Source organism: Suncus etruscus, chromosome 7, assembly GCF_024139225.1.
Source record: "Suncus etruscus isolate mSunEtr1 chromosome 7, mSunEtr1.pri.cur, whole genome shotgun sequence".
NCBI classification, from domain to species: domain Eukaryota; kingdom Metazoa; phylum Chordata; class Mammalia; order Eulipotyphla; family Soricidae; genus Suncus; species Suncus etruscus.
In genome coordinates, this window is record NC_064854.1 from 57333221 (window position 1) to 57909936 (window position 576716).

A 576716-nucleotide genomic window follows, 5' to 3' on the forward strand; every position below is an offset into this window, starting at 1 on the left:
ATGCCTGTGAAAATCAATGATATATTACCTTCAGCAAAAGAAAAGGGGAATGATTCTTTCAAGGTCATGGAAGACCTTGATTCTTCTTTCATCAATATTTTACTCTCCTGGGTCAATATTTGTAGATACATTTCTTAGTAGAAGTCAATATCCTTTTTTTGTTTGTTTGTTTGTTTTGTTTTGGGGCCATACCCAGTGATGCTCAGGGGTTATTCCTGGCTATGCGCTCAGAAATTGCTCCTGGCTTGGGGGATCATATGGGATGCCGCAGTCAGTCCTAGGTCAGTGCATGCAAGGCAAATGCCCTACTGCTTGCACCACTGCTGCAGCCCAGCAGTCAATATCTTACCAATCTCTCCTGGCAAAACTGTTGCTATGAGCTAATGACCCAATGTGAGGGCTCAGAAGGTGGAATTGGCAGCTGTGAGCCCAGAGTAAGGGGGAAAGGTGACCAGGAGACAGCAGTTTTGCATTTGGGGGACCCTTATTACTTTCCCACTATTTTTGTAGATATCATTATTATTCACCACAAAAAGTGAATCATTTTTGTAGCCCAACTCGAAAAATGTGGGAAAGCAGGAAGAAAAGTAACATTTTTAGTCATTTCTACAACCAGAAATAGCCACTGATTTTTCCCTTCTACCCATGTATACATGAATAGAAATGTAGAAGTGTGTGTGTGTGTGTATATATATATATATATATATATATATATATATATATATATATATATATATAATATTCTCAATTTGAGAAAATTATTCTCAACAGCAGGTAGGTCACTTGTCTTGCATATAGTCAACCTCGCTTCAATTCCCTGACTCCCTAACCCTAAGCAGAACCAGAAGTGAGCCACTGGATATGGCCCCCAAACAAACAAGCCCCCCAAAAATAAAAATGTGATCGATTTAGATGATATATTACAAAAATTTTCAGCTGTTACATTTCATCATTTTGATTTATTTTTGTTTTGGGGCCACACTCAGCGGGGCTCAGGGCTTACTCCTGGCTCTGCACTTAGAAATCACTCCTTGCAGGGTCTGGGGTCCATATGGGATGCCAGGGATTAAACCTGGGTTGGCCGAATGCAAGGTAAATGCCCTCCCCACTGTGCTATTACTCTGGCCCCCATTTTGATATTCTTCTGTGTCTTTTCAAGGAAAAACCACAGCATTCTCATAGGGCAACCAATCCTTGGGGCAAAACCTGAACACAAAGGAAGCAAAGGATGTAGAGGGAGTCAGGAATATTCTACTTCAAATCTCCTCCAACAGTGTCCCCTGAGGGACAACTGTAATGTCTATAATTCTGTCTTCATAAGCCTAACTTAAGAGAGCTGGGCAAGGCGTAGCAGACCACCTTATTATTCTGACCCAGGATTCCCAGATCTTAGTCTGCTCTCCCTCCCTCTCAGCAGCACACGTCCTATGGAAGATTTTTTAATCAAATCAAATGCCAGGGCCAGAGGGCGCGGGCAGTGGAAACTCTCACTTAATTGGCAAAGGTCTGACATTCTATTTTCAGAAGCTCTGTGGTGATTTTATATGGCATAGACAGGGTTTAGAATAATAGATATGTCTAATATATGTCCTTTGGATCCAGGCAATGGAGTAGAGATGATAGCACAGCCAGGGTGGCATTTACCATGCATACAGTCAACCTGGGTTCAATCCCCAGCATCCCATATGGTCTCCTGACCCCACCAGGAATGATTCCTGAGCGCAGAGGCAGGAGTAATCCCTGAGCACTGCAAGGTGTTGCCCACAAACAATCTAACAAAAAAGAGTCCTTTGGATCCAGGAGAGAGGCAGAGGGAAAGTGGCACATGTATATTTTAAAACCATAAATGAGTTTCCTAGATTTTTGTGTTTTTTCCCCCTTTAGGTTTTTGGGCCACATCCGGTGATACTAAGGGCTTACTCTCCTGGCTCTGCACTCAGGGGTCACGCCTGGTGGGCTCCAGGTTCTATCAAGGCCACTCCTTTTGTTGTTCAGGGGTCTGTGTGGTGGTGGGGATGAACCTCAAACATGCTAGGTGTGTGCTCTACTATCTCCCTGACTCCCAGACATCTTTTGAACTCTGTCCATCTTTTTTCTTTTTTTTTTTTTTTTTTTTTTTTTTTTGGTTTTTGGGTCACACCCGGCAGCGCTCAGGGGTTCCTTCTGGCTCTACGCTCAGAAATCACTCCTGGCAGGCTCGGGGAACCATATGGGATGCCGGGATTTGAACCGCCGACCTTTACATAACCTCCATGCTATCTCTCTGGCCCCATAAACTCTGCCCATCTTTACCATCATCTCTACCATCACCACTGTCACATCTCCACTCTTCCTATCATCACCACCACCATAACTATTAGGACCACCATTACCATTATCATCATGATTCCACTATTCCTCACCTCACTGTCATTACCACTGTCATTATCATCATTGTCAACTTCACCAACACTACTACAATACCCACAACCATTGTGACCAACACTTTATTATCACCACCACCATTTATAGCACCACATCATCATTAATATCACTATCACCACTCCCACCACCACCATCACTAATATCATCATCATTGTTACTACCACCACCATCACCATCACTGTTATTACAATTGCTCCCCTAATTACGAGCATCATGACAAACACTATCCTTGCCATTACCACCACTAGAATCATCATCACCATCAGGAATTTATCCAACACCCACCTACCCAGAATTTCAGACACTGTTTTAAGGACTCTATTTTATTTTATTTTTTGGTTACTCCTGGCTCTAGCTCAGAAATCGCTCCTGGCAGGCTTGGGGGACCATATGGGATGCCGGGTTTCGAACCACCGTTCTTCTACATGCAAGGCAAATGCCTTTCCTCCATGCTACCTCTCTGGCCCCAGGACTCTATTTTATTAATTTATTTATTTGTTGGTTTTTGGGTCACACCCAGAAGAGCTCAGGGATTATTCCTGACTCTGCACTCAGAAATCACTCCTGGCAGGCTCAGGGAACCATGTGGGATGCCGGGATTCAAACCACTGTCTGTCCTTTGTCAGCCATGTGCATGGCAAACGCCCTACGGCTATGCTATCTCTCCGGCCCCCTGTTTTAAGGACTCTTGAGACTATAAAAGGTTATCATTTATGCTGGGTATGGTGATGAGCACAGAGAGGTCTCCAGCAAACACTTGATGCAGCCCCCACCATCTGGCCCCAGGTCTGCTTCCACTGACACTCCATGTCCCCCTCAAGACTGAAAACTGAGAACAAAACTATTTGGAACTCAACCCCTCCCAATGGTCAGGGGAAGGGTGTCAAGGCCAGGAGCCACAAACTGCTTTAAAAATTCAAACTGCCTTAAAAATTTAAAAAAAGCCGATCCAGGACCAAAGGTGGTTGGTTCGAATCCCGGTGTCCCATATGGTCCTCCGTGCCTGCCAGGAGCTATTTCTGAGCAGAAAGCCAGGAGTAACCCCTGAGCACCGCCAGTGTGGCCCAAAAACCAAAAAAAAAAAAAAAAAAAAAAAAAAAAATCATCAACTACCTAATATCTTCCAATCTTCCAATTCTCTTTTCTCCTCATTCTCTGTATCCCAGCAGGAATTGAAGGGCCTCCATTCAAAAGCTTCACAGATGGTCTCATTTCCCTGGGTTTTTATTCCAGTGGTTAAGAAACCTGAGTCATAAGAACAAAAGATGCTATTAGAATAATGGAACAAATCTTTTTCTTGGCTAGGAACTAGGGACAAAGACAAATCAGGGACAAAGACAAATCAAGGACTCAGTGGCTGACCTGGATTTCCAGGCCTCGGATCAGTTATAGATGTCTTTGCTTTATCCCCTGAACATGAGAGCTAATGGTTTTTCTCAAATTCTTCAGAACAAGGTTAAACTTACAACTGTACCAAGAGGCCTGGATGCAGTCCAAGATCTACTTGATTCAAATGACTTAGATGGGGCCAATTCTCTTTGGTCCTTCACAACATTGATCAGAAGCATTACTGGGTCAGTGGGCTAAGACAGTGGGTAGGGCTTTTTTGATCTGGAGGCTAGCTCTAGTCGGCATGGGGTCTGGGGAAACCCCAGTTCGAAGGCCTTGTCTCTAGCTTGGGGGTGCTGGGAGCCTTGGTAGGCCCCCAGCCATCCCCTCTCCTGCCCCCCAGCCATCCCCCTCTCCTGCCCCCCAGCCAGCCCCCTCTCCTGCCCCCGCCTCCAGGCCTTCCCTGGGAGCCAGCCCAGGCGGCCAGAAAAGGTGGGTGTCGGGTGGTCCCTCCTGGAGGGGACCCCAAACTTTCCCCGCCCTTCCCCCAGTGAAGGGTGGGCACAGGGAGGAGGGCGGGTAGATCCTGGCTTCCGGTTCTTTACCAAATCCTTTCTTGATCTGGAGGCTAGCTCTAGCCGGCAAGGCTTCTGGGGAGATCCCAGTTCGAAGGCCTCCTCTAGGGAGGAGGAGCAGAGGGAGGGGCCGGGCAGATAGCTGGCTTCCTTCCGGTGCTTTGATCCTGGAGGCCGGCTCTTCCCAGGTATGGGGTTAGGGGACACCCCAGACCTCAGGCATTTTCCCTAGCTTGGGGGGTGCTGGGAGGCTTGGCAGGCCTCCAACCGTTCCCCTATTTCCTCCCCTACTCCAGGTCTTCCCTGGTTGCCGGCCCAGGTGGACTCTATCATGGTCCTCAGGCTTTCCCCCTTTCTCTCCCGACACTAAGTGGAGGACACATGGGGTGATGGCGGGCCGATGCAGCACTGGTATATGTCAGGACATTACGTCGTGACATTCACTGGTATTTTTTTTCTCATTGGTCTCCATTTCAAAAACCGTGCAGGGTACCATATATATTTAAAATAAAATCGGAGGATGGACTTTTAGTTTGGGAAGAGACCATTTCAGGTGTAGGTACCATATATTTTCAAAATAGAAATGAGAGGACGGGCCCGGAGAGATAGCACAGCGGCGTTTGCCTTGCAAGCAGCCGATCCAGGACCAAAGGTAGTTGGTTCGAATCCTGGTGTCCCATATGGTCCCCCGTGCCTGCCAGGAGCTATTTCTGAGCAGACAGCCAGGAGTGACCCCTGAGCACTGCCAGGTGTGGCCCAAAAACCAAAAAAAAAAAAAAAAAAAAAGAGAGAGGATGGACTCTCAGACTGGGAAGAGGCCAGTACTCTTTACCTATTTGTTTACTCTCAACGGCCTCTTGGCCTCTTTCTTCTTTTATTGTGTAAAAGTATGGTTGCTACCATACTAGGTTGCTGACTAGTTCCTATAAACGGGACAATTGAGTCCACTGTCTTAAGCTAGATTGTTTATTTTCCCCACTCTTTATATTTTCTCCTCTTTGTGAACTGTTCAATAAGGTATTTTGGTGAAAGAGTCCCTTTCCATCTTTCCTTCCCTTTGTTATTCGTTAAATAAGAAAGTTTGTAGAAGTGTCCTTCCATTTAATGTTTATATAAGAACCAAGTCAATTGGATTGTTGGACTTGTTCTAGCATCCCCATAGGCACCAATCTTGCCATGTGATACTGTTCTTCCTTTGCATAGACACATTAAAATGGGAAATTATATACAAACATGTTCTTATAGAGATGGGAACACACAAATTTTCTTAAATGGTGACAATTGTGTCCACTGTCTTAAGTTAGATTGTTTATTTTCCCCACTTTTTATCTTTTTTTCTCTTTGTGAACTGTTCAATAAAGAATGTTGGTGAAAGAGTCCCTCAGTTTAATGCTTATTTTTGAACCAGGTCACGGGGATTGTTGGACTTGTTCCTGCGGCCCCCTTATGCGCTGATAACACCAGGTGGCATTATTCCTTGTTTGCATGGCACATTAAAATGGAAAATACTATACATACAAATAAGTTCTTATCTAATAGTGATAGAAACACACAAATCTAGTGGTGCAATGGAACCTTACACCCGGAACATTGACATGATGACCTGGCACAGGCCTCAAAGGTTTGGGCATTTTCCAGTCACCATTGAACCAGGGAAGCCATCTACGAAACATCCAAAGTTGTCTATGTCATCACCTGGAAGCAATTCTCTACCAGGGAAGACCCTACTGCTGCTCTGACATCGATTTACTCAAAAGAGTTTTCCCTTAACACTGAGAAGATTTAAACAACAACGACCTGCGTACTGGACAGGGCTTTCTGCATTGCCCTTTAATTATGAGTTGAAATTAGATGCCATTCCGCACCATCCTGACTTCAATGTAGGAAATACAGATTCCAGGACCTTCAATACAGAAACAGGATACCAACAACAGAAACTGTGAAAAATATAACTGTATGGCACTACAGACAATGACCAGGATTGGACAAACTAGTTTGCCTGGAGCCTAGAAATGGTCTTATGTCAGGAAACTTCAGGAGTAAGGTCTCTTTGTACTTAGGCCAAAAGTTTTTCCTTTCCATGACCCCCATACTTTGGTGGGCCCATGCAAACGATAATTGCCACTCTAACATTGTTTATACAGTGCTCCTTTGACTCTAAATCTTTAAGAAACCACTAGTAAAAATATCTGGAACTGCAAAAAAAAAATGGTTTACATTAGTGTTAACATATATGCTTTTAGTTAAACTAGCATTATGGGGGATAAAGGAGGAAGAAAGGGATATATGCTTGGGAACAGGGATGAAGGGAGGACAACACTGGGGGTGATGGATATTCCCCTGATTCAATGTTAATATGTACCTAAAATACTACTGTGAAAGATATGTAAGTCATTATGATTAAAAAAATTGTGTTTTATTTAGAAATGTTCTTTGACTTACATGTATTATGATATTATATTAATTATATGTTATGTTATGTTATGTAATATTACTATATTATGTTATGTCAGTTTACCTCAATATGTTAATCAATTTTGTCTCTTGAATAAATTCTTACAATAAAAAAAAGACAATGGGTAGGAAATTTGCTTTGCATACAGCCAATCTAGGTTTGCTCCTTGACACCCCATAGGGTCCTCTGATCATCACCAGAAGGGATCCCTAAGTGCAGAGCCAGGACTAAGCCCTGAGAACTACAGTATGGGCCTCAAACCATAAGAACCAGCCTATTATTATTAGCAGGAGGAGGATTCAGTGAAGTAAAAGAAAGTGCAAAGGTTTCCTGATGATCATGGGTGTCCATGGTGTCCCACACAGCTGGATTCACAGCAAAGCAACCACATGTGTGGGCCTCTTCTGGGCTCTTCATTACATCAGCTTTTCCGTCTGGCTCCTGTTCCCTTTCATGACCACAAGTCTCCCTTCCTCCAGCCCACACCCCTGTGGTTACAGAAAGCATGAGATTCAGATTGTATGTGTATGTATGTGTGTGTGTGTGAGAGTCTGTGTTGTAGTTTTTTTAATAAAATCTCACATCAAATTGAAGTGGGAGACCCTCCACCCGCATTTAGTCTCAAACAGTCTTCAGGGGGCAAGAGAGATAACACAGAAGTGAAGGTGTTTACTTTGTACTGGGTTCAATCCCCGGCATCCGATATGGTCCTCTGAGCCTGCCAGGAGTGATTTCTAAGCACAAAGCCACTAGTAACACCTGAGTGCTACTGGATATGGCCCCAAACAAACCAAAAGCCCACAGTCTTCAAACATGTGAGCAAAGAAACCTAGCCTCTTTTTGGCCATTTCCCATATTCCCTCTGATTATACCCTAAGTCTAGATGCTCCATTCACACAGATGGGGCTGGAGTGATTGGAAGTGGGGATGGTGTTTGTCTTGCATGCAACCAACCAGGTTCAATCCCCAGCATCCCAAAGGGTCCCCTGAGCACCAGCAGGTGTGATCCCTGAGTGCAGAACTAAGAGTTAAATCCTGAGCACTCCTTTGTGTGGCCAACACAAGACAGAGTCTGATTTTTCTTCATCAGTTCACCACCATCATCAGCGTCCTCATCATTATTGCTTCTCTGGAGTTTCCATTTTCAGAGGGAAGGTATTTTCGAGGAATTTTCTTGTGTTCAGATAACTATTTATTCTCTCCTGTGAAGAATTCATTCAGGAGGCTGCAAAGGCAAAAGGAGCTTGGCCACAGCCTCCTCCTCCTCCTACTCCATCTCTTCCTCTTCTTCCTGGAAACCACGGGAACATTTTGTTCAGGCCCTGAGCAAGAGGGGGTGAATGCCTTGAAGGGCACTGAGTCAGAGCTAACCCAGCTGAGTGGAGCAGTACGTCCTTGGCAAAGAGGAAGAGAGAAGGTCACATAGCTAGAGGGGGGAGGCAAGTGACAGAGTCCATGGGGCAACCCACAGGCATCAAGGGAGCAGGAATGTCCTGGGACTCTCTGGAACCCCATGAGGCCCCAAGCCCACAAAGCCAGGGAGCTGTGGAATCCTTATGTCTCCCCGGGGCCTTCTGGGGAATGGCGGGTGACTGTGGCCACTTTGGTTCGGGCAGATGATTAGTGTTGTGAGCACTGAGCTCATCAACACCCTGAAGTTTTGTGGGTCTGGCCCAAAGACAGGCTCGATCCCAAGAAGGCAGAGGCCAAGTTCTGTCTCTGGGCTTTCCTAGTTTCATCTTCTTGCAGGAGGGGAGGAAAACCAGGTTCTGTGTGTTTGTGAGAATCTCCAGAAGCCTTTTGCTGCCCCTGATTCAAGGTGATCCTGGCTCCTTTCCTCCGTATCAGACCCCGCCTCAAGGATACCTCCCTCCATCAGTTTGGGGGAAGAACTTGGCCGTGGCTGGCCTGGGAGAAGCAATGAGTACTATTGGAATCAGTAGCCCAATATGGGAATCATAAACGCTGGATTTAATAGGAAACACTCATGAAAATCCAAGAGCGTATTGTATGCGGCCTGGGGTCCTTTCCTTCCACTAGTATCAAAGACCTGCTCAGAAGCAAGAATCAGAATTATTTCCATGCAAAGATAGAAGAGATGAGAACCAATCTCGACACTTCGTTAGGAATCTGGGCATTGAGTTGAAAGCAAGACACTTTCCTAAAGGAATTTTCAGTTCCATTGGGAAGTCAGTCTGAAGATGAGAGACTCCCAGCTCTCAGCCACCAGGGCAAGCTTGACTACGTTTGTGCTGCCTCTGGGATCTCTTTCGCATGTTAGGGAACTCAAATCCAGAGCACATAGGAGCCAGAACAATAGCATAGTGGGGAGGGCACTTGCCCTGCACGAGGCAAATGCAGGATCAATTTCTGGCAATTCGTAGGGTCCCCTAAGCCCTGCCCGGAGTAAGTCCTAAGTGCAGAGCCAGAAGTCAGCCCTGAGCATCGTCAGGTATGGCCCCAAAACAAAACAAAATACAGCTGTGAGTTCAGGAGCTCAGCTAGCTGTCAGCCCCCACAACCCTGAGCTCATTAGTACCAACCCTTACCGTGCCTCCAGGGCCCCGTGGGCAGAGTGGGGGTGTGTGTGTGTCAGGAAGCCAATGAATCATTCCAAGTCTAGGAGACACTAAATCTGGGGCTGGAAAATGAGACTCAAGCCAAGCCACTGCTCCATATGTCTATTATCTGTGACAAATCAAACAAGCATGGGTCTCCCCTGAGAACTGGTGGCAAGAAAATGTGACAAGTTTCTTATGTGTGTGGAGTTGAGGGTGGGAAGTGGAAATCAAGCACCGTATCCCAGACGACTAATTTAAAATGTGCAAAATGCCAAAGCACTGCCTTTATTTAGACTCCATCTTTGTGATGGAGACGGTGAGAAAAAAAAAAAAGGTGTTTGGATTGTTTGTTTTTTAAATCCACTCCCCACCCCCAAACCAAGTCTTCCATGAAGGCTTTTGAATGTACATTTTCCAGTTTCCTCCCCCAAGCTGCAGGAGTATTTCAAGCCTCAGAAAAACTCATTTCAGTCCCTTCAACAGGGGCAGATTCACTTAAAAAAAAAAAAAAAAAAGACCCCTGAAGCCCCAAAGGGAGTGAGTCCTGAGCACCAGTGTGTGATTCTCCCCCCCCCCCACACACACACACAAAAGGGAGGGCTGGGGCCATAGTATAGTACAGCGGGGTGGGCTTTTGCCTTGCTCGTGGCCGATCTGGGTTTGATCCCTGGCATCTTAGCATCCCCAAGCACCGATGGAGTGATTTCTGAGTGCAGAGCCAGTAGTAACCCTTGAGCACCACTGGGTATGGCCCCCAAACCAAAATTAAATAATAATAGTAATGCAGGGAATACTAATTCAGGCAAAAGGTGGAGGAGGGGAAAATAATTCAAAAGGATGCGGGAACAGAGAAATGAAACAACAACTGGGAGTACAAGCAATAAGAACTGGATGGGATATTTGTCTTGACCTGGGCACACTGTCTTCTCTCTCTCTCTACTCGCAAACAGAATGCTCAAGTGGTCTGACCTCTTTCTTCCTAGGGGGCAGCTGTGTATGTAAGCATGTGCACATACATCTAAGTTGGCACAATGTGAGCATGTGTGAATGTGTGTGCGTTTATATGAGGGTGCATGGATGTATGTGAACATGTGTGTCTATGAACATGAATGGATATGAGCATATATGGATATGAGCATGTGTGTGAATATTAGTGTGCACATATATGAGCATGCTTAGATGTATGTGTGTGCCTGTAAGCATGTGAGCATGAGTGTGTTTCCACTTTGTAGCCACGCCCCTGTGTGGAAATCCAGAGAGCAGGGAGCTGTGGAGCTCAGATATGGTCTGACTCTGCCCTCTTGTGTTCAAGTCCATACACAGCACAGCTCTGTGCAAGCAGAGGGCACTGGAACCCTCTCAAAGTGTACACACACACACACACACACACACACACACACACACACACACACAAACACACATACGCTTATGGAGGAGCATAGCCACGGCACATTCGGGGTGAAAATATGCGTGTTTGTCTGTACTTTTCTCCCTTTCTTCACAGGCTCCTTCTCCCCACTCCCACTATCTTCTACTGTGGTACCCCTCCTGGCTGTGTCCCTCACGACTACCCAAAGCCGCTATGTCCATCACTTCTGAGTTCAGCAGAGCCAGCTCCACATGCAAAAGGCTGCATTGGGACATCAGCCCTTGGGAAGGGCTGCAGGGAAGGGCTGAATGGGAGGAGTTGGAGGAGGGGGGAGGTTCTAGGAAGGGGCTGAGGAAGTATTTTTAGGTCTGGGGACAGACCTAAGTAAAGTGTAAAGTCTTAGGTGTGGTTGCAGTCAAAGCTCCACATCATTTACTAGTGTCAAAGTCATATAAAGGAACTGCTACTTAATCACTCAAAGAATCAGAGCTCACAGCAATAATCAACCCTGTCTTGAAGTATAAATCAGATACCAAAGAAATGACAACTGCTTCCGAGGGAGAGAGGGGGAGAAGGGAAGAGTAAGGGAGAGGAGGGAGAGAGGGAGGAGAGGAAGAGAGGGAGAGAAGAGAGGGAGAGGAAGAGAGACAGAGAGACAGAGCGAGAGATAGAGACAGAGAGAGACAGAGAGACTTAGTCTCAACCATGAATGAAACAGACACCCCTGATTTCATTTCCCACTGCTGTTTTTTCTTTTCTTTTTCTTTCTTTCTTTCTTTTTTTTGGGGGGGGGGTTTGGGCCACACCCGTTTGACGCTCAGGGGTTACTCCTGGCTAAGCGCTCAGAAATCGCCCCTGGCTTGGGGGGACCATATAGGACACCGGGGGATCGAACCGCAGTCCGTCCTACGCTAGCACTTGCAAGGCAGACAGACACCTTACCTACAGCGCCACTTTCCTGGCCCCCCACTGCTGTTTTTTCATCACACCTGTCCCAAGGGTTAAGAGAGAACAAGGACCAGATGCTCTTTTTACCTATCTTTTGAAAAACACACATACCACATCCCACACCCAACCGCATACTTTGGATAAAATACTTAAGACCTAAAGAAACAAAGAGAAGTTTGTCTTTTAAAATTGAACACTCCATGGGGCCAGAGAGATAGTATAGTGGTAGGGCATTTGCCTTGCATGCAGACAGATGGTGGACCATATGGTCCCCTGAGCCTGCCAGGAGCGATTTCTGAGCACAGAGCCAGGAGTTACCCCTGAGCGTTGCTGGGTGTGACCCAAAAGCAGAACAAAAATAAGGACATTCAGGGGAGGAGGTAAAAAAAACTGGACACCCGGGCTGGAGAGATAGCATGGAGGTAAGGCATTTGACTTACATGCAGAAGGACAGTGGTTCGAATCCCAGCATCCCATATGGTCCCACGAGCCAGCCAGGAGCAATCTCTGAGCGTAGAGCCAGGAGTAACCCCTGAGCGCAGCCAGGTGTGACCCAAAAACAAACAAACAAAAAATTTTGGACACTCTGGGGCCAGAGTAATACCACAGTGGGTAGAGTGTGCCCTGCACAAGCCTACCTGGGTTGGATCCCTGGCATCCCACACACCCATTCTTAAATATGAATATATTGATATATTTAGTTATATCTATACTTACACAGAGCTGTTTTTAGAATTTATTATTAAAGTCCATCAAGGAATTGATTGACGTGGCATAAAATTAATGCACAAGCTAATTCATACTTTGGTCCTAGAGTGGTCACTTTTGAAGAGACGAAGAGTAGACACAAGGAGTACAAAGAGCACAAAGGCTATGCCCCTGACTAGCCCTGGGAGAGTGGCCATCCCTAAATATCCCTGGATCTCAGTGTCATCCCTCTATACAACCATCCTGGTTAGGCTGAGAATCAACACAACAGTAACAATCAGGGCTGGAGAGATAGCATGGAGGCAGGGCATTTGCCTTGCACTCAGAAGACCGGCATCCCATATGGTCCCCCAAGCCTACCAGGAGTGATTTCTGAGCATAGAGCCAGGAGTAACCCCTGAGCGCTGCTGGATGTGACCCAAATACCAAAAAACAAACAAACAACAAAAAAAACCACAGTAACAATCACCATCACATTTATCACATTTCAAAACGTCAACTCCAAAATAAATGCTCTTTCAGCTACCCCAAAAAGTACCGCTTAAGCCTCCAAAAGGCAAGACCAGAAGAAAAAATCAAAAGCGTTATAATGTGGATATGGTAGGACTTAATTTGGAATCAATGTAACATTATTAGAAAAGCAGGGTTGTTGTATTTTTTCTCCCATTACCCCATCTGATACACATGACAGCAAAGCATATTAGACACAGTATATACTTTGAAGAATGAATGATGACAGATCTCCCAGTCCTAGAATGTTCACCCACTGCAGTGCTTTCAGGCAAAATCTTCAAGAAATCTTGACAAGGCAAATCTAATTAAAGCATATATTCATTGGCACCTGCTTTATCTCTGGGTTTCCTATCCTGTGGGATTACAGGCTTGATCCGTTTCTACCTCACTCAGTACATGCCTTGTTACTCATTGGTTGGAATCAATTTGGAATGTAGCACCTTGAATTGGTGTTGAGACCAGCTGGTCCCATCTTGCAGGTATGATGATTCCCTCAGATTAAATACATGGATGAAGAAGAAGTAGCCTTCTTACCTTTCTGGATCTCCTGGGAGCTGGCAGCTTGGAGCTGCAGCTTTCTAGGAGATAAGGGTAAATGTGGCATGGGGCCAGTGCGATAGTGATAGGGCATTTGCCTTGCATGCAGACGACCGGGGACAGACCTGGGTTCCCCCAGGAGTAACCCCTGAGTGCTGCCAGGTATGACCCAAAAACCAACAAAATAAAAAGGGTAAACGTGGGGAAACTCCTTAAAATCCTTTTCTTTCTCTCCATACGTGTGTGTAAATTATTTTCCGGTGGTTGAACCTGAGGACTTAATTCAATATTATCTTATTACTTATTAAGTCACTTTACTAGCAGTTAGGTTGACAGAAATCCTCATAAGATACACATTGTCACAGTTGCATCATTCACAATAGCCAGAAGATGTAAAGTGAGACAGCTACCTATACAGTGGAATATTATTCCACCATCAAACGTACCAACTTATACAAAATAGAAATAAACTTGAGGACAACATATTGTAGTCGGTCCCAAAAGAACAAGCGTATTGCATGGAAGATAACTCTGAGGTCTGGAGTCAGGCTCTGCAGGGGAGAGATATGGTTTGTTCTATCCTCAACACCTTGCATGGAGAACCAGCCAAGAAGTACCAGATGTGACGCCTAAAGCAAGTAAGAAAAACACAAGCAAATAGTTCTACTTCTAGGAGGCACCTGGAGTTCTCCAATGCAGGCCCAGAAAGTGGAATGATGGGCAGGGTAGAGAAGGGAAGAGCTAGTGAGGGAGGAACGAATCTGTTTAGCGAGTGGTTCATGATTTAGGTTTGGAAGAGAAAAAGTGCAGAGGGCTCTGAGGGATCCGGTGCAAGGCATGTTTTCAGGACCAGCTTTATAGAAATGAGGCATCAGACGACAGCGCACACATCAAATGTGCTCATGTGGGGTGCAGTTGGGGGGGGTAAGGTAGGCTGCACACACTAGAATGAAGAGGTACAGCCTACTTGATACTATTCCAGAAAATTATTTTTGTTGTTGTTTTTTGCTCAGGGGTTACTCCTGGCTCTGCGCTCAGAAATCATCCCTGGCAAGCTCGGGAATGGGATGCCGGGATTGAACCTGGGTTCATCCCAGGTCTGCCAGATGTAAGGCAAATGCCTTACAGCTGTGCTATCCCTCTGGCCCTGTTCCAGAAATTTCTGATTCTACCCTAACCCATGGCACGGGTTGTCCTTTATTGCCAGGTGGGCCCCAGCAGACAAGCAATGTAGGCTACCTTCCTGGAGAGTCCTGGCACCAACTTGGCCAGCAAGGGGGGATCAGGAAATCAGGGGGCTCAGAGTTCTCTCCAGCGATGCTGTTCTTAACAGAGGCTGAAAGGATGGAAAGTTCCTCCCGCAGTGTGAGAGACAGGTACACTGACACTGCGGGGCGATTCTGTCAGAGCAGTCCCATTTTATTGAAAGAGGCAAGTGTTTATTTGAGGTACAGGTGGCTGAAGCTGGCCAAAGAGGGTAACTCCAGGAAAGGACAATGCCAGCTGGGCTTGCTACCTAAAATAAACTTTAAGTGGAGCAGCATACTTTATTTTAGGTATGTCCTGTTTTTCTAAAGGTTGGTACCTTTGGCAAATCCCGTAAAAATGTTGGGGACCGGACACACAACTTGTGCCCTTGCCTTATCATAAGCACGTTATTTTATCAGAGCACATTCTTTTACTAATGGGGGGGAGCAGGAGATGCAAGACTGACATCACATCTCTTCGCTCAGCAGGGGTGAGGGCTGGGAATGAAAAAGCTGGGAGTACAGCAAAGCAAGTTATGATAAAGTCAAGCCTTGGGAAAGTCCCTGCTTCAGTCTCCCCGCTTCTTAATGGTTCCAGTCAGGCAGTGCAGAGGCAGAGAGAACACAGGCTTCTGACCACCTTCAAGCTTTTTCTTGGCAATGCTTCAAACTCAGAGAGGATATGCTACTCTGGGCTTATAACGGGCCAGGAGGGTCAAGAACCACGAATGCCTATGCCAGCAAACTCCAGGCCCCTATGTGCTTTGCATCGCATCTCCCTTTTTCTGCAGGGTTGGGGATTCATCCTTTGGAGATTACTAGATTGGAGAACATTTCTCTCCAGGGGACTGGTGGGGTGGGTCAGTGCTACATGCACGGGGCTCTCGCTGCAAATGGTGCTACCTACCTGTTTCTTAGCTGTTTAATAATTTTTGTTTTGTTTTGTTTTTGGGCCACACCCAGCGTTGCTCAGGAGTTACTCCTGGCTGTCTGCTCAGAAATAGCTCCTGGCAGGCACGGGGGACCATATGGGACACCGGGATTCGAACCAACCACCTTTGGTCCTGGATGGGCTGCTTGCAAGGCAAACGCCGCTGTGCTATCTCTCCGGGCCCAATAAATTGTTTATTAAAGAAACTAATAAACAATTCGCTGCTATCATAACTGCTTGGAATGAAGGGAAGGTTCAATTTGTCTTACATCCACTTAAAGGGGCAAACCAAAGTATTGTAAGCTTTTTATTTGTTTTTGGTTTTTTGTTTGTTTGGGGGCCACATTTAGCTGTGCTCAGGGATTACTCTTGGTTCTTTGAACAAAAAATTTTTCTGGAAGGCTCTGGGGACCATATAGGATGCCAGAGATCAAACCCACTTTGGCTACTATAACCCCTCCCCAAACTTCCTCCTATCTCACCTGAAGAGGAAGACCCTCCCATAGCAGGGTGGGATCTGTGGTTGCTAATAAAAGGGTTGCCTCAGGAGTAGGAGATTGAGGGACAGATTCTGGAAGAAGCTGCTGCAGGAGGCAAGATTGAGATGCAGGGTGGCTGGAGAGAGGCTGCTTAAAAGGTTAGCTTAGGTGGCTAGGGTGTATTAATAATAAAGCTTCATGTCTCCTGAAATCTGACTGCTGTGGATTATTTCCTCGAGGCTACGCTGAACCTTCAGATCCACAAGTTGGAAGGGGTTGCAGGTGCTTGGCCCGGGCAGGCAGAAAAAGGTCTCACCACCATCCACAACTATCCAGGACTCTATAATTCATATATAATATGTATTTCTAGAGGCCATGTGCAAGTCAAATGCTCTACCTGCTGTGCTATCTTTCCAGTCCTCCTGTTTTAAGCACTTTTAACCTAAAGTTCTGTGTGTATGTGTATGTGTGTATCTTAAAAGGTGTATGAATGCATGTGCAATTATATGTATATAGTTTACATGCAAAAACTTGTATATATACTTAAACTTTATATCTACTTGTATATACATCTATATACCTTGTATATTTATATACTTAAACCTTAACAGTAAGGACTATCTTTATAATCGCTATCATCTTTATCACCCTCATTGTCTGCAAAAAGGGAATTATTTCAAGACTCTTAAGGAGAGATGGCAGAAAGGCAGGAAGTACAACATCCTTAGGTTTCTAAGCTGATGGGAGGTGTAGGAGTAGGCTGAGGAATTTAGGGGCAAGAATTAAATTTCGGTGGCGACGAACTGATTGATAGTAGGAGTAGAAGGAAAAATGTAAAGGTGGGGCCGGAGAGATAGCATGGAGGTAAGGCGTTTGCCTTTCATGCAGGAGGTCATCAGTTCGAATCCCGGGGCCCCATATGGTCCCCTGTGCCTGCCAGGAGCAATTTCTGAGCCTGGAGCCAGAAATAACCCCTGAGCACTGCCGGGTGTGACCCAAAAAAAACACACAAAAAAAAAAATGTAAAGGTGAAGACCATTTTATTAGAGGGAAAGCAAAGATGCAGAACACAAAGAGAACCAAGGTTTGTTTTTGTTTGTTTGTTTTTGTTTTTTCGGACCACACCCGTTTGATGCTCAGGGGTTACTCCTGGCTAAGCGCTCAGAAATTGCCCCTGGCTTGGGGGGACCATATGGGACGCCGGGGGATCAAACCGAGGTCCTTCCTTGGCTAGTGCTTGCAAGGCAGACACCTTACCTCTAGCGCCACCTCGCCGGCCCCTGTATTTTTTAATATATAAAATTTTGTTTTATTTTATTTTATTATTATATAAAATATTTAAGTATCATGATTACAAGCATGATTGTAGTTGGGTTTCAAAGCTTTTTATTAGGCCCAAATCTCGTTAATTACCTGGAAACCTCTAATCATTTTACTCCTCCTTTACGGGGCAAAAGCCCGCCCTAGCCCCGCCCCCGAGGCCCGGACCCCGCCCCACCTCAGTTCTGTCCTTCAAACCCAGGCCCCGCCCACGACAGCCAGGCCCCGCCCTTCGCGTCTTCTCGCTCGCGGGCATGCGCTTACGGTCGCAGGACTTTGACATCAGGGCAGCAAGATGGCCGCCTCCATGTGGGGCTCGCTGCTTAGGAACTTTCGCCAGGTCAGTCCTCCCAGCCCCCGCTCTCACCTCTACCTTTCCTCCCCCCGGAGCCCTAAAACCCCCAAGGGTCTTGTTGCCCATTTCCCCTCTTCTAGCGTTGTTGCTTCAGGTGGGGATTGGAGCTGCAGGTGAAAGTGGGGAGTCAGCGGAGACAGAAGGTCATAGAAGGATGCAGATAGATTTGGGCTTAAGGAGAGGCGAAACCCGCGGAGGAAAGGAATTGGAGCAATGGCTGGTGCAGGATGGACTTTGAGAGTCTGTCATGAGCTCCTGCTGGTAGAGGCGCCTTCCCTGCAGCTGACACAAATAAATATCTGAAGACAAAGGGACTTTGAGCCCCCCCCCCCCTCAGGGCTTACCCCTGGAGCATTCAGGGGATCATATGGAATACTGGGAATCAAACCAGGACTGGCAGTGTGCAAGACAAGTGTCCCACCCAGGGTATTATTGCTCCAATCTGAGATTTTCTGAGATTTGACCTTTACTTAGGCTCAAAGTATAGAAAAATAATTTTTTTGTTTAGTGGCCACAAGTAATCAGAAATTACTACTTACTCTGTGCTTAGGGATCACTCCTGGTAGGACTGGGGTGGGAGGGACGGGGACATTTATGCCATGCTGGGGTTAAACCTGAGTTAACTGAGTGCAAGTACTTTACCTATTGGTTCTGTCTCTCCATCTCCTAAATGGTAACTTTTTATATATAAACATAAAGGTGTCTTCCTGCCTCATTCCTAACCTGCTCTGGGGGTCATCACCCACTGAGTGTATCCACCTTGCCAAGCTCCTGTGTATCTGTCCAAAGGCTTTAACCACACAAAGAAATGCTCATGTGCTCTCCCTCCAACCCTTTCCCAAAAATAAATCCCGAGTTTCTGAATACTCAATTATAATAAATTTCACTTTCATTAGGTTGCATGCATGTTAGGTAGGGTTCAGGCAAGAAAGGAATTTGAGCAATGGTAAATCCAAGAGTAGCCCTAAGCACTGCCAGACATGCTATCACAGGAGGGCTTACTGATCACTCTGTGTTCAGGGATCACTCAAAGTGGTGCTTGGGGGCCTGCCTATAGGTGATGCCAGGGATGGAACCTGGGTCTGCCCTTGCAAGGCAAGTGCCTTAAGGCCTGTACTATCTCTCTCTGGTGCCAGTATATAGAAATTTTTAATTTTTTTTTTTTTTTTTGGTTTTTTGGGCCACACCCATTTGATGCTCAGGGGTTACTCCTGGCTATGTGCTCAGAAATTGCCCCTGGCTTTCAGGGACCATATGGGACGCTGGGGGAGTGAACCGTGGTCCTTTCCTTGGCTAGTGCTTGCAAGGCAGACACCTTAACTCTAGCACCACCTCGCCAGCCCCAGAAAATTTAAAAAAAAATTTTCAGCATATTTAATAGCAGTGTATTTAAATAATTCCAAATTATTGGGGTAGGGGGGTCTAGATGGTGTTCATGAGGTGTTGGACCCTTCTCAGTGATTCTCAACCACCTGAGTTAGAGGTTCACTGTGAGGACCCAAGGATTCGGTGCTGCTCAGGTCCTACACCTATGGAACTACCTCTGCAATGCCCATGACCTCCAGGGCCACACTCTGGTGCTCAGGGACTTCCAGGGTTATACTTGGCAGCACTATGGGACCATATGGTCAAAATGGAATTGGTTTGGCTTTAATCCCATACCATATCTCCAGCTCTCCCAAGTTACTTAAAAAAAAAAAATCCTAGAGGCTGGAGAGATAGCACAGCTGTAGGGCGTTTGCCTTGCTGGCATCCCATATGGCCCCCCAGCGTGCCGGGGCAATTTCTGAGTGCAGAGACAGGAGTGGTCCCTGAGCACTGCCGGATGTGGCCCAAAGACAAATCAATAAATAGTTTTTTTGAAAAATTCTAAATATTAACAGCAAGAGCATCACAGCACTGAGAACACTGACAAAGCCTGACTGTACTGCTTCTGGTGTCTCTTTAGGTGGTTCCAGCATCGACTCCAGGACAAGTTCGAAGTTACTATGTGGACTGGAAAATGTTACGAGACGTCAAAAGACGAAAAATGGCATTTGACTACGCTGACGAGAGGCTGCGGATCAATTCCATTCGCAAAAATACCATTTTACCCAAGGACCTTCAGGTCAGTGCGTTGACATCTGATCTTCTCAGGTCACATTTCTTCTGGTTCGGTTCTTAATTTCTGGAGAATGAGATCATATACTTCTAGTCTGCATAGACTGTTTCCCTTGAAAGTGGTTTTGGCAAGTTCATGATTAGAAAGAACCCTTTGCGGGGCCGGAGAGATAGCATGGAGGTAAGGCATTTGCCTTTCATGCAGAAGGACGGTGGTTCGAATCCCGACATCCCAAATGGTCCCCTGTGCCGGCCAGGGGCTATTTCTGAGCATAGAGCCAGGAGTTACCCCTGAGCACTGCCGGGTGTGACCCAAAAACCAAAAAAAAAAGAACCTTTTGCTAGGGCCAGAGTGATAGCACACAGTAGGGCATTTGCCTTGCACACAGCTGACCCAGGACAGACCTGAATTCAATTCCTGGCATCCCATATGGTCCCCCAAGCCAGGATTTGCTCCGAGTTCCCTTTTGACCATTGCATTGGCAAGGTGAACTTGCACGGAAAATAGGCTGGTGTTTGGACCCAGCATCTCTCTCACTTCTTTTTGTTTGTTTATTTGCTTTTGTTTTTATTTTATCTTATTCCATTGAAACCATTGTGATTTACAAAGTCCTTCATAGTTGGGTTTCAGGTATACAATGAAGCAGGGCCAATCTAACCACCAATGTCCACCTCCCTCCACCAATGTTTTCAAAGTGCATCTCATTACACCCCACAATCACCACTACCATCTGGTTCCCTAGTCTGCCAGTATAACAGGCCCATTTGAAGCTTAGATGGTTAAAATTTGGGTCTCTTCCTTTGTTCCATTGTTGCCTTTGTCTTTGATATTTAGTTCTGTCCTTTTTTTAACACCACCAATGCTCCTCCTCCATTCAATTTCTTTCCTTCTCCTTGCCATACTCTGGGGCCAAGGGTGTTTGAGACAACTCCCATTTAAACCATTGCATTTCTTCATGCAGTTATTCTAAATACCACATATAAGTCTCACTCTATTTTTAGTGGTGTTCAAGGGTTACTCCTTGCTTGCACTCAGTTTTCACTCCTGGCAGGCTCAGGGAACCCTATTGGGTGCCAGGGATCAAGCCTTGGTTGGCCACCTGCAAGGTAAACACACTCCCTGTTGTTTTATTGTTCTGGTCCCTCATCTCAGTCTTTTAACTCTAAAGGCATAGAGGAACTCCACTGGTGGCTATCACAGCCCAAACTAGTCCTCTCAAGGGTCAGTGTTAGCCTGCTTTTCTAGGTTCCTTTGCTCCACCTCTGGGCTGATGTGATCTTCCACTTTGGTTCACTTTTTTGCTATCTTTATATTTTCCCCAATTTGAATGTCAATCCTGATTGGATTACTGAACCCCAAGATCCTGTACTTTTTACTTGCTGGCCTATAGAGTTTCTGTTAACTCATATGGGGACTCACTTGATATGTGTGTCTCTTTGCATTTTTCTTAATGCTTTTAGGATTTTCTTTAATCTAGTACCAAACACCCATTTGTTTTGGGTGTAAATTTTTGATGACTACTTCAGTTTTGGTATATGCAGTTGATATTCAGGTTTTCTGTTTTTTCTTGGTTGATTTTTTTTCCATTGGGCCTCCCCAGCATTGTGGTTTGGGGAGCCCTGATAGGTCACTTGGGGTAATACTCACTTTTGAGGGTGTGACAGTTCAACAAGAACATCAATTGCTGCCTGATATTCTGCTTCTTAACCTAATTGATAACACAGCAGTGTTCTGTGAAATTTTACTGAGTTTTAACACTTGTAGCTTCTCCATCCTTGTGTACCTCTGTGAAGCTTCAGTTATATGTTTGTTTATGGTCACATAGGGACCGAAGCTATGTCAAATTCAGTGCCTACCATACCCATGGCAGACACATGCCCAGTAGACTGTGACAGTGACACTGTGACCCATGGGCCCTGATCCCCTTCTCTGGGACTAAGGGATAAATTTGGTTACAGACATTAAGCAATAGGAAGTCAACTGAAGCAAATTCTGGTTTGTTTTTTTTTTGGTTTTTGGGTCACACCCGGCAGTGCTCAGGGCTGTCTGCTCAGAAATAGCTCCTGGCAGGCACGGGGGACCATAAAGGACACCGGGATTTGAACCAACCACCTTAGGTTCAGGATCGGCTGCTTGCAAGGCAAGCACCGCTGTGCTATCTCTCCGGGCCCGCAAATTCTGTATTTTAATTATTTATAGAATGAACTCATTACACACAAAGTTATAAAAATAATTCCCTTGGGAGCATGCCAGACATTTCTTTTTTTTAAATTAATTTATTTATTTTTAATTATGAGAACAAAGATGCAAAGAAAGAGGACAAGGTAAAGTTACAGTGGAAGGACAATCACCCATAAACAGAATTCTCATTAGTCCCATTGCTGATATCTTAACTTTGAATTTTCAGCCAAAGAACATTAAGAAAAATAAAATAGAACCCATGTACAATTACTTTGTCCCTCAAGTCCCCAGATTGTGGTACATAATATTTCTTAGCATCACACAAAGCAATCTAAAGACATAAAACTTATGTAACTCCTTAAACATTGAAGGCAAAGTACTTTTTTACATTTCCATGCACATGCATATTAGTTTAAGTTAACCTCAAAAGTTTAAGTGGGTTGTTTTTCTTAAGGATTAGCATCAAAGGAGCACAGTAAAAAACGGTATTAGAGTGGCAATTATTGTTTGCATAGGCCCACCAAAATATGAGGGACATGGAAAGGAAAAGCCTTGGCCTAAATACAAGGAGACCCTACCCCTGAAGTTTCCTAGCATAAGATCAATTCTAGGCTCCAGGCAAACTAGTTTGTCCAATCCAGATCATTGTCAGTAATGCCAATACACTTTTATTTTTCACACAGTCTTTGTTGTTGGTATCATGTTTCTGTATTAAAGATCCTGGAATCTGCATATCCTACATTGCAGTCAGGATGGTGCAGAGCATCCCCTCGTTTCACCTCACAATTAAAGGGCAATGCAGAGAACCCTGTCCTGTAAGCAGGTCGTTGTTGTTGTCAAGTCTTCTTAGTGTTAAGGGAAGTCTCTTTTGAGCAGGTCGATGTCAGAGCCATGGTAGGGTCTTCCCTGGCAGAGGATTGCTTCCAGGTGTTGTTATAAAAAGCCGTGGATGTTTTGTAGATAGCTTCCCTGGTTCAGGGGTGAATGGAGGAGGCCCATTCTTCTGAGGCCTGTGCCAGGTCATTATATCAATGTTCAGGGTGTAAGGTCCCATTGCACTACAAGATTTGTGTGTTCCAATCTCTATTAGATAAGAACTTATATGTATAGTATTTTCCCATTTTAATTTGCCTATGCAAACAAGGAACAATGCCACGTGGCATTATCGGCGCATATGGGGGCCATAAGAACAAGTCCAACAATCCCCATGACATGGTTCAATTATAAGCATTAAACTGAGGGACTCTTCCACCAAAATTCCTTATTGAACAGCTCACAAAGAGAAGACAAGATAAAAAGTGGGTAGAATCGTCACAGTAAAAGAATATTTAGAGTTATAGTGTTAAAGAAAATACACATAAAATATTCAAAGAAATATGTGTCCATTTTATGTCTTTTGAAATAGTTGGGAGTTTTACACACAATGCACGGCTTTGGTCTGTGATTAGGATTGTGCAGTACTGAAGTTAAAAAAGAGTAATGTGGGTTAGTGATGTTGGGGGGTGTGAGAGAGTTAAGGAGTAAAAATGAGCTTTGTAGGGGTGTGGGAAAGGGCAGAATACAAAATGGACATTCTGGATATGCAAAACATAACATAAGGATAAAGAATACTCTTAACACATGAAGTGCGCCCCCGCGCGGTTTTCCACATGTAGACTGGTCAGAAATTGCCAGTGACAAATAGTGCAACTGAGCAAATCTCAGCACACCCCAAATTACCCATCATTTCTGGCCACCTGAGCTGGAACCCAGGGAAGGCCTGGAGGCTGAGGGCAGAAGAGGGGATGGCTGGGGGCCTATCAAGGCTCCCAGCGCACCCAAGTTAGGGAAAAGGCCTTCCACTTGGGGTTTCCCCAAACCCATGCCAGCTAGAGCTAGCCTCCAGACCAAGAAAGGATCGATAGAGCCGGAAGCCAGGATCTGCCTGCCCTCCACCCTGTGCCCTTCCCAGCCTAGTGCTGGGGGAAGGGCGGGGAAAGCTTGGGACCCCATCCAGGAGGGACCCCCGACACCCACCTTGTCTGCATGCCAGACATTTCTTTTGCTCTAGTTTTTGCGCTTCAGGGTAGAGGTTCAAGTTCACTACAGAAGTGAAGCCAGGGGCCTGAGGGCATTTGCCTTGCACATGGCTGACGCAGGTTCTCTACCCAACACCACATTTGGTTCCCCAAGCCTGCCAGGAGTAATCCCTGAGCACCTCTTGGTGTAGCCCAAAACAAAGATGTGAATCCAATCCTGTACCTCTCTCTCACCTCTGACTTAGAACCAACTAGAATAAAGAAAATTCCCTGATCTTTGGGCTAACCTCGTTCATTCCCCTTAGGAGGTGGCTGATGACGAAATAGCGGCCCTTCCTCGGGACAGCTGCCCTGTCCGCATTAGGAACCGCTGTGTCATGACGTCCCGGCCCCGTGGGGTGAAGCGGCGCTGGCGTCTCAGTCGCATTGTCTTCCGCCATTTGGCAGACCATGGTCAGATGTCTGGCGTCCAGCGGGCCATGTGGTGATGGGACCTGAACCTCTGAAGCTACTGGTGAGGCCCGTGCTGCTGAGACAGACTGTCTTAAGAGATGCAAACTTTCAAGGAATCCAGTGTTGGGATTTGATTAGCCTGCTGTGAGGCCATTTCCAATGAAGGTATTTTGAAACTGGCCAAGGGGATATTTTTCTCTTGGATTTAACAGATTGAACATACTGTTTCCTGTGCAGGATGTGAAAAGGTATAATAATAATAAAGTTTGTTTTGTTTTTCCCTGTGAAAAATGTGCTTTCGTATGCCTCTTATTTTTATTTTTTCCCCTCCATTTTATCTTTTAGCAACATCTAAAGGTTTTTATATTTGGGGGCTGGAGAGATTGTACAGTGGGTAGTCTTGTTCATAGTCAACCCAGGTTTGATTCCTTGCATCCCCCCAGCACTGTCAAGTGTGATCCCCAAGTGTAGAACCAGGAGTAGCCCCCTGAGCATCACCAGGTGTGGCCCATAAACAAAAAGAAAGAAAAATATATGGACCAGAGCAATAGTACAAGTAGGGTGTCACAACCTCTGTATAAGGAACCCTAGCCTGGAGCCCATGGCTAAGGGAAGGCACTAGGCTCAAAAAAAGCTTTTGATTGCCTGTACCCACAACTGCCATGACATGCTTAGGGTAAAGGAGAGATTAACAGAGGTCTCTCTCATTTGAGACATAGTTTTACTAGTATCCTAAGGACATCTCTCTGAGTCCCTCTAAAGACAACTAAGACTTCTGTAAATCAAATCTGTTGGGGCCAGAGCAGTAGCACATCAGTAGGGTGTTTGCCTTGGATGACCTGGGTTCAATCCCTTGCGTCCAGTATGGTCCCTGGAGCCAGGAATGATTTCTGAACACATAGCCAGGAGTAACCTGAGCGTCACTGGGTATAGCCCAAAAAACAAAAACAATAAAATCAAAACTGTTTCCTAGTGACCAAGTAAACGTGCTAATGCTTGATTATTCCAGGCCTTCCTGATCAGTATAGAAATGCTATAGGAGATAATGTGAAAATCAGGGGCCAGAGAGATAGCACAGCGGCAGGGCATTTGCCTTGCAAGCAGCCAATCTAGGACGAACAGTGAATCTAACCTGGCGTTCCATATGGTCCTTCATGCCTGCCAGGAGTAAACCCTGAGCACCGCCGGGTGTGACCCAAAAACCAAAAAAAGTGAAAATCAGAGCCAGAATGATAGCATAGCAGTAGGGTACTTGTCTTGCATGTGGATGTCTGCGGAGAGACCTGGATTTGATCCTCAGCATCCTATATGGTCCCCTGAGCCTGCCAGGAGCGACTTGCATGTGCAGAGCCAGGAGTAACCTGACTGCCGCTGGGTGTGGCCCAAAAACTTAAAAAAACAAAATGTGAAAATTACTTAAGAATCAGAGCATCCAGCCCCGAGTCAAGGCCACTTGAGTTTTTTTTTTTGTTTTTTTGTTTTTTTTTTTTTTTTGGTTTTTGGTTTTTGGGTCACACCTGGCAGTGCTCAGGGGTTATTCCTGGCTCCAGGCTCAGAAATTGCTCCTGGCAGGCACAGGGGACCATATGGGGCCCGGGATTCGAACCGATGACCTCCTGCATGAAAGGCAAACGCCTTACCTCCATGCTATCTCTCCGGCCCCGCCACTTGAGTTTTAAAGATAATATTAACATCAAAACAAAACCCAATTTAGGCATGCAGTTTAGCCACACAAATTACCCCCTGGAAAACAGCAACTGGGCATTCAAGACACAAAGCTGATTCAGTAGTCTTAGCTGACTTTGGGAAATTAGGATGTTAAATCCTAGGCCATAAATAAGTGAGGTCTCTGGTAAAAGATCAATAAATATCGTAATCATTGTATTAAAGAGGGTGTCAATTCTAAAGAATAATTTGATGATTATACCTCACAGAAGCCATGTTTTCCTGCTATGTAAACTATTGGTCACCCCTTCTTCCTTGCTAACTCAGAATGACTTGCTGATGCATAAAAACCCTGCTCTTTGAGTGAATAAACAGGCTAAATCCAACCTCCTCTCTTGGTGAGGTCTAGTCACAATCCACTGACTCCTGTGCCCACTCTCGAGGACCCCACTACTGTTCATGTGTCCAGCTACTCTCGCCTAGCCTCAAGCCACCCATGGCAGTAGGGCATTTGCCTTGCATGTGGCCAATCATGGGTCCATTCTTGGCATCCCATATGGTACCCAAGGACCACCAGGAATGATCTCTGAGCACAGAGCCAGGAGTATCTCCGGAGCACCGCTGGGTGTGGCCCCGAAACCAAAGAAAAAAATTTATTTTCTGCTTTTTATTTTTTTCAGGACATCATTTAGTAATATTATAGTTAACCTGACTAGTTTACAAATTGCTAATCTCTGGCCAAAAGTAACTGCAATGCTACCCTTTTATTTATTTATTTATTTTTGGATTTTGGGTCATACTCGGCAGCGCTCAGGAGTTACTCCTGGCTCTATGCTCAGAAATCACTCCTGGCAGGCTCAGGGAACCATATGGGATGCCGGGATTCAAACCACAGTCCTGCATGTAGGGCAAATGCCCTACCTCCATGCTATCTCTGGCCCCTACCCTTATATTTAGTTTATTATCAGAGAAACTGCTTTGGAAAGTTTAGCTAATTGGTGGGCAATTTCTTTGAACAAAAGACCAAGCGTTTTCTTGTTTCATCTTCAAGAACCTTTAGGTGAAATTTAAAATTAAGGGTGTTATTTTGGTTTTGGGGCCATACCCATACGTGCTCAGAAATCGCTCCTAGCTTGCGGGGGGGGGGGGGGCACCAAACCAAAGTCCACTCTAGGTTAGTGCGTGCAAGGCAAATACTCTACTGCTTGCGCCACCTCTCTGGCCCCAAAATTAAGTTTTACATTTACGTCCCTGAAAATCCAGAGGAAAAGTTTTCTTGAAATAGTACTGTGATGTGATTGATAGAAAATATATTACCAAAAGTTACATAATTATGAATTTCATATATATGAATGTGCTTATCCATATTTCTAGCTCACAGCTTTCAAATACCTTGAAATCCCCTCAGCTGAGAATAATAAAGGTGCCTTTTACTTTTCATTTTTTAGGCCACACCCAGCTATGTTCAGGGCTTATTCCTAGCTCTGCACCCTGGCAGGGATCATATGGGGTTCTGGGGACTGAACCTGGGCTGATCATATGCAAACTCCCTCCCCACTGTTGTTTGCTCGAGCCCCAAAGGTACCTTGTTATATATTAAGGAAATAAAATAAATCCCTTTGGAAAGCACCTGAGGATCAAGACTAGTTGCCAAGAAAACCAACCTTCAGATTGGGGATTTGGAATTTCCAGCCCCACTCCCACTGTTGAGGGGGATCTGAGGGTGAGCCTGGGGTTTAAGCAAGCTAGAAAGCTGGAATAAAATCTGGGAAAACTCAAGTAGCCTTTCTGATGCTACTGGTGAGTAAACTGGCATCCTGGTTCTGTATGCCATTCCAGTGAATTGGCAAAAAAACACAAAGTGTGGGGCCAGAGAGATAGCACAGCAGTAGGGCATTTGCCTTGCACACAGCTGATTCTGGACGGACAGTGGTTCGAATCTCGGCCTCCCATATGGTTCCCTGTGCCTGATGGGAGCATTTTCTGAGCACAGAGCCAGGAGTAACCCCTGAGCACCACTGGGTGTGACCCAAAAAAAACAAACAAAATACACAAAGTGGCATTTTCATTAGGCAAGGCTTGTTTATTTACATTTCCCATGAGAATGCAGTATTATCCTTCCTCGAACAAAACTAATACACCATGGAAACCACCTACGGAGGAAGTATTTAATAAGCTTATTTAAATAAACTCTTAAGTAGGAAAAGAAGAATTTGTTTTTACTTAGAAGACTGTAAACTGTTGACAAATATGTTGGTGCAGCTCAGCAACATTTCCTTACTGGAAATATCAGTACAACATTTTTCCAAATTTGGACTTTGAAGCCTCAAAATTCTGTGTCTCCTTTGGCTTGCTTCTCTCTCGATTCTACCCAGGCTTTGTTAATGGTTCGCTTCATATCATCATCTCCATCTTCATAAATTTTCTTCAGAACATTCATCAATCCCTCACTAGGATCTGTCTCAGCGTCATAAGACGGCTTTCTGTTAAAGAGTCAATACAAGTTCTTTCAGTAAATGAGATATATAAGACATATACATATAACTTGTAAGTTTAAAAATAGATTATCTACATAAAGAATGACAAATCCATCCACATATACCAGCATACATTTGATGAAACAAAGAGCAGCCACTCAGAACTATGAGGGTACCAGGCAATTCCATTTACTTTTCTAAACCACCTCTTCTTTTTTTTTTTTTTTTTTGCCTTGTACACAGCCAACCCAGGTTTGGCCCAAAAAACTAAAACAAAAGTTAATAAAAATACTTCAAATTTGACACCTGTTGTGGTGAAATTCACTACCTGACAGAATCCTCTGTAGAAATCAAATCCATAGAGGTGGGTACTGGCTTTGCTGGAAACAGCATAGGACCTACTACTACCTGGGCCCAGGATTAAGGAAATAATACAGGAAGAGGACCAGGGCCATAAAACATATTTAAAAAATAACCTGATCCACTCCTCCCCTTCAATTAAGTTTTGACAGTTAAACAGATCAGATACAGGGGTCACAGTGATAGCACTATGGGTAGGGCACTTGAGTTGCCCGGCTGACGTGTTTTACCCCCAGCATATCATAGGGTGCCCGGAGCACTACCAGGAAGTGATTCCCAAGTGAAGAGCCAGAAGTTAGGTGTGAGCATAAAATCAAAAATAAAATAAATAGGGGGCTGGAGAGAGAGCACAAAAGTAAGGTGTTTGCCTTGCACATGGCCAACCCAGGTTGGACCTGGGTTTGATTCCCGGCATTCCCCTGAGCCTGCCAAGAGCAATTTCTGAGCGTAGAGCCAAGTAACACCTGAGCGTGGCTCAAAACAAAAAATAAATAACTAGAGATCAGATGGGAAACAGGAATTTTCAGTCAGGCAATACAACCTGTATACAGAATAAACAATGAAAAACTTTGATCCCAGCAAAGAAAGATTTAAGAAAAGCAGACATACTCTTTCTCTTTGCAGTCTTTCTCAACCTGAGTCAGGTACTCCCATCGTGTGTTTTCAGCCTTTTTTCTACACATGATAAGAACTGTATCTGTCTTCACCTGGAAGAAAAGGGGAAAAACTTTAAAATTGTAGCTTAAGAACAAGTACTTGAGGAAACAATTACTGGCCCAACTTGTCAAAAACCTCTTCTAGCACCAGTAATTCTTTTATGAATTATCCAAGTCCCAACCCTTCTAAAGGAGAAAAATCAAAAGAGGAACCATAGGGGCCGGAGAGATAGCATGGAGGTAAGACGTTTGCCTTTCATGCAGAATGTCATTGGTTCGAATCCCGGCATCCCATATGGTCCCCTGTGCCTGCCAGGAGCAATTTCTGGAGCCAGGAGTATCCCCTGAGCGCTGCCGGGTGTGACCCCCAAAAAACAAACAAGAAAAAAAAAGAGGAACATAGATGGTTCTGTGTTAAAAGTGCTACCAGGAGGCCGGAGTGGTGACACAAGCAGTAGGGCATTTGCTTTGCACGCGCTAACCTAGAACAGACCACGTTCGTTCCTCTAATTTCAAGGTTTTACAATATGAGAGAGCGAAAAGCATACTTACTTTTTTGGAACTGCCTTCTACAGAGATGGGTTTCAAGAGATTATTCACGATCATGGAGTGATTCTTCCCATTTAGGTTCTTTACCAAAAGATCAAATGACCTGTAACACAACCACGAAGCATTGATTTTGGAACCGTGAACAATAAGCGGTTCTTGGGGGAAGCCTGTTTCGGTTCATCTAACTCCCCCCTTCAGACAAACCACTTTTGAATGAAAAAAGCTCAGACACTACCACGAAGCACAAAATAGGTCAATGCCAAAGTCCCGAGCTCTGTCCCCATATTCTGGGGACTCACCTCTCTGTGAAGTGGACCTGCACGTTCTCAGGGGGCACTTGGTGCACTCCAGTCAGGGTGACGTAGATCTTCACAAACTTATCCGACTGATCCCATCCTAGGAAGAGCAGAAACACAAACAGGCAAGAAAAGTAAAGTGAAAACCCAGTAAAACAGAAAGGAAACAAAAATCTACTGTCTGGATGCAGACTGTCTTGGCAGATTCTATCACCCACTTGAGCTTCTAGGTCAGAGCAGAGCCGATTCAACTCTTGGCTTCCTGACACATGTTCTTTTTATTCTGTAGAACAAGATATATAATCATTAACAGCATTCTCTGAGTAGCTTACTTCCTGCTTCCATGAAAATTATTTTTCTAGTTCTGATTTTAATAATTCTTCATTTAATCAGTCTAATCTGTAACGTTTCCTCCTCCTCTAAGCGGCACCAAAAATGCAATCCTAGCCCTTTCAGTTTCTGCCCTGACAAAGTTTGTTGTTTTTTCTTTTGGAGTGCTATGGGCTTACTCCTGGGCAGGGCTTGGGGACTATATAGGGTGCTGGGGATCAAACCCAGTTCAACCACATGCAAAAAAGTGCCTTAACTGCTATACTCTCTTCAGCCCCCCAAATTCAATTTTTTACCCAAATCTGCTAATGCTATAAACATACCAACCATATCTACTAAATGTTATTTCATATATATATCCAAAACCTCGTATAAATTGTCACACAAAAGACATACTACACCAAGCATTGCCATCAGTAGCCTCAGGCATAAAATACAATAAAAACATATACTTATGTTACTCACTTGGGCCTATAGAATTAAAATGTAGTTGGGAGTTTGTTTGTTTTTGGAGCCACACCGGGTGGGGCTCAGGAGTTACCCCTGGCTCTGTGCTAAGAAATCGCCTTTGGCAGGCTGGGGGGCAGAGGGGAACCATATGGGATGCCGGAAATCAAACTCTGATCCCTAGGTTGGCCGCATGCAAGGCAAACCCTTATCTCTCTGGCTCCCTAAAATGTAGTTGTTAATCCAAAAAGCCAGGAGCACTTCATTCCTCCCCATTCCCTCTATGCTTCCTCCACAATAAATTCCTCCCTAAAAATTAGCTCTCAGGACCAGTTTCTTATCTAAGCGCACAATGCTGCCCATTGTGACAAGTTCCCAGTATGAGCAGTGACTGCCCAAGCAGCGGCCTCTGAGCACGTAGTCCCAGCTGTCCTCACTGCACCATGGGTGCCTCCAATCTGCCCTGACTATTTTCCCCTCCAGCTGTAGTCCTGAATTACTTAGAAATAGCAGTGCAGTGAATTATTCAGTAATTCACAATGTGCTGGACAGTGTGGGCATAGGAAAATGAGACTGCCCTATCCAAGGAGAGCCAGTGCCTCTGAGATAAGAAAGGCTAGTCCAGCCACACCCTGTCTGTGCACCAGCAGGTCTGAGTACAGCAGGGGTGCAGACACAGGGTTTCAACCTGTCCTTCTGCAGCCTGAGCTGGCTATGTCCCAAGAAACCAGAGCAGGCATCAATCCCGACTGCTGTTCATTTTGTAAATAGGCTCTAGAATGTACCTAGCATTCCTCTTTAAGGACTAACAGCAAACGCAGAATACTTTTTGAGTGTCAGAGGTCAGGTCGTACCATAATTACAAATCTTCACAGTGTAGCCTGTTGTCATGGGGGCCACCAGAGCAGCCGGCTTTCCATTGTCCCCTTCTGGCTTCTTCTGGGACTGCTGTGTCTTGTTCTTGATTTCTGTTTCGATCTTAGCCTTTTCAGCTGTAAGGGAATCTCGGACTCTCTTTCTAGTGGTCTTTCCCATCAGTTCCTTCACCTCCTCTAGATCTTTCTGTAGCTGTATTAAAAGATATGTTGCCTATCGTAAGTAACTGGTATTTTTGATACTGCATCAAATTACTTCAGATTATTAGATGGGACCTGGATTTGATCCCTAGCATTGCAAAAGAAACACAATCTACAAATGTCTGATAACTGTACAGTAATATCCAAAGTACAGTTTGAAAGACTTTATTAGCAGTTAAAAAATATCAAAAAACAAGAAAAAAACTCCCCATTTTGAGGGTGCCTACACCCAGCGGTGCTCAGCGTTTACCCATGGCTGTGATCTGAAACCGCTCCTGGCAGGCTCAGGGGACCATATGGGATGCCAGGGATCGAACCTGGGTCTGTCCTGGGTAGGCCACATGCAGGGCAAAAGCTCTACCACTGTGTTATCATATCACCCCAGCCCCCAAAACTCCCAGTGTTTTTTGTTTTGTTTTTTTTTGGGGGGGGGGTCACATCTAGCAGCGCTCAGGGGATCGATCACTCCTCGCTCGTGGTAGACTCGGGGGACCATATGGGATGCCAGGGTTCGAACTATCGTTCTTCTGCATGCAAGGCAAACATCCTACCCTCCATGCTATCTTTCCGGCCCCCCAAAACTCCAATTTTTGGGGAGGGTCACACCCGGCAGCGCTCAAGGGTTACTCCTGGCTCTATGCTCAGAAATTGCCCCGGCAGGCTAGGGGGACCATATGAGATGCCCGGATTCGAACCACTGTCCTGCACGCGAGGCAAACCCGCTACCTCCATGCTTTCTCTCCGGCCTCAAAAACTCCAATTTTAAACCAAAAATCACCTATTCCCTTACAAGCCCACAACCAAAATGATTTAGAGTTCAAATCGCTTATTTTTACAATGGCTTCAGAAAACTGTATTGACCAACTAATCAACATGATAAAATAAAAATTAAAGTGTAGAGTCCTAAATTCAGCTCCTCCCAGAGGGGCAGTTTTTTTTTTTCTTTTGGTACTACTGAAAGGAGTAATTAAATTAGTGCTTTCCCGACAGTCCTATGGTGGTGCTCCAGTACTGTCTTTGGTATCCACGATTTGAATCAGGGTTACGACCTCCCATACTATATTAGTTTGGGGGGAGTTTCTTTCCAGCTTTGCTGAGCAATCAGCCAAATGGATTGGATGGCTCAGTGCTAGTGCCAGAGGATGCTGTGCAGTCAGGCCCTGTAGAGAGAACCAGGAAGCTGCTTGTTTGGAGGATCATGTGGTCAAGCCAGGGATAGGTGAGCAAGGAAGGTGTGTCTCCATGTTTGGTTTTGTTTTGGGGCCCCAAGAGCTGTGACTTACTCCTGATTCTATGTTCAGGGACCACATCAAGCCCGGTAGGGCTTCTGGGGACCACAAGGACTGCAGGAGATGGAACCCAGGCCAGCCACCTGCAAATCACTCGCCTTACTTCTGCTGCATCAATTCTCCCCCATGGTCCCTCTCCCTTCTCTTAGCCTCATACTTAGACAGTCTCTCCTGGCATCACCCCAACTTCACTTGTTTTCCTTGTGCAAAATAGAATTGCCCTTTTATTGCCACCCGGACACAGTTTAATTTTTATCTTCAAAGTCTTTTCTGGGAAAGCCAAAGTACATCAAAATGGGAGAACCACAAAATTTCTCCAAGAATGTTAGGGACAAACCGCACCGAGCCCAAGAAATGGCATCTGAGGTGGCCAGTCAGTCTTTGGGGAGACAGTAGCTAAGCCACAAAAACATCATCCACACTTCCTGACCACACAGCTGTGCAGGAACTGACGGGCCATGGTGCAGCCATCTTGTTCATTTTCTCACTTCCCACACTGTCCCAAGCACCCCTTCCCCAAAGTCTCAAAACTGGGAAAAGTCGTGGGCAACTAACTACTCACTCTCCTTTGCACCCCCTGGCTTCCCAACCCACAAATCACGCCGAATGAAGTGCAGGCTATCGGTGGAGTATTACTGAGCCTGATAAAATCCTTCTGCCTGTGCCTCAATGAATGGCAGATCCCCAGGATAGTCCAAGAGACCATAGATTAAGATCACGGGCATCTCTTGGGGCGTGGGGGGGGTGTCGCACTGCTGGAGAAAAGGGGCTCAGGGAAGAGACAAGATCAGAAGGGGTTCTCGATGACCCCCAAAGATGGTGCCCCATAGGTGACGGGGATGTGTCTGGCAAAGCCCACGACGGGCAGATGCAGGGCAGGGCGAGCTGCGGGGTCCTGTGCGAGGAGTCGTGATGTTTCTTCGGGGTCGGGAGCTGGCGGTGCGGGCTCGTGTCCGAATCCTGCGGGATGCTTCCAGCTTCCAAGTGAACCCAGATGCCTGGAGGGGCAGGTCACCGTGCAGTACCACCGTCTCCGCCTGACTTGGGCTCGGCTGCTCAGGTTCTAGGCCCGGTGGGGAAGCCCAGAAGAGCGATCAAGAGAGCACAGCGGGGAGGGCGCTGACCTTGCGCGCGGCCGAGCACTGCCAGGAGCGAACCCCAAGTGCAATCATCCCTGAGCACCGCCGGGGGTGCCCTAAGAACCCAACAAGCCCAAAAAATACCCTGAAGCAGGGGCCGGGGAGATAGCACGGAGGTAGGGCATTTGCCTTGCATGCAGAAGGTCGATGGTTCGAATCCCGGCATCCCATATGGTCCCCGGAGCCTGCCAGGAGCGATTTATTTGAGTGTAGAGTCAAGAGTATGTGACCCCCCCGCAAAAAAACACAACCCTGAAGCCCGGCAGGCCCCGAGTGCACGAACCCCGCGAGTCTGCAGGGACCCCTCCAGGGCTCAGCATCTACTTGGGCCTCATCCCGGATCACGACCCGCTTCCCCACTCGCTCTGCACAATGCGGGGAGAGGGGCTCGATCAGGGGTCCCTGGGCCGCGTCCCGAGCCGAGGCCTGCTCCTTCCTGCATGAGGCCCGGGACCAGGCCCGCAGCCGCCACACGCAGAGCGATCCAGCCTCTCCCGGCCCGGGGCGCGCGCGGGCTCCGCTTACCTCTTCCAGGGCGGAAGCCATGGTCGGCCGGGCACCTGCGCGCTGCAGTGCAGCCGCGCCGGGAGGGCAGGAAGAGCCGCGCCGCCGAACGCACGAGGCGCGTCTGGAACCTTCGCGAGCGAGCCGACGAGCAGGCCCCGCCCACCCCGCGCGTGGCCCCGCCCACCCGCTTCGAGGTCCCGCCCACCCCGGCGTTGACCGTTGAACTCTCGCGAGAAAAGCCGAGAGAGGAGCGTCTCTTTCCGCCCCGCCCCGGCACTGCGGCAGCCTACGCCTCTGATCTGCACGGCGCAGGCGCAGTTGCAGCTTCCGCTGAGCCAGCCCCGGAAGTAAAGGAAGCAAGCCCATTGGCTCCAGACCGGAAGTCGAGCCGACGAGATTTCTCCGCAGTCTCGGGGTCTAGTGTGCAGCCATTTTTATCCTCCGGGAGGAGTGAACCGGAAGGAAGGGGATCAAAACGGGGAAGAGGACCTTCATTGGGGGGGTAATGGGTAAACCCCTAAAGGAATACTTTAAAAGAATAGACCCTGCGCCGAGGGTCTTGGCTCCCGCAGTTCTGTGAGGAAGAAGGGAAGAGACAGCTGCCGTGAAGTTTCGAACGGGACGTAGGGGAAGGAAACCGGAAGTCAGGCGGGGACGGGGTTCGGCTCGAGCTAGGCCGAGGTTTGGTTCTTGGCACTGGTCAGAGGGGTCGGTCCGGCCGCCAGGGGGCGCGCGAGGCGCCGGCTGGTCGCAGATGCGCTCGCTCCCTCCCTGGGCGGGAGGTGCATTGGCCAAAGCCCAGGAGAGAGCCCTGGGTGGATGCATCTTCCGTTGCCCTTTCTTTCCCGCGCCACCAGGGCCTCCCCACCCAAACCACTGGATATCTTCACCCCTGAGCTCCGGGCTCTGCTTCAATGCCGCATAAACACTGCCCTCCCTTACTGTTTCATTCATGCAAAACAAGTTGCCTGGTGTCAGGCTGGTTTGCTTCAGTTCACACAACCCATCCTGTAGCAAGATTTCCTTGTCCAGAATGTTGAGGCCAACCGTTTCTCGCCGCCTCTGCTGCCCCCCCACAAGTTCTTAGCCTCCTAAAAGACTTCTCCACTGCTCTGTGCCATTGACCATTCGCCTCTGAAATTCTCCCCCTTGACCTCCAGTAGCTCCTCAAAGGCTTGGAATGAAGTCTGGGCTTCCTAACATTTATGTAATCCAGGATCTCTCCTGCAGTTAGGTTTCTGCAGAGTTTAGCACCCAGCTCGAAAGACAGGGATTTTGGCTTTCTTTCACCCACTGGACGGCTTTTTCCCTAGGTGATCTCAGATTCTGTTTCACTCTGTTCTCAATCTGAAAGTCACCCCAGGAAGGCTCATCCCAGCTCTGTTTGGGTTGGATGAGAAAAGCAGAAATGTCCAGGAGATGTTAGCCATAAGGGCTACAATAGTGGGGGTCCCTGCGAGTACAAACAGGTAGACTGGAAGGAAACAGTTCTTTTAGGCCTTCTCACCGAATGAGTGCTCAAGGGCTGTCCAAATTCCCTAGGTCACAGTGGTCGACAACCTTTTTTTCAACTGAGCCAAATCTCGCCAAAACCACAATTGAAATTTATTTTGAACCACACAGGGCGCGCACTGACAGGCTAGGAGCAGAGTCCTGATTCCTGGAGCGGCCGCCCGGCACACAGAAGAGCCAAATTAAAAGTGTAAAGAGCCACATGTGGCTCGCAAGCCGCAGGTTGCCGACCTCTGCCCTAGGACAGTCATCGTTCGGTAAACCCAAGTGTTGAGGGCTGGGGGTGTGGCCCCATGATGGATTGTATGAAACCTCCAGCCCATTTCTCAGTTCTTTCACCCCGTGAAATGTCCTTCTGCAGTCACTGGGCTGGCAGGGCAGCTAGACTTATGTGGAGATTTGGGTGTGGGGAACTGGTTTCACTGAGTAGTGCCCATTGGCCAATGCTAAGAAACAAACGGGGTCTGTTGTGTGAAGGCAAATGCCTTTGCCTTACTTCCTCTACTGTCTTTCAGGTACTGGAGATTTTTATTTATTTATTTTTTTGTTTTCTATGCCATACTGGTGGTGCTCAGGAGTCATTCATACCTGGCTGTGTTCAGGGGACCGTTTGAGATCCTGGGAATTGAAGCCAAGTTGGCCTCATGCAACACAAACACCTTTGTGCTATCACTCTGCCACCCCACCCCGGAAATATTTTTAGTTGCCAAAACTGGGAAAGGACTACCACCAGCTTTTTGGGAGAGGCCAGGGATGTGTACATAGGCATTTCCAAATTCTCCATTCCCAACCCATCTCTGGCCCAAAAATCAGTAGTGAAGAGGCATGATCTTGTTTATTTAGGGACTAACACAATAAGCATATGCTAAATAATGCTTAAAAGTTTGGAGCAGGGGGATCTGTGTTCCTTTTTGTTATTTTGAGACACGCCCAGCTGTGCTCAGGAATCACTTCTGCTGGGCTCTGAGTACCATATGGATGCCAGGGATTGAACCCAGGTCATCTGTGTCCATTGATCTGAGTTTTTAATGTACTTGCTAATATATGTTAGGATGAGTTGGGAAGCAGCTGTTAAGAGGTTGGTAAAAGGGCCAGAGAGATAGCACAGCGGTAGGATGTTTGCCTTGCACGCAGCTGATCCAGAACAGATGGTGATTCGAATACCAGCATCCCATATGGTCCCCCATGGGGGACCAAATTGCCAGGAGCAATTTCTGAACGCAGAGCCAGGAGTAACCCCTGAACATCGCTGGGTGTGACCAAAAAAAAAAAAAAAAGGAGTTGGTAAAAAGGCTTGATTTCAAACATTTTCTGTTTATTGGCTATGATGGTCACTAGTTGTTTTACAAATTTTGGTTTCATTATACCCAAACGGGGACTGAATAAGACAGTACTCATACTGCCTCAGGTTTATTGTATAAAAACACTTATCACAATACCTAAAAATGCGTACATAGAATACAGAGCAGGCTCATGATTTACAGTCCTCAGTTCAGGTTCCATCACTGTGCTGCAGGGTTTCCAAGACACCACCACATGTCGTCAAAAATACCAAAAGTACAAACCATTCATTCTCCCATCTTAGGGAAGGCCAGCCTTCGACTCCAATTTTTTTTTTCTTTTTTGGGGGGGACCACACCCGGTGGCGCTCAGGAGTTACTCCTGGCTCTCTGCTCAGAAATAGCTCCTGGCAGGCACGAGGGACCATATGGGATGCCGGGATTTGAACCAAGCACCTTAGGTCCCGGATTGGCTGCTTGCAAGGCAAACGCCGCTGTGCTATCTCTCCGGCCCCTCGACTCTTATTTGTAAGTCAGTCTTCCATATATTTAGTTCATCTTTCCTTTCTGCCAACATGGAAAACATCTCACATCTACTTTGTAGTCAACTAAGCAAACTCAATTCAGCTTTTCTCTAGCTGTATTGCTGCTGTCAACATGAGAAACTAGGAACACAGGCCCCAAAGTGATGAAAAAAGGTCTCCCAAGAGACACCATATACCAAACATTAGAACATAGATACATCAGTAGCATGTAAGCTACTCCCTAAGATAAAGAGACTGACTTTCTTGGAAAATAAGCCCTTCTAAAATCAGACCACAGAAAAAACCCCAAAACAAAAGCATCTTTTCTGATTCTTGCAAGTGGCACACTCCAGGTAATTAAAAATTATTTCTATTTAATTGTTTTATGTGGTACATATATACAATTTAATACTACATAGCTGATGCAATCATGCAATTTTAGCAACATGGATGGAACTGGAAGATATGTTAAATGAAGTAAGCCAGAAGAAGGATAAATATAGAATATCACTTCATATGTGTTATTTAGAATAACTGCATGAAGAAACACAATGGTCTATATGAATTGTCTCAAACACCTTTGGCCCAGAGGAGAAGGAAAGAAACTGAGTGGAAGAGGAGAAACACAAATATGAAAGGATGGAAGCCAGGAGCCAAGCAACCTCAGGTGGGTTGGTAGTGTTAAAATAGAACAGAAGTAAATATCCAAGTGAAAGTCAACAACATTGGAACCAAGAGACCCAAACATTAACAATCTAAACTTAAAATGGGTCTGTTATACTGGCAGGCTGGGAGGGTGGGGTGAAGGTGATATGGGATGCACTTGGAGAACATTGTTGGAGGGAGGTAGACATTGGTGGTGGGATTGGCTCCAATTCATTGTATCTTTGAAATAAACTATGATTAAATCACAATGGATTCAATAAAAAAAATTAGGGGGGCGGGCGGAGAGATAGTTTGCCTTGCATGCAGAAGAATGATGGTTCGAATCTCAGCGTCCCATATGGTCCCCCAAGCCTTCCAGGAGCGGTTTCTGAGTGTAGAGCCAGGAGTCACCCCTGAACGCTGCCGGGCCACTGCTCCGGCCCCTCAATAAAATATCTTTTTAAAAATTAAAAAGTAGGGGCTGAAGAGATAGCATGGTTTGCCTTTCATGCAGAAGGTCATTGGTTCAAATCCCGGCATCCCATATGGTCTCCTGAGCCTGCCAGAAGCGATTTCTGAGCATGGAGCCAGGAGTAACCCCTGAGCACTGCCAGGTGTGACACCCCCCCAAAAAAATTAAATTAAAAAGTAAATGTTTTACTTGCTATTTAAGCAAATTTGCTGTTCAGGAACCTGAACTTGCAAGTCAACTTTTAGAGGAGTTTACTGAGTCATTTTATCATGTATTAATCAAGGTTTGTCAAAAGTATAGTTTCAGGGAAGGTAAGAATCAGGACTCAGCAAACCTAATTCAGACATGGGAGTTCTTTTTAAAGGAGAGGGGCTTTCTAAGTGTTCTTTAGGGGTTCTGGCCACTCCCAGAAATCCTTGGCTAGGTGGCTGAGGGTTTAATGGGAGGGCCTCGAGGTGCAGTGCTGATCATACTTGGGTCAGATTTAACCAGGGTCAGATGCATTCTTTGGTTTTTAGGCCACACTTGTTGGTGCTCAGGGCTCATACCTGATAGGGCTGAGGAGACCACATGGAGGATGCAGAGGATTGAACTTGGGTCTGGCATATGCAAGGAAAGCATCCTGCCCACTCCGGCCCTGCATACTTCTTAATAATTTTACTATTTTCCTAACCCCAAATATGACCTTTTTTCTACTTAACATGTAGATTTAACCTGGGTCGGCAATCTGTGCTAATCAAGCCGTATCCAAGTGTGAGCCATGGTGATCAAGTGCTAATAATTAACATTAGACTAGTTAACCTAAGATTGCAAAGTTTGCTACAAACTGGTGCTCTCTGGGGTAATACAGTCTCACTCAAATTGGAGCTCTATGCACCCTGTCCTATCTCCGAAATCTACATCCCTTCTGGACATTTCCATACACTTAAGTTCCATAGTGAACTCGCTGTCTACTACCAAGGCAGGATTATCCACAAGTTCCTCCTAGACTGCTAACTTCACTAGGTTTGTCTGAAAGTAACTTTGGGGATGATTGGGTGGAGGGTGCAAACCAAGCTACACTCAGGGCTTACTGACTCTGCACTCAGAACACTCCTGGTAGTGCTCAAGGGGCCATATGGGGTGCCAGGGATTGAATGTGAGTTTGATGCATATAAAGCAAGCTCCCTCTCTCTAAATGTGACTGACTTTTTATGTAAAAATTCTCAGTACTTGAGATACCACATGGACGGACCAAACAAGATGTCTGAATTGAGGCTACAAATTTCTCATTAGTATCTGCTTAATTTGAAGTAGAACTGACTGTGCTACCACTTAAGATTCTGTGGAGAACAAAATGAAAATGGGAGGGGGCATGAGGAAACAGCATATTAGGTTCAAGGAGATAATGTTTCTTGGATATGTTTTTTTCTTACTAAAGTGACTGAAGTCTAGAGTCAGATTAAGCTGAGCGTCCCATAAACACCTGATTCAGAATAAAAGACACATCTACAGACTTCAGAACAAATGTTTATTATGCTTAATGGGGCCAACTGGCAACACCACTGAAACATCACTGGCTCACAGAACAGTCACCTGTTAACCTTCTTGGTAACATTTTTTATTTCACAAGGCTTCATTCACACATGAAAACAAGATACTAATCCAATTCAAGTTCAAAACCATTAGAAAAGTAAACATTTGTTGAGACAATGTACAATAAATTGCACTTTTCTTAACAAGCATTACATTACATTTAGAGTGTACTATACAGAATACACGGACTTATGGAAACACCTAATTGGCCAGTGTATACAGAGGGAAAAGTTGCTCACTACCTCTTGTCAGCATGGTTTGGTGTTCATCAACTTTATTAGAACTAGTTTTCATTAGAGAAGTTATGGACAGAAACAAGATTAAGAAAAACAGATTGTGCTGAAAAATCTGCGACCTCCCTAGCAAAGGAAAGGTAGGAGCTACAAGGAAAAAAGCAAGGCTGACTGAGAAACTCCCACCCCCCACACCATTTGAACGAAGTATCTTTACGTTTTGCAAAATACCAAAAATAGAAAAACGGAAGCAAAGGGCTATTGGGACATCTTGGGATTCTGGGACCGACTCCAACTTTATTCTTGTGCTTTCATGGTGCCAGAGTGGGGATGCCTTTCTGTCTTTTCAGTTTCCTTCTATTTCATTTCTAAGACAGCTACTTAAGGTTACATTTTAATGAAAAGATTATTGAATTTTTGTAGCCAATGATTCTTTTTTGCTTAAGCTTTCTCAGAAAAGCACTAATAAGAAACCAGGGATGGTTGAAACAAGCCAGCCACCTTGTCAGGAAAAGTAGGTAGAATGACATCAGAAAAGTAACGGAATCTTGGTGCCAAAGTGATAGCACAGTAGGTAGGGCATTTGCCTTGCACACAGCCAAACTGGGTTTGATCCCTGGCATCCCAGTCCCCGGAACTGCCAGGAATGTCCCGAGTAATGCCAGAGTAACCCTGGAGTACATTTGGGTGTGGTCCCCAAAACAAAAACAAACAAAAAAGAATGGAATCCTGTATTACAGTGGTTCACTCCCTCAAGGGGCTCACTTTTATGCCCTAAACTCTATCTTCTGGGTCTTATTATTTTAGCAAGGAGACGAAGCCACTATTATTAACTGAAAAATATTTTAAGAAAAATGAAGATGTTTGGGGCTGGAGTGGTGGCGCAGCAGTAGGGCATTTGCCTTGCACGCGGCTGACCTAGGACCGACCGCGGTTCAATCCTCCGGCATCCCATATGGTCCCCCAAGTCAGGAGTGATTTCTGAGCAAATAGCCAGCAGTAACCCCTGAGCGTCACCGGGTGTGGTCCAAAAAACAAAAAAAAAAAAAAAAGAAAAGAAAAGAAAATGAAGATGTTTGAGGAAAAATAAATATTAGTACATAGTGTGAAAGAATCATATTTTTAAAAATAAAACATTCCCAACAAACATACAAAAATTATTTTTCTACATCACTAGGGAACTTTAAGAAAGCCAAGAAGGAGAAATGACTAACTTCATAGATAGAGCAAATGTTAGTATGGAAAGAAGGCATTGGAAGGGCCTGTATCATATTCTTATTAATGTTTCTGACAGGCACTTGGACAGAACATTAAGTAATTGAGAATTTCTTTGCCTTAAGTTCTGTCTATTTAAAACTACATTGGCTACTACTGCTTAGGCTGTGGGATCAGCAAACATATGTACTGCTTGGTTTCTTTCATCTTTAAAGAATGTGTTAGGCAATATTATCAGAATATAAAACATAATGGACTGAATCATCAGATTAATTTCATACCTTAAATTATTCTAAAGACATTTTATAAGGAGAAATTACTTTTTAGAATGCTGAATTTGGGGAGGGAGTATTCTATACAATGAATCTTAGGAAAACATGAAAAATAGGACTATTTCATTTGCTGGATTTTAGACCTGTTTGATCTTTCTTAAAGAAAAAGTATGGTAATTCTTAAACCATATACTATGAAAAACAGGTTTGGGATAGTGCCCTTGTATATACTTCATTGTATGAATTATTATATAGATCAGATTTAGAATTTTCTTTTTATCTCAGGGTCAGAGTGATAGTAAGGTAAGGTGCTTGCATTGCACAGGGCCAACCCAGGGTCCTGTCAAATGACACCTCATCTGCTTTTCTATTCCCAGCATCCCATATGTTGCTCAGAGCACTGCTAGGTGTGCGACCCCCCAAAAAAAACCTTTAAAAATGGATTTTTTTATCTCTGCTGCTGCTATAGACTCAAAGGCATTGCTGTGAGGGAATGTTCATACAGATACTACCATACAGTTGCCTAATAAAGGAACTAGGGCAGAAAGAAAATCTATTGATTTTAATTGACAGTAAAATATTTTGAAAGAGTTAAAAGAAAGTTTGGAATATAAGTACTTGGTGGTTTTGTTTAAAGAAAAATGTAAGGGATTATGAAACTGAGCCATGTCCATGGGAATATGATTAGCCATAATACTTTCCATTTCTCTTTTACCTACCATGTAGGGAAATTTTTCATTCTGTGGAATGTATTGGTTTTTAGAAAATGAAAATGAACACTGCAGAACTTTGAGATTCACAGAGCATGAAAGAACAGTCCAATTTAGCTGGCTACAGGATAAGGCAACTTGTACAAGGTTTCTTGGAACCAAAGCATAAAGAACCAGGGAGCCTAACTCATTATAATTAATGATTTCCATTATATTTTAGAGAAAATACCAGATGGTATTTGGGGGGGGGGGCTGGTACCAAAAACTGAGGCGAGGGCTTCACTCATGTGAAGCATCTGTTGAGCCACTGAAGAACATCCACAAATTAACTTTTCTAAACCACCACGCAGAGAATGGTGGAAATTAATATTATAATAAAAAATATCAGGGGAAAATATTTGATGAATGTAACAGAGCTAATAAACCACCATCTTCGCTTTCTGGGTTAGAGCTAGTACAAACCTTCACCCATGAAGAGGACTTTTCACTTTCCGAGTTTCATGACTATTTAGAAGAAAAGCATCCCTGCCCCAACCCTCACCTCCCATCTTCACTGTAGCACGTGCTCCCAGGGTTCAGATGAGGAAGCTCATTGGATTCCTTCTTCCAGGAGTGGGGGCCCCTAACTCGAGACAAAAAGTGAATCTTTTTCGAGGAGTACTAATAAAAATTACAATACATAACTGGCAGTAGTTTGGTTGGCATTAAAGAACCAAAGGCCTCCAAAATAGCTTAGAAAATATGTCTCCATTTTGCCCTTAACCAGAGGAAATGCTAGGACTTTTTAAATAGACAGACACATTAAATACAGTTGAAAAAATATTTCCATCAACTTTAAACAATTCTTTTACCTTTCCATGAGATGAGTATTTCTATAAAAGTTTTTTGTAAGTATTTGATCAAAAATGTTACAAATGCATTTATATTTCTCCATCCAGGAGAACAAAGAATACATTTATAAGGAGCTACAGAAATCAGGAAGTTATCTGATATTAAACTAAGATGATGTGAATCTGATCTCTTAATGATATCTCATTTCATCACCTTAACGAAGTTAGAGAATCTTAGTGTTTCTTTAGCAAATATATGCCAACATAAAATGAAAAACACCCCTGGTTTGATGTTCCATTATAAGCACAACCACTGAGCCTGGGCCTTTCTCAACTACTGTAACTTACAAAATTCTTTTTTGACCCCATCTTCAGGAAGTCAAAGCTGTGTTCATTTGAGGGATACTCAGGGATTTGCAGTCCGTGGGTCAACTTATTTCTTTAAAGGAACCCACAGTCGTCTTGTCCTTTGTCAGAGTGAATCAGACTTCCTGTTAGCTAGTATCTAGGGTAAATTCACACTCTCATGTCAAAGATAAAAATTCTCGGTCCCAGGTCTGTTCTCCAAGGACAGAATGGCCACTGTCCAGGAAATCATTTTTCAGAGGAAATCCCACAGTAGTTGAGGCTGACTCCCCAGTGTGCTTTATCCCAGTAAATCCTGAAAAACCAAGAGGATTAGATTTTAATCTCTTGTTTACGTGGATTTCTTTGCTTTTGGCTGTGATATTTTCCTATCACTTTTAACATTGGAGTGAAAGACATCTCCATTCTTATGCACGATAAAAATAATTATGAGTAAGTCTAAGTAAAAGGTATTTAGTTCTGAATTACTTATTTCCAACAAAACTTCAGGCAGATAAAAGATGTGCAACACTGATGGCTCTGAACATGGCCGTCCACGTAGGCATATGAACACATGTGAACATGTATGCAATAGAAATCAGGGTGCTGTGCACATGGCCCCAAGAAGGACCATGGGTGCAAGGGAGCTACTGAAAGGTGCTGGCTGGCTTTTGGCCTCCTTCACTTCCTTTCAGAGGGGCCTGGGAGAGGCCTCGAGGGTTTCTGTCGCTTTGATTGGTGTGCTCTTGTGCTGGTTCTATGTGCTTTCTTTGGGAGGCTGGCTGGCCTGCGGCAGCGGGGGCAGTGGCTGAGTGCCCGTTGCTGTTTTGATAGAGTTCAGGGTTTTGCTAAACCAAGAGTTCTTTGCAGCTTGGATTTCATTCATAAGAGCTCCTCTCTGGTGTTCAAGTTCCTATTAATGAAAGAATCTGAGTTAGACACATGGGTCTGTCATTCCATCCCTCAAATATAGCTTTTAGAACTAAGCCATAGCTTTCCCACCACAAAACCCAGAAGTGGTTTGAAGCTAAATCATATGCCTCTAGAAAGCACAATCTACTTTCTCAAAGCACTGAATCAAAATCTCACTGTGGCCTGTGAAAGCACAGAGGAGAGAAGGCACTGGCCTTGTATCCCACAGCCCCCCACATCTGATCCGGAGTACTGCCAGGGAGTACACCTGAACACCTGTGAAATGTGTCTGCACCACCTCTCCCAAGGGTAATGTTAGGGCTGGTACTATAGTACAGTCACTTGCACAAAGCTGACCCAGGTTCAAACCCCAGAATTCTGTATGGCCCCTTGAGCCGGCCAAGAGTAAGCTCTGAGCACTGCTGGGTGTGTCCCTCACTCCCAAAAAAAGACTTTGTTTAAGATCATGTAGGACTAGTAGAATAACATTTTATGCACGTAAACTATACAGGTAGAATCTCTCTTGCCAATGTCTGTCTGATCACCAACCTGGATTTTACACTTGGCTTCCACAAGCTGCAGTTTGGTTTGTGCCAATTCCAGCTCCATCTCCCTCAGCTGCTTCTTAAGTGAGTCCTTCTCATCGTCTGACTCCATTCCCTGGTCCTCCCTGCTTCCAGCAGCAGGTTTCAAAGCACCCTCTTTGCTGAAAATGTCACTGCAGTGTTTACATGCCATCATTTTACCCTGAAATAGCCGACAAAAACAAACTATTTCAGAACATAAGTCACTTCTAAAAACATTGTGGTTTTTATAAAAATAATGCTTATCATCAAACATTTCAGAAGGAGAAATTCTTTTTAAAAAGGTTTTTATTTAATGGGGCCTGAGAGATAGCATGCCTTGCATGCAGAAGATTGGTGGTTCAAATCCTGGCATCCCATATGGTTGTCCAAGCCGGCCAGGAGCGATTTCTGAGCATAGAGCAGGGAGTAACCCCTGCACACTGCCGGGTGTGACCCCCCCCAAAAGTTTTTATTTTAAAAATGGTGGTTTACATAATTATTGATAGTTGAGTTTTTGGTATATAATATTTCAACACCATTCCCACCACCAGTGCTCCCATACTCCCCAACCAATCTTCCCCTCCCACTGTTTTCGGTAGTTTCTGCTTAGATCTTATTTTTTCCATTTTGTTGAGTCAGTCTGTGCTTTGGATATATAGCTACCACTCTCCCACAATAGTATAACCAAAACCCTGACCCTCCATTACTTCCCTTTCTCATCTTCTTTCCTGCCTTCCTTATCTGCTGTTTTCCTCCAAAGGCTCTACAGTCAACGGTGTTCTAGGCATCCTCCTTTACTATCTTACATTTCCTAATACAATTATTTTATATACCAGAGATAAATGAGATCATCTTGTGTTTGTCTTTCATCTTCTGGCTTACTTCACTCAACATGGTATCTTCCAGTTCCAACCAGATTGCAGTAAATTGCGTGACTTCATTATTCCTGCTTAGTATTTCATTGTATATATACACTTTCATAATCCATTCGTCATTGGACACCTAGGTTCATTCTATATCTTAGCTGTTGTACTCATTGCAGCAGCAAATAATGGTGTGCATACATCCTTTTGAATAAACGTTTGTTTTTTTTTTCTCTTTTGAATAAATATTTTTAAATTCTGGAGACAGAATACCCAAAAGTGGAATTGCTGGGTCATATGGAGCTCAATTCTAAATTTACTAAGGACTCTCCATCCTGTTTTGCCATGTCATGCAGCATAGATATCTCCATTATATGGGCAGCAAGCCCACCAGATGTGTCTATTGACTTTCCTGGTGCAGTGAGCTGATATTCCCCCAAGAAATATTTTAGCCAGCAGGGCCATTGATGTACATTAAGTATACCCCCAACTTGAATTACTGGCAATATTTTTGATATTCATGACATGATAGTGACATTACAATTTCTTTCTTACTATCTGGCACATTCTCTCCCTTACAAGAATATGGGCCAAAATTACAGGCCTCAGTCTATGACTGGGAAATTTTCAGCACCAAAAAGTCTGCTAAGAGTTTCCCCCGCTGGCCAGATAAATCTGCATTTCTAAAGCATAGTGGTCAGTGCAAATGAAAATCCGCTTTTCTAGTTTCAGCCTCTAGTTCAGGGGTCTCAAACTCGCGGCCTGCGGGCCACAAACGGCCCTCCGTACAACATTTTGTGGCCCTGCCCTAGAGGAATCTTTTTTTGCTTTGTTTTGTTTTAGTTGTTTGGGTCACACCCCTCAATGTTCAAGGCTTACTACTGACTTTGCACTCCAGGATCACCTTGACTTTGGCTCCTGTGGCCCCCAGGTAAACTGAGTTTGAGACCCCTGCAACAAACAGTTCCTATCCACCTTGCTAGTTGCTATGGGCTAGTCCCCAAATTGTAGCAAAACAAGTTTCTCATCCTTTGTCATAAGAACCTTCTTTCTAAACTAGAACACCTCCTTCTCCTTATGTTACTTCCTCCCTTTATAGCTCGGGATTCTTTTCACCTCTATGGGCTAGTTTTTGATATGTATATTCTAGGGCCTGCTATCATTGTCCCTTTTACTAAGACTCCTGCCTTTTGTCAGCACGAAAATGCCTTTCATACCAGAGACTTGTACATATTTATCAACATGGAGGAAGTAAAGTTGTCTCATATCTATTGAAGACATGTGTCCCCATACAATTTATTTTGTGTGGTTTCATTATTTCATATTTCATATTTCGCTGCCCATGCAACCCACTCTCCCTGAAGTGGAATCATTGAAATTCCACTGATGGCTGTAGGGCAGAAGCCGCCTCCAGCACTGTTTCCCACAGGAGTTGAACCAAACAACATTCTTACCAGCAGTGGCTAAGATTTCCTTTTTCACCACAGCCTCACCAGCACAGATACTATTATTTTTGATACATGCCAATCTCACTGGTGTGAGCTGATATCTCATTGTTGTCTTAATTTGGATGTCTCTAATGAAAAGTGACACTGAACATTTTTGTGTGTCTATTGTTCTCCTGCTTGTCTTCCTCTGAAAAGTGTCTGTTCATTTTCTCCCCATTTGATAGGGGTTTTTAATTTGTTTTTGTTGATCTTTGTCAGTACTTTATATATATTGGATATGAAGCCTTTATCTGAAGTTGCTGAATATGAACATTTTTTCCCATTTAGTTAACTGTCTTTGAGTTTTAGTCTCTGTTTCCTTTGACATGCACTTTAACTTGATGTAGTCCCTTTTGCTTATTTTTAACTTTGTTGTCTTTGCCAGTGGTATCAGATCACTAAAGATGTCTTTGAGGTTCAAATCTTAGATCATTCTGTCTATATTTTCTTCAATGTGTTTGATAGTTTCCAGTTATATCTCTAGGTCTTTTTTTTGTTCTTTTTGGTTTTTGGGTCACACCTGGCAGCACTCAGGTGTCACTCCTGGCTTTACGCTCAGAAATCGCTCCTGGCAGGCTCGGGGGGCTATATGGGATACCGGGATTCGAACCAACGTCCTTCTGCATGCAAGGCAAATGCCCTACCTCCATGCTATCCCTCCGGCCCCATCTCTAGGTCTTTGATCATCTCTGAATTGACTTTCATGCAAGGTGTGAAGTATGGATCAAGTTTGTTTGTTTGTTTTTGGGCCACACCTGGTGACGCTCAGGAGTTACTCTTGGTTATGTGTTCAGAAATCACTCCTGGCTTGGGGGAGCATATGGGACACCAGGGGATCGAACCGCAGTCCATCCTATGTCAGCCACATACAAGGCAAATGCCCTACCGCTGCGCCACTGTTCTGACCCCAAGAATTGGAAAGCATTCGAAGGTCTTGAACCACCAGAGGTGATTGGTTACAAAACAAAGCTTTGTGGGGCCGGCGCAGTGGCTGTGGAGGTAAGGTGTCTGCCTTGCCAGCACCAGCCTAGGATGGACCGCAGTTCGATACCCGGTGTCCCATATGGTCCCCCAAGCCAGGAGCAACTTCTGAGCACATAGCCAGGAGTAACCCCTGAGCGTCACTGGTGTGGCCAAACCCTCCCCCCCCCAACAACAAAAAAAAAGAACAAAACAAAGCTTTGTGATCACGAAGTAACCGCTGAGCTCAGGCCAGTCCCAGAGTCAGGCAGTTCTTTTTTATTTTTTTGGTTTTTGGGCCACACCCGGCAGTACTCAGGGGTTACTCCTGGCTGTCTGCTCAGAAATAGCTCCTGGCAGGCACGGGGGACCATATGGGACACCGGAATTCGAACCAACCACCTTTGGTCCTGGATCGGCTGCTTGCAAGGCAAATGCCACTGTGCTATCTCTCCGGACCCTATAGTATAGATCTTTAACATCTAATAACTATGCACAATAGTACATGCTTTGAGGATGGGGCAGAGATAGTACAGGGAGTAGGATATTTACCTTGCCTGTGGCCAACATGAGTTCAATCTCTGGAATGAACTCCATGCAGGTGGTTACTGAGTCTGGCAGACGTGGCTAAACCTCACTCACCTCCCCCTCACCCCCCAAAAAAGTACTTGCTCAATATAAATCCTTGCTTTGTTCAGGATAGCATGTTAACAAAATGATTAAAGGCCAGGCCAGGGATATAATACTGGGGTTAAGACACTTGCCTTACACACAATTAACACCAGTTCTGCATATGGTCCCTGCACACCACTGGATGTGGCCTACATCCACTCTTCTCAAAAAAGAATGGAAAAGGCAAGGTTGACCTTACTTTAAAATGTGAATCCCAAAATTTCTGCAGGTTTTAGGTTGAAGATAACCAAATTCTATAAAAATAAACTCAGGTTAATGGTTTAATTTTAATTTGTCTGCTGCAAGATTTCATGTTATAAGAAATATATTTGTAGCACATGTACTGTGTGCTAAGTACTAAGTTAAGCAATCTTATCTAACATTCAAAAATGACTCATAGCATGAGGGGCTGGAGCAATAGTACAGTGGGTAGGAGTTTTGATTCTCTCCACCCCTATGGTCCCTCAAGTCTGCTGCGAGTAACCCCTGAGCATCAACAGATGAGGCCTAAAAGCAAAATCGACAAAGTTACCTTATGAAAAGCTTAGAAGCTGAACTCGGAACACTGTCATTTCACACCCAGGTCAGGAACACCTCCCTGACCCCATCCTGTGGCCCTGAATTTCCTCACTTCATGGCCCTTCACAGAGGATACACTGACATTCTAACTCTGGTCACCTAACCACACAACACACAAAAATCACATCTGGAGGCAAAGGTCATATGGAAAAGCCACACAGAACCCCACCACACTTAGTGAGCAAGATGATAGCCCTGAAGACTCAACCTGTAATACAAGTTATATGATATCTCTGATTGACTATGGGGAGGAAATGCTGAGGATCTTGCTGAAACAAAAACTATGGAATGGAAGCCAATAAAACACAAGAGGCTATGAGAGCAGAAATGAGAAAACTACCATCAAAATTACCTTAAGAAGGCAGGTATTGTTTCTCTACTTTACAGAATACAAAATACAGCTTAGAGAAGCTAACAGTTTGTCCAATTTGTAAAGTACCTGGAATGCAATTATCAACTCGTATGAAACATGACTCTAGTATAATTAGTATTATTTCTGTAATGCTGGTCCCAAGAGGTCGGTTTACCAACATTTCTTAATATTATTAACCCATTTGGCTGACTAGCTTTCTAGAGTATAAAGTGCTAGCTTTTTAAAACACAATCAGTAGTTTTACCACCAGGTGGCACAGCATTTAAATAAATGCTATAACTTTTCTTTAAAAAGCTCTAAAACATTGGTTACCTAGTGTCTGCTGTTTGACAATGCCCGAGGGGTTTGCTATTCAAGAGAGCATGAGGTAATCCCCATAACCACAGCAATTGGGCAAGGGTTCCCAGTATCCTAATGTGGGGGAAGCCTCTAAGCCATCCCGTCTGCCTGCTGGGAGCGTCATGTGCAGGAGGAACATGGGAGAGGTGGCTGACAGTGGACATATTGCACACAGCTCTGGGCTGAGCCTGCCCTGGACCACCAGAGTCTCACCTTGACCACTTCCAATTCTTCCTTGTTGGCTGCTTGCTGCTTTTCCAGTCTGGTACTCAACTGGGAACAGATCTAAGGGGAGGAAAAGAGCTTGTCTAGAACATGATTCTTGCCACATGTGAGCCTTGTTGTTACTCAGCATCTCATTTACCAGGAGGGTCCCTTGTGCGGTGAGTTGTGAGGACATGCACAGAGTGAGGAGAAAGGCACCATGGATTCCATTTCCCTTCTGCTTCAGCCTTCAGGGGGAGGTCCAGGCACAGCCTGTCCTTACACTGGGACCCATTGACAGAATCTCTGTGGAAAAATTGCTCTGTACAAGGCTGAACTGTCGAGAATCTGATGGAAAGATCCCCAGCGAGCTGCTGTCTTTAGTATGAAGGCTTCCTTAAGAAGTGGTAAAGCCTTCCAAATGATTGAGAAAGAATAAAAAATTAATCAAAAGGCTTGGAAACAATCTAGAACTGTTTCTGGGAGCCCACTCTGTGCCTTTCTAGAACTGTGTTCTGAAACAAACAGATTCAACTTTGTGAACATGTCTGGAAGGTTCCAGAGAGCACCCACTCACTAATAACTTTTGGGTGCTACTGATTATAAGTTTAGGTGCTAAGGAGGACCAGAGAATAATACATGGTTTCAAAGCAAAGGAAAACGGAAGTCCCACTTTCATGAATTAAGATTTGTTTTTATAAATGGGATATAGAAGTCAGTGGATGTCAAATTTTAAAGTGAAATTTATTTTAAAAACAAAGGAACTACTCTGTTATCAAAACACATGATGGACCAGAGCAATAGCACAGCTGATAGAGCATTTGCCTTGCAATGTGACCGACTCAAGTTCAATCCTTGCATCCCACAGGGTCCCCAATGCCTGCCAGGTATGACCTCTGAGAACAGAGCCAAAAGTAACCATTGAGCATGGTTGTATGTGGCCAAAAAAACAAAAACAAAAACCCCACAAAACATGAAAAAATTCCATCCCACTCAAAAATAATTCTAGAGACCATGTCTGCTTCTTGAGTTTAGTCTCCAATTTCTACAGGAATTTGGACTAAAAAGATAGGATAGTGGATAAGACACTGTCTTGTGAGGGCCTGACCCAGATTTGATCCCTCTTATTCCTGATGGTTACCAAGTCCACCAGGAAGTGATCCCTGAGTGCACAGGAAAGAGTAATCCCAAAGCACAGCCAAGTGTGGACCAAAAAAACAAAAGAAAAATAATTCTACAGGAATTTACCTGCAAACAATACAAATGAACTTCTGGATTTTCGCCAATCCTACAACTACCCTTTAAAATGAACTGACATATTTTGAAATATAGCCAATTCCGATTGTGGTCTGCTTGTAGATTATGTTTTACACTTCCATTATCTTTGACTAACTGGGCCCACTGCCCTTTTATACTGAAGTGCCATACCTGCCAGATAGCAATGATGCAGATGGTCCCAGCTCAGGTTTTGAGGAACGTATACAGGGAGTGTCCTGAGCTGTGAGCAGGCAGAGAAAGAGAAAGTCCCACTGGTAATAACAAAATTTCCTGCTCACTGACTTCACCACTATCAGGCACCCAGTATGTCCTGTGTCATTAGACCTTCCATGTTAACAGCAGATACAACCACTACAGCTGAGAAGTCAGCAAGTTACCAGATTTAATGGGCGCTATAGTCACTGCTCTAAAAACCGAAGACAATGTCTGTGCTCAGCAACCCCTTCCTTACCTGCTTATACTCAGCAATGATGGCTGTGGTCTTCTTTATCTCATATTCTGCCTTCTCCAGCTGTTTCCTGAAGACTTCCTTCAACTGGAAAGGGTGAAAGAAAGAAACACTCAGAGTCACACAAATCAGATCTCTTTATCACTTCTACAGGTATCTATTATCTTTTTTTTTTTTTTTGGTTTTTGGGCCACACCCGTTTGACGCTCAGGGGTTACTCCTGGCTATGTGCTCAGAAATCGCCCCTGGCTTGGGGGGACCATATGGGACGCCGGGGGATCGAACCGCGGTCCTTCCTTGGCTAGCGCTTGCAAGGCAGACACCTTACCTCCAGCGCCACCTACCCGGCCCCAGGTATCTATTATCTATATGATTTCCATTAATACTTATTTAAGTCTGCCTGACTTACAGCCAGTGGCATTGATGGTAAAACTTTCCTTCCTGAAGCTGCATTCTAATACCTGGAAAGCTTAACTGTCTCCAGAGATAAAGTGCTGTCATGTACAAGACTCAGGAGCAGCCCTTGCCTAATCTGTCTGCTTGCTACTAACTGTAAGTTCACAGGGAAAGGGGTGGTCATTGGGGGGTACCTTTCTCCCTAAGGGAGAGGATCTGAAGAATTACAGTGGCAATGCAGATCCACTGAGGAAAGAACTCTAGGCTTTCCTACACATGGCCCTGCCCCTTGGCTACTGCTCTCACCATCTCTCTGGAGAGAATATAAGACAGAGCAAGCTAAGTATTTCTGAAAACAAGAGCTTCAGAGATGCAAAACAAAGTCACACTAGAAGGAGCAACAGTCATAAGAATATTGAATTAGAACTGTGACACTGGTGATGGGAATGTTGCACTGGTGAAGGATGGTGTTCTTTGCATGACTGAAACTCTACTCCAATCATATTTGTAATCAAGCTGTTTAAATAAAGATATAAAAAAGCATAGAGGGAGAAATAGCAAAAAATAAAAATAAAGGAGGGTAAAAAAAAAAGAATATCAAATTATGAGGTCGAAGTGATAGCACAGTGGTAGGGTCTTTGCCTTGCACGCAGCCAACCCCAATGAACCTCAGCTCGATTCTGGGCATCCAATATGGTCCTCAGGGGCAATTCTGAGTGCAGAACCACATGTAACCTCTGAGTGGCACCAGGTGTGAGGCCCCCCAAAACAGAATACTAAATTACGAACACCAACCTAAAACCAAAGCTACTTAAAAAATAAATCGTGGTAATTTGTTTTAAGCCATGGTTATTTTTATAGCCTGGCATCTCCACATCCATAAGGAGTCCATTCTTCAGTCATGAGCCAGATGGACAGAACCAGCCTGGCAGCAGAAGGAGGAGATAAGACAGTGCAATCACCCAAGGCAGGAAAAGGGGCTACCCCCACAGATCATTCACAAGTAATGTTGCATGGGAGAAGCCCAACTTCACATCCTAATGTTCAACAGGAATTTGTAGACTAGATGGAATCTGAATTCCTTGTTTACGAGAGTCATACTAGGATGCATTAATGAATATGAAAGGATACAGACACAGCTGCCTGCATACATTTATTTATTTATTTAGCTTTTGGGCCACACCCAGTGGCGCTCAGGGGTTACTCCTGGCTCTGTGCTCAGAAATCACTCCTGGCATGCTCAGGGGACCATATAGGATGCCAGGAGTTGAATCCAAGTTCGTCCTTGGTAGGCTGTGTACAAGGCTCTGTCACTGAGCTATCACTCTGGCCCTTACATATGTTCTTTTGCTCAGTTTTATCTTTACCTAAAGTACTGAAGAAGATCCCAAAATGCAGGAAGTAAGGAAAAGAAAGAAAAAAGCTGAGATCAAGCTGAAAAACCAGAGGCAGGAGAGGTAGGATTGAAGTTGAGGCAGCACATGTTTGCCTAAGGCAAACCTCAGGGGCCCACCTGGTATGATCCCTTGCACTGCATACAGTACCCTACTACCTAGGGTAGGGGTCACTCCAGAGCACCACTGGTGTGTCTCAATACCATGCCCCCCTACAAAAACCTAAGCTCACAGTAACTACTGAGTCATTTCATCATTTTCCAACTTGAAAACTATGTAACACTTTTTATAGACCCTGGAAAGTGATAAATGAATGCTGTCAAGGGTACACTCTTTTTTAACTGTTTTTGGGGCTATACCCAGAAATGCTCAGGGTTTGTTCCTGGTTCTGTTCTCAGAAATCACTCCTTGTGGGGCTTGGGGGCTGAACCTGGGTTGGCTGCATGCAAGGCAAACACCCTCCCTGCTGTACATTTGTGCCCTTGCCCTCCTTTGAAAGGACGCACTGGCTTGGAAGGTTTGCAAGTGTCCTGAGGAGGCAGAACAGAGGTGAGAAAAGATGGTCATCATGTGGAGCTTAGGTGGAAGGTTCGTGCAGACATCCTGAGTCCTTTGGGCCAGTGTGTCCTGGGCACATGTGTGGGTGCTCCTGCAGCAAAGGCTAGCACCTCTTGGCACCCATCAGACCTTGGAACACACTCTGTGACCCTTCAATTTAGCCTCCCTAGATACAACCTTGGTGCTGGGAGACGAAATCTCCATTTGATGGAGCTCTCAGACCACAATGTGAATTACAAGGCTCAGAGAAAGCACCAGTCTCAACAGTGCAACCGCAGGGAGGCTGTAGTCTCCCCCTTCGCCAGAAATCTTAGAGCTCAATGCCTCTGATACTTCCCCTTTATTAAGTGACTTAACTTGGTGACAGGTTCTGTACCCTAAGCAGGATACCCAGGAGAGGCACATGTGGCCCCTTACCTGAGCTGTCTCCTCTTCCTGCTTCCGTTTCTCCTCCTCTGTCTCCACCAGCCGCTGCTTGGTGAGGAGCAGCTCCTTATTCAGCACATCTGCCTTGTCCTCTGCCTACCATCAGAGCACAGGTCAGAGCACAGGACAGTTCTGAGGGGGAAGAAGGGCAACTCTCCCCAAACCCCATTTATAATTCCGGTTGGTTCCAGCATAGTGCACCTTAGAAACCATCCTCCCAACCCAGCCCTTGAGGGTGGCGCATCTAATAGGTCAGGAGGGGAGTCAGACTCTTGGAGGCTTCCAGACACCCAGCAGTACACACTGAGGTGGGGTAAATGAGGAGGAGCTTGAGAGGCAGCTCTTGAGGGGCAGTTCTAGGGTGAGGGGGCATGCGGGCAGACCCACAGGCAATTGCCAAGTGAGAAAGTATCATACTAGGTGAGCTAAACTGGGCCCTGGGCTCCTCCTACAGGGTGGGGAGCAGAGAGGAGAAACAAACCCCAGTATAGTAAGGCTGGGAGCAGGAATCCAGGCAGAGAAGGCCAGGAGAGCTCAGAGAACTCAGGTCTGGACAGTCTCAGATAAACCCTGTTGGAATAATGGGATGCCATCTCACTCAGTATATACCTTGTTACTCATTGATTGAAAACATCTTTGAATATAGCACCTTGGATTGGTGTTTATACCATTTATTCTCCACCCCAGGGTGTGGTCTGATTCTTTTAATATCCCAGTCTCAGGAAAACACTCTCTGGCCTTTCTGGATTTCTCCACTGAGCTGCCTGCTTCTTAGGAGAGGAAGGCTTGTGTATTGCGTTTCACCCCCTTCAGTGTGTATGGCTTATCTTCTGCATTGGCATTTGCTTTCAGACCCAGTTCTCTTCAGTGTCCTGGTTTGGAGATTGAGGATTGATTTCACAGAGCTCCATAGCTCCAGCTCTACTAGTCCCCACTTTAAAATCCTCCGTGTTTCCTGGGGCAGGTTTAGAAACTGGTAATGAGGATGATCACATGTGCAGCTCACTGCCAGCCACACAAGCAGGAAACCCATAGGCAAGACCTGTCCTGCAGCTTCTGGTTGTGCAGTGTCTCAGTTCTGGTGTGGATCAGGACGGTGAGAGGGAGGGTGGAGGCTGCCACAGGAGAAGCAGTCTCTGGCCTGCCAACACCAAAACATCCCCCAAGTGTTACACAAATTGTCCAGATAACCTTTGGGGTGACCAGAATACTCCCCTATCTCAGCTATCTGAGTGGTCAGATCAGGATGCACAGACTGGGGGGTCAGGAGTAAGTGGCAGCACAGCCTCCCATCCTCACAGTGTCCATGTGGTGTCATCAGGCAAAAAGGCGGAAACAGCCCTTTGGAAAATCTGTTCCCACAGGTTAGGCCAAGAACAGACTTGGTGTGGGCACACTCCCAAAGAATAGTAGACAGCAGGGCAGTTTTGTCCTAACCAGATATGTGGAGCCGTGTATAAGCCTGAATTGCTAACCCTCCAGCTGCAGAGAGGCCTGGAGTGAGCCCCAAGACAGGAGACCCTGCTCCTGAAGGATTAGGGCTGGGGTGAAAGAAGGGGTGGGTGTTGATCACAAGGTTCTCAAAACCCCACTTTGGCCTCCCTGGTGACTGCAGCTGCTCCCTGTTTAGGAAGACGGCAGGTGAAAAGGACATGGGTAGGGAAATGACTGTCACTGCCCAGGTCTCTGGACAGGCGTCATGATGACAGACGCACCTGATCTAGGTCATTCCGCAGAGCGATTTTGCTGGTGACCAGTTCATGGGCGAGGTCGTCATTCTCCTGCTCCAGCCTCATGCTGGCCTCCTGCAGGCGCCGGTTCTCCCTCTGCAGAGAAAGCAAGAGCCAGAAGCATGCATGAGAGCTGGTATGGGGCCCCACGGAGCTGGGTGGGCCACAAGCATCAAACGGTCAGATGTGGAGTGGGGCAAGGAGCGCAGGTGGCACAGAAGCTGCTGCTGTCCGGAAAAAACGGTGACGGAAGCTGGCAGTGCAGACACAGCACGGGTCTAGGGGTGAGAATGTGCTGCGACCTGGCCATACACGTGCCTGGTGCTGAAGGTGTCACAGACCCTGACCAGACATGGCTGATCCTGACTGACGCGCGCACAAGTCCCACCCTCCAGCACAGCCTGTGTGTCAGCACTGCGAATGCTCCTTGGGTCACTTTAGATCCTCGCTAACTGCAGACAGAGTCCTGCTATCAGGGAAATATGTCCTTTTTCTGTTGTTGTTGTTGGAAGGCACATTTTCCTGTTAGCAGGTGCATATATCTGGATAATCATAAATGCTTTTGGAGGGGATAGGGGCCTTCTGAGCTGTGCACAGGTGTTTCCCCAGAACCACAATCTCAGAGTGCCAAGACCTGCCCATGTATAAGTTTACACTGGTATTTTCCATGATGGTGGCAAAAAACAAGCAGGCTACATCCCAACCCCAGAGAGGTGCTACGTCCAGGTAGACTTGGAGGAGCGAGCCTTCTTTTCCCAGTAGCACTCTGCACATATTACGTGGAAACAAGAAAACCAAAGAAAAACTAACGTCTTTTTATGAGAAGGGTTAAGAAATAGGAGAAGGGCTAACTGGAGACTGTGAGAGAGACTGGGCCCCCACAAATGCTCAGGCAGACACCCTAGAGACCAGCCCTAAACCTGGGCTCTGTGTAGCCAACCAGGCCCCTTTGTTTCTTTTTGTTTGTTTGTTTGCTTTTGGGCCACACTTATTGGTACTCAGGGGTCACTCATTGATCTGCACTAAGAAATTGCTCCTAAAAAAAAAAAAAAAAAAAAAAAAAAGGGTCCTGAGAGATAGTGTGGAGGTAAGGCATTTGCCTTCCATGCAGAAGGTCGGTGGTTGGAATCCCAGCATCCCATATGGTCCCCTGTACCTGCCTGGGGCGGTTTCTGAGCATAGAGCCAGGAGGAACCCCTGAGTGTTGCAGGGTGTAACCCCCCCTCAAAAAAAAAAAAAAAAAAAAAAAAGAAATTGCTCCTGGCAGACTAGTGGGACTATATTAGATTCTTGAAAATCAAACCCAGGTCAGCCGTGTGCAAGGCAAATGCCCTACTTGCTATGCTATTGCACCGACCACCTCTTTGTTTCTTCTTTCAGAACTGGCACAGAGAATGGAGTAAAATAATCCCCGACCCCTTCCATCTTCTCAACTATGTCCATGCAAGAATCTAGACAACATAAGCAGTGTGTCCCTCATAAGTAATGGGTAGTCCCCATCTTTTTTACTTTGGGGAGTCGAAATTTTTTTTGTCTCTATGCTATTAGAAAGTTCCCAGGTTTTCTACAGAGAATATTAAACAGATGTGTTTAGAAAACTGTTTAAAAGGGCCCGGAGAGATAGCACAGCAGCATTTGCCTTGCAAGCAGCCGATCCAGGACCAGAGGTGGTTGGTTCGAATCCCAGTGTCCCATATGGTCCCCCGTGCCTGCCAGGAGCTATTTCTGAGCAGACAGCCAGGAGTAATCCCTGAGCACCGCTGGGTGTGGCCCAAAACCCCCCCCCCAAAAAAAAAAAAAAAACTGTTTAAAAAATTAAAAGCAGGGGCCGGCGAGGTGGTGCTAGAGGTAAGGTGTCTGCCTTGCAAGCGCTAGCCAAGGAAAGGACCACGGTTCAATCCCCCGGCATCCCATATGGTCCCCCCAAGCCAGGGGCAATTCTGAGCGTGTAGCCAGGAGTAACCCCTGAGCATCAAAAGGGTGTGGCCTGAAAAACCAAAACAAACAAAAAAAAATTAAAAGCAAATTGAAACTTGAATTCTACCAGAAGAAAAAAGGACAAAAGGGAAGTCAGTTTCACTGCATTCCTATTAGTAGCTCCTGAGCTACCCCCAAACTATACGGATCTTCTTTACAACCCCTCAGAGCCTCTCAGGAAGGACAAGATAGTGGGCACATAAGAGCCAGTGCAATCTGGAGTTCTCCAGCCCCTTAGAGCTACTTAGGCAAAATCCCAGAAAAGTTGAATGTTTTCAGAGTCAGTATAACTCCCATGATCCTTTCAAATCTCTAGAGACAAACCCAAATTCTAGCTACTGCCCTTTTCCATGGAAACAAGTTATGTTCTGAGAAGCCATTGTCTCCTGATTCACACCCAATCCAGAGAGCCCCAGTCCTTTAGTCTGCCCCACCCCCATTTCTCTCTGCAGGGCCCCAAGGTACAAAAATCTCCCTCTGCTCTCAATCATAATTTGACACAAAACAGCTAGCAGCCTGTCAGGTGCCGGGACAAGCACAGGCTTACAACAGTCCACTCTAACCTCCAGGTGAAGTCAAGCTTTGACTTGGGCCAAAGTGTTTGAAAATGCAACAGGTAGGCAGAGGGGTCACTCAAGAGGCAGGGGGGAGGGTGGGGAGCATTGCCACATCAGCTGGATTCTGGGTTCCACCATGTGCACTGCCCAGACACCACCCCACCCCAATCCCAAAATTAGCGATTGCAAGGTAGATTTTGTCACTACTGAGCACAGAATAAAGGGCCACTGGCTTGGGTCATATGAAATATGGTGAACTTAGCCCAACTGAACTTCTCGAGACAAGGACATGGTGGGTGCTAGTCCTATGTGTGTGTCAGAGGTTCTATGACACCAGCCTACCCAGGGCCTCACCTGCTGGTGTTTGCTTGAGCAGGAAGCTTCAGTTGGGACTCTGCAAGCAAGCGGCTGGGGGGAGAGGTGCCCTGGCTCTGCACTCACAGACACATAGAAAGAAGCCAGCGAGGGGCCAAAATGCAGTATCATCCTCCAAAGTTGGAACTAGGGGCCTCAGGGTAGGCCAGGAGCCCTTGAATGTCCTCAGGGGTACGTTCTAGACCAGCCTCCCTACCCTTCCCTGGGGTTAAATATTCCTCTGTCCTTCAGCTCTTTTCCAGCCTTTCCAGGGGAATCAAGTTTTCCAAGCTAATAAATGGACTGAAGCAAAAGTATGCTTTTAAACTAAAATAGAAGAGCTTTGGTGGATGGTAGGCAGAGGAAAAAACAGGGCTTGATTTAGAAATTCTGGCAAGGGCTGTCCAGAGTGAGGGCAGGTCATCCTGTGCACCTAAGCGAGGAGCTAGGACCGTCCCTTACCTACACTGGCCTGGGACTGGAGACACAAATACTTCCCAATCCTTTCGTAGGAGAATAAATAAATAAATAAATAAATAATTATAATAAATAAATACCCCTGTTACTTTGAAAAAGACCCCATATCACCTGATTTGGGATAACATAGCTTAAACTAGAACCCCAGGACAGAGAGGCCCAGCTGGCAGAGCGGGGTAGCAACTTTGGAGAGGAGGATACTGTATTTTCAGAGACAGACACAGATACACACAGATACAGGTTCAAAACTTACCTCTTCAAAAGTCATAGACCAACTAGCGCTCTCAACCATAGAAACAATTTTAAAAAAGAATATCCAATGAAATTGCACACCTAAAACATTTAGGCGGTAACAGAAATAGACACTTGTTAATGCGAGTTTGTTTTCCCGTGGAGCACCATCAACTGACTTCTCTTCTGGACAGCCAACACTCAAGTGGCTGAAAGACTACTTTGGGCAGCCAGCAGGCAAGTCTCAACTCAGGAAATGAGGAGCTGAGACTCCTCCCCATGCAGATGGAATCCTGAGAGGAGGAAAAAGCTGGGGGTGGACCATTAGCAATGCTGCTGAGCTGTTTATACTGAAGCCCATGCAAGAAAACTTCCTTCTAGGGCAAGGTCAGGACCTAGTGAGACAAGTCATCCTTGAGCAGCAAAACAAAATGTGGCACAGGGAAAGGTAAAAGCAAACTGGGCTCTTGGGCCCCTTTTTGCCCAGGGTCTGTGCAGTTTGAACAGTTCAAGGGGGTAGAAAACATCATTTATTCCAAGTTGAAAAAGCAGAGAACTGGCAGTCAATAGAAGGAAAAAAAACCCACTAGTCCTTGAAGGAAAAACTGATAGGGATGGGGCGGTTTAGAAATTCAGTTTTTATGTGGTGGTGAGTCTTTGGCACAGGTTTTAAAAGGCAGGACCAGCAGGAAAAAATTTCCTAAGGAACCAGCACAGTTTCTCCAGCAAAGTACTCTCTACTTTTTCCTACTCTCAGTGCCACTCTTTCAAAATTATCATCTCAAGTTTCTTGACAAAAACACTTAACAGATAAAATGTTTAAATATCTATAACTGTAAATCTGGTTGAAATCACTTTATATTCTTCTTTTACTCAATATATCTGATTTCCTCTTTTTTGATGAAAAACTTTTTAACATTTCAAATGTCAATCTTGTTGGTTATAGCTGGCATTTGGCATCCCAGACTGCATTTCACAATTTCAAAAAAGTTTTCGGGCCAAGGGTGTGGTTCCAGGGTGGAGCACAAGCCTCCCATGTGTGAGGGCCTCTGATCTATCCCAATGCCAAAAAAATAAAAATGGGAACACAATGTTAGCTTATTCTGTAAGTATAGGGATCATAGGCTGGTCCGATTGCAGTGGTTTATCAGAACTTATTAATGTTAGTATCACAAAGTTGGTATATAACCTGCCCCCCACTGCTCAATTTGACTGGCTTAGGGAAAAAAAAAAAGTATAGGGGTCATCAAACTTCTCATGTAAATGGCCACAGAGCTAATACTTTATTAAGGCTTTGAAGCCTTGGTAGAAAAGACTTAGACTTAGCTCTGCCCTGACATTCTGAAGGAGTCAAAACTTTGGTTTGTCAAACTTTGTAGAGGAATAAACAAGTAGGCATGGCCATGTGCCACTACAACATTCTCCACTGGGCCCGGGTCCACAGGTCTGCTTAACTCTTTACACCTCAACTTTTAGAAAGCTTGTGGTGATGGAGAAGTATATGAGTGAAGCATGATTCTCTCAGTCACAATACACTGGCAGGAAGCATAACTTCCTAATGATCGAAGACAATGGGGGGGGTGTTGCATTAAATAATTAACGATGGTGATGATGGTGAAGGATGGATAGAGGGATTTTTTTCTGCCATCCCAGGCCATGTGGCTCCACAATCCCCATTCAGCTGGCGGGTCCCAGGTTTAGGTGAACGGCGGAATCAGACTCATCCAGAGACAGGCATCAGGAAGCATCAACTTTATTCATGCCCTATCCACCACATGTGTGGCCTATATCATAACCTTATAAGCATTGAGCCATTCTTAGCTAGCCCTGCATCTTAACTCCTGTCAGCCATCTTCCCTTTGACCTCCTTTCTTCCTAGGTAACTTGACCTTACCTGCAAGACCCCGCCCATTTCCTGGGAGGGGTCTTGGAAAAGGTAGATAAGGTTTTGACCAGAGGGGATTAGGGCCTTTGGTCTTTGGCCAGCATGGAGGTCAAAGGGAAGATGGCTGACAGGAGTTAAGATGCAGGGCTAGCTAAGAATGGCTTAATGCTTATAAGGTTATGATATAGGCCACACATGTGGTAGATAGGGCATGAATAAAGCTGATACTTCCTGATGCCTGTCTCTGGATGAGTCTGATTCCCGTTCACCTAAACCTGGGACCCGCCAGCTGAATGGGGATTGTGGAGCCACGTAGCCATGGCCTAAGAATAAAGGCCTCCATCCATCTCCATCCACCACCATTGTTAATGACTTAATGCAACAGGGTGGGAGTGGGAAGGAGACTAATTCTGAAGAGAACAGTCATCCTTAGAAATTCTGAATGAGCGTCATATCCCTCCCTGGAGTGTTCAGCAGAAGCAGTCACAGACTCCTTCACCAGAAACCAGCTGCTGTTCTCTTACTCGCTCAGCTGAGCAGAAGTTCAGAGGCTGCACCCCTACCTGCCGCACCAACATGGATGCACTGGCCTGTCCAGATCTCCTGGACAGTAACCTGGCAGTAATCTGGTTACTCTTAGTCACTAATAAACACTTCGTTTTGTACTACAGGCATTCCCAGACGCCAACAACAGCCTTTGTGATAAAGAAAAACAATCAAAGGTAAGTATTTTCTTGGCAGAAAAATATTTTCAAAGTTGGATTTACTTCTTGATTTCTCTGGGGAAGGAAGAGCCAGGAAGATAAAGGGGGAATTTTTCCTTTTTTCACATTAGATTTCAATATTTCACCTGACAAGTTACAAGCATAATGAGATAATCTAACTTCATTTGATATGTAACACTAGTTACATATGGAATATGTAACATATTACATATGGCAATAATACTAGTACAAATAAGCCTTACTTTAAATATTTCATTTGTCTTGTTTTTATTATGTATAATTAAGTAGCCATATTTAAAGTATATGTAGAGGCAACTGAGTAACAAAATTTAATCTGTGCAAGAAAAACTATAAACTCAAAAGAATAATTTTATTTTTATTTGAATTATGTTTGGGAAAATATGTCTAACCTTGAGAAAAAAAGTTGAACATTCTAAATTTAATTATTCTGAACACAGACAAGATACTTCAATTAGAAATTATATATATCTATCTGTGTCCTAAACCCGAGAGAATTTACACACTTCTGATTCCTTCTTTGAGTTCCCTTTAGAAAAGAAATTAGCACAACCTTCATTATGCTTTGGGACTTAATTAATCATACTTTGTAAGTCTTAACCCCCATTTGTGTAAGCCGTACTTTAATTAAACAAGAATAGCATATCACCTTCTGGAAGTAGATGAAGGCTACAGTTCTCTAAAAAGGTGAATCAATAAATTAGACATTAAATAAAACTAATTGTCTTCAAAAGGAAATTATTTCTATAAAGAGAAATTATTATTTTTTGTTAAATTTTTTGGTACTCAGAGGCTACTTCTCGGCAGACTGACTGTTGCAGGGAATAAGACCTAGGTTCCCACAGGGAGCATATGGTCTAATCTTTTGTATTTTCTCCCCAGCTCTGGAAATGTTAAACACTTATAAAACTGGTATGTGATAAAGAGATTTGGCTACTAATTGTGTGTGTGTGAACCATATGGGGGTGCAGGAAAATGAACCTAGGTGGCTGCGTGCAAGGCAAATGCCCAATCCACTCTGCTATTGCTCTGGTCCACTGACTCTAAATTTTAATGTGTGCTTTATGGGGACTTGTCAAAGAGTGAAGATGCCTGTGTTTTATATAACCAGACCTGTATCTTGTATTTTCTTAATTTCATTTGAAATCAAATAAGCTTATAAACCAAAATATAGGGCCAATAAATACTGCTTTACAATTTGGTCAGATCTAAGTAAAGGACAAAGAGGCTTCAAGTAAATATTTGATTTACTTCTTCTAATGAAGTTTTTTTTCTGTCTCTTAGAATGGGGTCACCAAGCTAAATAGGGGTATACCTAGGGGTTTAGTAAGCAGTAATTTTAGGGCTCCATAAACTTTAAATAAAAAGTGGTATCCAGATCAGGCAGAACATATTATTTGTCTACATGCATGCATACAGATGTATGCTGACAAAACGTATATTTAAAACTAGCACAGAAAAAAGTAATGTCTGCTTATATGGGATTTTCTCCTAAAAATATGGGGACAACCTGTGATCAATGGTCCTTCATCAACTCCAATGCTGCTGAATTGAAGGGCTTCCTTCCAGGGTGTGATCTGTGCACAAGTACCTCTGTAATAATTTGGTGTTCATAAAAGGAAGATGGTGGGCTATTGTGTCTCTTGTGGAACCTTTTACTTCGAGCTAGAGGAAGGGGTTGAAATGAAATTTACATACGAATCAATAATCTTTTTGAAATGTGACATTCAGTAGTATATACACAGTGTTCACTGATGGATCTTTAATTCTTGTATATCTCCTGCTATATAGCCCTTTTTATATAGCATCAAATGAGAGCATTCTTACAATCATGTGGCATTTCTGAGACTGCATGAGGGAGGCCTGGGTTCCCAGCACTGTGTGCTCCCAACTACCACACCTTCCAGACTACCTTGCATCAGTAAGCTTGGTAACAGTGCACTATATCTAAGTGATGTCGACCCGAATGCTCCCCAGGAATTAGTAATGAACTGGGTCATGCTGCTGCCTGATGCCCTTGAAAAACTGATAGGTCAGGATTCTTAATCTTAAAATCTATGATTTATAAAGGTTTTTTGAAAAACACCTTCCTACCTTTAAGTAATTACAATTATCATTTTTGTTTTTTTGGGGGACACACCCAGTGATGCTCAGGAATCACTCTTGGCTATGGCTCAGAAATTGCTCCTGGCTTGGGTGACCATATGGGACACCACCGCGGTCCGTCCTAGGTCAACTGTGTGCAAGGCAAACGCCTTACCTCTGTACCACCGCTCAGGCCCCTACAATTACCTTCTTAAACTAGATGGACTAAATCTGTTTGTGATTAGAAGCCATGTAAACTGCCATTTTGAAAATGTAATTTTTATGGAGGACTGTAACTTTATCGAATCTTTTGACATCCGAATGCCTCAGTACTATTAAAAAGGTATAAACAGTATTAAATGATGTGCTGATAAACTATTACTGTAATACAAAAGGAAGAACTAGAGAGTACCGGATGTGTACAAATAAAAGGTCACAACTCTTAAGCTTTGAATAATCTATTCTCAAAATAAAACAGTTTAATTCTACCTTAATCCCTTCCTCAAAAATCTTTATTTCCATTATAGTCTGTACGATAAATATTTGAAAATAATTTGCTTCAGCAGGGTCAGTACAATAGATCAATGGGTAAGGCATAATACCTTGCAATCAGCTAGACAGTTTTATAAACAAGAGGAGAAAATACTAATGTTGCTAAATGATTGGGAGGCAGACCCAGAGAAGGTGATACATTTCCCAGCACTGTGCTAGGGTGAATACTACTACTAGTCATCCTCAGATCAGTCTGTCAGAATGGATTCTGAAAATGCTGCAATGTACTACTCTACTGTAGGGAAATCATCTGAATCCTGAAACATCACTGCTGCTTATATATTTGTGGAAAGAAATGTTAGGACAAACACCATCCCTGTGCTCAACAGACCTTTATGGTTTTTATTTTTCTTTCAGAATGAGATTGTACTGTTAACAGTTGCCACAGGCAAGGGTAAGTCTGGAACATTCTTGTGCCCATCTTGCAAAAGTTCACCTTCTATAAGTCTCTGGATGGGACCGTGAACAGCTAACACAGTACTTTGCCTTTTTTTCCTCATTTCTGAAAGTAGTTGAGAGCCACTTTCCTTTTCCCTCTCTCTTAGCTTCTCATGAAGATTCTCAGTGTAAATGAACAGGTGAAGGAGTGACCTACAAATATACAAACTTAAAGAAAAGAAATATTATGGTTGGCCACTCAGGAACCTCCTGCTGTGAACACATACCTGAACACTTAGCACAGGCAGAGGGGTATCAGGCCAAATGAGGAGGAGCAGAGGGATGTGAGCATTGCTGGGAGGGCAGAGAAGGCCCAGGCTGATCCTACCTTGTATCTATCCATGGGGTCTTCCTGCTGCAGCTGGCTCTCCCGCATGGTCTGATATTCTTTCTCATATTTCTTCAGCTTCTTGGTTGGTACCTTCAAGGGATTAGAAGGAAAGTATGTCAGACGACAAAAAACCTCCTGTGATTCCTCAAGTCTATCAAGTAGAACCAACCCAATTCCAAGGTAAGGAGAACATCTCGAGTCTAGAGTTGGGTCCTTCAGTTAGTCCTTCAGAATTCTTATGATCACCACTGCTCAACTCTGTCAAAAGCTGTGGTAGGTGAGGCAGAAGCAAATGGTGTTTCAACAAAGCTATGTACCAAAGGAGGCTCACCTTGGTGTGCGCGAGCATTGCTGTTATGGCCTGTTCAATTTTCTCTTCAATCTACTTAACAGAGCTATTCATGTTGTTAGCTAAGTAAAACTTACTAGGGTGTTCCACCATTATGAAGATGAAAGCAACTCATTTATAAAAATAAAAAACTGAGCAACAGGCTAAAGAGATGATACAGTAGGCAGGATATTGGCCTTTCAAGTTTGAACCCCATCACCCCATCTAGTCCCCCATATATCACTAGGTGTAGCTCAAAATCCAAAATGAAAAAACCAAAACTGAGCAGGAAATATTTGTAATAGTATTAATATGCCATGGGGTGGGGGGAGAGTTTAAAGTCTGCCACTTAAAACTCAAGTATTGAATCACACTCTATGAGATAAAAGAAAATCATCTAAAATTAAGTAGTCTTTAAAATTTACCAGTTTGGAGCCAGAATACAGTAGTAGGGTACATGCCTTGCACATAGCTAACTGGGTTCGATCCCTGGCACTCCATCGAATCCCCTGAGCCTGCCATGAGTGATGATTGCTGAGCATCAGCAAGGTGTGGCCCCCAAACAAAAAACATAAATTATAGCAGCTTGCTTTATTTTGAAGAGACTGGAAACTTACAGAAACTTAGAATTCTAAACATAATACAACATGAAGGTCAAAATCAATTACTAGGGGATCAACTGCCTACTATTTATTTTTGATTATTAATGCCTTGGAAGACAGGTATTCATTTCTTTCATCTAGAATTTATCTGTCAAATGACAACTTTCTACTTGGTTGTCAGGAAAATTAAATGATATAAAGTAGGTGAAGTATCTAAAATAATTCTTTTAGGCATAAAAACTTTATCTTTATAAATACTTTATAGGGGCCAGAGCAGTGGTGCAAGCAGTAAGGCATCTGCCTTGCACTGGTAGCCTAGGATGAACCAAGGTTCAATTCCCCCCACTCCACATCCAATATGGTTCCCCAAGCCAGGAGCAATTTCTGAGTGCATAGCCAGGAGTAACCCCTGAGCGTCACCGGGTGTGACCCCAAAAAACAAAAAAAAAATTTTTTAAGTACTTTAATAATGAAAAAATTTGTTCAGATTTCAAAGATGGCAAATGTGCTGCTTTTACTGAATTCCCAGGCAAAAAAATGCATCGAAGACTATTGAGAACAACCCAAGTAACAGGCCACAGCAAGTATGACAAGTTGGTTCTCATCAAACTCAATATGTGCTGTTTAGAAAATATGCAAATATGTGTGCAAGAGAAATTAGCATGAGACAATATGAAATTCTCTCGCTGTACAGAAGTCAGGGTGAGAGTGATGGGTGAATGTTTGAGGCTCAGGATTTGATCCTTGAGATACTATTAAAAAAAAAGTAGTTGGTTGAATCTGGGGGGTGAGAAGAGTATGAATTCTTAGAAATACAGAGATTTTGTTGAGGTACAAAGATCCCATCTTATGCTAATGGATGAGACTGCACGATCCCATCCCTTCCAGGAGGACTTTCAGAGCTGGGTTATTCTTTTTTTGTTTGTTTGTTTTGGGGGGTCACACCCAGCAGCGCTCAGGGGCTACTCCTGGCTCTATGCTCAGGTATCGCTCCTGGCAGGCTTGGGGGACCATATGGGATGCCGGGATTCGAACCATAGTCTTTCTGCATGCAAGACAAACACCATACTTCCATGCCATGCCATCTCTCCGGCCCCTATTCTTCTTATAACAGGTCCAAACCCAGCAGAGACGAAGTGAATGTGTAACCACCACAGAATAACAATATTTGTGGGGCTGCGGATACAGGTCTTCCTAAACAAGAAGTTAGGATTGGGGCCGGGCGGTGGCGCTAAAGGTAAGGTGCCTGCCTTGCCTGCGCTAGCTTTGGACGGACCGAGGTTCGATCCCCCGGTGTCCCATATGGTCCCCCAAGCCAGGAGCAACTTCTGAGCACATAGCCAGGAGTAACCCCTGAGCGTTACTGGGTGTGGCCCAAAAACCAAAAAAAAAAAAAAAAAAAAAAGGAAGTTAGGACATTTGCAAATGACTTGCACTACTTATAATGTTATGAAAAAAAAAATCACTCTGATGACAATATCTGACATAACTAGAGAGAGCACCAGCATCCATGACAAAGCAAGAAAGCAGATGTGAGTATGTGAAGACAAAACAGCAAACTCTTTGTCTCAGCTTTGTAGGGCCAGTGCACCCACTAGTTTGCATTCATCACGGGCTCGAAAACCAAACCTGACACTGGGTTAGCCTGGAATGATCAAGGGCTGAGGGCAGAGGTAGAAGTTAAAGGGCCAGAAGGGGGCAGCCTAGGGGCTTTGCCCACAAGGTCAGAAGCACAGCAGAACTTTCCCTGGGCACCAGAATGAACCTGGGGTCTGTGTGGAAGAATCTTCTAGAAGGTGCTAAGAGGGTCCATTTACTAATTCAAATTGCACCCCGGGTTCTTGAGAATTTTTTCTAAAAACATATCTCTCAGACTGGTAATGAGACTATTTTTTTCTTTAACACATCAAGAGTACAAAGCCACTCCTGCTGCTTATGCTAATATATTCGTTTCAAAAGAAAATGTTCAGAAACTACATTATATACCCTCCCCCCAATAGCTCATCCTTTCCCATCTGGCTGAGATATTAGGATGTTTGGCTTCATCTTGTTCAGAGAAACAGAGCAGATTCCCAGCCCAATGTGTTGCTAGGAAACCTTCCAAGCTTATTTATCTTGTGTTGTGGGGTGACACTGAGCGTCCACCTGTGATTGGCACACTGGAAAGTGGGAAAGGAGCTGTTGTTTCTGAGCTAATCAAAGGAAACAGACCACCAGAGCTTGATATTGATTTCTAAACAAAACTGATTTCATTTTAGGGATTGGAACAGCAAACTTGAGGTTTTTCTTACCAGAGAAAGAAATTAACCTCTTTAGCATGTAGTTTTAATTAAAAGAACAAGAACTCATCATGAATTGTTAGAATAAAAACAACCTGTTACTTAAAGAGCAGTCTATGTCTCTTTTCCCTTGTGCTAAATGAATTTGTATGATGGGCCAGAGTGGTGCCACAAGCGGTGAGGCGTCTGTCTGCCTTGCCCGCGCTAGTCTAGGACAGACCAAGGTTCCATCCCCCACTGTCCCATATAGTCCCCCAAGCCAGGAGCTATTTCTGAGCGCATAGCCAGGAGCAACCCCTGAGTGTCACCAGGTGTGGCCCACCCCCTCCCCAAATTGAATTTGTATGGGTGTATACTTGACTAATGTGCTAGGAACCAGCACTTTGACCCAGAGAACTAGTACAGGAGGAAAGGTGCTTGCTTTGCATATGATCCCCTGAACACCCACCGTCTTGGCCTTTGACAATTTGCTACTAGCAACCAGCTGGGGCATGAAGTTATTGCTAAGGATCCATTGGTATTCCATTTAGAGACTGTTGGTCCAAAGCACCAGGGCAGCAGGAAAGGTGATTGTCTTGCATATAGTCAACCTGGATTTGATCTCCAGAATCACATATGGTCCCCTGAGACTACCAGGTGCAAACCCCCCCCCCAAATAGCACAAATAACAGTCTATAAAAGGGAGATAGGGCTTGGGCGTGAGGCCAACTGGAGCTCTAGAGGGGGAGAAAAGGCCAGAAGAGGCTAAGATGGGTGCCTGACCAAGGTAGGGCCCAATCAGGCAACAGCTCTAACTCCTCTACAGCCCCCAGGAATGTTATCATTCGGGCTGTGATGAGGAAGACCCTGAAGACACTGCCCACACATTCCCCACAAGGCTCTGGATTTTACCAGAGCTGTGTGATGACAGATCTAGTAAGTGGAAAAAAAGACTCAGATACTGTTACCTAAATGAGAAGATTGTGACAACCAAAGATGGTAGCTTTTCCTGAATGTGTTTGACAGAACCAATAATTACCTCTACTCTGAGGGACAATTTCAAAAAACAGTGTATGAGAACAATTCTATCTGAGATGGTGCATGCTATGTAGCTGGATCCTGATCTGAACTGAAACTCGCTTTGCAAATTTGAGGGGTGGTGTCATAAGAGCAGATATCAAGCATCCCACACTGAGGGCCAGAGCCATGTTACAACAAGTGGGAAGGAGCTTGTCTAGAGCATGGACAACTTGGGTTCAATCCCTAGCATCTCATATGCTCCCCAAGCACCAGCAGGAGTGATCCTTGAGTACTGCTGAATATAATCCAAAAACAAATATCCTAAATACTTTCCACACACAGAAGTAACGTCTAACCATCCAGAAGAATATGACAAAGAGAAATCTCATTTGATTTGGGGGGGGGGGGGAGGGAGTTGGTCATACCTGGCAATACTTAGGGCCTACTCCTGGCTCTCCATTCAGGAATCACTCCTGGCAGTGCTCAGGGGATAATAAAGGATATCGGGGATGGAACCTGGATCAGTTACTTGTACAAGGAAAGCACTGTGACATTGCTTCAATCTTGAGAAATCTCTTTCGGGAAAAAAAGAAATATACCAAACCAACTTTCTACAGTGAGGTGAACCCCTTCCATTGCAGAGCAGTCCCAGACCTCCTTTGGGTCACACAGGCAGAGGCCATGCCCTAAGGGAATGTCTAGGTGCCACAGAGGAGCCAGCTAGCAGCTTTATCCCATCAGGTTCACAAGAGCGGCTGCTGGCCAAGCGGCATTCATGTTCCTTTTCCATGGGAACTGAGAGGGGACAATATATATATATATAAAGGTGAGGGAAATGTGGATGTCAATCTTACATCCCTTCCACTACCCAGCCCCCCATATTCAAGGAGGAGGGGAACAGGAAAAGGAAGACTTGCAATGAAGACTGATTGGCAGCTGCCTGAATGTTAGCTGAGCGCTGCAAGAGACAGTTTAGAGCAGCTGGACTGTTTAAATGGTGTTTTCCCTAATAAATCCGCGATGTAATGAGGGGTGGAGGGGGTGCTGATTGGAGTGCTCTAGGAAGCAGACGCCCAGAGGCAGCTTTATAGGCTTCATCTATAGCTGTTCTTCTGTTCCCATCACTTTCACTGCAGAGCTCAGAGGACATGCCCTGAAATGCAGACAGCTCCTGAGTCATTATGATGTGGCACATCCCAGGGCTGCAGAGGAAAAGGGAGGTAAGAGGAACTAATGATGCTGCTGAGGGAGGAGAGAGACTAGGAGGGGTGCATTGCTTCACATTCGAACACTATATTTGGTACAAGAAGCCAAATGGAGCCTGTGGGCTACGATGAGATTTGAAACACCATGTCCAAGGGCTGGCCAGAGACCCACACTTGGCTTTTGTGGAAATTTGGTAAACATGCAGTCCTGCTCTACAGCTCTGTCTGAGCTCAAGTTCAAAAGCTGAAGGATGCTCAAGTTTCTTGATGAGAATTGCAAAAGGCAGGCCAGAACTTGCCAAAGAAAACCCATTTCCTTTCGGATGCAAGACTTGAGAGTACACAAGTATACTATGATTTACAAAGAGAAACCTGTTAACAGCTTTCAGTTAGAGGAGAAATATTTTCTCATCAATAACCTGACACTAATGCCATTATTTGAGACACACTCAAAAGCTGAAATGAGAATAGAAAAAAAAAAAAAAGAAAGAAGACACTGCACGTTTTGTTTAGTTTTGGAGCCACACCCAGTGACACTCAGGGGTTACTGCTAGCTCTGCACTCATAAATCACTCCTGGCAGGCTGGGAGATGCTGGAGATCAAACCCAGGTCAGCCCTGTGCAAGATAAATGCCCTATTTGCTGCACTATTGCTCCAGCCCGTCACCACATTTTTTAATGTGTCCATAACCTAGTGTATCTCTGAGGTCACTTACTCACACTTTTTGGAGAGCTTGTTTTTCCAAATAGTTTTCACTATATCTTGGCTTCACTCACACTCAGGAAATACAAAACCTGAACACAGTCCAATGAAATTATTCAGCAGAAATGGCAATGGGCCCTTATCCTAGATGGGTTCTCTAAAGGGCTCTTACCCTGAATGGTATTTCTAAAATGAGCCATGAGAATCCATCAGAGGAGCTCCAAAATAGGATAGCCAGATTCCTCTAATGCTGCTGACATCAAGAATGGCCCTTGCCTTCCATGTGGCAGACCTAGGTTCCTCTCCCCGGCATCCCATATAGAGTGATCCATACGCCCACCAGGAGTAATCCTAAACCCAGAGCATTGCTAGGTGTGGCCCTAACCCACCTAACCCACAAGTAGATATTGGGATTGATTTATTATGTAGTGTAAAGTACTGGTGATCCTAACACAGACCCAATGGTTTCTAACTGCCAGGTATTTAGTGTTGGGGTCACATCCAGCAGTGCTCAGGAACTATTCCTGGCAGTGCTTGGTTTACTGTAAAGAATGCCGGGGATCTAACCCAGGTTGGCCACATGCAAGGAGAGTGCCCTGTTTGTTGTACTATCTCTCCAGCCCCACATCTAGTATTTTAAAGAGATGCTGATATTTTAGGATTAAATTTAGAAGAAATTTATAAGAAAATAGGGTAGTTCTCCTTTTTCATTCTTCACCTCTGACCTTTACTACACTAGGGTTATACCCTAAGATTTGGTAAATGTAACTTATAGTGTAACATCTCACTTTAGTTGCAAAATGTAAATCAATAACTGAAAAAGTGAATGTGACTTCTTGAGAACTAAGCTAAGTCTTTGGTCCACAGATGCAAGAGCCAATAGAATTAATGCATTCTGAAAGTTTCCAATTCTTTGTAAAGAATTTTCTTTCTTTCTTGACAAGCAACTATTCCTGGCAAACAATTACAGCAGCTTTATGACACACTATCTATAAAGTATATGGTGATTCAGACTCATAACAGAGGCTTCCTACATTTCACAATTGAAACTAGGCTTTAACTTAATACCAGTTCCTCTTTTATCCATTAAAACCATCACTTTTTGTTGTTTTAATTTTGGGTCACACCTGATGGTGCTCAGGGTTTATTCTAGGCTGTATGCTCAGCACTCTTTGCAGTGTTTGGAGACCGACCATATGGGGTTCTTGGGATTGAACTAGGGTCCACAGCATAAAAGGTAACCATCTCTTGGCCCTGTAACATCTTACCAGCACCAAGACATACGTCCTTAAACTTGAGTGGACAAGCAATCCCAATCTTTGGCAATAAGAATGCAAGTCTCCAAAATCTCTATATAACCTAGACATAAAAGGGAAGGCAGAATCTTTTTTTTTTTCTTTTTTGGTTTTTGGGTCACACCCGGCAGTGCTCAGGGGTTACTGCTGGCTGTCTGCTCAGAAATAGCTCCTGGCAGGCACAGGGGACCATATGGGACACCGGGATTCAAACCAACCACCTTAGGTTTTGGATCAGCTGCTTGCAAGGCAAACACCGATGTGCTATCTCTCCAGGCCCAGGGAAGGCAGGATCTTTAACAAGGGTCTGCCCTAATCCAACCTTTTTATAGTATTTCTCCCTCTGGAACTTAGGCTCAACCTAAGAAGTGATATGAAGCAACAGATTTAAGCTATCTCTTTGCAGTTAAATTTAGTTAACCTCTTTGCTTCCTCGAGTTGCTAAGACACTGACATTAAGTAGGAAACATCCAGCTAATTTACCAGCTACCCAGAACCTTTTCCACCTTTAGATAAAGAACATCTGAATATGAAAACTCTTGGCCTTCTTTTGTTTGTTTGTTTTGCTTTTGGGTCACACCTGGCATCATTCAAGGGTTACTCCTGGCTCTGTGCTCAGAAATTGCTCCTGGCAGGCATGGGGACCATATGGGATGCTGGGATTCGAACCACTGTCTGTCCTGGATTGGCTGCGTGCAAGGAAAACACCCTACCGCTGTATTATCTGCGGCCCCAACTCCTGGCCTTCTTTTCACCTCATAAATATTCCAGTTAGCAGAGACAACTAATTCCTGGTGGTAAAGGTGGGAAAAACCTGTTATGGTCACCAGATTCTCTAATCTCTTCTTTAAAAAAGCACAGATAAGTCTTGCCAGGGCAGAAGCAGGCTTTGGTCTGGCTCAAAGCACTGGCTTATGTTCAACTTGAAAGGCCTCAAAGAGGATCCCAGAAAGAGGATCAGCAGAAAAGCATGACCCCAAAGCTGCTCAGAACTAGAGTATTAGAATATCAATTCTGCCTTCTGCACCAGGGATTTTGATCCTTAGAACAAGATAAAGCAAGAGATATTCCGCCAGGCTCTCTCTCAGATGCCAGCAATTTTCTAAAACTGGTTGTGCTAATGTTTACTTAACTCTGTCATTCGCCATTCTAAGTTTCAACTGTTCTTCTGCATCCTCTAAAGATCAGTGTTCCTGGCCCTTCAGCTTGGTGATGCAGTCTGGGATAAAGGTTGGACAGAAGCAAAGGGAATCTCAGCCATTACACCCCAGAGGGGAAGGCCTGTCCTCCCTGCCCTAACAACTTCTAAGTAAGGGGGGTGGGCCTTCCCCACAACCATGCAATCCTGACAGCATGGACAAAGAAAGGAGTAACTAATCCACACTTGCCATCTTTGAAGTATCTTAAACAACAGCTATCATCATAAACTGTCCGCAGGCCACCAATAGCAAATATTGTTGCCTAATTAGAGAAAAATGTAAGCTAACCACTTCTTTTAGTTTGAAATATTTAAGATCTTTTGTAGATAAGTACCCTGGACACTAACTAGTGTGTATTTGAGTGTTCCAAACAAGTTACTGACACTTTACAACTTGCTTTTACTTTTAAGCAGTTAAGACTCATTTTCTGAAATAACGAGCTGCCTTTTTCATTTTACATCATCACTAGCAGTAAAACAGTACTAAGAAAAAAAATAAATAAAAATAAAGATTGAGAACACAGGGCTAGATAGAGAAAGCACAGTGTGGTGGGCTACTTGCCATGCACGCCACTGAGCCAGGTTCAATCCCAAGCACCACCAGGAGTGGGTTCTACCATCCCTCAAAAATTTTTTAAAAAAAAGTAGAACCTGTCTTTGCTTTTTCCTTTAATTACTCTAAATGAAATGAATGGGGGTGGGGAGATAGTTTATCTCATCTAAATAAGAAAATCGGAATGAACACAAGATAGTTTTGGGCTTCTGCTGGAAAGGCTGTTACCAAAAAGGCAGTTAAGACACCAATTGCTAAAATCGGAAATGAAAGTGGAAAAATTATTAGTTACTTTCTAGGAATTAAAAAGATTGTGGGATTATTCTATGAACAATTAAAAAAAATTAAATAATCTTGTTGGAAAAAAAAAAAGATTAGTGGAGGATGCAGAGAAAAAGGAAGGGAACTAGCTGCATTCACAGTCTGGGGGGTCCGGGATAATTACTGTGGGATCCAGGCATTCCCTTTGGGCACTAATTTGAATAGTAACCTGACTGACCATCCTGCTTCACTGAAGCATCATTTATGACAGTCAAGAAATGGGAACACTCAGCATGTGTGGAAAAGAATATTACTTAGCCATAAAGGGAGTCCTGACTTCTTCCGTTGGAGACACTGGAGTATTCTGTTAAGTGAAATCAGTCCAAAAAATAAATGCAGTATAATCTATTATGTGTAACTACATGTAAATTCTTTCAGAAAATACGTGAACAAAGGGAGTTTTGAGAAGTAAAGGGCAGAGACATGTGAAATGTGCTAAGAGGCCTATACTTCTAATTGCAGTATAAGTCCTGGGTGTCATGTAAAATACTATGTAAATGTAAAATACTGAGAAGCAGCAGCATAATGAAGAGTTGTGAAGAGACTAAAACTTCAAGAGCTTTCAGGACAAGAAAAAAGCCTGGAAGGATGCTACGTGATGCTGCGATCATGCTGCACACACATGTAAAGAGGGATTACATGTCCACCCAAAGAAATGCTGCATGCCAGGCAGTTGTGTATGAAACAGAAACATGGCCAGAGCCAAGAGCTTGTACTCAAGTCCAGTCTGAGACATGACTCCCCCATGGTGCAACCTTTACCTACTTTACTCAATTTGTGCATCAATTTTTCTTACTTTAAAATAATCCTAAAGGGTCTGGAGTGATAGCACAGCGGTAGGGTATTTGCTTTGCATGCTGCTGACCTGGGACAGACCCAGGTTCAAGCCCCGGCATCCCATATGATCCAGAGCCTGCCAGAAGCAATTTCTTAGTGCAGATCCAGGAGTAACCTCTGAGCGCTGCCAGGTGTGGCCCAAAAACCAAAAAATTAAAAATAAAATAATCCTAAAATTGTACTGATCTCCTAGAGCTGCCATGAAGATGAGTTTAAAAAAGTACAAAAACACATTATAATTTAAAAGTGTTATGGTATCCTTTTTTTTATTCTTGTTTATTTTAGGAATATTAAGATGAGGGCCAAGGTACTAGAAAGATAGTACAGTAGGGAGGGGCACTTGCCTTGCATGTGGCTGACCAAGACTTGATCCCTAGCACCTCCATATGGTCCTGAGATCTGCCAGGAATGATACTTGAGCACAGTTGAGTGTGGGGTCTCTTCCAAATAAAAAAGATGAAGGCTGTAGATAGCTCAAAGAACTGGCACACATGCTTTGCAGAGGTAGGCTTAGGTTAGATTCCTGGCACTATATGGTCTCCAGAGCCACCGGGAAGTGACTCCAAGCGCCATATTAGACAAAACAAGATGAAACTAGGTTACAGTGATGCAGTACAAGGACTTATGGCTGTGCCCTTTCTTTTCCATATGTCAGTCCTTATCATGTACATCTAAATTGCTTCCTTATTCTCACTCCAAATCTGAATCAGTGCAGAACCAAGCCAGGAAGTTCATTTTTGCCTATTCCCTGATGGGGAGCAGAGACACAAGAGGCGATTTACAGGTCACTGTTACCTGGGTGACTGTTGGGCAGCAGCAGGTCTCAGGGCCACTGAACAAAGCAGGCATTGGGCACACTCACCGGGCACAGCAGAGCTCATATGCCCCCACCATGAACAGATGGAATGCTAGGGTTTGATTCATAGAAGAATTTTCAGACAAATTCATTTTACATAATGCTTAAGTATGCTTATTACACAAAAATGACTACATCCATTAAGAAACTGCATAATTGTAGGTTTTCATTTCACCTGACAGAATTAGTATTTTCATTTTACACAGCTTTTTTTTTTTTTGTTTTTGTTTTTTTTTTTGTTTTTGGGCCACACCCGGCAGTGCTCAGGGGTTACTCCTGGCTGTCTGCTCAGAAACAGCTCCTGGCAGGCACGGGGGACCATATGGGACACCGGGATTCGAACCAACCACCTTTGGTCCTGGATCAGCTGCTTGCAAGGCAAACGCCGCTGTGCTATCTCTCCGGGCCCCCATTTTACACAGCTTTATTTCTGCTTTCTCCTTGAAGATTGCTTAAAGGAGATGACAAGTGACATTTTCTTTATCTTTTTTGGGGGGAGAGGGCACACCCAGTGATGCTCAAGAGTTTTTTCTGGTAGTGCTCTACTCAATGATCCGTATAGGATGCGGGATCAGCCCCCAATTGGCCACATGCAAGGAAGGTGCTGTACCTGCTGTACTATTGCTCCAGCCCTTCATGACATTTTCTTATGGAGATATTATGATCACTGAAGGTTTGTATAGCTTTTATGCATTTTCTTTTTTCTTTTTTTTTGGCTTTTGGGTCATACCCAGCAGCGCTCAGGTGTTACTCCTGGCTCTATGCTCAGAAACCATTCCTGGCAGGCTCGGGGGACCATATGGGATGCCAGGATTCGAACCACCGTCCTTCTGCATGCAAGGCAAACACCTTACCTCCATGTTATCTCCCTGGCCCCACTTTTATGTATTTTCAACATATCTCAAACCTGCTGATTAATCAGAAAATTATTTCTTTTTTTTTTTTATTTTGTTTTTTTGGGGCCACACCCGGCGTTGCTCAGGGGTTACTCCTGGCTGTCTGCTCAGAAATAGCTCCTGGCAGGCACAGGGGACCATATGGGACACCGGGATTCGAACCAACCACCTTTGGTCCTGGATCGGCTGCTTGCAAGGCAAACGCCGCTGTGCTATCTCTCCAGGCCCAGAAAATGATTTCTATTACTTACAGTTCATATTCCTTGCACTGATTCTTCCAGTCCAGGCTCCATGTTTTGAAATGACAGGGTTAAGCAAAGTCCTTATATCTCAACCAATACTTTCTCAAACTAATGACTTTGCTTCTCCTCTGGGTCCAGGCCTTAAGAACTGTCTCACACCAAATGTAGCTCAGCACTAGGACAATTGCCTGGCATGCAAAAATCCTGGGTTCAGGAACCAGAGCAGTGGTGCAGGGCATAAGGAGTCTACCTTGTGCGCTAGCCTAGGACAGACCGAAGTGAGATCCCCCAGCGGCATCCCATTTGATCCCCCAAGCCAGGGGCCATTTCTGAGCATATAGCCAGGAGTAACCCCTAAGTGTCACCAGGTGTGGCCCAAAAACCAAAAAAACAAAAAACAAAAACAAAATAAACAAACTCCTGGGTTCGATTCCCTGACCTCAACTACTACCAAACAAGCAAAAAACAGTGCTTACTGCCCGAAAACCCTTCCTAGAAGAGAACACATGAATCAACAAAATCATGTTCTTAGTGGATAAGATCCATTCAGATCCTGTCCAGACTTCGCTCTTTCTCTCCTCTCTGTACTATTCACTGGGAACACCGATCACTGAAAACATTTAATTCTTGTATAACAATCCTGCATTCTGCGAGTTATTTTTCAAATCTTTGAAGGTTTCAAGTCAATGAAAAATTAGACTGCACATTCACAGATGACACGAATACTTTCAATGGAAGATTCATTTCCTGTCTGTTCAGTGAGAAGGAAGCTGAGCCGCCTACACTCCAGAGAGAAAGCTATTTACACCTTCCTGGCAGAAGCAATAAAAGGATCATTTCTATTCACATGAAGGCATCATTCATGTAAGTATGACTGTTAGATTGGAGAGCATGGCGGAGGAGCATCTGCTCTTGTAACCAGAGGTCACTTCTGAAGTCACAAGAGTAACAAATGAACTATGCTGATTCCAGCATCTATGGAATAACGCCTGGTTTGACTACTACCTTCGAGACACTGAATCCAAGTAACCAAGTAATCAATGGTCACAGTCGATCAGCTTGTAGCATGTTGAGAGGGCTCAGTTTTTTCCCTACCCTTATGTAATCAACCTTATTTAGGGTTTTGACCACACGGCAATGCTCAGGGAACACTCCTGGCAGGGCTTGGAGAAACATAGGGGATCAAATTTTGGTTTGCCATGTGCAAGGCAAGTGCCCCCTCCCATTGTACATAGCTCTGGTCCATCACCTACCTGTCCCCTGACAATTTTGGATTGTTGAGAATCTTCACTTATTCTAAAGATGGATCTGATTGACAATGCTAGAGAATTTCAGTGGCAGGAGATGTCTGCTTTTATTGCTTTGGAAGGGAGAGGAAATGAGTGTCAATTCCTTTCAAAGTTCCAAGTAGAGTAAAAAGAACGGGGGGGGGGGGGGAATAGAGAGCTTGGCAAGTTTAACTTTCGAACCAGGTTTATTGTATTTCCAGTAAGTGTCATTTTCTGTTAAGAAATCTGTGACTGTATGCTCTCATGAATATAAACTATGTATGCTATGGACAAAGAATGTCTCTGCTTTATATAGTTAACTCATATAATTCTTACAAAGATGTCAAAGCAATTATTTAAAATAATACTAAATTTGTTTCATAAATTAACTAATCTAATGCCCCTATAAGGAAACTGAAACTAAGCAAGCATCATGTAGTTCACAATTTCCATTCCAAGAAATGGCAGACACACTTGGTGCTAAATATATGTGTCTTAAGTTAAAATAAAATGTTAAGAAGATGCTAGTTTGTCCTCTTCAAGTCTCTTCTCCTGAATTGCCTTCTCTTGACCAACCATCTGGCTCCAAATAATCTGGCCAGAGGCAAACTCGATTGGGGTAGGACGATAATTCAGGTAATGGTGCTATTTTTGTTTAGTTGTAAATCCGGCTTATAAACCAGATGAAAGTCTTTACATTGAGTCTGAACATTACAATTTTATTTCAATATGGAGCTTGAGCTTGGAGTGAACCTCCAATGTATAACAGCTTATCTAATAATTCCTTTAAATTTCTGTGAGCCGGGGCCGGGAAGGTGGCGCTAGAGGTAAGGTGTCTGCCTTACAAGTGCTAGCGTAGGACGAACTGCGGTTCGATCCCCCGGCGTCCCATATGGTCTCCCCAAGCCAGGGGCGATTTCTGAGCTCATAGCCAGGAGTAACCCCTGAGCGTCAAACGGGTGTGGCCCAAAAACAAACAAACAAAAAAATTTCTGTGAGCCAAAGCCTAAAAAGCTGATTATCATGCTTTCCAAATGTGAGGAAAGAATGACACTGTTCTCCTCCTCTTGGCTGTCTGATGGCAGCAACATTATACCCTCTTCTCCACCCTCTTTCCTACCCTCCTATCCCATCCACACTGGTTTATGATGACCAGCCACACTGCTGGGCTGCCTGCCCAGGCTACCTAGCTCCACACAGTGTAGACTCCTGCTGCCATGGACACCTTCCCGATTTTCCTATGGGATCATTCAGGTCTCAAAGACAGCAGTGCAACCATCCCTATCCCCCACCCCAAAAGAGCCTCCCGGATTATATCACTGCATTTTATATCCCACATGACACATCTCTTGCTGTCAGTGCTATTAGAAGCCGTTATCTATGCCTTTGCTCTTATCAAATATCCATACATACATCTATTTTTCTGGTTTACACCTATATTCCAGGGACAAAACACAGCACAGCACACCAGGAACACATCAGGAAACATTTTTTTATTATTAAACTGGATATAAAGATAGGTGCTAAAACAAAAAATATTTTCGACTATTTTTTGGGTCATCCACCTGGCAATGATTAGGCTTAGGGGCTGACTCCTGGCACTGTGCTCAGAGGTCACTCCTGCTGGTGCTCAGGGAACCATATGAGATGCCAAGGATCAAACCTGGATTGTGCGTGTGAGGCAAGCAACCCACCTTTTGTGCTATTGCTTCAGTCCTCTCTAGCTCTTGTTTTATGAACAGAAAAATAAAAAATTATCTTTCATGTTGCTAGTTCTTATAACACATTCATAAAAACTTTTGGAACTGATTTTCAAGTTGACACCTACCCAATTACCAAGCATAGACAGGTAATTTCTCAATGACTACAATAGAATTAACTGAAAAAAAAATTAAGTATTATCACAGAAGCTGATTAAAGAATTTCATGTTTATTAGCAAGACTAATTTTTAGGGGGCTCCCATGAAATGCTTATGGGACCCAGAGACAACTCTTGACCAGCCTGGATGTGTCAATGCTCTGCCCAAGGAGGAAATGCCGCCCTGGCTAGCTAGGGGATGCTCCAGGGCCTTAACACAGCCCCCAAGATGAAATGATTTTGATACAGTGAATTTATTTATATATACTTGCTAGAAGTTGTTTTACTACAAGCTTTTGAAGGATCCACTTTAAACAGTACCGTCTTTGTTTTTTTTTTTGTTTGTTTGTTTTTTTTTTTTTTTTTTTTTTTGGTTTTTGGGCCACACCCGTTTGACGCTCAGGGGTTACTCCTGGCTATGTGCTCAGAAATCACCCCTGGCTTGGGAGGACCATATGGGACACCGGGGGATCGAACCGCGGTCCATCCGCTTGCAAGGCAGACACCTAACCTGTAGCGCCACCTTCCCGGCCCCGTTTGTTTGTTTTTTGTTTTGGTTTTTGGGCCACACCCGGCGGTGCTCAAGGGTTACTCCTGGCTGTCTGCTCAGAAATAGCTCCTGGCAGGCACGGGGGACCATATGGGACACCGGGATTCGAACCAACCACCTTAGGTCCTGGATCAGCTGCTTGCAAGGCAAACACCGCTGTGCTATCTCTCCGAGCCCATAAACAGTAGCGTCTTTCTTAAAAACATTTACACTGCTCAGTGTAGCTGATTTTATTCCCACAGCAACCCAGTAAGAGGCTTCTAATTTCACAGGTGAGAAAAGCCAAGTTCAGGAGAAAGATCAGTGAGAGTCAGAGGGGAGGGATGGTGAGGAGCAGTCTAAACTGCTACCCCAACCCTCACTTGTAGCTAGAGCATGCCAGAGCTGTGAGTCAGAGAAAGAAGCTTAAGTTGGCAGGGCGGTCTACCTGGTGGTATGTGGGAGTATTCTACCCATCAGGGAATACAAGGGTAGGGAAATCAAGTGGATGAAAAGCTTTTGTACCAATGGGGATGCCAAGCTACCCTCTCCATAATCCCACTCCCATACCCGTGTGTGTAACACACGGACTGTGTGTATATGGCAGCTTCCCTTTCCAGTTTAAATCAGCTCAAGGTTTGTTCCTTGGACCCTGAAGAATGTGAGCTCCAATCAGAACTGATAAAGCCAGTGAGGGAAGTTTTGGCTTCCAGTTCTGGACCTAAATGGATGAAATACTGCAAAAGTATGTACATGCTAAATAACAATCAGACTAAAAACCATTCAAATCAGAATTTTCAGACATATGACTGAATCGCAATTGGCTATGTAGTGTTTTATTTTAATCAGCATTTGAAAAATATAACCAGCGAAGACTCAAAAAACATTAATTTTGTTGTTGCCCCCATTATAAAGGAAATAAAGATTTTCTTTTTGTTGGGCTTACCAGATGAAACCTGTGTGCCAATGCACTAGAGAGGCGGTAATGTCAATAATATCCTCTACTCACCCTCCCATCGACTTCTCACTCTCCCCACCTCCCCTCCATACAAAGCACTTGTTGGCCACAAGCCTCCCTACGAAGCTGCTTTTGAGGCTAAGAACTAAGAACATCTACCAAGCACCAAAACACAGCCAGTGTCAGGCTGAACGAACTGGTTTGTAATGTCTAGTTCTTCCCACCAACCATCAAGCATCTGACAGTGATGACCGAGAATGTCTAGAACATGACAGGGACTGGACAGATGGAAAGTATTTGTCTTGTATGTAGCTGACCCAAACTCAATCTTAGGCACCCCAGATGGTCCCCGAGCACCACCAGAAGTGATCCCTGAGCACAGAGCCAGGAATAAGCCTTGAACACTGCTGGGTGTGGCCCAAAATCAAATTAAAAAGAAGGTAGCCACAATGAACCAACTTTTTCATGACCTTTTTTTTAGGGGGAATGGAGGTTCACTCCCAGCATGCTCAGGGGAACATATGAAGCGCCAGAGACTGAACGTGGGTAGGACAAAGCTTTCCCCACTGTACTCTCTAGTCCAGTGCTTCTCAATTATTTTCTGTCATGCCCTCCTAGGAAGATAAAAACATTTTTGTGCCCCCCGCCCCGCGTGACTGTAAATAGTATCTTTATTAAAAAAAACTTTAACCTGCAAAACAAAAATATATAAAATAATTTGAGCTGATTTTTTCATCAGAGGTGATGTCTGAATTAATGGCTACAGTGAGCACGTTTTGCAATGCATAGCTTTTCGAAGTGGGGTTTGAAGCAGGACACAGCAACTCTCAGCTCCAGAGACATAAACACGGGCTTAGCTTATTATGACAGTGTTTGCCGAGGTCAAACGCACCCCCCTTTACATAGCCTTGTGCCCCGCTGGGGGGCACGCCCCACTATTTGAGAACCACTGCTCTAGTCCCTCCATTACATTTTCAACTTTCTAACTTTCCCATTTCCAAAGTAAACTTGTCACTTTCCATTCACTCATGTTTTCCTTGCGTCTGAGTCAGCTGCTGCTTTCTTCTAAGAGCTTTCTAAGTCTGAGATGCTAGAAGTAACCAGTGTGTGTGAACTGATAGCGTCATTCACAAGGTCACTGTCTAGTACCTAAGTTCAGGCACTGTGGTGCTGTCCTTAAACACAGTTCATGGCACTGTGGTCCCATCAAGCCCACCACTGCCAGATCCACTGCTGGAGTGACCAGACATCTACTTAGCAGATGGTCCGGCCCATACAAACCCACATGCCTTCTTAGCATCCTGTCTCCAACCAAAGACCATCTGGACAGCTTCAGAGCAAAGATGTTCCCTGTAGGCTAGAGTCCCGAATCATTTCCTAGTCTCAGCAATCCCCTGGACTCCACCAAGCCATTTACTCTTGGTTCACCTCCTCCAGATACTTTATCTCTTCATCTTTCCTGCTCCAGTTTGGACAATCCTTTCTTTACCAGAGGGGAGATAATTAGCAAGGGCTTTCACTGTGTTAAATTCCTTACTAGAGTTCTCAGTTAATCTTTACAAATCATCCAGTAAAGTATTATTCTGCTTTGCTTTTTCAGATAAATAGGAAATTTAGAGAAGCCAATGGAAAGTGGGGTTGGGCAAGGGTGATATGGAGTGATACAGATATATATGTATATGTATATGTATATAAAGTCTCTCTCTATATAGCTATATGTATATATACACACACATATATATAGATATATATAGATGCAACAACACCAGAACACTGCAATTTAAATTACAGCCACAAAGCTTTAAAATGTGCCTGCTGGGGGCAGGTGTGGGGCAAGGTGCAAGGGAACATAGCTGGTGAAGAAAGTCAGCACTGAGGCTGGTGTTGGTGTCTGAACATGGTGCGCCTAAAGCCCAGCTAGTGATAACTTGGTAAATCATGGTTCTTTATTTATGTAAAAGGTTTTTTAAAAGTCACTTCCAAGTGGCAGATGAAAACCTGAGCGTAGACAGTGACTCTGAATAAAGCCCTTGGAGTTGGTTCTGTGCCTTCTCACTATCTGCACCCCCTCCCAGGAGTCCTACCCCTCTCCCTCCAACAGTCAGGCAAACCCCTGGCAGCCTTCAAAGCCTAACAGAGGGCTCAACCCCTTTTCCAAGCTTCTCCCACTGGCTTCCAATTATGCAATGACAGCAAATGTCACCCTCAGTGTTTTTATTCCAATATCTGGCAGTGGTCAAGGTTTACTCCTGGCTCTCCTGGTGGTGCTCAGGAGATGATATGGGATACTGGGCATTGGCGCTGGGTCTGCTGTATGCAAGCTGAACACCCTATCTACCTGCTGTACTGTCACTCCGTCCCAGTCTCTAATCATTTTTTTCTGTTGTTTGTTTTTTGTTTTGGGGCCACACCCAGTAGTGCTCAGGGGTTATTACTAGCTCTGCACTCAGAATCGCTGGATTTCTTCCCCTGGAAGGCTCAGGGGACCATATGGGATGCCAGGAATTGATCTGTCCAGGGTCAGCCTTGTGCAAGTTAAATGCCCTACTGCAGTGCTATCTCTCTGGCCCCAAGTCTTTTAGTCTTGCTTCTTTAACTGAACTATTAAGTCTTTGGGGAAAGATATTCTATTTCAATCTGATAACACTACAGTCATCCAACACTGCTTGTAACATTATATACTGGCCTAACTTATGTGGAAAAGCAATAATCCTCTGAGTCACTTTATAAATTAAAAAGTGGAAATAGTTCAACAGAAAGTAAATTAACATTTAACCTCAAACATTCAAGCTTGCTGAAGTAAACACTGGTATTTGGCTTGTTCACTTTTTGAACTTTACACCAAACATTCTTTATTTGAATATGTATTCAAAGCTTCCAAGTATTAAGAGGTGTGATCACTCCCATTATTGATACTAGACAGGTATAAAAATATTGAAGGGGTGGGCTGAGCCGGAGCAATAGCACAATGGTAGGGTGTTTGCTTTGCATGTGGCTGACCCAGGACAGACCTAGGTTCCATCCCTGCATCACATATGATGTCCCGGAGCCAGAAGCTATTTCTGAGTGCATTGCTAGCAGTAACCCCTGAGTGTCACCGAGTGTGGCCAAACACCAAATATATATGTATTTTGAAGGAGACTAGAGGGATAGTTAGCTGGTAAGACACCTGCCTTGCATGTGTCTGACCTAGGTCTATCATCAGCACCCCACTGAGTCCTGAGCCTGGCCAATAGCGACTCCTGAGGACAGAGCCAGGTGTAAGCAAAAACCAAAATTTATGCTGAGGGGTAGCCAAACCAAAGGGCAAGCTATGTAATTTTAGCACGTGAGCAACCAAAGAATCTTTCATATTTAAACAAAGGCAGGGAGGGTGGAGTTGGTGCAAGGGTTAAAATGCTTGCTGGACTTGTGGCCAATCCCAGTTGTGTCCTTGGCATCTAAGGATGTATAATAGTCAAACAATCTATGTATTTAATACTGGTTTGTTCTCTTTCCCAGCTCCTGAGTGCATGCGCACTGTCTGTGTAGGCAGGCACACCACTCTCAGAGCCCCAAACCAGTAAAGCACAGACAGTAGTCCTGAGTACCTTGGTCACTGTGCACTTCTTCTGCCTGCTCTGCCCTTGACACAGTGCCAATTCACTTTTCTTTCTTCATCTCTTTGATCAAGACAATTCCCACAGCTTTTGAAGACTCCACTGAGATTTCTAAGAGGATCCTGACAAGACCATCCTAAAGGAACGAACCAGCATTCCTTGGAAGAGCTTCTAAGGTGGAATATGAGTAAATAATGGCTCAAGACTTGTGCACAAGTGTGGGGCCCCCTTTTCTTGAGTTCAGATATGGACCTTGTGGGGAAAGATTTAGAAAGGCATTCTACATATATTAAATGGGAAATGAGTCAACAACTTGATGTTTCTATATTCAAAAACAACCAATTATAGGAGTGCATTATAGTTCTGCATTTGTTTTGCCTTTTCTATTTTTTTTTTTTTGCCCAGGTTCTTTCTTTTTCATTTTTATTTTAGGGCCACACCCAGTAATGTTCAGAGGTTTCTTGGCTTTGCGCTCAGAAATTATTCCTGGCAGGCTTGGGAGACCATACAGGATACTGATGATCAAACCCAATTCAGCTGCATGCAAAGCAAATGCTCTACTCACTGTGCATCACTCTGGCCCTGCCCAGGTTACTGTCAACTGCATTGATAAGACACCCAAAGATGAACAGAACACAGTGAGTTCCTCTCTGTTCATACCCAACTAGGTCCCTCTACAAGAATAACACTTCTATACTAGATCATTCTGAATTTTTGCGGACATCTCATCTGTAATTCTTCTGTAATCATTTATCTGTAATTTATTATTTATTTATTATTATTATTAATTTATTATTTATTTATTTATTTGGTTTTAGGGTCATGCCTGGTTCAGAGTTAACTCCTGGCTCTGCTCTCAGAAATCACTTCTGGCTGGCTCGGGGGACCATATGGGATGCCAGGGATCAAACCCAGGTCCATTCCGGATTGACCATGTGCAAGGCAAATGCCCTACCACTGTGTTATCACTCTGGTCCCCAATGATTAATTTATAAGTCATTTATTTTTATGATCACAAGATTAATACTAATTAGTTTTCAGATGTCTCAAGCATAGAGTTATTTTGTAGTATGTTTAAATCAGCACCTGGGCTGGAGAGATAGCATGGAGGCAGGGCATTTGCCTTGCATGCAAAAGGATGGTGGTTCAAATCCCAGCATCCCATATGGTTCCCTGAGCCTGCCAGGAGCGATTTCTGAGCATAGAGCCAGGAGTAACCCCTAAGCGCTGCCGGGTGTAACCAAACCCCCCCCCCCAAAAAAAAAAAAGTAAAAAATAAATCAGCATCTGGGGGTCAGAAAGATAGTACAACAGGGAGGGTACTTGCCTGGCACACACCTAACCCAGGTTTGATCACTGATACCCTAGAGGGTCCCCCAAACTCTGTAAGGAGTGGTCTCTGAGTACATAGCTAGGAGTAAACCTGTGCACTGCTGGGATTTGTCAAAAAGAAAAAAAGAAAAACAAAATAAAAACTATTATCTGAGCAAGGTCAGTGCATGAATCTGGTTGATAAGAGACTTTGGCTTTTTATTGTTTTAGGGTTATAAGTTCCTTCTTTATTTCTTAACTACAATTTTACAATGTACTACTTTGGGAAATATGGTCACCTTCAAGACAAGCACTTTAACTGCTATCCTATCTCTCTCATGTTGTTTTTAGGGTTCTTATGACAAGACTTAAGAAGTAGGTCTCACCACAGGAAGGAAGTGGGGGAGTAGGGAACCTTTTCATTCTGCCAAAGACTTTCTGCATATATGAGACATTGATCCCAGGCCATACAATACAGGCAGAGCGGTAGGTGCCAACAGAAGCATGTATGTCCCGTCATATACCAGAGAAACCAACTTGGTATGTGGACCCGATGTCCCCATCCCTGTATGAGGTAACTATTGTCATATGCTCTTTCATTCTGCTATTTGTACAGAGTACTATTAAATACAGTAACTAAGACATTACTACAAAAATGGAGAAAGTTGTTGAAAACATACAGATCATATTTATCATAAACCCAATAGCCATATGAGAAGAAAAAGCAAATATTTGTGGAAAATTCATTTTTCTATTATGATATATGTTGGGTTATTGATCCTACCCTCATCAATAACTGTGACCCACCCTACGGTGTGACCTGGTGATAGTATATTGGATTATTCCTTATTCCAGCCTTCCTCAGACCCTTGCTTTTATAGACATGAATCAGGTATCACCCTAGAGTAAGAGCAGTATACCAAGTAAGGAATAATCCAATATACTATCACCAGCTCACACCCTAGGGTGGGGTACAATAATTGATATGGGTAGGATCAGTAATCCAACATCATAAGCCCTTGGGAGACTAATTTTTTTAACTTACAAATATACACAGAAGAAAAAAAAAAGAAAAAAACACAAATACAAATGTGTGGATTAGTTAGTTCCTTTTATACTCGTTCCTCTTAGAAATAAAGACTCTGAGAGTTCTTTGTTTTTGATGGTTCTCAGTTTTAGTCTCTGGTAAAAACGTCCCCTTTCTTAAGGGCTGAGTTCTATGTATATCACTCTGGGTCTGGGTGATAGCCCTCCACCAACAGTCAGATCTGGGACTGCCACCACAGGCAAGCAATGTGAAACTCTCAGTCACACTTCCTCTGACACTTCACTCAGCACGTCCCCGCACCCCACCCCACTCCCAACAAACACCTGCAGACACAGGGCCCCGTTACTCGGGGAACTCAGGGGAACCTGGGGCCTGGCACAACAACCTGCACCACACCCGAATCCCCCCAGCAAGCCCTGTCTTAGTGCTCCAGACTTCTCAGAAAAGCAAACCCCGCCCTGGAGAGCGGTACCAGCCCCACCTACCAGAGAGCGGGGCTTGCTGCCGGCCACCAGCCTGGTGAGGACATCTTCGTCGAGCAGCTGGCGGCACACGTGGGCATCGTAGGCCACCATAATGGAGATCTCTTCCATCATCTTGCCCGCCCGCCGCCGCCCGCTTCAGGCTGACTGTGGGCAAAGGGTGGTTGGTGCGGCTCAGAGCCCAAGCATACACCCAGCAGAGTGGGTAGAGCGGCGGCAGCTCAGTCAGGCCAGTCCTGCGACTCCCCCAGCAAAGCCTTCAGGTCGGTCCTTATTGGGGGAGGAAGTAAACACCTCCTGCATGCTCAGCTCCCGCTGGGGAGTGACAGTTTGAGGGAAATCTTCTTGAAACTTCCAAAAAGAAGTTTTCTAAAAACACATATCCTATAGGGCAAGTAAAAGCTGGGAAGTGAAGGGACGACGGATTTACATCATGTTCTCGGTAATAAGAAAATTTTATCTTCTTACTTCAGTATGATTTATTGAGAGTCTTCTTGGAAAAAGCTATTTTTCCCCCATAACTCAGAAAATAGATGGCGACCTTTGGTTTTCCAGAAATTTTAGAATTCTTGGTGCAGTTAGAAATGATCTGAAGTAGGAAATACAGTCTCTTTTTACCCCACTGAGTATTTCTGTTTAAAAAAAAAAAAGGTGCCAAAATATACAATGAAATAGGGAATGAAATATCAGTAATAATCTTCCACTCTCCACTGAAAAAAACACAAATATTTAATGTGTTTATTAGTCATTAAAACTACTAGTCACTATCGAGCTCTAGTTTTCTGTTTTTCGTCAGAAAACAACATAAGGATCTCACCACTAAGCTTACTGCTTTTCAACACTTCTCTTCCTCTTTTATTTTAAAACTTAGAAATTTAGAAGTAACAAAACTAGCAAATCGCCAGAATTTGTGTCAGAGTAACCAGTTTTTTCAAGCACTGAGAGATGGTCACAAAACTCATGGTGCCCAAGGAAAAAAGACTTACTTCCAAGAAAAAACAGAAGCAAATAAAAAAGTAGAATAGTATTTTCAGACTCCTCCAAACAGTTTTCCAATTAAGGTGTTGTTGACTTCTCTATAGATTCTAACACTCTCATACCATGACAAATACTTGTTGGAATGAGAAATCAAGTTGGCAATGTTTGTCTACAAACAAATACAAGTTGGAATGTTTAGTCGTAATTACCAATACTGGTATAAAATTTCTTTCCCCACTTTCCAGAAGATAAAATTTAGAATAAGATTATCATATATCTTTCCGTTATTCTAAAGTATCTCCTTAAAAACAACATAATCACTAAGCAAGTGCCTATTTCATTTCAATGTTTTGAGAGGAGTAGTTCTTAGAAGCTTTCTAGATTAAACATACACAGAGGGGAAAACATCTATTGCTAGGAAACACTAACAGGTCTAATAGGATTATTTGAACACAAAAAAAAAATGCAATACTTCACACAAATCCTCCAGATTAAAACAGCTTCAGACTGTTTGATCGTCGTTAAAACTGGTAAGAAACTTTACTTCCTTGTTTGGGGGGTGTGGTATATATATATATATGTGCTTGTCATAAAAGCATTCTTTTTACTGAAAGAAAAAGAAAAAAACCTCCAGCACAATTATCTAAAGTCTGACTGACTAACCGAGCAAAAATGAGGTGATTAGCAGGAGGCAACGTCCAGTAAGGTGCTCAGGCAGCTCCTACCTTTCGCATTCCTTGCTTGCCTTTCAGAACAACTTTAAAGGGGACAGCGAGTCACCATCCCCCTTCTCTGGCACCGGAAAACAGCCCATTTATCTTGAAGCACCATTTTCTAGAGGGAAAGTCGCTTCTGCAGCTTCAGAGCTTTCTGTGCTACTGTGACTCTGGGCTGTCCGGGAGAGTCTGAGAAAGGTGCAGGGACAAAGACACCTGTTGTGGAAGGTGGAGAACCTGCTTCCCACAATGCCTCAGGCGCTGGCAAGCACCCAGGGGCAAACAAGAATGACAACAGTTGCCAGAGCCCCAGGGAAGGCATTGGTGTAACAATAAGTAATGTGCTAAGCGAACACGCCCTCGGGGTGGGGGTGGGGGGACAGGCTAGGGACAGCGGAGAAAGGTGACGGTGCTGTGCTATAGGCTCACAAAACAGCACAGCAATCAGTGGCTAGAGGCTTTAGAAACACATAATGGAAGGCACAAAAGATAGTTTTAGTTAATTAGGTGAACAAACAAACAAACAACTTAAAACCTCAAACCTTCAAACTTTTAGAACCCCACAGTTTCCTATGTACACACCTAGACCTTTTGTTTATCTATTTTTATAAGTTTGATTACTACTCTTTAAAAAGCCTTTCTGGTTCATTCCAGTGAAGATCAAGAAGTCTCTATCTTGGGCACGCAATCCCTAGGCCTGACACTGCATCTACCAGTTGTCACCGGTGAATTTTCTCCCTTATTACTTCCCTTTCAGAGTCTAGGAAGGAAAACTCCAAGGCTGCTTTCAGGCATTTAAATGTTAAACTTGTGGTGCTAAAAGCTTCATTTTGGGAAAGGAGCAATGTAATAAGAAACTAACCCTGTGCATTTTATTTTTCTCTTTTCCTAAAAGCATTTTCTCCCAGCTCAGAAATAGCAGGCACAATAATTTCCTCCTAGAGTTCAGAGTAAGCATCCAGAACAAGGCCAGCACACTCTTCAGCCTTCTCCCTCCATTCCACACACAGATCCTTGGGTATTTTTTATTTTTCTTTTTCCTTCTTTTTGTTTTTTGAGTCACACCCAGCAGCACTCAGGGGTCGTGCCTGGCTCTGCACTCAAGAATTGCACCTGGCAGGCTAGGGGAGATCATATGGGATGCCAAGTATCAAACCCAGTTTGGTCCCAGGTGGGCCACATGCAAGGCAAATGCCCTATCTGCTGTGCTATCACACCGCCTGCCCCCCACCAGGGTTTTTTCCAGCTGCACATCTGCAGTCATGTACTTCCTGGTCACAGTAAGTAGTCCCCCTGGAAAAGGCACATGGGGGGGAGGCATTACCTGTGATCAAGAAGTGCAGGGCTGCAAATGTCCATACGCAAAGATCTGTGCAGCAAATTGGCAGCAGAAAAATAGTGGTAACCTATAGCAAGGCTTAGTTCAGTGGTAAGTGACTAATGTCCCAGTGTCTCATTCTCCTCTTGCTCGTGTAAACTGAGAGGGATGAAACAGATGCGAAGTTTTCAGTGTGCTCAGAAAGAGGGGAAGATACAGGGTCCTATTACTTGCTGAAGAGGCACATGGGGGAGGGTGGGGCTCAAGGGAGAAATACTCTTCAAAACAAAGAAGAGCATCAATCCCAGATGTCAGGAAGGGCCCCCACTATGGTTCACTGCCAATTCACACTGGTGTGAACCCCACACTGGGTCCCACCTCACTGCACAACGGTTTGATTCCTGGCATCCCATATGGTGCCCCAGCCTGCCAGGGGTAATTTCTGAGTGCAGAGCCAGGAGTGACCCCTGAGTTCTGCTGGGTGTGGCCAATCAATCAATCAATAAAGTTTAAAAAAAAAAAAAGAATAAGAAATTAGGGCCCGGAGAGATAACACAGCGGCATTTGCCTTGCAAGCAGCCGATCCAGGACCAAAGGTGGTTGGTTCGAATCCCGGTGTCCCATATGGTCCCCCGTGCCTGCCAGGAGCTACTTCTGAGCAGACAGCCAGGAGTGACCCCTGAGCACCGCTGGGTGTGGCCCAAAAACCAAAAAAAAAAAAAAAAAAAGAATAAGAAATTAGCAGCCGGGCCCGGAGAGATAGCACAGCGGTGTTTGCCTCGCAAGCAGCCGATCCAGGACCAAAGGTGGTTGGTTCAAATCCCGGTGTCCCATATGGTCCCCTGCCAGGAGCTATTTCTGAGCAGACAGCCAGGAATAACCCCTGAGCATCACCAGGTGTGGCCCAAAAACAAAAAACAAAAAACAAAAAAAAAAGAAATTAGGAGCCAGAACAAAAGCACAGTGGGTAGGGCACCTGCCTTGCACACAGCTGACCCACTTCCAATCCTAGGCACCCCATATGGTGCCTTGAGTACTGCCCAAAGTGATTTCTGAGCACAAAGCCAGGAGTAACACTTGAGAACTACTGGGTGTGGCCCAAAACAAACAAAAAACAATAAGAGAAAAATAAGAATAAGAAAGAACATTTTCCAGAATACTTTAGAGGTCAGAATTGTACAGGTTCATACTGAGTTGTTGTTACTAAAAAAAAAAAAAGAACCAAAAGTAAAAGATTAAATCTTAGTTCTCTTTTAAATCATGAAAAGGTAAACAGAGAAAACCATTATTCTTGTGTCAAATTCCAGTCATTGGGCTCATTATCTCTCCAACTTTCCTAGCAATTATTCAGCAAATTCAAAACTTTAGAAAATAAATTTTTAAAAATATCCATAGAGTTACATTAAGAAAAGAAAACATGGGCCGGGAAGGTGGCGCTAGAGATAAGGTGTCTGCCTTGTAAGCGCTAGCCAAGGAACGGAGCGGTTCGATCCCCCGGCGTCCCATATGGTCCCCCCAAGCCAGGAGCAATTTCTGAGCACTTAGCCAGGAGTAACCCCTGAGTGTCAAACGGGTGTGGCCCAAAAACCAAAAAAAAAAAAAAAAAAAAAGAAAAGAAAACATTGGGAGACAAAGTCCTGTTTAGCAGTTATAGTCAATGGGGTATTTTACTGATCCATTTGGATCTTACTCCAAAGAGCTTGGTGAGGGAGATTCTGAAAGAATAGCTGCAAACCTGTGCTTGTGACCTACCCTACTCTAAAATCCACAGCCAAGCTTTGAAAAGTTTTATTGGCCCCAAATGGGGTCATCCACTGACATTAAACCCAACTCCCCAGCTCCCCCAGAAGGAAACCTGAGAACAGTCAGGAGTCACGGGTCAGAATTAGCTCATGTATCCAACAGATCCTAGCAACTCTGGACCATTCACCTGCTTTTTGTTTTTTAACCTGGTACACTTCCTTGTTCCTGCTCCCTCTATCTGTGAAGGTCAGTTTGCAAATCCATGGAGCTCCATTCTAGAGCTAGGTTCTGTCAGAGCACAGAGGAAAATCTCTCCACCCTCCAGGATCTGCTCAGGCTGACCCAAAGAAAGACCATCAATCAGCGAGTCCTCGTGTAACACCAGTGAATGAAAGATCCCAAACGCACAGGTACTTTCCAAGCTCTGATGAACTTGACAGCAAGCGAATTATAGACTTCAAAACGGACAGCATGTACAAAAAATGCATGAAGAGAATTAGAAAATTTGCACTGGTAATAAATACTACTATTTACTGAAAATTCTTGTGATAGTACTAACATTTAGTGGGGACCCACTTTGTCTAGACTCTTGCCTCATCGCCTTAATAAGTCAATGCAGTATTTACCCACATTATAAATGAAGTGATGGGGCCGGTGAGGTGGCGCTAGAGGTAAGGTGTCTGCCATGCAAACCCCGGCGTGAAATAAAGAAAGAGAGAGAGAGAGAGAGAGAGAGAGAGAGAGAGAGAGAGAGAGAGAGAGAGAGAGAAAGAAAGAGAGAGAGAGAGAGAGAGAGAAAGAAAGAAAGAAAGAAAGAAAGAAAGAAAGAAAGAAAGAAAGAAAGAAAGAAAGAAAGAAAGAAAGAAAGAAAGAAAGAAAGAAAGAAAGAAAGAAAGAAAGAAAGAAATGAAGTGATATGCAAAGAGCTTGTGGATTTCACACCTTCTTACAGCTAGGCACAGGGCTGAGGGGGTTCAAAAGCAGTGCTTAGAAGACTAAAGAGGAAGAAAAAAAGAAAGGTGCCACAAAGGTAGGTGCGCGCGCGCGTGCGTGCGTGCGTGCGTGCGTGCGTGCGTGTGTGTGTGTGTGTGTGTGTGTGTGTGTGTGTGTGTGTGTGGACTTGGAGGGAAACTGGGGACATTGGTGGCAGGAAATGTGCACTAGTGAAAGGATTGGTGTTGGACATTGTATGACTGAAACTGTCATACATACTGTCATACATACTGAAACTGTCTACTTTTTAATTGTATCACATGGTGATTCAATTAAACAAAATAATAATAAGGGGACCAGAGTGGTGGCACAAGCAGTAGGGTGTTTGCCTTGCACACGCTAACCTAGAACACATGGTGGTTCGACCTCCAAAGTCAGGAGCAATTTCTGAGTACATAGCCAGGTGTAACTGTTGAGTGTCACTGAGTGTGACCCCAAAACGAACAAACCTAATAATAATGATAATAATAATAAAGTGAAGTAGGTATGTCTGGCTCCCATGTGTGGCCTTCCTCGGTTCCAGATGAGAAGGGAAGTCAGCAAACCACACCCCAACCCTATCAGCACACACGTACACACACACACACATGCACACACACACACACACACACACACACACACACACACACACACACACACACACACACACGAGTTACAGAATCCTTACATGGCAATGAGGGAAGGCAGAATGAATTCCTTCTGCAGACAAGAAAGTCTTGATGAAAGAAAATGGACTGGATTCGAAGAAACAGAGTTAAATCATTTTTTAAAATAACCAGAAAAGTAGTGTGGCTGGACTGTTGAAGTGACTTTAGCACAGAGGGAATAATGGGTGGCTTTGAATGTGCTGGTGGGGAGGGTTCCAAGTCAGTGCTGTAGACTATAAGGTCAAGCAAGGCTAGTCATTGAAGACAATGAGGGTTCCCCCAGGAGTTCAGGGTTCAGAATAACCTGGTTTGAGACTTGTATCTGCCAGATGCTGTCTTGTCCTTAATGTTCACAATTAAAAAATGAGAAAACAGTAACAGCAACACTCCTCAGAATAATAAAGTAAATATAGATTATAAGCCCTTAACAGGCTGCTTAGCACTAGAATTGTTTCATTTTACTCTTATCAATATTAGTAAAATTGGTATCTGAAGGGGCAAAATTATCTGTCTAAAACTGAAGGGTAAAAGTGTATCATTTAGGGACAGAGCCTTGGACAAGGATGACCTAGATTCAATCCCCGACATCCCATATGGTCCTTCAAATCCACCAGAAGCCATTTCTGAGTATACAGCCAGGAGTAACCCCTGAGTACCACTAGGTGTGGCCAAAAACAAACAAACAAACAAACAAAGGTAACCTCTAGGGACTAAAGAGATGTACAGTGGCAGGTAGGGCACTTTCCTTGCATGTGGCCTACTGGGGTTTGACCTTTGGCACCCCATGTGATCTCTGGAGCCCACCAGGATTGAAGAGCCAGGAGTAAGCCCTGAGCATTACCAGGTGTGGGCTCTCCTTGACCCCAAAAGAAAGAATAGTGAGGTGAGAGGAAGGTGAGGGTGATTATGCCTGGGTGGAGGAGAGCGGCTCTCTCCAGTTTTTTGATGACAATACAGTGTTTAATCAATTACCTCCTATTAAAGGGAGCAATTGTGACAAATGTAGGAGCAAAGAGCACAGGCTGTACAATGATGTTCACACTGAAACCTGACCAACAGGTCACAGCAGCAGCAGGCAATCATGGGAAAACACATAAGCCCTCCATAGAATCCTCTTCTAATCAGATTTTTCACTGTTCATTTGTCTCCCAGAGCCAAGATAAATAAATAGCCATGTGATGGCTCAGAGTAGCCACAGAGCCTGAGGCTTAGGACAGACCTAAAGTCTATGACCCAACCTCATATCAGAGGTACCAGAAGTTGATCAGGTGGGATTGGGCAATGTTAAATTAACATCTACTTAATTAATAAAAGGCTACACACAGAGCTTTCACTCTGCTATTTCATCTTGATGTTAAAACATTACCATAAAATTAGTTTTCTTTCTCCATTATCCAGAGGAGGAAAGCCCATCCCAGGAGTTAAATTTAAGGCCACACTAATTCATAAATCAATCCTGGTTAACACAGAAAGAATGAGGACAGGAAAAAATCTGAGAGTACTTGGGCCTAAAGGTGCTCATAATAATATTAAACTTGTGACAAAGAGCAAATTCCTACCTTGGGCATTAAAAACTGGTTTCTTTTATTAGCACTTCATTCACAGTAATGAGCTTGCAGATTGCTTTTTGAGCTTTTTGACCTTAATGCTAACATGTTCTGTCTTTTTCTGTTTTTGCAGGAGGCAGGGGGTAGTGGGAGGAAGTTTTCCAAGAAGTGCTCCAGAGGTCCGGGGACCTTCTACTAACCAGACTGCAGCAATGTGGTAAGAGGCTGCATCCAGTGGTGCTAGAGAAATAGGAGGTAACAAGGATCAAAATGGGGTCAGCTGCATGCAAGGTATGTGCCTCAACCCCTGCATTATCTCTCTAGACCTCTAATGCTATACTTTTGTTTGTTTGGAGCCAAACCCTGCAGCTCTCAGGGCTTACTCCTGGTTCAGCTGCCAGGATCGCTCATAGTGGGATTCACGAGATCATATGGGATGGCAGGGATTGAACCTGTGTCAGTTATGTGCAAGGCAAGTGCCCAATGCACTGTATTATCCTCCAGTCCCAGACTGGTAACACATTAATGTTTGTGCTCAAAGTTTAAATTGCATTTGGAGGGAAAAAGAGCACAGTAGGTAGGGTACCTGCCTTGCATGCAGCCATCCCAGGTTTGATCTAAGGTATTCCATGTTTTCTTTTGCGCACTGCCAGAAGTAACCCCTGAGCATCACAAGGTATGCACCCCCCCAAATTTTTTTTTCAATTTCAGAATCTAGAGAGATAGTATAGTGCGTAAGACACTTACTTTGCATGTATCTAACCCGAGTTAGATCCCCTGCGCCACATGTGGTCCCCTGAGCACAGGACCAGGAATAGCACCTGAACATGATAGGGTATGGCTCAAACTTCCCTAAAATTTCTTTGTGGGAAAGTTGACAAGTGAGCATGCTGAGACTAAGTTCAGCACTGTGAGGTACAGTAGCATATGCACCCCAAGTTCAATGCTCATAGGGCCCATGACTTCATTTTGGAGTTTCTTCTGGGTCAAAGGGCCAAAAATAAGACCATTAAAGGTAATGACAACAATTCCTATTTAATCTTTACGAACTTCCTGCTCTAAAAACTGCTTGGTATCTTCTAAAAAAATAAACCTCTCAGCATTAAAAGCCAATCTTGTAGAATTCCAGCCTGCAGTATAGAACACATTTCCTTATTCATGCACATCAGACAGCATTCTACCCAAAACAATGGTGTCAAACAAATGAGAAATATGCAGTGCCTTCCTGAAAGAAGGACATCAGCCACAGTGAATCCCTGTTATACTGCCCCACAGTACCAGCAGGACAGGACAGTTTCACCCAGCAATGTCGGTTCCTAGGGGCACCAGTAGTGCTAGGGACTGAGCTCAAGACCATCAGGCTGGGGCTGGAGAGAAAGCACAGCGCTAGGGTATTTGCCTTGCACACAGATGGATGGTGGTTCAAATTTCGACATCCCGTGTGCTTCCCAAGCCTGCCAAGGGCAATTTCTGAGTGCAGAGCCAGGAGTAAACCTCTGAGCGCTGCCGGGTGTGACCCAAAAACCAAAAACCAAAAAAAAAGAGAAAAAAAAAAAAGACCATCAGGCTGGTGCTGGAGTCTTCTACGATACTATTTGTTTTCTTTCTGCTGCAGACACCCTAAAGCACACAGGTTAGAGAGGGATCAAGGGTGATGGAAAGGTACCATGGAGCAGCCGGGAGTTTCTGGAATCTGTTGCTAGGTGGATGTGCCTAAACAGGACATTGCCTGCACTAATAACCAGAAGGCAGAGGAAGGGAGATATCATCAGCTCCTAGAATCTCCTTCTACACCTGCACTGGCCAGTTAAGACACACCAAGTCCCCAACAACCTACAAGCACCAGTTTGGACCTGCTAAGAGTTTCAGGTCACCCATCATGACACCTGAAACCGTCTGAACACACCACTTCAGTCCTGAAATGTGTCCTTGGAACCTTAAACCAGTTTCCACTGCATGGATTTGCTTGGCAAAATGACCTACCCATTGGTCAATGAACTCTTTGCTTTACTTACTCTCTGATGTCTCTCTCAATTATTTGGTCACGATACTAAGAACTTGGGAGGGACTAACCCCCACCCCACCCATAACAAGTTAACTTAAAAGAGCAGGTATAAGAAAAACTTCAAAGTGAAATGACTTTTTTTTAATTTGAGGGGCACACCCACCAGTGATCAGGCTTTATACTCCTGGTTCTGCACTTAGAAATTACTCCTGGCAAGGGCCAGAGAGTTAGCATGAAAGTAGGGTGTTTGCCATGCATGCAGGAGGACAGTGGTTTGAATCCGGTATCCCATATGGTCCCCCGAGCCTGCCAGGAGTGATTTCTGAGCATAGAGCCAGGAGTAACCCCTGAGCGCTGCCGGGTGTGACACCCCCCCCCCCAAAAAAAGAAAGAAATTACTCTTGGCAGCTTCAGGGTACTATATGGGATACCGAGGACCAAACCTGGGTTAGCTTTATGCAAGGCAAATGCCCTATCTGCTGTGTTATTGCTCTGGCCCCTGAAATGACCTTCTATTGCTTTTAATGTTTAATTAAGAAATATATGCATTTTAAAATGAGTCCTTAAAACATTTAATAAATATAGGCTCATCTATTACTTTGGCAGCTGGTTTAAAACAAGAGAAAGGGACCGGAGAGATAGCACAGCAGTGTTTGCCTTGCAAGCAGCCAATACAGGACCTACGGTGGTTGGTTCAAATCCCGGTGTCCCATATGGTCCCCCATGCCTGCAAGGAGCTATTTCTGAACAGATAGCCAGGAGTAACCCCTGAGCACCACTGGGTGTGGCCCAAAAACCAAAAACCAAAAACCAAAAAAAAAAAAAAAAAAATCCAAAAACCAAAACAAACAAAAGAGAAAGAAACATTACAAGATTGGGGGATAGCATTAAAGAAGCAAAAAGAATATTAATTTGCTAATAAGACTTTAAGAGCATTTTAGTGACTTTCTGCATTAGTATCTAAACATTTTGTTTTCTTGAAGCACTAAATAAGATGGCATTTCAGTATTTTAATATTTTAATTTTACTTAAATGACACATATACACTTGAAAATTTATTTTGAATATCATAAATCAATCATGGTTCTCTAATTACTAGCATAGAAAAAAGGCATCTCTATATATCTCTAAAAATATATCCCTCAAGTTTCAGGGCCACACTCAACAGTGCTCAGGAGCTAATCTTGGCTCTAGTCTTAAGAATGAGTCTTGTGGGCCGGGCGGTGGCGCTAAAGGTAAGGTGCCTGCCTTGCCTGCGCTAGCCTCGGACGGACCGTGGTTCGATCCCCTGGTGTCCCATATGGTCCCCCAAGCCAGGAGCGACTTCTGAGCGCATAGCCAGGAGTAACCCCTGAGCGTCACCGGGTGTGGCCCAAAAACCAAAAAAAAAAAAAAAAAAAAAAAAAAAAGAATGAGTCTTGTTTTGCTTCAGACTCAGGACTCAAGGGTGAGCTCTGTTTTGCTTCAGGACGTGCATGATACATGACCTTGTGTGTCCCAAGAAGAGAGTTAATCTCTCAGTACTACTTGATGTGCAGACAAGGTTCTTTAACACCATCTAAGCTGGAGATGCTCTAGAGCAGAACAGAACCACTGAAACTAGTCATGATGGCTACTAAGGTCCAGACTCACTGAACTCTCAGAAAGGTGCAGAACAATTTATCTCTACCTCTAAGACCCATGACCTAGGCTTATGGGAACTTGGCCCCTCTACAGAGAGAAAACTTGACAGTTTTAGTAATATGTGAAGATAATAAAACTTGATTTTGACATCAGTGACAAGAATCCAGCAGAATGTATTTTACTTATGGATTCCATAGTCTCAAACTATCCTGGCAGACAGGTCGTCCATACTATGGCCTCAGAGCCCTCTAGTAACTTTGGCAGCCAGCATCATGGCACCCGAGTCCTCAAAAACACCCAAGGATGGAGGTTTCAAAGCATAACTGCACTCTAGAAACTTGTCACTGCTGCCGAACCAACTACCTTATAGTAATTGGCTGCAAACACCCCAACAATATTCTGTGACTTGTCTGTAATGGGCCAGAAGTAGAGGGCCTTGTTCCAAGACTTCTGGGGCCAAACCAAGTTGGTGCTGGAATGGGCTGTGAGAAAGCTCCAGGAGGCTACTGCAGAATGAGACAGGTAGTTCTGTCCTTTGCTAGCTGCCAGCTGGGCTCTGCCCACCTGCCATCTCCCTCTTAAAAGCAGCAATTGTGCCTGCAATCCTCATCCCTGTCTCTCCTGCATCCCTTCTCCAACAGCCAGAGGAAGCCCTCAGCTTTTGAGGCTTAAATGATTAGATAAAACACACAAGGATAATCCAGGATAATCTCTGATTTTAAGGTCAATGGTGCCAAGCAGTATAATTATAGGAATCATTTTTTACCATATTTTTTACCATATTCACAGATTCTAGGGAATAGGGAGGGGCATGAGTGGTATTTTAAAGATTCTGCCTAGTGGTCATGTGCAGTACCAGGGTTCAAAGCTGAATCAGCCATGTGTAAAACAAGCAACATAGCTGTTGTACTTGCTCTACAACCCCCTGACACTTTGAAAACATGACTTAGCATTAGTTACTCGGCATCAGTCTTGCTAACACATGGCTTCTACTGGCTCAACTCTTCTTGGTAAAGTTAGGCTCTGTTCCTAGAGAAATCTTGCTACCTTTAATGGGGGGAAGAGAGAACAGGGTGAAGGGAAGGAGGAAGAGGGAGAGAACTAAACTCATCTTCCAGCAGTAGGAAGTGCTTTCCTGCCAGGTTTCCTAATGAGTGAGCCTCCAAACAACGAATGTTTATAGGCCTTAAGCCCTATAAAGAGGTGAGGTGGGTCAAGCACATAAATGTGCAGAGAAGTGTTGGCCTCGAAGGGGCGACAAGCAGGACTTTGTAGCAAACTGTAGGATGCACATTAGAAATATGAGGTTAGGGGGCCGGAGAGATAGAATGCAGGCAGGCCATTTGCCTTGCATGCAGAAGGATGTGGTTTGAATCCCAGCATCCACATGGTCCCCTGAGTCTGCCAGGAGTGATTTCTGAGCATAGATCCAGTAGTAACCCCTGAGCACTGCTGAATGTGATCCAAAAAAACCAAAAACAACAGCAACAACAACAACAAAAATAATGTGAGGTTAGGGGCCGGAGAGATAGCAAGCAGTAGGGCGTTTGCCTTGCATGCAGCCAACCCAGGACAGATGGTAGTTGGACTCCTGGCATCCCATATGGTCTCCCAAGCTTGCCGTGAGTGATGTTACGAGGGCAGAGCCAGGAGTAACCCCTGAGCGCCACCAGGTGTGATCCAAAAACCAAGAAAGAAAAAAAAAATGTGGGGTTAACTCAGATTTGTCTAAGTTTCTACTAACAGCATCACATTCTATAGCCCAGTTCTAACTCATGAAGCATTGGTTGCACGCAATGGATATGCTTACTTCACTGCATTTCCAGCTTTTCTTCTTATTCTCAAATGCTATCACTATCGAGATAAAGTTCATACATGATACTCCAAGGCATGAGAAGTAAGGCTAGCCAGCTAGCAATTCCTTGGAAAGACTCATATCCGATACTCCCAACTGCTAGATTTCCAAGGGGTCAAAGTAATTAACATATCTACTTCTCAAAGGAACTGGTTACTCATTTAAGAAACTGGATTTCACTATAATTACATGTTTTACCCCTAAGACTTCCTAGACAAAAGCTTTTTGTTTCACTTTTGACAATTTAGAACTAAATTTTACTTTGAGAGGAGAAGTTTTACAGACTGTCAAAGAAAATCATTCCCCAAGTTAAGGTCATATTCCAGATCAGAGGTGTATTTGATCCAGAGGATAAACTGCTGCCACTTTAGAATTTTGTCACGGGCACAACTATAAGCCTAGCCTGACCTAGCACTTGAACAAAGACAAACATGTGGTTTGGAAAGATGTCTGGCTGCCCAAACCTAGCCAGATGCCACAAGGATTATTTCATTAAAAGGAGGTAATTAATTATTCATTATAGCACTATTTACAATAGCCCAAATCTGGAAACAACCTAAGTGTCCAAGAATAGATGACAAGATTAAAAACTATGACTTTATACACAATAGAATACTACTGGGTTTAGAAAAGAAAAGATGAAATCAGGCAAAATCATTAGGACTTTGCTGCTACATGGATGGATCTGGGACATATGGTGCTGAATGAAATTAGTCATGAGAAAAGGGAGAGAGAACCAGAATGACCTCTCTCATGAGTACGATATAAAGAAACATAGTAGGGGGTATAATAAATGTCCTCAAATCAACAAAAAAGAAGAGCTGGTCTTCAGTAGGAAATTTGCTATGGGTGGGACAGTTCTGGTGGGAATTAGGATGTGTCTAATACAATGAGAATGTGTTACACCTTATCCTTAACAGTACTGCAATCTACAGAGCCTAAAATTTTAACAAATCAAAAGAATTTTTTTCTATTGCCAGATGTTACTGAAAAGAAATTCTCTCCAAATCCAGGAAACGCAGACTCTAAGCTAAAGAGTTTCTGTAGCAAACACACACTGTTCTACTCTTGCCATTCATTTAGTTCTTACTGCAGAGTGGCTGGTCAGAAATGGTGACTGTGTCCCAGAAGTCATCCAATATCTAGCAAATAGTATGGGATTTGCCTTCAAACCTCCTGTAAGGAGAGGAAACAGGAAAGTCCCACCTGGCAGAATGACAAATAAAGAAGAAAACACCCTAAGTTTACGTTTCACCGAACAACCCACTGGTCCAAGATTAAGGAGGTAATGTTCTGATTTCAACATGCCCTGCCAAGCTATGCACACCTTCTGCATATTTTGCAATTCTCTCCAGAGTATTTTCCAGAAGTTCAGTGACATCTACAAGCAGATACTTTTTATTTTTTGTTTTTTTTTTTTTTGGGCCACACCCGTTTGATGCTCAGGGATTACTCCTGGCTAAGCACTCAGAAATGGCCGATGGCTTGGGGGGGACCATATGGGACACCGGGGGATTGAACCGCGGTCCTTCCTTGGCTAGCGCTTGCAAGGCAGACACCTTACCTCTAGCACTACCTCACTGGCCCCACAAGCAGATACTTTTAAAGAAAGAAAAGGGGGCTGGAGAGATAGCATGGAGGTAAGGCATTTGCCTTGCATGCAGAAGGTCAGTGGTTCGAATCCCGGCATCCCATATGGTCCTCTGAGCCTTGCAGGAGTGATTTCTGAGCATAGAGCCAGGAATAACTCCTGAGCGCTGTCGGGTGTAACCCAAAAACCAAAAAAAGAAAGAAAGAAAAGGTATTTAAGCCTTTTTATTATGCTGAATAATAAAAAATGCTATTATCTTCACTTGCAGTAAGAAAATTGTTATTAAATCATCATGAATTACAAAATTATTAAAGACCAAATTTGGGGTATACAATGTTCAAACATGCATACCTTTATTTATTAGTGTCCACTTCTCTCCACTAATGTCCCCCCAGTTTCCCTCCTGCCTCCATGCCTGCCTCTGTACAGGAATTTTTGTCTTTCTTCCTTTTAGGCACTGTGGTAAATAATAATGTTACTAACAGGATCAAACTTATCACTTTTAACTCCTTTCAGCACTCAGTCCTCTAGAATGACCACTTTACTCTATCATTTTGTACTCTCTTGCATTTCTTCTCATATTTAGTATCTCTAAATTTCAATACTTCTAAAATTAAACTTGAAACTTTCTCCTATTTTCTCTAACTCCATTGCTCAGATAAAGATTTCTGGACAACCAGAATTCAAGCAGAAGTTTAGGAGCAACCTTTCATGATAATTCACTCGTAACAGCCCCTATCCAATTTAGCAGCAAGTTAGATATAATTTATAACACAGGATATATATTGAATCCATAAATTATTTTCAATTTCCCCTTATCCAAGTCAATTTCTCTTTTTACCTGGATTACTGCTATACTTTCATCTTTACTTACACTTTCTCTGCTTTCATTTTCCTTTTATTTTTGTATTTTCCTTTTCTTTTTGTTTGGGCAGGAGTTACTCCTGGCTCTGCAATCAGAGATCACTCCTGGCTGGTTTCCAAACCATTTGGTGTACAGGAGTCTGAAGTTGGGTCTGTTGCATGCGAGGCAAAAGCCCTACCTAATGAGATAATCTGAAAATCCTTCCACAGATATGTGATGCACTCGTGACAAAATTCAAAACTCTAATTGAGGCATTTCAGGTCTTTAGATCCATCTCCATTTAGCCTATTTGCCAGCATTATTTTGTTCCATCTGTAGCAGCCTTTTAGTTCCCTGCAGAAGGTCAAACATCCCCAAATATCCTCGAGGATCTTTCTATACGTTTCCCTGTCTGGAGGGCTTTTGTGGGTTTATTTTTGACCACAAAATAAGTTTTTATAGATCTAAATTGGCATCTCAGCCTTTCTTTCTTGTAACTAACTTCTCCTTCCCTTTGTAAGTTTTATCACAAATGCCCATTACATGCTACCTTATCTGGCCCTTCCTTTATCCTGCGTTTTCCAGAATCAGAATTTGTCTGCTCTGCCACTGATTTTGTTTTGTGTTTTTGTTTTTGGGCCACACCTAGTGGCGCTCAGGGGTTACTCCTGGCTCTGCACTCAGAAATCACTCCTAGCAGGCTCGGGATACCATATGGAATGCCAGAAAACAAATACAGGTCCCTCCATGGGACCGCATGCATTGACCACATGCACAGTAAATGACCTACTGCTGTACTATCTCTCCAGTCCCAGTTTTGCCACTGACTCAGATGTCAAAGATCATACCAGGTTACAACAGGTGTGTAAAAGATCATCAACACTTAATAAGGGAAAGAATGGACACGTAGTTTAATAGAATCTCCAGAAAGTAGGAGCTAGTGTTCAAGATTAATACAAAACAAAAACCAAATCAACTCCCCTTACCCCCCTCCCCAAATAAATAAAAGTTAGTTGAGAGATGCAGCTATATGATGATAGTGACCACATTAAAATTCTGCCTGTCAAGTAGTTGCCAATCAGCTTTTTTGTTTGTTTGTTTTGTTTTGGGGCCACACCTGATGACTCTCAAAGGTTACTCCTGGCTATGCACTCAGAAATTGCTCCTGGCTTGAATGCTGGGAGATCGAACAGAGTCCGTCCTAGGTTCATGCATGCAAGGCAAATGCACTACTGCTTGTGCCACTGCTTTTTTTTTTTTTTTTAAATCAGTGTCTGTTGGGCTTCACTGGGTTATTTTTATTTATTTATTTTGTTTTTTGGGCCACACCTGGTGATGCTCAGGGTTTACTCCTGGTTATGGGCTCACAAATCGCTCCTGGGTTGGGGGACCATATGGGACATCAGGGGATCGAACTGCAGTCTCATCTAGGCTAGCGTGGGCAAGGCTTATCTCTTGTACCACAGCTCTGGCCCCCACTGCTTTTTTTTTTAAACTTTATTTATTTATTGATGGTTGTTTTGCGGGCCACACCCAGCAGTGCTCAGGGGGCACTCCTGGCTCTGCACTCAGAAATCTCCCTCCCCCCCCACCCCCCGCAGGCTGGGGGACCATACAGGATGCTGGGAATGGAATCGGGTCCCTCCGAGGCCGGCCACATGCAAGGCAAACAACCCACCGCTGTGCTATCTCTCTGGCCCCCAAGTCAGCTTTGTTAACTAAGAATTCAACACTCAGGGCCCATTCTCCAATCTTTAGAATCAGGAATAAGATCATTCTCCAATCTTTAGAGTCAGGAATAAGATGTGATAATTTTGTGGTGATGTTTTCTTAGCCAAGGAAGCAAGGTACCTGCAATTGCTGTCAAGTGAGTTAACACTCACCAAATGATGTCTTCTAACAAAAACGACAAATTGCACAGAATCCCAAGAGAGAAACACAGTGGAATGGCAGCCATAGAATGGGACAAGGGATACAGATGGTCCAGTAAGATAAAAATACAGACATTAGGATGCAGGCAGGCAGAGTTGCACCATACTGACTTCATGGGAAGGTGCTGGAGCTTGCCCCACTTAGGCCTAAAAGTTCTTTTGCACTTAGCTCACAGAGCCATCACCAGTCCTCTGGGAAGATTTAGCTGGACTCAATTCCAGGATTGGTTCATGAGAAACAGTTGGGAGCATCAGCCAAGTATCATGATTAGGCTGTGCACCTTTTGACAGCAGAGAGTGTTCCCTAAAAGTGAGGCCAGTTCTGTCTAATGCAGCATTTCCCTGACAAATGCAGCCCTTTAATTTCGCAACCCGTTTCAGAAGACTGTTAGACCCACAGTCCCTTTCTCTTTCATCTTTCTTTTTCCAATTGCATTTACCCCCCAAACTGAGACTGTATTATATAATCTCTTCTACATTCCTCACTTCTGAGAATGGATCCGCCTTAAAGGCATTAGAACTAGATGTTATAATGTACTAATTGGCCTTGTTATTTTTTTAAAAATTGGAGTCTGGAGTCATAGAGATAGCACAAAGGAGCACAGGCTTTGTATTCTGGCTTTGTGAAAAGATGTTTCTTTGAGGGGAATGTTAGGACACACCCAGAAGTTCTCAGAGATCACTCCTCTCAGTGCTCACAGAAAGACATTGGGAGAAAACAAACGTCAGAGGGTGCCCTGGTCAGAGAAAGACAGCAAGCACTGGTCTTGGATACTAAGGAAACCCAGCTGTTTGCCAGCTAAATGGGTCTCTGAGCAGGAGAAACAAAACTTTCAATAGGCAAATGCAAGATTATGATATGGATACTCATAGAGTAGGAGCTGACAGATGAAATGGCTCTGGTTGGTGTTTGGCTTGCTAACCTTTAAGCTCTCGTTGGTCTAATTTTCCCAATTGAATCTATTCTAAAAGCCAAAGACATTAATTATTTATATGGATACCTCCAGTGAGCCACAAAAAGGGCACAGAGGATCAACATCATATCTATTTTCTTCTTTCAATCAGGTCCCCAAACACCAATTATGAAGAACAATTTAAATAAAATCTTATTGTAAATTCAACTAGTAGAGATAAAATCATAGAAATGTAGACTACATTGTAAATTGTGCTGGAAAAATTATTTACTGCCATTGTTTCAAGGAAAGATGAATTTTAGCATTTTTTAAAAATATGCATATGTTTTTTTATTTTAAATTTTGGGCCATGGCTGGCTGTGCTCAGAACTTACTGCTGTCTCTGAGCTTAAGGGTTCAAGGGACCCTATGGGGAGCACAGGATAGAACCCAGGTCAGTCGCATGCTAGACAAGCGCCTACTTGTTGTGCTATTGTTCTAGTCCCTGAACCCAATTTTTATATGTATTTTATCTGTTTCTTGAAGAAAACTTAATGGTTCACATACAATTCATGATATAATACTCAGGTTTCCCCAAACAAGTTAAATGCCTAAATGGCTTTTTAAAATTAAATTTCAAAAAATTGGTATCAGTAGGTATCATGGAGGACTAACATGGAAGAAGTACCAGAGATCATATAATTGTAAACTGCCAGAAAAGCTGTTTCTAGATGTGAAAAAAAGCTGAATAACTGGGTAGCTACATAGCTCTCCCCTTTATCCAGTTGCAGACACAGCCAGTGTTTAAGGGTTCTTTGCTTATTCAGGAATACATGGGCTTTTAATGTTACCATTTTGTGATTTGTCTTGTGTGTGTGGGGAAGAGGCCAAACTTGCAGTGCTCAGAGGCTATTCCTAGCTCCTTGTTCAAGAGTGATTCCTGATGGTGCTTGGGACATTATATGCTAGGGTGGGAGCAAACTAGGGTTGGCTGCATGTAACCAACTATACTATCCCTGTACTATCTCTCCAGCCGCAAGAATACATGACTTGTGTGAAATAAAATCAAATTTCATTCACCTCTGTTGGGAGTGGTGGGACAAAATAATGCCCCACATCTGAGGTGAACTGAGGATTCTGAAATGTTACCAGAATCCTCAAAGGAAAAGAGAGGCAGCTGCTTTGAAACAGAAACAACCTCATTACTAAGTTGTTAATGATCACATCTCTGCATCCTCTGACATAATCAGCATTTCCCTGGCAGAAGATTCTGACATTTTAAACCAATATTCCCAGCCGTGTTTGCCCATGTACAGAGCTCTTTATGTGAAACTGACACTAAAAATGAACCTTTGTCAACGTGCCCATATAGGGTCTCACATTTTTACATCCATGGGAGTTGCCGAAAGTTTCTATATGGTTAATTTTTAAAAAGCCTCTTTTGGGGAAATTCCATTCTTTAGCCACATGGCCCAAAATAAATAGCAAATAACATAAGAATCAGAGGCCAGTGCTTTCAATATGATTGTTCTTTACAGTTCTGCTCTATTGTGAAAGGCATTTTCCAACAGTTAAAGTCAAGTCCATGGTTACATATATGAAGGCCCTCCAATGGGAAAATATTACATTGCTGGATGAATGACTGTACCACTATAAAATTATGTGTGAGGCAAGACAGAATTGTATTAATCCACTCTGAGAGAGTGGATAATTGTCCATCACAGTAGATAGATAACTGAACTGGAGCAGAGGGTAGAAATTTCTGAGGCAAGCAGTTACCATGGTAACATCTAGCCACTAGTGGCTAACTCTCCAGCATGGGGCAGGAAGACATTGTGGAAGCCAGGACAGGACTTGGTTTTTAGCCAGTAGGTAACCCAACCCCTTAATCTCCTCCTTGCCTTTCCATCTCTGCTCTTTCTTTTTTTCTTTCTTTTTTTTTTTTGGGGGGGGGGGAATCACACCCGGCAGCACTCAGGGGTTACTCCTGGCTCTATGCTCAGAAATTGCTCCTGGCAGGCTCGGGGGGCCATATGGGATGCTGAGACTCGAATCGCCGTCTTTCTGCATGCAAGCACACTACCTCCATGCTATCTCTCCGGCCCCTCTGCTCTTCTTTCTTTATTTCTCCTATGATTATTTCCCAACCGTAACATTACAGTTTGAGTAAAACAGCAGTGACAGAAAAAAGCAAGTATCAAGAGCTGGCTGTGGATGGCAATGAGCAATAAATACATGGTGTTGCTGCCATTAATTAACCTGAACTAACAACAAAAATATGTGAGCACAGGTTGGCTATATTATTATTTTTTCTTTTTTTATGTGTGTTCTTGCCACACCTACCAGTATTCAGGCATTATTCCTTGCTCTGTGCTCAGAAATCATTACTCTTGGCAGGCTCAGAGAACCATATGGAATGCCAAGGATCAAACGCAGGTCTGCTATGTGCAAGGCAAATGCCCTACTTGCTATGCTATAGCTCCAGATTCCAGCCAGTTATTTTCTTTGCAGGTGGTTAAATCATTTTTAAAATCTAAATTTTGGGAGAAGGGGTGCTTTTTGTAGTCTCTTGGGTAACCACCAACAAAGCATTTAATGTCCTCCTGCACCATTCTTGCTACTCATTGAGTTAGCTCCCCAATTCTCTCTACCTCTCCCCAGTGTCTTTTTCTTGTAGTCTCCAGGTCTCAAGCACCTCCACTTTCTCTTCTATCATAGGCACCATCATCCTTCACACCCAGCTCTCTCCCACTAGCTTATTTCCTGCATGGAGGGTATCCAGACACTCTAGGAACCTACGGTTAAGTCATCAATACTCTGTTTGGGGGCTACAGTGGGAATATTCCCACTATGGAAATTGGTGAAAACTATAAATCAAGATTCCTCATTTTTAGCCTTGCCATCCCATTGCCCTGGTCATTCTGTACTCTTCTTTTAGCCTCATACTTGGAAAACCTTAATTCTGGGTTCAAATAACTGCCTGTTGTTTTGAGTGAAAAGTCACAAAACACTGAGTAAATCAGCATTTCCTTTGAGTTTTTCCTGTTAGCTCTTCTATTCTTTATGGTGTATCTAAGTGCTTTCCCATGTTTTCATTATATTCATGTTAGACTAAATCTTAGAGGCTAAATGTATGGTCAAGGTTTCAATGTAAAAGTGATTTCAAAATGTAGGTCTGGGAGATCTAGCATAACAGGTGAAGTATGTGCCCTGCACACCATCAACCTAGGTTCAATCCCCAGCACCAACCTCCTATGGTCCCTTTAGTAATCTCTAAGCCAGGAGTAAGTCCTGAGAACTGCCAGGTATGACCCAAAGCCCAAATTAATTTTTAAAAAAGTGAATCTGTATTAAAAACAATGTTAAATCGACCTGCTCCAAAGAGACTTCCCTTAACACTAAAAAGACTTGACAACAACAACAACCTGTTTACAGGACAGGGCTCTCTGCATTACTCTTTAACTGTGAGGTGAAACGAGAGGACGCACCACACCATCCTGACTGCAATGTAGGATATGCAGATTCCAGGATCTTTAATACAGAAACATGATACCAACAACAGAGACTGTGTGAAAAATAAAAGTGTAATGGCACTACCGACAATGACCTGGATTGGATAACCCCTGAGTGCTGCCTGAAGTTTAGAGTTGGTCTTATGCCAGGAAATTTCAGGGGTAGGGTCTCCTTTTATTTAGGCCAAGGCTTTTCCTTTCCATGTCCCTCATATTTTGGTGAGCCTATGCAAACAATAATTGCCACTCTAACACCATTTTTACTGTGCTCCTTTGACTCTAATCCTTAAGAAAAACAACCCACTTAAACTTCTGAGGTTAACTTAAACTAATATGCATGTGCATAGAAATGTAAAAAAGTACTTTGCCTTCAATGTTTAAGGAGTTACATAAGTGTTATGGCTTTAGATTGCTTTGTGTGCTGCTAAGAAATATTATGTATTCCAATCTGGGGACTTGTGGGACAAAGTAATTGTACATGGGTTCTGTTTTATTTTTCTTAATGTTCTTTGGATAAAAGTTCAAAGTTCATATATCAGCAAGGGGATTTCTGAGAAATCTGTTTATGGGTGATTGTCCTTCCACTGTAACTTTACCTTGTCCTCTTTCTTTGCATCTTTGTTCTCATAATTAAAAATAAAAAATAAAAAAAAAACAATGTTAAACTTTAAGTTGGTTGGATACTAAGTTATAGCTCAAACACAAACCCTGGACACTGTTATACTCATATTTTTCTTTTCTCAGTTTCACTTCACATCCAAATGTTAGCAATTAGAATCTTGTACACCTAGATTAGGTGTACATCTAATTGTATACTTACAATTAGAATCAGATAACATGTTTGAATCCTCATCCTTTCAATAATGTATAAATGAGAACAAAGCAAGTCTAAGATTATTAAGAAAAAAAATCTCTCCATATGTGTTCGTGTTCAAATGAATTTTTCCAGCTACACAATGTATTTTCATTCCAGAAAGTCCATTCATGTAATATTTGAGTGGATTTTTTTCATGTTTTATGCCCTGCATTTCTTAGCTCCTGTATTTCTAGTTTGATAACTGTTATTTTCATTCTCTGAAGAACTTTATGGGTAAAACGGGGTGGGAGGAGTCTTCATTTACATTTCATATTATTGTATCACTTTCCTAGTTTCTATTTTCCAATTTCCTAGGTTTGTTGTTTTTTGTTTTGTTTTTGTCCTTGATTTCTTTCCAATGCTCCTGTATTTCCTTAGGAAACATTTAATATTTCACTTTACCCATACCACTTAACTCTTCTATTTGTTTTTTTTTTTTGTTTTTGGGCCACACCCTGTGACGCTCAGGGGTTACTCCTGGCTATGCGCTCAGAAGTTGCTCCTGGCTTCTTGGGGGACCATATGGGACGCCGGGGGATCGAACCGCGGTCCGTCCTAGGCTAGCGCAGGCAAGGCAGGCACCTTACCTCCAGCGCCACCGCCCGGCCCCAACTCTTCTATTTGTAACTTATAAACTTTGTTTTAATTTCCACAACTTTTCCCAGTACATAAAACAACCTCTACACAGCTAGGCAACAGGCAGCTAGCTGAAGCTGTCCTTCAAAAGTCAATAAAGGGCAATCTGGCCGCTGCGATGTATTTTCAAGCTATAGATAAATGTGGTTCATGCTCATCTGGCTCAACTAAGAAACAGTAAGTTGCATAGACCTTAAAAGTTTGCATTTCAGGAGCTAGAGATAGATTGTTCACTGGCTAAGCGGATACTAATTGTTATTCTCCAAAAATATATGGTCCAAGCGGTAGGGCGTTTGCCTTACACGCAGCCCACCTAGGGCAGGCAGCAGTTCGAATTCTGGCATCCCATACGGTCCCCTGAGTCTGCCAGGAGTAACCCCTGAGCATTGCCAGGTGTGACCCAAAAACAAAAACAAAACAACACAACACAACAACAACAAAACAAAAATATATGGTCCAGAAGACCTGGAATCTTTCTTCAGAAAACAAACATATTTAATTGGGGGGGGGGGCATTCCTGGTGATGCACAGGGCTTACTCTTTGGCTCTGCACTCATGAAAACACTCCAGCAGTGCTCAGGAAACCCTATGTGGTGTTGGGGATAGAACCTGGGTTGGCTGCGTGCAAGGCAAATGTTCTTCCCACTGTACTATTGCTCTGGTCCTAACAAATTTATATTTATGTTACAGTTAAGTGATAAGATATATTCTGAGGTATAAGAATTAATTCCAATTAACCAAATTAATGTTAGTTTCAATTTTATTTTTAACTGTGTCTGTTCTCTCCTCGACACCACACATTTCTGAGAATTTCAACTTCATGGGGATCAAAGAATGAGATAAAAATGGTCAGATTAAGATTCAGGCTTTTCAAGTCCCTGAATAAAGGAAAAGTACTGCCTAAATTGCCCTTCCCAACTCTGTCCTAAATAATCTGGAAACAGACGGCAAAAACTAAATACCAAGTCTGCTGCCATGGAAACCACTATTACAGCAGCCCTTCAGAGCCCTGCCCTACCTCGAAGACAAACGTATGTCTTCCTTTTGTTACAACCAGAACCTACTCAGTTTCACCCAGTCCTTCTTACAGGTATAGCTACCAAATGTAAACCCACAGGGAGAGGTGAGTTCACACCCCAAGAATGTGCTCAGAAGCTGAGGGAAGAATTTAAGGGACTTGCCATGTTCTTCTGCATCCAAGGTCCACCTTTATTACATACATCATTACATACATAAATTACATAGTGGCTCTTACCTTAATATTGCAAGCCTGCTCCATCAGTCTTCTCGCATTTTCCTCTGCCCTGTATCTCTTTGGAAGCTGAACTCTGAAGAATTTTAAAGCGCCTTCAAAATCAGCCTGCAGAAGGTCTTCCTTTGAGGTCTGAAAAATAGTAACAGGAGTCACCATGACATTTTAATTTGTTTTTAGAACAAGTGCACTGCGGGGCCCGGAGAGATAGCTCAGCGGCGTTTGCCTTGCAAGCAGCCGATCCAGGACCAAAGGTGGTTGGTTCGAATCCCGGTGTCCCATATGGTCCCCCGTGCCTGCCAGGAGCTATTTCTGAGCAGACAGCCAGGAGTAACCCCTGAGCACCGCCGGGTGTGGCCCAAAAACCAAAAAAAAAAAAAAAAAAGAACAAGTGCACTGCAAAAAAACAACAACAACAACAACAACAACAACTCTGTTTTTCTAAATGCAAGATTCACTTTGTTTCCAAAAAAATTTTAGGAAGATATCTGGACCACTTTACTGTCAGTAGAAATAAGTCACTATCAATCCTATAATCAACACGAGAAACACCTGGCTCACACATTCAGTTTCTGTTACCTGGAGAGTGCAATGGCAGGTGCTGGCAAGGCTAATAAAATTACTAACCAAATTATAACTGTGCATAAAGCAAAAAACCAAGAAAGGAAACCATGTGAATGTTGAAGCTTATTCATGATTTTAGCTCGATGAGCATTTTTGAATATTGTGATCAACGAGCTGAAGACACAGACAATGCGATCACAGCAGCCCAGAGTCATGGAAGCAGCAGCTAGTGGGAAGATGCTTCTCAGACAGCAGCAGCTTGAGTGAAGCCGATGCAGGGTCTGCAGAGTGACCGAGTGAGTGAGCAAGCAATGATGATGACTTTGTCCTTACTAAGCTACTTAAAACAATAACTGAGAAAACAGACTCCTCTAACTAAGATTGGGAAACCAGAGATAATACGGGGTTATGATGCTTGCCCTGCAATGCTGTCAACATGGTTCAGTCCCTGGAACCCGAATATGGACCCCTGAGCACTACTGGGTGTGTCCCACTGTTCCTCAGAACCACTCTCTGCATCTTATAAACACTGGATTACTAAAGTTTTGGGGTTTTTTTTTGGGGGGGGGTCACACCCAGCAGTGCTCAGGGGTTACTCCTATTTCTATGCTCAGAAATTGCTCCTGGCAGGCTCAGGGGACCAATGGGATGCAGGGATTTGAACCAACGTCCTTCTGCATACAAGGCAAATGCCCTACCTCCATGCTATCTTGCCGGCCCCTTGATTACTAAAGTTTTTAACTAATGAATACTGGCTATTAAAATACCCAATATACTGTCTAATTTGTTTACTTCTATATGCCCAGAATCTATAATATAAAGCACAATGTTTGCCAAAGATTATAGTTGTTCACTAAATGGTTCCATGTTATTTTTTAATTACAAACTATTTGCTATAGAAAATACAACAAAGAATAAAATTACTGGGCAAGGAGAAAGTACAAAGGGTAAGACACTAGTCTTGAATACAACTAGCACCCCATATTGTTCCCCCAAGTCCTACCAGGAGTGATACCTAAGTGCCGAGAAATTAGTCAATTCTGAACACTGTGAGGTTTGGTCCTAAATGAAATTACCTATAACCCACTATTCATAGAAACATTTTATTTCCTTTAAGTCTCATTTTGGGGGGGGGGGATTGAGGAGGGAGTTGGGCCATACCCAGTGATGCGCAAGGTGATTCCATATGGTGTGCCAGGGATTAAACCTGAGTTGGTCACATTGCAAGGCAAGTGCAAAATAAAAGACTTAAAGGGCAATAAGTACATCCATGCACAGAAAGGGAAAAGAGACTAATGAAACTGGAGTGATAAGAAAATATATTAGATATTTTAGTAGCCAGTATTCATTAATTTAAAACTTTAATAATCAGGGCTAGAGCAATAGTAAAATGGGTAGGGCATTTACCTTGCATGAAGCAGACCTGGGTTTGATTTCAGGCATCCCATATGGTCCCCCAGCACAATCAGGAGTCATTTCTGACTGTAAAGTCAGGATTAAGTCCTGAGTATCTCCAGTGTGACCCAAATCCACAACTAACACCAACAACATCAAGTTCCAGGGGCGGAGAGGTGGTGCTAGAGGTAAGGCATCTGCCTTGCAAGCGCTAGCCTAGGACAGAAAGCGGATCAATCCCTCAGCATCCCATATGGTCCCCCCAAGCCAGGCATGATTTCTGAGCACATAACCACGAGTAAACCCTGACTGTAAAATGGGTGTGGCCCAAAACAACAACAAAACAACAACAACAACAACAAAAAAAAAGTTCCATAATAAAATATTGAAATCATGGAAGCCAGGAAACACAGAACAGTTCTAGCTTAATGGTAGAGCACCTACTTTGCATGTGTAAGGCCCTGGGTTTGATCCCGAATCACACACAATATATACATGTTGTACACACACACACACACACACACACACACACACACACACACACACACACACACACACACTATTTGTAAATATGCCTTGTCCAATCTCTCTGGGTCCATGAGTCCTACTTTAATTTCTCCTTATAAACATAATAATATCCCTTAGTCTCTGTTCCTTTAAACAAAAACATAAAACTAATTCACATACCAGGTATTTTTTTTTTTTTTTTGGTTTTTGGGCCACACCCATTTGAAGCTCAGGGGTTACTCCTGGCTATGAGCTCAGAAATCGCCCCTGGCTTGGGGAGACCATATGGGACGCCGGGGGATGGAACCGCGGTCCGTCCTACGCTAGCGCTTGCAAGGCGGACACCTTACCTCTAGCGCCACCTTCCCGGCCCCATCGTATTTTTACAAGGGATTCAATTGACCTAGATTTAGATCCACATTAGTTAGAAGAAAATAGAGTGAGGCTAAAAAGGCAGTGGGAAAATAAGGTCTCAATGCATTCACAGTTTTCTTCTGTCCTACATCTTACTTAAACCATGGAGGCAGGATGTGGTAGAGGAAAAGTTTGGCATGGCAGAATACTAGCAATTCATCTTTAGCACACAATCCCAGCGAACAAACAGTGGTGTTGGCCCCAACAGCATTTGCGAACTAAAACATCAACTTGCTGCACTTCAGGGCTACAGGAAAAGTCACATTCCTATCTCCTCCATCACCTGCAGGGCTACTTCTTCCCTTGGAGTACAAGAGCTCTCGGGTCATTGCTGGGGAAACTCAAGTCAGACTGGTCTAGAATCAAAGGGCAATGCGATAAACCATTGCTCCTTACTTCTCAAGGTACCTATTTGCAGTTTAACAAACCTCTAGCAAGCCCATAATAACATACTCCCAAATGATGGGGAGCAGTTACTTCAATTCCTAACACTGCCAAGGCCTGATTTCGAACCCAGCCTATAAATTAATACAAAAGCATAAAGACTAGAGTCCAGAGGAGAAATCATGGACCAAGGATGAGAGTACATGAGAAAGCCTGGGTTTTTTTTTTCCTGACATCACATGCTCCCCTGCCCCTATCCTGGCAGTGACCCTGGGCTCCCAAGCACCACTACATGCAGTCCCTCAGAAATAAAAAAACAATCTCTCCTATGACATCTGCTCTTGAGTAAGGCAGGCATGATTGGTGCCCTGAAATACTGTTTAAAAGAGGGGACTGACTCAGGAAAGCTGCTGCAGGATCCTCTATGTGAGTGAGGCTGGTGACCAGAATCCAGAGAGGCCTGGAAGGTCCTGTCAAATACTAGAGAGGACTTCCAAACCCCACTGCTTGCCTATCACAGGTATGTTCCCCAAACAAGCTGAGGTGTTCTGATAGTCAAGGGGCAGGGAAGCAAAGGCAGGAAATGGATGGAAATTCTCTTACTGCTTCAACCTCCACCTCCAGAAAGGACTCTAATGAGTCAAAAGGATTAAATTCATCCTCATCCCAGCTGTGGCTAACTCCTGCCAAAGTTTCTACTGTCGGGGCCGGGTAGGTGGCGCTGGAGGTAAGGTGTCTGCCTTGCAAGCGCTAGCCAAGGAAGGACCGCGGTTCGATCCCCCGGCGTCCCATATGGTCCCCCCAAGCCAGGGGCGATTTCTGAGCACATAGCCAGGAGTAACCCCTGAGCGTCAAACGGGTGTGGCCCAAAAACCAAAAACAAAAACAAAAACAAAAAGTTTCTACTGTCTTCCTTCTTTAAAGGGGGGGACATCTTTAACTACAAGTGTCAGAGGAAGAAATAATGGGAAAGACATGTTTTTACTTACTCAAAACAATGATCAGAAATGAAAGTTGGGAAATTCTATTGCTCAAGTGTGTTTAGATATTAATATTTTAGTAGCTAAAATGTATCTGCTTTCTCACATACTTAGTGCCATAAAACCAGCAGTCATAGTTGTAAGAATGTGTATTCTTTTCACAGACTGAAATAGAATGAATTTCAATGTGAATGAAAATTTGCCAGGAAGTAAAAGACACATTAACAAAAACCTTCCTTGCCATTGTTCTAGAAGACACACTGAGCTCTACTTTTGATTCTGATTAACTTCCCCTTCCCACCCCTCAATTTCCTATCTTTAAGAAACACTGTAGGACTGGAGAGATAGTGTAGCGAGGAAGGCATTTGCCTTGCAAGTGGCTGACCCAGGTTTGATCCCCAGCATTCCATATGGCCCCCAGAGCATCACCAGGAGTAATTTCTGAGTGCACACCCAGGAGTAATCCCTGAGTATCACTAGGTGTGGTGGTTCCAAAGCAAAACTACAACAATCCAAGAAACAAGAAGCATTGTAATCATTATAAAGCAACTTATATGTTCTGCACATCATGAGCAGGTTATGAACTCTCTTTTTTATAACAACCATTTCTGGAACAACTTTCTGTTTAAAACTGAGAAGTGAATGCTTCCTGCTCTGCAAAGATTTAGATGCCTTCCTGAGAATTTATCAGAAAGTTGTTTGGTAGAGATCACGGATAGCATGCATAAGGGCCATAGTTTGATTCCCAACATTGAATATTTCCTCAAAATACAGCCAAGATGAAGCCCAGGCGCATAAGAGGGTATGAAACCTATAACCTAATGAGATCACGAAAAATATGACATAGAAAGAATCGCAGTCTCTCTTTTATAAGAAATTGCTATTAGGGCCCGGAGAGATAGCACAGCGGCGTTTGCCTTGCAGGCAGCCGATCCAGGACCAAAGGCAGTTGGTTCGAATCCCGGTGTCCCATATGGTCCCCCGTGCCTGCCAGGAGCTATTTCTGAGCAGACAGCCAGGAGTAACCCCTGAGCACTGCTGGGTGTGGCCCAAAAACCAAAAAAAAAAAAAAAAAAAAGAAGTTGCTATTAGCTATTAACAAGTAGAGACAGAAGTAGGAGATAGACACATTCCCCTCTGCTCTTGTATTCCCTGCTTAAAAATGAAGGTCAAAAATTGAAAAAAAAAATTAGAATGCCGTTTGACAGTCTAATAAATTTGATCAAATTTAAACCCTAAAACAGCCATTGAAGGGGCAGCAGGAGCATTTGCCTGGAAATATCTACCATCTGTGGTCCTAGATCAATGGATTCAGTGTGCAGTGCCCAAAAACTATAAACTGAAACCACAGCCAACACTGGCCTTCATAGATAATGACATGACAGCAATTTCCATGTCTTTTAACAAAAGGAAAAAATCTTGAGGGATAAGAAAAATTTCTACCGTGCAAGAGTTTTCTTTCCCCAAATTTCATACTCTCTCAGAGCATGGTTTCTGATAGCTGCCACTGCCGACATCAATTTTTTTTTTTTTTTTTTGGTTTTTGGTTTTTGGTTTTTGGGCCACACCCAGCGGTGCTCAGGGATCACTCCTGGCTGTCTGCTCAGAAATAGCTCCTGGCAGGCACGGGGGACCATATGGGACACCGAGATTCGAACCAACAGCCTTTGGTCCTGGATCGGCTGCTTGCAAGGCAAACGCCGCTGTGCTATCTCTCCGGGCCCCTGCTGACACCATTTAAGGGTGCTTTTCCCACTGAAAAATTCAGTGTCATAGTATCACATTTTTAAGTGAATTTTTTTTTAAAGTGGAGGTGAGTAGAGGTAGAAAGAAACAGTTCTAAGTCTTCTGTGTCAGCTCCAGAAGTTTCCATTCCAAATCTCTCACTATTGAACTATTGGATAACAAAAATCTAGAAGGGTTTAAATTGAATTCTTTTTTTTTTTTTTTTTTGGTTTTTGGTTTTTGGGTCACACCCGGCAGCGCTCAGGGGTTACTCCTGGCTCTATGCTCAGAAATCGCCCCTGGCAGGCAGAGGGGACCATATGGGATGCCAGGATTCAAACCACCGACCTTCTGCATGAAAGGCAAATGCCTTACCTCCATGCTATCTCTCCGGCCCCTAAATTGAATTCTTTTAGGGGATTGTTGGGGGAAATTCTCTTTCACCATCATGATTTTCACCACAAATGGCTTTTCTTCCTTTAGTTATGGTGACTAAGTGCACTTCATTTCTTTTCTTTTCTTTTCTTTCTTTCTTTCTTTCTTTCTTTCTTTCTTTCTTTCTTTCTTTCTTTCTTTCTTTCTTTCTTTCTTTCTTTCTTTCTTTCTTTCTTTCTTTCTCTCTTCTTTCTCTCTTCTTTCTTTCTTTCTTTCTTTCTTTCTTTCTTTCTTTCTTTCTGTCTTTCTTTCTTTCTTTCTTTCTATCTTTCTTTCTTTCTTTCTTTCTTTCTCTCTCTCTCTCTCTTTCTCTCTCTCTTTCTTTCTTTATTTTTGAGGGGGAGCACATCTAGTGCCACTCAGGGGCTGTGCCTGCCTCTGAGCTCAGAAATCGCTGCTAGCAGGCTCAGAGGACCATAAAGAATGCAAGATTTCAAAGCAGGGTTGGTCCCAGGTTAGCACATTTGCCCTACCCACTGTGCTATTGCTCCAGCCCCTAAGAGGATTTCTTTTCAGCTGAGAATCACCAGGAAACATGGACTTCAGACGAGGGAAGACTTGCTGATGGGGTGCCTAGGATACCTGAAATATTCCACATTGATATTTTAATTTGACCAAAGAAACGTGTTTGTTAAGTACATATATGGGATTTATTTCTGGTGATTATTTGCACTGGACTTATTTTGGGGGGGGGGGGCGGGTATTGGGTCTATGCTCAGAAATCACTCCTGGCAGGCTCGGGGGACCATATGGGATGCCAGGATTCGAACCACCGTCCTTCTGCATGCAAGGCAAATGCCCTACTTCCACGCTATCTCTCCGACCCTGCACTGGACTTCTTACAGGGAACTTGTACTTTCCTAAGACTTCCCTTAAAATGCAATTAGCAACAATGCCAAAAGTGCCAGATTTCGGGTGAGAGGCATCTGGCCCAGGGCATCACAAAACAAGGCAGGTGCTGTACCATTAAATACATCCCTTTGACATAGATGATAGTCCCTCTGTGAGTCATAGAATAGTAAATAAAGTTCAGAGTCCACATTCACACCATTAGCTTAGTAAATCTCCATGCACTTGATTATTTTACAGTTTAGATTATTTTATATGGCAAAAATTACAAGCAATTTTAAAGCAAGCAACTGTAGGCAATTAACCCACACATATCAATGTTTAAAATATGAGACTAAAATAGTCCAGCAACACTTCAGCTTCATCACTTGGCTGAATGGCAGGTGATAGGAAGTCTACACCATCGCACATGCAGGATTCCCTAAGGAATGCTCGTGCCGAGTGGCCATCGATTTCACATCGTTAGCCAGTCCAATACACCACCCTGAGTATCTGCACTTGCCCTACTTCATATGCTAAACCTGGAGAAGCAACTCATTGAAAAGCAAACCCCAAATCACAGCCATGTTGGCTCATTGAAGGGCATGTGCTTTCCCCACACAAAGCAGGTTCTATTTCTATAGAGAAGTTTTTTCATCTACAAGTCAGAGCTTTCCAAATGACCCCAAAGGCAGCTCGGCACACACCACCACCTGTAATTTGGGTGAGATTCTGTAGGGTAGAGCCCAGCACTGCTGGAAGGATATACTGGACAAACTGGGAAGACTCCAGCGACAGCCCAGGATGTCTATATCCTTCCCAGGGCGGAAGCTATGAGTTCAAATCACTGAAGAATTTAAACTTGAGTTTCAAGTCATTCCTAACATAGCACCTCTAAATTTGAGTAAAATTGGGAAATGAATATAAAATGGAAAATGAAGACACCATAGAGGAGTTCCCAGAGGAAGCCTGAAGGAACAAAGTTGTGTTTAAGATCATGGAGGTAGGGAATCCTGCTTAAGGAGATCCCCAGCATCCAGGGAAATCCCTGCTTTCTTTTCCTGTAAGTAAAATCTTTGCTGAATTAAAAAAGAAAAATTAAAAAAAATTAAGTGTAAATATAATACAGGGAGATGCTTCTTCATAAAGATGCAAATATAATAGAATTTGCTGAAATGTCTTTTAGTGCTTCTTTATGCCAAAACTCCTGAAATAAAATGCTTTTTAATATTACCTTAAAATGCCTAATAGGATCATGAATCTTCAGTTTTCTCTTTTATTAAGGAAAAAAGATGTGCTTCAAGTGTCAACCGATGACCTCATGTGGGCATTAAGACACATGCATTGAACTCTTCACATTTCTTTCTTATATGACAAAGGAGGCACATTTCTCAAAAATACTTCTCCTTTCCTTGTTATTTGTTTACTGGCCATTACATCTAACTTTGTTTTCCAATGATACATAGATTTCCTTCAGGGTAAGAAATCCCTTATGTCCCTGGCTTCCTAATATACCTAAAATAATTATACAGGAAAGTCCACAATTGCTTGCAAATATAAACTTAAAGCCTGATTTAGTTACTGTGCTGATAAATATAAAAAGAACAACCCTGGAAGGTGGGAGAACAGAGTCAAGTCCATTCAAGTAAATATTGGTCTTAAAGACTCACATCTGAGCGAAATATACTGAGGGTATCATCTGAAATGGGATCCAACTCCATTGCAGGAAACAGACAAAGCTTAATTCTTCATGCCCAATTATCAAATAGTGGTAGAGGACTACTGTAGACCAATTATATTATAGGAGAGTTGCTAGGTACACTTCTCAAATCACTAAAAAGAAACCTGGTACCAGTGATTGTGGGTATTTAATTTTAACCCTTGGTAGGAAATGGGGGAGGGTGTTTTTTTCTCATTCTAGAAATAAAAAAATAGGCAGCCCGACTTCCCAGATTCACAGCACTGAGTCAACAGCACCCAACAACCCAACACACAGATCAATTATTCAAAGAGACAGATCTCTGATTTTCTACCCAAGAAATTGGGTAGATCTGACAACACCCTGTCAGATCAACAACAAACACTCCACCCAACAAAAATAATAGTCATCAAATTGTTAACCCAGGAAAGAGGCTAGAAAGCAGTTCATATAGGCATCTAGACAGGTAGCTGTGTCTGCTGAACAATTTAACCCTCTGGAGACACAAGCATCAGAATGTCAATGTCAAATACTTGGGGGTTCTGCTTCATTACTGCGCCTCACTGGTCCAAAAAGCTTCCATTTATTTCGGCTGCTAGAGAGACATGGCCGCTAATTGGCCAGGGCTCTGACAGCAAAGCACACCTCAGGGAGCCAAGTAAGGAGGGGCCAGGTCCAGGCTTGGATGGGGCCCAGCAGGACTGGTAGGGAAAAGGTGAAGGAAACAAGGATCGCCAGCTCACTGAGAGTGGCTGCTCCCCTCCAAATGAAGCACAAGGAAAACGTGTCTCACCGCCAGCAGCCGAGGCACAAATAGCCGATGCCCCATGCCCAGAACTTCCAGTACCCGGCACGCGTACTCATTCACCAGCTTGTTCCTCTCGTCGTGCATATCCTGCGTCTTTTTGACAGGAGGTGGGAGCTTAGCAGCCGGGGCTGGGCAGGGCACCCCTTCTTCCATGAGCAGTAAGTAGGTATCCAGAATGAGGAAGCAGGAGCTCTGAGGCACAATTTAGCAAGTGCAGAGGGAGGGGAGCCAGGCGTGGGTCTCCCCAGGAACAGGCACAAGCCAGTCCAAGATGGGCACTGTCAGCTAATGTCTCCACAGGAAGATCATTGTTTTTTTTTTTTGGGCTAAAGCATCCACTGTGCACAAGCCTCAGAGTCCACTGGAAAAGGAAATCAAACACTGGTCTCAGTAAAAGCCGGCGCGAGGAATCGGAAGCAAGCCAATGTCTCCGAGTGATGCAGGCAAGGAGTTCCTCTACATGTGCAGAAACGGAGAGGTGGTTCGGCTAGCGCTAGAGCATGCTGAGGGCCAGTGTGAGGGTGTGTGCGCACGAGTGCGTGCGTGTGCGTGTGTGTGTGTGTGTGTGTGTGTGTGTGTGTGTGTGTGTGTGTGTGAGAGAGAGAGAGAGAGAGAGAGAGAGAGAGAGAGAGAGAGAGAGAGAGAGAGAGAGAGAGAGAGAGAGAGAGAGAGAGAGAGAGAGCGAGCGAGCGCTGTGGGTCTGTGTGTGATGATGTGGCTGTGTGCGCCAGCAGCAGCAGGAGTCGGGCAGTTGTGGAGCTGCAGGGAGAAAAGGATGAGCTCATTGCAATCCCTGCTTCGTGACAAGCCTTGCTGGTGTCTGGTGCCGACACTGCTACTGCCACTGCTGCCGCCTCTGGCTGGGAATCAGTAATGAAGGGGTAGGGAAGGGAAGTGGGGGAAGAGGTGGTGGAGGTGAATGAGCACGCAGGAGTCTGTCTCAGGGGAGAATGCTGTAATGAGAAGCCAATGATGAACCAGTGGACAGATGCGCTTCCCTCCCAGTCCACCTTCCATCAGTGTTAGCCTCAGTGCTCCTGCTACTGAATTCCAAGCTCGCAGATGGCCGAGGTGTTTTCTCCAATATACGTCATGCTCAGACAGAAGTCAGTCAGCCTGTCTGAGGAAGGGCTGACTTTTATCCACTCTTGCTTTCTAAAAACAAGAACAGAAACCTAAGCTTGCTTTTTATACTGCACAAGGAAAGTGGGTGCCCCAGTCCTGATTAGAATTGCTGGGATTTCTACAAAAGGTGTTTTGGGCAAAATGGTATGGAGGGAGAATGATGAAAAGAGTAAGGACCAGTGCTTGCTTCAGCAGCATATATACTAAAACTGGAATGATACAGAGAAGATTAGCATGGCCCCTGAGCAAGGATGACATGCAAATTTGTGAAACGTTCCATGTTGAAAAAAAAAAAGAATAAGAACCAACCAGCTAAGAAAGGACTCACTGCCAAATCCAAGTGCTTAGAATGCAGAAATTATTTTAGCATTCTGGGAAGGATGGCTACATTTAAAGTATTTTTTTTATAAAGATGCAACATATAAGGCATTAAAAAAACTTACAACATTTGGGGGCCAGAGTGATAGTACAACAGGAAGGGTACTTGCCTTGCATACAGTCAACTGGGTTTGATCCTTGGCATCTTATATGGTCCCTTGTGCCCCATCAGGACTAATTCCTGTGCTCAAACCCAGGAGTAACCCAGGAGCATTGTGGCCAGAAACAAAAACTAACCAAGAAAAAACACACAAAAGCAACCTGCAAAACAAAACCACCACCAAAAAACACTATATTAAAAATAAAGAGTATAGAAAAAATAAAGAATATAGGGGCTGGAGTGATAGTACAGCAGATACCGCATTTGCCTTGCATTTGACCAACACAGACTTGATCCTTAACATCCTTCCCATATGGTCCATCAAGTACTAAAGCCAGGAATAATTCCTGAGCATGAACGGGTGTAGGTCCCAAACCAAAACACACACACACACACACACACACACACACACACACACACACACACACACACACACAGACCAGAGTGATAGTACATTGGGTAGGGCACTTGCTTTATATGTGCATCTGATCTGGTTTAGATGCCTGCGCCTACCAGAAGTGTTCCCTGAGAACAAAACCCTGAGCAACTCCTCCCCAAAATAACCCCCCAAATCAAAGTCTAAAACATGTATATTACTGCTAAAAAGACCGAAAAGCAGATTCTCATGACTTGCCCTTGATCACAAGACTGAGGCAGAGCCAGGAAAGCTAAGAGCCCTGCACATTTCAGTATAGCCACTCACCATTGTTCAAGTGATATGGTCATTTTTTCCTTTTTTTTTTTTTTAACAATAAAATCTTACTAGGAGACAGGATTTCCCATTTTATTCCATATGAGAATGGTTCAAAGTCATTTAGTAAGAACAAATAAGATTTAAGACTGGAGTTCAGAGAGGGCAACCAAAGCCTGCAATGAAAACAGCTACTTCTCAGCACACTTGTCCAACAAAGCACATCTGCCTTCTCATTGTTTTTTGAACTAAGAAGCCTCCTCATTCACCAGAGAGGTAATATTCTAGGCAGCTCAGCCGAGCACTGACAGGAGAGAAGACCTGATGCCACCTCTGTCCATCCATCCAGGCAAGTAGTGTGGAGCTCACACTTGTGTGCAAGGTTTGGCAGAAGGTCTAAATAAATGTGATCTGAGCCCTATTTTCTTATTTTCAACAGAGTAGATTGTGACAATGAGCTATGGGGTCTATATTATTCCTTGAGGGCCTCCAACTAGCCCCACTCTTTTACTTTTTTATGGTATGTGTGTTTTCTTTTTGTTAAAAAAAATAAGGTCCTCAGTGCACTTTGATAAGTTCATGGTGCATCTGCCTTCTTCCTGTGGTCCAGCTCCTGTTTTCTATCAAATTTGCTATCCCTAGCATCTTCATGTTACATGCAATTCTAGGTGTAGTTTAACAGCTGTCACTGTGAAAAATAACAAGTTCGGTGGAGGAGTTATATAGGTCACCCTTTGTATTAGCATTTGAATTTTTATCCACAAAATGAATATGTCAAGATGGGGCCCTTACATTTTCTGTGAATGAATAAGCTAGTGTTCTAGAATGAAGATGGGAATAGATGACACAGCTGTACTATTGCCCTCGGACACCCTATCACTCTGCTCACAGCTTCAAGTGGATTCAGCAGAATTTCAGAGGCAGAAAAATGTCAATGCAGAAGTAATTTTTCCTTCTTTTTCTTTTTTTTTTGGGGGGGTTCACACCTGGCAGCACTCAGGGGCCACCCCTGGCTCCACGCTCAGAAATTGCCCCTGGCAGGCTCGGGGGATCACATGGGATGCTGGGACTCAAACCACGTTCCTTCTGCATGCAAGGCAAGCGCCCCACTGCTATGCTATCTCTCTGGCCCTTTCCTTATTTTTCACTGGAGGCAAGCTGCTTCCTCTCTCCCTTCCCTGTGAGTTCAGCTCTGTTTCATATATAGTATTTGTACAGACTGTCTGCAAGGTGCTAGGAACAAGAAAACAGATCTTCCTGACATCTTTCTTGCCTGCAAGCTCCTTTACTGGCCTCATTCTCTATTCTACCCAGGACTTAACTTGCCATACACATTAGGGTCAGACCCAGTGGTGCTTGGGGCTCTGTATTCAAGGAGCACATCTGGCAGTGCTCAGGGACCCTATGGGGTGCTAAGGAATGAATCAAGATTACTGAATGCAAGGCAAACCCCTCAACCCCTGTCTTATCTCTCAAGTCCATACATTCTTGCTACCTATTCAGCAACTATCAGTGCCATAAACTGCTATGGTGTTAACAGTACTTTATCCAACCTTTTAACCTACTAGCCCGGTTGCATTAAATATTTTGTTATTCTGTTTTCATTTGGGACCATACCCGGCAGTGCTCAGGGCTTACTCCTAGTTCTGTGCTCAGGGATAACTCCTGGCAATGTTCAAGGGACCATATGGGTTGCCAGGGATCCAACCTAGGTTGGCCACATGGCTACCTGCTGCACTATCATTCTAACCCCTAAATATTAACAACCAATTATGTTCATTGTACATAGAAGATATCTGAGTCCAGAAATGTATATGACTTGCTTAAGAGCATATAGCTGATAAATGGTAACCATAATTATAGTTTTTGGATCATTATGTATCTAACATATAAACTTAAAACTGAGTTATTTAAACAATAAGAAACTAAGTCATAAATAAGCTAGATCCTAGAAGCTAATCAAGTTTGTCCAGAGGAAACCACAGAATTTATGTCATGGTTACGAGTATACAGATAACTAATGAGTCCAGGGTTCTAAAAGAAATTTTAGGGGCCAGATAATAAATAGGTTGTGGTCAAGGGTGCATGCTTTTTGGTGCCATCACCTGCGTTCAAACCTCAGCACAAGGTCCCTCAAGAACCACTGGAGACCCTGAGCACTGCAGTGGTGGGTCTAGTGGTTCCCAGAACCTCAGGGGACCCTTTACCACTAAGTCTTCTGACTCACTGGCAGAATATGACTTGGGCTCCTAAAACACTGTTTGAGAGACCCCACCCCCAAAAAAGAATAACTAAAAGTTATCCTTAAAAGCAGCATCTACATCCCAGTGCTCTTATCCATAGCCTTTCTCTTACTCAACAAACCAGTCAGAGACCAGCCCTAGTCTAGAGCCCCTAAATGAAAGATGCTTGTAGTGACAGCCCCTAGTCACCATCAGAGCCACAGGGGAGATTGTGAAATCATTGACAGATGCATGATAAAATATGGGGCTCAAGGAGAGAAAATGGGAAAAATATGACAGCATGAAAAGATGTTATATAGTATGTGTCAATGTTCTTCTCAATTATGTCAGGCAGAATTTAGCAATCAGATATATAATCCTACATTAGGGAACTAGTTTACCCTCCTAGTTATTTTCTTATAGAAGAAGATATAAAGACACTTCCTCTATTCATTAGGAAGTTCCCAGGGCCACTCTATATGCTGGTGCATTTGTATAATAAAACTTAGGAATTATTTATTGAGTTGAATTATTGACTCCTACCAATGAGATTTCTAATCACTGGCTTAAAATATGGTGATGACTTATGGGTCAAAATAATAGTACAGCATGTAGGGCATTTAACTTGCACACGGCTGACCTAGATTAGATCCTCAGCATCCCATTCGGTCCTTCGAGTCGGCCAGGAATGATTTGTAAGCACAGAGCCCTGAATCCCAATGTGTATGCTCCCACCCCCATTAAAAATATGGTGACCTAAAGGACCAAGGGGAGAGTAAAAGAGCCTGTGGAGCCTGTAGTTATTCCCATGACAGTATACTTCAAGGGCGGAGAAACTCTATATCTCTTATAGGCCAAGGGAATTCCCTTTCTAATTTCCCCAATATTTACTGTGCCTATGCAAGAAAAAAAAAGAGAAGCACAAATTAACTTTTTTTCTTTTTGGTTTTGTTGTTGTTGTTGTTTGTTGCTTGTTTTTTTTCCTCGTGGGGGGGTATTTTTTGTGTGTGTGCTTTGTTTTGTTTTTATTTCAGGACTGTGGTTATTGTGTGGTTGTTGTCTTTATTGCTGTAGTGCTTTTCGAGTTTTTTGTTTGATTTTTTTTTATGTTTTTAGTATTCTTTTTATGTTTTTCTTCCTTTTTCCCTTCTCTTAAATTGATATTTATAGACTCTAGAAGGACTCTCATTTTTCGCTTGTTTGATTTCGCTTGTTTTGCCCATTTTATTTTATTTATTTTTTCTTTCCTTCAAACAGAACCACATAATTTGAACCATCCTGTTCCGCCTCACAAACGAGGGGGAAATAATGGAGGTTACTAAGACCAGACAGTCATATGAACATTAAGTAGAAATAAAAAAAAAATGATCAGACTTAAACACCAAATCCAAAGCCAACAATAATAGAATCGACACCCAATCTACATGCTAGACACAGAGGGGATCACTTATACTAGCAACCCAGGTGGTAAAGAAGGGGATATAGGATGCATGCTGGGAACAGGGGTGGAGAGAGGACAACATTGGTGGTGGGAATACCCCTGATTCAATGTCACTATGTACCTAAAAATTTACTGTGAAAGATTTGAATCTACTTTGGTCAAACTAAAAATTAAAAAAAAAAAAAAAGGTGACCTAACTACTTAGCAATGTGAGAAAAGAAATTCTTAAAAATAATGTGCTATGCAGTGGTAGGGTGTTTACTTTGCACGCAGCTGACCCAGGACGAACCTAGGTTCAATACCAGCGTCCCATATGGTCCCCCAAGCCAAAAGCAATTTCTGAGCACATAGCCAGGAGTAACCCCTGAGTGCCAGTGAGTGTGCCCCCCCCCAAAAAAAAAAAAAACTAACAATAAAAAAGAATGTGCTATGGTGAGAATAAGAATAAAAATCTCGACAGCTGCAGTTGCAGACCAGGTAACCATGCCTTCCAAAGCATGCAGGGACTCATCTCATTCCTGAAGTAGGCTGTAGTCAAACAACTGCTCAAACAAATTACTTACAGTTTTGCAGAGCCAGTGCTGTATCTCAGCAACATCTCTGATTTCTCACTTTCCTTAGATCCCAAATCCATTTATCTGTAAGTCCTGCCAGACCTATCTACAAAATTATCTTGAACCTGTCCTCTTTTTCTATCCTCACTGTCAACATCTTGGCCTGCAATACCATTTCCTGCCTGGCCCTACTGGCATAACATCTCCGCTAATTTCCAGGCTTTAGTACTGACCTCTTTTCCATTCTCATTCCACATACAAAATTCTCCAATCAAAAAGATATCCAGATTAAATCGCTTCCTTTAAAAACTTAAAAGGAAAAAAAAATCCAACCCCCCCAATATAAACAAAAATCCCAGTAACTCAAACTGGTTTCCTATTTAATCAAAGGACATTACTATTCTCTTGTTCATGTTTCCATAGATCCAGCCACATCTCTTTCATCTCTCTATATCTTGCTATCTGTTGACTACACTCCAGCCACACTGGCCTCCTTTTCTGTTCTCCCATCTCAGGGCCTTTGCACTTGCTCTTGTCTGAGCTGTACAGGGCTGGCTTCATTAAACTCTAATTCTATTTAGACTAGAGAAACCTTCTCTCAGCATCTTGCTGCAGGCAGTGACAGAATAGATACCTCTGTATATTTATTTATTTATTTATTTATTTAAGCACAGTGGTTACAAAATTGTTCATTGTTGGGTTTCTTCACCAGAACACCATTCCCTTCACCATCACTGATGTCTCCTCTTTCCCTCCCAAACGCTACTCCACCTACACCTTGCTCTAGGAAGGCAAATTTCTTCTCTCTCTCTCTTCTCCTCTCTCCTCTCTTCTTCTCCCTCTCTCCCTCCCCCCCTCTCTCTTTCTCTCTCTCTCGTTTTGGGTTTTGGTCACTCGGCAGCACTCAGGGGTAACTCCTGGCTCTGAGCTCAAAAGTCGCTCCTGGCCTGGCATACTCGGGGTACCATATGGGATGCCATGAATCAAATCGGTGTCCGTCCGGTTGGCCATGTGCAAGGCAAACGCCCTACCACTGTGTGATTGCTCGCCCCTCTTTCCTTTTTGACACTGTGGTTTGCAACATTATTATTATTATTTTTTTTTTTTTTTGGTTTTTGGGCCACACCCGGTGATGCTCAGGGGTTACTCCTGGCTATGCGCTCAGAAGTCGCTCCTGGCTTGGGGGACCATATGGGACGCCGGGGGATCGAACCGCGGTCCGTCCTAGGCTAGCGCAGGTAAGGCAGGCACCTTACCTTTAGCGCCACCGCCCGGCCCCACATTATTGAGGAGAACTCTGCCTGTTAAGTATCTCCGCCTTCAGCCTTCAGCACCAAGTTTTTGTCCAGAGTGATCAGTTCCAACTTTCATTGTTCTAGTAGATCCTTCTCTATTCTTTTTTTGTTTTGTTTTGTTTTGTTTTTGGGTCACACCCAGCAGCACTCAGGGGTTATTCCTGGCTCTACGCTCAGAAATTGCTCCTGGCAGACTCAGGGGACCATATGGGATGCCAGGATTCGAACCACCGACCTTCTACATGAAAGGCAAATGCCTTACCTCTATGCTATCTCTCCAGCCCCATCCTTCTCTATTCTTGCTACACTTACCACTCTTTGTGATGAGCTTTCTACCTTGGGCTGGACCTGCTGACCTTTGTCTCTATTGTCTCTGGGTATTATTACCATATTTGTTTTTCTTATATCGCAAAAATTAGTGAATTTATTCTATGTCTATCCCTTTCCCTCTGGCTCATTTTACTCAGCACAATAGTTTCCATGTCCACCCATGTATAAGCAAATTTCATGACTTCATTTTTCCTAATGATTGCATAGTATCTCTTTGTATAGATGTACCACAGTTTCTTCAGCCACTCATCGGTTTTTGGATACCTAGATTGTTTCCAGATTATGGCTATTGTAAATAGTGTATATCACTAGGAATGGTATTACTGGGCTGGGTCTTATGAAGGCTCAATTTCTAGCTTTTTGAGGAATGTTCATATTATTTTTACAAAAGGCTGGACCAGTCTAAAAACATCTAACCCCATCAAAAATGGGGGGAAGAAATGAACAGACACTTCCTTAAAGAAAAATAAAGATGGCCAAAAGACACATGAAAAAAAGTGTTCCTCATCACTAATATTAGGAAAATACAAATGATACCTTTGTCTTCTTTCATGACATTTGTTACTATTAACATTTTTTAATTTTTTCTTTAAGTCTTATTCTCCTTGTCAAACACAAAATATAAGGGCCAGATCGAGAGGGAAGAGAAGAGAGAACCTTGAGGACTTCATTGGGTCTGGGATGTGGCTCAGAGGTAAAGCACATGCCTTTCCTGATTAATGTCCTTGGTTCAATCCCCACACCACAAAAATAAAAACATAAAATCTTATTGACAAGTTGTTAGGAAAAATAAAAACAAAGTAAGATTCTTGCCTTGCCTCTCACATTAATGTATTCTTTATTTTATGTAGCCTTTTTGATCTGTTTTATTTTTTATTTTGTGGCGAGAATAAGAATAAAAATATTTTCAGTTGCTGATGTGGACCAGGTAATGTGCCTTCTACTCCATTCCTAAAGCAGGCTACAGTCAAACCACAGCTCAAATAATTATCTGCTCTTATTTTGCAAAGCCAGTTGCCAAATCTCAGATTTTCTGGCCACACCCATAGGTGCTCAGGGCTTATTCCAAGTTCTGAGCTCAGGGATCACTCTTTTTGTTTGTTTGTTTGTTTTTGGTTTTTGGGCAATGCTCAGGGGTTACTCCTGGCTCTATGCTCAGAAATCGCTCCTGGCAGGCTGGGGGGACCATATGGGATGCTGGGATTCGAACCACCGACCTTCTGCATGCAAGGCAAATGCCTTACCTCCACGCTATCTCTCTGGCTCCAAGGATCACTCTTGAGGAAGCTTGGGGGGCCATATGAAACACTGGAGATCAAAGTCAGGTTGGGTTGTGCAAGGCAAGTGCACAACTCCAAGCCTATGATCTCTTTTCTTTTGAAACCAGAAGTCAAGTAAAATTTCCCCTTGAGTTATAAAGATTTCATTTTTGTTGCTCTTTTCTTTCCTAAAAGATCCCACAAGATCTCAACAAAGCAACTATAGGTTTGCTAAGGAATGATTTCAATAACTCCAACTAGTAGATGGTATGCTTAGCTAGTCTATGTTCTCAGATAGTCTATGCCAAGATAGTTATTTTATTTCAACTTTATAAATAAACTAAATTTTAAAAAAACCATTACAGTGGCATTAATAAAGTTTTTAAGAGCATCTTAAATTATATCATTCCAAAATGTCAACCTATGTAATAATACTTTAAAAGAAAAACAGACTATACTAACTAAAACTACCTGGTTAACTGCAGCAAAACCATGATTAATGGCAATTGTCATGTTTCTCAAAGTGCTACCATTAATCTAGAACCATCACATTGACAGGCCACAGAAAGTGCAGACAAGCAAGTAGCTGAGTCACAGTGGCCAGTAACAGAGCAGCTGCTGTTTTTAAAAACAAAGACATGATAATCTTGGCTTTTAAGATGTCCCGAATCCTTCGGGATTTAATATATGCCATATAAATGCCAACAGCTTTAGGAAGAATGACACAAGTAACACAAAAGAACCCAAACTGGCACTTAGACCCAAGAGATAGGGGGGGAGGACTACGCAAAGGCTAAGAAGAAACATTGAATTCTCCTTGTTAACACCCCACACCCAGAGCTGTGCTGATGCTAACTGGATTACAAACCCAGCACAGAACAGCGCCTTGTCTTCTAGGCCTTTACAGACTTGATATCAGGCACAGACACACAATTGAGCTGGCTCGGGCATCTTCGTGACAGTGTGTGCTAATGTGCCTCATTGGTACATATAAAACCAGCAGAGACTCTGAGGTCAGAATCCCATGAAAAGAAAACACTGAAAGATGAACTGTGGACAACAGGTGAGTGAATAACAGAATAAAGACATTCCCCCCCCCCCCCCAAAGATGCATCCTCTAGCAGAGGGCAAAGAATTTAAGGGAGGAAGAGATGGAAGGCACCAAGTCATAAAGCCCCTGCAGTAAACAATATAAGAGAAAATGAGAGCCCTGCCTGGTATGGTTGTCATGGAAACCAAGCCATGCTGAAATCTGAGTAGCATCAGGAAGGAAACTCAGCTCTTCATTATCTCTGTGTAACTTTCCAGGTCCCTGTACCATGTTATGTCCTTTCTAAAATCCACCAATACAAAGCTGCAGATCTGATATCCTTGCCCAGACTAGGAGCCATCTGAATAAGAGCCCTACTCTAGAAAGAGAGACTCTCTTCAAGCTGCTAATTTAGAGGCACCAGGTGATTGTGGTATCCCTCTAGACACTTGATCAGAAAAAGCAGGAGCTGAGTTGGGGTAGTGCTCAGTTTTCCAGTGACATCATCTTAGCACATAATAAGCAGTGCATGAGAATATGTGAGTTGCCTTCCCCAGGGAAAAGACTGTAGAAGGGAAACTGCGCAAGGGAAGTAAACACCGGTGAAAGGAGGTCATTGAAATACAATGACTGAAACTCAACCATCAACACCTGTTAACTATTTATCTCATGGTGATTAAAAAAAAAAAAGACTGTGCAGCCCCTTTCCTCATACTGAGAAGAGATGGAGGAAGAGGACACGTAAGGTAAAAACAAATGAAGGCAGCAATAATTCTTTTTTGTTGTTGTTCAGACCTGGTTATGTTTAGTGACGATAGCTAGTGCAGTGTGCAGGGGACCATATGATGCTGGGGTTTGAACCCAGGGTAGCATCCACATGCAAAGCACCACCCCAGTTCTTTGAGTCATATCACCAAACATCAGTGACTTGATATTCACCTTCTAGAATCTTTAGTAGTTCTCAGATCCACCCAACAGCATCTGAGAAACACAGCTTAACTTACCTTGTATTTCTCACCCCATTGCTACAGACACGATGAAGGTTTATTTAGCCTCCCCCCACTCTCCCCACAAGGTAAATATTTCCTGTGAGTCTCTGTATCTTCCCGCCTCTTTCTCACATCTCCAAACCTGATACGGCTTCCTCCATTCCTGCTCTCATTGGAACCACCAGTGTGGAATATGGTTGACAGGACCAAGAATGAGACGCTCTGAGGACAACTGGGACAGAACCAGGTACCTGAGAAATGCAGCAGACCCAGCTACAGACTTCCCTTCCTGCTTGTGCTAGCCAAAAGAGAGATGTTATCTTCCATACAGGGCAGAGGACACTGACTATTCTTTAAACTATTTCCCCTCTCAGATGGTAGGATTTGAATCTGAAGGTTTAAAAATTTAAGATGTAAAACTTAAGTGTTTTGAGGCAGTCACATGTGGAAATTACTCACCTGGAAACTGGCCCTGGGACCCTCAGGGGACCTCCTGGGGTGCTGGGAATGGAACTCAGGCCAGACATGTATAAGGCAGGCAGTCTAACCTGCTGTACTATCTCTCTACTTTTGCTTTAAATGTCCTCCTTCCTATAAATTGGGAAATAGGGTGTGGAATGATCAGACCCCACCCAAACAACACTGCAGGGGATGGTGGAGTCAAAACAAAGATGGAATTTAAGTCGCAAGTTTCCTTATGGAGCTGAACTACCATCTTTGGACCCAGCTTTCCTCTTTCTGGGCTCAGAGAAATAAATGTGCTATCTCAACCACTTTATTCTCTCTTTCTCTTTCTATCTCTCTCTCCCCCCCCTTTCCCTCTCTCTCTCTTTATATATATATCTCTCTCAAGCACACCTTTTCTTGAATAGCAGCTTAGTCAATGTCCTGATCAATCATGATCACATATAGCATATAAATGCTTTGTGAAACTCAGACTTCCATAGTTAAGGAAAAAACAACAAAGAAACAAAAGAGCAGGTTTGTGGGATTTTAGATTATTGTATTTCCTATAAAAGGGGCATATTTCAACCTACCCCAAAACAAGTATCAAAATTTTATACACCTCAGTCAAATTTCCTGACTGGTTATGCTATTATGATCATATCAATCGATTCCCACAGTGAGTCATCAACCCTGTCAGCACTTTAATGAACAAAATTAGTCTGGTTCATGCTGAAAAGCAATATCAGCTATTCCTTCAGATAAAAAGAGCCATAAAAATTTATTGGGCAGTGACATTCTCTGGTAAGTCTCCTGATAATATCTCCCTGTGATCTGCTCACACAGTGATTAGCGGGAGTGCAATGGGGTTTGAGTAGGTAATTAAAGAGCTTTCAGGGATGCTTCCTACCTTTTAAAGGCCATAAAAGAAGGAATGGGGAGACAGAATTCAACTCAGAAGTCAAATGTTCCTTTAGCCAGTGAAGGCAAAGCTCACTGGAATTTCATGATTATTTCAGGCAGTGGATTTGTTTTCATTTGCCTAAATTCAATGATTTGTTGATGTAACAATGGTTCTCACTGGGCTGCATCCTGCTTTTGACTTCAGCATCCAACAGAAATTATGAACTGGGATGACATTTTGGATGTGAGAAGTTGGGCCACTTCTGACTCTGTGCTCAGAGATTACTCTGGAGTTGCGTGGAGGTGGGAGGTCTGATGTGGTGCTGGGAGTCGAAATAGTTGGCTGTGCACAAGACAAGCACCCTACATGCCATACTAGGGTTCTATTTCCCTTTTAATCCCCAGAGCAATGATTCTTAATTACAACAATTACAACCAACTGTCTCTCCCTGAGCCTTAGGGCAGCTGAACACATGTACCATCACATCTCTAGATTTCCCACAGCAAACCAGAGACTGTGAACAGTCTCTAAGTCTACTAGATAAAAGAACTAAATCATTGTGGGCAGTCATTTCCCAAAAGACTTGGAGGAGAAGAGAGGTCAGAAAGGGAAGGACAGCCCTGTAGTAATGAGAGGGACATGGCAGAGGAAAAGGGAAGGGTGGCTACATTTTTAAAGGGGGGGGGGAAGCTTCAGACCAGAGAGACAGTACAGTGTTTAGGGTATTTGCCTTGCATGCTGCTGACCTGGTTTGATCTCTGGCATCCTATATGGTATCCCCTTGGGCCACTAGGAGTGATCCCTGAGTGCAGAGCCAGGAGTAACCCCTGGTATGGCCCAAAAAATCAAATAAGAAAGATGGAGTGTATTTGTACCAAGAGTATTACATTGTCTCATCCAACTAGAATGAGAAGGACTGTGCATTTTACTATTCTGATTTCTGGCACATGATCTCATATTTCTCAGGGCACATAATATTCAGATTATCAATTATCAACGACTTGAAACAGAACATGCTTCCAATTGGTCAAACTCTCCTCCCATCCTGGCATTTCTGGACTGTTTCATGGTAGAAATGAGAAAAATTATTTAACACATTCACAAATATATACTTTTGGAACTGTGATGATAGATAATTCTCTCTGATATAGACCCTTATTCCACAAAAATACATGATTTCTGAAACTCAGGAGACCATGCTTGGAGCAGAACTTGGGGTTCTTGTGTGTAAAACATGCACTTCAGCCCACTGAGTCATTGCCAGGGCCCTGGAACCTGAACACTTAAAAAATCCATGAGTAGGGGGCTGGAGAGACAGCACAGCGGTAGGGTGTTTGCCTTGCAAGACCATTGTTGGTTCGAATCCCGGCATCCCAGATGGTCCCCACCTGCTTGCCAGGAGTGATTTCTGAGCACAGAGCCAGGAATAATGCCTGGGCACCACCAGGTGTGGCCCAAAAACAAACCTCCCCCCAAAAAAAAATTCCTTAAGTATCTTGCACTAGTTCAAAACACACACTTGTATGGTTGTATAGTTGGTTGGCTGGTTTGTTACACATTAACTAGACACAGCCTAAAACTAACATGTCATCCAACTGAACTACAAACCAGTCAAACAAATTGTGCTGACAGGGAACCACTGCACAGAAATAATCCATGTCACACTCCACTTGTAATGCTAGATGATCAGCAGCAATTTCTCTCTCATCAGAGGTATTTTGCTGCCACCAAGTGGCATTTCCTACAGAGAAGCAAAGACACTGCAAAGCTGCTTGCTTCCTTCTTTAGGCTGCTAATTTTGGAATGCCCTCTAGTCCAACTTTTATGGAAAGCTATATGAAGATTCCTCCAAAAACTGGAAATTGAGCTCCCATACGATCCACTCCTAGGGATCACAAGGAACACAAAAATACAATACAAAAATCCCTTTCTCACACCTAGATTCATTGCAGCACTATTTAAAATAGCCAGACTCTGGAAACAACCAAGATGCCCTTCAACAGATGAATGGCTAAAGAAACTGTGGTACATATACACAATGGAATATTATGCAGCCGACAGAAGAGAAGATGTCACGAAATTTTCCTATACATGGAGTATATGGAATCTATTATGCTGAGTGAAATAAGTCTGAGGGAGAGAGATAGGCACAGAATAGTCTCACTCATCTAGGGTTTTAAGAAAAATAAAAGACATTTTTGCAATAATTCTTAGAGACAAAAGAGAGGAAGGCTGGAAGGTCCAGCTTACGACATGAAGCTCACCACAAAAAGTGATGAGTGCAGTTAGAGAAATAATTACATTGAGAACTATCATAACAATGTGAATGAATGAGGGAAGTAGAAAGCCTGTCTAGAGTACAAGCGGGGGTGGGGTGGGGAGGAGGGAGACTTGGGACATTGGTGATGGGAATGTTGCACTGGTGAAGGGGGTGTTCTTTACATGACTGAAACCCAACTACAATCATATTTGTAATCAAGGTGTTTAAATAAATATATTAATGAAAAAAAAGGAGGAGAACAAAAAAAATATCTATAGAAACAGCACTGTCTGCCTCAGTCCTGGGGCTAAGAATGTTCAATTTGTACAAATTTCTTAGGACTTAACTGATCATAATGAATTCATTTAAGTTCTTGCTCTAGGAACTCACAATAAGGTGATAAGATGGAAATATTGATACTTTCATAACTAATAGTATGCAGCTTTTTGTTTTTTGAGGAAGAGGTGAGAGGAAGATTTAGATTTATTTACTCATTGTATCAGTGGGACTGTCAAGACATTAAACAAGCCAAGATATATTTCTGCTGTATATTCTCATCATTAAGCCTAGAGCTAGAATAATAATTGGTGCACAAAAGTATTTAGCTGAATGAGCAAAAATGAAGCCACATTATGATTATGCAATGTAGTTCATGGGTTCTGGGAGAGTTTTAGAGGATAGAGAGCAAATGGGTGAGTAACATGCAGAAGATTATACCATGACATGGTCAATAAAGAGGATAGAGACTGTGTGCAGGGGTCTGGGGAGGTTACTCCAGCCCTGATGAGGAAAGAAAGCAAAGATACACATGATGAAGAACACTGCCTCCTGAGAGCTTCCTTCCAGTCACCACAGCAACCGGGGACCAAGTTGTGGAGGGAAACGAAGTTCACAATTCTATGGAAGTCCTGGAAGAATTCTGCAAAGAAGATGCAGCAAAAATAAAAAAAATGAGGCCTGAAGTTCTGGCTACTGCTATAGGGGAAGTAGGGTCAAGAAAGGGGGCTTAAAAACAGGCAAGAAGATGGGCCAAAATATAGGTCAGAGCCACAGTGACAAGGAAAGAAAAGGCAGGCCAGTACTACCTGTACTTTCTAGTTCTCAGGTAATGTAAAATTCTTCTTAATTCAAAGGAAAAGGCAGGGACATGTGAGTAAGTGGAGAGCAATGCCAACATTAAGCAAATACATTATAAAAATACAAAGACCCTTCTTTAAGAATAATAAAGCCTCACACTGGAGCCACAGTAAGGCATTTGCCTTGTATGCAGCCAACCTGGTTTCAAACCCCTGCAATCTATATAGTTCTGAGCCTTCCAGGAGTGATTTCTGAGTGCACAGACAACAGTAAGCCCAAGTAGCCCCATGTATGCCTCTCCAAAAAAATACAAAATAATAATGATGATAATAATAATAAAAACAAAAAAGTCAATACCACTTCCACATAACTGTGAGAAATAAAAAAGGAAAGAAGTTCTTGAGTTTTCTATAGTTCTAGTCTGAATCAGAGGGAAACTAAGTTAAAAGGAATCAGAGATAAGCAAGTAAGGGAGAGTCCCCGAAGGATCAGGAGACACTGTTTCTGATCCTTAGTAACATTGCTCAACGCCCTAACTGGTGAAAGGACAGCTGAGAGCAAAAGGTCACCTAAGCCCATTGGGGAAGGAGAGAGAAATAAACTATCATTCACTTTTAACCACAGCCTGAGACAAAAGAACCTACTATGGCCAAAATTGCTCTCTTCCAACATGCTATGGCTGAGATAGATTCTGACTCAGAATAGAAATGAGGAGTAGGAGGACCAGCCCATGGTAGGAAGCTTGTCACAAAGAGTGGAGAGTGCAGCTAGAGTAGAGAAGGGTCTACTATGAAAGTGATAGTTGGGGTGGCGGGGTGGCACTAGAGGTAAGGTGTCTGCCTTGCAAGCGCTAGCCAAGGAAAGATCTTGACCACAGTTCGATCCCCTGGCGTCCCATATGGTCCCCCCAAGCCATGGGCAATTTCTGAGTGATTAGCCAGGAGTAACCCCTGAGCATCAAACTGATGTGGCCTGAAAAACCAAAAAAAAAAAAAAAGAAAGAAAGTGATAGTTGGAACTAGTCAGTCTGGACAAAAAGTGGTGCTGGAAGGAGATAAAGTGACATACGTGGTAGCTCTTTATTAAAAGTAGTACAAACCACAATGTCAAAGAGAGAAAATAAGAAGGAAAAAGAATATGAAGCATGTGGGAAAGGGAGAGTGGATGGGAAAGAAGAGTTTATCAGAAAGGGTGAGAAGGAAACTGCTGATAGTGGTGGTAGGAAATACCCACTGGTGAAAGCTGTTGTACATAAAAAAAAACAAAGAGGGGCCAGAGCGGTAAGTAGGCACAGCGGTAGGGCATCTGCCCTGCACATGCTAAACTAAGACGGACTGCAGTTCAATCCCCCATACTAGCATTCAGTCCCATATGGTTCCCCAAGGCAGGAGAGATTTCTGAGCGCATAGCCAGGAGTAACCCCTGATCATCACCGGGTCTGGCCCAAAAAACAAAAAACAAAAAACAAACAAACAAACAAAAAAACAAAGAAAAAAATTATGACTCAGGTTTCTGCCCAATCCTGTCTATTATGCTATGACTGAAGAATGGTATATGCAATAAATGAATTCGCCCTGGAGAAGTCTATCTACCCGATCCATGGGCACTGCCAGCATTCTGAACGATCTGATGCTGTCTCCTATAATATATAATTCCTTCACCAAAGTTTTTCTAGTTCCTCAGCAGAATACTGTTAAGCCCCAAACAGCTGCTATTCCAAGAACAGGTGGTTAAACCAAACTGAGGATATATTCACCTACATCAGTGGTCTCAAACGCACGGCCCGCGGGCCGTTTGTGGCCCTCCATACATTTTGTGGCCCGCGGCCAGCCTTCAAATATCGCAGTATTCGCGATTATTCACTTACCAAATAATCGCAATAAAAATCGCATTAGTAAGAAAAATATCGCATTAAATATTCATATACCCCGAGCAGTTCCATTCGGGGTATGCAAATGTTTAATGGGGTTTTTTGTGATTTTTTTCTTTCTAATGCAATTTTTTATTGCGAATATTTGGTAAGCGAAAAACGCGAATACTTTGCACCTAGCGCAGACGTCATTTCTGCTGTTCCTGCCCGCTGTCCCTTGCATTATCGGAGGCCTAAGGGAGAGAAGTTTATTACAGAATTAGATTTTGTCAGACCTTCATCATGACTTCATCAAAGCCTGCAGTGAAGAGAAAGATTGATGACGAGCACAGACAATTTCAGGAAAAGTGGGAGACACAGTATTTCTTTGTTGAGCACAGGGATATCCCCACATGTCTTATTTGCTCAGAGAAAGTTGCAGTGCACAAGGAATACAACTTGAAACGCCATTATTCAACTAAACATGCTGAGGAATGTGCAAAATATCAAGAAAATGAGAGAGCCAAGCGGGTTGCCAGTCTTAAAGCATGTCTAATGAGGCAACAAGATTTCTTCAAGAAAGCCAACTGAAGAGAATGTTGCATCAGTCGAAGCTAGTTACATGGTTAGTGAGATGATTGCTAAGGCAGGGGAACCATTCACAGGAGAGTTTGTCAAAAAAATGCATGTTACAGGCTGCAAGTATTATCTGTCCAGAAAAGAAAGATTTAGCAAAATCAGCCTTTCTGCCAACACTGTGGCAGAGCACATTTCTGACATGTTAAGTGACATTTATCATCAACTGTATGAGAAAGTCAAATGTTTTGATGCATACTCAGTTGCTCTTGACGAGGGCACAGATATAACAGACACTACGCAGCTCACAATTTATGTCTGTGGTATTGATTGCAATTTTAAATTGACAGAGCAGCTGCTCACAATAATTTCAATGCATGGCCAGACCACTGCTAATGAGATATTTTGGCATCTGTGTGATGCCATTGAGAATGCAGGTTTGCCATTGAAGAGGTTTGTTGGAATAATAACTGATGGATTGCCATCGATGACAGGGAGGAAAAATGGACTGGTGGCACTTGTTCAAAAAAAAAACTTGAAGAGGAGGGTGTAGAGAAGGCCATTGCTCTTCACTGCACTATCCATCAGCAGGCCCTTTGCAGTAAATGCCTGCCGTGTGACAATGTGATATCTGTTGTGAAATGCATCAACCAAATCAGATTCAGGGGCTTAAAGTACAGGAGGTTCCGTGCTTTTTTAGAGAAAATGGAGTCAGAATATGGAGATGTGCTCTATTTCACCGAGGTACATTGGCTCAGCAGGGGAAATGTCCTGAAAAGATTTTTTGAGTTGAGAGAAGTGAAAGCCTTCATGGAGAAGAATGGGAATGCTGTTTCTGAGTTGAGTGATCACAAATGGCTCATGGACTTAGCTTTTCTTGTTGACATCACACATAAGCTGAATGTACTAAACAAGATGTTACAAGGCCCGGGGCAGCTTATCAGTGCTGCCTATGACAACGTCAGAGCATTCTCCACAAAACTTGTGTTATGGAAATCTCAGCTCTCTCAGACAAACCTTTGCCATTTCCCAGCATTCAAGAAACTTGTGGATGCAGGCATACCATTCAGTGGTGAGAAATATGTTGATGCTATTTTTTTTTTTTTTTTTGGTTTTTGAGCCACACCCGGTGACGCTCAGGGGTTACTCCTGGCTATGCGCTCAGAAGTCGCTCCTGGCTTGGGGGACCATATGGGACGCCGGGGGATCGAACCGCGGTCCGTCCTAGGCTAGCACAGGCAAGGCAGGCACCTTACCTCTAGCACCACTGCCCGGCCCCTGATGCTATTTTTAAGCTAGAGAAAGAATTTGATCACAGATTTGCAGACTTCAAAAAGCACAGAGCCACTTTCCAAATTTTTGTGGACCCCTTTTCCTTTGATGTGCAAGATGCCCCTCCTGTGCTTCAAATGGAGCTCACTGACCTGCAACGCAACTCTGATCTCAAAGCCACATTCAGGGAGATTAGTGGAAAAGCAGACATGCATGGGCAATTTTTGAGAATTGCCCCCCAGCTTCCCTGAGCTTTCCTGAATGTTCAAGCGCACTATGTGCCTTTTTGGGAGCACATATTTGTGTGAAAAGTTATTCTCCACATTGAACTTCAATAAGTCAAAGTACAGGTCTAGACTTAATGATGATCATCTTCAAGCCATACTGAGAGTCTCAACTGCTTCCTCTCTAAAGCCAAATGTGGTTCAGATTTGTGAGAAGAAGTGCTGTCAAGTCTCTGGCAGCTAGGAATAGGCAAAAGATGCCATGTTCAGAAGAACTGTTCATGATCTTCACTCAATGTTCTATTCATGTTCAGAAGAAATAACTAAAACTGTTAATGATGTTTGAGGACTTTTTTTTTTTTGTGAAATCCCTTATGCGGCCCTGCCTTACCCTGACTTTGCCTCCTGGGCCCCCAGGTAAATTGAGTTTGAGACCCCTGATCTACATGTATGATATCTGATTTTTAGTTTTTATTTATTGTTAGGCCACACCTGGCGATGCTTAGGGCTTGCTACTGTCTCTGTACTCAGAAATTATTCCTGGTACTGTTTGGGGACCATAACAGATCAAACACAACTTGGTTGCAAGCAAGGCAAATGCCTAACTTCTATACTATCGCTCCAGCCTCATCTGAACATTTTGTTGTTATAAGAAAAAAAATTAATGAAACAATCAGGTCTTGGCTTCCTTAATTATCAGTGTGGGAGAGGGAGCAGGCTATTGGGTGGGAGCAAATTAGATGGTTTTTCTCCTGTAAATACTATCTATGGTTCTCCTGTAAATAGCACCTGGACACTTCTTGCCAGCTAATGAGCACAGTAATGAACACCGTATAGTAAGCACTCAAGAAATGTCGCTTTCAGGGCCCGAAGAGATAACACAGTGGAAGGGTGTTTGCCTGCATGAAGCTGATCCAGGATGGCAAGTGGTTCGAATCCCGGTATCCCATATGATCTCCCGAGCCTGCCAGGAGCAATTTCTGTGCGCAGTGCCAGGAGTAACCCCTGAACACTGCCCAGAGTGACCCAAAAACAGAAAGGAAGGAAGGAAGGAAGGAAGGAAGGAAGGAAGGAAGGAAGGAAGGAAGGAAGGAAGGAAGGAAGGAAGGAAGGAAGGAAGGAAGGAAGGGAGGGAGGGAGGGAGGGAGGGAGGAATAAAAGAAAGAAAGAAAGAAAGAAAGAAAGAAAGAAAGAAAGAAAGAAAGAAAGAAAGAAAGAAAGAAAGAAAGAAAGAAAGAAAGAAAGAAAGAAAGAAAGAAAGAAAGAAAGAAGGGAGGGAGGGAGGGAGGGAGGGAGGGGGAGGGAGGGGGGGAGGGAGGGAGGGAGGGAGGGAGGGAGGGAGGGAGGGAGGGAAGGCAAGCAGGAAGGGAGGAAGAAAGGGGAGAAAGAAAAAGAAGGAAGAGAGGGGGGGAGAGAGAGGGAGAGAGAGAGAGAGAGAGAGAGAGAGAGAGAGAGAGAGAGAGAGAGAGAGAGAGAGAGAGAGAGAGAAGAAAGCCACGACCCATGACTGCATTCGGTCATGATTTTCTCATTGATGTTCTCATTTATGGTGTATATAGAAGAAACAAAGGCAGTGGCCAATAAAAACAAGCCCGGAGATTCTGCCAGGTTGGGGCATGACAAGAAGGAACTTAGGGACAATTGTAGAGGGTTACTGGTACTCATGGTGATGGAGAGTACAGTATAGTAATATGGTAATTAATATAAATGAACATGAACATTAACATATTAGAACACAATGAGCAAAATATATTCATATATATCACATGCATATATGTAATATAATATATTCATATAATATGAACATAATATATTCATATTAACATTCATGAAACATTAATATTTGTGCTACTATAAATCAAAATAAGTACATTTTTCCTAAAGTTATTTCCCTTTCTGATTAACTTACTCAAAGGAAAGATCCAGCAGTACAGAATTCCTCCCATATCCAACCTATTTTCACCCATGTCTCATTCAGGGGGTCAAGTAGAGGCTCCCAACATTATCAAGATATCATATTATTGGAAAAACTGAAGAATTGGAGTTGGGGAATTTAGAAACAAATCATGAAGTGGAGCCACAACAATGGCAGCTAGTACTTTTTAGCAGTACAATTTTCTACACACTATGGCAAACACTTTTATATCCTAACAATTCCACAGATTAGCTTCTATTATTAATACAATACACAGAGTAAACACATTGATTAATTTGCTAAGGTCATATGCTAGAGCTGAAAGAAGAATGGGAGAGCTGTCATTTGAACAACCCCGACCAAAAGGGGAGGGGAGCCCATACCTTTGTTTGACAAAGTGATCGCCCCATCAATAGTAGGATGGCATTTTTACAGACAAAACAGACCAAGTAACTTCCCCTAACTCTGCAGCTAATAATGTCTTTCTGTTACTATTCTGCTAAAGCTGCACTGATATGTTGATAGAAAAATCCAATGAGGTAATTATAATTGAATACTAAAGTGTCTTACAAATTTCTTGTGATTGGAGAAAGCACACAAAATTGAAATGCATGTTTCTTTTTTAGTCAGTAGTAGATTATAGAAGCTTTCTAATAATTCAATAGCATATTTAGGTACCTCCAGGGATGTTATTATCTTACTAAATATTTGAGAAAAATAGATGGTATCATTTTGACAGAAAACAGGCTCCATTTTTTCACATATCATCTAATTCATAAATGTTAAAAATCTTTATATATAACTAGAAGGTGTGCTACACTGGCAAGATTAAATTGATTATAAGAAAAGCAATGACAAAAGTTATAAATATGCCTCAAGCATGGGAACAGGAAGAATCAGAGCTCCTAAGAGAAGCCTTGGTCTTTAAAAAAATTGAATTAGGAAAAAAAATTGAATTGGGGGCCTGAGAGATAGCATGGAGGTAAGGTGTTTGCCTTGCATGCAGAAGGATATTGGTTCGAATCCCAGCATCCCATATGGTCCCCTGAGCCTGCCAGGAGCGATTTCTGAGTATAAAGGCAGGAGTAAACCCTGAGTGCTGCCGGGTGGGACCCCCCCCCAAAAAAAAAATTGAATTAAGAGGGTGAAGTGATAGCACAGTGGTAGGGCATTTGCCTCGCATGCAACTGACCAGGACAGACCTGGTTCCATCCCCGCATCCCATATGGTCCCAAGCCAGGAATGATTTCTGTGCGCAGAGCCAGGAGTAACCCCTGGTGTGTGGCCGGAAGGAAGGAAGGAAGGAAGGAAGGAAGGAAGGAAGGAAGGAAGGAAGGAAGGAAGGAAGGAAGGAAGGAAGGAAGGAAGGAAGGAAGGAAGGAAGGAAGGAAGGATGAAAGGAAGGAAGGAAGGATGAAAGGAAGGAAGGAAGGATGAAAGGAAGGAAGGAAGGATGAAACGAAGGGAGGGAGGGAAGGAAGGAAGGAAGGAAGGAAGGAAGGAAGGAAGGAAGGAAGGAAGGAAGGAAGGAAGGAAGGAAGGATGAAAGGAAGGGAAGGAAGGAAGGAAGGAAGGAAGGAAGGAAGGAAGGAAGGAAGGAAGGAAAGAAAGAAAGAAAGAAAGAAAGAAAGAAAGAAAGAAAGAAAGAAAGAAAGAAAGAAAGAAAGAAAGAAAGAAAGAAAGAAAGAAAGAAAGAAAGAAAGAAAGAAAGAACAAGAATAAAATTGAATTACACCAGAAAGATAGTACAGCAGGTAAGGTGATCACCTTGCATGTTGCCAACCTGGGTTCGATCCCCAGTTCCACATGTGGGCTTTTGTGCCTTTCCAGAGTGATCCTTGAGCACAGAGCCAGAAATAGGCCCTGAGCACAGTTGGGTGAGGGCCCAAAACATAAAAATTCAATTAAACTTAATTTGACAAGTTGCTTAGTTCCAAAAGCAGAGAGGTAAGTTTGATATTTTAAAAACAGAAACAAGACTTACCTTTAGGAGAGCCAAGGCAACATGAAAGATTATGTTCAGACCCTGAAACAAAGAAACAGAAGTTCAAAGTTGATAGTGACACATTATCACTGTTATGAACAATTTCCTCAGGACTTCCAGATAATTTTAATAGAATTCTGGTCCAGAGTACAGTGGGGAGATTGCTTGCCTTACATGTGCTGTAGCTAGATTAGATTCCCCCCACATCCCACATGATCCCCTAGCACTGCTTGGTGTGATTGATTTTTTATATATATTATGTTTTTTATTTAAACACCTTAGTTACAAGGTTGTTCATAATAACAATTTTTCCCATAGATAAAGTTGTTCATGATTGACTTAAAGTCATGGAGTATGTAACCTTTCACCAGAACCCTGATGCCCTCTTCGCTCCCACCCACCCTTGGCCTGCCAGACATATTTTTTCTTCTCTCTTCTCTCCTCCTCTCCTCTCCTCATATTTTTTCTTCTCTCCTCTCTCCTCTCCTTTCCTCTCCTCTCCTCTCTCCTCTCCTTTCCTCTCCCCTCCTCTTCCCTCCCCTCCCCTCTCTTCTCTTCTTTCCTCTCCTCTGCCTCTCCCCTTCCCCCTCCCCCTCCCCCTCCCCCACCCCCATTCCTCCCTCCTCTCTCTCTCTCTCTCCTCTTTTTTCTTTTTTTGTCATTGTGGTTTGTACTACTGAAAATGCAGGGGTATCATGAATATCCCTGTCATATTAGACCCTTCTCTACTTTAACTGAACTCTCCACTCTTTTTTTTTTTGCTAGCTTCCTATCATGGACTGGTCCTAGGAGTGATTCTTGAATACGGAACCAAGAGTAAGCCTTGAGTTTGGTGTGGTCCAAAAGTAAATAAATAAAATGAAAAATAAAGTCCTTGAATGCTTGTATGGGATCATATTGTCTAAAAGGGCCAGAGGGATTTCCCACATGTTGAGAAGAGGTCCTTGACAATCCATGTCTCTGCACTACAGAAAACTTGGGGTGCATGGTGTCACTGTGGGCTTTGGGAGTATCTGTCCCCAGGACACTTTTGCAAAGAAGCTCTTATCCTTGTCACAGTGCTTTGTCCTTTCTTCAGCTGAAGAATCTCTCTTTCCCCCATAGGACCTAGAAAAAGCTGTTTGAGAGGGTCTCATGTGTGAGCTTAGGGGTAAACTTGTCCATTTGGGACAGACATCTTTCACTCTGAGTATAAATGAGTCATCCCTCACTTGTCATGGGAAGCCACTCCATATATTGGGTGCCCCTAAACACAGGAGAAATACACCAAGTCTCATCTATTTTTCTTGAGAATTTAAAGTGGTGAATTATTCACATCTCTTTATTAAATTGATTTTATTTTGCTAACCTAATACTGACTTGATTACTAATGCAATAATGACAAGAACATGATAAGTGGGACTTTCATTTTCTTATGCAATATAAATCAAAATATGATATTTAAAGCTTTACCATCGCCCTTCTCTGAGAGATTTACTCAAACTTTATTCTATTTGCTATCACACAATTACATGAAACTATCAGCTTTTTTAAACTTTATTTAAACACAGTGGTTGACAACTTAAGGTTATTCATGATACAGTTGTTTCGGGTATTCAATGTTTCCACAGCAATCCTACCACTAGTGTGACCTTCCCTCCGCCACTGTCCTGTTTCCTACCCACCAAACTCAAAGCCTGTCCCTTGAGCAGGCACAAAATATTTATTTTATATTGCCTGTTTACAACAAAATGGTTAATGAAATTACTAACAATTACTTTATTGAAAAGAAAATTTGTAAAAATTATTCTCTCTCATAATGAGGCCATTAAAATCATGTCTGTGCGTTCACTGAGCTGTTAGTTGCTAGTTTAGCCTTTTGGGTTACTGTTATTTCTTTAATGAGCTTACTTGACTTCTATACTAAATTCCCATCTAATCTGATATATTCCTAATAGGCTGTCAGTACTATGAAATTTGGGAGTGCTGCAAAGCCTCACATGCAGTAGTAATACACTCAAGAAATTCCAGCATCTACAACAGTGGGATGATGGATTTCAGCAGCTTGACTTACATCTCTTCCAAGTGGCAACGCTTTAAATATAGGCCTTTGTTTACAGGGCTGAGATTGTGGGACATGGGTGTAGCTGTTGGAGCACCTGGCAGTATGGGGTGGGTCTGTTGCCCCCATTCCTAAAAGACCCTTGAGTTCTCAGCCTGAAAATGGATGTCCCTGGAATTTTTTGTCAGCTTGGTATCCTTAGAGATTAGTCATAAAGCAGAGAAGCTGGGCTGTCTGCATAGCCTATATGGCAGTGGCAGTCAAAACTATCATCTTTACTGTATCTGTCTTGAGGCAGCTTTAGCGGTTGAACTCAGGCTGCAACACTCTTGAGTGTGGCACATGTTCTCCCAGGGAGTCATGTACCTAGTCCAAAACAAACTGTTTTTTTTTCCATCTATTTGTGGATTATCTACTTGGATCTAGGGTTTTAGAAAGTCAAACTCCTTATCAAAAGGGCAGTGATGTGAAAGTAGAAAATAATGCAATATGAAAATTTGAAATAGGTTGGCTTCTTTCTCTGAGTAGCCCCCCCCCAATCTAAACTCAGAAAAAGAAAGCTTTTTATTTTCTCTTTTCCTCCATGCAAAATTAATTAAATTAATTAATTATATTTGGGAGGGAATCACATCTGGCATGCTTAGGACTTATTCCTGGCTCTGTGCTTTGGGATCACTGCTAACAGTGCTCAGGGGACCATTTGTATTGCTGGGTGTTGAACCGATGCTAACTTGTGCAAGGCAAATGCTCTCCTCACTGTGCTAGTGCTCTAATCCCAATGGTGATTTTTTTAGTAAATGCACTCAAGAAGTCCTTTTCCTCTCAATACTGTAGGAGATACTGCTCATGATTGACCCCTTCCTTGATATTTCACGTGTTCCCCAAAATTATGGCTAATGGAACTATTTAAAATTACTTTACTGAAAGAACATTTGTGAAAATTATTCTCTCTCACATGAGGTCGTTAAAGTCATTATCTGGGTGTTTATTGAGCTGTTTGTTGCTAGTTGAGCAGAAACTTTTTGAGAATGAAAAGAATGTAAAAAGTAGGGGGGCCTTCTACAAAAACCCAATTTTTTTTTATCTGTATCTCATTTGAAAACACCCACAAAAAAGTAGCTTGACTACTTATGCAGAATCAGACACAGTGTAAGGAGAGTTGGCACCTCCTCTGTAAACCAACCCTGGGGTGAAGGAGGGGTTCCTAAACTGACTGTGATGCTCTATTTCCAAATCCAGCCATAGCTTGACCACATCTTCACTTTAAAAAAACATCTACAAGTAATTGTCCCACATTAAATAACTGCTCCAAAGTGAGGGTAGAGTGTTTCTGGGCAGGACAATAACGGAATGCCCACAACGCTTCACGAAGAAAAGCTATCAGAAGTGCAATGACACAAAAACAGAACCTTCTGGCTCTATTGACCAAGCAACATGGACTTGAAGGGAGCAGAGATGTCAGAAATAATGCTGCCAGCATGGAGAACAAATGCTAAAGATCTAAGGGCCATAAAGTTGGATGTATATGGAACCCAGGGCCTTCGAGAGTCACACAAGATGGAAAGTATGTGAAAATGTGAACCCCAACCACCATGCTCAGTGATTGGCAACCTTTTTTTCCAACTGAGCCAAATCTCGCCAAAACCACGATTGAAATTTATTTTGAGAGCACTGACAGAGGCTAGAAGCAGAGTCCTGAGTCCTGGAGCGGCCGCCCGGCACACAGAAGAGCCAAATTAAAAGTGTAAAGAGCTACATGTGGCTCGCAAGTCGCAGGTTGCTGACCACTGACCAGGCTGACCAAGGAACAGCAGCTCATTCTGATGGAGACTAGTGTGGCCTTTCTGATTCAGTGCAGTGAACTGGGGCAGACTAAGCAGAATGACAGAGGAAATGAATGTTCAATAATCAATCAGCACTTCTAAGTCATCAGTGATTGCTCACTATCATTAAGCTCATGTAATTATTGTCTAGTAACCTGGTATTTTAGATTTTTTTTAAATTTAATCCTCATAACAACTCTATGGCATTAATGCTACCATTTTAGAGGTAGAAACAGGCTCAAAGATTGTTAGTAGATGTTAGTAGATGATAAAGCCAGAACTTATATCTGCCAAACAAAAATGAAACCCCGGCTATTTAAACTACTTCCATCTCTTTTACAATATCAGCATGACTTTGTTTAGATATCTGTGATGAATTCAAGATGGTCACAATTTTTTGACACTCCATCTACCGAGATATGAGAGGCTCTATTCTCCCTCTCGTTTGAAGTGCTGGTGACTAACCAAAGACTCACACATGTCACACATATGATGGATATACGCACGACCAAGTGATACACTCAACCCTCTTCTTGCTTCTTGAATCCAGGCAGATTATGCTACTGCATATAGCACAGCTACTGTGATACCTCTAACAGGAACATATTGCCATACAATAGTCAAAATATTTTTTTACTTTCCTTCTCCATATGTTGTAAGCACTTTTATGATCACTAAAAAAGTCAAGCAGAGTAACTAGAAAAACAGTATGACTTTACAAAGCTGCCAGTAAGACCTATTTCTGTTTCCACTAGAGGTCAGGATTGCAACTCTAAAATTCAATGAGCAGCTTATAAAAAAGGAAAAAAGATTTCTGGCACTATCACAGCACCCTTATATATAAATTAAGTCCTGATGTTTTGTAACCACAAATAGAAACACCAGATTTTCAGGCTGTAACTTAATAGATAGACTAGTTTATATTGTAGAGACAAAGTTGTCTTTAAGTTCTAAGTTCACCTGAAGTTGCAATGAGAAACTTGTTAACATTATTACCCAAGGATCTAAAATTCAAGACTTGAGTAAAATAGGTTTATCGAGTATGGCTTTTCTACAACTGGGAGTTCCCAGGTACCTGCAAACTTACATGAAGGGTGAATTGATATTATAATAAGAAATAATGTATTAGGTCATTTAATGGAACATAAGTATTGGGATTTGGTTTCTTCTCAAAAGACATGCTACAGAGAGCAAGCTGGGTAGACAGATCGCACTGCAGAAGCTCCAGGTCCAGACCTCAGAACCACAAACAAGGACCAAATGCTGCCATTTAAATAGATTCCTTGCCTGTGGATGCAGGTGCAGATTAAACTTTGAGACTAAAATGCTAAAGTTTCTTCCAGTTCGAAGCTTTGATGAGTGTATAATAAATACCAAAGATTTCTTTGAAATAAAGAGGAAATGAAGGGGCCGGAGAGATAGCATGGAGGTAAGGCGTTTGCCTTGCATGCAGAAGGACGGTGGTTTGAATCCCGGCATCCCATATGGTTCCCTGAGCCTGCTGGTGGCGATTTCTGAGTGTAGAACCAGGAGTAGCCCCTGAGCGCTGCTGGGTGTGACCCAAAAACAAAACAAAACAAAACAAAATAAAATAAAATAAAAAAGAAATGAAAATAGCATTTCTATCAAGTAAAGTCAGACACAGGTCAAGTGTTCATTTCTTCAATCCTCCCTCCCTTTTCCCAAATGGTTGCTATTACCTGGTCCTTCAGGTAATGCAATGCTAAGAGATGATGAGCAGATTTATAGGCTGTGGAGCCGGTGAGGAAAAGACCAGGCTGATAGACCAGATCGTTCTCTCTCAATGCCTGTGCTATGTTGATACCACTGACTGGCCAGAGGAAAGATTTCAGAAAAGGTACTCAGTGGATTTATACTACATAAGCCAAGCAAGGCTTCATCAACCAACCAACCAACCAACCAACCAACCAACCAACCAACCAACCAACCAACCATGTGCACCAACAACTTGTTTGGGCCAGCAAATATGCTAGTCTGAGAAGATAAGTTATATATGAACAGGAAAAGAAGACAAAAACAGATGTAAGGAATGTAAAATCTTGTGTTGTATCTTAATTTTAAATACTGAAGATTTATAAGGTTTTCTATTTTTAAGAAACAATTTTAAATATAAAGCAAGAAAATATGGGGCCAGAGCAATAGCATAGCAGTAGGGTGTTTCCTTTGCACACGGACGACCCGGAATGAACCTGGGTTCAATCTCTGGCATTCCATATGGTCCCCTAAGCCAGGAGCAATTTTTGAGCGCAGAGCTAGGAGTAACTCCTGAGTGCTGCCAGGTGTGGCAAAAACCCAAAATAAAACAAAACATAAAAGGCAAGAAAATAAACCACAAACTTTCATAATAGCCATATTTCTGTGTTTTATTTTTCATTTGTTTTTACAGTTAAAAAAAAAACAGCATCTTCAATGGAATATTATGTAGCTATCAGGAGCTATAAGGTCATGAAATTTTCTTATACATGGATGTACATGGAATCTATTATACTGAGTAAATTAAGTCAGAGGGAGAGAAATAGACACAAAATAGTTTCACTTATCTATGAGTTTTAAGAAAAACAAAAGACATTATTGTAATATAATGCTTAGAGACAGCAGAGATGGAGACTGGAAGGACTGGCTCTCGATGTGAAACTCACCAGATAGAATGGTGAGTTTAGTTAGAGAGGACTACACTAACTATCATGACAATGCTAATGAGTGAGAGAAGTAAAAAGCCTGCCTCGAATACAGACAGGAGGTGTAGAAGGAGGCAAATTGGGGGCACTGGTAGTGGGAATGTTGCACTGGTGAAGGGGGATGTTCCTTTTATGACTGAAACCCAACTACAATCATGTATGTAATTATGGTGCTTAAATAAAGAAAAAAAATTGAAAAAAGACAATGTCTTTCTGCCTAGTGAATCAAAATAAAATCTACTAGGGTCGGCGAGGTGGCGCTAGAGGTAAGGTGTCTGTCTTGCAAGCACTAGCCAAGGGAAGACCATGGTTAGATCCCCCGGTTAGATCCCCCAGCGTCCCATATGGTCCCCCTAAGCCAGGGGCAATTTCTGAGCGCTTAGCCAGGAGTAACCCCTGAGCATCAAACGGGTGTGGCCCGAAAAACAAAAAACAAAAAACAAAACAAAACAAAACAAATAAAATCTACTTCCTAAAAACAGCAGGTGGCACTATGCATCAATGAAAGAATGGCAACAAATCCTAAAGATCAAGATGTCAAATTGATGGGGCCAGAGTGATAGCACAGAAGTAGGGTCTTTGCTTTGCACACAGCTGATCCAGGAAGAACTTTGGTTAGATCCTCTGGCATGGCCCAAAACCAACCCTCCACCCCAAAATCAAGATGTCAAATTGAGGGCCAGAGAAATAGCATAAAGGTAAGGCTTTTGCCTTGCATGCAGAAGGACGGTGGTTTGAATCCCGGCATCCCAAATGGTCCCCCAAGCCTGCCGGGGGTGATTTCTGAATGTAGAGCCAGGAATAACCCCTGAGCGCTGCCGGGTGTGACCCAAAAACCAAAAAACAAAGTTGTCAAATTGATACTTAACATGAAAATAACTCAGAAGTTCTCATTACCTCTCTAACACTGATATACTTTAAGACTTCATTTGAAAATTCATGTTAGATGAAGAAATTACTTTAATCCAACTCTGCTTATCAAAAATTCTCTGAAGAAATAAAAATGAGGGGCCAGAGAAGATAGTACAGAGGGTGGGGTGCTTGCCTTGCACTCAGCTAACCCAGATCTGATCCCTAGCATCCCCAGGTCTCCCAAACACCACCAGGAGTGAAACCGGAGTGCAGAGCCAGTAGTAACCTCAGAGCATCACTGGCCCAAAACCAAAAGCATTTTTAAAATATAATAAAGGGGCCAGAGAGAAAGCATGGAGGCAAGGCATTTGCCTTGCATGCAGAAGGTTGGTGGTTCTAATCATGGCATCCCATATGGTCCCCCGAGCCTGCCAGGAGCGATTTCTGAGTGTAGAACCAGGAGTAACCCCTGAGTGCTGCCGGATGTGACCCCCCCAAAAATACAAATAAAAGCAAAAGATGTATCCTAATTCTTAAAAAAAATAAAATCTGCTGTCAGGGGCTAGAGTGATAACACAGTGAGTAGAGTGTTTGCCTTGCACACGATCAACCCAGGTTCAACCCCTGTCATTCCATATGGTCCCCTGAGCCTTCCAGGAGTAGCTGCTGAGCACAAAAGCCAAGAGTAAACCCTGAACCCTGCTGGGTATACCCCTACCCAAAAATACCCAACAAAATGTCTGCTACTAATCAGATTTTAAGTAGAGAGGTATTACTTCTCTTTAATTCCAACATGAAAACAATTCAACAATATTTTGGAATAAAAGGTAAAATGAAAAATTTAGTGTCTAATTAATAAACAAATGTTTCCATAAATCAAGGACCATAAAATGTTAACATCCTCAAAACTGATGTCAACTGATAAAGATAACTTGTGATATCAATTATAGCCCATGTAGAATTTTATATTTTGTTATCAAACTACAGGACAATTCTTTTATTTCAAACATTCCTAGGCACTGCCAATAGCACACTGACCACTCAGGAGGGGGCCAAATCAAAGCACTGGTAAGAGAGTACGGGGCCCTTCCTTTGTCCACTCAGCAAGCCCACAAGCAAGTAAGACTATAGAGGCTACTGCATCCTCAGAAACATAAAACACTGACCCCACTTTCTTTTTAGGACAGAAAGAAGATCTCACTGACATGCTTTCTGTTAAAGCTAAAAGGCAATGAAAGGCTAAAAGACAAAAATTGAAAGAAAAGTGCCATGAAAGGTCATACATACATAACTGACACTTCTAATTAATTGCAAGTTTAAATCAAATTAAATCTCCCGTTACAAATACAACTGGTAGAGAAAGCATTTTCAATTCAAAAGTTAAAAAAAAATACACCTCAAACTCCTCCCATCCCTGCCCCATATATCTTCCTCAATCTTTAAACTAAATATTCAGTGCTCAGGGAAGAGGGTCATGTTTTCCACTATTCAAAAAAGGGACTTTCCCTGGGTAAAGGGCAGCAAAAATAGTTCTGAAGGGTTTAAATTGCAGTTAGCATTGACCTTCAATTGCACAAGTTCATTTTCGGTCTAATAATACATAAAGAAAAAATGAAAAGCCATTTAATCAAATTCACTTGGCTGTAGGTAGATGCTCTTTTCAGAGTCAATTCTGTCTTATTCTACCTTCCCCATCTTTTCTCATTGAGCTGTCAGAGACTATCAAAGAGGCCCTCCATCCTTAGTCAAGCTTGGCCTCTATTTCTGAAAGATGAAGTCAACTATCAATCTTCATTTTCTCAGATGACACTTTTCACTAACCACCACCAGCTCTTCTGTACACCCATGTCTAGTCTTTCGTGATTTCCTTATCCCCTTTCTCCATAGCCATACTCATCATCAAAACATTCAACCCCATGCTTAAAGGCCTTTGCAGCGTCCTGATTCAGATGGGATGGAATCTCATGTTTTCTTAAAATGGTTGTCAAGCTCTGGTATTACTGGAGTCCACTTACCACCTGGCCAAATGCTCTCTGTATTCTAGAGATTCTGGTTTCCTTTTAGATCCTCCCACCCAAAATCCTCACACATGTACTTCCCCCATGCCTCACTGGGAATTTTCCTACTCATCTCTCAGATTTGGTTTTAAATGTCACTTACTCAAAAAGACTACGCTTAAAACCCTAATCTAAAATAGGAGTACTTGGGCCCGAAGAGAGAGCACAGTGGCGTTTGCCTTGCAAGCAGCTGATCCAGGACCAAAGGTGGTTGGTTTGAATCCCGGTGTCCCATATGGTCCCCTGTGCCTGCCAGGAGCTAATTCTGAGCAGACAGCCAGAGTAACCCCTGAGCATCACCAGGTGTGGCCCAAAACCCAATAAAATAAAATAAGATAAAAAATAAAATAAAATAAAAATAAATAAATAAAATATAAAATAAAATAAAAAATAAAATAGGAGTACTTATTACAAAATCTCAGGGTGGCCTGTACTTTGCCTGCATGTAATTTATTATTATGTAGAAGACATGTTCTGTATTTTTTGATTATCAATCTGCCCTTTTATCTGTTAGCTCCATGGATGCAAAGACCATCTATGGCCCTGTTCCACAGCCATGGCATTTAATTGGTCTAGCTCCGCATGGCAAACCTATGGCACGCGTGCCAGCGGTGGCATGTAAAAAGGTCTTGCAGCTGGCACTTGAGAAGGTCTGCTATAAGATATGCAGCGTGTGCCGCATAGTTTTTAGATACTAAAATCTTGTTATTAGGCTTAGTTGATGTGCTGGCACTTTTGAGGAAATTCTTTGGTTTTGTGCGGCAGTTTGGGTACATGGACTCAAAAAGTTAGCCATCACTGGCTAGCTCAATGTCAGAACATAGGAAGTGTGGGGTTTTTTTTGTTTGTTTGTTTGTTTTGCTTTTGGGGTCACACCCTGTGACGCTCAGGGGTTACTCCTGGCTATGCTCTCAGAAATAGCTCATGGCTCAAAGGACCATTTGGGATGCTGGGAGATAGAATCAAGGTCTGTCCTAGATCAGGTGCATGCAAGGCAAACACCTACCACTGTGCTATCACTCCAGCCAAAGGAAGTGTTTATTTTTATTTTAAAAAAATGAGTGGAAAAACAAGACTAGGACATTCCTTTAAATGAGCATATCTGGCCCCTGAAGTGTTATAATGATGGACTATTCTTTTTCTTGAGACAAAAAAACAATACCTCACTCTTCCAAACAATTCTTTTTTTTTTTTTTTTTTTTTTGGTTTTTGGGCCACACCCGGTGACGCTCAGGGGTTACTCCTGGCTATGCGCTCAGAAGTTGCTCCTGGCTTGGGGGACCATATGGGATGCCGGGGGATCGAACTGCGGTCCGTCCTAGGCTAGCGCAGGTAAGGCAAGCACCTTACCTTTAGCGCCACCGCCCGGCCCCTTCCAAACAATTCTTAAGCATATATTGCCTTCTTTTCTTCCTTGGCATTCTCCTAACTGCTCTAAGTTTTGCTCTGTCTTACATTCATGTCTAGAATTTCATCATCTATTTTTCACTCAATTTCAATGCCTCTGAAAGTATATTATTGTCTCCCTTTGGACTCCAATATAAACCCTTAATAAATCTTTTAAAAAATCTAATTATTGGGGCCAGAGCGGTGGTGTGGAGTGGTAAGGCATCTTCCTTGCCGGCACTAGCTAGGACGACGGCAGTTCAATCCCCTAGCATCCCATATGGACCCCCAAGCAAGAGCAATTTCTGAGCGTATAGCCAGGAGTTCACCAGGTGTGGCCAAAAAAAAAAAAATCTAATTATTGGGCTGGAGAGATAGCACAGTGGTAGGGCATTTGCCTTGCATGCGGCCAACCCAGGACAGACGGTGGTTCGATTTCCAGCACCCCATATGGTCCCCAGAGCCTGTGAGAAGTGATTTCTAAGTACAGAGCCAGGAGTAATCCCTGAACACTGCCAGGTGTGATACACCCTCCCCCCAAATAAAATAAAAAGTAAAAATCTAATCATCCTGCTTGATTTTGCTGTTGTTTTGTTTCAGGGCCATACCCAGTTATGCTCAGGGGTAGCTCCTGGCTCTGACCACTGGAATCAATCCTGGTGGTGCTTGGAATCAAACCTGGGTCAGTTGCATGCAAGGCATGTACTCTAGCTATTGTACTTGATCTCTCAGTGACCCTGAGCCCTGAAATTCACTGCTGATGGAAGGAACATACAAAAGCATTCTATGAGCTCTACTCGAGTTCCCAATGAAATAAACTACATCAAAATAAAAGCTATAAAAACACCTAATCTAAAGTTTTGCATATGTTGTATAATTTGTTCCCTCTCCCTAAATTCCATAAATATTTATAACTGAAGGGGCTGGAGTAGTAGCACAGTGGTAGGGTGATTGCCTTGCATGTGACTGATCCTGGATGGACCCAGGTACAATCATCAACATCCCAAATGGTTCCCCGAGCCTGCCAGGAGTGATTTCTGAGTGCAGAGCCAGGAGTAACCTTTGAGCACTGCTGGGTGTGGCCTAAAAACAAAACAAACAAAAAAAAAACAATTTTTTAAAATGTAAAACTGTTAAGATCACTGGGTTTGGGGGCCAGAGCAGTGGCACAGGCGATAGGGCATTTGCCTTGCAAGCGCTAACCTAGGACAGACCACAGTTTGATCCCCTGGCGTCCCATATAGTCCCCCAAGCCAGGAGTAATTTCTGAATGCAGAGCCAGGAGTAACTCCTGAGCATCACAGGGTGTGGCCCAAAACCAAAATAATAATAATAATAATAATAATAACAACAACAACAACTGGGTTTTAAACCACCATAGCCTCTTAATTGTATGCTATCTACAATAGACAAAAGGCCTAAGAGTTAGAAGACAGCCTGGTAAAAGCCACATATACACATCATCATTCATTCTTAAGGGCTAACTGCCTTTGAACATGTTGATAAACCATTATTGTGGCTCACTCAGCACGACCTTTATTTCAACATGCCCTTATCCTGATTTAGCTTTAGCAAGCTTTCCATTTATACAACTGCATTTCTCTAACAAGCTCCTGCTAGATTTTAGGTTATAGACTTGTGTCAGGAAGGAAAAGTTAGAGCTTATCTCATTGAACAAACAAACTTCACTTAAATATTTGAAAAAAAAATTATAAGAACAATAGTTCTATTGTGGAGCAGAAGTGCAAAGACTGAAAAGTGAATTTTTACTTCCAGAGGCAACTTTAAAGCAGTTTTGAGTGTAGGGGACTTTGGGACACTGTCATCTGTATAACAGAGTCAGCAAGGTGAATGTAAAAAGACACTATGGTCGACTTCATTCATTATATTACTGATCACTAGGGCCAACCAATAACAGTACTGAATGGTGCGCTGGTCTAGTTTAGATGAGGCATTCCTTATGTTTTTGTTTTTGTTTTTTTTTGGTTTTTGGGTCACACCTGGCAGCGCTCAGGGGTTACTCCTGGCTTTACGCTCAGAAATCGCCCCTGGCAGGCACAGGGGACCATGTGGGATGCCAGAATTTGAACCACTGTACTGTATGAAAGGCAAACACCTTACCTCCATGCTATCTCTCCGGTCCCGAGGCATTCCTTCTTGTTTGTTTTTGTTTGGGGGCCATACCCAGTGATGCTCGGGTTATTCCTCCTAGCTACGCCAACAGAAATCACTCCTGGCTTGGTGGATCACATGGGACGCCAGAGGATTGAGCCACATCCATCCTGAGTCAGTTTCATACGAGGCAAATGCTCTACAACTGCATCATCGCTCCAGCCTAGATAGGCATTCCTATTTCTTACTAGCTTACCTTGAATATGTCATTTTAATCAGAATGTTAGTTTTAACTATAGGAAATTTCCAGTTTTCATAATTCTTGACATACCACATGTGAACACTATGGTTTAATATTAAAACCTTTCTTTGGGCCGGAGCATAGCACAGTCGGTAAGGTGTTTGCCTTACACACGGCTGACCCAGATTTGATCCCCAGCATCCCATGTGGTCCCCCAAGCTTGCCAGGAGCGATTTCTGTTCCCTGAGCGTCACTGAGCGCCCCAAAATCAAACAAAAAATTAAAATCTTTCTTATGTGTATCTAGTTTATTCTCAACTTCTTCTGTGACTTCACTCCAACCTTCATCCTCATGAAAATGTTTCTGTTCTCTGACTCCAATATCAAATATTTTGATTATCCTAAAATAGAGCCCCTTTGGTGCTGATCTAAGGCCCAGCCTAGGTCAGTTTTCCAATGACACAGAAGCAGGGATCTCAAGTGCCATATTTTGGAAAACTATCAATGGAACAACTCCTCCTTCAGAGAGACACTTAGAGGCCTCCTATTAGCCAATATTCTATAATACTGCAGTGTAAGAGATAGAGGTGAGGAAGGCCAGTCACCTTCATGTTCCCAGTCCCTAATTAACCAAAGTATTAGTCCTACTGCATATTTTTGGCTTGCATATAACTGAACCATTTTAATATATCACTCATTTAAAATCCACATATTTTCTTTAAAATGCTATTTTTGGGGCCAGAGCAGTGGCACAGCGGTAGGGCGTTTGCCTTGTATGCGGCTGACCTAGGACAGACCGTGGTCCAATCCCGGCATCCCATATGGTTTCCCAAGCCAAGAGCGATTTCTGAGCTCAGAGTCAGCTTTAACACCTGAGAATCGCTGTATGTGGTCCCCTTCCCCCCCCCCAAATGCTATTTTTAGGGGCCAGGGATAAAACTGAAGTGGTAGACACCCTGGATTTGAACCTCTGGCACTGAGGGCCTTTCCTCCCATCTGTCAATACTTGATGTTTCAAGCCCTTCCACTGTGAGCACAGTGAGTGAGAAGGGGGCAAAAAAAATGTTCTGGAATCAGAGCAATAGCACAGGGAGTAGGGTGTTTACCTTGCACACAGCCAATCCGGGTTTGATCTCTGACATCCCATATGGTCCCCCAAACCTACCAGGAGTAACCAATCCCTGAACACCACCAGGTATGGCCCCAAAACAAAAAAAAAATTGCTTTGCTACTCTTAACAAAAAGGAGAAGTTTTAGAGGTGCAAAAAAGACTTTATGCTCAATATATACATGATATTACTCATGACTAGCAGTTGTCTGACTTATAGAAAGTAGAACTCAAAGAACATACAGTTTGTACTGGAAGAATGAAGATTCATCTTCATTCCCTCCGACAATGTTCTTTAAGGTCCCATCTTGCTTCTGCCTAAATAAGACACCTGCTTATTTTTAACAATAATTTGTCCTGCTGCAGCACTGCTGTGAAGCAAGTCTGTTTCAGAGATTACTATTGAGGAAGTTTAGCTATTAAAACACACATCTGCTCTCTGTCATCTGGGCTCTGTTGAGAGGTCCCTGCTAATGTCTACCAAAATAGCCCTAGGGGACCAAAATAAAAATCCAACTTTTGAGGCCAGAGTGGTAGCAAAGAGGTAGGGAGTTTGTCTTGCATGCAGTTCAACCCCAGCATACTTTATGGTCCTAAATCTGTTAGGAGCGATTTCTGAATGCAGAGCCAGAAGTAGTAACCCTTGAGCACTGCCAGGTGTGGCTCAAAAACAAAATACAACAATAAAATAAATAAAACACACACATATAAAACATTTTACCCCTAGAATCAACAGTAAAAATACAGAGAAATATTGTGCAATAATTTCCCCCTAAGTTTTCTTTTGCTATGAATTCATTACCTTGAACTATTATTTTACTTCCCAGAATTGGATTCTATAAAATAATAAAGTAATGAATTCTGAGAAGTGAAAATGTTCCATGTTTCATGTTTCCCATTTCACTTAATCTGCAAAAACAAAAAAACTATTTTATCTAGATAATTCAACTACTCCATAATGAAAATATAAATTTTTGCTGCTGTTACTATTAATTTAAATTATCATAAGGATCTATTTTTTAACCTCCCCCCCAAAATTTTCAGTATTTAAGTACCAAAAAATAAATCAGTATTTCTTAAAGTTCAGAATGTTTTCAACTGTGGGGTCCGTTGTTAAGCCTATTTCTAGCATTGTCTCTTTAAGGAATCTTAAGTCTCAGGCAGGTCTTACATAATTTGAACGTACAATAAACAAATGCTCCCTAGACCCCAGAAGCTATGTTCTAAATGGAGACAATTCAAACAACGTCACCCTGTAAAAGTACACAAATCCAGAGTTGGAGAGAAGACTTAAAGGGCTGGAGTGTAAGCCCCAGCATTACACTGTTACATTCCCAAATATTGACAATTGCTTGCTGAGTGAATAAATGAATATTTGTCTAAAAGTTGCAGGAAGCAGAGTTCTTTCCTTTGGGTTGGACTGGGGGAGACATCCAGTAATACTCAGAGGTTACTCCTAGCTCAAGAGTCAGGACTGCTCTTGGCAGTGCTTAGAGAGCCATACAGTACCAGGATGAATCTGGGTATTTTTACATGTGAAGTAAACATGTTCTAGTTCTGCCATTTAAACATGAGATTTCTGCTACTTTCAGAAACCACAAATTTTAGGGTGGGGTGCAGATTGAAGAGCTATAAATGGTATGAAAATCAAGACTATTGTAGGTATGAATGAAGCTGGGAGTATAAAAATAAAAATTAAGGAAGTATTTTTCTAGTCTGGAAGAATTTAGTTGACAAGAAAAACTTTGACTAATATCACATAAGCTGCTTCAAACTATTTTTCCCTACTCTATGTCAATTACTACTCTTAGGATCGTCAGAAACATTAATGCTAATATTCCTTATGTTAAACCCATTTTTATAGTTTTAAATTCATTATTTAAGTTCACTTTAAATTCAAAGTGGTTTTAAATTCACTTACAAAAGAATTTTCTAATGCTACCATAGTGCTCATATTACATATTTATTTATTGGCATTTTTTGGGGGGGGCACACCTGGAGGCACTTAAGAACCCATTGACATCTCAGGAACTCCTGGCTCTTCACTCAGAAATCACTTCTGGCAGGCTCAGGGAACCATATGTGATGCCAGGGATCAAACCCTGGTCTATCCTGGATCAGCAGCATGCAAGGCAAATGCCCTATTGCTGCACTATCAGTCCAATCCCTTCATATTGCATATTTAAATGCAAACCAATTTGGCATACACCTCAAACTTACATTTTATTTTATTTTATTTTATTTTGGTTTTTGGGCCACACCTGGTGAGCTCAGTGGTTACTCCTGGCTATGCACTCAGACATCGCTCCTGGCTTTGGGGGACGATATGGGATGCCAGGGAGTATTTTTATATTTTAAAAATTCAGTGTATTATGGTTTGGTGAATGAAATGGAATCAAGGAGTAAGAAGATTAGATAATGAAATATACATATGTATACACATGTATAAATATAACCCTCATTATATCATATCAGAGGGACCCTCAAACTATGGCTCCGTGGGCCACATGCGGCCAGCTGAGGACATTTATCTTGCCCACTGGGTCATTACTGCCTCTCTCATTTTTTTTTTTTACAGAAGGACAGTCATCGGTGGGAGAGGGGGTGGGAAATTATGGGAATCAATGTCCGACCTTTAGGCAGTGAGAGGATCAGAACACCCGCAGCCAGACTACAACTACCCAGGATTCAGAGGAATCATTTGGGAGGGCCGCCTGCGCAGTGGCTTGTGAGTAGGGAAGGGTGAAGAGCAGGAGAAAGAGCACGGGAGACAGAGGCACAGCAAAGAGGCAGCTTGGAGAAAGTTGGCAACATTATTAAGAGGCGAGTCCCATGGTCACTATCAGAAGGAATAAAAGGAATTGTGGATAAAAAGAAGAAAGGTAGTTAAGGGTCAAAAGGAAGAAACACTGGACAGAAGAAAAGCTAGAAAGAGGAAAGAAACTATGGTGTGAATAAGGAAAGAAGTAAGGTGGAACATAAGGAAAGGGGAAAGGCAGGGAAGGAGGAAAGGTAGAAAGGAGAGAAGGAAAGGTGTCAAGCTGGATGGGTGGTAACAGAGTGAATCTCTGATCTCTGGATTGGCTGCCTGCTGTTCTCCCTTGCTAGTCAGTGACAAACAGCTGAGGTGTAGCAAACCCAATTTAAAATACAATGAGTGCATTTATATTTAGTTGTATAATGTTATATGCTGTATGTTGTGTAAACCCCAGTTTATACTGTTGTGATCTATGAACAAAACTGCAGATGTAATTAATCTTTTCACTGCGTAGGGACTGCCACATTGTAAAAATTATAATAAAAAATTAACATTTACTATACTTTTCCATTAACTAAAACGAAGTAGAAGTCTCAGAACTGATCAAATAGTCTTAAACGAAAGCTCTAGATGTGGTGGGGAAAGTGTGTTGACCTGATGGCTCGTACTATGTGGTATGTCTATGCAATAAACCCTTAAAGTCACAGAGTGCAAAATTTTTTTTTTTTTTTTTTTGGTTTTTGGGTCACACCCAGCGGTGCTCAGGGGTTACTCCTGGCTATCTGCTCAGAAATAGCTCCTGGCAGGCACGGGGGACCATATGGGACACCGGGATTCGAAGCAACCACCTTTGGTCCTGGATCGGCTGCTTGCAAGGCAAACACCGCTGTGCTATCTTTCCGGGCCCACAAAATTTCTTAAAGGGGTCTAATCATTAAGGAGGCGGAACTCTGCAGATGTCAAGTGGTTAATGACACCTGCACCAGTTGCATTGCAATATGATTGGTGAAACTCTGTATTGCAGTCTGTATGTCTCTGTGTGGGCAAAGTTATTGCTGGTATATTGTCTTATATATATATATATATATATACATATATATATTTACTAATAGTATTTTACTAATAGTAATTTGGAATCCCTAGGAAACAATGATGTTAAGAAAGAGAAAAATTGACTAGGAGTGTAGGATATTCAAAGAACAGTGATTATTTTTTCATGCAGTACTAGGAAAGAGCTATGTGTCTGATGTGCCAGAAAATTGTGTCTGTGTTCAAAGAATACAATTTGTGTTGACACTATGAAACTCAACATAAAGATAAATATGACTGTTTTGTCGAAGAAGTGAGAAAAGATAAAATATTAAAACTGAAAACTACATTAACAACTCAACAAAATACTTTGTGAAGCAGAAATAGCTAAATATTTCATCACTGTGAGCAAGTTTTTAAGTTGCCAAGCTAATACCATGCACTGGCAGACCATTCATGGAGGAACAATTTGTTAAAGAATGCCTTCTTTCTGTTGCCAAAGAGATGTGTCCAGAGAAAGCCAATTTATTTAGTACAGTGAGTCTTTCAGGACCTACAATTACATGAAGGTTTGAAGAAATGGGAGACAATTTGCATCAGCATTTGCAAAATTTCACTAAAATATTTTCCTATTTTTCCTTGGCACTCGACAAAAACAATAATGTTCATGATTCTGTACAACTTCTAATTTTTATTCTGGAAATTAATTATTATTTCAAAGTTACAGAAGAGCTTACTTCACTGCAAAGCATCAAAGGAACAACTTTTAGCGAGGTTTTCTATGAAAAGGTTTGCCAAACTGTGAATGGTTTAGAGCTGAACTGGGCTAAACTAGCTATTGTGACTACTGATGGTGCTCCTAGCATGATGGGGTGGGGGGAGTCTAAGAAAGGAGTAACTGCTTGCATTAACCAAGAGATGGGACAAAAATAACCATTCTCATCCAATAGCCGTACACTACCTCACCCACCAAGCGCTGTGCTGTAAGTCAATGAATTGAGACTCTCTTATGAAAACTGTGGTATCTTGTGTTGACTTCATTAGAGCCATGCAGTAAACCACAGACAATTTCAGGACTTTTCGTATGAGCTAAATGTTGACTATGAAGATGTTCTGTATCATAGAGAAGTCCAGTGGCTGAATCAAGGGAGAATCTTGAAATGTTTCTATGAGTTACTTCCATAGATTACAGCTTTTCTGCTTTCAAAAATCAAAGAAGTGGGCCAGAGCAGTAGCACAGTGGTAGGGCGTTTGCCTTTCACATGGCTAATCCAGGACGGACCTCAGTTTGATACTTGGCGACCCATATGGTCCCCCAAGCCACGAGTGATTTCTGAGCACAAAGCCAGGAGTAACCTCCGAGCATCACCAGGTGTGGCCCAAAAACAAACAAACAAAAACCCAAAGTAGTACCAGAGCTCAATGTTGCAGAATGGAAATGGCACCTTACCTTTCTGACAGATGTAACAGAGCTACTCAACAATTTCAAAGTGCAACTTCAAGGAAAGGGGAAGTTCATCTGTGAAATGCAATCACATGTCAAAGCATTTGAAGTAAAATTAGGCCTCCTCATCAAACAAGTGAAGGAGGAAAACTTCTGCCATCTCCCCACAACTCAAAATCTATTAGCGGAAAAACCAGTGGTTGCATTCCCAAACAAAACATGTGAATTCACTGGAAATAATTGCAAAAGGAGTTCCAAATTAGATTTAAAGAGCTTCATCTCCACGAACATGACATACAGCTTTTCCATAACCCATTTTCTATTGACATTAAAAATGTGGATACATTTACTGAATGGAACTGGCTGAACTGCAGAATTGTGACTCTCTGAAAGATGCATTCAGTCGAGCAGCCTTCTTAATTTTCACACATCTCTCCCCTCTGAGATATATCCTCATCTCAGGAACAATGCACTCAAAATGGCTACCATCTTAGGTCTGTGAACAGACTTTTCTAGAATGAAACATTTGAAATCTCCTACCAGATCAAGACTTATGGATGCACACTTGCATCATTTGTTACTAGCAGTGACAAATATGGAACTGGACATTGACCATCTCATTAGCCAAAAGCAGGCCCATAGTTCCCATTGAAATACTGGTAAGTTTGTTGATTTAGTTACTTCATTTTAAATATTGTATTTGTTCCCACTGTTTCTTTATTTCAAAATAAGATACATGCAGTGTGTATAGGAATTTGTTCATAATTTTAGGTTTTTCTACAATCTTGCGCTCTAATGGTCTGAGGGACAGTGAACTGGTCTCCTGTTTAAAATGTTCAAGGACCCATTATATAATGAGGTTATAGCTTCAGAAAATGCCTTGTAAAGAAAGTTAGTACTTGATGAGATTTAATCAGATATTATAGTACTGTTTAATTTTCATCATTCTAAGAAAGAGAGAAAGAAGATAAACAATCACTTGAAGGGTCTCAATGATTTCCTTAAATTTCATGAAATATCAAGTTACTATATAAAGAAGAATGTATTTGATTCTCTAAAAATTGAACTCTCTGGAAAGAGTTAACTTCAAATACCATCTGTCAGTTATCTTGTCAAAGACTAAAGGAAATACTGTTTTCCTTATGTCTTCTGAAAGAAGATCCAAAAAAAGAGCACTCTGGGAGGACTATTTCTACTTGAATAACTAGTTAAAAGAAAATAAAATGAATCTTCTATTAAGACCAAGGGCTAAAATTTTGGTTTTAGCAAAGAAGTATCTCAAAGAAAGTGGAAAACTAGGATTGCGGGAACTGTAAGAAAAGCAATAAAGAACAAACAGATCTGTAACTCTGAAGAAACTCAGAAGTCATAATGGAAGAAATTGAGATACAATAGAGCTATAATTGAGGTAGAGTGGTGGCACAGGGGCGTAAGGCGTCTGCTTTGCGTGCGCTAGCCTAGGACGGACCGCGATTCGATCCCCTGGTGTCCCATATGGTCCCCCAAGCCAGGGGCAATTTCTGAGCCCATTGCCAGGAGTAACCCCTGAGTATCACCAGGCATGGCCCAAAACAAACAAACAAACAAACAAAAGAGAATAAAAAACCTGGGGTCAGAGAGATAGAGAGCACAGTGGGCAGGGAGCATGCCTTCCACATAGCTGATCAAAATTCCATACCCAGCTTCTCAGATGGTCTCCCATGCTCATAAGGAGTTATTCTTGAACATAGAGCCAAGACTAAGCCCTGAGTACCACTGGATGTGGCACCAAAACAAACAAGCAAACAAAAATCTAAAATAAAATAAAAGTGAAAACCCAGATATACAGGTCCAATAATGTGAAAAAGAAGTTATCAGAATGACAATGTTAAAGTAAGATTATGTTGTCTCTGCTGCTTCTATAGCTGAATACTGCTGAATTTTTCCTAGAAGGGCAGCTTCCCACATACAAACACAAAAATGATTCATTCCTGGATCCATCTATGTGCAATCTCAGAGATCAAGTGAAAGATACCAATCACCAAATGAGTTTCATTTTCCATGTTCATAAACTGATCCAGGACTTGCCCTCTGAAATTAAAATTGTACCCTTTATCATCATGAGGCATCTTTACATCACAAAGCAAACCAGAAGGGGTCAGAGCAATAGGTAGAGCATTTGCCTTGCACGTGGCTAATCTGGGTTCTATCCTTGGATGGCATATGATCCCCTGAGCCAGGAGTGATCCTTGAGTACAGAGCTAGGAGTCAGTTCTGACATCTCTGAGTGTATCTCCAAAACAAAACACAACAAAAGCAAACCAAAAGCTTATTCTCAATGTATTTCAGAAAGTTGTTTTGATGGTATCTACTAAATCCATATTTACTAAATCAGCCCTTAGGAACTGATTCTAAGCCTAGATGTGTACTCATAGAAGTTCATACCGAAAGACAAGTTTGAGAATGCTCAAAGCAACAATACTGCCAACAGCCCTAATCTAGAAACAACCTAATGTCCACAAACTACAGAAAGGAAGAATGGATGAATGGATACATGAGTCTATTCATTCACACACTGCAACAAATAACAAACATACTGATACAATTGCATGTGTAAATACTTAGGTAAGAAATTCCCACTAAGTGCACAGGAGGCTCAAGTCCTCAAGCTTTTCACTCAATCACACAGGCTTCTGGAGACCACGTGGTGCTAAGGGATCAAATTGGGGTCAGCCACACATAAGTCATATTCAGTAAAACCCTGTATTGTCGGGGCGGAAAGTTAGCATGGAGGTAAGGTGTTTGCCGTTCATGCAGAAGGTCATTGGTTCAAACCCCGGCATCCCATATGGTCCCCCGAGCCTGCCAGGGGCGATTTCTGAGCATGGAGCCAGGAGTAACCCCTGAGCACTGCCGGGTGTGGCCCCAAAACAAAAACAAAACAAAACAAATAAACCCCCAAAACCCTGTATTGTCTCTCCAGCCCTGTTGACATTCCTTTTTACTATTTAAAAAAGGGAGGGGGCACTAACCCAAATCTCATGTATTCATCTTTAATATAATCTTTTATTTATTGGGTTTTGTTTTGGTTTTTGGTTTTTGGGTCAAACCCGGCAGTGCTCAGGGCTTACTCCTGACTCCACGCACAGAAATCGCTCCTGGAAGGCTCGGGGGACCATATGGGATGCTGAAATTCGAACCAATGACCTTCTGCATGAAAGGCAAATGCCTTACCTTTATGTTATCTCTCCGGCCCCTATTTATTTATTTTTTGGTTGTTGAGCCACACCTGCAGCACTCGGGTTACTCCTGGCTCTGTGCTCAAAAATAGCTCCTGGCAGGCTTGGGGGATCATATGGGATGCCAGGAATCGAACCTGGATCCAGCCCAGGTTGGCCATGTGCAAAGCAAACATCCTACCCTGTGCTTTCACTTCGGCCCTTTTAATATAATCTTTAAAAAACTTCTAATAACTAGGACTCTTGCACTGTCAAAATCTAAAGGTTTTCTGCCACCAAATTAATTTCACATTATTAATTTCATGAAGAAAAAAAATCCTTATATTTATAATAGGATCTTTGAGGAAATATTCTGCAGAACCAATGCTTCCCCCCCCCCCTTTTTTGTCTTAAGGGGAAAATTTAAAAATTATATCTTATTTCAGCTGAGAATTTTGTAACCTTCCACTTGTAATTAAACAGTAAGCCAGAGCCATGGCTACTTTATTCTCTTAAGATACAATTATTACAAAGCAAACACCTATGTATGATTTGGTTATAATTTTAGAGTACTTTATCACATCTGAAAGTATAGCCCTGACATAAATATTAACTGCAAGAAGAAAGGGGCAAAGAGAAAACACAGACAGGAAGGAAAGAGAGTTTACCTAAAAATTTCCTTTGCAAAATAATCCTTTGACAAAGATAAGTTAGTGGAAAAAATGAATATCCTGAAGTAAGCTACAATATTATTCCCAATAAAGTTTATTTTAAAGAGTTAACTTTAGTCCATTACAGGATATTACCATTCACTTATTTCCCTGGTCAGAGCCTACTCTTTCTTCCTCTCTCAGCTATAAAAATAGGTTTGATAAAAAAAAAAAAAAGAAAGATTGATGGAAAAGCTTGCAACATATATAACATTCCTATTTTAAGGAGCAGTAAGATCTTTCACATATTGATAATTACACTTGACAAGTAAAGAGAAGGCTTATGAATTTACTCCCCCCAAAATACTGCCTGTTTTCTTAGCATTTGACATTAAAAATTCAGTGCCTTAAAACATTTTCTGAGAAATCATAATTGCATAAGAAATGAAAAGACGGGGCCGGGCGGTGGCGCTAAAGGTAAGGTGCCTGCCTTGCCTGCGCTAGCCTTGGACGGACCGCGGTTCGATCCCCGGTTGTCCCATATGGTCCCCCAAGCCAGGAGCAACTTCTGAGCACATAGCCAGGAGTAACCCCTGAGCATTACCGGGTGTGGCCCAAAAATAAAAACAAAACAAAAAAAAAAAAAAAAGAAAAGAAATGAAAAGACCCAAGGACAGTGCTCAAAGTCAGAGGTGGCATTTTCAGGAAGAGAGGGAAGTAGAGAAAGTTACACTGCAGTGAACTAGAGAAGAGAGGTTCTATACTACCAAATCCATTGTCACCAGAATGACATTAATGTCACCCTTTTTTCTCCAACACAGAGAACCAATCTAGAATAATTTTAGTTCAGCCAAGAATGAAAAATAGTGATAAGTATTTGTGAGGCCCTACAATAAAAAGAAAAGGCTGTTGAAATGTCATACCTCGTTTTCCATTTTTATGAGTACAATTAAACTCTAAATTTGGCTCTGTATGCAATTACTAAGACTTTGAAATTTTAGCAAAACAAACATATTAGCTTGTTTTCAGATTTTAGAAGTGAACAATATAAAATTTTTGCACTCTAATACTACACTAAATTAGAGGAGTCATAACTGTTTACAACTCTGATTTGAACAACCAGGCAATGTAGGGTTTTCAGCAGAAATGTCTAGATTTCCTTTGTGTATATTGTGATCACTACATTTTTATTTCAAATAAAGTTTAAGATCCTAATATTGTACTTTTAATTCTAGCTAAACTGAACAGGCATGTTAGTAATGAGTCTGGAGTCTGTAACTGAAACAATAGCAGTGTCCATTGCGTTGTATGCTTTCCATCAGGTTTTTTTGTCTAATACAAGTTTGGAATTCATGGGGGTTTTGCTTGTCTAGTTTTTGAGATATAACCCCCTGTTCATTCTTCTTCTCCCTCTTCTCCCTCTTTCCCTCTCTCCTCTCGCCTTCTTCCTTCCTCACCCCTCCCCCTCTCTCTCATCCCTGTATATATATTCAGAATTTGGAATTTTCTGACCCTAGCAAATCTCAATCTTTCTTTATTAACCTTCTTTCCCCTGCCCCTCTTCCTCTTTCTTGTCCATATATATATTCAGAATTTGGAGTTTTCTGACCCTAGCAAATCTCAATCTTTCTTTATCAAAGTATGATTTGAATGATTAAAAGCACAACAGAAACGAACCACTCTACAACCCACAGGGACTGTTCAAATACCAGTCAGGACTGTGAAGAGCAATGACCAACTGGACTCAGAGAATGAGGCCTCACAAGAATTTGTTACGAACTAACACAGGTAAGCTATATCTAAGATATACATTTTACCTTTATTTTAAGTTTAAAGAAATCTTACACTTCTTTTTAAGTCTGACTTTCAAATATTTAATTTGTAGTGTTATTGAAACAGATTGTATGTGTGTGTCTATGTGTGTTGCTAGGGATAAAACTGGGGCCTTCCTTACACATGTCAGGCAGGTGTTCTCCAATGAGCTCTGTTCCCAGATTACAATTCGCTCTTGGAGTCCAACTACATTAATATTAAAAAGTCCCAACTCTCAGAGTGAGAGGGATATAAAATAATCTCACTTATCTGTAGGATATAAGAAAAATAAAAGACAGTATGATAATAATATTCAGAGACAATAGAGATGAGGATCATGAGGAAGCTTGCCACAAAAAGCAGAGTGTGTAGTTAGAGAAGTAGTATTATACAATGATAGTTGGAACTGACCACTCTGGACAAGAACTGTGTGCTCAAAGGGGATAAAGGGACATGCATGGCACCCCTTCATAAACAACAGTGCAAACCACAGTGGAGAGAGTGAGAAAGTGAGAAGTAAAATGCCTGCCCCAGAGGCAGGCAGAGGAGGGTAAGTGAGAGGGAAACCAGGGACATTGGTGGCAGGAAAGTTACCGTACTGCAAACCAAAGTGTCTAAAGGGAAGAAAAGAAAAAGAGAGAGAGAAATAAAATGTCTGCTCCAGAGACAGGTACGAGAGAAAGCACTGAGGAGGATGAAAGGGAAAATAGGGACATTTGTGGTGGGAAATGTTCACTGTACTGCAAACCAAAGTGTCTTAAAGGGAAAGAAAAAAAGATAAAGATATATGTAGAGAATAAAAATCTATGCCCTAGAGACAGGAAGGGGAGAGGGCTTCAGGGAGAGTGAGAGGAAAACTGGTATACTGGTGAAGGTTATTGTACATTGTATTGTATGACTGTAACACTTATGAACAACTTTATCTGTGGAAAAATACTGTATCATGAACAACCTGGTAACCATGGTGTTTAAATTAAAAAATTAAATAAAAAATAACCTGACTCTTAATTTATTTAACTTTAGGTTCTCAGTATAGGGATATGAAGAGATAGCACATACCTTGCATGTGGCCAACTTAGGTTCAATTCTCAGTATCTCAGATGGTCCCCTGAGCAGAGTCAGGAGTAATTCCTCAGTGTAGAGCCAAGAGTTACCCTGAGGACCACTGAGTGTGACTCAAAAACCCAAATAAATAAAGTAAATCATCTTAGTATAGAAATATGTATGCTATTCCATATATATTTTTATATACAGATAAGAGCTTATTATAAATTTGATGACCTCATTTTATTTTGCAGGGAACTGCATATTGCTTAACATTTTCATTTCTTGCAGAGAAATACCATCTTTCTCAGCCAGACTTCATGACTTAATATCATGGGAAACAAGAAGACAATGACAATTGACCACAGGAAATACAAACCATTTCCTATTTTGGACTGAAGATGAGATGAGTAGTAGCCTACCTCACACAGCAGTAGGTCGATGATGTGGAAGACCATACAGAGGGGGAACTTGGCAGTAAAAAGAGTGAGGAACCACTGGGATGCATACATATGAGCTTCCAGGTTCAGCTCACAAAAGTGGCTGTGCAGGTCCGGTAGCTGCTCCTATAAGTCAAATGGACAAATATTAGAGGAAAGAAATACTCCTTCAACTTTAGTTTTAGCTACCGCAGTAATTTAGGACAAGTTTTCTGTGAACACTTTCAATTTTCTGTGGCATTCACAAGCGCCCATCTATAACGACACATGACAGGAGATGAGGATTGAGGCTGACAGGAAATCAAGGAAATGAAAAGCTTGTTCTGAACAAATAACAAAGAAGTCTAACTGGACTGTTGTTATTGCTTGGGAAATTCTTGCTTCAGCAGAACACCTGCAGTTTAATGACTATTGTGCCTCTACTCAAGTAAAAGCACCCCAATCAGGATGCAACTTTAACCAGCAAGGAGAAAAAGAGACTTTAATATCAATATCCTCTGGGTTCTAGCCTGATACTTGAGTATAGTTTGCAGGCACTTACTTAGAAAAGCCACAAACAACCTTACTTTCAAACCATACATCAATATATCAAAAGGGCCAAAGAACAGAAATTGTGAAAGCATATAATGTACAAGACTGGATGTTTCTGAAAACTTTACCTTTTTTCCCTCCAAGTTACATAAGAAATTGCCTTCCAAAAAGCATACGGCAAAGTACAAAGCATTAGTATTGTTATTTCCATAATTTAATGACAAAAATAATGTAAAAGCTCACTTTAGCTTTGATAGACACCTCTCTTCAAAACAAGATGCTGCTCTTTGAAAAACACCCAAATATGACCTCCAATTTTTGAAAGTAGAATATCCAAATGTTAACAACAGAAAGTGCTAACAGAAAAATGTCTCGGTTTCTGTAAAGAAACAGTACCATTAATTTAACCTTCACTCAACAAGTTTAATTATTTGACTTTAAAACCTCTTAAAAATACTACGAAGAGTGAAAAATAAAACACATGTAAATGGAAGATAAAAAGTGTTAAGTAATTCAAAACACAACATGTTTGAATTTAATGTCTAAAAGAGAAACATATTTTCTGGCATATAAGACTAGGAGTATAAGACGACCCCTTATTTTTTCCTGTTAAACTATAGGGTTTGGGCCATATTCACTATATGAGTACCTCTCTTTTAATGCACATCAAATGGAAATTTAAAAAAGATCTGATTTCAGTATGGAAATTTTAAATTAATGCTTATGTCATGCATGTACTTAGCTGAAAAACCGTCACTTATAAACACAAGTCTATTTGTCATCAAACATGTAAATATAAAATAGTGAAATTGGATTCAACTTTTCCTAAATCACTCTAAAGCTAAAAGGATAGGATAAAAGATAAAACAATAAACCATGTGAGCTGCCATGCTGTTTTCTAAGCTGTGAACCAAACTGCAACTGATGATGATAGGAGGAAGAACAAGCAATAGAAAGGGGGAGCAAGACTGTTTTTTTCACCACAGATAAGATGCACACCAAAGCTCCCTCAGAATTGACAACTCACCCAGTATACAACAACTAGCCAATGATGGCAAGCAATGTAACCCTGCATACAAAGCCTGCTTGGATTGGGTGGGTCAGCTATCCCTGTCTCCAAGGCTATCTGAGTGGTAGTATGTGATACTGCTGGCATGAGAAAAAGAGGAGAACACTCAAAGGTTAACAGTATATGTTTTTTTTTTTTTTTTTTTTTGGATTTTTGGGCCACACCCAGTAATGCTCAGGGGCTACTCCTGGCTATGTGCTCAGAAGTTGCTCCTGGCTTGGGGGACCATATGGGACACCGGGGGATCGAACCGCGGTCCGTCCAAGGCAAGCGCAGGCAAGGCAGGCACCTTACCTTTAGCGCCACCACCCGGCCCCAAACAGTATATGTTTAATAAAGCTAGACTTTGGAGTACCAACAATCATTTTACATTTGTCATTTGTAGTGAGTGACTGTGACTTTTTAATTGTGATCTACGTTGAGAGGAGGGAGAGAGGGCTTCTCCAAGAGCAGCTGGCTGAGGTGCAGTGATTAATAGGACAGCTGAGGGAGAAAGAGTGCCTCCTCTGTGTCCCATAAAGCTGAACAGAGGAATGAGCACCAGAAAGCTGCATAACCAGTGGCTGAATGAGATGTGGCGCTCAGTATCTCAGCTCCTTTGTGTGCCCTGAAATATGAATCAGGGACAAGCTGAGGACTGAGTGATGACGCCTACCAGCTGGATGGGATGCGGTGGTAAGAGGGGGCGGATCACTCGTCCATGAAGCTGGAGAAAGTTTCAGCATGCCATATAATGGCATATAAGATGACGACGACATTTAAGAAGTTTTTCATGGGTTAAGAAGTCATCTTATCACAATAAAAATTACTAAAAAAAAAAGTCGTCTTATACGTCGGAAAATACAGTACTACTTTTAATGTCCATAAATCTTTCCCTTCAGCTCAGGGGTTACTCTTGGCTATTTGCTCAGAAATTGCTCCTGGCTTGGGGGAATTCATGACCAATGCTAAATTTACAACCTCAGAGAATCTCAAAGTCACTCAGTAACTCCTTTTATTAGCTCTACAGTCAACAACTTCGCTCTGGCTCATAACCTTTACTTACTAGGTAATAGCTGGCATATATAAAAATGAAGTTTCTTTTTTTACCACATTTACTCATGTACATGATGAAACTATGTAACAATATTATTTAAGGTAAAGAAATGATGCGGCTGACATTTTTGAACTTGCTTCAAAAAAAGTAATAGGATTACAGTAGTGTTAGATAATGAAAGTTTTAAATTATGTCCCTATATTACAATATATTAGGTGTTTTTAATTCTCTTAATAAAATTCTTATTTAACCTTCTGTATCTTCTAATTATCTCTACATATGAACCTAAATAGGTGCTAGCATAATAATCATATTTATATTAATTATTACATTTATTGTAATTATTTATAATTAATACAATTAACTATTATACTTAATTATTTCTTCCATATTTCAATTTATTCTGAAGATATCTCCAGACCTTAAAAATCCTCAGAAATCTCTTTGCTGACTTAATTCACTCAATAGATTTCAAAGATTTCAAAGTTTACTATTTAAAAACTTCCAACTTTAGGATCGGGAAGAGAATACAAATGAGTGGGGTGCTTGCCTTGAATGTGCAAGATTATTAGTTTGGTCCCCTCGTAACACATGGCCAAGCACCACCAAGTGTAGCCTTGGTTACCCCCCCCAAAAAAAAGAGGAAATCTAAATAGTTATTTTATAATATTAAGCTCAATGTAGACTGGTGATAAATAAAATCCATATAATTCCATTATACATTCATAAGTCAGTGTTTATCAATTTTTCTAAACTTTTCTAAAACTCAACAAATTTCTAGTGATCAAAGTTTGCTCTTTAAAGAAAAAAAAAGTTTGCGCGGGACTGGAGAGATAGTACAGCCAGTAAGGCATTTGCCTTGCATGCAGGACAGTGGTTCGAATCCCAGCATTCCGTATGGTCCCCCGAGCCTGCCAGGGGCAATTTCTGAGCATAGAGCCAGGAGCAACCCCTGAGTGGTGCCGGGTGTGACCCAAAAACAAAAACCAAAAACCAAAAAAAAGTAAAGGAAAAAGTTTGTGCTTACTTACCTGCATTAGTCTCTCCAGCTGATAAAATTTGCAGTGAAGATCTTCAAAGTTGTTTTTGTAGAGGTCTCGTAAACCATAATCGTACATGATTTTCACCAGAACACAGAATGCTTGTTCCTCTGGCATCTACAAGTAAACACACACATCGTGAACATCGTTGAGCAATAGACACTGGCCAGACTATGAGAAAAATTCATGTTATTATTTAATCCTTTGTGTGAATGGCTGAAACCTCTAGTAAGTGATGGTTTTCATAAAATTTGTACTCAAAGCTTCCACTCTTGGAATGAATTTCCCACCACTCCCTTTTTTTTTGTTGATTTTGGGGCCACCCATAGTGACACTCAGGGGTCACTCCTAGCTACACACTCAGAAATTGCCTCTGGCTTGGGGGACTATAAGGGACACCGAGGGATGAAACCACGGTCCGTCCTGAGTCAGCTGTGTACAAGGCGACATCACTCTGGCCCCTGATTTTTCTCTTTTTTCCCCCTTCTTAATTCTTTTTTTTTTTTTTTTTGTGGTTTTTGGGTCACACCCGGCAGTGCTCAGGGGTTATTCCTGGCTCCAGGCTCAGAAATTGCTCCTGGCAGGCCCGGGGGACCATATGGGATGCTGGGATTTGAACCGATGACCTCCTGCATGAAAGGCAAACGTCTTACCTCCATGCTATCTCTCCAGCCCCCCCTTCTTAATTCTGTCACTCAATAAGTCATCTTTGAAAAGGTCTTTGATAGAAACCTCAAAATGAAGTATGTATAGACAAAAATCTCACTCCTCTATATATCAAACACCAGAATGGCTCCTCTACCTCTTTTACAAGACCTCCTAACTACTCAATTTCTCATGTAACCGGCCAAGTATTTTCTTATGCAAATAAAGAATTTTACTTGAAAATTTTTTCCTTTCCTATAAAATTGAAAGCAACTGCGGATTTTAATTTTTAGAAATATTCTTAGATGAAAGCAATTGGTGCCATAACTTTCTTCTCCAATTGTCAATGACATCAATAAATATCATAGGATCTACAATATTAAATAATTCTATATAAGACAGCATTATTATATTATAAAGCATCTAGAAATTTCCAAGAACCAGGAGAAAATAATTGTTCTTAAAACTATTAATGACAGGGAAAAAATATCAAAGCTCAAAACTGTTGTTTTTAAATATAATTTCATTTTTGGTCTTTTTTTCTTCTTAGGCAGTGAACAAATAACCATGGGAGGGAAAAAGGCAGAATCCCCAAAGAATTGGGCTCTGACAGTGATTAATATGGAAATTAAGCATCCAAAATATCTAGCAGTAAAAAACAATAATTTATGGAACTGGTAAAGTTAATAATATTCTAATAATTTATCTGCCTGGCATCTGAGATAGCGCTTTGATGAATTAAGTTATACTGTCTTCTTCTACCTGTTCCAAGCATATAGGAAAGAATATCAGAAAAATTATAAATTCTATTCAAATTGTTTGAATAGGTTAATTAAATATATCGATTAACCAAATTATCACATATATGATCAATGAAAATGTCCAATATGATACATTTTTAATTAACACTGTACTTTATATTAATTAAACTTTACTGAGTAAAGTTCTTTCCTCAAAATCTTTCAAGCCATTTCTATTATTTCATTTTTAATAAACCATGGAAATAATTGTATAATTCTATTAATATAAAAATGTATGAAAATTTTCTCAGCTGCCTTTTCACTTTTGCTATTTTGTTAATCAAGAATCTCTTAGAGAGGCTGGAGAGATAGCACAGTGGTAAGGCATTTGCCTTGCACACAGCCAACCTGGGAGGGACCCGGTTTGATTCCCTGTATCCCATGTGGGCCCCTGGCCTGCCAGGAGCGATTTCTGAGTGCAAAACCAGGGGTAACCCCAGAGCACCACCAGGTGTGGCCCAGAAACCAATCAATCAATAAAAAATTTTAAAAATCAATTAAAAAACTTAAAAAATAAGCATCTCTTAGGAGTCTCTAAAAATGCTACCCTGATATATGAGTGTATAAATAAATAGGAGTTTAATGAGAACAACTCCTTAGACTTTGAATACAGAACTGAGGTTGAGCCAGAGCAGTAATACATCAGGTAGGGCATTGTCTTATACATTGCAGACCCATGTTCAATCTCTAATACCCCATAGCATCCTCTGAACACCACCAGAAGGGTTCTATTGAGTGCAGAGCCAGACATCACTGGGTGGGCCCAATCCCCACCCCTCAAATAAAACCAAAGAGCAAAGGTTACTAAGCAAAGAGAAGAGGAGAAACAAGGCAAGAAGAGGTAGACTATGCTTATGAATCATCAACAGCCTCAGCCTTGGTTGCATAAATTTGTGTATTCAGGCAATAAAATCATTGTTTAACTAGAAAAAAAAAAAAGAAGAGGTAGACTAGAAATGACATCTGAATAGTGGTGAAGAGGCAGTAACTTTGTTCACAAGCACGAATGTAAAAACTTTTGCATATATGTATTGCATGTATACAAATACTACTTTACTTCAACTATAAAGTTTTAAATATTGCTTTCATAAAAATAAAACATGTGAGAGTCTCAACTGAATTTCTATCTATCTCATAACATACATATGGTTTTGTTGAGAAATAGTTCATGATGACTAATTACCAATATGACTATTTTGACAGCAGAAAAAATGTAGAAAAATCTTAAGATTCTGCCACCTAGTAAGAACAGTGATTCAATCACCTGGGAAATCCTTGTGCTAAGGTCCCATTATGTGCCCACATTTGGGACAAAGATGAGGAACCTCAAGGAGAATCGAAGATTTGACTCAGGTTCATAAGAAGAGGAGGGAATATTGGGACCTGGGTTCTAAACAAGTAAGGATGACATTTTGTAAAGGCCACATAGCAGGCTTCTTCTTAGGTTCTGAGCAAGGAGAGATGTCACTTTGTAAAAACCACATGATGTGAATCACATGCTAGGTCTTCATAAGTCTATTTCCATTAACACTGCCCCAACATACCTGGCCATTTCAGGTAGCCTATCAGGGAAGGACAAGAAAGCAGTAGGAAGGTACCCCAAGGCAATCGTTTTAAAGGTCATCAGAAAGCTGGAAACTCCCTATATCCCTTCCCTATATAATCTTCCTCATAATGTTGGGTGGGGCTCATCTCCTGGAGATGGCCCTGGCTGGCCAATGTGGGGCCTTTTTGGCAGATGGATTAAAGTATTAAACTTAAAAAAAAAAATAGGAAAATACTCTGGGTAGTAAGTTTTCTGAATATTATCATTAATGTCTCCCTTCTTGGGGGGGGGGGTTGTGGTAGTGTTAGGAGGTTATTCCAAATAAATACTAATTCACAATTAAGTAAAACAGAATAGGTTTCTTAGATCTACTGTGTTTAACGGAGCTAGAGATCTACAATTTGGGGGGGGGGAGGGGCCACTCCCAGTGACGCTCAGGGGTTACTCCTGGTTCTGAGCTCAGAAATCGCTCCTGGCTTGAGGGATCATATGGGACTCCAGGGATTGAACTACGGTCTGTCCTGGGCAGCCATGTGCAAGGCTAATGCTCTACCAATGCGCTATCACTCCAGCCCTGAGATCTACAATATTAAACAGAAGTATAGTCAAAAGTTACTTTGCAGAAGACAAAGCTTCACCACCTCACTTAAACAGTAGATTCTTAGAGTGGCCCAAAATCCCAAAACCCTAAATTTTAAATAATTTTAAATAACTGTCCTTCCATATAATTGCTAGGAAAACTAATTTTACACTGTTCTCTTTACATGCTGTGCCCTCCTGTGTTTCCATACATTAGTATGCTGTTCCCATTTGGGTAAAAATTGCTACTTCCACCCGTTTCTCCTTTTCTCACCCAGCCTCAACAATTTATATCTTGGCAAAGGTACTATGTCCTTCAGAAAGGTTTTCCTGAATCTTCTGACAGAGCTGAATTGGGTAATTCTCTCTGTTCTTGATTTCTTTCACTTAGCATACTGTTTAGGTAAAATAATAAAAATTAGGCATATACAAGAGAGGCTGAAGAGACTGCTCAAGTGGTAGATCAGAGAGTGGTAGAGTAAGTGTGAGGCCCTGAGTTCAATCCCCAACATCACATCAAAATCCCTCACGCACAACCAGGTATGGTTCCTTAATGATTACGAAAGAAAAAGCACATGCCTCTATTGTGTGGACTCTATCCTGGCTCATGAGGCTTTTGAAAACAAAATGATACTCTACTCCTAGTTGCAACCCCAACCCCAGTTATAGGCCAATAACTGACAAATGATAACTATAAATGTTGTTATATTAAGGTGACAGAGTATATAAAAATAAATCACAAGAAAAGGAAGTCTTTCTTGCCACATTCCTTCGTAATGATTCTAACCCTGTTCCTATTTGACCAGTCTGATTAACTTCTTTAATTCTAGAAGTGTTTACATATCAAAACTCCAAATAAACAATTCCATTTTAGCTAGCAAAACTAATTCTATTGAGAAATTGGCTTTGTTTCATCAGACCTCTCACTTTTCACCAAAGGTACATTCTTAAAAAGATATGCCATGTGCAATCTCCATCAGTTAAATGAAAATAGAAAATAAACTTGACAGGGTTGTGACATTTATTATATGGAAAGTTACTTACATGCAGCAGCAACACAGCAGCAAGAAAAGACTGTCCTTGGCAGTAGCCAATGTCTTCATCATAGACAGAGTATGCCTAGGGAAGGAAAAAGAGAAGAGCAGACAATCAAAATTCACAGCTTGGAACACAGAATCAGCCCACATGATTGCTACTTGAACTTGACCACCAGGTCACCAACATTTCCACATTACAATGTTTGGACCATGATTCAAGTGCTTGCTCCCAAAAGTCTGCATAGTTCCTCTGGCAATTGTAGCTGGCCCATCATGTCGAGGGTCATCTTTAGAATTTGGTAATAAAGATATTTAGAGCACCAAAGTTAAAGGTAATGACCACTATTGTTGGGCATCTAGGTTGACAGAGGAGTGGATCATGAAAATGTGGTTCATATACACAATGGGATATTACATAGCTATACTGAATTATGCAGTCATGCAATTTGCTACAACATAGATGGATTTGGAAGATATCATGCTAAATGAAGCCAGAAGGAGGATACATACAGGATTTCACTTACATATGTTATTTAGAATAACTATATGAAGAAATGCAATGATTTAAATGGGTTGTCTAGAACACTATGGACCCCAGAGTATAGTGAGAAGACATATTGAGTGTAAAAGATAGATGTAAAATAATAGGGGACAGGGTCAAGGGAACTCAGCTGCATTAGTGGCGTTTTGAAAGGACAGAACTGAACATCCAAACCATGGAGTCAACAACAATGAAATAATGAGAACCGAACTTTAACAACCAAAGTTAAAAAGGTGCCTGTTGTGATGACAGGCTGGGGCAGAAAATGGGGTATGAGAGATGGTGGAGAGAAGTTTAGGATGTACTTTGGGAACATAGGTGGAGGAAGGTTGACACTGGTGATAGGATTCATGCTGAAACATCATATATCTAAAGCTTAAACTTTGTAAATCACAATACTTTAAATAAAAATAATTTAAAAAGTAAATGGAGGGGCCTGAGCAGTGGCACAAGCAGTAAGGCATCTGCCTTGCCCATGTTAGCCTAGGACAAACTGTGGTTCGATACCAGGCATTCCATATGGTCCCCCAAGCTAGAAGCGATTTCTGAGCACATAGCCTGCAGTAACCCCTGAGTGTCACCGGTGTGGCCCAAAAACCAAAAAAGGAAAAGACTGTCTTGATAAGGTAAATGAGATCATAGGAAGTGGGAACAATGGATAAAAGAACACAAGAAAGTTTTATATTTGAGTGGGAGTTCTAATGCACCATTTACAGAAACACCTTTGTTCATTGGGATCACACACATACTCTGCTGGCAGTGTGATGCAGGGCTGGCTATTAGTTCTTGGGCTGCAGTTGTGATGCTCAGGGCCCAGCCATGCCAGGTATACCAGCTACACCTGGCAGTGCCTGATAGAGGCACATGTGTTGTCAGGAAATAACTCTCACCCTCACAAATGTGTATACTACATTGGAAGAATGGCTACTTACAAGAAGAATAGAGAAGGAATAAAAAGTGAAGAAACAGGAAACAGTTCTAACACTAGCCTATCTGGAGCATTACTGCTAATGCTGTCCATTCCTTTCCTATGAACAAATTTTTTGGTGAAAGCATGTTGCATGAGTAATAAAATATATCCTTTAGGCTTTCCTTCCCTACAAAAAATGTCTAAGTTGATACCTTAAAATTGTGAACCCTTCAAAAATCAATTATTGCTCTCCTTCCTGGGAGCCGGGAGTCTAGCAGGAAGAGGTTTGGCAGGCCCACGCCATGCCGGAGGCCTGCTTGGCCAGGCCTAGGGGGGGATGCGGGATTTGGGTAACCCCAGCACCCCTCTGCCGCCTTGCTCCAGATCTCCAGGGCTTCCCCGGGCCACACCCCTGGGCAAGCCGGTGAGTTGGGTCCCTTGGTGGAGTTTGAAGGTACCCTAGGCCTTCCCCCACTATCCATGCGGCTCCTTAGGGAGGGTCTGGGTGGGGCTCTGAACTTCTGTTCTCCCAGCTTCTTGAAGGATCTCTCCTTCCTGGGAGCCGGGAGTCTAGCAGGAAGAGGTTTGGCAGGCCCACGCCATGCCGGAGGCCTGCTTGGCCAGGCCTAGGGGGGGGTGCGGGATTTGGGTAACCCCAGCACCCCTCTGCCGCCTTGCTCCAGATCTCCAAGGCTTCCCCGGGCCACACCCCTGGGCAAGCCGGTGAGTTGGGTCCCTAGGAGGAGGAGGTTTGGCTGGCACTGGTAATCTCTGTCCAGTCTACATTTTCAAAATCGCGCAGGGGCTGTCGCCCCCGCGCGCACAAGAAACATTAATAGTACTCTCACAAGAAACATTAATAGTACTCACTATCATTGAATTATGTTTTTATGTATGCAGAATGTCCATTTTGTACTCTGCCCTTTTGCATACCCCTTCATAAGTTCATATTTCTCTTTAACTTCTTTAACTCCTATCATCATTACTCCTTTTTTACCCTTTCTAACTTAAGTACTGTTGAGTCCTAATTCACAGACCAAAGTGGTGCCCTAGAGTTAACACCCACCCAACTATTTTAAAAGGCATAAAAAGGACACATATCTTTTCAACATTTTATGGGTGTTCTCTTTGACGGCTATAACTTTTGCTAAATACTTTCTTATACAGTGATGATCCCACCCCCCCATGTTTTTTATCTTCTCTTTATGAACTGCTCAATATGGAATTTGGTGTGAAAGAATCCCTCAGTTTAATACTTATGTTTGAACCAAGTCATGGGTCTTGTTGGAAATGTTCTTATGCCCCCATATATCTGATAGCACCACGTGGCTTTATATCTTGTTTGCGTAGGCACAATAACATAGGAAAATACTATACATACCAATAAGTTCTTATCTAATAGAAATGGGAACTCACAAATCTTGTAGTGCAATGAGACCTTACACCCTGAACATTGACATAAAGACCTGGCACAGGCCTCAGAAGAATGGGCATTCTCCATTTACCCCTTGATCTACAGAAGACATTTACAAAACATCCAAGGTTGTATATAACATCACCCGGAGGCATTCCTGTACCAGGGACGACCCTACAGCTGCTCAGACATCGATCTACTCAAAAGAGACATCCCTTAACACTGAGAAGACAACAAGAACAATGACCTGTTTACTGGACAGGGCTTGCTGTATTGCCCCTTTATGGTGAGGTTTGTCTATAACATCACCTGGAAGCAATCCCCTACCACGGAAGACCCTACCACTGCTCAGACATCGTCCTGCTCAAAAGAGACTTCCCTTAACACTGAGAAGACTTAACAACAACAACCTGCTTACAGGACAGGGCTTCCTGCATTCCCCTTTCATGGTGAGGTGAAACGAAAAGGCACTCCACATCATGACTTCAATGTAGGACATGCAGATTCCAGAATCTTTAATACAGAAACATGAGACCAACAACAGAGACTGTGTGATAAGTGTGTTGGCGCTACGGACAATGTCTTGGAGCGAACGATAACTTTTCTGAGGCCTAGAGCTGGTCTTATGCCAGGAAACTTCAGGGGTAGGATCTCTTTGTATTTAGGCCAAGGCTATTCCTTTCCATGCCTCTCATATTTTGGTGGGCCTATGCAAACAACAATTGCCACTCTAACACCGTTTTTACTGTGCTCCTTTGACTCTAATCCTTAAAACACACCCACTTAAAATTCGAGGTTAACTTAAGCTAATATGAAAGACACCCTTGTAATAATAATTTTCAGACACAAAAGAGAAAAGAGCTGGAAGTTCCAGCTCACCTCAGGAAGCTCACCACAAAGAGTGATGAGTTTAGTTAGAGAAATAACTACATTTTGAACTGTCCTAATATTGAGAATGTATGAGGGAAATGTAGAGCCTGTTTAGGGTACAGGCGGGGGTTGGGTGGGGAGGAGGGTGATTTGGGACTTGGGTGATGGGAATGTTGCACTGGTGATGGGTGGTGTTCCTTTTATGACTGAAACCCAAACACAATCATGTATGTAATCAAGGTGTTTAAATAAAAAAAAAATTAAAAAAAAAAAAAAACTTAAGCTAATATGCATGTACATGGAAATGTAAAGAATACTATGCCTCTAATGTTTAAGGAGTTACGTAAGTTTGATGGCTTTAGATTGCCTTGTGTGCTGTTAAGAAATATTATAATGTGCTACAATCTGGGGACTTGAGGGAAAAAGTAATTGCACATGGATTCTGTTTTATTTATCTTAACTTTCTTTGGTGAAAATTCAAAGTTAAGATATCAGCAAGGGGACTTCTTCTGATAATTATGTTATGGGTGATTGTCCTTCCACTGTAACTTTACCTTGTCCTCTTTCTTTGCATCTTTTGTTGTCATAATTCATAATAAAAAATTATAAAAAAAATCAATTATTGGCAAATATTTGATCTCAATTACTGAGAATTGTGTGTAAAGAGGATTTATGTTCTTACTATGTGAATAGAGGAATCCTCTAGGAAATGAAGGTCACTCAGGTGGTGAAGGTATTAGTGGCTACATAGACAAATCTCCATTAGAGGACAAAGGAACAAAATGCAAATCAAGCAGCATTGATCCTACTTTCTACTTACATAGTGAGTTTAGGTTAGCAGCAAATATCATTTTGCAGAGGCCAATTGCTAAATTAATTTTACTACACACTAATAGAGTTTGATTCTGTTAGGCAAACTAATGTCCTAGCCAGTTTTTTCCCTTGGAGCGCTTCCAAACACTGCTGTGCTTTAATCTAAGCCTTCTCTGAGTATTAGCATCTTCTCTATTCAAACTTGTCTCTCTTTGCACCTTGTCTGATCCCATCCTTCATTGTAATTGCTTTTCTGCCTAGATGTCTAAAAATAATCTGGACACCATTCTGTAATAGAAGAATAACTCCATCTAGACCAGTGATACTGGAATTATCTTTCCTCTAGGACAGGGGTCTCAAACTCAATTTACCTGGGGGCCGCAGGAGGCAAAGTCGGAGTGATCCTTGAGTGCAAAGTCAGTAGTAAGCCTCGAACATTGGGCGGTGTGACCCAAACAACTAAAACAAAACAAAACAAGATTCCTCTAGGGCAGGGCCACAAAATGTTGTACGGAGGACTGCAAATGGCCCGCGGGCCGCGAGTTTGAGACCCCTGCTCTAGGAGAAATTTAAACCATATCTGAACAAATATTTTAAAGCATCTCAGGGCATGTGGAGAGCCAAACAAAATCAGAAATAAATCAGAAGGGACAATAAACCTTGAGGAATGACAAGGCATTGACAGTGGGCCAAATTCCCTCTCTTTGGCTTTTTGAAGGTGGGGCACAGGAACATGCTGGCTGGCCAAAACTTGAAGATAAAACTACAGTTTTATTGCCTGAAGCAGCAGGCTGGAGGGATTGTACAAAAAGTGAGTAAAAATTCAGAAAAGTAATTAATTAGAGAAAACAATCAATACAACAAAATACAAATTTTAGTAGTAGACATCCAGAGAAAGCCTCAAAAGGTCAAAAATAGAAAGTACCAGAGCCAATATTAAACTCTATCTTTAAAGATAAAGCCTTAACCCTTAAAACCTATTTTTAAAAAAATATTGCTATTATGGGTTGAATAGTTATGAGTGTCCTTCCCCACTCCCAAGCTACAAGCCATGATGACACTGAATTCACTATATCATTGTATCTAAAAGTAGCAACACTAGGAGATTAGGCCATGAGAGTTTCCAAGAAAGGAATGAGTGTTTATTAAGACATTCTGAGAGCAAGAGAGATAGTATAAGGGTTAAGGAGTTTCCCAGGTATATTGTCAATCCCAATTGGATCTCCAGAACCCCTTTACTGTTCTCTGAGCACACATAAGGAGTGATCCTTGAGCACAAAGCCAGAAAGAGAACCTACGCACTATTCAATGTGGTCTAAAACACTTGCCCCAAAATACCCACTCCCAAACAACCCCCCCCCCAAATTTTTTTAAATAAAAAAATTGAGAAGAGCTCAAAGAGGTTCCTTGCCAATTCTGCAAGAAGATGGCCTTCTCTGAGCAAGAAAGCAATGCCATACCAACACTGCCTTCACCTTGGGTTTCTCAGCCTTCAGCACCCCAGTGAGAGAAGAAAATGTTTGTTGCCTAAGGACTTCCAGAGACTGGTGTTTTTGTCAGATCAATTTAGACTATGACAATCACACAGACTCTTTGCTCAGACATTTTCACATCTTACTCTTGTATGTCTTTGTATCCACCAGATTAGAGGGTCTATTCTCAGATTTGTATTGGAGTTCTATGAAAATAAAGGATAAGACTCCCATATCCTCAAAGATAAATGACAAATTACATGAAATTGAATCTTCTCTATGGTTTCTTACATAAAAATCTGTAACAAATCAGAGTAACATACAGTTAAACAAATCACATATTCTTGTGAGGGAACGGCCAATGATTAAATGATATCACTATTAAATACCAAACACTGCTTTATGAGACAGATTATAAAGATCAAAGGAACTTGGATTTTTTTAAATCTGTGAAGAAATAGTTTTTTTAAATTTCTTTATGTAATTTATTTATTAACACTGTGACTACAGGCTAAACTTAGACATGAAAACAGTTGGTAATGCTTAATCTTGATAGTGCTAACATTTATATAAAATGTAAGTTCCTTAATAAAATAAACATCTTAATTTTTTCCTTTGTGGATAACTGTTATCCACTGGTAGGGATGCTAACATTGAGAGTAATTTTCCACAAGATATTCTTTGCCAACTTCAAAAACACAATAACCACTCCTACTTAAATTTAACCTAAAATAATTAAATTTGGTCTATAGACCTCAATCTCCCCCCAAATAATCTCTCACACACAAACCTAAGATTTGTTTGGAAGTAGGAAATTTATATTTTGCCCAAGGAATGGGCAACACACCGTTGTATTTTATCAAACTAGCACATTTACAAGTGACGGCAGCTCAGATTCAGGGAAAAGGAAAAGGAAATCAGAAAACATTCATAAAAAAAGGTTGCAGTGTATCATGGGGATCAGGAAATGGTATTTCTTACCAAACAGATGCCCACCTGGCTTTCTGGACTTGCTAAAAAAAAAAAAAACTGTCCTTGCTGATTTATTAGAAACTATAGAAAGTAGCTCAATTCAGGTGTTTCTCTAAACTTCAACCTAAATATTGAGCTGTTTTATGATTTCTTCAATATACACCCAACAGTAATGCTGAGTATAGGAAATATTCAGAATTCCTTCTTACTTTGGCAGAAGTCTGACATTTATGGACAGCAATTTGCCATTTATTAGACAGAAAAAGGATTTCATCTATCATCTACAATGAGCTTCTGACAACAGGAGTTCAAAACAAATAAACAAATCAGCCTTTGGGTTATTGCTCTTGGCACTAATCCTTAAATGATTATGTCAGGGAGAGAGCCAACACTAAAATATGTATAATATTCTTATAAACTAAAAAGAAAAATACTCTTATTCAACATGGGAGGCAAGATACCAAAGAACAATAACCTAAGATGATATCAGAATATGTAAAACGAGAAGTGACTAAAAAAGCAAAAATTGAAAGGTGCCTTATCGAAAAGAAATTAGGGCCACATTTAAAGAAATGACGAATATAGCATTTGAGAATACAAGGGGTTTTATAAATTTTCATTTGTTTTTGGACCATACCTGTCTGTGTTCAGGGGCTATAATAAGTGCCAGGGATTGAACAAAGTCAGTTATATGCAAGGGAAGTGCTTTAATCTCTGTACTATCTCTCTGGCCACTCAAATTATTTTTAGCATTAATTTCTCTTTTATAGACAACCTAACACTTATTAATAATTTCTACCTATTGCTCAAGGTATTTATATCATTACTTAATTCTTACAACTCTCTAAACTAAGTACTGTTAATGCGACCAATTTACAAGTGATAAAATTATGTATTTTTTTTTTTTTTTTTGGTTTTTCGGTCACACCCGGCAGTGCTCAGGGGTTACTCCTGACTGTCTGCTCAGAAATAGCTCCTGGCAGGCACGGGGGACCATATGGGACACCGAAATTCGAACCAACCACCTTTGGTCCTGGATCAGCTGTTTGCAAGGCAAACGCCGCTGTGCTATCTCTCCGGGCCCAAAATTATGTATTCTTAACTCCTGTAATTTACAGATGAAAGTGAGGCAGCACAGAGAATAACTTGTTCAACTCACCTAAGAAGTAAGTTAGAAAAGCCAGAATTCAAACTCAGGAGTTCAACATCTCCACTACTGTCTTATATGATCTCTGGATCTTAATGACTTCCTGACAAATATTCTAATTTACTTCAGCAATATAAAAGAAAATCTAACAATAAAACAAATATGGACTCCAGGGACAATGAAGATCAACTGCACATATTTACATATGTGCATATCTAAAATATCTTAACTCACATATTTATCTTTAGAATTAAGCTGAAATTATTTCTGAAGTAGCCTACCAAAAAACAAATCAATGTAGTATTTTGAATTAATAAATTCAAAATTGCTGTTGATTAGAATAATTAAGTAAAAAGGGCCATGAGAGCTGGAGCAACAGTATAGCAGGTAAGGTGCTTGCCTTGCCTGTGCCAATCACGCACGTTAGATCCCTGACACTTCCGATGGTCCCTAAGTCCACCAGAAGTGAGGCCTGAATACCACCCATAGTAGTCAAATCCCCACTCCCCCCAAAATAAGTGCACTGAACTTAAAAACTGCATCTAATCTCTCTCCCTTCATCCTTCCTGGGCTCTCCAAGCTTCTTTCCATCTTTTATTATAGGTATTTCTGTTAATATTTTTTAATCATTTAATCCTGTTTCTCTGGGCTTCTTGGTTAGACCATCACTAAAAGTCAGTGTTATCCAGTAAAGTCCATACAATTAATTATATTAATATAGAGCAGTTACAACATTGCTCTGTTCTCTGAGACAAAGAGAGCTGTCTCAAAGACCTAAAACCCTGTAAGAGATGTCAATGAAATAACCTAAAAAAATGTTTGAAAGATAAACCATAATACACATAAAGGTTTATAGCGTTTAGTCTCTTCATCTGTAAATCACTCTAGGTAAGATAGCTTCACAATGAAAATGGCAAATTAAATTTAGACAGAGGAGAAAGAGGAATGCAAAGCAGATTTTTTTAGGTCTTTAAAAGATGCAGAAAATGTCTGGCTAAGAGGAAGTATAAAAATACTATTATAAAGATGCCGACTGCATAATTATCAATACACATGTAATGAGTCCCCATCATTCTACAATTAATTAATCCATTCCAGAATAACAGGTCTTTTTTTTTTTTTTTTTTTTTTTTTTTTGGGCCATACCCGGCAATGCTCAGGGGTTATTCCTGGCTGTCTGCTCAGAAATAGCTCCTGGCAGGCACGAGGGACCATATGGGACACTGGGATTTGAACCAACCACCTTTGGTCCTGGATCGGTTGCTTGCAAGGCAAACGCCGCTGTGCTATCTCTCCGGGCCCAGAATAACAGGTCTTATGTTTAGGATAATCAAGGTATTTGAATCTAAGTATAGAAACAGACCTCAATTCTGAAAAAAAAATCATAAATTCATGAGTCACTGTCATATTTTATTTGAAAGTTCCTTGTGTTTTGCCTTTGCATGTTAGTTTTTTTTTTCCTTTCTATTTTGCAAAGTTATCTTCTATACTCTTACTCAAAAGACATGTTTTCCAAAAGTGACTATATAGGACCGAAGTAATAGTACAGTGGGTAGAGCGCTTGCCTTGCCCACAGCTGACCCAGGTTCAACTCTGGTACCACATATGGTCCTCCCAAGCCCACTAGGAATGATCTGTGAGCAGAGTGCCAGGAATTAGCCCTGATCACTACCAGGTATGGCCCCCAAACAAGCAAAATAAATAAAAAAGAGTCACTAAACTCAGGCCCTTAGAACACAGACTAATTCCTGCATTCTAATCTCATGTATTTTTAGCATCTCCAAAATTCCACCCCTTCTCTCCTGTAGAGTAGTAAATGCTGTAAATGGCTTCAATTTGCCTTTCAGCTGAAAGACTGCAGTCTCCACAGAAGCAATAACTCTATTTCAAAAAGAAACAAAAACAAAAACTCTAAGGGGACCTAGTGTGTAAAGAAATGTTAATAAAAATATCCTCTTTGCATGACTGAAACCTAATCACAATCATATTTGAAATCAAGATGTTTAAATAAAGAGAAAAAAAGTTTAAAAAAATATCCTCTGGCACACTGAAAAGCATTACAAATCACTCATTCTCTTTCCAGGCTGCCAACACCACAAACCTGACCTTTTCAGTTTTACAGTTTCAGGAGGGAAAAAAAAACACATGTAAAGTCATACTGTATCTTTTCAGTTGAGTTCTTTCTCATATTAGTCTAGAGGAAGATCAAATAAAATAAAATTTCCCAAGAATCCCTATGATTGAGTTGGTATTAATGATGATATAATATGCTTCTAAAATATAAGCCAAGGGTAAACATTAGTTAAATCCCAAACATTTCAGTCAGACATCAAAGTTTATACATTTTTCTTCTCGTTTTTAAATTTTTGGCACTGTAACTTAAAAACTGTTAATGGAAGGGGTTTAAGCATGAAGCATTCCAGCATCACACCCTCCATCAGAATGTCCACTTCCTTCCATTGCTGTCCCAGTGTCCCCCCCATTATATTCTACCTCCTAGAGTCCCCTAGAATCATGAGAGGTCACACTTGAGCAGAGATCCAGGAACAACTTTAAGAACCTCTGTATGTGGCCTAATGTGACAAATTACTCCAGTGACAAATTATTTCAAGCAACAGATTCAACATTCTGAGCAGAAAAAAAAATTAAATAAAGTCACAATCTAATACATCATAGAAAAACTGCTGAATAAAACGAAGATGAATTTTCAAGTTTTAAAACAGTGGGGAGAGACCCATTACCTTTAAGAAACCACAATAAGATTAATAGACTTCTTTCAAGAGAAATGATTGGAGCACAAAGACAACAAAATAGCATCTTAAAACTTCCAAAATAAAAATATTTTCAAAATAAAGATAAAATAATGAGATTCACAAATAACAAATGAAAGATTTTTCACCAGGAGATTTTCTTCTTTATATTAATTAAAATTTTATTTATTTATTTTTATTATTTGGGGGGGCAGTTTGGTCACACCCGGCAGCGCTCAGGGGCTACTCCTTGCTCTACACTCAGAAATCACCCCCAGCAGGATCAGGGACCATATGGGATGCCAGGATTTGAACTGCCATCCTTCTGCGTGCAAGGCAAACGCCCTACCGCTGTGCTATCTCTCCAGCCCCCTTATTTATTTTATTTATTTACATATATATATTTGGATTTTTGGTCACACCTGGCAGTGCTCAGGGGTTACTCCTGGCCCTACGCCCAGAAATCACTCCTGGTAAGCTCGGGGGACCATATGGGATGCAGGGATTCGAACCACCATCCTTCTGCATATAAGGCAAATGCCTTACCTCCATGCTATCTCTCTGGCCCCTATTTTTTTATATTTTTATTTAAGCACCATGATTACAAATATGTTTGTGATTGGGTTTCAGTCATAAAAAGAACACCCCCTTCACCAGTGCAACATTCCCACCAACAATGCTTCCTATCTCTCTCCTCCACATCTCCTGCCTGTATTCAACAGGCATTCTACTTCTCTTGCTCATTAACATTGTTATGATAGTTGTTAGTGTGGTTACTTCTCTAATGTACTCACCACAAAGAGTGGTGAGTATTGTGAGCCAGTCCTTCTAGCTCTCATCTCCTTTGTCAATGGGCATTATTACAAAAGAAAGTCAATTATTTTTCTTAAAACTCATAAATTAGTGAGATTATTATGTCTCTCCTTCTGATTTATTTCACTCAGCATAATAGTTTCCATGTCCATCCATGTATAGGAAAATTTCCTGACTTCATCTCCCCTAATGGCTGCATAATATTCCATTATGTATATAGAACACAGTTTCTTTAGCCATTCATCTCTTGGAGGGCATCTGAGTTGTTTTCAGATTCTGGCTATTGTAAATCATGCTGCAATAAATATAGGTGTGAGGAAGGCATTTTTGTATTGTGTTTTTGTGTTCCTAGGGTATATTCCTATATATGATCATATAGGAGCTCAATTTCCATTTTTCTGTAGAATCTCCATATTGTTTTCCATAAGGGAAAATTATCCAAGAAAACAACTCCCTTATAAAAGCTGGAGTGGACATATTAACATCAATCAGATGACATAAACTTTAGACTCAAAAAGTTAAAGAGACAAAGATGGACATTTTGTACTAATCAAAGGGTAAGTACAACAGGAAGAAATCACACTCCTAAACATATATATATATATATAAAATTCTAGAAAATGGAACCTAATCTATAATGGTCAGAGGAGCTATGTAGCTGTTTAGTGTGAGGCATTAACAAAGGAACTGACTAAATGGGAGCAAATTGTTTAGATTAGTATCCTCACTGTAGTGTATTTTGATTATAGTTTCATATCAAACTATGCATAAAATGAAAGTTTATTAGATTAAATCAAGCCTTATTTATTATAAATTGATTGAAAATAGAGATTTGCTTGGCTATCTTGTGCTAAGCTACTGAACTATTTTAGTAGTGACAGTAGCAGGAAAATAGCTTTCCATGATGTCACACAACACTTTTCTGCTACACACAGGAGACCAGAAGGCAGAAAGTAGGTTGTGAATCTGTGCATGCAGCTGAGCTCATGTGATTTACCAAGTACCATGGACAGTGATCCCTGAACAGGGTAAGAAGGGTAATTTCTGGGGCTGGAGAGATAGCATGGAGGTAAGGCATTTGCCTTACATCCAGAAGGGCGGTGGTTCAAATCCCAGCATCCCATATGGTCCCCTGTGCCTGCCAGGGGTGATTTCTGAGCACAGAGCCACAGAGCCTGGATGCTGCCAGGTGTGACCCAAAAAACCAAAAACCAAAAAAAAAAAAAAAAAAAAAAAAGAAGAAGTAATTCCTGAGCACTGCCATGTGTGGTCCAATCCCTGAAGCACCAAAGGGTGGTTCAAAGCAATAGTACAATAGATATGGCACTTGATTTGAATGCAGCCAATCCAGGTTTAATCCTTGGCACCATATAAGGTTCCATGAACCTTTCCAGGAGTGATTCCTGAACACATAATCAGGAGTAAGTCCTGAGCACTGCTGAGTATGACCCCCAAAACATACCTATGTTTATATATGTGTATATTCTTATACAGAGATGAGAAACACATATAACAATCTGTGGGAATAAACCTGAAACTAGCAACCTTTGAAAGTAATTGCTCAGAAAAAATGAGGAAAACCTTTAAAGTGGAGAAAATCTTTGGAGTGGAGTAAAATTCTGTATCTATCAATGATTACACCATAATGATTACACACACTTGGTCAAAAAAATCATTAAGTAAACAGTTAGTGTTTTATATATAATTTATGTTTGACACAATATTTAGAAACTATAATGGTAACTTTTATAATTAATAGTGAGATCTAATGTGATATTTTAGAAAATAATAAATATGGGGCCCGGAGAGATAGCACAGCGGTGTTTGCCTTGCAAGCAGCCGATCCAGGACCAAAGGTGATTGGTTCGAATCCCGGTGTCCCATATGGTGCCCCGTGTCTACCAGGACCTATTTCTGAGCAGACAGCCAGGAGTAACCCCTGAGCACTGCCGGGTGTGACCCAAAAACCAAAAAAAAAAAAAAAAGAAAGAAAAGAAAATTATAAATATGAAGGCCTTAGATGAAAAAAGAACCCTGCTTTCCTACAACCAACAAAAAACTACCTTTTTTTAAGTGTGACAATTGATTTCTAGTTTTTTTTTTTTTTTGTTTTTGGGTCACACTCGGCAGCGCTCAGGGTTGCTCCTGGTTCTTCGCTCAGAAACTGCCTCTGACAGGCACAGAAGACCATATGGGATGCTGAGATTCGAACCAACAACCTTCTGCATGCAAGGCAAATGCCCTACCTCCATGCTATCTCTCCGGCCCCAATTTCTAGATTATTTTTACATGTACTGGCATCTTATTAATACCTTTAAAGGCCCACACATAATAAAAATTATAGTGCCATTTCCCCCAATAATCTTGGGGGGGGCACAACTGGTGATGCTCAGGGGTTACTCCTGGCTTGAGCACAATAATCACTTCTGTAGGCTTGGTAGACCATATAGGATGCTGGGGATCAAACCCAGGTCAGTGGCATGCACAGGAAGTGTCCTACCCACTGTACTATTTCTCAAGCCCTTCCCCAACAATCTTTTAGAGAGGATTCAAATCTTACATACAAGTAGAAATGAACTTCTAGAATATCATTTATTTATTTATTTACAAACTTGATTGATGATTGATTTTTGGGCTACACCCAGTGGTGCTCAGGAGTCACTCCTGGCTATGCACTCAAAAAACGCCCTTGACAGGCTGGAATGCTGGGAATCAAACCAGGTCCCTCCCGGGTGGGCCACATATAAGGCAAATGCCCCACCGCTGTGCTATCTCTCCAGCCCAAGAATATCATATTTAGATTCTGATGATGTATACTCTCAAACAGTGCTCATGGGACCCAGTGACCACTCCTGGTGATACTCACCACCTGGATGGACAATTCAGTAGATGGAATGCTTGCAGGTCCTTCACTGCCAGAGAGCACCAGGGCAATCCTGGTAGTGCTGGAATAGAGAAACCTCCAGCGCACCCAGTGGTGGTTCAGGAAAAGTCCCTTTCCAACAAATTCTACATGAGATCATTACAAATTAACTAACTTTTCTTCTACAGAGTAAGTATACACCTTTGGCCTATCAAATGACTGGCCCAGATAAATGAAGGTATTGATCTCCCTCTCACAGAGTCAATTGCTCCCATTCAATTTACAGCAGTAGCTTCTCTTTCATAAAGCAGCTGCTTTGGTGAGAAAATCAGAGAAAGCATGTGTCTCAAATTAGTCTGCACACCAACAGTCTCTTTAATCTATATTATTTGCAACAATATTTTAGCTCATTACTTATGACTGGCCGGCTTAAGGTTTTAGGGAGAGATTGAATGTGTGCATGAATACAGCCAAATACAATAGCAGAGCAATAGGTAAGGCCTTGTAAGTTAAGCCACACACTGTACAGCTGCAACACTGAGAAATAATATCTAACATGATAATTAAATGTGCAATCTGCATCATGAGTTTATTTTACTTTTACAAAGCCTCTTTCTTAGTACTCAGAATCAAAGAAAATTGGAATTGCAATCATCTTATCAAATCCCACACTTTTATTGAGAAAAAATATCTGAAAGTGATTTTCCTAATGTCTTAGATGTGGTTGGGATGGAAACCAGATGAGAACCAGATTTCCTGATGTTCAGTTCTTTCAACTGAGTCATCCAAACTGAAAATAGATTCCTCATTATATGTGAATTAGACAAATGCTAAAGATACTTTGAGTGGTGGTACATATTTTTTCCTTGAAAAAATGTTATTCTAAAATACTTTATTGCCAACATAAAAGAAAGAATGGGGAATGGAGTGAAGACAGAAGGAAGAGAGGTAAGGAGTCCAAACTTTTCCATTTTCAGAATTCCATAAATTTTACTATTGTACTTTCAGTTCAACTTTCCACACATAAATTTATCACAACAGAAGCATCTTTGAACCATTTCCAATTCCTCCCACTCTAAAAAAGGCATTATGAGGCAAAATCTAACATTGACAGGGCCATTAAAACCTGACAGAAGGTTTTTAAATCTTCCCTCTAATCTGACAGTTCAGATCCTTTCATTTCACCAGTCACAGAAACTTTTCAATAATAAAGTGAGACTTCAGCATCCTTAAAATGAGAATTGATTTCTACACTAAACTTGGAGCTCCATCAATTTATTACAAAATTTAATGATAACTAAGAATAAAACTTCTATGTTGTTTTCTACCTTAATGGAAGTTCTAAGTGCAATAAGGAAAAAAAAGTAAAAATTGGTAAAGCAATTCTTATTTAATGCTCCTCAGCTGGTGGGAATTTTATTGGTTCATTCCCTATGGAAAATAGTATGGAAAGTTCTCAGTAAACTTTAAATAAGCTGCCATATGACCTAGCAGCTCTACTTTTGCTCATCTACTCTCAAGACAAACAAAACAAAACAAAACCATCATTCAAAAGGACATATGCACATGATTATTCACTGCAACACTTAGTACAATAGTCAAGATATGGAATAAACTTAGGTGTCCAACAAATGGATTGTGAATCTATAATCCAATGAATGATTATGAACATGTTGTACATATATATACATACACATATGCAAAGAAATATGGCTGCCAGGAATGATGAAATCATGAAATTTACTGCAATCTAGTTAGAACTGGAACATATGTTGAGTGAAGGAAGTCAAAAGAAGGACAAATACAAGATGATCTCACTTGCATGTGGTATTAGAATAACTAGATGAGGAAATGTAATAGGGGAGGATGCCTAGATTATCCTTGACCCAGAGTATAGAAAGCAGAAGTAAAGAAATTGAGGGGGGTAAGAAAGATGAGAAAAGAAAATAATGGGGAAAGAGGGTCAGGGGCCTTGGGTACACCAAGGGTGTAAAAGTGGTATAGCTATATATCCAAAGCTACAACAATATTCAAAGGCTCAACAACTGAAAACAGGAGAACTAAACTGTAGCTGCCCAACTTTGAAATGCGCCTGTCAAAGGGACAGGCAGTGAGGGAGTGAGGAAGTGGGAGACAGGATGAGAACACTAATGTTGGGAGTGAGAGTGAGAGGGAATGAGAACACCGATGGAGGGAGATGGACACAGGCAGTAGGATTGGTAGTGTTGTAATATTGTGTGACTATCTCAACTATCACCAAATTTGTAAATCATGGTTCTTTAGGCAGATGGGAAAAAATAATAAAGGTTAGAGCAGAAATGAATGAATTTTATGAAATTCATGAAAAAAAACCCCAATAAGATCAATAAATGAAAACAAGAATTACTTCTTTAAAAAAATAAACAAGATTGATAAAACATTAGCAAAATTCACAAAGAAAGTAAGAGAGAAACTTAGTAAACCAAATTAGAAATGAAAAGAGGGGGGCGGAGTGGTGGTGCAGTGGTAAGGCATTTGCCTTGCATGCAGCTAACCTAGGAAGGACTGCGGTTTGATCCCCCAGCGTCCCATATGGTCCCCCAAGGAGCGATTTCTGAGAGTGTAGTGAGGAGTAACCCTGAGCGTCACCAGGTGTGGCCCCCCCAAAAAATGAAGTGGGGGAGATTACTACAGATACTACAGAAATTCAAAGGGTAAAGATTAGTTTGAGAAACTATGCCACAAAACAAGAGAATCTGGAAGAAATGAATAAATTCTTGGACTTTTATAATCTCCCAAGGTTGAATCAAGATAACCTGGATTATCTGAACAAACAGACCTATCACTATTGAGGAAATTAAAATGGTAATCAAAAGTCTTCCCCAAATCAAAAACCCAGGCCCAGATGAATTTACTAATGAATTCTTTTAAACCTTTAAAGAAGACCTACTGCCAATCTTTTTCAGGCTCTTCTAGAAAACCAAAGAAACCAAAACACTCCCAAATAGTTTTTTCAAAACTAACATCACCCTAATCCCAAAAGCAGACAGAAATACCACAAAAAGAGAATTACAAGCAATATCTTTGATGAACATGGTTGTAAACATCCTCAAAATAATTCTACCAAACAAGATCCAATAGCTCATCAAGAAGTCCATACACACAGCAGGATTGACAGCACAGAGGTAAGGCATTGGCCTTGCATGTAGCCGAACCAGGAGCAATATCTTAGTGCATAGCCAGGAGTAAACCCTGAGCATCACTGGGTGTGGCCCCAAAATAAAACAAAACAAAAAGGTTCATACTCCCTAATCAAGTAGGATTAATTCCAGAAATGCCAGGATGGTTTAATATATGCAATTCATTATGTAATAAACCATAACAACAAAAAGAAAATTAAAATCATATAATCATATCAACAGATGAAGGAAAGAATTTAATAAGATCCAACACCATTCATGATAAAAATTCTTAATAAGATGGGAATCAAAGGAACTTTTCTCAATGTATTCAAAGCCATTTACCACAAGTCCATAGAAAATATTATACTCAATGAGGAAAAAATGAAAGACTGAAAAACTGAAAAACTGAAAGATGGGCACAAGACAAGGCACCCATATCACCATTCCTATTTAACATAGTACTGGAAGTACTTGCCGTAGTAATCAGGCAAGAAAAATATATCAAGGGCATCCACCTAGGAAAGGAAGAAATCAAGCTCTCACTGTTTGCAAATGACAGGATATTATATTTAGAAAATCCTAAAGACTCTATCAACAAGTTTCTAGAAAAAATAGATTTGGATAGCAAAGTGGCAGGTTATAAAATTAACATGAAAAAATCAATGGCCTTCTTATATACAAATGATAAAAAAAAATAGACATTAAAAAACAATCCCATTCACAATAGTACCAAGGATAGTAAAACACCTTGGAATCAACTAAAGAGGTAAAGGACCTATACAAATAGAACTACAAAATACTGCTTCAAGAAGTAAAAGAGGACACAAAGAAATGGAGACATACCCAGTTCATGGATTGGGAGGATAACATGATTTAAATGGCAATATTCCCCAAAGCATTGTAGAGATTTAATGCAATCCCTCAAAGGATACTCCTGACATTCTTCAAAGAGGTGGATCAAACACTCTTGAAATTCATTTGGAATAAACACTCATGAATAGTTAGAGCAATCCTTAGGAAAAGGAACATGGAAGGCATCACTTTCCTCAACTTTAAATTATACTACAAAGCAATAGTACTTAAAACACTATGGTATTGGAATAAAGACAGATCCTCAGATCAATATAATAGACTTGAATAGTCAAAGAATGATGACATACAATGAATTAATCTTTGATAAAGGGGCAAGAAAAATGAAGTGGATAAATAAAAGCCTTTTCTTTTTTTTAAATATACATATTTAAACACCATGATATCCAAGCATGTTTGTAGTTGGGTTTCAGTTATAAACAGTACATACCACATAACCAGTGCAACATTCCCACCACCAATGGCCCCCTTATCCCCCACTCCTGCCTGTATTCTCAACAGGCATTCTACTTCTCTCATTATTTAACATTGTCATGTTAGTAGTTAGTGTAGTTATTTCCCTAAAAGAGTTCACTACTCTTTGTGGTGAGCTTCAAATTGTGAGCTGGTCCATCCAGCCCTTCCAGTCCTTAACTCCACTGTCCCTGGGCCTTATTACAGTAATGTCTTTACTTTTTCTTAAAACACATAGGTGAGTGAGACTATTCTGCGTCTATCTCTCTCCCTCTGACTTATTTAACTTAACATAATAGATTCCATGTACATCCATGTATAGGAAAATTTTATGACTTCATCTTTCCTGACGCTGCATAATATTCCATTGTGTATATGTACCACAGTTTATTTAGCCATTCATCTGTTGAAGGGCATCTTGGTTGTTTCCAGAGTCTGGCTATTGTAAATAGTACTACAATGAATATCGGTGTGAGAAAAGGATTTTTGTATTGTATTTTTGTATTCCTAGGGTATATCCCTAGGAGTGGTATAGCTGGATCATTTGGGAGTTCAATATCCAGTTTTTTGAGGAATCTCCATATTGTTTTCTTTTTTTGGAGTTTTTTTTTCCGGCCACACCCATTTGATGCTCAGGGGTTACTCCTGGCTAAGCACTCAGAAATTGCCCCTGGCTTGGAGGGACCATATGGGACACCGGGGGATCAAACCGCAGTCCTTCCTTGGCTAGCACTTGCAAGGCAGACACCTTACCTCTAGCACCACCTCGCCGACCCCTCCACATTGTTTTCCATAAAGACTGGACTAGATGGCATTCCCACCAGCAGTGAAAAAGAGTTCCTTTCTCTCCACATCCCTGCCAGCACTGATTGTTCTTGTTCTTTGTTCTTTGTGATGTGTGCCAGTTTCTGTGGTGTGAGATGGTACCTCACTGTAGTTTCAATTTGCATCTCCCTTATGGTTAGTGACATGGAGCATTAGTTCATGTGTCTTTTGGCCATTTATATTTCTTCTTTAAGGAAGTATGTGTTCATTTCTTCTCCCCATTTTTATGGGGTTATATATTTTTTTCTTATTAAGTTCTGTCAGTACCTTGTATATCTTAGATATTAGCCCCTTGTCTGATGGGTATTGGATGAATATTTTCTCCATTCAGTAGGTGGCTTTTGTATCTTAGGCACCATTTCCTTTGAAATGCAGAAGCTTCTCAGCTTAATATAGTCCCATCTGTTTATCTCTGTTTCCACTTGTTTGGAGAGTGCTGTTTCCTCCTTGAAAATGCCTTTAGTATCAATGTCATATAGTGTTGTTTTATCTATGTGCTGTTATATATATATATACACGCCCTATGGTTTCATCTCTGACCCAGTTCAGTAGTAAGCTGTTTAATTTCCACGTGTTAAAGTTTTTCTTCTGTGTTCCTTTGTAATTTACGTCTAATTTCAGTGTTTTGTGATCAGCGAAGGTAGTCTATCCTCTTGATTTTATGGAGATGTGTTTTATGGGATAGCATGTGTAGTGCATTGGAGAAGAATATGTATCTAGACTTCTGAAGATGGAGTGCCCTATATATATCTACTAGTTCACTTTCTTACATTTCTCTTTTCAGAGCTAGTATATTTTTGTTGGTTTTCAGTCTGGTTGACCTATCAAGGGGTAGCAGGGCAATGTTGAGATCTCCCACAATTATTGTGTTGTTATGGATATCTTTTTTAAGATTTGTCAACAATTGTATTAAATTCTTTGCTGATTCCTCATTGGGTGCATATATGTTTAGGAGTGTGATTTCTTCCTGTTGTACATACCTCTTGATTATATTAAAAAAATCCATCTTTGTCCCTTACAACTTTTCTAAGTCTAATGTCTGTGTCATCTGATATTAGTATGGCCACGTCAGCTTTTTTAAGGATATGTTTCCTTGGATGATTTTCCTCCAGCCTTTGATTTTGAATCTATGTTTGTTCTGAGTATTCAGGTGTGTTTCTTATAGACAGCAGAAGGTTGTTTTCACTTTTTTGATCCATTTAGCTATTCTGTGTCTCTTAACTGGTGCATTTAGTCCATTGACATTGAGAGAGATAATTGTCATGAGATTTGATGCCATCTCTGTGTAGAAGTTTGGTGTGTCTGTTGGTCAGTCTTGTCTTAAAGTACACCTTTCAGTTTTTCTTTTAAGACTGGTTTGAGTCTACAAAGTTTCTGAGTTGTTGTTTTTCTGTAAAGCTATGTATACTTCCTTCAAACCTGAAAGTGAGTCTGGTTGGGTGCACTATTCTAGGTGAAGCATTTATTTCATTAAGTTTTGTCATTATGTCCCACCACTGCCTTCTGGCCTTGAGGGTTTCTTGTAGCAGGTCTGCTGTAAATCTCAAGGATGCTCCCTTCAATGTAATTTATCTTTTTGATCTTGCTGCTTTTAGTATTCTATCCCTATCTGTGGGTTTTGCCATTGTGACTAGAATGTGTCTGGGATGCTTTTCATTGGATCTCTTTTAGCTGGTACTCTTCAGGCATGTAAGATTTGGTTGCATGTAGTCTTTAGCTCTGTTAGTTTCTCTGTAATGATGTCCTTGACTGTTGATTCTTCCTGGGGATTTTCTTCTGGGTCTCTGGGACTCCAATGATTCTTTAGTTGTTTTGTTGAGCTTATCAAAGACTTCTATTTTCATCTGTTCACATTCTTTGAGTAAATTTTCCATTGTCTGATCATTTGCTTTAAGGCTTTATTTTCCAATCTCTTCTGCTGTAGAGAGTTGTTATGCACCTCATCTTCCAGCTCACTAATTCTATCCTCAGCTGCTGTTACCCTATTGGAGAGACTTTCCATTGAGGTTTTCAATTCATCTACTGAGTTTTTCAGACCTCTTATTTCAGTTTGGAGTTTTCTGATTTCTATCTTCATATCCTCTTGATTCTTATTACTGTTCTGTTCAACTCGATCTATGATTTCTTTGAGTTCTGTGAACAGTGTCCATATTTCTTCTCTAAACTCCATATCTGAGAGACTAACTAGATGATTGGCATTTTGGGGACATCAGAGTTGCCATCTTCATTCTCTATGCCTGGTGTTGGCCTGCATTGTTTCCTCATTGTCATGCTTGTATTGTGGATTTTTCTACGTGTTGTGGTGGTAATCATTGGCTAGGTGGAGTGTGCAGCTGCAAAGAGAAGTGGAGCAGCCATGCTCCTCCAGCTCCATCCTTTGTGGGTGTGACAACTCACCTCAGGAGAAGGTGAGCCCTCAGGGAAGGATGCCAGAGAAGAATAAAGTTCCCAGGCTGAAGCAAGCAGAGAGAAGGCCCAAGATATCTCTCCTGCTTCAGAGACAAAGCAGAGTCAGCTAGTTCCACAGTTTCTGAGTGGGAAGACTCACCTCAGGAAAAGGCAAGCCCTCAGGGAAGGATGCTAGAGAGGATCAAAGTTCCCAGGCCAAAGCAGAGAGAAGGCCCAAGATGTCTGCCATGCTTCAGAGACACAGCAGAGTCAGCTAGTTCCACAGTCTCTGGGCGGGAAAGACTCCAATGAAAGTCTTTTCAACAAGTGATGTTGGAACAACTAGTAAGCCACTTGTGAAACATAGCACAGAGGCGTTTGCCTTGCAAGCAGCCGATCCAGGACCAAAGGTGGTTGGTTCGAATAACGGTGTCCCACATGGTCCCCCGTGCCTGCCAGGAGCTAATTCTGAGCAGACAGCCAGGAGTAACCCCTGAGCAATGCCGGGTGTGCCCCCCCCAAAAAAAAGAAAAGAAAAGAAACAGTGAACTTAGCCCTCTCTTTAATATCACACACAAAGGTCAAATCAAAATGGATTAAAGACTTTGATATCAGGGGCCGGGAAGGTGGCGCTAGAGGTAAGGTGTCTGCCTTGCAAGCGCTAGCATAGGATGGACCGCGACCGGTGTCCCATATGGTCCCCCCAAGCCAGGGGCGATTTCTGAGCTCATAGCCAGGAGTAACCCCTGAGCGTCAAATGGGTGTGGCCCAAAAACCAAAAACCAAAAAAAAAAAAAAAAGACTTTGGTATCAGATCTGAAACTATAAGGTCTATAGAAGAAAAAGTAGGCAAAACAATGATAACGAGACTAAAGGCTTCTTTTTTTTTTTTTTTTTGGTTTTTGGGCCACACCCAGTAATGCTCAGGGGTTACTCCTGGCTATGTGCTCAGAAGTTGCTCCTGGCTTGGGGGACCATATGGGACACCGGGGGATCGAACCTCGGTCCGTCCAAGGTTAGCGCAGGCAAGGCAGGCACCTTACCTTTAGCGCCACCGCCCGGCTCCGACTAAAGGCTTCTTCAAGGAAGAAATACCACTGTCCAAGCAAGTAGAAGCAAAGATAAACAAATGGGACTACATTAAATTGAGAAGCTTCTGCACTCAAAGGTAACAGTGACTATAATACAAAGGCTATCCATGGAATGGTACTCATCTAATACCCATCTGATAAGGGGTTAATATTGAAGATATACAAAATACTAACAGAACTCAACAGAAAACATATCAATCAGCAAATGGAGAAGAAATTTTCCCAAAGAAGAAATAAAATTGACCAAGAGACACATTAAAAAATTCTTCAGGGGACAGGAGAGATAGCACAGCGGTGTTTGCCGTGCAAGCAGCCGACCCAGGACCTAAGGTGGTTGGTTCAAATCCCGGCGTCCCATATGGTCCCCCGTGCCTGCCAGGAGCTGTTACTGAACAGATAGTCAGGAGTGACCCCTGAGCGCCACTGGGTGTGGCCCAAGAACGGAAAAAAAAATTCTCTACATCACTAATCATCAGGGGATGTAAATCAAAACAACAATGATATATCACTATAGACACTGGTACACATTACAAAGAACAACAACCACTCTGGCGTGGATATGGGGAGAAAGGAACTCTCATTCACTTCTTTTTTTTTTTTTTTTTTTTTTTTTTTGGTTTTTGGGTCTCACCCGGCAATGCTCAGGGGTTACTCCTGGCTCCATGCTCAGAAATTGCTCCTCGGGCGGTGGCGCTAAAGGTAAGGTGCCTGCCTTGCCTGCGCTAGCCTCGGACGGACCGCGGTTCGATCCCCCGGCGTCCCATATGGTCCCCCAAGCCAGGAGCGACTTCTGAGCACATAGCCAGGAGTAACCCCTGAGCATCACCGGGTGTGGCCCAAAAACCAAAAAAAAAAAAAAAAAAAAAAAAAAAAAAGAAATTGCTCCTGGCAAGCACGGGGGACCATATGGGACGCCGGGATTCGAACTGATGACCTTTTGCATGAAAGGCAAACGCCTTACCTCCATGCTATCTCTCCGGCCCTCTCATTCACTTCTTGTGGGAATGTCATCTAGTCAGCCTTTATGGAAAATAATATTGATATTACTTAAAAAACTGGAAATTGAGGTCCATATGATCTAGCAATACCACTCCTAGGGATATACTCTAAGGAACACAAAAACACAATACAAAAATGTCCTCTCCACTCCTATGTTCAGTACAGCACTATTTACAATAGCCAGAATTTGGAAACAACCCAGATGCCCCAATAACAGATGAGTGGCTGAAGAAACTGTGGTATGTCTACACAATGGAATACTATGCAGCTATTAGGAAAATTGAAGTAATGTAATTTGTGTATTCATGGATAAACATGGAGATTATTATGCTGAATGAAATGAGTAAGAGGGATAGGGATAGACATAGAATGATCTCACTCATCTGTAGGATATAAAAAAATAAAAGGCAGTATGGTAATAATATTTAGAGACAATAAAGATAAGGACCAGGAGGACCAGCCCATGATATGAAGCTTGCCACAAAGAGCGGTGAGTGTTTAGAGTACTAATTGCAGTGACAACTACCATGACAGCACAGCATTAGAGAGAGAGAGAGAGAGAGAGAGAGAGAGAGGAAGAGAGAGGAAGAGAGAGGAAGAGAGAGAGAGAGGAAGAGAGAGAGAGAGAGAAAGGAAAAGAGAGAGAGAAGTAGAATGCCTGACTCAGAGATGGGGGAGGGGAATGGGGACACTGGTAGTGGGAAAGTTGTACTAGTGAACAGTGGTATGCATTCTATGACTGAAACTGAACTATGAACATTTCTGTAACAAGTGTTTAAATAAATTATTTTTTTTTTTAAAAATCATGGTTCTTTAAATTTAAAATAGGGAGCAGAGAAATAGCACAGTGGTGTATGTTTCACTTGCACATAGCAGACCCAGGACTGACCTGTGTTCTGATCTCCAGCATTCCATATGCTCCCTGAGCCTGCCAGTAATTTCTGAGTGCAGATCCAGGAGTTACCCGAGTGCCATCTCGTGTGGCCCAAATATCACTCCCCGCCCCACGAAAAAAATAAAAATAAATAAAAAATAAAAATACTAAGATGGGGGCCCAGAGAGATAGCACAGCAGCGTTTGCCTTGCAAACAGCAAATCCAGGACCTAAGGTTGTTGGTTCGAATCCCGGTGTCCCATATGGTCCCCCGTGCCTGCCAGGAGCTAATTCTGAGCAGACAGCCAGGAGTAACCCCTGAGCACCGCTGGGTGTGGCCTAAAAACAAACAAACAAAAAAATACTAAGATGGGCTCTAAAAATGAAGACCTGCAAAATATATGGGAAAGTGAAGTGGGACCTACCTTGCATATCTTGTAGAGTGACTCCTGGCCATCTCCTCCAGTATCTTTAAAGTAATCGTGTGCAGGAAACGTACGGTGAATATCTCTAGTAATAACACTCTCCTGAACTGAGTCCTAAAAAAGGATAAAGACAAACCTGGTCATTCATTTAATTTCTCTTTATTATTAAAAAACAAAAACAAAACAAGTAATAAATCAGAAATGTGCCTCAGCAGTAGAGCACATGTCTTGCATGTCTAAGAGTCTGAATTCAATCTGATAACACAAACACAGAATCAAATGATCTTAAGATTTCAAACACACTAAGTATAACTTCTCCCTTTTCCAGATCCAGAGTCCTATCTACCCAAGAGAATCACTACCACTAGTTTCTTTTTACTCCTTCCAGTCACATAGCTATGGAGGCATGAATCTTCATGGAAAGGGGAAAAGAGACAGTAGTTGTTTATACACTTCTCCATTATTTTTAATGCACAAATAGAAACTAATTACCTGTTTCTTTCACTTGAGGGAATAACTTACAGAGTGGTCCTCAAAGATATTATTTCCGCAACAGCTATTAATATATTGAGGAATGTTCAAATATGGGTACAGTGGAGGTATCATTGCTTTTTATCTTTTGTAGAACTTTTCCTTAACCTGGGTACTGTGCTTCTGCCCAGGCCCATATGCTAGGAACATTTTATTTTTGTTTTTTGGGCCACGTCCAGTGGTGCTCAGGCTTTACTTCAGGCTCTGCACTCAGGAACCACCCCTGTGCCTACAGGGGACCATATGGATTCCGGGCATCGAACATGGGTCGATTCACTACACTACTGCTCCAGCCCCACTAAGAAAAATTTTATGCAAGCATACTCATAGATCGGACAGTGGTTCGAATCCCAGCACCCCATATGGTCCCTGAGCCTGCCAGGAGCGATTTCTGAGTGTACAGCCAGGAGTTAACCCTGAGTGCTGCCGGGTGTGATCCAAAAACCAAAATAATAATAATAATAATAATAATAATAATAATAATAATAATAATAATAATAATAATAATAATGATAAGTCATCCTCTTGGGTATTTTTGGTGGGGAGGATGAGAGATTTGGGTCATATCTGATGGTGCTCAGGTGTTACTCCTGGTTCTACACTGAGGATTATTTTCTGGAGGTTTCAGAGAATCATATGGGATGCCAGGTCCTCTCTTCTGTACTATCATTCTGACCCCTCCACTTAGATTATTTTTATTTCTGAAAGTGTTATTCATTTTATCTGTTTAAATGTCAATAGGATGGAATCACTTTTAGTAATGCAAATAGAAATATTTTTACATAACTGAAAGAAGTATTAAAAATTAAAATTACTGGGCCAGAGAAATAGCACAGCCATTTGCCTTGCACACAGCCAACACAGAAAAGACCTCCATTCAATTCCCAGCATCCCTTATGGTCCCCCAATCCTACCAGGAGTGATTTCTGAGCACAGAGGCACCAGGGGTAACCCCTGAGCACTGCCGAGTGTGATCTAAAAACAAACAAAAAATTTTGAAGTATTATTTAATGTATTGTTCCATAAAGTTTTTAAACAAAAGCTGGGCTTTTAGCTAAGTCAAGAAAGGATAAGAAATGTCTTGGCTTCATAACTGAACTCACATAAATATGAATAGCTGGACCTTATCTGGTGGGACCAGACTATGAAAAGTCTGAAATATTTTTGGAATGGGGGAGTGCAAAGTATCCCTACCCTACTACCTGAAAAGGCAGCAGCAGCAACTCAGTTCATACCTGGCATGACACTATTTTAAGGAAAACTGGTAAAAAAAAATTACTATCAAGTAAGTTTGTATAATAATGAATCTTACATCATTTTAATAATTTAGTTGAATCATTGTGAGAGTTATAAAGTTACAGTGGTTCCAGTTTTGCATACATCTACACAAAAATGTAAGGAGTACAAAAATCTATACTGAAGAAAGGAGACAAGGTAGGATAAGCCAACCTTATTGAAAGCAGCACTTTTTCCATCATCACTTTAGAATTAAACTTCAGAGAATCAGAAAAGTGTTGAAGTTGTAACTATGGAGTTGACAAATACCTATATCACTATTGTCTGCCGCCCTCTGGACAACTACCATAAAGTGTATAACTGGTCAGATATGTCCTTATGATCATTTCTACTACACTTGCATGGTTTGGTTGGCCACATATATAACTTCACTCAAACAGAAACACAAGAGAAGCAAAAAGATTGGAAAGGAATTCTTAAAAAGGGTTTTATGATACTTCTATCATGAAGTCCTGGATTTTAATTTCCAAGTCACTAAGTCAAAAGACAATTTATAAAAAGTCACTGATTACCAGTGAATAAAATCCAAATTTCCAATAGAGGTAGATAGACAAAATTTCAGCTTGCTGAAAATCAGTTAGAAACCAATCCTAAGAGATTGATTAACTTTGGGTTATGCTGAGTCCATTCAATATACAGCCTTTTATTAAAAGTATTGCATGAGCTGTTTTTCAAATATACCCTGATATGTTCTTAGTTCTCTCTTCAAAGAAAAGTGTTGTTTGCCTGTGAAAAAGAAATGCTTACAGCATTCAAGTATCATCAAGAATTAAGAAGATGGAATTGAATGTCCTTAGCCTATTATAGTTCATAAAACAGTTTCTGGTCTGCCAACAACAGAAAAGGTATTTCCATGAAGACAGCTATTTCATATGTGGCTGTAGTAGCAGATGAAGAATAAAATACTATCCTGATAAAACAACATCTTTTTTTGTTTGTTTGTTTGTTTGTTTGTTTTGGGCCACACCTGGCGGTACTCAGGGCTTACTCCTGGCTATCTGCTCAGAAATAGCTCCTGGCAGGCTCGGGGGTCCATATGGGATGCTGGGATTCAAACCAACCACCTTAGGTCCTGGGTCGGCTGTTTGCAAGGCAAACATTGCTGTGCTATCTCTCCGGCCACAGAAAGCAACACCTTAATTGTAACTTAATTTGCGAGTTTTGCCACTATAACATTTTTCCTTATTAATTCCTATTAACTCAAGGATAATTTTATTTTTATCAAACACTATGTGCTAATATGTTGATGCCACTAAAATCTGTTTACTAAAAATAAAAATTAGCATATCATTCAGAGCTTAAAAAGAACTGACCTTAGTCAGTTTTCTATTCTTATTCCATAGGGCTCTTCTTTTGGTTCTATGTTAGAACTATATCTACAGGAAAACATCACAAACTGATTGGCTTACATGTCCCTGAAAGCAGATGGGTTTGCAGTGGTGGGTCTACTTTATTTGCCTTGATGTTTGTCAAAAATTCAAAGAGGCTGAGATGAAAAGAGAAAATATGACAGTGCATTCTAGTTTTAAACCTGCTATTAAGATCATGAGCTAAAACAGTAACAGACAAAGGTCAAATTATTGCAGTCTTTATCCTACTGTGAAAGAAAGTCTTGAGTATCAGTGAAATAATAATAAAGCAAAGAAATCAATGCTAACTGAATCATCTTGTGAGAAAGATGCTTCCTAGGCACTACACAAAATGTTGTCAAATGCAAATTCTAGCTTCAACTAAAAAGCTATGTCTCAGGGCCCAGAGAGATAGCACAACGGTGTTTGTCTTGCAAGCAGCCGATCCAGGACCAAAGGTGGTTGGTTCGAATCCCGGCATCCCATATGGTCCTCCGTGCCTGCCAGGAGCTATTTCTGAGCAGACAGCCAGGAGTAACCCCTGAGCACCGCCAGGTGTGGCCCAAAAACCAAAAACCAAAAAAAAAAAAAAAAAAACAAACGCTATGTCTCAGGGAAAGTAGCAACAATAAGAACTATGGCACAAGAAAGAGGAGAAAAGAAGTGCATTTTTGGACCAGTCAATATCCATGATGGATTCTTGCTCCTGAATTAAATGCCAGGCATGGAGTGAGTAATACTGGACAAGATGGAAGCATTCTTTTGGGACTAAAACACTATGAAGCAATGCAACACAAGGAGTACAGCCTTTATTTCCCAGAGATCCTATAATCCAAGTCAGAGTTAGAGATGACTCTCTAAAACAATTATCTGGTGTTACTTTTAGACTCCATACAGACCTACCATATGCTTCTATGGCCTCATTCTCAGCACTGCTGACCTTCAATGTCCCAAAATAAAGGTTCAACTGGGACAAATGACAATCTTGGAAATTCATATAGGAGGGTGATGATGATGAACTCTGAAACTCCTATCCATTTCCAAAGTTGAGTATATTTTTACATTTGCATTATTTCTTAAACTGCTAATTTAGACTCCAGGCCCCATGCTCTAGATTATTCTGCAAGGTTTTAGATGTTTGAGGATGATGGTGGTGGTGGTGAAGATTTTGCTTTTTAACCAAACTCATTATGCTCAGAGTTACTCCTGGCTCTGCACGAAAGCATCACTCACTCCTGGCAATGCTTGGAGGACCATATGGGATTCTGGGGATCAAACCCAAGTCAGTTGCGTGCAAGGCAAGCACACTACCATTGAACTATTATTCCAGCCCTATTTTGCAAACTTTAAGAGAGTCTTTATATCACCCCAGCTTTAGAATTTCCAGATGAAATATAGTTTGAATTTATTAAACTGCATTAGATTTATAAATATATATGCACAGGATTCGTGCACAGTATATTTTTTAACTTTTATTTTGGCCAAAGTGAATTACAAATCTTTCATAGTAATATTTAAGGCACATAGTGATAATGAATGAGGGGCATTCCCACCACCAGTGTTGTCCTCCCTCCACCCGTTCCCAGCATGCATCTCATATCTCCCTCTCCCCCCACACCCCCCGCTCCCATAATGTTAGTGTGACTTGTACAGCTTGTTGTAGATTGGGTATTGATTCTGCTATCGTTGACTTCATGTTTGGTGTTCATGTCTGATCATTTTATTTCCACTAAATGATCATATGACTGTCTGGTCCTGGAACCATCCATTTCCCACCCACCCCCCTCAAATTATGAGGCTGAAGTGATTCCAGCAATGTGGTTTTGTTGGAGATAAAAGAAAAGAGAAAAGAAAAAAAAACTAGGAGGAATCCGTCAAGGTGTTAAAAATATCAATTTAAAAGAAAGAGAAAAAGGAAGAAAAAGGTAACAAAAAAAAAACAAACAAGAACAAAAACAATAAAGCAGTAACAACAAAAATACAAAAAGAAAAAACAAAAAAAAAACCCCAAAACTAGCAACTACAAAAAAAAAAGACAAAAAAAGTCAAAAACACAAACTAGCAACTACTTAAAAGAGTTTGTGTTTCTTCTTCTTTTTCTCCTTCTCCTCCTCCTTCTTTTTTTTTTTTTTTTTTTTTTTTTTTTTGGCAAAGGCACAGTAAGTATTGGGGGGAAATTAGAAAAGGAATTGCCGGGCCCGGAGAGATAGCACAACGGCATTTGCCTTGCAAGCAGCCGATCCAGGACCAAAGGTGGTTGGTTCAAATCCCGGTGTCCCATATGGTCCCCCCGTGCCTGCCAGGAGCTATTTCTGAGCAGACAGCCAGGAGTAACCCCTGAGCACCGCCGGGTGTGGCCCAAAAACCAAAAAAAAAAAAAAAAAAAAAAAAGAAAAGGAATTCCCTTGACCTAAGAGATACAGGGTTTCTCTACCCTTGAAGCATGCTGTCATGGGAACAACAATAGGCTTCATACATGCTCATTTTCACACCCCAAGGTGTTTTTATGGTGCCAAGAAACTTTATGCTTGGTTGTGGATGATAACATCAGGCCTCTGTAGTTAGAAATCTTGTTATTTGCATAGGTCATAGGATGAAGGCTACGAGAGAATTTTTCTTTACGGTTCTAGAAGTTCTATTCCATCACTGTTGTTGTAATCAGTCTTCTGTAATTAGTGATCTTGGTTTTTGCCCAGATCCTAGGACAAAGCCTAGAATAAAGTCTTTCAGTATGGTTCCAAAAATTCTGCTCAGTAACAGTTGTAAAAGTCAGACCTCTGGAATTAGAGATTTTGGTTTTTGTACAAATCCCAGGCTGAGGCCTAAACTAGGATCTTTCTCATTGATCCCACAATAGGTTCTGCCCAGTCCATGTTTGTCAGTCTTCTGTAGTTAGCGATATTGGTTTTTGCATAGAGCAAAGGATGACATGTCTTCTGATTTCATCATATCATTAGGTGATGAGATAGGACAACCCTCTCTTAGATCAAGTTGTTGCTGTTTCCTCATGTCAGGATGTCATATCAAAACTGGTGCAAGTTGGTGCCAGAGAAGTATTGGGAATTTCCCAAGGAGGAGTTTGGTTCCTGGTGCTGTTGCTGGGACCTGTGTTGGTTCCACGTCTGGGATCTGGTGCATGCACAGTATTTTTAAAATCATTTTTATTGAAACCCATGGGAATTACAAGTTTTTCACAGTTATATTTAAGGTACATAGTAACAGTGAATATAGGCAATTCTAACCATCCATGTTGACCTCCCTCAACCACTGTTCCCAGCATGCGTTACACACCTCCACCCTTAGCCCCCTGGACTACTAGTTTAACAGGTCCCTTTTGTATATAGCTTGTTGTAGTTTGGGTCTCTTGATTCTATAGTTATTGATTTTGGATTGAGTATTTAGGTCTGATCGTTTTTTATTTCCATTCAATCAATGCTCATGAGATCGCTTTGCCCCTGGCACCACCCACTATATTTTTCTCAATTTGTAGGAAGACATAGAAATATGAGGCAGAACAAGATAATTCACATTCTATAGTTAAGGAAGGAAGAAGGAAGGAAGGAAGGAAGGAAGGAAGGAAGGAAGGAAGGAAGGAAGGAAGGAAGGAAGGAAGGAAGGAAGGAAGGAAGGAAGGAAGGAAGGAAGGAAGGAAGGAAGGAGGGAGGGAGGGAGGGAGGGAGGGAGGGAGGGAGGGAGGGAGGGAGGGAGGGAGGGAGGAGGGAGAAAAGAAAAGAAAAGAAAAGAAAAGAAAAGAAAAGAAAAGAAAAGAAAAGAAAAGAAAAGAAAAGAAAAGAAAAGAAAAGAAAAGAGAGGCCAGAGATAGCATGGCAGTAGGGCATTTGCCTTGCATGGGGTTGACCTGAGAGAAATCCAGTTTGATTCCCAGTATCCCAGATGGTCTCCCAGCCTGCCAGGGGTGATTTCTGAGTGAAGAGCCAGGAATAATCCCTGAATGCCATGGGGTGTAGTTAATCAATTAATTAATTTGAAAAAGAAAGCAAGTGGGAGCCCCTGATAAAGGCTATAAATATATATTTAAAAGAAGAAAAGAAGAAATAGAAAGGAGAAAAAGAGGGGGCTGGTGTGGCAAGGTGTTTTGTTGTTGTTTGCATAGGCATAAATTATTGGGGAAATTAGAAGGAAATTCTCTTGGCCTAAGAGATACAGGTGTCTACGCACAGTATTTATAACACAGGATGCTTTGCTACTTGGGTAGACATATTAAAAAATTACTTTGTTTCTTTAAAATTCAAATTTAAGAGGGAATCCTTTATTTCTATTTGCTAACTCTAAAAGCACAACCCAGCTTACTAACATAATACACCAAAAATCAATTCCTGTGATTCCAATCCATTAATCTTCTTTTTTTTATTTTAAATCTTTAGTCTGAAGTGCCCTATATTTTATGTTAACTAGCCACATTCAACTGCCCAAGTAAGCTGTGTTAAATTTACTTTTTAAAAAAATTAGTTAAGAGCTGCAGAGGCTGCTATGAATAGAACCATACTGTGGAAAATGGAGACATCTAGATAACAATGGACAGACACCACGATTAGTGAGACTGCCAAGCCTGTGAGGTACAGAAAAATGGAACCGATAGACTGGAAAACAAGATCAGATAAAGATACAGCTAACTTCCTGTTCCAAAAAATTGAATTATGGAAGCAATCTTAATCCTGCCTTGAGATTCTGTTGATTGCCCGAGTTCTCTAAGCGATGCGATATCTGACATGGATTATATCAAAGTCTATCCAATTTGCATTTCTTGTTCTTCCTTTGTCTCTCAATCTCCATAGCACAATAAAGAAAGAGCCCCTTGACCACAAAATGCCCTTTTCAGAAAGTACATGGTAGTGACAACAGAGCAGAGGAAAAGGGGTGTGGGCTTCAAGGTCACCTAACAAACTAAAACACCTCCAAAAAGATAAAAAGCCCCTAAGCTTCACTTAACTTTCTTCACCTTACTCCCTCTGCCAAAATGGTGATACTGATTCTAATTTTCAAAATTGTCTTAAGCTTAGATTTTATCACAGGCCATAGAGTGCATGGCAAATAGGAAACATCATTCATGGTAAATATTGTTAAGCCTAGAAATATATTTTTTTCTTTTTTCTTTTCAAACAAAAACAAAAGGGATCTAAAAGCTGTACAACTTGTGAATCTGCCAACAGCAGATTCTAATGAAGGTTATTTTGAGAGCTAAGTAGATTTATATTTAATAAAATATTAAAATGCAAATACAGTATATACATTATCATTTGAGAAGTTTTCTGTGAACCAGCGGACTTTAAATCTCTACTACTGAGACATGATGATTACAATGGGCCATTATCAATGGGCCATTATCAGAATTAAAGGGGGGGGACAATATATAGATAACAGCAACTCAAGAGAATAATTTTTGAAAATTTTTGCTTTTGGCAGAAACACACAGATGTAAGCATAGGGAGGGTCAAATAAAATATAACACCCAAACCACAGAATATATTATATGGGAATTTCAAGGAGCTCTGATGTTTGTCATTCCTTGGAGATAAAGCTGAGTAGAAAGGCAAGCATCTGAATTACTTGGAAGAAACTTTTTTTTTTTTTTTTTTGGTTTTTGGGCCACACCCTGTGACGCTCAGGGGTTACTCCTGGCTATGCGCTCAGAAGTTGCTCCTGGCTCGGGGGACCATATGGGACACCGGGGGATCGAACCGCGGTCCGTCCAAGGCTAGCGCAGGCAAGGCAGGCACCTTACCTTTAGCGCCACCGACCGGCCCCATGGAAGAAATTTTTAGGGTAACCAATAAATAAAGTCCAGAGATGGGCACTAAAATATGGATATTAAGATGAGAATATGGGCAGGAGCAACACTACAGCAGGTAAGGCATTTACCTTGCACATGGCTGACTAAGTTTCAATCCCTGACATCCACTATGGGCCTCTGATACCCAGTAGGAGTGATCCCTAAGTACATATCTAAGAGTTACCTCTGAGCCCCCAACAGGTGTGGCACAAAAAGACAGATAATAAAAAGATGATAATAGGGCTGGAGCAATAGTACAGCAGAAAAGTGTTTGCCTTGCATGCGACCAACACAGGATGGACCCTGGTTCAAATCCCAACATCCCATATGGTCCCCCGAGCCTGCCAGGAGCGATTTCTGAGAGCAAAGCCAGGAGTAAACCCTGAGCATCACCAAGTACAACACCAAACAAAACAAAAAGATGAGAATATAGTGAATATAACTTTGATTGATATAGGTAGTTTAAGTCCAACTACCTCAACTAGAGCAAAGCAGAAGTGATTAGTGAGATGTTTTGACTGCTGTTGAGTAGGACACATTTTTTTTTCATAATGGCTACTTTTTGTTTTGTTTTGTTTTTGTTTTTGGGCCACACTCGGTGGCCCTCAGGAGTTACTCCTGGCTATGCACTCCTGGCTTTGGAAACTATATGGGATGGCAGGTATCAAACCCAGGTCCATCCTTGAGTCAGCTACATGCAAGGCAAATGCCCTACCACTGTGCTATCTCTCTGCCCCCCTTAATGGCTACTTCTTTTTAAAAATACTTAGGAAATATAAAAGTTAAGGTGCTGGTGAAAGGAATTTTCCCAAATTTATAAATAGACTGATATAAATTCCTTTGTGCTTGAAATAAGAGATTTACATAATTTGAGAATTCTAATGTATATAAAACAGATGCTATAATTTGCACTGCTATTTTTGGTTATGAAAAGAAAACCTGGATTAAACTCCATGATTTTTTTCAAGCATTATAAATTAGAAATGCTTGGATTAGACATTTTTAGCACCAGACCTAAAAGAACTGGACCAAAATCACCTGTCAATTATAAAGCTAACTACTCTATCTTTAGAGATACCCTCTTTAACCCAAAAATGAATTCAACCCTCCACACTGTTCTAAAACTTCTTATAAGGTGACAATGGGGGCCTGAAGATAGTAGTGGTATGAGCTCAGAATCAATTCTGGGCATCACAATCACAGTTCCCCAAATTCCCCTAGTGTACTCTTTAAGCTCCCAAACCAATGCCAGAGCGTTCCAGATTTCCCTGGCACTGTAGGGCCTGAGCAGCACCATACCCTCAGCTCTTGCACTGAATCAATAACCCAGTTGGTCAAGAATCGTCAGAGAGGTCTCTGGACCTTTAGGAATGCACCCCCCGAAGAGCTTACAGTGTTTAAGAACAATAGGTATTCAGGTTGGAGTGGTGGCGCAGCGATAAGGGGTTTGCCTTGCAGGCATCTGACCTAGGACGGACCATGCTGTTTGATCCCCCGGTGTCCCATATGGTCCCCCAAGGCAGGAGTGATTTCTGAGTGCATAGCCAGGAATAACCCCTAAGTATCACTGGTGTGGCCCAAAATTTAAAACAAAAAAAAAAAAGGTATTTCCTAATTTTTAAATTATGTGAATTACTCTTGGAGGACCTTGCCATTCCTCCTAATATGCTAATATGTGTGTATATGTATATATGTATGTATGTATCTATGTATGTATGTATGTATGTGTGTGTAATGAACACATAAAATCTATAGCTGAGAAGCTTTTAATACATTGTTAACTATAGTTACTGTGATATATTACAGCTAGAATTTAGTTTCTAAACCATTCTTTATTTTATCCTCTTCCCACATGAGCTTAGTTATCTCTCGCCTAATTTTCTTTTTTTTTTTTTTGGTTTTTTTTCGGGCCACACCCGGCGATGCTCAGGGGTTACTCCTGACTGTCTGCTCAGAAATAGCTCCTGGCAGGCACCATATGGCAGGGGACCATATGGGACACCGGGATTCGAACCAACCACCTTTGGTCATGGATCGGCTGCTTGCAAGGCAAATACCGCTGTGCTATCTCTCCGGGCCCTCGCCTAATTTTCTTCTCATCTCTGAAGCTTTTCAGTGTCTGTTGCCTGCAACTTTCTTCTGCAAAAAAAAAAAAATTTTTTTTTTTTTGGTTTTTGGTTTTTGGGTCACACCCAGCAGTGCTCCTGCCAGCAGTTACTCCTGGCTCCATGTTCAGAAATTGCACCTGGCAGGCACAGGGGACCATGTGGGATGCCGGGATTTGAACTACTGTCCTTCTGCATGAAAGGCAAACGCCTTACTTCCATGCTATCTCTCCGGCTCTTCTGCAAAATTCTTACATGTTCTTGGGTTTATATGAGCTAGTGTATACAAAACTTATATTAACATATTTCAAAATGTAACAAAAATTGTCATCTTTTGGGAAGGATAAAAAGTTTCAATTACGGGGCCGGAGAGATAGCATGAAGGTAAGGCATTTGCCTTTCATGCAGAAGGTCGGTGGTTCGAATCCCAGCATTCCATATGGTCCCCTGAGCCTGCCAGGAGCGATTTCTGAGCACAGAATCAGGAGTAACCCCTGAGCGCTGCCGGTTGTGACCCCCCCCCCAAAAAAAAAAACAAAAACAACAACAATAACAACAAAAACTTTCAATTGCAATATAAAATTATGGTGTATATATTAAACTAATGACAATTGAATGCATGTCACTTCTTAATATTAACTTCGAAAAAACACAAAACTAAGGAGATCATCACAAAACTAGGGAAATCATCAAAGGGCTGAGCACATGCATTACATGTTGGGATTCCCTGTACTGCCATGTCCGCAAGCACCACTGAGAGCATTCTCTGAGCACAACCAAGTGTGGTACCTCTCCTCTTCCTTCTCCCCTCTAAGACCCAAAATTAATACTAAAGAAATTTAGTACCTTGGCAAGGGAAAAAAGAAGTGTTCTTTAAAAGTGCAGGCCCAAGTTGCTTCCATGTCCCACTGATGGTCCAGACTTCCCTGCTGTCCCTCACGCCTTCTCAGGCTTGTCTGCAGAGAGAGGGACCCTCTAGTCCTCCTATCAAACGCAGCCAGTGCTGCCTCCAAAGTCTTCCCCCAAGCTGCTTCCACATCCTGATCTCCCTGCTATCTCTCGCCCCATCTAAGATTTTTCTGCAAAGAGAGTCTTAGTCTCTCCCATCAACAATCCTCTTCCCAAACTGAGTGAATGCTAGTATATTCACATGAAGACATTTCAATTTATATCAGGAAGATTGGATCTCACATCTTCTTTCTCTTAGCAAATATACAACTCAAAACCCAATTGAACAAGTCATTGGAATTAGTTGGCAATATTTTTTTCCTACTTAGATAGCCTCGGATGTTTAGGAAAATAATCTCTAAAGTAGATATAGCCACCTATACACCTAGCCACCTTTTTATACAATCAAGGTTCTGGAACTGGTCATTTCCACTCCCAGTAGTCTCTGCCTCATTGTGTGGTTGTCAGCTTGCTGTCCCGGTTACCTGTTGAGATCACAGGTTGTTTCTTGTTCTCAATTTTTTTTTTTTTAGTAATCTGTGTTTGTTCTGAGGGGAGGTTTACAGTCTTATCATACATTTGTGTCTGAGTTTTTTTATTTGTGAGAATCCTGCTTCGGATATGGCACAGTGGGACCCAAGGTTTCTTGGCATGGTGCCAGTTGTAGCAGAAGCATACACTTTTCCTCTATTTTTACCCAAATAGGTGAATTAATTGTCTTTTTGTACCTGAATATCTTCTTTAAAGTGTTTCTCTGCAGCTGGATAGGTCTCTCCTTTGGGGTAAATTTAAGAAGTTTTGTAAAAATAATGTTATGGATAAAATATCTGTGGGAGGCATGCCTCTTTCTATACTTTAGTAGTTGTTTTGAGAGTTCTGTGAGCTCTTTCAACTATGACTTATCCCAGAAGATTATAGGGAATGCCAGTGATATGCTTGATTTGTATTCCTTACAAAATAATTGAAAAGATTTACTGATATAGACTGGGTTATTGTCTGTCTTTACATATTGGGGGCACCCTTAACAGAAAAGCACTGTAGCATGAGGGTGCAAACTGCTTCAGCTCATTCTGAAGTCATTGGAACTCTCCAAATAAAATGGGAATATATATCCACCACCCACATAAAGAGGGGGAAACTGATAGGTTAGTCTGTAACCCTCAAAGGTTGGTCCCAGTTACATGTGTTTTTTATTCAAGGGTGCGTAAATGGTACATGTATCAACTATTTGTCTGGCCTGCCTCCATGGAATATGATAGTTGACATGCAAACAATGGGCATTTGTATGTAGTGCTGCATGTTCATCTTCAGGTGACTTAAACATTGGGGTTGTAATGGCCAGACCATCAACGGTTTCATTCTCTAGAGCCAGAGTGGGCTCTTATGTGAGTGATAAATATTGGCTCAGAAGGTTTTTTGCAGAAGGGCTTGTAACTGCAGCAAATCTTGAACAACCTGGTTATGAGAATTTAAAGAAGCAGTTACTATGCTTAGGAACAAGACTATTACGTAAGTTGAATCTCTTACTAAGTTCCATGGCTCTGAAATATGTAATTAAGTAATTTAAAGTAGCAAGTTCCACTTGTTGAGCAGACTTGTAATTAGTATGTACTGTTGTGATCAGAGAATAGCCAATGATACTGCCTCTTCCTGATGATGACCCATCAAAGTAAAACACAGGGGCATCAGGTATAGGGGAGGAGTGGATAATAAAGAAAATCACAAAACGTGTCTTTTTAAAGAAGTCTCAGGCCTTTCCAGCAGGATAATGGGAAGAAACTTCCTTGAAAAATTAGACAGGACTCATTGATGGGGATCGCTGAGCCGTAGTATACATTCTATTTCCTTTTTTTGGAAATAGGCTCAAAAGCTAACAAAGAAATTTCTCTAAACCTTGCTTTGATTATAAGAGCAATGATCAATTCCAAATAGGGCATAATGGGGCCGGGCGGTGGCGCTAAAGGTAAGGTGCGCCTGCCTTGCCTGCGGTAGCCTTGGACGGACCGCGGTTCGATCCCCCGGTGTCCCATATGGTCCCCCAAGCCAGGAGCAACTTCTGAGCGCATAGCCAGGAGTAACCCCTGAGCGTCACAGGGTGTGGCCCAAAAACCAAAAAAAAAAAAAACAAACAAAAAAAACAAAAAAAAACAAAACAAAAAAAACAAAAAAAAACCAAATAGGGCATAAATGTGTGAGATTGCTTTTTGTGTTAAAAAAAAGCCATTCTAGAGACCCAGACAACTGAGCAATAGCACCCATAGAGGAGTGAGGGGTTACAAAATTTAAAACACACACCTCTCCAGGTATGAACCTGGAAATATAGGTCTTTTGGAGCCAGTCCACCAAAAAATCTAATTCCTGTTGGGCCTTTTGTGTTAAATACCTGGGGCTATATAAATCCGGATTTCCTTCTAAGTACCAAATAAGTTGCTGAGTTCTGGGTTTGGAATCCCAAGGGAGGGGTAGATCCAATTTATATCACCTAAGAGTTTTTGAAAGTCATTAAGAATCCTGAGATTCGGGCCCGGAGAAAATAGCACAGTGGCGTTTGCCTCGCAAGCAGCCGATTCAGGACCAAAGGTGGTTGGTTCGAATCCTGGTGTCCCATATGGTCCCCCGTGCCTGCCAGGAGCTATTTCTGAGCAGACAGCCAGGAGTAACCACTGAGCATTGCCGGGTGTGACCCAAAAACCAAAAAAAAAAAAAAAAAAAAAAAAAAAAAGAATCCTGAGATTTTTCTGATAAACATAAATCCTTGGGAAACGCACTGAAGTATGCTCCAGTATGAAGCCAAATATTGAAATGGACATAATGTCTGGATTTTTATGTGGCTATTAAACCAGCATCCAGTAAGCAGCTGACAACAAATTCATAAACACATTGTAATTCTCTATGAGTGGGGCTGGCCATTAAAATGCCATCCAGGGCCCGGAGAGATAGCACAGCGGCGTTTGCTTTGCAAGCAGCCAATCCAGGACCAAAGGTGGTTGGTTCGAATCCCGGTGCCCCATATGGTCCCCCGTGCCTGCCAGGAGCTATTTCTGAGCAGACAGTCAGGAGTAACCCCTGAGCACCGTGGGTGTGGCCCAAAAACAACAACAACAAAAAATGCTGTCTATGTAATGAATCAAATATGTCTGAGAAAACATTTTAGGAGTTGGAAATAAAACCACATTAACAAAATATTGACACATGGTGGGTGAGTTTGCCATGCCCTGAGACAAAACCATCCATTGAAATTGCTGTGTGTGGGCCTATTATTGAGAGATGGAACAGAAAAGGCAAAGTGCTATCTGTCTTTTGGGTGGATGAAAATGTTACAAAAACAATCTTTTAAGTCAATTACTATCAAAGGCCAGCCTTTTGAAATGACTACTGGTGAAGGTAAGCTATTCTGCATCTTGCTCATCAAAACCATCTGAGAATTTACAGACCTTAAATCACTTAAAAGTCTCCAGCTACCTGATGGCTTCTTTATAACAAATACAGGGGAATTCCAATTAGAAAAAGAGGTTTCAATGTGTCCCGGTCTCAACTGTTCATTGACTAAGTTTCTAAGCACCTCTAATTTTGTACTATAGATGGGCCAACTGGAGAATCTAGATTGCAACATCAGATTTCCATTCAAAGGGAATGGGTTTCTGGGCACTTTAACCCAGTGGCCCCAATTTAAATTAACATACTGGGAGGTGTTTTTTAAAAGAATGTGATATTCTGCCCCTCACTGCTTATTCAAATCACATCCTCAGAGGTTCAAAGAAACAAGAGCTACACATAGTATAAATACTGCCTGTTGATTTTCCGGTCCAATGCACTTCAAATACCTGGAGCTCTAGCAAACAAAATTTGGAGACAAGACTCCTCCTATCCCTTTTAAACTGTTCTGAATATCTTGTAGGGCCCAATTTCAAAGCCAATCTCTTAAAGAAATCACAGATACTTCAGCACAATAATTAAACATTCCTTCAAAATTCCTACCCTAAATTTCAAGAGTTAACATTGGATTTTCCTCTTTAAGCATAGCAATACAAGCTATAAATGCATTAGCAGAAGATTCAGGGTTAGCACTTCCAAACCCTCCTTCCCTGATTGTCCAGGCATAACATAAGGAAGTGATAACATTTGAGCTATGTTTTTGCCTTTCTTAATTGTCCAGATTCTGGGTATTGAGACAATCATTATTTCCCCTATGCAGTCAGAATCTATAATCCTCAGGTGAATCATTATTCCTTCGCGTGATAAACTGCTTCTTCCTAAAATCATACCTAAAGTCTCTGGAGGTAATGGCCCTGTTATGCCAGACCTAATCTTTGTTTGTTTGTTTGTTTGTTTGTTTCTGAGTCATACCCGGCAGTGCTCAAGGGCTACTCCTGGCTCCATGCTCAGAAATTGCTCCTGGCAGGCTCAGGGGACCATATGGGACGCCGGGTTTCGAACCAATGACCTTCTGCATGAAAGGCAAACACCTGGGCCCGGAGAGATAGCACAGCAGCGTTTGCCTTGTAAGCAGCCAATCCAGAACCTAAGGTGGTTGGTTCGAATCCCAGTGTCCCATATGGTCCCCTGTGCCTGCCAGGAGCTATTTCTGAGCAGACAGCCAGGAGTAACCCCTGAGCAATGCCGGGTGTGGCCCAAAAACCAAAAAAAAAAAAAAAAAAAAAAAAAGAAAGAAAGAAAGGCAAACACCTTACCTCCATGCTATCTCTCCATCCCCGCCAGACCTAATCTTATAAGGGCATTGTAACAGGAGAATGCTTAAGTGCTCTGGACAGGGGATACCTAAACCAAAGCCTCCTGAAGTGGCTGGCTTTAAGGAGCTTAAACTGTGGTGTTCTCTTAGTCTGGACTGGGAAGCAGAATTATTGATGAAAATCTGATTTTGTGGGGCCAGATAATGGACCCTGACCCAGTTTTCTGAGACAGGTTGATTAAGTCTTGGTCTAGAGGGGGCAGGTCCTCGAACTGGTACAAAAAGAGGTTGAGACCTTCATTGTTTTCATAAATGACCCTTAAAACATCTGACCTGACCTCATGAGAAAGGTTTTAAATCCCTCCCCAAATAGTAAGGAACTGAACGACAGTCTCTTGCCCATGAAATCCTCTCCCACACTCTGAGCAAACACTAGGTGAATTTCTTGGGCGAAAGTCACTGATCTGATTCCTGGAGTTTGCATCTAAATAGCATATGTTATTAAAGGTGAAGCAGTGGGAGATTGGGGGGATAATTGTAAGTTACAGCATTTTGACAAGCATGTAGAAATCCCATGACATCTTCTCTCTCCCTAATTGGATATAAGATAGTCTGACAATATTCATTATCAAAGGTTAAGGTTTTCGTCAGAAATTTTTGAATTTCCATATCTCTAATCTGTCTTTTAATCACCTCTGTGAATTTCCCCACAAATTCTGCATATGGCTCCATAAATTTCTGAATAATATTTATATAATTACCCTTGTACTCAGTTTCTGAGTCAATATTTTCCAAAGCCTTCAAAGAAAGTGTCCTGACAAGTCTGAAAACAGCACAGGATAGTCTAGCCTGTTTATTTTTTCCTGGGTACTCCCCTTCTCTTATCAATGTCTCATAAAACAGCATGACTCCTGCAATATCCTTCCAGAATGGTCTAGGCCCTCAATGGCGAACCTATGGCACGCGTTCCAGCAGTGGCACTCAAAGGTCTTGCTGCTGGCACAAGGGAAGGAGTCCACAATTAAGATATACGGTGCTGCAGGAGGGGAGTGTGCCAGTGTCTGCTTTGCAGCTCACTTGGTAACGGCCAGACTGGCCATTGGGAGGACCAGACATTGTGTGGCAGTTTTGGCACTCAGGCTCAAAAAAGTTAGCCATCACTGACTAGGGCCAGTGGTCCTCAAACTATGGCCCGTGGACCACATATGTATTTGTATCTATTTTGTTTCATCATTGCAAAATAAGATATATGCAGTGTGCATAAGAATTCGTTCATAAGTTTTGTTTTTACTATAGTCAGACCCTCCAATGTCTGAGGTACAGTGAACTGGCCCCCCTGTTTAAAAAGTTTGAGGACCCCTGGACTAGGCTATTAATTTTATTCTTAAAATTTTACTCTTAAAATCACGAGTGCTTATAATGAACAACTGTACTCTGTTAAACTAGAAAACCAAGAAGAAATGGACAAATTTCTGAAAAAAAATATAACCTCCCAATATTGAATGAGAAAAAAGTGGAAAGCCTAAACAGGCCAATCACAAGCAAGGAAATTGAAACAGTAAATAAGAAACTCCCCAAGAGAAGAAATGAACAGACACTTTGACAAAGAAGAAATACAAATGGCCAAAAGACACATGAAAAAATGCTCCACATCACTAATCATCAGGGAGATGCAAATCAAAACAATGATGAGATACCACCTCACACCACAGAGAATAGCATACATCACAAAGAATAAGAATAAAGTGTTGGCGGGAATGTGGAGAGAAAGGAACTCTTATCCACTGCTGGTGGGAATGCTGTCTAGTTCAACCTTTATGGAAAGTGATATGGAGATTCCTCCAAAAACTGGAAATCAACCTCCCATACAATCCAACTATACCACTCCTAGGAATATACCCTAAGAACACAAAAATACAATACAAAAACCCCTTCCTTACACCTAAATTCATTGCAGCACTATTTACCATAGCAAGACTCTGGAAACAACCAAGATGCCCTTCAACAGACGAATGGCTAAAGAAACTGTGGTACATATACACAATGGAATATTATGCAGCTGTCAGGAGAGATGAAGTCATGAAATTTTCCTATACATGGATGTACACTAAATCTATTATGCGGAGTGAAATAAGTCAGAGAGAGAGAAAAATGCAGAATGGTCTCACTCATCTATGGGTTTTAAGAAAAATGAAAGACATTCTTGCAATAATAATTTTCAGACACAAAAGAGAAAAGAGCTGGAAGTTCCAGCTCACCTCAGAAAGCTCACCATAAAGAGTGATGAGTTTAGTTAGAGAAATAACTACATTTTGAACTGTCCTAATAATGAGAATGTATGAGGGAAATGGAAAGCCTGTTTAGAGTACAGGCGGGGATCTGGTGGGGAGAAGGGAGATTTGGGGCATTGGTGATGGGAATGTTGCACTGGTGATGGGTGGTGTTCTTTACATGACTGAAACCCAATCACAATCATGTATGTAATCAAGGTGTTTAAATAAAAAAGAAATAAATGGAAGCTTGTCTTTGAAGAGAAAGCAGATGGCTGGTTGGAGAAAATGTCTGCCACAGCAGAAGCAACTTTAACAAATGCCCTGATGGCCATAGGAGGTGGTTAAACTGCCTCTACTGACACCTGATGGAGTAGGCCCATGTCTTCAGGCCAGAAATAGTGTCTGCTTACGTGTGTGTGTGTGTGTGTGTGTGTGTGTGTGTGTGTGTGTGTGTGTGTGTGTGTGTATAAAAAAAAAAAAAAAGAAACTCCCTAAGAATAAAAATTCAGGACCAGACAAGTTTACAAATACTCCAAGATTTAGACTGCAAAGAAGTCTTCAATGATAGAATGCCAATGGCAAGAGCTATAACATAAAACCTGAATAAATGGGACTACATCAAGCTAAAAAGTTTCGGTATGGAAAAAGAAACATGGGGTAAAATTAGAAGACAGCTAACTAGGATATACAAAGTACTCACAAAGGTTAAATCTACAAAACCTAAAAACCCCATCAAAAAGTGGGGAGAGCAAATGAACACACTTCTCTGAGGAATAACAGATGTCCAACAGACACATGAAAAAAATGTTCATCATCACTTATCATTAGAAAAATCCAAATCAAGACAACAATGAGATATCATCTTACACCACAGCGAGGATGGCACAAATCAAATATACTGGGAACAATCTCTGTTGGCAGGGATGTTGTGAGAAAGAAATTCTCATCTACTGCTGGTACAAATGTTGCCTGTTCCAACCCCTATGGAAAACTGTACGGAGGGTTCTCAGTAAACTCAAATTTGAGCTGTCATATGACCCAGCAATACCCCTTTTGGGTATCTATCCCCAGCACAGAAAAACATTCATCCAAAAGGATATGTGCACACCACTATTCACTGTAGCACTTAGTCAATAGCTAAGACTTGGAATTAATCCAGATGTCCAACAACATAAGACTGGATCATGAAGATGTTTATATATGTATAATATATGTGTATGAATATCTCATATATAATCCAGTATATATTATGGAATATTACATAGCTGAATGGAATGATGTGATCATACAATTTGTAGCAACACGGATGGAACTGGAAGATATTATGTTAAGTGAAGTAAGCCAGAAGAAGGATAAATACAGAATGATATAACTTATATGTGGTATTTAGAACAACTGTATGAAGAAACACAATGGTTAAAATGGTACCTGTCTAGAACACTGTTGGCTCCAGAGTCTAGTGAAGAGAAGGAAAGAAACTGAGTGGAAGAGGAGAAACACAAATATGAAAGGATGGGTGGGGGCTAGGGCCAAGCAGTCTCAGGTGCATTAGTAATATTAATAAAAGGTCAGAACTAAATATCCAAGCCAAAGACAACAACAATGGAATCAAGAGACCCAAACTTTATCAATCTGAACTTAAAATGTGCCTGTTATACTGGGAGGCTGAGGAGCAAGGGAAAATAATATGGGACCATTGGTGCCAGGAGGTCGACACTTATGCTGGGATTGACCCTGATTCATTGTATCTCTGAAACCCAACTATGAAGGACTTTGTAAATCACAATGGTTTCAATAAACTTAAAATAAAAAAAAAACCTTCAGGTTCAGTGTGTCTAATTATCAGTTAGAATCAACTCAACGATCAAGACTCAAAATAAAATATGTTCAAAATACTGATGTAAAACAAAGGGAGAATTTCAAGAGAGATGCTTATCATGATATTATGTAAGTATCAATGTCTATTTTGAAAAAAGTGCTTATGAAATTAATAAAACAGACTACAGGAAAATATAAAAATAAAGAACATACCAGCAAGAAGCCAAGATCAACTTTTTATCAGGGTTCATACAAAAATCACAAATGAATAGTGATAAATAAAATGCAATTTCTTTTTTTAAACTGTTAAAGTACTGTCAATCAGTATAAGTTCATTGGTTATTCATTGCAAAAAAATCACTTTCTTCCCTAATTGCCTTAATTTGTAATCTTCTGTGAAAAAAATTGAATGTAAAAATCAGAAAGAATAACTATGATAGCAATAAAGATCCCACACGACAATTATTTCAGAATTTATCATTTTCATTGTTTCACAGTATAATTTTTTAAAAAACACAATGAACAAAATATTAAAAAAGACAAAAAATGGAACTGGAGCAGTGGCATAATGGTAGGGTGTTTGCCTTGCATGTGGCTGACCTAGGACAGACCACAGTTCAATCCCCTGGCATCCTATATGGTCCCCCAAGTTAGGAGCGATTTCTGATCACATAGCCAGGAGTAACCCCTGAGCATCACCGGGTGTGGCCCAAAAACCAAAAATCAAAAAAAAAAAAAAAGAAAAGAGGAAGGAAGGAAGGAAAAGAGGGAGGGGTGGGAGGAGTGGGAGGGAGGGAAGGAGGGAAGGAGGGAGAGGGAGGGAGGGAGGGAGGGAGGGAGAGAGGGAAGGAAGGAAGGAAGGAAGGAAGGAAGGAAGGAAGGAAGGAAGGAAGGAAGGAAGGAAGGAAGGAAGGAAGGAAGGAAGGAAGGAAGGAAGGAAGGAAGGAAGGAAGGAAGGAAGGAAGGAAGGAAGGAAGGCAAAATAAAAAATCATGTTTTTCTTTTTCCATTTTAAGTTATTTATTTTAACTTATAAAACAGTAGTATTGCCTTTATTTAAGCTAAAAATCATCTTTAATGTTTAACCAAATATTGGCAACTGAAAGAGTAGCTCAATATGATTGGTTAATTAAGATTTCAAAGAACCTGCTGCTTCCAGAGGAGAAGCTAATTTCTCATTTATAAGCCTATTTCTAACTCCAGCTCTGAGAAATGGTCCTAATAAAATTCACAGTTAAGTAGACCGTCAAATGCATGCCAGCCATTAACATTTGGGCTGCCTGCTGCTAGCAAAATATTAATATTTGATGCTAAAGCATTTTCATTTTATAAGACTACTTAGCATTAATCCTTTTCAGGGCCTTATGAAATTGTGTTCTTTATGTGTTAAATAGATTATACTCAGGCTGTAATGGGTGGTCTTAGAATGACTTTAAAATAATAGCCACTAGGAAACAACATGTTTATTTTCTGATTCAATAGTAGGCTGTATTTCATCTAAAAGCTACAAGAAGATCACTATTTTTAGAACAAAACCAACTTATAGAAAAACAGAAGGGGAAACTGGTTTGGGAGATAGCTCAAAGGCCTAAATGCATGTTTTGCATGTCCCAAGTTTGAGCTCCAGTAATGAGTGGTTCCCTCAACACTACTGGAGGTGAAGCCCACCCCATGCACCAAGCCAGAGGAGACCCTAAGCACTACCAGTTGTGTATGGGGGAGAGCTAGAGAGAGGAAGAGGGAGGGAGTAAAAGAGAGAGAGATATACCCACGAGAAAGAGCAAGAGAGGAGTATTTGATATGTGAGAAAGACGGAAGATTAGAGATTAGAAAAGATATACAAATAACAGAGAGAGAGAACACATGAGAGACAGATGCCACAAAGGCAAGAGAGAAGGAAGCAAAGGAAATAAATCTATTTTATCTTATTGTCTTTCTAATCAACAAAACACTTCTATTACATATTATAATGTATATTATACATTACTAATGAATCTACTAATGCTCAAAACACCAAAATATAGATAATTACTATGGCATCTTATAGTGTAAGAAACAAAAGCTCCCAAAGAAATCAATCACATTTCAGTCACAAGGCAAGAAAACAGCAGAGGAAAATTAGAATCCACACCTTATGATAAAGAAATAAATTTATGTGTTTATTCATCTACTACCTGAGCCATGCCTTAAATCTTCAAAAAGCCTAAGAATATAAAGAGTATACCAGGGGAAGAAGGGAAAGGCCCTGGACAGAAAGTATTGCATGGATAAAGGCATGAAAACATTAAATTGTTTTACTGCTCCAATTCCTTTCTTAGCAATCTTGCTAAGGGTAGGCAACATGTCTATGTTCACCACTTCCCTAGAAATTAGCAAAGAACCTTCTAAGAATTAGATGGGCAAATGGCAGAGAAAGGAAACAGTAAGGTTACCAGAGAAGAATTAAGTATCAAGAAAATGATTAACTAGGATCAAATGTCACAGACATATCTAAGCTAGAACTAAATTGCCTCCCTTGGATGAAACCAGGAAACTGAATCTGGGGTTTGGGACATAGTCGTTTTTACTGGCATGATGGAAAAGAAACAATGATATACAGCTTAAATATTTTTAATCATCTTTAATGTATCAACTAGAGAAGATTAAACAGTTGGAAATTGCATTCTGGTTATAAAAAAGGATCAAAGTGATATTCCTGTGAGGTTCAAAGGAAAATGAGGAAGGGGAAAAAAACAAAAGTGCCAAATGTTCTATGGAGGTTCAAGTTTTGCTTAAGTCTGGGTAGGGCAGGAAATATACAGTAAGGCGGGTAGGGCATTTGCCTTGCACACAGCTGACTCAGGGATCAATTCCTGCCATCATATATGGTTCCTGTAAACTGGCCAGGTGTAATTCTTTTTTTTTTGTTTTTTTGTTTTTTTTTTTTGTTTTTGGTTTTTGGGCCACACCCAGCAGTGCTCAGGGGTTACTCCTGGCTGTCTGCTCAGCTATAGCTCCTGGCAGGCACGGGGGACCATATGGGACACCGGGATTCGAACCAACCACCTTTGGTCCTGGATCGGCTGCTTGCAAGGCAAACGCCACTGTGCTATCTCTCCGGGCCCTCTTTTCAATATTTAAGGTTTTTTCTAATCTTGTTCACATTAGTTTGTATAGGCAATGAGAAATTTCTAGTCGGGAAAGCAAATTTCAGTTCACACACTATTCCTAATCTCCAAACTTGTCTACTGAGCACTGACTACTCTCCACTCATTTATTCTTCCTTTAATCCTTTATTATAGAAAAAGATTAAATAAATTTGGAACATAAAACAGCCATTCTTGTCACTTCTATTTATATTTTAGAAGCAGAAGAAAATAAAATCCATTGTGAGTAAAAGAAAAAAATTATCATCAAATGGTGAATAGATCAAATCTCATAAGGGTGAGTTTTAAGACAAAATGATCTGGAATATGGCTATGGGGGACAGGATGCATGGACCAGCAATTCAATACCTAGTACCTAGGTATATAGAGTACCTAGCTCTCCCAAGCATGACTCCTGAAAAAAGTAAAAAAGAAAGGAAAAAAGAAAAATATCCCAATGTTTTATGAAGTACTTATTAACATGAAAATTAGCATCTAGTAATTAGTCCAGCTTTTCCTGAGTTCAGTTGCAGGTATCAAACCTCCATTCCCTCTATCACAGCCTAAAGTCAATAATTTTTACCTCTTACTGTAACTACATTACTTAAAACCAGAAAATTATCAGATGCTTTTTTTTCTTTCTGTTCGATTTTTGGCCACACTCTGTTGGTGTCCATGAGTTACTTCTGACTCTGCACTCAGAAATCGCTCCTAGCAGGCTCAGGGGACCAGAGGGAATGCCAGGGATCAAATCTGGGTCAGCTGCATGCAAGGCAAATGCCCTACCCACAGTGCTATCACTCTGGCCCCATATCAGATGCTTTTAATAGAGATATCTTTCAAGACACTAAATTTCAAATAGCCCTTGACATTAGAGAAAGTGACCTTAAAAGTTCTACATATAGTAATATAAATTAATTTTAAAATAATGACAAAATAGAATGAGCACTGACTTGGGATTCAAAAGGTCTGTCCTTTGACATTTCTTGTCCCAGGGCCTCAGGGAAGTCAATATCTGAATCTCAGTTTATTTAACCACAAAATGAAGAAATTGACCTAGCCAATGTACTAAATCATCTCCCAGTTCCAATTTGCTATCATTCTGTAAAAGGAAAGAAACAGTTTGGTTTGTAACTCAAACGCACAAAATTGATCTTTAAGTGATATTCTGCCTGGATCTCACTGTCCAAGTTTCTTTTAAAGCAAGTTTCAACCAAGTACAACCATACTCCCTACATGTACTTTGAAAACCTGACCTCTAAACAAACCCTAACACCAGGCTAGAAAGACATTACAAAGTTTAAGGTGCTTGCTTAGGATGTGGCTGTGCTGAAAACTTCTATGATGCCTTGTGCCATATATGGCCCCTGCAGAGTCCTTCCTTCTGCCAAGGCTGGTGTCTCCTTTCATTCTCTGTGGGAAACATCCCTACATTGGCTAGAAGACTCAAGAAGAAAATGGAAAGGTACCACCACATGCCCTTTGTCTTCCCTATTCATTTTAGCTTCATCCAATACTACAAAAATCACTGTCAACACCATGGTTCCAGTAATTGCTTACTACTAGGAATGATAAATACTCCACTTAGATATTATAGACACAGAACCCAGGGTAAGCAACACTGTTCAGAGATACAGTACAGTTTTGTTTTTAAAGGCTTTAGGAGTATCAGCTCAGAGTGAGTTTGTGTGGAGTGGAGTGGAGTTCAGTTCTGTCTACCTTTGATCAATACCTGATCCTCCTTTCTTGAATGAGATAAGCCAACTTGCTGTGCAGGCCAAAAGAATGAGCTTGTGCATTTGTCAATCTCTAAATCCTGAGGGGAAATGGCATATCTCGGAAGTGATGCCAAGTTAAAAGAGGTGAAGAAGCAAACATATTCAGCTTCATAGATTCTGGTCAATAGAAATTTTAACTTGGGCAGGAAAACTCAGAAAACACATGAGTGCCCTTAAGTGGAGATAAATATGCAGCCTTTACAGGAGCACCAAGGTGACTAACTTGTAGTCCTCATAGACCCTGCTGTAAAAAACTGTAACACAACTGAACTATCTGAAGATTAAAACAGATTTTTGGCCATGCCAGGGCCTCAGAGAAGAGAACTTTCCTTCTCTTTTTATAATGACTTTACAATTTCTCTGTCCAGTCTCTGCAGATGTATCTTTGGGGAAAGGAGAATGCCTTCCTGAAATCCCCCTTTCCTCATGAGGGGATGAAGAAGTAGCTAGTAAAACCCATAAATAAATTTTGAACTAAAAATAATGAACCTTGAGGACTTTCCTTTTCCTTCTAAATAAGAGTGCTGAATTGATAGTACTAGGCTACCCCAAGTTGTTATGGTAGAACTGCCTTTGATGACTTCATCATCACTCCTGGAAGAGAATTCTAAAAGAGAATTCCCATTTTCTAAAATGAGCCTGAAGAATTGTATGCCCTAGTCCATAAGAATGGCACCAATGATGGGCCCGGAGAGATAGCACAGCAGCGTTTGCCTTGCAAGCAGCCAATCCAGGACCAAAGGTGGTTGGTTTGAGTCCCGGTGTCCCATATGGTTCCCGGTGCCTGCCAGGAGCTATTTCTGAGCAGACAGCCAGAAGTAACCCCTGAGCACTGCTGGGTGTGGCCCAAAAACCAAAAACCAAAAAAAAAAAAAAAAAAAAAGAATGGCACCAATGAGACTGGAGAGATAGATATTACAGTGGTTAGGGCATGTGCCTTGCACACAACTGACCTTGGTTCCTGGGTTAGCATCCTATGTAGATCAGAGCAGAACAGAACTAGGGGTAAACCCTAAGTACTTCGGTGTGTTCACCACCCCCAAATAAAGAGTGGCACTAAGAACCAGGGAGACCCCTACATAAAATTAAGAAAAGGTCTAGCTGTGTGGGTTACAAGAGGGAGATTATCATATTAATGTGGGGAAGTATTAAAACTCATATCTCTTATTACAAGGGTACTTCCTCATACTAGAGAGAGTAGAATAGAGGAGAGGATTATACACTAAAATACAGTTTGATTTCTGCCTAGTTTTAGTCTCAAGAATTTCAACTGGTACAGTGTTCAATACCTGTTCATATGCAAAGCTAATTCCTCTTTACTATTTATAGTGAAATACTTAAGCTCTGAAATTAGTATCAGTTTTAGGGATTTAGGAACAAGAGGGATTGGTTTTTCAATTATTGTCCTTCAGTCTTATTTCAATTCTTGAGATCTCAAGAGATATTACTGAACTCGAAATCATTTACTGCAACCCTGAGTAACTCTAAACTTTAGCTTTGAACAGTGATCAACTTACTATGAACACAAAATGGCTTTTCTCTTCACCAGCATTCAGCTTTGAGGACCTATGCAAGACAGCACCATAACACAAACTGCTGTCAGTCACAGGGCCCAAGAGAATTGGGCCCAAAAGTCTCAAGACTCAAGCAGGGAGGGCATTTGTCTAATATGGCCAATCCAAGTTTGATCCCTGGCTTCCCACATGGTCCCCTGAGAGGCTCTAGGAATTATTCCTGGGTTCAGAGCCAGGAGCAAGCCTTGAGCATCACAGGGTATGTACAAAAAACAGTCAGTCTCCTCCTCTAAGGCTCTCCTTTTCTTTTCTCAAATACTTATGCAATAAACCACTTTACCTATGATCTACAAGACCAAAAAAATGGGGGATTTTACTTTCTCTAAATTTTTATTTACAAAATACAAGAATGGGGCCAGAGTGATGGTACAAGCACGTAAGGCACTTTGTACTCAGCACATCTGAGTAGGATCCCCACATCCCATATGGTTCCCCAAGTCTACCAGGAGTGATGCCTGAGCAAAAAATCCAGAAGGTAGCTCTGAGCACAGCCAGATGTGGCCCAAAAACAAACAAGCCAAATATAATTTAAAAGACAAGACTAGTCCAAATAATCTACCATCCAATGGAAATAATGTTGGCTCTTCTATCTTCCTAGAGATCTACTTGAGGCAAAGTTATATATTCAAGAAAGTGTAGAAAAGGCAGGATTTTAGCTGTACCTGTCAGCAGAGTCACTTTTGGTCTGAGCACTCTTCCAGAGCTGGCCAGACCAAAATAAAAGCTCTAAAGACAATTATCCAGTCTTTGTTACTCCCCTCCACTGTTCACAAGGGACTCACGGTCAGGATTAGGGTATATGGACAAAATATCTGAACATGTTATGTAATAGTGCCTGAATTACATAAGGATGGTCAATTGTCAAATCTATATAGTAAAACATGGTGTCAAAGAAGTTTTGAGGTTACTCCCAGCCAATATAGGACATACTATAGTTTTAAATTATTTTTTTAGGGGCCGGAGAGATAGCATAGAGGTAAGGCATTTGCCTTTCATGTAAGAGGTCATCGGTTCGAATCCCGGCGTCCCATATGGTCCCCCATGCCTGCCAGGAGCAATTTCTGAGCTTGGAGCCAGGAATAACTCCTGAGCACTGCCGGGTGTGACCCAAAAACCACAAAAAAAAATTATTTTTTAAACCTTATTAGCTTTTCTGAGCTTGTAAAATATTAGCTTAGTGTTATTTAAAAATATGCAGTTCTGGGAAGAGAGCTCTTTAGGCTCAACACATATGTTGAGTGCAGGTGTCCTGAGTTTGTCCCCCAACATCACATGGTCCTCCCCAGCAATGCCATGTGGTGCTGAGGCTTGAGCTGGGGACCCTATGTGCATGCCAACCCTTTTAAGCTATATTTCCACCCCTTCTTTCTGTTTTGAACCACCTCTTGCTGAGTGGTAAACACACTTTACTGTCATGCATGGTGGGCAAGAGTTATCCTGAGTAATGTATTGGGAAATCACTAAGTGCAACCCCTGCTATGCTGATGAGGCTTACACTGAGTTAAGTGAGAGAATGATTTAATGTTGTGCTATTTAAGTATGAAGCTAAATTTCACATTTATAAGCTTATGCTTAAAATAGACTAGAGGTACTGGTTTTGAAGCAGTATTTTTAATGGAGTAAATGGCATGCCACTTAAAAACAGTAATATCAGTATTATGTAGGATAATACCCGGAGTCAGAGAGATAGCATGGAGGTAGGATGTTTACCTTGCATGCAGAAGGACGGTGGTTCAAATCCCGGCATCCTATATGGTTGTCCGAGCCTGCCAGGAGTGATTTCTGAGCAAAGAACCAGGAGTAACCCCTGAGCACTGCTGGATGTGACCCAAAAACCAAAAACCAAAAAAAAAAAAAAAAAAAAAGATAATACCCAAAATTCCTCCCTAGTGGGTTCACAATAATCATATAAAAAGCTTTATTTTCAATAAATATTTTTGTTGTTTTTTTTTGGGCTCACACCCGGCACCGCTCAGGAGTTACTCCTGGCTCTATGCTCATAAATTGCCCCTGGCAGGCTCAGGGGACCATATGGGATGCCAGGATTTGAACCACTGTCTTTCTGTATGAGAGACAAATGCCTTACTTCCATGCTATCTCTCCAGCCCCTTCAATAAATATTTTTAAAAGCCCAAAAATATATAGTTCAAAAATACATCTCAACAATGGTCATAACTATTTAAAACACAGGACACTATTTTAATGAGCTTTAATTAAAATTATATGTAAGTTCTGGGGGAAACATGACTTTCCAAACTAAGTTTTATCACCATAATAAGCTCTGTGAATATAAAAACTGGAAAAATGATTTCCCTTACTAGCCTTTATCAAGAAAGTTGCTTTTAGTTTATTGACTGGAGAACTTTTAAAATGAGTCTTTCAGGAGCCAGAGAGATAGCACAGCAGTAGGGCGTTTGCCTTGCACACAGCCAACCCAGGACCAATGGTTGTTTGAATCCCAGCATCCCATATGGTCCCCTGAGCCAGCCAGGAACAATTTCTGAGCATAGAGCCAGGAGTAACCCACCAGGTGTGACCCAAAAATGAATGAATGAATGAATGAATGAATGAATGAATGAATAAATAAATAAATAAATAAATAAATAAATAAATAAAATGGAGCTTTTAAAATGATTTCTTCACCAGTATGCAGTAATTAAAATTAGGGAAAACTAAATTTTATTTTTGGTATGGACTGTAAAATGTTGATATATCTATCCTCTTTTAAGAAGTAAAATTGGATTATTTACACTTCATGGTAGAATATTAATTTTTAATTTTAATATTAAATTAGGGAGCCAGAAAGATAGCTCAATGGGTGCATGCTTTGTTTATTTTGGGCCATACCAGGTGATGTTCAAATATTATTCCTGGCTCTGCACTCAAAAATCACTTCTGGCAGGCTCTGGGATGCCAGGGATCCAACCTAGGTCGATCAAGTACAAGGCAAACACCCTACCCACTGTGCTATTGCTCCAGCCCCAGGTGCATGCTTTGCAAAAAGCACATGCTTTCCTTCTAAGCAAAAAGCTTGGAGAAGCCCTATGAGCACTGACACGAGTGGCCCCAAAATAGAAATACACAATTTACATAAAAAATACTCAATTGGAAAATGGCCAAACTCAAAAACGCTTAAAATATATGTACTCACTCAATATTATGCTGCAGAAAAATTAGTGATATTAGAAAATTCTGACAATGATTAAAGTAAAATTTAAAAGTAGGTTGTGAGTTGAGAATATTAAAAATATACTGGTATATTATTGGTTACATAGAACGGTAACCCTAATTCCCTATGAAGATCCAAACTTTTTTTCAAGAATTCAGGGGAAGATTTTCTATTTCCCATGTGAAATGATACCTCAAATCTGGTGTTTCTCCTGACATCCAAGCTTTTTTTTAAATTCTGAAACAACCAATACATAATCAGCAAAAAAAAAAAAAAAAAAAAAGAAAAGAAAGAAATGTTTTCCTTGCAACTGTCTGCCCTTTCTAAATATGAATAAGTTTTGTATGCTTTTTCCAGTACCAAAATCTATTCAAGTAAGACTTATTAGTTAATGTCTTTTAAAAAAACAACTGCCAGGGGCCGGCGAGGTGGCGCTAGAGGTAAGGTGTCTGCCTTGCAAGCACTAGCCAAGGAAGGACCGAGGTTCGATCCCCTGGCATCCCATATGGTCCCCACAAGCCAGGGGTGATATCTGAGCGGGTAGCCAGGAGTAACCCCTGAGCATCAAATGGGTGTGGACCGAAAAACCAAAACAACAACAACAACTGCCAGACTAGGTAATACATGAGTTAAGGCAAAATCTTTGCATACAGCATCTCCTGGCTTGATCCTTAGCACTGTGGGGTCCCACATGCATACTGTATGCCTGCAGGCAACGAAGCACTACTTGGTGTGCCCATCAGACCCTGCACACTGCACCATATTCTTGGGTCTTGATTGAACTTTCAGATTGGCTAAGGATGGCTGTGGAAACTTCCACCCAAGTCTTCCTGAGCACTTCTTAGGAGATCCTCACACCCCACAAACAGAGCTGCTGAGTGTAAAATAAAAATCCACGAGTTGTGAGATCACCCCACACACCAAGGGGTTCCTTAGGCAGACAGGTCTGAAGAATCAGGGTAGCAGCGAAGAAATAATCAACCAAAACAGTCAGGAAAGGATAATCATGATGTCCATGGCCTTTGCCTCGTGCTTTCCGCCTCAGCCAGCAAGCCATAATTCCTATTTATTTATTTATTTATTTATTTAGGTTTTGGGGCCACACCTGGTGATGTTCAGGGGTTACTCCTGGCTATGCATTCAGAAATCGCTTCTGGCTTAGGGGACCATATGGGACGTCGGGGGATTGAACCGCGTTCAGTCCTAGGTTAGCGCAGGCAAGGTAGATGCCTTACCGCTTGCGCCACAGCTCCATCCCCAGAATTCCTCTTTGTTAAAACCAATTCCCAATACCAGGAGGGGGCAGGTTGAAAGAGACAAAAGCACTATCCAGTGGGCTTTTATATATGAAAGGAATAGGTTTTTAGAAGGAGAAAGTTGAGGGAACACCTTTGTTTGGGGTTGGTAACTGGGTATCATCTTACAGCCAAATATCTTTCTTTTACTCTCTTATTTTTAGCTGCCAGTGTTCAAAAAATGCTGTTTACTTTCCTGAAAATAACTAAACATAATATCCTATGGCCCAGAAAAAGGACAGTACTTATCTGCTTAGTCTGCACACAAAAACCCTTTGCAATACTGAATAATACAAAGCACAGACAGTTACAGAATCCAAATTAGAAACTTCTATAAAGAAAAGGAAGCTTTATAGTTCCTTCCAGAACAAGAATTGATAATTAAAGGATTGGGGAGTAAGACAGACACAACTCACCCCCCCCAATCTTTTACCCATGTCCACAAGTGGGAAGAGGTCTTAGAAACAGTGAATTTGGAGTCACAAGCTCTATGGATTCCCTCAGTTAGCCTTATGTCTTCCAAGACACCAACTCCAGGGTAATGAAGGGCAGGCATTAAGACTAATATAGCTCCATGTTTCTTAAATCTTATTAAGCTTCTCTGCACTTGGTTCAACCTCATAATATGAACTGTCATACCAACTCATTCAACTGACACCCACATATAAGTTTATAGTCTATTTTTAATTGAAACTTCATCTAAGTCATAGAAAACCCACAAAATACAAAAGCTCAGCTGGAATGACATTTTTTAAATTATTTCTATGGTTTAGAGAAGCAGAGACAAAAAAGACAGCACACCACTTCAAAGAAACTTGCAAATGAGGACCTTGGCCTTTTAGCTGGTTAAGAACCAACTTCAGAAGTAGCAAGATAAAATTCAGTATCTTCTATTGTGCTATAATTTAAAATTTTACTTGGTTTTAGATACATTTTTATCCTATATTGCAAAAAGTGTTCTAATTTGAAAAATACAAATAGTATATAATCTGTCCTTTTCTCCATTAAAAATGTATGAGTTGTAAAGGTCTAGGATGAAACTGCATCAAGCATGCCAGATACTCTACCATCTGCCCAAGAAATATTTATTGCTAAATGTCAGAAAATTTCCTTAAATGATCATTAAATATTTCATTTTAACACAATACATTTCCTATCCTAAAATATATTTTTCCTCCTACTAAAAGAAAATACCAGGTATCTAAAAGTTGTCATTTGTTAAAATAATTACCTGTTTCGATGAAACTAAAAAAATCAAGTGAAAAGGGTATTTCTTTCCAATGAAAGAATTTTTCTCAATCTATACTTTTCAGTCTGGCTCACAATTTCATGGAAGGTTCATCTCTCTCATTCCTTATCCTTTCTTCCTGTATCCCTTCCTCCTCTCACTCTTCGACACACACACTTTCAGAAAGTTAAAATTATTTTTTCCTTTTGAGTCTTTTCATCTCAAGTTGCCCTGTAAGGAAAATAATGCATTTCCTGAAAAAGGAACATACATTAAATTTCCCAATTGCTTTTATTTCCTAACATTGGAATTATTCATTTGAATAAATCCTCCAAGTGCAGACTTCATCAATAATTTAAATACTGATGAAAGGATATTTTCAAAGAGGAAAAATGTTATGGTAAAAACCCCAAGGTGAAATAAGGGCAAGAATTCCTAAGGAAATACACATACACATTAGTTTAGAATTTATGAATATTAACTGGAGGCGATCAAATTCACTACCTACAATGTCCAGATATTTTTTCAAAAGGAAAATATTTGAGTTCTTAGAGATAAAACTTTTTATTATAAATTTAATTTGAAACATGTTCAATTTTTCTACAAAGTTCAAAAAATGATTAGTTTTCTATTCCAATGAAAACCTAACAAGCAATTCTGAAAAATGAAAGTTGTGAATAGTACATGTCTTATAATCATTTTGTAGTTAGAATTTACTTTTTACCTTCTAATTACAAAATCCAGATTTGAGCCCCAGTAATTAATAATGTCAAAAAGGCTTAATGTTATCAACAGTTCACCCAAGTACAGTAAGTATCTGTTTCAAGCAGGGTGGGGAATTGGAAAAAGGGCAAAGGCTTCATTTTTTAGGAAATAAAATACTCAATATAACATAAAGTCCCATGGATACTCATGCTAACTGTGTGCTTATCAGGAGCCAGATGCTCTCTTTAACTTTAGACTAGTCCGAAGGTAAGGACTAGTATTCCCATTCCACATATGAGAGAAAAAACCAAGCACAGTTTGGCAATAAACCTCATTAAACCCTCAGTGCTAAGGAGAGAGAGTCAGTCATTCCAGACTGGGAAATTCTGGTTTCAGAGTCTGAACTCTTTTTTTTTTTTTTTTTAATTTTTTTTTTTTTTTGGGGGGTCACTCCTGGCTCTATGCTCAGAAATCGCTCCTGGCAGGCTCGGAGGACCATACGGATGTTGGGATTCGAACCACCGTCCTTCTGCATGCAAGACAAATGCCCCACCTCCATGCTATCTCTCCGGCACCAGAGCCTGAATTCATAACTACACCATATCTTAGAATACAAAACTACTTCAGGCAGATGACTTGACTTTTTTGTTGATTTTAGTCATTTAGAACCCAAACCACTTCGATTCTCCTCTTTTGAGATTTAACATTTAACCCATCTCTACAACATTTTATATGATTACTTAGAGATAAGGCTAATATTTACTAGTCAACAGATGGTGATGGCTGTCTGAAAATGTTGCCTGTGTTTCAGCTGGAAAGCTTGACTATTAATTAGATATATGCTGCCTCAAACAGAAATGGTCGGTGGATGGCAGATCAAAGAACAGGCTAAGCATCTCACCAAGCAATTTCTGAGTCAACATCAGTGCACGGAGGAGCCCAGATGCTGGAGAGAAACTCGCTGAGGACTGTATGGTCAGATCAAGGCAACTCCAGGGGAAGATTTCTTTAGAAAGCTGCCCTCCTGGATGCAGACCCCCACAAATTACAACCCCATAAAAGTTCAAAGGCCAAAGTCCACTGGCCAAGCCTGCTATTGCACCTGGTTCTATTCCTAACCAGATGTTTTCACTCCAGGTCATCACCAAGGACTCAGAATACAGATCAGCTTCAGGTTTCCACCTGTGACCTTATTAGGGGCAATAGTGAAGAAACCTTAAAAATTGTCTCCACCATTCAGTACTTTTCCACCGATAGCTGTTCCCAGAAACCTCCCATGATCTCTCATGCTCAGGGGTCGGTCCAAAGTGAGGTGACCCTCAACCTACAAGTGCTCCTGTGGGGGGAAACAGAAGGAAAGCTGTCTTCCCTGGGAGACTCCTGCTTATGCCAGAGGAGCTCCAACATTCCTTTTTATTTGAATCACTTGGAAAATTCCTAAGTCTAAGGGACAGCTATGTAGTACAGTAGATGGAAGACTGCCCTTGTATGCAGCCAACCAGGTTCAATTCCCAGTGCTCAGACATGATCAGTATTTACTACTGGCTCTGTACTGAAGGGGTGGTGCTCAGGAAGGATCATATGTGGTCTGAGGTTAAATCCCAGGTCAGCCATATGCAAAAGCAAGCACCTTAATAGCTGTGCTGTTTCTCTGCATAATATAAACCTTCCTATCTATGTCAAAACAAAAGACATAGAAAAATAACGAATATTTCATCTAAATAAAACCAATAGATTCAAATGGCAGATATTGTACCAAGATTTAAAATGGAAAGATGTTTTGACATAAATTAGGTTATGATTAACTAGCTAAATTCCAATACATCTGTTCAAAAGTTGTTTTTGACAATCCTGATTGAATCAAATGATCTTTTAACTTATTATCAAATTATTTTTGCGGACCATGAATTTCATGATCTATCATTAACTATCTACTGTATTTCAAATTATCTAGACCAAATAAGCTCTTTATTAAGTTATTTTAGTTGTCATATAACTACATTCTTTTTGTTTTGTTTTTTTTTTTTTTGTTTTTGGGTCACACCCGGCAGCAATCAGGGGTTACTCCTGGCTCTCTGCTCAGAAATCGCTCCTGGCAGGTTCGAGGGACCATATGGGATGATGCCATGATTCGAACCACCGACCTTCTGCATGCAAGACAAACACGCCTTACATCCATGCTATCTCTCCGACCCCATATCACTACATTCTTTTTTTATTTTTTTTTGGTTTTTGGTCCCACCCAGCAGTGCTCAGGGGTTACTCCTGGCTCTAGGCTCAGAAATCAGCCCTGGCAGGCACAGGGGACCATATGGGATGCTGGGATTCGAACCACCGTCCTTCTGCATGAAAGGCAAACGCCTTACCTCCATGCTATCTCTCTGGCCCCCACTACATTCTTAATACCAAAACAATTTAAAAGTCAGATGTATAAAGAATAAGCCAAAATAATCCAAATGCTCTTTTAATTTTGAATACAAAAATTTCACACACTGATCATATAAAATATATAAAAGTTTTGAAAAAATCCTTTTTAAGTAAACAATGTAAGTAATTAAAATGTGAGGCAATTATTTTGTGATTTCTTTCTATGGAAGCTCAGAAATGATTTATGAGAAAGGAAAAAGGAATCATAGTTAACTATATACTTGATGATGCTAAATCAGTTCTGACCATAACCCTATTTTATTCCTAATTAAAATGTAGATTTATCTGTTACTATAGCAGCATAGCTTCACTCAACAATGAATTCCTCACATGCTGCCATAAAGAATGAGAATGGTAAAATATATGCCTTGTTCAGTTCATACACACAGAGCCAATACTGGGCATCGCTTCCCATTCTAGAGCAAGAGTTTCATTCTCAGAGTCCTGGGGACTGAGGCTTTTTATTTTGGTGATCATCTCCTTATCCTGTTAATAAATTAAAATAATTTGATAAGAATTTCAACAGAGCTCACCTCAGGCAAATTGGCTCCAACTATAAAAAGTAAAACCTGCCATCTGCCTTTCTATTCTTGTGCTGAACGCAGGGTTGGCATTGTGTTCACACTTCACTGGTGCCAGGCCTCATGCTGTATAGCCAGCAGCAATAGAAAATAATAGTGCAAGACAGAGATAATGAGGTGAAGAACAGAAATGGTACTACTATAATTAACTGCTGTTTTGATATTCAAAATAAAGCATACACAATGGTGTTGAGGGAACCTAAAACACACTTCATCCTAGACTCACAAATGGGTTTGAAATTAAATGTTGTTAGAGAGCAGTGACTTTACATCATCGAAGATTAAGATGCAAGAACCTAAACAAGCACTTAGACATGTATTTTTGTCACGTTAGCAAAAGGCTCCATTGCTGGACTGTGTGTTTTCTTAGTATGGTTTCAAGGTGGCATTTTCTTTCTGTAATCACCAGCATTATCCTGTTTTTGCCTTGAATAAAGCTCTTAAATGATTAAAATAAAGTCCACGCTTCCCCTTTATCCTTGTTCTGAAAATTGACAGAGATTTTCATTCCATATACATTGCCATGATTCTCTCAAGACAGTGTATCCTCAGCTACTGAGCTACTAAGAAATATTTACATCTGATCTATTTTATTGGTTTAGTTTTGATTTGGGGGCCATACCCAGTAGTGCTCAGAGATCATTCCTGGAGGTGCTCAGAGGACCAAATGTAGTGCTGGGGATGGAAGCTGAAAATATTACATGCAAGACAAGCACTTGAACCTGTACTATCTCCCCAGCTCATATCAAGCCTGTTCAAATTAGTGTTGTATATTCCTGTAATAGTGACCTTGCTATTTCTTTTTCAGTAACTACTAAAGCTTATAGCCAGTAGACAGTTGCAGGAGGCAGCACTCACACCTAAAGAAAGTCCCATTTACTTGCTCATACTAGTAATGGTTTCCCTTTACCATATGACAGCAACTAAAAATATAATTAACAGCTGAGATGGAAAAAAAAAGAGATAACCCAATGCTGTGGATTTCAATTCTGGCCACATTTCAATAATAAATGGAGAGTAGAGGGAGTCATACTAAGTGCAATAACTAGGAAGGAGAAAAACAAAGAGAGATATCTCACACACAGGTAGGTATAAAGAAACAGCATGGAATAAAACTGATGTAAGCAAACTCTTAGACTTACCACAAAACTGAGGTTAGCCAGGTCGGTTGTAGGGATTAACAGAGCCCAGTGTCTTATATCAGGAAAAGAAAAGGATGCTGAAACTTTGGTGGTGGACACAATATGGTAACCATATGTCCCTCAGGCATGTAAATATATCTATTTTTGTAAACCAATGGGACCTCAATTAAAAAATAATAAAAAGGAAAAAAAACTTTCCCAGCCTCTTCTGAGATCAATTAAGTCAGAATCACAGGTAAGTTAGTACAGGTTTTTGTTGTTGCTGGGTTTTCTGGATGGATATGCTCTGTTTCTAACGTCTCTCGGTGATCTTAACATAGTCATTGAAAAACTACTGACCGAATGGTATCAATATTATTTGACACAAAATTGTTCAAAACAAAATTAATGGTTAACGTCCTGGCACCCTAAAATTTTTTTGCCTAAAACTTTTATTCAGCTTTAATTCTAAAGCAATCAGCAATATTCTTAACTAATAAATGATAACAATTATCAAATATTAAAAAGCATTATGTCAATGCAAAATAGCATAATAAAATGGTTTCTATGCAGAGACACAGAACTGTGACATGTGTCTGTGACAAATGTAATACATCAAAGACTGAAATATTTTGGGGGACTGAGATGAGTTGGCTAACATCTGGAAGCCTCTAACATACTACATCATATTTGCGGCAGCTTAGCTAGTTTTTCACTTTCTAATATGGATGCGGATGTTTAACAGCTACAGTTCTGACTGACTGCCATGATGTATTTCTGTGTCAGTTTTCTAAGATACGCCTAAAAAAATAAACTAGTTCCCTAAAAGTACAGAGATACAACATATTCATTCCAATTCTATTATGTTTTTTCACCTATCTTGTAACCTGCCAAAAGAGAATTCTTGGCTCTATTAGAAATAAAAATTGAGATCCCACAGCTGCTTCCATGGAAGCCATGGCCCAACTTCAGAGCTTCACCAATAAACTCAGAGGAGATGCAAGACAAGCTGCTAACACTTGCAGGATACTCTGGTCTTTGGGCTGAAAACTCTGGTACACCCTCAGAAGGAGGGGTGCAGGCCAACTCCCCAAACACACTTAAGTCCTGGCACCCACACCAGACTCCCCACAGCTGCTTCCATGCAAATGGCCCAACTGTCTTCACAATTAATCTATGTGCAGACATCAAGCCAGTGAAAAATTTCAGGTATACTAGTTTTTGGACTGAGAATTCTGGAATCTTCTCAGCCTTCTCCCTCCTCTCCCCTCTTACATGCCAGAAGCCCCAAAAGCTACACCCATATCCCACAGTCACTGCCATGTAAGCAGAGCTCCAACTTCACAGCTTCACCATTAATCTCGAAAGAAGTGCAAGCCATGCTGCTGAAACTCAATAGCCCAGCTCTACAGATTCTGGAATTCCTGGACTGTATGAATGCTTATGTAGCAGTGTGACACCTCCCAATTCCATAATGATGATACCCCAGGAGAAGGAACACATCAGATTAGATAGGAAAGTATCTCAGAAGCAAGCTAAGCTTGATAAAGAAAAACACTGAAGGTTCAAGTAGCAATAAATAATTTAGTACATCCTCAAAGACACACAACTATGATATAACAATTTTCACAAATTTCCTTTTTTCCCCACAAATTTTTTATTAAACTATATTTTCTTTATTCCATTTATCATTTTTTTTGTAACAAAGCAATTTAAAATAAATTATTTTGTTCCTACTAAGGGGATAGAGTGGAGAACAGGGGGAAAATGCTGGAGGGAAGTCCACACTGGTAGGGGAACTGGTGTTGGAACAATGAATGGTCTAAACTGTATCATGAATAACTTTGTAGACCAGTGTTTAAATAAAGTAAAATAAATATTGAAAAATTTTACTAGACTCTGAAAGGATATAAAATTATTTCAAAAGATGCAAACATTATCTCTCAAATTAATTGTATATGTACTCCAAATTTTATCAAATCCTGCCTTCTACATTTCCACTACAAAATATTGTTTTGGGTTTTGGGGGGGTTGGCTTTTTTGTTTTGTTTTGTTTTGGGGTCACACCCTCACGCCCAGCGAAACCCAAGGACTACTTCTGGCTCTATACTCAGGAATTAGTCCTGATGGTGCTCAGGGGACCATATGAGATTGAATCCATGTTGGCTACATGCAACCCTACTGCCCTACCCACTGGCCCCAGTATAAAACATTTTAAATGAAGCATTTCCTATGGATATATATTTGTGATTTAATAAAATACATTTAAAACCACATATTAGGTTGTATTTCCACAATAGCAAATAAGAATATTTTAATAAAAATTTTAATAAAGTCATCTATATTTGAATGCTTCACCACAGTTAAATTCACAATAACTTTAATAGGTTCTTTTCGGAAAAAGTCATCTCCACATATTAGAAGAATTAAAAGAACTAAATACTTGAATATATAATTGTATTAATGTATATTTTATAGTACCTGTACTTTTTTTTTAAAAAATCACTTTTCAGGGCATGAACTCAATCCATGGTACCCCATATGGTACCCTGAGATTGGCCAGAAGTGATCTCTGAACAGAGAGCTAGGAGTAAAGCCCTGGCACAGCCTGGTGTGATTCAAAAACACCTTCCTGAAAATAAAAAAAATTTCTATTCAGAAGCCTACATTCAAATCTCAGTCCTGCTATTTAGTAGGTCCAGTTATTCAACTTCAGTAAACCTTGGTTCCTCATGTGTAAAATGAAGGTAGTTATAATACCTACATCATAAGTTGCCCAAAATGGGGCCAGAGAGAACAGTGGTAGGGCATTTGCCTTGCATGCGGCCAAACCTGGAGGGACCCAGCTCGACTGCCAGCATCCCATATGATCCCCCAAGCCTGCCTGGGGTAACTTATGAGCACAGAGCTAGGAGTAACCCCTGAGCACCTCAGAATGTGGCCCCAAAATCAATCAATCAATCAAGTTTTAAAGAAAATAAATTGACCAAGAATCACTGGTTGGGCTCCTGAATCTTCTGAGCACAGCATGTGAGCCCTCCAGCAATATTTGTTAAAAATAACTGAAAGTGTCATGAAATAATACAATGACATATAAATATAGAAGATACAGAAAGACTAGAAAGGAGAAGTGCTAAAACAGTAGTACAATTGGTAGGGCATTTGCCTTGCACATGACCAGCTCAGGTTCACTTTTAGGTATCCCCTGTGGTATCCCAAGTCTGCCAGAAGTGATTCCTGAAATGCAGAGTCAAGGGTAACCCCTGAGCACAGCTGGGGTGCCCCATCAAGTGTGCCCCCCAAAAAAGGGAGGAAAAATGGAGAATGACACTTCAGTTACAGACTAAAATATTCCAAACCTCAAGTATTTATTACCAGATTGCATTTCCAACCATACCTGGAAATTAAAAAAAGATTCAAAGACTAGGAATATGTTTATTATAAGATTGTAATAATAGACCTATAAAATTTTTCTAAAGGATGGATGCGGAATGGAGAAAAGCCAAAACTAGCACACTGATGGATACTTCTATGTTAGTGGAAATAAAGGATAGTTCTGAAGAGCATTCTCATCCAGCACTATCAAATTAATACATGCCCACTATTATATTACCTGAAAAAATCAGAAAAATGGGGATGAGGATAGGAGCTAGGAGATTATGTGCCTAGATATACAGAAAGTTGAAATAACTTAAGGAGTATCAGAGAAGTGGTGTTAATTTCTAAGCTATTATATTGTTATCTATATGCATTTCTCTTCAGCAGGGATACAGACTAGTATATCACAATCTGTCAGAGGTACCTATTGAGCTATAGTGTTGATTACATAAAAATTCTAAGCTAGGGTTCACTATTTGGAATGTAAGGCACTGAACCTAAAATAAAAGGGTATCTGAGCAAAAGGTTTTTTAATCATTTTTCTTCAGGCCTTAATTACCTTCTCCAACACTCTCTGAGGCTATTTTTATTTAAATCTTCGAGCCAAAGATGCTCTAATTACCTTGTCCTGAATACTCTGTTCATTCCTATTTATATAGTGCTTTGAACATTTAAATTTTGCCTGTAATTTTTTTAAAAAGTGGCTTTTACACTATGCCACTCCAATTTAATCAAACTCAAATGTGTTCATTTCTCATTTCCAGAAAAAGGAATACAACTAAACCAACCTTACTAGTTATACAAAAATAACAAAACAGTATTTGTAGAACAGTGTCATCGTTGTTTAGAGTCATATGTATTTAATATTATTTCTGGGATTCGGGGCTGGAGCTCAGTGGTAGGGCATTTGCCTTGCACATGGCTGACCCAGGATAGACCCTGCTTTGATCCCTGGCATCCCATATAATCTGCCATGTCGGCTAGGAATAATTTCCAAGCACAGACCAGGAGTAACCCCTGAGCACCAGTAGGTGTGACCCCAAAAGAAATTATTTATAGGATTAGAAGAAAATCTTCCAATTAAAAAAGTGCTAATTTCCATGGCATAGAAGAAAATCTTCCAATTAAAATAGCGCTAATTTGCATGGCATATCCTTGCTTTACATGTATCCCATAGATGCATAACTATGAATAATTCTTCTGTAACAATTTCTCTAATACTCTCAGGAGAAAATAGAATACTCCCTCAAACAGAGAACTGGACTGAATACACAACTGCAAATGACAAGCTAATTAATCAGGTGTCATCAGATCTTAGACACTTTCTCTCTGGCTAGGGTGTCACTTGGCTAAAAAGGCAATTAAGATCCTTCCAAAGAGAATATCCTCAAAATGAGGAGAACCTGTATTAAGAAAAAAAAGATTCCATAGCAAAATGAATAATTTTATCAGTTCAGGAAAAGCACTAAAATATGTAATAGACTGACAAAATCCACATCAAGATCTATGAATGGTACTGCAGAAAAGCTCATTAAAAAGCTGCTTTTTTTAAACCTCTGTTTGGGTAGAGGGAGGGGAAGAGAGAAAGGGGAAGAGAGAAAAAGAGAGGGAGAGGAAGGGAGAAAAGGAGAGAGGAAGGGAGGGAGGACAGAAAGAACGTGAGTGAGATCTTGATCTTTGTTTTAAGCAATGCACTCAATGTATTTACATGGTTCCCTTCTAAAAGAGTAGAAATTGGCAGTCTTTCTCCTCTGCACAAACCAATGAAAGTGAAACCAGAAATGCTTGAACTTATTCAAAATGTCATAAAACTCACAAACTGCTTGTGCATTTGCAAACTTCAAGACTCTTTTGAAATATAGCTACAATGTTATCACATAAATGCTGAGCATTCTTTTAGTGGAAACCTAACTAAAGAACAACACAAAACTGAATGAACTGAGGTTTCTGCCTTTGAAAACAAACTGTAAGGCAGATGGCTCTCTCAGTGAATATAAAATATAGCACCTAAAGAGACTTAATAGTGAATCAAAATTCAGTGACATGATATTGTCTGCCATCAGGTTCTGAGTTTCCTGATTGCCCAAGGGCACACATCTGATTCAGAATGATTGTTAAGGCCAAGGCAACTGTCTGCTCCCCCAAAAGACACCCCCCCCCCGCTGTTCTTTTGCCTAATATCACCTCCACAGGAAGGTATCATACAGCAAACAGGCTTTATTCTTTGCCTTTTTAATATGCTCACATTTTATTAGCATATTTAAGTATTCTGGCTCAAAAATATCTCTTGTGCTTTTTTTTCCTAATCATAATTGTTCTTTATCGTAGTACACAATACAGTGAGGGCAGATTTCTCTTTGCTGATGCCTGTCCTCAGTTCTAAGCACCACTAGCAAAAATTACAGAGGCTCTCATTGCCATCTTTCACTTTACCCTTCAATTTTTTTTTGTTTGTTTTTGGGTCACACCCAGCAGCACTCAGGGGTTACTCCTGGCTCTTCACTCAGAAATCACTCCTGGCAGGCTCGGGGGACCATATGGGATGTGGGGATTCAAACCACCGACCTTCTGCATGCAAGGTAAATGCCCTACCTCCATGCTATCTCTCCAGCCCCAACCCCTCTATTCTAAAAACTGCATATCAAATAGAGGTCCCAATAAAAAAAAATTTTTTTTTGGTTTTTGGGTCACATCCAGAAGTGCTCAGGGGTTACTCCTGGCTCCATGCTCAAAAATCATCCCTGGCAGGTATAGGGGACCATATGGAATGCCGGGATTCGAACCACCATCTTTCTGCATTAAAGGCAAACGCCTTACCTCCATGCTATCTCTCCAGTCCCCCAATTTGGGGGGGGGGGGGCTAGGAAACGAACACTGCTCCATATTTTGATATTTTTCTGATTAGACACAGTAATATTTTTTTTGGTTTTTAAGCCACACCTGGTGACATATACAGAAGTGTTCTTTCCTTACATTAATATTAGGAGAATAAGTGCCAAAGATGTAAGTATGAGGCCATGATTTTGCTCCCTAGAACCAGGTAGTAAAAAGGCTAGGTAACACTAAACATTAATGTTTTAATCTGGTCCTTATCATTGGGCGCACACCTGGTGATGCTCAAGGTTACTCCTGGCTATGCGCTCAGAAATCGCTCCTGGCTTGGGGGACCATATGGAATGCCAGGGATCTAACCGAGATCCATCCTGGGTCAGCCGTGTGCAAGGCAAGCACCCTACTGCTGTGCTACCGCTCCAGCCCCATCATTATTTATTTATTGATTGATTGATTGATTGATTGACTGGTTTTTGGATCACACCTGGCAACACTCAGGGGTTACTCCTGGCTCAGAAATCGCTCCTGGCTCAGAAATCGCTCCTGGCAGCCTCGAGGGACAATATGGATGCCAGGATTCGAACCACAGACCTTCTGCCTGCAAGGCAAACGCATTACCTTCAGGCTATCTCTCCGGCCCCTCCCCCGTCCTTATTTTTAAAAAACTTAAATTTCTCTTTCTGTATGCCTATGGTACCAAAACGAGACTTTGCAACAAATTTGTAACAAATTCTTCATCAGGTAGAATTTGAAGACTGAAAGATTAAAGTTTGGGTAGAGTTATCATTAGCAGATTTTACAAAGATAAACTGATACTTAAAACAGTTTCTTTTCTAGTAAATACAGTTGAGGGTCAGGCAAACCTAGCTATTCTCAGGATTTACTTTTAGTGCTGCTGCATTTAGGGATACTCCTGTAACCCTGGGAATGAATGGAAAATAGCTGGAGCATACCTCACCTGCTATACTATCTCTCAAGCCCCACACCAGAAAAGTTTCAAATAGATCAATTGTTTCTGTTCTTTCTAAAACAGAATTTTTAAAAATAATTTTCAAAAACATTTATGTAAGAAAATTATTTTATAGATAGTAATCTATAATAAAAAAGTGTTTTTCTTTTTTCTGACTTATAAGTTGCTACATGGAACTTTAGAAACTACCAATAACTGAAGAAAGAATAGAAGCTATAAGTATTAATCATCTACTAGAGATGCCTCCCCAGAAAGAGATACTGCAAACTGACAGAAAAAGAATCTTATACTTCTTAATTTCTTTAATGTTAACATGTATCATTATGGCATCTAACATCATTTGTGGGAATGCTGTCTAGTTCAGCCTTTCTGGAAAACAATATGGATATTTCTCAAAACACTGGAGATTGGGCTCCATATGATCTAGCAATACCACTCTTATAGATATATATCCTGGGAACACAAAAACTCAATACAAAAATGCCCTCTGCACGCCTATGCTCATTGCAACTCTATTTACAATAGTTAGCATCTAAAACCAGAGGCCGGAGTGATAGCACAGCAGTAGGATATTTGCCTTGCACACAGACGACATGGGACAGGCCTGGGTTTGATCCCCAGCATCACAGATGGCCCCCTGAGACTGCCAGGAGCAATTTCTGAGCACAAAGACAAGAGTAACCTTTGTGTGTCACCAGATGTGGCCCAAAAACCAACAACAGAAGAAAAATATCTGGAAACAACTCAGGTTCCCAACAATAGATAGTGGCTAAATATGAGTGGTACATACACAATGGAATACTATACAGATGTTAGAAAAAATGAAGTCATGAAATCTGTCTATACATAGATGGACATGGAGACTGAGTGAAATACACAGACTAGTCTCACTCATCTTTGGGATTTAAGAAAAAAATACCAGAAACAATAGAAATGAGGGCCCAGGGGCCAGAGAGATAGCATGGAGGTAAGGCATTTGCCTTGCATGCAGAAGGACGTTGGTTCGAATCCCGGCATCCCATATGGTCCCCCGTGCCTGCCAGGAGCAATTTCTGAGCATAGAGCCAGAAGTAACCACTGAGCGCTGCCAGGTGTGACCCAAAAACCAAACAAAAAAAAAAAAAAGAAAAGAAAAGTAAAGAAATGAGGGCCCAAAGAACCAGTCCATGCTATGAAGCAGTTAGAGAAATAACTACACTAACAATTACCATGACAGTGATAGTGAGAGAGATAAATAGAATGCCTGTCTCAAAAGACAGGCAGGGAGTGGTGGAGGAGGGAAATGGGCTACAGGTGGTGGGGAAGTCGCATTGCTGAAGACGGGTGTACATTTTATGAATGAAACACAACTACGAACATGCTTGTAATCATGGTGCTTAAGTAAATATATTATTTAAAAAAATGGGAATTTCACTAGTGGGAAATAAGCACTGGTGATGGGATGGGTATTGGACATTGTACTGTATGACTGAAATTAAATCATGAACAACTCCGCACTTGTGAAAAATGAAAAAAAAACTTTATTATGAGCCATCTTGTAACCATTGTTTAAATAAAATAATAAAAATAAAACCATGAAGTTTGCGCCTTCCCATTCTACTTACTTTTTTAACATTTTTATTAATATCTTTATTTAAACACCTTGATTACAAATATGATTCAGTCATGTAAAGAACATCCTCCTTCAACATTCACCAATATCCCAAATTTTTCTCCTCCCACGCCACCCCTGCCTGTACTTTAAACAGGCGTTCTACTTCCCTCATTCATTCACATTGTTATGATAGTTCTCAATGTAGTTATTTCTCTAACTGCTCTCATCACTCTTTGTGGTGAGCTTCATGTTGTGAGCTGGACCTTCCAGTCCTCCTCACTTTTATCTCTGAGAATTATTGCAAAAATATCTTTTATTTTTCTTTTCTTTTTCTTTTTCTTTTTTTTTCTTTTTTTTTTTTTTTTTTTTTGGTTTTTGGGCCACACCCAGCCTTGCTAAGGGGTTACTCCTGGCTGTCTGCTCAGAAATAGCTCCTGGCAGGCACGGGGGACCATATGGGACACCGGGATTTGAACCAACCACCTTTGGTCCTGGATCGGCTGCTTGCAAGGCAAACGCCGCTGTGCTATCTCTCCGGGCCCTCTTTTATTTTTCTTAAAACCCATAGATGAGTGACACTATTCTGTGTCTATCTCTCTCCCTCTGATTTATTTCACTCAGTATAATAGATTCCATGTACATCCACGTATAGGAAAATTTCATGACTTCATCTTTCCTGATGCTGCATAATATTCCATTGTGTATATGTACCACAGTTTCTTTAGCCATTCATCTGTTGAAGGGCATCTTGGTTGTTTCCAGAGTCTGGCTATGGTAAATAGCACTGTAATAAATATAGGTGTGAGGAAGGGATTTTGTATTGTATTTTTGTGTTCCTAGGGTATATCCCTAGGAGTGGTATAGCTGGATCATATGGGAGCTCAATTTCCAGTTTTTGGAGGAATCACCATATCGCTTTCCATAAAGATTGAACTAGACGGCATTCCCACCAGCAATGATTAAGAGTTCCTTTCTCTCCACATCCCCACCAGCACTGCTTGTTCTCGTACTTTGTGATGTGCACCAATCTCTGTGGCATGAGATGGTATCTCATAGTTGTTTTGATTTGTGTCTCCCTGATGATTAGTGATGTGGAGCCATTTTTCATGTGCCTTTTGCCATTTGTATTTCTTCTTTGGCAAAGTATCTGTTCATTTCTTCTCCCTATTTTTTTATGGGATTACATGTTTTTTTCTTGTAAAGTTCTGTCAGTGCCTTGTATATTTTGGATATTAGCTCCTTATCTGATGGGTATTAGGTGAATAGTTTCTCCCACTCAGTGGTTAGGTCTTGTATCCTGGGCACTATTTCCTTTGAAGTGCAGAAGCTTCTCAGCTTAATATATTCCCATCTGCTTATCTCTGCTTCCACTTGTTTGGAGAGTGCCAATTCCTCTTTAAAGATGCCCCCATTCTACTTCTAATTCTTATCATTACTTCTTCCTCTATATGCATGTTTCTAAAGAATATTCAACAAATTTTGCTGTGTGTTGCTGTGACTGACAGTAGTAGTAGTAGTAGTACATGTATGTCATTAATTTAGATAGAACAGAGACTTATCACTTCTCCGGGAGCCTTTTCTTGTGGAATGATCCCTTTCCCAAAGAGGAATCCCTTCATTTCTTGACTCTGTGTATGCCTAATTCTGCTTCTGTCCCATCTGCTTGCTGAATTTTCTTTTTTTGGGGGGGGAGGGGGGACACCCAGCAGCACTCAGGGATTACACCTGGCTCTGTGCTCAGAAATTGCTCCTGGCAGGCTTGGGGGACCATATGAGATGCTGGGGATCAAACCCAGGTCCATTCTGGGTCGGCTGCATACAAAGCAAAGGCTCTACCACTGTGCTATCACTCCTGCCCCTTTGCAGAAGTTTCTTATGTATTCCTTATAAAATGTTCCCTATATCAGGAAATTATTTTTATAAACAAGAATTCTAAACAAGTTATGGTATATTTTTTATTAACATAACCTTCCATTTATTCATTAAAATCTCTACAATACTTTAGGTATTTTTGTATCCATCATTTTCATTGATAATCAGGTGATAATCCTTTAACATAGAAACTTTGATATAAATTTAGGCATAAAAATACTTTCATATCTTTGAAACCAGTTCATTCAGTTAAAAATTCAAAGTTCCCAAGAAATACAGATTTTTTTCTCACAAAGGAGGCTCATATATTATGCTAAATATTTTAATAAGTATATCCTTACTCCACTATAACTCTTTCTGAAGTTGCATCAAATATTTACAAACACAAAGAAAAATATTATGCATTAAAAACATTTTACAGTTTACTAAATTTTACTAACATTTGCTAAATGTTAGTACATATCTACTCTCCCTAGAATTCTTTTAATAACCAACAATGACAGCCTACAATTGTCATTAAACAACTAAATCTTCTTAAAGTGCCGTATGTGGCTATCTGAAAAGCAATTGAAATATTTTATGAATGTACAGGGAGGGAAAACCAAGTGATAAAAGTAAATGAAGTAGAAAGATGAAATAATTTAGAAGATGAGAATCTCAAAGGATTCTTTCATGAGCTTTTGCACTATCCCTGTCCTAGAAAACATTAGGAAAATTCAAAGATGTACAATTACAATATGAGATATTTTTTCCTGAGTTAAAGTAACTGAGGATGCTCTTGTAAATGCAAACTATTTACAATGTATTCCACTCAAAAAGACGAGTATTTGCACAAAACAAGGCACAAAGGAAAAAGCAATTTGATCTGCAGCAAAAACATAAACATAGTGTCTCAATAATTCATAATTCCCATGTAACGAAGTAGTATCACTCCTATTCACACCTATTCAACTAATATCTTCCAAATAATCTACAAAAGTTCTAGGTCCTGACAAACATGCCTTTCTCACTGTAACTATGAACTATAATTTCTTTTCTCCTCACATATGGCTGTGCTTTGCCAAGAAACAAAACTATGGTTAGTAGTAATTATACAAGATTTATGCTAAACACTGAGACCAATATTCCACTGGAAATTAGTTACGCCTCAGTTCCTATCCTTCCTTTTCAATTGCATTCACTATACCACACCACCAGGTAAAAACACTACAAATAGCCAACCAATTCCTTGAAAATTTTAACTGTTACAAACTTTGTATTCCTCATTTTATATCTAAGCACAGTACCTGCACACAGTAATGGCTCATGAGTCAACCGTATTTTTTTTTTTTTTTGTGGTTTTTGGGTCACACCCGGCAGTGCTCAGGGGTTATTCCTGGCTCCATGCTCAGAAATTGCTCCTGGCAGGCACAGGGGACCATATGGGATGCCGGGATTCGAACCGATGACCTTCTGCATGAAAGGCAAATGCCTTACCTCCATGCTATCTCTCCGGCGTATTATTAGTAGGTGTAAACAATACCTGAATTGCATTATGCATAAGCAACAGGATGTTAACAGCATAATGAACATTGCTTTACCTACAAGGAAACCTAACATGGGCCTAATCTCTTTGTTGTCTTTTGTTTTGGTTTTTGAGCCACACCTGGCAGTGATCGGGGCTTATGACAGGCTGTATGCTCAAGGTTCACTCCTGGTGGGCTCAGGGAGTGCCTGGGGTCAAGCCTGGGTCAGCTGTGTGCAAGCCAAGAACCCTATCTACTATCACTCTAGCCCTATTGTCTAACCCAGTGGTTGGCAACCTTTTTTTTCAACTGAGCCAAATCTCGGCAAAACCACGATTGAAATTTATTTTGAGAGCCACATTTTTTCTTTTTTTGGTTTTTTGGGTCACACTCGACAGTGCTCAGGGGTTACTCCTGGCTCTATGCTCAGAAATCGCTCCTGGCAGGCTCAGGGGAACATATGGGATGCCAGGATTCGAACCACCGACCTTCTGCATGAGAGGCAAACGCCTTACCCCCATGCTATCTTTCCGGCCCCAAGAGCCACATTTTAAAACCGAAAATACATAGGATGGTACACTGTTTTTAGTTTCAATAAGTTTTTATTGAGAATATTCTGTATGCAAGTATCCACATAGGTCAGGAGGATACAAATAACACAATAAAACAAAAACTTTAGAACGATATTATTTATCGATAACGTTAAATTCCATAAATTTTGCTTTATGATGTAGAAAAAATCACATCCTGACAATGACTGACAAACTCACAAACACTAATATGAACATTGGCCTTGCATTTCCTTGGATAGTTTGAGTAAGTCAGGTTTGTATGTTGTTTTTAACTTTAGGCACAATTCCAGGTTCTCATCCATAAGACAATTTCTCAATTTACTCTTGATAAGATTCATGCTTGAAAATGATTGTTCGCATAAATTTGTAGACCCGAACAAGGAAAGAACAGCAAACTCTAGCTTTTTTAGTTAATTATATGAGTCAGGAATCCTATTCCAGGTGTTAAAAATCAACATATCTTCCTTCTCCAGGTCTTTCAAAGCAGACCACTTGTGCAATGAACTAAGTTCTCATTTGTGTTTCTCCAAACTTTCTAAATTAGCACAAAGATGTTCAAATTTCTAGCTCCACAGTTTTGTTTTTTTTTAAATCCAGCAATTGCATTTCAAAGTTGCCAATGTCGATATTAAAGGGAGAAAAATTTAATTCGTTACAGTGGCATCCAGAGGTTTGTTTTTTTTTTTTTAACAAAGGCCAATGTCGCTTTGCTGTTTCTGAAATCCTGAAACCTCTTGAGAAAAGCTTCCCTCATATTTAAAAGTGCTGTTTTAAAATAGGTAATGTCAATATCAGAATTATTTTCTTGGTGACGTTTCAAACAGGCTTGGAAAGTGAATCAAAGTTTCTCTGTCAAAATCTTGAGCAAAAGCAGATAATTTGTTTTCAAACAAAAAAACTTCTAACATCAAAAAAATTGTGTTTCCTTACCCCTGTAGTTTATGATTAAGCTGATTTAGATGTGAAGTAACATCCACCATGAAATACAGTTTTTGAATCCACTGATCATTTGTTAATTCTGGATAGTGAACACCCTTCTCAAGGAAAAATGCTTTGATTTCTGATAATAAGGAAGCAAAACATTTCAAAATGTTTCCTCTTGTTAACCAAAATGTGCTGAAAATTTGAAACCCTACAATATGGAGATAAAACAGGTAAAAGAGAAAAACTTTTAACAATCTTTAAAAGCAAGAACAGTGTTCCAGAGAAAAGTAGTGATTTCACTGAAAGGAAAAAAAAAATCTATTGACACTTTAGTGTGTGCTGCAAAAAAACAAACTAAAATACACACAAAAACAAAAAACAGCACTTTGTTAAAGGCATATAATATCATATCATAAAGGAATTATGATGGAGTGTCTGAAACATTTTAAAAATAATTTTTATTTAAACATATTTGTTACAAAATTATTCATACTTGAGAATCAATCATAGAATGTACACCACCCTTCACCAGTGCACTTTCCCCGCGACCAATGTCCCTTGTTTCCTTCCCCTTCACCCTCCTCTGCCTATGTCAGGGGCAGGCATTTTGTTTTTTCTCTCTCTCTTTTCCTTTATGACACTGAGGTTTGCAAAATTTCCTTTATGACACCGTGGTTTGCAATATTGTTAATTAAAGGGTACCATGTATGTCACTTATCCATTTTCAGCATCCAGTTCTTATCCAGAGTGATAAGTGCCAACTATCAATGTCATAATGTACCTTTCTGAATTCTAACTGATCTCACCACTTTTTTTTTTTTTTTTTGTGGTTTTTGGGTCACACCCGGCAGTACTCAGGGGTTACTCCTGGCTCCATGCTCAGAAATTGCTCCTGGCAGGCACGGGGTACCATATGGGACGCTGGGATTCGAACCGATGACCTCCTGCATGAAAGGCAAACACCTAGAGCATAAAAACCGGCTAACCTTTGCAAAAGCTGGCTCCCTGTGTGTGACACCAGGCGGGGAAAATCCGCGAAAGTACACCGGCCCAGTGGGGCTCAGCTGCGAAAGACTGTGAGTGTGACCTGTCTATGTCTGTCTACTGTCCTCTTGCGTGAAACTCTTGCGAGTGGGGCAAAAAGAGCCTCCAGAAACCTCGCTCGCCCAGACGCCATTTTCAGGGAGGGACTTCAGAGCATAAAAACCGGCTAACCTTTGCAAAAGCTGGCTCCCTGTGTGTGACACCAGGCGGGGAAAATCCGCGAAAGTACACCGGCCCAGTGGGGCTCAGCTGTGAAAGACTGTGTGACCTGTCTATGTCTGTCTACTGTCCTCTTGCGTGAAACTCTTGCGAGTGGGGCAAAAAGAGGCTCAGAGGAGCACGGCCACTCCGCTTCACTACGCGGCCGTGCACTCTTTCTAAGGAAAGAACTCCATTGCAACAAGAAGGAAAAATCACACTAAGAACGGCGCTATATCACAGAAGCAAACATTTCTCTCTGGACTGTCTTCTCTGTTGCATGCTCGGGCCTAAGATTTGACCCAGTGTGAGGCTTCATCCACGGAGGACTCCCCTCCCTTAGAGGCAAGTCAGCCCATCCAGAAAGGGAGGAGCCAGAGGAGTGTGCTGCCTACATCATATAGACAATGAATACCACCACAACACGTAGAAAAACCCACAATACAAGTGTGACAATGGGGAAACAACGCAGGCCAGCATCAGACATAGAGAATGAAGATGACAATTCTGAGGACCAGATAATGACTGAACAACTAATCAACCTCTCAGATAAGGACTTTAGAGTAGCAATATGGAAGGTGCTCAACAGACTCCAAGAAACCATGGATCGAGTTGAACAGAACACTAATAAGAACCAAGAAAATATGAAGGCAGAAATGACAAAACTCCAAACTGAAATAACATGTCAACTAACAGGACTGAAAAAGTCAGTAAACGAAGTGAATGACAAAATGGATAAGCTCTGGGACAGGGTATCAGAAGCTGAGAATAGACTTGGTGCTGTGGAAGATGAGATACATAACAATTCCATACAGCAGGAGAGATTGGACAAAAAACTTAAAGCAAATGAGCAGACAATGGAAAAATTAGTCAAAGAATGGGAACAGACGAAAATAGAAGTCTATGATAAGATCAACAGAAACAACTTAAGAATCATTGGAATCCCAGAGACCCAGGAAGAAAATTTCCAGGAAGAATCAATGGTCAAGAACATCATTAAAGAGAAACTTCCAGAGCTAAAGAATATATGTGATCAAATCCTGCATGCCCGAAGAGTACCAACCAAAAGAGACCCCAGAAAAACCACCCCAAGACACATCCTAGTCACAATGACAAATCCCACAGATAGAGACAGAATTCTGAAAACAGCAAGATCAAAAGGGGAAATCATGTTCAAGCAAGCTTCCCTGAGATTTACAGCAGACCTGTCACCAGAAACGCTCAATGCCAGAAAGCAGTGGTGGGATATTGTGACAAGACTGAATGAAATGAATGCTTCACCCAGAATACTATACCCAGCAAAACTCACTTTCCGGTTTGATGGAAGAATACATGGTTTCACAGACAAAAAACAGCTCAGAAACTTCACAGACACAAAACCAGTCTTAAGAGAAAAACTGAAAGACCTAATCTAAGACAAGACTACCCAAAAGACACACCAAATTTTGAAATAAAGATGGCGTTAAATCCCAGGACAATTCTTTCTCTCAACGTCAATGGACTAAATGCACCAGTTAAGAGACACAGAGTGGCTAAATGGATCAAAAAACTCAATCCAACCTTCTGCTGCCTACAAGAAACGCACCTGAATAGTCAGAACAAACATAGACTCAAAATAAAAGGCTGGAGAAAAGTTATCCAAGCAAACAACACCCATAAAAAAGCTGGAGTGGCCATACTAATATCAGATAATGCAAACTTTATACTCAGGAAGGTTGTAAGGGACAAAGACGGACATTTTATATTAATCAAGGGGTACGTAGAGCAGGAAGAATTCACTCTCCTAAACATATATGCACCGAATGAGGGGCCAGCAAAATATTTAATACAACTGTTGACAAATCTGAAAAATAATATCAACAACAACACAATAATTGTGGGGGACCTTAACACGGCTTTGTCAACACTGGACAGGTCAACCAGACTGAAACCCAACAAGAATATACTAGACCTGAGGAGAGAAATGGAAGAAAGAGGCCTAGTGGATATATATAGGACACTCCATCCCCAGAAACCTGGATACACATTCTTCTCCAATGTACATGGGACATTCTCCAGGATAGACTACATGCTGGCACATAAAACATACCTCCATAAGATCAAGAGGATAGAAATTTTGCAGACTACCTTCGCTGACCACAAGGCTCTGAAATTATTTGTGAACTCCAAAGGGACTCAGAAGAAACACTTTAACACCTGGAAGTTAAACAGCCTCATGCTCAATAACCAGTGGGTTAGAGATGAAATCAAGGAGGAAATAAAAAGGTTCCTGGAAACAAATGACAATAAAGACACAAACTATCAGAACTTATGGGACACAGCAAAAGCAGTACTGAGAGGAAAATCTATAGCTTTGCAAGCACACATCAGGAAGGAAGAAGGAGCCTACCTGAGTAGCTTAATGACACAGCTAAAAGAACTAGAAAATGCTCAACAAAAGGACCCAAGAATAGGAAGACAGAAGGAAATAACAAAGCTGAGAGCAGAAATCAACGAAGTGGAAACTCAAAAAACAATCCGAAAGATCAACGAAAGCAGAAGTTGGTTCTTTGAAAAAATAAACAAGATCGATAGACCACTGGCAAACCTAACAAAGAAAGAGAGAGAGAGAAACTTGATAACTCGTATCAGGAATGAAAAAGGAGAGATCACTACTGATATGACAGAGATTCAAAGGGTAATCAGAAACTACTTTGAAAAACTCTACGCCGGGGCCTGGAAGGTGGCGCTGGAGGTAAGGTCTGCCTTACAAGCGCTAGCCAAGGAACGGACCACGGTTCGATCCCCCGGCGTCCCATGTGGTCCCCCCAAGCCAGGGGCAATTTCTGAGCACATTGCCAGGAGTAACCCCTGAGCGTCAAACGGCTGTGGCCCAAAAACCAAAAAAAAAAAAAAAAAAAAAAAAAAAAAAGAAAAACTCTACGCCACTAAAAATGAGAACCTGGAAGAAATGGATAAATTCTTGGACTCTTATAATCTTCCACGGTTGAAGGAAGAGGATGTAGCATATCTAAACACCCCCATCACCATTGATGAAATTAAAACAGTAATCAAATGTCTGCCGAAAAACAAAAGCCCAGGTCCAGATGGATTCACTAATGAATTCTATCAAACTTTCCAAGAGGAACTACTGCCAATCTTGGCAAGACTCTTTCATGAAATTGAACAAACAGAAACACTTCCAAATAGCTTTTATGAAGCCAACATCACCTTGATACCTAAACCAGACAGAGACGCTACCAGAAAAGAAAATTACAGACCAATATCACTGATGAATGCAGATGCAAAGATCCTCAACAAAATCCTGGCAAATAGGATTCAATGCCTCGTTAAGAAGATCATCCACTACGATCAAGTAGGTTTCATCCCAGGAATGCAAGGCTGGTTTAACATCCGTAAATCTATCAACATAATACACAACATCAATAAAAAGAAAAATAAAAACCACATGATCATATCAATAGATGCAGAGAAAGCATTTGATAAGGTCCAACACCCATTCTTGATCAAAACTCTCAGCAAGATGGGAATGGAGGGAACCTTTCTCAATATAGTAAAGGCCATCTACCACAAGCCAGTGGCAAATATTATCCTCAATGGAGAAAAACTGAAAGCCTTCCCTCTAAATTCTGGCACAAGACAAGGCTGTCCTCTCTCACCACTCCTATTCAACATAGCACTGGAAGTACTTGCTATAGCGATTAGGCAAGAAAAGGATATCAAGGGAATCCAGATAGGAAAGGAAGAAGTCAAGCTCTCACTGTTTGCAGATGACATGATACTCTACTTAGAAAACCCTAAAGACTCTATCAAAAAGCTTCTAGAAACAATAGACTCATATAGCAAGGTGGCAGGCTACAAAATTAACACACAAAAATCAATGGCCTTTCTATATACCAATAGTAATAAGGATGAAATGGACATTAAGAAAACAACCCCATTCACAATAGTACCACACAAACTCAAATATCTTGGAATCAACTTGACTAAATATGTGAAGGACCTATACAAAGAAAACTATAAAACTCTGCTCCAAGAAATAAGAGAGGACACACGGAAATGGAAACACATACCCTGCTCATGGATTGGCAGGATTAACATCATCAAAATGTCAATACTCCCCAAGGCATTATACAGATTTAATGCCATCCCTCTAAAGATACCCATGACATTCTTCAAAGAAGTGGATCAGACACTTTTGAAATTCATTTGGAACAATAAACACCCTCGAATAGCTAAAGCAATCATTGGGAAAAAGAATATGGGAGGAATTACTTTTCCCAACTTTAAACTGTACTACAAAGCAACAGTTATCAAAACAGCATGGTATTGGAATAAGGATAGGTCCTCAGATCAGTGGAATAGGCTTGAATACTCAGAAAATGTTCCCCAGAGATACAACCATCTAATTTTTGATAAAGGAGCAGGAAATCCTAAATGGAGCAGGGAAAGCCTCTTCAACAAGTGGTGTTGGCACAATTGGATAGCCACTTGCAAAAAATTAAACTTAGACCCCCAGCTAACATCATGTACAAAGGTAAAATCCAAATGGATTAAAGACCTTGATATCAGCCCCAAAACCATAAGATATATAGAACAGCACATAGGCAAAACACTACAGGACATTACAGGCATCTTCAAGGAGGAAACTGCACTCTCCAAGCAAGTGAAAGCAGAGATTAACAGATGGGAATATATTAAGCTGAGAAGCTTCTGCACCTCAAAGGAAATAGTGCCCAGGATACAAGAGCCACCCACTGAGTGGGAGAAACTATTCACCCAATACCCATCAGATAAGGGGCTAATCTCCAAAATATACAAGGCACTGACAGAACTTTACAAGAAAAAAACATCTAACCCCATCAAAAAATGGGGAGAAGAAATGAACAGACACTTTGACAAAGAAGAAATACGCATGGCCAAAAGACACATGAAAAAATGTTCCACATCACTAATCATCAGGGAGATGCAAATCAAAACAACGATGAGATACCACCTCACACCCCAGAGAATGGCACACATCACAAAGAATGAGAATAAACAGTGTTGGCGGGGATGTGGAGAGAAAGGAACTCTTATCCACTGCTGGTGGGAATGCTGTCTAGTTCAACCTTTATGGAAAGCGATATGGAGATTCCTCCAAAAACTGGAAATCGAGCTCCCATACGATCCAGCTATACCACTCCTAGGAATATACCCTAGGAACACAAAAATACAATACAAAAACCCCTTCCTTACACCTATATTCATTGCAGCTCTATTCACCATAGCAAGACTCTGGAAACAACCAAGATGCCCTTCAACAGACGAATGGCTAAAGAAACTGTGGTACATATACACAATGGAATATTATGCAGCTGTCAGGAGAGATGAAGTCATGAAATTTTCCTATACATGGATGTACGTGGAATCTATTATGCTGAGTGAAATAAGTCAGAGAGAGAGAGAAAAACGCAGAATGGTCTCACTCATCTATGGGTTTTAAGAAAAATGAAAGACACCCTTGTAATAATAATTTTCAGACACAAAAGAGAAAAGAGCTGGAAGTTCCAGCTCACCTCAGGAAGCTCACCACAAAGAGTGATGAGTTTAGTTAGAGAAATAACTACATTTTGAACTGTCCTAATATTGAGAATGTATGAGGGAAATGTAGAGCCTGTTTAGGGTACAGGCGGGGGTTGGGTGGGGAGGAGGGAGATTTGGGACTTGGGTGATGGGAATGTTGCACTGGTGATGGGTGGTGTTCCTTTTATGACTGAAACCCAAACACAATCATGTATGTAATCAAGGTGTTTAAATAAAAAAAAATTATGCATTAAAAAAAAAAAAAGAAAGGCAAACACCTTACCTCCATGCTATCTCTCCGGCCCCAGATCTCACCACTTTTTATGGCAAGCTTCCTATCATGGACTAGTCCTCCTGTCCCTCATCCCTATTTTCTCTAGATATTACTACCATATTGCCATTTATTTTTCTTATATGCCACAAATGATTATTCTGTGTCTACACCTCTCCTTCTGACTCATTTCACTCAGAATAATAATCTGATGTGTGGATATATGTACAAATGATGCACTGTGCATGGCTCAGTGTTTTTGTGTAGTCACAAAAAAACAGAAGTTGCACACCCGTACATTGTATCCACTCATTGAATGATAGACTGTATTAAAAAAAAAAAAAAACCTCCTTGCTGAACTAAACTCTGTGACAGATGACAAAGTAAAGATAATTTGTGAAATTCACAATTGTGATCAAATCCAGACTATTCACCTCCCTGGGTGAGAGTATGGATACCCACTACTAGCATCTTCTCCATGAGGAAGTGAAGTGGCTGTTCAGGGGAAGGGTGCTCTCTTGCCTTGTCAGCAAGAGGGAAGAAGTAGTGCAGTTCCTGTGAGAGCAGAACTCTTGATTTTGTACAGCCCCAGTTGGACAAGGAATGGGTAGCTAAGCTTGTGTATTTGGCAGACATTGTTCATTTTCTCTATGAACTTAATATTCCTCTGCAGGGGAATTTCACAAGTAGCTTTTACAGTGAGACATAAGATGGATGTGTTCAAAAAAGAATCTGATTCTGGGATAGCTGTGTCTGAGAAGGAGATATTAAATGTTTCCACTCTTGCAAAAAAATTCTGATTGGCACTTATATTATGATGTAAGTCATAATCAATATGAAAAACAGCACTTAAGGGCATTAGTTCACAATTTAATCATGAGTACTCTGAAAATGAGAATCCACGGAAAAGAAAACTCTGGGTTGAGAATCCCTTCATGGAAGATGCCCACTCTTGTGCAAAATAAAATGTATTTTAAGATCACTCCAGGCACTGTATTTCTAAACCCCACCCAACCTGGTCTGAAGAAGCAGGGTAGCAGGAAAGAAATAATAAACTAAGCTAGCCAGGAAAGGATGATCATGGAGTCCATGGCCTTTTACCTTGTACTCTCTGCCTGGAGTCCAAAAAGCTAGAACACCTCTTTTTTTTTTTTTTTATTAAAACCAATTCCCAATACAAGGAGGTTTCAGGTCAAGAGAGAGACAAAAGTACATTTTAGTGGGCTTTTACATATCAAAGGAAGAGGTTTAAGAAAGAATGACTTTGGGGAACATCTTTGTTTGGGGGTGATACTGGGTATCATCTTACACTCTTGAAGCAGCCACCGGGGGCTGCACATAAGGCATGCACTGACAGAGGCTAGAAGCAGAGTCCTGACTCCTGGAGTGGCTACCCAGCACACAGAAGAGCCAAATTAAAAGTGTAAAGAGCCAGATGTGGCTCGGGAACCACAGGTTGCCGACCACTGGTCTAATCTCTTTGAACATCATTTTCAGCAGGAAAATAAGAAATTTAGATTTAATAACACTAATACTCTCAACCCCAAAATTTTATATTTATGAGTGGACCTCTGTAATATCCAGAAGTTATGATGTTCTAAAGTTTATATTATATGAATGGAAAAAGTTCAAAAACTAGAGATCAGAAACTGCTACAATGTGTGATAGTGTGAAGACTAATGTGCTATGCTTTGCATTTGGGAAGTTGAGGTTCAATCCTCAACTCAGGATGGTCCCCCAAAGCACCTCATCACTAGAAGCAAACACACTACCTCACCCAGGCAACAAGCCTGGGGTATCCCTGAGTACTATCAGGTGTAGCCTCAAAGCAAAACTAAAAATACCCAGAAAGTTAAGAACATGTAAAAAGAAAATCCAATTGGAGAAACCCTTCCAACAATTCAGGAACTTTCCCTGCCTTCCTTTCCCCTTCTCCTATATAAAATATTTTCTAAATTTGAGAAAGAAAAACAGCACATGCTTTGCATGGATAGCCAACCTCAGTTTTATCACCAGCAATACATGGTCCCCTGAACATGGCTATGTGTGATCCTGGAGGTCCCCAATGTGAATGGATGGCCCCCACAAATTCAAGTCACAGCAAAACTGTCTCCTCAGACACTTCCATTAAATCATTGGCCCAGAATGCTGAAAATAACAAAGAGATACCCAAGTCCCTTATATATCACTCAAGAGTCCTTCTTTGAACTCCTAAAATACATATAACTCGTTTCCTAAATGTGATCAAAGAATGTACATGAAACTAACAGAATCTAGGCATAAATCAAGCCTGAAACTAAGTTAGTATACCTTCAGGGATTTTATTGTACCTTGAGGAGCTATTGCAACAATCACTAGATTTAAGACCTCTAAAAAAGAAATCAGTACAGGAGATTATTCTGAAGTCAATCACTGTCACTAATTCCATAGCGTGTCACTCTCTGATTGACAGTGATACTCAACCACAGATGAAGTAGCTACTCAGGTTTTTCGGTTAGCAAATCGATAGTTAACCAACACAAGGGTTCTTAGAACCTTTTACTCAAACTAAAAAACTTTTTTTAAGCAGCCATTGCTGGTCTATCATAGAAAAGTAAAAAGCAGGGGCCAGAGACATAGCATGGACATAAGGCATTTGCCTCGCATGCAGAAAGACAGTGGTTAGAATCCCGGCATCCCATATGGTCCCCTGAGCCTGCCAGGAGCTATTTCTAAGTGTAGAGCCAGGAGTAACCCCTGAGCATTGCCAGGTGTGATCCAACCCCCCCCCCAAAGTAAAGAGCAATAAAATCCGTAAGAAGATACCAATGACAAAAGGGCATAATATTTGTAGATGGGAGACAGTAGCATAAGGAAAAGGCTCAAAGAACAAAAAGTCTGTGTACCAGAAAGACTCAGGAGATAAAGTTTTAGAAAAAGAGAACTCATATGACAGAAAGTCCCAAGATCCATCTGCAGCAAGAGGATGGGAGAACAGAGTGCACAAGACAAAGCATTTACACAAAACAGTGAAGTTATGAAGAACTGAATGCAAAAAAAAAAAAAGCAAATGTAATGCAATTATGCTTTCCTGTTGAATATTTTAGATCACACATCAAAGTTTCACTTTACTGTCTTTCCCTTTCTTCACATAAATGAAGTAATTCTCACAAAAGCATTAGTTATGTGTATAGAGTTGGGGACACAAAACATTAATTGCAATCATATCTGATAAAAGAAGAAGAATCTATGTACACAGTGTGGTATGTCTACATGTGAAGAAGAGGCCAGAATGAGAATATGAACAGCAGAAGCTGTTCTCCCCTCATCAAAGCTATTCTTCCCAAAGAAATGGAGCTGACATAGTAAAGAAGAATCAAACAAGAATCAACTATGTCTCCTCTACCTTGACTTAAATATCAGAACCCCTCCATTTTTTCTTGGCTGTGGAAAAAAAGCCTTTAGCAAGCCCTGGTCTCAGAGTAAATGGAAGTCATAGGGATGGCAGAATGAGAGCAAACAAGAATGACAACAGAAAAAGATAGTTTATAAATGGAAGTAAACTGGTCTAAAAGACCAAAGATTTTGGCTGCTAGAAATTCTTCATTTTAGACAACTTAACCTTTCATATTAATGATGCAAATGAAGCCAACAAATTAGTTTTAATAACTCAAATCATAAAAACTTGAAGTAAAACAACCTGGTAGTTAAAAATTCTTAAACCAAGTAAAATAGGCTCAAATATTCAGAGGAGCATTTCATTTTGTATAGAAATCCATAAAACCCCTTGTACATTATAAATACTTTGTACAATCTCTGAGGAACTTTTTCTTACCTAACAACAGCTGTAATAATAATTCACCTGAGAACAAGATGAACAGAACGCAAATCTACCAACCAGTTCAGCAGTGCTTTAAATAGAAGCAAAACAGAACCAATTTCTTTTCCCCACCATCTCCTTATCTTACAAGAAACAGCATCTGCTGGCCCAAGGGAAAAACAGTCCATCAACACAAAAGCAGCCTGGTGGAAGGTGGTTAAGGTTTTATCTGCAGAAGCCCATCAACAGACATAAGCCCACTTAATTCTAGATAAACCCTTCCAAGCCTCCAATGGAGCAACAGTATTATTTTCAAAAGGCAAGAAACAGATCAATGCCATTTTCTCTCTCTCTCAAAAAAATGACATACACAATTCTCTAAATATATACTCTCAAATATATTTACTTCAATAGAGAAAAATTAAATTGCTTCTTAAAAAATAGCATCTAGAATCACAGCAAAGTCACAGCTATTTATCATACTATAAAGTGGCAACTTCCAAGAAGGATTTAAATTCAAATTGAAAGATGAACCACACTGTCTTGATGATTAAATATCAAGTTTGAAATTTGATAAATTTCAGCCATTTATTTATATGATTAAAAATAGCATACTACGGGGCCGGGAAGGTGGCGCTAGAGGTAAGGTGTCCGCCTTGCAAGCGCTAGCGTAGGACAGACCGCGGTCTGATCGCCCGGAGTCCCATATGGTCCCCCCAAGCCAGAGGCGATTTCTGAGCGCATAGCCAGGAGTAACCCCTGAGTGTCAAACGGGTGTGGCCCAAAAACCAAAAAAAAAAAAAAAAGCATACTACCTATAAACTATAATTAAATATCATTCTGGGCAGGCTTATAAACGTCAACAACCAAAAATAATCTGAACCGTATTCTATATATGCTTAGATCAAATACAATGTTTGACACAGCTGGAGTTGCTATTCTATTTACCAATGTTATTTAGAAAATTACTGATTAAATACACATTATGCCAAGTTCTGAGAATGCAGTGGTAGAGCAGGAAGAAAAAGACTTAGCTAGTCCCTGGCCTCAGGAAATTTACAGTCTAGTGGGAATGACAATTAAAAGGGCAATAAAATGAGAGTGCATTAAGCATAGGATGGAAGTACAAGGTACTATGAGAATGCAGACAGACCTAACTAGTATAGAAAGGTAGTAAGGATAGTGAACAATGAGGGAATTTAAGAAACTCAAGTAGTGATGATAAGGACATTAAGAAGAGCACACAAAAGTTCCCACTCTACTTCTCAGCAAGGTCTTAGCAAAAACTCTTCCCCACATGAAAAATCCCATAGTTCGGAAGTAACCCTAGAAAAACAACTTTGCAAAGGCAAGAGAAACACTTCCCCATTGAGGGAGGAGAGGCCCCCTGTATCTCAACCTGAGATATTTACTTTTGAAAAAGCAGCCCCCATTCACTCACTCTTTCCTTCCTCTTAATCACAAAATAGTTTATTTCACTATTGGCCTTCTCCTGAAAGTCTTCTGTGAGGGAGAATGACAGTCTTGTAAAAGACCTGGTTTTGTAAAAATTAGGATGAATTGTCCTTTCCGGAAAAGATCAATTCCTTGTTCTAACTGGAATTCTATGGCTCCCTTAGAAATTGGGTGAGAGGAAAGATTTCCCACTCCGGATAGACCAAATATGACTCAGGCACTCTTTGATGGTTGCTGTGTGAAGTAGAGATAGAAGGACCATACCCTGCAGATGCTCAAATCAGATGTTTCTTTTTCCTATGCCTTCCAAGGTACTTCCTTGGGTGACCCATATGGGCAGAGGTAAGTGGCAGACTTGAAGGCTGACATAGTTCCTTCTCCCCACCTCACTTAAGTCACCTGCTTTAAAACCCTTTCCAAAACATTTAAGAACTGAACTGAGACTTTAAAGAGCACTAGAATACTACTCAAAGGGAAAGAAGAAAAATATTCCAGTAGAAAAACGACTATTTACACAAGAGAGGTGGGCAGATTAACTAGCATACAATGAAATTTTGTTGGTTTGTTTAAAGATCCTGCATATTTTCCTCCCTTATGCTAACTCTGTGTTAAGAGGTAGTACTTAGGTTATTAATAAGGTATAAAATTCAAAACTGAAAGGCATGCCCAAAAAATCACTCCACTTGTATCCTTATCCTTATTCCTGAGAGGATCAAATTATATATTAAATACAACTCCAGTATTTGCCTATGTTCTCTTTCCTTTCAGGCAGACCTAATCTCTTTGTTCATATTTTCTCTGTGTAATTATAATTAATTATAATTACATGGATGCCCTTTACACACAGCACTTATAGCACTTACCACTTAGGTCATGATGGTTTACTAAACGATTTCTATTTAAGACCTTGAAATTCTCAAAGGTAAGACAGATCCCAGAAGGATACACAGTGGCAATGGAAGGGATACAATGGCGGTGGAACAAAACCATCCAGAGAGAATATAGAGGAATTTGTTTTTGAGGTCAGAGGAACAAAGAAGTATAGATGTAACCACCCTTCAATAAGCTCACATTTCTGTCCAGGGTTGGCCTTGCTTATAATCTGTATTAATTCAATGCATTCTGTAATTCCTTTATGGGCACAGGCATGTTTACTTAAAAATTCTAAATTGCAAAGCCATATGCAAATTAGTAAATAAATGAGATAATAAATAAGCATAGACCGGATTATTCCTAAATAAAGCTCTAAGTCAATTTGTATAACATTACCATTTGCTAAGTAGAGTATTCTAAATGACTTCTCAAAAGATTATTTAAAACCTGAAACTACTGTACAACCCTTTCGTTTTTGTATATAGTGTCAATTAGATATTCTAAAATACCACCAACACATCCTTAAAATAGAAAAAATAGGAGCAAATGAATAATTAATTGTAAAATTATGATAAGCTGTTATTTAAAAATTAACCTAGAATGAAATATGTTTTGGATTTATCTCAAACTAAAATGATGGACAACTAGTTATTATCTGAAATTCTAGATTTTTCTTTATTCTTCTTAGTTTAGACATCAGGACTTATACTATTAATAGAGTGTAATGATATGATGTTTCAACACCATATCCTCTTACTCCCTAGCGTACTTCTACCCATGGTAAGTTCAGTTCTATAAACTAGTTTTCAGGCCTTGTGACCTTTTACCATTTGTTATTCCCTTCCTGTTTCTTTATATTGACACATGAAAGAGATCTTTCTGCATCTGTCCCTCTCGACTTAACTCAATCGAGTACTCTCTAGGTTATCATATATATAAAATGATTTAGGGTTATGTGGTATGTATATTTTTAGGATATATTCCTAAAATATAAATAGAAATATAAATAAAAAATAAAAATAAATAAAAAAATAATAAAATAAAATAGAAAAAGTACAAAACATTCTTGTTAGAATGCTGGAGAAAAGAATTAAGACTGTCATCTACTGAGCAACATTTTTGATATCTATTCAACTTACTATCAGTCTTCCAATTAAGAGTCCTTAGGACTACAGGGAGTAAATGAAGCTATTTATTTCCCATCTCAGGACCTTTAAAACAAAGATTGAGGGCCGAAGAGATAGCACAGCAGTAGGGTGTTTGCCTTGAATGCTGCCAACCTGGTTCAATTCTCTGGCATCCCATGTGGTCCCCTGCCTGCCTGGAGCCATTTCTGAGTGCAGAGGCAGAAGTGGCCTCTAAGCGCTACTGGATGTGACCTGGGGACCAATCATCAATGAATAAGTGAATAAAGTTTAAAAAATAAAACAAAGTTTGAAAAGAATGCTACAGTCAGCAAATATCAAAGGAATGCATCAAATTGATACCACTTATTTGTTCACTTTACATCAAGACTATATTCAAAATAAACTACATCCTTTCCATTTTTTTAATTTATTTATTTATTTGGTTTTGGGGCCACACCCATCAGCACTCAGGGATTACTTCTGGCTATGCACTCAGAAATCTTTCCTGGCAGGCTCAGGAGACCATATGGGATACTGGGGACAGAACCAGATTGGCCGCGTGCAAATCCAAAGTCAACAACATCAGAATCATACCCATTCTACAACAAGCTAGAAACAGAGGGGACCACTTATACTAGCAGCCCGGGGGGCGTAGGAGGGGGATATAGGATGCATGCTGGGAACAGGGTTGGAGGGAGGACAACACTGGTGGTGGGAATACCCTAAGTTCAATGCCACTATGTACCTAAAATATTACTGTGAAAGATTTGTAATCCACTTTGGTCACAATAAAAATTATTAATAAAAATAGCTCAATGCTCAGAAGTTCTAAATGTTAAACAGAATTACCAACTGTAAACATAAGATACTCCAAAGAATAATTTGAAGATGCTTAGAAGCAGAGTACAAATTATATGCTTATGAGCAGAATAATTTTAGATTGTAATACTACTTGTTTAAATAGCAACAGTATGGCTACAATTCACACATATAGATGAGCAGCAGAGTTTTTTATACAAGCAAACCAGTAAAAGCTTTAACATCTTATCTGGCATACAAATAATATTGTAGTTTATTTCTGGGCAAATAAAGTATATTTTAATAGTTTTAGGGGGAACATTATACCTTTCTATGCTCTGGGCTTAATACTGGCTCTGAGCTCAGGCATTACTCCTGGATGAACTCAGGAAACAATATGGGGTGCAGGTCTGCTACATGAAGAAAAGCACCTTACTTGCTGTACTACTTCTCTGACCCACAAACAATATTTATAAGTTTACAATCACTTTAGGATCACTTCTGACAAGGCTCAGGGTAATTACCAAAGATCAACCCCATATATAAAGCAAGGGTCTTACCCACTGTACTATATCTCTGGCCCACAAAAAATATTTTAATGATAATCTGGTGGAAGCCCCAATATATGAATGTGATACTTAGTCCACCAGTTTCTGCTTTGGATAATCTCCTCTAAGGCACAACTTACTATTTTTAGGTCTATCAGTCTTCTGTGTGTGCCAGAAACCCTTAATTTCAGAAGACCCTGGTTATCCCAAATAACCAAACTAAATCTATATAGACACCTTCTACTTCTTGGATCTGATGTTCAGAATGACATCATGACCTAAGACCAAAAATCTCTTCAAGTTCTAGGAAAATAATTCTCTGTAGCCCTTGCTCTTCCTTAATGTAAAGGGGATTATATTATTTATGGCATAAAGCTTTGTGGGCTATGCTGCTGTTAAAGACAGAGATAGATTTGTCTTCGGAGTATACGGAGGATTTGAGCAATGAAAGCACTTAGGCAAGAGAAAAGACTAATTATCTTGTCAAATCTCATATATCATGAGTACCACAAATCTCCACTTAACTAAGTATAATTCTTAATAGTCCCAAAGTTGATTTTCTTGTTTTAATTTTGTTTCATAGAATAACAAAACATCTATAAGAGCTGTACATAATGAGTGGAATATTTTAAAATATTAAGGAATTCACAATTCTCTTCTTTTGTCTTTATTATCAATTGATTATACTACAAATATCAGAAAAAAAGTTTTAAAATCTTGGGGTCTAGGGCAATAGTACAAGTGACAGAACACATACCTAATTTGTAAGGAGACCCTAAATAAGATCCCAAGCACCAATTGCCCTCTATAAACTACTAGGTTTAGACTTGGTGACTCCAGAGCACAGCAATTTTAGGTTATATTTTAACTTTAAACCAGGGGTCTCAAACTCGCGGCCCTCAGTACAACATTTTGTGGCCCTGCCCTAGAGGAATCATTTTTTGTTTTGTTTCGTTTTAGTTGTTTGGGTCACACCCCCCAATGTTCAAGGCTTACTACTGACTTTGCACTCAAGGATCACCCCAACTTTGCCTCCTGCGGCCCCCAGGTAAATTGAGTTTGAGACCTTTGCTTTAAACTATATTTAAAGAAAATGAGCTTTTCAACTGAGGATATTTCTTGGAAGATCAAAATTATTTTTTCAGCTTAGAACATACTTCTATTTTCAGACACCTTTCACATACAAGAGGTGAGATATGTTGATGCTTATTAAAGACCAATATCACTATTGTTTGTACCACTTACACAAGACTTTATTAAGAGTACAAATGTTAGTTGGGGTATTTAACATGTATATGTCTTTGTCACATGTGTAAGGAATGACATGCTTCAGATTGTTCAGAGTAAAAAAAAATGCAGAGAACTGTTAAGTGAGATGGACAATACAGGCACTGTTTTCCAGTTTAAGAAATTTGAGTTGGCTAATAAACACTTACATTTGTAATTACACATTTTAATTTTTTTAAGGAAACCAAAATATAAAAAGCTAGACATATATGACTGAAGAAAAGATACAAGCCACAGGGCTGGAGCAATAGCACAGTAGGAAGGGCATTTGAGTTGCGCGCAGCTGACTGTCCCAGGTTCGATCCCTAGCTTCCAATATGGTCCCTCCATCCCAGCCTTCCAGGAGTTAATTTCTGTGCACAGAGCCAGGAATAACTCAAGTGCTTCTGAGTGTTAACCAAAAACATAAACAAAAAAAAGAGTGTGGGGGGGGCAAAGACACAAGTCAGATTAAGTGAACTCCATGTCCAAATACAAAGAACAATGTGTCCTCTGTAAAAATATTTAAAGAAAACAATAAATCAAGGATGGGGAGAGCATCAGAAAGAACTCACTCTAAGTAAGGATCATTTAAAAATGGCATCCAATCAGTTATCTGACCTTGGCAAAACTGCACTTAAATAAAAAGTTCAAAGATGTTTGAAAATCTCTGGGTTTTTACCAACCTGGAAAAAAATCTGCAATGTTCTCTTGTTCACTCCCCATGCTTTATCTCTAAATTTCTTTCAACAAAAACAACTTGCTCTCCTTCACTTTTCAAAAAAGTTACCTTTGATAATCTTAAAGATTTTTAATAATAGAGATAAATAAAATCTCCTTGCATGTTTCAAATGCTAAAAAATATCTGTATTGGGGGCCAGAGGATCAGTGCAATGGGTGAGGCATCTGTCTTGCATGCAACAACCTGAATTCAATTCTCATTACTTATTAGTCCCCTCTGCCCTATCAGGAATGATTCCTGAACTCTGAGTCAAAAGTAAGCCCAAGCACTGCAAGGTGTGGTCCAAAAACAAAAGGCAGACAAAAACAAAAATCTATATTAAAATTTTTCTCTAAGTATTTCTGTGAAATAGAAATGGTAAAAAAAAATATAAAGCATATGCTTCTGAAGATTTTAAAAACAAATTTTACTTTGACTTGCTAAATAGATAAAAACAGAAACATTTTCTTTATTTGGGGGAATGCCTTTGTGTTGTTAGTTGTGGTTTTTTTTGTTTGTTTTTTTTGTGTTTTTTTTTCTAGAATCTGTAATACAATATATAGTAAAATCAGAAAATTCAATTTTATTCTGATAGGTCAAAAGTCGCTATTTAGAGATGGAGAAATGACTGAAATGGCTGGAGCACTTGATTTAATCTTCAGCCCTGCCAAAAAGCACCTCTTAACACAGCACTATGAGGAGCCATTTCAGGACCACTGATGGAGCACAAGATTTTTTCACATATACTTGGATCATATGAAGTACTCATTCTCAAAAGATGTGGAAAAACGTTTCTTCAGTTTTATAAATGCCCCTTATTTATAAATTTATGTTAATTATTAAATAGCTTCTTTCTATATTAATTTAAATAAGTAACAAAATTTTAATCATTAAGATTTAGCTGGATATTTTTTTTTCCTAAATTGCAACTCATAATTAAAAACAATTGTAACTCACATGGTTGTAAAAGTCATTGCGAACTCCCCTCAACACTACACACTGTTAAAGGTTACAACAATAATGATAACAGAAAAAATAGCATTTTATAAATTACACAGCATCTCAGCAATCTGGTCATTTAGAAATCTGGAACCTAGAAAATTAGTAAACATTTTGCAATTAGTAATAATTATGAAAAGGAAAGATAAATGTTGTTATAAAAATTATACAACTAATCTGTTATTTAGAGACAAAATCAACACAAGTGGTAGGATGAATTACAAACACAAAAAGTCTACAACTATAACAACTGGTCTGAAATCAAAAAAATTGGATGTTATTTCTAGAAAGATGAAAAGAACTGAATGACTTTCCTGAGTGACTACTACAGGAAGTGTTACACACAAACAACCTTTCACACTTAAACTATACACACAGTCTAGTAAATGTCAACACAACAATGTCCAGAAAAGAGGTCACCAAGCAAGTCTCAGGCTGCCTATGTTTAGAACAGCTGCATGGTTGACCCTTGGTTGAGATCTGAGAACTTGGCTGGCCTGGAGCTCCCTATGGCTGAATATACCTTCTCCTCAGTGATATGGGTGACGAGGCTTGGTTTGATGGCATCAAACACCCGCTTTTGCAAGCATGAGGCTGAGAGTTCAGTCATCAAAGATACCCACATGTACAGAAGGCAGCCTCTTTCGCTCTACAGAGCACGAACTCTCTAACCTACCACACAGGTGAATTCAAACATTGCCATTTCAGGGTCTGATATCAACATCACCACCACCATCCAAAAGCACAGCAAGGAAAATGTATGATCCCTGTAAGCACTTACATCACACTTTGGCAACCTCCCACCAAACACAACCAAAATCTGTGTGACCCTCAATTCGAAACAACAATGTCAAAGGAGTGATACAGGTGGATCACTGTGCCTCAATTATGCAAATAGCACTACCTGCTTTCTACCAGATCTAGAAACTAGTTTCATGCTAGTCAAAAGGATGCCTAAGTGTCTAGTCCCAACAGAAACTAAGTGTTGTGTCCCTGTTAGCACTAACCTCACACATGTCACCACTCACTGGAGGAATTAAGTGGTGCTGTGTGACATGACCATGAGAGGACTCTTAAAAGTGCCTATCTAAAAAATAAATAAATAAATAAAGTGCCTACCTGCTTTCCTTTAACATTTATGCTTTACTAAACCTCAGCCAAGGTATTATTAAAAAATATATAGTGAGAGCCAGAGCAGTGGTGCAGGGCGTAAGGCATCTGCTTTGCATGCACTAGCTAGGACAAACCACGGTTCAATTCCCTGGCGTTCCATATGGTCCCCCAAGCCAGGAACGCATAGCCAGGAGTAACCCCTGAGCGTCACTAAGTGAGGCCCAAAAACCTCATATATATATATATATATATAGTGAGCAGGCAATTTAGTTGCATTCAGCTCAACAAATAAATGACTAATTGGAAGGAGGGCACTCTGCACTCCGCTGAGCACAGTTCTGAGAAGCCACTCAGTACAAAGCATTCTGGAAGCGACGAGATGGGAAAGACATGACTATACAGAAGACGCCAACTCACAGCATCCCTATACCATGGATTCTGACATTTTCCCCTACTTGTGACCCATTTGTACCTGAATAGGGGATGCACAGCAGTTCCAGAAACACCACCGGTGAGTGGTTGATTTGGATGTAATAAAAAGTTGGGCATTGCCTGTCCAGAAACTTGGACAATTGTCCAATTTTTCACCACACCTCATTCATTTGCAGGGTTCTGACGCACAGTTTTAAACACTGGTACAAGTGTGACTTGTCCACTAGGTGAATCCATTCACTTACCACAGCTCCATTCACTACTGTAGAAACCCTAATATGGCTTTGCAGCGCAAGAAAATCCTCTCAAAAGCACATCTAGGGTTATTTTCCTTGGAGAGCCCAAGTTTTAATGTCTTTCCATTTCAAACCACAGTCTTCAAAAGTTCCCTCTCAGAAAAGATCCTTTCCTACCATAAGAAGCTAATAAGGATAACCCATTGACAGGAAAAGCATGAGAGCATGCTTGCTAAGCCTGTCTCAAACTCCTGGTTATGACACAAAATAAGAGGCATTGCTAGAGTTGGCACCAACAAGTGGAGACTAGCACTGCCAAAATTCAATCATTTTGAAATAACAGGTGTTCTTGGGTCAGAGACAGTTCAGGAGTAAGGCACTTGCCTTGTAAATCCAGAGTCAGTTTACATTTGCCACATACTAAGGGAAGTAAACAATTATGATTGGAATCTTTCTACATGGCACTTTGACAAGGGAATCACCATCCAAACCCCTCCCTCTTCTCTGAATCTACAACTATATAGCCTAGAAATTTGGCAGAAAACACGACTCTCTTAAGAGTATGCCTACATTATTGAGTGTACTCTTTTTTTTTTTTTTTTTTTTTTGGTTTTTTTGGGCCACACCCTGTGACGCTCAGGGGTTACTCCTGGCTATGCGCTCAGAAGTCGCTCCTGGCTTGGGGTACCATATGGGACTCCGGGGGATCGAACCGCGGTCCGTCCTAGGTTAGCGCAGGCAAGGCAGGCACCTTACCTCCAGCGCCACCGCCCGGCCCAAAATTTTACTTTCAATTTTTGTTCGTTTTTTTTTTTTTTTTTTTTTTTTTTTTTTTTTTTTGGTTTTTGGGCCACACCCGGTGACGCTCAGGGGTTACTCCTGGCTATGCGCTCAGAGTCGCTCCTGGCTTGGGGGACCATATGGGACAACGGGGGGATCGAACCGCGGTCCGTCCTAGGCTAGCGCAGGTAAGGCAGGCACCTTACCTTTAGCGCCACCGCCCGGCCCCTGAGTGTACTCTTAATAAACCACTTGCTTTATTTTTAAATGCGGGTGCACTTAATTATCAAGTATACATTATTCTCTAATAAATCTGTTTCTATTCTTTATTTCTCTGACTCTTGAGTGTTTCCCTATACAGATCAAATACATCTGGTTTCCAGATCTGGGTTTAGTGGCTTTGGACCTTCCCCGATCACATTTTTTTTTTTGTTTGTTTTGGTTTTTGGGTCACACCTGGCAGTGCTCAGAGGTTATCTGCTCAGAAATAGCTCCTGGCAGGCACGGGGGACCATATGGGACACCGGGATTCGAACCAACCACCTTAGGTTCTGGGTCAGCTGCTTGCAAGGCAAGTGCCCCTATGCTATCTTGCCGGCCCTGTCCCAGATCACATTCTTATTCAAACAAAATGAAAGTGTGCTCTTCAATGGTACACAAAGAAATTCCCACTCTGTTCTGTAGTGGAGTTGGAGGGCACATCATGAATGCTCAGGGCTTTCTCCTGGTAGGGCTCAAAGGGACATTGTGTAGTAAAAGAAATGGAACCTGGGACAGCTACATACAAAGCAAATGCCTTGCCTGTCGCCAGGACCCTAGTCTCCACATCTTTTTTTTTTTCTTCTCAAACTACTCTCCACATCTTAATCTTTATTTACCACTTATTGATCTCTTGTTCCACATTTAATGATTAGCTTCTAGGACAGAGAGAGATAGAGGCATGTCCTTTTAGACAGTAACAACTGGGACAGAGAGATGGCTCAAAGGGCTAAAGTACATTGTCTGCATGCAGGAGCTCTGGGTTGGACCCCCAGCATGACATGGTTCCCCACCACCACCACACTAGAAAGTAAACTCCTAATACATGGTATAGAGGCTAAAAACAGAAATAGAAAAACAATAAAACAATAAAAAACAATAAAAACAATAAAAAAATAGCACCAACCTCAAAATTTCTAAAATCATGTACTAAAGAGATAATCAGCCAATTAATTTGCTTTGAACCTTCTAGGTTTAAATGTTAGTAAATAAAAATTAAAATGCATACAAATGGCAAACACAATCTTTTTCTACTCTCCACCTTAAGACAGAAGTTTAATCCTGTTACTCCTGATACTCAAGTAGGGATGCAGGATAATCTCAGAACTATCCCTGACTGCCTCTTCCCAACAACTGCTTGCTGAGAGGTCTTTAAATCTCAAGTGTTCTCATGAATCATTATTTCTGGGAAATGAGCTTTTAATAAATGGAATCTTCTATATTTACAAATATCTAGTTAAACTCAAAGGCTTGATTTAAACAATTGTAAAAAGAGCTTTTTTTTTTTTTTTTTTTGTGGTTTTTGGGTCACACCCGGCAGTGCTCAGGGGTTATTCCTGGCTCCACGCTGAGAAATTGCTCCCGGCTGGCACGGGGGACCATATGGGACGCTGGGATTCGAACCGATGACCTCCTGCATGAAAGGCAAACGCCTTACCTCCATGCTATCTCTCCAGCCCCTAAAAAGAGCTTTTTTAGAAGACTAATAACAACAAATTAATTAGTTTACAAAATATCATTTTCTTGGTGCCAGAGAAAACAGCACAAATGGTCAGGGCACGTCATGACCCTGGTGATCCTTTCCCCCACACCCAACCCAGCACTAAAGGGCCAAGCATAAATCATTAGGTTCACACTTGAGGGCAGAGACTGACAGGGAGGTGACCCCTATTTTAGAAAATGTAATTTGGGGCTGGAAAAGAGCATAAGAGTTAAGGCGCAGGCCTCACATGAGGTCAACCCAGGTTCAATTCCCAGCACTGTACATGATTCCACGATCACCACAGGGGCTATTCCTGAGCTCAGATTCAGAAGTGACTCCCTAAGGAAAGAACCAGGAGTTATAAACTGGCAAGCTTAGGCTTTTCCAACTGCTGTTTTGATAAAAATAGAGTTGTAAAATTTATAGAAAAGGATTTAACAAGATAAGGAAAAAATGGAATCAAAATATTTCAGTGAGAAAAAAGAAAATTCAAAAATGTTACAGGAGAGGCCGAAGCAGGGGCACAAGTGATAGGGCATCTGCCCTGCAGACGCTAACCTAGAACAGACCATGGTTCAATCCCCCAGCATCCCATATGGTCCCCTAAGCCAGGAGCGATTTCTGAGCGCACAGACAAGAGTAACCCCAGAGTCTCACCAAGTGTGGCTCAAAAACAAAAAAATGTTACAGGGAAAGGTGACAGCAATAAAGCAAAATAGTCCCACACTGAGGCTGGCCCAAGGCCAATGGAAAGAAAGGAGTTTGTGCAAATGAAGAAAAAAAATCATATTTTAGTTTTATAGTTTCCTCATTTCTAGAACAGAAATAAAATCAGTCTTCATCTCAAACTGCTGTAATCGGGATCCAATGTTTTATGTAAAACTTAGCACTGACTCCTGTACCTACTTGCTATAGTTGTGAGGAAAAGTCAAATGAAAATAAAGATAGTTTCAAGTTTTTGCACAGAAACTCGACTGCACAAAAACTTGGCTGAGTTTTTTTCTAATTATATTTTACTCCAAACTAAACGAAACAGAGTCTGATTAATATGTATAATTAATCCGATAACATATATGATGTTCAAGATTCTGCTTGTGACAACTGAAAAGCTGGTAATATTATGTTCCCTCAAACTTTGTTCCCTTGCACTTGTCTGAAAATTAAAACCCATTGTTCAATCTAACAAAGATGGCAATAGTGAATGGGAAACCAAGAAGAAAATATAAATAATCCAAACCAGAACAGTAAAAAAGAATCAAATTTTGACTTCCAACAACTCCAAATCTAGTTTTTAATTAAAGTGAAGCAAAGTCTGATTGTGATATATATAATACTATTTTATTTTTCATTTTAAAGCTATCTTACATGTTTAAAAATATACAGAGGTTCAAAATAATTTCAAGGAATGATAACATTACTAGTAAAGGACCTCTGAAGTCAAACCACCACTGTGCAAACATGGTAGGCCCCCAATGAAGTCATAGGCACATTTCATTAAATGCATTTCATGAAACAAATCAAACTGTTGAGAAGAAAAATGCTCAATAGTGTGATATAAATATTAAAATATCTATCAGGCAAGAAAATTATGGTTAAAAACAACATTTAGATTCAAATGGTATACTATTCATACTTGCTTCACTGCTAAGTCCCAAAATGCCATTTTGCTACATCTAAAGCCCTGGAAATTTAAATGATTTTATGTAGCACACTACAAATTAAGTTAATTTGATCTCTAAACCTTAACATCCTCACAAAAGAAAATACTGACAGCTGTTTCCTGTATTCAATAATTAAGTCATTTTCTCAGCGGCACTAAGAACGTGGCTTGATCTACTATTATTATCAAACTAACTACACAAAAGTATTTTTCTCTTAAAAGAAGTTTCTTTTTCCAAGGTTGGTAATTTAAGCAACACTGATTTATATACAATGCTAACAAAACATTAGGCACAGATACTTAATTTACATTTTTGTTGTAAAAATATAATATGTGTAAATGCATGTCACACAAATAATTAGTAAGCTTTGTAGACCTACCTCAAAAAGGCTAATATTTTACTTTTAAAAAGCTTTAAGAGTAACACTTCTGGGTAAGCATACTAAAATTGTGCAGAAAATATCTGAAGATTTTCTTCAAGAAATCATAGCTTGAATATTGAAGAAACAAACAAACAAACAAACAAACAAAAAACAGTTTGGACACAGAAACTACTTTTAAATAAATTAAATTTAAATAAATTTCAAAATCCATTACAAATATTTAACACAATCTCCCAAACAATTTATATTTTGCCTTGTTGGAATAAATAAATAAATTACTAATGCTCTGATTGCTCTATAAAGTCTATTCTTTAATCAACTAAGATACTTCTAGATTAAGGTACCAAGGGAAAACAATCAAGAAAAATGAAGAGGGGGAAATAAAGGCATCAGGCTGTAAGAGGGGAAAAAACCCACATGTATCCTTTTAACTAGAAGAAACAAAAATACTGATTCTTTATGTTCATAACAAAAAATTATGCTGTAGAGTATCATAAAAATATAAACAAAATACTGTATGGCAGGGAATGTATTGGAAAGATTGAACTCTTATGAACTGCAGATTAGTGTTTCATATCCATCTTGATGCAAAAAGTAGACATAAAATACACTAATATACTTTGTATTAGTGTATTTACTTTACCAAATATACATATGTAGCATTATTCTATAAAGAAAAATTTATGTAAGTATAAACTTTCAAAAACATAGAGATAGGACATCAGAGACAAACAGTAGAGACCAAGACAGAGGAAAATTCAGCCAGAGAGACAGAGATCAGAGGGCCTTTGTTCATTGTCCTGTGGAAGATTTGAGATACCGTTTCCATCCTCAGCGCTGAATTTCCCCCATTACTGCACATTTATACTCACACGCTATAATTATCTCATGAGATTACTCTCTACACATCCCTTAAGTTTCTTTTTCCATGAAAAGGACAAAGGTGTGGGTGAGAGGAGAGAGAAACCTTTAGTCCTTGCAGCTCATAGTCAACTCTTCAAGGAAATATTCTCTAGTGGCAAATTTCCAGGTGAATCAAGGACACAATCTGAAATCACCATCAGATCCCATAGGATTTACTGTGCGCATCTCTTCAAATGGAGCAGGAATTAGCCCTTTTCCTAGGCTTGGGGTCTCGTGCTTCCCGATCCCTCACACACATACATGACATGCACATGGTCTCTGACAGTCTTCGAAGGCCAAGCCGAAAAACACTGTTGGAAAGGCTGTAAATCACACAGTTACAAAAACTATTGCTTATAGCAAGCCAGGTGGTCAGGAAGGACAGTGTTGGGTTGTCCAAGACCCGTGAACTTTCCAGAAGAAAATAAATGATGTAGGGGAGCCAGAGCATGTAAAATACACTAGTAATTCTAAACAAAACCATGGCATAACGACGGTCAGGGCTGTGTCCAGTCTCTCCAGAGGCATCCGCCTCATGGCTAGGGAATCGGGCCCTCCGGTCATTTATCTCTTTGGTGTGCTGTCGACAGATTCTGAAAATGTGAAAGTAAGTGAAGCAGACGACAAAGGCAGCAGGAGCATAAAGTAAACAAACAATAAAGCCAGTAAAATAGGCACTGGTAAGCCAAGAGGTGGCACACCATTCAAAAATGTCACCATGGTAACCAGGTTTCCCCCAGCCAAAAAAGGAAGGCAAGAAAACAAGGCAGGAGTAGATCCAGATTAAAATAATGCAAATTCTCAAGCGACATGGGGTGACCAGCTGATTGTAGGAGAGAGGCTTGGTTATCGCAAGATAGCGATCCACACTTATGCAAGCCAGACATGCCATGGAAACACTTTTCAGAACCGAGATGATATATCCAAACACCTGGCAGGTCAGAGACTCGTGGATACCTGTGGAGTAGTGGAGCAGAGAGAGAGTGGGGACCAAGCAGCTAACTCCGACAAAAAGATCAGCATAGGCCATAGTCTGAATGAAATAGCTGGTAGTATAGTGGTGCAAGAGTGGAGCACAATGAAAGACAAAGATGACTGTTAAATTCCCAGCAATGATTAAAAATGTCAGCAAGACAATAACGACTGTCTCAAAGATGCAGACATCCACCGCACTGTAGTAGCCAAAGCCAAGTGGACAGGCATGATGCTCGGACACGTTCACAAGGTCACTGCTCATGTTCAGGGTCTTCCATTGGGTCCAGCTGGTTTTGTTCATGGCTTAGTATTCAGGAGCCTAGAGACTTGGTTACAGCATGCAAGTCCCCTGCACAGCATCTGTAACACTGCACATGAGTGTCTCAGGAGTGGCCTTGGAAGGCAGCGGTGAGGCTTCTGTCACAGATGAGCATTCCAGAGAGGACTCAAGTCTCCTCATCACCTCCGTGAAGCAGTGATACACCTCAGCTTTTGGGGGGTGGGGTACCATGAGAGGAAGTAAATAGGAACTGGGAAAAGTCACTGGTTAGCTTCCTACAGAGTTCTCAGACAACATTTTGCAGACAAGGCACTTCTACATAAAATGGATTGGTTACCTTGTACTATGAAAAATTAAATCTGTAAAAAGAGAAAAAAAAAATCAATTGCCAAGGGAAAATAGCTTCTGTGGGCTGTTCTTCTCAGAAATGAAGTTTCTTAGGAATCAACTAGAAAAAATGAGAAAAGAAAAAAATCAAATTGTCTCAGGCTTTTCATTTCATCTATCATAAGATGTGGAGACACACTTCAGAAGTTATATGATCATAACCGATTTGGTTGGAAGGCTAAGGGGGAAAGTTCATTGTTCAAAGAGCTCATCTTTGGGCTCAGTTAAGGGTTTAACACTGGTGGGACAACTTTAGTATAAATTTCTCTTTCATTTCTTTAAAAAGCTTTAAATCCTTATCAAAGTTAATTCCAAAAGATTCATCTTTATTTTCATACAATAGAATAGAAAGAGATAACAAAATCACAAATAATATCTCTACTGTGAAAGATAACGTGCAAGGGGTTAATAGTTAAGAAATATGACAAACTTTTTTATTCTGCATGCATTTTACACTTGTTACAGTCCATTAAAGTTACTGGTTCTATTGCCAAAGTAATTTATATATTTTCTTTTACAAAGAAAAATAACTTAATTTTGACAAAAATTAATGAAAATATATTTTATTATCTAAAATGCTACCTTCCTGTGGTAGGTAGCATGTACCTAGTGGTACATGATAATAATATATATAGAACAAACATATTTCTCGTATTTGCAACACTTATTTTATATATACGTGTGTATTCATATAATAGACAATAGAAAGTTTTCTATATACTGAGCAAATTATTTTAATTACAGAGCTGTCAATATTTATTACTTTGGTACTTACATAGGCATCTTATTCTCTATTTTACCTTTTTCTATTTTCTCTAGCTGATTAACACATGAAATCATTATTTCAAATAAATCTTCTGAACATGGAAATTACCTTGCTTGTTATATTTTCAGTTATGTTGTAGCCATATGTTAAGAAAATGCTTCTTCCATTTCTGTAGTCTATTTTGAGCCAGTTCTCAATTATTTGAAGAGTCATTTGGTAGACTATAAGATGCTCTTGTTTTGAATTACATCTAAAGAAACATGAGTTTAAATTCTAGAGTCTGAATACTGAAAGGCTGGCATGATAGAATCCATCCCAAAGGTTTCCAAGGTCATTCTGATATTAGGTTCACATTTGTCAAAAGGTGTTTCTTAAAGGACAGGCATTTCAAAAAGTCTCTTGTCAGTCTCTGTTGTCATCCCTTTTGAAGAAATAACATGCACTTGGAATAGAAGCATTTCCTTCAGAAAAAATGCAGCAGCTGAACAGAAAGCATTCTTCTGAAAGTTATTCATTCATTCTCTTGTGCACCACTAAACCATTCAAGGCAGCCCTTCTTTTCAAAGAGCCACGGGATTTTCCTTCCTGGACATCGTGAGTTTCAATTAGCTCAGGCTAGTTCTCTTGGTGCAGGAATAAGACAATGCTTCTCACCTACATTCACTCTTAGCAACTGCTCGATTCCCAAGTCCGAGTTCCTGTGCTGCAGACGCTAGCAGGCTGCCGGTCTACTCCTCACATCCTCTCAGTATCACTGCCTCCACCTGAGTCGTAGCCCTGCTGCTGCTGCTCCTCCTCCTCCTGAACTGATGCAGAAGAACTCACCATTAGAAAGGTGACTAGGTCCTCTGCCCCAATCAACAGCACAGCCAATGGCTACTGCAGCTAAAACTGTCACTAGGTAACAGTTGCCAGGCACATGCAGGCTTATAGACTTCCTCAGCAGGCTCATATCAAGATTGACAAAAGAAGACAATGGAACTGACCGATCCTCACTACATCTTACTGGCACCTATGAGCTTCTAGAAATATGCTCCTTATATAATAAATAAGATGGGGAGAAGAGAGTGACCAACAACCATGATACACCTTTAAACTCCATAAAGAAACAACCACAAGATACTAGGACACTAAAAAGTCGGCAGTAATCTAATGCCTGCTGGCAGAAAAAACTTATTAATTATTCAAATCAGCTATGCCTTCATGAAATCAAGTGATAAAGTTATTGTTTTCACTCTACATTATAGTTATAGCAGGAATGTGACTCGCTGGCTGAGCATATGGGTCCTGCATGTGGAAAACTGGGGTTCAGTCCCCAGCCTCGTAAAAGTGAGAATCCTAGTTAAATTCTGATTAATAGAACACTAAGCCTTTGCTAATCTCGCCAATCATTTTTGCACATAATTGCTATGTCCTATATACTTTCACTGAATAAGCAAATTATCAAAAGTAATGCCTCTATAATAAAATCAATAAAGTTTTATCATATTATGTATCATATTAAATAGTAAAGTATGTTCTTAGGAAGGAAATTGAAATAAGCAGAAGTGATTGGTTATTGCACTTTTTATTTTAATGTGAAAAAGTCAAAGAAACTTGTCATAAAGAATGTGACTAAGTGAGAAAAATGTAAATACGGGGGGAGTGTAAAAAAAAAGTAAATTCAGCTCCTTAATTTCCTAGAAGTTAAAAATACTTCCAGAGGGGCCAGAGATATAGAACAGCAGGTAGGGTGACCTACCTAACACAGCTGACCCAGGTTCAATCCCCAGCATCCCATATGGTTCTCTCCCCAACAAGGCCTGAAATGGCCCCTGAGGTCAGAACCAGGAATACCCTCTGAGCACTGTCGAGTATTGTCCCCCAAAAAAGCCAACCAAACCAAAATAGTTTCAGAGACTAGGTGTATGATTCCAAGTTGTAAAGCACATGCCTGGTAGCTCAAAATCCTGAGTTTCTTTCTCTCTCTCCTCTCTCTTGTCTCTCTCTCTCCAACAGAGTAATAGCAGCTGAAGAAAGAATCAGTGAACTAAAAGGTAAGATGCATAACAACTCTATACAACACAAGAGGTTGGAAAAGAGCCTCAAAACAAATGACCAGACAATGAAAAATGTCCTCAAAGAATGTGAACAGATGAAAACAGAATTCTTTGATAAACTAAGCAGAAACAACAAAATAATCATTGGAGTCACAGAGACACAGGAAGAGAATCCCCATGAAGTGTCAACAATCAAGAACATTATTGCAGGGAACTAGCTGATTTCTGCTGTGTGTAAGAAGCTCGGCAGACATCTTGGACCATTTCTCTGCTCTGCTTCGGCACATCTTCTTCAGAGGTAAACGGTCCCGGCTACAAAGAGTGGAGCCAAAGGAGCGATGCTGCTCCACTTCACCCCATGCAAATATACCACAACGACACGTAGAAAAATACACAATACAAGCGTGACATTGGGGAAACAACACAGGCCAACACCAGGCATAGAGAATAAAGATGGCAACTCTGATGACCCAAAACAGCCAACCACCTAGTTAGTCTATCAGATATGGAGTTCAGAGAAGAAATATGGGGGATTTTCACAGAACTCAAAGAAAACATAGATTGAGTTGAACAGAACACTAATAAGAACCAAGAGGATATGAAGGTAGAAATCAGAAAACTCCAAACCAAAATAACAGGTCTGAAAAACTCAGTAGACAAGTAGAAAACCTCAATGAAAAGCCTCTCCAACCAGGTAACAGCAGCTGAGGATAGAATCAGTGAGCTGGAAGATAAGATGAATAACAACGGGTCTGGAGAGATAAAATGGAGATAAGGCATTTGCCTTGCATGCAGTAGGTTGGTGGTTCGAATCTCAGCATCCCATATGGTCCCCTGAACCTGCCAGGAGTGATTTCTGAGTATAGAGCCAGGAATAACCCCGGAGCACTGCTGGGTGTGACCCAAAAACAAATAAAAAACAAAACAAACAAACAAAAAAGATGCATAACAACTCTATACAGCAGAAGAAATTAGAAAAAAAGGCGTAAGGCAAATGATCAAACAATGGAAGAACTACTCAAAGAATGTGAACAGATGAAAATAGAAGTCTTTGATAAGCTCAACAGAAACAACTAAGGAATCATTGAAGTCCCAGAGACCCAGGAAGAAAATCCCCAGGAGGGAACGGAGCAGTGGCACTAAGGGGTAAGGTATCTGCCTTGCACACGCTAGTCTAGGATGGACCTCAGTTCAATCCCCAGTGTTCCATATGGTCCCCAAGCAATTTCTGAGCATATAGCCAGGAGTAACCTCTGAACGTTAACGGGTGTGGCCCAAACCCCCCTCCCCCCAAAAAAAGGAAAGGAAAGGAAAGAAAATTCTCAGGATTAATCAACAGTCAAGGACATCATTACAGGGCCCAGAGAGATAGCACAGCGGTGTTTGCCTTGCAAGCAGCCGATCCAGGACTAAAGGTAGTTGGTTCGAATCCCGGTGTCCCATATGGTCCCCCGTGCCTGCCAGGAGCTATTTCTGAGCAGATAGCCAGAAGTAACCCCTGAGCATCGCCGGGTGTGGCCCAAAAACCAAAAATCAAAAAAAAAAAAAAAAAAAAAAAAAGGACATCATTACAGAGAAACTACCAAAGCTAAAGACTACCTGCAACCAAATCCTGCAAGCATGAAGAGTATCAGCTAAAAGAGACCCAAGGAAAAGCACCCCAAGACACATCTGTGTCACATGATGAATCCCACATATAGAGACAGAATACTAAAAATTACATTTAAGGGAGCATCCTCAGCAGACCTGTCACAAGAAACCCTCAAGGCCAGAAGGCAGTGGTGGGACATAGTGACAAAACTCAATGAAATAAATGCTTTGCCTAGAATACTGAACCCAGCCAGACTCACTTTCAAGTTTGAAGGAAGTATACATAGCTTCACGGATAAACAATAGCTCAGAAACTTTGCAGACTCAAAACCAGCCTTAAAAGAAAAAACTGAAAGGTCTAATTTAAGACAAGACTGACCAACAGATACACCAAACTTCTACACAAAGATGGCACTAAATACTATGACAATTATCTCTCTCAATGTCAATAGACTAAATGCACCAGCTAAGAGACACAGAGTGGCTAAATGGATCAAAAAACTGAATACAACCTTCTGCTGCCTACAGGAAACACACCTGAATAGTCAGACTCAAAATCAAAGGCTGGAGGAAAATCATCCAAGCAAAAAACACCCTTAAGAAAGCTGGAGTGGCATCTATGGGTTTTAAGAAAAATTAAAGATGTTGCTGTAATAAGGCCCAGAAACAATAGAGTTAAGGGCTGGGAGGGCCAAAAGGACCAGCTCACGATTTGAAACTCACAACAAAGAGTGGTGAACACTATTGGGGAAATGACTGCCCTGACAACTAGTATGACAGTGTTAAAGAATGAGAGAAGTAAAACACCTGTCGCGATAACAGGCAGGGATGGGGGAGGAGGAAGGACATTGGTGGTGGGAATGTTGTACTGGTGAAGGGGGTGTATTCTGTTTATGAGTGAAACCCAACTACAAACATGCTTGTAATTATGGTGCTTAAATAAAAATTTACATATATATAAATAAAATACAATTTGATCTCCAAAAAAAAAAAATGGAGTGGCTATACTAATATCAGACGACACAAACTTTCCAGTGGTCCTCAAACTATGGCCCACGAGCCACATATTGTATTTGTATCTGTTTTGTTTCTTCATTGCAAAATAAGATATATGTAGTGTGCATAAGAATTCGTTCATAAGTTTTGTTTTTACTATAGTCAGATCCTCCAATGGTCTGAGGGAGAGTGAACTGGCCTCCTGTTTAAAAGTTTGAGGACCCCTGCTTTAGACTCAGAAAAGTTGTAAGGGACAAAGATGGACATTTCGTACTAATTAAGGGGTATATGTACAACAGGAAAAAATCACACTCCTAAATATATACACACCCAATGAGGGACCAGCAAAGTATTTAATTTACAATTGTTGACAAATATGAAAAAAGGTATCAATAACAACACAATAATTATGGGAGACTTCAACACTGCCCTGTCACCCTTGATAGGCCAACCAGACTAAAATCCAACAAAAACATACTAGCTCTGAAAGGAGAAATGGAAGAAAGTGGACTAGTATATATATATATATCACTCCATCCCCAGAAAACTGGATACACATTCTTCTCCAATGCACATGGGTCATTCTCCAGGACAAACCACATGCTGGCCCATAAAACGCATCTCCATTAAATCAAGAGGATAGAAATCATGCAGACTACCTTCGTGAACACAAGGAAGTGAAATTATATGTGAACTACAAAGGAACACAGAAGAAAAACTTTAATACCTGGAAATTAAACAGCTTACTAGTGAATAAACTGTGGGTCAGAGATGAAATCAAAGAAAATCAAAACATTCTTTGAAACAAATGGCAGGGGCCGGAGAGATAACACGGAGGTAAGGCATTTGTTTGCCTTCCATGCGGAAGGTCAGTGGTTCAAATCCCAGCATTCTATGTGGTTCCCTGAGCCTGCCAGGAGTGACTTTTAAACATAGAGCCAGGAGTAACCCCTGAGTACTGCCGGGTGTGACCCAAAAACCAAAAAGAAAAAAGAAAAAAAAGAAACAAATGGCAATAAAGATAAAAATTATCAGTCAACTAAAGAAGTGAAAGACCTATACAAAGAAAACTATAAAAACACTACTTCAAGAAAATAAAGGGGAGCTGGAGAGAGCACGGAGGTAAGGCGTTTTTGCCTTTCATGCAGAAGGTCATTGGTTCGAATCCCGGCATCCCGTATGGTCCCCCAAGCCTGCCAGGAGTGATTTCTGAGCATGGAGATAGGAGTAACCCCTGAGCGCTGGTGGGTGTGACCCAAAAACCAAAAAAAAAAAAAGGGGGGGGGGAAACAAAAAAATGGAAACATATATCTTGCTCATGGATTAGGAGGATTAACATCATTTAAAATGGCAATACTAGGGCCAGAAAGATAGCACAGTGGTAAGACATCTGCCTTGCACACAGCCAACCCAAGACAGACCCAGGTTCAATCCCCGATATCCCATATGGTCCCCTGAGCCTGCCAGGAGTGATTTGTGAATGCAGAACCAGGAGTGGTCCCCCCAAAAAACAAAAACAAAACAAAAAAGTGGCAATACTCCCCAAAGCATTATACAGATTTAATGCATAGGTATCTAAGGATACCTATGACATTCTTCAAAGAAGTGGATCAAACACTCCTGAAATTCATTTGGAACAATAAACACACACAAATAGCTAAAGCAATGCTTAGGAAAAATAAGATGGAAGGCATCACTTTCCCCAACTTTAAATTGTACTACTAAGCAACAGTCATTAAAATAGAAGGTACTGGAATAAAGACAGACCCTCAGATCCACTGAATATAATTAAATATTCAGAATATGACACCCAGGCATACAATCAATTAATCTTTGACAAAGGTGTAAAAAACACAAAATGGTAAATACTTTACAAAACTACTGGAAAGAAACATAGCTTCAGTACTCTTAAGTTGCTTCAATTCATCAAGATCTCTTTTTTGCAGGGGAGGCAGGCTGTGCTGAAATTCAAACTCAAGCAAGGCAAAACCCACTTGCCCCAGACCTAAACCAAAGATCTAAACAAACAAAAAAGAAAACAAATCATAAATTGTAATATTCCTAATGGAAAATGGCAAGAAATTTTCATTGGGAAATTCCATCCAGTTACTTATAACATTAGTTTCATACATTCATTTCCAGAAAATAATCACTGGCAGAAAAATCTAACAATACTGTAAAATTTCATAAATGCTTTCAAAGGTATGACAAGATGTAATTTAAGAAGCAGAGTTTTTGATATATTATGTTTCTTTCTTTCCACCAATTTAAAACAAAAGGTTCCAGTAGTTTGTTTTTTTTGGGTTTTTTTTTTGGGGGGGGGGTGGGTTGGGTCACACCCGGCAGTGCTCAGGGGTTATTACTGGCTTCAGGCTCAGAAATTGCTCCTGGCAGGCACGGGGGACCATATGAGGCACCGGGATTCGAACTGATGACCTCCTGCATGAACCGATGACCTCCATGTTATCTCTCCGGCCCCAGGTTCCAGTAGTTTTAAAGATAATTTTCTTCTTATCAGTACTTAATTTTTATTTTTCCTACTTTTTCCTGATCTGCTTTTATTAGAAACAAATTTATACTGTGGAGCTGTCATAACAAAAAACATTAATATCACACAACTAGGTAGAGTTCAATAGATGAAGCATTCTAATTTCATAGTAAGTAAAGCAGATACTAAATATGATTCCATTTTTCCAGGGATCATTAGGTGTTTTACTTTCAATATTCTTTGTACAATCATTATCTACCACTGAGTTCCATTCCCTTGAAGTGAGGTTAGGGTTTGGTTATTCCATAGTTCCCTAAAGGAAAGGAAAACTCCATATCCCCTATCCAGTAAAGATAGGGTAAGCTGTTCCATTTATATTAGTCTGCAGTAAATAATCCACACAGATATGAGGGTAATAAGAGGCAAGAAGCTCATACTCAAGCAGTTCACCAACAAGCCAGCTGCTCCACTCAAGTAGCCCACAAGCCTGCAGGAAAAAAACTCCTTTCTCAGCTACCTGCCTCCAGTTTATTCTGCTCCAAACCAAACCCATCCCCCCAGGAGGAGGGGGAAAAGTAGGCAATGAGAACAAATACAAAAAAGAACTATTATTACAGGGGCCAGAGTGAAAGCACAGCCGTAGGTTGTTTGCCTTGTATACTGCTGACCCAGGAAAGACCTGGGTTTGACCCCCAGAATCCCATATGGTCCCCCTAGCTAGGAGTGATTTCTAAGCGCATAGCTAGGAGTAACCACCCCTGAGCATCACCAGGTGTGGTCCAAACCCCCCGCCAAAAAAGAACTATTACAAAGACCTCTATATACCTCACATACCACCACTTCCTTCTCCTGTCAGCTGATTAATTTTAGTCAAGAAGTATCTAAGAAATTATTTGGGGGGCCGGGCGGTGGCGCTAAAGGTAAGGTGCCTGCCTTGCCTGCGCTAGCCTTGGATGGACCGCGGTTCGATCCCCCGGTGTCCCATATGGTCCCCCAAGCCAGGAGCAACTTCTGAGCACATAGCCAGGAGTAACCCCTGAGCATTACCGGGTGTGGCCCAAAAATCAAAAAAAAAAAAAAAGAAATTATTTGGAACCCTAAGAACTAAAACTATATTAACTTTATAAATATATATCACAGGTATTTGTACATTTGACTTTCAATTTATGCTTTACAGATGATTTATAGATACTTCATATGAATCAATATCACATTATTAAACATATAAGAAATTCAAGTAACAACTCAATAGAACATAGGTGGCAGAAGAGCAAAAAAGGGACATCAACAATAATATGAAGGAAAGACAGTAGACATTCAACAAAAACAAAATAACCAATATAACATCTAAATATATAGAGAATAATAAATATATTTAAATCTGTTTTCAAAACTATAAATGCATAGTTACAAGAAGGAAAAAATTCAAAAAGATCTTTGTGAAACAGAGCAAAGATTTCTGGGGTCAGAAAAATAGTATATGATGTAAGAGTGTTTGTCACTTCTAAGCAGACAAGAGCAGCCCCCAAATACCTTCAACTGTGGCAAAAAATTATTTTTCTTATGATTTATAAAAATATAAAAAACAGTGCTCGCTTCAATAGCACATATACTAAAATTGGAACAACAGAGAGATTTAGCATGGCCCTTGCGCAAGGATGACACGCAAATTCATGAAGCATTCCATATTATATATATATATATAAACAATAACTATAAACAAAAAAAACTAAAACTTTATGCTTAAGATCAAAGTCCTAAAAGTCTAAAATCATAAAGTAGGGGCTGGATAGGTAGTAGAGTGGGTAAGGCACTTGCCTTGCAGGGGATGTTCGATCCCCAACATCCCATGAGTCCACCAGCAATGATGCCTGAGTGCAAAATCAGGAAAAACTCCTAAGCACTGCTTGGGTGTGGCCCAAAAACCAAAAACAGAATGTTTTAACTTGAAATTAGAAGACCAAAGAGAAAGTACAGCAGACAGGGCGCTTTCTTTGCATTTGGATGGCCCAGATTCAGTCCCTGAATCATATTTGGATTCCCAATCCCAAACCTGGAGTGATTTCTAGCCACAGAGCCAGTACTCACTAAACACTGCCCAAAATCAATTATGTTAATCAGAAAGCAAAGCAAAACATATCTTTAAAAAGTCTATCTTGGGACCAGAGCGGTGGTGCAAGCAGCAGGGCATGTGCTAGCCTAGGATGGACTGCGGTTTGATCCCCCAGCGTCCCATATGGTTCCCCAAGCCAGGAGCAATTTCTGAGCTCATAGGCAGGAGTAACCCCTGAGCGTCACCAGGAGTGGCCCCAAAACAAACAAACAAAGAAAAAGTCTGTGGGGCTGGAGAGAGATCATGGAGGCAAGGTGTTTGCCCTGCATGCAGAAGGTCGGTGGTTCGAATCCCGGCATCCCATATAGTCGCCTACCCACCCCCCAGGCTGCCAGGAGCAACTTCTGAGCATAGAGCCAGGAATAATCCCTGAGCGCTGCTGGGTATGACCCAAAAAAAAAAAAAAAAAAAAAAAAAGGCTGTATCTAACATATATAACTCATTACTATAACCAATAAAAATACAAATAACCAAATTTTTATACACAGGCAATGGTAGAACAGCTACTTCCTAAAAGGCTGTAAGGAAAGTAATAAGTAAGGTTCTGGGTATCAGCAGTCATCGAGGAAAAGAAAAGTAAAATCACAGAGAATTAACAATAGCTGCCAGCTAGAGACTGAAGTTAAAGCGCCGTTAATATTAACTGTTGGTCAGAAGACATACGACTGAAACTCAGGCTGCTTAGGATAATGGAAACTGGCTAAACTGAGGAATTAAAAATAAATTAAACCTACCCTCCAGCCATAAATTCCATCCAACAGAAATAAAAATATCTAAGTACAAAAAGCTTGTAGAAAATGTAGACAACAACTTTGTTCAAGATTTTGTGGGGCCGGGAAGGTGGCGCTAGAGGTAAGGTGTCTGCCTTACAAGCGCTAGCCAAGGAACGGACCGCGGTTCGATCCCCTGGCGTCCCATATGGTCCCCCCAAGCCAGGGGTGATTCCTGAGCACATAGTCAGGAGTAACCCCTGAGCGTCAAACGGGTGTGGCCCAAAAAAAAAACAAAACAAAAAAAGATTTTGTGTGTGTGTGGTATTCAAACTCAAGACATCCTGTAGCTAAGGTCAAGTCATATACCAGGCCCCAAAAATTCATTTCAGGGCTGATGAAAAATTCTGTATCTTCTTATCTGCAAATTAAATATATGAATATATTTCAAGAGATACGGAGTTTTGGGTACCAGGGGACCCAAGTGCCTCTACATAAAAACACAGGCTCTATCACTATTATATATCCCTAGTCCTCAATGTAACAATTAAAATCTGTGCGTTTGGCATACATGTAAAGAATAATGAAGATATGTGTTCCCATTCTATATAAAAGTACAGCCCTAAATTATTTGAGTGAATTTAATATGCTGCCAAGAAATCATATATATTAGAATTAAAAACAAACAAACAAGCCAGAATTTGACAGAGCAGTGTCTGATCAAAAATGAAAGCTCCGGAAAGTACAAAGGCACAGACAGTGGTGAACAAAATAAGAACATGCCGCCTGTGCCTTCTTTCACACTTTCTCTACCAGTGTACCTGACTCATGGCTGTGTTTGTACTCACAGACACAACAGCCCAGATGCAAGTGAGACACTGAGTGAGAAGACTTATTAAATGCCAGTTACATAAAACACAGTGAGTCTGCCCCAGCTAAAACAATGGATTTGAGAGATTCTATTATCTTTAGTGTGTATCACAAAGGAAAATGGGAGAAAAATCTAGTTTACATACAGGATAAACTCTTAGTAAAGGAAATGCTAAAACATCAAATATATAAATAAAATTAACTGATTAAAAAATAGAGTACTTGGGGCCAGTGAGGTGGCGCTAAAGGTAAGGTGTCTGCCTTGCAAGTGCTAGCCAAGGAAGGACCACCACGGCATCCCATATGGTCCCCCCAAGCCAGGGACAATTTCTGAGCGCTTAGCCAGGAGTAACCCCTGAACATCAAATGGGTGTGGCCCGAAAAAAAAAAAAACAAAAAAAATAAAGTACTTGAAATCATGTACAATGTCATTTTTTCCAATTTTCCCATCATACTTTTACCTTTCAAAAGTAGTTATCAAGTCTGAATATCAAATAAATGGCTTAGAAAAGAGACAGAGGCTTATCTCATGATAAGACATGATACCTGAAAAAAGTCATTCTCTAGTACGAGTCCTAGATTCCATCTGGAATATGGAGACAACACCAATGTTTTAGGGTTGATTATTAAAATCAGAAATTAAAAATAAACTAGGGGCTGGCGAGGTGGCGCTAGAGGTAAGGTGTCTGCCTTGCAAGCACTAGCCAAGGAAGGACCGCGGTTCGATTCCCTGGCTTCCCATATGGTCCCCCCAAGCCAGGGGCAATTTCTGAGACCTTAGCCAGGAGTAACCCCTGAGCATCAAACGGGTGTGGCCTGAAAAACCATAAAAAAATAAATAAAAATAAAAATAAACTAAAAGGCATACAGCAGGAGCAGGAGAAATAGCACAGCGATAGGGCATTTGCCTTGCACACTTTCACACAGCCAATTCAGGAGAAACAGTGGTTTGAATCCTGGCATCCCATATAGTGGTCATGCCTGCCAGGAGCGATTTATTGGGGGGGGCGGGGAGGGTTGTGCCACACCTGATGATGCTTGGGGCTTACTCCTGGCTCTGCACTTAAGGAATCACTCCTAGCAGTGCTATATTCAAGGCAAGTACTGTTTGCTCTGGCCCCCAAAAGTATATCTAAAAAGAAAAAAAAAAAAAAATATATATATATATATATATTTTGGTTTTTTGAGCCACACCCGTTTGATGCTCAGGGGTTACTCCTGGCTAAGCGCTCAGAAATCAGCCCTGGCTTGGGGGGACCATATGGGACGCCAGGGGACGGAACCAAGGTCCCTCCTTGGCTAGCTCTTGCAAGGCAGACACCTTACCTCTAGCGCCACCTCTCCGGCCCCAAGAAATATTTTTTTTAATTTGACCATGCCTCTTAGGACAATTCTGTAACAGTCTAGTGATACACAGTTACAAAAACTTGGGCCATATGGATATTCCCAGATATCAAGTATTTCTTGTTCTTAAGTTTTTTAAGTTTTGTTTTGATGTGTCAAAGTTTACAATTACAACCATCCTATTCCATACTGAGAATTATGAACAGTTTCATGTTTCCCTGCTATGCTAGAATCATCATTTGTAACATCAATTTGAATGCTGTTTCATGATATAATCATACCTTTATAACTTCTGAAGATTTATATAGAAAGGTAGACATCAGAGACGGCTACTTAATTAAACTGCTTTAATTTCCATAATCAGGCAAGCTATGGGCTATTTGCATGGTAAATATAGAGTACATAGCAGTGTTCATAGATTACTCCATCCTCTTCTGTTTTGGTTTTTTTTTTTTTTGCTTTTTGGGCCACACCCGGTGATGCTCAGGGGTTACTTCTGGCTATGTGCTCAGAAATCACTCCTGGCTTGGGGGACCATATGGGATGGCAGGGGATCGAATGGCGGTCCATCCTAGATAGCGCGTGCAAGGCACACGCCCTACTGCTTGCACCACCATTCAGGCCCCCTCTTCTAATTTCTTATCTTTACTTTTTTAGATATTTACATATCAAAAACTACGTTTATTAAAATGTATTAAGAATTTATAAGTACCAGGGGTCTCAAACTCAATTTACCTGGGGGCCGCAGGTGATCCTTGAGTGCAAAGTCAGTAGTAAGCCTTGAACATTGGGGGGTGTGACCCAGACAACTAAAAGAAAACAAAACAAAAAAAGATTCCTCTAGGGCAGGGCCACAAAATGTTGTACGGAGGGCCACAAATGGCCCACAGGCCGCAAGTTTGAGACCCCTGAGTTACACAGTTCAGACCTGACCTATAGGTTCTTTCTAGATAAGTGAGGTAATAAAGGCTTTGGCATGGCAAAAGAAATAACAAATACAATTTAAGAAACCAAAAGAGGAATGGAGCAATACAGTATCGCAGGTAGGGCACTTGCTTTGCATGTGACTATCCCAAGTTTGATCTTCAGCATTCCCTAGAGTCCCCAGAGTACAGTCAGGAATAATTCCTGAGGGCAGTACCAGAAGTAATCCTTGAGCATCGACAGGTGTGGACCAAAAACCAAAAAAATTCCAAATTTTCATTCATGTTCCATATAAGAGCTACATATCATGTTTTTTTTTCATAACTAGTATATCTGAAATTAAATTGCTTAAGTGAAAAGATCAATTAAATTCCGTAATAGAGGTGGAGTGATAGCAAAACGGTAAGGCATTTATTTGCCTTACTTACAGCAGACCCAGGACAGACTCAGGTTCAATCCCCGGCATACCATATGGTCCCTGGAGCCTGCCAGGAGCGATTTCTGAGTGCAAAACCAGGAGTAACCTCTGAGCACTGCTGGGTGTGGCCCAAACACTAAAAATAATTAAATAAATAAATAAATTCCATAATATATTAATACTACCTCACAGAAAAAGTTCAATATGGCGATCACCTTATAATCTTTATACAGTAAAATAGAGGGAAAAGTTGAAGTTTAAAATATTTCCTACAAAAATAATTTTGAAAATATTAAAATAGTTGAAAATAGAATAACATAATTACATTAAAGGGTACACATATAAGGAAATATTTCATTTTTAATTAAGAGATTTTTTTTCTTGTGAAAGAAAATTGCTTTTTGTTTAAAGATATGTTATTGTTATGGCAACTCAGCACTAAAAATAACAAAGAAATATCAAAGTTGTTATAGCAACTGGAATTTTAAAAAAACATGAAGTGTAAAGTAATCAAACCTTTACTCGGCACAAAAATGCAACATCTATGACTCAGTTTTAGAAAGAAATGAAATACTCATGTTCTTGTCTTTACAAGTTGTCTCTAGTATCCAAATTTAAAAAAAAAAATACCAGGAGGCCAGGGTGCTAGTACAGTAACTAGAGCACTTGCCATACAAGCAGTCAACTCAGGTTCAATTCCCAGCACCACATGTGCTGTGTATCTTTTGAGGGTGGAGGTTACTCCTGGCTCAGGAATTACTCCTGGCAGTGCTCAGGAGACTATATGGGATGCTGAGGGAATCAAACATAGATCAGCACATGCAAGCAAAAGCACTACCTGTTGTACTATCCCGGTCTAGCCACACACACAAAAAAAAAACTGTGGACTTTTTGGTCTTAACTATGACTTACTTCCGAGGAACAGGAAGGCTCCAGTCCTAATTCCCTCCACCAAGCTCAAACGGGGCCTCCTTTCCAGCCTTCCCTTCTGCCTCCTCTGGATTCCAGTGCCATTACTGAAATCCCCTTCCTTCCCATTTCTCCTCCTTTTCCCAAACGCGAATGCATCCGCTCGAAGTAATTTCAATTTATATCATAGATTTCCTGGCAGATTGGATATAGCACTTCTTTCTCTTAGGAAATATACATCTCTTGGGGCCGGAGAGATAGCATGGAGGTAAGGCGTTTGCCTTTCGTGCAGAAGGTCATCGGTTCAAATCCTGGCATCCCATATGGTCCCCCATGCTTGCCAGGAGCGATTTCTGAGCATGGAGCCAGGAGTAACTCCTGAGCACTGCCTGGTGTGACCCAAAAACCAAAAAAAAAAAAAAAAAAAAGAAAAGAAAAGAAAATATACATCTCGGGCCGAAGGGATAGCACAGAGGTAGGGTGTTTGCCTTGCAGGCAGCCGATCCAGCATGGACAGTGGTTCGAATCCTGATGTCACATATGGTTCCCCAAGCCTGCAGGAGCGATTTCTGCGCACAGAGCCAGGAGTAACCCCTGAATGCCGCTGGGTGTGGCCCAAATCCCCCCCAAAAAGAGAAGGAAGGAAGAAAGGAATGGAGGGAGGGATGGAGGGAGGGAGGGAGGGAGGGAGGGAGGGAGGGAGGGAAAATAGACATCTCAAAGACCAGCTGAACAAATCAACAAGCTAGTATGCAATATGTTTATAATACTTAGAGAACCTTGCTAGTTTAGAAAGATAACCTCTATAAAGATATACCTTGAGCCACACATTTCATACAAGCAATTAAAAAGATAATTTTCTTAAACACACTCCAAACCACTTGACTTTTTACTCTTTGCATTACAAAATCACGTTATGTCTTTTGCTTAACTTTTTACTTTTCTTTTCTTTTCTTTTTTTTTTTTTTTTTTTGGTTTTTGGTTTTTGGTTTTTGGGTCACACCCAGCAGCAGCACCACTCAGGGGCTACTCCTGGCAGACTCGGGGGACCATATGGGATGCCAGGATTCGAACCACTGTCCTTCTGCATGCAAGGCAAATGACCTACCACCATACTATCTGATTTTCTCCTTTCTAAATACTGATGACTGAGATCCAAATATCAGATAGTGGGCCTGAAGAGAACTGAATGGGAAACATTTATGTATGTTTCCAGTAGCTTCTGCTTTTCTTAAATACTCATCCATCTCCTTTTAAGCATCTTCTTCCTAAAACCACTGGCTTGTTTTTAAACTCGCTGTTCTAAGCTAATTAAGAATATTGGCTTGGTGGGAAGGAGAGAGCAGTAGGAGTTACTAGAAAAGCCTCCTGTCATGTGAACTTGAGAGACTGCAAACCGTAGAAAGAGAAATGGTTCTCAAAACCTTGTCTTCCTTTTCCCACATTACCCAGTAACAAGAACAAGTGATAATCAGTGCAACTCCAAGCTCAAATCTAGTTTGCTGAAAAACAACAAACACAACTCTGCTGACCCGGCCTTTTCATTGAAAAGATCTCACAAAGCCTTACAAATCAACATTACCATCTATTACTGGTGAATAACTAATTATTTAAAAAAAAAACATACACATTCTATATCTTATTCAAGACCACATAAAAATATGATAGAAAAGACAATGTTAACAGAAAGAAATTAAATGAGAATCTTCCAACAATCAAACTGATAGGGAGGCACTGACATAAGATTTTTGAGTCTATTACAGGAACCCCGAAACCCAGAATAATTTACTTAGCAATTTAGTTAATCAACCAACAAAGATTTGATTATATTTGACCATCTTCTTCAATAGGGTAGGAGACCCTCTGAAAATTCTTTTGATTGTTGTTGTCCTCCATAGTAAACACACTGCTTGGCATATAACAGAAGGTAGTAATATTTGTTAAATAAATCAATTCATCTCCTGCTGAACTGAGCACAAAGAAATACCTTATAAAGCTGGAGCCTAGTCTGGAATGAACAGCAGGATTCTCATAAATTAGTTTTTAAACTGGATGGCTAAATTCATCCATAATATAAAGTTTTTTTATAAATAGAGTTAAAAAATATTACACTTTCTCATCCTTGGGTTATGTTATGGCTGAATAATGAAAACAAGAAACTAAATGAATTGACCTATATCTGCCTGCACAACTGTATTTTTCACCAGTTTCAAAACTAAGTGGCTAATGTGATTAGGTAACATCAGGAACAACTCTGAACATTAAACTTTAATAGAAAATCACATTTAAGAGCCAGAAACTGAAAAATAATTTAAGAAAAAAACTTATTGTACTGTTTTCAAGAAGACTAAATGTGAAATGAAATGCTGTTAAACTAGCAGACTCTGGTTTAAAATGTCCCTATTAAGAAAGATTTAGGATAAAAGAAGAAAATTAGATTGATAATTAAGTGATAATATTAAAAGCTTATCAGCAGGGCCGGAGTAATATAGCACAGCAGGAAGGGCATTTGCCTTGTACGCGGTCAACAAAAGATGGACCCTGGTTCGATTCCCAGCAGCCCATATGGTCCCGAAAGCCTGCCAGGAGCAATTTCTGAGCACCGCCGGGTGCAGACCCCTCCCAGCAAAAAAGAAAGACTTATCAGCAATCAAGGTGGGTGATTTTGGCAAACTAAGCAGCACTGTGCAACAATGTCTGAAAATTCCTAAGTAGGGGGATGGGACTTTAAACAAAGACACTATTCATACATAAACATGGATTCACTGAGAGTAAATGTGCCTGAGAAACTAGCATGAACACCTCCAGGAAGCCACTTCAACCTAGCAATGCTCTGGTTGTTTCCAGTGAGAACCAGAACTCAGGCTGAAGCAACTCAAAATCGAACTAGCCTCTACTTTTCCTATCCACTAATTTTATTTCAGGTGTGAAAACTCTGGTACACATGAGGCATAATATGGATGAATTAAAGAAATAAAATCATTCTTAAATGGAATAGAACAGTTTAACACATAATTTCTCAAAGAAAAGCATGCCTTGGGCAGACCCTAAACTAGTGACAAAGAACTGAATTCTCCCCATACCAGAACTGATTTTAGAAAAATCAAAACACTAATACCAGTAATTTATAATGTATATGATCTCCCAAACACTGCCAGAAGTGATCCCTGATCACAGACAGAGCCAGATGTAAGTCTGAGAAATGCTGGGAATGACCCAAAAACAAAACAAAACAAAAAGTAACTTACAGAAAAGTTTTAGATGTTTCCAGGAAACCATTTCTTCACTAACCCTAAAATAGCCTATATTTCTAAATTTGATGGCACTGCTTATTTAAACACGTACAAACGCAAGTATTATCTAAGAACCAAAAGATGGCTGCAAACATGAGAGGAATTCTAGTCCTAGGAGTGGGGTGGGATGACATATTCTTTAATAACTCCTTTTATAAAAGTATTGCTCAAGTTAAATGTCATTATAGGACTATTTATAATTTAGAGCTTTCTGTCAAGATGATGCTATGCCCTGACATGGCACTGAGTAGGCTGGAAACAGAAGTATGTTTCAAAAAAAAAACAAAATTACTAGTCTTGAAAGCAAAGTATTAAATATGAACTACTTCTTATAGCTCCTTTGTGAGAATGGTGATTACTAAGTGATTATATAGCAAGGAACTAAAAATCAAAAAATAATATTCCAACTAGGTAAAATTTTAATCAGATAGTAAACTCATTTGCAGCATTTCCAGTAAAATAATGTGTAAGACTATTCCAATTAAAATTTTTGTCTATGCATAGTCAATATTTTGCGGTTTTCTTGGGGGGGGGCACACCCAGTGACGCTCAGAAATCACTCCTGGCTTGGGGGACCATTTGGGATGCCAGGGGATCAAACAGTGGTCCGTCCTAGGTTAGAGAGTAGCAAGGCAAAAGCCCTATTGCTTGCGCCATCGTTCCGGCCCCAAGTCGATATTTTTTAAATGTTCTGAAATTTCAGACTAGCCATTTATTCACTATTCCTGGGATATTTTGTTTGTTTTGGGTTATACCCAGTGGTGCTCTGATATTACTCCTGGTTCTGCACTTAGAAGTCACTCCTGATAGGCTTGGGGGACCATATGGAATGCCGGGATTCGAACCAGGGTCCATCCTGTATTGGCTGCATACAAGGCAAATGCCTTACTGCTGTTCTATTGCTCCAGCTCCTCCTGGAATATTTTAAATTTATTCACATTAATAAATTTTAATTTTGTAGTAAATGGGCTTGGATCAACTTTGAGAATAAAATGGAAACTGTTAGCTACTAGTAACATTGCAAGTACTATTTGTGGAAAATATAAAATTAAATACCTCCATTAAATATAGGACAATCACACTAGGGTTTCAGTATTCCCTTATTTTAAAAATCTATTAGAATAAAAAAGTAAGTTTCATTTATGTTTCCTTACATTTTTGAGAATTTTTACAAGACCATGAAACTTCTGAACATTATAACTATTGAAAATATTCATGATGTAGACAAATCTACTGGAAACCTGAAAAGAAAGTTCTAATTCATTTATGCTTTGGTGACAGGAAGAAAATTGCTTGGCTTCTCACAGTCCCAAAAGTCTCATCTGTGGACTAGAAAGATAGTACAGCAGGGAAGGCATTTGCCTTTAACATAACTGATCTAGCTCAATTCCTGGCATTCCATAGGGTCCTCAAGCAGCTCCAGGACTAATTCCTAAGTGCAGAGCAAGGAGTAGCCTCTGAGCACAGCTGGGTGTGAACCTAAAAACAAAACAAAACAAAACAAAAACCCAAAATTCCTCATCTGTCTCATTTATCAAGATATATAACATGTGTGTGCATAACTAGGCCACACATTTTTTAAATTCTGGAGTCATAAAACTTACATTTATATGGTTAATTAAAAATATTCTAAATGCAGCTTTGAGTCTGTAAATTTAATAGTCACTGAAAACTTCTGATAAAGAACAATAACATACTATAGTATCAAGCCCATTTAAAGACAATACTCTTACTAAATTCCAATGAAAAAAGATCATTTGTCCAATGAAACTCCCAATCACTGTAGTAAGTAGCCTACACATCCCAAATATTAGTCAGTATAAAAATGTGTCATACATACTCAATCATCAAGAAAAGGAAAAGGTGAAAAATTCTCTATAAGTTGCTTGCACTGATGAATGACGACAACCAAACCATACTGTTTTAAATGTTCTAGGATTCTAATCCCATTGTTGACTTCAAATTTTAGTTGAAAAATCTTGGGTTCAAATTACATATTACAATTTTATAACAATACCAGTAAAATACCAGTCATGGAACACAACTGTGTACCAAAAATGATGCTATATATGTGCCCATAAAATGTGCTGAAGGTTTGAATTCACCCATTTTTTCACTTGTTAGTTGTAATAAGACACTTTCAATAGTGTGTCATTTTTTTGGGGGGGGGTCACACCCAGCACCGCTCAGAAGTTATTATGGGCCGGAAAGATAGCACGGAGATAAGGCATTTGCCTTGCATGCAGGAGGACAGTGGTTCGAATCCCAACATCCCATATGGTCCCCCGAGCCTACCAGGAGCAATTTCTGAGCATCAAGCCAGGAATAACCCCTGAGCGTTGCCGGGTGTGACCCAAAACAAACAAAAACAAAAAAAGATTACCACATGGAATGTGAACCTGTCTCCAACACCTTTTAGTCTCCTAAAGAGAGAAAAAGAAATTGTCCAACTTTTGATTCAAAATAGTTATTATTTATCTAAATTATTTTTTGAGTAAACTCAAATGTATATGATTAAACATTTATAGAGTCAATACTGTGTATAATTTTATCAGTAGAAAGCATTTAATGGTTAAAGTAGAGAAATAGCTTGGACTTGAGGGAAGAAATGAAGGTTAAATTTGCATTTCACAAATTTTAAATGCCAGGATATGAATGAAAAAGCAGAAGTAAACTGTGAGCCAGTGTCTCCACACATCCTTGAGAACGTGAAGCCTGAGAGTAAGGCATCTGAAGGTTATTCCTCTCACACCCTAAATATGCTTTAGTTTATTTTGTGGATTTTTTTTTTGGCTTTTTTTATTTTGGTACCAAACCTGGTGGCACTCAGGAGTTACTACTGGCTCTGCACTCAGAAATCGCTCGTACAGGCTTGTGGGACTATATGGGATGCCGGGGACTGAACCCAGATCTATCCTGGGTCAGCAGCGTGCAAGACAAATGCCCTACCACTGTATTAGTAGTACTCTGGCCCCCTAAATATAGTTTTTATAGGTCAACACAACTCGAAACAATACCACTTTACAACATCTTTTTGGTAGCAAAAAGAAGAGAAATGTAGGGAAAAAAACGTAGCTTATGTCCTAGGAGGACCATAAAAGCATACATATTTCATTTCTTCACTGATCATTCACTAAACTTTTATTGAAAGCTTAACGTATACTATTCTTTCTTTATAAAAAATCTTTTTCATATATTTGATCCTATAAATTTGAATGACCTTCCTTTTGGATCATGGAGCTTAATTCTGTGATTATCTGCCTTTGGCCTACATATTCCCCAAAATGCATTTTATCCCAGTCCTGAAAAGAGAAAGTTTGATTCCAAATAAATATCATATATAAATCAAAAGTGAAAATGAACAATTGGTCTACCTTCTGTGTTTAAATTACCTGCAGAAGTTGCTCCAAAATTAGATTCAAAGACTTGGGAGAAGACAGAATATACCTTCTGCAGAATAATATTATTTACTAGAAAGGGAAGGAGCTGAGAATGACAAGAAAAATGAATGAACAATGGAGGTGGAAAAGACAAGAAACAGACCTTCAAAAGACCTGCAAAGTGGCTATAGAGGAACAGTATTAAATATGAATATTTAATTGTAAATAAAAATTATAATGAATTTTCCTTCCAGAAAACAATACTTAGCATTTAAATAGTCCTTTTGGCCCAGAGACATTAATTTTTTTAAGCTAATTTCCAATCAAAGTACAGGTACATGACACTTTGTAAATATGAATTCATATTGAGATAGTAAAAAAAGCAAATTTTACTCACAGCTTATTTTTCAGAAAGAAATAAAAAAATATTTAAGACATCGGAAGATATTACAAATAAAATTAAATTTTTTTTTACTCAACAAAGCATTAAGTGCTTCCAATAAGGTCAGATATACTCTAAAGATAAAACAGGAAAATATAAGATATTAAGTGTATCTTCTATTCTGCTCTATCTACAAGCAAGTAAAGATCAACATGCAATATAAAATATAAACAGAAATTACGATCGAGTATTAGACTCGCCATTGTTATTCATATGTCCCTGAAGTTCTTATACCTTTGAATTTATAATCTGACCAAAATGTACAACAATAACTTCTTTAAGATAACCTGGGAGAAAGTACAAAGTATTTTCTCAGATTATGATGACAGATATTATCATATGCAAACTCCTTAAAGAACTCCCTCCCAAAAATTATACAGATTTTAGATGGAATGAATCCTGAATCCATATTGACTAATAAGATGAAATCATAAATATGAATAAAAATAGCAATTTTTATCACTGCAAATCTGATAGAAATTCTTGGATTATCTCTCACTGGAGCCTTGAGCAGTTAAAGAATGTAGCTAAAAAAGCTAGAGAGCAAGTAGCTAAATCTACGGTTCCTTTAATATAGCCTGAGCAGGCAGTTGATGAGCAGTTTCCTTTTAATTCCAGTTGTTTCCTAAGTAATTAGTCCCAGATCACTTAATGCAAGCCTCCACTGTGCCACTGGGACCAACAATAATTCTCCTCAAGGCACTAGCAACGAATCAGCCTCTCCCTAGGATTAAGCTCAATCTATATTCTCTTCAAATGGGAACAGACATGGTCACAACAGAAAAAAAGTTGAGAAAAATAGAGCCAGTATTGGGAGAAGTATCATCAGCTCAACAGAAAAAAATAATTATTTTTATTATTTAGGAGGATTTCTTCAACCTTTAATTGTAAAGTATCTGATATTTAATTATGAAGAAACTACCAATTTTTAAATAGCCTATAATAAAAACCAATATAACTTTTTTTGGAAATATAACTTTTGACTGATAGAACAGGTCTATAGATTAAATAAGACCCAAATTCTGAAAAGGACTGATATTACCCCCTGCATATACTTTAGCACTAAAACCCTTCAAAGGAAGAATGAAGTGAGGTCACTTGAAAATAAGACAAGAAAGGCAACAGAAACTCCAATGAAATTATTTGTATGAAGAGATGGTCCCTTAGTCAGCACATCTAAATATCAACCGGATAGAAAAATTAAATAAACTTTCTATTAAAACTTGCCATCATACTTTGACAAACAAGTACAAAAATTTCAGAGTTCAAATGCAATTGTTCCTGTCATATCATTTTTGCAGGTATAAAGGTAAAAGCTTCATGAAGCTGTCTTCTAAACTTAGTCATCTATTAAAAGATTAGGTAGTTTGCACAAACATGTCAGAGATCAACGTTGTAAAGGGTAGAAGTAATTGAATTATTCTGACATTAGTACCAAGCAGTGCTCTCTTACAGAATAAAGTATGCATACTCCTAAAAATCAAATCCAGGAATAAAAAAAGTTTTGAAAAACTTTTACCTAAGTCTATTCATTCACTGGAAATAAAAGTGTATATAAAAATTGAATTCTCTTATGTGCTTAATAGAAACACTACTGATAAAATTATGAATTCAAGAAGAGAGTAAATTTAAATTAAGAAATTAAATAAACTAGGGGCTGGAGCAGTGGTGCAAGGGGTAAGGCATCTGCCTTGTCTGCTCTAGCCTAGGATGGACAGCAGTTCGATCCCCTGGCATCCCATATGGTCCCCCAAGCCAGGAGTGATTTCTGAGTGCATAGCCAGGAGTAACCCCTGAGCATCACCGGGTATGCCCCCCAGAAAAAGAAAGAAATTAAATAAACCAGCCCATAAAACATAGCTACATAAAATCAAGAGGACAGAAATTGTACAAACTACCTTCTTAGACCATGATGATGCACTAAATTTAGAAGTGAATTACAAATGACACAGAGTAAAAACTTGAGCACCTGAAAATTAAACAATTCACTATTGAACAACCAGTGAGACTGAAATTAAATCAAAGAGGAAATCAAAAGATTTCTGAAACAGGGGCCAGAGAGATAGCACAGCGGTAGGGCATTTGCCTTACATGCGGCTGACCCAGGAGGGACCCAGTTCAATTTCTGGCACCCATTTGGTCCTCCAGCCTGCCAGTGTTGATTTCTGAGTACAGATCCAGGAGTAACCCCTGAGCACTGCTGGGTGTGGTCCAACAACCAATCAAGTAATCAATCAATCAATAAAGTTTAAAATAAAAGATTTTTAAAACAAACAAGAACCAAGACATGCATTATCAAGATTTGTGGGACACAACAAAAGTGGTATTATGAGGAAAATTTATAGTTTTGCAAGCACTCATCAAGGAGGAAAAAGTCTAATACATAACTTAGTGGCACAGCTTATAAAATTGAAAAGTTATTAATAAAATAAACCAAAAATAAAAAGACAAGAAAATAATAAAGCTTAGAGCATAAATCAATGAATTGGAAATCCAAAAAAACAATCTGCAAGATCAATGCAAACAAGAATTGGTTCTTTGAAAAAATAAACAAGATCAATAAACTATTAGTAAAACTCACACAAATAGGGAGAGAAACTTAATAAATCAAATTAGAAATGAAAAGGGGTAAAAATACAAATACTACAGAAATTCACAGAGTAATCAGAGATTACTTTGAGAAACCCTATGCCACAAAACAAGAGAATCTAGAAGGAATAAATTATTGGACTCCTATAACTTCCCAATGACCTGGAATATCTGAATAAAGACCTACTACTATTGAGGAAATTTAAATGGTAATCAAAAAGTTCCTAAAAAATAAAAGCCAAGGCCCAGATGGATTCACAAATGAATTTGGGGGGTGGAGTCACACCAGCGGCGCTCTGGAGTTACTCCTAGCTCTGTGCTCAGAAATCACTCCTGGTAGGCTCAGGGGACCATATGGGATGCCAGGATTCAAACCGGGGTCCATCCTTTGTTGGCCACAAAGAAGGCAAACGCCTTACTGTTGTGCTATTGCTCCAGCCCCATAAATGAATTCTTTCAAACCTTTCAAGAGGAACTATTACCAATTCTTTTCAGGTTTTTCAAGGAAATTGAAGAAATAGAAACAATCCCAAGTAGTTATAAAGCTAACATCATGATATACGCTACTGCTTCACTTCCTGCCTGTGTTCCTGCTTTCCTGCGTGAGGCAGCCATGAAAACAACAGCAAACATAAATTCTTCAGGGTCCAGCACAGGGTAAACTCTCTCCACCCAGTAAGAATGGCGGCTGATTCCTGCCCTGTGTTTGGGCACAAGAGAGCCACTATAAACAGCTACTGCCTCATTTCCTGCCTGCTTTCCTATGTATGGCAGCCAAAAAAGACGACAACAAACATAATCTCTTCAGGGTCCAGCACAGGGTAAGCTGTCTCTGTCCATTAAGGGTGGAGCCAGAGGAACATGGCCATTCTACTTCACTCTGCAGCCACATGCATGTTCTAGCACATGAACCACATCACAACATGTAGTAAAACCACACTACAAGCATGGAAATGGGGAAACAACACAGGACAACACAATGCAAAGAGAATGAAGATGGCAGCTCCTATAATCCAAAAAGTACCAACTACCTGGTTAGCCCTTTAAATAGGGAGTTGAGAGTAAAAATATGGAGGATGTTCAGAGAACTCAAGGAAAAAGTAAACAAGATTGATAAACCACTAGCAAAACTCATTCCCAGACACAATAGAGATGAAGGCCAGAAGGACCAGTTCACAATATAAAGCTCACCACAGAGTGGTGAATGCAGTGTGATCCTTGAATACAGAGCCTGGTATAAGCTCTGAGCAAGTTAATTGAAGCCTCATTTTTAGTAACATTTCTTAAGTAATTCTTTTTTGTTTTGTTTTGTTTTTGTTTTTGGGGCCACATCCAGTGACACTCAGGTTACTGCTGGTTATGCACTCAGAAATCGTTCCTAGCTCAGGGGAACCATATGGGAAGCTGGGGATCAAAACCAGGTCCGTCAGTGCAGCTGTGTGCAAGGCAAACGCCCTACCACTGTGCTATCAGTCCAGCTCCTCATAAATAACTCTTAGAACCTACCACAATCTAATATGGGGACTTGTCTTGCTATATCAATTTTTTATTGTAAGATATATAATTATATATAATATATAATAATACAAGATATGATACATGATATAATGATACATAAATATATTATTTTTTGAACTATGAAATATATGTAAGTGTTAAAATACACCAAATATGATCTGAGCTTACACTGCAGCTTACAGTAGAGACTGGCATGTGTGAGACCCTGGGTGAAATATCAAACTGCAAAAACAATAACAAAAATTATCATCAAATTTTAAATATTGTGTGCCTGAAACACAATCATGAATAACTTTGTAATTTTATGGTGACTAAATAAATAATAAATAAATGCTTTGCTTTTGGGAAAATCTTTTTGTTTTGTTTTTTTGTTTGTTTGTTTGTTTTTTGGCCACACCCGGCAGTGCTCAGGGGTTTCTCCTGGCTGTCTGCTCAGAAATAGCTCCTGGCAGGCACGGGGGACCATATGGGACACCGGGATTCGAACCAACCACCTTTGGTCCTGGATCGGCTGTTTGCAAGGCAAACGCCGCTGTGCTATCTCTCCGGGCCCGCTTTTGGGAAAATCTTAATCCTCAGGAGGACCATGGCCCCTTCCAGCAATTTTCAGCCAACTAGGCTATTGGACCAATATAAGCTGGAGAATGGAATGCGGTGTTGCTCAGACCAAAAAATGACAGGGATTATCTGTATCACTCCAGTGTTGCTCTACGCTCTCTGGGACTAATACCTTGAGATGTTCAGGTCAACGAGTGGTGCTGGGGACTGAAGTTGGCATTTATCACATGCAAAATATGTGCTTAATAAACAACTGTGCTAATCTGGCCCCAAAATAATAACTTCTAATCTAATTATTCATTTACAATGTCACGGCCAAAAAACCCACAGCAATTTAATGTTTGCAGGAATAAATTCAACTAGTCATTTCAATACTAATGACTAGAGCCAGGCTCTAGGTTTGCAAAGTATAAAAATGAGTTTTGACTATCTGGTCCACTCAAAAATCAATAAAAAGCTTGGCGCTAAAGCTTTAGTACAGCGGGTATGGCATTTGCCTTGCACATGGCTGAGATCCCCATCATCCCATATGATCTCTGTGCATCCCTCGGAGTAATTTCTAAATGCAGAGCCAGGAGTAACCCCTGGGCACCACCGAGTGTGGCTCAAAAAAAAAATATGCCACCAAAAATGCCCTGATCTGCAAAGAAAAGGAGCACTTCATTAGAGAATTTTTTTAAAAGAAAGTTTTTAGTTTCCTTAATAAAAAGACTCACGATATGAAGCTTACCACAAAGAGTGGTGAGTGCAGAAAAAAATAACTACACTAACAACTACCATGACAATATTAATGAGTAGGAAAAGTAGAATGCCTGTCTTGAATGCAGGCAGGAGGTGGGAGAGGAGGGAGATAGAGGCATTGGTGGTGGGAATGTTGCACTGGTGAAGGGGGTGGGTATTCTTTATATGACTGAAACCAAACTACAATTGTGTTTGCAATCACGGTGTTTAAAAAAGAGAAAAATAAATAAATAAAATTAACTATGTAAAGAAATAGCAAATTTTACCTTGATAATTAACATATAGAGATTAGTTGTAATAAGTGGGGAGAAAAAACCTTAACAGATAGCATAATTTGCTTATTTAAATATTCACTAAGTTACCCAATAAAAACAAAATTCAAACATTTACTTTTAAGAATGTCCAGTAATTTTAACTACAGTACATTCCACCAAAATAGAGTACAAATTTTTCTTCAGTGACATGTTTTGTAAAAAACCATCTGCTACAATAATACACTGAAGAACTGGAAGACAGACTTTACTCTGAGCAATACCAATAACCTGACAAGAATAAACAATTATGTTTTATCTAGCTGTACAATACTAGAAAAGCTGAGAACTAACAGACTCTTAAGGGAGACTACTTCTGTGGTTGTTTGGGGGGGTTGATTTTGGGGGGGAGGGCTCTAATCCACACCCCAGCCCGGTTTTTTTTGGAGGGGGAGGGTTCAAGTCCACACCAGGCAGCGGGCAGCGTTCAGTGCTATATTGCTCAGGCCCCCTTCTGTGGCTGTTTTTAATTTACATTAGAGAGGAAAAAAAAAAAAAAAACGTGGGCAGCGCACAGTCCTGCTCCCTCCTCCCCAGCCTCAATGGGGCAGGACTGGTGAGCTTCCCTAAGGCAGGGAGGGCAGGGACCAGACCAGATGCCAGAGAATTGTAGGCGAGCAGACTTAGAAGATACACCAGATCAACTAAATAAACATAAGTGCATAACAGCAATCCAAGGGGCCGGGAAGGTGGCGCTAGAGGTAAGGTGTCTGCCTTACAAGCGCTAGCCAAGGAACAGACCGCGGTTCGATCCCCCGGCGTCCCATATGGTCCCCCCAAGCCAGGGGCGATTTCTGAGCACATAGCCAGGAGTAACCCCTGAGCGTCAAACGGGTGTGGCCCAAAAACAAAAAACAAACAAACAAACAAAAAAAAAAAAAAACAGCAATCCAATTCTCGGGACCCCAGTGCTGAAGAGGGGGTGAAGAACATGATGAAGACATTTTACCTTTAACTCTTGAAGAAAAGGAAAATAGGGAATAATTAAAAATTTCCCCTCCCTCCCCCCTCCTACTTAAAATCTTTATTTGAAATTTTGATTCTTTTTTTTTTAACGTATTTATTTAGGATTTTTGGGCCACACCCAGCTGCACTAAGGGGCTCTCCTGGCTCTGCACTCAGAAATCGCTCTTGGCAGGCTCCAGTGACCATGTGATAAGCCAGGAATCAACCTGAGACTGTTCAGGGTTGGCCAAGTGCAAGGCAAACGCCCTATGGCTGTGCTATCACTCCGGCCCTGAAATTTTAATTCTTATGGGAAAATAAAATATACATCTGGATGGACATGAGACTATCAAAATTTCAGGTCTCTGGAGTGCTGATTAAATTCTAGTGAAGAGGTTCTAAGAAAGCGCTTTGAGACAATAGCAGTTAACACATTGTTCTGTTCCAAAACACAGCAGAAACAGATGCTTGAAATTTGTGAGGGCTGCATTTAGGAAGAAACCATCAGGGAAGAAAGAGACTGTCACTTCTTTTCGATCATCACTGATGATGTCATAGATATAGCAGGGGAAGAGCAGCTACCTGTGCTGGTGAGGTTTATAGATGACTCTCATAATCTGAGAGAGGAATCAGTAGATTTATGAAACTGATGCAGAAATCTTGGCTGTGAAATTTCAGACTCTGATAACTGACAAGTGGAGCTAAATATGGAATATTGTCGTGGGCAGACTTACATTGTGTCCAGTGGGTTTTTTTCCAAAATGAAATCTGTTGCTTGACTTTTTGAGAAATACCCCCAAGCTTCTACACACACTGCACTTTCTGTGCCTTAACTATGGGTTGGCAAAATCAGTACCTGTTAGGGGAGTATCTGTTGCATTAGGAACAATTGAGGAAATTTGTTCTTTTTTCTACCGATCACAACTGCTTTTAGAGCTTGATAGTGTAATTTCTGTCCTCTTTCAGAACACTGAAGAAAAGAGTAAAGAACTAAAGGAAATTTGCCCTTCTCAGGCAGGCATGACGCTTTTAAAATTGTAGTAGACCTTCTGCAAGTACTTGTTCCATGTTTGGATGGAATAACAAGTGACAAAAACATTAGATGGAATAACTGTGTAGCCAGCCGAGCATTCATGCTCAGTACTGCAGTAACAGATCTTTATTTTATTCTTACTATTGTAGTTCTTTAAAATGTTTTAGCTTTTACAAGAGCCTTTGGCAAAAGTCTTCAGGGATAAATCTCTGATGTCTTCTTTGCAGCCAATAGCTTGACTATGGTTCTGCATTCACTAAATTAATTAATGGAAATATTTCAGTTTATCATGAATTTTGGTTTGATGAAGCCACAAATTTGTCAACCAAACTTGATGTTCAGATGAAACTCCTGGAAAATTTCACAGAGCTTAGCAAGGTAACCTCGAGTCTCATCTGATTTCTAAAGGTAACTATAAAGAAATTCTTAAGTGTTCCAACAGTGGAGCACATAATTCAGGCCCTGCACCTGAAAGATTTTAAATGTTTATCTCTGATTCACTTTGTCATGGGCCAGCTCAAATTCAAAACGTCAGAGGAACTCCATGCTGACATGTATAGAGGTGACTTGTCGAATCCTGATATTCTTCTCAACTGAACTGTTAGAGAATCAAGTGGAAACACAGAGGGAAAGATAAAGAACTTCTATGAAGCCCTCCATTTGCCAGACATCATATTTTTACCAAATGTTTATGCCTTACTGAAGGTCCTGTATATTCTTTTTGTGATGAAAGTTGAAAATGTACGCTATGAAAATGGGTGGAAGCGTCTCATAGCCTCCCTGAAGACACTTTGACAGACCAAAAGTGAAGTAACTTGACTTTGCTAAATATAAATTTTGATATAAAACATGATTTGGATTTAATGGTAGACACATTTAACAAACTCAATACAACTAAGTCCCGAGCTTCCTACAGATAATTCAAAACCACTGAAAATACCTAAGAGATTTCTAAAATGGGTTTTCTCTTCCTTGTGAAAACTGTAATAAGTTTGAAAATATTACAGAAAAGCTATGATATATGTAAACCACTTTATCACTATCTTTAACTAGTACACCTCCTATTGAGTATATAATTAATAATTTGCCTATTTAAATGACTCCAGTTTGAGCTCATGCTTTGAAACCTGTTTATTCTAAAAGATAACACAGAAAGTGCCACATCACATTTCTGTGTGAAATCTTCTAGTCTAGTGGGACTTTAAAATGGTTTTTTAGTTAAATCATTTTAGACCTAACATTAACACAATGCAATGTTTTGGGTATTTGAATTATCAGTTCTTTGAAGAAATAAATTTTGCAATGTGTTGGAGGAAGGAGTACATTTTATAAAATGTTACAATGAAGCTCACAATTGACCTTTTTTGGTGGGAGTTCTAAGTGTTTCTATTAAAAATCTGTATTGGACAGTTAAGAGAATGACCAAACAGAAACGTGAGCTTGCCAAAAGAAGGCTTCAGTAAGTATTTTTTTTATCAAATAAACTTAAAGGAACAAAACATAGTTGTTTTCTTTGGGGGGGGAGGGGGAAATCACACCCGGCAGTGCTCAGGGGTTACTCCTGGCTCTATGCTCAGAAATCACTCCTGGCAGGCTCAGGGGACCATATGGGATGCTGGGATTCGAGCCACCAACCTTCTGATTGCAAGGCAAACACCTTACCTCCAGGCTACAAATCATAGTTAAAATGGACATGTCTACCATATTGTTCCATATCTGTTGCTGCTTACATTTTTTGTTGAGCCTTCATATGCTTATATTTAACATCTCTGTTTCATAGGATTAGATGCCATGGATACTAAACTGATTTGTTTTCTGTCTTTTCTCCATGACTACGTATTTATTCGAGTATAATGCGCAAAATTTTCTACCAAAAAATAAAATCAAAGTTTGGGTGCGCGTTATAAACGAGGGCTGGGGTGGGGTGGGGTGGGGTGGCAGTCAATGAGGGTGCAGGCAAATTGTGAGTTTGCACTGCACCTTTTCCAGGCTGCAGCCGTGCACTGTACGCGAGGACGAAGGAAATAAAAACCTCAAGAAACCTGGCCTATCGTGACATTCTGGGTTAAAACATCATGGGAAGGCATACCAAAAGAAATGATCAAGAGATTTTTGAAGACAGGCATCAGCAATCAAATGAACGGCACAGAAGATGACCTGCTGTGGAATTCAGACTCAGAAGAAAGCGAAGAAACTGGAGAAACAGATGTTCCTGCCAACTGGGACACTAATGAAAAATTAACTCAAGAAGAATGGGAACAACTCTTTAGTGTTTCTGATGATGAATCTGACTTTAAAGCATTTTAAATAAATATTGTTACCGGTAATTTTATTTCAGTATTGTGTTTATACCAGTTTACATTGTCAATAAATGATTTTTATCATGACCGCACGTGTTCAACAACTTTTTTTTTTTTTTTTTTTTTTGGTTTTTGGTTTTTGGTTTTTGGGCCACAGCCGGCGGTGCTCAGGGGTGACTCCTGGCTGTCTGCTCAGAAATAGCTCCTGGCAGGCACGGGGGACCATAATCGGACACCGGGATTCGAACCAACCACATTAGGTCCTGGATCGGCTGCTTGCAAGGCAAACACCGCTGTGCTATCTCGCTGGGCCCTCAACAACTTTTTTTTGTCAATTACAATGCTTGGTGTGAAACAAAATTTTATACCGATTTTTAATCGAAAATTAGGGGTGCACGTTATACTCGAATAAATACGGTATTCTACAGCTTCATCTTGATTTATAAGCAGAACTTGGAAAACCTATAAAATTATTATTTTTGTGGGTTTCCAGGAATAATATGAAAATATTGCCATTATTTTTGTTTTGGGGCCACACCCATTGACGCTGGCGGTTACTCCTGGCTATGCAGTTCAGAAATAGCTCTTGGCTTGGGGAGACCATATGAGACGTGGGGGAATCACCAGGGGATCGAACCAAGGTCTGTCCTAGGCTAGCGTTTACAAGGCAGATGCCTTATCTCTAGCGCCACCACTCCAGCCTCTGCCATTATTTTTGGTGAAGAAAAAAAAAATTGTATAGTTTATTTCTGCCTAAATTGTGAATTTTGTTAAAGAAAAAAAATAAAAAGACTTGGTAGTCAACTCCCAGTCATGTTTGCAACTCCTGCCTTTTGGGCTCTCTGATACAGATTTCAGCACATGCTCACTATATTTTACAAAACAGGGCTTCTGTGCAAAATCATGCAACTGAATATTTAGGGTTTTTTTTTTCCTAAATACAAAAATGGTATTTTTTAGGCTTTTTTTTTAATTATATTTTTTTTATTTTTTGGGTCACATCCGGCAGCTTTCAGGGGTTACTCCACGCTCTGTGCTCAGAAATTGCCACTGGCAGCTCAGGGGACCATTTGGGATAGGAGGGATTGAACATGGGTCTGTCCCAGGTCGGTCATATGCAAGGCAAATGCTCTATCACTGTTAACACTGTGCTATTGCTCTGGTCCCATTGACCACTTTTTATTCTCTCTGCCTTTTTCAAACTCTGGCAACACCATTCCAAAATTTTTTCTTTTGGTTTTGTCTATTCTTTTGTTTTTATTCTCTATATCCAACAAAAGTGAGATCCAAGTTTTAATCTTACTGAAAATTTTCATTGGTAGGAAATGACTCTAAGGTGCCAAAGGCTTAAAATGAGTAAAACAAACAAAAAATAAACTCTGGACCAGATTCAAATGAGCAGTACAGACATTAACAGCTGACTTCACTTTGGTCCTACTTGTCTTTGGTTCCAGTTAGAAGAGCTGCTAAATCTCTAGCTGTTGCTCTTGTAGAAATAAGCACTATTTGGAGTTTCTGCACTAAGAACTCCATTTTAATTGCTGGCTCAAGGAGCCATGAATGAGGATCACATATTCATGTTATGAGTTATCTGACATAGAGGAGTTGATGTTTTGGTGGAAATTAAATTTTGGGTGTAACTTTACAGAACCTTGTGTTTTATTTTAGTAATTATTTGGCGTGTGTGATCTAACAAATCCTTCATATTTGGTTGAAATCAAGTGACCCTTAATAAGCTTTCAGAAACTGTCATGATGAGCCATTTCCCTCATAACTTGAATGATTATTTTTTCCAAATAAATCTTTTTTTTTTTTTGGTTTTGGGGCCACCCAGCAACACTCAGAGGTTCCTCCTGGCTCTACGTTCAGAAATCGCCCCTGGGGACCATATGGGATGCTGGAATTCGAACCACCGTCCTTCTGCATGCAAGGCAAACGCCTTACTGCTGTGCTATCTTTCCAGCCCCTCCAAATGAATCTTAACCTTCAAGAAGTGTATGTGTGTATCTCTACACATAAACACACAATTTATTTTATTCATTCATTCTTTTATTGTGCCTGTACATGGCCGACCTAGGAACACCCGGGACCAACCTGAGTTCGATCCCTAGCATCCCATATGATCCCCCAAGTCTGTTAGGAGCAATTTCAGAGCACAGAGCCAGGAGTAACCCCTGAACACCACTGGGTGTGGCAAAAACAAAACAAAACAAACAAAAAGATTAGTGGTGGTAGGAAAATTTGTACTTTTAGTGATAAGTGAGATGTATGATACGTATTTTGAAAGGCATAAAATTATACTCATAAAACACATACAGTCTTATAAACCAAAATTATTTTAATAAACATAATTTTTCAATTAAAGTAAATTTCAAATAACATAAGACTCATCATCTTGATGAAAAATTACAGTGTTTAGTATATTCACAAGGTCATGCAACTAACATCACTAATTTCAGAACACTGATGTCACCCCCAAAAAGATACCATAATGTCATCAGTTTCTCCTCCGTCCCACCCTACTTCATGTCTCAGGCTTTGCTGTTCTGAACATTTCATCTACAGAATAATACAATAATGTGTCTTTAGTTTTTAACATATTTATTTAGCAGCCCATGAAATCATTTTAAAATGTGCTTAAAATCAGTTTTCTGACTAATGATATTTTAATCATTCTATATACAAACTAGTCTTACAATACAATGATCCAGAAACTCAAGTGGAGATGCTTCACCTTTGTAATCATGACCATCAATTATCTTACTGAAATTTGACTAGAGAATTACTCATGTCTTCAAAGTAAGCTTCTATCAGTTATTATATTTTTAAATTCATAACTGATCCTAAACTATTTATCCAAGTTTTAAACATACTGATATTTTTTATCCCAGATTGTTAAGATCTTTCTTTTTATTTATTTATTTATTTATTTATTTATTTATTTATTTATTTATTTATTTATTTATTGGCTATTGGGCCACACCCTGTGATGCTCAGGGGTTACTCCTGGCTATGCACTCAGAAATCACTCCTGGCTTGGGGAACCATATGGGACAATAGGGGATCGAACAGTGGTCAGTCCTAGGTCAGGTGCCTGCAAGGCAAATGCCCTACCCTGCCCCCAGATTGTTTTGGGTTTTTTTTTTGTTTTTGGGCCACACCCATTTGATGCTCAGGGGTTACTCCTGTATATGCGCTCAGAAATCGCTCTTGGGGAGCCGGGAAGGTGGCGCTAGAGGTAAGGTGTCTGCCTTGCAAGCGCTAGCGTAGGACGGACAGCGGTTCGATCCCCTGACGTCCCATATGGTCCCCCCAAGCCAGGGGCAATTTCTGAGCGCACAGCCAGGAGTAACCCCTGAGCGTCAAACAGGTGTGGCCCAAACACCAAAAAAAAAAAAAAAGAAAAAGAAAAGAATAAAAAAGAAATCGCTCCTGGCTTGGTGGGAACCATATAGGACGCCGGGGAATCGAACCGTGGTCTGTCCTACTCTAGTGCTTGCAAGGCACCTTAGCTCTAGCGCCACCTTCCCGGTCCTGCCCCCAGATTGTTAAGATCTTTCATACTAACACATACATGTAGTTCAGTAAAAAAAAAAAATCATGTTTAACTTGCCAAATGATCCAAATGTCTTTCTCAATGTCATGTGCTTATTTCCAAAATCAATATTTTTTCATTTATTATCATAACATTATTACACAAAAGTATATAATCTGTTAATTTTTAATATATTTACATAAGCCATCTTATGACAGCTACCTCTTTACTGTATCAGTCATAGAACTCAGGTAGTGCACATTTGTGCGGTATGAACTTAGCACTGAGTCGGTTCTCTTGAAGCCATTCATACTTCCCCATGGGGATTAAATTCACTTAGTTTACCAACTAAGTTTAACAACTAGTTTAACACTTAGTTTTTCCTGTCAGAAAACAGTAATGTGGGGCTGGCGAGGTGGCGCTAGAGGTAAGGTGTCTGCCTTGCAAGCACTAGCCAAGGAAGGACCACGGTTCGATCCCCCAGTGTCCCATATGGTCCCCCCAAGCTAGGGGCAATTTCTGAGCGCTTAGCCAGGAGTAACACCTGAGCATCAAACAGGTGTGGCCCAAAAAAGCAAAAAAGAAAAGGAAAAAACACAGTAATATTCTCAGAGTAAATATGAGTGTGAGCATCACTGTAACTGTACTCCCAAAAACTTAGATCACTCCCCTTAGATCACCCCAAAGGCACAAGTGGACATTAGGTAAAAAATATCTAGTGAGTTCAACACTACAGCACTGAAAATACAGCAGAGTAGCTTAATAGCTTGTTGTATATACCATTGAAAAGTGCAAATAAAACTTGTTCATTTCAGATTTTAATCTTTTTTTTTGGGGGGTTTTTGGGCCACACCCGGCGGCACTCAGGGGATACTCCTGGCTGTCTGCTCAGAAATAGCTCCTGGCAAGCACAAGGGACCATATGGGACACTGGGATTCGAACCAAGCACCTTAGGTCCTGGATCAGCTGCTTGCAAGGCAAATACCGCTGTGCTATCTCTCCGGCACCTATATTTTAAATTTTTTAATGTTAACGTTGAATCATCATGAAAAACTGTAAAGCTTTTTTTTTTTTCTCAACTAAATTTAGCAGTGATTAAATATACAAAGTACTTGAAAAATATTTGTGGGATAAAGGAGGAGGGAAAGGAAGGATTAGAAAGAAAAAAGTAAGCAGTGGTACAGCCAGTAGAGCGCTTGCCTTGCACAGTCAACTCAGCTCTGATTCCTAGCACCCCAAATGATCTCCCATGATCTACCACAAGTTATCTCTGAGTACAGAGCTGGGAGTAAATCCTGATCACTGCCAGGTCTGGCCCCCCCAAAAAAGTGAAATGTAGTGAACAAAGGCTGTCATCAAAAACCTTATTTTGATATGGCTTTGTTAATTATTTTATATTTTACATCTGTAGCTTAGTTAATAATTTTACTTTTTACATATGTAACTTAAAAGTAGGTAGAGAAATGAGAAATTGACACCCAAGAAACCTAGGAGAGAGGATTTCTTTTACCTCTGCCCTACAACTAGCTGACTGGCTCTAAGTAAAGAAATCTATGCTGGATTCAGGAGTTCCTGACAGAGTTACTACCCACATCATGTAAGTCTAAAGGCTACATAGCAAAGGAGACCTTTCAATTTCAAGCCAATTCGATTTCCAAACTATACCGAAGTACAACTATACTGTGTATAAGTGTGTAAAAATCTCATACAAGAAGAAAAATTATTTTGAGAATCAGAAAATCTTTGAGAAAGCACATCTTCCAAATTAGAAAATAGTTATGATCAAGTTAGTTGAAAGAATAAAGCCTGGGGAAAGGAGGTATAGATGACTTCAGTGAAATGCACACCACAAATCCAATGAATGTTCAGTACAAAAGAGCAGAATTATTCACGGCATGACAGTAAAATAGTTTTAAGAGAAATCCACAGCATTTATAACTTTCTGCAGAAAGCAAGATTTAAAATGCTGTCCCATGAAAATAGGAAAAGCACTTCCTACCTTTGTGATGAGAAGTCGGTATCGATCTAGCATTGCCTGGTTGTCATGGCAACCCGCTAATAACTGCCACACTTCTGCCCGCAATGCTTCAGGGACCCCACTCTTCACCAGAGTTGAGAGACCTTTTGGCCGTGCACCCAGATTACTGTGCCTGAGAAAATAAGCAACATTCCTTTAACCACTGCTGAACCACTACTATTATGGACAGTCTATTAAGTTAATATAAAAGGGCAACCTTTTTTTTTTGGGGGGGGGAGGGTCACATCCAGCAGTGCTCAGGGGTTACTCCTGACTCTATGCTCAGAAATCTCCCCTGGCAGGCTCAGGGGACCATATGGGATGCCGGGATTTGAACCACTGACCTTCTGCATGCAAGGCAAATGTCTTACCTCCATGCTATCTCCCCAGCCCCAAAAAGGCAACCTTTTTTATTTTTACTTTTTTGTTTTTGATTTTAGGCCACACCCTGTGATGCTCAGGAGTTACTCCTGGCTATATGCTCAGAAATTACTCCAGATTTCTTGGAGGACCATAAGGGACACCGGGGATTGAACCCAGGTCTGTTCTAAAGTCAGCCACGTTCAAGGCAAACAAGGGCAACCTTTTTAAAGAGAAAGGGTAGGGGAAAGGCATAAATAATAGGTGGCCTTAAACTCTGTGAGATCTTTTTTTTTATCAACTGATTCTTTTTTTTAATCTTTATTTAAACAAATATGATTGTAGTTGGGTTTCAGTCATGTAAAGAACACCCACCAAACTCTGTGATATCTTCACTGCTGTTTTTTTGATCCCATCTCTTTTTAACTGGGAGCCACATTATTCCACTATCAAGAAATAAAAATAGGGCCCGGAGAGATAGCACAGCGGTGTTTGCCTTGCAAGCAGCCGATCCAGGACCAAAGGTGGTTGGTTCGAATCCCGGTGTCCCATATGGTCCCCCGTGCCTGCCAGGAGCAATTTCTGAGCAGACAGCCAGGAGTAACCCCTGAGCAACGCCGGGTGTGGCCCAAAAATAAAAACAAAAAAAAAAAACAAAGAAATAAAAATAAAATTTTTTTCTTCTTCTTGCTTACTTTATTATTTGAAATGCCAGGTATGAACTCAAGAGCTTCCTACATGCTAGGCATGACCTCTACATTAAGTTATCACCCTGAACTCTTAAGAATTTCCTATTAATTTATTCATAACAATAAATGTTTTAAGTACAATTGTCGAAGCTACATGTCAAGACACAAAATATAAATTTGAATTCCATGAGAACAGATAAATTGGCTGATGGTGCACGTATGGCAGAGAATGGGAAAAAGATGCTGAAAGTAGATACAGGCCTATATTATTTTGTTTGTTTGTTTGTTTCAGTTTTTGGGTCACACCCAACAGCGCTCAGGGGTTACTCCTGGCTCTATGCTCAAAAATCGCCTCTGGCAGCATCGGGGGACCATATGGGATGCCGGGATTCAAACCACTGTCCTTCTGCATGAAAGGCAAACGCCTTACCTCCATGCTATCTCTCTGGCCCCACAGGCCTATATTCTGACCAAAAGTGCTCTTTAAAAAAAGTACAAAAAGTTGGAACAATAGAACTACAGGTAGGGTTCTTGCTTTGCACAGCACTGACCCAGGTTCAATCCCCAGCATCACATATGATCCCCAATCCACACCAGGAATACTTCCTTAGAGCAGAGCCAGGAATAAGCCTTGAATAATGCCAGTTGTCACCACCCTAAAACAAAGAAATTTTTAAAAATGTATAAACATAATAAAATCTTTTTAAAAACTTTATAATAAATATACACAGATGCATATGTTCAATATATGAAACTTTTGTAGGTCAATAAAACTCAAAAATAATTATTTTAGTAAAAACAAACAAACAAAAAAACCCTGAGGGCGGAGCAATAGTATAGTGGTAGGGCATTTGGCTGGCATGCGGCTGACCCAGGATGGACCTGGATTCAATCCTTGGTATCTCATATGATCCTCTGAGCCAGGAGTGATTTCTAAGCACAGAGCCAGGAGTAATCCCTGAGTGTCACTGGGTGTGGCCCTACCCCCCCAAAAAAAAAAACTAGACTGAGTTACAGTGATAAAAATTTAAAAAAACCTGGGGCCCGGAGAGACAGCACAGTGGCGTTTGCCTTGCAAGCAGCCGATCCAGGACCAAAGGTGGTTGGTTCGAATCCCAGTGTTCCATATGGTCCCCCGTGCCTGCCAGGAGCTATTTCTGAGCAGACAGCCAGGAGTAACCCCTGAGTGCTGCCGGGTTTGGCCCAAAAACCAAAAACCAAAAAGAAACAAAGGAAAAAAAATGAAAAAAATCTGACAGCCTTTTTAGCAGTAGTAATAGACTTAGATACAAACTTTGCTAGAATTTTTCTGAGGTGGCAGTAAAACAAAATTGGCACCTCTGAAGAATTTTAAAACTGAATAAAATAATAAATTAAATATATCTTCAAGACATAAGTTTAATAAGAGCACATTAGGTAAAATACAATGTATATACATAAAATATTTTAGTACATTCGATTATTTATGCTAGTATGTACAAACTAATCAGAAGATGTGTAGACATAAAATTTCTCATAAGCAAGATAAAAGTTTACCATCTTCCTAGCAATTCTCCCCAAGAATACAGGATCTTCTCAGGACAATCTTTAGACACATCACCTGTTCCACTGGAGAGTTCATTATCACTTTCTGCAGAAGAAACAAACAAACAAAAACAAAAACTAAATTCAACTATTTTATTATAAAGTAAGAAATATGACTAATATAAAACAAACAAGTTTTCCTGATTTGCTCCCTGCCTGGTTTCCTACTTTGCTTCCTGCCTGGTTTCCTGCTTTACTCACTGCCAGGTTTCCTGCTATTCTGCATGAGGCAGTCAAGAAAGGCCCCAGCAGACTAATTTCTTCAGGGCCCAGCACAAACCAAGAAAGGCCAGAGTGAACATAATCCCTTCAGGGCTCAGCAAAATAAGCTGACTCCACCCACAAAGGGTGAAGGCTGATTCCTGCCATGTGCTTGAGCACAAAAACAAACAAACAAACAAAAAAACATAAAAGGCTGCTGCTTTGCTCCCTGCCTGGTTTCCTGCTTTGCTCACTGCCTGGTTTCCTGCTTTTTTGCGTGAGGCAGCAAGAAAGGCCTCAGCAGACATAATCTTTCAGGCCCAGAACAAGTCAAGAAAGGATCCAGTTTACATAATCTCTTCAGGGCTCTGCAGAAGGTGGGCCAACTCTGCCCAAGAAGGGTTGAGCCAGAGAAGCGCAACCACTCTACTTCAATTCACAGCCGTGTACATCCTTTAGCCCATGAACCCCACCAAAACACATAGTAAAATCCACACTACAAGTATGTCAATGGTGAAACAATGCAGGACAGCATCATCATACAAAGAAAATAAAGATGGCAGCTCTGATGACCTGAAAGCCCCAATCACCTAGTTAGCCATTCCACTAAGGAGTTTAGAGTAGAAATATAAAGGATGTTCATAGAACTCAAAGAAAGCATAAATTGAGCTGAACAAACCACAAAGAAATCAAAAAAACTCCAAACTAAAGAGCCACCCACTGAGTGGGAGAAACTATTCACTCAATACCCATCAGATAAGGGGCTAATCTCCAAAATATACAAGGCACTGACAGAACTTTACAAGAAAAAAACATCTAATCCCGGGGGCCGGGCGGTGGCGCTGGAGGTAAGGTGCCTGCCTTGCCTGCGCTAGCCTAGGACGGACTGTGGTTCGATCCCCTGGCGTCCCATATGGTCCCCCAAGAAGCCAGGAGCAACTTCTGAGCGCATAGCCAGGAGTAACCCCTGAGCGTCACAGGGTGTGGCCCAAAAACCAAAAACCAAAAAACAAAAACAAAAAAAAAAACATCTAATCCCATCAAAAAATGGGGAGAAGAAATGAACAGACACTTTGACAAAGAAAAAATACAAATGGCCAAAAGACACATGAAAAAATGCTCCACATTACTAATCATCAGGGAGATGCAAATCAAAACCACCTCACACCACAGAGAATGGCACACATCACAAAGAATGAGAATAAACAGTGTTGGCGGGGATGTGGAGAGAAAGGAACTCTTATCCACTGCTGGTGGGAATGCCGTCTAGTTCAAGCTTTATGGAAAGCGATATGGAGATTTCTCCAAAAACTGGAAATGGACCTCCCATACAATCCAGCTATACCACTCCTAGGAATATACCCTAGGAACACAAAAATACAATACAAAAACCCCTTCCTTACACCTAAATTCATTGCAGCACTACTTACCATAGCAAGACTCTGGAAACAACCAAGATGCCCTTCAACAGACGAATGGCTAAAGAAACTGTGGTACATATACACAATGGAATATTATGCAGCTGTCAGGAGAGATGAAGTCATGAAATTTTCCTATACATGGATGTACAGGGAATCTATTATGCTGAGTGAAATAAGTCAGAGAGAGAGGGAAAAACGCAGAATGGTCTCACTCATCTATGGGTTTTAAGAAAAATGAAAGACATTCTTGCAATAATAATTTTCAGACACAAAAGAGAAAAGAGCTGGAACCTCAGGAAGCTCACCACAAAGAGTGATGAGTTTAGTTAGAGAAATAACTACATTTTGAACTGTCCTAATAATGAGAATGTATGAGGGAAATGGAGAGCCTGTTTAGAGTACAGGCAGGGGTCGGGTGGGGAGGAGGGAGACTTGGACATAGGTGATGGGAATGTTGCACTGGTGATGGGTGGTGTTCTTTACATGACTGAAACCCAAACTCAATCATGTATGTAATCAAGGTGTTTAAATAAAATTTAAAAAAATTAAAAAAAAACTCCAAACTAAAATAACAGGACTGAAAAACTCGGTAGATGAAATGAAATCCTCAATGGAAAGTGTCTCTCCAACAGAGTAAAAGTAGCTGAGGACAGAATCAGCGAGCTGGAAGATGAGATGCAAAACAACTCCATACAGAAGAAGAGATTGGAAAAGAACCTTAAAGCAAATGATCAGACAATTAAAAAAAAAAACCACTCGAAGGGAAAAAAAAAAAACATTCAAAGAATGTGAACAGATGAAAAAAGAAGATTTGATAAACTCAATAAAAACAACATAAGAGGGGCCGGAGAGATAGCATGGAGGTAAGGTGTTTGCCTTACATGCAGAAGGACGGTGGTTCGAATCCCAGCATCCCATATGGTCCCCTGAGCCTGCCAGGAGCAATTTCTCTGAGTGTAGAGCCAGGAGTAACCTGAGCACTGCCGAGTGTGATCCAAACCCCCCCCTCCAAAAAAAAAAAAAAACGTAAGAGGGGCCAGAGAGATAGTAGCACAGCAGTAGGGTGTTTGCCTTGCAAACAGTGGGCCCAGGACCAACTGGCATCCCATGTGGTCCCCTTTGCCTTCCAGGTGTGATTTCTGAGCACAGAGCCAGGAGTAAACTCAATAAAAACAACGTAAGGGACAGGAGAAAATGTAGCACAGCAATAGGGTGTTTGCCTTGCAAGCAGCGGACCCAGGACCAATGGTGGTTTGTATACTGGCATCCCATATGGTCCTCCATGCCTGCCAGGTGCGATTTCTGAGCACAGAGCCAGGAGTAAGACCTGGGAGGGAGGGAGGGAGGGAAGGAGGGAGGGAGGAAGGGAGGGAGGGAGGGAGGGAGGAGGGAGGGAGGGAGGGAGGGAGGGAGGAGGGAGGGAGGGAGAAAGGAAGGAAGGAAGGGAGGGAGGAAGGGAGGAAGGAAGGGAGGGAGGGAGGAAGGAAGGGAGGGAGGAAGGGAAGAGGGAGGAAGGGAGGAGGGAGGAAAGGAGGGAGGGGAGGATGAAAGGGAGGGAAGGAAGGAAGGAAGGAAGGAAGGAAGGAAGGAAGGAAGGAAGGAAGGAAGGAAGGAAGGAAGGAAGGAAGGAAGGAAGGAAGGAAGGAAGGAAGGAAGGAATCATTGGAGTCCCATAGACCCAGGAAGATAATCCCCAGGAAGAATCAATAGTCAAGAACATCATTACAGAGAAATTCCCAGAACTAAAGACTGCTTGCAACCAAATCCTGCATGCCCAAAGAGTACCAGCTAAAAAAGACCCGAAGAAAAGCATCCCAAGACCCACCCTAGTCACAATGACGAATCCCACAGATAGGGATAGAATACTAAAAGCAGCAAGATCAAAAAGGGAAATTACATTCAAAGGAGCATCCTGTCACAAGAAATACTCAAGGCCAGAAGGCAATGGTGGGATATAGTGACAAAACTCAAGAAAATAAATGCTTCACCTAGAATACTGCACCCAGCCAATAAAGTCATTAATACAATAGCAAAAAATAAATAAACAGTACACAGTATTTCTTACTTCAGTATAATCACTGCAAAATAAGGGAAGAGTTAAAACACAGAAACTCAGACTCTGGAGACCAAAGGCCAGTAAAAATATATTAAGAGGCACAAGTAGTATATGAAAAAGAGAAGAGACAGTGAGACAGTGGAACAATCTATGTGAAAGGGTAACTCAGGTTTTGAAAAAAAGCAGCTGTAATCCATTCTACAAAGTGTGAGAAGAAAGGAAACAAGACAAATTATAAAAGGCCAAAATTCCTCTTTGGCTTATTCTTTGTGTGGTTTTTGGGCCACACTCAGTGATGCTCAGTCGTGACTCCTGGCTCTACACTCCTAACTCTGCCACCTATTATTCAGGCTATATAGGGTATAGCAGTATTATATTACAGTACTCAGACCTTATAGTGTGTTGGAGATTAAACCAGGTTGGCTGCATACAAGGCAAATGTCCTACCCCACTGTACTATCTCTCCAATTCCCTTGGCTGACTATTTTTACAACAAAATCTTAATATCAAGATTTGTGTTACTCAAAACTCTAGCTGACCAAGTATTCTCCCTCTAGGATATTCTATCAAGCCATAAATACTATAGTCATCTATATTCTACATCTCCCATCATATGTACCTCCTCCCATCTTATCCTTTGTAGAACAGATTACAATTGCTTTTTAAAAACCCGAGTTACCCTTTTACACATAAGGTCCACTGTGTTTTCTCTTTCTCATATATTGCTTGCACCTCTTAATATATTTTTCTGCTCTCTAACCTCCAGAATCTGACTTTATTTCTCTTACCCTATCTAGCTTATGTTTCAACTCTTCCCTTCTTGGGGAGGGTAGTTTCTTAGTCTTAGGGCCCTTCTGAAATGATTGTTGAAGGGTCCAGGTCCACCGCTGAAGTATACATATCAAACCCAATGCCTCATATACAAGGTCTATATTCTACCACTTGAGCCATATCCCCAGCACAAGAATAGTGCTCAGATTAATATTTGGCCATGGAGAGTTAGGTATTTCATGAATAGCTGGAATGGAGGTATATTAAATAAGAGGATAAGACAAACCCAACACTACACAGATGCTTGTAATCATGGTGCTTAAATAAAGATATTTTTTAAAAGGATTAAATAAATTTTATTGTAACTAGAAAAATCATATATGCCTTAAAAACTAGTAACCTTTAGTCTATGGATATGTAGGTGTAGATATAGCTAACTGAGTATCAGATTCAGTCACTCATAATGCATAAAAATCCTGCCTGGATAGAAACCTGGTTCTACCACTTACTAGCTATGATCACTTCCTGGCTTAGCTACTTCTGTGTTTTTGCTGCCAGTTTCTAAAAGAGGAATAATAATGGTATCCATTTTATAGTTACAGGAATTAAGTTGCTATACATAATGAAAATTGTAAAACTGGGTTAAGTATACACAAAGATCTCTTTTTTAAAATATTCAATACGAGTACTCATATAATTAAAAGCTGAAAAAAAGCATATGTAAAATGTGACTATGTATGAGCTTCAGATATTTCCCCCTTTAATCTTTATATATATATTTTTGTTTTGTTTTGTTTTTTGGATCACACACAACAGCGCTCAGGGGTTACTCCTGGCTCGATGCTCAGAAATTGCTCCTGGCAAGCTTGGGAGACCATATAGGATGCCAGGATTCGAATCACCGTCCTGCATGCAAGGCAAATGCCCTACCTCCATGCTATCTCTCCAGCCCAATCTTTTTAAATACATGCTTACTGAAAATAATACAGGCAAACTCAGGTTATATATTGTTAAACACTCTGGGGAAAACAAAACAAAGCCTTATTATTGTGCAAAATGTATAGGAGCACAGACTGTAAATGTGTCATGATACCTGTCAATTAGAACAAAAGTATACAACCTAAAACACAAGTGATTTGTTAGTAGTATATAGTGTCATTTTGTACATAAGAAAACCCACAGTAGTATGGTCTTGAGTATAATTATCCATTTCTCATACATGAAATTCATAATATGCTTATTCTATATGATATACCAATGTAAATCATTAAAGGTCATCCTTAATTTGAGATGCCATTGTATTTCCCCACTGTCAAAATATGATTTATTATGGAGAGAGATTCAAGACCACAAGCTACACAATTTCTCTCCAATTAAATCATCATCACTGTCATTCAAAATCTAATTACAGGTTTCTATGTATAATTCTTGCAGTTGCTAAGCCTACGTGATTAATAAAAATGAATCACTAATCACTGAAACATATTAACCATACTCAAGAGAATCAGGACAGTCAATACACCTTTCTTGAAGGACAACTAACAACATTAAACAAACTACTTCTTAATCATGAGTACATTCTTTTGTGTGTGTTACATTTTACTGTTTTCTGGTATACAATTTATTTAAGTATTTATATTTTATATTTCAGCTTTTTGGGAATGCACTTCAACTTCCTGGCCATTTCCTTTTGTAATTTAAAATAATGTCTCACATATATCTTTCCTCCCTTCATTTGTCATTTGTCTCTGCAATAACAGAGATCACAAACTTATGTGCCTGGCCCAGACTAAAATTCCAGACATCAGAAAAAAAGAAAGAGTTTAGCATAAGCCAAATTGTTGGTACAGTGATAACACAGAGTGAGTCTTATATCGTTTAGGGAAGGATGGGTACTCACTTGAAATGTAAGTTACCTGATATCATCCAAGATCCAACCTTGTAAGTAAACTCTTCCCTAAATCTGAAGCTTGTTCTGCTATTTTCTGCTCAGGTCCATTAACAGATTTTTTTAAACAAAATATGCTGTTCTTGTCTGAAACTACTATTTCAAATGTATTTCCATTCATTAAAGAAATATTTACTTAACACTTGCCACATACAAGCAATGTAAACTCAAAGAAGAATTAAATACCATCTGCCCCTCAGGAAATGGCACTCTAGAAGGTGAGAGAAATGAATTTTAAAAAAATTACAAAAAATCATTTGTAGTGGTGTGTTCTAAGTATCAACAAAAGTAGTCAAACTGCCTCTACTACAAGGGAAGACTTCAAGAAAACAAAAACTGAGAAAGAGAGAAAAGAACTCACTGCACCTAGCATCCAGCTAGATGCTAAGACGAAAGCCGTAAATATTTGAGACTTGAGTTGAATACTAATTGATTTGAAGTTCTAAAGAACTTAATCTGCAAACATGAAACAACAATATCAGTGGCTCTGAGAATGATCCATTTCAGAGAATGCCTGAATTACCTCATCTAAGGTAGGCAATCAAAAAAATTATAATATGTACTCATCATATATTGAGAAATGTTATTAAGAAATTAGATACATGAAATCTATACACTAATACCTTCATATTTATAGGTATGCCATCCATTTTTCCAAAATAAATGAGACACATTTAAAAATAGGTACAAGAAACAAAACAAAAATTACTCTATTATTCATTCATCCAATCATATACTAAGCTCTTGCTACATGGCCAAATTTTTTAAAATAAGAGACATGGTTTCTGCCTTTGAGGAATCCATGATCTAGTAGAAAAATTTCTATGGATATAGGAATAGAGCAGAGCACATTCCTACCTCTTAGAAATAAGAGTGGGGTTCCTATAAAGATGTCTCAGATCAGAACACCTAAGCTAAAGCAGTATACAAATAAATTTGAAAGTAAGCTTTAATGTTCTCCAACAGCAAGACAAAGAAGAACAAAGTGTTTCATATACAAATCTTGCTGATAAAATGTTCAGAATGTATTTCACTGAGATAGTCCTTTTCTAAACTGGGTGACTATCTCTTTACACAAGATATCAAGGCGGGCCCGGAGAGATAGCACAGCGGGTCTTTGCCTTGCAAGCAGCCGATCCAGGACCAAAGGTGGTTGGTTCAAATCCCGGTGTCCCATAGGGTCCCCTGTGCCTGCCAGGAGCTATTTCTGAGCAGACAGCTAGGAGTAACCCCTGAGCACCGCCGGGTGTGACCCAAAAACCAAAAAAAAAAAAAAAAAGATATCAAGGCATCTCATATGGTCTCCTGAGTTCTGCCATGAGTGAACTCTGAGTGCAGAGCCAGAAGTAAACCCTGAATACCACTTGGTATGGTCCCCCCCCCCCAAAAAAAAAAAGGCAAAACAAAACAAAACCCCTTAGAGTGAAATTACTCAGGAGAGGTGAAACAAAAACAACCTCTCTCTAGTGTTTCAGCCTTTTTTCATAGAACCTTGGGACATGAATTATGTCTTTGAAAACGACTTTGTTTTATGTCATATTTCTGCATCTTTCTACATATTGAGAAAAGAAAAAAAAAAAAAAAAGAAAAGTGGATGGAGCCCAGTGGCCAAGTGGTCTCAGATGCACTGGTGGAGAAAAAAAAAGGTCAGAACTAAATACCCAAGTCAAAGACAATAGAATTAAGAGATCCAAACTATTACAATCTAAACAAAATGAAACTATTATACTGGTAGGCCAGGGAGCTAAGGGGGTAGGTATGGGATGCACACTGAGTATTCTGGTGGAGGGAAGTTAACACTGATGGTGGGAATGGCCCTAATTCACTGTCACGTATGCCTAAAACACAACTATGAAGAACTTGTAATTCACAATGGTCTCAATAAAAATTTTAAAAAAATGATCTCTCATATGCAGAATATAAAGAAACAAAATAGGGGACTTACAAATGCACAAAGGTAATAGCAACTGAGACCTAGTCTTCAGTAGGAAGCTTATCACAGGTAAAGAAAGGAAAGAAGGGGAAGGATGGAGAAAATTGAGACAATGGTGGAGGGAGGTACTGGAATGTATTACAAAATTTCATTTTCTAGGGGCCAGACCAGTGGTGCAGCGATAGGGCATTTGCCTTGCACACAGATGACCTAGGATGGACCTCAGTTCAATCACCCGGAGTTCCATATGGTCCCCCAAGCTAGGAGCGATTTCTGAGTGCATAGCCAGGAGTAACCCCTGAGTGTTACCGGTTGTGTCCCAAAAAGACCACCACCACCCCAAAAATATTTTTATCTTATAAATAAAATCCTATTGTGAACAGTATTGTAACCACACATATAAAATTTTTATTAGTATTATTATTCAGCAGAGGTCTTGCTGTGGATCTCTGATGTTGGGATTTGGTAATGGAACCCCTCTTCAAGAGGTATCCCAATCTTACACACTGGAATTCAATCTTTCTCTAAGTAAACTGTATCTGTTATCTTACTATAATTTTATTCATGACGTTTTCCATCCCTAGTTACAAGCAGAACAGGATCTGATCATAAGTATTTAACGTCTTCCTTATAATAGACACAATCTAATATTTTTTAAAAGGTAAAAGAACTTAATCAGAAAAGGAAGGATGTAAGTTGAACCTAGGTAAAAAGCCTAGACAAAAGTGTTCCCCCCCCCCCACTACTTCTTCCCTGTAGTCTCTTCTTTTGATATGTAAAAGGCCAGTGGATAGTTATTTGGGGGGGCGGGGGTTGGGTCACACCCGGCAGCGCTTAGGGGCTACACCTGGCTCAATGCTCAGAAATCGCTCCTGGCAGGCTCCGGGGACCATATGGTATGCCGGGATTTGAGCGTCTACCACTGTGCTGTCTCTGTGGCCCTGGATACTTACTTTTGTAAGTAAGGAGGGAGAGGGAGAGGCAGAGGCAGAGGCAGAGGGAGAGGGCGAAGGAGGGAGAGGGAGGGAGAGGGAGGAGGGAGGGAAGGAAGGAAGGAAGGAAGGAGGGAAGGAGGGAAGGAGGGAGGAAAGGAGGGAAGGAGGGAGGGAGGGAGAGGGAGGGAGGGAGAGAGAGGGAGGGAGGGAAGGAGGGAGAAGGTGGAGGGAGGGAGGGAGAAGAAGAGGCAGAGGGAGAGAGAAAGGAGAGGGGGGAGGGAGAGAGGGGGATCTTGGTATTTTTTTTCAGCTATTACTCTGCTTCATCAGACCCACCTTAGCCTAAGGGGTTAGAAACATGGTGCCTGAGTGTTCTCACCAACACCTGTATTTTTATTTTACAGATGGGTAAGTGAGAAAGAACAAAGCTTGTGAATGGTAGAAACAGTAAGAATATGTAGCCCAAAAGAATAATAAAACACTGTATGATTGAAACTCAGTCATGAACAACTTTGTAACTATGTATCTCACAGTGATTCAATTAATAAATTATTTAAAAATTGAATCATAAAGATTATGCAGGAAAAAAGCAATTACAAAGACTATTAAAAGGGCAATTTTAAAAAGGGTATGAAAAATCTAATACCCTTATTTATTGATGTAATATTTGTTTGGGGATTTACAAGGAGACAGGACAAATTAAAGTCCTAATTATATAAAGTCAAACTTCAATTTTATAATGCCACTTAAAATTTTAATGTGCTTAAATGGATAATAGTTGAAATTTTTATTGAATAATTTGCCTATTTCTGTTTACAGTACAATAAAAAACATTAACAGTACTTTATTTTTAGTCCTGCTGACATACATATTACAAACATTTACTCCAATCCCAATATTCAAACTAGTATAATTTTAGCACTAAGTTTTCAAAGCTCAGCTTTCTTCCTGTGGTTATAACAGAGCTGAGCCATTTAATTCCCACTGCCATATTCCCAGATTCAAATCATTAGAAAATCACATTCCAATTGGTAAAATCCATAATTTCTCCAACAGAAAAATTAAGCTCTTTCCTTCTAACTACTAACTGCTGCTAAAAAGAAAACCATTACGAATTATTGCAGGGGCCGGAGAGATAGCACAGCGGTAAGGTGTTTGCCTTGGTTGGTTCGAATCCCAGCATCCCATATGGTCCCGGTGCCTGGCAGGAGTGATTTCTGAGCGCCAGGAGTAAACCCTGAGCGCCACCTGGTGTGGCCAAAAAAAATTTTGTTTTGTTTTGTTTTGTTTTTGGGCCAAACCCGGCAGTGCTCAGGGGTTACTCCTGGCTGTCTGCTCAGAAATAGCTCCTGGCAGGCACAGGGGACCATATGGGACACCGGGATTCGAACCAACCACCTTTGGTCCTGGATCAGCTGCTTGCAAGGCAAACACCGCTGTGCTATCTCTCCGGGCCCAAAATAAATATTTTTTTTCAATGATCTTGCAAAATTACTACATTTCCAGTCTTGCTTTGTTAAGGGAAAATTTATGAAAATAGATGTTAGATTATTATAATAGTTCAGATAGGTGATCAGATATAGATAGATGCCTATTAAGTCTTTCTCCATCCCCATCCTGTTGATCCTCTTGATCTGGAATTTCACCTTGAGAAGTCAACAACCTGCTGCCCTGGTAACCATTAGCCAAATGCCCCTACTAAGAGGAACTTGACATATTTGGGCAAAAGAATGGACTTCTGCTCACTTCTCCTAAGGTTCTCACCTTATTTTAAAAAAGGATAAGCTCACCATCTGATTGGACATTGCGTTTGAACCTAGACTAGGTCAACGTTCAGGGTGCAAGGTCTCATTGCACTACAAGATTTGTGTGTTCCCATCTCTATTAGATAAGAACTTATTGGTATGTATAGTATTTTCCCATTTTAGTGTGCCTAAGCAAACAAGAAATAAAGCCACGTGGTGCTATCAGATATATGGGGGCGTAAGAACATTTCCAAAGGCATTTGCCTTTCATGCAGAAGGTCGGTGGTTCGAATCCCGGCATCCCATATGGCCCCCGAGCCTGCCAGGAGCGATTTCTAGAAGAGCCAGATATATATATATATATATATATATATTTTTTTTTTTTCTAAAGCAAATGGTCAGGAGACAGAGACTGGGAACAACCAGCCTACAAGGCCAAAATACATTTACAATATGCCAGTCCATAGTTGGTTAAACACATTTACCTAACTTTTATATTTTTACAGCAAAAAATAAAAAAACATTTTAAAATACTTTTTGTTAATATCAAAAAATTCACAGCAGAGATCAAATAGTCTTAAATGAAAGCTCTATGTGTGACAGTGAAAGTACTTTAATCTGATTGCTTGTACTATGTGGTAAGTCTGCACAATAAAGGGGACATAATAATACTGTGGATGTCAAGTGGTTAGTATATGCTTTCCTCCCCTGCACTCAGGCTTCAGCTCCAGGCAGCATTTGCTCCATAAGACACACATTTACCCCCATTCTGGGGGGTGAAGGGAGTGTGTCTTATGGCACGAAAAATATGGTAACTGTTTAAGACATTCTCACAAGAAGACAAGTGGATAGCCAATAAGCACATGAAAAAATGCTCAGCATCACTTAGCATTAGGGAAATACAAATTAAGACAGCAATGAGATATCATCTAACAATGGTGTGACATATCATAAAGAATAGGAACTACCTGTGTTAGTGGGATGCAGTGAAAAAGGAACTCTCAGTCACTGCTGGTAGGAATGTTGTCTAATTCAGCCCCTGTGGGAAATGGGATGGAGAGTCCTCAGTAAACTTGGAATTGAGCTGCCATATGATCCAGCAATTTCAATTTATATAATTTTTTCACTTTTATGAGTATCTGTCCCCAGGACAAAAAAACATTCATTCAAAAGAACATAGGAACATCACTGCAATGAGTACAACAGCTAAGATATGGAATCAACCTAGGTGTCCAGTGACAGATGAATGAATCATGAAGATGTGATACATATACACCATGAAATACTATGCAGCTATAAGGAATGGTGAAATAATGCAGTTTGCTGCAACCTGGTTGGAACTGGAAGATATTGTGTTGAATGAAATAAGCCAGAAGAAAGACAAACACAGGATGATCTCACTTATCTGTGGTATATAAAAGAGAAGAAATCAAGGTGGGAAGGAAGATGAGAAAGAGAAGTAATGGGGAAAAAGGGGTCTGGGCTTCAGTTATACTGGGGATGTGGGTAAGTGATATACCTATATCCAAATCTACAAAGTCAGCATTGAAAATATGAACTCTAAGCAGAAACCACTGAACTTTAATGTGTCTGCCAGAGGCAAAAGGGGGTTAGGGAAAGGTTGGCTGTGAGTTGGTGAGTTTAAGGTATGAGAGCAACCTGGTGCAATGACACCACCAACAAGAAATACATACTTACAAACGTACATACATACATATATACATACATACATACATACAATATAAGGAACAAAAGTAAGTAGTATTATTAAACACCTAACAATTACTTAAATCAGGAGAAAAATTTTAGATAGCACTTTATCAAAATAGAAAAATGCAAATTACATAAAAAAATAATGACTCTATGGGGCCGGGAAGGTGGCGCTAGAGGTAAGGTGTCTGCCTTGCAAGCGCTAGCGTAGGACGGACCACGGTTCGATCCCCCGGCGTCCCATATGGTCCCCCCAAGCCAGGGGCGATTTCTGAGCGCATAGCCAGGAGTAACCCCTGAGCGTCAAACAGGTGTGGCCCCCCAAAAAAAACAAGCAAACAAACAAAAATAATGACTCTAGAATCTCAAAAAGAACATCACACTGCTGAATCTTACCAAGTAGACTGACCCAATTTGACAGCTCTGGAGTCTTTTTAGACTGAATCCCCTTTATGAATTGAATCCCCTTTCTGTCTGAAAGCATAATCGCCAACAGCCATATCTGACACACTCCAACATAGAAATGGCCCAACTCCACAAATGAATTTCATCAAACTGCCAAGCAACCAAATCGTTCCAATCCTATTGCTCCTGAACTATGCCACATACATGCAGGTGCACAGCACCTCCACAATTCATAGTAATATAAGCCCAACAGGATCACAGCAAATCGGATGTGAAAGCTACATAGAAAATCACCAAGTTCAATAAACCTAAACATTAACACAGAAGGGTCAACAAGCACCAACCAGCCAGTAAATTCTCAGACAATGACCTTATTGATCTAAGTTTTGATAATTCCACATACCTTTGCATACGTTGTAATAAATATGAGGTAAAATCTGTGTGTGTCTACAGAGGGAAGGCTAGGATGGTAGGTGGGGAATTGGAGACATTGGTGGAGAGAAGGCCACAGTGATAATGAGATTGGTGCTGGAACATTTTATGTCTGAAATAACTGTATCATGAACTTAAGAAATTAGTATTATAATAAAAGTTTTAATAAAATAAATTTTAAAAGAATTCCATCCAAGAATTAGACTTATATGAGACTACTTGAATCCAGCCTTTTATAGGCATTTTAAAGGAAATCACATTGTATTTCCCATCTATTGTCCACAAATAGTTTCTTATAACCATCCATGTTAGAAGTAATTAAATAGCAATATGAGATCAACAAACACAACAGTTTAAAATCCATACGAAGAAAAATCAAGAACACCTCTTGTTTCAACAAGCAATTTTGAACTCAGGGGATTGTAAAGATGACAGGCTATTTAAAAAGAACCCTAAATGTCCTATCTACAACAAGCTATACACAGAGGGGAACAGTTACACTAGCTCTCCAGGGGGCAAAGGAGGGAGAAATGGGACACATGCTGGTAAAAGGGGTGAAGGGAGGACAACCCTGGTGGTGGAAATGGCCCTGATTCATTGTCACTATGTACCTTAAATATTACTGTGATAGATTTGTTATTCACTTTTGGTCACAATAAAAATTATTTTAAAAAAAAAAACGCTGGGGTTGGAGAGATAGCATGGAGGTAGGGCATTTGCCTCGCATGCAGAAGGATGGTGGTTCGAATCCTGGCATCCCATATGGTCCCCCGAGCCTGCCAAGAGCTATTTCTAAGCGTAGAGCCAGGAGTAACCCCTGAGCACTGCCAGGTGTGACCCAATAACAAACAAACAAACAAAAACCCTGAATAATTGAATGCATCATGTTCTCCAAATATTCCTCTCCTTGAATATTTTAATCTACAAAGGCAAAGCACCAGTCACCCACACAAACATGTGAAATAGTGTTAATCTCCTACATTTAATTATCAAGCTTTGTCATATTTATTCTCATGACAATTCTAAAATAATTCACTTTTCCTATATACCGATAAACCTTTCCTATGTTCATTATTCTAGGTCTAAAAGAAAACAGCTTCCTTAATTTCAGTTGTATTGATTTTAGTCCATTCTCCATTCCTAACAAAGTTGGTTAATAAATTGGATCCCAACACTATTTTTAAAGAAAGTGCTCAAAAAAAAAAAAAAAAGAACTCTAAATGATGCAATGATGGACTTTCTGCTAAGATTCCTAGTATTCAAATTAATGCTCTTTTACACACTTCATTTGGAACAGCATTTGGAAAATATGCACGGATACTTTAATTCCTTTTACTTTAGATCCTTCCCAGGAAATTAAGTGTAATTTTAGTCCTTTTAAAAATCTGTATTCATTTTTAGTTAAATTACAGGCTAAAGCAAGACAATTTAGAGTGACTTGAACTTCCACTTTTGCTTTGACAGACAAATTATTTAAAATAATTAAATAAAAGAATACTCTAATTCCCTGCAGCAGGAAAACATTTCTATGCCACCTCCAGCTCTAACTTTTGATGTTTGAGATGACAGAAATGTCAATTACAGAACTAATAATAAAGTGTATTGAAATGTATGAAATGCCTGATCTATAAAAAAAAAATTTCAAATCTTCTTTTTTGAAGCTATTTTTTTAATATAAGTCATGACCAACAGATTTTCAAAAGACAAGATGACATCTCAAGTACTTGCAAATTGTTAACAGATGTGAAAGTTAATATAGAAGAAAAATATGATGACTTGGTCCTGTTCAGACCCTAGATTAAGAATGCAAAATTTTGAATTTCGGGCCCGGAGAGATAGCACAGCAGCGTTTGCCTTGCAAGCAGTCGATCCAGGACCAAAGGTGGTTGGTTCGAATCCCAGTGTCCCATATGGTCCCCCGTGCCTGCCAGGAGCTATTTCTGAGCAGACAGCCAGGAGTAACCCCTGAGCGCTGCCGGGTGTGGCCCCAAAATCAAAAAAAAAATTTTTTTTTGAATTTCATGCATGTTTTATTTATTTATTTTTTTTTTTGGTTTTTGGGCCACACCCGGCTTTGCTCAGGGGTTATCCTGGCTGTCTGCTCAGAAATAGCTCCTGGCAGGCACAGGGGACCATATGGGACACCGGGATTTGAACCAACCACCTTTGGTCCTGGATTGGCTGCTTGCAAGGCAAACGCCGCTGTGCTATCTCTCCGGGCCCACGTTTTATTTTCAAATGCAACTCCAGAAACGGCACTTTTCTAGCTTTACTAGTTTTTTTTTTTTTTTTGGTATATAATCATTTTCAAGTTTTATAAAAGAAAATAGTTATGGAATCAGATTCTGGAGTCCCAGGCATATGCTGAAAGTTGTCACTGGCTAACATAGGAAAAGTGAGGGGTTGGCGGTGAAGAATCAGCCTTCTTGGCCACAAACTATAGATCAAGAGGTTAGGTCGCAGAAAGACCACTCATTCATTAGATCTCCTTGCTAAAATTTCAGCCAATTCACAACTCTCCTGAACAAGCATTTTAAAACCTCAAGTATTTGCAACACTGGCTTCCCACTTTAGCTCTTTTACCACAAAAATGACTACTGTTCCCAACAACGTGCCAAACATTTGCTCCTAATCAAGTGAACCTGTTTTCTACAAGGAAAGCAAAGCTATTCCTTTTCGGGCCCAGAGAGATAGCACATCGGCGTTTGCCTTGCAAGCAGCCCATGCAGAACCAAAGGTGGTTGGTTCGAATCCCGGTGTCCCATATGGTCCCCTGTGCCTGCCAGGAGCTATTTCTGAGCAGACAGCCAGGAGTAAGCCCTGAGCACCGCCAGGTGTGGCCCAAAAACCAAAAAAAAAAAAAAGCTATTCCTTTTCACAGCGTGTTGCACCACAATAGAACTTCCAATAAGGGGAATGGGATATAATGACAGCACTTTAAAAAATGACTTAAAAATGAATCTCATTTTTTAAAAATAATTTTGGTTATTTTCTCAAGTACTACTGAGCTTACTATTTTTAACAGCTAAATCAAACTGTATTGTCGCTTTTGGTAAGTGGATTTACCAAGCTATTCAAGCATAATAATTTACAATACTATATAGGTTTGGGAAGTAAAGTAAAGGTTGTAAGTCATATGCATCTCCTCATATTCACCACTCAAGTTCCAGTATCGTTCACCCTATCAAAGTGTCCTGGACTCCCTCTGCTCTCTCTACATTCATTCACTTTAAATGTTATTTGCCTAAGCAACCTATTAAAACAGTTCATAGAAGAGACTGAAATATTGCTAAGCATACAAACTGCCACTATACTAAAATTACTATTTGGACAGCTCACAAGCCTTTGTTAAGAGTTCACTCAGGTGGACTTGAGTTAAAAAGGCAGAGCAGAGTAAAAAGCATTTGCCAAGACACAATAGTATATCAGAGAACTATGTGATTATGTGCTGCGTGGAGAATCCTTATTTTTAACTTCTGTTTTCCAACTACAGATAAACTGAAATCTTGTCCCTTATCCATGACCTCTCGGCCAGATTAACCCTAATGTCCCATCTCTGTTTCCTTCTCATCAAACCTATATGTGAGAGGACACCAGGTAATACTCAGGGAACAAATGATACCTAGGATTAAACTAAGGTGAGTCCCACACAAAAAAAGCACCTTAACCTATCCACTATGTCTGGCCCCTCAAATTTCTTGAAAGGTTAGAACAAGATTCTTCCTTTCTCCCCAACTCAATCATCGGTCCATTACAAAGGCAGATTTCCCCATATGGATTCAGGGATGTCACATATTTACAAAATAAAAACCTAATGAAATATTTTGCTCCTGCCCAACTACGCCTCCTGTTCCCTGAATATACTGTGTCTCTCCCCACACTCCTCTCAAGAGCCTTTACCTTCATTGTGCATTGTGCATTCCAAGCACTGCCAGGAATAATACCTGAGTGCAGAATTAATTGCCATCAGAACTGCCAGGTGTGGCCCCAAAACAAAAAATAGTGATAGTTTTCCCAATGAATACTTTATATGACTTCAAAATCTTGGAAGTATTTCTAAGTATTCTGCTGATTAATAACAAGTCAAGACTGGACATCTGACTTGCCGTTAACCAGTTTCCTAGTTAACCAGATTCCTATAAATAGCTCTTCCTTAAAACACACAATTTAAATCTCTTCATCCCTAAAGTAATTATCACTGGATCAAAAGATACCTTTCCAAACCTTGAATGTGTATAAAAGGATATTCTTGAACATGTTTTCACTAAAATCTTAACATATTTTTCTCTAATCTGTTTTTAAAGCAGTTGTGAGACTTCTAAGACAATTTCTATATTATCTATTACTTTGGTATTATAATAAAATGTTCTATTTATTGTTGTTGCTGGGGACACGCCAGGCATGCTCAGGAATTACTCCTGGATCTCCACTCAGAAATCACACCTTGCAGGCTCACTAAAATACCAGGTATTAAACCTGGGGTCACTGTGTGCAAGGCAAACACTCTCCCCACGGTACTATTGCTCAGACCCCAGCAAATATTTTGACTCAATTGGAGCATAAACTGAGTTGGGTGATCCCAACAATTTTCTCATAAAACTAGTACAGAATATAATGTCACACAATTGAACCAAATGCTAAATTGTAACCAATAAGCAATCTAGAAGCAGTTATGCTGTACACTTCCAAAGCTAGGTCATAAAAAGCACTGCAGCTTCTACCTTAGTCTCTCGGATTGCTCTCCAGGGGAAGTAAGCCATTACTGTAATGATGCCCAAGCAGCCACTGCAGAAAGGCCTAGAAAGTGAGAAGCAAGGTTTCTTGCAACATTATTATTTTGGCAGCTGCATGAATAAGCCCCCTGGAGACTTCTCCAAATTTTCAACCATCTCCAATGAAGTTGATTACATTAATATCTGACTCATAAGAAACTGTTCGTCAGAATTACCCAGATATGTCATTCCCTAATTCCTAATCCACAGAGATCATGAGAATAGTTTTTGTTAGGTAAACTAAACAAAAACATATACTTCCAACCATAACTTTTTAAATTTAAAAAAAAAATCTGGGCCAGAGTGATAGCATAGTGGTAGGGCATTTACCTTGCATGTGGCCAACCCTGGAAAAACTCTGGTTCGATTCCTGGCATCCCATATGGTCCCCTGAGCCAGGTGCATTTTCTGAGTGCAGAGTCAGGAGGGATCCCTGAGCGCTGTCAGGTGTGACCCAAAAACCAAAAAAAAAAAAAAAAAATCTTTCCTATTTTTTAAATTTTACTAAAAGACCCATGATTTACAAAGTTATTCATAGTAGAGTTCTAGACATACAATGTTCCAGTACCAATCTCACCACCAATAAATGTCAACTTCCCTTCTTCACCAATGATCCCAGTTTCCTTCCCATACCCTGTCATACATAAAATTTTATGTGGTGCCTAAAATAAAGAAAAAGCTTAAATCTAAACTTTTGTTTTTCAAAAGTTAAAAAAACGAAAGACAGTGCAGAATGTGAAGACATTTTAAAAACACTGAATACCTGAATCTGTATATTAAGAAATCTTAGAAAGCAATTAGATGACAAATAACCCAGTCTTGTTTGGTTTTGGTTCAGTGGTCTATACTTCACAATTCTCTGGCTCTGTGTTCAGGAGACCATGTACAGTGCCAGGAATCAAAAGAAGGCAAGCGCCCTACCCATTCCACATCTCGCCAGTTCCCAAATAAGCCAACTGTAAAATAGACTAAGGACTTGAATAAACTTCACAAAAAAAAAAAAAATATATATATATACATGAGTCTTGAGTATCAAATAAGACACACAGGGACCAGAGCAAATAGTACAATAGGTAAGGCACTTGCTTTGCACACAATGATTTGGGTTCAACCCCTGGCATCCCATATGGTGCCCCAAGTCTGCAAGCAATAATTCCTGAGAGAAGATCCAAAAAAAAATGGTGCTGGGTGTGGCAAAAAAATTTAATGTACAACATGGGGATGAAGAAATAGGTAGAGTAGGATGCTTGCTTTGCATGCAACTGACCTGGGTTTGGTCCCCAGCATCCCATATAGTTTCTCCAAGAACCCCTAGAAGTAAATCCTGAGCACAAAGCCAGGAGTAACCACTGAGCATTTCCAGCTATAGCCCAAAAATTAACAAAAAGGATGCACATTGTTAGTCATTAAGGAGAGCAAATTAACAACATATATCAATTATAAAAAATAAAATTTGTAAAAAAAAAAAAGAATAACATTTGTATTTATTCAGATCTATGCTCAGAAATCACTCCTAATACTCAGGGGCTATATGTGAAACTGGTATTGAACCAAGGTTAGCTACAAGCAATGCTTAACTCCTGTACTCTTTCTTCGGTTCAGTTCTAATTACTGAAGTTAATAATGCTAAAAGTTATAAGAATATGGAGTAAATAGCTGAAATGTAATTGGCATAAATGGTAAAGATACTTTGGAGGTTTCTTATAAAATTAAGATATATATATATATATATATATATATATATATATATATATATATATATACACACATCACCTCAGGAAGCTCACCATAAGAGTGATGAGTTTAGTTAGAGAAATAACTACATTTTGAACTGTCCTAATAATGAGAATGTATGAGGGAAATGGAAAGCCTGTCTAGAGTACAGGTGGGGGTGGGGTGGGAAGGAGGGAGATTTGGTACATTGGTAATGGGAATGTTGCACTGGTGATGGGTGGTGTTCTTTACATGACTGAAACACAAACAAAATCATGTATGTAATCAAGGTGTTTAAATAAAAAATATATAAAGGGGCCCGGAGAGATAGCACAGCGGCGTTTGCCTTGCAAGCAGCCAATTCAGGACCAAAGGTGGTTGGTTCGAATCCCAGTGTCCCATATGGTCCCCCGTGCCTGCCAGGAGCTATTTCTGAACAGAGAGCCAGGAGTAACCCCTGAGCACTGCCAGGTGTGGCCCAAAAAACAAAACAAAACAAACAAAAAAATATATATATAAAAAAAAAGAAAGATATATATACATTACACAAAGGAAATGCAGTGAGCCTACTCCTAGGTATTTATTCAAGTGAAATGCAAGCATGTATTTACCACAGCCATATTCATATCAGCTAAAAATTTAAATTTATTACAAGGTTACTAGCAGATAAAACTGTAGCATAACTTTTAAATATCAGAATTATAAAAGGAGCCAATTAATTCTACAAAATATGTCTCAATAGTATTATGCTTTGTGAACAATATTAAGCATCATGTGATTTTTTTGTATGGGAAACTGTAGGGAAAAATTATAAATCAATTACAAAAAATATAAAGCAGATCACTGATTATTAAGGATGACAGGTTAGAAGAATGAACTATAAAATGATCTTGGGGAAGGTTTTAAGGTAATGGAAATGTGTTTATCATTATTCTTATGGTGGCTAAAAATTTAATAAATTATCTACATATAATACAGGTACATTTAAGAGGCTGTCAATACAGTTTAGAGCAGGGTACTGTCTTTACACATCTAGCAGATCCAGGTTCAATTCTCTGCATCCCATATGGTCCCTTGAGTCTTGCAAGGAGTGATAGTGCCAGGAGTAAGCCCAAAGCACCTCCGAATATGATACCCCCCAAAAAATCTTCAAGATATTTATTTAATTAGAAATTTATTTAAGATATTTATTTAAGTATATTTAAGTTCTTTAAGAACTTCTTGTTCTTGTTAAACACTTCAAAAATACCTAAAGTCAAATGAAAAACCAAACAGCAAAGTGTGGCTACCCAATGTAAATAGATGTGTAAGTGACACAGGAGACTAAAAGTAGTAATCCAGGAACCAAGCAAATGAAATGACCTTCTGCATCAAGCACAAGACAGCTGTAGAATAGTAGACTAGGAAAAAACCAGCATTCATCCACCTTACCATGAATAAATGTACATGTGTTCTCTCTCTCTTCCCCTCTCTCTCCCTCAACACTCTCTCTCGCCATCTCCCCGCCCCTCTCTAGTTCACATACAGACCTTGGTGAGTAACAAGTAAAGCAGCTATACAAGAAGGAGTAAATGAGTAGATTCTTTCCTTACCCTCTTCTACTTCATCCTCCTGGGGTGACAATGGACCCCCTCCACTAGTAGGAGTGACAGGCTCCTCCTTCTCAGACTCCCGCTGGAGACTCACCACCTCATAGATGGCATCTCCAGCACTGGTGTGGCCTTTTCCCTCAGACTGAAAGACAGAAACATGTGTTTTAAAATAAACATGTATACAGAGAGAAAGAAACATTTTCCATTAGGAAACACTAAAAGATGGCATTTCAAGAGTACATTAAAAGGGTTTGGACATCCAGGTTTGTCTATAACATCATCTGGAAGCAATCCTCTACCACGGAAGACCCTACCACTGCTCAGACATCGACCTGCTCAAAAGAGACTTCTCTTAACTCTGAGAAGACTTAACAACAATGACCTGCTTACAGGACAGGGCTCTCTGCATTGCCCTTTAATGGTGAGGTGAAACGAGAGGACGCTCCACATCCTGACTTCAAAGTAGGATATGCAGATTCCAGGATATTTAATACAAAAACATGATACCAACAACAGAGACTGTGTGAAAAATAAAAGTGTGTTGGCACTACAGACAATGTCTTGGATTGGACGATTTAGCTTGCCTGGAGCCTAGAGTTGGTCTTATGCCAGGAAACTTCAGGGGTGGGGTCTCTTTGTATTTAGGCCAAGGTTATTCTTTTCCATCCCCATATTTTGGTGGGCTTATGCAAACAACAATTGCATAAAAACACCGTTTTTACTGTGCTCCTTTGTCTCTAATCCTTAAAAAAAAAAAAAACCACTTAAAATTTGAGGTTAACTTAAGCTAATATGCATGTACATGGAAAAAATATGCATGTACATGTAAAAATACTATGCCTCTAATGTTTAAGGAGTTATGTAAGTTTTATGACTTTATTATAATGTGTTACAATCTGGGGACTTGAGGAACAAAGTAATTGTACATGGATTCTGTTTTATTTATCTTAATGTTCTTTGGCTGAAAGTTCAAAGTTAAGATATCAGTAAGGGGACTTCTGAGAATTACGTTATGGGTGATTGTCCTTTCACTGTAACTTTACCTTGTCCTCTTTCTTTGCATCTTTGTTCTCATAATTAAAAATAAAAAATTTAAAAAATTAAATAAAATAAAAAATAAAAGGGTTTGGAGGAGTATCACAGCATGTCAGATACAGAGCACACCTGAGGTTAAAAAATACATGATGGGGCCGGGAAGGTGGCGCTAGAGGTAAGGTGTCTGCCTTGCAAGCGCTAGCGTAGGACGGACCATGGTTCAATGGTTCAATCCCCCCCCCCCCACGTCCCATATGGTCCCCCCAAGCCAGGGGCGATTTCTGAGTGCATAGCCAGGAGTAACCCCTGAGCATCAAGCGGGTGTGTCCCAAAAACCAAAAAAAAAAAAAATAGTACATGCACTGTTCTGTCTGTGACATTCTCAATGTCACTGTTCTCATACTAATTTAAAGAATTTCAGTTAAATCTAATCAATTTTTAAGAAAGCAATTTCTTTGACCAGAAAAACCTGAGACACCCAAGATTATAGAACAGACTGATAAATACTAGATTCTTAAAACTGACTACATGTGACTGAATTACAGAGGTTAGGCATGTCAGTAAATTCAAGGAAGAATATGGTTTTTACCTTCTAAAAAGTTCACGTATTTAATAGCCTTTACTGGAAGAAAAAAATAAGGGAACTACCAATAAGCCATTCTAGTATGACCCAAATAAACTGGCCTCTGCCTGCCTCATCTCACACTAAGTATTTTACTACATTTCAGACACTCTGACCTGGTTTTAGCTCACTGAACCTTTAAATTCCTCCTCAATTCCATACTTTTTTCTCTGCTTACACAGATTTTCCTCCTACTTTCTACTAATTCCCATCTTTCATGGATTCTTACATCCATTTTCATATCTCAGATCCATCTCAACTCACCCCATTGTAATTATACATTTATTGTTATATTTGTTTAGTGGGACACAAATAACACAAGGGTAGGGACCATGCTGACTTTTACTTTGAAAATAAGGCCTTTTGCACATAGTAAGTACTCAACAAAAATCAGAGCAATGAGTGACTATACCAACTGGAAAACATCATACAAAATTTTGCAGTCAAATATATCTGAGTTTGAGATTTGATTCCACTACTAATCAAATATGTGATACTGGAAAAATTAACTTCACTGAGTCATGTATCTATGTAAAACTCATAACTCGCCTAATTGTTGAAATATTAAATGTGATAACTCTGCTAGAGCAACTGGATAATAAATAATAATGTCCATGCTTTATATGCAGGTGGCCCAGGTTTAATCACTGACATCCTATCAGTGGTCCTCAAACTATGGCCCGCGGGCCACATATTGTATTTGTATCTGTTTTGTTTCTTCATTGCAAAATAAGATATATGCAGTGTGCATAAGAATTCGTTCATAAGTTTTGTTTTTACTATAGTCAGACCCTCCAATGGTCTAAGGGACAGTGAACTGGCCCCCTGTTTAAAAAGTTTGAGGACCCCTGTACCTATATGGACCCTCAAGCACCAGCAGGAGCAATTACTAAGTGAAGAGCCAGAAGTAAGCCCTGAGCACCACCAGGTGTGACCCCAAAACAAAATAAATATAATAACTGCCATTTACAAAATGCCTAGAACCAATTTAGTAGTAGAAATGTGGCGGTGGTAGTAGCAGTAGCAGCAGAGAATAATGTTTACAATGCCATACTAGGCTTAGAACACAAAAGTATAGAAATATACAGAGACAGAATTATCTCTAATGTTTACCTGGACTGTAACTCATCTAAATTACTACTCAAAGTACTTTATTTCCTGCTTTCAAGAATTCTAAACCATGGGATCAGAGAGATAGCACAGAGGTAAGGCATTTGCCTTGTAAAAACAACTACACTCTTCCAAACTATTGTCACCTCAATCAAAAGCTAAATGCTCAAAAAAAAAAAAAAAAAAAAAAGCTAAATGCTCAATTTAAAATATATTCTGAATTTTAAAATCACAATTTTAGTGATATGCACACTTACACACTGTAATAGGAGATGAAAGTTATGAATGTTGATATACTTAAAGCAGTACCTATGACTCAATCTTCTGTCTTTAAGGAAAAAAAACTAGGAAAATAAACCCAACACAAGCAGAAGGAAGAACATAAACATAACAGCATAAATCAATGAAAATGAAGAAGGAAAATTTCAAAAAGCAATGAAGTCCACCAAACCCAAAGTCAATGACAACAGAATCGATACCCAATCTACAACAAGCTTTCCACAAAGGAGATATTATACTAGCAATCCAGAGGACAAAGGGGGGAGGCATAGGATGCATACTGGAAACAGGGGTGGAGGAAGGACAACACTGGTAGTGAGAATGGCCCTAATTCACTGTCACTATGTAACTTGAATATAACTGTGAAAGATTTTTAATCCACATTGATCACAATAAAAATTATTTAAAACGAACAGGAGCAATAGCACAGTGGTAGGGCATTTGCCTTCAGCATGCAGCTGACCCAGGATGGACCTGGGTTTGATCCCCAGCATCCCAAATGATCCCCAAGCCTGGAGCAATTTCTGAGAGCATACCCAGGAGTAAGCCCTGAGCATCACTGGGTGTGGCCCAAAAGCCAAAAAATAATTTATTTTTATTTTAAAAAAAAAAAAGCAATTGACAATGACTTGGACCTCAGCTTGTTTTGAGGGTGCCTGAATGAGCAGCAGCTGCCCAGGACACATGACCCTGAAGATAACGACAGTAGATCCTGGGAAGACTGCAGATAGATCCACTGCAGACAGGTACCCACTAGCCCCTCCCCAGTCTTCACCCAACCAGTGTGGTTATCAGCATCTAATAACCAACGGTGGGGCCGGGAAGATGGCGCTAGAGGTAAGGTGTCTGCCTTGCAAGCGCTAGCGTAGGACGGACCTCGGTTCGATCCCCCGGCATCCCATATGGTCCCCCCAAGCCAGGGGCGATTTCTGAGCGCATAGCCAGGAGTAACCCCTGAGTGTCAAATGGGTGTGGCCCAAAAACCAAAAAAAAAAAAATTAATAACCCACGGCGGCACCAGCCACCATGTGGTCTGGCTCTAATGCTGTGTGTAACAGATGTTATGATGAACACAATGTTCAATTGCTCTGAAGAAGCTGAGTGAAACGGCCTTTCTAAACGTCCTCCAGGCTGAGGCAAGCCTGCTCCCCAGTACCAGCGACCAGCAGTGTGACCCTAAATCTGCTGTTTTGTTTCTGTTCCAGACTCCCAGAAGCGAACCACCTTCCTTAGGCTGAGACTCAGCGGGGAGGCAGAAGGTGGTCAGAGGAGGCATCCCAAAGTGAAGAAAGATGAAAACTGCACGCAGGGTGGATGACATAAATAAAAATTTATTTACACTTCAAAAAAAAAAGGCAATTAAAACCAAAAAGGACAGTTCTTAATAAAACTCATTACTGTCAAGGGCCAGAGAGATAGCATGGAGGCCTTGCATGCAGAAGGTCGATGGTTCGAATCCCAGCGTCCCATAAAATCCCGGAGCGATTTCTGAGCATAGAGCCAGGAGTAACCCCTGAGCGCTGCCAGATGTAACCCAAAAACCAATATGTATGTATGTATGTATGTATGTATGTATGTATGTATGTATGTATGTATGTATATATATTACACTGTCAAAAGATAAAGGAAATTACCAATGCCAGAAACAAGAGTGGTTATCTTTTAGCTCCCAAACATCAAAAAAATAATGAAATACTGCAACTGTCCTATGAATTGTGACTTATTGAACTGTGAATTATGAATTTTGATTTATGAATTGTGACCAATGCCTTAAAAGATATTATATGCTGGGGTCAAAGCAGCAGTACAGGGGCAACCTGAGTTCACTTTCTGGCATCCCATATGGTTCTTCAAGTACCACAGGAGTAATTCCTGAGTGCAGAACCAGGAGTAACCATTGAACATCACAGGGTGTGACCCAAAAACAAAACAAAACAAAAATATACCTACAAAATGCCCTTCTTATATTTCAAGAAATACATAACCTGAAAAATTCTCTACTACTAAAAAGTTTAATCTGTAAGGTTAAATCTTTTTCAAAATAAACTTTCATCATGAAATATATTCTCAATCATTGACTGCTTTTAAAATTATTTCTAGAGCTTAAGATACAGATTTCCGCTTCCTGGGAGCCGGGAGTCTAGCAGGAGGAGGTTTGGCAGGCCCACGCCATGCCAGAGGCCTGCTTGGCCAGGCCTAGGGGGGGGTGCGGGACTTGGGTAACCCCAGCGCCCCTCTGCCGCCTTGCTCCAGATCTCCAGGGCTTCCCCGGGCCACACGCCTGGGCAAGCCGGTGAGTTGGGTCCCTTGGTGGAGCTTGAAGGTACCCTAGGCCTTCCCCCACTATCCATGCGGCTCCTTAGGGAGGGTCTGGGTGGGGCTCTGAACTTCTGGTCTCCCAGCTTCTTGAAGGATCTCTCCTTCTTGGGAGCCGGGAGTCTAGCAGGAGGAGGTTTGGCTGGCACTGGTAATCTCTGTCCAGTCTACATTTTCAAAATCGCGCGGGGGCAATAGCCCCCGCGCGCACAAGAAACGTTAATAGTACTCTCACAAGAAACATTAATAGTACTCACTATCATTGAATTATGTTTTTATGTATGCAGAATGTCCATTTTGTACTCTGCCCTTTTGCATACTCCTTCATAAGTTCATACTTCTCTTTAACTTCTTTAACTCCTATCATCATTACTCCTTTTTTACGCTTTCTAACTTAAGTACTGTTGAGTCCTAAGTCACAGACCAAAGTGGTGCCCTAGAGTTAACACCCACCCAACTATTTTAAAAGGCATAAAAAGGACACATATCTTTTCAACATTTTATGGGTGTTTTCTTTGACGGCTATAACTTTTGCTAAATACTTTCTTATACAGTGATGATCCCCCCCCCCCATGTTTTTTATCTTCTCTTTGTGAACTGCTCAATATGGAATTTGGTGTGAAAGAATCCCTCAGTTTAATACTTATGTTTGAACCAAGTCATGGGTCTTGTTGGAAATGTTCTTATGCCCCCATATATCTGATAGCACCATGTGGCTTTATATCTTGTTTGCGTAGGCACACTAACATGGGAAAATACTATACATATCAATAAGTTCTTATCTAATAGAAATGGGAACACACATATCTTGTAGTGCAATGAGACCTTACACCCTGAACATTGACATAAAGACCTGGCACAGGCCTCAGAAGAATGGGCATTCTCCATTTACCCCTTGATCTACAGAAGACATTTACAAAACATCCAAGGTTGTATATAACATCACCCGGAGGCATTCCTGTACCAAAGACGACCCTACAGCTGCTCTGACATCGATCTACTCAAAAGAGACATCCCTTAACACTGAGAAGACAACAAGAACAATGACCTGCTTACTGGACAGGGCTTGCTGTATTGCCCCTTTATGGTGAGGTTTGTCTATAACATCACCTGGAAGCAATCCTCTACCACGGAAGACCCTACCACTGCTCAGACATCGTCCTGCTCAAAAGAGACTTCCCTTAACACTGAGAAGACTTAACAACAACAACCTGCTTACAGGACAGGGCTTCCTGCATTCCCCTTTCATGGTGAGGTGAAACGAGAAGGCACTCCACATCATGACTTCAATGTAGGACATGCAGATTCCAGAATCTTTAATACAGAAACATGAGACCAACAACAGAGACTGTGTGATAAGTGTGTTGCCACTATGGACAATGTCTTGGAGCGAACGATAACTTTCTTGAGGCCTAGAGCTGGTCTTATGCCAGGAAACTTCAGGGGTAGGATCTCTTTGTATTTAGGCCAAGGCTATTCCTTTCCATGCCTCCCATATTTTGGTGGGCCTATGCAAACAACAATTGCCACTCTAACACCGTTTTTACTGTGCTCCTTTGACTCTAATCCTTAAAACGCACCCACTTAAAATTTGAGGTTAACTTAAGCTAATATGCATGTACATGGAAATGTAAAAAATACTATGCCTCTAATGTTTAAGGAGTTACGTAAGTTTGATGGCTTTAGATTGCCTTGTGTGCTGTTAAGAAATATTATAATGTGCTACAATCTGGGGACTTGAGGGACAAAGTAATTGCACATGGATTCTGTTTTATTTATCTTAACTTTCTTTGGTGAAAGTTCAAAGTTAAGATATCAGCAAGGGGACTTCTTCTGATAATTATGTTATGGGTGATTGTCCTTCCACTGTAACTTTACCTTATCCTCTTTCTTTGCATCTTTTGTTCTCATAATTCATAATAAAAAAATTATAAAAAAAATAAAAGAAAAATAAAAGACATTCTTGCAATAATTTTCAGAGACAAAAGAGAGGAGGGCTGGAAGTTACAGCCCACTTCATGAACCTCACCCCAAAGAGTGATGAGTTTAGAGAAATAACTACATTGAGAACTATCCTAACAATGGGAATGTCTGAGGGAAATAGAAAGCCTGTCTAGAGTACAGGCGGGGTCGGGGAGGGAGGAGGGAGATTTGGGACATTGGTGGTGGGAATGTTGCACTGGTAATGGGGGGGTGTGCTCTTATATGACTGAAACCCAACCACAATCATGTTTGTGACCAATGTGTTTAAATAAAATATTATTTAAAAATTAAAAAAAAAAAAAAGATACAGATTTCCAACTGTCTTCTAAACCTAGGAGTATTGTGGTAATAGTAAATTCAGTGAATCATAAATTCCACTAGTTTTCTTCAATTTCTCAACTTTTCTTCCTTAAACATTATATACCAGTAAAGGGATAAATTACCACCAAGCCACCTCAAGTAATCCTAGCTTCCTGTTTTCACTCCACTTCACACATAACAACACAAAATATTAATTTTTACTTCCCTGGCACCTCTCAAATTCATCTTTTCTACTTTCTCCACTGCCACAGTCTTTCTTCAGGACATCATTTATCTTGGTCACAATACCGTCTTGCTTCCTGATTTATTGCCTCTGGAATCAACCATCCATCTTACTGCTGCCAGAATGACCTTCCTCAATGACAAACCTAGTGTCATTTACAGCCCAAATCCTACACAACCAGTCTCTAAATTCAGAAGCATAACAGCCAACCTACTAAGAGCAATCACCATGGTGGACCCAAATGCTTTAGCAATATCTGGTTTCCTAAAGATTATGAACACATACTGCATCAGAGCTTTACAAATGTACTCTACTATATCTGAAAAACCCTTCTCTGCTTTGTCATACCTCAAAGGTCTGGTCCTTCTGCCAGAGTAATTAATTTATTCATCTATTCATATTAGGCTGAAGATACAAAGGACTCTGACCAAAATTATAGACTAGATAGAAAATCAAGTAGCCAATTAACATTAATAATAGTACTCAGCATTTATTGGACACTGGCCAAATGACAAGCACTGTTCTAAAGGACACTGCTTGAATTAGTATTTTTCAACATGACAACCGTGATTCTGTGAAAGAATAGAAAATAGAAATATGTTGGCCTTCTTTAAGCTCCTGAAACTGTTCCACAGAGATAATGGCAAAATGAGTATCTTCTCTTATAGTATTTGGTTTTTGCTCCCAGTTTTTCAAATGGGATAAAAATACCATCTTTTGTTATTAACAGCAAGTGCCTGTCAGTCATTCCTGACTTTGTGTTAATGAGGAGACTTTTAGAAAGCCACTAAAGTTAGAGGTGCTGTTTGTGAAAGAAATCAGTCATATGTTTAAGAGACAAGAACTTTCTTGGGACCAGAGTGGTGGCACAAGCAGTAAGGCATCTGCCTTACCTGCGCTAGCTAGGATGGACCGCTGTTTGATCCCCCAGTGTCCCATATGGTCCCAAGCCAGGAGCGATTTCTGAGCGCATAGCCAGGAATAATCCCAGAACGTCAATGGGTGTGGCCCAAAAACCAGAAGAAAAAAAAAAAAAAAGAACTTTCTTTCCTATCATCCAACATCCGAGGAAAAAAAAGAGGCTGGGAGATTTCATCACCAATAGCCAATGATATAACTCATTGGTATTATGCCAGAGCAGTAGTTTAACAAGTAAGGTGCTTGCCTTATTAGGCAAACCTAAGTTCAATCTCTTTCTACACCCCTGATTCCTGCCACGCATGATCCCTGATTGAGCACCAGAGCCAGGAGTAAATCCAAAGTAAGTACCAGCAGGTGTGGATCAAAAAGCAAAATCTATATAAATAATAATCAATTGAGATTATAAAATAAGGTCTTCATTAAAAAATAAAATCATTGTAGAGGGGCTCAGAGCTTGTGGGCTGATCAACACATAGATGTGCTGGGAGCGAAACATATAGCAAATGGTCTGTGGAAGGTCAATGTCCCTTCCCCCTGCCTGCCCTCTTCCATGTGGCTGCTAGGAGTTGCATCTTTCATAATAAGCTAGTGACCTAATAACTACGCTGTTTGCTTGAATTCTGCAAACCATTTTCTCAAATTATCAAATTTAAGGAAGAGGACTGTGGTGGAAACCCAATTTATAACTGGACTTGCAACTGGCAACAGAGGTAAGGGAAAGGGGGATAGTCCTATGGAACTGCATCTTCATCCTGTTGAATCTGTGCTAGCTCAGGGCAGTTGGTATCAAAAGTGAATTAGAGGACATTCAGCATAAGTCAAAGAAGTAGTAACACGTGTGAAAAAGAACCTAATATCTGGGGGCCAGAACGATTGTATGGGTAGGGGATTTGCCTTGTACACAGTCAACCTCAGTTTTTTTTTTGTTTTTGTTTTTGTTTTGATTTTGGTTTTGGTTTTTGGGTCACACCTGGCAGCTCTCAGGGGTTACTCCTGGCTCTACGCTCAGAAATCGCTCCTGGCAGGCTCAGAGGATGGGATGCCAGGATTTTAACCACCGACCTTCAGCATGAAAGGCAAATGCCTTACCTCCATGTTATCTCTCTGGCCCCGCAACCTCAGTTTTATTGTCATCACTCCATATGGTTGGTCCCCTGAGCCTGCCAAAAATGATCCTGAGTGGAAAGCAGAAGTAAACCCTGAGCACCACCAAATGTGACCCAGAAATAAAGAAAAAATTAACAACTAAAAATCCTAATATCTAGTGCAAGAAGTGTAGTGATATGGATACAAAAAAAGTTTCTTGTAGCAACTCTAGGAAGCAGTAATTAAAATCACCACATCAGAGATGAAGAACTAATGCCTAAGATTAAACATACAGATTAAAACAATAGTGTTTTGGAGGATGGAGTGATAGCACATGGATAGGGTATTTGCCTTGCACAATAGAGTCTGGATTCTATCCCCCACATCCCATGTGGTCTTCCAAGTCTGTCATTTCTGAGCACAGAGCCAGGAGTAACTCTTGAGTCCTGCTGGGTGTGGCTCCAAAACCAAATAAAAAAATGGTGTTTTTATTCATCCACGGCTTAATGCCTGTGGACCAGTGAAAATAGCAGAAATATCTCAAGGACTGCTAAAGCAGAGATTAAAGACTATTATTTATACCAGCAGTACTTATTTATAATTGTACTGCTATATGAGTCAGTTATACTATGTATTAAATGCCAGTCACCTGGCAGGAAATTTCTGCAGCCAGTCACCAGTTGGTAAACTAATGATTGAAAATTATTGACATAGGAAATGTAACCTGGAATATAAACCTAGAAAGTCTGACTTTATCCTATTGTGGTAAGTAAATGTAATTATTGAGTCATTTCTACTCTCTGCATAAAACTCTTCCATTGTATGCATCATCTAGTATTTTTACCACTACTTCTTTACTCTAAATACAATAAACATATATTGCTCATTCATGTATTCCCAACACCTACTATGATGTCTGTCAGATTGTAGGCATTTGATAAATGTTTAATAAACTAAATGAATCAGAAAGTAATTTCTATATTAAATATCAATATCTCAAATAAACTAAACCAAGTCAAACAAGCTTTTGGTCCTCTTATCTCATTTTAGTTTAACACTTCCCATCCAGGAAGAAAGACCTCTTGATTGTTTTATCTTGACTCTTAATTAAGTCAAGCTTCAAGAAAAGAATCTTATTATGAAGACAAGGGGCTGGAGATAGCATGGAGGTAAGGTGTTTGCCTTGCATGCAGAAGGAAGGTGGTTCGAATCCTAGCATCCTATATGGTCCGCCAAGCCTGCCAGAAGTGATTTTTGATAGTAGAGCCAGAAGTAACCCCTGAGAACTGCTGGGTGTGGCCCAAAAACCAAAAAATGAATGAATGAATGAATGAATGAATAAATAAATAAATAAATAAATAAATAAATAAATAAATAAATAAATAAATAAATAAATAAATAATGAAGATAAAAGGACAGACCATAATCGAAAGTTTTGGCAAAGGCTATTTAAAATTCATTTTCTAGAGATACTGGCATTTTAACAGGTAGCAAAGATATAAGGCAATGGAATCAAACTAATAGTAAAACAGTTCATCTTCATTTGTAGTAGAAATAACTTTGAAGCAAATCAGCATCATTTTTGTTTTTAAACCATTTTTACTGAAGTTCTGGGTACTATTAGTTATACCTTTCATGCATACATCATACCAACACTATACCCATCAGCAGAGTGCCCTCTTCCCTCTATTAGTGTTCTCAAGGACCACCCCCTCTCTCATGAAAGCTCAGTTCTATGAACAAAATCTCCAATTTTAATGACTTCAGCCATCTGTTGCTCCTTTACTTATGTCTTTATACCCCACATATTTTTTCATCTTTATTCTAAAGGAGGTGACACGACACTCATATATGAACAAAGCTAAACTACTAAAATTCCATACAACTGTAAATTAATGATAGCTAAAAGAATACTTTTAAAACTGGTTATTTTTATGAGCATATATATTTTCTTAAGTTTTGGGGTCAGAGATACTCTGGACTCTGCACTCAGAAATTATTCCTAGCATACTTGGCAAACCAAATGGGATCCTGGGGATTGAACCTGAGTCCAATGCGTGTGAAGCAAATTTCCTACCCATTTTGCTATCACTCAAGCCTGGGTATATGTATATTTTTAATTAATAGTATAACTCTATGCTAATCAGCAACATTTGTGACTGAATTTCAGTAGTTATGACAACATTTCCTAGAGCAAAACAGTATTGTCAATCTTTCAAGTATTACAATTTTATATTTTTTAAATATTAACATAATAAATGTGTAATATAACTAGCAATGTTAATAATCAAAGATGATGCCAGAAAAAGATAAACTGGAGTAAGTGAAACACAACAAAAATGACCCATATTCATACAGGAAAGTTTTCAGGGAAGAAAAATAATCCCATAAACCTTACGCAAGAGTAAACTTTAATATCAAACAACTTCTAATTCCTATTCAGTACCAAATAACCTGCCTATATCTAACTCATTAACTGCAATGTGGGTTTAATGATGGAGTTAGAGTTCTAATGAGATTATAAGAATTAAACCATCTGCGGCCAAAGTGGTAGTATAGCAGGTAAGGCATTTATTTGCCTTGCACCTGGCTGACCCAGGTTTGATACCAAGCCTCCAAATGTTTCCCCCAAGCACAGTACTAACAATGCCAGATATGAGAAAAAAATTAAACCTAAAGCATTATGACACTGAACAGCATGTTAATCCAGAGCAATAGTACAGCAGATAGAGCAGTTGCCTTACATGCAGCTGATCCAGGTTTGATCCCTGGCTGCCCATATGGCCCCTCAAGCCTGCCAGGAGTAATTTCTGAGTACAGAGCCAGGAGTAACTCCAGGGAATTGAAGGATGTGACCTGGGGGATAACAAGTTGCTATTGCTCTATTCAATAACCAATAGTTATAGAAGTTGCTCCACTTAACATGAAAAGATCGTTAAACAACAAAGAGCTGATATCACTTTAAAAAACAACTCACTGCAACTTAGAACAACTAACATCTATAGAATATTCCACTAAACTTCAGATTCCACACAAGGATTTGTATGAACATTCACCAAGAAAGACTGTGCTCCCCTTTTGTGTGCTCCACAGTCTGAGTATCTGCACAAAAGTTAGATTTCTTCTCCTCTGTCAGAGCTCAGGTCAAATGGCCTTCTCCAGAAAAGATTCCATGTCCCCTATATTCAGTACCCCTGTTACAAGATCTCATTCCTCCCCTGTGAGTGAAAAATAAGATGAAAAAAAATATGCCACAACCCTAAAAGGATACGAATTAGGAATAGGTCGAACTCTCATACTTCACTATGGCCTACAGATATATCAGAGATCACATAATCTGGCACAAAAAAAAAAAAAAAAAAAAAGTCAAAAAAAGAACAAGGAACCCCATATAGTATGGTGTTGTCCTCACAAAGACTTACCCATTTGGGTTCAGGATTAGCTCTGGACTTAATAAATCCACTGTTCTTAGAATGAAAGAAATAAATTCTAGGTATATCATACACAATTTACTCTAAAGTGAAACCAACCCAATTCTCTCATTTCTTTAATACTGGGAATGCCCTAATCCAGATTTCCCCAGGTAGCCTTGAACTGCGTCAGATACTCACCAAACTCCTTCTCTCGACCAAGGCTGTTTAGACTAAAATATCCAGATCACTAGCTACAGCCAGAAATTGACGCAATTTCTGAAGTTAAGGAAAGAAGCTCATCTGGACTTACAATAACATGGTGTGACATAAGATATGGAAACATCTCTGAGCGCACAGAACACTTTCCCCATATTTCACAGTTCTACTAGCCCAACAAGAGCACAGAAAATGTGACATGCACAGAAACCCACTAAGCTTAAAGAGTAAAACAGTAACAAAAGAAAGGCTCAAGCAGCACCTGGTAACCAGCTCAGGAGAGCCTCAGAAAATGAGTTCAGTATCACTATTGTGAGATGTAACAATTATCACAAATTAACCTTTATGGATCTATTTTCTGTTAATTACATTTGTCATTTTGTTGTAACAAGCAATATGAAATAAATTTGTTTGTGCCTGCTAAGGAGACAGTCTTAGGGGCAGGAGAGGTGAAACTAGAGATATTAGGGGAGGGAAGGTCACTTGCACAGGTGGTGGGATTGGTGTTGGAACACTGAGCGCCTGAAACAACTGCATTAATGACAACTTTGTAAATCATTGTGCTAAAATAAAAAATAAGTAAAAATGATATGGAACTTGGGGCCAGAGCGATACTACAGCGGTAGGGCATTTGCCTTGCATGTGGCAGATCTAGGACAGACCTTGGTTGGATCCCCTGGTGTCCCATATGGTTCCCTGAGTCAGAAGCAATTTCTGAGCCCAAAGCCAGGAGTAACCACCTGAGCGTCACAGGATGTGGCCCAAAAAAGAAAAAATATATATGGAACTGTCATCTCAACTCTTAGTCATTAGCCATATGAATTTTACCAGTCCATTTAACTTCCCCAGATTTCATTTACTTTCGTTTGTCTGATTATTTTCTCAAGGAAGATCTATCTTCATATAGAGACCAGTAAAATAATACATTTTCTGTTTTCTGCTTTTTTTTCTTGAACACAAATTATAAAATAAGCTGTGTTCAAGAAACCATATTCTTGGGATCAACTTAAATCTTCACACTTAGTATTATAATGAATTTAACAAAAATTTTTATTTAATTATCATGTAGGGTAGCACTTTATTACTACTAAAAAGGATTTTAACCAAATTGTAGTTATTAATCATACAGGCACAGTTTTTAAAATATTAGAGAACAATAATAAAAATTAACACTACTATTTATCAGTTGTTACAACTTGTATGGAACTGGAGGGTATCATGTTGAGTAAAATAACCAGGAGGAAGTATAAACACTGGATGATTTTACTCATCTGTGATGCTTAGGGAAACAGATATAGAAAGGATCTACTGACAACACCAACTGATAACCTGAGTACCAAAGCGCAAAGCGAGCACCAAATTAGGGGAAGAAGGTAGAAAGGAAATGACTCAGGCATGGGATGAGATGGGATGGGGGTCATGGGCACTTTGGTGGTGATGAAGTGAGGTAACTATACACCTAGACCGTAAATGTTAATAATACTGTAAACATATAACCTAATCTAGTATAAAAATATTAATGTCATGGAAGATGAACATTAAATTTGAGGGGAAGGATATTTTTATCAGGTTTCAAGGAAGAAATGACAACCATTTTATATATTCTATCTATTCCTTACAATCTTGTAACTTTTAATGATAAATTAATTCTAATACTCTTAAAAATTAATCTATAAAAAAGAAAAGGAGACAAGAAAAAATGATATCCAATAAAATATGAAGAGGTGCTTGAAACTAAAATGGTGAATTTTGTTCCACATAATCTTCACTAGACTGTAAAAATAAAATAAAGCACAGGCTATTTAGAGATAAAATCTAAGTTACATCATAGCTCTAAGTATTTTATAAAAGCCATCATTTTGAAGCATGCAGTACTTGAAATGACTCTTGATTTAACATGAAAATAAAAAAGTGGTTTCAATGTATTCTCACTATAAAAATGCCAGTTTTAACCACAATATATTTCACTAATTATGGTATATAGATAAGTTTTTAATCCTCAGACTAAAATTTCTGAACAACATGCAAGGATTTCCAATTTTCAGATAGTTTCACAAAACTGCCACTATTAGAATTCCAATAATTTTTTCACAATTACCTTCTTCATTTACTATCTATTAACACTGCCTAGGACCATTGCTCAACTTGGAAGAGTCATAGAACTGTTCGTTTGATTCTTTTTTGTGTGTGTGTTTGTGTTGAAGCTGTACCTGGCAATTCAAAGATCACTCCTGGTGGGCTCAAGAGACCATGTGCATTGTGCAGATCAAACCTGTGTCAGCCACATTCAAGGCAAGAGAACTTCTTGCTGTACAACCTACCCTACAGACCCAAGTTCATTCATTTAATATTAAAGTAATTTTACAATACTACCAGTAGGTCAAAATATTCATGTAACATTTTATATAGAAATAAGTAGGACCGGGCGGTGGCGCTAAAGGTAAGGTGCCTGCCTTGCCTGCGCTAGCCTTGGACGGACCGCGGTTCGATCCCCCGGTGTCCCATATGGTCCCCCAAGCCAGGAGCAACTTCTGAGCACATAGCCAGGAGTAACCCCTGAGCATTACAGGGTGTGGCCCAAAAACCAAAAAAAAAAAAAAAAAAAAAAAAAAGAAATAAGTATGACAATTAGGTATTATTTGGAAATGTTTTCATTATAATTTATTATTAACATTAATACCATAAATTTTTGTGATATTTATTCTATCTTTTTGAGGTTTTTTTTTTTATTGTTTGTTTTGGTGTGGGATCCATACTTGGCAGTGCTCAGGAGTTACTCCTAGCTCTGCTCTCAGTAATCATTTCCCGAGGTATTTGGAGTAAGCACCAAATTGAATGCCAGAGATTGAACCTGGGTTGGGTTCGAGCAGGGTAAGCACCCCTACCCTCTATACTATCTCTCTAGCGCCAATCTTTTTGGCTTTGAATAATAACATATTAAAGGAAGAATGATGTTTTATCTACAAAGTTGTCATTCTTAATAAGTATGGGAATATTTTACAGATATGTACTGCTTTGTGTCGGTCTGTTTTTCAGCTACCTGGATTTTTCAAATTGTATTTTGCTTGATATTGACTACTATTTGATTATTTAAATAAATATTTTGCTCCTTACTACTACATAAGGTACTATTGTGTTGGCATTTAAGAAGTCAGAGAGGGGCCGGAGAGATAGCATGGAGGTAAGGCATTCGCCTTTCATGCAGGAGGTCATCGATTCAAATCCCGGCACCCATATGGTCCCCCGTGCCTGCCAGGAGCAATTTCTGAGCCTGGAGCCAGGAATAACCCCTGAGCACTGCCGGGTGTGACCCAAAAAACCACAAAAAAAAAAAAAAAAAAGTCAGAGAGGGGAAAATGCATTAACACATGAAACGAAGGTCCTACCTGTTTCAACCTCATGTAGAAAGTCTCCGTGAAAGTCTTTCGGCTGAAATACCAAAATCGCTCATTTGCAGGGTATACTCGAACTACTGTCTCGAGGAGAAAGCGGACAGGCTCAACCACCTCTGTAATGACCATATCCACTGCCACCGTCATGTACACTCGTTTATCTGCAGGAAGAGTGGGCTGTGTGTTACGCAGTGCTCAGGGCCTAATCCTAATCTGTGACTCCTGAGGAGTCACTCCCAGCAAATCTTGAGGGACCACACAGTGCCACCAGGGTTCAAACCTGGGTCTCCCACCATGCACTCTGTCCTTTGTGTTAGCTTTCTAGTGCCTATTCCTTGATAATTTTTGGGGGGAGGAGGCATGGGAGCCATGCCCAGCAGAACTCAAGGGGTTACTCCTGGCCCTGCACTCAGAAATTGCTCCTGGCAAGCTGGAAGGAACATGTGGGAAACCAGGGATCGAACTCAGGTTGGCCATGTCCAAGGCAAACACCCTACCTGCCATACTCCAGTCCCTGCTTTAAAATTTTAGAAGCTATTAGTATTGTATATGGCATGTCAAATTTAAAGTATTTTTGATCAAAATATTGTAAAATATTGGGAGCACAGGGCTTCAGATTATACTGCTGATGTGAGAGAGTGGTATAGCTATATATCCAAAACAAAGACTCAACAACACTAAAAACATGAGACCTAAGACCTAATCAACAATTTTTGTAATGTGCCTGTCAAGGAGGCAAGCAAGGGGTAGGAGGCAACAGACTATGAGAGCACTGATGAAGGGAGCTGACATTAGTTTTGAAATATCATATGCCTAAAGTTTAACTGTCAGTAGCTTTGTTCTTTAAATAAATTTTTTTTTTTTTTTTTTTTTTTTTTTTTTGGTTTTTGGGCCACACCCGGTGACGCTCAGGGGTTACTCCTGGCTATGCGCTCAGAAGTCGCTCCTGGCTTGGGGGACCATATGGGACGCCGGGAAAATATTATTTTTAAAATTTTTTCTGAGGGGGCCACACCCAGCGGCGCTCAGATGTTACTCCTGGCTCTCTGCTCAGAAATCACTCCTGGAAGGCACTGGGGATCGACCATAAAGGATGCTGGAATTCAAACCACCATTGGTCCTGGGTGGCTGCTTGCAAGGCAAATGCCCTATCGCTGTGCTATCTCTCCAGCCCAATATTTTTAAATATTTTTAAAACATTTTGTAAAAATTATGCTTACTTTTATGAAAGGGGTATGTATGCTTATTTTTAATAAAAGTATTAATTTTTAACTATCATCTTTCATTTTAGAGCCAAATGTGCACTGAAATATAAAATAAAGCTAAACTGGAGTCAGAGATAGTAAAGGAGTTCACTGAGTTCACTCAGTCTACATGCAACTGATTCTCTTTCAACCTCCTCCCACTTGATCCTAGGCACTACATGGCCCCCTTAAAGTACCACCCTGTCCCCCAGTGTAGAGCTAGAAGTAGTCCAAGTGCTGCTAAGTGTAGCCCAGACCCCCCAAAGATAGTCAAATAAAAGTAAACTACATAACTTTAAAAATATTAAACTTTTTATAACTTCTTATTTGAATTTTGTTATTTATTCTTCAAATTATCAACTGGCTTAATTTTGTCATTTTTTTTTCTTTGATTATAAGGGGAAAGTTTACAGGCTGGTAGTTACCGTCATTCTCCAGAAATAACAAACTGTGGGTGTAAAAACAACTTATTCCCAATATATAAAAAGCTAAATTTTACATAATTCTAATCTTCTCTTATTAGTACTCATTTTAAAATAACCTGATGTTTGATCAAATTCATGCAATTAAGAATATTCTCATTAAACAACATTTAAGAATCATTATTTTAAACCTTTTTCAGTTGTGATTTTCCACATTAGCATTAGCTAAAGTCTGTCTTTAGCCAAAAATCTACCATAAATATAAGCTAAACTAAATAACACAAAAAATTATTTTCTCAATATAAATTCGAGGCCATCAAGATAGTATGATGGGTAAGACACTAGTACTTGTGGTACCAAAAGCACTGCCAGGAGTCACTACTGTGTGCATAGCCAGGAATGACCTCTGAGCACCATAAGGTGTGAGAGTCAAGTGTTTAGATAGAGCATAGCTCATGCAAAATTCCATAATTTGTCTTCCTCACTTCTTTCATACCTTTGTATCATTTTCTTCCCAATAAAGCATTTCTGGATTGTTTTGTTGTTGTTGTTGTTGTTGTTGTTTTTGGTTTTTGGGTCACATCCGGCAGTGCTCAGGGCTTACTCCTGGCTCTATGCTCACAAAACACTCCTGGCAGGCTCGGGGGACCATATGGGGTACTAGGATTCAAACCCATGACCTTCTGCATGAGAGGCAAACGCCTTACCTCCATGCTATTTCTCCGACCCCAAGCATTTCTATATAATATATGAAACACTAAGCCCAAATAATATTGGGCCAGGGGCCGGAGAGATAGCACAGCATAAGGCATTTGCCTTGCATGCAGAAGGACAGTGATTCGAATCCTGGTATCCCATATGGTTCCCTGAGCTGGCCGGGGGCGATTTCTGACTCTAGAGCAGGGATTTCAAACTCAATTTACCTGGGGGCTGCAGGAGGCAAAGTTGGGGTGAGGCAGGGCCGCATAAAGGATTTCACAAAAAAGAAAAAAGTCCTCAAACGTCATTATTAACAGTTTTAATTATTTCTTCTGAACATGAATAGAACATTAAGTGAAGATCATGAACAGTTCTTCTGAACATGGTATCTTTTGCCTATTCCTTGCTGCCAGAGACTTGACAGCGCTTCTTCTCACAAATCTGAACCACGTTTGGCTTTAGAGAGGAAACAGTTGAGACCCTCAGTATGTTTGGCTTAAAGATGATAATCATTAAGTCTAGACCTGTACTTTGACTTATTGAAGTTCAATGTGGAAAATAACTTTTCACACAAATATGTGCTCCCAAAAAGGCACATGGTGTGCTTGAACATTCGGGAAAGCTCAGGGAAGCTGGGGGTAATTCTCTCAAAAAACTGCCCATGCATGTCTGCTTTCCCACTAATCTCCCTGAACGTGGCTTTGAGATCAGAGTTGCACTGCAGGTCAATGAGCTCCATTTGAAGCACAAAAGGGGCATTTTGCACATCAAAGAAAAAGGGATCTGGGCCCCAGAGAGATAGCACAGCAGCATTTGCCTTGCAAGCAGCCAATCCAGGACCAAAGGTGGTTGGTTCAAATCCTGGTTTCCCATATGGTCCCCTGTGCCTGCCAGGAGCTATTTCTGAGCAGACAGCCAGGAGTAACCCCTGAGCACTGCTGGGTGTGGCCCAAAAACCAAAAGGAAAAAAAAAAGGGGGGTCCACAAAAATTTGGAAAGTGGCTCTGTGCTTTTTGAAGTATGCAAATCTGTGATCAAATTCTTTCTCTAGCTTAAAAATAGCATCAACATATTTCTCACCAATGAATGGTATGCCTGCATCCACAAGTTCCTTCATGCTGGGAAATGGGCAAAGGTTTGTCTGAGAGAGCTGGGATTGCCATAACACAAGTTTTGTGGAGAATGCTCTCACGTTGTTATAGGCAGCACTAATAAGCTGCCCCGGGCCTTGTAACATCTTGTTTAGTACATTCAGCTTATGTGTGCTGTCAACAAGGAAAGCTAAGTCCATGAGCCATTTGTGATCACTCAACTCAGAAACAGCATTCCCATCCTTCTCCATGAAGGCTTTCACTTCTTCTCTCAACTCAAAAAATCTTTTCAGGACATTTCCCCTGCTGAGCCAACGTACCTTGGTGAAATAGAGCACATCTCCATATTCTGACTCCATTTCCTCTAAAAAAGCATGGAACCTCCTGTGCTTAAAGCCCCTGGATCTGATTTGGTTGATGCATTTCACAACAATAGACATCACATTGTCACATGGCAGGCATTTACTGCAAAGGGCCTGCTGATGGATAATGCAGTGAAGAGCAATGGCCTTCTCTACACCCTCCTCTTCAAGTTTTTTTTTGAACAAGTGCCACCAGTCCATTTTTCCTCCCTGTCATCGATGGCGCTCCATCGGTTATTATTCCAACAAACCTCTTCCATGGCAAACCTGCATTCTCAATGGCATCACGCAGATGCCAAAATATCTCATTAGCGGTGGTCTGGCCATGCATTGGAATTATTGTGAGCAGTTCCTCTGTCAATTCAAAATTGCAATCAATACCATGGACATAGATTTTGAGCTGCGCAGTGTCTGTTATATCTGTGCCCTTGTCAAGAGCAACTGAGTATGCATCAAAACATTTGACTTTCTCACACAGTTGATGATGTCACTTGACATGTCAGAAATGTGCTCTGCCACAGTGTTGGCAGAAAGGCTGATTTTGCTAAACTGACCTTTCTTTTCCGGACAGATAATACTTGCAGCCTGCAACATGCATTTTTTAACAAACTCTCCTTCTGTGAATGGTTTCCCTGCCTTAGCAATCATCTTACTAACCATGTAACTAGCTTCAACTGATGCAACATTCTCTTTGGTTGCTTTCTTGAAGAAATCTTGTTGCCTCATTAGACATGCTTTAAGACTGGCAATCCGCTTGGCTCTCTCATTTCCTTGATATTTTGCACATTCCTCAGCATGTTTAGTTGAATAATGGCGTTTCAAGTTGTATTCCTTGTGCACTGCAACTTTCTCTGAGCAAATAAGACATGTGGGGATGCCCCTGTGCTCAATAAAGAAATACTGCGTCTCCCACTTTTCCTGAAATTGTCTGTGCTTGTCATCAATCTTTCTCTTCACTGTAGGCTTTGATGAAGTCATGATGAAGGTCTGACAAAATCTAATTCTGTAATAAACTTCTCTCCCTTAGGCCTCCGATAATGCAAGGGACAGCGGGCAGGAGTAGCGGAAATGACATCTGCACTAGGTGCAAAGTATTCATGATTATTTGCTTACCAAGTATTCGCAATAAAAAATCGCATTAGTAAGAAAAAAATCGCGGGGCCGGGTAGGTGGCGCTGGAGGTAAGGTGTCTGCCTTGCAAGCGCTAGCCAAGGAAGGACCACGGTTCGATCCCCCGGCGTCCCATATAGTCCCCCCAAGCCAGGGGCGATTTTTGAGTGCATAGCCAGGAGTAACCCCTGAGCGTCAAACGGGTGTGGCCCAAAAACCAAAAAAAAAAAAACCAAAAAAAAAAAAAGAAACTTTGGGGCCGGGCGGTGGCGCTGGAGGTAAGGTGCCTGCCTTGCCTGCGCTAGCCTAGGATGGACTGCGGTTCGATCCCCCGGCGTCCCATATGGTCCCCCAAGAAGCCAGGAGCAACTTCTGAGCGCATAGCCAGGAGTAACCCCTGAGCCTCACAGGGTGTGGCCCAAAAACCAAAAAAAAAAAAAAAAAAAAAATCGCATTAAACATTTGCATACCCCGAATAAAACTGCTCGGGGTATATGAATGTTTAATGCGATTTTTTTCTTACTAATGCGATTTTTATTGCGATTACTGCGATATTTGAAGGCCGGCCACAGGCCACAAAATGTTGTACAGAGAGCCACAAACGGCCGCGGGCCACGAGTTTGAGACCCCTGATCTAGAGATAGAAGTAGCCCCTGAGCGCTGCCGGGTGTGACCCAAAAACCAAAATAATAATAATAATAATAATAATAATAATAATAATAATAATAATAATAATAATATTCAGCCAGAGAGATAACACAGTGGTGATAGGGCATTTGCATTGCAAGCAGCCACCCAGGACCAATGGTGGTTCAAATCCCAGCATCCCATATGGTCCTCAGGGCCTACCAGGAGCAATTTATTAGCAGAAAGCCAGGAGTAACCTTGAGCGCTGCCGGGTGTGGCCCTCCCCCCAAAAAAATTAAAACACTAAGCCCAAACTCAGCACCTAACAAATTAACACTTTTAATTATCTTTTAAAGGAATTTTTTGAGTAAGGGATTTTCCCAAGAGTAAAATTATGTGCAAAATCTCAAATTTTGGGGTCAGAGATAGCACAGCGGGTAGGAAGTTTGTTTTGCACATGGCTGACCCAGGTTTGATCTCCGACATTCCATATAGTCCCCAGAACCTGCCAGGAGTGAATTCTGCCAGGAGTGAACCTGCCAGGAGTGAGCACAGAGCCAGGAATAATCCATGAACACTGTCAAATATAGCCCCAAAGGGCCCGGAGAGATAGCACAGCGGCGTTTGCCTTGCAAGCAGCTGATCCAGGACTAAAGGTGGTTGGTTCGAATCCCGGTGTCCCATATGGTCCCCCGTGCCTGCCAGGAACTATTTCTGAGCAGACAGCCAGGAGTAACCCCTGAGCATCGCCAGTAAAACAAAAAACAAAAACAAAAACTATATAGCCCCAAAACAAAATAATTTCAAAATCTTAATAACTTCATTAGAATAACATTTTTAAACATTGCAAAACAACACAATCCATAATATCAATGTTAAAGTACATAAAGAGGAATCTTTTAAGAAAAATTCACCTTTTGGGGTTTCTTCATTAAGTGCCAGAAATATTGGTACATTAGGATTCCACATGCCAGTGATAACATAAGCTCTCCCATCATAGCTCTTGCCCATAGATTCCTGTAATACAATCCAAACAAGAATTACTGAGTACATACATCAACAAGAAAATCACCATTTTAAAATATCTTATTTGGGCGTCGGAGTGATAGCACAGCAGTTGGACATTTGCCTTGCATGCGGCCAACCTGGGACAGACCTAGGTTTGATTCCCAGCATCCCATAAAGTCCCCCAAGCCTGCCAGAAGCAATTTCTTTTTTTATATATATAAATTTATTTTTAATTATGAGAACAAAGATGCAAAGAAAGAGGAAAAGGTAAAGTTACTGTGGAAGGACAATCACCCATAAACAGAATTCTTAGAAGAAAACCCCTTACTGATACCTTAATTTTTGAACTTTCAGCCAAAGAACATTAAGAAAAATAAAATAAAACCCATGTACAATTACTTTGTCCCTCAAGTCCCCAAATTGTAGTACACTATAACATTTCTTAGCAGTACACAAAGCAATCTAAGGCCATAAAACTTATGTAACTCCTTAAACATTGAAGGTATAGTATTTTTTTATATTTCCTTGCCCATGCATATTAGTTTAAGTTAATCACAAAAGTTTAAGTGGGTATTTTTAAGGATTAAAGTCAAAGGAGCACCGTATAAACGGTGTTAGAGTTGCAGCTATTGTTTGCATAGGCCCACCAAAATATGAGGGACATGGAAAGGAAAAGCCTTGGCCTAATTACACGGAGACCCTACCCCTGAAGTTTCCTGGCAGAAGACCAACTCTAGGCTCCAGAAAACTAGTTTGTCCAATCCAAGTCATTGTCTGTAGTGCCAATATACTTTTATTTTTTACAGTCTCTGTTGTTGGTATCATGTTTCTGTATTAAAGATCCTGGAATCTGCATATCCTAAATTGAAGTCAGGATGGTGTAGAGCATCCTCTAGTTTCACCTCACAATAAAAGGCAATGCAGAGAGCCCTGTCCTGTAAGCAGGTCATTGTTGTCAAGTCTTCTAAGTGTTGAGGGAAGTCTCTTTTGAGCAGGTCAATGTTAGAGCAGCGGTAGGGTCTTCCCTGGTATAGGATTGTTTCCAGATCTATAAATGACCTTGGATGTTTCTTAGTTAGCTTTACTGGTTCAGGGGTGAATGGAGAATGCCCATTCTTCTGAGGCCTGTGCCAGGTCATTATGTCAATGTTCAGGGTGTAAGGACCCATTACTCTACAAGATTTCTGTGTTCCTACCTCTATTAGATAGGAACTTATTTGTATGTATAGTATTTTCCCATTTTAATGTGCCTATGTAAACAAGGAACAATGCCACATAGCATTATAGGCCCATATGGGGGCTGCAAGAACAAGTCCAAAAATCCCCATGACATGGTTAAACATAAGCATTAATCTGAGGGACTCTTTCATCAAAAATTCCTTATTGAACAGCTCACAGAGAGAAGAAAAGATAAAAAGTGGGGAAAATCTTCACTGTATAAGAGAATATTTAGTAACAGTTATAGCTGTCAAAGAAAATAGACATAAAATATTCGGGGCCGGCGAGGTGGCGCTAGAGATAAGGTGTCTGCCTTACAAGTGCTAGCCAAGGAAAGGACCACGGTTTGATCCCCCGGTGTCCCATATGGTCCCCCCAAGCCAGGGGCAATTTCTGAGCGCGTAGCCAGGAGTAACCCCTGAGCATCTAACGGGTGAGGCAAAAAAAAAAAAAATAGGGGGCCGGGCAGTGGCGCTGGAGGTAAGGTCCCTGCCTTGCCTGCGCTAGCCTAGGACGGACCGCGGTTCGATCCCCCGGCTCCCATATGGTCCCCCAAGAAGCCAGGAGCAACTTCTGAGTGCATAGCCAGGAGTAACCCCTGAGCGTCACAGGGTGTGGCCCAAAAACCAAAAAAAAAAAAAAATATTCAAAAGCCATACGTGTCCATTTTATGTCTTTTGAAATAGTTGGGGGTTGTTAAATCCAGTGCAACACTTTGGTGTGTGATTGGGACTATGAAGTACTAAAGTTAAACAGGGTAAATGGGGGGTACTGATGCTTGGGGGTGATAGAGTTAAGGAGTGAAAATGAGCTTTACAAGGGTGTGCAAAAGGGCAGAATACGAGATGGACATTCTACATACACAAAACATAACTGAAGGATAGGATATACTATTAATATTTACTGTGCTATCGCCCCCACGTGGTTTTGAACATGTAGACTGGTAAGAAATTGCCAGAGACTACCTTAATAAAAATGAGCAGCTCTTGGGGCCGGGCGGTGGCGCTGGAGGTAAGGTGCCTGCCTTGCCTGCGCTAGCCTAGGACGGACCGCGGTTCGATCCCCCGGCGTCCCATATGGTCCCCCAAGCCAGGAGCGACTTCTGAGCACATAGCCAGGAGTAACCCCTGAGCGTCACCGGGTGTGGCCCAAAAACCAAAAAAAAAAAAAAAAAAAAAAATGAGCAGCTCTCAGCACCCCCCAATTTGGACCCACCTTTTCTGGTCGCCTGGGCTGGGTCCCAGGGAAGGCCTGGAGGCCTGGGGCAGGAGAGGGGATGGCTGAGGGCCCACCAAGGCTCCCAGCACTCCCAAGCTAGGGACAAGGCCTTCGAACTGGGGTCTCCCTAGACCCCATGCTGGTCAGAGCTTGCCTCCAGATCAAGAAAGGATTCGGTAAAGAACCGGAAGCCAGGATCTACCCTCCCTCCTCCCTGTGCCCTCCCCACTCTCCTCACTGGGGGAAGGGCGGGGAAAGCTTGGGATCCCCTCCAGGAGGGACCACCCAACACCCACCTTTTCTGGCAGCCTGGGCTGGGTCCCAGGGAAGGCCTGGAGGCCAAGAGGCCGGAGAGGGAATGGCTGGGGGCCTACCAAGGCTCCCAGAACCCCCAAGCTAGGGACATGGCCTTCGAACTGGGGTCTCCCCAGACCCCAGGCCGGCTAGAGCTAGACTGCCAGGAGCAATTTTTAAGTGCAGAGCCAGGAATAACTCCTAAGTGCCACCAAGTGTGGCCCAAAAATCAAACAAAAAAATTAAAATATCTTACTTTAAGCAGTCAACATTTGACTTTTCAAGCAGCTTTTTTGTAAATGTTTTCAACCTTAAAGGCTTTTGTAAAGCAATTTTTTTTCTTTTGGGCCATTCCCCGCACTGCTCAGGGGTTGGTCCTTGCTCTTAACTCAGGAATCATTCCTGGTTCAAGGATGCTCGGAGGACCAAATAGGATACCAGAGATTGAACCCAGATTAGCCATCTGCAAGATAAATGCTCTACCTGCTATCCTATCTCTACTGCCCAAGCATTCTTTTCAAATATAGCTTCTTTCATATCTACATAAGACATATACTTCTTGGAAAAGAGACATTCTGTTATAAGCTGAACCACAAACAATATTATTACGAAGTTATATTTAATTAGACCTTGGACATTTTGTTTGTTTTTTAATAATTCCTTTATTTAAGCACCATGGTTACAAACATGTTTGTAGTTTGGTTTCAGTCATAAAATGTACACACAACCCCATCACCAGGGCAACTTTCCCTCCACCAATGTTCCCCTTTTCCCTCCTATCCCACCTCCTATCTGTCTTTGAGATAGCCATTCTATTCTCTCTATCAATGTGAGGGTAGCTGTGAGTGTAGTTATTTCTCTAATTGTGCTGACCACAAGCTTCATCATATCCTTCTGGCCCTTATCTCCATTGTCTCTGGGTTTTATTACCATATTGTCTTTTATTTTTCTTAAATCCATTTTGATTTGACATTTGTGCATAGTGTTCAGATATGGTCACTTTGGAGGTAATGAGAAGATGGGCCATACCCTTAGGTGATCAGGGTTTACTCCAAACTCTTGTGTTCAAGGATTGCTCCTGGCAGGGATCAGGGGACCATATGAGGAATCGGGAATAGAATCCAGGTCAGCCACGTACAGTGCAAGCACTTTACCCACTTTAACTATGTCTCCTGTTCTTATGCTCACTTTTCTTTCCAGGAGTTTCCATGCTTGTGGGCTTTTTTATTTCAATAGAGACTCCATCATCCTAACAATGGAGGAATATATTCTAGATAAGATAGACACACACCAGACTAAAGGATCTCAGAAGTTCATGCCAGATCTACAATTATGTCATCTGAATTTTGGAAAACTGCCAATGATTCTTATTCTCATTAGTCTGAAGTCTGTACATTGTTATGTTCCTGAGCTGTCTCCTCATGCATATTCAGAGATTCCAAATGCAGCACCTTGTTTAGATTAAAACAAAGCAAGAAAGCTGTACTGCTGGTATATACTACCAAGAAAAATGCAAGAAAGTTGGAGAAAGAGCTAATGGGCTTTCATAGTCAATGTAAATGTTAATCTTTGCCTTATATTACTTTATCAGATATTGCTTACTTCTTACCAGGCAGTGCTTCCTCTAATTTCCATGTTTAGAAGCACATTTAACCCATGGATGTTGTTAACCCAGGGCTGCCAGTTCCATTCACAAGACAATAATACTACAGATGGTAAAAGTGATGTTTTACCTTACCTAAAATGCCAGCTCTTCAGACAACATTTGGCACATATCTGGGTGCTCAAATGGGCTGAAAGAGCCATCTAGAACAGTTGGATAATATTATTGATTAAATAGCTCAAAGATAGGGCTGTCATACATAGTTGGTAGAAATCCAATAATATTTGAAACACACAGATCAAAATAACAGGCAATGCCTATTTTTGCTACTTAAAATTAAAAGAAATATAGATTTTAGGGCCCGGAGAGATAGCACAGCAGCATTTGCCTTGCAAGCAGCCGATCCAGGACCAAAGGTGGTTGGTTCGAATCCTGGTGTCCCATATGGTCCCCCGTGCCTGCCAGGAGCTATTTCTGAGCAGACAGCCAGGAGTGACCCCTGAGCAACACTGGGTGTGGCCCAAAAACCAAAAAAAAAAAAAAAAAAAAAAAAAAAATATATATATATATATATATATATATATAGAGAGAGAGAGAGAGAGAGAGAGAGAGAGAGAGAGAGAGATTTAAAAAAATTTTTTGACCACATGAGGTAGGACAATGGGTATGGTGCTGGCCTTGTATGCAGCTGGCCCAGATTCAATCCCCAGCAGCCCATAGTACCCCCCAAAGCCCTGCCAGCAGTGATTCCTGAGCATTGCCAGGTGTGGCCCCAGGTGTGGCGCTCAGGGTTACTCCTGGCTCCTAGCTCAGAAATCACCCCTGGCAGGCTCAGGGACCATATAGGATGCCAGGATTCAAACCAATGACCTTCTGCAAGAAAGGCAAACGCCTTACGTCCATGCTATCTCTTCAGCCCCATGGCCCAAAAACTTTTTAAAAAGTATACTACCTCTAAAATGATTTACTATAATATTTTGAGGTCACAAAATATAAATTTTCATTTATAATATTAGAACATATTTCTGATTAAACTTATGATGGATTGCTATTTACATCCAAAAAAAGCTTCATCAAAAATTAGCTCTTATATATTAGCTTTTAAAGATATAAATTTCCACAGTAAATATACTTTGCTAAGGGCAAGTAATCAAGGAGAAAATATTCAGAAAAGAAATGCTTGAAAGAAAACCAAAGCATCCATCACAGTATTCAAATTATTAACAGTGCATTAAAATGAAAGGCACCAAGTCACTTTGGATATGCCTATTAATATCATGTGCTTGTTATTTTTTGTTCAAAGAAAAAACATCTTCCTTCAAGACCAAAGAGACAACTGAACATTGAAAAACACTACTCTTTTATTTGCTTTCAATTTGTATATGATTTTTGGTGGAAATATTCATAACTTCTTCATAAGTTATTTTTAAGATTGGATTTGAGATTATTATCATACAACTATAGATACAACTTGGACAAGATGATAAAACTTTAAATTAAAATATTTAAAATATAAAATAACTGTCATCTATAAAGGCTTGAGATTCTTCTTACCATATCCAGTAAATGCATGTCACTATTCTTCACATTCCGCCCTGGGCTTAACAACATTCCGAAACATCTGAAAATATTTAAGCAAAAAGCATTAGTTATCAAATATGTGTGTGTGTGTGTGTGTGTGTGTATACCCAGTAAACAAGACATTTTTCATTATAATTATGCAGTTCAAGTTTTACTAGTTACAACAGTTTGTTTCTAAGAGAAACACTATTGGGGCCAGAGCGGTGACTCAGCAGTAGGGTGTTTGCCTTGCAAGTGGCTGACCTAGGGCAAAACTTGGTATGATCCCCAGCATCCCATATGGTCCCCCAAACCAGGAGCAACCCCTGAGCGTCACTGGGTGTGGCTCAAAAACCAAAACAGAGAGGGGGGGGGAGAGAAAGAGAGAGAGAAAGAGAGAGAGAGGGAGAGAGGGGGGAGGGAGAGAGGAAGAGAGGGAGAGAGAGAGAGAGAGAGAGAGAGAGAGAGAGAGAGAGAGAGATGCTACAAACAATTCAGTTAGATACAAAGATCATATATAAATGCTATCTAAATTCCCAGATATTTATGTAACATGTAAAAAACAATGAACAATTAAAAACTCTTACAAACTGGGGCCAGAGTGATAATAAAGAGAGAAGGGAGTCTGTCATGCACATGATGACCTGGTTTTGATTCCTGAGTAACTCCTGATCATTACCAGGTTTGACCCCAAATCTCCTCTCCCCAACAAAATGGTCACAAATTATTGACTGAAACAAAATAGATCAAGGGGAGCTGGAGAGATAGCACAATGGTAGGGCATTTGCCTTGCATGTGGCCAATTCGGGAGGGACCCAGTTTAATTCCCAGCATCCCATGTGCTCCCCCAGCCTGCCTGGGGCAATTTCTGAGTGCAGAACCAAGAGTAACCTCTGAGTACCACTGGTTGTGGCCCAAAAACCAATCAATCAATCAATCAAGTCTTAAAATAAAAGAAAGAGTACCCACTCTACTATCTCTCTGGCACTGCAATATTATATAGTCTAACTTTCCCGTATCAAGCTACTGCAAAAAAGGAGCCTTTGAAGTGTAGATTTTCCTTTAATGCTAAAAAAAAAAAAAAATCACCTTTTTTTTTCTGGTTTTTGGTTTTTGGGTTGCCCTCGGCAGTGCTCAGGGGCTACTCCTGGCTCTATGCTCAGAAATCACCCCCAGCTGGCTCGGGGGACCATATGAGATGCCGGGATTCAAGCCACCGTCCTTCTGCATGCAAGGCAAATGCCTTACCTCCATGCTATCTCTCTGGCCCCCACCTTATTTTTATTTTCTTTGATATAGTACTCTTATTCTGGGTTTAATCATTTAAAATCCTGCCACCAACCGACAGGTTACTAACACCAATCTCAGAGAAAGCCTCTGCTTCATAGTAGAAAAATGCAAGTTCAGTTATAAAACTCTTTAAGATTTCTCCCACTTTTAAACCTGCAAAAACCTTCTATCAAACTAGATTAGTCATTTCCAAAATTATTCTTCATTTAAGTACATCTGGCTTCCTACAGAGATGAGCAAGGTCTATCAGGAATAACATGTTAGTAATTAGATAGATATTATTAGTACCACAAACACTTATTGTGAATATTAAGTCTTTCACCAGGGAATTCAAAGCATTCAACCTTCTCTTATTAACTCTATAAATAAGGTAACAAGCAAATTACTACCAATCCTATATTCTCAAGAAACTCAGTCTAGCAGGAAACAAAAAGAAATAAACAGACAATTACAACCAGATATGGTAAGTTTTATGAAACCTGTAAATAACAGAATATACAACTGTAAATAGAGCTGACCTGGCCAAAAATTTGCAATCAAATCTCATAAGAATAAGATCACAATAATTACTATATTAATCAATTATTTAATCTAGATATTATATTTATACATATATTTCAAAACCTTCATACAACAAATAATAAAAGATTGCTTTCAGAATACAAAAGTGATTTATCTAAAGCCTTACTACTCAAAGTTATACAAAAGAAAAGGTTCTATTTTTCCTATTATTTCCTCAATTTTTACTCAAAACCAGTTTAAAGAGCTTTTAACACCAGGCTAGCATCCATACAAATACCAAACACAGAGTACCTAGCATTGCTTTAGACTAGTGCTTCCCAAAGCAGGTAGGACCAGCCCTCACCAGCCTAGAAGGAAGGAACTGGGAAATTAGCACTCTTTGTTAAGTTTGAATCCACTTCAAATTTAACTTTTTTTTTTGGGGGGGGGGGGGTCACACCCGGCAGTGCTCAGGGGTTACTCCTGGCTCTATGCTCAGAAATCGCTCCTGGCAGGCTCAGGGGACCATATGAGACACCGGGATTCGAACCACTGACCTTCTGCATGAAAGGCAAATGCCTTACCTCCATGCTATCTCTCCGGCCCCAAATTTAACTTTGTACCATTTATGTATTATGATAAACTTACATAGTTCTTCTTACCTCTCCCTTCATAATCTAATATCTTAAAAAAAAAAAAACACTTGCCATTATAACAAAATATTAATTAAAAATATCAATAACAAAACAATGAAGCCACACTTCATTGTAACATAATTATAACATTTTTGTAAGTACTTAAGATCTCTTCCTTTTCCTTCCCCAAATAATAAATAAAATTATAATAAAATACTATCAAAATAAACAGCTTTTGAAAGAATTAGATACTCAGGATTAAAATTCTCATGTTAATTCTAATGAGCTATTTCTAGGAGAGCAAAGTACCCTATTTTAACTCTCTATCCTCAAAAAAATAATTTTGCAAGATTTCTTTTAGTATACAAAATATGCATTATGGATAGACATGAAGAGTATCACTCAGTGAAGTGAATCAGAGGGAGAGAGGCAGACTAAAAAGAAATAAGAATTTTTTCGGGCCCGGAGAGTTAGCACAGCGGTGTTTGCCTTGCAAGAAGCTGACCCAGGACCTAAGGTGGTTGGTTCGAATTCCGGCGTCCCACATGGTCCCCCGTGCCTGCCAGGAGCTATTTCTGAGCAGACAGCCAGGAGTGACCCCTGAGCATCGCTGGGTGTGGCCCCAAAACCAAAAAAAAAAAAAAAAAAAAAGAAGAAGAATTTTTTCAAACAAGTATCAAAAATTGTCTCAGAATGGATAATGTCATTAAATACTAATTCAGTTAGATACTGCCAATTAGGACCTAAATAGGAAAAAAAAGAGTGCCTAGTAGGGGCAGGAGCAATAGTACAGCAAGTGATATATTTACCTTTCATGTGTCCAACCCAGGCTCAATCCCCAGCACCTCATATAGACCCTTGAGCACAGAGCCAGAGTAGGCCCTGAGTACAGCCTTTTGTGGCCAAAATTTTCTAAATAAAAGCTATTAATTTAAACAAAGTTTACTATAAAGTACTATTAACTGTCAGAGGAAAGTAACCATAAAGAGAATTCTAAAGAATAACCAAAGACCAGTTACCCCAAGGAGAACTCCAAGTTAGAGCAAACTTGGAAAGAGCTGGGGGTCCTATACCTAAAGTCAGAATGCATTTCATTCCTGAAGTACTGAGGTACCAGAGCCAAGGTCAATAGAACAAAGGAAATCAGGACTCCCAGAGTCAGCTGATGGGCAGAATGGTGTGAGGACTGGAGCCCTTCAAGGCTCTAGGCTAGAATGAACCTTGGTTCAATCCCCCAGCGTCTCATATGGTCCCCCAAGCCAGGAGCAATTTCTGAGTGCATAGCCAAGAGTAAGCCCTCATGTCACCGGGTGTGACCCAAGAACAAAACAAGCAAACAAATAAATAAATAAAATTACTAAAAAAAAAAAAAAGAAGTGGCTGCTGGGGAGTACACATGGACCCCCCTTCTACTACTGTAACTTTATATAACTCTATAATTTCAAATTAAGATTTTAATTTAGGGGCTAAAAAGAATACACCAAGTAAGGCACTAATCTTGTGCACAACTGACTTGGGTTTGATCTCCAGCATCCCTATGGTCCCTTGAGCACTGCCAAGAATAATTCCTAAGTGCAGAGTCAAGAGTAATCCTTCAGGGGCCGGGCGGTGGCGCTAAAGGTAAGGTGCCTGCCTTGCCTGCGCTAGCCTTGGACGGACCGTGGTTCGATCCCCCGGTGTCCCATATGGTCCCCCAAGCCAGGAGCAACTTCTGAGCACATAGCCAGGAGTAACCCCTGAGCCTCACAGGGTGTGGCCCAAAAACCAAAAACCAAAAACCAAAAAAAAAAAAAAAAAGAGTAATCCTTCAGCACTGACAGGTGTGGCTACAAACCCAAAATAAATAAATTAAATTAAATAAATATTTAACTTAAAAAGCACCAAGACATTTAAAACAGATTAGCATATGAAACTATGTTTGCTTTTTTAAAAAGGTGGTAGCACAGTGGTAGGTCATTTCCCTTGTATGTGCTGACCCAGGACAGATGCAGGTTCAGTCCCTGGCATCCCATATGATCCCCCAGGCCAAGAGCGATTTCTGAGCACAGAATCAGGAATAACTCCTGAGCGCTGCCGGATGTAGCCCAAAACAAACAAAAAGGTGAAAAACAATGTACTTCGATGCAATGTGATTCTAACTGGAAGGATTCATGTTAAGGGAGGTAAGGAGAAGGCCAAATATCCGATTATTTTACTCATCTATGATATAGAAAGAGACTAAATGGGGGACTAGATAGTATCTAAACCATTACAAACCCTCGGCCTTGGATTACAAGACTCCGATTACCAAGCAAACTGGAAAAGGGTATCACTTCAATTTCTCATTACATAGTTTCAAATCACCAAACTAAGAAGTGAAACAAAACTTAACTACAGAAAAGGTCACACTTCTGACTCACTCCATGAGTAATCAATCTGCTTTGGTCCTAAGATGTTACATGCATTCCTCCCTTTCTTTCCCTCTGCTGCTGATGCAATGATTGGGGAGCACATACGCCTGTGTTGTGATGTATGTGCCTGGCCACATGTTCCAACATCACCGTTTCAGTTCCCAGCTGGAGCTAGACACTTAAGCTGCGGTGCTTGTGGACATTTGATTGGGTCAGACATTGTCCACTCTGTTCTGGTGCCTAGGGTTCTAGACAGCAGAGCTGCAGGGGCTGCTCTGTGAGCACATGAAAGCCATGTCAGGAACTCAACTCAGGGACTTGTGCCTGAAGGGCAGACGCACCTTGCCACAGAGCCATCCCTGAGCCCTCACATGTGTCTTTTACTGTATAAAAATTTTATTTCTGAGACTTAGGATCAGATATTAAATGACTCAAGGAAATTTTAACAACTCACAAAACTCACAGTATAATGAAGTTGTACATGTATAATGTATAATGTATCCAATAAGTGTTTCTGTATCAATGCTGCGCTTTAATCACACGCAAGCATGAGGACAGATTTGTAGGAACACTGATTTGGGAAGCATAAAAACCTGAAGCCAGGGGCCCAAGCGATAGCAGCACAGCGGTCAGTTTGCCTTGCATGCAGCCAACACAGGGCAGACCCCAGTTCGAATCCCCAGTGTCCCATATGGTCACCCAAGCATGTAAGGAGCGACTTCTGAGCACAGAGCTGGAGTAACTCCTGAGTGCTGCCAAGTGTGGACACACCCCCCCCCAAAAAAAAAAAAAACCTGGAGCCAAAAATCTCTTCCAAAATAATTTGCTACAAACCTGAAATGACCCTCCTTACACCACCACCATTCTTTTTTTGTTCTCTCCTCCCCTACCACCACCATTCTTATGGAATTTTAAAGAGGTTCATCTTATGATTCTGACACTATTTGTCCTGAGTCATTTTTTTACAAGTCTAAGAAAAGTCTTTCTACTTTTATGTATTTTAGACACTTTACATAATTTTTGTTTTGTTTATGTTTGAGGGACACACCCAGCAATGGTCAAAGCTTACTCCTGGCTCTGTATGCGGGGGCGGGGGGGGGGGGGTTTCATCTGAGATGCCAGGGGTCAAATTCCTGTTAGATACATAAAGCAAGTGCCCTACATACTGTACTATCACTCTGGTCCCATATATAAAAATCTTTAAACGATAGACTTTGAAAAGATAAGTCAAAATGAAGGAATTTGACTTTTCTTTCCCTTCAATGTCTTTATTCTACAAATGAACTTTCGTCAATGTGAAATATGCAGAAGTGGTAAGAATTTTCTTTTCAAGACTGCCACCTACTGGATTGTCTTAAATTCCAGTATTTACAAATTATGATTTAAACATGAAATAGGGTTAGACAGATAGCACAGGGGTTAGAGCACATGCCTTGCACCATATGGCCTCTTGAGTAATACCATGCATATCACCAGAGTACTGGCAAAGTGACAATGGTGATCCCTGGCACTGCAGGATCTAAGAGCACTCACTCACTACATTCCAGCTCCTTTAAGTCACCAATCAACTACGATTTTTAATAAACCAGTTACACATAACCTATGAATCAAACAAAGTAGTACTGGTCTCATTCATTTTAAATGGCAAAACAGAAGCATGGTAAAAAAAAAAAAAAAAAAGTCATCAAGAATAATACAGCAGGGGCCAGAGAGGTGGTGCTAGAGTTAAGGTGTCTGCCTTGCAAGCGCTAGCCAAGGAAGGACCGTGATTCGATCCTCCGGCATCCCATATGGTCCCCCCAAGCCAGGGGCAATTTCTGAGTGCTTAGCCAGGAGTAACCCCTGAGCATCAAACGGGTGTGGCAAAAAAAAAAAAAGAATAGTACAGTTTAGGAACCAAGAAAGATAGTACAGTAATGGATAGGATATTTGCCTTGAATGTAGCCAACCCAGGTTCAATCTCCATTATCCTATATGGTCTCCCAAGCTCTCAAGGAGTGATTTCTAAGTGCAGAGCCAGGAGCAAGTCCTAAGCACCTCTGGGTATGCCCCCCCAAAAAAAGTGTAATACAGCTGTAATTCAATAGTGCTTTTCTCCTGAAATATATCATCACTACAAGATTTGGCAGCATTTAGAAACAAGTAGCTTACCTTTCAATAGCTAATTCTTTGTTGGAAAGTTGTTGCACTGTAATCACAACCTTCTTTTCTATTCCTTGTTTTAATTTGAAATAAAATTTATCTCTATCCTTAGGCACTGGACTGAAAGATAAAAAAAGAAAAAATTTTAACACAACTATTAGTACATTGGTGATTCTAAATCAGGAATGTAGTTCAAAAGTAGGTTACAAATTCAAAAGTACAATAAATCATTATTTCATTACACTGATAAACTTTGATTTTTAACAAACAATAATGTTTCTCTTTCCTTCCCTTATCTTCCATTTGCTTACCTTCCCTTTCCTTTCCTTTCCTTTTCTTCTTTTCTTTTCACACCTAAAAGTCCTCTGGACTTAATTCTGGCTCTGCTCTTAGAGATACTACAAATGGCACTGGGGAACCATATATAGTGCCATGAATATAACTTGGACTGGCTGTGTGCAAGGCAAGAAGTACTCTCTGGCTCTAAATATATGAATCTCTAAGATATTAATATACAATAAAATGAAATGTGATTGTTTAAAAAAAGTATATTATATAGAGTACATGCTTAGTATGATGGCTCGGGGTTCAATCCCCAAAAGAAAAAAAAATAGAATTTCAACACTGAACCAAACCAATAAAATATTTAAGCAATAACACCCTTATCAAGCTATAAGATTCACCTTGGTAGAGTAACAAATTAAAAAATCAAAGCCAGGGGCCGGGTGGTGGCGCTAGAGGTAAGGTGCCTGCCTTGCCTGCGCTAGCCTAGGACGGACCGTGGTTCGATCCCCCGGTGTCCCATATGGTCCCCCAAGCCAGGAGCGACTTCTGAGCGCATAGCCAGGAGTAACCCCTGAGCGTCACCGGGTGTGGCCCAAAAACCAAAAAAAAAAAAAAAATCAAAGCCAGAACAGAACTGTAATTAATTTTAACTATATTTTTATTAGAGACTTCTATTTAATTTCCTTTTTTTCTATTTTATTTCTGACTGAAGTAAAACCCAACATTTTTCTGTTTTGTTTTTTTTTTTTTTTTTTGGTTTTTGGGTCACACCCGGCAGTGCTCAGGGGTTACTCCTGGCTCCATGCTCAGAAATTGCTCCTGGCAGGCACGGGGGACCATATGGGATGCCGGGATTTGAACCGATGACCTTCTGCATGAAAGGCAAACGCCTTACCTCCATGCTATCTCTCCGGCCCATACCCAACATTTTTCAATGATAACATAATACTTTAAAAATTAGGGGCCAGAAAGATCATATAGCAGACATGCCTTGCACATGTTCAAACCAAGTATGAGCCCACATATGGTCCCCCAAGTCCCACCAGGAGTGATCCTTGAGTACACAGACAAAAATAAGCCCTGAGCACAGCCAGGTGTGGCCCCCAAAATTTTTTTTTGTTTTGTTTTTGGGCCACACCCTGTGACGCTCAGGGGTTACTCCTGGCTATGCGCTCAGAAGTTGCTCCTGGCTTCTTGGGGGACCATATGGGACGCCGAGGGATCGAACCGCGGTCCGTCCTAGGCTAGCGCAGGCAAGGCAGGCACCTTACCTCCAGCGCCACCGCCCGGCCCCAAAAATTTTTTATATTTTTTTAAACTTCAAGTTTTTTCAGTTTAACAAACTTAGGGTGATTTTTTTAAGATTGTCACATTTGGGGGTCACAAAATAGTACCGGGGGGGGGGGGTTATGACACTTGCCTTGCGTAATGTCCACCCTGTAGTTAACATTAGCATCACACACAATATCCTCCAAACCACCAAAGATTACTATTGAACACCCTGGATATGGCCCGAACCTTCCCTGTCCCATTCCCAAAAGAAAATATATTGTTGCATTTCCAATTTAGCTACTATAGTCATGAACAGTTTTAATACAATAAAACCCAAGGCAAAGAAAAAGCTTAATATTAGGCATCTAGATTTTGTAATGACTGATGTATCTAAGTAAATATAAATAGGACATATTAAAAAAGTAAGATATAAAAAATGTAAGATATAAATCAGAAATAGTTAAATATGAGCCAGTCCTAAGAGGTAGCTTATTAAAACTATAAATGTCTAATACATTAACTGTTTCTCTACAAAAGAACACCTGAGTAATTGAGATTTTTATCTCAATAAATTTAAAAATGAGAAGCTGGAGCGAAATTACATTGGGTAGGTCATGTGCCTTGCACACAGTTGACCACGATAAAATCCACTTCATCCCATATGACACCCTGAGCCTTCCAGGAATGATTCCTGAGTGCAAAGAAGTAACAATTCCTGAGTACCACCAAGGGTGACCCAAAAACAAAAAACAAAAAGACAAAATACCTATCTATAGCTGTTAGAATTAAATTCCCAGGGCCAGAGAGATAGCATAGCAAGTACAATGTCTGCCTTGCACACAGCCAACCTCAGTTTGACCCCCTGCATTCCATATGGTCTCCCAAGGGGCCAGAGAGATAGCATAACAATAGGGCATTTGCCTTGCATGCAGCCAATCCAGGACTGATGGTGGTTCAAATCCCAGCATCCCATTATGTTCCCCCAAGCCAGCCAGGAGAGATTTCTGAGCGCAGAACCAGGAGTAATCCCTGAGCACTGCCAGGTGTGACCAAAAAAAAAAAAACCATAATGATCCCCCACGAGAGATTTCTGAGCACAGAGCAAGGAATAAACCCCTTAGCGCTGTTGGATATGGCCCAAAAACAAACAAACAAACAAACAAACAAAAATAAGTAAGAATAAATAATGCCACTATTAAGGCACACAGAGATCATTTAAAAAATGTTCATTTCCGGGCTGGAGCAGTGGCACAAGCAAGCAGTGGCGCAAGCGGTAGGGCGTTTGCCTTGCACACGCTGACTTAGGATGGACCGCGGTTTGATCCCCCGGCACACACTGACCTAGGATGGACCACGATTTGATTCCCTGGCACTCCATATGGTCCCCCAAGCCAGGAGCGATTTCTGAGCGCATAGCCAGGAATAACCCCTGAGCGTCAATGGGTGTGGCCCAAAAACAAAAACAAAAAACCCACTAATTTCTTATCTACTTTTAATGAATAGAAAAAAGTGCTAAAACAGATTAAATAAATGTATAACATGATATAAAGAATCATGAGGGACCAATGAGGTGGCACTAGAGGTAAGTTGTCAGCCTTGCAAGTGCTAGCCAAGAAAGGACCGCAGTTAGATCCCCCCAGCCAGGGGGAATTTCTGAGCGCTTAGCCAGGAGTAACCCCTGAGCATCAAAGGGGTGTGGCCAAAAAAAAAAAAGAATCATGAAATCACAATTTAATAGAATGATTTTTATATTATTGTCAAGAAAAATTAAGTATCTAAAGGTGAACTAAAATAACTCTAGAGGGGAGGAGGGTGGGCAGACATCTGGCCTCCGGTTTCCTCCTTGATTCTGGAGACCAGCTCTTGCCAGGTATGGGGTTTGGGGAGGCCCCATACCAGAGCCCTTCTCCCTGGCCTGGGGAGTGCTGGGAGGCTTGGCAGGCCCCCAGCCATCCTTGTCTTTTTCCCCTGACTCCAGGCCTTCCCTGGATGCCAGCTCAGATGGCCAGAAGTGGGTTCAGCTGGACTCTTAGTGGTCTTCAGGCTTCCCCCCTACCTCTCCCTACACTACATGGAAATGCACTTTGGGAGGAGGGCGGGCCGTTTTAGTACTGGTTTATGTTGGGACAGACACTGGAATTTTTTTCTCCTTGTTTTCCTATTGATAGTATTATAAGCATATATTTTATATATCCATAACATCCATCTTGTAATGTGACCTTGATACTGCCCTACAAATCTCATTTCTAATATTTTACTGCCTCAGTCCCAACCCTTATTTCCCCCTATCTTCTCAGTAGGTGCAGCTCATGGCATGAAGCTCACCACATAGAGTGATGAGTGCAGTTAGAGAAATAACTACACTGAAAACTATCATAACAATGTGAATGAATGAGGGAAAAAGAAAGCCTGTCTCGAGTACAGGTGTGGGTGGGGTGGGGAGGAGGGAGATCTGGGAAATTGGTGGTGGGAATCCTGCACTGGTGAAGGGAGGGTGTTCTTTACATGACTGTAATCATACAACTACAATTATATTTGTAATCATGGTGTTTAAATAAAGATAATTTATAGTGCTCGCTTCGGCAGCACATAAACTAAAATTGGAACGATACAGAGAAGATTAGCATGGCCCCTGCGCAAGAATGACACGCAAATTAGTGAAGCGTTCCATATTTAAAAAAAAAAAAGATAATTTATAAAAAAATAAAATAAAATAACTCTAGAAATAAAGGTAATAAATCTAGTATTTGCATTGATTGTGGCTGAGAAAAGTAAAATGAAGTTAGTCTTATTTTACTGAATGTTCTCCAATAGCAGAATTTTTCATATTAAAAACAGAAATTTGGGGCTGGAGAGGTGGTGCTAGAGGTAAGGTGTCTGCCTTGCAAGCGCTAGCCAAGGAAGGACTGTGGTTCGATCCCCCGGCATCCCATATGGTCCCCCCAAGCCAGGGGCAATATCTGAGCGCTTAGCCAGGAGTAACCCCTGAGCATCAAAAGGTGTGGCCCGAAAAACCAAATAAAAAAAATTTTTTTCGGGGCCAGAGAGATAGCATGGAAGTAGGGCACTTGCCTTGCATGCAAAAGGACAGTGGTTCAAATCCCGGCATCCCATATGGTCCCCCAAGCCTGCCAGGAGCGATTTCTGAGCATAGAGCCAGGAGGAACCCCTGAGCGCTGCCGGGTGTGACCAAAAACCAAATAAAAAAAAAAAAAAACCCAGAAATTTTTCATAAAATTTCTGAAATGCATAAAATACCATATATACTCGGGTCATACAGGTTATTTGATTCGGTACACACACCCCTAATAGAATGCACGTAGTCTCCAGTCGTCTTCTGCAGTCTGCTGGAGGGGGCAGTGCTTCAGGTTAGTCCACAAGTTACGGCTGAGCTGAAGAAGTAGGTGGTTGAACTGAACTATATGCTACTGAACTATTTAACCCACAATATTCTGTGCTTTTTATGAGACCGACAGCAGAGATGATGATATATGTGAACTCAGTGATGATGACAATGTCTATGCTGATACCCTCACGTCAGATACAGCTGAAGCTCTGGACATACAGATGATGAGAAGAGGAATCCAGTTTTCAATTATTTTAACCTTTGTGATTTAGCTTCATTACCTATTAAGCTACAGTTTTCTGCACTTTATTTAAAGTTTTAAAGTTATTGTTGCTAATTTACAGTTTTTCTTTAGCAATAAATATTGAAAAATATTTATCTTACTGATTCCTCAATTACTGTAATTGTTTTGGATATATATTTTTATTTTTGAAATTTACCAGTGGCTGCTGCATTTTCTACCTTGGCTTATACTCGCGTCACTAAGTTTTCACAATTTTTTTGTTTGTTTTTGGGCCACACTCAGTGACACTCAGGGGTTATTCCTGGCTCTGTGTTCAGAAACCGCTCCTGGCTTGGGGGACCATATGGGACGCTGGATGATTGAACTGTGGGGTCTGTCCTAGGCTAGCGTGGGCAAGGCATACACCTTACTGCTTGCACCACCGCTCCAGCCCCAGTTTTCACAATTTTTAGGGTAAAAATTAAGGAGATTAGCTTATACTCAGGTCAGCTTATACTCGAGTATATACAGTAAAATATATTTTTCAAATACATTGGGAGGTCAGTGCCAGGGATTAAAGTCAAGGTCTCAAATATACAAACCAAGTGTTCTGCTACTGAGCTACATTCACAGTCCAACTACATATGAAGTTGTTTTGATCCCCATCAAAAAATGGAGAGAAGAAATGAACACACAATTCCTCAAAGAAGAAATACAAATGGCCAAAAGACACATGAAAAAATGCTCCATGGGGCCGGGAAGGTGGCGCTAGAGGTAAAGTGTCTGCCTTGCAAGCGCTAGCGTAGGACGGACCGCAGTTCGATCCCCCGGTGTCCCAAATGGTCCCCCCAAGCCAGGGGCGATTTCTGAGTGCATAGCCAGGAGTAACCCCTGAGCGTCAAACGGGTGTGACCCAAAAACCAAAAAAAAAAAAAAAAAATTGCTCCACATCACTAATCATCAGGGAGATGCAAATCAAAACAACAATGAAATCCATCTCACACCACAGAGACTGGCACATATTACAAAGAACAAGAACAATCAGTGCTGGAGGAGATGTGGAGAGAAAGGAACTCTCATTCACTGCTGGTGGGAATGCCATCTAGTCCAGCCTTTATGGAAAACAATTTGGAGATTCCTCAAAAAACTGGAAATTGAACTCCCATATGATTTAGCTATACCACTCCTAGGGATATACCCTATAAACACAAAAATACAATACAAAAATGCCTTCCTCACATCTATATTCATTGCAGCCCTATTTACAATAGCCAGACTCTGAAAACAACCAAGATGCCCTTCAACAGATGAATGCCTAAAGAAACTCTGGTACATATACACAATGGAATATTATGCAGCTGTCAGGAAAGATGAAGTTATGAAATTTTCCTATACATGGATGGACATGGAATCTATTGTGAGGAGGAAAGTAAGTCAGAGGGAGAGAAACAGACACAGAATAGTCTCACTCATCTTTGGGTGTTAAGAAAAATAAAAAACATTATTGTAATAATGCCTAGAATGGAGATGAGGGCTGGAAGGACTGGCTCACAAAGTGTGGTGAGTTTACTTAGAGAGATGACTACACTATCAGGACAATGTTAATGAGTGAAAGAAGTAGAATGCCTGTCTCAAATACAGGCAAGGGGGGTTAAGGAGGGAGATGGGGTCATCGGTGATGGGAATGTTGCACTGGTGAAGGGGGGTGTTCTTTTTATGACTGAAACCCAACTACAATCATGTCTATGATCAAGGTGCTTAAATAAAGATATTATAAAAATAAATAAGATTGTTTTGTTGTTTGGAGGCCAAACCTGGCAATGCTCAGTGCTTATTCCTGGCTGTGCCCTCAGAAATTAATCCTGGCAGGTTCAGCATGAACATATGGTATGCTGGGAATCAAACCCAGCAAAGCATACACCCTCTCTGCTATGCTATTGCTCCAGCCCTACATTTAAAATTTTATACTAATATATACTTTCTAGAACCTTTATTTAATTTAGATATGATTTTATACCATAGATATTATATATATATTAAATCATAAACATGATTTAATACCAATTCTCATGCTTTTCAAATAACCTCACCTAAAGTTCCCTTTTCCATCATCTTCTTTGACCTCCAAGGAGACACTAAAGGTGAACACATCACTGTCAGGGGTAGGAATTACTGAATCTTTAACATCAGATACTTGTCTTGAAGAACGTTTGAATGCTGTAGAGAAACTATATAAAATTCTGCTTACCTGAAAAGTAAAAATGGAAAATAAAATTAGGCAAAAGGTTTACCTTCCTTCCCAGGTCTTTAATCTGTACCTTTCACAGGTCACAATGTTCTTTAGCAGATCAAATATAAACTATATTCCATTGTTTATTCTAAGAACACGAATATACATTATGTTTCTTTCACCTCTGGCATTTAAATATGGTAATGATGCTGCATTATTTAAGTTTACATCAAAAAAGTCATAATTATATCTATGTATAGATATTCTCAGGCCTGAGAATAAAATGGACTGTGAATCCTAAGATAATTACTAGAATGATATTAAATCCTAATTTTACCCAGTTAAGATATGCACACATAATCTTAAATTCAGTCCTCAATATTCAGAGCTCAGATTAAAGGGAATGAAGTTAAATACATACACAGTAAAATGATTTAAAGAGATCCCAATGTTGTCATGATTTAAATGTGTTGCAGGACTTCCAGAATGAATACATTAATGATCTTATCTATTCTCTAGAAATTGAACAACAGTGGTGACTACTTTTAAGTATGTCTTAGAAGGACAAAGGCAGAGTACTACAAAAACCTTGAGAACTGCTCCAGAAATATATTTTTCATTCAGTCACCATGAGATACAGTTAAAGTTGTTGATGGTTGTTTCAGTCATACAATGTTCCAACACCCACCCCTTCACCAGTGTACATTTTCCCCCACCAATGTCCCATTTCCCTCGCCCTCAGCCAACAATCTCCCTCCCTTTCTCATTCCTCCTCTCTAACCTTCTCCTTTTCTCCAACTCTCCCTCTCCCACTCCCTTCCCCATTACTGCAAGGATATCATACACACCCTTTCAGAAGCAAGGATATGTATGCAACCCTTGTTATAACAAGTAATGACACGCATATATATACATGACTGTAACCTTAATGACAGCACTTAAACTGCATTTAACACTGACCACATTTTACAAATTATTTTTCATAAGATCAAAATGATTTTTAATTCCTAAATTTGAAAAAGCTATATGGCAATCTAAAGATTGATAATGTAAGTAGTTTTAGAAATAATGATTCTCAATTTCTATAGTTATTGGAACAGATTGGTGAACAAAGAACATCGTGAAAATAAAACTTTAAGAAACTAAAACTAGAAATTCTTTCTCTCACTCTCTCTCACACACACACGCATACAAATAACCAAGAATAAGCGTTTTGTAAGCACTTGGCAGAGGTTTATTATTAAAGCAGTAATTACAGAAAATATAAATGAACAGAAACCATATATCTGGGTATTTGACTAACATTGTTACTGTTGGTGTATTTGGAAGAGAAAAGAGAGAGCATAAGTAGCTGTGTGGAAAGAAGATATACAAACACATCACTCTGATGAAATTGTGAATAACTTTTATTTTCTCTTTATTTTAACACATTCCAAATTCTAAGTATTACATACACAAACACAAAATAGAGATGAATTAAAGATCTGAACAAGTAGAATTAAGCTCGAACTAAAAAATTTCTCATGAGGGCAAGAGAAATATTACAATAAGTAAGGCATCTACCTTGCACACAGCTGACCCAGGTTCAATACCTGCAGGGATAACTCCTGAAGATAGCATATCAAAAATAAAATTAAAAAAATCAAGCAGTGGAATGAAAAGAATATTTTCAAATCTTAAGTCTGATAAGTATGTCTGATAAATATGAAATATTTTAAAAATTATGTAAATCAACAAGAGAATAATCTGATGATAAATGGACATATAAAAAAATAAAATACCATATGATCCAGCTATTCCACTGCTGAGTTTTTATAAGAATGATAAAATATAATTCCAAGATATATATATATGCATACCCATATTCATTGCAGCATTATTCATATAGAGCCAAAGTTGAAAATAGATTACATAATTATCCACTAGCAATGAGTGGGTAAAAATATAGTAATGGCAACTATGCTACTTACTACTCCTGCTTGAAAACTTGGGTCCTTGTATATGCAAAGAATGAGCCCCTGACCCCTCAGCTCTCTTCCCTAGTCCCATGTCTTGTATCTTCAACTGACAAACTTCAGGTCTCATCCAGGCAGTCTACACACAAAAAGAAACAAATTATAATTACAGGGCACATATATTAGCAATAAAAATGTCTGTGCCAATCAAAACACATCCAAATACTAAGGATTAGTCCTTTTACCAAAGGAAAAAAACCTTCTAGAAATCAGAGTACCAGTAAATGCAACTAAGAGATTTCAGATTAAAAGGGAAATTTTGGGGCCTGGGCAATAGCATGGGGGTAGGGCATTTGCCTTGCATGCAGCCGACCCGGGATGAACCTGGGTTCAATTCCTGGCATCCAATATGGTCCCCCAAACCTGCCAGGAGCAATTTCTGAGCACAGAGCCGGGACCCAAAAACCAAAGGGGGGTTGCAATTTCTTTTTGGTAGAGGCTAGCTCAACCTGTAAATTTTGTGGTTTAAAACAAAAATTTTTTTTGTTCTAGTCATACCCAACTGTGCTCTATGAGAGCACAGAAACTAAGACTCTATGGAGAGCTTTCATTTTTGAAGGGGGAGATTAGGAGAGGTTTGGGGCCACATTTAGAGGTGCTCAGGGCTTACTCCCCTCCGCAGCACTCATCTATACCGATCACAGTCCTTACCACAGGCTGAGGGAAGATTGTGTGTTGGGGTGCATTGTAGGGTATTGCCCAAGTCAACTACAGAAAGGCCAGTGCCCTAACCACTGTCCTCTCCTCCAAGCCTGAGACTTTGTACTCCCCATACCCCACTGAAGAGTAATTTTTTTTGAAAAGTAAGAAAAACACAAAGGTAGCTTGGAGTATAAGCTATTTGATTGAGAAATCCCTTTATAAAGCATACCTGAAAGATAAAAATCCACATTTTTTATAATATTTAATGGGAAATTTCTTTTTTTTTTTTTTTTTTTGGTTTTTTGGGCCACACCCTGTGACGCTCAGGGGTTACTCCTGGCTATGCGCTCAGAAGTTGCTCCTGGCTTCTTGGGGGACCATATGGGACGCCGGGGGATCGAACCGAGGTCCGTCCTAGGCTAGCGCAGGCAAGGCAGGCACCTTACCTCCAGCGCCACCGCCCGGCCCCAAATGGGAAATTTCTATTGAAAACTTTATGGGCCTTCAAAGTTAAAGACTACCATTTGAGAATCATTCCTATGATCTAGTCTGTTAGTACAACCATATAATTAGAAAAACCATACCACTTATACTCCAAACCAAAGAGGAACATAAGACCTCGGACTAAAATGTTACACTGTGCCATGAAATGGTATGAATATCACTTAAATGCTCAGCACAATATCTAGTTTAAAATTCCTATTAATATTAGATTATACTTCACATTAAAATAATTTCTTGGGGCCGGGCGGTGGCGCTGGAGGTAAGGTGCCTGCCTTACCTGCGCTAGCCTAGGAGACGGACCGCGGTTCGATCCCCCGGCGTCCCATATGGTCCCCCAAGCCAGGAGCGACTTCTGAGCGCATAGCCAGGAGTAACCCCTGAGCGTTACCGGGTGTGGCCCAAAAACCAAAAAAAAAAAAAAAAAAAAAAAAAAATTTCTTAGAGCAGGAGAGATAAGAGTGGGTAGGGAACATGCATGAGTCCAACCCAAGTTCCATTCCCAGGATCTTACATGGTCCCTCAGGCACTACCAAGAATGATTCCTGAATATATAGCAGGAGTAACCCCTGATCATTGTCAGGTGTGGCCCCCCAAAATTGTATCTCTCCTTTAAACAACAGATTTTAACACTAATACCTCAATGTACAATTCTGGAAAACGAACTCTAACAGAAGTGAAATACAGATATCATTTTCTGATTGCTTGCAATAGAACAAAATCCTCTTTAGAATACAATACTATTATGTATGCCACATCCAAAATGATCAGGCCAAGAATTTTCTAGTATTATCCAATGGCTCCATAATGACAATCTTCCCACACTACCAAAATCAACATATGCTGTAGTAATTCAAAATGAAGATTTCATACCGTAACAGTTTCTTGAAAATGCCGGCAGCCTAGTCTCTTCCAATTTCCTTTGAAGAGGAGTTTGACTTCTCTAAGCAGTAGATCGATCCTCCAGTTTTTGCACATTCGCTTTCTTAGTTTTGAATGTCAGTGATCAGGAGAGCACACAGATATGTGAAATGATGACTGCCAAAATGAAATGCCAGGACTCTACTACCCTCTGGTTCCCCATCTCTATAGCAGAGTTGGAAGGATCTGAAATAGATCACCGCATTCGCAAACACACACATTCTTTCCATTTATTATTTGCACTATTTACCCTGTGCCAGACACACATACCCATTCACTCTGTTATCAGTAAATGTTGTCATGTGAAACAAACATACAAATCAGAAATAACATTCAGATCTAAGAAATCAAAATTGGAAACACTTAAGCTTGAATTTCTAAAGGAGTCACTAGCTTCTGACAGCAAAGTTTTGTGACTACAATTTAAATTGTAGTGTCTGGGGCCAGAGAGATAGCATGGAGGTAAGGCATTTGCCTTTCATGCAGAAGGACGGTGGTTCGAATCCCGGCATCCCATATGGTCCCCCGAACCTGCTGGGGGCAATTTCTGAGCATAGAGCCAGGAGTAACCCTGAGCGCTGCCGGATGTGACCCAAAAACCAATAAATAAATAAATAAGTAAGTAAATAAATAAATAAATAAATTGTAGTGTCTATGGCATGTTAGTTTTAGTTTAAATCACCAGAATCAAGCATCAATATGAAACTCTATGTATTTAGTATCAAACCCAGAAATCTACATTTCTATGAGTTTCCATGTTGTGCAGTGAGAAATCAACTCTCAGAAATCTAGTTACTACAATAGTATATTGGTTTAGTAGTAAATTTAAAAAACTACTATTGGGGCATTTACTGCTGACAATTTATATTTCTACGTAAATATACCTGAAACACTACTCAACCAATTCATTTATTGTCATCAAGGTGGTTTAAAAACTGAAGTTCTATAGGGCCGGTGAGGTGGCGCTAGAGGTAAGGTGTCTGTCTGCCTTGCAAGCGCTAACCAAGGAAGGACCGCTGTTCGATCCCCTGGCGTCCCATATGGTCCCCCAAGCCAGGGGTGATTTCTGAGCGCTTAGCCAGGAGTAACCCCTGAGCATCAAACAGGTGTGGTCCAAAAAACCAAAAAAAAAAAAAAAAAAAACTGAAGTTCAAATACAACTTTAAAAAAAATAGGGCCGGGAAGGTGGCACTAGAGGTAAGGTGTCTGCCTTGCAAGCGCTAGCATAGGACGGACCGTGGTTCGATCCCCCGGTGTCCCATATGGTCCCCCAAGCCAGGGGGGATTTCTGAGCGCATAGCCAGGAGTAACCCCTGAGTGTCAAACGGGTGTAGCCCAAAAAAAAAGTAAAAAAAAATAAAAGAGGGGCCAGAGAGATAGCACAGCAGTAGGGCATTTGCCTTGCACAGGGCAAACCCAGAACTGACAGTGGTTCTATTCCCAGCATCCCATACGGTCCCCTGAGCCTGCCAGGAGTAATTTCTGAGTGCAGAGCCAGCAGTAACCACTGAGTGCCGCTGGGTGTGACCCAAAATCCATTAAAAAAGAGGGGGGTGAAGAGATAGCATGGAGGTAGGGTATTTGCCTCGCATGCAGAAGGACAATGGTTTGAATCCCAGCATCCCATATGGTCCCCCAAGCCTGCCAGGAACAATTTCTGAGCATAGAGCCAGGAGTAACTCCTGAGTGCTGCCGAGTGTGACCCAAAAACAAACAAACAAAAAAATTTAAATTAAATTAAACATAAATAAATAAAAGAGCTGCCTAAGCAAAGTACTGAGGATCAAATGGCAACTCCCAAGCAACCAGGGAACGGAGCGATAGCACGGGTATGGTGTTTGCCTTGCAAGCAGTTGACCCAGGATGAACTTGGGTTCGATCCCCTATGTCCCTTATGGTCCCTGAGCCTGCCAGGAGCAATTTCTGAGTGCAGTGCCAAGAGTAACCCCTAAGTGTAACCAGGTGAGCCCCCACCTCCCCCCCCCCAAAAAAAAACCAAGCATAAAACGGTCAGGTGATCAAGTGGAAGGTTCTATGCCAGATAGCTAGTGACAGTGTTGTAACAATGCTTGGGTCCTAGAAGCCTCTGGAGTGTTCAGGCCTTATTCCTGGTTCTGTGCTCAGGGATCACGTAGGAGTAGTACTCAGGGCTTACTCCTAGCTCTGTGCTCCGGGTTCACTTTCAGCAGGCTCAGAGGGGAATTAAACTCAGGTCAGCTGCATGCAAGGCAAATGCACAGAATTCAGTGGTCCTCAAACTATGGCCCTCGGGCCACATATTGTATTTGTATCTGTTTTGTTTCTTCATTGCAAAATAAGATATATGCAGTGTGCATAAGAATTCATTCATAAGTTTTGTTTTTACTATAGTCAGACCCTCCAATGGTCTAAGGGACAGTGATCTGGCCCCCTGTTTAAAAAGTTTGAGGACCCCTTATATGATCACTGACCCCTCCCCCCAAAACAAAATCAATTTGTCTAAGCCTTGGCAACTGCTTCCTTGGTGGGACGGGTAGAGTGTTAATCAGGTGGGATTTTTTTTTCTATAAACATGTTAAATTGGGATCCAGAGAGATAGCACAACAGGTAGGGCATTTGCTTTGCATTGCACACATCTGACCTCAGTTCAATTCCTGGCATATGGTCCCATATGGTCCCCTGAGCCTGCCAGGAAAAATTTCTAAGTGCAGAGCCAGGGTAACCCTTGAGCGCTGCCACATGTGACCCAAAAACAAAACAAACAAACAAAAAAAAAAGAAACAAAAGAACAAAAAAAAAAGTTTAGTTTGGAACTCCCTACCTACTCCCTATCTCTAAAGTGCAAACAGCTCTCCATTTCAACTATCCATAGTCAATTTATATCATTACAATAAAATCTTTCTGTTTAGAAATATACTCCAAATATGTAATTGGTATATATCTCACACATTTATATGACAGTGAGGTTAGGGTTCAAAAATATAAACCTAATTCAGCTCTAGAAAACTGCAACAATAATACTTACTGCCTCTCTAATTTCACAGGAGAAAACATGTATCTGAAATTCTTCTGACCCATGTGAACTCTCTGTAAATGAAAAGCAATTGCTTTCAGGTGTCCCGTCATGTCCGCGTGCACAGAATACCACCTTATAGATTGGAAAAGATGCTATCTCCTTATTTCTAGATTGGTCTATAATTCTGCAAGACAGCAATGAAAAATAAGATTAAGTATAGGAACTGAAAAACAAAGTCAAATGATTTTACTACATCAATATTGAACAAAAACAATCAACTAAAAAAAATCACCAAAAAATGATGCAGGAAAACAAATTAAACCCTCAATATGTATAAATGTGTGAGCATACATATAAAGATACACTTGCAAATTCTTCATCTTCTTTGACAATTACTTCATTCTTATATGTTTCCTATGAACCAAATCACTGACTTCCAAAGTCCAGAAAATCTAATAATACAGGCCTAGTAAAATCTGTCACCCATTCTATCTTAAATACTCATCTGTACAGTAGTCGTGTACTACTGCTATGGCAAAAGAAATTTCAGTAAAAACAGCATGGCCCATCCTGAATGGTACACTTTGTTTAAAGTGGACCTGAAATGTATGCAAGTCCTAAATCATTTTTCTGAGACATTTTAGTAAATTATTAAAGAAAGAAAAAGATGAGAGCAGTTTCAAAGATAAGCTCAACAACATTTAAAAGATGAGTCTGTGGGATTTAGAAGCAAATAATTTTAAGCTTTCCTGTACAAATTCTAAGCCATAAAAACATAAAACTCTTGGAGCCAGAGTGATAGCACAGCAGCTTGGCATTTGTCTTGCAGGCTGTTGACCCAGGACGTTCTGGGGTTTGATCCCTGGCATCCCATATGGTCTCCTGAGCCTGCCAAGAGCAATTCCTGAGTACAAAGGCAGGAGTAACCCCTGAGCACTACTGGATATGACCCAAACACTAACAAACAAAAAAATAATGTAAAACTCTTTAGGATATCAAACTATGAAAATAAAGTGTAGCTTCTGAAAGACAAAATAAACTAAGTAGATAAACTGTTTTGATACTTTTGGGAGATGTTACATAAAGCAATCTATAAGTTCATTTATAGAGACTTTATAATTTTTGTCAATAACAAGGTGAAAGGATTTTAAGTGTCTTAAGACTAAAAAAATACAAACTGCTAATATGTATACTTTATTTTTATATTGTAAGCATAATTTTGCAAATTCTCCAGTAAATAAGACTGTCTAAGCCTAAACATGTTTACTTTTCCTTTTTGGGGGGGACCACACCCATTTGATGGGGGGGGGGGAGGGGGGAACCTTGATCCTTCCTTGGCTAGCGCTTGCAAAGCAGACATCTTACCTCTAGCTACTTTACAAGCTGATTGAGTAAAAGTGAATTCAGTTAAGTCGTAGGTCTGATTTATGACAGAACATACCCACCCGAAAAACAAAACCGTAATATACATCTAAGAAAATAAAAGAATCAGAGCTTACCTCACAGAGCCTTCTGGAACATTTGGCACATACAGAGTAACAAGAGAAGGATACTGACTGAAAGATTTCATAGTTGCCATTGCATGTAAAGCCTCCACTTCATTCCGTGGAGAAGAAACTTTCATACAGCCTAAGTAGGTGAGTTTGTTAAATAAAACACTATCTTCTTCAGGCAGTCCACTTGGAGAAGATGGTCTGGGTGTAGAAATTTCTAAAAAATTAAAATGAGAACATTCAATAATAAACTAATGCAAAACCAGAGAATGAAAAACTGCAAATAAAAATGAGTTACCTGTGTTTTCATTCCTTTAATATTTGTTTATCCTATATCTAAATTCAGAGTTCTAGAATCGGCCATTTAAAGCTTTCAAATCTCTTAAAGTATTATCTTGCTTTCCTCTAACTTCTTGAGTTTTATTTGAGTTTTATGTATGTATGAGAGACCATTCTCAACTCACTCTGACTATGAGTGTGCAGTTCTAGAAACCAAATTCCCAGCCAGGCATATGCTACCTCTTTTTTTTTTTTTTTTTTTTGGCTTTTTGGGCCACACCCTGTGACACTCAGGGATTATTCCTGGCTATGCACTCAGAAATCGGTCCTGGCTTGGGGGAATCATATGGGACACCAGAGATCGAACCAAGATCTGTTCTGGATCAGCCACATGCAAGGCAAATGCCCTACTGCTGTGCTATCACTCCAGCCCCTGTATTCTATCTCTTGACCTGTCTCTCCCAATTCTATACTTACTTAAATTAAGTAAAACAAAAATCATATATATATATATATAGTACTGTGGATAAGGCACTTGCCTTGCATGTGGAAGTCCCAAGTTTGATCTCCAGCATTTTATATGATCCCCCAAGGATCACTAGGAATGATTCCTGAGCATAGAGCCAGGAGCAACCTTCTGAGCACTGCCAGGTGTGGCCCAAAAAGTATAAATAAAATACATATATTACTTATGCTATACACACACACACACACACACACACACACAAAGGAAGCAGAATGATAATATAGAGGGTATTACTGTCTTGCATCCAGTCAACTGGGCTTCAATCTCCAGCATCTCTTATGTTCCCCTGACCCCCACCAGGCTTGATCCTTGATCAAGCACAGAGCTATGTATGGTCCAAAAAACAAATTCGTAACTAAAAATAAAAATTTCAAGGATAGGGCCCAGAGAGACAGCACAGCGGCATTTGCCTTGCAAGCAGCCGATCCAGGACCAAAGGTGGTTGGTTTGAATCCCGGTGTCCCATATGGTCCCCTGTGCCTGCCAGCATAGCCGGGTGTGGCCCAAAAACAAAAACAAAAACAAAAAAAAAAAATTCAAGGATAGGACCAGAATGGGTCATACAGTGGGTATGGTACTTGTCTTGTGTGCAGCAAACCTGGGTTTGATCCCTGGCATTTACCTATTTGCCGGCGTATAAGACAACCCTTCAACCCATGAAAAACTTCCTAAAAGTCAGGAGTCATATTATATGCTGGTATACGGCATGCTGAAATTTGTTCCAGCTTCAGGGACAAGTGAACTGCACCCCTCTTACTTTTAAGAAGTAATTTACTTTTAAGACTTTTAGGAAGTTTTTCATGGGTTGAAGGGTCGTCTTATATGCCGGCAAATACGGTAATATGGTTCCCTGAGTCCAGCAGGAGTAACCCCTGAGCACAGATCCAGGAGTAAGCCCTGAGCACTACCAGGTATGTCCAAAAATCTAAAAACAAAAATAAAAATGTCAAGGATATATAGCAAAGCACTAAATAATGTAATCACTCATGTTCTTTGTAATATTTAATATTTCATTTTTAATTATATATTTATGCATCTGTTCAATAAATAGTTGAGGGTCTGCTGCATGTCAAGTAATACTGGAGGGACTTGAGGACCCTGATATAATCCCTGTTTTCAAAATACTGAACTGTTTTGATAAGGAAAGATAAAAAACAGAAGCAAAGAGGAACTCCCAACCAGAACAGAAAAACTGGCCTCCGTCTTAACAAAACAAAACTAGTAAGCTTAAAAAAAAAAAAAAAAAAAAAAAACTAGTAAGCTTCCTAATTTTCATCTAAAAATTTTCACTAGCACTTTATACAATTTCTCTTCTGATTTGAATATAATACCTGTATTTGATGGATTCAAAATTAATTGAAGAGATGGCTGATTGGCATGACTGGCTGAAACATCTCCAAACGAATAGTCTGAAATCTCACTCGAACTTTGATAATCAGCAAGAGGACTGCTTTGCCCTTTTTCAGAATCTCTCAATATCTCCTCCATCGCTTTTTCCAATTGTTCATCACCATTAGAAACTATCTGTAGACAAGACAATTTTGTTAAAATTCTGGTTCTAGAGCTTTCTATAATGGGAATACATTTTATATCTAGAAAAGATAAAAATAATATATTTAAATGTAACCAGTGAACATCATAAGTTTATGCCTTTGTACCTATTTCCAAAGATATAAAATCCTAAATTATAAATCCATATAAATTAGATGATTAGTTTGAGAAACAATGCTTCAGAGAATATCTCAGTTTCCAACTACATCTATTCTAAAATGTTATTCATAGAGATCTGCATTTGCAGTGGAAAATCTGAACCATACTTGACAGTGTTCAGGGGCTACTGGCTCTAAGCACAGGGTTCACTCCTAGAAGTGTTCAGGGGTCCAAAAAAAAAAAGAAAAAAAAGAAGTGTTCAGGGGAATTATGAGGTAGAAGGGATTGAACCAAGGTAGACAACCTGCAGGCAAATGCCTTAACCCTGCACTACTATATCTTCATTCTTCCTTTTATTTCTTTCCTCTTTTTTTTTAAGAGGTGGGACTGGGTTTTTGTTTGGGGGCTACACCTGGCTATGCTCAAGAATTACTGCTGGAAGGTTTAAGTCAATCAACATAATACACTATACCAATAAAAAACAAAAATCAGGGGCCAGAGAGATAACATGGCAGTAGGGTATTTGCCTTGCATGCAGAAGGACAGTGGTCCGAATCCCAACATCCCAAATGGCATATGGTCCCCCAAGTCTGCCAGCGTGATTTCTGAGCATAGAGCCAGGAGTAACCCCTGAGCGCTGCCGGGTGTGACCCAAAAACCAAAAAAAAAAAAAAATCATATGATCATCAATAGATGCAGAGAAAGCATTTGCCAATATCTGGGAACCATTCATGATAAAATTCTGACCAATAAGGGAATTGAACTTTCTTCAATATAATCAAAGCCAATTACCACAAGTCAGTGGCAAACATCTCAATGGGAAAAAACTAAAAGCTGTTCCTCTATATGGCACAAGACAAAGTTGCCTACTCTTGCCACTTCTATTCAATATAATACTGAAAGTACTTGCCTTAGTGAAAAAATGCCCCATATACCATATCTGCCATATTTCCAACCCCAAGTGAGGAGGGTTGTCTGAAGCAGGGTCATTACATGAATTAACAAACCAAGACAGTCATGAGGGAGAGAATCATGGAGTCAGTGGCTTCTGGCTCTGTGGGTCCACTCTGTGAAACCTCTATTTACCAGTTAAAATCCCAACAGAGAGGGAGAGTTGAGTGAGAAATAAAAGTTGATCTAGTCTAGGTGGACTTTTACATGTCAAAGGGATTGGTGAAAAAGAGGAAGCAGGGGAATGCCTTTGTTCAAGGTGTTCCAAAACCATTACAATTAAGTGAGAAAAAGATATAAAGGGCATCTATATAGGAAACGAATCAAGCTTTCACTATCTGTAGATGTCATACTATATTTGGAAAATCCTAAAGACTACAAAAAAGCTTCTAGAAACAATAGATCTTGAGGCCGGAGACATAGCATGTAGGTAAAGTGTTTGCCTTGCAATCAGAAGGTCAGTGGTTCGAATCCCGGCGTCCCATATGGTCCCGGAGCCTGCCAGGAGCGACTTCTGAGCACAGAGCCAGGAGTAACCCCTGAGCACAGACAGGTGTGACCCAAAAATCAAAACAAAACCAAAACCAAAAAAAAAAAAAAGAAAAGAAAAGAAACAATAGAACTTTTTTTTTTTTTTGGTTTTTGGGCCACACCCAGTAACGCTCAGGGGTTACTCCTGGCTATGTGCTCAGAAGTTGCTCCTGGCTTGGGGGGACCATATGGGACGCCGGGGGATCGAACCGCGGTCCGTCCGAGGCTAGCGTAGGCAAGGCAGGCACCTTACCTTTAGCGCCACCGCCCGGCCCCAGAACTTTATATTAAAGTGGCAGGTTACAAAATTCATGCACAAAAATCCATGACTTTTCTATATACAATGAAAAAGAAAAGAGATTAAAGAATATTCCATTCACAGAAAATCAAATTATTAGAAAATCAAATATCTTGAAATCAACTTAAGTAAAGAATGAAAGATATATCCAGAGAAAACTACAAAACACAGCTTCAAGGAATAAAAGAGAACACTGGGAAATGAAAACACATACCCATCATGAATTGGGAGGATTAAAGTCATTAAAATGGCAATACTTGGGGCTGGAGCGGTGGCACAGACAATAGGGCATTTGCCTTGCACGTGCTAACCTAGGACGAACGCGGTTTGATCCCCCAGCATCCCATATGGTCCCCCAAGCCAGGAGCAATTTCTGAGTGCATAGCCAGGAGTAACCCCTGAGCGTCATTGGGTATGGTCTGAAAACAAAACAAGGGCCCGGAGAGTAGCACAGCGGTGTTTGCCTTGCAAGCAGCCGATCCAGGACCAAAGGTGGTTGGTTCGAATCCCAGTGTCCCATATGGTCCCCCGTGCCTGCCAGGAGCTACTTCTGAGCAGACAGCCAGGAGTCACCCCTGAGCACCGCCGGGTGTGGCCCAAAAACCCAAAAAAAAAAAAAAAAAAAAAGAAAACAAAACAAAAAGGCAATACTTCCCAAAGCATTGTACAGATTTAATGTGATCCCTATAAGGATGCTCATGACATTTTCTCAAATAAACAGAACAAACATTTCTAAAATTCATATAGAACAATAAACTTCATAAATAATTAAAGCCATCCTTCGGGGGAAAAGATGGGAGGAATCACTTTCCCAATTTCGAACTGTATTATAAAGTAGTAGTCATTAAAACAGCATGGTATTAGAATAAAGACAGGCCCTAAAAAAAAAAAAAAAAAAAAAGACAGGCTCTCAGATCAATAGAACAGACTAAAATATCCTGAAACTAACCCTCAGGCATATAACTGATTAACCTTTGATAAAGGGGCAAGAAATACAAAGTGGAATAAGGAAAGCCTCTTCAACAAGTGGTGTTGGGAAAACTGGTTAACTACATGCACAAAAGTGAACTCAGACCTCTCTTTAACACCATGTCAAAAGTCTAATCAAAATGGATTAAAGGGGCCAGAGTGATACCACGTGATAGGGCATGCCTTGCACACAGCTGACCCACCAAGTTCAATCCCCAGCATCCTATATGGTCTTCTGAGCCTACCAGGATCAATTGCTGAACTCAGAGCCAGAGCTCTTGCAAAAAAAAAAAAAATTAAAGATCTTGATATCAGACCTGAAATCAAAAAGATAGGCAAAACATTCCATGACACTGAAACTAAAAGTATCTTCAAAGAGGAAACACTGGGGCCAGAGAGATAGCATGGAGGTAAGGCGTTTGTTTGCCCTTCATGCAGAAGGACTGTGGTTTGAATCCCGGCATCCTATATGGTCTAGTGCCTGCCAGGGGCGATTTCTGAGCATAGAGCCAGAAGTAGTAACCCCTGAGCACTGCCGGTTGTGACCCAAAACCCAAAACCAAAAAAAAAAAAAAAAAAGGAAACACCAATGACCAAGCAAGTAGAAGCAAAGGTAAATAGATGGGACTACATTAAACTAGGAAGCTTCTGTACCTCGAAGGAAATAATGCCTAGGATACAAAGACTACTCAAAAAATGTGAGAAACTATTTACCCTATAGTTATCTGACAAGGGGTTAATATCTTAAATATATAAGGTACTGGTAGAGCTTAAAAAGAAAAAAAATTTGGGCCCGAAGAGGTAGTACAGCAGCGTTTGCCTTGCAAGCAGCTGATCCAGGACCAAAGGTATTATGCTGAGCAAAATGAGTCAGAGGGAGAGGTATAGACATAGAATGATTGCACTCATTTGTGGGATATGGAAAAAAAAGATAGTTTGACATTAATATCATACTATACCAGCAAGACCCAGGGGGACCAGTCCATGGTAGGAAGTTTATAACAAGTGTACAGTTATGGCAGGAGGAAAAAGCCACTATGACAATGATAGCTGAAAATGAGCACTTTGGGGGCCAGCGAGGTGGCGCTAGAGGTAAGGTGTCTGCCTTGCAAGCGCTAGCGTAGGACGGACTGTGGTTCGATCCCCCAGCGTCCCATATGGTCCCCCCAAGCCAGGGGCGATTTCTGAGCGCATAGCCAGGAGTAACCCCTGAGCGTCAAATGGGTGTGGCCCAAAAACGAAAAAAAAGAAAAGAAAAGAAAATGAGCACTTTGAATAAGAATTAGGGGCCAGAGAGATAGCATGGAGGTAAGGCGTTTGCCTTTCATGCAGAAGGTCATTGGTTTGAATCCCGGCATCCCATTATGGTTCCCCGAGCCTGCCAGGAGCGATTTCTGAGCGTGGAGCCAGGAGTGACCCCTGCTGCCAGATGTGACCCAAAAACAAACAAACAAACAAACAAACAAATTGGGTGCTGAAAGGAGGTAAAGTGATATGCATGATATTCCCTCATTAACAATACTGCAGGGGGCCAGTGCGGTGGCTCTAAAAGTAAGGTATCTGCCTTGCCAGCGCTAGCCTAGGACGGACCGCGGTTCGATTCCCCCCCCCCCCCCGCGTTCCATATGGCCCTCCAAGCCAGGAGCGACTTCTGAGCTCATAGCAGGAGTAACTCCTGAGCGTCACCGGGTGTGACCAAAAAATAAAAAAATAAAAATAAATAAAAATACTGAAAACCACACTGTCTAAAAGGAGAAAAAGAGAGGAAGAGAGAGACAGAGAAAGAAGAAAAATGTCTGCCATGGGCAGCAGGGGAGAAAGCAGTTGAGTGTGAGAAAAACTGGGGACACTGGGGCCCCGAGAGATAGCACAGCGGTGTTTGCCTTGCAAGCAGCCGATCCAGGACCAAAGGTGGTTGGTTCGAATTCCGGTGTCCCATATGGTCCCCTGTGCCTGCCAGGAGCTATTTCTGAGCAGACAGCCAGGAGTAACCCCTGAACACCGCCGGGTGTGGCCAAAAAAAAAAACAAAAAAAAAAAAAACTGGGAACATTGGTAGTGGCAGGAAATGTGCACTGGTGAAGGGTGCTGGACATTGTATGACTAAAACTCAATATTGAACAACTTTGTAAAAGTTGTAAATGTAAAACTAAGTTCAAATTTAAGTTTGAAAGAAAAAAATGGGGCCCGGAGAGATAGCACAGCGGCGTTTGCCTTGCAAGCAGCCGATCCAGGACCAAAGGTGGTTGGTTCAAATCCCGGTGTCCCATATGGTCCCCCGTGCCTGCCAGGAGCTATTTCTGAGCAGACAACCAGGAGTAACCCCTGAGCACCACCGGTGTGGCCCAAAAACAAAAACAAAGAAAAAACTATTAAATAGAAATGTTTATAGTTTGGTACATGTGTATTGCCAGCTCATGCACATGGTACATGCATGCATATATTGCCCAAATCCCCCCTCTTGAGATGTGGAGTTTCATATTTGAACACTGGATTGTCTACTGTGGAGAAGCGCACATTTTCTCTTGAGCATGTTACTCTTTCACTTTTCTCTCTCCCTTCCCTTTCTTCAAAATTTCTAAATGAAACTTGTCTTTACATCCAAAATAATAAAAGAAATATTGGGGCCGGAGAGATAGCATGGAGGTAAGGCGTTTGCCTTTCATGCAGAAGGTCATCGGTTCGAATCCCGGCGTCCCATATGGTCCCATGTGCCTGCCAGGAGCAATTTCTGAGCATGGAGCCAGGAGTAACCCCTGAGCACTGCCGGGTGTGACCCAAAAAGCCACAAAAAAAAAAAAAAAAGAAAGAAAAGAAATATCAGGGCCAGAGTGATAGCACAGCAGAAAAGCATTTGCCTTGCATGCTGCCAACCCAGGACAGACACAGGTTCAATCCCCGGCATCCCATATGGTCCCCCAAGCCTGCCAGGAATGATTTCTGAGCACAGAGCCAGGAGTAACCCCTGAGCTCCACCAGATGTGGCCCAAAATCCAAAGAAAGAAGAAAAGAAGAGAAGAGAAGAGAAGAGAAGAGAAGAGAAGAGAAGAGAAGAGAAGAGAAGAGAAGAGAAGAGAAGAGAAGAGAAGAGAAGAGAAGAGAAGAGAAGAGAGAAGAGAAGAGAAGAGAAGAGAAGAGAAGAGAAAAGAAAAGAAAAGAAAAGAAAAGAAAAGAAAAGACAAGAAAAGAAAAGGGAGGGAGGGAGGGAGAGAGAAGAGAAAGAAAGAAGAAGAAAGAAAGAAAGAAAGAAAGAAAGAAGAAAGAAAGAAAGAAAGAAGAAAGAAAGAAAGAAAGAAAGAAAGAAAGAAAGAAAGAAAGAAAGAAAGAAAGAAAGAAAAAAGAAGAGAGAGAGAGAGAGGGAGGGAGGGAGGGGAGGGAGAGAGAGGGAGGGAGGGGAGGGGAGGGAGAGAGAGAGAGAGAGAGGGAGGGAGGGGAAGAGAGGGAGGGAGGGAGGGAGAGAAGAGAGAGAGAGAAAGAAGAGAAAGAAAAGAAAGAAAGAAAGAAAGAAAGAAAAGAAAGAAAGAAAGAAAGAAAGAAAGAAAGAAAAGAAAGAAAGAAAGAAAGAAAGAAAGAAAGAAAGAAAGAAAGAAAGAAAGAAGAGAGAGAGGGAGGGAGGGAGGGGAGGGAGGGAGGGAGAGAGAGGGAGGGAGGGAGGGAGGGAGGGAGAGAGAGAGAGAGGGAGGGAGGGAAGGAGGGAGGGGGAGGGAGGGAGGGAAGAGAGAGAGAGAGAGAAGAAGAGAGAGAAAGAAAGAAAGAAAGAAAGAAAAAGAAAGAAAGAAAGAAAGAAAGAAAGAAAGAAAGAAAGAAAGAAAGAAAGAAAGAAAGAAAGAAAGAAAGAAAGAAAGAAAGAAAGAAAGAAAGAAAGAAAGAAAGAAAGAAAGAGAGAGAAAGAAAACTATCATGGGGCTGGAGAGATAGCACAGCTGCATTTGCCTTGCAAGCAGCCGATCCAGGACCTAAGGTGGTTGGTTCGAATCCTGGCATCCCATATGGTGAATGCCAGGAGTAACCCCTGAGCACTGCTGGGTGTGGCCAAAAAAAAAAAAAGAAAGAAATATCGACAGTATATATCACTTTACAGGTCACAATTATGATTTTCAACTTCTTTACAAATTTTGCTTTCTAGCTGTCTAAAGTAAAACTTCTAATTTCCTTCCTTATATTTAAGTTACCATATTTTGTTCAGTTTTTGCAAAAAAAAAAGTTTAAAAAAAGTAGCTTGGGGACCGAAGAGATAGCATGGAGGTAAGGCATTTGCCTTGCATGCAGAAGGACTGTGGTTCGAATCTCGGCATCCCATATGGTCCCCCGAGCGATTTCTGAGCATAGAGCCAGGGGTAACCCCTGAGTGCTGCCGGGTGTGACCCAAAAATGAAACCAAAAAAAAAAAAAAAAAAAAAAAGTAGCTTGGAGGCCAAAGCAGTGGCACAGCAGTAGGGCATTAGCCTTTCATGCAGCTGACCTAGGACAGACCGGGTTCAATCCCCCAGCGTCCCATATGGTCCCCTAAGCCAGGAGCGATTTCTGAGCACATAGCCAGGAGTAAACCCTGAATGTCACTGGGTGTGGCCCCAAAACCAAAAAAAGAAAAAAAAGTTTGGCATAGTAATATCAATTTTTTAATTGTTAATAATTTTATAAAACTCTTCTCAAAACATTCAATAAGTATTTGATAATTTGAGGGTTTCATTTTATATTGATTTAACCTTAAAAAATAAAACATGTAACTAGCAGGTTTTTTAGTTTAGCTACCCTCTAGGAACAAAACTCTTCTATTTTTATTTCTAGAGGGTAGCTATATAATTCTCATAATATATATTTGGGCTTTCTTTGTTATTTGACTTGGGGAAAAACACCAAAATAAGTAAAATTCATCTCCTCAGAAAAGCCTGATCTGCAAAAAATAAAACACGTATGTTTATAAACTAATCAGACAGGTCTAGTGTTAAGTCACATACTAGAATAAGTCAAAACAAAACTACAAAGACTCAAGTAGAAACAAAGCACAATTCTTCATATAATTAACTTGTAAAACCCAGCCATTAAAGACAATACAGAAATTACATTTATGTAAGATTTAACCATATAGTTTAAAAGAACAATTATCCTTACCACTTATATTCTTTCTTTCTAAAAGTAATCCAAAATTAAAGGTAATCAAAAGCAAATTTTAAGAAATACATGACCCAAATAATTAGTTGTTGAATAAATTATTGATTTCAAGATCTACACTTCAAAAATAAGCTGGGATTTACATCATCTGTTTCACCCACTTAAAAAGCAATAAAAATATATATGCAAAACACAAAATACCTTTAGTTGAGGCTTTTCATCATATTTTGAAGTAGTATCATCTGCATGCTGAGGAACCAAAACAAATTCTTCACTGTTTAGTGTAGTCACAGAATCCGATGACCCACTAACCTTCTGTAATGAAGCTCTGACCTCCATTTCACTTCTGCAAACTTTTCTTCCCACATCCACCTGTTCAAAACCACAGGAATTTAAAATGAGACTACTATAGGAATAAAAACATAAATTAATAAGCACCAGGATTTTTCATATTTAAAAGACTGAAGACTGAAAATCACATGAAGATTTACACTCAGCTGCTAGACAATTATCTCAAAAGTGGAGAGGTTAACTTCTTAGAGGAGGCCAAGTACTGGAAAGGTACTCCAACTGAGCTTCCAGACTAAAAGAAAGGTATTGTTCCCTGAAAAACACAAACCCACTATTTCTCAACTGAACTGATTTGCTACTGTTTGACTCATTTCTCTAAGATATACTGTTTTGTTCTTTTTTTAGGGAAGTACAAAACTAAAAGTACCTATAAATTTATGCAGGTATTGACTGAAATTACTTTAAATCTAAATGTTTCCAAACACTCTCAAAGCCAACTAGTGCACCTTAAATTCGGTGTCACAATTTTATTAATACAGAAATCAGGGCCAGAGAGGTAGTACAGGGATTAAGGTAAACTTAATGCAGCCAACTTTGGTTTGACTCCTAGCACTGTATATGGTTCCCCCAATAACCACCTGGAGTGGTGATCCTGGCACCAAAGCTAGGAATAAGTCCTCAACACTGTGAGTGTGGCCCAAAACAAAATGTTTATTAGTTATATAAAGAAATCTATGCATCAACATCCTAAACTATATAATCTCTTTTACAGACTTACTAACACTACTTACCACAGGACTCAAGGGAAATAGAAGTGTTAACCTTATGATTGTATATCAAACAATATTTCAGAAAATAAATGTAGTATAATTGTGCTTTCTGGATAGATTCTTTTTTTTTTTTGGGGGGGGTCACACCCAGTGGTGCTCAGGGGTTACTCCTGGCTGTCTGCTCAGAAACAGCTCCTGGCAGACACGGAGGACCATATGGGATACCGGGATTCGAACCAACCACCTTTGGTCCTGGATCGGCTGCTTGCAAGGCAAACGTCGCTGTGCTATCTCTCCGGGCCCTTTCTGGATAGATTCTTAAACCACAAGCACTCACCACTGTCACTTTTAGATTTTCCATGTCCACACTATTTTAATCAACCATATACACTACTAAAGAAACATTGTATGGGGCCAGAGAGATAGCACAGCGGTAGGGTATTTGCTTTGCAAGCCAAGGACCTGGGAGGGACCCAGCTCCATTCTCTCACATCCCATATGGTTCCCCAGCCTGCCAGGGGCGATTTCTGAGTGCAGAGCCAGAAGTAACCCCTGAGCACCTCTGGGTGTGGCCCAGAAACCAATCAATCAATAAATAAATAAAGTTTAAAAAAAAGAAACATTTTATCAGCACTGGGGTTCCTGAATAAATAAGGGAGACAGACTCTCAGCTCTCTTAGAACACACTTTTAGTAAGGAAACAAATAAAAAAAGATAATTCCAAATCTTATTCTAAGGGCTATATAGAAAATAAAATAGGGTGACATGATAGATGAATAGCTGTGAAGACCAGTGACAAAGAAAGGTAGTAGAAAGAGAAGCATTACAACTGAAACCAGAAACACACACACACAAAAAAGAAACTATATCAAACAACCTTCTTAGTAACCATTCAAAGAATTTATATGATAGAGAGAAAAGACAAAGAGGACAGGCCTAAAAAAAATAAGAGTAAAAGTGTACAGGATCAGAGCCAGAACAAAGTACAGCAGGTAGGGCATTTATTTTGTACAAGGCTGACCAGGGTTAGATCCCATAGCAGTCCATATGTCCCCAAATCATCACCAGAGTAACCATAAGTATTTCCAAGTGTGACACACACACACACACACACACACACACACACACACACACACACACCATCATGGAAACTATAATAAAACTACACGTCCATTCCTGAAAAATGTTTCATTCTAATTAGGTTTCATTGCCTCATATAAATATAGCTGTAATATCTCATTTCACCATTAGATGACACTAACACAATTACACTAGGGTCAATAAAGAAAAATAAATAAAAGGTTTACTTCAGCTTCACCTTCAACTTGAAAAAAGATTACTTCCCAACTGGGTAAAAGCTACTATATGAATCCCTAATTACCAAGTCTTCACATCTTCCTTTCTCTAACAACTGCTCTGTCTGTGGCCGGTCTTTCCAATCCAAATTCTTTTCATTTGCTATTACTCTAGTAGACATCAAAGATTTTGAAAATTTTTCTGTTACAGTCCTTTTTCAGATACCAGAAAAAAAAAAAAGATATGGATGTTATAGACAAGAAATTCACTTTAAATACACAAGCTCACAAGCTCAGGGGCCAGAGTGGTGGCATGGAGTGGTAAGGCATTAGCCTTGCTGGCGCTAGTCTAGGACAGATCGCAATTCGATCCCTGGCATCCCATATAGTCCCCCAAGCCAGGAGCAATTTCTGAGCGCATAGCCAGGACTAACCCCTGAGCATCACCAAGTGTAGCCCAAAAAAAAAAACAAAATAAATAAATACAAAGCTCAAACAGATGAACAGTAAAAGGATGGGAAGAGTGCTGTGCTAACACTGATCAAAAGAACACTAGAAGGCCAAAATTGCAGAGCCCTAACCCAGTCTTTTTCAACTGCATTGAAAGATGGTCACTTGTCACTTTTTTCCCATAGGCCTTTATTCCAAACTCACTGAAAACAAAACTCTATTAACTACCAAAAGTCAGTGAAGAGAGAGGGCCTAAATATGTATAACTCTCTACACATATATCCATAAAGCCCAAATTATAATTCAAAAAAGTCTTGAAAGATACAGATTCTGGATATCACTGGTTTCTCCATTTCTATACTCTTATTTTCCACTTAAATTTACGTCATATCGGGGCCGGGCGGTGGCGCTGAAGGTAAGGTGCCTGCCTTGCCTGCGCTAGCCTTGGACGGACCGCGGTTCGATCCCCCGGTGTCCCATATGGTCCCCCAAGCCAGGAGCAACTTCTGAGCACATAGCCAGGAGTAACTCCTGAGAGTTACCGGGTGTGGCCCAAAAGCCCAAAAAAAAAAAAAAGAATTTATTTTAGGGGCCGGAGAGATAGCATGGAGGTAAGGCGTTTGCCTTTCATGCAGGAGGTCATCGGTTCGAATCCCGGCGTCCCATATGGTCCCCCGTGCCTGCCAGGAGCAATTTCTGAGCATGGAGCCAGAAGTGGCCCCTGAGCACTGCCGGGTGTGACCCAAAAACCACAAAAAAAAAAAAAAAAAATTTACGTCATATCTTCAAAAAGTGGAAAAACGAGAGTCTGTCTATTGGCAGCAGCTTAAAGGAAAAAGAAAGACTATGAGAAACTTTTTACTCTTGAAATAAACCTAGGCAATGGTGGACTTACTTTGTGAACAGAGTTCATGAACAATATCTTTTGGGACATGAAATGTAAAAAGAGCCTGAGTTAATAAAGTTCACAGCTGCAGGCAACTTTTATAGCATGAAAGAGATCAATTCTTTGCCATTATTTAGTAAAGTGTAACTGAAAGAGAGAAGAAAAACTATCTTCACTTTAAAAGCTCTATCAAGAAGTCTGATGTGGGAGAAAAGACAATTATAAAACCATGTCCTTCTAATTATAGAAATATACAGCAGGGGGCCCGGAGAGATAGCACAGCAGCGTTTGCCTTGCAAGCAGCCAATCCAGGACCAAAGGTGGTTGGTTCGAATCCCGGTGTCCCATATGGTCCCCTGTGCCTGCCAGGAGCTGTTTCTGAACAGACAGCCAGGAAGTAACCCCTGAGCACCGCCGGGTGTGGCCCAAAAACCAAAAAAAAAAAAAAAAAGAAAGAAAGAAATATACAGCAGGAAGACAGGAGAAAGAGTACATTGGGAAGGGTATTTGCCTTGCACGCAACCAGCTCAGGTTTGATCACCAGCATTCCATACAGTCCCTGAAGATTCCTAAGCGCAAAGCCAGGAGCAACCTCTGAGTGGCTCCAGGTGTGGCAAAAAAAAAACTAACCTAACCTAATTCTGAGGATTCTTATTTTACTCGGGTTGAAAATAAAGCAAAGCACTATTCTGACTAAAGAGTACACAAAGAAACTCATAACAAAATATGCAAGGAGGCTGTATTACAGTTAGCATTGGATTACATTTACAATTTGGTTTTACCCAAAACAAAGATCATCCCTGATTTCTTTGTATTTGTTTACAACGTTTGTGTGTGTGTGTAGATACAGCATGTGGAGCCATTATAAGGTAGGGTACATGAATAAAATATACTTGACTCCAGTTTGATTCTCAACACCACATGGTCCCTGATGATTGCTGAATGCAGTCCTAGGGTATGCATGCATGCATGCGTACATGTGTTTGTGTGTGTGCGTGCGCATGTGTGTGCAGTGTGTGTATGTGTGTATACAACATGTGGAGCCATTACAAGTTAGGGTATATGAATAAAATATACTTGATTCAAGTTTGAGTCCCAACACCACATAGTTCCTGATCATTGTGGAACACAGTGCTGGGGCCTCTCAACACTGCGAGGCCTTGGAGGCCTCTAGCACCACAAGGTGGCCTGGGTTATCCCCTATAGCACAGAGTCTGAGCACTGGTCAGGCTAGCTAAGGAAAGCTAAGTGAGGCCCCTGAAACTTTCTGAGTACTGCTTGTAAGCACCTCAACCTGCAAAAATAAAGCGGAGGGAATGTCCTTAGAAATCTATAGGACACTGGGGCCAGAGAGATACCACAGCAGCGTTTGCCTTGCAAGCAGCCGATCCAGGACCTAAGGTGGTTAGTTCGAATCCTGCATCCCATATGGTCTCCCGTGCCTGCCAGGAGCTATTTCTGAGCAGATAGCCAAGAGTAACCCGAGCACTGCCGGATGTGGCCCAAAAACCAAAAAAAAAAAAAAAAAAAAGAAAAGAAAAGAAAAGAAAAAAAAAAGAAATCTATAGGACACTGATAAAAGAAATTAAACCAAACCTAAGTGGAGAGATGATACATTGATGGAAATAGAGAAATATAATACTGCTGAAGGTTCCAAGTCTTCCCAACTTGAATACCTGGTTTAAAAAAAAAAAATCTTGCTGAGACTGGAGCAGTAGCACAGCAAGGAGGGCATTTGCCTTGCACACAGCATACCCAGATTTGATCCCTGGCATCCTATATGGTCCCCCAAGCCTGCCAGAAGCAATTTTTTGAGCACAAATCTAGGAGTAACCCGAGTGCCGTCAGGTGTAGGCCCCCCAAAAAAATATCTTACTAAGAATGAATGACCTCTGTCTGTCCCACAGAGAACATTCACAGTACATAGTAGGGGCTCAACAAATATCTGTTTCATAGACAAGTCAATTTTCTTGGATATATAAATCCTAAACATGTTTTTAAGATTTTCACACAATAGCCATTCGTCCATTGAAGGGCATCTTGGTTGTTTCCTGAGTCTGGCTATTGTAAATAGTGCTGCGATGAATATAGGTGTGAGGAAGAAAGTTTTGTATTTTAATTTTGTGTTCCTAAGAATATATCCCTAGGAGTGGTATAGCTGGATCACATGGGAGCTCAATTTCCAGTTTTTTAAGGAATCTCCATATTGTTTTCCATAAGGGCTGGACTAGGCAGCATTCCCACCAGCAGTGAATGAGAATTCCTTTCTCCCCACATCCTTGCCAGCACTTATTGTTCTTGGTCTTTGTGATGTGTACCAGTCTTTGTGGTGTGAGATGGTACCTCACTGTTGTTTTCATTTGCATCTCCCTGATGATTAGTGATGTGGAACATTTTTTCATGTGCCTTTTGGCCATTTGTATTTCTTCTTTGAGAAATTGCCTGTTCATTTCTTCTCCCCATTTTTTGATAGGGTTAGATTTTTTTTTTTCTTGAAAGTTATGTCAGTAACTTGTATATCTTAGATATTAGCCCCTTGTCTGATGGGTATTGGGTGAATAGTTTTTCCCAATCTGTAGGTGGCTTTTGTATCCTAGACACTATTTCCTTTGAGGTGCAGAAGCTTCTCAGCTTAATATAGTACCATCTGTTTATCTCTGTTTCCACTTGTATGAAGAGTGCTGTGACCAAAACCCAACTACAGTCATGCTTGTAATCATGGTGTTTAAATAAAAAAAGAAAAAGAAAAGATTCTCACACTATGTGATATGGAGGAAATCCATTACAGCAAGTTAATTCAGAATATAATTTACTAAAGGTACTATTAAGCAGCAGTATGCTGAGTAAAATGTTAGTCTCTTTGTGTATAACAATCTTCTATTACTTCAGATCAAAATAAACAGCCATTAGAAAAGTTGCAGAGGCATGGTAAATAATGAATTCACATACTTCCATTTAACTCAACATTTAAGACAGTAACGTAGAAGAGCAAAACTGCTTTAAAGAGCACAGAAGCCAAAAAAGGGCATCCCTATTATAATACAAAATTTAGAATTTAAATTCTGGGGCCAAAGTGATATGCCTTGAATGTGGCCTACCTGGGATAGGCCAGGGTTCGATCTCTGACATCCCATATGGTCCCCAGAGCCTGCCACAAATGACTTCTAAGCACAGAGCCAGAAGTAACCCCTGAGAGCCACCGGATGTGGCCCAAAAGTAAACAAACAATAAAAGAATTTAAAATCTGGCAAAGAACGCTTCCTGATTTCCAGCTTGAGGCTGCAGAGGAAGACCCCAGTGAACTTAATCTTATCAGGTAGGCTGTCCCCACCCACTAAGGTGGTGCAAGAGAAGTGTGGCCTCTTCACTTTGCTTCTGGGCCGCACTCATTTTCTAGCCAATGAACTCTGCCATTATGCGTAGAAAAAACTACAAGTGAGACAATAGTGAAACAACTCAGGCCAAAGCCATGCATAGAGAACAAAGATGGCAGCTCTGATGAACCAAGAAGAGCCTATCACCTAGTTAGCATCTCAGATAAGGAGTTTAGAGAAGAAATATGGAGGATCCTCATAGAAATCAAAGATAGCATAGATAGAGCTGAAGAGACCACAAAGATAGAAATCAGAAAACTCCAAACTGAAATAACAGGTCTGAAAAACACAGTAGAGGAAATGAAACCTCAATGGAAAGCCTCTCCAACAGAATAACAGCAGCTGAGGACAGAATCAGTGAGCTGGAATATGAGATGCATAACAACTCCATACAACAAGAGACTGGAAAAGAGCCTTAAAGCAAATGATTAGACAAGGGGAAAGAATACTCAAAAAACCAAACAGATGAAAATAGAAATCTTCGATAAACTCAACAGAAACAACATAAAATCATTGGAGTCCCAGAGACACAGAAAGAAAATCCCCAGGAACAATCTATAGTCAAGGATATCATTGCACAAAAATTCCCAGAGCTAAAAACTGTGTGCAACCAAATTCTGCATGCCCAAAGAGTACCAGTAGGAGACTCAAACCAAAAAAAAAAATGCACCCCAGACACATCCTAGTCACAAAGATGAGTACAACAGATAGGAATAGAATACTGAAAGCAGCAAGATCAAAAAGGAAGATACATACAAAGGAACATCCTAAAGATATACAGTGGACCTGTCACAAGAAACCCTCAGGGCCAGAAGGCAATGATATAGTGACAAAACATAATGAAATGAATGCTTTGCCTACAATACTGCACCCAGCAAGAATCACTTTCAGGTTTGAAGGAAGTATACATAGCTTCACAGATAAACAACAGGTCAGAAATTTTACAGACTCAAACCAACCTTAAAAGAAAAACTGAAAGGTCTACTTTAAGACAAGAAAGACCAAGAGATGGGCCCGGAGAGATAGCACAGCTGCGTTTGTCTTGCAAGCAGCTGATCCAGGACCTAAGGTGGATGGTTCGAATCCCGGTGTCCCATATGGTCCCCTGTGCCTGCCAGGAGCTATTTCTGAGCACAAAGCCAGGAGTAACCCCTGAGCACCGCCGGGTGTGGCTCAAAAACAAAAAACAAACAAACAAAAAAAGAAAGACCAAGAGACACATCAAATTTCTACACTAAGGGGGGGAGGGGCTGGAGAGATAGTACAGTGGTAGGGCGTTTGCCTTGCAAGCGGCAGACCCAGGACCAATGGTGGTTCGAATCCCAGCATCCCATATGGTCCCCCATGCCTGCCAGGAGCGATTTGTGAGCAGAGAGTCAGGAGTAAACCCTGAGCACCGCCGGGTGTGGCCCAAAAAACAAAAAAAAAACAAAAAAAGATGACACTAAGGGGCCAGAGCTATAACACAGCAGTAAGGCATTACCTTGCACGCAGCCAATACAGAATGAACCCTGGTTCAAATACCAGCATCCCATATGGTCCCCAAGCCTGCCAGGAGTGACTTCTGAGCTCAGAAGCAGGAATAACCCCAGAGCGCTGCTGGGTGTGACCCCCCCCAAAAAAAAAGATGACACTAAATCCAATGACAATTAACTATCAAGACATGAAAGAATTAAATACAAAAGTAGGGCCCAGAGAGATAGCACAGCGGTGTTTGCCTTGCAAGCAGCCGATCCAGCACCTAAGGTGGTTGGTTCGAATCCCGGTGTCCCATATGGTCCCCCGTGCCTGTCAGGAGCTATTTCTGAGCAGACAGCCAGGAGTAACCCCTCAGCACCGCCGGGTGTGATCCAAAAACCAAAAAATAAATAAATAAATACAAAAGTTAAGAGACAGAGAGAAGCAAAATCGATCAAAAGGCTGAATCTAACATTCTGCTATCTACAAGAAACAAATCTGAATAGTCAGAACAAACATAGACTCAAAACCAAAGACTGGAGGAAAATCATCCAAGAAAACAACTCCCTGAAAAAAAGCTGAGTGGTCATATTGTTATCTGATGACATAAACTTTATATTCAGAAAATCTATAAGGGACAAAGATAAACATTTTGTACTAATCAAGAGATAAATACAACAGGAAGAAATCACACTCCTAAACATATACTCACCCTATGAGGGACCAGCAAAATATTTAATACAATTGTTGACAAATCTGAAAGAAGACATCAGATTTGCAACACAATAATATTGGGAGACCTCAACACTGCCCTGTCACCCTGTGATAGGTCAACCAGGCTGAAACCCAACAATAATATATTAGCTCTGAAAAGAGAAATGGAAGAAAGTGGACTGATAGATAGATAGATAGATAGATAGATAGATAGATAGATAGATAGATAGATAGATAGATAGATAGATGATAGATAGATAGATAGATAGATAGATAGATAGATAGATAGATAGATAGATAGATAGATAGATATAGATATATAGGGCACTCCATCCCCAGAAAACTGGATACCCATTCTTCTCCAATGCACATAAATGCACATGGGTTATTCTTCAGAACAGAGCACATGCTGCCCCCCCAAAAAAAAAGCCATATCTCCATAAAATCAAGAGGATAGAAATTGTAAAGATAACTTTCTCAGATCACAGTGTACTGAAAATAGAGCTGAACTACAAAGGGACACAGAAGAAAAACTTCAAAACCTGAAAATTAAATAGCTCACTACTGAACAACCAAAGGATTAGGGATGAAATCAAAGAGGAAATCATAACATCCCTGGAAATAAATGACAATGAAGACACAAATTACCAGAATTTATGAGGCTCAGCAAAAACAGAACTAAAAGGAAAATTTATTGCTTTGCAGGCACACATCAGAAAGGAAGAAGGGGATTATATAAAAAAAAGCTTAATGACACAGCTTATAAAATTAGAAAATGGCTTAACTCTCTGGCACTCAGTATGGATGACCATCGGGACCTGAAGAAGTTGATTGCGGCGGGGGGGGGGGGGGGGATTAGAAAATAATCATGAAAAGAAACAAAAATAAGTAAGCAGAAGGAAATAACAAAGCTAAGGGCAGAAATCAATGAAATAAAAATCAAAAGAAGACAATCAAAAAGACAACGAAAGCAAAAGTTGGCTCATTGATAAACAAGATTGAGAAACCACTAGCAAAACTCACAAAGAAGGGCCGGAAAGGTGGCGCTAGAGGTAAGGTGTCTGCCTTGCAAGCTCTAGCGTAGGACAGACCGAGGTTTGATCTCCCGGCATCCCATATGGTCCCCCCAAGCCAGGAGCGATTTCTGAGTGCATAGCCAGGAGTAACCCCTGAACGTCAAATGGGTGTGGCCCAAAAACAAAACAAAAAAAACTCACAAATAAACAGGGAGAGAGAAACCTAATGGATTAGAAAAGAAAGGGGGGAGATCACAACAGATACTATAGAGATTCAAAGGGTAATCAGAGAATATTTTGAGAAACTATGCCACAAAACATAAGAATCTGGAAGAAATGGATAAGTTCTTGGACACTTATAATCTTCCACAGTTAAACCAGAATAATTGAGCATATCTAAACAGACCCATCCCTACTGAGGAAATTAAAATGGTAATCAAAAGTCTTCCCTTGCAGTCTGAATGGTAAAAAAAAAGAAAAGAAAAGAAAAAAAAGTCTTCCCTAAAACAAAAGCCCAGGCCCAGATGGATTCACTAACCAATTCTTTCAAACCTTTCGAGAGGAACTACTACCAATCCACTTTAGGCTCTTTCATGAAATTGAAAACTCAGGAACAGGGGCCAGAGAGATAGCATGGAGGTAAGGCATTTGCCTTGCATCCAGAAGGATGGTGGTTCGAATCCCAGCATCCCATATGATCCCCCGAGACTGCCAGGAGCGATTTCTGAGCATAGAGCCAGGAGTAACCCCTGAGCACTGGCGGGTGTGACCCAAAAATAGGAAGGAAGGAAGGAAGGAAGGAAGGAAGGAAGGAAGGAAGGAAGGAAGGAAGGAAGGAAGGAAGGAAGGAAGGGAGGGAGGGAGGGAGGGAGGGAGGGAGGGAGGGAGGGAGGGAGGGAGGGAGAAAGAGGGAGGGAAAGAGAGGGAGAAAGAAAGAGGGAGAGGAAGGAAGGAAGGAAGGAAGGAAGGAAGGAAGGAAGGAAGGAAGGAAGGAAGGAAGGAAGGAAGGAAGGAAGGAAGGAAGGAAGGAAGGAAGGAAGGAAGGAAGGAAAGAAAGAAAGAAAGAAAGAAAGAAAGAAAGAAAGAAAGAAAGAAAGAAAGAAAGAAAGAAAGAAAGAAAGAAAGAAAGAAAGAAAGAAAGAAAGAGAAAGAAAGAAAACTCAGTAACACTCCCAAATAGTTTTTATAAAGCTAACATCACTCTGATACCAAAACTAGACAGATGCTGCAAAATAAGAAAACTACAGACCGATATGCTTGATGAACACAGAGGCAAAGATCCTCAACAAAATTCTAGCAAATAGGATCCAACAGTTCATCAAGGTCATCCACCATAACCAAGTAGGTTTCATTCCAGGAATGCAAGGTTGGTTTAACATACGTAAATCAATCAACATAATACACAGTATCAACAAAAAGGAAAACAAAAATCATATGATCGGGCCCGGAGAGATAGCACAGCGGCATTTGCCTTGCAAGCAGCCGATCCAGGACCAAAGGTGGTTGGTTCGAATCCCAGTGTCCATATGGTCCCCCGTGCTTGCCAGGAGCTATTTCTGAGCAGACAGCCAGGAGTAACCCCTGAGCACCGCCGGGTGTGACCCAAAAAAACAACAAAAAAAAAGAACTTGACTTGATATCAGGCCTAAAACCATATAGATATAGAACAACATGTAGGTAAAATACTCCATGACATTGAGACTAAAGGCATCTTAAAGGAGGAAACAGCACTGTCCAAACAAGTGGAAGTAGAGATAAGATAAGATAAGATAGGATAAGATAAGATAAGCTGAGGAGCTTCTGCGCCTCAAAGGAAATATAAATATTATCTAAGATACAAAAGCCACCCACAGAATGAGAGAAACTATTTACCCAATACCCATCAGATAAGGGGCTAATATCGAAAATATACAAGGTACTGGGCCAGCACAGTGGCACTAGAGGTAAGGTGCCTGCCTTGCCTGTGCTAGCCTAGGCAGACCTCGGTTCGATCCCCCGGCATCCCATACGGTCCCCCAAGCCAGGAACGATTTCTGAGTGCATAACTAGAAGTAACCCCTGAGCGTCATCGGGTGTGGCCCAAAAACCAAAAAAAAATAGAAAATATACAAGGTACTGACAGAACTTAACAAGAAAAAAACATCTAACCCCATCAAAGAATGGGGAGAAGTAAACCGACAATTTCTCAAAGAAGAAATATAAATGGCCAAAAGGCACATGAAAAAATGTTCCACGTCACTAATCATCAGGGAGATGCAAATCAAAACAACAATAAGGTACCATCTCACACCACAGAGACTGGCACACATCACAAAGAACAAGAACAGGGGCCAGAGAGATAGCATGGAGGTAAGGAGCTAGCCTTTCATGCAGAAGGACGGTGGTTTGAATCCCGGCATTCCATATTGTCCCCTGTGCCTGCCAGGAGCGATTTCTGAGCATAGAGCCAGGAGTAATCCCTGAGCGCCACCTGGTGTGACCCAAAAACAAACAAAAAAAAAGAACAAGAACAATCAGTGCCAGCGGGGATGTGGAGAGAAAGGAACTTTCATTCTGCTGGTGGGAATGCCATCTAGTCCAGACTTTATGGAAAACAATATGCAGATTCCTCAAAAGACTGGAAATTGAGCTCTCATATGATTCAGCTCATAGGGATATATCCTAGGAACACAAAAACACAATACAAAAGTGTGAATCTATATTCATTGCAGCACTGTTTACAATAGCCAGACTCTGGAAACAACCAAGATGCCCTTCAACAGATGAATGGCTAAAGAAACTCTGGTACATATATGCAATGGAAAATTATGTAACTGTCAGGAGAGATGACGTCATGAAATTTTCCTATATATGGAATCTAATATGCTGAGTGAAATTAGTCAGGGGAAGAGCAATAGACCCGTGCCTGCCAGGAGCTATTTCTGAGCAGACAGCCAGGAGTAATCCCTGAGCACTGCCGGGTATGCCCCCCCCAAAAAAAAAAGGAACACAAAAGGACATTAATTAACCTGACTCTGATAGATGTATATTTTCATCCACCCAACAATAATTTTTGACACTACATTCAAAACACCTCGCCTTTCTGAAAATTTCAACCTCATGGTCAAACAGATCGAAAAATGTACACTCGATCCAGACCCAATTCCCAAGATTTTTAAACTAGTGAGCAGAGTTTTTATCACCATCATATCTCCTGTATAGTGAAAACTCTTACACCTTGAAACTGTTATTTTTTTTTTTTTTTTTTGGTTTTTGGGCCACACCTGGCGTTGCTCAGGGGTTACTCCTGGCTGTCTGCTCAGAAATAGCTCCCGGCAGGCACGGGGGACCATATGGGACACCGGGATTCGAACCAACCACCTTTGGTCCTGGATCAGCTGCTTGCAAGGCAAACGCCGCTGTGCTATCTCTCCGGGCCCATACACCTTGGAACTGTTGACTTATAAAAGACAGCAAAATCACAGTAAGAAAGAAAAATAAATTCTAAATACACAAAACCATCTTAATTGAGTCCAATCCTTTGATTCATTTGTTTCTGTTTTTGTTTTGGGGCCACACCTGGTGGTTCTCAGGGCTTACTCCTGGCGCTGCTCTCAGAAATTACTCCTGGCAGGATCAGGGGACTATATAGAATTCTGGGAAGCAAACCCAATTGGCTGCATGCAAGACAAACGCTCTACCACTGTGCTATGGCATGGCTACGGCCCCCTTTGATTCATTTCTTAAGCCTAACTCTGTTTCCACCCGCAGTCATATTATTCAACTGTTTGTTTAATCCTCTGAAATTTCCATGCAATAGACTTTTTTTTTTTTGTTTTTTTTGGGGGCCACACCCGGCAGTGCTCAGGGGTTACTCCTGGATATCTGCTCAGAAATAGCGCCTGGCAGGCAGGCACGGGGGACCATATGGGACACCAGGATTCGAACCAACCACCTTTGGTCCTGGATCGGCTGCTTGCAAGGCAAACACCGCTGTGCTATCTCTCCGGGCCCTCCATGCAATAAACTTTTGCATACACTATTTAAACTGAGTTTCTGTCCCTATAAAAGCTAGTGAGTTATATTATAATTATATGGTAATAGAAAGTAAAACAAGATATAATTAAGTATGTTGCATATGGCATTATGTCTTCATATACTAAGTATAACTAAGAACAAAAATCTAGATGAAGGAAAAACTATATGGGAAACTGCCTAGTTTTCAATTTAATAAAGTGACTAGAATGAAAAAAAATTCTACAACAGTTAAAAGGTAGAGGTGGGCAATGGTTTGAGGCAGGGGTCTCAAACTCAATTTACCTGCGGGCCGCAGGAGGCAAAGTCGGGGTGATCCTTGAGTGCAAAGTCAGTAGTAAGCCTTGAACATTGGGGGGTGTGACCCAAACAACTAAAACAAAACAAATCAAAAAAAATTCCTCTAGGGCAGGGCCACAAAATGTTGTACGGAGGGCCGTTTGCGGCCCGTGGGCTGCAAGTTTGAGACTCCTGAGGAAATGAGTAAATGCTTTATAACCAAAGTAAGTCATCATAAGATGAGGAGGTATTTTAATTAGAGTTATGAGGGCCTCAGGATATGGTTCAAAAACTGCTGCTTTGTGTGTGTGAAGCAGTGAATTCAATACTCAGCACCACTTCTTACTAGCCAATGTAATTTCCATAGAGCCACTGAGATCCATAGTGCCATAACTAAGAGTCTGAACCCAGTTTACACATCTAACTCAGTGATCAGCACAACCCAGTCTGTTATCCCTGCCTACTACAATCAATTGTGGAAATACTACTAAAGACATGTTCACTGCTGACAAATCAAGTATTAAGGAACTAAAACGAAATATAGATTTAATTTGTATAGTTAATTTATATATATTAAATGAACATTCTAGACAAATACAATGGTCTCAGTAGTTTCAAGACTATACCCTAGAACAGAAGATAGAGTATACCTTAGAAGAGAAATATACCCTAAAATATAAAATATGCCCTATGTTTTCATACCCTAGAATACATGAGGAAAGAAAATCCTTCAGGATAGACTTTTAGGATATGTTCTTTGACAAAAATATTATAAAACATTATAAACCCATTATGTTTTAGATCAAGTAAAAGGAATCCAAATTGTTTACTGCAAACTATTTTCCCATTTTAAAGACAATCTGTTTGGTGCACTGCTGCTTCCCCCAGGACCTAAGAGAGTACCAGACACCTAGTAAACACAAATATATATGAGCAATAGTTCTATATAACAGAACATATGGAACCTATAGAAGATCTCAAATGTCAGAAAAAGGGCTGAGGATAATTCTAACAGAAAAAATGAAAACATTTTTACTTCACTAGCAGAGAAAAAGAACCTGAACAGAGATACAGAGATATTTTATGGTTAATAAGATAATTATATTTCAATTTGGAATAGAATTAAGTAACAGAAAGATATTACTGTTTTTCAGAGTTGGTTTCTTTTTTTTTTTTTTTTTTTTTTTTGGTTTTTGGGCCACACCTGGCAGTGCTCAGGGGTTACTCCTGGCAGGCACAGGGGACCATATGGGACACCGGGATTCGAACCAACCACCTTTGGTCCTGGATCCGCTGCTTGCAAGGCAAACACCGCTGTGCTATCTCTCCTGGCCCTTTCAGAGTATTTTTTATTTTATTTTATTGAAACCATTGTTATGTTCAAAGTCTTTCATAATTGAATTTCAGATATAGAGTGAGTCAAGTCCATTCCCACCACCAGTGTCAACCCCCATCCACCAATGGACCCAGAGTGCATCCTGTATCACTCCCTTTTGCCCCCTGGCCCGCCAGTATAGCAAACCCATTTAAGTTTAGATTATTAAAGTTTAGGTCTCTTGATTCTATTGTCATTGACTTTGGCTTGGATATTTAGTTCTGCCCTTATTTTTCCCCACCAATACATCTGAAAACACTGGTCCCTGGCCCCTATTTTTTTTTCCTTTCTTCTTAGCTTTATAGAAAAATGCAAAAATATGAGATAAAACAAAGTAAACCGTGCCCCAAGGTTCTATGAAAGAGGCATAAGTCCCTATGTAAACAATAAAAAAGAAATTAAAAAAGAAGAGAAAACAAAAGGGAAAAAAAGGTGGGGGGCAGGGTTTGTTTGGTTTGGCTTAGTTTGTTTTTTTCATAAGTGCAGCAAAAGTTGGGGAAAATAGAAAAGAAAAACCTTTGGCCTAAAAACAGGGAGACCCAACCCATGAAGCAACCTGCCATAACCAACTAGAGACTCTGGGCATACTAAATTGTCTAATCCCAAAGTCTTTCTTTGTGGTCCCAGTAAAAGTTCTTTCAATTGGGGCTGGAACTATAGCACAACAATAGGACATTTGTCTTGCACGCTACCAACCTAAGCTGCCCCCAGGTTAGATCCCCAGCATCCCACATGGTCCCCTGAGCCTGCCAGGAGTAAACCCCTGAGCACCACTGAGTGTGGCCCAAAACCAAAAAAAAAAAAAAGCAAACAAAATGTTCAGACTTAAATTCTATCCATAACTTAAAGATTTGGTATATATTTTACAACATGGTTTCACTTATTTTTGGTTTTGTTTCAGGTCACACACAGTGGTACTCAGAAGCTACTCCTGGCTCTACACTCAGAAATTATTCCTGGTGGGCTCCAGGGACAATATGGGATGTCTGGGGATCAAACCATGTTGGCAGCATGAAGACAAACACCCTACCCACTGCACTATTGCTCCAGCCCTAGTTCTCACTTAAATTCTTGTTTTCCCAAAGCATTTTTATATTACTATACTGCTGATAGATTTAAAGATAACCATAACTTATTTTCTTTTAATCTAATTAAGTCATAACTGAGATAATAAGTGTATCATAAGAAAAACATAGCAGGGGCCAGAGAGATAGCATGGAAGTAGGGCATTTGCCTTGCATGCAGAGAAGGATAGTGGTTCCAATCCCGGCATCTCACATGGTCCCCCGAGCCTGGCAGGTGCAATTTCTGAGTGTAGAGCCAAGAGTAACCCCTGAGTGCTGTCGGGTGTGACTCAAAAAACAAACAAACAAACATAGCAGAGGTTATAAATACACAATAAAAATTGGATATAACTAAGCCTTTCATGCAGGAGGTCATCGGTTCGAATTCTGGCGTCCCGTATGGTCCCCCGTGCCTGCCAGGAGCAATTTCTGAGCCTGGAGCCAGGAATAACCCCTGAGCACTGCCGGGTGTGACCCAAAAACCAAAAACCAAAAAAAAAAAAAAAAAAAAGAAAAGAAAAATTTAAAGCAGAAACAGAAAAATTACAATACAATACGATTTGGGAAGAAAACAATATACTCTGAAAGCACACATGAAAGATTTCCAACAGAGTACATTCTCAGAGCAGGACTTCAGATTATACAGATGTTGAAACCACAAACCAGCTAGAACAGAAAGACACCTGGTTCACACACTAAAAATATCCAAATAGTCAAGAAGTTTAATTCTGATCTCTTACATAAAGCAAGTAATTGTCAAGACTTTGACAAATGTAGTAGCGCTGGGCCAGGGAGATAAAGTTCAAAAGGCTAGTGCACATATTTTGCATAAAGGAGGCCCAGGTCAGTGGAATGGGAATCACTGCATGATCCCCAAGCACTGTCAGGAGCAACCCCTGAGCTGAGTCAGAAGCCACAATCAGAGTTTCCCTCCTGCCCTCTCCCCTGCCTACCTCTGAAGCAAACTTCTCTCTCTAACATCTCTCTCTCTCCCCTTCCCCCCTCTCTCTCTCCCCTTCCCTCCCTCCCACCTTTAAAATAAAGCCACAATCAAACCAAAAGTGCTATACTTAGTCTTTATTGCAGAAAATCTGAATTTATGGATACCATACATAGAAAGAAAATTAAACATAACACTATTCACTTCCTATAGAAATAAAGTATTGATGGGCCAGAGCAATAGTAAAAGAGATTTCCTTGCATGTGGCCAACACCCCAGTTGAATCTCCTGTATCCCATCTGGTCCCGAGCAACACCAAAGATAATTCCTGAGTGTAGAGTAATGAGTAACTCCTGATCATTGTCTGGTATGGCCCAATTACAAACAAACAAACAAACAAACAAACAAAATCCATTTGAGTTTGCATTACTTTCATGTTTGTGTAAATTTCACATGATAGATTCAAAGTGGGGCTGGAGCGGTGGCACAGACGGTAGGGTGAGCATCTGCCTTGCACGCGCTAACCTAGGACGAACTGTGGTTCGATCCCTGGCGTCCCATATGATCCTTCAAGCCAGTGGCGATTTCTGAGCGCATAGCCAGGAGTAATCCCTGAACGTCAGGAGGTGTGACCCAAAAACCAAAAAAAAATAAAAAAAATAAAAATGATAGCTTCAAAGAACCAAACTATTTAGTTTGCTGGACAGATTATATTTCACCACAAATTCCACCACCAACTGTAGTGTGTCTTTCTATGAGTATGGATGTATACCTGTGTGCAAACATGTATACATACAAACATATATGTATGCATGGGTATGGTTTTTTTTGGGTTTTTTTTGGGGGGGACCCACACCCGTTTGATGCTCAGGGGTTACTCCTGGCTAAGCGCTCAGAAATTGCCCCTGGCTTAGGTGGACCATATGGGATGCCAGGGGATCGAACCTCGGTCCTTCCTTGGCTAGCGCTTGCAAGGCAGACACATAACCTCTAGCGCCACCTCACCAGCCCCTGCATGGGTATCTTTTAAATGCTTGCATCATATAAGGTTATGGATAACAGCATCACACTCTGTACCTTTTGGGGGGGCTCACACCTGGCAGTGCTCAGGGGTTACTCCCAGCTCTGCTCAGAAATCGCTCCTGGCAGGCTCAGGGGGGCCATACAGGATGCCGGGGATTGAACCCAGCATGCAAGGCAAACACCCAGCCACTGTGCTATCACTCTGGCCACTACCATTTTTTAAAAGGATGGTAGAGGGGGTAGAGAAGTTATGGCATTTGGATATGCCCAACCTGGGTTCAATCCCAGTATCCCATATAGACTCCCCAAAACCACAAGGACTGATCCTTAAGTTCAGAGCCAGTAGTCAGCCCTAAGCATTACCAGGTATAGCCCAAAAATGAAAGCAAAACCAAAAAAAAAAAAAAATGATAGTAGAAATTTTGGAAAGACTATAATGAGCTCAATTTACAAAGCCTACCATGTCAAGAAAAAAATAACCTGTGTCAACATGAATTCAACTCTTCAACTAAGATGAGGGAGGAATTTGCAGCTAGCTACTTTGCAACTTCTGTGTTCGTTTGTTTGTTTGTTTTTGGGCCACACCCGGCAGTGCTCAGGGGTCACTCCTGGCTGTCTGCTCAGAAATAGCTCCTGGCAGGCACGGGAGACCATATGGGACACCGGGATTCGAACCAACCACCTTTGGTCCTGGATCGGCTGCTTGCAAGGCAAACGCCGCTGTGCTATCTCTCCGGGCCCTATTTTGCAACTTCTATTATTTGAGGTGTGATGTCTTATAGAGTAATTCATAGGAAACTGCTAAAAAACTTTTGAAAATATTAGAAGAATGTAGTTTAATATCACAAGATTCCCTTAAGTGTGAGGAACACTGTAGTAAAGATAACTCAATGATTTTGGAATGAAGCCTTATTCCAAAACTTCTTTTGTCAGCCATGCAGAAGTAACCCAGCTTTGTATCAAATAGTATTTGTTTACTACAGCAACTTCATTACCAAGAATACTAAAATATTCAACAAGCTTCAGTAATAAGCTATTAAATATTCTCCATATGTGTCACTTCCTGGACAACAGACTTTTGCCTCCATAGAACTGATGGTTTCTCTAAATAAAGCTTCTTCAAACTGATTTTATATCGTTTAATTCAAAGCAGTGTGAACCTGAAAGAAAATCTTGAAAACTACCACCAGTGCTTTAATTTGATTTAACAAATTTAATTTGATTAATAAACACAGTTTATATTATTTATCCTGTTTCTACTCACACAATTCCTCAATACAAGAAGATAAAATAGAATGTCCAGGACTTCAAAACACCACAAGTAATGCAGTTCCCAATGTTACTACTGCCTCCATTTTCATCTGGGGCTGGCGTAGCCTACATGGGGACAGGGGTGCTGGGCTACAGGGCCCCAGTCCTGAGGCCTTCCGATGAGTCCATCATCCCACCCAAACCTGTGCTCATATAGATGAGTCTGAGGGGAAAGGAACACTAGTCATGACCCCGCACACCAGGCGGGACCAGGGCAGCCTAGGAAGCCTTACCAAAGCATTCTTAGTCTACCATTATACCATAATGCTCATAATTATAGGTTGCCTCTAGGAAAGGAAACAGGAAGTACAAAACCCTATACTGTGCTCGTTACCATATCACGTATTTGCTAGAATGCTCTATACACAATCTATTCCAGGTAGCCTTGCCTCAGTAAACAGGATTGGACCAGAAAATGGAAAATCTTTGCTGACTTTATTCTCTGTCTCTCTCTCTGTCTCTCTCTCTGTCTCTCTCTCTGTCTCTCTCTCTCTGTCTCTCTCTCTCTCTCTGTCTCTCTCTCTCTCTCTCTGTCTCTGTCTCTCTCTTCCTTTTTTTTTTCATTTTACGTTCCACTTCAACTGGGTCTGCTTTTTTTTTTTGATTGTTTGTTTTTTGGGCCACATCTGGTGGTGCTCAGGGGTTACTCCTGGCTGTCTGCTCAGAAATAGCTCCTGGCAGGCATGGGGGACCATGTGGGACACCGGGATTCAAACCAACCACCTTAGGTACTGGATCGGCTGCTTGCAAGGCAAATGCCGCTGTGCTATCTCTCCGGGCCCTGGGTCTGCTTTTTAACTGTAACCCATGGATCGATCGCGTGAGTATAAATGTTCGCTGTCTTAACACACAACTTAAGCTATGAAGCCTTTCCTCAGTCTAGTTCACCCTTACCAAACATGATCAGCTTAAAAGAAAAAAAGGGGGAGAGAGGGAAAACCTTGTACAGTAGACTTGCCAGCTTTACTTTCTTTTTTTTTCCCTTCTTTTCATTTTTTTTTTTTTTTGGTTTTTTGGGCCACACCCGTTTGATGCTCAAGGGTTACTCCTGGCTAAGTGCTCAGAAATTGCCCCTGGCTTGGAGGGGGGCATATGGGACCAGGGATCGAACCACAGTCCTTCCTTGGCTAGCACTTGCAAGGCAGACACCTTACCTCTAGTGCCACCTCACCAGTCCCTTCCCTTCTTTTCTTTAAGTGTTCTGTCCCATATCACCTGGGAAAGCTTTTCAAATGTAACCCACGAATCTATCCTCTGGCTGCCAATGTAGGCGTATGAGTATATGTGTATCCATACCAATGTCAGTCTAATATCTGTCTGCAATAGTCTACATAGTATAGTGTTCTCCCCTCTATTATAGATAACCCTTCCTCCTCCTCCTTTTTTTTATTTTTGCTTACCACCTTACAAACCCTCATTTGTAAGCCCTTCAAGTTATTTCTCCACATTTAACCTTTTTTTAACTCTCAGTCCTTAACTCCTCACAAAGCAGAACATTCTCCCCAACCCAGCCAGATGCCAACCAGCTCCCAAAGTGAAAAGATAGATTCTCAGCACGAAAAGAAACCAACAGTCTGCTGCTATTGATCTACTCTTGGTGGCCCCTCTTCCTTCATCTCCCTTTACCGTGGACTTTTGCCTGCTACCAGATTTGATTCCTGAGAACCCTGCCCCCGTCCTCCCCCTCTCCCCCGCTTGAGGACGACACTTCCTGATATGGGACTGTTAGAAGCCATTTTCCCCCTACCTCTCCCTACACTAAAGGAATGCGCTTTGGGAGGGTGGGCCGTTCTAGCACTGGTTTAAGTTGGGACAGTCACTGGAAATTTTTTCTTCTTGGTCTCCTATTGATAGTATTGTATGTATATAGTTTATATATGCATAATATCCATCTTGTATTGTGACCTTGATACTGCCCTACAAAGCTCATTTCTAATCTTTTACTGCCTCTGTCTCAACCCTTATTTCCCCCCATCTTCCCATGTAGGTGCAGCTCATGACATGAAGTTCACCACATAGAGTGATGAGTACAATTAGAGAAATAACTACACTGAAAACTATCATAACAATGTGAATGAATGAGGGAACTAGAAAGCCTGTCTTGAGTACAGGTGTGGGTGGGGTGGGAGGAGGGAGATCTGGGAAATTGGTGGTGGGAATCTTGCACTGGTGAAGGGGGGTGTTCTTTACATGACTGTAATCATACAACTACAATCATATTTGTAATCATGGTGTTTAAATAAAGATAATTAAGAAAAAAAAGGAGCCCGGAGAGATAGCACAGCGGCGTTTGCCTTGCAAGCAGCAGATCCAGGACCAAAGGTGGTTGGTTCGAATCCCGGTATCCCATATGGTCCCCTGTGCCTGCCAAGAGCTATTTCTGAACAGACAGCCAGGAGTCAACCCTGAGCACCGCCGGGTGTGGCCCAAAAACCAAAAAAAAAAAAAGAAAGAAAGAAAAAAAGAAGCCATTTTCCCTAGATGCCACAAAACCAAATCACAGGTTGAAGCTGTGCCTTGGATCTTATCCCTTCCCTGCCTATTTCAAAAGATTTAAAGAGGGGGCCAGAGAGAGAGCACAGCGGTAGGGTGTTGCCTTAAACTCAGAAGGATGGTGGTTCAAATCCCGGCATCCCATATGGTCCCCTGAGCCAGGAGCGATTTCTGAGCACAGAGACAGGAGTGACCCATGAGCGCTGCCGAGTGTGATCCAAATACCAAAAAAAAAAAAAAAAAAAATTTTTAAAGAGGACATATAAAATTCCTTTAAATATGTCTTTTTTTTTTTTTTTTTGGTTTTTGGGCCACACCTGGTAACGCTCAGGGGTTACTCCTGGCTATGCGCTCAGAAGTTGCTCCTGGCTTAGGGGACCATATGGGACGCCGGGGGATCGAACCACAGTCCGTTCAAGGCTAGCGCAGGCAAGGCAGGCACCTTATCTCTAGCGCCACCGCCCGGCCCCCTTTAAATATGTCTTTTAGATACACTCCTTTAATAGGCATAACCATAATCGAATATCTTTTTTTTTTTTTTTTTTTTTTTTTGGTTTTTGGGCCACACCCGGCGGTGCTCAGGGGTGACTGCTGGCTGTCTGCTCAGAAATAGCTCCTGGCAGGCACTGGGGACCATATGGGACACCGGGATTCGAACCAACCAACTTTGGTCCTGGATCAGCTGCTTGCAAGGCAAACGCTGCTGTGCTATCTCTCCGGGCCCCCATTATCGAATATCTTACGTAGCAGCAACTTACCCTATCCTCGGGATCCTTTCACTACGGAATACTAGTAGACAAGTCTTTATTCAGAGTTCATGTAAACAAAAGGTTCTGGGGACTGTTGGTCTTGACACCTTGGCCCCCTACATGCACTGTGTAATACCTTGTGGTATTGTCCCTTTTTGCATAGGAACATTAAAATGGGAAGTTAACAAATGCCACAAGTTCTTATCTAAGAGATAGGAACTTGGGGTCAGAGAGATAGCATGGAGGTAAGGTGTTTGCCTTGCATGCAGTAGGTCGGTAGTTCAAATCCTGGCATCCCATATGGTCCCCCGAGCCTGCCAGGAGCAATTTCTGAGCATAGAGCCAGGAGTAACCCCTGAGCGCTGCCGGGTGGGACCCAAAAACCATAAAAAAGGAACACAAAATTTTTTATACTGCAGTGGGACCTTACACCCTAAACACTTGGCACAGTGACTTGGCTTAGACTCCTGTTGATTGGACATTGACTATTCACCCCTGTACCATGGCTACCACCTACGGAAACAAACATGGTTTCCTACATCAGCACCAGGAACATAAATTCTACCAAGGAAGGCCCCACTACCGCCATGGCACTGACTTACTCCAAAGACAGTTCTTATGTCACACCGACAACCAGGCAACAGCAACAGTCCGCTCTTAGGGCAGAATTTTCTGCAAAGCTAACTGATGGTGAGATGGAACCAGAAGACACTACACACCACCCAAACTTCAAGAATGACTATGGGGTTGGACAACCTAGTATGCCTGGAGCCTTGAGCTGATCTTACGCCAAAATACTTTGGGGATAAGAGCTCCCTGTTTTTTAGGCCAAAGGTCTTTATTTCCAATTCCTTCCATATTTTACTGTGCCTATGCAAACGATATTTGCCACACACACACAAACACATCGGGGGTTATTTTTTAGTGTATCGCCCATCTCTAAAGAAAAAATAAAAGGCAGTGTACTAATCTTTGTGTATTATATTAACAACTTTATTGGTGATATAATAATTTTCACAAATATAACTGCTAATTAACTCTCCCCCCTTCTTTCTCCATCTTTTATTTTTTTATTTATCTTTTTTTGGCTTTTGGGTCCCACCCGGCAGCGCTCAGGGGTTACTCCTGGCTCTACGCTCAGAAATCGCTCTTGGCGGGCTCAGGGGACATATGGGATGCCGGGATTCGAACCACTGTCCTTCTACATGAAAGGCAAATGCCTTACCTCCATGCTATCTCTCCGATCCCTCCATCTTTTATTTTTAATTCTTTATTTTCTATTTCTTAATAATTTCATTTTCTGTCATCCTGAAACAAATGTATTATGATCAGTTATGTTAACTATATGATACATTTTCTTTTAATAAATTAAAAAAATTGGGGCTGGGTCACAAGCGATAAGGTTTCAGCCTTGGGGCCGGGAAGGTGGCGCTAGAGGTAAGGTGTCTGCCTTACAAGTGCTAGCGTAGGACGGACCGCGGTTCGATCCCCGGCGTCCCATATGGTCTCCCCAAGCCAGGGGCGATTTCTGAGCTCATAGCCAGGAGTAACCCCTGAGCGTCAAACGGGTGTGGCCCAAAAACCAAAAAAAAAAAAAAAAAAAAAAGAAAAAGTTTCAGCCTTGCCCATGTTAGCCTAGGACGGACCATAGTTTGATCCCCCAGTACCCCATATGGTCCCCCAAGCCAGGAGCAATTTTTCAGCGCATAGCCAGGAGTAACTAACCCCTGAGCATCACCAGGTATGGTCCAAAAAACAAAATAAATAAATAAATAAAATTTTATTTATAAATATTTTATTTATGAATAAATAAATATTTATTTATATTTATTTATTAAGTTAAACAAAAAAATCACAGATAATAAAACACAAATGCCAAACTCCCAGTTTCTTTGAGCACAGAATGTCTCAGTTTCCTAACTGGCTGTGGTTGAAATATAGTCTTCTAAAAACTAGTTCAGCAGGGGCCGGTGAAGTGGCACTAGAGGTAAGGTGTCTGCCTTGCAAGCGCTAGCCAAGGAAGGACCACAGTTCGATCCCCCTGTGTCCCACAGGGTCCCCCCAAGCCAGGGGCAATTTCTGAGTGCTTAGCCAGGAGTAAACGCTGAGCATCAAACGGGTGTGGCCGGAAAAAAAAAAAAAGCTAGTTCAACAGTAGACCTATACATACTCCTCTGTTGCCTTTCTTTTTTTTTTTTTTTTTTTTTTTTGGTTTTTGGGCCACACCCTGTGACGCTCAGGGGTTACTCCTGGCTATGCGCTCAGAAGTTGCTCCTGGCTTCTTGGGGGACCATATGGGACGCCGGGGGATCGAACCGCGGTCCGTCCTAGGCTAGCGCAGGCAAGGCAGGCACCTTACCTCCAGCGCCACCGCCCGGCCTCTGTTGCCTTTCTTTCCTACCTCCAAACATTAGGATTCACCATAATTTAGAAATCATATTTCTTTTTTTGTTTGTTTTTTAGTTTTTGGGCCACACCCAGCGTTGCTCAGGGGTTACTCCTGGCAGTCTGCTCAGAAATAGCTCCTGGTTGCCAGGAGCAATTTCTGAGCCTGGAGCCAGGAATAACCCCTGAGCACTGCCGGGTGTGACCCAAAAACCACAAAAAAAAAAAAAAAAAAAAAAAGAAATAGCTCCTGGCAGGCACGGGGGACACCGGGATTCGAACCAACCACCTTGGGTCCTGGATTGGCTGCTTGCAAGGCAAACACCACTGTGCTATCTCTCCGGGTCCCAGAAATCATATTTCAAAAAATCATATTGAGAAGATACTGAAAACTGTTTGAGGAAACAAAGATACTAGAAAATAGATAGATACAAAGAAAATATTTTCCCTTTCCAAGGTTTTAGGACCAACAGTTAGTTCAAGGCCATTTCCCTAATGCTAATAATTTTTGCCCTCAGCTTTTATGTTGAAGCTACTAAATGCTCTCTAGGAGGGCCAGAGCAATAGCACAGTGGGTAGGGTTTTTTGTTTGGTTGGTTAGTTGGTTGTTTTTTGTTGGGGGAGCACTCAGGTGTTACTCCTGTCTCTGTGCTCAGAAATCGCTCCTGGCAGGCATGTGGGATCATATGGGATGCCAGGATTAGAACCACCATCTGTCCAGGATCGGCTGCGTGCAAGGCAAATGCCCTATCTCTGTGCTATTTCTCCAGCCCCTGGGTAGAAGTTTTTAGTTACACTTTGCTTTGATTGAGCTACATCGATCCCCAGCAACCCATATGGTTCCCTGAGCCTTCCAGGAGTGATGTTTGAGTGCAGATCTGGGTCATAACATTCCGGGAGACAACTCTTAAAGTGTATTTAATGTTAAAATTGTTTTAGATGGCTCCAAAGACAAAAATTAAAAACAAGCTAAAAGGGGGGGGCCGGGCGGTGGCGCTAAAGGTAAGGTGCCTGCCTTGCCTGCGCTAGCCTCGGACGGACCACGGTTCGATCCCCCGGCGTCCCATATGGTCCCCCAAGCCAGGAGCGACTTCTGAGCGCATAGCCAGGAGTAACCCCTGAGCGTCACCGGGTGTGGCCCAAAAACAAAAAAAAAACAAAAAAAAAAAAAAAAACAAGCTAAAAGGGAAACTGGCATTGACAGTTCTTCACCATCTTCACTGGCTTTCTTGCCTAGCTCTTTTTCTTCCACCTTGCTGGCTCTGGCCCCTGGCCCAAAAAGACCTTTCTCTCTATGCTCTCTGTCCTATTTCCACAAGCCCAAATCCAGTCTTCAAAGCATGTTTTAAATGTCATCTCCCCTATCTTTATAATTAAAAGTAATCTCTCCCCCTCTCAAAAACTCTTAGAGTCGGGGGGGCCGGGAAGGTGGCGCTAGAGATAAGGTGTCTGCCTTGTAAGCGCTACCAAGGAACGGACCGCGGTTCGATCCCCCGGCATCCCATATGGTCCCCCCAAGCCAGGGGCGATTTCTGAGCACATAGCCAGGAGTAACCCTTGAGCGTCAAACGGGTGTGGCCCAAAAAACCAAAAAAAAAAAAAAAAAAACTCTTAGAGTGCCTTATCTTTATCTCTTTACCACACAATGCTTTCAGTCCTACGTTATCTTTGTTTCCATATTTAATCCCCCACAGAAGCCTAAAGGTGTGAGGGTATAGATTCCAGCCACAGTGATCTCTATTCAAACTGCTTTAACAAGGGTCACAAGTGGCCGACCAGAGTTTGATCACCATATGGTATCCCCTATGGTCTGCAGAGCCTGTCAGGAGTGATTTCTGACAGTAAAGGCAGGAGTAATTCCTAAGCGCCACCAGGTATGGCCCAAAAACCAAAACTGCTTTAACACAAAACATCTCAAATTCCCCCAGCTAACATCATGTACGAAGGTAAAATCCAAATGGATTAAAGACCTCGATATCAGCCCCAAAACCATAAGATATATAGAACAGCACATAGGCAAAACACTCCAGGACATTACAGGCATCTTCAAGGAGGAAACTGCACTCTCCAAGCAAGTGAAAGCAGAGATTAACAGATGGGAATATATTAAGCTGAGAAGCTTCTGCACCTCAAAGGAAATAGTGCCCAGGATACAAGAGCCCCCCACTGAGTGGGAGAAACTATTCACCCAATACCCATCAGATAAGGGGCTAATCTCCAAAATATACAAGGCACTGACAGAACTTTACAAGAAAAAAACATCTAACCCCATCAAAAAATGGGGAGAAGAAATGAACAGACACTTTGACAAAGAAGAAATACACATGGCCAAAAGACACATGAAAAAATGTTCCACATCACTAATCATCAGGGAGATGCAAATCAAAACAACGATGAGATACCACCTCACACCCCAGAGAATGGCACACATCACAAAGAATGAGAATAAACAGTGTTGGCGGGGATGTGGAGAGAAAGGAACTCTTATCCACTGCTGGTGGGAATGCCGTCTAGTTCAACCTTTATGGAAAGCGATATGGAGATTCCTCCAAAAACTGGAAATCGAGCTCCCATACGATCCAGCTATACCACTCCTAGGAATATACCCTAGGAACACAAAAATACAATACAAAAACCCCTTCCTTACACCTATATTCATTGCAGCACTATTTACCATAGCAAGACTCTGGAAACAACCAAGATGCCCTTCAACAGACGAATGGCTAAAGAAACTGTGGTACATATACACAATGGAATATTATGCAGCTGTCAGGAGAGATGAAGTCATGAAATTTTCCTATACATGGATGTACACGGAATCTATTATGCTGAGTGAAATAAGTCAGAGAGAGAGAGAAAAACGCAGAATGGTCTCACTCATCTATGGGTTTTAAGAAAAATGAAAGACACCCTTGTAATAATAATTTTCAGACACAAGAGAAAAGAGCTGGAAGTTCCAGCTCACCTCAGGAAGCTCACCACAAATAGTGATGAGTTTAGTTAGGGAAATAACTACATTTTGAACTGTCCTAATAACGAGAATGTATGAGGAAAATGGAGAGCCTGTCTAGAGTACAGGCGGGGGTCGGGTGGGGAGGAGGGAGACTTGGGACATTGGTGATGGGAATGTTGCACTGGTGATGGGTGGTGTTCTTTACATGACTGAAACCCAAACACAATCATGTATGTAATTAAGGTGTTTAAATAAATTTAAAAAAAAATCTCAAATTACAGAACTGTTTGATTGAGCTACATAGCTTAGGAAAAAAAGAGAAATTCTCTCCAGATTAGAACCTGGTTCTGTTAACTATAAAATGTTAGCTATAAAATGAACTTCAAGGTTTTCCTATGCTCATCTGCAAAGACTGAACTAAATCCTGGTTTCTTAAGCTGTAGCTCAAAATACCATATGGAATGGCAAACTTTTATTTTAAAAAATTGCTTCAAGGGACCAGAGCGATAGTACAGAGCTTAAGGTGTCTGTCTAGCGTGTGCTAGCCTAGGATGGACTGTGGTTCAATTCCCCGCACCCCATAGGGTTCCCCAAGCCAGGAGCGATTTCTGAGCGCATAGCCAGGAGTAACTTCTGAGAGTCACAGAGTATGGCCCCCAAAAAAAAATTGCTTCAGGGACTGAAGAGATAGCACGGAGGTAGGGCGTTTGCCTTCCATCCAGAAGAACAGTGGTTCGAATCCCATATGGTCCCCCGAGCCTGCCAGGAGAGATTTCTGAGTATAGAATCAGGAGTAACCCTTGAGCACTGCCAGGTGTGACCCAAACACCAAAAAAAAAAAAAAAAAAAAAAAAAAAAAATTGCTTCAAAATAGTCATGTTTTGGGACCAGAGAGATAGCACAGCAGTAGGGTGCTTGCCTTGCATGTGGCCGACCCCGGAGGGACCCAATTTGATTCCTAGAATCCCATTTGGTCCCCCAGCCTGCCGGGGGCGATTTCTGAACGCAGAGCCAGGAGTAACCCCTGAATGCCACTGGGTGTAGCCCAAAAACCAATCAATCAATCAATAAAGGAAAAAAATAGTTATGCTTTACTGCAAAATTTTCTTTGGTTTTTTTTTTTTTTTTTTTTTTTTGGTTTTTCAGGCCACACCCGTTTTGATGCTCAAGGGTTACTCCTGGCTAAGCACTCACAAATTGCCCCTGGCTTGGGGGGACCATATGGGACACCAGGGGATGGAACCACGGTCCTTCCTTGGCTAGCGCTTGCAAGGCAGACACCTTACCTCTAGCACCACCTCACCAGCCCCAACAAAAAAAATTTTTTAATAGGTCTTATATACCTGGAGTCATATAATAATTTCTTGGACAAAATGATGTCATGAGTGTAAACAGTTTAAGATACCCCTGAACTATACCAGTTGTTTTTAACAATAGGCTTTTATCCATTAGCTAGTTGTAAAGTCAATACTCTGCACTTACTATTTTAATTATATAAAATAGAAAATATCAAAGCAATAATGAGCAGGGAGGGATATGCTATAAATGCTATAAATGTTTAATAACTGATGGTGGCATCCCTGAATTATAACATTTGTTGACTTTCCTGCAAATACTTCCACCATGGACAACTTAAAACTAGCACAAATCTAGGTAGGAGGAGATAGATCAAACTATCCCTCCAAGTCAATACTATGAGTTTTGAAAAAAATTAAGTACTGTTTTGTCAAAGTTTTCTTTCAACTTCTTATGTCTGTGTCTGTACAATGAATAAGAATTTAAAGTGTGGGGCCTAGAGAATAGTACAGCAGGTAGGGTGCATGCCTTGCTTGCAGCCACCCTGAATTTGCTCCCTGAATCCGATATGGTCCCTGAACCTGCCAGGAGTAATTTCTTTTTTTTTTTGGTTTTTGGGCCACACCCGGCGGTGTTCAGGGGTTACTCCTGGCTGTCTGCTCAGAAATAGCTCCTGGCAGCACGGGGCCATATGGGACACCGGGATTCGAACCAACCACCTTTGGTCCTGGATCGGCTGCTTGCAAGGCAAACGCCGCTGTGCTATCTCTCCGGGCCCTCCACGAGTAATTTCTGAGAGTAGAGCCAGGAGTAACCCCTGAGCACTGCCAAAAACAGGAAAAAAAAAAGAAGACAGACAGACAGACAGACAGACAGACAGACAGACAGACAGACAGACAGATAGATAGATAGATAGATAGATAGATAGATAGATAGATAGATATCAGCAGGGGGCTAAATTTCTCAGCATTCATTTAACAATAAATCTGAGGACATTCTTTTTTTTTTTTTTTTGGGGGTCACACCCGGCATTGCTCAGGGGTTACTCCTGGCTCTATGCTCAGAAATAGCTCCTGGCAGGCTCGGGAGAACATATGGGATGCCGGGATTTGAACCGATGACCTTCTGCATGAAAGGCAAACGCCTTACCCTCCATGCTATCTCTCCGGCCCCAAATCTGAGGACATTCTTATTAGGGGCTGAATTACCAAAGGAATAGAGAAGAGAGAAGGGGGGGGGGGAAATCTATGATAGGAAAAAGGTCTAATCCAAGTAATTGATTATCTGTACCCACAACCCTAACCCCAGAGAACCTGGGTATAAAGAAATATGACATCACTAATTAATGGCCCACGGGCCATTTGCGGCCCTCTGCACAACATTTTGTGGCCCACAGCCGGGCTTCAAAAATATCGCAGTATTGTAACCGGAGACAGCACAGCGGTGTTTGCCTTGCAAGCAGCAGACCCAGGACCTAAGGTGATTGGTTCGAATCCCGGCGTTCCATATGGTCCCCTGAGCCATCCAGGAGCTATTTCTGAGCAGATAGCCAGGAGTAAGCCCTGAGCACCGCCAGGTGTGGCCCAAAAACCAAAACAAAACAAAACAAAAAAAAAATATATATATATATATTGCAGTATTCGCGATTATTCGCTTAACGAATAATCGCAATAAAAATTGCATTAGTAAGAAAAAAATTGCATTAAACATTCGCATACCTGGAGCAGTTCCATTCGGGGTATGCAAATGTTTAATGTGAGTTTTTGCGAGTTTTTTCTTTTTTTTTTTTTTTTTTTTTTTGGTTTTTGGGCCACACCCGGTAACGCTCAGGGGTTACTCCTGGCTATGTGCTCAGAAGTTGCTCCTGGCTTGGGGGACCATATGGGACACCGGGGGATCGAACCGCGGTCCGTCCAAGGCTAGCGCAGGCAAGGCAGGCACCTTACCTTTAGTGCCACCGCCCGGCCCCCGCGAGTTTTTTCTTACTAATGAGATTTTTTATTGCAAATATTCAGTAAGCAAAATCCCTTATGCGGCCCTGCCTCACCCTGACTTTGCCTCCTGCGGCCCCCAGGTAAATTGAGTTTGAGACCCCTGATATAGAGCAAAAAGCAAAAAACTAGTTATAATGCAACACAAATTCAATTTTTACAAAGACCATACCGATGCTTCCACTCAATTCTCTAAAAGCACACACATTTTTTTAATGGTTTTGTTTTGTTTTGCTGGACTGAGTATTAGTAGCCCCAGTGCTCAGGGTCTACTCTCAGATGGTACTCAGGAGCACCATTTGGTCCCAGGGAATGAATTCAGCCCTTTAGCATGTAAAGCATGTGCACAACCCAGAGGTCTCTGGGGCCCTCAGCCTACATCTTTTTTTATTATTATTATTGAAACCACTGTGATTTACAAAGTCCTTCCTCGTGAGAGTCTATATCTCTTTTACTTTTTTTTTGTTTGTTTGTTTTTGGTTTTGGTTTTTGGGCCACACCCGGCACTGCTCAGGGGTTACTGCTGGCTGTCTGCTCAGAAATAGCTCCTGGCAGACACGGGGGATATGGGACATCGGGATTCGAACCAACCACCTTTGGTCCTGGATCGGCTGCTTGCAAGGCAAACGCCGCTGTACTATCTCTCAAGGCCTGAGCCTATATCTCTTAATAAAGCATCCATAACTGACTAAAATTCCTGACTAAAACTAAGTTTTTGTCCTAGATCAGAGAAACACATAGTACTTGTAGGATTTGATTTAGTACAAAAGAAATACTAACAGGTTATTTGTTAAACTTGATAATATGAGGGGAAATAAAGATTTATTGAAGTGTTAATTTTTTTATTCTTATGTTAGCTTAAATTGGGTAAGAGGGAAAATATTTTGAATATATTTTTGGCTACATCGTCTATCACAACAAGATAGTCTAACCAGATTTTTTTCCTGAGCGTTAATAAAGAACTGCATTTTCTATTTTTAAAGCTATTTAGAAAACAGACTCAGTATGAAACACCCAAATCATCTCAACTGAAATTTAACTCCTCCAAATCAACTGAATCTATGCCTAAAAGTTTCCCACAAAAATTCCCCACACGTACAACCAAGTGTGGGGGATGACAAAGAAATGACAAAAATAAACTAGCATAAACACAACTTGATAGACTCACACTAATCTGGTGTCCTACTTGTTGAATGACAATATGAAAAATAAACCAAGTATGAAAGGAAAATATGAAGGTACAGTTCTGCTTAATTTCATCAAGTCTTCCTTATTAGGGATTGATCATGTGAATGTACTTTATACCCAATTTCAATTACTAACACAATGCAAAAATCATCTCCACTCTAAACAACGGTATCTTTTTCCAAGCTCATATAAACCTCTTTTTAGAGTTAGAAACATAGTTCAGCTGTAGAGTACTTGCCTTGCATGCCCTGAAATCCGTGGTTTGATCACCCACACCTTACAAAAAAAATTTGTAACAACCTCTACTTAAGATTTGGCTACTTGGGGCTGGAGAGATAGCATGGAGGTAAGGTGTTTGCCTTTCATGCAGAAGGTCATCAGTTCGAATCCTGGCATCCCATATGATCCCCCGTGCCTGCCAGGAACAATTTCTGAGCATGGAGCCAGGAGTATCCCCTGAGCACTGCCGGGTGTGACCCAAAATCCACAAAAAAAAAAAAAAAAAAAAAAAAGATTTGGCTACTGTTGCCAGAGCGAAAGCATAGCTAGGGTGTTTGCCTTGCACATGCCTGACTCAGGACAGACCTCTGTTCGATCTCCAGGGTCCCATATGATTCCCTAAGCCAGGAACAATTTCTGAGCACCTAGCCAGGAGTAACACTTGAGCATCACCGGATGTGGCCCAAAAACAAAAACAAAAAAAGATTTGACTGCTGGCCAGAGTGATAGCACAGTGGGTAGGGTATTTGCCTTGCACATAATGAACCCAGGTTTAATCCCAGGCATCCCATATATAGTCCCCAGAGCCAGGAGTAACCCCTGAGCACTTCGGGATGTGGTGGAAAATACAAACAAAAAAGTTTGGCTGCTTTTACCATAAAACAGACCATTTTTTCTATTGCCTATGTTTGTGGTGCAAATGTTCCTAAAATGCTGACAAATACCTATGTAGTACTGATTATATCTGAATTTGGAACAGCCCAAAGGACTGACCTTTTTTTTAATAATGTACGATATACAGACTCACAGGTAACCATATATTATAACTTGAAAGACATAGAAAAAGGGTCTGGGGGCCAGAACAATAGCACAGAGAGTAGGGCGTTTGCCTTGCATGAGGCCAACCTGGTTAGATTCCTGGCATCCCATATGGTCCCCTGAGCATGCAGAGGGATCTCAGAGCCAGAATTAACACTGAGCGCCACCAGGTGTGGTGCAAAAATAAACAAACAAAAAATAATAGAAAAGAAAGATAAGGGGTCTGTTCTTAGATATGCCATAGTATCTACTTAATCTTCCAAACACCCATCCCCACATTACCTCAACACTGATAGGTGTTGAAGAGAGTTGCATGTGGCTGACCAGGATCTGATTTCAGGCACCACATATGGTCACATGACCCTGCTAGGAGTAAGTTCTAAGTATAACGGAGTGTGAACAAAAAGAAAAATAATAAAAGTATATTTTAGCGTGCAATCTAATTCTACAACCTCGTATCTATGAGGTTCATAAAAAATATGAAAATTTGGGCCCGGAGAGATAGCACAGCAGCGTTTGCCTTGCAAGCAGCCGATCCAGGACCAAAGGTGGTTGGTTCGAATCCCGGTGTCCCATATGGTCCCCAGTGCCTGCCAGGAGCTATTTCTGAGCAGACAGCCAGGAGTAACCCCTGAGCACCGCCGGGTGTGGCCCAAAAAAAAAAACAAAAAAAAAATTTTTTTTACCATCTAATTAACCGTGCATCATAGTAATCTTCCAAAACCTATCATCCATAATTTATCAGAACTTTTTTGACTACCCCAAAAGAAAGGATAAAAGAACTTGTAAGTTTTAATGCTTTAATGTTTAATCATCTCAACTTGAATAAATATACAACAACCACTCAAGTTCAAACTTGGGGCTAAGCAAAAAAGAAGCAAAGAAGTTTTAAGCACAAAATTTTTTTTTTTTACAAGTGGTGAGTTGTTTCAGGGGCCAGAGAGATAGCACAGCGGCTTTTGCCTTGCAAGCAGCCAACCCAGGACCTAAGGTGGTTAGTTCGAATCCCGGTGTCCCATATGGTCCCCCGTGCCTGCCAGGAGCTATTTCTGAGCAGATAGCCAGGAGTAACCCCTGAGCATGCCGGGTGTGGCCCAAAAAAAAACAAAACAAAACAAAACAAAAAACCTGTTTCATAAGACCCAAAATTGCTTTCAAATTTTAAATGCTAATAACTACTAGAGTGAAACTTGTGTTACCAAAAAAAAATATTTTTAAGGAACAAAACTTCTCAGAATCTCACATCCGCAAAGTATAGAAATTCCTATCAACTAGAACTAAAGGATTTAAAAAAAATTCTAATTCCTAATTCTAACTTACTAATTCTACCCTTTTCGTGTTGAGCGTTAGGTACATTCATTACATGCTCTGTAGTGGTGGAACTGGACTTTATCTAGAGTACAATGGAGGCTATGCTCTCCGTTCACTTGTGATAAGCAATGTCTTACTGCAGGCAATTTTTGCCTGCAAAACTTCATCAATAGTATCAGAGCACATCTTGAACTAGTTGATATGAACACCCTTAGTTCTCAGTCTTCACTCCCCAAGCAACTGAATATTTAGTCCAATTTTATTTCACACACACGACATTGCATCCAGGCTTCCTCCTTCACTCTCCCTGTCAGCATCGCAGGCATCCTATTGACACAATGAATCACATACATGCCACTTTTTCCAGCATGTAAGCCCCTCCTTTGCCACGGACCAGCATCTCCTTCCAATCTGCCCGCAAACAAGCAAGCTCTTCTAGCCGCCTAAGAACTAGATTGGGCTACTGAGGGGACCACAGAAGTCAACTCCAAGCACCCCCAAGCCCTAAGAGGGCTTGCTCCGAGTTGCACCCTCATCATGTCAACCGCGACCCAAATGAGCACCCTCGCCCTTTCATTTGGCACCCAGCCGCCTGCAGAAGAGAGAAAGAAAACTAAATGTCAAAAACTCCCCTCCAACCTGGCTGGCTGGTTACCCTCAAAAGACAGGCAGGCCTGCAAATCAGTTTCCAGCCGGGGGGCGTTGGAAAAGAGAAGGAGAACTGGGAGTGGGGGGCCAGCAGCAAAACTTCTGGGCTCCCACTTGCAGAAAACCAACCCACGAGCATGTTGGTGACCACATCGGCTGCAGAGTTCTCGACTCCTCTTCTTGAGCCGGTTCCCCGGAGGACAAGCAACTCGGCTCCCCTAGGAACAACCCCCCCACACTCCCCCATTCAGCTGGGGTGGGGCAACCCTGGCCGGGCGCACCTTCTGGAGAGAGACAACCAAGTGCCCAAAGGGACTGACAGTCACGGGCTCCGAAACTTCAACTTAAGACTCGGGGTTCCGGGGTGGAAGAGTGGGGAGACAGTCCAGATGTGTGGGTGGGGGACCCCGCCGCCTCCTCCACCTACCTAGTCACGGGGCCTGCCCCGACTTTCAAAGTTGTCGGTCCACTGGGGGGCCCAGGCAGGCAGGCAGGCAGGCAGGCAGGCGACTGGCACCTGGCCCCCATCACCCCGGGAGGTGCCACCACCGCTGCGGGGCAAAGTACAGGGCTGGGGGTGCGACACGGTCACGCAGGAAGCCTTATCCGGGAACTGGGGGCCCCCAAAGTCTGTCTCCCACACCCCAAAAGCTCAACGAGGGAGTGTCAGGAGGGGCACAGCAGGGTCTCGGCCCCCCACAGCCCTCCGGCGAGCTGAGGGGATGAGGGTGCCGAGGAGCCCTGCGAGGGGTCCCGGGACGCAGCCCCCCAAAGCGCCCCGACGTCATCTTCTCGGGCTCCACCCGCCACCCCGGAGCCAACAACATCCCCTCGCCCCAAGCCCGGCCCGCGCGGCTCCTCGGGGCCGGCCGCTCCGGGAAGGCCGCCCTCGCCTCACCTCCTCACGTCTCCACAGACTGGGGCCCCCCCGAGAAGTCTTGCCCGGCGCCCGCGGCCCGGCCCGTCCTGTCCCGCCGGCCGGCCCCTCGCCCGCCGCAACGCCGGGCCCGTCCCGGCCAGTCCCGCTCACTCGCGGCGGCCGCGGAGCCCAGGGAGGGCGGAGGGAGGGAGGGAGCGAACGGGGCGGGGCCGCGGCAGGAAGAGGCGAGGAGGGGGCGGGACTCAGAAGAGCGGCAGGACTCGGCCGCGGCGGCGCGCACGTCAGCCCACCCTGGTGCTGCGTGCGCGCTCCCGGTGGTGCGCCCGGAGCCGCCTCTACCCCCGCTCCCGCCCGCAACGGCGGCGCGCACGCCTGCCCCCTGATGTTGCGTGCGCGCTCCCGACGGTGCTTGGAGCCGTCTCTCCTCGCTCGCTCCCTGGCGGCGGCGCGCGCGCGCTCATGTGCCTGCCGCCCACGCCGGCCCTCCTGGGCCCGCTGCTGGTACAGACGTGGCAGACCCCAGCGCTGGGAGATAGGGGGTGACCCGGGACGTCCCCCAGCATCCCCAAGAAGTGAGCAATAGTGCCGGTGCTCTGCAAGGTATTAGAGGGGAGGCTCTAGGGTTTACTGGGTGGGTTCTTATCTTAGATCTGAGTTCAGGGCAATCCAGGCTTTATCGAAGGGGCTCCTAAAACCTGCTTTATTATAAACTCATCATACTTAATGGACCGGAATCTACCCTCCGAGAAGTCGTGTCTGGGTCATTGGTTCTCACTTTTCTTGCCTGTCAAAGCAGAGGTTCTGGGCCTCTTCCCTAGGGGGGTCCGGTGTTGTGATTAAGAACGTGTTGGTTCTTTCCAAACTCTAAGGAAATGGAGCGGTAAAATGACTTAGGATCCTGGACCGCATGCACCTGACAAAGTGCTTGTGTTTGTCCTGTGGATCATACATTTGAAGAGACAGACTAAACAAGTGGAAAACAAACCAACTCTCTTGGTACAAATGTATCAATCTGTGAATTTCAGAACTTTCCTTCCTTCCTAAACCCTGCTGCCAAAAATGGACTGTCAGTTTTCCAAATTTACTCAGCACATTATTTTTCTATGTCATCATTTCTCTTTATTATTTTTTTTTTTTGTAAGAAAAAGTTTTTGTGGGCCGGAGTGATAGCACCGCAGTAGGGCCTTATATGCTGCCGATCCAGGACAAACCCGGGTTCCATCCCCGGCATCCTATATGGTCCCTTGAGCCTGCCAGGAGCGATTTCTGAGCGAAGAACCAGGAGTAACCCTGAGCACTACAGGGTATGGCCCAAAAACAAAAAGAAGAAACGTTTTTGTATTTGGGTCCAGAGCAATAGCACAACCAGTAGGGCATTTGCCATGCAAGCAGCCAACCTGGGTTCTATCTCTGTATCTATCTCTGTACTCCCTGCCAGGAGTAACCCCTGAGTGCCACCATGCTTGGAGAACCAAAACCCAAAAAATAAATAAATAAATAAAAATAACTTTGTATTTAAACTGTTGTTATAGTTTGGTAATGTCAAACCCAGGTCCTCAATATGCAAGGATTTACTTCTGAAAGACATCCCCTTTTCTGCATTTTTTTAAACCATTTTGCTTTATTTATTTTTTTTATCTTTATTTAAACACCGTGATTACAAACATGATTATAGTTGTATGATTACAGTCATGTAAAGAACACCCCCCTTCACTGGTGCAACATTCCCACCACCAATTTCCCAGATCTCCCTCCTCCCCACCCCCCTACACCTGTACTCGAGACAGGCTTTCTACTTCCCTCATTCATTCACATTGTTATGATAGTTTTCAGTGTAGTCATCTCTGCAACTGCACTCATCACTCTATGTGATGAGCTTCATGTCCTGAGCTGCATTTTGTTTTTATAGCTTTATGACCCCTAATAAAAATCAGTTTAATCAAGATTTTGTGAGGGCCCGGAGAGATAGCACAACTGCGTTTGCCTTGCAAGCAGCCGATCCAGGACCAAAGGTGGTTGGTTCGAATCCCGGTGTCCCATATGGTCCCCCGTGCCTGCCAGGAGCTATTTCTGAGCAGACAGCCAGGAGTAACCCCTGAGCACCGCCGGGTGTGGCCCAAAAACCAAAAAAAAAAAGATTTTGTGTGTGTGTGTGTGTGTGTTTTTTTTTTATTAAGTCACCATGAGTAGAGATTATGATACTTAGGAAATCATTGAGGACGTTCCAATTAGGTTCTACCAGAAGGAACTGTGTAGAGTCTGGAGAGCCAGTCTTGGGCTGCTCAAGAGCCCTCTCTCTTCACCAACACTTCACCTAATGCCAACTTAGAAAAAGTCTATAACTGTACTACATGAGTAAGTGAAGGTGGTGCACCAAGTAATCTTCCCTGTGGAAAGGCTCGTTTCAGGGGCCAGAACAGTGGGTAGGGTCAGAGTTTTCCTCTGTTCCTCTTTAATTCTTTTGCAGACTCATTTCCTCACCTGGGCTCAGAAGCTATCCTGAGAACAACGTCCAAAGGTCCCTCTGCCAAGTTCTTTTTTTCTTTTCCTCTTTCCTTGTTTAAAAGTTTCTAGATGCTGAGACATGTCAAAAGTCCTACAACTACTTTGTGTTTCCCCTAAATGGTGTTTTTTTTTTTCCCCCAGAAGGTCCTTTATTAACCTTTATTATAATAGACCTCAAGAGCCAACCTACTTCTGAGCCTGACTCAATCATTCTGGGAGTATATTTAATAAAATGAACACTAGTATAATGCACAACATCTGTTGATTTTTAAAAAGTCATCAAAGGCCGGAGAGATTCCTCAGTGAGCTGAGAGCATGCTTTCTTAATAGAAGACACCAAGAGATTAATCACACCAAGAGATTCCCAGGAGACCTCCTAAATGCAATCCAGAAACGAGGGAGGAAATAGGAAATGAAATAAAATTTAAAAACAAGTCAATACTGACTTACTAACTACTTACTAAATTACCTGGGAACAAAAGGAAATTGACAAATTAAAAAAAAAAAAAGTTGTTTCTTTTGAGATCTTTTTTTTTTTTTGGGGGGGGACGGACTTGGGTCACACCCAGCAGCACTCAGGGGTTATTCCTAGCTCTGGCACTTAGAAATCGCTCCTGGCAGGCTCAGGAGACCATATGGGATGCCAGGAATCGAATCGAACTGGGGTCCGTCTAGTGTTGGACATGTGCAAGGCAAATGCTCTACCACTGTGCTATTGCTCCAGCCCACCTTTTGAAATCCTCTAACTAGATAGAAGTATTTTGGCAAAAGAGCAACACTGTTGTTTTTCTGTGCTCAGAAAGTTGCCCCCCAAAAAAAGTATTTAAATAAGAAGTCCAGAATACATTTAGTATCTCCCAAATTCAGTTCAGTCTTTGCATTTGAAAGCATTTTAGTAGCCCTGTTGGCTATTTAGTAAACCTTCTTTTACTAATGTAGAATGTAACATCCAAGGATCTATCGATGCTCCAGCTTGCTACAAAGAAGAGAAAAACTATCCCTTGGTAACATGTCACATCTCTAATCTTTCTGTTCACTGAATTATTCCTGGCCAAAGAGATAGTACAGAGGTAAGGCACTTGCCTTGCACTCGGCCAGCCCAGATTTGCTTCCCAGCATCCCATATGGTACCCAGTTTAATCAGGAGTGATTCCTGAGTGCAGAGCCAGAAAAAAAGCCCTGATCATTGCCAAACAAACAACAACAAAAAGCTAAACTATTCCCTACTGCAAGGTAAGAGAACTCATAAGAGGGGATCCAGAGCATAGCAATAGCACCTCTAATCTTTCCGTTCACTGAATTATTCCTGGCCAAAGAGATAGTACAGCAGGTAAGGCACTTGTCTTGCATGCAGCCAGCCTCAGTTCAATCTCCAACATCCTATATAGTCCTCTGAGCACCACCAGGAGTAATTCCTGGGTACAGAGGCAGGAATAAGCCCTGAGTACTGCTGGGCATGGCCCAAAAAAACAAAACAAAGAAGTCAGATGAGAACCTCAGAGACAATAAAGGTGATTTAGTAAAAACATTCCAGAAACACAATTCTAAGTATATGCCAAGGACTCAGGACCAAAGCAGTCTTTATAGTAGTATGAGTTACTCACTACCCAGGAGGTGTTCACTCCCCTTACCACTTCCTGTGTGTTAAGTGTTAAACATAAACCCTGCAGAAAAAACTCTAGCTTTGCATATCAAACTGCAACCAAATATTCCACTGTGACTCTTAACAGAAAATGGTGGCCTAGGGTCAGACCGAACTCATGGTCACATTTTGTTTGGTCTACTAGATGCTAACATCAAAAATAACCCAAACTGGGCAGACAGTAGAGGAGTTAGGGCCGAGGTTTTATCTCTGGCACCTTATGAACCCCACCCCACCCCTAACACCAGTATATGTGGTCCAAACAACACCACATTCTGGAGACCTGGTCTTGAAACATCATCAGCCTGGTTCTATGAACAGTATCAGGAATGATCAAGCCACTTAAAGCCATTCTGGAAAGTTTCTGGATTTTTCTGCTCCTTTCTAGGAAATATATCTTAGAATCCCTTTGAAGTCAAAGTTCAGTTTGAATTGAACATTGAGGAAGAGAAGCCAGGGGTGGAGTGAATGTGGTGAACTGCTACTCGGTCTTTGCTTAGTTCTCACTTTCTCCTGCCTCCAGCTGCCACTCTGGCTATGTTAGGGTGTTGGGTGGAAAGGGAAAAGGGGAACAGAAAGGTTCTATGGTGCCTGCTATATCTGAACAAGCTCCATACTCTGTGGGCACTGATTCCCTGATGGAAACTTTGGTGGTTTCCACAGAACATTAGAGTTTGGCCACACAGACAATGCCTATGACTCAAGAGGTCATATACACAATGTCTCTTGCTGTCATGTACGTGTCTGGGAGCAGACCAAGACTGTTTGGCTCGCCAGACTCCACAGTTCCTTCTGGTGGAATCCAATTGGCATCTAAGATGGTGCTTTGGGGCAGGAAGGAGTCTTTGTTCCCAATCAACTGGCAGCAGGAAGAAAAGGAAGAAGCAGAGACAGACAGAGCCTGCCAGGCTGACATTTTCTAGATCTCAAAATTTTCTAGGGCCAGAGCAATAGCACAGCAGGAAGGGCATTTGCCTTGCACACGCCTGACTCAGGTTTGATCCTCAGCATCCTATATGGTCCCTCAAGCCTGCCGGGAGTAATTTCTGAGCACAGAGCCAGGAGTAACTCCTGAGTGCTTCCAGGTGTGGCCCCAAAACAAAAACAAATTAAAATTTTCATGGGGGGGGGGTGCCGGAGAGATAGCACAACAGTAGGGCATTTGCTTTTCATACAGATACAGTGGTTCCAATCCCAGCATCCCATATGGTCCCCCGAGCCTGCCAGGAGTGATTTCTGAGCATAGAACCAGGAATAGTCTCTGAGCATTGTTAGGTGTGGCCCAAAAAAACAAAACAGAAAAATGTTTTCATAGGGGAGCAGGTATCAGGCCTTCCTCCACCCTCCCTCCACATTGGGCACTTTGAGGAACCCTCTCTGGGTTTTCACACAGAAAGTCATAGGTGAGGGACAGTCCCTTTCCCCGAAGTAACCATTGAAATGAGCACAGGATGTAGAGTGAGACATTTCTGAAACAAAGGCAGTTGCACTTTCTGCCATCTGAAAGGAAAACCCCTTATTTCAAAAGAGCTACCAAAAAAAAAAAAAAAAGCTACCAAACCAATGGAAATTTCACACAAGGTACATTGGAATTCTTTTGTCAAGGTTTCCTAATCCACCTGTTGAGAACTTTCTACAGACTCAAGATTTGAAGAGCTAGACTTCTCTAAGATAGATTCAACCATGAGAAAATGAGCCATATTCCCATAAATTAGAACAAAAGGAATATATGCTGACAAATATGGTTCAATCACATACTTGTAAAATATGATCTGTTTAGAGGTCCATTCTTTCAATAGCTTCTTTGAATTCCTACGTTCTTTTCCCTAATTCACCATGAATACCTTCACATCCTAGCAGCCTTCCTGTGCAAATATTGAATTCATCTTGGTAAAAAAATAAAAAGTTCTTCTAAGAAAGGGACTGGAGAGATAGCACAACAGGAGGGTGTTTGCTTTGTAAGCAGTGCTCTGGGTTTGATCCCCAGAATCTCCATAGTGTCTCCTGAGTACCATCAGGAAGGATTCCTTAGCACAGAACCAGGAGTAAACCCTGAGCATCACCAGGTGTCACTCCCCCCCCAAAAAAAAGGTTCCTCAAAATATGTAACTGGGCCGGAGCAGGGCAGGGTATTTGCCTTGCTACATACTAACCTAGGACGGACCTGGGTGTGATCCCTTGGCGTTCCATATGGTTGGTTCCCCAAGCCAGGAGGGATTTCTGAGTACATAGCCAGGAGTAACTTCTGAGCATCAACAGGTGTGGCCCATAAACCAATGTGTGTGTGTGTGTGTGTGTGTGTGTGTGTGTGTGTGTGTGTGTGTGTGTGTGTGTGTGTGTGTGTGTGAGAGTGTTGGTGCTGGAAAAATAGCCTGGAGGTAAGGCAGAATGACAGTGGTTTGAATCCTGGCATCCCATATGGTCCCGTCCCCCCCCCAAAAAAAAAGTGTGTGTGTGTGTGTGTGTGTGTGTGTGTGTGTGTGTGTGTGTGTGTGTGTGTGTGTGTGTTGGTGCTGGAAAGATAGCCTGGAGGTAAGGCAGAAAGACAGTGGTTTGAATCCTGGCATCCCATATGGTCCCCCCCCTCCCCTCCCATTCCTGCCAGGGGCGATTTCTGAGCTTAGAGCCTGGAGTAACCCCTGAGTGCTGCCAGGTGTGACCCAAAAACCAAAAAAAGAAAAGAAAAAACAAAAGAAATAAACCACAGTTGGGGTGGGAAGGAGCTGGGCTGAAACAATAGTACACTGGGTAGGGCTTTGACCTTGGAATTTTGAAAGCTTGAAGTAGCAAGGGCAAGGCACATTGATAAGAAGTGACCAGAGTCTGAATGCACTTTTGTTTGTTTGTTTGTTTGTAGGTCACACCCGGTGACACTTGGGTTACTCCTGGCTATGCGCTCAGAAATCATTCCTGGGTGAGGGGACCATATGGAACACTGGGGGAATGAACCATGGTCCACCCTAGGCCAGCCGTGTGCAAGGCAAATGCCCTACTGCTGTGCCACTGCTCTGGCCCCTGGATGTATTTTAAATCCAGAGCCAAAATAATTAGCTGAAAACCTGAACCTGAGAGAGAATGAAGCAAGGCAAATGATTGGAACATTGGGGAACATTAGGGAAGGATCAAATGGAGTTGGAGGACAGAAACATCTTCAAAAAGATCAAAATTTGGGGCCGGAGAGATAGCACAGTGGCATTTGCCTTGCAAGCAGCTGACCCAGGACCTAAGGTGGTTGATTTGAATCCCGGCGTCCCATATGGTCCCCCGTGCCTGCCAGGCACTATTTCTGAGCAGATAGCTAGGAGTAACCCCTGCGCACCACTGGGTGTGGCCCAAAAACAAACAAACAAACAAACAAACAAACAAAAAGATCAAAATTTGACCATAATCATGCAGATGAAGTTTTTTGAAGATTTTTTTAACTGCAAAATTACAGACATGATCCTAGATTGAAGCTAGATTTTGAAATTTATCAAGATGTAGTTTTGTTTTGCTGTTTGGTTTGTTTGTTTTGGGCCACAACTGGCGGTGCTCAGGGGTTACTCCTGGTTCTGTGTTCAGAAAGTATTCCTGACAGGCTTAGAAGACCCTATAAAATATCAGGGATCAAGCCCATGTCTCTCATGTGCAAGGTAAATGCCAAACCCATTGTGCTATCAATCCAGTTTCTTTTTATTATTATTACTGTTATTTAGAGGGGCTTTTGGGGTCACACTCTGATGCTCAAGGATTACTCCTGGCTCTGTACTCGAATTGGTCCTGGCAGACTCAGAGGACCATAGGGGGTGCTGAGGATCAAACCCGGGTCAGCAAGGCAAATGCCCTACCTCCGAGCTATTGCTCTGCCCCCCCTTTTTTTTAATTATTATTGTTTTTAAAATATATTTTTTATTTAGATACCATGGTTACAAGGTTGTTTATAATACAGGTTCTTTTTTTTTTTTTTCCAGAAATAACCGGTTCCTCATTTTGTTTTCTAATCAATCTGAAACTCTCCAAAACTCATTGGAAAGCTGTAGGCATAGAGTATTTGCCTGCTGGAGCCAGAGTCATAGCACAGCAGGTAGGGCATTTGCCTTGCATGCTGTGAAACTGGGTTCAATTCCCAAGCCTTCTGGGAGTGATTTCTGAGCACCACTAGATGTGGCCATATGTATATATAGAGAAATATATATTTAATATATATTTAATTATATATAACATAATATTTGAGTGTGGTCAAATATGTAATATGTAATACATGTATATATTTGGGGGGGGGACTGTACCCAGCCACTGTCTTAGTGATGTACCAACTGCTCAAGCAGGAACTCCACAATCCTCCAGACAACTAGCTTCCCAAACAAAGCCCTCTTCCTTCCATCATCACCTAGGTTGGGATCACATGAGAGACTAGTTTTGATTATTAACTCAGTTTACAACTCAGACTGCAGGGCTCTTCAACTCTCTTGCTTGTTCTTGTCTTTTTTTTTTTTTTTTTTGGTTTTTGGGCCACACCCTGTGACGCTCAGGGGTTACTCCTGGCTATGCGCTCAGAAGTTGCTCCTGGCTTCTTGGGGGACCATATGGGACGCCGGGGGATCGAACCGCAGTCCGTCCTAGGCTAGCGCAGGCAAGGCAGGCACCTTACCTCCAGCGCCACCGCCCGGCCCCGCTTGTTCTTGTCTTGATTGACCTGTCTCCTTTGAGCTTGTTTTTCTCTTTTTGGAGTGTTTGTTCCTCCTACAGAGTCTTTTGAATATGATGTTTGGTAATGTTTTGTTTTTTTTGATTTTTGGTTTTTGGGCCACACCTAGCAGCGCTCAGGGGTTACTCCTGGCTCTATGCTCAGAAATCGCTCCTGGCAGGCTCCTGGGACCATATGGGATGCCGGGATTCAAACCACCATCCTTCTGCATGAAAGGCAAATGCCCTACCTCCATGCTATCTCTCCGGCCCCAATAAATGTTTTCATTTAAGATTCTTTATTAGTATATGGGTTACAGGCATATTGTGATTGTTTGAGTAATGATTAAGCAATATAGTAAAAAAAAAATAGACCTCTATTCCTCTTATTATCTTTTATGCTTTATTTAAGAAAATGTTTACTTTTCCTTTTTTTTTTCCCCCCTTCAGAGTCTTTGGGCCACACCTATTGCACTCAGGGGTTACTCCTGACTCAACTCAGAAATTATTACTGGCAGGCTTGGGAGCCATCTGGGATGCAGGGGATCAAACCAAGGTCAGCCATATGCAAGGCAAATGCCCTACCTGCTTTGCTATTGCCCTAGTCAACATGTTTACTTTTCTTACCCTATTCCTCACCTATATGTATTTGCATATTTCCCTTTCCCCTACAAAAGTGATTTAAGTCAGGGAGAGATAGTACACAGGGCTAGTTTAGGGATTCAGTCCCCAGCATCCAAATAGTCACCAAAGCAACAATCTAGGAATAGCCACCAAATAATGCTGAATGTGACTCAAAAATAGAAATGGGACTGGAGAGAAAGTACAGTGGGGAGGACATTTGCCTTGCACATGGCAACCCAGGTTCAATCCCCAGCATCCCAAATGATCCTCTGAGCACCACCAGGAGTAATTTCTGAATGCAGAGCCAGGAGTAACCCTTAAGCACCGCTGGGTGTGGCCAAAAATAAAACAAAACAAAATGAAAAAAAAGAAACAGGGCTAAAGAGAAAGCACAGTGAGAAGGACACTTGCCTTGCACACAGTCGAGACAGGTTTGATCCCCAGCACCCCATATGGTCCCCCAAACACTGCCAGGAGTGATCTTTTTTTTTTTTTTTTTTTGGCTTTTGGGCGTTGCTCAGGGGTTACTCCTGGCTGTCTGCTCAGAAATAGCTCCTGGCAGGCACAGGGGACCATATGGGACACCGGGATTCGAACCAACCACCTTTGGTCCTGGATCGGCTGCTTGCAAGGCAAACACCACTGTGGTATCTCTCCGGCCCGCCAGGAGTGATCTTTTAGCACAGAGCCAAGAGTTAGTTTTGAGCACCACCAAGTGCACCCCACCCCCCCCAAAAAAAAAGAAACAATAAAAGTTCATTTTAATGGCAAGGAGAATCATCATTGGGCTAAAAGCACCAGCAACCCCTGGCCTAGAGCAATCCCAAAACAAGCAAAACAAATTACCTTGATGACTCAGGTTTTTGCATGGCTCGGTACATTCCTTTCTTACGGTGCCAAGACTTTCCCACAAACCAGTGCTGCCAGCAAACAGAGGCCTCCTCTGACACTGCGAGTCATCTGATGGCTGTGGAAAACACAATCACAGGCTGGAGAGATAGCATGGAGGTAGGACGCTTGCCTTGCATGCAGAAGGACAGTGGTTCAAATCCCAGCATCCCATAAGATCCCCTGAGCCTTCCAGGAGAGATTTCTGAGTGTAGAGTCAGGAATAACCCCTGAGCGCTGCTGAGTGTGACCAAACCCCACCCAAAAAAAAAAAAAAAAAAGAAAGAAAAGAAAACACAATCACACACACTTCCATGAAAGAACCAGAAGCCGGGCCCGGAGAGATAGCACAGCGGCGTTTGCCTTGCAAGCAGCTGATCCAGGACCAAAGGTGGTTGGTTCGAATCCTGGTGTCCCATATGGTCCCCCGTGCCTGCCAGGAGCTATTTCTGAGCAGACAGCCAGCAGTAACCCCTGAGCACCGCCGGGTGTGGCCCAAAAACCAAAAAAAAAAAAAAAAAAAAGATAGAACCAGAAGCCATCACCTTACTTTCTGCAGGGGAGGAATATGCTTCCAGCTCTGCAGATCATCCAGTTTCCTCCAGGAGTCCACCTTCTCATACCTCCTTGCTCCATTCTCTAGGCCAGCAGCATAGTGGCAGGGTCTCTCGGACCTGGACCTTCTCTGGAGTTGATCCCACATGGAGGTGCCCAACACTCTCTCTCTTAAGCATTTTATGATTACACTGGGCACACCTGAGTAATTAATTGTCCTTCTCAGCAACTTTTATTTACTCACACCTGGAAGTCCCTTTCCCAAGTCAGTTAACACAGCCACCAGTGCTACATTCTCTTGTGATTGGATCCAACACTATTCTTTTTTTTTTTTTTGGGGCCTCACCCGGCGTTGCTCAGGGGTTACTCCTGGCTGTCTGCTCAGAAATAGCTCCTGGCAGGCACCGGGGACCATATGGGACACCGGGATTCGAACCAACAACCTTTGGTCCTGGATCGGCTGCTTGCAAGGCAAACGCCGCTGTGCTATCTCTCCGGGCCCCTTGGATCCAACACTATTCTAAATGTTGCCATGATGTAGTTTGCAGGGAACAGCACCTTGTGGTGACAGACAGACAGGGGTCAAATGATGAGGTAAGTAAAGAGAATTTCTGGGTGCCCACCAGAAGCTTGAGGCCCACCTTTTCCCAGTGAGATTATCATATGGAAAAAGGCAAACAAGAGCTCTGAGCTCTAAACACCAAGAAGAAGCAGAATGTGGGCAACAGTTTCTTTAATTTGTTAGTTTTGGTTTTGGTTTCTTTTTGTTGTTGTTTTGTTTTGTTTTGTTTGTTTTTGTTTTGGAGTCACACCCGGCAGTGCTCAGGGGTTACTCCTCTTGGCTCTATGCTCAGAAATTGCTCCTGGCAGGCTCAGGGGACCATATGGGATGCTGGGATTCGAACCACTGACCTGCTGCATGCAAGGCAAATACCTTACCTCCATGCTATCTCTCTAGCCCCTGGTTTTGGTTCTAAGGGCCATACCCAGTGGTGTTCAGAGGTTACACCTCACTCTGCATTCAGAAATCACTCTAGGCAGGCTCGGGACTCCTGGCAGGACCATATAATCGAAACCAAGTGGGCCACCAGTAAGGCAAATGCCCTACCCACTGTGCTATTACTCCAGCCCCAAGAGCAACAGTTTCAGATTCAAATCAGTGACAGTTGTACTGGGAAGAACAGGCTGCAATGATAATACAGCAGAGAAGACATTCGCCCACATGACCTAAGCACAGGTAGCAGTGGCCCCAAAATAAAAAGAAAATTAAAAAAAAAAAAAAAAAAAAGGAAATGCATTCTCTAGCCTGACCAAGCAAAGTGGGCAACTCCAAAAATGAGAGCAAACCCTTTGACCCTTTGTGAAGGCTGGAGGTTCTAAGAGGGGAACACAAAGGCAGACTGACACAGGGGTTGACCTCTGCAAGCACAAGGAGAAACTGCTGGAAGCCCATGGACAGTGAAACAAAGACAAGCAAGAAGGAATGCTTCCCATAAAACATGTGAGCTGCATTTTAGATTAACAGCAATTTATTGATTTAAAAAGAATGTTTAATTAGGAGCCAGAGGGTGGTGTAAGTGGTAGGCATTTGCCTTGCTCGTGCTAATCTAGGGCACAGCATGGTTCGATTCCCCAACATCCCATATGGTCCTCCAAGCCAGGAGCAATTTCTGAGCACAGAGCACACGATTTTTAAGACCTGAGTGTCACCAAGTGTGGCCCAAAAAAAAAAAAAAAAATTAATTAAACCAACCAAGAAGACTTGATGAATAGATTTTTGGGAACTGAAGCATAGATAAGCAAGGATCTTATGGTGCACACGCGCGCATGCGCATACACACACACACACACACACACACACACACACACACACACACACACACACACAGAGAGACACAGAAGAAACATGTTTTTACATCTCATTTGGCCACAGGACAGCATCTTTGAAATCTCCAGAAAAAGGAAGCATATGGTCACTCTCAGTACAGGCTGCAGCTCGGGAGAAGGAACGAGAGGAATGAGCCATAGGAATGGTGACTGAGTATCTCAGGGTGACACACCACGAAGGTCCAATGTCATCAGCATTGATTGCAGAGTTAAAAATAGAGCCAAGATGCAGGAGTCAAACAAGCTGTCCTGTGGAGCTTCCCACCCACTCTGCTCTCCTGGTGTGACCAATACCAGCGCTCCAGCAGCTAGACTTGAGAAGTGGGGGTGCAGAGAGAGGAACCTGAGGGAGAGTCAGCAGAAAGAGCAAGAAAAAAGTTGTTGGAAGACGCTCAAGTTCTGTTAGAAACACCGATTACACTCACCCCTAGTAACAACCACCACTATTTTGTCGCCATTTGTATGCTGGTGAAACAGAAGAAAAAGGCAAAATTGGGGCTGGAGAGATAACACAGCGATAGGGCTTTTTGCCTTGCACGCAGCCAATTCAGGATGGGTGGTGGTTTGAATCCCGGCTTCCCAGATCATCCCTCGTGACTGCCAGGAGTGATTTCTGAGCACAGAGCCAGGAGTAACCCCTGAGCGCCACCAGGTGTGACCCTCCCAAAAAAGAAAAGGCAAAATGATGTACACTGGTGTTATTGGTGTTTTTTTGTTTTTTTGGGGGGGACCACACTGGCAGCACTCAGGGGTTATTCCTATCTCTGCCCTCATAAATTGCTCCTGGCAGGCTCAGGGAACCATATGGGGATGCTGGGAATCAAACCAGGTCTGTCCTGGGCTGGCTGTGTGCAAGGCGTTTTGCCTAACCACTGTGCTATCGCACCAGCCAATATATATTGTTTTTAAGGAGTACAATCTTTGTTCTGCTTCATTTGGGGGCCATACTCTGCAGTACTCAGGGTTTATTTTTTTAGCTCTGTGCTAAGGAATCACTCCTGGAAAGCTCAGGAGAAAATATGGTTGGGGCTGGAATGGTGGCACAAGTGGTAGGGCATTTGCTTTGCACGTGCTAACCTAGGAAGGACCGTGGTTCCATCCCCAGAGTCCCATATGGTCTCTCAAGCCAGGAGCGATTTCTAAGTGCATAGCCAGGAGTAACCCTGAGCCTCACCTGGTGTGGCCCAAAACGCAGAAAAACAAGGAGAACGTATGGGATGCTGAGGATCAAAGCTGGATCAACTTCATGCAAGGCAAGTACCCAACCAGCTATACTATCACTCCAGCACCGAAATGCAATTGTTTGAACTTAAGAAATAAAATAGGGGCCCGGAGAGATAGCACAGCGGTGTTTGCCTTGCAAGCAGCCGATCCAGGATCTAAGGTGGTTGGTTCGAATCCTGGTGTCCCATATGGTCCCCCGTGCCTGCCAGGAGCTATTTCTGAGCAGACAGCCAGGAGTAACCCCTGAGCACCGCCGGGTGTGGCCCAAAAACAAAAACAAAAACAAACAAACAAAAAAGAAATAAAATGGATTTTGCATTTTGGCACTACCTGTTTGACTTTTGTTTGAACAAAGTATACATTCTGAAGAAATCTATATTTAAAATTCAATAGGATACTACAATATGGTATACCCTGTTATTTTAAAACTTTGCCTTTACAGAGCTGGAGAGATAGTGGAAGGGTTTAGGCTAATGTCTTGCATGTGGCTGACCCGAATTTAATCTCCTGTGCCACATCGTTCTCTAAGCATAAGTAGATGTGGAGCTGGAAACCCCTGATCACCTCCAGGCTGGTACAAACTGATCCTTGACACCTCAGAACTCAGCACCTCCAGAATAGAGCTGAGGAAGGAACTGGGTAACAAGGATTTTGTTTTGATTCCCAGCACCTATAAGTCCCCCAAGCACCATCAGGAGTGATCCTTGAGCTCAGAGCCAGGAATTATCCCTAAGCATTGCCAGGTGTGGCCCCAAAACAGAATAAAATAAAGTTTGAAAAGTCCAGTTAACAACAACTGGAAATAGAGCTTATAATAGAGAGCATGTATTTCGACAGTGAGTTCTAACCACCATAGTTATTTGGACACATAATTAAGTTGTACTTGTTATTAAGTTTCCATCTATATAATAAACATAAAACCCTATACTTGGGTTAAAAAATGCCATTTGTTCATCATAACAAAAGTCTTACTCTGTTTTTATTATTTGCTTAGGAAAGACATTTTCTCTTTTGTTCTTAATATTTCTAGAGGAGGGGCAGGAGAGATAGCATGGAGGTAAGGCGTTTGCTTTTCATGCAGAAGGTCATTGGTTTGAATCCCAGCATCCCACATGGTCCCCCGAGCCTGCCAGGAGTGATTTCTGAGCATAGAGCCAGGAGTAACCCCTGAGTGCTGCCGGGTGTGACCCAAAAAACATATATATATATATATATATATATATATATATATATATATATATAGAGAGAGAGAGAGAGAGAGAGAGAGAGAGAGAGAGAGGAGATAAGTAATTACACAAAGTTCAATGTTTGCAAAGAAAAAATTAATATGAATGGAAACTTTTTATCTGGGACCAACTTAAAGAAAAACAGTAATGTTCTACACAAGTTTTTTTTGGGGTGGCCATACCCAGTGTTGCTCAGGGGTTACTTTTTTTTGGGGGGGTCACACCCGGCAGCACTCAGGGGTTACTCCTGGCTCTACGCTCAGAAATCAGTCCTGGCAGGCATGGGGGACCATGTGGGATGCCAGGATTCAAACCATTGTCCTTCTGCATGCAAGGCAAATGCCCTACCTCCATACTATCTCTCCAGCCTCAGGGATTACTTCTGGCTCTGTGCTCAGGAATTACTCATGGTGGTCTTTGAGTTGCTGGGGATCGTATCAAGGTTAGCTCTATGCAAGGCAAATGCTCTACCTCTATACTATCACTTTCACTATCACTATCACTTCCATTTTATATGGTCAAGTAATAAGAACAAAATTTTGTTTGTTTGTTTGTTTGTTTGGGCCACACCCGTTTGATGCTCAGGGGTTACTCCTGGCTAAGCACTCAGAAATTGCCCCTGGCTTGGGGGACCATATGGGACGCCGGGGGATCAAACCTTGGTCCTTCTTTGCCTAGCGCTTGCAAGGCAGACACCTTACCTCTAGCGCCACCTCGCCAGCCCCAAGAACAAAAATTTTTAAGTTAGTATCACGTATATTTTTCTGTTAAGGAAAACTCATTAGAATTTTCTTGTTTTGTCTTCATATACTGGAAATGCCTGTAATTAATAAAAATACAGCTTTTTATTTTTTTATTTATTTTTTTGGCCACACCCTGTGAGGCTCAGGGGTTACTCCTGGCTATGCGCTCAGAAGTTGCTCCTGGCTTCTTGGGGGACCATATGGGACGCCGGGGTATCGAACCGCGATCCGTCCTAGGCTAGCGCAGGCAAGGCAGGCACCTTACCTCCAGCGCCACCGCCTGGCCCCACAGGTTTTTATTAATTGGTAGTAAAGGACAGATCAAGGAACAATTTTCCTATTCCTGATCTTTAAGGTGCAATTTTTTTTCTTTTTCTTTTTCTTTTTCTTTTTTTTTTCTTTTTTATTTATTTATTTTGGATTTTGGGCCACACCTGGCAGCACTCAGAGGTTACTCCTGGCTACCTGCTCAGAAATAGTTCCTGGCAGGCACGGGGGACCATATGGGATGCCGGGATTTGAACCATTGGCCTTCTGTATGCAAGGCAAATACCTTACCTCCATGCTATCTCTCCAGCCCCATCCCTTTCTTAATTTTTTTTTTTTTCGGATTTTGGTTTTTGGGTCACACGTGGCAGCACTCGGGTTACTTCTGGCTACCTGCTCAGAAATAGCTCCTGGCAGGCACGGGGGACCATGTGGGATGCCAGGATTTAAACCAACGACCTTAGGTCCTGGATTCACTGCTTGCAAGGTAAACACCGCTGTGCTATCTCTCCGGCCCCTTTAAGTGCAATTTTAAGGTTTCACCATGTCATTTAAGTTTTTTAGTCTCACATTTCTTTTTTTTTGTTTTTGTTTTTTTCAGGCCAGGAGATTGAACCGCGGTCCTTCCTTGGCTAGTGCTTGCAAGGCAGACACCTTACCTCTAGCGCTACCTGGCCAACCCCTTTTTAGTCTCACATTTCTACAAACCATGAATGATCAAAATCCTTGCATTATCGATTTAAATTCTAGCTGGAAAGCCTTTTTAAAATTGTCAAATAACAAGTGCAAAATGTTATAGTTGATTTACATCTTCTCACATTTAATGTTAAACCCCTAGAGTGCTTCCTTTGGTTTTTAATCTAAAATATATATCTCTAAGGGCCGGAGAGATAGCATGGAGGTAAGGCATTTGCCTTGCATGCAGAAGGTCATTGGTTTGAATCTCGGCATCCCATATGGTCCCCTGAACCTGCCAGGAGCAATTTCTAAGCATAGAGCCAGGTGTGACCCCCCAAAAAAGAAACTAAACAAAATAGATCAAATGAAATATATATCTCTAAAAATATATTGTAAATTACAAAAATAGAGCGGAAGAGATAGTACAGTCTTGGGGCCGGAGAGATAGCATGGAGATAGGGTGTTTGCCTTGCATGCAGAAGGACAGTGGCTCGAATCCTGGCATCCCATATGGTCCCCCGACCCTGCCAGGAGTGATTTATGAGCATAGAGCTAGGAGTGACCCCTGAGTGTTGCCGGGTGTGACCCAAAAACCAAAAAAAAGAGAAAGAGAGAGAGAGAGAAATAGTACAGTTTTTTTTTTCTTTTTTTGGTTTTTGGGCCACACCTGGCAGTGCTCAGGGGTTACTCCTGACTGTTTGCTCAGAAATAGCTCCTGGCAGGCACGGGGGACCATATGGGACACCGGGATTCAAACCAACCACCTTTGGTCCTGGAGCGGCTGCTTGCAAGGCAAACGCCGTTGTGCTATTTCTCCGGGCCCAATAGTAAAGTTTTTATGGTGCTTGCCTGATGTGTGGCCAACCCATATGGGGTACTAGGGATTAAACCTGGATCAGTCGTGAATCAGCCACGTGCAAGACAAATGCTCTACCACTGTGCTATTGCTCCAGCCTCCATCAGGAATAATTTCTGAGCACCAAGCCAGGAGTAACCCCTGAGTGCAGCTGGTTATGGCTCAAAAGCCAATAAAATAAATATTTTTTAAATTTTAATAAATAAAATAATTCATAAAGACTAAGCTATCAAGATGGGAAAGAGAATGTAGTTAAATTTTTCTACTTATGTTTTATGGCTTTAGATTGCCTTGTGTGGTGTTAAGAAATATAATGTGTTACAATCTGGGGACTTGAGGGACAAAGTAATTGTACATGGATTCTGTTTTATTTATCTTAATGTTCTTTGGCTGAAAGTTCAAAGTTAAGATATAAGCAAGGGGACTTCTTCTGAGCATTATGTTATGGGTGATTGTCCTTCCACTGTAACTTTACCTTGTCTTCTTTTTTTTTTTTTTTTTTTTTTTTTTTTTGGTTTTTGGGCCACACCCAGTAACGCTCAGGGGTTACTCCTGGCTATGTGCTCAGAAGTTGCTCCTGGCTTGGGGGACCATATGGGACACCGGGGGATCGAACCGCGGTCCGTCCAAGGTTAGCGCAGGCAAGGCAGGCACCTTACCTTTAGCGCCACCGCCCGGCCCCTCCCTTGTCTTCTTTCTTTGCATCTTTGTTCTCATAATTAAAAATAAAAAAATTTAAAAAAAAATTTTTTTACTTATAATAATTGTTCCCTATTGGAGGTACAGACCCTAAACTCCATTTATAATGAGAAGGAACCAATGGAGAAGAGTATCTGTCAAAAGAGATTTGTGTAACAAATACACCACATCTACTTTGTGAAAGAACCAAGTGTCTGAGCTCTAGAAAAATTTCTATGCTCCTCTATGAAGAGGCCCCCTTTGTTTTCCTGCTCTCCGGTCCTTTTAATAGCCTCTAGATAATCTCACATTATCTCTCTCTGAAGCTGTGAGGTCATCGATAAAATATTTCCAACGTGAGGACAGCATGTGATTCATGAAGATGCCAGAAGTACAAGTTCAGCTTGCAGGATGCTTAATTCTAACCACTTAATTTTGGGAGGGGTCTTTTGCTGGGGGGAAGAATGAAGCATTGTAAGCCAATTTCTTTCCAAAAATTATTTTAAAGCTCAACTTCCAATGTCTAAGCGTCAATGAAATTCTTTTCTATTTTTAATTGGCTTTCAACACCGGAAAGCTGCACTGACCCACCACGGGTGTCCTCCATTTATCTATCAATACTTGAACTGAAATGTACTAAGGGGCTGATGGATCTCAAGTGGGTGTCATCCTCCTGCCTTTCCCCTCACACCTACTCTGAGTGTGTTATCACAGGAGTTGGGGTAAGGACAAAGGATCTGATTCAGAAAAGGAGTGGCTGCCTGCTATTTCTCTGGATAACTCAGGGACACTTCCCAGATTCCCCCTTGCCACCCCCATCATGGAACCAACTTAAAGAACTGTTTGTTGACTGGTGCTACAGTTACATATTGAAAAATAACTATTGAAAGGCATTTGGATGGCTTCCAAGTTCTGACAATTATGAATAAAGCTACTGGAAATTTGTGTGTAGAAGCTCTTGTGTGGCCTGAGATTGCAACTCATCTGGGTAAAGACCTAGAACATTTGAGCTGGATTCAATGGTAAGTTTATGATTAGCTGTTAAAGAACTCTCTAGACTGTTGTGGGTTTGTTTGGGGTTTTTTTTTTTGGTATTTGGGCCCCATTACATGATGCTCTGGGGTTACTTTGAGCTCTGCACTCAGGAATCACTCCTGGCTAGCTCAGGAGACCATATGAGATGCTGGGAATTGAACCTGAGTTGACCACAGGCAAGGCAGGCATCCTCCCCTCAATACTACCACTTAGGCCCTGGTCTGTTTCAAAATGCACTTTGCTTTCTCACTCAAATGGGTTCCATTCCCAGCACAGTGTGGTCTGTCAGAGCACAACCAGGTGTGACCCAAACAGGGAAAAGAAGAAAAAGGAAAAAAAGAAATGAAAGTTCTTGTTGTTCCACACCCTTTCTGGCATTTGGTATTGTCATGTTTTGAATAATTATTTTCACTCATGGATCATCCCTTTGCTGTTATCTCCGATGCTGTTTTTATAAATTGAACAGCTTTACCTTTTACCTTGTGCCCTCCCCCATCCCCAGTTACTAATAATTTGCCTGAGGAGGCAAAAAGGCCCCAGCTAGATCTCTTGGTAGTTGTGGTGGCTCTCTCCCTTCATACTAACCCCACATGAGAAAACTCTGGGAGACCCTGGGACATCCCTCTCCTTGGGGACACCTCCGAGAAGGGTACTTGAAAACATCTTCTGTGACACCAGTTCTTCCCACCAGTCACTAGGAAGCATTTGCTTTTGAATTGAATTGGCCAGAAAGCTTAGTGACATGACAGGTTCAGGGACTCAGGCCTAATCAGGGCATGACATTGGGATACACTTCCTATTTGTTTACTTACAGAACAAGAAGGTCAAGTTCAAGTTCCTGAATAATACTGAGTGTTTTTATTTTTCTGACAGAAGACCAGTAGCCAAATTTGGCTGGTCAATTTTTGTTTGTTTTTGTTTTGGGATCACACGTGGCAGTTCTCCGGGGTCACTCCTGGCTCTGTGCTCAGGGATCATTACTGGCCATGCTCAGGGGATCATATAGGATGCCAGAAATTGAACCTGGGTTCAAGGCAAATGCCATACCCATTGTGTAATTTTTTACCAAACTATGGGACACTTTTTCTTCTCCAACAAACCAGAAGTGTGAAACTGGGGTTAGGCCTCCCAGGAATTAACCACAAAGTCTCTGCATAAAGTGCCTATTTCCTGACCCTTGCCCTTGAGTTTAACTAGTTTAGCAGTTTTAATAATTAGGTGGCAGGGCAAGAGCAATAGTATAACGAGAAGGGCACTTGACTTCCATGCAGTCAAATTGCTTCTGATCCCCAGCACCCCATATAGTTCCCCTAAACCTGCCAGAAATTATCCCTAAGCACCACCAGGTATGGCCTAAAAAACAAAATATAATGATAATTATGCCCTTTCTAATGAGAGTCACAGAGTTGTGTGGAATTGATTAATAGAACAATCTTCCTATCTGAAAAGAATCAGGATTTAGGGAAGGAAGAGAACAAGATGAGAGGAGAGGCAGTGGTTGAAAACCACCAAAGAGATGGGCCGGGCGGTGGCGCTGGAGGTAAGGTGCCTGCCTTGCCTGCGCTAACCTAGGACGGACCGCGGTTCGATCCCCCGGCGTCCCATATGGTCCCCCAAGAAGCCAGGAGCAACTTCTGAGCGCATAGCCAGGAGTAACCCCTGAGCCTCACAGGGTGTGGCCCAAAAACCAAAAAAAAAAAAAAAAAAAAAAAAGAAAACCACCAAAGAGGTAGGACCACACTGGAGGTGGAAGCAGGCATGAACCTTGGAAGGAGGAGGGTTCTCTGAGAAGGCAGCTAAAGTCTCATCCCTGCAAAAATCCCACTTTCCTCAAGAAGGACTGAGAATAGAAAACCAACAGATGTAAGCATCAAGAATTCTCTAACAGGGATCAGACAGCCACTCCCAACTGCTTGCCTGCAGTACATAAAGGACACAGATAAATGATCAGATTTATGTTGACTGGCTGACCACTCCTGACTGGGAGAAATTTTTCCCCATGCATGCACCTGGTGGCAATAGTCTTTTCCCCCTGCTCCATTTTAGAGCTTCTCTGAGTCATCTGTCTTGACTTGGCCATTCACATGACATACAAACATGCTGTAAAACTGAGAGAGGTAGAGAAACAGAGACAAACCCTCCTTTAACCCAACAGCCCTTTCCAACTCCCACTCCATTTTTCCACTACAGCTAGCAATTCTATTCATTTATTTATTTTTGTTTTGGGACCACAAACATATACTCTATACTCAGCACAATATGGGGATTGAATCTGGATCAGCTGTGTGCAAGACAAGTACCCTCCTACTGTACCCTTGCTCCAATCCCAAATTAAATCAAATTTAAAGTGATACTTGCATTCCCTTTAAGTTCTTTCTTTTCCTTTCTTTCTTTTTTTTTTGGGGGGGGCACACCTAGCAGTGCTCAGAGGTTACTCCTTGCTTTGCAGTCAGGACCCTAAGGGATGCCAGGGATCAAACCTGGGTTGGCCAATGCAAGGCAAGCACCTTTCTCACTGTACTATCACTCCAACCCCTTAATGCTTTCTATGTTTTCTCTTAAACCTCAAGGCTTGAGTCTAATTACACAACTCAAATTGAAGATCAATAAGAACCTTCTAAAGCCAGATCCAAAGCCACTGGATCCAATTCCACAGCAATTGAAGTGAGCCCTTCTCACTTTGTTGAACCACATTCTCACTTCTACCTCACACGTAACAACTTCTTCTCTGGGTCTGCAATAAAATAGCCTACTAATCTGGGGTTTTCTCCTGGCCTCTCTTCTTTCTTATTCTATCTCTTGGTAAGTGAGGGGCCACCTCTAATCTTAAAGATGCATCACATTTTTTTTTATAACACTGTGGATGGGATATTTGCCTTGCATGTGGTTGACCCCAGTTCAATCTCCAGCATCCCATGTGGTCCCCTGAGCCTGCCAGGAGTGATTTCTGAATGCAAATCCAGGACTTTGTATACCACCAGGTGTGGCCCAAAAACTAACCCCCCAATTTTTTTTAAATTATCATTTTGGATCACACCTGGTGGTGTTTAGGGATTATTCCTGGCTCTGCACTCAAGAATTACTCTTGGAGGCCGGTGAGGTGGCGCTAGAGGTAAGGTGTCTGCCTTGCAAGTGCTAGCCAAGGAAGGACTGCGGTTCAATCCCCCAGCATCCCATATGGTCCCCCCAAACCAGGGGCAATTTCTGAGTGCTTAGCCAGGAGTAACCCATGAGCATGGCCGAAAAACCAAAAAAAAAAAAAAAAATTACTCTTGGTGGGCTCAGGGGACCATATGGAACTCTGAGGATAAAACTAGAGTTGGCAATTAGAGTTGGTAAGCACCCTCCCCTCTATACTATCACTCTGGCTCCCTCATTACAAGTTTTTGTTTGGTTGATTTTTGGGCCCTACCCGGCAGCACTCAGTGATTTCTGAGCACCAAGCCAGAATTTATCCCTGAGCATCACCAGGTGTGGTCCATAGACCAAAGAAAAATAAAGTTCCAAGCTTGGAACAGAGAGATAGTACAATAGGTAGGTTGGGGGCCAGAGAGATAGCATGGAGGTAAGGCGTTTGCCTTGCATGCAGAAGGTCGGTGGTTCGAATCCCAGCATCCATATGGTTCCCTGAGCTTGCCAGGAGCAATTTCTGAGCACACAGCCAGGAGTAACCCCGGAGTGCTGTCAAGTAGACCAGAAACCGAAAGCAAGCAAGCAAGAATTTGTTAAGTCACTACAAAATTGCTTTCCCAAGAGCATTGTACTGCCTTAGTGGAGCTTAACTGTATCAGTAGAGGGCGCCAGGAGACCGGTGATCTTTTAAAACTCTGGCAGCGGCAAAGTTCATAGACGCACTATTCCAGGACCTTTTAGTTATGCTTTCAAGAAACAAACACATTAAATGTCTCCACTACCGGACTGAGGTCAACACAGGCATTGGGCTATTGATTTTGGTCAAATCATTTAACCGAGTTGACTTTCAAGTCCTGTAGTTGAAAAACAGAGGTGAACATGTCTACCTACTGTAAGAGAAATAAGGTGGTGTGTTGGGGGTCGGGGCCTGGCACACAGGGCTAATGGCTAATGGCACTTTCCCAACATCATCTACCCCAATCTTTTCTAGGAGTTCACTAAATTACATAAGATGATCTATGGCGAGAGAACAATGAGGTCTTCACTTACACCAGTTTATAGACCCTTGGTTCATGAAACCTTAGACAAAGCTCAGGAGTCTAAGAACCCGGGTTGGTTTTTTTGTTTGTTTGTTTGTTTGTTTTGGGGAGTAAGCCACACCCAGTGATGCTCCCTGTTTACTCTTGGTTCTGCACTCAGGAATCATCCCTGGAGGTGCCAGGATCGAACCCAGGTTGGCCATAAGCAAGAAAAGTACTTTACCTACTGTACTATCACTCTGGCCCCCTAGAACCTGCTTTTATACAGCATTACTGCAAACTCCTCCTCATTACTTTGTTTTATGCCTAAGTAATGTGGGGAGCATACATATTATGATATCTTATCATGTGTCTAGTATGGCTAGAGGGAGTTTCCTTTAAAAATCAGCATTTTCTTGGGACCTGACTGATAGTACAGCGGTAGGGTATTTGCCTTGCATGCGGCCAACCTGGGACAGACTAGGGTCCGATTCCCAGCATCCCATACCGTCCCCTGAGCCTTCCAGGATAGATTTCTGATTGAAGAGCTAGGAGTGACCCCTGAGTGCTGCTGGATATGGCACAAGAACAAAAACAATCAGCATTTTCTTAGCTTGGAATCAGGAAGTTCATCCTAAAGTGCAGACAATGGTGGACATTTTTTCAAACTTTCCTCCCACAAGCAAAATAACCTCTTAAGAATATATTATATGGGGGCCGGGCGGTGGCGCTGGAGGTAAGGTGCCTGCCTTGCCTGCGCTAGCCTAGGACGGACTGCGGTTCGATCCCCCGGTGTCCCATATGGTCCCCCAAGAAGCCAGGAGCAACTTCTGAGCGCATAGCCAGGAGTAACCCCTGAGTGTCACAGGGTGTGGCCCAAAAACCAAAAAAAAAAAAAAAAAAAAAAAAAAAAAAAAAAAAAAAAAAAAGAATATATTATATAAGTCAATATAAAATCCAATATACATATCATAAGTTGTTAGGATCTAAAGTTTGATTTAGAATTAATTGTAACCCATCTTTGCTGTGTACCTAAGTACAGTAAAGTTTTAAGGAACAAAGACTATGCCAGAACAGCCAGTTTAAGGAACTTCGAGGGCATGTACCAAAACAGTTAAATCTAGGAACACCTAGGGGCCTGCAGGTGGACAAGGCCACTCTTCTGCTACTTTAGCTGATGCAAACCCCAAAGATTTAAAAACCACAATATTCAAAAGAAAAAAAACCACAATACTCCATGAATATCTAGCCTTAAAAGAAAACTGCGTAGTTTCTGCTCGAAGAAAGGGTGGGTAGAGTTTAGCTCTAAGTTAACTCCTCACAGACTTTAAATTCAGGCAATGAAAATGGCAATTCCTGTTGCTTATTAATTTTATGACTGTGAATAATTCTGCAATTTGTTTCTACTGCCTTTAAAACAGGGATACTAGGGGAGGTGTAATAACACAGCAGGCAGGGTGTTGGCCTTGCATGTGTCTTACCTGAGTTTGATCCCCAGCATCCCATGGTCCCCGAGGTTGTCAGAAGTAATTTCTTTTTTTTTTTTTTTTTTTTTTTTTTTGGTTTTTGGGCCACACCCGTTTGATGCTCAGGGGTTACTCCTGGCTATGTGCTCAGAATTCGCCCCTGGCTTGGGGGGACCATATGGGACGCCGGGGGATCGAACCAAGGTCCTTCCTTGGCTAGCGCTTGCAAGGCAGACACCTTACCTCCAGCGCCACCTACCCGGCCCCAGAAGTAATTTCTGAGTGCAGAACCAGGAGTAATCCTTGAGTGATGCCATGTGTGACCCCAAAACAAAACAAGCAAACAAACAGGGATACTATACTCACCATATCATACTGTTGACAAAAATTTAATTAAAATTTATATGTGAGACAAATACCTAGCAAATGGGTTAACACTCAAAACATGACAGGTATTATAAATCAGAGTTTAGAGATTATATTTAATGTTGTGATATTTTTCTCATCTTCCCATAAATTTATCTTAGAGCATATGAGTGCATCTCTCCTTCTCTCTCTCTCTCTCTCTCACCTACACACACACAACACACACACACACACACACACACACACACACACACACACCTGAGGAGGCACACTGGTTGTGGCCCCAAATCAAAACAAAAAACAGATCACATACAGACTTCATTCTTGAATGCTCATTTGTTCTGAGTCATCTTAGCAAAGAAGTATTTTGCTGCCAATATTTCCTATGGCCCCCTTTTTTCGGGGGGTGGGCACACCCAGCTGTGCTTGGGTGTTACTCCTGGCTTTATACTCAGAAATCCCTCCTGGTAGGCTCAGGGGACCATATGGGATGCCAAAATTCAAACCACTGTCCTTCTGCATGCAAGGCAAACGCCCTATCTCTATGCTATCTCTCTGTTCCCCCCCTCCCCATGGCTCATTCTATTTTTGTTTTGCTTTAGTGTTCAGGAGCAGCCTACATGGCAGTAATAAAGATTCAATTTATCTTCTGCTCAATAAGCCATGGCCTTTTCTGCTAACCAACGCAGAAAACACCAGGCGAACGTGGGAGGGGAAGCAAAGAGAAGATGAATCAGGTTGTTGGACACTTGCCCTGCTTTCACACTAAATCAAAGTTGCAGCTCATGACAAGAACTACTGAAGCACTTGTCTTCAAAACTGCAAGAAGTTTGAGGGTAAAACTATTAATATACCTTCACACTCCCTTCTTTTTTTTTCTAGGTGGCTGCTGAAAAAAAAAAAGTCCAGGTGTTGCTTGGGGAAACCTAGATAAGTCATTATTTAGGTAGTTCTTTTCCTATTGAAAAGCTACTGGGGGTTTTAGTTCCATTAAATATGCTGCTTTTCCTGCTTGCCACTATTTGACTGGGTTGTTTATATATTAACTTTGCTGGGCAGCGCTGAGATCTCCCCACCAGGGCTGTGTTTCGCTGGTTCTTGTGGATGATTCATCTACTCTCCACACACACAAAAATTATAGTTCACAGGTTGTTGTAAGAATTAATTAATGTTTGCTGCGTGCTTTATGATCCTCAGATGAAAGGCATGGAGGAAAGGCAAAATGTCTATGTCAAATTAATACGGCCGGGACGCATTGTGAAGCCTCTTCGGAATGAAAGGTGGAATATTAACTTCAATTTAGAAGTTTATTAGTGTTTGCAGAAGCAGCAAAAAGTACTTGGGAAAAAAAAAAAGAAACAAAGAGAAGAGAAGTGCATTTGCGATGTGTCATGAAATATTCTTGTAAGAGGCCTGAGGGATAGAACAGAGGTTAAGGCACAGGCCTTCCAAGGGGCCACTCCTGGTTCAAACCCAGCACCACCTGGTCCATTGAGCGTTTCAGGGTGTGGCCCACAGAGGCCCCCTCGTACTTCTGGTTTTGGCTAAAAATAGGAATAGAGACGCCTATCCTAAGGTCTCCTGAGCACCACTTGGGAAGTCCCATGCCTGAGAAATGAAAAGGTGCTCAAAATAATAGCAAGTCCTCATTCTTGAGATTTTTGCCACAGGCATTAAACCTTTTCAAAGGTTTAAGGTGACAGAGAACAATTCAAAGAAAGGTAAGGGACAAAAGGTAAGGTGAAAATTTGGGTAATTTGGGTTCCATCAATGTGGCTCAGTAGCAAAGCTAGTACTTTGCCTCACAGGTATGAGGCCCTGGATTCAATTCCTGGCACCACAATAAATATACTTTTTCTTTTTTTGTTTTTTGGGCCACACCTGGTGACACTCAGGGGTTACTCCTGGCTATACACTCAGAAATCGTCCCTGGTTTGGAGGACCATATGGGATGCTGGGGGATCTAACCGCAGTCCGTCCTAGAGACACCTTACACCCTGCACCACCACTCCAACCCCACAATAAATGTACTTTTAAATGACTGTATATACTCAAGTATAAACTGACCTGAGTATAAGCTGACCCCCCCTAATTTTATCCTAAAAACTGGCAAAACTTAATGATGCGAGTATAAGATGAGGTGGAAAATGCAGCAGCCACAGGTAAATTTCAAAAATAAAAATATGGGGCCAGAGAGATAGCATGGAGGTAAAGTGTTCGCCTTGCATGCAGAAAGTTGGTGGTTCAAATCCTGGCATCCCATATGGTCCCCCGAGCCTGCCAGGAGCAATTTCTGAGTGTAGAGCCAGGAGTAACCTCTGAGCATTGCTGGTTGTAACCAAAAAACAAAACAAAACAAAAATAAAAATATATACCCAAAACAATTACAGTAATTGAGGATTCAGTAGGTTAAATTTTTTGTTTGTTTGTTTGTTTTTGTGGTTTTTGGGTCACACCCAGCAGCGCTCAGGGGTTACTCCTGGTTCTACGCTCAGAAATCGCTCCTGGCAGGCTCGAGAGACCATATGGAATGTCGGGATTCAAACCACCGTCCTTCTGCATGCAAGGCAAACACCCCACCTCCATGCTATCTCTCCGGCCCAAGGTTAAATTTTTTCAAAATTTATTGCTAAGAAAAACCGTAAACTAGCAACAATAACTTTAAAACTTTAAATAAAGTGCAGAAAACTGTAGTTTAACAGTAATCAAGCTGCATCACAAAGGTTAAAATCCTTCTAAACTGGATTCCTCCTCCTCCTCATCTGTATGTCCAAACAGAGCTTCAGCTGTATCTGATGTGAGGGTATCAGCATAGACATAGTCATCATCACTGAGTTCGACGATACCATCATCAGTGCTGTCAGTCTCACACAAAGCACAGAATATTGTGGGTTAAATAGTTCAGTGGCATCCAGTTCAGTTCAGCTGCCTACCTCTTCAGCTCAGCCATGACTTGTGGACTGAGCTTTGTGGACTGAGCTGAAGCAACGCCCCCTCCAGCGGAGGGCAGATGACAACTGGAGACTATGAATGGAGACTGTATGAACTCGAGTATAAGCCAAGTTCGAGTTTTTAGGCACAAATTTTATGCCAAAAAACTCAGCTTATACTCGAGTATATAGGTACTTTCTTCCAAAATTGGTGGGTATAAGGGAAACCTGAAAAGGTGTGTGTGTGTGTGTGTGTGTGTGTTTTCACACTTGTAGATAAAATCTAATTCTCTTGGGGTCAAGATTAGGTTTGATATCTGGTGACAAAGCAGAGCCAAAAGTTATCTTAATAATAGCATGCATTTTCGTATACTGGGCAAATTAATTAACAATATAGTCTTTTTAAAAAGGATCACATTAATTTTTACATATTTTAACCATATTCTCCATTCTTAAAATTCACTAAAGATAAAGCAATTCTTTAAGATGGCATTATTTTCTTTCAGTCTGTTATTAGCAGTTGACTCATTAACATACAGACAATAAATCCCTGGACTTCAGGATTCCTTAGGAGAGGAAGGGCTAGAAATAGAGCCTCCATTTCTTGCATGCCTTGCAAGCAGCGGATCCAGGACCGAAGGTGGTTGGTTCAAATCCTGGTGTCCCATATGGTCCCCTGTGCCTGCCAGGAGCTATTTCTGAGCAGACAGCCAGGAGTAACCCCTGAGCAACGATGGGTGTGGCCCAAAAACCAAAAACAGAGAGACTTGAGCCTGTAGATCTGTCAGTGTAAATGAAGTATTATGCACATCACTGGACTTCCCTGAAAAGTTTTGGTTTTTGGGCCACTCCCAGCGGTGCTCAGGGGTTACTCCTGGCTGTCTGCTCAGAAATAGCTCCTGGCAGGCACGGGGGACCATATGGGACACCAGGATTCGAACCAACCACCTTAGGTCCTGGATCAGCTGTTTGCAAGACAAACACTGCTGTGCTATCTCTCCAGGCCCCCTGAAAAGTATTTTTAATCCAGCCTAGCATTCCATTCTTTCTGCTTATAAATGCCTTCCAAATATTTCTTTCCAAATAGCAGTGCACAGGCTTTGTACACAGGAGTTCTGGGGTCAGTCCCCAGCACCTGGGCCTTTTGCAAACACAGTCCAGTCCAGATATTAGCTGTCTGTGGAGTTAAACACCTGCTCTGGAAACAGGAGCCATTGACTTCTGCTTTCTGGCATGGGACAAGGAGAGTTTGATCAGTCAGGTCCAGAGCTTCTCAGGCTCCATATTTTTCTTTTCTCTGATATATTCTTACTAATATAATGCCTTTTTATACCCCAGCAATGTTCAGGGCTCACTCACAGCTATACGCCAGAGAGCATAGCTATTAGTGCCCAGGGGACCATATGTGGTGTTGGGAATTGAATCCAGGCCAATTGCATGCAAGACAAGAACCTTCCTCGCTGTCCTACCTCTCTGGTCCCTCTACCTGTGTCTTCATTTGGTCAGTGGTAATTGCCTGAGAAAACCCCAGCATAGAATTGAGAGGATAGCCCAAAGCACTGGAGCATGTGCTTTGCAAGAGACCCTGGTTCCATTGCTATTTACTTTTAGCATCAAGCTGGGAGTAGCACTTGAAGAACAATTCTGGGTTTGACCTCAAACCCAACCAAACAAAATCTCCCTGGAAGGGGCTGGAGAGATAGTACAGTGAAGAAAGCATTTGCCTTGCATGTGGCCCATCTGGGTTCAATCCCTGGCATCCCATAGGGTCCCCCAGCACCACCAAGAGTGATCCCTAAGAACAGAGCCAGGAGTAATTCCTGAACATTGCTAATGTGGCTCAAAAACAAACAAGCAAAATGACAGACAAACAAACAAAAATATTGTCCCTGGGGCTGTAGCAGTGGCACAAGCAGTAGGGTGTTTTTTTTATTGTTGTTGTTTGTTTGTTTTTTGGTTTTTGGTCCACACCCGGTAACGCTCAGGGGTTACTCCTGACTATGAGCTCAGAAGTTACTCCTGGCTTGGGGGACCATATGGGACGCTGAGGGATCGAACAGCGGTCTGTCCTAGGCTAGCGCTGGCAAGGCAGACACCTTACCTTTAGCGCCACCACACCGGCACGGTAGGGTGTTTGCCTTGCACGCGCTAACCTAGGACGGACCGCTGTTTGATCCCCCAGTGTCCCATATGGTCCCCCAAGCCAGGAAAGATATCTGAGTGCATAGCCAGAAGTAACTCCTGAGTGTCGCTGGGTGTGGCCCCAAAACAAACAAACAAACAAAAAACAAAAACAAAACAAAAATATTGTTTCCAGGAAAATAAATTTATGAGACCCCGTGGTTTACAACTTATAATTTGATTTCACCCAAAACAAAAACAAAGATCATCCGTGGTTTACCATATTTTACATGTCTCAAACAAACCTGAGCAGGACTGTCTCAGGATAGGCCTTCTGTCCTAACTTCCCCACTCGGAGGTGGTCTTTTTTTTTTTTTTTTTTTTGGTTTTTGGGCCACACCCTGTGACGCTCAGGGGTTACTCCTGGCTATGCGCTCAGAAGTTGCTCCTGGCTTCTTGGGGGACCATATGGGACGCCGGGGGATCGAACCGCGGTCCGTCCTAGGCTAGCGAAGGCAAGGCAGGCACCTTACCTCCAGCGCCACCGCCCGGCCCGGAGGTGGTCTTTGTACTCAATAAACTGTACTTCTGGGAGGCAGCACTCTCTTACTCGGCCATGCATATTTCACTCTGAGCTTTGGAATATTTCCTGTGGAGACCCTTGCTTCAGACCTGGCAATAACTTGCAAACCCAGGCATGCTTCATGATGACCTGGCAATGACATAGGACTTGTGAGAGTCCAAGGACTCTTGTACTATGCTTACAACAGCCACCATAAGAACTTTTCTTGGGACCTAGAAGACTCTCTGAGGTTCAGCAAAACTTAGTCAGGGGTGGCGAACAAGTTCGACACAAAGAGCCAACATTTTAAACTGTGAGAGTCAGAGAGCCACACCACGCAGTAACCTGCCAAAACAGACAAACACTCACACAAAAGCATATAATTTTAACAATAATATATTAAACACATATTGCATTTTGCCATTTTGAGTGAGGGTAAAAATCCTGTTCGCCACCCCTGACTTAGATTGTTGGAAGCCTACAGTTGGAATGTATGACCAAACGCTGCCTGGGGAAAGTCCAACCTATCTAGGCTTAAAATTTTTTTTTAATTTTATTTCCCCAGTTTTTACTGTGCTTGTGCAAAACAACACCCACTTTTGGGGGGGGTTTGGGCTACACCCAGCGGTGCTCAGGGGTCACTCCTGGCTATTTGTTCAGAAATAGCTCCTGGCAGGCACAGAAGACCATATGGGACGTAAGGATTTGAACCAACCACCTTAGCGCTGCTGTACTATCTCTCCGGCCCAACAACAGCCACTTTTATAGCTCCTATTTGGGAGTCCTTGCCCAAACCTAGAACTTTAGAACGTGGTCTAATCTGGTTTATCTCATAAATTCTGCTTTTCAGTAAACTAAAAAGGGGAATTGCTGATTTACAATTTACAACTTGGTTTCACCAAAAACAAAGATCATTCTTGGTTTACCATATTTTACATGTCTCAAGCAAACTTGGACAGAATCGACCCAGGATAGGCCTTCTGTCCTTTCTTTTCCACCCACAGGTGGTCTCTGTATGCAATAAAAACTGCTGGCAAACAGCTATAAAACTCCCTCCTCCATGCCTACCAGATATAAATCAAATACATAATCCTCACACAAAAGGCAAATTCCAGGCAGGAAAACATCACAGAGCTGCAGTCTATTGACTCATTTGGGAATGTCTCTAGTTTTGAGTTTTTTTGTTTGTTTGCTTGCTTGCTTGCTTGCTTTGGGCTGTGCTTAGGGATTACTCCTGGCTCTGTGCTCAAGAATTACTCCTGACAGTGCTCAGGGGACCACATGGGATGCCAGGGATTGAACCTGGGTCGGCTGTGTGCAAGGCAAGCATCTTACCAGCTATATCTCTCTGGCTCCTGATCTCTTTCTTCTTTCTTTCTTTCTTTCTTTCTTTCTTTCTTTCTTTCTTTCTTTCTTTCTTTCTTTCTTTCTTTCTTTCTTTCTTTCTTTCTTTCTTTCTTTCTTTCTTTCTTTCTTTCTTTCTTTCTTTCTTTCTTTCTTTCTTCTCTCTCTCTCTCTCTCTATCTTTTTTTGTTTTTTGGGCCACATTCGGTAATGCTCAGGGATTACTCCTGGCTATGTGCTCAGAAATCGCTCCTGGCTTGGGGGGACCATATGGGACACCGGGGCATCGAACCGAAGTCCATCCTAGGCTAGCGCAGGCAAGGCAGGCACCTTACCTAGCGCCACCATGCCGGCCCCTGATGTCTTTATTTCTGTCACGAATTTTATGGACCTGAATGTTGCTTTCCCAGAGCCATGAAGAGAAATTCCTTCCAAACAGAAAAGGCTGGAGGTGAGCTGGGGATGACAGTGGAAGGGCGTGGACATGTTAGTGGTGGTGTGGTAATTTTCCACCTACCTCAGTACCAGACCCTGCCCTTCTCTTGCTGTGGCCTGGTCCTTTCCTTGGGTGACTGTTCTCTGAAGCCTTTACAGCCCAGGAGCAAAGAAAGAGTTAGAGGAGTCTGAGAAGAATATGAACTCTGACCAACTAGAAGCAATAAAAGACACATTTCTCTTTAAGTAAACAAATGAACTAATAAAGGGTCCTGAAATTCTGCAACCTTACAAATTAATTTAAGGAAAAAAGAAAAAGGACAAAGGTCAATAGGTAAGGGCTGGATGTTTGAAACTGCAAATACCTGAAGGGATTATAGCCTGACTTTGACTTTGAACTTTGATTTGGTGATTCATAGTGAGACATTAGAGTTTAGAGCAGACTTGACTAGGAAGAGTTCTGGAGATTTACACTTTGGTAAAGCACTTGCTAATTTATTTGTCATTACCCAAAGTGTCGAAAGACAGAGCTTTTATTTCTCTATTGTGATGTTGCAATGATTTTTTTTTTCGTTTTTGGGTCACACCCAGCAGTGCTCAGGGGCTACTCCTGGCTCTACACTCAGAAATCACTCCTGGCAGGGGCCGGGCTGTGGCGCTCGAGGTAAGGTTCCTGCCTTGCCTGCGCTAGCCTAGGACGGACCGCGGTTCGATCCCCCGGCGTCCCATATGGTCCCCCAAGAAGCCAGGAGCAACTTCTGAGCGCATAGCCAGGAGTAACCCCTGAGCGTCACAGGGTGTGGCCCAAAAACCAAAAAACAAACAAACAAAAAAAGAAATCACTCCTGGCAAGCTCGGGGACCAAATGGGATGCCAGGATTCAAACACCGTCCTTCTGCATGTAAGGCAAATGTCCTACCTCTCCGGTAGGACCTCTCTCCGGCCCCTGTTGCAATGATTTTTTTTTTTTTTTTTTGGTTTTTGGGCCACACCCAGTAACGCTCAGGGATTACTCCTGGCTATGTGCTCAGAAGTTGCTCCTGGCTTGGGGGACCATATGGGACACCGGGGGATCAAACCGCGGTCCATCTAAGGCTAGTGCAGGCAAGGCAGGCACCTTACCTCTAGCGCCACCGCCCGGCCCCTGCAATGATTTTTAAAAAAAAAAAAAGTTTCACTTGTCAAAATGATTTAAATTGTGCAATCTATTATAGTGAGTAAATATGCACAATTAAAGAATACCTATAAAGGGTGCCACGAGATGGTCCAGGGGTTAAGGCACTGACTGATCTTGCATATGGCCAATCCTGTGCCACATGGCACCTAGCACATCATGGTTCACTAAACACTACTAAAGGCAGCCTCGGGGCATAAGAATTGGGTATAGGGCCCGAAGAGATAGCACAGCAGCGTAAGCAGCTGATCCAGGACCAAAGGTGATTGGTTCGAATCCCGGTGTCCCTTATGGTCCCCTGTGCCTGCCAGGAGCTATTTCTGAGCAGACAGCCAGGAGTAACCCCTGAGCAACGCCAGGTGTGGCCCCCCCCAAAAAAAAAAAAAAAAAAGAATTGGGTATAGATCCCAGTACCATAGGCCAATGCTAACCCAAAAGAAAGAGGAAAGAAGGAAGAGAGGGAAGAAAGAAGGTAAGGGAGTAAGGGAGAAATGGAGGAAGGAAATGAAAGATGGATGAAGGGAGGAAAGAAGGAAGAGAGGGAGGAAGGAAGCCAGGATATTGTTTCTTTAGAGTCAGGGATAAATTTTTATGCTCTGACACACATGCAGGGATGATTTAATGAAAAGGAGATTCTGAAATGTAGAAACAGAGAAGAGAAACAAAGTCATGATTTTCCAAGAAATCAGTTAGTTACAAAAGTAGTTACAAAAGATTTCAGGAAAAAGGGACTGACCCAAACAAACAAAAAAGTAACAGCAACAAAAGTTACCTACTTTTGCCTCCAACATTCTTCCCGTAAAATTAGAAACTTTTCCAAGCAAAATTTACCAGAGTGATATCACAGCGTTAGGGCATTTGCCTTGCACGCGGCTGACCCAGGACGGACCAGGTTTCAATTCCTGGAGTCACATATGGTCCCCGAAACGAGAGCGATTTTTGAGCACATAGCCAGGAGTAACCCCTGAGCATCACCGGGTGTGACCCAAAAACCAAAAAATTACCATGTATCCTTTTAACCCTTCAGACTTTGGAGTGCTCTTAAAACAGGGCTGGCATCCTGAGCAATAGCTCAGTAGATAGGGCATTAGCCTTGCATATGGCCAACTCAGAATTGATCCTCAGCATCCCATATGACCCTTGAGCCTTCCAGGAGCGATTTCTGACAGCAGAGCCAAGAGTAACCACTCTGAACGCTGCCAAGTGTTGACCAAAACCAACAATAGGACTAGCAAGTAAGAAACACATAGAGAAGTCCCTGGGGGTAGATTCCCGAGTGTAGAAAGCCTGCCTGGTGAGTGTGAGGCCGCAGTTTGGATTCCCAACATTGTCCATGTGATCCCTGCGGCACTGCTACTTGGGATCACAAGGCAAGCTCTTGCCAGTGAGCATAGTGACTTGAAAGTGCATTCAACCACCTCTGAGCGCTGTAGCAAGAGTGTGACACTCTCTGTCCTTGCAGTAATAACCACTAGCAAGGGAAAGGAGGTGGGGGTGGGGAATGCCGTGTACTTTGGCCTTACAATTTGTGACTATTTAGCTAGAACTGTCCTAACTTCCCAGCTAGATTCTGAGGTCTGAGGAAGAGATACACTATGTGATCGCAGCAGATTGGCCCAGAACCGGCTCTGAACAATTTGTGACACTGGGGCATAGAGCTAATACAAATGAATTTTCTCTATGGCTTTATCATCATCCCTAGAGAATGTGATGTTACAAAAACAAGGTTCCATGTTTCTGCAGAGAAAATCAGAAATGAGCACTTTAGTCATGGTAGTTGAAATATTTTTGCATGAATTTTAAAAAAGAATCCTACACACACACACACACACACACACACACACACACTTAGCATGGCTTTTTTTTTTTTTTTTTTTTTTTTTGGTTTTTGGGCCACACCCGTTTGACGCTCAGGGGTTACTCCTGGCTATGTGCTCAGAAATCGCCCCTGGCTTGGGGGGGGACCATATGGGACGCCGGGGGATCGAACCGCGGTCCGTTCCTTGGCTAGCGCTTGCAAGGCAGACACCTTACCTCCAGCGCCACCTACCCGGCCCCAGCATGGCTTTTATTATGCCAGATGAAACGCTTGATTAGGAAATTCTTTTTCTTTTCTTTTTTTTTTTTTTTTTTTTTTGGTTTTTGGGCCACACCCGGTAACGCTCAGGGGTTACTCCTGGCTATGTGCTCAGAAGTTGCTCCTGGCTTGGGGGACCATATGGGGCACCGGGGGATCGAACCGCGGTCCGTCCAAGGCTAGCGCAGGCAAGGCAGGCACCTTACCTTTAGCGCCACCGCCCGGCCCCCTTTTCTTTTTTTTGACCCACATCCAGCGACGCTCAGGGGTTACTCCTGGCTATCTGCTCAGAAATAGCTCCTGACAGGTACGAGGGACCATATGGGACACCGGGATTCGAACCAACCACCTTAGGTCCTGGATTGGCTGCTTGCAAGGCAAATCTGCTGTGCTATCTCTCCAGCCCCCGAATAGGAAAATTTTTGTTGTTGTTGTTGTTTTTGGTTTTTGGGTCACACCTGTTAGTGCTCAGGGGTTACTCCTGGCTCTTCGCTCAGAAATCGCCCCTGGCAGACACTGGGGACCACATGGGATGCTGGGATTCTAACCACCATCCTTCTGCATGCAAGGCAAGCGCCTTATCTCCGTGCTATCTCTCAGGCTCCGAAATTCTTTTTTCTTTTTTTGTTTTTGTTTTTGGGACAGACCCAGAAGCGCTCAGGGGTTATTCCTAGCTGGCTTGGGAGACCTTATGGGATATGTGGGATCAAATCCAGGTTGGCCACGTGCAAAGCAAATGCCCTACCTGCTGTGCTATTGCTCCAGGCCCTCCATCCCATTTTGTTTTAGCGAGAGAGCTGATTAGGAAAATTCTTGTTAGTAAAATAATTTCCAGATAAATTATATACATAAAACATTTGCATTCGTAATGATTTATAGTTGACTGAAGTTATTTTACTTTAACTGAAAGTATTCCCCTTGAGAACTTGTGCAATATGAGGTTGGTTTTTTTGTTTGTTTATTGTGTGTGGGTTTTTGTTTTGTTTTATTTTGTTTTTTTGAGCTACACCTGCCAGTGCTTAGGGTTTACTCTTGGCTCTGAAATCAAGAATCATTGCTGGCAGGGTTCAGAGGATCATAGGAGTTGCCACCTACAAGGAAAATGCCCAACCCACTCAGTCCAAGATTTTGTTTTGTTTTGTTTGGGTCACATCCAGCTGTGCTCTGGTTCACTCCTGGTTCTGTTGCTTAGGGTTCACTCTTGGTGGGACTCGCTCTGTGGTGCTTAGGATTGACCTCAGAGCAGTTGCATGCAAGGCAAATGCCCAGCCCACTGTATTATCTTTCTAGCCCATAGTGTAGATACTAACCATTCTAAGCAGAATGAGTTTTGAAAAAAGTCAAATCAAGGACCAACGTGATAGCACAGTAATAGGTAGAGCATTTGCCTTGCACACTGGCAAAACAAAACAAAACAAAAACCAACAACAACCCTGGACAGACCTGGGTTTGACCCTCGGCATCCCAGATGGGTGTCCCCAGAGCTTGCTAAGAACAATTTTTGAGTGCAGAGCCAGGAGTAACCCCTGAGCAATGCCAAGTATGACCCAACCCTCCCCCCAAAAATCAATCAAAATGTAAGAGGAATGCTAATGGGAGGCTAATCAATGAGCTGAGTTAACCTAAAAGAAGAAGACATTCTTTTTTAAGGGAGTGCGGGGCACACCTAGCAGCAAGCACTCAGGGATTACTCCTTGTTCTGTGCTCAGAAATCACTCCTGGCAGGCTTGGGGACCCACTTCAAATGAAATGGACACAGTTGTCCATGAAGATCAGAGAAAAACACACACACCAAAAAAAATCCTAAATCAAAGCCCAAAAAGAGAAAAGCTGAAAATGACCATTAAGAATCAAGTCTTGGGCTGGAGAGATAGCACAGCGGTAAGGCGTTTGCCTTGCATGTGGAAGGACGGTGGTTCGAATCCCAGATCCCATATGGTCCCCCGTGCCTGTCAGGGGTGATTTCTGAGTATAGAGCCAGGGGTAACCCCTGAGCGCTGCCGGGTGTGACCCAAAACCCCTCCCCCCCCCAAAGAAAAGAATCAAGTCTTGGGCCAGAGCCATAGCACAGCAGTAGGGTGTTTGCCTTGCACGTCACAGATCCAGGATGGACCTAGGTTCGACCCTGGGCGTCCCACAAGCAGGAGTGATTTCTGAGTGCATAGCCCGGAGTAACCCCTGAACGTCACAGGATGTGACCCAAAAAAAGCGAGAGAGAGAGAGAGAGAGAGAGAGAGAGAGAGAGAGAGAGAGAGAGAAAGAGAGAGAGAGAGAGAGAGAGAGAGAGAGAGAGAGAGAGAGAGAGAGTCAAGTCTATGAGGGGAATGGAAGATTTCTGCCATCCTTCCTGCTGCATCTTGTTTGGCCCTTATGTAGTTATTTCAGAAGCTAGAGAAGGTGGAAAGAGGAGTTTCTGGTAAAGTATTAAGTGACTCTTGGTTTTGATGGCAAGGATAGAGAGGTCTGAGGGCAGCTAAAAAGTTAAGACTATTGCTAGCCAACCCTGATATGTCCTGTCCAGGGCATTCTGCCATGGTCAACAAATGCTGAGGGACCATAAAGATAGTACAGCAGGGAGGGTGCTTGCTTTGTATGTAGCCAACTGTGGTTGGATCTCCAGATCCCATATGGTTCTCAAGTACTACCAAGAGTCTTTTCTGAGTACAGAGCCAAGATTAGCCCTTGGGCATCACAGGGTGTGGCCCCAAAACTAAAACCAAAACAAAATAAATGCTGAGATTTGCGCTCATATCCCCCCAAATTCCAAGTGGAGACTCTGGGTTACTTAGTTACTCACTGGAATCTTATTACTGGGAAGAAAAAGAAACGTTTTCCTTTGTTCAAGGTTAAAGAAAATAGTTACAGTTATTAAGTGGCAACTATAAAGTGTTTGCTAAATGAAGACTATAAATTAGACAGTGTATTTTTTGTTTTTGTTTTTGGGTCACACCCAGCAGTGCTCAGGGGTTACTCCTGGCTCTAAGCTCAGAAATCACTCCTGCAGGCTTGGGGAACTATATGGGATGCCGGGATTCGAACCACCAACCTTCTGCATGCAAGGCAAACGCCTTGCCTCCATGCTATCTCTCCTGTCCAGTGTATTTTTTTTAAATAATTTCTTTATTTAAACACCATGATTATAAACATATTTGTAGTTGGGTTTCAGTTATAAAAAGAACACCCCCCTACACCAATGCAACATTCCCACCATCAATGTCTCCAATCTCTCTCTTCCCCCCACCCCTGCCTGTATTCAAGAGACCTGCATTTCCATTTCTCTCACTCACTACCATTGTCATGATAGTTGTCAGTGTAGTTATTTAACTGCACTCACCACTCTTTGTGGTAATCTTCATACTGTGGGCAGGTCCTTCCAGCTCTCATCTCTATTGTCTCTATTATTACAATAATGTCTTTGATTTTTCTTAAATCCTATAGATGAGTGAGACTATTCTGTGTCTATCTCTCTCCCTCTGACTTATTTCACTCAGCATAAAAGATTTCATGTAGGGCCGGGCGGTGGCGCTAAAGGTAAGGTGCCTGCCTTGCCTGCGCTACCTTTGGACGGACCGCGGTTCGATCCCCCGTGTCCCATATGGTCCCCCAAGCCAGGAGCAACTTCTGAGCATATAGCCAGGAGTAACCCCTGAGCGTTACCGGGTGTGGCCCAAAAACCAAAAAAAAAAAAAAAAAAGATTTCATGTACATTCATGTATAGGAAAATTTCATGACTTCATTTTTCCTGATGGCTGCATAGTATTCCATTTAAGTACCTAGCACTAACCGATTGTACCACTGGAGCTCCAACTGCATAGTATTCCATTGTGTATATGTACCACAGTTTCTTTAGCCACTCATCTGTTGTCAGGCATCTGGGTTGTTTCCAGATTTCGCTATTGTAAACAGTGCTGCAAAGAATATAGGTGTGTAGGAGGCATTTTTGTATTGTGTTTTTGTGTTCCTAGGGCATATCCCTAGGAGTGGTAATAGCTAGATCATATGGGAGCTCAATTTCCAATTTTTTGAGGAATCTCCATATTGTTTCCATAAAGGCTGAACTTAACAGCATTCCCACCAGCAGTGAATGAGAGGTTTTTTTTTGTTTTGTTTTGTTTTGTTTTTTTATCTTCACATCCCCACCAGCACTGGTTGTTCTTGTTCCTTATGATGTGTGCCAGTCTCTGTGGCATGAGATGGTACCTCATTGTTGTTTTGATTTGCATCTCCCTGATGATTAGTGATGTGGAACATTTTGTCACGTGCCTTTTGGCCATTTGTATTTCTTTTTTTTTTTTTTTTTTTTAGCACAGCGGCGTTTGCCTTGCAAGTAGCTGATCCGGGACCAAAGGTGGTTGGTTCGAATCCCGGTGTCCCATATGGTCTCCCGTGCCTGCCAGGAGCTATTTCTTTTTTTTTTTTTTTTTTTTTTTTTTTTTTTTTTGGTTTTTGGGCCACACCCGTTTGACGCTCAGGGGTTATTCCTGGCTATGTGCTCAGAAATCGCCCCTGGCTTGGGGGGACCATATGGGACGCCGGGGGATCGAACCGCGGTCCGTTCCTTGGCTAGCGCTTGTAAGGCAGACACCTTACCTCTAGCGCCACCTTCCCGGCCCCAACCCAGGAGCTATTTCTGAGCAGACAGCCAGGAGTAACCCCTGAGCACCGCCAGGTGTGACCCAAAAACCAAAACAAACAAACAAACAAACAAAAAACCATTTGTATTTCTTCTTTGAGGAAATGTCTGTACATTTCTTCTTCCCACTTTTTGATGGGGTTAGTTTTTTTTTCTTGTTAAGTTCTTGTTAAGAACTAATCTTGTGGGGCCGGGCGGTGGCGCTAAAGGTAAGGTGCCTGCCTTGCCTGCGCTAGCCTTGGACAGACCGCGGTTCGATCCCCCGGTGTCTCATATGGTCCCCCAAGCCAGGAGCAACTTCTGAGCACATAGCCAGGAGTAACCCCTGAGCGTTACCGGGTGTGGCCCAAAAAACAAAAAAAAAAAAAAAAAAAAAAAAAGAACTAACTAATGACCCTCCACCCCCACCCCCCAAAAAAAATACCTTAGATATTGTATACCTTAGATATTAGCCCCTTATCTGATGGGTATTGGGTGAATAGTTTCTCCCATTCTGTGTGTGGCGAGACAGTGTATTTTGAGGAGGGAGTTATAAGTGAAAAAAAGGCAACTTCAGTTATAGGAAAGGCCACAAAATCCCATTTTTATAAATAAATTATTTAATTGAATTATGAAACATACACTTATAAAATTATTCATAATTAAGTTTCACTCATACAATGTTCAAATCCCTTCATCAGTGCATGTTTCCTGCCACCAATATCCCCAGTTTACTTCCTACCTCCTACCCTCTCCCACTGCACTATCCCCTCCTGCCTGCCTCTGTGGCAGACATTTTTCTTTTTCTTTTTTTTGTTTTTTGGGCCACACCTAGTGGCGCTCAGGGGTTACTCCTTGCTCTGTGCTCAGAATTCGCTCCTGACAGGCCCGGGGTACCAAATGGGATGCCGGGGATCAAACCTGTGACCTGGGTCAGCCGCGTGCAAAGCAAACGCCCTACCACTGTGGTACCACTCCAGCCCCAAGGAGATTCCACTTTTTTTTTTTTTTTTTGGTTTTTGGGTCACACCCGGCAGTGCTCAGGGGTTACTCCTGGCTCTATGCTTAGAAATCGCTCCAGGCAGGATTGGGGGACCATATGGGATGTCGGGATTCGAACCACCGACCCTCTGCACGTAAGGCAAACGTCTTACCTCCATGTCATCTCTCCGGCCCCAGGAGATTCCATTTTTAAATGATGCTTTTAAAGCTAATATTCAAAATATATAAAGGACTCACAATGACACCACCGCAAGCACATCTTAAGAACAATACAAACCAAAAATGTAAGACAAAAGAGAAGCCAGAGCCATAGCACAGTGGGCGGGACATTTGCCTTGCATGTGGCCCTCTTGGATTCAATCCCATAGGGTCCCCAGAGCTTTCCAGGAGTGATTTCTGAGCACAGAGTCAGGAGTAACCCCTAGGTGTCTCTGAGTGTGGCACAAACACAAAACAAACAAAAGAAATATAAAACAAAACTCTTGAAATACTCTACAGTAAATGTTAGTAATTATCAAAAAAAAAAGCATCTACTTAGTGCTTTAATATTAAAAAATAAAATAAAAGGGAATCGCCAGAGCGATAGCACAGTGGTAGAACGTTTGCCTTGTATGCGGCAGATCCAGGACTGACCTTCGTTTGATCCCCAGCATCCCATTGGGTCCCCCAGCCAGGAGCGATTTCTGAGCGCATAGCCAGGAGTAGCCCTGAGCGTCACTGGATGTGACCCTCCACCCCCCCCCCAAGAAAAGGAAACCTAAGATGCCAGGCTCCTGAACCCGTCCTTGGCAGACCCTTGAAACTAGCCTGGAATGCTCCTTGTCACATGACAGGATTCCTCTTTCTCTAGCCCCAATTTTTTTTGCCTCCCCTCCCTTGTCTGCTGTCAACTTTATCACCTGGACTAGACTCATTCTAAACTGTGTTGACACCCTCTCTCCACTTTCGATGGAAACCTAAACCCAAATTGCAATAAAAAACCTTAAATCTCTGCGCTAAAAAACAAAAACAAAACAAAACAAAAATAAAAACAAAAAAGAAGTGGGGCTGGAGCGTTAGCGCAGTGGTAGGCAGTTTGCCTTGCACACAGCTGACCGAGGATGGACCTCGGTTTGATCCCCGACGTCCCATATGGTCCCCCAAGCCAGGAGCAATTTTTGAGCGTACAGCCAAAAGTAACCCCTGAGCGTCACCGAGTGTGGCCCAAACCCCCCACAAAGGAAGGAAGGAAGGAAGGAAGGAAGGAAGGAAGGAAGGAAGGAAGGAAGGAAGGAAGGAAGGAAGGAAGGAAGGAGGGAGAGAAGGAGGGAGGGAAGGAGGAAGGAAGGAAGGAAGGAAGGAAGGAAGGAAGGAAGGAAGGAAGGAAGGAAGGAAGGAAGGAAGGAAGGAAGGAAGGAAGGAAGGAAGGCTAGAAGCATCATCTTGCCTGAAGCTTAAAAAAAAAAAAAAAAGTCGGGGCCAGAGATACAGAACAACGGTGTTTGCCTTGCAAGCAGCCAATCCAGGACTCAGGACCAAAGGTGGTTGGTTCGAATCCCGGTGTCCCATATGGTCCCCGGTGCCTGCCAGGAGCTATTTTTGAGCAGATAGCCAGGAGTAACCCCTGAGCACCGCCGGGTGTGCCCCCCCCCCCAAAAAAAAAAAGTCCTCTGTCGGGCCAGAACTATAGCACAGAAGGTAGGGTATTTGCCTTGTACCTGGTTGACCCTGACCGGGATCCCTGGCATCCCCTATAGCTCTTCCCCACCCCCACTATTTACCCCCCACATCCCCTCACAGCCCATCTATCTTCTGCTTCAGCCTGCCAGGAGAGATTTATTAGAGCCATGAGTAACCCCTGAGCACCATTGGGTGTGGCCCAAACAAACAAACAAACAAACAAACAAACAAAAACATGTCCTCTGGGACACTGTTTTCCTCTTCATGTTGGTTTCTAAGTGCATCCTTGAGCTTCTTTTATTTTATCAGTGGTCGGAAATCCAGATGTTTAGAAAAATCTGCCTGCCTCTGAACTAGCTTCCCATTTAGTCTGGTATAATCATCTGTTTATAAAGCAATTACTCATATGGACTTGTTTATAAATATTATGTCTATGCTGTTGTTATTTTGTTGTTCTAGATTACTAAGTTCTTGTAAGGCAGTGACCCTGTCTGCTTAATTATATCTAACCCTACATCGTTACTACAGGCCAAGCTTTTATTTTGTTTTTGGGGCCACACCCAGTGACACTCAGGGGTTACTCCTGGCTGTGCTCTCAGAAATCACTCCTGGCTAGGGGGACCATATGGGATGCCGGGGATGGAACTGTGGTCTGTCCTAGGCAAGTTGAGTGCAAGGCAAATGCATTACCATTGTGCCACCACTCTAGCCCCATGCACCAAGCTTTTAGTGCTACCTGTGAATAGGTAAAAAATATACTTTCCCTAGCTATGGAGATAAAATCTCTTTTTTCTAGGGCAGGGGTCTCAAACTTGAGGCTTTGCGGCCCTCTGTACAACATTTTGTGGCCCTGCCCTAGAGGAATCTATTTTTGTTTTGTTTTGTTTTAGTTGTTTGGGTCACACCCCCCAATGTTCAAGGCTTACAACTGACTTTGTACTCAAGGATCACCTCGACTTTGCCTCCTGTGGCCCCCAGGTAAATTGAGTTTGAGACCCCTGTTCTAGGGCAATGTTGATATACAAAGATAGGGCAGGATGAGGGCTAGGGTCCAAAGTTAGTTCACCACCCTTTATTGTGTAGATAAAGTTTTATTAGAATATAGGTCGGTGAGGTGGCGCTAGAGGTAAGGTGTCTGCCTTGCAAGCACTAGCCAAGGAAAGGACCACGGTTCGATCCCCCGGCATCCCATATGGTCCCCCCAAGCCAGGGGCAATTTCTGAGGGCATAGCCAGGAGTAACCCCTGAGCATCAAATGGGTGTGGCCCGAAAAACCAAAAACCAAAACAAAACAAGAACATAGACACGCTCATTTATTTACAAACTGTCCATAGCTGATGACAGAATTGAGTAGTTGTGACAAAGTTCAGAAGCTGCAACACTAAAATCATTTATCTTCCGGCCATTCATTGAGAAAGTCTGGGTGGTTCTTTTTTTTTTTTTTTTTGGTTTTTGGGCCACACCCGGCGGTGCTCAGGGGTTACTCCTGGCTATCTGCTCAGAAATAACTCTTGGCAGGCACGGGGGGGCCATATGGGACACCGGGATTCAAACCAACCACCTTTGGTCCTGGATCGGCTGCTTATAAGGCAAACGCCGCTGTGCTATCCTGTGCTATCTCTCCAGGCCCGCCTGGGTGGTTCTTTTTTTTTTTTTTTTTTTTTTTGGTTTTTGGGCCACACCCTGTGACGCTCAGGGGTTACTCCTGGCTATGCGCTCAGAAGTTGCTCCTGGCTTCTTGGGGGACCATATGGGATGCCGGGGGATCGAACCGTGGTCCGTCCTAGGCTAGCGCAGGCAAGGCAGGCACCTTACCTCCAGCGCCACCGCCCGGCCCCCCTGGGTGGTTCTTAACTCAAATGATAAAGAGAATTATCTGCAAAATCCCCAGATACCAAATAGGACTCTAAGCTTTTTTTTTTTTGGGGGGGGGGTCACACCCGGCAGTGTTCAGGGGTTACTCCTGGCTCTATGCTCAGAAATCACTCCTGGCAGGCATGGGGGACCATATGGGATGCCGGGATTCGAAAGGCAAACGCATTACTTCCATACTATCTCTCCGGCTCCGGACTCTAAGCTTTGAGACATTTCTGCATTTATAGTGGAAGGAAGACTTAATTCAACACACACTAGATTTGTTACTACTATAATTTCTGTGATACCCATTCACTGAAAGTTTCACTGGGCAGGCATTGTACTAAGTAATATCCACACATTTCCTATTTCATTTCTCCATTTTCATCCCCAAGAAACTCATCTTAGATATTTTATTTTAGTTTAGGAGCACAATACTTCTCAGTGCTCAGGGGTCACTCCTAGTACTGCTTAGAGGACTATAGGCAATGTTGGGGGGTCCAAGCTGATCTGTGTGCAAAGACCCTTACCTGTCCCAAGTAAATTTTACAGTTTTTTTTTTAATTTTTGGGTCACACCCAGCGATGCTCAGGGGTTACTCCTGGCTGTCTGCTCAGAAATAGCTCCTGGCAGGCATGGGGGACCATATGGGACACCAGGATTCGAACCAACCACCTTTGGTCCTGGATCGGCTGCTTGCAAGGCAAACGCCGCTGTGCTATCTCTCTGGGCCCTAAATTTTACAGTTTTTTTGGTTTGTTTTTTTGTTTTGGTTTTTGGGCCACACCTGGCGGTGCTCAGGGGTTACTCCTGGCTATATGCTCAGAAATAGCTCCTGGCAGGCACAGAGGACCATATGGGATGCCGGGATTTGAACCAACCACCTTAGGTCCTGGATAGGCTGCTTGCAAGGCAAAAGCCGCTGTGCTATCTCTCCAGCTCCTGCAATATTTATTTTACAGTGAGGCAAATAGAAACTTCTATGGGTAACCAACACAGGCTCATAAGTGATGCAATCGGTTTCACACTGGGTTCTTCTGCTTGACTCAGACAATAAAATATCAACTTGGGGGGCTGGAAACATAGCATGTCAAATGTATGCTTTATATATAGGAAGCTTGGGTTTGATCTCCAATACCATGTGGATCCTTGAACATCACCAGGAACAAGTAACCCCAAAGCACAGAGGTGGAAATATCACCTGAACACTGCTCAGTGTGCCCCCTTCCAACAAATCTGAAATATGCTTTTCCCCTAGGGGAGCTGAGACCATTTCCCATTTCTCAGTTTTAGTTAACACTCCCAAAGAGAGAACAGTCTGGATTATTCAGAGAAGACTTTATTTCCAACCTGGGGATAATAAAAAGGGAATAAACCTACTAAGTAGCCCAAGGTTTGCATTTTCATTTCTGAAGAGCAGTGTGTCATGCGTCATTTTTTTTTTTTTATTGGTTTGTGACCTGTCTCTGACCACACTGGTCATCTTCATTCTCTCACCTCCAGCTCTAACACAAAGAAGTGCAAACCAAGGTGGAGTGATAGCACAGCGAGTAAAGCATTGCCTTGCATGGAGCTGACCCAGGGCAGATCTGGGTTTTTTTTTTTTTTTGTTTTTGGGCCACACCCGTTTGATGTTCAGGGGTTACTTCTGGCTATGCGCTCAGAAGTTGCTCCTGGCTTGGGGGGTACCATATGGGACGCCGGGGATCGAACCGCGGTTCGTCCTAGGCTAGCGCTTGCAAGGCAGACACCTTACCTCTAGCGCCACCTTTCCAGCCCCAGACCTGGGTTTTATTCCCAGCATCCCATATGTCCCCTAAGCCTGCCAGGAGTGATTTTTTAGATTAATATCTTTATTTAAGCATCGTGATTACAAACATGTTTGTAGTTGGGTTTCAGTTATAAAAAGAACACCCTCCTTAACCAGTGCAACATTCCCAACACCAATGCCCCCCCTCTCCCTCCTCCCCCAAAACCTGCCTGTATTTAAGACATGCATTCTATTTTTTGTTTGTTTGTTTGTTTTGGTGTTTTTTTGGGGGGGGGCCACACCCAGCGGTGCTCAGGGGTTACTCCTGGCTGTCTGTTCAGAAATAGCTCCTGGCAGGCATGGGGACCATATGGGACACCGGGATTCGGTCCTGGATCAGCTGCTTGCAAGGCAAACGCCGCTGTGCTATCTCTCCAGGCCCACATGCATTCTATTTCACTCACTCACTACCCTTGTCATGATAGTTGTCAGTGTAGTTATTTCTCTAACTACACTTACCACTCTTTGTGGTAAGCTTTATACTATGGGCCAGTCCCTCTTGCCATCATCTCTATTGTCTTTGTATTATTAAAATAATGTCTTTAAGGGGACCAGAGAGATAGCATGGAGGTAGGGCGTTTGCCTTGTATGCAAAATGACTGTGGTTCGAATCCCAGCATCCCATATGGTCCCCTGAGCCTGCTAGGAGCAATTTCTGAGCAAAGAGCCAGGAGTAAGCCCTGAGCACTGCCGGGTGTGACCCAAACCCCCCTCAAAAAAAAAAATCATGTCTTTGATTTTTCTTAAATCCTATAGATGAGTTAGACTATTCTGTGTCTATCTCTCTCCCTCTCAATTATTTCACCCAGGAGTGATTTTTTTGCACAGAGCCAGGAGTAACCCCTGAGCACCTTGTGGGTTTGGCCCCAAAACAAATAAACCAAAAAAAACAACAACAAAAAAAAAACACCAAAAAACCAAAGAAGAGCAAACATCAGGAAATAAGGGATGGAGCAAAAGGAAGCCTCCTCTTCCTCTTGCTCAAGAATACTATCTTCCCAAATCTGGTTTCCTGGGTGATCTGCACATTTCTGGGGTTTGTTTAGCATTTCATGATATACTAAACTTAATATAGCCCAAAGTGTCAGGGGTTGCTGCCAACTTGCTGCTTGAAAGTGAACACAGGGTCTCATATTTGCGAGGTAAATACTTCAGCTACTAAGCCACATCCCCAATCACAAAGTTTGATTTTTTTTTTCTTTTTCTCCTGTCCTCTTAGACCCTCTACTCCCCTCCTTTCCCTCCTCTCCCCTTCCTACCCCTCCTCTCCCTACGTACCCTTCCTACCCTTCCCCTCACCTTTCTTCTCCTCTCCTCTCCTCGTTGTTCGGCTAAACCCAGTGGTGCTTAGGGCTTACTCCTGGCTTTGCACTCAGAAATCACTCCTTGGGGGCTGGAGAGATAGCATGGAGGTAAGGCGTTTGCCTTTCATGCAGGAGGTCATCGGTTCAAATCCCTCAAATCCCAGCGTCCCATATGGTTCCCCGTGCCTGCCAGGAGCAATTTCTGTTTTTTTTTTTTTGTTGTTGTTGTTTGTTTGTTTTTTGTTTTGTTTTTTTTTTCAGGCCACACCCTTTTGATGCTCAGGGGTTACTCCTGGCTAAGCGCACAGAAATTGCCCCTGGCTCGGGGGGACCATATAGGATGCCAGGGGATCGAACCGCGAACCGCGGTCCTTCCTTGGCTAGCACTTGAAAGGCAGACACCTTACCTTTAGCGCCACCTCGCCGGCCCCAGGAGCAATTTCTGAGCACGGAGCCAGGAGTAACCCCCGAGCACTGCCGGGTGTGACCCAAAAACCACACACACACACAAATCACTCCTTGGTAAGGTTTAGTGACCATATGGAGTACTGGGGATCAAACATGGGTCAACTTCTGGTAAGTTTTGTACAAGGGCAAGTGAGCTTTCTCCTTTATCCCCTTACCTTTCTTTCCTGTTATTGCTGCAGTTGAGATAAAGTGGGTCTGTCTGTCTCTCTCTCACACACACATATGAACACACATAATGTTAAGAGTTCAAAAGTTGGGGCTGCTTGGTGGAGCTCGAAGGTACCCTAGGCTTTCCCCCATTATCCATTCAGCTCCTTAGGGAGGGTTTGGGTGGGGCCCTGAACTTCTGGCCTCCCAGCTTCTTGATCTCTCCTTCTTGGGAGCCGAGAGTCTAGCAGGAGGGGGTTTGGCAGGCTCCCGCCATGCCGGAGGCCTTCCTAACCAGGCCTAGTGGGGGTGCGGGACTTGGGTAACCCCAGCACCCCTCTACCACCTTGCCCCAGATCTCCAGGGCTTCCCGGGCCACATGCCTGGGCAAGCCGGTGAGTTGGGCCCCTTGGTGGAGCTTGAAGGTACCCTAGGCTTTCCCCCATTATCCATTCAGCTCCTTAGGGAGGGATGTTTTTTATCTTCTCTTTGTGAACTGCTCAATATGAAATTTGATGTGAAAGAATCCCTCAGTTTAATGCTTATGTTTGAACCAAGTCATGGGTATTGTTGGAAATGTTCTTACGCCCCCATATATCTGATAGCACCACGTGGCTTTATTTCTTGTTTGCGTAGGCACACTAAAATGGGAAAATACTATACATACCAATAAGTTCTTATCTAATAGAGATGGGAACACACAAATCTTGTAGTGCAATGAGACCTTACACCCTGAACATTGACATAAAGACCTGGTACAGGCCTCAGAAGAATGGGCATTCTCCATTCACCCCTGATCTAGAGAAGACATCTACAAAACATCCAAGGTTGTATATAACATCACCTGGAGGCATTCCTCTACCAGGGAAGACCCTACAGCTGCTCTGACATTGATCTACTCAAAAAAGACTTCCCTTAACACTAAGAAGAGGGGCCGGGAAGGTGGCGCTAGAGGTAAGGTGTCTGCCTTACAAGCGCTAGCCAAGGAACGGACCACGGTTCGATCCCCCGGCGTCCCATATGGTCTCCCCAAGCCAGGGGCGATTTCTGAGCACATAGCCAGGAGTAACCCCTGAGCGTCAAACGGGTGTGGCCCAAAAACCAAAAAAAAAAAAAAACAACAAAAAAAACACTAAGAAGGGGGCCAGAGAGATAGCATGGAGGTAAGGCGTTTGCCTTTCATGCAGGAGGTCATCGGTTCGAATCCCGGCGCCCCATATGGTCCCCTGTGCCTGCCAGGAGCAATTTCTGAGCCTGGAGCCAGAAATAACCCCTGAGCACAGCCAGGTGTGACCCAAAAAAAAAAAACAAAAAAAAAACACTAAGAAGACTTAACAAAAACAATGACCTGCTTACTGGACAGGGCTTGCTGTATTGCCCCTTAATTGTGAGGTTTGTCTATAACATCACCTGGAAGCAATCCTCTACCACGGAAGACCCTACCACTGCTCAGACATCGTCCTGCTCAAAAGAGACTTCCCTTAACACTGAGAAGACTTAACAACAACAACCTGCTTACAGGACAGGGCTTGGATCGGACGATAACTTGCCTGAGGCCTAGAGCTGGTCTTATGCCAGGAAACTTCAGGGATAGGATCTCTTTGTATTTAGGCCAAGGTTATTCCTTTCCATGCCTCTCATATTTTGGTGGGCCTATGCAAACAACAATTGCCACTCTAACACCGGTTTTACTGTGCTCCTTTGACTCTAATCCTTAAAACGCACCCACTTAAAATTTGAGGTTAACTTAAGCTAATATGCATGTACATGGAAATGTAAAAAATACTATGCCTCTAATGTTTAAGGAGTTACTTAAGTTTGATGGCTTTAGATTGTCTTGTGTGCTGTTAAGAAATATTATAAGGGGCCCGGAGAGATAGCACAGCGGTGTTTGCCTTGCAAACAGCCGAACCAGGACCAAAGGTGGTTGGTTCGAATCCCGGTGTCCCATATGGTCCCCCGTGCCTGCCAGGAGCTATTTCTGAGCAGACAGCCAGGAGTCACCCCTGAGCAACGCCGGGTGTGACCCAAAAACCCAAAAAAAAAAAAAAAAAAAAAAAAAAAAAAAAAGAAATATTATAAGGGCCGGGCGGTGGCGCTAGAGGTAAGGTGCCTGCCTTGCCTGCTCTAACCTAGGACGGACCGCGGTTTGATCCCCCGGCGTCCCATATGGTCCCCCAAGCCAGGAGCGACTTCTGAGCGCATAGCCAGGAGTAACCCCTGAGCGTCACCGGGTGTGGTCCAAAAACCAAAAAAAAAAAAAAAAAAAAAAAAAAGAAATATTATAATATGCTACAATCTGGAGACTTGAGGGACAAAGTAATTGCACATGGATTCTGTTTTATTTATCTTAACATTCTTTGGCTGAAAGTTCAAAGTTAAGATATCAGCAAGGGAACTTCTGAGAATTATGTTATGGGTGATTGTCCTTCCACTGTAACTTTACCTTGTCCTCTTTCTTTGCATCTTTTGTTCTCATAATTCAAAATAAAAAATTAATAAAAAAAAAAGTTGGGGCCGGAGAGATAGCACAGTGGTGTTTGCCTTGCAAGCAGCCGACCCAGGACCTAAGGTAGTTGGTTCGAATCCTGGTGTCCCATATGGTCCCCCGTGCCTATCAGGGGCTATTTCTGAGCAGATAACCAGGAGTAACTTTTGAGCATCGCTGGGTGTGGCCCAAAAACCATAAAAAAAAAAAAAAAGTTCAAAAGTTGGGGCCGGAGAGATAGCGTGGAGGTAAGGCGTTTGCCTTTCATGCATAAGGACAGTGGTTCAAATCCCAGTATCCCATATGATCCCCTGTGCCTGCCAGGGGCAATATCTGAGCATAGAGCCAGGAGTAACCCCTGAGTGCTGCCAGGTGTGACCCAAAAAAACAAAAAACAAAACAAAAAAAAGAGTTCAAAAGTTGGGGGCCGGAGAGATAGCATGGAGGTAAGGCATTTGCCTTGCATGCAGAAGGTCGGTGGTTCAAATCCCGGCATCCCATATGTCCCCCGAGCCTGCCAGGAGTGATTTCTGAGCATAGAGCCAGGAGGAACCCTTGAGCGCTGCTGGGTGTGATCCAAATAATAATAATAATAATAATAATAATAATAATAATAATAATAATAATAATAATAAAGAGTTCAAAAGTTCTGGAGAGGTGGCGCTAGAGGTAAGGTGTCTGCCTTGCAATCGCTAGCCAAGGAAGGACCACCGTTCGATCCCCCGGCATCCCATATGGTCCCCCCAAGCCAGGGGCAATTTCTGAGCGTTTAACCAGGAGTAACCCCTAAGCATCAAATGGGTGTGGCCAAAAAAACCAAAAACAAAAATAGCAAGAGTTCAAAAGTTTATACATATATATACTTTAAGTTTTAGCATACATTCCCCCCCCCCTTTTTTTTTTTGGTTTTTGGGCCACACCTGGTGACACTCAGGGGTTACTCTTGGCTATGCACTCAGAAATCGCTCCTGGTTTGGAGGAACATATGGGACGCTGGGGCATGTCTAAGGCAGATGCCTTTATGCCCTGCGCCACCCCTCTGGCCCCTCAACATACATCTTGCCTAATCTTGTTTATGTTCATCTCAACACACTAAAAAAAGGGATTTATTAGATAAGAGAGCAAAAACACTAAAGCAAGAGCTGGAGAAATTGTATAATAGGTAGGGCACTTGCCTTGCACCAGCTGACCTGGGTTTGAGCCCCAGCATCCCAGGTGGTCCTGTGAGCACACCCTGAGTGCAGAGCTAGGATCATAACCCCTAAGTACTTCTGGGAGTGGCCAAAACTCAAACCAACCCAAAACAAAACAAAAACACTGAAACAGCACAAATTTAGGTGGAAATGCTAAACTCATAGGCTAAAGTACTTCTGTTGTTAGTTTGGGGATAAAATACAGAATTTCTATTCCTTTCCAGCTGAATAAGCATATTATTTTTCTTCTAAATAGACTCCATTTGAAGAGATAAATGATTCTTTGTATCATGAATCTATCTACTCTTCCTGGTTAGTTGAAAGCATGTAAATGGCTGCACAGATTAGGTTTTGATTCTAAACACTTGTTTTCTTTAAGCCCTCTCCTCTTCTTGCCAAATGTCTCTGTTCAATTCTATCATTAAAATGCAGCTTGAGAAGGCCTCCTCATGAAGACAATCTTTGAATTGATAGGTAAAAGATACACTGGATTTAAACATCCAATTTTATAACGGAGCTTTGAAGGGAATTTACGATCAGAGATACAACTATTAATAAATAGCCAAAAGAAATTTTCTTATCTAGGTTGCTGGTCATAGAAGTTGGGTTACTTGCTTCACCTAAACAGGGAAGTTGGCATGTTTGCCTAGCAACCGTTGCTAAAAGCTTCTGTTGTGGAAGGTTCCCCAGGAGTAAGAAGGGAGGAGGAGGAGAAGTGGAGGTACAGACTAATCTGCTTTTTTATGTTGTTTATATTTTCCTAGCAGGCACACCAAGCTTTTTTTTTTTTTTTTTTTTTTGGTTTTTGGGCCACACCCGGTGACGCTCAGGGGTTACTCCTGGCTATGCGCTCAGAAGTCGCTCCTGGCTTGGGGGACCATATGGGACACCGGGGGATCGAACCGCGGTCCGTCCAAGGATAGCGCAGACAAGGCAGGCACCTTACCTCTAGCGCCACCGCCCGGCCCACACCAAGCTTTTGACCCTTGGGGGAGAGAAAGGTTTATCCAATCGATAGCTCTGAGATTAGCATTTGCCAATCTAATGTCTCTGTGTTAACAAAAAGCCTGCTCTTTGCAGGGTTTGAGCTACTCTTTTAGTGGATGGAAGAGTGTTATAGTTTTAGCCCATTTGAAAACAGCGCCAGTAGGATGGATCCTGGTTCGAATCCTGATATCCCAGATGGTCCCCGGAGCCTGCCAGGAGCGACTTCGGAGCGCAGAGCCAGGAGTAACCCCTGAGAGCCGCTGGGTGTGACCCCAAAACAAAACAAAAAACTAAAACAAAAAAAGTGTCAGTTCCCATCAATAAAGAAATCAACAGGTTTTTTTGAAGAGAAGCTGAGAACGGAGTAGCAGGAAGCCTCAACAGAATTGGTCTCTGCTCAGAATTGAGGAAGGTGTGTGCTGTGTTCTTAATACATTAGATGAAAACAGAAATTCTGGAAAGAACATATTCAATTGGTTCAAAGGCAGAAGAAACCTCGCTGAACACAAACTCTTTTCTTGGTACTGATGTTGTAAGCAGCGAGGACAGGGTAGGAAAAAAGAACCTTGCAGTTGCCCTGGCCAAGGCCTGAAGTTCCAAAAGAGGTGAAAATGCAAATGAGCAATAACCTTAAATATTACACAGTTAGGGACCCTCTCTGGGCTTTGTAGTGAGGATGTCATAACCAAATAGTTCTCTGATTTTCTTAAGAGCCGCTAAATTTGTCTTCACCGAGTCTCCCGAAGTCAACCTTTTGGGGTTCTCTTTAACTTTCAATTAGTCACCGGCTGGAGGAACTGGATCTTGCGTGGCCTGCCCTGAGATAGAGAGTTATCGCGGGGCGGGGGTTCCCCACAGGCCTGGAGAGAGCCTCAGAGGTTTTAGGGGTGCCTGCGACGGGCTGCTTGGCCCAGCTAGGATTCTGGGGGTGAGTGGTGAGTGGCCTGTAACAATCGAGAACTTGGAGAAACGAGAAGAACAAATCCAGAGCGGGGAGCCGGTGGGGGGGAGCAGGGGAGGTGTGCCCCAGAAACCAGAGCAAAGAAAGCGAGCCCCGGGAGGGGAGGTCGAGGCAGCACGCCATGTCTGTCAGAGGGGCCTGAGAGATAGGAAGGAGGTAGCGCGTTTGCCTTGCATGCAGAAGGACGGTGGTTCGAATCTCGGATCCCATAGGGTCCCCTGAGCCTGCTAGGGGCGATTTCTGAGCGTAGAGCCAGGAGGAACCCCCGAGCGCTGCCGGGTGTGACCCCCCCCAAAATGTCTCAGAAATGTCTGTCAGTCAGAAAAGTGCCAATTCACCCTCCCCAGCCTGGCCACGTGCCGCCTGGCGTTCGCTGGGGTGGGGAAGGGCCAGGCTTAAAATGGCTGGACCAGTTCTTCGACTCGGGGCGTGGGGTAAATGCAAAGGGCGAGCGTCATTCAGTCACCAGGCGCCCGGGGCGCGCGCGGGCGTTGGTGGTGGCGGCGGTGGCGGCGGCGGCGAGGGTGTTGACTCAGACTCGCTCAGCTCACCGCGCCCGCCGCGCCAGCCACGCCCACTCGCCCGCTCGCCACGCCCAATCACGCATCACCCTTCCGCTACCCCGCCCACTCCAGCGCCGTTGCTCCCCGCCCCATTGCCCATTAGCCACGCCCACTTCACGCCCTTCCCGAAAGTCAGCTCGCCACGCCTCCCTCCCTCCGCGCCGCCATTTGCCCCGCTCCCCCAAGCACTTCTCTCTCTCTTTTTCCCGGAAGCCTTCGGCGCGCCAGTTGAGCTCGCCTCGCCGCTAGCCACACCCTCCCTCTTCAACGCTCGCTTAACCACTCGCCCCGCCCAAGCAGGCATAGCCACGCCCATCACCGGAGAGCCTCGCCTCCAGGGGCGTGGCTAATTGAGCTCTCTTCGCCGCTAGCCACACCCTCTCAGGGCACTCACCAGTAGCCCCGCCCAAGCAGGCATAACCACGCCCTCGGGGGCGTGGCCTACGTCGCCTTTCCTCTCCGCCCCAGCAGTCTGCGGGGCGGGACGGATCCAGCCTGCCTGCCTGAGGAAGAGGAAGAGGAAGAGGAAGGGGAAGGGGACCCGGCCGGCCGAGGAGCGGCGGGCGGCGGGCGGCGGCGCGGGAGGGAGGGAGGAAGCGGAGGAGGCGGCCGAGCACCAAGATGGCCCCTGCTGCCGGAGCAGCCTCAGCAGCAGCAGGTGGGAGGCCGGAGGCGGCGCTGGCGTTCGCGGTGGCGGCCGTGGCCCGGCGGCCCGGGGCCGAGTCCGAGTCCGAGTCCGAGTCCGAGGCGGCGTCTACGGCGGCGGCCAGAACCGCAGCGACGACGGCGGCGGCGGAGGCGGCGGCGGCGGCGGCCGCCGCGGCGGTGGCTTCGTCCGCGGGGACTCGGAGCTGAGAGGAGCCGCTGCTCGGGCCAGCGCGGTGAGCCGGGCCGGGCCTGGGGCTCGTGAACAATAGGCGGCGGCGGCGGCGGGGCCGGGGCCGGGTCGGGCCTGCCTGCCTGCCTGCCTGCCGGGCGCCCGCGTCCTCTTAGGCCTCTCGGGCCTCCTGGGCGCGTGCTGCCGCCGGGCTGGCCGGGAAGGCCGTGGGGAGCCGCGACGGGAGGGGGAGACGGGATGCCCCGAGCTCGTGCCTGGGGGTCTCCACGGTGCACCCCGACGCCCCAGTCACCGGGGGGGGGGACGCGCCCCAGATCCCGGCCTGTGCAGGTGGAGGCGTCTGCAGACGGGCACCCCCGTGTACTTGCCCCTTCCTTAGCCCCACGAGCCAAGCACCCCCTTCCCAGCTCCCTGCGATGCACACACACAAAAAGAGCGCCCCGCGGGGTCTGGGGAGGGGCTCGGGGTGCAGAGGTGTTTGCTTTTTAAATTATTATTATTATTATTATTATTATTATTATTTATTCATTTCTTAGCAAATTCAACGCAGACGACCGCCTGCCTCCCAAGAGGCCCTTAGCAAGGTGCGGTGTTGCAGGAATGGGTTTATGGGGTGGCGCGCGTCGTCTGCCCAGGACGATTCTTCTCTCTTGGAACGGTCCCCTCTGCACCCCCACCTCCTCACCCCAAGCCCAGGCTGCGGGGTGGGGGTGTCCCTGCATACCTCGTCGATGCCCACATTTCCTCCCTTCCATCCTCTCCTATCCGGGGAGCGAGGACTCAGGGCCGCATTTGAACCCTCGACCATCCCTGTACAGGCGGTTGAAACGAGAAACAAAGCCACTCACTGGCAAGGCCGGCTGCAGACAAAATGCAGCGTTTTGAATAGAACTTTTCTTCCTCGCACGAGCTGTTTTGAATGACTAATACACCGCGGTAGAGACGTTATTGGTATAAACTGGACCCAAAGAAGCTCTTCTCTCTGCCTCCTTCCCCCCCCCAAAAAAGAAGGGGTTCATCTGCAGGTGACAACTTCTGCGTCCTGTCTCAAGTTCCATGGTTGACATCTAGAAAGTGATTTGCTCTCAGACCCACCTTTACTTTTGAGTTCAAAATTTGATTTTTTTTTCCCTAAAGCATATTTTTCTGCATATGTCCATAACTTCTCCCCTACCCCGAATGCAATAGATTCATTGCTTTTTGTTTGGTTTGGGGCCACACCCGGCTGTGTGTGTGTGTGGGGGGGGGTTACTAACTCTTGGTTCTGCTATCAGGAGTCTCTCCTGGTGCTCTCTGCTGCGTGCAAGGCAAATCCCTCCCGACTCTATTTGCCCTCCCTAGCCATTGCCTTTTTTTTTTTTTAATTCAATTAAATGCAATACGTCTATTGCTTTTTTGTTTTTTAATGTAGTACACCCATTGCTTTTTTTAGAAATAAACTTCAACCAATAGAGACAACTGTAATTTCTATTTAGAATATTTGGGGCATTTCAAGAGATACCTTTTTCCTTCATTTTTTTTGTTTGCTTTTGGACCACACCTGGGGGTGCTCAGGGGTTACTCCTGGCTCTGTGCTCAGGAATCTCTTCAGGCAGGCTCGGGGAACCATACGGGATGCCACAGATCAAACCCGGGTGGGCCGCATACAAGGCAAGTGCTGTGCTATCTTTCAGGCTCCCATGGTCCTTAATACTTGAAATTTAGGCCTTTTATTTCATTTATAAATGTAAAATTTCAAGGTGTTTGCCACAACTCTTGCAAGGGGGCGATGATTTCAAGTTACTTTATTATAAGTTGTTTCTACCACGGTCTGCACAAATTTCTATAAAGTTGGGTGCAACCATGAAGATTACCACTGTTTACTATTCAGTGGAGTCCATAGTTTGTCTTCAAAGGAAGATGGCTTTGTGCAGAAAAAATACCATTACTATTTTTCACCCATTTTCAGGGTAAATAAATGTTGGGATGGTATTGGCTGTTCAGGTTCCATGAGGCTTAATGAGCAATGCTACACCTGAGTTACCCCACAATTGTTGATAATAAGTAGGCTAATAATTGAATAAAGATGGGGGGTTGAGCTCTGGTGTCTTATTCAGGGTTGAGGTATGATGGATGGAAATAAGTTATGTCTTTTGTTTGATTCTCATCATTAAAAAATGTTGCCACCCCTAGCTCTATATTCAGGGATTACTCATGATGGACTTGGGGGGCCATACATGGTGCCAAGGGATTGAACCTGAGTCAGCCACATGTGAGACAACTTCCCTACCTATTGAATTATCAATGCTATTTTGACAATAACTTTGAATTTAGGCCTCTTGAGGTGATTCTGAATTGATAATTTATTTGTGCTATTTCAATATTAGGATCACCTCTTTAAAAAGTGCTTGCAATTCTGAATTTATTATTTTTTTTGGGGGGGGCACACCCGGCAGTGCTCAGGGGTTACTCCTGGCTATTTGCTCAGAAATAGGTCCTGGCAGGCATGGGGGACCATATGGGACACCGGGATTCGAACCAACCACCTTAGGTCCTGGATCGACTGCTTGCAAGGCAAAAGCCGCTGTGCTATCTCTCCGGGCCCAATTCTGAATTTATTATCCATCAGAATCATTGTAATAAATCTGAAATTATTCTTCCTCCTTCCCCTCAAAAAATGTTGCCAGTAGTTTGATTTTTGGGGTGAGGGGTTTGGTATTTGGGTCACACCCAGCAGCGCTCAGGGGTTACTCCTGGCTCTGTGCTCAGAAATCGCTCCTGGCAGGCACAGGGGACCATATGGAATGCCGGAATTCGAACCACCAACATTCTGCATGCAAGGTAAACACCCCACCTCCATGCCATCTCTCCAGCCCCAATAGTCTGAATTTTTTTTTTTTTTGGGTTTTGGGCCACACCCGGCTGCTCAGGGGTTACTCCTGGCTGTCTGCTCAGAAATAGCTCCTGGCAGGCACGGGGGACCATATGGGACACCGGGATTCGAACCAATCATCTTTGGTCCTAGATCGGCTGCTTGCAAGGCAAACACTTTGCCTTGCAAGCACCGCTGTGCTATCTCTCCGGGCCCTGATTTTTTTTAAAGCCTACAACACCCGGTATTCCCAGGTGGTCTCCCATCCAAGTACTAACCGGGCCGACCCTGCTTAGCTTCTGAGATCTGACAAGATCCAGACGAGATTGGGCGTGTTCAGGGTGGTATCGCCATAGACAATAGTTTGATTTTTTAAGTGGTTGGAAAAGAACAACTTTCACAGGACTTCTGCCGGTGTGAATTTTCTTGGAATAAGTGTTCTTGAAAGGACACCTTTCATAAATGCTCAATTTCAAGATTTCTTTTAAATGCTGAATTTCATTAGAGGAGGTCAGAATTCTGTTTTGTGATCATGCTTAAAATTTACCTGGGGCCCTAAACTTCTATCAGGTGGCTTGTATATTGTATCAGGAGTTTGTAGTCATGACTAATTTATTTAATGTTTAATATTGTTTTCCTAAAAGCAAAGATTTATTTATTTATTTATTTCTTGGTTTTTGGGCCACACCCAATGGTGTTCACGGGTTACTCTCAGCTCTGTGCTGAAGGGTCATTTCTGGCTGTGAGGATCCAACCTGGCTCAGCTGCTTGCAAGGCTGTCACTCCAGCCCTGCAAAATTCTTTTTTGGGGAGGCGGGGGTTGGGTCCACACCTGGTGGTGCACAGGGGTTACTCCTGGTTTTATGCTCAGAAATTGCTCCTGGCAGGGTACCATATGGGATGCTGGGGATTGAACCCAGGCCTGTCCTGGGTCAGCCGCATACTGTCATCTGCAAAGATTTTTTTTTTTTTTTTTTTTGGTTTTTGGGTCACACCAGGCAGCACTCAGGGGTTACTCCTGGTTTTGTGCTCAGAAATTGATCCTGGCAGGCTCAGGATCATATGGGATGCTGGGATTCGAACCACTATTCTTCTGCATGCAAGGCAAATGCCCTACCTCCATGCTATCTCTCTGGCCCCAATCTGCAAAGATTCTTCTTTTTTTTTTTTTTTTTTTTTTTTTTGGTTTTTTGGGCCACACCCAGCATTGCTCAGGGGTTACTCCTGGCTGTCTGCTCAGAAATAGCTCCTGGCAGGCACGGGGAACCATATGGGACACCGGGATTCAAACCAACCACCTTGGGTCCTGGATCGGCTGCTTGCAAGGCAAACACGCTGTGCTACCTCTCCAGGCCCTGCAAAGATTCTTTTTTTTTGGGTTTTCTTTGGGCCACACCTGGTAACGCTCAAGGGTTACTCCTGGCTATGAGCTCAGAAGTTGCTCCTTGCGTGGGGGACCATATGGGACGCTGGGGGATCGAACCTCGGTCCATCCAAGGCTAGCGCAGGCAAGGCAGGCACCTTACCTCTAGCGCCACTGCCTGGCCCCAAGCGATTTAAAGATTCTTAAATGAAGCTTTTGTGCTTGAAATTGGATATTGACCTAACAATTCATGGGTTGAGTCTAAGTCTTTATTTCTGTTACATATTTTAATATTTGGGAAATGGTTTCGCGTCCAAACTATTTTAAATCATGCTCCCTCATTTGTTATATTGGCCCTCTCCATTGTTTATTTTGATTTATATCAGTTCACATTTTATCAAGTAATACTTAAGAATACCCTAATAAGTGTTGGAATTTGCTTTTCAATGTTGTTTTTGGTCCATACCTGGCAGCACTTAGGGGTTACTCCTGGCTCTGCACTCAGAAATCACTCCTGGCCATCTCAGGGGGCCATATGGGAGGGATGCTGGGGATTGAACTTGAGTCAGTCATGTACTAGGCTAAAATGCTATTATTCCGGCCCTTAAAATTTGCTTTTTTTTTTTTTTTTTTTTTTTGGTACTTTTAAAAACTGGCATATTGGGGCTGAAGTGGTGATGCAGTGGTAGGGCATTTGCCTTGCTCGCTGCTGACCTAGGGCAGACCATGGTTTGTTCCCCTGGCATCCCATATGGTCCCCCAAGCCAGGAGCGATTTCTGAGCACAGAGCCAGGAGTGGCCCCTGAGCGTCACTGGGTGTGGCCCCCCCCAAAATAAAACAAAAAACCCTGACATATTGTATTCACTGGGAGAAATTGAGAAACTTTTTTGTATAGAAAAATTTTAATGACAGTCTTTTCTAAACATACTTCCTGAATGAGTAAAAAGATCTCATTTAATCCTTCTACTGATGATGTATTGTTTGCCTTTTATATGAAGAACTTGAGATGGGGAAGCTTAAGTAACTAGTAAAAATGCCCCATAATTAATAGGTGAAAGAGCTTACTCAGACTGAGGTCTTATGATTGACAGCATGACGGCTCTTCCTACTGCAGCCATTTATCTCAAGGTGACGCTTGGAAGCATCCTTAGCATTGACAGATTCTTGTTTTGACTTGGAGCTACGTATTGTAATGTACTTGCAGAGAACATTAGTGGCCTTCCTATTACCATTATTGCTACTATACTGAATATTTACCTTTTTTTTTTTTTTTTGGTGGTTTTTGGGTCACACCCAGCAGTGCTCATGGGAAACTCCTGGCTCCATGCTCAGAAATTGCTCTTGGCAGGCACGGGGGACCATATGGGAAGCCAGATTTGAACTGATGACCTTCTTCATGAAAGGCAAACACCTTACCTCCATACTGTCTCTCCGGCCCCTGAATATTTACTTTTTAAAAAATTTTTTTTCAGATTTTTTTTTTTGTTTGTTTGTTTTTTCGGGCCACACCCGTTTGATACTCAGGGATTACTCCTGGTTGAGCGCTCAGAAATTGCTCCTGGCTTGGGGGGACCATATGGGACGCTGGGGGATTGAACTGCAGTCCTTCCTTGGCTAGTGCTTGCAAGGCAGACACCTTACCTCTAGTGCCACCTCGCCGACCCCCTTTTTTTTTTCAAAAAATTTTTTTAATTTAATTAATTAATTAATTTTAGTTTTTTTTGATACCATAAATGATACTTTACTTTTTTAAAATTATCTTTATTTAAACACCGTGATTACAAATATGATTGTAGTTGTATGATTACAGTCATGTAAAGAACACCCCCCTTCACCAGTGCAACATTCCCACCACCAATTTCCCAGATCTCCCTCCTCCCCACCCCCCACACCTTTACTCAAGACAGGCTTTCTACTTCCCTCATTCATTCACATTGTTATGATTGTTTTCAGTGTAGTTATTTCTCTAACTGCATTTATCACTCTATGTGGTGAGCTTCATGTCATGAGCTGCACCTACATGGGAAAATGGGGGGAAATAAGGGTTGGGACAGAGGCAGTAAAAGATTAGAAATGAGCTTTGTAGGGCAGTATCAAGGTCACAATACAAGATGAATATTATGCATATATAAACTATATGCATACAATACTATCAATAGGAGACCAAGGAGAAAACATTTCCAGTGACTGTCCCAACATAAACCAGTGCTATAACGGCCTGCCCTCTTCCCAAAGCGCATTCCTATAAGTGTAGGGAGAGGTAGGGGGAAAGCCTTATGCAGGGGTCCTCAAACTTTTTTTTTTTTTTTTTTTTGGTTTTTGGGTCACACCCACACCTGGCGGTGCTCAGGGGTTACTCCTGGCTGTCTGCTCAGAAATAGCTCCTGGCAGGCACGGGGGACTATATGGGACACCGGGATTCGAACCAACCACCTTTGGTCCTGGATCGGATGCTTGCAAGGCAAACACCGCTGTGCTCTTTCCGGGCCCTCCTCAAACTTTTTAAACAGGGGGCCAGTTCACTGTCCCTCAGACCATTGGAGGGTCTGACTATAGTAAAAACAAAACTTATGAACGAATTCTTTTTTTTTTTTTTTTTTGTTTTTTGGGCCACACCCGGCAATAGCTCCTTGCAGGCACAGGGGACCATATGGGACACCGGGATTCGAACCAACCACCTTTGGTCCTGGATTGGCTGCTTGCAAGGCAAATGCCGCTGTGCTATCTCTCCGGGCCCATGAATGAATTCTTATGCACACTGCATATATCTTATTTTGCAATGAAGAAACAAAACAGATATAAATACAATATGTGGCCCGCAAGCCATAATTTGAGGACCACTGGATGACTCCTATAGAGTCCACCTGGACCAGCGCCAGGGGAGGCCTGGAGTCCAGGGAAGATAGGGGGGATGACTGGGGGCCTGCCAAGCCTCCTAGCACCACCCAGGCTAGGGAGAAGGCCTCTGGCATGGGGACTCCCCAAACTCCATACCTGGCAAGAGCTGGCCTCCAGAATCAAAGGGGAAACCGGAAGCCAGATATCTGCCCGCCCTCCTCTCCATGCACCTCCTCCTGGAGTACGGAGGGAGGGGGAAGCCTGAGGACCCTTAAGAGTTCACCTGAACCCACTTCTGGCCATCTAAGCTAATTAATTTATTTATTTTAGTTTTGGGGCCATATCCAGTGGTGCTCAGGGGTTACTCCTGGCTCTGAGCTCAGAAATTACTCCAGTTGGTGCTCAGGGACATATATATATAGGATGCCAGGGGTTTGAACCTGGGTAGGCCATGTGCAAGCCAAAAGACCCTGCCCTTTGTGCTATCACTCCTGCCCCAAATACTCACTTGTAAGTTCAAGAAGGCATTTTATTTACTCAAATGCTTCTTGCTGTTAGCAAATCTGAATGTGATAGATCTAGAAACTCTTAGCGTACAAGCAGTACAGAATGACATCTCTTTAATTTTTCTGTGGACTTAAATTGATTATAGAAGTAATTACTAACTTGGATTTTAGGGATGCTTGGAAATACTTGCTAGAAATTTAAGACTGACTTTTAGTTTAACAGTATTCACTGATGTTAAGGTGATTTTCAGCAAGCTTTTGGAATTCTTTATAATATTTTTTTTTATCTTTAGATCTTAGGGCTTAAATGGTTGGTTAATTACGTCTACTTTGCAATGTCTAGGGGCCAGTGAGGTGGCGCTAAAGGTAAGGAGTCTGCCTTGCAAGCCCTAGCCAAGGAAGGACCACGGTTTGATTCCCCTGGCGTCCCACATGGTCCCCCCCAAGCCAGGGGCGATTTCTGAGCACTTAGCCAGGAGTAACCCCTGAGCATCAAAAACGGGTGTGGCCCCCAAAAAATAACAAAACAAAACAAAACAAAAATGGTGGGTCCCAGGTTTAGGTGAACGGCGGAATCAGACTCATCCAGAGACAGGCATCAGGAAGCATCAACTTTATTCATGCCCTATCCACCACATGTGTGGCCTGTATCATAACCTTTTAAGCATTCAGCCATTCTTAGCTAGCCCTGCATCTTAACTCCTTTCAGCCATCTTCCCTTTGACCTCCATGCTGGCAAAAGACCAAAAGGGCCTATCTACCCTTTCCAAGACCCCCCCCCCCCAGAAATGGGCGGGGTCTTGCAGGTAAGGTCAAGTTACCTAGGAAGAATGGGAGGGATGAGGCTTCACTTTGCAATGTCTTGAAATGTCTTGGGAGTCAAAAAAGTGACAAATAAGCTGAGAAATGACCCTTGTTTGGTGGACCTTGGGGACAGATAGTTGATTGGCATGATATACTGACCTGATTTAGCTGTGGTTCTGTCAGGAAGTTCAGGTATTCTTTGGGGTTGGATTTAAATGGGTTTCAATTCTCCAATTCTTTGCTTCAAAGCAGACATGATTGATTTCAAAATCAGCCTGTTTCAAAGGCTCATCTTTAAGATCACTTGTTGTTTAATCCTGGCAATTTGGCTGGATTTGGGGCCTTATTGAAGGTTATGACATAGATTCATTTTGTCAGGCATTTACTGAAAGGGTTTTTTCTGATTCCCAAGTTGCTTTGTAGATCTTAGTTTATTTTCTTCGTTGACCGAGTCTTATGAAATTTACATATCTAAAGTAACGTTGTCCAAGACAGCTTTTGTATATATATAGCCATTATTGGTTACATTACTGTTTATATAATCGTATTTACTTTATATCTTATATTTTTACTTGTATATAATATTTATATATACTTAATTGTGTATAATACTTATTATTTATATAATAATGTTTGTTGCTTCATATCAATTCTCAAGGTTTTCCTGTTTGGTTGAGGTTTCGGAAGAGAATTCTAGCTAAACCTGAATTCACCTTACATGCTCTGTTGAACTGACTTGCATGTTTATTTTGTCTTAGAGGAATAAATATTTTAAAGCTGATTTAAATTTTTTTTTCCTTTTGGGATGCACCTGGTGATGCTCAGGGGTTACCTACTACTCTTGGCTCTGAACTCAGGAATTACTCCTGGTGGTGATGCTTGGGAGATCATATGAGATGCTGGGGATGGAACCAAGTTGGCCAAGTGCAAAGCAAGCAAACACCCTAGTACTGCGCTATTGCTCTGGCCTCTGATACTTTTTTTTTTGGAGGGGGGGGTTTGGGTCACACCCGGCAGTGTTCAGGGGTTACTTCTAGCTCTATGCTCAGAAATCGCCCTGGCAGGTACAGGGGACCAGATGGGATGCTGGGATTCAAACCACCGACCTTCTGCATGAAAGGCAAACGCCTTACCTCCTTGTTATCTCTCCGGCCCCACATATTTTTTGTTTTGTTTTTTTGTTTTTGTTTTTGTTTTTGGGTCACACTCAGCGGTGCTCAGGGCTTATTCCTGGCTGTCTGCTCAGAAATAGCTCCTGGCAGGCACGGGGGACCATACGGGACACCGGGATTTGAACCAATCACCTTTGGTCCTGGATCGGCTGCTTGCAAGGCAAATGCCGCTGTGCTATCTCTCCGGGCCCACACATATTTTTTTTTAATATTAATTCCCTTGTATGCTTGGGGACTTCTCTTGATATTTGCCAAGTATGTTAAATGTGTGAGACTGAAGAGTAAGCCCTGAGCATCACCAGGTGTTGTGTTGTGTTTTGTTTTTGAACCAGGGTTACTCCTGGCTTTGCACTCAGGGATCACTCCTGGTAGTGTTCATAGTACCATATGAGATGCCAGGAGTGAACCCAGGTCAGCCATGTGCAAGACATACACCCTCCCTGCCTTACTATTACTCTGGCTCCCCGGCCTTGTATGTGCTATTTCCCTGGCCCCCGGGCATTCAGTCTTTCACTGAAAGTGCCCAGACTAAGAGTATCAGCTTAATTTGACCTTTCATACGTCTGTGCTTGCTCAGAGACACACTCTTGTAGAGATGTTACATGAAGGAGTTATTGCGTTGTCTTCCATATTTAAGTACTATACTTAAAGAAATCCCTAAATTTAATCTTCATTTTTGAAAAGCCTTTTCTGTAATTACTATATTCAAACCTATGTTTTGTGTGTCAATATTCACATGAATTACCCCATGGATAGCAGTTTTTGAACTGCTTTGATTAAGACTTCGTTCTTTGCTTAAATCTAGTCTCTTATGTTCATTGAAAACTTAAGAAAACTAAATGTAAGGCTTTTCATAGATTTAGAAAAATTGAGTTATGAGTACTTTGGATTGACTTGATTCAATATTTTTGTTTGTTTTATTTTGGGGCCACACCCAGTACTGCTCAGGACTTACTCCTTGTTCTTACTCAGGAATCATTCCTGGTGGTGCTCAGGGAACAATGCGGGGTGCTGTGGATCAAACTTGCGCCAGCCAGTACTAAGGCAGATGCTCTCCCCACTGTTCTATCACTCCTGTCCCACTGATAACTTTTTCTTTTTCTTTTATTTTTTGGCAGGGAGCACACCTGGCAGCTCTCAGGGGTTACTCCTGGCTCTAAGCTTAGATATTGCTCCTGACAGGCTTGGTGGATCTTATGGGATGCCGGAATTGAATCCGGTCTGTCCTAGGACTGCTGCTTGGCCCTACCCCTGTGCTATGGCTACCATCCCTGTTGATAAGTTTTTGTATGCCTAATTTTTCGCTCCATAAGACGCACCTGACCATAACATGCACAAAGTTTTTAGACGAGAAAAACAAGAAAAAATATTCTAAAGCAAATGTGCAATGCTAGATAGGCACCATAAGAGATAGTGGCTGGGAACAAGCAGCCTTTGAGGCTGAAGTATATTTACAATACACCAGTCCACAGATGGTTTAATATATTTATCTAACTTTTTTTTTTACACTGGAAAATAATTATTTTTTTTTAAATTTTTTAATTTTGAATTATGAGAACAAAAGATGCGAAGAAAGAGGACAAGGTAAAGTTACAGTGGAAGGATAATCACCCATAACATAATTCTCAGAAGAAGTCCCCTTGCTGATATCTTAACTTTGAACTTTCAGCCAAAGAACGTTAAGATAAATAAAACAGGGCCCGGAAAGATAGCACAGCGGCGTTTGCCTTGCAAGCAGCCGATCCAGGACCAAAGGTGATTGGTTCGAATCCCGGTGTCCCATATGGTCCCCCGTGCCTGCCAGGAGCTATTTCTGAGCAGACAGCCAGGAGTAACCCCTGAGCACCGCCGGGTGTGGCCCAAAAACCCAAAAAAAAAAAAAAAAAAGATAAATAAAACAGAATCCATGTACAATTACTTTGTTCCTCAAGTCCCCAGATTGTAGCACATTATAATATTTCTTAACAGCACACAAGGCAATCTAAAGCCATAAAACTTATGTAACTCCTTTAACATTAGAGGCATAGTATTTTTTACATTTCCATGTACTTGCATATTAGCTTAAGTTAACCTCAAATTTTAAGTGGGTGCATTTAACCTCAAATTTTAAGTGGGTGCATTTTAAGGATTAGAGTCAAAGGAGCACAGTAAAAACGGTGTTAGAGTGGCAATTGTTGTTTGCATAGGCCCACCAAAATATGAGAGGCATGGAAAGGAATAACCTTGGCCTAAATACAAAGAGATCCTACCCCTGAAGTTTCCTGGCATAAGACCAACTCTAGGCTTCAGGCAAGTTATCGTCTGATCCAAGACATTGTCCGTAGTGCCAACACACTTTTCACACAGTCTCTGTTGTTGGTATCATGTTTCTGTATTAAAGATTCTGGAATCTGCATATCCTAAATTGAAGTCATGATGTGGAGTGTCTTCTCGTTTCACCTCACCATGAAAGGGCAATGCAGGAAGCCCTGTCCTGTAAGCAGGTCGTTGTTAAGTCTTCTCATTGTTAAGGGAAGTCTCTTTTCAGCAGGACGATGTCTGAGCAGTGGTAGGGTCAATAAAAATTATTTTTAAAATACATTTTTTTGTTAATATAAAAAATGTCGCAGCAGTGATCAAATAGTCTTAAACAGAAACTCTATGTGCCGGTGAAAGTGCGTTAACCTGATTGCTCATACTGTGTGATATGTCTACACGATAAAGGGGATGTAACACTGGTGTCAAGTGGTGAGTATATGCCCTCCTCCCCTGTATTCAGACTTCAACTCCAGGCGCCATTTGCTCCATAAGATGCGCGGACATGGGGGAGAAGAGAGTGTGCCTTATGGTATGGAAAATACAGTAAATAGACTTATGATAATGTCATGAAATCAAGATCTGCCTTCTTTCTAGTATTTGAAGGAGCTCTCTCTGTTCTTTCTTGGCCCTCTTATCACCTCACTAATTTTTATATGGAGCAGGACACTCTCAGCTCAGTGTTTGGGTCATGGACTTTACCCAGTATTGCTCAGGGGGCTTCATGCATTTCTGAGGATCAAACTTAGGGATCTAGCATGTACCTTTGCCTTTTAACCATTGAACCACCCCCCCCTTTTTTACCTTCCCCTTTCTTAAGCCATTACTTCTAACATCAGAAGCATTTTGCCCTTTTTCTCAGATGAAATCTATTCGATATATTTTGCTCCCTCTTTAAAAATAAGTTCTAGTAGTACCTGTATGACATCTGACTTCATTCCCTGTAGTATTTGTGAAATTTACTCATGCTCTTTGCTGGTGGATCCTTTTGTTTTTACTATCGTGGGTAGGTGAGGGTTTATTGACCAGTCCTGACTTTTTCCTGTAAACCTTTTCTGTAAACCTTGCTGCCACTTTCCTTCCCTCGAGCTGGAGATTGTGCTCCTGTAGCTGTGCAGACCTTCTGGCTGGAGTTTCACTGAGAACCTCTGTGGCTGTCACACATAGGCTTGTGGGGGTTGTGGTGCTGCACTGTTCTTGGGGGCCCACAGTGGTGCTCTGTTTGGTCTCTATGTACTGTCCGGTCTACTGCCGGGCTTTCCAAGGCAGCAGAGTGGCAGGGATGAGTCCCAGTGAATGTGGGTGACACTGACAGTTTGAAAATAAATATGTTAGGAAAATAGGAAGTCTGACCATTACAAAGAATGTTAGGGAGGGGCCGGAGAGATAGCATGGAGGTAAGGAGTTTGCCTTGCATGCAAAAGGATGGTGGTTCGAATCCTGGCATCCCATATGGTCCCCCGAGCCTGCCAGGAGCGATTTCTGAGTGTAGAGCTAGGAGTAACTCCTGAGCACTGCCGGATGTGACCCAAAAACCAAAAAAAAAAAAAAAAAAAAAAAAAAAGAATGTTAGGGAAAGTAACCAGCTCCAAATCATAAGTATCATAATTTTCTTGGGGTTTTATTTTATTTTGTTTGGGAGAAAGGTGGCCCACACCTGACCGTGTTCAGAGTTGACTCATGGCTCTGTACTCAGGGATCACTCCTGGTGGGCACAGTGCAGGATCAAACTTGGGTCAGGGGGTGGGGGTGGGGCTCCAGCAAGACAAGTGCTTTACCCATGTACTACTGTCTCTGTGGCCCTCTCTTGTTGTTTTTTGTTTTTGGATTTTTGGGGCACACTGTTTGATGCTCAGGGGTTAGTTACTCCTGGCTAAAGGCTCAGAAATTGCCCCTGGCTTGGGGGGACCATATGGGACGTAGGGGGATCGAACCACGGTCCTTCCTTGGCTAGCACTTGCAAGGCAGACACCTTACCTCTAGCGCCACCTCGCCGGCCCCCTCTCTTGTTTTAAAACAGGCAAAACTAAAGACTTTCAGGATCAAATCAGATAGGCAAGACTACTATTAAAAGTCAGAGTACAGCACCATTTTAGAGTTTCTGAAGGGTCAAGTGCATGGCCGCTGGCACAGCACCTGCCTTGTTTATCCCTGCGCTACCAAAAATATATAGGAAAATAATGGAATGAGGGGCTGGAATGATAGCACAGCGGTAAGGCGCTGGCCTTGCACATGGCTAACCCAGGTCCAATCTCAGACATCCCACATGGTCCTCTGAGCATAGAGCCAGGTGTGAGCCCTGAACATTGCAGGGTGTGTCCTTCAAAAAAACAGCCAAACAAATGGAATAATGGAAGGATATGGAAGAATGTGGAGGGGGGAGTTCTGGAGAAGGTGATTGTAGTATATCACATTGATGACTCACCAAGCTCAATATTTTGGGTGGAGCCAGAGAGAGAGACAGACCTCACAGAGCTCAGGACTTGGATCTTTGTGCTTTGAGGATCCTTCCTAGAGGTATTTGGAATCAATGTGGTGCAGGATGAAACCCTTGAAAAAGTCCCCCTTTCAGGCTTTCTCTCATCTATATCAATACTGTTTTGTTTTATTTTCTTTTATTTTGGGATTACACCTGGATCTGGCAGCACTCAGGACTTAGTCCTGACTCAGGTCACTCTTGGAAGTGCTGGTGGGGGGGGGGGAACCCCCGGGATGCCCAGGTTGGCTATACACAAGGCAAGTAAGTGCCTTCTCCACTATCCTATCATTCTGATCCCAATACATTTTTTTAAAGTTTTACTTTATGGAAACAATTGTGATCTACAGAGTCCTTCATAGTTGAATTTCAGATACACAGTGAGTCAGGGTCTTCCCACCATCAGTTATTGGGGCCGGAGAGATAGCATGGAGGTACAGCATTTGCCTTGCACGCACAAGGATGTGGTTCGAATTCCGGCATCCCATATGGTCCCCCGAGCTTGCCAGGGGCGATTTCTGAGTGCAGAGCCAGGAATAATCCCTGAGTGCTGTGGAAAGGAGGGAGAGAAGGAGGGAGGGAGGAAGGAAGGAAGGGAAGGAAGGAAGGAAGGAAGGAAGGAAGGAAGGAAGGAAGGAAGGAAGGAAGGAAGGAAGGAGGGAGGGAGGGAGGGAGGGAGGAGGGAGGGAGGAGGGAGGGAGGAAGGAAGGAAGGAAGGAAGGAAGGAAGGAAGGAAGGAAGGAAGGAAGGAAGGAAGGAAGGAAGGAAGGAGGTAGGTAGGTCTTAACCGACCAAGGAAATTGTTCTGATGAACTATAAACAGTTAAGGCCACTAATTCAGAGAGATTGTACAGCCAGTTAAGGCCTGACATATACTTGACCCGAGTTTGATCCCAGCCACTGCATACAGTCCCCTGAGCCCTGTCAGGAGTGATCCTTGAGCAGTCAGGAAAAAGTACATCTGGATGTGGCCCCAAAAGCAGGGAGGTGGGGAGAGACGATTGACTCATTTCATCAGCTAAGTGACTAGTTTGCAGATATCAAATTTGAAATCTTAATTGCTGCTTTGTATCTAGCTATTCAGTTTATATCAATGCCTTTGCAAAAATAACATGGAGTGAGCCTCAAGGCTAAAATGTGATTAAAGCAACTGTCAGTGAACTATGATAGTTGAAAGTATGATGACAAGATGCATTACAGAGCTTGCTTTTGTGAAAAGTGTGTGACAGACATCACAGTAGGTGTCTTCTGATGCTTCTTTCCTTTAAATGGCTTCCACAAATGTTAACTACAACATAAGCTACCACTCTCAACTGATATTTGTTAAGCATCAAATAGGTGTCTGGGGAGGGGCAGGGTGAGTGTCTCTATAGCATCTAATTAACTCAATGCTCCCAGCTACACTATAATGCAGTTATTGTCTCCACTTTAAAGATAAAGAGATCAAAGTACAGAAAAGCACCCCAAAATTCAAAGCTAGAAAGTGACAGAACTACAATTCAAACACAGGCTAGCCTAACCCCTCTAACTTCCTATAATCTGTGCTGCTTTTATAGATAAAAGTTAAATAAGGGGACAGAGAGATAGCACAGTGGTAGGGCATTTGCCTTGCAGGCAGCTGATCCAGAACGGACAGTGGTTCGAATCCCAGCATCCCACAGGGTCGCTGTGCCTGCCAGGAGCAATTTCTGAGCAAAGAGCCAGGAGTAACCCCTGAGCACCGCCGGGTGTGACCAAAATACAAAACAACAACAACCAGTTAAATAAGTTGGAACCAAAGCAATAGCACAAAATGTAGGGCCTTGTACACAGCTGACCCAGGTTCGATCCCCAGCATCCCATAGGGTCCCCCCAAAAGCCTGCCAGGAGAAATTTCTTTTTTTTAAGCCTACAGCACCCGGTATTCCCAGGTGGTCTCCCATCCAAGTAATAACCAGGCCCGACCCTGCTTAGCTTCGGAGATCAGAGGAGATCAGGCTCACTCAGGGTGGTATGGTGGCAGACTGCCAGGAGTAATTTGAACGCAAATTACTGAACGCAAATCTCTGAACACAGAGTGAGGAGTAAGCCCTGAGCATCACTGGGTGTGGCCCAAAAGTAAAATACAAAACAAAACAGAAATAATTGAAATGAGGATCATTTTATTTTTATTTATTGTTTTTGTTTTTGTGTCACACCTGGCAGTGCTCAGGGGTTACTCCTGGCTCTCTGCTCAGAAATCGCCCCTGGCAGGCTCAGGGGATCAAATGGGATGCTGGGATTTGAACCACCATCCTTCTGCATGTAGGGCAAATGCCCTACCTCTATGCTATCTCTCTGGCCCCAAAAATGAGGCTCATTTTAGATAGAAATGTTCTGAGAAATGATTGTGGGGCCAGAGAGATAGTACAAAGATCAAGGTACTTGCTTTGCACGCAACTGGTCCCAATTCAATCCTGGGCACACCATATGGTTCCCTAAGCACTGTGAGGAGTAATCCCTGAGCATAGCAGGTATAGCCAAAAACAAACCAAAACTAACAAAATTATTAAAGATGTATTGCCCTCTCCATCACAGGTTTATTTGACCTCTTTATTTCTTTTTTTTGGGGGGGGGGGTGGAGAGGGTCCACACCCAGAAGGATTTAGGGATTACTCCTGGTTCTACAGTCAGAAATCGCTCCTGGCAGGCTCTGGGGACTACCTGGGATGCTGGGATTTGAACCACAGACCTTCTGCATGAAAGGCAAACGCCCTGCCTCCAAGCTATCTCTCCAACCCCAGACCTTTTATTTCTTTTATTATTTTTTGGTTTTGTTTTGGGGCCACATCCAGTTGTGCTCAGGGGTTACTTTTGAGCTCTCTGCTCTGGGGTCATTCCTGGCAATGCTAGTGTGGGGACTATATGTGATATCAGATCAAATCTGGGTCAGCCATATGCAAAGCAAATAGCTTCCTGCTGTGCTATTGCTCCGGCCCCTCTTTTTATTTTTATATTTTATTTATTTTGGATTTTGGGACCACACTGGGTGCTGGGGATCGAACTTGGGCTAGCTGTATGCAAGGCAAGAGCCCTACCTGTTGTACTATGCTTCCAGCTCCAATCTCCCTCTTTTAAGAGAGAGAAACATCGAAATTAAAATTCATGTACTTAGGGGCTTGAGTGGTGGCACAAGCGGTAAGGCGGTAAGGCCTTGTGCATGCTAGCCTAGGATGGGCTATGGTTTGATCCCCTGGTGTCCCATATGGTTCCCCAAATCAGGAGTGATTTCTGAGTGCATAGCCAGGAGTAACCCCTGAGCATCATTGGATGTGGCCAAAAAAACCCCCAAAACATCAACTTCTGGGTCAGAGAGATAGTACAGGCATTAAGGTGCTTGCTTCGCATGTGGCTAAGGTATGAATACCACCAGGAGTGATATCTCAACACCACTCAAGTGAAGCATCAGCTCCCCAGAAAAAAATATATTCATCAACCCTCTATACCAAACCGTTATTTATGCAAATTTTACAGATGTTTTGAATTTCTGAAAAATTAAAACTGACCTTCATAAGCCCTGAAACTTATATTAAACCTGAACTCCTTAAGTGAAGTTACTGCTCACTTTGCCCCAGAAAGAAATGTTAAGGCCAGAGTGATAACACAGCAGTAGGAGTAGGACGTTTGCCTTGCACAAGGCTGACCCAGGATGAACCCGGATTCGATCCCCAGTATACCATTTGGTCTCTGAGCCTGGCAGGAGCGATTTCTGAGTGCAGAGCCAAGAGTAACGAGGGAGGGAGAGAGGGAGGGAGGGAGGGAGGGAGGGAGGAAGGGAGGAAGGGAGGAGAGTAAACCAAAGGTGACTCTAGAACAGAAGGAAGGAAGGAAGGAAGGAAGGAAGGAAGGAAAGAAGGAAGGAAGGAAGGAAGGAAGGAAGGAAGGAAGGAAGGAAGGAAGGAAGGAAGGAAGGAAGGAAGGAAGGAGAGTAAACCAAAGGTGACTCTAGAACAGAAAAATCTTGGATTTCTTCGTGCCCTGCCCCCTAAGGAGAGTTCAACTTATGATTTCTTGACCTTAATTTTCCATTTCTCTGGAACATTTCCATAGCAACCAACACACAGGGCTACATCAGAGAAAATATTTATCTTGACAAATGAAGCTGAAAACAGGAAATAAGAAAAATAAATGAAGGCTTACCATAACACTACTCGGTGTTAGAATTCTCAGCAGAAAATCCACTCACACACTTAAAAACACCCTGAGAATTCTGAGCAATATCTTCTGAGAAAAAAACCTATGTTAGCTGTAAAATATTCTCTTCCCGAAATCAGTGGAGTGATCTGGAACCCTATATTGTGTCCAATAGTCTAGACAGAAGTACTTTAATAAGCTCATGGAAATATAAAGGAACAAATAAATTCTTGGGATAGATATTAAAAAAATGTATTGGGGCTGGTCTCGGATGCATTGTTAGGGAAATAAGTAAGGACAGAACTAAATATGCAAGCTGCCGAGCAGTTGGGATGTTCTGTGTTTGTGGTGGACTGTGGATGGATGGTTTCTTCAGAGAAATGAAAACACATTTTCTCACAGAAATTTGTTTGCCAAATAGCCACCTAACTGGCATCCAAGCAGAGACCAAGAGAATGCCTTCTGTGACAATAATCAGAATAAATCCAATTTTAAAACAACAAAAAATAAATATCCAAGCTGAAGTCAACGATAATAGAATCAAGGGACCTAAACTTCAACAATCTAAACTCAAAGGGGCCTGTTACACTGGCAGGCCAGGAGGCAAAGGGTGGTGGGACAGGATGCACTCTGGGGCCATTGGTGGAGGAGGGAGGTTTTATTTGGTTTTGTTGTTATTTTTTTTTTTTTTTTGGTTTTTGGGCCACACCCGTTTGATGCTCAGGGGTTACTCCTGGCTATGTGCTCAGAAATCGCCCCTGGCTTGGGGGGACCATATGGGACGCCGGGGGATCGAACCGTGGTCCTTCCTTGGCTAGCGCTTGCTAGGCAGACACCTTACCTCCAGCGCCACCTACCCGGCCCCAGTTTTGTTATTTTCTGGTGTTTCTTAGAGATACTGAATTGCTTCATTATGAATGTAACAGAGGTCCACAACATTGTATTCATTTGTATTTGTGCTGTTTATACCTTTCTTTTTTTTTTTTTTGAGCACCTGGCAGTGCTCAGGGGTTACTCCTGGCTGTCTGCTCAGAAATAGCTCCTGGCAGGCACTGGGGACCATATGGGACACCGGGATTCGAACCAACCACCTTTGGTCCTGGATTGGCTGCTTGCAAGGCAAACGCCGCTGTGCTATCTCTCCGGGCCATTGTTTATACCTTTCAAATCAATTTTGCTACATATACCCAATACTAAATGAACAGTATCTCTTGAGCACATTCTGCCTATCACTAAATGAAATGATTTAAGCATTGCTGGGGTTTTCTTTGCTGTCAGAACCTTCTTCTATGGAAGTTTAAAGAATCTGGATGCGGTTGGTATTTTAGTGCTGTTATTTCATGTGTTTACTCCTGACTGAAGGAATGTTCGTTACATTCAGTACACATATGTTCTGTGTCATTTAGATAAGTTTTGTGGTTGCAGGTGGTATAAACAATCGTCTTTGAGAAGCTTGGAGGATGTTTGGGAAAATGACTCTGGAGAAAGAATGTTTATAAGAATGAGGAAATAGCTGTCCTGTTAAAAATCTAATAGCTTGAATTAAATTACACTCCGCATCTCTTAAAAAAATCTTTTAAGGACCTGGGGGTATATTATATATATATATATATATATATATATATATATATATATATATACACCTCATTGCTGGGACACTTCCTTGCTTGTGTGAAGCGTCAGGATAACCCCAGTAACTGCAACCAATCTTTCATGGTTTTGTAATTACTGAAATCGAACCATGAAAGACAAATTAGACTTTTAAAAATGGTCTTTCTGAAGACGGGTGATACAAGAGTGGGTAGTGTGTTTGCCTTGCATGTGACTGGGCGCCTGGGTTGGATATGGTCCAACAATATGATTTGGGGATCCCATATGGTCCCCTAAGCCTTACCAGGAATGACCCCTCGGTGTGGCCCAAAAACCAAAAAGGAAAGAAAAAGATAATAAAAGTACCTTTTCACTTGGTCTCTCAAACTTAACTTTATGATCAAATGGTGCTTTTATTTGAAGTATGTTTATTCTTAAAGAATTTCTTTTTACACAAGAAACTTCTATCAGAAACACAATTTAGCCTATTTCTAAGTTAAATTAAAAAAATTTTACAAGAAGATGAGACTAAGTGGGGTTTTTTGTTTTGTTTTATTTTGGGCCACATTCGCAATGCTCAGTCTTCCTGGCTTTGCAATTTGGGAACGCTCAGGGAATCCAGCCCAGCTGGGTGGCGTGCAAGGCAAGCGCTCTCCCCACTGTCTATCCTCTCCAGTCCCGATTTTTTTTTTTTTAATGATAGCTCCAGTTCTATAAAAGTACAAAAATGTAGGCTCCAGTGATGCAAATGTGGCTATGGTAGGTCATTAAGTGAAACTGCACAATTGAATTGAAGAGACTTATTCCCCTCTTTCTGTTTTGTTTCCAGGTTATATTTCACACTATGTGCTGACTGTATTTCCAGAAGATATTTAAAAAAAAAAGATAAACTTTTTTCCAAGATTTTGATTCCAGTGGAATCTTTGCTTTAGATTTTGTGTGTGTGTGTGTGTTAGTGACTCGTGACCCCGGAAGCAATGCCTGTGCAGGCGCCACAATGGACGGATTTCCTCTCCTGCCCTATTTGCACTCAGACTTTCGACGAAACTATCCGCAAACCCATCAGTTTGGGTTGTGGCCATACTGTCTGCAAAATGTGCCTGAATAAACTCCACCGCAAGGCATGTCCATTTGACCAGACTACTATCAATACTGATATTGAGTTCCTCCCAGTGAATTCAGCATTACTGCAGCTCGTGGGTGCTCAGGTATGCTGGTGACTTCGTCCAGACCTTTTTATTTCTCTTTGTTTTATTCTTTTTGGCTGTTGCTGTTTTAGGCCACACCCATTGCTGCCCAGGGCTGACTCCTGACTCTTCACTCAGGGATCATTTCTCGTAGAGCTCATGGGACCATATGCAATGCCAGGGATGGAACCTGGGTTTGTTGCATGCAAGGCAAACGCCTGCCTTGCTGTACTATCTCTTTGGTTCAATGTGTGTTTTGCTCTTGCTAGAACCTATTGCATTGATCATTGAGTAATATTTGTTACTACTTAAATAGATGAAATTCTCTTCCATACTGTACACTTCTCTTCCACCTTTATTTCAGTAGAAGATTTATTGTGGTATTTTTTTTTTTTTTTTTTTTTTTTTTGGTTTTTGGGCCACACCCGGTAACGCTCAGGGGTTATTCCTGGCTATGCGCTCAGAAGTTGCTCCTGGCTTGGGGGACCATATGGTACGCCGGGGGATCGAACTGTGGTCCATCCAAGGCTAGCGCAGGCAAGGCAGGCACCTTACCTCTTGCGCCACCGCCCGGCCCTATTGTGGTATTTTTTTCTCAGTTATAGTAACATCCACTTAATCTGACAGTCCAACTTTATCGACAGTCTTAGCTGTGCAGGTAATTTTAGAAAAGTGGCAGGTAAGTTACAGGGACATCTTCACATCCAGGGAAATATCGTTCATAAAACCTTGGCATTTGTGGGCTGCAGAAATAGCACAGTGAGGTTTGCTTGGCACGCAACTGGCCCTGGTTCAGTGTCCAGCATCCTATTTGGTTCCCCTCCAACCCCCCCTCCCCCCAAGCACCACTAGCAGTGATTCCTATGTGCAGAGTCAGGAGCATCTGAACATCTCTGGGTGTTGTCCAGAAAACAAACAAATGAAAAATCCATTGTGTTTAATATTGTATAATTAGAAATGGAAACTGCTTCAGACACATGTTTCTTCAATAAGGTTTAACTGAAATGAAGGGTGAAGAACAGGGCCAGAGAGATAGCATGGAGGTAAGGCGTTTGTCTTTCATGCAAAAGGAGGGTGGTTCGAATCCTGGCATCCCATATGAACCCCCAAACACTGCCAGGTGTGACCCAAAAACCAAAAAAAGGGGGGGGGCAGCGAGGTGGTGCTAGAGGTAACATGTCAAGACCGTGGTTCGATCCTCAGGCGTCCCATATGGTCCCCCCAAGCCAGGGGCAATTTCTGAGCACTTAGCCAGGAGTAACCCCTAGCATCAAATGGGTGTGGCCCGAAAAAAAAAATCATAGAGCAAAGTCTTGGGAACCATTTTTTCATGTAGGGGCAAATATTCCCTCGGTAGTGAACTGCAAAAATCAGTCTGATCATTCTGAAGGTAATACTGGGAAAGTGTATTTATTGCCAGTGTTCTCAAAGTAGAGATCTGAAAGGAAGCCAGATTTGTTGGTTTTTTTTTGGCCACATACCAGCAATGTTCAGGGCTAACTCCTCCTGATGCAGAAATCACTCCTGACAGGTATAGGGGACTGGGGATCAAACCCTGCTCAGCTGCATGCTAGGCAAGTGCCCTCCTCACTCACTGTACTATATCACTGTGGCCCCAGAAGACAATTTTTAAGAGCTGAATCATTCTCCATTAAGTTAATGTGAATAGTGTAAGTAAATTGAAGTTTATTATTTGTTTATGTTAAGTCATTTCTGGGGTCAGGGGAGAGAACTGGTTAAAGCATAGGGACCAGAGTGATAGTATAGCAGTAGGGCATTTGCTTTGCATGTGGCCGATTTGGAATGGACCCAGGTTCAATCCCTGGCATCCTACATGGTCCCCCGAGCCTGCCAAGAGTGATTTCTGAGCACAGAGTCAGGAGTGGCCCAAAACCCTAAATAAATAAATGTTTTTTGTGGGTTTTTTTGTTTGTTTGTTTGTTTTCTTCTTGGGTCACAGCCGGCAGTGCTCAGGGGTTACTCCTGGCTCTAGGCTCAGAAATCGCCCCTGGCAGGCACAGGGGACCATATGGGATGCTGGGATTCAAACCACTGTCCTTCTGCATGAAAGGCAAACGCCTTACCTCCATACTATCTCTTCAGCCCGTTTTTTTGTTTGTTTGTTTGTTTGTTTTTTAAAGTATTTGCCTTTTTAAAGCATATACCTCTTGAATCTAAACCTTCCATTCCAACTCTGAATATTAGCGAGACAGGCCTTAACTAGAAGGCGCTCTGCAAAATAATCAACCACACAAAGAAAGAAAAGACTTTAAAAATCCCCACGTTGGGCCCGGAGAGATAGCACAGCAGCGTTTGCCTTGCAAGCAGCCGATCCAGGACCAAAGGTGGTTGGTTCGAATCCCAGTGTCCCATATGGTTCCCTGTGCCTGCCAGGGGCTATTTCTGAGCAGACAGTAGGAGTAACCCCTGAACACTGCCGGGTGTGGCCCTAAAAAAGAAAAAATCCCCACGTTACCCTAACTCCAATCCAAAGATCACCCTCTAAGCAACCGCACCACCAAGCTCGGGGAATGAAAGAAGACAGCCCTCTTCTTTTAGGCTCCCCTTTTTATCTATGGAAAAAGTCACACTTAGAAGGTGGGACTATCTGGTTTCACTACCAATCAGAGGTGCTGCATTCATAGAATAACATCCCATGAGAAACCATGTGGCAGTTGGAGACAAACAAATCCTGTAATCCCACATATACCAAACAAGAGAGACAGGCAGACACAAAACAGATTAAATCTTTTGCCTTCCATGTGTATAAACCTTGTTCAATCCCTGACCCTGCATATGATCTGCCAAGTACTATCAAGAATGATCCCTGAGTACTGGGCCAGGAGTAAACTCTGTAAACTCTGAGCCCCACTGGGTGTGGCTCCAGAACAAAAATACAAACTGTTGTCTGATTGATTAATCAGTGAAATACACAAATACCTTTTTGTTGATTTCCAGGTCCCTGAGCAGCAGCCCATTACTTTGTGTAGTGGAGTTGAAGATACAAAGCACTATGAGGAAGCCAAGAAATGTGTGGAAGAATTAGCCTTGTACCTGAAACCACTCAGCAGTGCCAGAGGTAAATCTGGTCTACCTCTCCATGCTTCAGCAAATATATGTTAAGAATATTATTATTACTGTAATTGATGTTTGCTGTCAGTGATGAGGATCAGAGCCATAGCAAAGCATTTGCCTTGTATGCAGCCAGGCCATCAGTTTTGATCCCTGGCATCCCATAGGGACAATGAGCTGTCAGGAGTGATTTCTTTTGGTGGTGGTGGGGGACATTGGGCAGTGCACAGGGTCTTTGGCTCTGCACTCAGGAATCCTGGTGGGCTTGAGGGAACATATGGGATGCTGGGGATTAAACCCGGGATTGAACCCGGGTTAGCCATGTGCAAAAGAAATGCCCTACTGGTGTGCTATCGCTCTGGCCTCTTATGTGTGATTCCTGAGCACTGCTGGAGAGATAGCACAGCGGCGTTTGCCTTGCAAGCAGCTGATCCAGGACCTAAGTTGATTGGTTCAAATCCCGGCATCCTTTATAGTCCCCCCTGCCTGCCAGGAGCTATTTCTGAGCAGATAGCCAGGAGTAACCCCTGAGCACTGCCAGGTGTGGCCCAAAAACCAAAAAAGGAAAAAAAGTAAGTGACTATTAATGAGATTCTTTTATTGTAAGATAAGCTTATGGATACTACATAATCCTGTTATAAACCACAGCAAGGTAAGTCATGAATTTAGAGTTTGTGCAATGTTGGGAGCATTATTGGAGTCAGGTCTAGGAGAAGGGGATGTAGCTCAATGGTAGAGACTTACCTTCTAGGTGTGATGTTCTGAGTGTGATCTCTCGTGTTACCAAAAAAAAAAAAAAGAAAAGAAAAAAGAAAAATTAAGGCATACTTATGTGGCTTCACTAGTGATACCAGAGGGTGCTTCCTAAGCTGATAGCTGGGCAAGAGAGATAGCATGGAGGTAAGGCATTTGCCTTTCATGCAGAAGGATAGTGGTTCGAATCCCAGCATCCCATATGGTCCCCTGTGCCTGCCAGGGGCGATTTCTGAGCCTAGAGCCAGAGTAACCCCTAAGCGCTGCTGGTGTGACCCAAAAACAACAACAACAACAAAAAAAAAAAAAAACTAAGCTGATAGCTCTGAAGGGTTTGATTGCTTACCTGTCACCTGTCACGTACAGAATGCAATCAGATGTAACAAAGGTAAAAGTTGTCATGGGTGCTGGAGTGATAGTACAGCTGAGAGAGCACTTGCTCTGTACAAGGCCAACTTACGTTCAATCTCTAGCATACTGTATGGTCCCCTGAGTACCACCAGGAGTGATTCCTGAGTGCAGAGGTAGGAGTAAGCTCTGAGAATGGCTAGGTGTGGCCTCAAAACAAAATGTATATCAAAAAAGTAATCGGGGGCCCAGAGAGATAGCACAGCGGCGTTTGCCTTGCAAGCAGCTGATCCAGGACCTAAGGTGGTTGGTTCGAATCCCGGTGTCCCATATGGTTCCCCGTGCCTGCCAGGAGCTATTTCTGAGCAGACAGCCAGGAGTAACCCTTGAGCAATGCCCGGTGTGTCCCAAAAACAAAAAACAAACAAACAAACAAAAAGTAATCAGGAACAGAGAGATAGCATGAATGTAGGGCGATTGCCTTGCATATGGAAGGACAGTGGTTCAAATCCTGGCATCCCATATGGTCTCCTGAGCCTGCCAGGAGCTATTTCTGAGTGTAGAGCCAGGAATGACCCCTGAGCGCTGCCAGGTGTGACCCAAAAAACAAACAAACAAAAAAGTAATCAAAGCATACCTTGAGTAGTGTATGTATGTATGTATGTGTGTGTGTGTGTATTCACACAGAAGTACGAATCATCATGGAGCCATGTCTACATCCTAACAGATGAAGCATTCCTGCTCCTTTGAAGGCACCAGAAGCACAGCACAAAGCCTTTTTTTTTTTTTTTTTTTTTTGGTTTTTGGGCCACACCCAGCGGTGCTCAGGGGTTACTCCTGGCTGTCTGCTCAGAAATAGCTCCTGGCAGGCACAGGGGGACCATATGGGACACCGGGATTCGAACCAGCCACCTTTGGTCCTGGATTGGCTGCTTGCAAGGCAAACGCCACTGTGCTATCTTGCCACTGTGCTATCTCTCTGGGCCCGTCAGCACAAAGCCTTTAATACTCTTTTCTCTTTACAGGAGTGGGTCTGAATAGCACATCTCAGAGTGTTCTGAGTCGACCCATGCAAAGGAAGCTGGTGACTCTGGTCCACTGCCAACTTGTGGAAGAGGAAGGCAGGATTCGTGCCATGAGGGCTGCTCGGTCCTTAGGGGAACGGACAGTCACGGAGCTCATCCTGCAGCACCAGAACCCTCAGCAGCTGTCCTCTAATCTCTGGGCGGCCGTCAGGGCCCGAGGCTGCCAGTTTCTTGGACCAGGTATACAGAACTTTAAAAGTGTGGGGTAGGTGTTATAAATGATGTCCAGGAGCTGGTCCTTCCCAGTGTCCTAATGTCAGCTGATATCCCAGGTATATCCCAGAATACTCCAAAATCTTGTTCATTTTTGTAAGTAAAATACATGCAATGTAATGCAAAACTGCCCCCCAAATAATTGGACAAAAATGCTTCCTGAAGGGACCAGAACAATAGTGCAGCAGTAGGGAATTTGCCTTTTACACAGCTGATCCAGACAGACCTAGGTTCAATCCAGTGTCCCATATGGTCCCCCAAGATAGGAGTGATTTCTGAGCACATAACTAGGAGTAACCCCTGCGTGTCACTGGGTGTGCCCCCCCCCCAAAAAAAAGCTTCCTGAAAAGTATAACAGTATCTGTGACCACATTACCATGAATTATTAAGTGGTGCTGGCAGAAACGACCAGATAACAGCCTTTTCATCGAAGGGGCTGCCTTATTTCTGCACATGCTGAATTTTTTTGCTTTCTCTCTCTTCTAGCGATGCAGGAGGAAGCCTTGAAGCTGGTTCTGCTGGCCCTTGAAGATGGTTCTGCTCTATCCAGGAAAGTCTTGGTTCTCTTTGTGGTGCAAAGGTTGGAGCCACGGTTCCCGCAGGCCTCTAAAACAAGCATTGGGCATGTTGTCCAGCTCCTTTATAGAGCCTCCTGCTTCAAGGTAGGAATTGCCACGTGTCCTCTCCAGAGGTAGCTTGTCCTATGCCCAAGTGTGACAGTATGAGCTTGAATTAACCTAAGTGGCATTTTGGAAGATTACAGCAACTTTTTTCTATTCAAAAAGTAGGACAGTGTCTGATTGTAATTAAATCTCATTAGGGGGCCAGAGCGATAGCACAGTGTGTAGTAGATTTGCCTTGCATGTGCCAACCCAGGTTTGATCCCCAGCATCCTATATATTCTCCCGAGACTGCAAGGAGTAATTCCTAAGCACAGAGTCAGAATCCTGAGCATTGCTGGGTATAGTCCACCCCCAAAAAAAGAAAAAAATAAACAAAACAAAAAAATTCCATTGGGTTATATTTTTTGTTTTTTGTTTTTTTGGACTATACCTGCTCAGAGCTGACTCTGATATCTGTGCTCAAGAATCACTCCAGGCAGGACTCAACCATATGGGGTCCTTTGACCCCATTATTATGTATTACTATCTCATTATTATGTAGGACTTCTTTTTTGTTTGCTTAGTTTAATTTTGATTTCTTTAGTTTTTATTTTGGCCACATCTGGCTGTACAAGGGTAACTCCTCACTCTGCACTCAGGAATCACTTCTGGTAGGCTCAGGGGACCCTATAGGATGTTGGAAATCAAACCTGAGTTGGCCTCATGCAAGAGTAAATGCTCTCCCCTCTGTACTATTGCTCCGGGCCCCTATGTTGGATTTTTGTTTTGTTTTGTTTTGTTTGGGCCACACCCATTTGATGCTCAGGGGTTACTCCTGGCTAAGCGCTCAGAAATCCCCCCTGGCTTGGGGGGACCATATGGGATGCCGGGGGATGGAACTGCGGTTGTGATCTTTCCTTGGCTAGTGCTTGCAACATCTTACCTCTAGCGTCACCTTCCCGGCCCCCTATGTTGAATTTTTATCTTAAAGATTGAACTACAGGGCCCGGAGAGATAGCACAGCGGGGTTTGTCTTGCAAGCAGCCGATCCAGGACCTAAGGTGGTTGGTTTGAATCCCGGTGTCCCATATGGTCCCCCGTGCCTGCCAGGAGCTATTTCTGAGCAGACAGCCAGGAGTAACCCCTGAGCACCGCTGGGTGAGGCCCAAAAACCAAAAAAAAAAAAAAAAAAAGATTGAACTACAGAAATTAAGCCTATAGGGCCCGGAGAGATAGCACAGCAGTGTTTGCCTTGCAAGCAGCTGATCCAGGACCAAAGGTGGTTGGTTTGAATCCCGGTGTCCCATATGGTCCCCTGTGCCTGCCAGGAGCTATTTCTCAGCAGACAGCCAGGAGTAACCCCTGAGCACCGCCAGGTGTGGCCCAAAAACCAAAAAAAGAAAAAAAAAAGAAATCAAGCCTATAAACTTTTGTGTTTTGAGAGATTAATAGTTCAGAGCACTGCTGGGTATCCCTCCCAGTATCCTCTTTCCTCCCCCTCCAAAAAAGAAAAAAAGCATGCATGCACTTTTAAATTGCATATTCATCCAGGTCTTTTTTTTTTTTTTTTTTTTTTTTGTATTTGGGTCACACCTGGCAGTGCTCAGGGGTTACTCCTGGCTTTATACTCAGAAATCCTGGCAGGCTCTGGGGACCATATGGGATGCCAGGATTTGTACCAACGACCTTCTGCATGAAAGGCAAATGCCCTACCTCCATGCTATCTCTCCAGCCCCTCATCCAGGTCTTTTTATAGACCCATCCAGGAAAGTTTTTACCTCTATGAAAGAGGAAAATAGGGGCATTTTCTGTAAGACTCTTGATCCTGTTCAGTACATTCCATTTACTCAGGCATTGTTCACATAAGGTATGAGCCCTGTTGACTTTCCTATCAGACCTCATCTTGAGGTGCTGTGTGTTATACAGGTCACCAAGCGTGATGAAGACTCCTCTCTAATGCAGCTGAAGGAAGAATTCCGGACCTACGAAGCGCTTAGGCGCGAACACGACTCTCAGATCGTGCAGATTGCCATGGAGGCAGGTCTGCGCATCGCCCCAGATCAGTGGTCCTCCCTGCTCTATGGGGATCAGTCGCACAAGTCGCACATGCAGTCCATCATTGACAAGGTAGCACTCTTCCCGGTGTGGGTAATTCAGGAATGATGCCCAAGAAATAGCACAGTGGGGAGGGCATTTTCTCTACACCATAGATCCCAATTCAACCCCTGGTATCCCATAGGTCCCCTGAGCACCACCAGGAGTGATCCCTGAGATCAAAGACAGGAATAAGCCCTGAGCATCACTGAGTCCTCAGAATAAACAATCTTTATTACAATAGATATACTTATTATCCAAGATATCATACAAGAAAACCATTTTCCTATGGACTCCTAAAAAAAAGCAAGCTGCAGTTTTATTTAAACAAACAAACAAACATACCCTAAAAACTCTATGAGTATAATAAATGGAAGAGAAACAATGATTAAAAAAAAGCCAGAAACAACGAAAGAAAAATGAATTAGAATTATAAAAGAACTTGAATTTGGGGGCCAGAGCGGTGGCACAAAGCGGTAAGGTGTCTGCCCTGCGCGTGCTAGTCTAGGATAGACTGCGGTTCGATCCCCGAGCATCCCGACCCATTTGCTTCCCCAAGCCAGGAGCGATTTCTGAGCTCATAGGTAGGAGTAACCCCTGAGCGTCACTGGGTGTGGCCAAAAAACAAAAACAAAAAGAACTTGAATTTGTACTTGGTTTGGCTTCAGTTTCATTGTTAGAGCTGTTAGTATTTTTCACTAGACTGTGTACCAGATAATTTTGTGGATGAGCTCAAAAGTGAAACAACTACAGTGCCATATAAGTGTTGGATGTAAAGAGATACTTTCAAATCGAGGAACTGAATGATCTCATTACTGTATCAGCAGAGGGAAGAGAGTGTATATGTATGAGTTTCAAGTAATTCTTTTTTTTTTTTTTTTTTGGTTTTTGGGCCACACTGTTGGCGCTCAGGGTTTATTCATGGCTCTGTGCTCAGAAATTGATCCTGGCAGACCCGGGGGACGATATGGGATGCTGGGATTTGAAGCTCCATTGGCCCTGGGTCGGCTGCTTGAAAGGAAAATGCCATACCATTGTGTTATCTCTCTGGCTCAGAAATCAAGTAATTCTTTTTTTTTTTGTTTTTGTTTTTTGGGCCACACCTGTTTGACGCTCAGGGGTTACTCCTGGCTATGCTCTCAGAACTCGCTCCTGGCTTGGGGGACCATATGGGACACCGGGGGATCGAACCACGGTCTGTCCTAGGCTAGCGCTTGCAAGGCAGACACCTTACCTCTAGCGCCACCGCCTGGCCCCAAATCAAGTAATTCTTAACTGCCCAAATGGGAGGATAGGAATTAAATGTAATAAGTTGCAGAAATTTGTGATTTGTAAATTATCTTCATCGTCAAAGCCTATGTCTTCTCTGTTTTAAGTTGCAGACCCCAGCCTCTTTTGCACAGAGTGTACAGGAACTAACGATTGCTCTCCAGCGAACTGGAGACCCGGCAAACTTGAACCGGCTAAGACCCCATTTGGAGCTGTTAGCAAACATTGACCCCAGTCCAGGTAAGCCCAAGGTGACCTCACGGACAGTCACATGTGCCTTCATTTGGCCCACTGATTCTTTTACTTATCTTTGGTCAAATTCCTCTGGAATTTCTCATAAGTTATTTTAGATCTTTCCTCTTAAGTCCATTTGGAATTTTTGTACTGATCTTCACTGCTCCCCTTCCTCATCTCTTCAATTATTATTAATATATAATCTTCCTTTTATCTGTCTGATTATAGTCATAGATGCCAGAATGACCTTGTGACCCTGTGGTTCAAATTCCCTCAATGTTTTCCATCACCCTTGGTAAAACCCAAAATTCGATCTGCTTTCCTTGATGTCTCTCCAAACCCCATAAAATGATGCACCAGTGAATCTGCTGTGCCAGAGTCCGCAGGGGCCTTCAGTTTTTGAGAGGCCAAGCAGGCAGGACTCTAACAAGATACTTCAAGTCTTTTTTTGTTTTGTTTTGTTTTGGGGCCATACCCTGTAGCACTCGGGTTACTCCTGGCTCTCCAGATTATTTACTGGCTTAGAAATTGCTTCTGGCAGGCTTGGGGGGACCATATGAGATACTGGGGATTGAACTGGGTTTCTCTGGTCATCTGCGTGCAAGACAAACGCCATACCACTGTGCTATTACTCCAGCCCCCACTTCAAGTCTTTAAAAGGAGAGGAGCCATGGGTTTTATAACAAACCCCTAGGCTGGGAGAGGGAGAACAAGGGAGATAGAGAACAAGGGAGAGAGAGCTGAGGTTGGGACCAGGGCAAGGTCAGATGGAGGGCCAGGTATAAGGAACAGAATAAAGGTAAAGGGTAGTTACTTCTGGCTCTGTGCTCCTGGCAGGCTCGGGGGACTATATGGGATGCTGGGATTTGAACTACTGTCCTTCTGCATGCAAGGCAAATGCCCTACATCCATGCTATCTCTCCGGCCCCAGTAGGGGAGGGAAGCCTTTTTATAGCTTCATTTAGCCAATAATAATTGATTAAGGTCTTTCTTAAAGGGACAGACCCCTTTTATGGCTGGTGCTGACCTAGTGCTAGGATAATACGGTAATGTAGTACACTGAAAAGCTGCAGGAAACTTCCCTTAAATTGCCTTGAAGTGCTATATTGGTTTTGTTTGGACACATTCTTCCCCCGCCCCCCCCCCCCACATTCTTAAATGACAGATTCTAAATGTGTTTTATTTGTTGTGTAGATGCTCCTCCTCCGTCTTGGGAACAACTAGAAAATGGGCTGGTTGCAGTGCGCACAGTTGTTCATGGGCTGGTTGATTATATCCAGAACCATAGCAAAAAAGGAGCAGATCAGCAACAGGTAAAGAACAAATGGGAAAAATGCAGACCAAACAGGTGATGTAACTGTTTAGAATTTGATCATAGAAAAAAAAAAAAAAAGAAGAATTTGATCATAGAAACTAAAACTAGTTTAATCCGATTAGCAGCCATTTTACTTGGTTTAGCTTTGAAGGGTTTCTTTTGAAACAGAAAAGATTTTTCTTGTTTTCTGGTAAGATTATTCTCTGATTATTTCACATTTCATTTTGACAGTAGGTATCACTTTTTGGTTCTAATGCTTTATTTTATTTTTTTTGAGTTTTTTGGGCCACACCCATTTGATGCTCAGGGGTCACTCCTGGTTAAGCGCTCAGAAATTGCCCCTGGCTTGGGGGCACCATATGGGAGCCGGAGGATCGAACCGTGGTCCTTCCTTGGCTAGCGCTTGCAAGGCAGACAGACACCTTACCTCCAGTGCCACCTCACCGGCCCCTTACATTTTTTTCTAATACTGTTCACCTTTCTTTATATAGAGTGTAGATTCTACACATATTTGCAAGAGCTCTATTTTGAATTAATATTTTTAAAATTTATAGTCATGTTTGTTATGCCAGTCACACTGCATTATAATTAGAAATATATTAGACCTAGAATTTTACTTTCTTTTGGGGGGCTCCTTACCCAGTGACTCTCAGGGGTTACTCCTGGCTATGCGGTCAGAAATTGCTCCTGGCTAGGGGGACCGTGTGGGACACTGGGGATCGAACCAGGTCTGGCCTGGATCTGCCGTGTGCAAGGCAAACTGGAGTGATATCACTCCAGTCCCTAGCCCTAGAATTTGTTTGTTTGTTTGTTTATTTTTGGTTTGGGGGTCACACCAGATAGCGCTCAGGGGTTACTCCTGGCTCTACACTCAGAAATCGCTCCTGGCAGTCTTGGGGGACCATATGGGATGCTGGGATTCGAACCACCATCCTTCTGCATGGAAGACAGAAGCCTTACCTCCGTGCTTATGTCTCCGGTCTCTGCATCCTTCTGCTTTACAGTACAGTGGGTATTTGCCTTGTATGTAGCCAACCCAGATTCAATTCCTAGCATCCCATATAGTCTCCCAAGCCCTGCCAGGAATGATTCCTGAGTGCAGAGCCAGGGGTAAATCCTGGGCACTGCGAGGTATGGCTCAAAAGTGGAGTCTGTAAAAAACAAACAAACAAACAAACAAACAAAAACCATGGGACTGGAGAGATAGCACAGTGATAAGGCGTAGAGTCAGGAGTGCCAGGAGTAACTCCTAAGTGCTGCCGGGTGTGACCCAAAAAACAAAAAAAACCAAAAACCCCAAGTGGAGTCTGTAACTGCCTCAGGCATAATTATAGAGGGAAAGAAGGTAAGATCAGTAGTACAGTGTGTAGCCATTTCGGGTTCAATTCTCCTTACACCTTGAGCTCTGCCATTAGTAAGTTCTGAGCACTCTAGGATGTGATACCTCCTGTCCCTCCCCCCCAAATTTTCATGGGGGCACTGAGTTTTTTAATTTATCTATTTTAAATGTCCGACAATTTGGTTTTGGGCTTAGCCTCCACAGCACAGCAAGTATAAGACATACATGTGCCGTGACATGAAGCAGAGAGGAGGGTGCCCGCGCGGGGCCAGCTGCACTTTCGCCCACTCTCAGGAGGAACTGGAAAAGTAAGTGTTAAGGTTACTGATGTGGCCTTGCTTCCACTGTACTTAGAAAAGGCAGAATTAGTCCTGAAGGGGGAAGATAGGGCAGCACCCAGCAATGCTTAGTGTTGGGACTTGTCCACAGAGCTCACGTGCTACTCTGATTTAACTCCTGATATCACATAGGGTCTTCCAAGCACCACCAGAAGTGACCCTTGGACTCAGTGCCCATAGTGGGCCCTGAGCACAGCCAGTTTGGTTCCAAAAAGACGAAACAAAAGCTTATGGTTGAAAAAAAAAAAAGCTTATGGTTGTTTTATTTGTTGTTGTTTTTATGTTTTGAGTTTTGGACTACACCCAGTGGTGCTCAGGCTCTTAGAAATCACTCCTGGGGCTGGAGAGATAGCATGGAGGTAAGGCATTTGCCTTTCATGCAGGAAGTCATCGGTTCGAATCCCGGTGCCCCATATGGTCCCCCGTGCCTGCCAGGAGCAATTTCTGAGCCTGGAGCCAGGAATAACCCCTGAGCACTGCCGGGTGTGACCCAAAAACTACCAAAAAAAAAAAAAAAAAGAAAGAAAGAAATCACTCCTGACGCAGGTTAGCTGCGTGCAGGTGAGCTCTGTACTATCTCAGGGTAAGACTCTGATTAACAATACTGTTAATAATTAAAGCCAGAGCAATAGCACAGTGGTAGATTTTTGCCTTGCACGCGGCTGACCCGGGACAAACCCGGATTCAATCTATGGCATCCCATATGGTCCCTTAGCCTGCCAGGAGCGATTTCTGAGCACAGAGAGCCAGGAGTAACCCGAGTGCCACCAGCTATGGTCTAATCTCCCCCCCCCCCCCAAAAAAAAACCCAATATTGTTACTAGTATTGGTTCACAGTTCACACATACACAGTGTTTCTGGCCGTTGCTTAGGAATGCTGGGGATAGAATCCAGTTCGACCTTGTGCAAAGCAAGTGACCTCCCCTTTGTGCTAGTGTTTTACTAGTAATGAATGGCTAGTGTTCCAAGAGAATTCTAGAAAATGTGTGCTTGTAATCTTTCCCTTTTGATCTCATCCTTATACACTCCCCTTGGTCTTGCTTTTATAATTTGTGTTTGCTTTTCTTGTAGATTTCGTAAAATGAACAAGCGCCTGGTCCCCAGGAGGCCGCTGAGCGCATCCTTGGGTCAGCTCAATGAGGTGGGCCTGCCGGCTGCTGCCATTCTCCCTGAGGAAGCTGGCTTGGAGTTGCCTAGCAGGAAGGCACCCACACTGCCCAATGGGATTGTGGCTACAGGTGGTACTGTGGCCAAGTTGATTCCACGGGGCACCGAGCCTGGCTATGAGGCTAGTCTGAAACCCGGAAAGATGGAGCACCAGAGCAGCAGTGCGCCTGGGTCCCCCCCAGACCTGTAAGTCTTGCATCGGCCCTGACCTGACTTCTTTTTTTTGGGGGGGGAGGGGTTTGGGTCACACCCAACAGTGCTCAGAGGTTACTCCTGGCTCTGCTCAGAAATTGCTCCTGGTAGGCACGGGGGACCATATGGGATGCCGGGATTCGAACCGATGACCTACATGAAAGGCATTCGCCTTACCTCCATGCTATCTCTCCGGCCCCTGACCTGACTTCTAACACTTATGTTTATTAAGTTTTTGGGTCACACTCTGTGGTGGTCAAGACTTCACTCCTGGGGCCGGAGCGGTAGCACAGTGAGTGGCAGGGTGTTTGTCTTGCACGTAGCCCATCTGGAATGACCTGGGTTCGATCCCCAGCATCCTAATGTAATCCTTGAGCCTGCTAGAAGCGATTTCTAAGCACAGAGCCAGGAGTAACCCATACCCATGAACACTGCTGGGTGTGATCCAAAACCGAAAACAGAAAAAACAACTTTATTTCTGGTTCTGAGCTCGGAATCACTCCTGGCAATACTCAGGGGATCCTTTGGTATGCTATCACTCCAGCTCCAAAACCCTTAAATTTATTGGGGCCAAATTAGTAGTACAGCAGTGAGGGCACTTGCCTTGCACACAACCTACCAGATATGGTTTAAAAAATTGTCAAATTTATTAGCAGAATCGAAAAAATTATTTTTTAATCTCTTTTGGAAGACTTTCTTTTTTATTTTTCCTGTTTGGGTGGTTCTTCTAAGTAACAGTTAACACAGGAAAAATAAGATGCAAGTTTTTAAGCTTTGTATAGGGAGTTACTAGTTATTACTAAAGAATCAAGTTTCCCAAATATTGGGTTGTTTCGTTTTTGGGGGGTTTGTTTGGGGGGGTGTTGTTTGTTTTTGTTTTTTGTTTTGGGGTCACACCCGACAGTGCTCAGGAGTTCCTCCTGGCTCCACGCTCAGTAGTCACTCCTGGCAGGCTCAGGGACCAGATGGGATGCTGGGATTCGAACCACCATCCTTCTGCATGAAAAGCAATGCCTTATCTCTCCAGCCCCTGTTTTTTGTTTTTTGCCACACCCAGTGACGCTCAGAGGTTACTCCCGGCTATGTGCTCAGAAATTGCTCCTGGCTTGGGGGACCATATGGGATGCTGGGGATTGAACCCAGGTTCATCCTGGGTCAGCCATGTGCAAGGCAAATGCCCTACCGCTGTGCTATCGCTCAGGCCCTTTGGGTGGTTCTTTTTTTTTTGGCTGGGAGGGGGGCACATTCGGTGACACACAGGGGTTACTCCTGGCTATACCCTCAGAAATCGCTCCTGGCTTGGGAAACCATATGGAACGCCAAGGGATCGAACCACTCTCCGTCCTAAGCTGGTGCTGGCGAGGCAGATGTCTTAACACTTCGAACCAATGCTCTGGCCCCAAGGGTGGCTCTTTTTGGTTTGTTTTAGGTGTGTGTGTGTGTTTTTAGGGGTCATGAGGGGGGCCACACCCAAGTGTGTGAGGACTTACTTCTGACTCTACTCAGGGATCACTACTGAGAACTTTATGGGGTATCGGGATCAAACCCAAGTATGAAAGACAATTGTCCTCCTCATCCTCTTGCCCAGCCCCTCATGGTACATGATTCTTGAAAACATATATACCTTTATGTGTCTACTAGAGACTTTCGAGTTGACTTTCCTACTCTTCCTCTTGTAGGCTTGACTCTGTCCCTAAGACTATTTCTACCTTACCTGTGAACCCACATCCTGTACCTCCAAGAGGGCCCACAGACCTATCTTCTATGCCCGTCACCAAACCACCTCAGATGGTGTCTCGAATGTCTCCACTGTACCCAGCACAGCAAGCTGACGTTTATTACCCAGATCCACGGGCGCCAGCTGCACCTCCCTTTGAGCCAGCACCCTACCAGCCAGGTAAAGCTCTGATCTGTAGGTGCCTCCTTAAGACAAAAAATACACATGCCTGTTTTTTTTGTACTTGGGGGTGGGTGTGAATGAGATGTGAAAGATCCACTTTAGTGTAAAATACAATACACAAAGCAGCAAAAAGCCAAAAAGGAAGGAAGGAAGGAAGGGAGAGAGGGAGGGAGGACAGCAAATCGCCTTATCTGTTAAGAGTGGTTATCAATGAAATATATTAATCTATTTGTTTTGAATAACAAATCACCCAGCCAGACCATGGAAATTTTCTGAGTAAGGCAAGATGTATTTTCCTGACTAAAGTTTTTCTCATAGTGGAAAAAGTTCAATGTAAACAGTACCTTATTATTCCTATTTATATACATATATGTGTCTTTTCTGAAATGCAGTACACTAAATTCGTAATATAGATCAGTATTAATAAGAATAGAAAATTGTATGTGTGTTTGAAAAAGCTTTCAGATGTGGTGATTAATCTTAGTAGGGTAGGAATTGGCTGAAATACACAGAGGAGACAGTTGAGAATTGGAGGGAGCCAAATACTTTTTTCACCAGGCCAGAGGGATGGTTCATTGGGCTGCAGTTTGGTCCCCAGCATCAGCTAGTCCCAGAGCACTGCCATGTATGTCTCAAAGAAACAACAAATGATTTTCTGAAGACTCCCCTAAATAGAACTATTAGACAAAGATTATAAATAAGAGGAATACGGGCCTGGAGAGATAGCACAGCGGCGTTTGCCTTGCAAGCAGCCAATCCAGGACCAAAGGTGGTTGGTTCAAATCTCGGTGTCCCATATGGTCCCCCGTGCCTGCCAGGAGCTATTTCTGAGCAGACAGCCAGGAGTAACCCCTGAGCACCGCCGGGTGTGACCCAAAAACCAGAAAAATAATAAGAGGAATACAAAAATTCAGAAAGAAAAATTTGCAAACGAGGGGACATGGCACACATTAGTAGAGCAAGGAGGGCACTTGCACGTGGCCTTCCTGAGTTCAATTCCTAGCATCTCAAAAGGTCCCCTGCTCCCTTCCAGGTGTGAGCTTTGAACACCGCTGAGTGTGACTCAGAAAGGAAATAAGCTCTAGAACTGTGTAGTGGTAACTATGAGGAGCTGCACCTTAGACACCAGGTCTCTCCAGTAAAAAGAGCCTGACCCAAAGCTGTTGCTCATGAGTGATTTGTAGAATTTGAACTTCAGGAGCACGTTTTTTCTGGGCTTGTTTGTTTCCCTGTGTTTATATTATAGTAAAGTGCTCCAGAAAGCCAAGAACAATTGAGAAAACCAGGCTAAGTAGAATGTCTTTTTCAATAACTTGTAGGGATTTTTTTGTTGTTGTTATTTGTTTGTTTTTGGGCCACACCCGGTGACACTCACCGGCTCACAGTTCAGTTCCCGGCATCCCATATGGTCCCCCAAACCAGGAGATATTTCTGAGCACATAGCCAGGAGTAACCCCTAGGTATCACCAGGTGTGGCCCAAAAAGCAAAAAAAAAAAAAAAAAAAAAAAATGGAAATTGTTCCTGGTGAGAGGGACTATATGGGACGCCAGGGATCGAACATAAGTCCATCCTGGGTCAGCTGTGTGCCCTGCCACTGTGCTATTGCTCCGGCCCCGTAAAGGATGTTTTTCTTTGTTGTTATTTCATGAGACCAGTGGCATGAACGGAAAAGAAACGGTTAAAAAAATGACTGGAACCTGACTTTTTTTCCCCTGCTGTGTTGTTTGGAAGGGAATCTCAGCTCTGGTTTATGGTTGCTCTGGGTCTCTCTGCTGTACAGGCATGTACTACCCTCCACCACCATGTGTGTCCCGCTTCGTCAGGCCACCTCCTTCAGAACCGGCTCCGCCCTACTTGGACCATTACCCTCCCTACCTCCAGGACCGAGTTGTGAGCTCCCAGTATGGCGCCCAGCCTCAGCAGTACCCACCCATGTACCCAGCTCACTATGATGGCCGCCGACTCTACCCGCCCCAGTCATACGGCAGAGAGGAGCTGTTTCGGGAGAGCCCCATGCCCGTGGAGATCCCGCCTGCTGCCGTCACCCCCTATGTCCCTGAGTCCAGAGATCGGTACCCACAGATGGACGGTTACTACCCAGTGGCTCCTCATCCAGCGCAGATCAGACCCTACATGAGAGTATGCTGCCGTTTTTACCTTCTGCAGAGGGTTATCATTTAATTATTGTAGGGAGACCAGGAAGAGAGGATCATGGGGAAGGTGCTTTTGTTGCATAAGGCTAACTCTAGTTTGATCCCCAACATGCCTGTTTGGCCCACCAAGCACTGCCAGGAGTGATCCCAGAGAACAGCCAGAAGTCAGTCCTGAGCATCAACAGTTATGGCCCCCAAACAAAAACCACAACGATTTGAATGTTGCTTGTAGTGATTTGCTTTGCTTTGTTCTGGTCTTTGTTGTGCCTGGCTGTCTTAGTGGTACTCCTGGCACTCACTTCACTCAGGTTGGTGCTGGTACTGCTGGGTTGGGATTGGGGAGGAGGGTAGTATATGGATCAAATTGGGGCCTCTTCACCTTTAGTCTGTTGGGCTATGTAGTATGACCCCATGTAGTATTTATTTCTTATCTTTCTTTTTGTGTGTGTGTGTGTGTGTGTGTTTCTTAAATTTCTTTCACCTTTTGCAATGATAGGTAGTAATCTTTGACCAATTCTGTGTTATAAGAAGCTTTCTTTTTTTAAAAAAAATCATGATTTGGATAGTGGTTTTTTAATTTGTTTTACTCTTTTTTTTTTTTTTTTTTTTGTGGTTTTTGGGTCACACCCGACAGTGTTCAGAGGTTATTCCTAGCTCCAGGCTCAGAAATTGCTCCTGGCAGGCACAGGGGGCCATATGGGACGCTGGGATTCGAACTGATGACCTCCTGCATGAAAGGCAAACACCTTACCTCCATGCTATCTCTCTGGCCCCAATTTGTTTTACTCTTAAAGCCCCCACCAGTGACCTTTTTAGTCTCTGGATTTAGGTGCTTTTCCTAATATTTTTAGCTCTATTTGGAAATTGTGGTCTCTGGCCAAATAAAAGAAATTTAAATTTAGCTTTTTGGGAAATCCTGAGATTTGGGGGTTTGGGTTGGGATATTCTTTGTTTTGCTTTGTTTGGTTATCTTGATGCTTCCAAATGTTAAATGAGTCTGTAAGCGAATACTCCTTCCTTCAGATTTGTGCTAATTGGAATCATGCATCCTTAAAATCACTTTTTCATTTTTCTTTACTTTTTCCTTTTGCAGGAGTCTCCTTACAGTAGGTTCCCTCCTCCACCTCAGCCACACCCCAGTCTAGATGAGCTGCACCGCAGACGGAAAGAAATAATGGCTCAGCTAGAGGAGAGAAAGGTCATTTCTCCACCTCCTTTTGCACCCTCACCGACCTTGCCTCCTGCTTACCACCCAGAGGAGGTCAGCACCTACTCTTCTGTCTCACCAATGCGTTCCCAGCATTCCTACTTAGTTGTCTTAAGTTGGATAATCTTGGCCTGTTCCTAAAGCTATGAAGATGTTTTCATTTCTTTTGAAATTTTTGTTTTCACTGGTTTTTGTTTTTTGTTTTTTGTTTTTTTTTTTTTTTGGTTTTTGGGTCACACCTGGCAGCACTCAGGGGTTACTCCTGGCTCTATGCTCAGAAATCACTCCTGGCAGGCTCGGGGGACCATATGGGATGCTGGGATTCAAACCACTGTCCTTCTGCATGCAAGGCAAATGCCCTACCTCCATGCTATCTCTCTGGCCCCTTGTTTTTTGGTTTTTTAGTTTTTGGGTCACACCCAGTGGTGCTCAGGGGTTACTCCTGGCTCTGTGCTCAGAAATTGCTCCTGGCAGGCACAGGGGACCATATGGGATGCCAGGATTCTAAACACTGTTCGTCCTGGATTGGCTGCATGGAAGGCAAACACCCTACCACTGTGCTATTTCTCCAGTCCCTTTTTTGTTTTTGTTTTTTTAGGCCACACCCTGCAGTTCTCAGAGGTCACTCCTGGCTTTGCTCTCAGAAGTTGCCCCTGGCAGGCTCAGGGAACCATATAGGATGCTAGGAATTAAGCCCGGGTCTGTCCTGGGTCACCTGCGTGCAAGATGAATGCCCTACCGCAGTGCTATTGCTCTGGCCCCATCCATCAGCCTTTAGGTGTGTGATCTGAGAGGTTACCACTTTCTCTGTGGTAGGGCTCATGGACCATGTCCTATTTTCTCTTCCCATCTGTAGTTTCTGGATGAAGATCTGAAGGTGGCTGGGAAATACAAAGGAAATGATTACAGCCAGTACTCCCCCTGGTCCTGTGACACAATTGGCTCATATATAGGAACCAAAGATGCAAAACCCAAAGATGTGGTGGCTTCAGGGAGTATGGAAATGATGGTACGTGTAAGAGTTGAACCATAGTTAATAAAACCAGAGCAACCAAATCAAGCATCCCCCATTATTGTGCTGAATTTTTGTTTGTTTGGGGCCACACTCAGCAGTACTTAGGTGTGTGGTCCAAAACTAATTCCTGGATCTGAGCTCAGGGATCATTCTTGGCAGGGCTTGGGACATGTGGGGTGTTGGGGATCAAGCCCAAGCCAGCCATGTATAATTGTACCTGCTGTACTGTTTCTCTGGCCTCAGGTATCCATCATTTTGGTCTTATAATTTTAAACCATATTCTGTACTCTGCTGTTAATTATATTTAAACTATATGAGATTTTTTTTTTGCCTTTCAAGAACAGAATATTTTAATGTTTATCCAGACAAAAGCACATTTCCATGATGCTGACATAGTTGAATGAAAATAAAATTATTTTGCATAATCAAATGGTTGAGTTTCTTCAATTAAGTATAGCCCTTTTAACTAAAGTTAAAACAACAGAATTGAATCTAATGAATAAAATAATACTGTAGGGGCCGGGCGGTGGCGCTGGAGGTAAGGTGCCTGCCTTGCCTGCGCTAGCCTAGGACGGACCGCGGTTCGATCCCCCGGCGCCCCATATGGTCCCCCAAGAAGCCAGGAGCAACTTCTGAGCGCATAACCAGGAGTAACCCCTGAGCGTCACAGGGTGTGGCCCAAAAAAAAACAAAAAAAAAAATAATACTGTAATCAGAATTGTAGCTGTTGGGGCAGGCAAGATAGTATGGAGGTAAGGCGTTTGCCCTTCATGCAGAAGGACAGTGGTTTGAATCCCAGCATCCCATATGGTCCCCTGTGCCTACCAGGGGCGATTTCTGAGCGTAGGTAGAGCCAGGAGTAACCCCTGAGCGCTACCAGGTGTGACCCAAAAATCAAAAAAAAAAAAAGAAAGAAAAGAATTGTAGCTGCTAAACTTCAAGTGATGGAGGGGGGGGTGAGCTGGGCCCATTTATTTTAATATGGAAATGTTATGCCAGTATGTAACATTTTTTACACACTTTGACAGTTTTATGTTGTCACTTTTTTTTGGGGGGGGGTCAGTTTGGGCCATCATACCCAGTGGTACTCAGTATAAGAAATTAGCCACAGAGGTGGCTCTGTGCTTAGAAATTATGCCTGGCAGGCTCAGGACTATGTGGGATGACAGGGATCAAACCCAGGTCAGCTTGTGCAAGACTGACACCCTTCCCACTGTGGTATCACTCCAACCCATTTCTTTTTAAATGTAACAGAATATTTTATTAGAATAACATGGTGGGACTGGAGCGGAAGGCTTGCCTTGCACATAGCCTGTCCAGGTTTGATCCCCAACCTAGTCCCCTAAGCACCACCAGGAGTAATTTCTGAGAGTATAGCCAGGTGTAAGTAATTCTTGAATATTGCCAGATGTGGCCCAAAAACAAAACATTAACTATAAACACAAGAATAGAAAGTACATTTCCTATAGTAGGGGTTATTTATCATGACATGGATGAGTGTGTGTCTGTAAACTAGGTCATTAACAAAATACTGTAGGAATGCATAGATTTGAGCAATGTTTTCCTTTACTAACCAAAGTTAACTAATTATTGTGGTCTTAGGACACAGACCATTGTATCATCGTTGTTAGATTTTTGGATTGGGGGCCACCTGGAGCAAATCTCAGGGGCTACTCCTGACTGCTCAAGAATGACCCTTGGTGGGGACCATACAGGGTAACAAATTTAACCCAGAATCTGCCATGTGCAATGCAGGTGTCATCACCCCACCTTGCCCTCTACCCTCAGACTATCTCACTGGTCTTAGAGCCTTCCTTTTTTTTTAATTATTTAAAGAAAATTCATCACATAGTTGACACAATTGATCATAATATATTTGTTTCAGGAAGAACAAAGGCAAAATATTATTTAAAAAAATAGAAAGAAAAACTAAAGAGATGGAAGAGAAAGGAAAGAAGAAAAAGTTCAGTAGCAAGTATATTTTTGAAAATTATTGAATCACCGGCGAACTCATTAAAGCTGAAGGTTTAGTAAGCTCTTTTTTTTTTAAAGGATAAGAGTTAAAGAAATACAGTAAAAATAGTGTTAGAGTGGCAATTGTTGTTTGCATAGGTCCAGCAAAATATGGGGGAAGTGGAAAGGAAAATCCTTGACCTAAATACAAGGAGACCTTACCTCTGAAGTTTTCTGCCATAAGACCAGTTCTGGGCTCCAGGCATACTAGGTTGTCCAACCTCTAAGTCATTCTCTGTGGTCCCAGTAAAAACTTTTTTCGCACAATAGCTGTTGTTGGTATCAAGTTTCTGTAGTTTCTGAAGTCAGGATGATGTGGAGCGTCTTCTAGTTTCACCTCACACTTAGAGGGCAATGTGGAGAGCCCTGCCTTGAAAGCAGGTAGTTGTTGCTGTTAAGTCTTCTGGATGTTAAGGGAACCCTCTTTGGAGTAAGTCAATGCCAGGGCAGTGATAGGGTCTTCCCTGGTAGAGGATTGCTTCTGGGTGATGTTATAGACAGCTATGGTGGTTTCGTAGATGGTATCCCTATTCGAGGGTGAATGGACAATGCCTATTCTTCTGAGGCCTGAGTCAGGTCATTATGACAATGTTCAGGGTGTAAGGCCTCACTGCATTACAAGATTTGTGTGTTTGTATCTCTATTAGATAAGAACTTGTTTGTATGTGTAATATTTTCCCATTTTAATGTGCCTATGCAAAAGAGGAACAATGCCACAAGGTATTATTGGTGCATATAGAGGTCGAGGGAATAAGTCCAACAATCCCCATAACTTGTTTCTAACATAATAGAGCCTTCATTTAACCTTCTTATAGAGCTAGAGGAAAGTATGTTTGAAATTAACTGTGAGGGGTTTTCTCATTGTCCCTTCTTATCAGAATGTGGAAAGCAAAGGAATGAGGGACCAGAGGCTGGATCTTCAGAGGCGAGCAGCAGAAACCAGTGATGACGACCTCATTCCCTTTGGGGACCGGCCCACTGTATCTCGGTTCGGTGCCATCTCTCGAACTTCCAAAACAATATTTCCGGGCGCTCCCACCAAATCTCTTAACCTTTCAGGTATGCATATCAGATTCATGGGACTGGAGGGATGAGACAATAGGAAAGGCACTTGCCTTGCATATGACCAATGTGGGTTCAATCCCTGATATCCCATATGATTCCCCAAGCCCTCCAGGAGTGACCCCTGAGTGCAGAATCAAGAGTAAGCCCTGAGCATCTCCAGTTGGGGGCCTCAAAACAAACAAACAAAAAAAAAAAATCAGGGTCATATAAACAACTTCCAGTACCAACCCTAATATTTATTACTCGATCTTTTTTTTATAATCTTCTGAAGCTTGATATCTTGAAATTCTTTCAGGGAATTTCCCCTTCTAGAAAGGTAATTATACCCCAAGGGGTAAGTGTCTATGTTTGAGTATTATTAGTGTTATGTTTGAGCATAATCTTTGCTTTTTCTCAAAATACCAAGTTTTAATTCTAAACAAAAAATGACTCAATTCAATGTAGATTAACAAATAAATATCACTATCTCATTACCATTTGGGTTGACACTTTTTTTTTTTTTTTTTTTGGTTTTTGGGCCACACCCGGTAACACTCGGGTTACTCCTGGCTATGCGCTCAGAAGTCGCTCCTGGCTTGGGGGACCATATGGGACACCGGGGGATCGAACCGCGGTCCGTCCTAGGCTAGCGCAGGCAAGGCAGGCACCTTACCTCTAGCGCCACCGCCCGGCCCCTGGGTTGACACTTTTTCAAAGAGTTATTGGGCAAGAACATGGGCGCCTTAGAATAGAGCCAGTTGTAGGGGCCGGAGAGATAGCATGGAGGTAAGGCGTTTGCCTTTCATGCAGAAGGTCATCGGTTCGAATCCCGGCGTCCCATATGGTCCCCCGTGCCTGCCGGGAGCAATTTCTGAGCATGGAGCCAGGAGTGGCCCCTGAGCACTGCCGGGTGTGACCCAAAAACCACAAAAAAAAAAAAAAAAAAAAAAAAAGAATAGAGCCAGTTGAACCAGAATGAAAGCACAGCAGGGAGGGAATTTGCCTTGTATGCAGTTTACCTGATTTTGATTCCTGGTATCCCAAAGTTCCCCCAGCACTGTCAGGAGTGCAGAGCTAGCAGTAACCCCTGAGTACCACCAGGTGGGCCCAAAAAACAAAAGAATAGAGCTAGGTCTGTATACCCTTCATATGTAGCCCAGTACTGTCGCACATAGCCCAAATACCACCTTCTCTTCCAGAGCTTAATCCATATGGCATCCATGGCGGCTGGGGGGGCATCCCATACTCACAACATCCAAACACGCCTTCTCCAGGACACTTCAATGACAGGTAGGATTTAATTTTTTCTACACACACAAACCTTTCCAATGATGTCACTGTTCTGATTTTGATTTTCATTTGTTGCATACCTCTTCCCTCCACCCCACCCCACCCCACACACACATATGCAGAGAGAGAATTTCCATGACCGAAGTGGCCAGTCATGGAAAACCACTTCCATCTGCTGAGAGGGAGCAACTGCGCCTGGAGCTGCAGCAACTGAATCATCAGATCAGCCAACAGGCCCAGCTACGTGGACTGGAGGTACAATCCTGGAGGTTATTTCCCACCCAGTCCCCCCAAAGTCCAGTTTCTAAAGAGTTCTCAAAACATTTGCAAAAGAAGGGATTTTTAGGTAGAATGTATGAAAGATTTTATTACTAGGACCGGAGCAATATATTGTCCAGCAGGGAGGGCCTACCTGTCTTGCATGTAACCTACGCAGGGTTTGATCCTCAGAACTCCATATGTTCCCTAAGCACAGAGCCAGTAGTAAGTCCTGAGCACCACTGGGTGTGATCCAAAATGAAAAAGATTTCATTTCTGATTCTTAGACTTTTGTGTCAGGGACCTTTTGTCTATGAATTTAAGAAGTTGGGGTGGGGCCAGAGAAATAGCATGGAGGTAAGGCGTTTGCCTTTCATGCAGGATGTCATCAGTTCGAATCCCAGCGCCCCATATGGTCCCCCGTGCCTGCCAGGAGCAATTTCTGAGCCTGGAGCCAGGAATAACCCCTGAGCACTGCCGGGTATGACCCAAAAACCACCAAAAAAAAAAAAAAAAAAAAAAAAAAGAAGTTGGGGTTTTGTTTCGGAGCAGAGAAAATAGAAATTCAATGACCTGAAAGTAGAAAGCAAGTTTTTAAGGGGTCAGTGTAACAGTAGAGCTGACATAGGCTGTGTCTGGATTCGAGCCAGGTCTACTGTGTGGGTGGGAACTGTATTGAGTTGTGTGTGTGCTTGGCTTTATGTACTAGGCTATTAGTAACAGGCTGCTGTTGCAGAGGGAGGGGGGTGCTGTAGCCGCCCCGCCTCAGCCCTTGCCCCCACCGCCCAAGTGGCCCGGGATGATCTCAAGTGAGCAGCTGAGCCTGGAACTACATCAAGTGGAAAGGGAAATTGGAAAGCGGACCCGGGAACTGAGGATGGTGAGTCTTATTGTGGCAAACAGGAGCACGTGTGTGTGTGTGTGGGAGGGGGGGGTGTGTGAATGCAGCTTGACTTCATTTATTTGGAAGCTTGAAGGCATTATACCTTGATGTTCCAGAGCTATTCCTGGCTCTTCTTTATCTCTGTTATCTGGCTTAGGGGCCAGTAGCACAGAGGAGCGGGCACTTGCCTTGCACACAGCTACTCAGGTTCAATCCCTAGCGTCTCATAAGGTCCTCTGAACATCAGGAATAATTCCTGAGTTCAGAGCCAGGAGTAACCCCTGAACATCGCTGAGTGTGCTTCCTCCCTCCAACCCCCCAAAAAAGACAAACAAAAAACAATGTCCAGCTTTTGGGGTGAGGACTGTCCTCATGTTTCATATTCTATGTATGTCTGTCTTCTTTAATCTTGTTTGGTCCTTTTTCAGAACTAAGTACAATAATTTTTAGGTTATGCATTTTTGTTATCTGTCTTTGTTCTCATTATTACCATTAATGGAAGATAATGGAGTTTGTTTACTTTTCTTTCAAAGGAGAACCAGTGTTCTCTGGACATGAAAAGCAAATTGAATACGAGTAAGCAAGCAGAAAATGGACAACCAGAATCACAGAATAAAGTCCTAGCTGAGGACCTTGCATTAACATTCAGGTAAAGAAAGATTTTCATGGAAAAACAGGACAGGAGTAAAAAATTTAATTTTGGGGGGAGGGCCACATCTGGCAATGCTCGGGATTACCCCCGGCTCTGGCTCCATGATGAGAAACTGCTTGTGGCAAAGTTGGGAGACCATATTGGGCACAAAGCAAGTACCCTGACCTCAGGCCCAATAATTTCTTTTTTTTGTTTGTTTTTGGGTCACACCCGAAGGTGCTCAGGAGTTACTCCTGGCAAGCTTGGGGACATATGGGATGCTGGGATTCAAACCGGGGTCGGTCCTGTGTTGGCTGAGTGCAAGGCTTACCGCTGTGCTTTCGTTCCAGCCCCGCAATGATTTTACTTTTTTAGTCATTATACATTAAGAGAATTGTTTCTGTAAAAATTTAGGAATTACACTTTTTTGCTATTGTTTTCAGGCCATACCCAGCAGCGTTCAGAGGTTACTCCTGGCTTATGCTCAGAAATTAACCCTGGGCCCGGAGAGATAGCACACCAGCGTTTGCCTTGCAAGCAGCCAATCCAGGACCAAAGGTGGCTGGTTCGAATCCCGGTGTCCCATATGTTCCCCTGTGCCTGCCAGGACCTATTTCTGAGCAGACAGCCAGGAGTAACCCCTGAGCACTGCCGGGTGTGGCCCAAAAACCAAAAAAAAAAAAAAAAAAAAAAACAACCAGAAATTACCCCTGGCAGGCTCGGGGGACTATGGGATGCCAGGGATTAAATCTGAGCCTGCCTGTCAGCCGAATGCAAGACAAACACCCTACTGCTATGCTATCTCTCCAGCCCTGACATATTTATTTTATTTTTGGGTTTTTGGGCCACATCCAGTGACGCACAGCGGTTACTCCCAGCTATTTGCTCAGAAATTGCTCCTGGCTTGTTGTACCATATGGGATGCCAGGGGATCGAACTGCGGTTCTTCCTATGTTAGCCTGTGCAAGGCTGCTTGCACCACCGCTCCGGCCCCTATCTTAGAATAGAGTTGTGTTTGAATTATCGTACCTAACAAATTAAACTTCCCCATTCTATTTTCTTCTGTTTTTGTTTCTTTGTTTTCCTACACCCATTGGAGTTAAGGGCCTACTTTTAGCTCTGTGCTTTGGGCTTGCTCCTGGCAGTAAATCGGGGACCAGGCAGTGCCAGGCCTTCTATGAGCACACCAAGTTTTCTCTGTGGCCCTTCATTCTCTTTTTTCCCTCGTCTTCATTTTGTTTTGGTTCTAAGGACCCTCTGCAGTGCTATGGATTAAATTGAGGTCGGTTGCCTAGGGATGCATTTTACTAAATGTTCTTTTACTTCCCCCCATCTCTCTTAATTCAGTTTTTTGTCATTGTTAACAGTGATGTGCCAGATGGATCCACCTTGACACAAGAGAATATCAGCCTGCTTACAAATAAGACCAGCTCTCTGACCCTGTCAGAGGACCCCGAGGGCGGAGGGGACGGCAGTAACTCCCCGAGACCAGGAGTCACACTGAGCTCTGCTCCCTAAAGGATGGGAGATCCTCGTTTTCTCTTCTGCTCCACATTTGTTTGTGAAACAGAGGGGTAGGAGAATGGAAAATGTTTCAACATTTTTCTCTGAGAGAGGTCAGAGAAATGGAGGAAAAGCACCAGAGGCAATGTGCACAAACACCACTACTTACAAAAAAGCCCTGCACATAGTTCACACTAATACATTTTTTAATTTAAAAAAAAGAGAGAGACAAAGAAAAAAAGAAAATTAGCAGTATCTGCAAGCAATTCAGATTAAATTTGTTTTTGTTCTGTGAATGAACTTTATTTTAATAACTTTGGACGCCTTGGATCCAGGGCTTTAAAAAAGAAGATATTATATATACACTCTGTTTGATTAATTGTATGATCTTAATGAAGTAGGTTTTTCCTGTATTTTTGGTATTATTACATACCCAGTGTATATTTCCTACCCCCAGAACTTTTCTTTCCAGATCTTCATAGTCTTGTAGATGAAAACAGACAAAAAGAAGCACTGGCTTTTCTGAGAATTCTTTGGTGCTTGGGAACCAAAGACAGTAATAGACTGGCAGTAGTTTGAAAATGTGCAGCATCTGCCGCCACTAGTTTCGTGAGGAATTTGTCCTCAGATGAGACTAAAATTTACTTTTTCAACTTATTAGGAGACAATTATCAGATGATTTTTTTAAGATCTCATTTCCCTGTTCTGAATCCTTTTCCACTGCTTCCTGTAATTATAGAATGATCCAGAACCCTATCAGCTATTTTAAAACAATAGAGCTTGCTTTGAACTTAAAGATGAAGAAAGCCACCTTTTTAATGGACTTTTTACTTTACTCTCAAAATCCAAAAGAGAAGTCCCTGATATGGGATCCTCTTGACTTTCAGAGATTTGGTAACTTAAAACTCACTGCCTGGATCAAAAGGTTAGTAGAATCTAAATTGATCAGTTTTTGCTGTTCAGAATCATTAGCATAGATAGGTACATAATAAGTACCTAGAAATCAATTTTTTGCACACTTCATAGTATTGAAAACATACTTCACAAACATGTAAAAAAATTAGAAAAAAAATTTTTTTGGTTCTGCTGCACATATTCTAATGTCATGTGTCTATACTGAACTAAGACTATGAAAAGATGTAATGGGGATTCTTTGATAATAATCACCTTCCCCATCCCTTCTTTTGCCTAATTTCTTTTTATTAATTTCCATTTCTGGATTATACTATTAAAATAACAGAAAGCACTGGTTATGTAATAAGTTTCTGCATTGCTTTGGTTGGGTTAAAAAAAAAAAAAAGCAAGAGTTTTGTGTTTTTCTAGTTTCTTATTTCCTTAACCCTTAAGTCCTGCTGAGGTCCTAATAACCTCAGTCTAAAGCTCTGTGTCCATCATACTGTTAACTGAAACAAATGGGGGGAGGGCACAATCCTGGCATTGCCTACCAGTAGGAGAGTCCAAACAGAACACTCTTTTGAGTAGCGATTATTTAATTTGCCCAGTCAAGGCATCGTGTTATATATACTATTTCACATTGAATTTGATTATGCCCTACAGACCTGGCTGGTCAAGGATTTGATATACACATATTGGCTTGGGATTCGAGCTTTCTTTTTTATTTAGATAAAAATTTATATATAATATATATATACAGATATACATAGCTATATCTGTATATATATCAGTATGCTTTAAGGATTTTTTCGCATGAGCGCAGCTGTTGCGATAAAATGATTGATTGGGAGACAGAAGCACTGAATGAAGATGATGAAGCTTTTTTTTTAAACGATAGCTCCATTTTTTCCCCTCCCCAGTTCACTTGCTTTTCTGCCTTGTATGTATGTGTGTGTGTGTGTATGTTTTGTTTTGCTTGAAACTCTTTTACATTTATTCTTAAAGTGCTTACTGATTTGGGGGAGGAGAGAAACTTTCGTTTGTCTGAGAGGGTCCCAAGATTTTCCAGTTCTCTCATCGAAGGTAACATTCTTCTGCAGAAAGAACTGAGCAGATCCTATTTCTCCTTTGAAGTTGTCAGACAATTCATAAATTTTAGACACAGTTCACTCAATTTCTACTTCAGTGTTATTTGGAAGCGAAATCGATGAGTCTTTGAAACTCAACAGGAAAGGAAAAATTACACATTGCCTAGTTCTTAAAAGCCCTTAAAACTCCATTTCTGTTCCTCTTCTTTTGTTCTTTAAATGCTCTCGGTCTCACTCACCCCTCTGGATAGTGCAACCCAGGTAGGATTGGAGATATTATTCATTCTTGCAGATCCCACTATGAGTGAGTTCAGGAAAGCACTATTTTCAATGGACTTGATCTCATTTCTTCACTTCAGAAGACATTTTCATGTTGAGGGGGAGAAAACACTTCGATGGTAGCCTTAATTCTAGCTGGACCTGTCTGGGCTCCAGGCTCTAGAACAAACCTGGTTGGACGGGAAGACAGAACCCATCACTGTCCTACTGTGCCTGGTGACCCAGTCTCTAAATGACATTGGTCATTCTGCCTTACCTCATGGACAAACCATGTGACTCTACTTACTATTGGTTCCATTTTTAGGGGAAAAAGGCATTGCTTTTATTGGCTTTAAAAATCTTTGAAGAGCTAAAGTCAACCCGCTAAGAAATGCTACATATTTTTATTGTTTTTGCATATCAAAATATCATTTTCTTTTTGAAAATAACTATTTGCTTTTCACTGAATTCAAAAGCAAGACAAACGAGCGCTAACAATTTCAAGGGGGTTAGTGAGAGTAACAAGCACTGTCTTCACTCTTGTTTAGATAAACCAACTAGGACTTTATTAAATAGCTCAGTAGATACAAGTACCTTCGCTTTTTTTTAAGCGGTCTCTGGAAAGAATAAGATATCTAGATATCTGGGTTTAACTTGGCTTACCTGTAGGTATTTGCCTTACTAGTTAGAAATTGCCACAAAAATAAGTGCAGTTGCTCTGTTGTAGTTAATATATGGAGGCTGAAGTAACCAAAGATTCATTCCTTGTTACTTTCTAATCAATTAAAAGAAACATTAGTCATAGCATAGGTTTCTAGTCATATTATTCAAATAAGACACTTGTATCTAATACCAGCTACAAAAAATAATTTAGCTACTCAGAATGTATAAAAATTTATTTGCTATAGCATTAATGTGGCTGACCATTTCCCCCATGGTACTTCTTTCACTTCTAACTTTCCTATATATATATATATATATATATTCTTTTGCCTAAAATACATAAAACCGATATGATTCTCACTTGCCATCTTAAATATGGAAGGACTCCGTCCCCCTTTCTTTCTTCATTGGTCTTCAGAGTTAGAACTCAAAAAAACCTTCTTTTCCTGGTCCTTTTCTGTCTTGCAAAAATTCCCCTCCACTCACCCACTGCACTTCCCAATCTGCAACAGTGACCGTTTGCTGCCTCTAAACAGAGCATTCAAATGAATTCGCGTAGCCAATAACTTCTGTGAAGTTGCCTTTTCTAATGGTGTTATTACTCAGTGATGCACGAATGTGGTATTTGCCCTACTGGTAGGCAAACTAAAGGTCTGGTTAAAAATGGTAACCTGCTGTTTTCTTGGAAAAGAGAGCCAAAGACTTGTGCTTCACTCTGTTTTGATTTGGGGAGGGTTGGGGGGGGTTGGAGCCATTTTGATCGTTAAACCTTTTCATATTTGTCAGTTGATGTACTGTGTAGATAGACTTATCTTCAAAGTTAACTGTTCAAAGTTAGCTGGCCTTATAAAATGTAAACCTAATGAAAAACCTTTCATTTCTTCTGAACTAGTGAATGTCATCTTTTTCTATATTCTCTGTAAGCAATTACTTGTCCCTTCCCTCCTACCCCCTTTTGAGATATTTTGTGGGGTTTTTTTCCTTTTGTGTTTTGTTTTCCTTGTACCTAAAAGATGATCTGTTATCAGTGCCGTCAAGTCATAGGGCTGAATAAAAGAATTCATGAGCAGATGACTTTTGAGAAATAACTAATATGGTTGTTACCTTAGATTATATTCATAACTGGAAAAAACAAACAGGATAGAAGATAATAATAGGGAGGACACCTGTCTTGCACGTGTCTGACCGGATTTAATCCCTGATAGCCCATAGGCCCTCCTGAGTACAAAGCCAGGAGTGACCCTTTAGCTAGGTGTGACTCCAGTAATAACAAAAATTTGGCAAGCTCAGATTCTTTTCACTAAAGAATATTTTATTGCTGTTATATGCAAATGGTGATGAATAGAGATATTTTTTTCCATTATTTTACTCATTTTAAAGCATTGCATGAAAGTTTCTATATTTAAAAAGTGCCACATGATTTAGACTTCATTGAAAGGAATGTTCCAGTTGCTTCTGAGGAGAAGTAAATACCCTTCCTGGAAGGGAGCTGCAGTGCTAGTTAGGTTTTCCCTGGACTAAATCAGCAAGCTATGTGTTAGCTAGCCTGGAAGTACTTGTTGGGATGATCTGCCTGCACACAGACTGTTTGGCTTTGAACAGCTGACATTTTTTACATTTTGATTCCGCTCAGCTTGATGAAATTTTTTTATTGACACAATTTACTGAGTTATGGTGAATTCAGTCCCTCACCCCCCCCCACCTTTTTTTTTTTTTAACTTTTTTGAGTGACTTGGGGGGGGGGGAAGCTGGTGATTTTTGTTCGTTTGTTTCGTTTGTCAAAAGATCCTAAAGGTTGTCGGGAGGTTAGATTTTGTTTAGGCTTTATAGTGAAGATGTTTTCATATGTTCTTTATTCTCATTGGTATGTAATTATTAACTATATGTTAACAAAGAATGAGAAACCATCACCACCAGAGTAATAGTAAAAATAATTGTGTTCCAGTAGGTGGATTTTCAGCATTGCACTGAATGAAAAGGGCCCCGAAACCCTTTGAGCTAAAGGGGCTTGACCTCACCCCTGGCTGGAATTCTTGTTTTCAGCAAAGCACTGAATTTCCCCTAAGTTATATTTCTCAGCCAAAATCTCTAGAAGCTCTCCAAAACAAAAAGACACAATAGCGCAAAGGAGAACTTAAACCTAAAGGCAACGATAATTGTGTCCCAAAATGTATGTTTCGTGAACTAGAATCCTGTGGAGTTTCGACCCCCTGTTACTATAAACTAGTTAGTTAGTTAAGGTGACATTTTCCCCTTGAAGGTCTTGCTTTGCCTGATTTTTTGTTTTTCTTTTGGTTTTAGTTCCTGAGTCTTAAGTAGAGAGAGTTTACAAGTCTTTGGTTTCTATCCTAAGTCTACACCCAAAAATACTTTATAACTGGAAACTGTCGGGGTGAGGGTTTAACCCTCATTGCAGGGGGAGTGTGACAGAGCCAACGAAAAATATGGAAGCAAACTTCTGGTGGATCATTTATTTGTTGTTGGCTGGATATTTTCCCCTGATATTTTTTCTTTTTTTTTAATAAACTCCACTTATCACTGTCATCTCTCCACTGATTGGCCATGATTCTCACGTAATATATTCCCACTAAAATGGACATTTTCAGCTTTTGCTCACCATTTTTTACATCTTCTGTTCCATCATATATTCCTGTGAGCTTCTTTTTCCAGGTAATATGTTTTGTTGCCGATATAATAATTTCATTGTCATCATCTCTCCTTTTATCCTTTCTCCTTTTCCCACCTTCAGTAATGAAAAAAAAAAACTTGGAAACCTTTTTTTTAATATATATTTATATATTATATATATGATTTTATTTTGTCTGTTGATCCATAGACATTATTATCTTATAACGAATCGATGCCTTTTTGGAAGAAAAGTATTGAGCAGCATGAATTAAGTTAATCAACAAAACTTTGCACCCACTTAAACCTTTTCCAGTTGTGAGATTTCCTCTTGTTCCACGTGGTCTTCCCAATTCTGAATTCTGAGACCATGATCCCCATTCTCCTGACTATGGGCAATTTGGTCTTTAGGCTCCTACCAGTCTCCTGAGACATTCTGCTTCCATTTATCACCTTTTTGGGTGGATTTTATTTTTAACTTAATTTTTTTTGGTATTTAAAAAAATATATAACTTTTTAAACCTTGTTGCATAATTGCTTGGGATAGAGCTTGTGTAATTTTACCAATCGTATTGATTGTATGTGATTGTGCCCTAAAGAGGTATATTTAACAAAAATAATTTAGGTTAATAAAGGAGCCCATGAGATTTGAGTCATAAAACCTCATTATTCATAGTTTGGGCAAGTATAAGTAATATGTCTCCTGTTCTTATAAATCAATAGATAGAAGATAATTTTAACCTTTCCTGAGTTCCTATTTTATTCCTTATCTCAACTAACTGATCTTTCTTACCCACCTCCATCAACCTATTCAAAAATAAAACTATTAAGCCTTACAATGATAGCTTGATTTTTAAGTCGCTAAAGTTTGTGAAGTTTTATTTTCTCAATATCTAAATATCTAAAACTTAAAAGAAAGATAAATGAGGAAGTGAGTTAGAATTTCCCAAGCTATGACTAATTCCTTCTCATCTGGTAAACAGTGACATCAGATTTAGCTCTTAATGAATGGGAATAGGGAAAAAGATTCATTTGACATGGACCATTCTCTTTTTAAAATTTGTTTCTATTTCTAATATTTAAGTGATCTTTAAAGTGAGGTGGGGAAAAATAACTAGTAAGACATTTACAACTCTGGATCTATTGAATTACTTCAATTTTCCTAATTACAGGTTTTTTAGAAGTTTAGGGCCATCCTTTTCAATTTTGTATTTGTGTATCATTTATATTGAAAGATGCCACATTTTACTTAAAATGTTCTTTCCTTTGTTACCTTGGAAACTGACTCAGCCTCATGTTACTCCTATTATTAGTGTTTAAAGCCCCCATGAGTTGCAGATAAAAGGATTATTTAACAAGTTAGAAGAAGGTGATTCACCTTTTGGTTTGTACATACATGAAAAGTGTCTACAAGGTCTTTATCTGCTTTCTGTCAGCATTTATATTAAATGAGAAATTAATGAGAAATGTGTACTTGTTTTTATTTTCTTTTTTTAATTATTATCTTTATTTAAACACCGTGGTTACAAATATAATTGTAGTTGTATGATTACAAATATAATTGTAGTTGTATGATTACAGTCATGTAAAGAACACCCCCCTTCACCAGTGCAGGATTCCCACCACCAATTTCCCAGATCTCCCTCCTCCCCACCCCACCCACACCTGTACTCGAGACAAGCTTTCTTTTTCCCTCATTCATTCACATTGTTATGATAGTTTTCAGTGTAGTTATTTCTCTAACTGCACTTATCACTCTGTGGTGAGCTTCATGTCATTAGCTGTACCTACATGGGAGGATGGGGGGAAGTAAGGGTTGGGACTGAGGCAGAAAATATTAGAAATGAGCTTTGTAGGACAGTATCAAGGTCACAATACAAGATGGATATTATGGATATATAGAATATATGCACACAATACTATCAATATGAAAACAAAGAGAAAAAAATTTCCACTGACTGTCCCAACATAAACCAGTGCTAGAACAGCCTGCCCTCCTCCCAGTGCACATTCCCATTAGTGTAGGGAGAGATAGGGGGAAAGCCTGTTGACCCCTATAGAGTCCACCTAGACCGGTACCCAGGGAAAGACTGAAGTCAAGGAGAGAAAAACCCTATACCTGGCATGAGCTGGTCTCCAGAATCAAGAATTCTTTTTTTTTTTTTTTTTTTTTTTTTGGTTTTTGGGCCACACCCGGCGTTGCTCAGGGGTTACTCCTGGTTGTCTGCTCAGAAATAGCTCCTGGCAGGCACGGGGGACCATATGGGACACCAGGATTCGAACCAACCACCTTTGGTTCTGCATCGGCTGCTTGCAAGGCAAACGCCGCTGTGCTATCTCTCCGGGCCCCAGAATCAAGAATTCTTAAGTGAATCTATCACCTTTATTCTTGGGATTGAGAATAATGGCATTTGTGTCTTGTAAGTGAAAAATAGAAATGGAGATGGGTTGGGAAAGATAATACAGAAAGTAGGGCTTTTCTCCAGCGGTTCAGCAGCAAGAATCCAGTCGGAGGAATCCAGCAAGAGGTGGGGAGGGCGGGGAGAGAAGAGAAGAGACCTCCTGCAGTCTAAAGAAGGACAGAGAGATTCACCAGCCACCTGGTTCAAGAAAGAGGGATAGATACAAAGCAGACAGCATCTCCCCATGTTTTATCTCCTCCCACTCTGAGCCGAAGGTGCTGCTCTGGTCACTATACTGCTCCCCCCAAAAGGTCCATGTTTTCCCTTTTATAACTGGCATGATAGGGGGCATGTCCAGGGGTGTGTTCAGATTCAGCTGTCATTACAGTGAGGTTATCCAAGGGGCATGTCCAAATCCAGCTGGCATACAACCACGTATTTCCCCCTTTTATGTTTTATAATTTAAGAATTTAATTTTTTGTTTGTTTTTGGGTCACACCCAGCAGCGCTCAGGGATTACTCCTGGCTCTATGCTCAGAAATCGCTTCTGGCAGGCTCGGGGGACCATATGGGATCCCAGAAGTCGAACCACCATCTGTCCTGGGTTGGCTGCGTGCAAGACAAATGCCCTACCACTGTGCTATCTAACCCCGACTTTTAGCTTTTTCTTCACTTTAAGAAACCATGTCGGGCCGGGCAGTGGCGCTAAAGGTAAGGTGCCTGCCTTGCCTGCGCTAGCCTTGGACGGACCTCGGTTCGATCCCCCGGTGTCCCATATGGTCCCCCAAGCCAGGAGCAACTTCTGAGCACATAGCCAGGAGTAACCCCTGAGCATTACCGGGTGTGGCCCAAAAATCAAAAAAAAAAAAAAAAAAAAAGGAACCATGTCGGGGCCAGAGAGATAGCACAGCAGTGTTTACCTTGCTAGCAGCCCATCCAGGACCTAAGGTGGTTGGTTTGAATCTTGGCGTCCCATATGGTCCCCCGTGCCTGCCAGGAGCTATTTCTGAGCAGACAGCCAGGAGTAACCCTGAGCACAGCCAGGTATGGCCCAAAAAACAAACAAACAAAAAACCCATGTCAAGGACCCTTTCGTTTTCAAGCAGGTCGGCTGCATTTATACTTTTGTACAGAAATTAGAATATTTTTATCTATGACCCAGTAAGAACCCAATTTTGTCATTTTCCCTTTTTCTATTTTCTCATTTTTTTTTTTTTTTTTTTTGGTTTTTGGGTCGCACCCGGCGGTGCTCAGGGGTTACTCCTGGCTGTCTGCTCAGAAGTAGCTCCTGGCAGGCACGGGGGACCATATGGGACACCGGGATTCGAACCAACCACCTTTGGTCCTGGGATCGGCTGCTTGCAAGGCAAACGCCGCTGTGCTATCTCTCCGGGCCCTATTTTCTCTTTTTCTATTAGTGAAACTCTTCTCTCTCCTCTCCTTTCTCTCTCTCTTCTCCTTTCTCTCTCTCCCCCATCTCTCTCCCCCCCCCCCAGACCTCGGACTCCAGGAGGAATAAGATTGATACTTGGTTTCTCAAGCAAGGCAAAATATCCTACCACTGTGTTATCTCTCTAGCCCCCTTTTCTGTTTTTTAATAATTGGTGTCCACATAGAATGGTTAGACTTCACTGAATGTGGAATGGTGGTAGGCACTGTACCACAGTGGCCCAATTTAAAAATGCATGTCTTCTGAATTATGGGCTAGAGAAGTGACTGAAGGAAAAATTGTGAACTCAGCATGTCATTGTTCATATAGATCTTAGCCCATAAATTCAGGGACAAGGAAGCTACATAAGGCTGAAATGTGGCTATTTCCCTTTTGGGACCAATGCTTTTTAGCTGTCTGTCGCTCTGTCAGACAGAAAGAAGACAAAGTGCTTACCCCTTGCAAACCATAGGGAATCTACAGGGCCCAACTATGGAACCAGAATCTGAAAGAAATGATGGTAACATCAGCACCTGTGTCAGTCATTCTTTAAATTCTTTTTCATGTATTTCTAGAGTTGTTAGTAGATGCATGTTTTTTGTAAGATTATAGGTTAAGGCCACTAGGAGATCTGCAGAGGCTGCTAAGAGTGTTAATGCTATCAAAATCTCCAGTCCTTGGGTGATTGGAGTGGCCAAACATATGGAAGAAGCAAGAGTTGGACAATATGCTTTCCTTTTTAAAATATTCATACTGGGGGCTGGGGTGATAGCACAGCAGTAGGGCACTAGCCTTGTATGTTTACAACCCACGATGGACCTAGTTTCAATTCCCAGCATCCCATATGGTCCCCTGTACCTGCCAGGAGCGATTTCTGAGAGCAGAGCTAGGAGTAATCTCTGAGCACCACCAGATGTGACCCCGAAACCCCTCCCAAAAAATGTCCATAATGTTAGTACTGTGATAGCAATGATTATCTCCTAAGTAATGGGAGTCTATTCTCACATGCACATTGATTCCTTTAATAGACGGTTTCTAAAAGTAGGCCTAGAATGCCCAAGAAGAAGCTGCCACCACTGCTGCTGCTGCTGATTTTCCCTCAGCAGCCCCTTTTCTCTGACCTCCCTTCACTATGGACTGTTGCTTTCTACCAGATTTGGTTTCTGAAAAACCCCAACTGAGGATTTTTTTTTTTTTTTTTTTTGGTTTTTGGTTTTTGGGCCACACCCGGCGAGCTCAGGGGTTACTCCTGGCTGTCTGCTCAGAAATAGCTCCTGGCAGGCACGGGGGACCATATGGGACACCGGGATTCGAACCAACCACCTTTGGTCCTGGATGGGCTGCTTGCAAGGCAAACGCCGCTGTGCTATCTCTCCGGGCCCCAAATGTATTTTCTTAATAGGTATAATCCTTATGTAACCCATTCCTTATTTTTTTGGATTTGTTTAATAGGAAATTCTAGTACATAATTTTCTCTTTGGTTCTGAGTTCATGTTAGAAGCAGATAATTATAGGGATTGTTTTGCTTGCTATTTTTTACCCCCATATGCACCAATAGTAACAAGTGGCATTGTTCCCTCTTGCATAGGCACATTAAAATGGGTAAATCTTACTCGTGGAAACAAGTTCTTATCTCATAGGGATAAAAGCGCATAAATTTCACCCTGAACATTTGTCATAGTGACTTTCCTTAGGCTTCAGAAGATCAAACATTGGACATTCATCCCTGAACCTTGGGTCCCATCTATAGTACTGGCATAGTTTACTGCACCAACACCAGGGAAAGCCCTAATGCTGCCCTGGCACTGACTTGCTCCAAAATGGGTTCATATGACATCCTGATGATTGGAAACAGCAACAACTTGCATTCAGAGCAGGGTTCCCTGCATTACCACCTAACAGGTGAGATAAAACCAGAAGATGCTACATGACACCCTGACTTCGACATAGGATCTGTCAAAAACCAGGATCTCACTACAGAAACCTGACTGTGACAACCATGATTGAGAAGAATTTTTACTGGGACCACAAAGAAACACTTTGAGATTAGACAATTTAGTTATGCCCAAAGCCTACAGTTGGTCTTATAGCAGGATGCTTCATGGGTCTCCCTGGGTTTTTTTGTTTTTTTGTTTTTTTTTTTTTTTTTTGTTTTTGGGCCACACCCGGCGTTGCTCAGGGGTTACTCTTGGCTGTCTGCTCAGAAATAGCTCCTAGCAGGCACGGGGGACCATATGGGACACCGGGATTCGAACCAACCACCTTTGGTCCTGGATCGGCTGCTTGCAAGGCAAACACCACTGTGCTATCTCTCCGGGCCCAGGGTCTCCCTGTTTTTAGGCCAAAAGTTTTCTTGTTTCGGTTTGGTTTGGTCTGGTTTGGTTTTGGGGCCACACACACACACCAGGTTACTCCTGGTTCTGCACTCAAAAATCGCTTCTGGCAGTGTTAGGGGACCGTATAGGATGCTGGGGATTGAACCAGGGTCCTTCCCGGTCAACTTGTGCAAGGCAAACATCCTACTGCTGTGCTATCACTCCACCCCTCCAACTCGTAAGAGTGATCCCCACCACCACCACCACCGTCTTCTTCTGTGCCTATGCAAAAAAAAAAAAAAAATCACAGCCCCTCCCCACATCTTTATTTCTTTATTTTTAATTTTTTAATTTTTTTCTTTTAAATAGAGGCTCCTGCCTTTTTCATAGTACCTTGGGACAGGTATGTCCCAATATGTTTTAGCACATGTTTCTACTTTTTTTTTTTTAATAAAACTAAGAAGAAAGGATAAAAGAAAGATGAGGGCCAGGAGCCAGGTGCTTTCAGATGCATTGGTGGGGAAAAAATAAGGACAGAGCTAAATATCCAAGCCAACAACGACAATAGAATTGAGACTTAAACTTTAACAATCTACATGTAAATGGGCCTGTTATACTGGCGGACCAGGGGACAAAGGGTAATGGCATAGGATGCACTCTGGGATCATTGGTGGAGGGAGATTATTACTGGTAGTGGGAATGGCCCTGACTCCTTGTATATCTTAAATTCAATAGTGAAGGACTTTGTAGATCACAATGGTTTCAATAAAATTTTTTTTTTTTTTTTTTGTTTTTGTTTTTGGGCCACACCCAGCGGTGCTCAGGGGTTACTCCTGGCTGTCTGCTCAGAAATAGCTCCTGGCAGGCACGGGGGACCTGGCAGGCACGGGGGACCATATGGGACACCGGGATTCGAACCAACCACCTTTGGTCCTGGATCGGCTGCTTGCAAGGCAAACGCCGCTGTGCTATCTCTCCGGGCCCGGTTTCAATAAAATATTTTTAATACATGAGTGTGTACAAATAAATATGTACTATTAGAAAAGTTGTGGTCATTTAGAAATTCTGTGACATTTTATGACCAGAAATAAGTGCCATAGGAACTTAACTTTTGTTTTTATTATTTTACCTATGGCAAATTGATTTCATGATACATGATTTCTTTTCACTTAGAAGGTCAGTCTCAACCTATAAACAGCATTAAGTAATTATACCTATCTATGTATCCCAAGTAATAAGAACTTAAATATATTCAAACTAAAAAAGCAGGCCGACAGTGCCTAGTGGTATTGGTTCCTTTATTCTGGATTTCAATTTGTAGGGACATTAAGCTGGTGTTACTGTGATTGTGTCAGGGCAGGAGGATATCCAAGGCAGTACTCCCTGTGGTGGTGGGTTGCATGAGTAGGGACCCCTTATTTTGTGGGGCCTGAGGTCGGCCCCTTGCTCAGTTTCTTGATACTGTTGGTTGTTGGAGCAGTCTTGTGCCCAGTGGCCTCCTTTGCATTGTGGGCAAAGTCCAGGTGGTGGTCTCCAGAAGGCAGGGCCATGGAAGGACCAGCAATTCCTATAATAGTTGCCGAGTTTTCCACAATTCTTAGCATTTACCCTCCCTTGTTTGTGAGGTCCGAGGTTGTCCTCCAGTTTCCTCAAATCCTGATGGAGAGAAAGTCTCTAGTGGCTAGAGTCTAGCCTGATAGTTTCCCTTGCCACATTTTGCACAAGGTCCAGGTGGTAGCCTTGAAAATACACAGTTGGGTAGGGATCTATATTCTCTATGCAGATGGTCTGATTCTCTAGTCTGCCTCTGTACTGTGTTAGCCTCAAGGGCAATTACACATGCCTGGTTTGAGGTGAAACCTATGTTCTGGCACACTTTCATGTAACCCATAACATCTTCTCTCCCTAATGGGGCACAAAATTGTTTGGCAGTCTTCATTGGCATTTTCAAAGGCCAACTGCCTTGTCAGATATTGCTGGGTTTCTTCTTCTCATTTGCCTTTGCACTGCATCTGTTAATTTTCCACAGAGTCTGGCAGTTTCAACAGCAGTTCGGCAGTGACCAGGAGCAATCTGGCCTGGGCAACAACCACCCAGCAGGCACAATCCAGTAGGGCCCCTAGCACTTCAGCTGAAGCTTTATATATCAGCTGCAGTTACAAAGGTCAGGGCATCTGATAACTGATGGCTTCACCTTTAAAGGGATAATAGCAGCTTATGGCTGACCAGGAGCCATAAGAGTCTATATTTCCTTATAAGCAAGAACTTTACCCACTATGCTATCTCTTTGGCCCTATGCTAAAATTAAATTCTTAGCTGTTGTTTTTGCAATTAAAGAATAAACAATAGAGAATAAAAGTTTGCTGGTTTTTTTTTTTTTTTTTTTCACTCAGGGATAGAGCACTTACCTTGTATGTGTGAAGACCTGGGTTTGATACCCAGCACCAAAACAAAGAGGAAAGAAAACCTTAAGAGGTTCAGAAATTGGGGCTGGAGAGATAGCATGGAGGTAGTGCATTTGCATTTGAACAATGGTTCGAATCCTGCCATCCCATATGGTTCTCTGAGCCTGCCAGAAGTCACCCCTGAGTGCTGCCGGGTGTGACTTAAAAAACAAGCAAACAAAAAAAGAGGTTCAGAAATTGGGGCCAGAGAGATAGCATGGAGGTAAGGCGTTTGCCTTTCATGCAGAAGGACAGCGGTTTGAATCCCGGCATCCCATATGGTCCCCCAAGCCTGCCAGGAGCGATTTCTGAGCGTAGAGCCAGGAGTAATCCCTGAGCGCTGCCAGGTGTGACCCAAAAGAACAACAACAAAAAAAAAGGTTCAGAAATTAAATGCAATATAAGTAAATTTAGCATGGATTTACATAGATTTTTCTTTCTTTTTTTGTTTTTTTTTTTGTGTGTGTGTGTGTGTTTTTTTTTGGGGGGGGGGCACACCCGGTGGTGCTCAGGGGTTACTCCTGGCTATCTACTCAGAAATAGTTCCTGGCAGGCACGGGGGACCATATGGGATGCCGGGATTTGAACCAACCACCTTAGGTCCTGGATCGGCTGCTTGCAAGGCAAACACCGCTATCTCTCTGGCCCCCATAGATTTTTCTTGATTTCAACAACCAAGTGTATAGACTTTTATGTATAATTAGGGAAATCTGATTTAAGTATTGGGTTGTAGATAATACGAAATTTTTTCGTTGGGGCTGGAGAAATAGCAGGTAGGATGTTTGCCTTGTACAGGGCTGACCCAAGTTCAATCCCTGGCATCCTATATGGTCTCCCAAGCCTGCCATGAGTAAGTTCTTTTCTTTTTTTTTTTTCCCATAAATAATTTCTGAGTGCAGATCCAGGAGTAACCTGTAACATAAAATAATTAACGATGGGGCTGGATGGCGGTGGATGGAGGCCTTTGTGCTTAGGCCCCAGCCACGTGGCTTCATCCCCCATCCAGCTGGCAAGTTCCAGGCCCAGGTAGTCGGCGTAATCAAGACTCACTCACACGCAGGCCATCAGGAAGAATCATCTTTATTTATGCCCTAGCCACCACAGGTGTGTGGCCTATGTTAACCTTTCAAGCATTCAGCAATATTTTGCTAGCCCTGCATCTTATCTCCTGTTAGCCATCTTCCCTTTGGGCTCCATGCGGCCCAAAGATCCAAAAGCCAGGAAGCCAAGCCGGGCCAAGAGAGAAACGGCAAAAAGGGCAAAGAGCCAAAAGGGCCGAATTCCCTTGGTCCCAGCCTTATCTACCTTTTTCCCGACCCCTCCCAGGAATGGGAGGTCTTGCAGGTAGGGTCACACCTATTATCCGGTTCAGACCCCTCCCAGAAATGGGTGGGTCTTAGGGTACACCACATAACCCGAGTATTGCCATGAGTGACCCCAAACCAAACATAAACAAAAAAACAAAACAAAATTTTTGTTGAGGGGCCAGGATAATAGTACATCAAGGAGGGCATTTACCTTGCATACAGCTCACCTGGGTTTCCCTTAGCATGTTCACCTCCAGCATGCCATATGTTGTCCCAAACACTGACATAAGAATTCCTGAGTGCGGGGCTGGAGAGATAGCATGGAGGTAAGGCGTTTACCTTTCATGCAGAAGGTCATCAGTTCGAATCCCGGTGTCCCATATGGTCCCCCGTGCCTGCCAGGAGCAATTTCTGAGCACGGAGCCAGGAAATACTTTGAGCACTGCCAGGTGTGACCCACAAAACAAAACAAAACAAAACAAAACAAAACAAGAAAAAAAAAGGAATTCCTGAGTGCAGGGGCCAGAGCGGTGGTGCAGGGGTAGGGCATTTGCCTTGCACGTGGCTGACCTAGGATGGACTATAGTTCAATCCCCCAGCGTCCCATATAGTCCCCCAAGCCAGGAGCGATTTCTGAGCACAGAGCCAAGAGTAACCCCTAAGCATCAACAGAATGGCCCAAAAAACAAACAAACAAAAAAAAAAACAAAATAAAAAAATTCCTGAGTGCAGAGCCAAGAGCTGAATTTCACAAGGTGTGGCCCCAAAACAAAATAATATTTTTGTCTAGGTGGATTTGCTTTTGTTGATGACCACGCCTGTTGATGCTCAGGGCTTCCTCCTGGCTCTGTACTCAGGGATCGCTCTTGGTGGGTTTGGGCACACTGGGGATAAAATCCAGGTCAGCCATGTGCAAGGCAAAGCACCCTCCCCACTCTAGCTCCAATAATAATAATACGGTATTTTTTGGCGTATAAGACGATTTTTTAACCCATGAAAAACTTCTTTTTTTTTTTTTTTTTTTTTTTTGGTTTTTGGGTCACACCCAGCGGTGCTCAGGAGTTACTCCTGGATGTCTGCTCAGAAATAGCTCCTGGCAGGCACGGGGGACCATATGGGACACCGGGATTCAAACCAACCACCTTGGGTCCTGGATCGGCTGCTTGCAAGGCAAACACCGCTGTGCTATCTCTCCGGACCCAAAAAACTTCTTACAAGTCAGGGGTCATCTTATACGCTAGTATACGGCACACTGAAACTTACTCCAGCTTCAGGGATGAGTAATCTGCCCCCCTCTTACTGCCCGCATCCCTCTGTTCAGCTTTTATGGGACACAGAGGAGCCACTCTGTCTCTTAGCTGTCCTATTTTTGTTTTTGTTTTTGTTTTTTGGGTCACACCCGGCAGCACTCAGGGGTTACTCCTGGCTCTATGCTCAGAAATCGCTCCTGGCAGGCTCGGGACCATATGGGATGCCAGGATTTGAACCACCGACCTTCTGCATGCAAAGCAAACACCCTAACCTCCATGCTATCTCTTTGGCCCAGCCTAGCTATCCTAATAATCACTGAACCCCAGCTCTTGGAGGAGCCCTCTCCCTGCTCTCAACGTAAATCACATGTTTAATGACAAATAGCCTTATGTTTATAAATGACAGTTTTCCAGCTAAGTACATGCATGACATAAGCATTTGAATTAAAATTTTTATATTGAAATCAAATCTTTTTTTTTTATAATTTTTTTATTTTGAATTATGAGAACAAAAGATGCAAAGAAAGAGGATAAGGTAAAGTTACAGTGGAAGGACAATCACCCATAACATAATTATCAGAAGAAGTCCCCTTGCTGATATCTTAACTTTGAACTTTCACCAAAGAAAGTTAAGATAAATAAAACAGAATCCATGTGCAATTACTTTGTCCCTCAAGTCCCCAGATTGTAGCACATTATAATATTTCTTAACAGCACACAAGGCAATCTAAAGCCATCAAACTTACGTAACTCCTTAAACATTAGAGGCATAGTATTTTTTACATTTCCATGTACATGCATATTAGCTTAAGTTAACCTCAAATTTTAAGTGGGTGCGTTTTAAGGATTAGAGTCAAAGGAGCACAGTAAAAACGGTGTTAGAGTGGCAATTGTTGTTTGCATAGGCCCACCAAAATATGAGAGGCATGGAAAGGAATAACCTTGGCCTAAATACAAAGAGATCCTACCCCTGAAGTTTCCTGGCATAAGACCAGCTCTAGGCCTCAGGAAAGTTATCGTTCGATCCAAGACTTTGTCTGTAGTGCCAACACACTTTTCACACAGTCTCTGTTGTTGGTCTCATGTTCTGTATTAAAGATTCTGGAATCTGCATGTCCTACATTGAAGTCATGATGTGGAGTGCCTTCTCGTTTCACCTCACCATGCAAGGGCAATGCAGGAAGCCCTTTCCTGTAAGCAGGTTGTTGTTGTTAAGTCTTCTCAGTGTTAAGGGAAGTCTCTTTTGAGCAGGACGATGTCTGAGCAGTGGTGGGGTCTTCCGTGGTAGAGGATTGCTTCCAGGTGATGTTATAGACAAACCTCACAATTAAGGGGCAATACAGCAAGCCCTGTCCAGTAAGCAGGTCTTTGTTCTTGTTGTCTTCTCAGTGTTAAGGGGTGTTTCTTTTGAGTAGATGTCAGAGCAGCTGTAGGGTCTTTCCTGGTACAGGAATGCCACCAGGTGATGTTATATACAACCTTGGATGTTTTGTAAATGTCTTCTGTAGATCAAGGGGTGAATGGAGAATGCCCATTCTTCTGAGGCCTGTGCCAGGTCTTTATGTCAATGTTCAGGGTGTAAGGTCTCATTGCACTACAAGATTTGTGTGTTCCCATTTTTATTAGATAAGAACTTATTGGTATGTATAGTATTTTTCCATGTTAGTGTGCCTACGCAAACAAGATATAAAGCCACATGGTGCTATCAGATATATGGGGGCATAAGAACATTTCCAACAAGACCCATGACTTGGTTCAAACATAAGTATTAAACTGAGGGATTCTTTCACACCAAATTCCATATTGAGCAGTTCACAAAGAGAAGATAAAAAACATGGGGGGGGGGGGGATCATCACTGTATAAGAAAGTATTTAGCAAAAGTTATAGCCGTCAAAGAAAACACCCATAAAATGTTGAAAAGATATGTGTCCTTTTTATGCCTTTTAAAATAGTTGGGTGGGTGTTAACTCTAGGGCACCACTTTGGTCTGTGACTTAGGACTCAACAGTACTTAAGTTAGAAAGGGTATAAAAGGAGTAATGATGATAGGAGTTAAAGAAGTTAAAGAGAAATATGAACTTATGAAGGGGTATGCAAAAGGGCAGAGTAAAAAATGGACATTCTGCATACATAAAAACATAATTCAATGATAGTGAGTACTATTAAAGTTTCTTGTGAGAGTACTATTAAAGTTTCTTGTGAGAGTACTATTACAGTTTCTTGTGAGAGTACTATTAACGTTTCTTGTGAGAGTACTATTAATGTTTCTTGTGAGAGTACTATTAATGTTTCTTGTGAGAGTAGTATTAATGTTTCTTGTGCGAGCGGGGGCAATAGCCCCCGCGCGATTTTGAAAATGTAGACTGGACAGAGATTACCAGTGCCAGCCAAACCTCCTCCTGCTAGACTCCCGGCTCCCAGAAAGGAGAGATCCTTCAAGAAGCTGGGAGACCAGAAGCTCAGAGCCCCACCCGGACCCTCCCTAAGGAGCCGCATGGATGGTGGGGGAAGGCCTAGGGTACCTTCAAGCTCCACCAAGGGACCCAACTCACCGGCCTGCCCAGGCGTGTGGCCCGGGGAAGCCCTGGAGATCTGGAGCAAGGCGGCAGAGGGGTGCTGGGGTTACCCAAGTCCCGCACCCCCCCTAGGCCTGGCCAAGCAGGCCTCTGGCATGGCGGGGGCCTGCCAAACCTCCTCCTGCTAGACTCCCCTTGAAATCAAATCTTATGTTTTTTGTTTTTTTTTTTTTTGGTTTTTTTTGGGTCACACCCAGCTGTGCTCAGGGGTTACTCCTGGCTGTCTGCTCAGAAATAGCTCCTGGCAGGCACGGGGGACCATATGGGACACCGGGATTCGAACCAACCACCTTTGGTCCTGGATTGGCTGCTTGCAAGGCAAACGCCGCTGTGCTATCTCTCCGGGCCCAAATCTTATGTTTTTTAATTTCCATTTAATGTGCGTTAAAAGAGAGGTAGTCTTATACAGCGAATATAGCCCAAACCCTATATTTTAACAGGAAAAGTAGGGGGTCGTCTTATACGCCAGAAAATACGGTAATTTGTGCACAATACTTGAGGACAAAATTTTGAAAATACCATCAGGATATTGGACTAGTATCTTTGGTGGGTTTTTTTTTTTCTTGGTTTTTGGGTCACACCTGGCAGTGCTCAGGGGTTACTCCTGGCTGTCTGCTCAGAAATAGCTCCTGGCAGGCACGGGGGACCATATGGGACACCGGGATTCGAACCAACCACCTTTGGTCCTGGATTGGCTGCTTGCAAGGCAAACACCGCTGTGCTATCTCTCCGGGCCCGGACATAGTATCTTTGGCCAGAGGAAATGATACAGCAGAGAAAGCACTTTCCTGGAATCCTAGATTCAGTACCTAACATATAGCCCACCTCCCCCTGTACCCTGGGCACAGAGTCAGGAATAAACCCTGAGTGTGGCTCAAACACACACCCCCCATCATGACATACATACCACACACACAAAGACACAATATGTTTCTATCCCAGTTGTGGAACTTACATGTATACAGTTTTTGAAAGTAACAGACTGGGGAGATGACTGGAGGGTTGTGGGATATCTATCCCTGTCACTGCCTTCCCCACCCATACTCCAACACTGCCAGATGTTACTTTGATAAAAGCAAAAAAAAAAAAAATAGTCACCATGGGGCAGGAGAGATGCATGGAGGTAAGGCAAAGTTCGGTGGTTCAAA

The 576716-nt window shown here is 41.8% G+C and overlaps 6 protein-coding genes, 5 non-coding genes and 2 pseudogenes across 13 annotated transcripts in view; 7 read left to right on the top strand and 6 right to left on the bottom strand.

Annotated features, from left to right (window-relative positions):
• Window positions 1-17679, bottom strand: part of TNN (tenascin N) — a 55086-nt gene extending 37407 nt beyond the window's left edge. Inside the window, exon 1 of the mRNA XM_049777587.1 lies at window positions 17610-17679. Within this exon, the coding sequence (XP_049633544.1) occupies window positions 17610-17679 (70 nt within the window). The remainder of the gene's footprint in view (window positions 1-17609) is intronic.
• MRPS14 (mitochondrial ribosomal protein S14) lies at window positions 17630-24795 on the top strand. The gene is made up of 3 exons (XM_049776628.1): window positions 17630-17736; window positions 19700-19858; window positions 24357-24795. Exons 1-3 carry the CDS (start codon window positions 17692-17694, stop codon window positions 24537-24539), a joined length of 387 nt encoding a protein of 128 aa, XP_049632585.1. The 5' UTR covers window positions 17630-17691; the 3' UTR covers window positions 24540-24795.
• LOC126014630 (small nucleolar RNA SNORA5) lies at window positions 21682-21816 on the top strand. Its single transcript, XR_007497641.1, has one exon. It is a non-coding gene; the product is annotated as a small nucleolar RNA SNORA5 (small nucleolar RNA).
• Window positions 24796-28231: 3436 nt separating the features above from the next.
• Window positions 28232-35443, bottom strand: CACYBP (calcyclin binding protein). The gene is made up of 6 exons (XM_049776597.1): window positions 35314-35443; window positions 32139-32352; window positions 30511-30607; window positions 30215-30314; window positions 29616-29713; window positions 28232-28652 (listed from the first exon to the last, which is right to left on the bottom strand). The coding sequence occupies exons 1-6, from the start codon at window positions 35332-35334 to the stop codon at window positions 28496-28498; spliced, it is 687 nt and encodes a 228-aa protein (XP_049632554.1). The 5' UTR covers window positions 35335-35443; the 3' UTR covers window positions 28232-28495.
• A 9762-nt stretch (window positions 35444-45205) lies between these two features.
• Window positions 45206-414358, bottom strand: RABGAP1L (RAB GTPase activating protein 1 like). Of its 3 annotated transcripts, XM_049776425.1 has the most exons (25): window positions 414187-414358; window positions 405807-405999; window positions 403677-403887; window positions 402187-402361; window positions 394964-395121; window positions 387757-387867; window positions 380784-380850; window positions 374803-374905; window positions 368328-368494; window positions 351417-351558; window positions 329735-329828; window positions 327132-327282; window positions 210315-210428; window positions 184671-184745; window positions 180048-180173; window positions 176363-176506; window positions 149689-149730; window positions 116034-116162; window positions 67721-67813; window positions 58079-58189; window positions 56355-56459; window positions 53593-53676; window positions 51873-51944; window positions 46370-46567; window positions 45206-45821 (listed from the first exon to the last, which is right to left on the bottom strand). In XM_049776425.1, exons 1-25 carry the CDS (start codon window positions 414322-414324, stop codon window positions 45666-45668), a joined length of 3159 nt encoding a protein of 1052 aa, XP_049632382.1. In that variant the 5' UTR covers window positions 414325-414358; the 3' UTR covers window positions 45206-45665. The 3 variants fall into 3 exon arrangements, with proteins under 3 accessions (XP_049632382.1, XP_049632383.1, XP_049632384.1); XM_049776426.1 differs by lacking the exons at window positions 149689-149730; window positions 176363-176506; window positions 180048-180173; ... (12 more) ...; window positions 405807-405999; window positions 414187-414358 and adding an exon at window positions 125755-126330; XM_049776427.1 differs by lacking the exons at window positions 116034-116162; window positions 149689-149730; window positions 176363-176506; ... (13 more) ...; window positions 405807-405999; window positions 414187-414358 and adding an exon at window positions 91094-91204.
• Window positions 127074-127180, top strand: LOC126015235 (U6 spliceosomal RNA). Its single transcript, XR_007498122.1, has one exon. It is a non-coding gene; the product is annotated as a U6 spliceosomal RNA (small nuclear RNA).
• Window positions 287592-289326, bottom strand: GPR52 (G protein-coupled receptor 52). Its single transcript, XM_049776541.1, has one exon. It carries the CDS (start codon window positions 288951-288953, stop codon window positions 287868-287870), a length of 1086 nt encoding a protein of 361 aa, XP_049632498.1. The 5' UTR covers window positions 288954-289326; the 3' UTR covers window positions 287592-287867.
• On the top strand, window positions 298787-298891 carry LOC126015322 (U6 spliceosomal RNA). The gene has a single exon (XR_007498198.1). It is a non-coding gene; the product is annotated as a U6 spliceosomal RNA (small nuclear RNA).
• LOC126014629 (small nucleolar RNA Z40) lies at window positions 355519-355587 on the top strand. The gene has a single exon (XR_007497640.1). It is a non-coding gene; the product is annotated as a small nucleolar RNA Z40 (small nucleolar RNA).
• LOC126015094 (U6 spliceosomal RNA) lies at window positions 391875-391981 on the top strand. The gene has a single exon (XR_007497991.1). It is a non-coding gene; the product is annotated as a U6 spliceosomal RNA (small nuclear RNA).
• A 95884-nt stretch (window positions 414359-510242) lies between the features above and the next one.
• Window positions 510243-510371, bottom strand: LOC126015030 (uncharacterized; annotated as a pseudogene).
• Window positions 510372-523353: 12982 nt separating this feature from the next.
• Window positions 523354-523472, bottom strand: LOC126014983 (uncharacterized; annotated as a pseudogene).
• A 4627-nt stretch (window positions 523473-528099) lies between these two features.
• RC3H1 (ring finger and CCCH-type domains 1) lies at window positions 528100-556868 on the top strand. The gene is made up of 19 exons (XM_049776423.1): window positions 528100-528418; window positions 531356-531476; window positions 533596-533835; window positions 534355-534530; window positions 536397-536597; window positions 537941-538073; window positions 539262-539380; window positions 540917-541029; window positions 542131-542412; window positions 544098-544315; window positions 546100-546458; window positions 547566-547733; window positions 548536-548688; window positions 551586-551766; window positions 552951-553041; window positions 553164-553296; window positions 554036-554179; window positions 554716-554831; window positions 556181-556868. Exons 1-19 carry the CDS (start codon window positions 528188-528190, stop codon window positions 556329-556331), a joined length of 3330 nt encoding a protein of 1109 aa, XP_049632380.1. The 5' UTR covers window positions 528100-528187; the 3' UTR covers window positions 556332-556868.
• Window positions 556869-576716: the final 19848 nt, after the last annotated feature.

Bases quoted from the DNA above. Each gene is read 5' to 3' on its own strand.
- GPR52 (XM_049776541.1), bottom strand. From the start codon at position 288,953: ATGAACAAAACCAGCTGGACCCAATGGAAGACCCTGAACATGAGCAGT.
- RC3H1 (XM_049776423.1), top strand. From the start codon at position 528,188: ATGCCTGTGCAGGCGCCACAATGGACGGATTTCCTCTCCTGCCCTATT. The intron at 541,030-542,130 runs GTAAGTGTTAAG...CTTTTCTTGTAG, and splicing joins TCTCAGGAGGAACTGGAAAA to ATTTCGTAAAATGAACAAGC. The intron at 548,689-551,585 runs GTACGTGTAAGA...CCTTCTTATCAG, and splicing joins CAGGGAGTATGGAAATGATG to AATGTGGAAAGCAAAGGAAT.
- MRPS14 (XM_049776628.1), top strand. From the start codon at position 17,692: ATGGCCGCCTCCATGTGGGGCTCGCTGCTTAGGAACTTTCGCCAG. The intron at 17,737-19,699 runs GTCAGTCCTCCC...GTGTCTCTTTAG, and splicing joins TGCTTAGGAACTTTCGCCAG to GTGGTTCCAGCATCGACTCC. The intron at 19,859-24,356 runs GTCAGTGCGTTG...CATTCCCCTTAG, and splicing joins TTTTACCCAAGGACCTTCAG to GAGGTGGCTGATGACGAAAT.
- RABGAP1L (XM_049776425.1), bottom strand. From the start codon at position 414,324: ATGGAGGTCAGAGCTTCATTACAGAAGGTTAGTGGGTCATCGGATTCT. The intron at 180,174-184,670 runs GTAAGTAACTTT...GTTTACTTGTAG, and splicing joins CTGCTGTGTTGCTGCTGCAT to ATGCCAGAGGAACAAGCATT. The intron at 56,460-58,078 runs GTGCGTCTGTCA...CTCTGATGGTAG, and splicing joins TGCGGAATGACCTAGATCAG to GCAGAGGACAAGGCAGATGT.
- CACYBP (XM_049776597.1), bottom strand. From the start codon at position 35,334: ATGGCTTCCGCCCTGGAAGAG. The intron at 30,608-32,138 runs GTACGACCTGAC...TGCTCTTCCTAG, and splicing joins TGTGAAGATTTGTAATTATG to GATGGGATCAGTCGGATAAG. The intron at 29,714-30,214 runs GTAAGTATGCTT...CTTTTCTTCCAG, and splicing joins TAGAAGGCAGTTCCAAAAAA to GTGAAGACAGATACAGTTCT.